We start from the raw sequence: 487587 nt of genomic DNA on the forward strand, positions 1-487587 counted from the left end.
CTGTGAGATCATGATCTGAGCCAAGGTCAGACGCTCAACCGACTGAGCCACCCAGGCACCCCTAATTTAACATTTTAGAAAGATACCTTATTCTGTTAGTACTATTCCCAATAGCAAGTTGTGATTTCCTAGTGCAGCATGTTTTATTATTATAAGGCCACATGGTACAGCAGAAGGAGGACTACAGTGAACACCAGGAAAATGGATTCTCCTAGCTCTACTATGAATCATCTGTGTGTTCTTGGACTAGTCCTTAAACTTCAGAATGGTGTCATCTCCATGAGGGCAGGAACCAAGTCTGTGTGAAATGGAGATTTGCATTTTGTAACAACCTCTGGGGCTTGGGTTGGGCAGAGGAAGAAGCTGAACTATGATATGGTTGCAGCAAAGGCCTCTCTCTAATAGTCATGGGGAGCCCTGGACTTAGGACCACCTTTCATAGTGGTCACAGATTTCACCAAGTGGGCCTACTTTATATCCCCATTATAGACCAGATGTGCATGGTCCTCAGGGAGGGACCTTAAACTTGGGTGAGGCAATTTCTTGAGGCTTACACAGCCCTGGAGAAGGATTCAGCTGAGAGCTGTTGGCAGTTGATAACCCCAGCTGCTGTTAGAATGAGTGCCTTGGTCCTGAAAGAAGATCTGAGCACCACAGTATCTCACCTACAACAATCAATATATTCATAGCACCAATAGGTATAATGCCGGGCACAGGGTAGGTGCTCATTAATTATTTGTTAAATGAATAAATTATGTGAAAAGAAGGGTGTGGATTAGATAATCCCTCCTGGAAATATTGTATACCTCTGTTTGTCTCCTAGAGGATATATGGAAAGGGTGGCTAATTAGAATCTTCACAATTTTTGTTATTGTTCTTTTTAAATAAAAGAGTGGGAATAGAACTAGGAGAAGAATGTTTACTAAAATTAATGTTGACTGACCTGTTTGGCTAGAGAGAATAAAACATTCTTTGTGACTGAGTTAGTAGTAGAAAGCATTAAGGAAGCAATTACTATAGATACTACATAGAGCCATACTGTGCTGTCCAGTACAGTAGCTTCCAGCCACAGGAGGCTATTTCACTTAAACCAATTGAAATTAAATAAAATAGCGGCGTTCACTTTCAAATGTCCCCTCTCTGTAAAGAGAGCTTTCCTACTATTCTTCCTTTCTAATCTTATACTTTAATAAACTTTTGCCTGATTCTCAAATTAAAAAAAAAGAAGTTAAATAAAATATAAAATTCATTTTCCCAATCATCTCACGTATGAAGTGCCCAGTAGCCATATATGGCTATTGGCTATCACATTAAACATGCAGAATGTTTCTGTCATCACAGAACATTCTACTGAACAGCACTGGTCTACACTGAGTAGTTAGTTCGTTACCTCCATTCAATAAAAATCTAATTTACTCTCATGAATTCCACTGTTCATTATAGTGATTGCTGGAACTGGAGGCAAAACTTTGAAAGGCTTGGTTGAAAAGGATTGCCCTGTATCCGTGTTTCTTTTTGGAAATACAAATAGCACAGGACAGTATTAAAATGGAATATTTATTGTCATTTCATCCTGTTCCTGCCATCTGCATCATCTGGATGTAACTGGAACTAAAGCCCTAGGCTGTGCTCTGCTCCTGGCTCCCCACAGCAAGGGAGACATGAGTGCTCCTTCAAGCCTCAAACTGTCCAGATTTAGACATTCAATAACCAGATTTGTGTTCTTTTTAAAATCTCTCCTAGGAACACCTGGGTGGCTTAGTTAGTTAAGCATACCAACTTTTTAGTTAAGTGTCCAACTCTTGATCTTGGCTCAGGTTATGATCTCACAGTTTGTGGGATTGATACCATGTTGAGCTCCCCCCTCCACCCCTCACAGAGTAGAATTCTCTCCCTCTCTTTCTGCTCCTCCCCTGCTCACACTCTAAACAAACAAATAAGTAAATAACTTTAAAATGCCTCCTAGAATCTAGGCATTAGTTCTGAGTCTGATATATTGAAACCCAGGGAAATGTTGTCCCTTTTTTCTCTATTAATTTTTTGACCTGTTATATTATTGAAAATTTTGGAACATGTTCAAAAGAAGTAGGTTCATATAATAAATTCCCAAGTACCCCTTCAACAGTCTTAATAATTATCAACCTGGGGTACCTGTCTGGCACTGTTGGTAGAGCAGAGCACGTGACTCTTGGTCTTGGGGTTCTGAGTTTGAGCCCCAGGTTGGGACTAGAGTTTATTTAAAAAAATAATAAATGGGGTACCTTGGTGGTTCAGTTGGTTGAACATCCGACTCTTGGTTTCGGCTGAGGTCATGTCCCAGTGTTGTGGGATCAAGGCCTACATGCTCAGTAGGGAGCCTGCTTAAGATTCTCTGTCTTCCTCTGCCCTCTCCCCTGCTCCAGCTCTCTCTCTCTCTCTCTCTCAAAAAAAAAAAAAAAAAAGATATATACACACACACACATATATATATATTTCTCTTTCCACCCAGACTTAATTAATTTTTTATTTTTTTTAAGTTTATTTATTTTGAGAGAGAGAGAGAACACGAGCAGGATCTGCACTGTCAGTGTGGAGCCCGATGTGGGGCTCAGATCATCACCTGAGCTGAAACCAAGAGTTGGGTGTTTAACCAACTGAACCACCCAGGCGTCCCTCCACCCAGGATTAATTTAAAGTTAATTTCAGACATCATATTATTTCATCTGTAAATGTTTTCCTATATATCTTTAAGAGATAAAGATGTTTTTTAAAAATAATATTAACAGCAATACTACTATAATGTCTTAAATTCCTTAATGTCTTCAATATATTTGGATGTCTTCCAGTCATCCAAACAAGGTCCATCTAATGCAAAATGGTTGATATGTCTTTTAAGTCTTTATTTACTTTTCTTTTCTTTTTTTTTTCTTTTAAGTCTTTAAATCTTTCAGTTCTCTCCCATCTCTCATTTTATCCTTCCTAGGACTTTTTGCAGAGGAAATCAAGTCTTATGTCCTATAAACAGAGCTGGGACTTTGTTCATTGCATCCCCATAGTATAATTTAATATGTACCTCTATCTTCTTTATTTCCTGTAAATGGGTAGTTGGACCTATCTCAGATTCAGGTGTGACTTTTTTTTCTTCAAAGGCATTTTTATACATTGTGTGTGTCCTTCTGTTTGGTTGAAATACCACATAATGATGTTATCAGTTGTTGCTAATCATTGCCTGGATTTGTTAATTCCATTTAAGCTGCCAAAACTGTGATATTCTAATGGTATCATTTTCTTCATTAGCTGGAATACATACATAAAAAAGACACTTCCTCTTATTAACTGTTCAGTTATCCAGAGGTAAAGTTAATATTAGAAAGCTAGAATAAATGCTTGATTTTTTTTTTCTCTTCATTGCCAGTTTTCAAAGAATAAGTTTATTTTGGGGGAGCCTGGGTGGCTCAGTCAGTTGAGCATCTGACTTCGGCTCAGGTCATGATCTCATGGTCTGTGAGTTCAAGCCCCATGTCGGACTCTGCTCTGACAACTTGGAGCCTGGAGCCTGCTTCAGATTCTGTGTCTTCCTCTCTCTCTACCCCTCCCTCACTCACACTCTGTCTTTCTGTCTCTCAAAAATGAGTAAACATTAAAATAAAGCTATGCCAAAAAAATTATTAAAAAGTCAATTTCTTAAAAAAAAAAAAAAAGAAAGAAAAAGTTGATTTTTTGCCATCCTCCAGAAGATTACTGTAAGTTTTTATTCTCTTAGTATCAGAGGTTGTAACATATGTAACATGTTTGGTATGTTTGAATATATTGTAGTTATTTTTCTTACACAAATTATTCCATCTTTGGCCACTGGGAGCATTTTCAAGTTGTCTCTAAAGTCCTTCTGGCATGACCTCAGCAGTCTTTGATAATTCTTTGCTATGTGTTGTAACAATGTGCACCATTTTCTAATCTGTTTGCTTTGATATCATCCCATATTCCTCTGCAAAGACACCAGTCACTCATGACTGTGCAGTCTCAGAAACCTGAGATATTTCTTGTATAAGAACATAGAGATGCAGTCCTTGTATCTTCAATACATTATGAATAATTCATATTCATTTATTTAACAAATAGTTATTGAGAATTGGCAATGAATCAGGCACTAGTACAATTCTCAGTCCATCAGGAAAGACAATAAAAAATTATGTAAATAATTACATGTAATAGTTATATGCAAGCATGTTACAGTGACAGGCACTATAAAAGAAAAGGAGAGGGCAAAATGAGAATGCATGGTGCTGGGAAAGGCTTTCCTGCAGAAGTCACAGAGAAGCCGAAATGTGAAGGGGAAGTAGGATTATGCAAAGGGGTAGAGACAGAATAGCATGTGCAAAGTCTGGAGGTGGAAAATACGGTATTTGGGGAACAGGAAGGCTGGCACGAGTTGGACTGTGGTGCGGAAGAAGAGGTACATGATGGAGCTGGAAATGCACACAGAAGTCAGATCATTCAGGGCCTTGTAGATCAGGGTAAGGATTTTAGACTTCATCCTAAAAAGGATGGGATGCCACTGGAGTGTTTTAGGAGAAAAACAACGTGATCAGATTTCCGTCTTTATGAGGCCACTGTACCTGTTGTGTGGAGAATGCACTGGTAGGGGCAAGAATGAAAATGAAAATTGAGGGTAATTACTGGTGAAAAATCATAGTGTTTTGAAATAAGGTGATAGCTCTGGAAAACAGTGTGGAGGTTCCTCAAAAAATTAAAAATAGACCTACCCTATGACCCAGCAATAGCACTGCTAGGAATTTACCCAAGGGATACAGGAGTACTGATGCATAGGGGCACTTGTACCCCAATGTTTATAGCAGCACTCGCAACAATAGCCAAATGATGGAAAGAGCCTAAATGTCCATCAACTGATGAATGGATAAAGAAATTGTGGTTTATAGACACAATGGAGTACTACGTGGCAATGAGAAAGAATGAAATATGGCCCTTTGTAGCAACATGGATGGAACTGGAGAGTGTGATGCTAAGTGAAATAAGCCATACAGAGAAAGACAGATACCATATGGTTTCACTCTTATGTGGATCCTGAGAAACTTAACAGAAACCCATGGGGGAGGGGAAGGAAAAAAAAAAAAGAGGTTAGAGTGGGAGAGAGCCAAAGCATAAGAGACTCTTAAAAACTGAGAACAAACTGAGGGTTGATGTGGGGTGGGAGGGAGGGGAGGGTGGGTGACGCGTATTGAAGAGGGCACCTTTTGGGATGAGCACTGGGTGTTGTATGGAAACCAATTTGACAATAAATTTCATATATTAAAAAAAATTAAAAAAAGAAAAAAGAAGAAAAAAAATGAAATAAGGTGATAGCCATGAAAATAGAGAGAAGCGGATCAAGAGATTTATGGATGTCCAAAAGCCAGCTCTGTGCTTAATGGAGAAACAGCAGAAGCATTCTAACTAAACTGAGTGTTTTTAACTGAGTGTCTTTTTTATAGGAGTAGAGACAGAACAGCATGTACAAAGGTCTGGCGGTAGGAAATACTTTGTCACATTCAAGGAGCCGTAAGGCCTGCTTGAAGGCCTGTGATAAGAAAAGAAGAGAGGGTCTGTGTTGAAGCTGGAAAGGTAGTGAGTCCATAAGTAGTGAATAGACAGTGAGGCAGTGGAGGCCGGGAATTCAGGCAGCTCTGCCAGGAAGAGTGGCGCTCGGGAGTAGGGTGCTAGCTGGTATTTGCTTAGTGAGGGAAGAACTCAGCCCCACCCCACCCCCACTACCCCCCCAGAATCCCTCCAAGAGGGCAGCAGGGATTCTTCCCTGCTACCTTCAGGGCAATGCTGTAGACAAACCAGACCTTCACAAATGCCTCCTGAGATCACTGGGCCGAAGGGCCTTGCTCCTTCCTGGCTCTCACTGGAAGGTGGTGATTTAGTAGTGTGTTTCTCAGCCCTTCACAGGATATATGCTGTTCTCTTCACAAGACATCCCCACATTTGACTTAATACCAGCAGGGGATGAACTTGGCATTGTTTATCCAGGAATGGGAGGCGTGCAAGAAACTCCACTCTCTCCAGGCCAGCCCTGCAGTGCTGAAATCTGCTGTACATAGACCCGAAAGGTAGCTTATCCCAGGGTGCAGACTGTGGTTGGGAATAGAGGAAAGCTAACCTGATGGTTGAACAAGACCCTAACCTCATTAACCCAGTATCCTGTCCAAGAGAGTTAACAAGGATGTAGCAGTGTAGACCTAAGAAATGCAATTTAACACACCTAACTAATGCCTGATTTCCTGTCCCAGAGAAACTTGGGCCCTGGGAAGGTGACTTGAAATCCATTTCCTGAAACAAAGGCACACAGCAGTCCTGCTTCTTGAGCTGCCAAGTAAAACTATCAGAATCTATTTAAGAAAACCAGGCCAGTCTGGTTGTGTTTATTGAGAATAGCCATATGAGACAAAGAAGAAAAGAGTTTTCATTCAGTTCATTCATAGATATTTACCAAGTGCCTGCCATGTGCCAAGTCTTGTTCTAGCTGGTAAACTTGGAGAAATGAGCCAAGTAGACAAAACCGTTGTCCTCACAAAGCTTATGTTCTACTAGGGGGAGAGACACAACAAAGATAAGAGACAAAATATATATATATTAGGATGTGGTAAATGCTAAAGCTTCAGTTAGCATAAAAAAGTATATTTAAGGGGTGCCTGGGTGGCTCAGTCAGTTAAGCATCTGACTCTTGGTTTCGGCTCGGGTCATGATCTCACGGTTTCATGAGTTCAAGCCCTGTGTCAGGCTCTGTGCTGACAGCTCAGAGCCTAGAATCTGCTTTGGATTCTGTATCTCCCTTTCCCTCTGCCCCTGCCCCACTCATTGTCTCTCTCTCTCTCTCTGTCTCTCTCTCTCAAAAATAAATAATAAACATTTTTTAAAAAGTATATGTAAAGCATTTTTAGGACACAAATGGATATTGGTAAAAAGTATAGATAAAGTGAATATTAGTTATTATATTAGATATTAGAGTGGCCAGTGAAGAGCTTCCTGAGAAGGCAATATTTAAGCTAAATCTTGAAAGATGAGAAACCAGCCTTGTGAAGAGTGACAGAGAGGGAGAAATGTTACAAAATCCTGCGCTAGGCAAGAACTTGGAATGTTCAAAAGGCAGAAAGAAGGCCAATTTCTGCAGTGCACGAAGCTAGGGGAGAGATCCTAAACAGAGGACTGGGGAGGCAGGCATGCCATGATAAGGCATGTGGGTTTTTCCTAATTCTCTGTGCTTATTGTGGCATAATTATCTATTCCACTGTAACACTGCCTACTCAGAATTCACTGGCAAGCTCTGCTGCCTGGCCTTACCTCAGAGAGAGGACATCTTAAGAAAGTCCCAAGAATGGCCAAAACAGACATAATAAAGACCATACACAACATTCCTGGGGAGCTTCTGGGATTTTCATTCAGGTTCTTTACCTTCCTGTTGAATATCCTTTTAATAAATTTCCTTATCTGATTTCTAAGCCCGCAGCAGATTAGAAGGGTAGGGAAGGGCAGGCACTCTGCTCAGTTGACATTTTAATTCAGTGAGTCATTTTGCTTGGAAACCACCTTTCCCCATGACTGACCTCATCCTGTACTGAAGGACTCCAGGATTCATCCGAACACCCTCATGACGTGTACATTTACTACACCATGATGCAGTGGTAAGAACACTGATACACATTAGTCTTGGACACAAATCCTGACTCCATCATTCATAATTCTATGTCCCCACTAGATTGTGAATGATTTAAAGACATTGTGTCTTAGTCAGCTTTGAATTCACCCATAACCCATCCCCCTACTCCAAGTTTGGGGTACTGCTAGTCATGTAATAGTACTTGATAAATGGATCTTGAATGAATAAATTAAAGTATGATTGGATAAGTTTTCCTCTCAGATCCTCAATTGCCTCATCTATAAAAGGATGAGCTTCCTTGGAATGTTAAATAACAATATACGTAGAAAGCACAATGTAAAGTGTAATGTGCAATATAAATGCAAGGTATTTTGCTACTCTGGGCTGAATCAGAGGTGTCCTTTCAAAGGGTCAAGGGAACCTTTAGGTCCTTGTGTCTATGACATGAAGTAGTTGCCACTAGATGGCAATGTTTTCTTAAGGCACATGAAGCCATTTTTGAGTCTACCTTAGTGGCCTTAAAACTGGGGGTTCTCACACCACTGGGAATACAAAATGCTTTCCAAGATGTGCTCAATTATGGATTGTTTTTCCAGTTCTCAACTTCTGTGTGTCTTCTTTCCTAAAACTAAACTGCTTGGGGAAGTACTAACTTTTCAAAAACAAAGACATACCCATTTATTCATCCCAAATCATATTTTATGGCACTAGCAGGTGAATAATACCCACCAGGGCATCAAACAAAATGGAAGTCTCCTTCACTGATTAACAAGGAACCAGTGTTTCCCTATCTTTTACATACTTCTGTGAAGAGTGAAACTTGGCTTTAGAAATGGGGTATTTTGGAGCATCTGGTTAGTTGTCAGTGGAGCCTGCAACTCTTGATCTCGGGGTTGTGAGTTCAAGCCCCACGTTGGGTGTAGAGATTACTTAAAACTATAAAACCTTTAGAAAAAAAGTGTTACAGGAATGGGGTATTTGGCTCATGTTGTTAAGGTCTAAATAAAATATATGGTACAGTGGGGTGATGGGAATAAGGTTTCTTCCATCCCCTAAGAATTATCAAAGAAAACATTACTGGGACACTTGGGTGGCTCAGTCAATTAAGCGCCCAACTCTTGATTTTGGCTCATGTCATGGTCTCCCGGTCGTGGGATCAAGCCCTGCATCTGGGCTTATGCTGATAGTGTGGAGCCTGCTTGGGATTCTCTCTCCGTCTCCCTTTGCCCCTCCTCCCTCTCTCTCTTTCTCTCTTAAACTAAATAAATTAACTTAAAAAAAAAAAAAGACATTTATTGTTTATTTAAAAAAAAAGAAAGCATTTACCTTTAGGAAGCAAAAAGCACAGAGAACATCTTTTTTAAAAAATTCTAAACAGTAGGTTTTTCACATTCTTAAAATATTGTTTTCATCTATTCTCAATACTTATTCCAAAATTATGTCATAAGCAGGAGAGAAATATGTTGGAATGGCCCAAGTAGTTGATTACTTTAATTTTTTTTTAAATGTTTATTTATCTTAGAGAGAGGGAGACAGTGGGAGTGGAGCAGGGGCAGAGAGAGAGGGAGACACAGAATCCAAAGCAGGCTCCAGGCTCTGAGCTGTCAGCACAAAGCCTGACACAGGGCTTAAACCCACGAACTGTGAGATCATGACCTGAGCCAAAGTCGGACGCTTAACTGACTGAGCCACCCAGGCGCTCCAGTAGTTGATTATTTTAGATGTCACTAAAATATTTTTTAGGAAACCAAAATTTTCATGACCCATTAGCTAAAACCAAGTTTTTCAAAAAACCAACTCTTGGTTTCATTGATCTGCTCTACAGTTTTTTTAGATTCTATATTGTTTATTTCTGCTCTGATCTTTATTATTTCTCTTCTTCTGCTGGGTTTAGGCTGCCTTTGCTGTTCTGCTTCTATTTCTTTTAGGTGTGCTGTTAGATTTTGTATTTGGGATTTTTCTTGTTTCTTGAGATAGGCCTGGACTGCAATGTATTTTCCTCTCAGGACTGCCTTTGCTGCGTCCCAAAGCGTTTGGATTGTTGTATTTTCATTTTCGTTTGTTTCCATATATTTTTAAATTTCTTTTCTAATTGCCTGGTTGACCCACTCATTCTTTAGTAAGGTGTTCTTTAACCTCCATGCTTTTGGAGGTTTTCCAGACTTTTTCCTGTGGTTGATTTCAAGCTTCATAGCATTGTGGTCTGAAAGTATGCATGGTATAATTTCAATTCTTGTGAACTTATGAAGGGCTGTTTTGTGACCCAGTATATGATCTATCTTGGAGAATGTTCCATGTGCACTCGAGAAGAAAGTATATTCTGTTGCTTTGGGATGCAGAGTTCTAAATATATCTGTCAAGTCCATCTGATCCAATGTATCATTCAGGGCCCTTGTTTCTTTATTGACCGTGTGTCTAGATGATCTATCCATTTCTGTAAGTGGAGTGTTAAAGTCCCCTGCAATTACCCCATTCTTATCAATAAGGTTGCTTATGTTTGTGAGTAATTGTTTTATATATTTGGGGGCTCCGGTATTTGGCGCATAGACATTTATAATTGTTAGCTCTTCCTGATGGATAGACCCTGTAATTATTATATAATGCCCTTCTTCATCTCTTGTTACAGACTTTAATTTAAAGTCTAGTTTGTCTGATATAAGTATGGCTACTCCAGCTTTCTTTTGGCTTCCAGTAGCATGATAAATAGTTCTCCATCCCCTCACTCTCAATCTAAAGGTGTCCTCAGATCTAAAATGAGTCTCTTGTAGACAGCAAATAGATGGGTCTTGTTTTTTTATCCATTCTGATACCCTATGTCTTTTGGTTGGCGCATTTAATCCATCTACATTCAGTGTTATTATAGAAAGATACGGGTTTAGAGTCATTGTGATGTCTGTATGTTTTATGCTTGTAGTGATGTCTCTGGTACTTTGTCTCACAGGATCCCCCTTAGGATCTCTTGTAGGGCTGGTTTCGTGGTGACAAATTCCTTCCGTTTTTGTTTGTTTGGGAAGACCTTTATCTCTCCTTCTATTCTAAATGACAGACCTGCTGGATAAAGGATTCTCCGCTGCATATTTTTTCTGTTTAGCACACTAAAGATATCGTGCCAATCCTTTCTGGCCTGCCAAGTTTCAAAAGAGAGATCAGTCACGAGTCTTATAGGTCTCCCTTTATATGTGAGGGCACGTTTATCCCTTGCTGCTTTCAGAATTTTCTTTTTTTAATTTTTTTTTCAACGTTTTTTATTTATTTTTGGGACAGAGAGAGACAGAGCATGAACAGGGGAGGGGCAGAGAGAGAGGGAGACACAGAATCGGAAACAGGCTCCAGGCTCTGAGCCATCAGCCCAGAGCCTGACGCGGGGCTCGAACTCACGGACCGCGAGATCGTGACCTGGCTGAAGTCGGACGCTTAACCGGCTGTGCCACCCAGGCGCCCCCAGAATTTTCTCTTTATCCTTGTATTTTGCCAGTTTCACTATGATATGTCGTGCAGAAGATCGATTCAAGTTACATCTGAAGGGAGTTCTCTGTGCCTCTTGGATTTCAATGCCTTTTTCCTTCCCCAGTTCAGGGAAGTTCTCAGCTATTATTTCTTCAAGTACCCCTTCAGCACCTTTCCCTCTCTCTTCCTCCTCTGGGATACCAATTATGCGTATATTATTTCTTTTTAGTGTATGACTTAGTTCTCTAATTTTCCCCTCATACTCCTGGATTTTTTTATCTCTCTTTCTCTCAGCTTCCTCTTTTTCCATAACTTTATCTTCTAGTTCACCTATTCTCTCCTCTGCCTCTTCAATCCGAGCCGTCGTGCAAAACCAAGTTTTTACATGGTCTTTTTCAAAGAGACTGGTACATTCTTCAATAAGATAGTTACAAACTATTTTTATCAAATCATGTGATAAAATATTTTTTCTAATATTGATGATTTTAATTTTATCTTATTTGATTTAATATTATCTATTTCCCATACAAAAATACAATTATGGAACACCTGGGTGGCTCAGTCAGTTAAATATTCGACTCTTGATTTCAGCTCAGGTCATGATTTCAGTTTGTAGGATCAAGCCCTGCATCAGGCTCTGCGCTGACATTGTAGAACTTGCTTGGGATTCTCTTTCTTTTCTCCTCTCTCTCTGCATCTTCCCTGCTTGTGTTCTCTCTCTCTCTCTCTCTCAAAATAAATAAATAAACTTAAAAAGATACAATTCTATGTTACATGCAACTACAATTAATTTTTACAATCTGTACCTTCCATTTCATCAAATCATGGAAACATTTTATCACAATGTCTTATGAAATAATGGTGCTATTTCTTTTTAAACATTTTTTAATGTTTATTTGTTTTGGAGAGACAGAGCACAAGTGGGGGAGGGGCAGAGAGAGGGAGACAGAATCTGAAGTAGGCTCCAGGCTCCAGGCTGTCAGCACAGAGCCTAATGCAGGACTCGAACCCATGAACCATGAGATCATGACCTAAGCTGAAGTTGGACGCTTAACCAACTGAGCCACCCAGGTGCCCCATAATGGTGCTATTTTGGATTTTTATCTTGAGATTTATTTATTGTCAAACGCAGAACCTCCGAGTTTGAAACAGAGTTACACCTGACCAAAGAAATATAAGGATTTGTATCATACTCCTTACTTTATAAATAGCTTATAATTTGGACATACATAACATTACAATATTACAAGTTAGGCAATGAAGAATAGCATATTGATTTGTTACTTTTTCTAAATTTAAAAGTTGATTAATTAAAAAAAGAGATAACTTCTATTAAATCTATCTTATATTAATCTTGACCATTTTTAATCCTTATAACAACCCTTGAAATAGGTCCTATTCTTTAAAAAAAAATTATTTATTCATTTTGAGAGAGGGAATGCAAGAGGGGCAGAGAGAGTGGAAGAAATCCCAAGTAGGCTTCACACTGTGAGCACAGAGCCCAATGTGGGCCTCGAACTCATGAACCATGAGATCATGACCTGAGCCAGAACTAAGAGTCAGATGCTTAACCAACTGAACCATGCAGGTGCCGCCTTCTTATTTCCCCCAGAGAGGTTAAGTAATTTATCCATTGTCACAAAAGCAAAAAAAAAAAAAAAAAAAAAAAAAAAGGCCTCTGAGGAAGCCAATATAAAAGTTACCATTACTGTGTATTAAAACTTAGGCAAGTTATACTTTATATATTCCAATTTTACATAATAAAATAAACTTGATCATGTGGTTTCCAAGCTCACAGAAGAGTAGAAGAAAACTAGAAGTGGGGAGCAGATCTACTAGGGACAAACATTTTGGGACTAGTGAGAAATGATAGTCAATAACTAATAGCAAAGAAGAAATAAAAGAATAAAAGATAAAGCAATCCTCAAGATGAAAAATGGAACTATTTTAGTGATGGTACTAAAAATCCTACCCTATATTGTTGTCTTGAATTAATATTTAATATCTACATTATTATGACTATAGAAATATTTTTTATTCAAGATTTAAAAAAGCTTATTTTAAGGAGAGAGGGAGCAAAAGCCAGGGAGAGGGGCCAGAGGTGCAGAGGGAAAGAGAGAGAATCTCAAGCAGGCTCCACACTCAGCCTGATGCAGGACTCCATCCCATGACCCTGGGATCATGACCTGAGCTAAAATCAAGAGTCATATACTCAATCGACTGAGCCACCCAGGCACCCCATAATATTTTTTATTGAGTCAAGCACTGTACAGTTAATTAAGCTGGACAATTTATTATTTTCTCTGGAAGTAATAATTGCCTTATCTTTTCCATTATTTAGTTTTCTAGATACCTATTACTGATTAATTCTCAAACTCTGATGCTACTAGAAAATATATCACAATGCAATCAAATACTTGAAGTAATGTTTCATTTTTTTCTTGGAAACATCCTTCTGGAGACTTTCATTCTTCTGCTCCAGTCTGGACGGGTTCTCTGCCTATTACTCATCTTCCCTTCTAGGACTTATCATCACTATTGTCCTATGCATTCTTTTATTTGTCCTGTGTTTAATCCTTTGTTTCTTGGATTCCTTCTATTTCTTGGCTTAATCTCTTGTTTTGGTGGAAGACATTGTCCAATATCTTCCTAAGAAATAAAGTGTAAGAGGTAATTTATTTGAGTCTTTATATGTCTGAAAACAGCTATATTCTGCTCTCAAACTTGTTTAATAGTTTAGCTGGCTATAAAATTCTTCAGAATTTTGATGGCCTTTTTCAGTTGCCTAATACCAGTATTATTTACTTTTAAAATCAGATGCTGTCCTGATTCCCAAGACTTTACGTGTTACTGTTTTTCTCTATGGAAGCTCCAGGATTCTGAAGTTTCAGGATGATGAGTCTTGCTTTATTGAGATATTATATACTCAATAAAAAATACTTTTATAAAATATACTGTTTAAAATATATAACTACAAGAGTTTTTTTAAGTTGATTTGAATTGTCATCTCTTTTTTTTTAAGTTTATTTATTTTGAGAGAGAGAGAGAGAATAAGGGGGGGGGGGTGCAGAGAGAGGGGGAGAGAGAGAGAATCCCAAGCAGGCTCCATGCTGTCAGCACAGAGCCAACTCAGGGCTCAATCTCATGAACCATGAGATCATGACCTGAGCCAAAATCAAAAGTCAGACATTTAACTGACTACAGACTACAGGTACCCCTACAAGAATTTTGATACATGCATACAGTAATATAATCTCTACCACATCATTGATATAAAACATTCCCAGCATCTCCCTTTGCAGTTAATCCCCTACTCCCAATCCTTGGTGCTTAGAAACTACCAATTAGTTTTCTATTACTATAGTTTTGTCTATTCTAGAATTCCATATAAATAGAATCATGAAGTATGTAGTCTTTTATATATAGTTTCTTTCCCTTGGCATTCTTTTGAGATTAATGCATTTTGTTTTGCATATCAGTTGTTTCTTTACATTTGTTGCTGAGTAGTATTCCATTTTATCATTATACCACAATTTATCCATTCACCAGGATATAGACATCAGGGGTATTTCCAAATTTTAGCTATTATAAACATTCATGTATAAATCATTGTGTGAATCTGTTTTCATTTCTTCTAAGTAAATACCTAGGAGTGAAGTTTCTAGGTCATTTGAAAAGAATATTCTGTATATTTTCCCCCAAGTTTTTATTTAAATTCCAGCTAATTAACATACATTGCAACAATAAGTATGTATTTAACTTTATAAGAAACTGCCGAACTGTTTTCCAAAGTGGTTATACCATTTTGCATTCCCAGCATCAATGCATGAAGGTTCCAGATGCTTCGCATCCTTGTCAATATTTGATATTGCAGTCTTTTGAGTGAAATATTTAGGGTGAGGTCCCCAAATTAAGGTGCTTCTGACCTTATGGATTTCCAGTACAATGGCACATGAAAATGTTTTGGTTCCCCAACCTAGAAGCTCTCTGAACCCATCTTACAGGGTTTTTATGGAGACTTCATTACATAGGCATGGTTGAGTAAATCATTGACAGTTGTTGATTGGATCAACCTCTAGCCCTCCCTGCTTCCCAGAGGTCAGGGAAGGTGGAGGGTGGGAAGGAAAATTCCAGCTCTCTAATCACATGGTTTGTTCTCCTGGCAACCAGCCCCCCATCCTTAGGTGGGGTCCCAAACTAACTCATTAACATAACAAAAGATACATTTGTTGTTCTGACCACTTAGGAAATTCCAAGAGTTTTAGGAGCTCTGTTCAAGAAGGGAGGACAAAGACCAAATATATATTTCTCATATATACTAGGAACTACCAGCAGCTAGAACAAGCAAGGAAGGGTTCTTCCCTGGAGCCTTCAAAGAGAATGTAACCTTGAGTTTGGACTTCTGTCCTCCAGAAATGTGAGGAAACATTTCTGTTATTTTAAACCACCTTGTTTGGGGTAGCTTGGTATGTCAGCCTTAGAAAACTAATATAGTTCAGGGGCACCTGGGTGGCTCAGTCAGTTGAGTGTCTGACTGTGGTTCAGGTCATGATCTTGCAGTTTGTAAGTTCAAGCCCTACATCAGACTCTGTGCTGATAGCTGAGAGCCTGAAGCCTGTTTCAGATTCTGTGTCTCCCTGTCTCTCTGTTCCTCCCCTACTCATGCTGTTTCTCTCTCTCAAAAATAAACATTAAAAAAACACCCTTTTTTTATTTGAGGAAAACTAATACAGTACAATTTATTCTTTTTTTTTCTTTCATAGTTCTTGCTTTTTGTGTTCTACTTAAGAAATTTTTGCCTTACAAAAGTCACTAAGATTCTCTTTTTTTTCCTCTAGAAGTTTTATGGTTTTAGCTTTTACATTTAAGTCTATGATTCATTTCACATTAATATTTTTTTTTAATTAAAAATTTTTTTTGGAGGAGGGCACCTGGGTAGCTCAGTCGTTGGGTGTCCAACTTTGGCTCAGGGCATGATCTCACCGTTCATGGGTTCAAGGCCCACGTCAGGCTCTGTGTTGACAGCTCAGAGCCTGGAGCTTGCTTCGGACTCTGTGTCTCCCTCTCTCTCTGCCCCTCTGCTCTGCTTGTGCTCTGTCTTTTTCTCTGTCTTTTTAAAATTTTTTAATGTTTATTTATTTTTGAGAGAGACAGAGATCATGAACAGGGAAAGGGCAGAGAGAGAGGGAGACACAGAATCCCAAGCAGGCTCCACACTGTCAGTGCAGAGCCCTATGTGGGGCTGGAATTCACAAACTATGAGATCATGACCTTAGCTCAAATCAAGAGTTGGACACTAGGGGCACTCAGTCCCTGAGCTGGGTGACTTAGTCGGTTGGGCAGCCAACTTCGGCTCAGGCCATGATCTCACAGCTTATGGGTTCGAGCCCCACGTCAGGCTCTGTGCTGACAGCTTGGAGCCTGGAGCCTGCTTCAGATTCTGTGTCTCCCTTTCTCTCTGCCCCTCTCTTGCTCACTCTCTCTCTCTCTCTCAAAAAATAAATAAACACTAAAAAAAAAAAAAAAGTTGGGCACTTTACTGGCTGAGCCACCTAGGCGCCATAATTTCATGTTAATATTTTATATGCTATGGAGCAAGAATTAGGGTTATTTTTTTATTCCAGCATTCTTAGTTGAAAAAATGTATCCATCCCCCATTGAGTTACCTAGGAAACTTAGTAAAAAGTTAATTAGCCATAATTCTGTGGGCTTATTTCTGAAGTATTTATTCTGTTCCCTTGATCATCTTTCTACCAATATCACAATGTCTTGATTTCTATAGCTTTATAATAGGTTTTGAAGAAAAAAACAGACAGTATAAATCCCCCAACTCTGTTATTTTTCAAAATTGTTTGGAGTTTTTCTAGGTCTTTTGCATTCCCATCTAAATTTTATGAACGGCTTGCCAATTTTTATAAGTGGAATTGCATTGAATCAGTGGTTCTTAACTGAAGGTAATTTTATGCCCAAGGGGATATTAGACAATGTCTGGAGACATACCTGGTTGTCATTTGGGATGTACCTGTCTCATTTGGGAGGTGCTACTGGAATTTAATAGGTAGAGGCCAGTGATGCAACTAAACATCCTACAACATACAAGACAGCCTCTCATAATAAAGAATTATCTGGCCCCAAATGTCAATAGTTCTGTTGCTAAGAAACCTTGCATTGAATATACAGATCATTTTTAGGAGAAATGATATCTTAAAGATATGGAATCTTTTGATCCATAGGCATGTTGTTTCTCTCACTCTACTTAAGTCTTTATTTTTCTTAGCAATGTTTTGTAGTTTTGGGTATACAAGTCATGGGCATTTTATGTTAAATTTATCACTACCAATGATCACCACTATCTAGTTCTAGAACATTTTCATTATCCCAAAAGCTCTACCCGTCTACACATTTGCTCCCCCTCCCCCTCTATCCCCTGCCTCTGTCGACCACTGCTTTCTGTCTCTATGATTCTATACAAATGGAATCATACAATATATGGCCTTTGGTGTCTGGCCTCTTTCATTTAGCATGTTTTCATAATTCATCAACTTTGTAGCATGTATCAGCACTTTATTTCTTTTATGGCTGAATAATATTCCATGATATATATACCAATTTTGCTTATCCATTTATTAGATGATGGACATTTGATTGTTTCCAGCTTTTGGCAATTGTGAATACAGCTTCTATGAACACTAATATTTAAGCTTTTGTTTGAATACCTCTTTTCAATTCTTTTGGGTATATACCCAGGAGAGGAATTCTTGGGTCATATGGTAATTCTGTGTTTAACTTTTTGAAGAACTGCCAAACTCTTTTCCACAGTGGCAGTACCATTTTACATTTCTACAAGCAATGTACAAAGATTCAGTTTTCTCCACATCCTTGTCAACTCTTTCTGATTTCCTTTATTAATTTTTTTAGTTTGTAAAATCAGGGCACCTGGGTGACTTAGTTAAACATCTGACTTTGGCTCAGGTCATGATCTCATATTCTGTGAGCTTGAGCCCCACGTCGGGCTCTCCACTGACAGCACAGATCCTACTTTGGGTCCTCTTTCCTTCTCTTTGCCCCTCCCCTATTCTCTCTCTCTCAAAAATAAATAAACACTAAATTTTTTTTTAATTTTTAAATTTTAATTTTTTTAAGTAAGTTCTATGCTCAGTGTAGGGCTTGAACTCACAACCTGAGATCAAGAGTTGCATTCTCTACTGACTGAGCTAGCCAGACCCCCATCCTTTTATTTTTTTAAATTGTCATCCTAGTGGGTATGACGTATCTCATTGGGGTTTTGATTTGCATTTACCTAATGACTAATGACGGTGAACATCTTTTCATGTGTTTATTGGAGATTTGTATACCTTTTTTTGGAGAAATATCTAGTCAAGTTTTTTGCTCATTTCTTAATTGGGTTATTTGTCTTTTTGTTGTTGAATTGTAAGAGTTTTTTGTATATTCTATTTCTAGACCCTTATCAGACATATGATTTGCAAATATTTTCTTCCATTCTATGAGTTGCCTTTCACTCTCTCAGTAGTGTCCTTTGACCCACAAAAGTCTTTAGTCTTGATAGAGTCCCATTTATCTATGTTTTTTCTTTGTTATTTATACTTTTGGTGTCATATCTAAGAAACCATTGTCAAATCCGGGGTCAAGAAGATTTAGTCCTATGTTTTCTTATAGGAATTTTATAGTTTTAGTTCCTATATTTAGGTCTTTGATCCATTTTAAGCTAATTTTTGTGTTGTGAGGTAAGGGTCCAACTTCATTCTTTTACATGTGGATATCCAATTTTCCTAGAACCATTTGATGAAGATTATTCTTTCCTCATTGAACAGTGTTAACATTCTTGTTGAAAATCATTTGACCATAATTCTATGGGTTTATTTCGAGACTCAGTTCTATTCTATTGATCTATATGTCCATCCTTATGCCAGTACCACAGTATTTTGATTACTTTGAATATAACAGTACCACACTGTAGTTTTGTAGTAAGTTTTGAAATTGAGAAGTGTGAGTCTGTCTGTTTTGTTCTTTTTCAAGACTGCTTTGGCTATTCAGGTTCTCTTGCAATTCTATATGAATTTTGGAATTAGCTTTTCCATTTCTGCCAAAAAGGCCACTTTGATTTTAATGAATTACATTCAGTCTTAGATTGTTTTGGTTATTTTTGCCATCTTAACAATATTAAGTCTTCCAACCTATGAACATAAAAGTCTTTCTCTCTTTTTTTAATGTTTATTTATTTTTAACGGAGAGACAGAGAGCAAGTGGAGGAGGGGCAGAGAGAGAGGGAGACACAGAATCTTTTTTTTTGTTTTTTGGTTTTTTTTTTTTTTTGAGACAAAGAATCTTAAGCAGGCTCCAGGCTCTGAGCTGTCAGCACAGAGCCCAACAGGGGCTCGAATCCATGAACTGTAGATCATGACCTGAGCTGAAGTTGGATGCTTAACTAACAAAGCCACCCAGGTGCCAAGAAATCTACTTATGTATCTTTTCTTTAAAAATTTTTTAATGTTTATTCATTTTTTAATTTATAGTAAAAATTTTTTTTTAATGTTTATTTTTGAGAGAGACAGAGAGAGTGTGAGCTGGGGAGGGGCAGAGAGAGAGGGAAGGGAGACACAGAATCTGAAGCAGGCTCCAGGCTCTTTGCTGTCAGCATAGAGCCCGCGGTGGGGCTTGAACCCAGAAACCTTAGATCATGACCTGAGGTGAAGTTGGATGCTTAACGAACTGAGCCACCCAGGTGCCCCTGTATTTCTTCTTTAATTTGTCTCTGTAATATTTTATAGTTTTCAGTGTACAGGTCTTGAACATTTTATATTAAATTTATCACCAAATGGTTCATTTTTGATGCGATTGTAAATATTTTTTATTTTAATTTTTTTTTGTTGCAAGTATATAGAAATAAAATAGCTTTTTGAATATTGACCTTGTATCCTGTGAACTTGCTAAATTCATTTATTAGTTCCAATAGTTTTTTGTAGATTTTTAAAGATTTTACATAGATAACAATGTCTTATGTGAATATAAAGAGTTTTACTTTTTTACTTTGTGGAAGCCAAATGGAAAAAATTAAATTTCTTTCTCTTTCTTTTATTTTTTCTTTCTTTATTTTTTTTGCCTTATAGAATTGTCTGGGACTGTCTCACAATGTTCAATAGATGGGACTAAAGTGGGCATTCTTGCTTTGTTCTTGATCTCAGGGGGAAACCATTTAATCTTACACCATTTTTTCCTAATCTTACACCATTAAGTATGATGTTATCTTAGGTTTATCATAGATGCGCTTTACCAGGTTGGAGAAGTTTCTTTCTATTCCTAATTTGCTGAGATAATTCAGCCAAATAGAAGTTAAATTTGTCAAATGTATTTATTTTCATCTACTGAGATGATCAAATGTGGTTTTTTCTCCTTTAGTCTATCAATGTGGTGGATTACCTAATTGATTTTGAACATTAAATCTTATGTACCTGGTATAAACCCCACTTAGTCATAATGCATTATCCATTTTATATGCTAATGGATTCAATTTGCTAATATGTGTTAATGATTTTACATTTGTGTTCATGAGGGTTATTGGTCTGTAGCTTTCTTTTCTTGTGATGTTCTTCATAGTTTTGGAATCAGGGTAATACTGACTTCACTTTCCTAGATTGGATACTGTATTAGAAAACATTCTTCTTCTTTCATATTCTGGAAAACTTTGTGTAGAATTGGTATTATTTCTTCTTAAAAATCTAGTAGGTGTAGGGGCGCCTGAGTGGCTCAGTCAGTTGAGCGTCTGACTCTTGATATCAGCTCAGGTCATGATCCCAGGGTTGAAGGATCAAGCCTGGAGTCAGGCTCCATGCTGAGCGTGGAGCCTGCTTAAGATTCTCTCTCTCTCCCTCTTCTCCTCTCTCCTGCTTGTGCTCTCTCTCCCTAAAAGAATAAAATAAAATAAATATTTCCTAGGTTTCTCAGTGAAGCCATCTAGGCCTAGCATTTTCTTTGTGGGAGTTTTTTTTTTTTTTCAATTTTTTTAACATTTATTCATTTTTGAGACAGAGAGAGACAGAGCATGAATGGGGGAAGGTCAGAGAGAGAGGGAGACACAGAATCTGAAACAGGCTCCAGGCTCTGAGCTGTCAGCACAGAGCCCGATGCGGGGCTCGAACTCACGGACCATGAGATCATGACCTGAGCCGAAGTCAGACGCCCAACCGACTGAGCCACCCAGGCGCCCCCCCTTTTTTTTTTTTTTTTAAGTTTATTTAAGTAATCTCCACACCCAACATGGGGCTTGAACTCACTATCCCAAGATCAAGAGTCAGATGTTCTTCCAACTGAGCCAGCCAGGTTCTCCTGTGGGAGGATTTAGAACAAATCGATTTCTTTAGTAGGTATAAGGCTAAATTATAGATTTTGTTTTTCAATGCACATTGGTACTTTGTGTCTTTAAAGGAACATGTACATTGTATCCAAGTTGTCAAATTTATTGGCAAAAAGGTTTTATGATATTATCTTATCATCCTTTTAATGTCTATAGGTTCTATAATGATGTTTTTTCTCTCATTACTGGTAGTGGCAATTTGTGCGCCCCCCCCCCCCCCCGAACCCTTCCACCAACTCCTCAACCCCATGAATTTGGTTAGAGGCTTATCAGTTTCATCCTTGTCTCAAAGAATCAGCTTTTTGTTTCATGATTTTCTCTATTATTTTTATTTGCTATTTTACTGATCTCTGCTCTTATCTTTATTATTTCCTTTCTTCTATATCCTTTGGTTTTAATTTGTTCTTCTATTTCTAGTTTCTGAAGGTGGAAGCTGAAGTCATAGATTTAGGATTTTCTTTTCTTTTTTTTTTTTTTTTCAACATTTTTTATTTATTTTTGGGACAGAGAGAGACAGAGCATGAACGGGGGAGGGGCAGAGAGAGAGGGAGACACAGAATCAGAAACAGGCTCCAGGCTCCGAGCCATCAGCCCCGAGCCTGACGCGGGGCTCGAACTCACGGACCGCGAGATCGTGACCTGGCTGAAGTCGGACGCTTAACCGGCTGTGCCACCCAGGCGCCCCTGGGATTTTCTTTTCTAATATAAGTGTTTAGTGCTGTAAATTTCCCTTTAATACTGCCTTAGTTGCATCCACAAATGTTGATAGGTTGTCATTTTCATTCAGTTCAGAATACTTTCTAATTTCCCTTTTGCTCTCTTTTTTGACCCACAAGTTATATAGAGTATGTTTAGTTTCTAAGAATTTGGAGGATTTACGGAGACCTTTCTGTTATTTAATTCTATTTTGGTCAGAGAAAACACTTTGTGTGAATTAATTCCTTTTAAATTTATTGAGACTTGTTTTATGGCCCAGAAGAAGACAGGAAAGATGATCCACTTAATAGGAGAAAATGCAGTCATTATTATGCTAATACAAGGACTAAGGTCTGAACAACAATTGAGCAACAATTTTCTTTCTTTCTTTCTTTCTTTCTTTCTTTCTTTCTTTCTTTCTTTCTTTCTTTCTTTCTTTGATTTTATTTTTAAGCAATCTCCACACCCACTGTGGGGCTTGAACTCACAATCCCGAGATCAAGAGTTGCACACTCTACCAACTGAGCCAGGCTGGTGCCCCAATATGTTTCTTATCATAGTTCATATTGGAGTTTAGATTTTACACATCAGTCTGATCAGCTTAGTGAATATGAGTTCCTTACTGAGAGAACAAGCTACCTCTTGATGTTCACTACATACAATGGCAAAGATCTTAGGTGAAAACTGAACATTTCAATCTTCCATGTATTTTCAAATATTCATATGTTTTTATTCATATATTTGTTTTATCTTTAAAACATAAATGATGATTTTAGGTCTCTGAATAAATTGTCCTTTCTTGAATTACTTTATTTCTCATCTGAGAATTGAAAATTAACTCAAGTAAATTTAATTTACTATATTTATACACAAATGTATTTTGAGAGGAAATGTGGTCCACGTGGCTCAGTATCACTGATTCAACAGCTTAAGTGGCCGGTAAATATGTAGAATTTGAGCCTCCTTGGAATCAGTCCCAAAGTTCTGTTCATGAATATATTGAAATTAAGTATTTTCAGAGCCATTAGATGGTATGTAAATACATTATTGACACAGGATATTTTTCAGTGAGCTATTAGGGGTCATAACCACAATATCTGAATAAAAATAATTGGCCTATTTAAAGAAGTTGCTGCGGGGTGCCTGGGTGGCTCAGTCGGTTGAGTGTCCGACTTTGGCTCAGGTCATGATCTTGCGGTCCGTGGGTTTGAGCCCCATGTTGGGCTCTGTGCTGACAGCTCAGAGCCTGGAGCCTGCTTGGGATTCTGTGCCTCCCCCTCTCTCTGCCCCTCTCCCGCTAGCACTCTCTCTCTCTCAAAAATAAATAAACATTAAAAAATTTTTTTAAAAAAAAGAAGTTGCTGGGGCACCTGGCTGGAAGAACATGTGACTCTTGATCTTGGGGGTCACAAACAAATAAGTACATTTTTAAAAAGTAAAAAATAGGGGCACTTGGGTGGCTCAGTCAGTTAAGCGTCCAACTTCAGCTCAGGTCATGATCTCACAGTCTGTGAGTTCAAGTCCCATGTCAGGCTCTGTGCTGACAGCTCAGAACCTGGAGCCTGCTTCTGATTCTATGTCTGTCTCTCTGCCCCTCCCCCATTCATACCTCTGTCTCTCTCTTTCTCTCAAAAGTAAATAAACATTTAAAAAAATTTAAAAAGTAAAAATAAAATATTTTATTTTTTTATGTTTTATTTTTTATTTTCTAAAACATATTTATTTGTTTGTTTGCTTATGTAATCTCTATGCCCAATGTGGGGCTCCAACTCATGACCCCCAAGATCAAGGAGGCAAACCATAAGAGACTCTTAAATACAGAAAACAAACTGAGGGTTGATGGGGGTGGGAGGGTTGGGGGGCAGGGAAAATGGGTGATGGGCATTGAGAAGGGCTCTTGTTGGGATGAGCACTGGGTGTTGCATGTAAGGGATGAATCACTGAAATCTATTCCCAAGGCCAAGACTACACTGTATACACTGTATGCTAGCTAACATGACAATAAATTGTTTTTTAAAAAAATTTAAAAGAACCAGTTACATAACAAAACAGAACAAAAGAAGTTGTTGCCAGTGTCAAAAACCAAAGCAAGACAAAAGAAAACCAATGAAAAAAGTGATCCTCTGCTTCCCCCACAAAGCAGAGGGGAGTGGTCAGGGGAAGAAAAGCCTTGTCCTTCCTACACTGTCGCTGTCCTCGCAGCCAAGATTTAGCCTCTTCAGTGTACCTCTAGCCCTCTTTCTTTACGTGACTGGGGTGCAAATTCTTAACTCTGATTAAGAGGGTATAGTGACAGTAGGATCAGTTTAACTCACCAGCCCTTGTGAAATTGTTTTCTCTTACAAGGCTATCTGGCAATTTCAGCTCTAATTTTCAATACTATTCTAATGTATGTATGTAGGGAGCCAAACACCCTACACTATAGGAGGCATTGGGTCTTTCAGTTGCAAACTGTAACACTATACAGAAACCTAAGTGGCACAGCACCAGCTCATAGGAACCAATCATCAGTTTGGGGAGGGGAAAGACTTTTGTTCTAAGATAACTACAAGTCTGGGGGCACCTGGGTAGTTCAGTGGGTTAGGCATCCTACTTCTGCTCAGGTCATGATCTCACCAATTGTATGAATTGTGAATTGGGCTCTGCGCTGACAGCTCAGAGCCTGGAGCCTGCTTCAGATTCTGTGTCTCTGTCTCTCTCTGCCTTTTCCCTGCATTCACTCTCTCTCTTTCTTTCTCTCTCTCAAAAATAAATAAACATTTAAAAAAATTAAAAGTAAAATAAAATGAAATAAACTAAAATAAGCACAAGTCTGGGGGTGCCTGGTTGGCTCAGTCAGCAGAGCACTGAACTGCACAATTAAAAATGGCTAAAATGGTAACATTTATGTTATTATATATTACCACAATAAAAAAAAACATGCCTGCACATGAATCTCCCTCAGGGTCTTTTTCTCTGAGGAACCTAACCAAACAACCTAGGTGAATATGGCAAAGATTGCTAGCTTTCATCAATAGCTATCCTTTCTTTCTTCTCTAGTAATGGAACTCAGCCTGAGACTGCAGGCAGTCTTGCTGCTGGTCATGGGATGTCAGACATGTGACTAACTTTGGCCAATTGGATGTGAGAAGTGATAAGAGCTACTTCCTGGTCGTGCTCTTAAAGTAATAGGCATACCCTCCACTTGTCTCTGCACTTTTCTACTGGCTGTGATGCAAATGCAGTGGCCGGAGATGGAGCCAGAGATGGAAGCCACAGATAGAGGATGACAGAGCTACCCTACCAACCCGAGGCTGATTATCTCTGGCTGTTACAAGGAGATAAAAATCAACTTCTGTATTGTTTAAGCCATGGAATTTGAGGTATCTTTGTTACAACAGCTCAGCCTGTATCCTGACACTTTGATTGACTCCAAAATCCATTTCTCTAATCCTAACTCCTTTTACATGCAGCTCCTATTTCACATCCCCAGTTTTGAAACTCAGCATGTCCACACCATAATTTATCCTAAACTCTGTTCCTTTTTTTGTTCTTAATTTCTAATAATGCCACAATTTCCTGCTTGGAAAGAGCCCTCAACATTCACACAGTGGAATACCATTCAGTCATTAAAAAGGAGGAGGCAGTAATCCAAGATACACTGATATGGAACAGTCCCCAAGATCTGTTAAGAAAGATCTGTGAAGAAAGCAAAGAGCAGTATGATGTCTGAATATACCACTATTTGTGTTAGGAAAAAAAAAAGACTACCTTTGTAAATTTTTGTATGTGCATAGAATATCTTGGGAAGGATAACCAAAGACTTGAGTTGCTGCTCTATTTTATTTTTAAATTTTTTATTTTTTATTTTTTTAAAGTAGTTTCTATACCCAACATGGGGCTCAAACTCATGACCCCGAGGTCAAGAGTCTTATGCTCCACTCACTGAGCCAGTCAGACACCCCTATTTGTGTCATTGCTCTAGGTAGGACAGCTGGGGGACAAAGTGGCAAAAAACCTAATTTCTTACATATACCTATTGGAACCTTTGAATTGTGTGCTGTGTACAAAGTGCTGCTAGATTGTACAACCCCAGGGTGCACTATTCAAATTCTAATTTGTGTAACTGGTACCTCCGGAGTTGTGCTGTGTGTGGCCTGGGCAGCTGTTCATATCAGTCTTGTTATGCATGTTTTACATACTCAAAAACAAAGCTCAAGAAAATACACTTACTCTTTGTTCTATAGTTTAAATAGCACAGCTATTTTCTGAAACCGTCTCATTTAAAATATCCTAGGATTTCATAGATTTCTGTCTGGATTGTTATTTACATCTCTGTTACCAACATCAATTTAAAATGAGCTTTTAGGGGCGCCTGGATGGCTCAGTCAGTTAAGCATCCGGCTCTTGGTTTCAGCTCAGGTCATGGTCTCACTATTCAGGAGAATGAGCCCCGTGAAGGCTCCTCGCTGCTTGGGATTCTCTCTCTCTCTCTCTCTCTCTCTCAAAATAAACATTTAAAAAAATAAAATGAGGGGACGCCTGGGTGGCGCAGTCGGTTAAGCGTCCGACTTCAGCCAGGTCACGATCTTGCGGTCCGTGAGTTCGAGCCCCGCGTCAGGCTCTGGGCTGACGGCTCGGAGCCTGGAGCCTGTTTCCGATTCTGTGTCTCCCTCTCTCTCTCTGCCCCTCCCCCGTTCATGCTCTGTCTCTCTCTGTCCCAAAAATAAATAAAAAACGTTGAAAAAAAAATTAAAAAAAAAATAAAATGAGCTTTTAATTTCATTTTAAGAGTTCCTATTAAAAAAAAAAAAAGAGTTCTCACTCTTTTCAGGAACTTCCTTCAGCACCAAAATAACCAGGCAGCTCTTTCCTCCAAAGAACTCCAAGGTGAGATTGGGACCTCAAGATTTAACTCCCATAATTATCCTTCTCCTGGGAGCTATCAATGTTCAAGTATTTAACATGGACTGAGAACCTGAAAAATGTTCTTAACTTTTGATCCTGCAAATTCTGCTGCTATGAATTTCCCACATATCCTAAGGAAAGCATAGCCATACACAGCAGATGTATGTACCAGAATGCTCACTGTAGCTTATTTCTCTTGTCTGAAAACAAACTAAAGAGCCATAGGTATAGGGTTAGTTAAATCTAGTACAGTTCATGTAGGTAATGGAATTCCAGATGTTAGAAGAATAATAAAACAGGGAAATGAGTATATTATATTGATAAATGATAAAAGCAAATTGCAAAGCAGTAGGTAAGGGTATTATCCTTAGACTATGCCAATGTTTTGTGTGTTTTTTAATTAAAAATTTTTTTTATTTTAAAAAGGCTCCCCACCCAACATGGGGCTTGAACTCACCACCCTGAGATCCAGAGTCACAGGATATACCCACTTGAGTCAGCCAGGTAACTGCCCCCCCCCACTTTTAAAGTAAGCTCTGGGAGCCTGAGTGGCTCAGTCACTAAGCGTCAGACTCTTGATTTTGGCTTAGGTCTTGATCTCACAGTTGGTGAGATCAAGCCCCGTTTTGGGATCTTCACTGACAGCATGGAGCCTGCTTGGGATTCTCTCTCTCCCTCTCTCTCTGTTCTTCTCTCTCTCTCTCTCTCTCTCTCTCTCTCCCTCTCAAAATAAGTAAATAAACATTTTTAAAAAAAGAATCTGTTTCTTAAAAACATGAATAAGTAAATAAATAAATAAACAAACAAGGAAATAAATAAAATAAAATAAAATAAGCTCCACACCCAACTTGGGGCTTGAACTCATGACCCTGAGATCAAGAGGCACATGCTCTTACCCAGTGAGCCAGCCAGGCACCCCTGCAATTTGTTTTTTAAGCAAAGTGTATAACTACATCTGGAAAAGAGATTCACCAATACGTTAATACTTCTTTGGCAATTGGGCTTATTATAGATTACTTTAATTTTTTTCTTTGTGCTTGCCTGAATTTCTGAAGTTACAATTAATCCATTTTCTCTCGTAATTAAAAAGATACTACCCCCACCCAAAGTCAATTTGGGGGGGGTTCTATGAGCACTTCAGTGTGTCTCTCATTAGTCTCCCCTTGTACTCCGAGGCATATATACAAATTTTAAATGGGAAATATCGATTCTGGGTTATGTAGAGAATTTTTCCAATTCGATTATGTACTACAAGGAGGAGGTAAGTAGAGGGGTGGCAGATGGTAAGGGGGTGGGGGTGGGTAAAACAGCTTAAATGGTGTTGTTACCTTTGTTGTAAGTTTTCCTTCCAGAAAGAGTAACTTAATGATTTTTTAGCTAAATGAGCTACTTTACATTTGTAGAGATGACAAATTTCACTATTCACTAGGACCATATGCTTTTTTGGTATTCTTATAGGCTTTGAAGTCTAAAATACATGCTGTTTAGGAATGTTAGTCTAGACCAGAGAATAATAGCTCTCCCCTATATAATATAGAAGTATCTTTTTAAATGAGCCTTGGCGAGAGGAAATTTTAAAAATAGAAAATGTGGGTCAGAATCAAGTTCTATAAATTAGTGCATTCCTTATAAAACATTTATGGACTTGTTTGATTATTTTAAAAAATTTTATTTAACATTTATTTATTGTTGAGAGACAAAGTGTGAGCAGGGGAGGGGCAGAGAGAGTGGGAGACACAGAATCTGAAGCAGGCTCCAGGCTCTGAGCTGTCAGCACAGAGCCCGACGCAGGGCTCGAAACCACGAACTGTGAGATCATGACCTAAGCTGAAGTCGGATGCTCAACTGACTGAGCCACCCAGGCGTCCCTGAAGGATTATTTTAGACACATTTGGTATAGCATAAATACAAACTAAATGTAAAAAAATTTAATAATGAAAAAGTGAGTCCTAAAAAGACCAGCAGGTGGCATAAATAATTTATTTAATCAAAACTACCTACATATATATATATATATATATATATATATATATATATATGGTAAAAGATACCCTCCCTGACCTTTCCCCCATGAAAAAAATCTCATGAATATTTAGACCAAAACAACCAATTAAAGCATCACTAAAAAGATTAACTTAGTTATAAATACAAAAATTAAAATTATAGGAGAGAGAGATTTCTTAGATATCAACCTGAAGCTAGATTGTAAACTTGTGTGCCCAGGTCTATCATTAAACTGAAACAACAACAACAAAAAAACACGAAATAATGAGAGCATCTAATCCGGGTGCTCCACCCAGCACACCTCAGCATCTCTGAAGTAGGAAGAGTGTGCTGACCTCCAAGACTCAAGAAAATAATGTTTTTAAAAGCTGCGTGGGTGTACCTTCCCCAGTTAATTACTCTGCAAGAACAACATTAAGCCTCTCCTCCTTTCAGATACAACTGTAATGTTGGTCTCAACATTCAGTCTTTTTTTTTTTCAGTTTATTTATTTATTTTGAGAGAGAGAGAGAGAGAGTGTGCATGCATATGAGTAGGGGAGGGGCAGAGAGAGAGGGAGAGACAATCCCAAGCTCACTGCGTGGAGCTCGATGCAGAGCTTGAACTGACAAACCACGAGATCATGACCTGAGCCGAAAGCAAGAGTTGGACACTTAACTGACTGAGCCACCCAAGCGCCCCTCAGCGTTCAGTCTTAACTGGGTACTAACAAAGTTCCAAGACACCCACCTATCAGATACCTGTTGACTTGTATCTGAAATAGGATATTTTCCTCATTCACCAACATCTGATAAAGTGACCAACAGGAAATGTTTGTCTCTTCTTGCTTTTGTACTTGCTCCCCTGAACATAGCTCCCATCAGAGAGACATGTGCCAGAGATATAGTTGTCCATGTGGTGGGATTGGCCTTGAATTACACTAGAATAGGAGACTTTGTCAAGGATGGTCCTGCAGGTTCTTGATTCTCAGTAGCATGTAGCTCAGAGGCTCAAGTCTGTGCAGCCAACACATCACCTAAAACGTCTAGAGCAGTGCTTCCTGATCTGGGACCCTCAGCTGGAAGGCTAGGGGGCACAAACTTATCACCATAGGTTAGAATCCAGAATGTGTAAAGTTTAGAGCAAACTGTATCAAACTATTAATAATGCTTTCTCTGGAAGGTGACTTTATAGGATACTATTTTATGCTCACTCTTCTATCTTTACTGCCTTGTCTAGAGTCACATACTTTAAAAATTTTGTAATGTTTATTTTTGAGAGAGAGACAGAGAGACAGAGCGTGAGTGGGGGAGGTGCAGAGAGAGGAGGAGGCACAGAGAGAGAGGGAGACACAGAATCTGAAGCAGGCTCCGTACTCACAGCTGTCAGCACAGAGCCTGACACAGGGCTCAAACTCACAAATGGTGAGATCATGACCTGAGTGGAAGTTGGATGCTTAACCGACTGAGCCACCCAGGTGCCCCCCAAGAGTCTGATACTTAGTAGGAACCAAATAAATACTTGTTGAATGAATGACTACTTTTCTGTAATGTTTTAATTTTTTTTTGAAATCCTTGTTACTTCTGAAATCATAATGAAAATAAAGGTTTTCTGGCATTCTCATACTTAAAAAGTAAAGAATCACTCTTTGAGAGAATTTTCCTCCAGTGAAAACCTCATTATTTTTCTTCCACAGTCTTTATTTGAATGAATTAAATTTTGAGTGCAAATATTACTCAATATTTACAAGCTTGACAAAACCCACCTAACCTAAAGAAGTGTCTAAATCAGATAACTATTCAATTATATAAATCACCAATGACTCATTTCAAAGACCTTCTGGGTTTCTCTACTACCTGTTTCAGTAATCATGCCCCAGTGTTACTACACTGTTTGCTTTTCTGGGGACACCTTACACACAGCTGCATTTTGAAGCATTGCCTCTCGCGGTCCTGGCCCCTTCCCCATATTTGCCAGTATCTTTCAATACTGAAATATGGCCGCTTTTTCTCAAGTGGGACATTCACTGTGCTATTCTGTGTTCCTTGCAACCTTGCATCCTAGGTAGGCCAGATATTAACTAGAAGGTGATTGGGGTAGAGGGATGTAGAACAAAGTTTGCTTTAAAACTGTTATAAATAATGGGGCACCTGGGTGGCTTAGTTGGTTAAGTGGCCGACTTCAGCTCAGGTGATGACCTCACAATTTGTGAGTTCAAGCCTCATGTCGGGCTCTCTGCTGTCAAGGCAGAGCCTGTTTAAGATCCTCTGTCCCTCCCTCTCTCTACCCCTCCCCTGCTCACTCTCTCTCTTTCTCAAAAATAAACATTTAAAACAAGAAAAAAATTAAAAAAAAAACTTATAAATGATTAGAATCCAAGGCCAACCCTCAAAATTTGAATTTACACATTTAATAAAGTTGAAACCGTTCAAATTTTGTGTATAGATAGAGTAGGCACTCAGTATGTATTTGCCGAATAAATGAATATTGGTAGTGCTTCTTAGCAAGAGGAATTTATAGGCTGAGACTCAGTCTCACTCTGCCTGCTCAGGGAGGCACTGCCTTTGTTCTGAACACCTCACAGCTATTGATACTGGAAGGTATCACAAGGGATTGCAAGTTGGGTGTTGATAACTAGGGAGATGCCTGTGTTGATTTCTTAGGCAAAGATCTTCTGGTTGAAAGTAACTTGAGGGGACTTACTTTAAGGGCACTCGCCTGGTGGTGCTCATACCTTCAGGTGTGGGCAGTTCTCAGAGAAGGATGGTTGTGAGCTGAAAAAAAAGAAGTATTTATTATATTTGGAGTTTTAGAGCATCACATCATTTTAGTTTAGACTCATTTGGTGTTAAGGAATTGAGATTCACTAGTGTTAGCTAAAATAAAGGGATTTATTGTAAGGAGTGATCACAAGTCTACCATTAATCCAAAAGGAATCATCACCAGGCTTCCTGTGGCTAGGGTGGAGCATGGTTTAGGTCTCAAAGTTGTTCAGGAGCCCTCAGCTGCAGGGCCCTATGGCCTTTTGTGCTGATGCTCCTCCATTAATATGCTGTGAATACACATCTGCCCTGTTCCACCTGCCTCCCCTTAAAACTGGCAGGACCTATGGCATCAGGCAACAGGGTGAAGGTCATCGGTTAGCATGAAGATTGACAGCCCTCTCTGATGAATCAACTGTAACCCAATAGGACAGGGTGCACGGTCATGGAGAATAGATCATAGCTGTCTAGCAAGGAGGACTATGGGTGACCTTAATTTAATATCTCTCTTGAAACCAATAGAATGTGGCAGAAGTGACACTGCCTGACTTCTGGGTCAAAAAGACCATGCAGTTTCCACTAGTTCTCTTGGAACGCTTTCTCGCAGGATGATCCCTTTCCTTGTAGTTATGAGAAGCCAAGCCACATGGAGAAGCCATCATAGGTGTTCCAGTCTAGTGATCCCAGCTGAGGCCAGCCTTTGCATCATACCAGCCCAGGCACCAGGTATGAGTGATGGAACCTTCAGATTAGCACAGCCCCCAGCTATTCAAGTCACCCCAGGATCTGAGTTCCTAGCAGAGGGCCCAGGTACCATGCAGCAGAGATGTCTTATAAAATGTTTTACAAGACATCTCTGCTGCATCCGACCCACATTCCTGATCCACAGAGTTTGTGAGCATAATAAGATGGTTTTGGTTTTATGCCACTAAATCTGGGGTTGTTTGATATACAACAATAGAAACCAGAATATAAATCATGATACAAAGAGCCAAAGAAAGTGGTATGGCAGACAAACGCAGGCTCTTACTGGATACCTGAAGTAACAACCATCTCTGCTGTTTTCTACTATGAGAAGTCAAAAATCAGATACGGAAGAGAAAGGCAAGATCATCTGAAACAGGTGTGGTTGGGAAAATTACGGAGATGTAGCTTATACCTCTGTATTATCCCTAAACCAAGCAGAACACATTATTCACTTTCAGTCTTTCCCATTTAACGTAGAGATAAATACAGAGGCCTCTGGTTCTAGCCAGGTTTTCTCTACATCAGCCCTATAGAGCAGGGAGGGCCCCACCAGGGCGGCTCTCACCCCACTCTGAGCAACCACCCAATAGGCATCTCAGCTGGCCCTCCACATGTCTCTGTTCTGCAGCTTGCTAAAGCCAGGCAGCTGCTGCAAACTCTGGCTGTGCGGCTGCTCCATCCCACCTCCAGCAGAATCACCACTCCCCCTCCTTAGTGGCCCTAGTTCTCTGAACACTGGAAAAGAAAAGGCAAGAAATTTTGTAGTTTCTTTTGGCCCAGATATGATTCCCCTGTCCCCTGGGCCATTCTACAATGGGCATCAATTTCAAGGACACCCTGCTGCGACTCACTCTACCCTATATTAATTGTATGGCTTTGTGTGAATTGTAAATCAGGAGGCATTAGATCTTTAGGTCATTTGCACATGGTTTTCACTTTGGAATGCACTCAGGGTGCAGGGCTAATGCCTGCTGACCCCATGTTTATTTTTTCAGCTGGCGATTGAAGTTCTGGTCCAGTTATAATAGATGGGAATGCCAATGTCTTGTCCATTTCCAACTTTAGTGCAAATCTTGCATTGCACAGGGATCATATTTCTACTCAGCATGTAAAATAGAAGTAATTTTCATGTATATGTTTCCAAAGTAAATATCATTGTGTTCGCCCTTCCACCTCCACCCCTCTACATAGAACTGTTGTGTTGTTTTTTTTTTTAAGACATGAACACGGAAAAATAATATTCCAAGCTTCTGGGGGAATGTTATTAATATAGGAAGCTTTTCTTTTAATTATAAAGGCTTTTAAAATTATTTATTTATTTATTTATTTATTTATTTATTTATTTTAAGTAATCTTTACACCCAACATGAAGCTTGAGCTCACGACCCTAAAATCAAGAGTTGCACGTTCCTCTGAGCCAGCCAGGTGCCCCATAATTATAAAGGCCTTTTAAAAAATATTGTACCCTAGGGGTGCCTGGGTGGCTCAGTCTGTTAAACATCCAACTCTGGCTCAGGTCATGATCTCAAGGTTCATGGGTTTGAGCCCCGTGTCAGACTCTGTGCTGATAGCTCAGAGCCTGGAGCCTGGTTCAGATTCTGTGTCTCCCTGTCTCTCTGTGCCTCCCCCTCTCTCTGCACCTCCCCTGCTCACGCTCTGTGTGTGTCTCTCTCTCAAAAATAAAACATTAAAAAAAATATTCTACCCTATAATCTGTGACCACTATTCTGCCTATAGTATCCCACACTTTCTTAATTGAATAGCACACTCATTCAACAAATATTGATTGAGTACCTACTGTGAGTCACATATTGGAGATTCAAGAGTGATCAAGATAGACAAAATGATGTACTTGTCTTAATAACAATGGCATATTTGGGTTCAGGGAGACAGGCAGTAAACAAGTAAGTAAATAGATAAGGCAATTTTTTTTTTTTTTTTAAGTAATCTCTACACCCAATGTGGGGCTCAAACTCACAACCCTGAGATCAAGAGTCACATCCTCGGGGGCGCCTGGGTGGCGCAGTCGGTTAAGCGTCCGACTTCAGCCAGGTCACGATCTCGCGGTCCGTGAGTTCGAGCCCCGCGTCAGGCTCTGGGCTGATGGCTCGGAGCCTGGAGCCTGTTTCCGATTCTGTGTCTCCCTCTCTCTCTGCCCCTCCCCCGTTCATGCTCTGTCTCTCTCTGTCCCAAAAATAAATAAAAAACATTGAAAAAAAAAAAAAAAAAAAGAGTCACATCCTCTACCAACTGAGACAGCCAGGTGCCCCAAATAAGGTAATTTCACATTGAGAAGAATGCTTTGAAGAAAATAAGCAGAAGTAATGAACAACTAACATCACTTTAGATAGAATGGTCAGAGAAGGCCTCTCTGAGTCCTAGAACGAACCTATGAAGGAACCAGTCATGCAAAGAGCCTGGGACAGGAGCTGCAGGCAGAGAGAACAGCAAGTACAGAAGCCCAAGAGTTTGGAAAGAGGTTGGAAGAAGTCAGAAGGAGCTGGAGAGGTAGGCAAAGGCCAGATCATGCAGGATCTTATGGGCTTCCCCACTGAGGTGAATAGATCTATATTTTTATTTAGTTTTTCTTTTTTTTTCTTTTAATTTTTGAGAGAGAGCATGAGTGGGGTGGGCAGAGAGAGAGAGGGGGACAGAGGATCTGAAGTGGGCTCTGCACTGACAGCAGCCAGTCCCATGAGGGGCTTGAACTCACAAACCGCAAGACGACAACCTGAGCAAAGTCAGACGCTCAACAGCTCAACTGACCAAGCCACTCAGGTGCTCCCAGATCTATATTTTTAAAGTTTCAGAGCTTTCTTTGGCTGATGTGAGGAATGGATGGGGGTAGGTTGGAGCTAATTCGGGAGGCTGGAGACCAGGCTGGAGACAAGACTACAACCATCCATAAGAAGAGGCTGCTTCTCTTGTGCCATCAGCAACGTGTATGCTTTGAGTGTTTTTAGGCAGTGTTACAGATTTGCATTGATTATTTCACATGTTGGCTACCGCTAGCTGAGTAGTCAGTACTCAATACATGTTATGTCCCTTCTCTTAACATCTTTGGTTCTGTGTTTCACCAGCTGAACAAATCACCATCTTAAACTTCTGAAAATGCAATAAAAATATTATTTCAGTGCTACAAATGTTTTGAGCACCTGGTATGTGTAAGGCACTGTGTTAAGATTTGGATATTCAAAAATAAATGACACCTGATCACAGCTCTGCAGGAAGCTACAGTCTGAGAACAAGGCAGCCTACCGGAGGCAAGAATCAGTAACAAGATGGTGCTTTGCTTTCCTTGTGGGAGTAGAATAAACCCTTCAGAGCCCTAGGAGCAGAATGATTCTACAGACCTCTAGATGGGCTGGGGAGAGAAGAAGGATCAGAAAGACACAGTTTATGTCAGAAATGAAAAGAGAATCTGTATCCTCAACTTCATTTCATCTATGCAGCTCTCCATGGAGTGGAGCCCTTGCACACACCTGGTGTGATTTTCTTTTTACTTCTTAATATCTGGAATGATAGAATTCAGTGAAAAACAGAGGTTCTCTGGCTTCATGGAAGTTTAGAGCTGGCTCATTCATAAAAAGTGACTTCAATCAGGGGCGCCAGGGTGGCTCAGTAGGTTAAGTGTCTGACTTTGGCTCAGGTCATGATCTCATGGTTTGTGAGTTCGAGCCCTGCCTTGGGCTCTGTGCTGATATCTTGGATCCTGGAGCCTGCTTTGGATTCTGTGTCTCCCTCTCTCTCTACCCCTCCTGGCTTGTGCTCTCTTTCTCTCAAAAATGAATAAACATTAAAAAAAAATTTTTTTAAGTAACTTCAATCAAACAAAATATTTCCCACAATGCAATGCCACATGTGCTTCCCTTGTCAAATACAAACTTCCACAAGTCATGACATTTAAAACATACTTTAGGCCGCGCACGCCATGGGAGCCGTGACTGACGACGAAGTCATACGGAAGCGCCTCCTAATTGATGGAGACGGTGCTGGAGATGATCGGAGAATCAATCTGCTAGTGAAAAGTTTCATTAAATGGTGCAACTCTGGGTCCCAGGAAGAGGGATACAGCCAGTACCAACGTATGCTGAGCACGCTGTCCCAATGTGAATTTTCAATGGGGAAAACTTTGCTGGTATATGATATGAATCTCAGAGAAATGAAAAATTATGAAAAAATTTACAAAGAAATAGAATGTAGCATTGCAGGAGCACATGAAAAAATTGCTGAGTGCAAAAAGCAAATTCTTCAAGCAAAACGAATACGAAAAAATCGCCAAGAATATGATGCTTTGGCAAAATTGATCCAGCATCATCCAGACAGACATGAGACACTAAAGGAACTAGAGTCTCTGGGAAAAGAACTGGAGCATCTTTCACATATTAAAGAAAGTGTGGAAGATAAGCTGGAACTGAGACGGAAACAGTTTCACGTTCTACTTAGTACCATCCACGAACTTCAGCAAATGCTGGAAAATGATGAAAAGCTCTCCGAAGTAGAAGAAGCTCAAGAAACCAGCATGGAAACAGACTCCAAGCCATAGACAGGCTAATGGTTCACCATTCCCAAGAATACGGAAGTTACAACATGCTCACTGTGTTTGGAACTTGTTGTACTCTTGAGATTTAAAGTTTTGGCAGTGAACTACTTTCCTTTTAAATGTTAATGCCCAGTTCATTCCGATTTCTTTACACAAAGGAAAAAGACTTTAATATCGATTTGTTTGTATTGAAATGCCTTTTTTATTCTTGAAAGGTAGGAAGCAACATCCCAAAAGGTTTCATAGAATGTTTTCAAGCCAGATATGTTTTGTGCTCAGTAGTGTTGTAGGTAGTTTTTAACTGGTAACACTGATTGGCTTATAAACTAAGTTGAAGGTTGTGAGAAAGCGGCATTTCCAGGATGTGGGTGAGAAAATGAGTCAATCTGGAAATTGTTACCACTTTTGAAAATGGAGTTCATGAATAGGCTTCAAGAGGGCTGCAAATTTGTGAAATTATGTTCAAAATAGGGGTAGCGTATGCTCATTTGGGGAGAAGTTGCATGATACTAACAATCGGTGGTGTAAGAGGTAATTGTAAGATGAAAGTAAATCAACATGCATTGCTTTCTAGATCTCTCTCCTCAACACTTGAGCAATGTGGTTATAAAATGTTTTGTTAATATGTTTTCTCCTACTGTTTCATTATGTAGGGGTCATTTTCAGCAGAAAAAAAAAATTGATAAAGAAAAAGTTGTCTCAGAAAAACAGTCTGTTAAGATGGTCTTGCATAAAGGATTTCATCATCTTAAAAATTAAGCTAAGGCTGAATCATTTGTAATTTTCTTAAGTATGGAATTTAATGCTCAGTACTTGTTAGGTTCCATCCTTACCATTTATTTTAGTTCAGAAACATGACAGTTCGCATGAATCATACTTTAAACAATGTTAAATTTTTGTAATCTTAAGAATTCTTATCTTTAAATATGAAAGTTTAAAATTAGCTCAGTAGTAGTCATATTAAAAGTGTCATAATACCTTTAAAAAAAATTAAAAAAAAAATAAAACATACTTTAAATAAAAAATGTATGGAAAAGCTCGTTTTGAAGAGGGACACCTCCCCAACACTACAGCAAGCTAGAAACGGAAGTCTGCCACACCCCTTTGCTCTTAGCACTTCCATGTATAAGTCTGTAAGGCAGAATTGAACTTGCAACAGTTTTTAACCCTGGCCACATATTGGGATCACCCACGGAGCTTTAGAAAAAATATTAATGCCTGGATCCCAGCCCCAGAGATTCTTTTTTTTTTTTTTTTTTTTTAACGTTTATTTATTATTGAGAGACAAAGCATGAACAGGGGAGGGGCAGAGAGAGAGGGAGATACAGAATCAGAAGCAGGCTCCAGGCTCTGAGCTGTCAGCACAGAGCCCGACGCAGGGCTCAAACTCACAAGCTGCAAGATCATAACCTGAGCCGAAGTCGGACGTTTAACCGACTGAGCTACCCAGGTGCCCCTAGAGATTCTTATTTAATTGGTCTGAGGTATGTCCTCAGCATCAGTATTTTTAAAACCTCTTTTCAGGTGATTCTAATGCACAGCCAGGATTGGAAACTACGGGTCTGCTAGCCCCTCAAAGAGTTGCTCTCAGGGCCAGAAACTAAAACTATAGACTCAAAATATAGCAGTTTGTTTCCACAGACTAGGTCTGGTTCTGCAGTCATCATGCACTTCTGTAATTCCCTGCAGTTTTCCTTCTTGGGATTTAAACAGTTTGTGTGTGTGTGTGTGTGTGTGTGTGTGTGTGTGTGTGTGTGAAAGAGAAAGAGAGAGATTGCTGCACTGTTAGTCTTCTCATTGGAATATAAGCTTCATGAGGGCAAGACATCTGTGTACCAAGGAAGTACAGCATTGTGGTTAAAAATACAAGTTCTGGATGGGTGCCTGGGTGGCTTAGTCTCTTGATTTCAGCCTAGGTCATGATCTCAGGGTCAGGGGATTGAGTCCCGCATCGTTCTCTGTGCTAGGCATGGAACCTGCTTAAGATCTCTCTCTCTCTCTCTCTCTCTCTCTCTCTCTCTCTCTCTCTCTCTCCCCCTCCCTCCCCCTCCCTTTCTGCTCCTTTCCCTTGCTCTTGCTCTTGTTCTCTTTCTTTCTAAACAAACAAAGAAGTTCTAGAGTCAATCTGCTTTGGAATCTCAATTCCATCACTTACTAGCCGTGGGACCTTGGATAAATAATTCCATCACTTACTAGCCGTGGGACCTTGGATAAATTTCTTAATTATCTGTATCTCAGTTTCCTCAGGTACAAAATGGGATTGTTAGAAAATTAGGGTAGTTGTAAGAATTAGATGAGATATGTGGTGGTTTAAAAATATGTCTGCAAATTCTTCAGCACTCTTCCCTTTAAATTATGGAGCTGAAGTACTCTTCCCTTGACTGTGAGTAGGCTACACAAGTAACAAATCGAATATGACAGAAGTGATAGTGCCTTTGAAATTAGGACATAAAAGGCATTGTGCTTTGGATCACTTGCTCTGGGGAAAGTCAGCTGCCTTCTTGTGAGGATTCTCAATCAACCAATGGAGAGGTCCATATTGTGAGGAACAGAGACCTCCTGTCAACAACCTTGTGAGGGAGCCATCTTGGAAGTGGATCCTCCATTCAGTCAAGCCATTAGATGTCTGCAATCCCTATTGACATCCTGACAGAAACCTCCTGAGAGACCCTAAACCAGAATCAACCTGCTAAAGCACTCCAAATTTCCTTGCCCATAGAAAATGTGATAATAAATGTTTGTTGTTTAACCATTGTGTTTTAGGGTTATTTTTTACCCAGCATTAGGAAACTAATACAAGATGATAATGATAAAGCATTTAAACATATACAGTGAATATTCAATAAATGTTAGTCATTGTTGTTGCAGCTTTGTTCTTCCTTTGTATCCTTACCACCTAACACCTGCTACCTGGTAAGAGCTTAAAAATATACAGCATGCGAGTGAATGAGTAAATGAATGGACACACAAAGTTAAATAAAGGGTTGAGGCAATCATCCATGGCAGTTGTTTCTGATGTTATTTGAGCAAGGACATTTCAAACAAAATATCATCCCATGTTATCAAGTCAGGGTTGAATAAAAAAAAAAAACAGAAACTACTTTGGATATTTCAAACAGAAGAAATTTTTTTAGTTTTTTTTTAAAGCTTATTTATTTATTTTGAGAGAGAACGTTGAGTGGTGGAGGGGCACAGAGAGAGGGAGAGAGAGAATCCCAAGCAGATTCTGTGCTGACAGGTCCCACGAACCATGAGATCAAGACGTGAGCTGAAACTAAGATTCGGACACTCAACCGACTGAGCCAACCAGGCGCTCCTCAAACAGAGGGAATGTAATAGTAGGAATTGGTTACATAGGCAATGGGAGAGTTGAGAAGCCAAATGGAGGAATGAGGCAAACTAGAGATTAGCTAGAGCTAAAGAGACAATGAAAGGAGCTGATACTGCTAGTCCAGAAGTTGGAGCTATCCATAGTGATACCCTAGAAGGAGGGTTGTTGGGCCAGAGCCGTGAGAGAAAAGCCACCTGAGTCGGAGATAGAGAGGAAGAAACACCTTGGTTTCTTTCTTTCTCTTGCCCTCCAGTCTTTCACTAGTGCATCCCATTGGCCAAATTTCCTGGAAAGCAAGCTAGCAAAGAAGTCCTGGAAAATGAATGTATTTCCTATGAGGCAGAGCAAGAGAGGGAGAGGAATGGATCTGAGAGCAAAGAGCAAAGTTAGGTGTACGTAGTGATATTTGTAATAATACATGTATACTTGTGTTTATGTATATGTATGTATATAAATATATAGAAAATGATAAAGCAAATGTGGAAAATGACCAACACACACCAAAAAAGAAAACAGATAAAAGCATTATTTTATTTTGTAGGTTAAAATGTAAAGTATTTATGCTTTTTGTACAATTAATGAGAACACATGTGGAGCACCTGTTTGTCTCAGTCGGTTAAGCGTCCGACTTTGGCTCAGGTCATGATATCACAGTTCATGGGTTTGAGTCCCACATTGGGCTCTGTGCTGACAGCTCAGAACCTGGAGCCTCCTTTGGATTCTGTGTCTCCCTCTCTCTCTGCCTCTCACTCTGTATCTCTCATTAAAAAAACAAAACAAAACAAAAAAAACATGTTGAAAAAAGAACACATGTTAGGGTGCCTGGGGGCTCAGTTAGTAGAGCATGTAACTCTTGATCTCAGGGTTGTAAGTTCAAATCCCATGTTAGGGTATAGAGATTACTTTAAAAAATAAAAATAAAAATCTTAAAAAAAAAAAAAAAAGAGCACATGTTAATATACTGTTAGTCTCCAGTGTGTTAAATTTTAATATGTTGTATATTTGAATGTGTTTATAGTTTTTATTTTTAATTTTTTTGAAGACTCTATTTTTATTTATTTATTTTAAAGATTTTACTTAAAAAAAAATTTTTTTTTTTAATTTTTTTTTTTTCTTTCTTTTTCAACGTTTTTTTTAATTTATTTTTGGGACAGAGAGAGACAGAGCATGAACGGGGAAGGGGCAGAGAGAGAGGGAGTCACACAGAATTGGAAACAGGCTCCAGGCTCCGAGCCATCAGCCCAGAGCCTGACGCAGGGCTCGAACTCACAGACCGCGAGATCGTGACCTGGCTGAAGTCGCACGCTTAACCGACTGCGCCACCCAGGCGCCCCTAAAAAAATTTTTTTAAGTTTATGTATTTATTTTGAAAGAGAGAGAGACAGAGAGACAGAGCACGCAAGCAGGGGAGGGACAGAGAGAGAGGAGAGAGAGAGAATCCCAAGCAGGCTCCACACTGTCAGCATGGAGCCCAGTGCAGGGCTCGAACTCACAAACTGCGAGATCATGACCTGGGCTGAAACCAAGAGTCAGACGCTTAACTGACTGAGCCACCCAAGCGCCCCTAAGTTTTATTTAAGTAAACTGTACATTCAATGTGGGGCTTGAACTCATGACCTCAAGACCAAGAATAGCAAGCCCTTCTGACTGAGCCAGCCAGGCACCCTTTATTTTTAAATTTTAAATATAAATCCTAGCTTTTGGAAACCACTGATCTAGATGACCAGTCAAAACATTTTTACCCTAAAAATTCTTTTTTTCTTTGGTGGAAAGTGACAATATTAAGATACTTGATAAAATTCAAATAAACTCTTGATTTGAATAAGAATATTATCAGGATATAATATTACTTCCTGATTTGTATAATAGTGCTATGCTTGTGTAAAGAACAACCTTTTTTTTTGGATGTACACATTATTTAGGGGTAATGGAGCATCATCATATACGTATCGTGTGTCAAACTGTTCAGAAACAAAGAGTATATATAAGCGAAGTATAAATATATTTGAGTTTAAACAGATTTTATTTAGGTATAAATTTATTTTATACAAAATATTATACTAAAAATATTTATGTTTGGTGAATCTGGTTAAAAGGAATTCTTGTACTATTCTTGCAATGTTTATGTAAGTCTGGAATCATTCCAAGATATAAGTTAAAAATAAAAGATTTTTGCTTAACTTGCATGTGATGGAGTTGGGGGGAGAGTTTGGGAGGGACTGATTAATAAACCTGTTAAGAAAAATAAGAGAAGAAAGGTAAACTTTTAGCCAAATCTGAAAGAGGTCCAGTATGGTGTCTTTCAATCTCTGGAAAGCCACATGGTGTCTGCAGCTTTTTTTTTTTTTTTTCCTTAATGTTTATTTATTTTTGAGAGAGAGAGAGAGAGAGACAGCACAGGTCGGGGAGGGACAGAGAGAAGGGAAACCCAGAATCCAAAGCAGGCTTCAGGCTCCAAGCTGTCTGCACAGAGCCTGACACAGGGCTCAAACCCACAAACCATGAGATCATAACCTGAGCCCAAGCTGGACACTTAACCGACAGAGCCACCCAGGGGCCCCACGGTGTCTGCAACTTGCAGCTGATGGCCAGGGAAGTTCCTACAGCTGCTGACATCTTCAGCTCTCCACCAGCAAGCCTCTGAAAGGTGAAGATGGAGAGCAACAGCCTGGCAGGATTCACAGAGCATTCCAATGCTCTTAGCTCCCCTCCCTACTGACAAGTCTCAAAATGAAAGACACCAGACCAGAGGAAGAATTTTGAGAAATTTAGGACATTTGTAAATGTAAGAAGATGAAGGAAATATGATTCACTTGGCAAGTAGAGGGGAAAAAAATAACCATAAATGATCTAGTAAATGTGTAAAAATGTGGGATGAAGCTTAAAACTCCAGGACTAGTCTTCATAAACCCAAAAGGCCACCAGCATATTGTAAATAAAATTTCCTGAAAGATCATCCGGTATTGAACTAGTATCCAGCATATGTGAACTTCATATAGGGGCAAAGAGCTTTGTCTGCTATAGGTTAAGAATGTTAATCTAGAAGTTTTTTTTTTTAATCAAGATGTAATATCTGAAAGCAAGGCTCAAAAATTTATCAACGACTATTTACCAATCTTTCAGAAAATAATGGGCACCCAGAAAAAATGTACGAAGAAAACGAACAGGCAATTTACTAAGAAGAAGTGCAAAATGCCAAAAAAGACATAAACTTGCCTAATAAAAAGAAATATAAATTTATGCAATGATGAAATAATATTTTTATTAATAAATCAACAAATTGCTTTTATTTCTCAGTAAACTCTACACCACACATGGGGCTCACACTCATGACCCCAAGATGAAGGGTCACATGCTCTACTAACTGAGTCAGCCAGTCCTTCCCCACCCAGGCAAATTGCTTTTTTAAAAATGTTGATATCCGGTGTTAGTAAAGGTGGGACAAAGGTTAATATACATACCAAGAAAGAGCATGAATTGGTGCTTTCTGGAGTGTAATTTTCCCAAATAGTGTTTTTTCCCCAAACAGAAAGAGCTGGAGATGCTTCTTAGGAAGCATGGGAGGGGCCACTTGGGAAGCTGAGGTCCCCAGCCCAGAAGACCAAGTCAATAAAGAGATGTAGATGGTGCAGGGTTTGGACAATTTGGGAAATTTTGAGAATTTATGAATTGGGAGAATCAGGAAATACAGTGAGCATAGGAATACTGGGATGCTCCCTCATTTAGGAAAAAGAAACTCAGGCCTTGACTTTTAAAATTGAAATCAAAGATGGGAGTGCTCATTATCATTCTTGGTACAAATCCTGAGTTTAATTGGCCTCTAAACTAGTTTAATGAAAACATATTTTTCCAAAATTATGTTACTAAAGTCTGAAAAGAAGTTAAGTGCTCTAAGTCTAGGAAACTATTCCCATACTTAACCGAGAGATCATATATAAGAAAGAATACGTTTTTTAAAGGTTCACTTGAATAAAATCAAACCTCAAGTAGTACCAATTTATTTAGACTTCCAAAGAACAGAGAGAAACAACACAATTCATTTGGGGTCATAAAACTTCCCTGGACCACTCATTCTCTGCCTGGTCTCTGAAAACCTTTCCAGACCCTTTCCAGAAGTCATCCTTTCCCAGCGTACTCAGAGGTAGGGTGCTGAGGGGCAAGGCCTGTCCTTGACATCCTCAGAACTGTAGCCTAGCACAAACTTCTACTCAGAAAGAAAATCTGAGTATGATAGAAAAAGCTCCATTCATCCTGAACTGGAATCAGAAACCTAAGCCATTTCTCCATCTTGGAAGAGATATTCAGATTTCCCAAAGACATGCTTGAAGAAATCAATTCCTCAAAACTGAAATTGTTACCCTCAATCTGGGAAATTTAATTTCATGCTTCCAAATGGATATTATGCTTTTTTTTTTTTTTGCAGGGCACACATAGCTCTAATTATACGGAAACTGTGCAAGAGGGAACCACATGGCAATCATCATGCAATTGGAGAGTAATTATCAGTTCCCTTCTGTTGTCTAAACCACCGCCACAAATAAAATATTAAACTTGTAAATAGTATAGTAATTAATCTGTCAACTCTTTGGGCAGTGTTTTACCAGGTGTATGTGCCTTGGGAGAGTGAAATATTTAATCATAAAAATTTCCATTTTCCCAAACAAAAGAATTTCAAAACAGAAGGAAAAAAATCCTAAAATCCTACAAAGCATCTAGCTTAAAAAAAAAAAAAAAAGCTGAACTGCCTGTTTTTTGCCTTAAGGAAACTATAAAGTATTAGACATCCAGCTTTGGAGACAATGGAACCAGAATGTTAGTCAACACTGTTAATTTTGCTAATTCATTCCAAATAAAAAGGATCCTACCCTGGAAAATGGGATCAGTCAAAACTGATTTGACAATTGAAGTGATTACTGTGTAAGCCTGCCTCAGGAGCTTTCTCCCTAAACTGTTTTCACACTCCTCTCAGCTCTCCAGATATTTGTTATTCAACAAATATTTGTATTAAGAACCTACTAAAATGTCAGGTAAGGAGATTCCTAGAAAATTGCTTTGATCCCTCCAATTGCCTGGTGCAGTGCTAAGCACAGAATAAGAGTCCCCAAATGGGTCATGGCAGGAAATTCTAAGATATCTGCTGTTAAGTTTCATGCCAGCTGTCTCAGTCACTGATTACATTAAGCAGTCGGTTTTCACTCTGTCTATCCTGGCCAAGCACTGTAGATCGATTGAGCCAATCAACTTGGCATTAGCTTTTTGGAATGTGGAGCTAGAAGTTAGACTTTTCTGTCAAAGCCTGCCTCTGATTCTGTGTCCTAGGCAGACAGCATGCATTAACAGGGCACCAAATCTGGCAGAAAGACCTGCATCATAGACATGCATGAGAGTAGAGAGACTGAAAACCATAGTTCCGATGCTGTAAGAGTTTACAGCCATGTGAGAGATTAAGAATTTGGGTACTGCTGTCAATTATATTACAGAAAAACTTAAAGAAAGATGGGTGCCTGGGTGGCTTAGTTGGTTAAGCACCTGACTCTTGATTTTGCTTCAGGTCACTATCTCATGGTTGTGAGATTGAGCCCCACATGGGGCTCTACACTGACAGCATGGAGACTGGAATTTTCTCTCTCCCTCTCTCTCTGCCCCTCCCCAGCTCACTTGCACGCATGCTCTGTCTCTCTGAAGGGAGGAAGGAAGGAAGGAAGGAAGGAAGGTAGGAAGGATGGAAGGAAGGAAGGAAAGAAGAAAGGAAGGAAGGAAGGAAGGGAGGGAGGGAGGGAGGGAGGGAAGGAGTTCGAGCCCCATGTCGGGCTCTGTGCTGACAGCTCAGAGCCTGGATCCTGCTTCAGATTCTTTGTCTCCCTCTCTCTCTGCCCCTCCCCCACTCACGCTCTGTCTCTGTCTCTCAAAAATAAACAAATATTGAAAAAAAATGTTACCTTATCATATATCAAATCTCTATATGTATTTGAGCCTATTCCTGCACATTCTATTTTTATCCTTTGATTTGTATGTCTATACAGGAAGGCATCAGTGCCATAAATTGAATTACTGAGGCCTAATAATATGGTTCCTGTTCAAAATTTTCAATATTCTTCAATATTCTTCCTGTTCAGAATTTTCCTGGCTATTCATGTTTATTTATTTTTCCATATGAACTTTAGAATTGGCTTGTCAAGTTCCCGGAAAAATAACCCTCTTGGTATTTTTATTGGGATTGTGGTAAATATTTTTAGATTAACTTAGTGAAAATTGATATCTTTATGATGTTGAGTCTTCATTCCAAGAACATGGTAGTCCTATCTGTGAAGCCTTTTGATACTCTTTGAAGTGTTTCTAAGTTTTATTCAAATAGATCCTGTATATTTCTTGTTCAGTTTATTCCTAGGAATTTTCTTTCTTTTTTTTCCTTTGTGCAAGTATAAATAATGTCTTTTCTCCTTAAATATTGAATATTTAGGACATATGTACATCTGTGACAATATTCTCTGATTTCATACATTGTATTATATCTCTGAAGCAAGGTGCTATCAACGCCAAAGCCCTCCAGGGTGTCTCAAATTATGAAACTTTCAAAGTTTCAAGCTAAGTAAGTTTTAATTGATTTTAATTCTTTTAAATCCCCACCTGTTTAGAACCTGGCTTTAAAACTCAAGTGTAGGGGTTCCTGGGTGGCTCAGTCGGTTAAGCGTCCGACTTTGGCTCAGGTCACGATCTCACTGTCTGTGAGTTCGAGCCCCACGTCGGGCTCTGTGCTGACTGCTCAGAGCCTGGAGCCTGTTTCAGATTCTGTGTCTCCCTCTCTCTCTGACCCTCCCCCACTCAGGCTCTGTCTCTGAAAAATGAATAAATCTTAAAAAAAAAAATAAAGACTAAGAGGCCCCTGGGTGGCTCAGTCGGTTAAGCGTCCGACTTCAGCTCAGGTCACGATCTCACTGTCCGTGAGTTCGAGCCCCGTGTCGGGCTCTGTGCTGACTGCTCAGAGCCTGGAGCCTGTTTCAGATTCTGTGTCTCCCTCTTTCTCTGACCCTCCCCCGTTCATGCTCTGTCTCTCTCTGTCTCAAAAATAAATAAATGTTAAAAAAAATTTTTTTTAAATAAAAGTCAAGTGTAACAACAACAAAACCATCTCTAGGTTAAAAAAAAAAAAAGTAAAATCAATGAAAACTTCCTTTTTTAAAAAATGTGGGATGCCTGGGTGGCACAGTCAGTTAAGTATCAGGCTCTTGATCTCAGCTCAGGTCATAATCACACAGTTCATGGGTTAGAGCTCTGCTTCAGGTTCTGCACTGATGGTGCAGAGCTTACTTGGGATTCCTTCTCTCCTTCTCTCCTTCACCCCTTGTGCTCTCTCTCTCTCTCAAAATAAATAAACTTAAAAACATAATAAAAAACCAAAATAAATAAAAATAAGTTTTTATTACCATGCCTCCAAGCATCCCTAGAGACAGGGATCTTCTTAAAATGTAAACTGGATAGGGGCGCATGGATGGCTCAGTCAGTTTAGTGTCTGACTTCAGCTCAGGCCATGATCTCACGGTTTGTGGGTTCCGGCCCCGCATTGGATTTTCCGCTTTCAGCGCAGAGCTCACTTTGAATCCTCTGTCTCCCTCCCTCTCTGCCCCTCCCTCGCTCATGCTCTCTCAAAAATAAATAAACATTGAAAAAAAAAAACTGAACAGTTTGATTCCCATGCTTATCTTCAGTGGCCTCTCATTGCTCTGGAAATAAAATCAGTATCTAAGCAGACCTGCAAAATCCCATTGCAGATCAGCCCCTTCCTACCTCTTGAATTTCATCTAGCTTGTTCTTGCCTCAGATTTTTGCTTCCTACTGCCTGGAACATTCTTCCCCATACTACTCCTTTTCACTCATGGCCCAATTTAAATGTCACTCTGGAGGCTTTCTCTAACCACATCTAAGGAGATTATTCTCTCTTAATGCTCTATGGCAACTCTTTGTTTCCCTCATCACAGGGATCACAATTCTTAATTACTTTATTTTACCTATTGGTCTTTCCATTTATTCCTTGTATCTCTCTGGACTGCGAGCCTTGCATGAGCAGGGCCTTTTGGGTCTTCCTCACCCCTGTACCCTCAGCAACAAACACCTGGCCTCTAGTACGTAATAGGGGTTCGATAAATAATTGTTACAAAAGTAGGGGCGCCTGGGTGGCGCAGTCGGTTAAGCGTCCGACTTCAGCCAGGTCACGATCTCGCGGTCCGTGAGTTCGAGCCCCGCGTCAGGCTCTGGGCTGATGGCTCGGAGCCTGGAGCCTGTTTCCGATTCTGTGTCTCCCTCTCTCTCTGCCCCTCCCCCGTTCATGCTCTGTCTCTCTCTGTCCCAAAAATAAATAAAAAATGTTGAAAAAAATAATAATAATAATTGTTACAAAAGTAAATGCGTAGATTCTCAAACAGGTCATCCATTTCCATTCCTTGTTATTTTTACTCAACTTCTTCCTCCACTTTCCCTTTGCTGTCTAAACCCTGCTCATCCTCCAAGGTCCAGCTCAAAGGCCAGCTTCTCCAGGACTCTGCCCTTGATGACTTGTTTACTAGACATTCCTATCCCCACTTTCATGCCAGCTGAAAAACTTTCCATATGCTTTCTTTTAGTCCCCATGACAGCTCTTTTAAAATTTTTTTTTTAACGTTTATTTATTTTTTTTCAACTTTTTCTTTTTTTTTTTTTTTTTGGGACAGAGAGAGGCAGAGCATGAACGGGGGAGGGGCAGAGAGAGAGGGAGACACAGAATCGGAAACAGGCTCCAGGCTCCGAGCCATCAGCCCAGAGCCTGACGCGGGGCTCGAACTCACGGACCGCGAGATCGTGACCTGGCTGAAGTCGGACGCTTAACCGACTGCGCCACCCAGGCGCCCCATAACGTTTATTTATTTTTGAGACAGAGAGAGACAGAGCATGAACAGGGGAGGGGCAGAGAGAGAGGGAGACACAGAATCGGAAGCAGGCTCCAGGCTCTGAGCCATCAGCCCAGAGCCTGACGCGGGGCTCAAACTCATGGACTGCGAGATCGTGACCTGAGTTGAAGTCGGATGCTTAACCGACTGAGCCACCCAGGCGCCCCCATGACAGCTCTTTTAACCCTTCACTACTTGTACAAGCTCCCAACCCTGTCACCCATGGGAAGGACCTCCTACCTCTCTTAGATAATAGTTTTTAGGGCAAGGTCCTCTGAATATAGTAGTTTCTTTCAATATAATCATTCTCAAGTCTCTTCCATCATAAATACAAGCAAGCAAACATATAAACAAACCCTCTCTTTTTATTTGTTTCCCCCGTGTGTGAGTTATCCACTACTGTGTAACAAACTACCCTAAAATTCCATGACTTCACAACAATCATTTATTTTCTGCACAATGCTACAATTTGCACAGAGATCAGCAGGGAGGGATCATCTCTGCTCCATGTGGCATTAGCTAGGCTGGCTCAACTTGGGGACAGAACGGTCTACTTCAAGTTGGCATGTTAATGCTGGCTGTTAGCTAGGGCTATGAGTGGGGCCCTGGCTCTTCTCTACATGGACCACTCCACAGGCCGCTTGGACTTCTCACGAACATTGTGGCTTCAATTAAAAAGTAAGTGTGTGAGGGGTGCCTGGGTGGCTCAGTCGGTTAAGCGTTCAGCTTCAGCTCAGGCCATGATCTCACAGTCCGTGAGTTCAAGCCCCGCATCAGGCTCTGTGCTGACAGCTGAGAGCCTGGAGCCTGCTTCAGAGTCTGTGTCTCTCTCTCATCCCCTCCCCTGGTCATGCTCTGTCTCTCTCTGTCTAAAAAATAAATAAAAACATTAAAAAAATTTAAAAAAAGAGTGAGTGTGTGAGACAAAAAGTAGAAGATACCAGTTTCTTGATGTCTGAGTCCAGAAACTTACTGCATCACTTCCACCATGTTCTAATACTTAAGATTCAGGAGATGGGGTATAATCCTACCTTTTGATGAGAGAATTGTCAAAAAATCTTTTTTTTTTTTTTTTTAATTTTAGAGAGAGAGCAAGTGCGCACATGAGTTGGGGAGAGTGGCAGAGGGAGAGAGAGAGAGAATCTTAAACAGGCTTCACACTCAGCGTGGACCTGGACTCAGGACTGATGCCACGACCCTGGGATCATGACCTGAGCCAAAATCAAGAGTTGGATGCTCAAACAACTGAGCCACCCAGGTGCCCCTAATTCTTCATTTAAAAAAATTTTTTTTAATGTTTGTTTATTTTTGAGAGACAGAGCACAAGTGAGGGAGGAGCAGAGACAGAGGGAGACACAGAATCCAAAGCAGGCTCCAGGCTTTGAGCTGTTAGCACAGAGCCTGGCATGGGGCTTGAACCCACAAACCGTGAGACCATGACCTAAGCTGAAGTCAGATGCTTAACCAACTGAGACACCAGGCACCCTCCTAATTCTTCAGTTTTAAAGCCATGACATCCTTCTACATAAAGCAGGTTCTCTCCCCACCCCTTTTCCAGCCAATCAGGGTAGAACACTCATGAATGGGATTAGTCTTCATATAAGAGGCCAGAGAGGTAGCCAGATTTCATTCCACCAAGTGAGGATACAACAAGGAGTCAGCAGTCTGCAACCTGGAAGAGGTCCTCACCAGAACCTGACCATGCTGGCATCTTGATCTTGGGCTTCCAACCTCCAGAACTGTGAGAAATAAATTTCTGTTGTTTATAAGTCACCCAGTTCATAGTAGTTTGTTATAGTAACCCAAAATGACTAAGACAGATGTCAAGGATCTAGCCCAGGTTACATAGCTGGTAAATAGCAACACCAAGAATCAACGCAGGCAATCTGGCTTTGGAGTCTGTATGCTTAACCACTACCCTGCACTGCCTTTCCAAATACCTTGACCATTTTAATAGCTAAATAGTATTCTAATGAGTTAAGAGGCAACAATTTTGGTAACCAGTCTCCTATCATTTTACACATGTGAAAATTAGCTTTCAGAGATGTTAATAACTTCTACTTGCAGCATGATTGGTGAAGGACCCGGCTCATAATAATAGCTCATGGTCATTATTTATTAAGTGCCTGCTATATGCCTGGCCCTTATTTTAGGCCCTTTAAATTCTTACTCTTCTATGTGATTAGTGTTAGATATAAGGAAACAAAACCCCAAGGAATTAAGTAATGCTGAAGAGCCCACAGCTGGCAAGCATAACTTCCAGGATTAAATTCCAGAACCTGTGCCCTTTCTCTCTGCTACACCATCTCCCAGTTAATCACAGGCACTCTGCTTTTCAGTAACATTTTCATGAAGGGCCCTCTCTCGTACAATGCTGGTGACAGTATAAATAGCTGCAGTCACCACGGAGGGCAGTTTGGCAATATCTGTCAAAATGACATATGTACATTCACAGCAGTGTAAATATACTTAACACTACTGAGATGTACACTTCAAAATAGTTAAGATGGTAAATTTTAGGTGTATATTTTACCGCAATAAAAAAAAAAAACAGTAAAAAAAAAAAAAAGACATACGTACATACCATTTAACCCAACAATGTAACTAGCAATTTATCCTACTGGTATACACCTATGTGGAAAATGATGTGTCTTCAAGAATATTCATTACAGGGGCGCCTGGTGGCTCAGCCAGTTAAGCATCTGACTTTGGCTCAAGTTATGATCTCACAGCTGTGAGTTCGAGCCCCACATCAGGCTCTGTGCTGCTAGCTCAGAGCCTGGAGCCTACTTCGGATTCTGTGTCTCCCTCTCTCTCTGCCTCTCCCCTGCTCACACTCTATCTCTCTCAAAAATAAATAAACATTAAAAAATTTAGAAAAAAAGAATATTCATTACAATATTGTTTGTATCAACAAAAGATTAGATGTAAGTGTCCATCGGAGGGAGACTAGTAAAATAAATTATGGTCCACGATACAATGGAATAACATGCAGCCTTTAAAAAGGAACAGGAAGATGTTTATACTGATAGGGAACGATTGCCATGATGTACTGTAAAGTGAAATGAGCTAACAGTTGTATAAACAACAGGTAGTGGGAGATTAGGGGATAAGAAGGAAGGGGAAGAAAATGTATGCATATTTACTTGTTAGACCATAAATATAGACAGATAGTTTCTGAAAACACGAGAAAAAAATTTTTTAGTTTTTTTAATGTATATTTATTTATTTTTTTATTTTTTTAATTTTTTTTTTTCAACGTTTTTAATTTATTTTTGGGACAGAGAGAGACAGAGCATGAACAGGGGAGGGGCAGAGAGAGAGGGAGACACAGAATCGGAAACAGGCTCCAGGCTCCGAGCCATCAGCCCAGAGCCCGACGCGGGGCTCGAACTCACGGACCGCGAGATCGTGACCTGGCTGAAGTCGGACGCTTAACCGACTGCGCCACCCAGGCGCCCCGTATATTTATTTTTGAGAGAGAGAGAGAGAGACAGCACGAGTGGGGTAGGGGCAGAGGGAGAGAGGGAGACACCGAATCTAAAGCAGGCTCCAGGCTCTGAGCTCTCCAAATCTGTCTTTAAATGCAGATTTTCAACTGGCTCATGATATTTTAGTAAGGATCAGACCTACCAAATACTGTGGAAGGATTGTTGACCACGTTTTCACATTCCTTCCATTAAATACTTTCCTGTGTTAGCTTTTGAAAGAAAATATTTTTTCTTTCCAGAGGCAGCATGGAGTTGAGAAAAGAGAAACAAGTTTCAAATTAGGAGACCCAACTTTTGAATCTGCATCTTCACCATCTACTGGCTGAGTAGTCTTTCATTCATTTATTCAACACGTATTTCTTGAGCCTACTCTGTGCCAGGTACTGTTCTGGGTACTGAGGATAGAGCAGTTAACAAACAAAAGTCCCTACTCTCATGGAATTTACATTTGGTGGGGAGAGACCACCAATAAACAAAGTGAATAAGTAAAATATATGTCATCACCATAGAAGGTGATAAGTGCTATAGAGAAAAATAAAGAAAGGAAGATAGAGAGTATGGAGGGGCAGAGGGTGCAACTTTAAGTAGAGTCAATAACATTTTTCTTGACAAGACCAAACTGATAAAGTGACAATTGAGTTATGACCCAATGGCTGTGAGAGAATGAGTCATGTGGATTTCTGGGGACTGAGAGAGCATCAAGTGCAAAGGCTCTGGGGTTGTAAGTGGGCTTGATGAAGAAAAGCAAGGAACTAGTATGGCTAATGGGAAGTGAACAGGTGAGCAGGGCAGGGGAGTTCAGAGAGAGAGGAGGCTGTGAGGGGCTGGACAGTGACCTGTGACTGAGTGAATTAATTTCTCACAACTATAACAATTCCTTGTTCTCTGAGGTTTAAATAAAGTAATATACATGAAAAGTGTCTGTGGCAGACCTGAGCAGATGGAAATAAATTTAATTGCCTGCAAGTTTTTGCATCTGTTTTTCAGGTTGGGGGGATCATTTTTTTCTAATAATTTATTCCCTGTGATTAGAGAGATGTCTGTTCTCAAACATCTTCATAGATACAAAAAAACAATGTGGCTGATGTCAATTATGGTGTTGGCCTGTATCCCAGAGTTGATGTTTTACATCTAAAAGATATCTGCAGATTACAAACCCACTCATCTGTGGCAGAGAGAATGCTGCCAGGATACCCTCCTTTAACAGAAGCCAAAGGTGAAGGAATAAAAGAGAAACAGTGGCCCATGGTCACTGGGAAATGACACAGAGCAATGTAGTTGATTCAGTGGAACATCTAGTCAATGAATGTATCTGACAGATTAATTCCTGCAATGTGGGCTGAACACTTTATCTAAGACTAGAGTACCCAAACTACACTATTGCCTGACCAAAATGGGTTTTTCTCTACTACTCTTTCTGTTTATTTACTGAGAGCTCAAGATTTTAAAGAACAGGGAGAGTGGCAACCTGAGCCTTCAGCAACCAATCAAGAGACATTTGTCTGAGAACAAAGATGAAAGGAAACCAATGGAAAAGCCTGTCCCTGATTTCCAGATTCTAGAGGGCACAACTGCTTTCAGTTGCTTCCTCCAAAAGCCCTTGTTTTCTGGCCTGTAGAATAGCCCTGCTGTTCTATCAACAGATAGAAACCTAGGTGGATTGAATTAATTTTGTTATCATCAATCCATCAATCTCAGGTTTGTTAAATATTAATGCCTCAGCCCAAGATGACTTCAAGTTCTCCAAGAGGTATCCAGGTAACACAGTTCAACTGCATCAGCAGCTAGAACCAACCTAAACACACATAGACACATGTGTGTGCGCACACACACACACACACGGAGCTATGTTGACAGAGCATGAGCTAAAATTAGTTATTTTAGGGCAGTAAGATTATTTTATCCTCTTTTTCAAAATATTGCTTTTGAAATTAAAAAAAAAAACAAGGTTTTATTAAATATGGATTACCAAAAACATGGGTAATTAATTTGTCTTAAAACTCTAAACAGGGTGCTTGGGGGGCGCCTGGGTGGCTCAGTCGGTTAGGCATCCGACTTCGGCTCAGGTCACGATCTCATAGTCTGTGGGTTCAAGCCCCGCATCGGACTCTGTGCTGACAGCTCAGAGCCTGGAGCCTGCTTCCAATTCTGTGTCTCCCTCTCTCTCTGCCCCTCCCCTGCTCATGCTGTCTCTCTCTGTCGCAAAAATAAATAAAAACATTAAAAAAAAAAAAAAGTTTAAACAGGGTGCTTGGGTTGCTCGGTGAGTTAAGCATCTGATTCTTGGTCTCAGCTCAGATCATGATCTCACGGGTTCCTGAGTTTGAGCCCCACATCGGGCTGCACGCTGACAGCATGGAGCCTACTTGGGATTTTCTCTCTCCCTCTCTCTCTCTTCCCCGCCCCTGCTCATGCAAGTGCAGGAGCACTTTCTCTTTTTTTCAAAATAAATAAACTTAAAATTTTTAAATAAAAACAAAACAAACAAAAAACCCCTCTGCTTCCTACCTGTCTTCTCACTCTTAGCAGCTGATCTGATTTCAGAGAAAAGGAGAATCCATTTAGTTTCCTGCATCCTTCCCTAACTTGTCTATTCTTTTTCGAAGGGAGCAACCCTATGCTTGCAATATCTGGGACATACATACACTAAACAAATGATTCATTATTTATATCTGAAATTCAAATGTAACTGGGTGTCCTCTGTTTTGGGCAGCCCCACTGAAAACAGATTCTCAGCTATCTTTTATCCTAAGTAAACACACCAAAACAATCTTAATTCCTCATTCACCTCCAAAAAATCGATCACTGAACCAGGAGATGCCTATCATGCCTACCACACCCATGTCTCCTCCCAAGGAAAACTGTGAAGGCAAAACCCCCATCTCCTGTTGCCCTTGACAGTCCTGTTTGAATGTGTCAAAATCAGGCCTCCACAGCTGTTTGGAGACTGGTCTAAGTTACTGATGCCTCCACGTCGTCTGAGCACATTCACTATTCTGGCCAAACTCCAGCTGCACCCCCCCCTCCAGGTTGTGGTGGTTTCAGTACACTAGAAGGCCCCCCCCCCCCATGGGAGACCCAACACCCATCACCCTTGGTTACTATCAAATGCAGTCTCTGCCTGACTCAGCACCTCTCCTTCATAACCCTGATGCTCATAGCCCCAGGAAAAATGAACTTTGTCCTGGGCTTGCTGCCATTGTTAGTGAGGTGGGGGGATGTATAATCACCCTGGAAAGGACTGGGGCATAGTGAATATTCCTGGGAAAATGGGGTTTGTTCCACACCTTAGAGAAAACAGTATTACGCTTGTTTTCCACGTCTGTCTTTCCTGTTCTATACATTCCTTGAGAGCAGGAGTTTTAACTTTTATATTCATATGCTGAAAACAAGCCTGGATAGTTTTATCATGAATAAATGAATGAATCAACAAATAAACCAGCCAACAACAAGGAATAACTAAGCAAACTGTGACACCTTAGCTATGTGAGATACTACATATCTACTTAAAATAAGAAATAAATGTATACTATATTAATACATAGAAATATATGTGAAATCAATTAAATTCAGAAAATAGAATGTTAAATCATTTGTATTCTGGTTATAACTATGCTAAAATCTGCATACAGACCACAATCAAGACTGGCAAAAAATTTGGAGTTGTAAATAGTTTAGAGTATAGTACTTGTAGGGGATTTTCTATAAATTTGCTTAATGTCAAAATAAATATTTCCTTACAGCTGAGAATCAAGAGGGACCTCAGCCCCTGAAGCAATGGTATAAATAAATATGAAGGTCTCAGAATTTGAGCTTCTATTAAAAATGGCTCAAGCTAAGATTTTCCTTTTCAGGGGGTACTGTTTGCTCTCATGCTGTCCATACACCAATGTGATAGAAACAGTATCTTTTCAACACAAAGGATACATCTAGCCATTACTTTGTTAGTTTGACCAGTAAAAACTCAAAGCGTGTATTTGCCTTTTACCAGATATTCCCTGTTGTCTTTTTGCATTTTATATTTGAATTTAGACTGTATTTAAGCAGTTAGCTTAGTTCCAGAACTATAGTCCCGTAGATCCATGTGAATCTCTCTCAAGACTGTTTTCCCCACGATCCTTTCCCAAAGCCCTTGATAGCTCCTGATTGCCCAATCCAAATTCTTTAGCCCAGCAGACTCCTACAGCAGCTGATTCCAATCTGCCCTTACAATCTTATCTTTCACTAATCTCTTCTGCTATAACTAAATTTGCCTCCGGTATTTTACTCATAGAAATGCCTGCTTTCTTTGTAAGCTCCTCTGGTCTTCCCAGTCAGAAGAGACTTTTGGATCTCTCCTCCAAATTTCTCTGGATAGCATTTACTTCTGTATCTTCCTTCAGCCCTTATCATTCTTCTGGTTTGTATTGTTAATATTCTTTGTGTGTGTTCATTTGGTCTTTCCAAATAGACAATATCATCATTGAAGGTAAACAAGCTAGCAAAATGATCTTCACAAGGTGGATTAATGGACCACTGGAAAGGTAGAGAAATTCAATTATGCCCATACCCATAATCCAAGTAGCACATTACAATTTCCAGAGATAATCTATGCTCAAGTTCTAGGAGACTGAATCATGCTAACCAAAAGCTCCCAAGAAACTTTTGATAAGCCAGCTTCTTATTTTGCAGTGGGAATGGCCATTTGGGCAGGCTTCTTTCCTTCTGATGAAAACCAGATTCCAAGCTCTCTCTACACTGGGTTTGGTAAAAAAAGAAAAAGAAAGAAAGAAAGAAAACCAAATTATAGATGAGAAAATAAGTACCTAGTAAGCAGAGATAAGGAAAAGAAAGGGAATTGCTTCTATAACCATGTATTAGTTTTCTATTGCTGCTGCAACGTTTCCACAAACTTAGGGGCAACACAAATTTACAATCTTACGTTTCTGTAGGTTAGAAGTCTGACCAAGTGTCATTGGATTAAAATCAAGATGTTGGAAGAGTTCTATTCCTTTTTGCAGATGATAGGGGAGATTCTGTTCCTTTGCCTGTCCCAGCTTCTAGAGGTGTCTGCATTCCCTTGGCTAATGCCCCTCTTCCTCCATCTTCAAGGCCCTCAATGTCATTGCTGATTTCTTCACACCTCCCCTTGCCACTTTTAAAATTTTGTGATTAAATTGGACTCGCAGTTGTTTTTTTTTTAAGTTTATTATTTATTTTGAGAGAGTGAGCATGAGCGGAAGAGGGGCAGAGAGAGAGGGAAAGAGAGAATCAAAAGCAGGCTCCATACTGTTGGTGTGCAACTTGGGGCTCCATCTCACGACCTGTGAGATTATGACATGAGCCGAAATCAAGAGTCAGCCACTTAACCAACTGAGCCACCCAGGCACTCCTTACAGTTCTTAATCATCTGTAAAGTCTCTTTGCCCTGTAAATGAACAAAACTGCATTTTCTGGGGTTAAGACATAGACATCTTTGGGAGGCCATTTATTCTGCCCACCACAATCAAATTTCCAAAAATATATTCACATGAAACTTATGTATTGTATTTGAATTCTAACATATGTAAAATAAGGAAATATTACTTTTATTCCCAAATTTTGGCTCCCATCAGACTAAGGTGGTGGGAAATTAATTAATAATCATTGTTGATTGCACTTTATGTTGTACCTGAAATGCCAAAAAAAAAAAAAAAAAAAAAAAAATCTCAAGCCATGTGGTCCCCTAAAGTACAGTAGCACTCTATTCCCTGAGGTACAGGCATTTTTGCCCCAGCAGGACATCTTGGGGTTCTGTCATCCTAGATGCCCCAGTCCACTCTGAGGTGTTGACCATTTCCTGGGCCCCCAAAATAGTAATGAAATTCAGGCACCTGGGTGGCTCACTTGGTTAAGCGACCAACTCTTGATCTCAGCTCAGATCTTGATCTCAGGGTCTTAAATTCAACCCCCATGTCATGCTTTGAGTTGGGTGTGAAGCTTACTTAAAGAAAAAAAAAATAGTAATGAAGTTCATGGTATTCCAGTATTCCAGAACCTTCCTTTTCCTATCCCAAGCAGATGCCTCTCTCTTTCTTCCCTCCTCTTCACTGGGCTTACACTTTTATGAAAAGACCTGAAGAGCACTTGGCTTTAAATTGCTTTTGACTTTCCCTCTTGCAGAAATTTCCAGGAAAAGATTTACAAAAGACCTAGATACAGAGGACCTGTGAAGAGTGGGGTAAGGTGGGGTTGTATAGAGGCTGAGAAATAATATAGTGAGCAAAATACATTGCTACATTTAACAAATTAACATCTCAAAAAATGATCCTATTTCATAAACATAGCCTACTATTCCATCTTTTTCTATAAGGACCTATTTCTCTTTAGATAATTTCTTCCATTTCATCTTCTTTATAAATAGTTCTGCAGAGGCACTGGTAAATTCTGACTCTTTAATGGTCTTTTTTTAAATTGAGGTATAATTGACATATAACATTATGTTTGTTTCAGGTGTACAACATAATGATTCAATATTTGTATGTACTGTAAAATGATCATCACAACGAGTCTAGTTACCAACCATCACCATACCAAATTACCAAAAACAATTTTTTTCTTGTGATGAGAACTTTTAGGATTTACTTTTTTGTCAAGTTTCTTTTTCTTTCTTTTTTTTTTTAATTTGATTTTATTTATTTTGAAAGAGAGATAAAGAGCAAGTGCCTGACGTGGGGCTTGAATCTGTGGGGCTTGAACTCACAAACCACGAGATCATGACCTGATCTGAAATCAAGAGTTGGATGCTTAACCTACTGAGCCACTCAGGTGCCCCTCTTGGCAAGTTTCAAATATGCACTATGGCATTATTGACTATAGTCACCATGCCATACATTACATCATTACATCCCATGACTTATTTATTTCATAGTCATGGTCTTTTTTTTTTTTTTTTTAAGATCTGTATAAGCCATGAAACTTCTATTTACATATGTCATTTTCCTGTGAACATTTCTAATGTGAGTTTTTAATGATAGTTTAACCTAGCTTCCCCCTTAAGGAATTTGGGGACACTCTCTAATCTATTAGTGAGATATTTATAAACCAAAATTAGGATAGTTTGTTCTAGCTAAAGGTAATGAGTCCTTATTTGTGTGTGTGTGTGTACATGTGTGTGTCACATGTTTATTTTATTTTTAGATTTTTACAAGTTGTGGTAAAATATACATAACATAAAAGTTACCACTTTAACAATTTTAGAGTATTCAATTCAGTAGCATTAAGTTTTATGTTGTGCAACTATCATCACTCTCTAGTTGCAGAACTTTCCCATCACCCCAAATGGAAACCCTGTATCCATTAGTCACTTCCCCCCAATCCTTTATTTATAGAGTTTTTATGTTAATTTTTTCACTTGATATAATACATTCACAAACAATATAAAATGCATAAGCAATATAAAATGTAAAATAAAAAGCTCTTTCCTGTCCTGTCTTATCGGTTTCTCTGGAGTATATGCTTCCAGGGTTTCTTTATACATAAATAAGCAAATTTTCTCTCATTGTTACACAGAATGTACCATTCTATAAATAGTTCTGTACGTTTCTTTTTTCTTTTTTTTTTTTACCTAAAAAATATATCCTTATAAATTGTTGTAAAAGCTAATATGTAGGGGATCATAAGTCCTAATTTGCTTGAAATAGTCTCTGTTATGCCTGTTTTACAGGTGTTTGGATGACAAAATATATGTTCATCATATTTATATGGAGTCTGTGGCCCACTTTTTACCAAATACAAATAATCATTTTGGGATAAGGTCCATAATTGACTAGGTAATATATATTTGTTGACTGATTCACCAAGAATCCCAGGTGATTCCTAAATCAGACTTTAAAAATGACTATTCTAGGGGCATCTGGGTGGCTCAGTTGTTTGAGCATCTGACTCTTGATTTCCACTCAGGTTATGATCGAGTCCCATGTCAGGCTCTGCAATGAGCAGGGAGCCTGCTTAAGAGCAGGGAGCCTGCTGAAGATTCTCTCTCCATCCCTCTATCCCTCTCCCCAGCTGACACTCATTCTTTCTTGAAAAAAAGAAAAGAAAAGAAAAGAAAAGAAAAGAAAAGAAAAGACAAGACTATTAAAAAAAAAAAAGATGGAAAGAGACTCTTCCAGTGAAATATATAGTGCACAAGTGATCTTTACTCCATCATTAATCTTATTTATTTATTTATTTATTTATTTATTTATTTATTTTGACATAGAGTGAGAGTGCAAGCAGGGGAGGGGCAGAGAGAGAGAGGGATAGAGAGAGAATCCCAAGCAGGCTTGGCATTGTCAGCTTGGAGCCCAATGTGGAGCTTGAACTCACAAACTGTGAGATCATGACCTGAGCTGAAACCAAGAGTCAGATGCTTTACCAACTGAGCCACCCAGGTGCCCCTGGTCTATCTTTAATCTTGAAAATTAATTGGGATGGGGCACTCAGCTGGCTCATTTGGTGGAGCCTGTGACTCTTAATCTCAGGGTTGTAATTTGGAGCCCGACACTGGGTATAGAGATTATTTAAAAATAATGCCTTAAAAAAAAAAAAAGAAAAGAAAATGAAGTGGGATGTGTTATTTATCTACCGCACAGAGGGTCTCCAGAAACAAAGTATAAGTTATTAATTATATTTGAAAGTACTACTTTTTTCTGGAAGGCAAGTTGGCTATATTTATGACAATATTAAATACACATACCCTCTGATATTGGAAATCCTCTGTTAAAAATTTATTCCACATATATATTTACACAGATACTCAAATATTGTTAGAGACACAATCTACATGACCGTCAAGAGGGAACTGCTTAAACAGTTTAAGATACTCAATGAAGTGCTATGGACCCATTAAAAAGAGTAGCATCAAGAGAATGAGAAGACAAGTCCCATACTAGAAGAAAATATTTGCAAAAGACACATCTGATAAATGACTGTTATCCAGGGTGCCTGGGTGGTTCAATCAGCTGAGTGTCTAACTTTGGCTCAGGTCATGATCTCATGGTTCATGGGTTCAAGCCCCACATCGGGCTCACTACTATCAGTGTGGTGCCTGCTTCGGATCCCCTGTCCCCCTCTCTACCCTTCTCCAGCTTGCGTTCTCTCAAACAAACAAACAAACAAACAAACATTTAAAAATGACTTTATCCAAAATACACAAAGAACTCTTAAAAGTCAACAATAAGAAACTAAGCAACCCAATTAAAAAATGGGCCAAAGAGAGCACCTGGCTCAGTCAGTGGAACGTGCAGCTCTTGATCTCAGGATTGTGAGCTCAAGCCCCATGTTGGGTGTAGAGATTACTTAAAAATAAAATATTAATAAAAGAAATAATGGGCCAGGGTGGCTCAGTTGGTTAAGCATCCAGCTCTTGGTTTTGGCTCAGGTCGTGATCTCGTGGTTTGTGAGTTTAAGCCCATGTCAGTCTCTGTGCTAATGGTGTGGCGCCTGCTTGGGATTCTCTCTCTTTCCCTCTCTCTCTGCCCCTCCCATGCTCTTGTGCTTTCTCTCTCTCTCTCTCTCTCTCTCTCTCTCTCTCTCTCTCTCAAAATAAATAATCTTTTTTAAAAAGTCAATAAAGGGGCGCCTGGGTGGCTCAGTCTGTTGAGTGCCTGACTTCAGCTCAGGTCATGATCTCACAGTTTGTGGGTTCGAGCCCCACATTGGGCTCTGTGCTGACAGCTCAGAGCCTGGAGCCTGTTTCAGATTCTGTGTCTCTTCTCTCCCTGCCCCTCCCCCTCTCGCACTCTGTCTCCCTCTGTCTCAAAAATAAATAAGCATTAAAAAAATTTTTTTTAATAAATAAATAAAGTCAATAAAAAAATAATAATGGGCCAAAGGCCTGAACATGTGCCTCACCAAAGAAGATGTACAGATGGCAAGTAAACATATGAAAAGATGTCCAACATAATATGTCATTAGAGAAGTACAAATTAAAACAATAAAATATCATTGCACACCTATCAGAATGGCCAAAATCCAAAACACTGACAACACTAAATGCTGAGAAGGATGTGGAGCAACAAGAACTCTCATTCATTACTGATGGAAAATGCAAAAAGATACAGCCACTTTGGGAGAGTTTGGCAGTTTTTTACAAAACAAACATATTCTTAACATACGATCCAGCAATCACACTGCTTGGTATTTACCCAAGTGAGTTGAAAATTTATGCCCATACAAAAACCTGCACATGGATGTTTATAGCAGTTTAATTCATAATTGCCAAAACTGGGAAGAAACCAAGATGTCTTTCATCAGGGGAATGGAAAATAAATTGTGGTATATCCAGATAATGGAATATTATTCAGTACTTAAAAAAGAGCTATCCTGCAATGAAATGACATGGAGGAGTCTTAAATTCCAACATTGAGTGATTCCAATGATTCTGGAAAAGGCAAAACTATGAAGACAGTAAAAAGATCAGTGGTTGCTAGGGGTTGGAGGAGGAGGATAGGTAGGGATGAATAGAGCACAGTGGATTTTTAGGGCAGTGAAACTGTTCTGTATGATACTATAGTTATGAGTACACATCACTTGACATTTGTCAAAACTTATACAATATACAACACCAAGGGCGGGGCCTAATGTAAACTATGGACTTTGGGTGATAATGATGTATCAGTACAAGTTCATTATTTGTAACGAACATATTACTGTGTGGTGGGATGTTGATAGTCTGGGAGGCTATGTGGATATGGGGACGGGATATATGAGAACTCTCTATATTTTCTGCTCAGTTTTGCTGTGACCCTAAAACTGCTCTAAAAAATACAGCTTATTAATTGAAACTTTTTTTTTTTTTTTGAGTGTGGCACACTGGTAAGAGCCATCCTACTCAAGGTACAGTGTTGCATGAATAAAGAAAGTTCAGAACCAAGCTTTTTGATGTATCTTCCTATTTTCTGTAGGAATAAATAAATAAATAAATAGGGAGAGAGAGAGAGAGATTGAGAGAGAGAAATGAGGTATGCTTAAATACACCCAGAACATAGACTATGGAAGGACCTAAAAGAATTTGCTAACAGGGGTTTCTTCTGGAGAGTGGGTTAGGGAATCAGGAATGGGGAATTTGATTTCCTTTAATATACAGATTAGAATTGTTTTGAAAGAGAGACAGAGAGAGACAGAGAGAGAGAGAGAGAGAACTTTAAGCAGGCTCTACTGTGGAGCCTGACTTGGGGCTCGATCTCACAGCCACCCAGTTGCCTCTACAGTTTTAATATGAGCATGTAGTTCTGGCTTTCCCATGATTATTTACTTTAGTTATTTAAATAATAACAAGTGGATTTTTTTTTTTTTTTTGCAGAATATTCTAGCAATTCAGGTAGTGTAAAAGTGCTCTTGAACTTCCTCCACCTAGTTCTGTCCCCCTCCCAGGAGAGAACCTCTGCTAGCAGTTTATCTGTATCCTTCTTTTATGATTTTTAAAGGCATATGTAAATCACTTTGAGCTGCTTGAATCTCTGTGTTTACTATTAGTTGTAAAAGTCCCTAGTGACCACAGAAATACTCCTTACAGGGAAAGGGAAGTTTTAAAATAGGGGAGAGACAGTTTTTGTCACAAACCAGCCCAGCAGCAGGGAAAACCCCAGGCCTTTTTTAGATCTCGAGAGCAGAAGGATGGCTTGAGGTGACCGGCCAGGAGCTGGGAGCAGACAAAGAAAGGAAGCCCAGAACAATAGGGTCCCTCCACCTCTGCCCTTATGGAGGCGAGGCCACTAAGTAAGTGTGGAGTTGGCCTTATCAATGTAATTCAGGGATTAGAAAGCTGCCAGAGTTAAGATTTTAAGTCATTACTTTGAATTCTAAGGTAGGGTATAGTGTGAAGAGTTGAAAAGTCTGAGGGTCCAAACTCATCACTGGTGAGAAAGGGATATGGAAGATAGTGCCACTTCAGTTCCTTTGCTCCTTTACGATTGTTATAGGGGGTAAAAATACATGTGTTCTAGGATCCTGTCATTAAAGAAGTTGCTTTCTGGGGTGCCTGGCTGGCTCAGGCAGTAGAGCATGGAACTCTTGATATCAAGGTTATGAGTTCAAACCCCACATTGAGTGTGAAGTCTACTTAAAACATAATAATAGGGGTTCTCGTGGTTCTTTAGTTCTAGCCCCGTATTGGGCTCTGTGCTGACAGCTAAGAGCCTGGGGCCTGCTTTGGATTCTGTGTCTACTTCTCACTCTGCTCCTCTCCCACTCACACTCTGTCTTTCTCTCAAAAATAAATAAACATTAAAAAAATAATTTTAAAAAATAATAATTTTAGAAAATAAAGTTGCTTTCTGTGTCATTTTTGGATTATAAGGCCATTTACCCAAAATATTAATTTATTCTCCGATCATAAAAAAAAAAAATCACTGAATTTTACCCTGTTCAGTAGATATGTCTAGAGAGCTGGGAAATTCCTAATCGGGGCCTCTGATTCAATGGGAAAAACTTGTGGCTTGGACCCGACTTCTGTCCCTCACTATTGTGTGATCTTTCACTGAATTGCTCAATGCTTCCTTCATCTCATCTGTAAAATGAGACTGTTGGTACAAACTATTTCTATCATCCTACAGCTTGAAAATCTATTAGTTGAACCCATCTAGTTAATATAAGACTGTCAGACTGAATCATACATTGAAAATGAAGTGGGGAGCTGGATCAATGGTATGGATCATTCTGGAAAAAAATAAAACATAAATTGGACCTTGATTAGATATGTTTCAGGCCAAATTGTGTGTTCTGTTTTATTTTTCTGAGGCATGCGACTAGAATCCTACCTGATGGATCAACACAACTTGCTTGTTCTCAGCTCCATTTCACCTAGGTTGTCCCCCCAGATATTCAAACATGTATACCTAAAAATGCCACACATAGTTTGCTTGCTCTATATATGTGCTAGAAAAACAAATGCATTCTTTCATCCTTAGTACTGACCAGGTCTCACATATAGGGTGTTTACCACCATTTAAAATTTTTTTTTTTTTTTTTTTTTAATGTTTTTTATTTATTTTTGGGACAGAGAGAGACAGAGCATGAACGGGGGAGGGGCAGAGAGAGAGGGAGACACAGAATCGGAAACAGGCTCCAGGCTCCGAGCCATCAGCCCAGAGCCTGACGCGGGGCTCGAACTCACGGACCGCGAGATCGTGACCTGGCTGAAGTCGGACGCTTAACCGACTGCGCCACCCAGGCGCCCCTACCACCATTTAGCTAATCAGCCCTTCTCAAACTTTAAAGTGCCTATGAGTCACCTGGGAACCTTATAAAATGCAGATACTGATTCATTCGTCTGGGGGGAGGCTTGGGAGTCTGTATTTCTAATAAGCTCCCAGCTGCTGCTGCTGCTGCTCCTGCTGCTGGCCTGTGTTCTACACTTGAATCAGCAAGGGGCTAAACCACCAGCCCCTTTCTGTCTTTTATAATCTTCTTTTCCAAATGCAAGCTATTTTTGATGAAAAATAATTAACTCCTTAACTGATAAAACCAATGCTGCTTTCAGATAGTATTTGTGAAATAAAGCCAGAATTAAGGTCATTCCTAAAATAAATGTGTTGGGTCTGGATGCATAACACTTTGTTAATAGGATAGGAAACTTACAAGCATGTTTCTTTTTCTTTCATTCTATAGATAGATACCGTATACAATAGCAGAGACTTATTAACATATATAAATCCCTTGCTCCAGAAAAAGATTCAAGGCAGTAGGCTGTGAGGATTACTGAGATAACCTATGTGAAAAATCTTAGCCTCGTGCCGAGTAATTAAACAATACCTAACCAAAAGCTATATAACCAAGTAAGGAAAAATATATGAAGGAGCATTTCATAGAAGAGAAATCCAGTACGGTCAATAACATATGAAAGATGTACAACCTCATTAGCAATCAGGGAACTGATGATCACTTTATGACCTTCAGATTGGCAAAATGAAAAAAATCCATATACTAGCACATGCTGCTGAATATGTATTATACTGCTTGTGGAATTTAAGTTGGCGCAATTGCTTTGGAAAACAATTGGGCATTACTTGAGAACGTTGAAGAATATAAATATCCAATGATCCAATAATTGTAATCATTGCTACAAATCTGAGAGAAACTCTTACACTATCCATCAGTAGACAAGCACAAGGAAACTCATAGTATCACTGTTCATAACAAAAAAAATGGAAACATCCCAAATGCTCATTCATGGTAGGGTAAGTAGTTTTCTATTCATGTGGTAGATGTTACATAACAGTGAAAAGTGAAGGTACTACAGTCACATACATCATCATGGATGAATCTTACAAACTTAATGTTAGGGGAAAGAAAAGACAGAAGAATACATGAAATATGAAAAACACAAAATGAAAACATGAGTTATTTAAGAAGGCATATATATATATCATAAAACTGAAAGAAAGTAAGAGAATGTAAGTATAAAAATCAGAGTAATGGTTTTACTGGGGTAAGGAAGGCGACATGACTGAGGTTGGGCACCATGAGGCATTTCAAATATATTGACAATGATTGCTTTTTTAAATGTTGGGTGCTGGATACATACATTTTTCTATGCAATTATTTTTTTTAAGGTTTAAATAGACTTTATTGTTACAAGGAGGGCCCTACCAGGCAGGGCCTTATAAACCAATATATGTGGTCCCAGGATATCACCGTGGAGAAATCAAGAGGTCATGATTGCAGAAGAGGTCACTGCAATTGAAGGGCATGATCCAGGAAAGGCCGGCCAGGAATGTAGCAGACATGATCAGGACAGGACGGGGGTGGTCAGGTGACAGGGTGAGGGACAGGCCAGCCCCCTTCACTCCCACTTCTTCTTTTTTTTTTTTTTTTTCACTCCCACTTCTTGTAGTTCTCCAGATGTGACAGGACCCAGCCCCATGGTAAGAGGAAACACAGGAAGCAGGAGGTGAGCCCAATAGCGACATCCATGGTCCTGAGCTCCTCCCAGGATGGCTTGGAATAGATCTGGGCATCGGCAGCACCGGGAGCCACCGGGTTAGGCCTGTTAGGCCCCTCCACGGTGGCATCAGCCCAGACATGAACACACAGAATGACTGCAGACAGTGGCCAGCTACAAGGTCAGGAAGTCAAAATGACCTCTATGGCCATTCTTTAAAAAAAAATTTTTTTTTTAATGTTGATTTATTCTTGAAAGAGACAGAGAGAGAGACAGAGCATGAGCTGGGGAGGAGTAGAGAGAGAGACACACACACACAGAATCTGAAGCAGGCTCCAGGCTCTGAGCTGCCAGCACAGAGCCCAATGTGAGGTTCAAATGACCTGAGCCAAAGTCAGAAGCTTAACCAACTGAGCCACCCAGGCGCCCCCATATGGCAATTCTTTAAATAATACATGTTTTTTTTTTTTTTAATTTTTTTTTTTAACGTTTTTATTTATTTTTGAGACAGGGAGAGACAGATCATGAACAGGGGAGGGTCAGAGAGAGGGAGACACAGAATCTGAAACAGGCTCCAGGCTCCGAGCTGTCAGCACAGAGCCCGACGCGGGGCTCGAACTCACGGACCGCAAGATCATGACCTGAGCCGAAGTCGGCCGCTCAACCAACTGAGCCACCCAGGCGCTCCAATAATACATGTATTTTATTTGTACTCATATATATAATATAATTCATAACAAAACTTTTAATATGTGTATAGCCATATATTAAAAACACAGAAAGAATGAAAGAAGAGTAAAAATTGGACCTCCATAACTTTTGGTATCATTGTGGAATATTTTCATTTATTCTCTTTTCAAAAGTATAAATGTATGTTGAAGCTTTTCCTTCCATCCCGTGTGTGTGTGTGTGTGTGTGTGTGTGTGTGTGTGTGTGTTTTAAGATTTTCTTTTTAAGTAATCTCTACACCCAAAGTGGGGCCCAAACTCACAACCCCAAGATCAAGAGTTGCAGACTCAACTGATTGAGCCAACCAGGACCCCCTTGTGTGTGTGTGTGTGTGTGTGTGTGTGTGTGTGTGTGTGTGTTTTAATAATTATAATGAAGGGGCACCTGGGTGGCTCACTTGGTTAGGCATCCAACTCTTGGTTTCGGTTCAGGTCATGATCTTGCAGTTGGTGAGATCATACCCTGCATCAAGTTCTGCACTGACAGCATGAAGCCTGCTTGGCACTCTCTCTCTCTATCTCAAAATAAATAAACTTAGAAAAAACCACCATTCCTACTTATAAATAAATAAATAAATAAATAAATAAAAATTAAGAGCGCCTGGCTTGCTCAATCAATGGAGCATGCAACTCTTGATCTTGACCAGGTGTACTCTCCTCATTTTACATTCAGGCTTTCTAAAATAGAACTTATCATAGAACTGTCCCCTGTTTCCCACTTCCTACATTACAGGTAATAGAAATGTGAGAAACCCAGGATGGCCAAACCCTGGTCCTAATTCCTGGAAATATGCTGCCAGAGAGAGACTGTCCAAAGTGGAGATAGGATCTCTCTCAAGGGCCTAGATTTTCTTTGGAAAAGCACACCCTTTCTCATAGAAGAAGGCATTTTAACATTATAATCAATACTAATAATGAGCATTTAGTTGGCACTTATTATAGGTCAGGCACTACTCAAAATGCTTTACATTTATTAACTGTCAATTACTTCTAGAAACTCCACTATTTTCAAGGATTTGTAGAGCTTCAGTGATGATGCTAAAGAAAATATATGCTTCTCCCTTAATTAGCATCATTTAGGTTACTACTATTTTGGGCTGTGGTGAGCTTTATTCTCATATACGTGCATAATTTTAATTATAAACTCAATATATATTCATTACAGAAAAATCATAGGCAAGTCCCTCTCAAATGACAAGCAAAAAATTTCACAACATTAAAAAAAAATGAGATCAAATTACTGTAAACAGTTTCTAAACTTTCATCTGTGAATATATATGTACTCATTTTTTCCCCTTTTACTAAAATGGAATCATGCTGCATAGACTGTTTTATAATTGCTTTTCCTACTTGAAAATTTACCACATCAGTTAATACTGACACTTACACCCTATTCTTCATAGGCCAGACCCTGTTCTAAGACTTTATGTACATCAGCTCATATAATCCACACAACCACCCCAGGAGGGTGGCTTATTATCATCTCCATTTCACAGCTGAGGAGATGCCGCTAGGAGAGGATCAATAACTCACCCAGGGCCATGAGGCTAGTTAAAAAGCAAAGACTGGGTTTGAACCCAGGGAGTTTGGCTGGTCCAGTGGCCCAGATTCTAAAGAACCACTGAACCTGACCTCTCCATAGGACTAAATTGTTGATTGTTCCTCCTTCTTGAAATTCTTCTCTTTTAGCTTCTACACCACCTTATTCTAGCCCCCATGCCCCCTTTTACTGCTCCATTTAAGTCTCCTTTCCTTGCCTCTGTTCCTCAGACCATCACTAAAATGTTAGTCTTCCTCAGGGCCATCTCGCCAAGATCTCGTTCACTCCATGATTCAACTGCATACAACAAAATGACCCCCAAATCTCTGACTTTATAGTCCCTTTCTGTTGAAATCTGTTTGGGGGAGGGGGAGGGTTTGTTTGTTCTTTATGTCTTCCTATGTATCTTTACATCAAAGCGGTATTTATTAACTGTGTACAACATTAGAGTGATTATGCTCACTTACCAATCTCTATCCTTTTCTTCTTGTCCCAAGCTAGACAGTTTGTTATCGTTGTTTACTCCAACCTATGCCCACATCATATCTGTTTCCTGCATTATCTATCTCAGTAAGGACACCATTAATTCTGTCACCCACACCAGAAATTTGGGGGTTGGGGTGCCTGGGTGACTCAGTCACTTAAGTGTCCAGCTTGTGCTCAGATCATGATCTCACGGTCTCTGAGTTCAAGCTCCTCATGGGGCTCTCTGCTGTCAGCATGGAGCCCCCTTGGGATCCTCTGTCCTCCTCTCCCTCTGTCTCTCCACTGCTCATTTCTTTCTCTCCCTCTCTCTCAAAATAAATAAACTAAAAAAAAAAAAAATTTGGAGGTCACCTTTGATTCCTCATCTCTACCTCAGCTACCATATCAATTATCAAGTTCTCTTATCTAAGCATTTCTCTTCCTTCATTTCTGACCCCATCAGCACTAACATGTGTTAGGCCCTCAATCAAGGACTATTGGAATTACCTTCTAATTTTTCTCCCCAAGTCTAATTTCTCTCTCCAATCTTTCCCTCTATCCATTTCTGTGGCCAATCTTTCTAAAGTAAAATCCGTTATTATTCCTCCCCTAGAAATCTTTAAGAGCTCCCTGTTGTTTTCAGAATAAGAAGCATACCCTTGGGGCGCCTGGGTGGCTCAGTTGGTTAACCTTCTGACTTCAGCTCAGGTCATGATCTCATGGTCCGTGGGTTCAAGCCCCACATCGGGCTCCATGCTGACAGCTCAGAGCCTGGAGCCTGCTTCAGATTCTGTGTCTCCCTCTCTCTCTGCCCCTCCCCTGCTCACACTCTGTCTCTCTCCATCTCTGAAAAATGAATAAACGTTAAAAAAAATTTCAAAAGAAGCACACCCTTTATCACAAAAGAAGGCAATTTTTTTTGTTTTGTTTTTTTTAAGTTTGCTTATTTATTTATTTATTTATTTATTTATTTATTTTGAGAGAGAGAGAGAGAGAGAGCACATGAGCAGAGGAGGGGCAGACAAAGAGGGAGAGAGAGGGAATCCCAAGCAGGCTCCATACTGTCAGTGCAGAGCTCCATCTCACGAATCATGAGATCATGACCTGAACCGAAATCAAGAGTCACTCAACTGACTGAACCACCCAGGCACCCCAAAGAAGGCGTTTTAACATTATAATAATTAATACTAATAACAAGCATTTAGTTGGCACTTACCATGGATCAGGCACCACTCAAAATGCTTTACATTTATTAACTTATCCTTACAACAACGCTATTAGGCAGGTGTTATTATTATTATGTGCATGGCCCATCATGGATCCTCAATAAATCCTGTTGGATAAGTGAATTCCTTTTTTACAGATGGGGAGGCAAGGCTTGGGATGTTCAGGTGCCCCAGATTTCATTGCTTGTAGTGGTAAATTAGTTACACAGGGCAGTCTGCCTCCAGGGCCTGTAAATGTCACCCACTATACCTCAAGTCTCTTTAAAATTGGACCTTAACCTACTTGTCTGGCCTCCTCTCTGGATACTTCCAGTGTTCTTTTTCTATCCTAATGACCATTCTACAAATTTATGAAGCTAGAAGTTCCTACTGGCCCATCTGTATTCAGGCTCTTGCTCCAGAGTGCCTTTCTCTTCTTGACTCCTGTTCAGAGGAGCTCTTCTCAACCTGTAATATCCAACTTTCTTATGCCTGTCTCTGAGAAGCCCTCCTTTGCCCTGAGGCCCAATTACTCTCTCCCCTCCTTTTGCACCCATAACACTTTATTCATGCCTCTAATTACAGACACTAACACTATATTATGATTTATTTATATGTTTGCATTTCACCAGGTTGTGTTCTCCTTCAGAGCAGAGACTGGGTTTCATTCGTTGTTTGTATCCTCAGCCTGGCATGTAATCAGGATTCAATAAATATTTGTTAAATGAATGAATAAATGGACGTCTTTGATTTGACTTTGCAAAAGAAACAGGAAATATTTCTTTGAAAGGACATTTCTTATAATCACCTTTCTATAAAGGCTAAGGGCATAAGATTAAATCTTAATTTAGCAAAGGCTTTTGGCAGGAAACTATTTCAGTATCAACAAGGTTTCTTGCTTTCTGACATAACTTAATACAAGGGTAACAAGGAATAGTTACAAAGACAAATCTTAAGTGCACTTAAGTGGAGGAAGCTGAATAAATACATATGAATGGTGGGCTGATAGTCGAGTATAGAGAATGAAACTTTAGAGAATTTACAAGCCAAAAAAAGCCTCAAATATTTTATCTTTTAAATTTTAGACAAAGGAGATGAGAATAGAGAAAAAAAAAAAAACTACTAGGCATCTTGTGCTACATTTGATTTTATGACTTCTGGTTCAAATGCCTTCTCTAAAATATTTAGGACGTCAAGTCCCTTACTGTGGATTACGTTCCAAATCTTCTTTGTCTATGAGATGTGGATAGCAGCAAATTCAGTTTCAGAGACCATTTAGTAGGTTATTTGGATCCCTGGGTCTCTGACAATTGTTAATTCCTGCCAACCTGTCTTGCTAACTACCAGCTTCTCAAGAGATGCATCTGACTCACCACAGATCCAGAAGTTGGGCCAACCTCTTCATTGTTATCCTGGTATAACACTTGACAATTATTCCAATATTATTTTCAGTAACTTGGTTAAGTATTTCCACCTTTCTCCTCCCCACCTTTTTGTGTAACCAAAAACATCAGTGGAAAAACTGTCAAAAGAACCTTGTCTGGAGGCACCTGGGTTGCTCAGTCTATTAAGCGGCTGGCTTCGGCTCAGGTCATGATCCCACAGTTCATGGGTTTGAGTCCTATATCAGGCTCTGTGCTGACAACTCAGAACCTGGAACCTGCTTCAGATTCTGTGTCTCCCTCTCTTTCTTCCCCTGTCCTGCCTGTGCTCTCTCTCTCTCAGAAATAAACATTACACACACACAAAAAAAGAACCTTCTCGTAATTCCATTTCACAAACATGACCCAAAGCATCAACTCCATGGTGATTAAAAAGCTCCAAAAGAACTCTTTGCAGAGAGATTTCTTCTAGCTATTTGTCACTGTTTCTTTGGTAAACTTAATCGGCTCTCCAAAAAGAGCCAGAATAATGAGAAGAACGCTTGGGTCTGTGAACACAGGAGCGTCATGGACAGGAGCCTTCATGATGACTCCATGGAACTGTTGAATTATAAGTGACCATGTTAAAGATTCATGAACCAGAGAGAGATGCAAGATTCAGAGAGAGAGTTGATTAACAGGGCAAAGCCCAAGAGAAAGGGGGTGTGGTGTGTGATCCACAGCATAGGTGGGAAAAAAATAGCCTTAATAGGTGGAAAGGAGGGATGTTATTTTGGTGGCAGGAAGTCGGGGGAGTTCCTTTTAGCATTCTGTTTTAGCTCAAGTAGGAGGTGAGGTCATTCTTGGAGAGTGAGGTGGGAGGGTCAGAGATTGTGGAGGTTTGAAAAGACTGTTGTGGATAATGGGAAACACTCACTTCAGCCTGTCAGCCCCAAGGGCCCCTTTGCAGGTGGAACCACAGAAAAGCAAGGGAACAGAGGGGTCAAAGTAAAGGGCCAAGAGCTAAAGGCTGGAGAAAGAAGAAATAAAGGCAGAAGGAACTCTGCCAAAAGGAGGAGAGAGGGGAGTAGAGGTCAAAGAATCCTGGTGAAGAGCAGTTGAAAAAAGGACAGGGTTGGGGTGCCTGGGTGGCTCAGTCGGCTGAGTGACCGACTTCAGCTCAGGTCATGATCTCACAGTTTGTGAGTTAGAGCCCCGTGTCAGGCTCTGTGCTCACAGCTCAGAGCCTGGAGCCTGCTTCGGATTCTGTGTCTCCCTCTCTCTCTGCCCCTCCCCTACTCATGCTCTGTCTCTCTCTGTCTCAGAAATAAGTAAACATTAAAAAAGAAAGAGAGAGAGAGAGAAGAAAGAAAGAAAGAAAGAAAGAAAGAAAGAAAGAAAGAAAGAAAGAAAGAAAGAAAGAAAGAAAGAAAAAGAAAGAAAGAAAGAAAAAAAAGGGCAGGGTGGGGGGAAGTTTGGTCAGAGACTAGGATGTCCAAATTATAATGATCATTGTAAGTGTGAAAAAATAGTATCAGTTTGAAACAAGATGAAATATATTGCAATTTTGTAATCCTGCATTTGAGTATTGGTTTTATTTGTGGATTGTGTTTTTCTTTCTTTTTTAAGTTTTATTTATTTATTTTGAAAGAGAGAGAGCAGGGGAGGGGCAGAGAGAGAGAAGGAGAGAGAGAATCCTAAGCAGGCTCCACACTGTCAGCAGAGAGCCTGATGAGGGTCTCGAACTCACAAACCATGAGATCATGACTTGAGCTGAAGTTGGTTGCTTAACCGACTGAGCCACCCAGGCACCCTACAAAACAACTTTTTCAGTCATCTACCTTGACAACAATATTGACAAGAAGGCCTTAAACATAATTCAAGGCAAATGTGGAGCACTTTATCTTTTTAAAATACTTTCACATACACAGGCTCAGTTGTCCCTCTAAGCGATCCTGTGCAGGGCTGCCTTATTCACGGATAAGGAGTCTGGGGCTCAAAGTGAGGGACATGACCATATACAAGACATACACTGGGGCACTTGGCTGGCTCAGTCTGTAGAGCTTGTGACTCTTAATCTCAGGGTCATGAGATTCATGTTGGGCATGAAGCCTATTAAAAAAAAAAAAAAAAAAAAAAAAAAAGAGGGGCGCCTGGGTGGCTCAGTCAGTTAAGCATCCAACTTCAGCTCAAGTCATGATCTTGCGATTTGTGGGTTTGAGCCCCGCATGGGGCTCTGTGCTAACAGCTCAGAGCCTGGGCCCTGCTTCAGATTCTGTGTCTCCCTCTCTCCCTCTCTGTCTCTCCCCTGCTTGAGCTCTGTCTCTCAAAAATGAATAAATGTTTAAAAAAATTTAAAAAAGACATATACTGACCAATGTTGATTATGTCACCCTTTTTCTGATTCCAGCTCCAATGCTCTTTCTGCTACCTCTAGCATAAAGTGTTACAACATTCAAAGAAGGCATAAGCCTGATGAAGAACTTACTATGCTGGTCTTTTTTTTTCCCCCCTCACTAGAGTTTGCTTTTAAAAACTCCACAGTTAAGAAATAAAGAGTGAAATCAACTCATAAGCTTTCTGATATTGGTAAAAATGAAAGAGATGAATCTGTCACCATGAGGCTTTATTCATAGGGACTAACCAGAATCAGAACTTAACGAATTCAGCAGCTGGAGTTGTCTGTCTCTCTAATATGATGGAGGTTAAGACATTCTTCTTTTTCAATGGATTTTTTATCATACTTTACTGAGTTAGTGAACTGAGTATTTTTTTCATTTCAGATTTTACCTAATGTAACTATGAAACTATGAGTTTGTTTTTTATAAGATTTTTTTTTAAAGTTTATTTATTTTTGAGAGAGGGAGGGACACAGTTTGAACGGGGATGGGGCACAGAGAGAGACACACACAGAATCCGAAGCAGGCTCCAGGCTCTGAGCTGTCAGCACAGAGTCCAATGCTGGCCTCGAACCCATAAGCCGTGAGATCATGACCTGAGTCAAAGTCTGATGCTTAACCAACTGAGAGAGCCACCCAGGTGCCCCCAAACTTTGAGTTGTTAGTAATGGGTTGGAGTTACTGTTTCAGCTTTGTAATGGCTTCCTACATATTCTTCTGGGAAAGGAGGAGTGACAGGGGTGTGTGAGGACTATGTGTAAAAATTTAAAATAAAGGAAAGTTGCTGATAAATACACTTTGTTTACTAGAATAGTTTTTAATATAGAGTTTACATAAGAGTTTGGGTTTACTAGCTCATTCCATTTGTTCTTTTATATATATATATATATATGTGTATACACACACGTACACGTGTATATATATATATATATACACGTGTACGTGTGTGTATACACATATATATATATATACATATATATATGTATATACACACACACATACTGGGGCACCTGGCTGGCTCAGTCTGTAGAGCATGTGACTCTTAATCTCAGGGTCATGAGATTCATGCTGGGCATGAAGCCTATTAAAAAAAAGAGAGAGAGAGAGAGGGGTGCCTGGGTGGCTCAGTCAGTTAAGTGTCCAACTTCAGCTCAGGTCATGATCTCGCAATTTGTGGGTTTGAGCCCCGCGTGGGGCTCTGTGCTAACAGCTCAGAGCCTGGGGCCTGCTTCAGATTTATAACGGATTTGTAATGTTTATAAATAATAAACGTTAAATGAGCAGTGGAGAGGGGCAGAGGGAGAGATGAGAGAGAATCTCAAGCAGGCTCCATGGTGAGTGTGGAGCCTGATGCAGGGTTTGATCCCAGGATCCTGACCTCAGCCAAAATCAAGAGTTGGACACTCAACCAACTGAGCCACCCAGGTGCCCCCATTTGTCCTTTCTTGACAAACTTTATTCAATTCTATTGGCTGAACACTCTGCTGGGTATTTTTTCACCCTGCTGTTTTTAATAACTTCCATACACCTGAGAATCTGCATCTACACTGTCCCAAATTATTCTATTTTGTTCTTTAAATTATAAAAGGATTTATAATTGTAGAAGGCTTCAAATAACACAGAAATGTAGAGAGCAAAGCAAAGGAATTACATGGTAGAGGCTTTATGACATTCTATAGCAGACTTTCAGATATGCGTCATTGGGGCACCTAGCTAGCTCATTCGGTGGAATATGCAACTCTTATCTTGGGGTTGTAAGTTTGAGCCCCATGTTGGGTGTAGGGATTACTTTTAAAATTTTTCAAAAATTATACATCAGTATAGTATTTTTTGCCTGTATTCTTTTTTTTTTTTCCTTTTTACAAACTGTAATCAGTTATCCTAGTTACAAATGATTAAGACCACAAACTCTGGAGCCAAACTGCCTGGGTTTAAGTCCTGCCCTGTCACTTTCTAGCTATATGGATGACCTTGAACAAGTTATTTACCCTCCTCGTGCCTCATTTTCCTCATTAGTTAAGTAGCATCTAATAGGATTAAAATGAAATGACAATTAATTGGATTGATATACTTAAGGAATTTAAAAGAGTTCTAGGCAGAGAGTATATTCCACATAAACAATAGTTTTTATTAGAATTACAAAGTTTTCCCTATTATGTTGTTTACCTCTTGTTATTATATATCGTCTTCCTATTTACAGTTGAGTATATTTCTGGGCTACTGATTTATCTGTTTAATCTTGCACTTAAACCACACTATTTGATTTATTATTGCATTATAATATATGTTAAAATCTGTTAGAGTGAAATCTACCCTTACAACTCTTTTGATTTTAGAATTAAAACACACGTATATGTGTATATCCTTGATTTGTTTTTTGTACATGAACTTAATACTTTCTCAAATTTTAAGTTATATAGTTTTGCTTTAATGGCATTAAACCTATGAAATAATTTGATAGGGGGTGCCTGTGTGGCTCAGTTGTTTAAGCGTTGGGCTCTTGATTTCAGCTCAGGTCATGATCTCACAGTTCATGAGTTTGTGTCCTGCGTCGGGCTCTGTGCTGACAGCATGGAACCTACTTGGGATTTTCCCTCTCCTCTCTCTCTGTCCCTACCTCTCCTCGTGTGTGCACACACACATTCTATCTCTCTCTCTCTCAAAATAATAAATAAATATTAAAAAATAATTTGATAAGTGGTCACTTTCAAATATGTAATTTCCTCATCTAATAACCTGGTCTGCTTCTATTTGTGCAAGTCTTCTTTTAATAATGAAGACTTGAATAAAGTTTTATATTTTTCTTCATATAGGTCATACTCTTTCCTTACAAAATTACTTCTACTAGGTACTTTGTATTTTGTGTACTTATTATAAAGAAAGTCTCTTTTTCATGTTTTCTTGTTCCTACTACATAGAAATGGTCTTATTATATGTATTTTATTTTATATTCTTATTGGACCCAACACTATTTTCCATTTCCTTTATCTGTAAATATTCAATTGATTTTATTAATTTGAATCAATTTTTAAAGTTATCTAGCTACATAATTGTGTTTAAATAGTGATATATCACCTTCTCCTTTTGAATACTTTTATATCGTATCCAATACATATTTGGTTGCCTTGCTTAGACCTTCTAACACAATATTATGGAAAAGTGGCTGCAATTTAGGGAATAGGCAAAAGCTAAACTCCTTTGTATAGAAAAAGCTCCTATTGAATCCAGGGGAAAAAAAACCAACAAGAGAAAAATGGACAAAGGATGTGAATAGACAGTTCAGAGAGAAGGAAATACAAAGTCTTAAACATAAAAAGAAGTTCAACTTTACTTATAATGAAAAGAATGCTGCAGTACCATTTTTCAGTCATTAGATTGGCAAATAACCAGAAGTTTCCTAACACTCTGTGTTGAGAGGCTGTGGGAAAACAGGTGCTCTCATCCACTGCGAGTAGGAATGTAAATTGATTTAATCCCTATAGAGGACAATTTGGCAATATCTATCCAAATTACAAATACATCTATCCTTTGACCCAGCAATAAACACTACTCCTAGGAATTAACTCTGAGGATATACTTGCACACGTGCTAACTGACCTATGTATGAGACTCTTCATTACAGTATTGTTTATAGTAGTAAAAAATTGGAAACAATCCAAATGCCTATCAATAAATAACTGGCCAAATAAATTATAGTGTATCCATGAAATGGAATACTATGCTGCCAATTATGTACTGATAATACAGAAAGATCTTCAATATATATGTATATCACTAACTGAAAAAATAAGGTGCAGAATGGTGTGTATGGTATACTATCTTTTGTGAGGAAAAAAAAGATGCCAAGTAAGAATATATATGTTTTTATTTGTATGTTCATACAAATAAAATACTTAAAAGAGGTATTACTTTTTTGGCAATCCGGGTTATGAGCCAATAGAAGACAGGATTAGGAGACTTTTAACTGTAACTGCTTACTTTTTTAAAATGTTTGAACCATGAGAATGCATCGTCTCTGTTCAAGAAAAACATGCAAAGGAAAAACATGTGAATGCATTACATACTCAACATCTAAATTTTTTAAATCAGTTTTTATATTGGCTATTATGGCTTTTAAATTGTTAGCAGAGCATAGAGAAGTGGCTGGACATACTGACAAGGACTCACTGTATCAGCTGTTGTGTCTCTGTGTAGCTTTCTGCGTGGTGCCAGAAGACTGGATAAGCTAGGCTCAAATATTGGTTGTGGTCTTAGGCAAGTTTCTTACCACCACATGGGGTTGTCATGAGGATTGAATGAGGGAAGTAATGTACCATATAGATTTTAGTTCAGAGCCTGGCATTTGCTAAGTGGAAATGCTTGATTTCATGTTTTCTGATAGTTGCAAGGTACCTGCCACCCACTTCCCTTCAAAGCAATTATACTGTGTGGTAGCAGTTTGTTCCCAAGTCTGATCTCTTGAAGGCAGATCCGCCCCCCCGACCCCCCCACCTCCCCCCCCACCCCCCCCCACCCCCCCGTCTTACTCAACTCTATTCCTGAAGTACGCAACACATCGCCTTGTACATAGTAGACTGGAGTGTGCATATAATAAACGTGTGTTCCTTCACTCAACAAAGATTCATTGAGGGGCGCCTGGGTGGCTCAGTGGGTTGAGCGTCTGACTTCAGCTAAGGTCATGATGTCAAGGTTCTTGGATTCCAGCCCCGCATCAGGCTCTGTGCTGACAGCTCAGAGCGTGGAGCCTGCTTCCGATTCTGTGTCTCCCTCTCTCTGTCTCTGCCCCTCCTCCACTCATGCTCTCTGTCTCTCTCAAAAATAAACAAACATTTTGAAAAATTTAAAAAAAGATCTATTGAGTACATACTGTTTGGCCAGGTACTGCGCTTGCTGTTGAGCATTGAAGAGACATGTGGTCCTGTCAACAGTCCAGCAGAGAGACAGGCATTAGGCACTTGATTGCAGTGGGATGAGTGAGAAGTACAGTGTCTCAAGTACAACGAGACCCTGCAGGGAGAGGCTAATCTGGGAGAGTCTCCCTTAGGAACTGGTTTTTACAGTAAGAACTGAAGATAAGTAGAATTATTTCAACTAAGATTTTGAAGAAAGTGTTACAGCCAGAGGGAACTGCCTCCCCAAAGAGTTTTATGCCCTTAGGGAACCAAAAGGCCAACTAACCCTTAGGGATTGAGGGGAGAAGCATCTGCAGTGGCCCTGGAGGTAGACCTAATAAAACCAGTTAACATTGGTGTGCTTGATACTGAGAACAGTGGGTTTCCAGTGAAGGTTTTTAGACCGGAGAAAAAATTGACTAGATTTGCATGTCTTAAAATCTTTCCGGAGGCTCTCGAAAGTTTAAGAGGCTTTTATAATTGTTGAGGATAGTGATAGTGACGAAGTATTAAATAAATGAATAGATGAACACCAAGCAACAATTCATCACCAACTAATTCATATAGAATATAATACAAATTTATTGGTTTGCATGTTCTTTTATATTTCGTTGAGACCCTATCCTCTTTACTTTAGATCTGGGAATCCACAGATCTTTTCAAGCTACAGATTATTAACCATTTTTAGGGTGATTACCTCCACAGATGTATCTTATTACCTGTTGACATAATTGTGCTGCAGAGTAATCAAATCTTGAAAGTCTTGAAAGACCTTTCCATCTGCTCGTGTGCTCTGGTGGGTCCCACATGTCTTCTTTCCATCCTACCCCACCTGCCACAACCCCTCCTTGCTAGCACTGCATAGTTCCTCTACTCCTGAGAAGACTCAAAGGACTTTACAAGAAAAATAAGTGTGTAGTTCTGGCAGAGGAGCAAAAGCAAATGTGGAAACTGAGGAATATTGGAGTAAAGCCAGTTTCTATGTTAATTAGTGTGATTTTTACAGTAACTCTTTGGCTGCCTTAAGCATCTGAAATCTATCTGAATAACAGTTCAGAAAGTGGTACTCTTGGAATTCTAATGTCATTATAATGTCATTAGGGAGTTTCTTTTCTAACAATAGCTGTTAACTTGGCTAAAGTTAATAGAATTAAAATGATGTTAACAACAGATTCCATTCGTCTTAACAAAATAAAAATAAATTAACGCACAGTTTAAAACTCTGAAATCATTTTTATTCTGTACTTCATTTTATAAAGCATTTGACATTATAACATAGGTTAGCAATAGTTAATAATGTTTGGAATGTCTCTTTAGAAGGTTATGACTTTAGGGGAAAATATCTTTTTTTTTCTTCCAGTGACTTTCTAAAAAAGGGGGAAAAACTTTGTTTTATGATATAGTTAGAGCTGTAGATATCAAATGTGATACTTCAAGCTGTGTAAGTCTGAATAAATAAAAATTCTAGGGGCATCTGGGTGACTCAGTGGGTTGAGCATACGACTCCTGATTTCAGCTCAGGTCACAATCCCAGGGTCGTAACATCTAGCCCTGCATTGGGCTCTGTGCTGAGCACAGAGCCTGCTTGGGATTCTCCCTGTCTCTCCGTCTGCCCCTCTCCCCCACTCACACACACACTCTCTCTCTAAAATAAAATGTAAAAAAATTCCAAAGACAAAGATCAAGATTTTAAATGTCTTATTAAAACACATTTCCTCACCAGAGGGAAGGCTGTAAACACCATCCGAGCACTGGAATCTCCTGTCAGGGTGACTTGATGAGGTTGATAAGCACCCTCTGTGACAAAATCATTCTTTGAATCTGAGAGGTATCTATCTGGTATCATATAGAGGTTGGGTTTTTTTTGTTTTTTTTTTTGCTTTTAAACCAAGGGAAACTGTATTTTGATGAAGTGGCAAACATTATATCTTACTATTATATAAAAGCCAATTTGTCATGGTTATAATTCATCAACAAATAAAAGATGAGTCATGACAGCAGTGTGTCTTTGTAATGCCTGAGAGCGCCTGGTACCAGGGACTGTACACAGACATTCCGAACTGTCTATCCCCACCTACTGACTGGTAAATCATCATCATCATCATTATCATCATCATCATCATCATCATCATCATCATCGTAGTAGTAGTAATAAATGTATTGAGTGCTTAACAAACGATAGGTACTTTTTAAAGTTTATTTATTTATTTTTAGTACTCTCTACACCCAACGTGGGGCTCGAACCCACAACCCCGAGATCAAGAGTCACACGTTCTTCCAACTGAGCCAGCCAGGCACTTTGGTAGGCACTTTGATATAAACATTACAAGTATTACATGTGTTAACCACCAGTTCTCACAATGACCTTATGAAGTAGGTTTTGTTATTATCCTCAGTTTGTAAATGGGGAGGCTAGGTCAACTTGCACAAAACCACAGAGCTAGAAGGTAGTGGAGCTGGGATATAAAGTCAGACATCTGTCCCTAGAGTCTTTAATCACTGTACTGTTTCTTAAATGTGGGCTGACTGAAGCTGAGGTTTTTAAGCAGCAGGCCATAGCCCATCACTTCAGTGGGTCTTTTAAAACTGAAATTGGATAGAATAGAACTGAAAATATCAGAGTCCGTTGCAGTAAATGTGGAAAGCAATGTTTCATAGAACTACCATCCTGTTTCAGTCATTTATATGAGACATGTGGATTGGGTTACAATGTAAAATGTATTTTTTTTTTCCTTACTGTGGGTTGAAGTAAAAAATCTTTGCAAGCCCACTAACCTCAAGTATGGTTGATGTTATTTTTGTAATTATTTTTGTAATTATCATATCAACAATATTGAATTGACTAGTCTCTTAAATTTTCTTTACAAAATAAATTGTAAAAAAATTGAGAAAGGTCATTTAAATTTAATCTACCATTTAAAAACTTGAGGGCGCCTGGGTGGCTCAGTCAACTGAGCCTCCAGTTCTTGGTTTCGACTCAGGTCATGATCTCATGATTTGTCAGTTCGAGCCCCACATCAGGTTCTGTCTGATAATGCAGAGCCTGCTTGGAATTCCCTGTCTCCCTGTCTTTCTGCCCTTTCCCGACTCATGCTTGCTCTTGCTGTCTGTCCCTCTGTCTCTCAAAATAAATAAACTTAAAAAATAATAACAGTAAAATAAGATAAAAACTGGAAGTGCCTGGGTGGCTGAGTCAGTTAAGCAGCTGACCCTTGATCTCGGCTCAGGTCATGATTTCACAGTTCCTGAGATCGAACTCAGTATCAGATGTGCAGCCTGATTGGGATTCACTGTCTCCCTCTCTCTCTGCCTCTCCCCTTGCTTGTGCATGCATGCTCTCTCTCTCTCTCTCTCTCTCTGTCTCTCTCCCCCCTCAAAAATAAATAACTAAACATTGAAAAAATAAAAATTTGACCAACTAAAAGTAAAAAAGCAAAAAATGATCAAACAAAAATGCTAGAACTAGGCAAAAAAATTAAGACCACAAAAATTAATAATTGAGAGTTGATATGGGGAAGCATTTATCTTTCAAATAAAACAAAAGTTTGAACATCATAGTCCAAACTGTTCCCATCTTTGGTCCTTTTTGTGCTTTTTAATATTTTCAAGCAAGTAAAGTTGGAGTAATGCATTTTTAGGTTTAATTTTTCAGGTAAGGTAATGTAGTCGTGATAACTTCCCTTTTTGGAAAACTGATGATGTTAGGTGACAATTAAGTTTTATAATGTACTTTTTTTGTTTGCTGTGTGGTGGATTTTTTCCATATTTTATTTTTATTTTTTTAAATATTTATTTATTTTTGGGAGAGAGAGAGTGAGAGAGGGACAGAGAACGAGTGGGGAAGGGGCAGAAAGAGAGGGGGGACAGAGGATTGGAAGCAGGCTCCGCTCTGACAGCAGAGAGCCAGATGCAGGTCTTGAACTCTCACAAACCAAGCCCATGAATGGAGCCATGAGATCTTGACCTGAGTCGAAGTCAGGGGCTTAAATGACTGAGCCACCCAGGTTCCCCTGCTTGTTTTAAAAATAATCTATGCTTCTTTTTCAATTTATCACCAGGAGTTATACAAATGGAAAAGATGAATTAGCATTTGTGACTTTGTTTCTTCTTTGTGTGTATGATTAATTAAGACCTTGTTTGAAATGTTTTTGACAGGATATTGAACTTCAAAATTTAAACTTTTGTCATCACTTCTTTGTGGAAATAAATAAGTAAAGGTTGAAGAATGAATGAAAGCTTTCATTATGTAGGCTAAATGTGTTTATTATGTTAATTGTTAAGATTGCTGATTTCCAAGAGCAGGTTATTGATTAATTATAATGACCTACCTCCTCTACCATCTCCGAAACATCTCTTTGTGGTTTGGTTTGCCCTGTAACTTCAGGAATTATGGTTCAATATTTTATGAGTTACAAGAAGATTTCCAGAGGGAATCTGAAAAGTATGCAGGATTTTTCTCTGTGGAAAACACAGAACATCATTTCTGACATTTCTGACATATCTAAGTGACAGGATTTCTCCAAACAGATATAGCACACAGCATAGAGTAATAGCATACAATATACTTTCACATTGCTCTGGACAAGGAATCTCTATGTAACAGGATTCTATGTGACCAGTTGCACAGACTTTTCTCTTGGTACAAATTGTGTAAAATGAGATCCTTTTAAGCATTTACTTTAAAATAAGAGTCTCCAGGGGTGCCTGGCTGGCTTAGAAGGAGCAGTGTGCGACTCTTGATCTCGAGAGCACAAGTTCGAGCCCCACGTTGGGGGTAGAGATTACTTTAAAAAATAAATAAAAACTTAATAAAAAAATTAAAAAATAACAGTCTCCTTTCTTTCAAAGGGCAATAGGAAATTTTAGACCTAGATTATATTTGCCTTTTTTGACAAAAATACCCCATAAGCTAACCTTTTCAGTCCTCTTTCAGGCCTAAGATGACTACTTTGATAAACATTTTTTTCAGTCTTTTCTAAATCCGAGTTGAGTTAGTTATATGTTCATTTGTTTGCTTTTTAAGAGTAAGGATTTATCAGTTCTACCTGTGGATAACTATAAAGTTTCATTCATTCATTCACTTATGTATTCAACAAATATCTATTGAACACCTAATCTACAGGTAGGCACCATAGGTAACTTAATGGAATAAAAAGACATATTCTGCAGTATTTCTGATCTTCAGAAGTTTATCACTCAGCTGGGGAGAGAAGATGTATAGCCAACACCACGTTAAGTTGACATAAATCCTTAACATTTCCTGCCATCCCTAGAGGATGCTGCATCAGTTCAGCCCATCACCAGCTCTTCCTTGGTTTTCTGCAGTAGTCACTCTAACATACCTCCTTGTCCCCAGTCTTGCCTGTTTTTAATCTATTCTTTAAATGATCTTCCTTAAATGCTAATCTAATTACCCCCTTTGCCAAAACCCACTGGTGATTTGCTATTGTCCTCAGGATAAAGTCCAAATTGTCAAACTCCCTGGATCTCTTTTTGCTTCTCTCTTTTATCCCATTTCTAAGTATTCACCTTCTTCAAATATATTTTCCAGCCATTCTGAATTCCTTTCAGGAGCCCTAATTCACCATGCTTCTCTTCCCTCATGTTGTTCTCCCTGCTTGGAATGTCATCTGTAGATATGTGTTCATTAATTCATTTATTCACTCAAGACATCTTTTATTAAGGATGTCTACATGTCCAGTCCTGTGCACCACCCTGGAATTTCCTGCTGGAGTCAGGAGATAGATGTGGAAGCAGGACATTATACTGCAGTACGCAAGTCCCAGAATCGATGCAGGCACAGGAACCGTGGGGGTCATGGATGAACTCAAGTCCAGGGAATCAGTGAAGGCTCTGGAGGGAGGAAGGGAATGAAGAACAGTCTGGATCGAGGAAGTAGCACACATGAAGGCCACAGCTAAGAGACTGTTATTCTGGGGAATGCCAATCAGCATGGCCTGAGTAGATGGTGTGCAAACATCAGAGAATGAACAGATGAACGGGATGGGGGGAGGCACGGCCCAGTCACCAAGGGCCTTGCCTGATGTGTTAGCGGGTTGGGGTTTCTTTTCTTGTGAGATATGGGGTCACCACTGAAGAATTTTCTTTCTTTTTTTTTTAACTTTTTTTTTTTTTAATGTTTATTTATTCTTGAGAGAGAGACAGAGTGTGAGTGGGGGAAGGGGAGAGAGAGAGGGAGACACAGAATCGAAGCAGGCTCCAAGCTCCAAGCTGTCAGCACAGAGCCAGACACAGGGTTTGAACTCACCGAATGAGAGATCGTGACCTGAGCCGAAGTCGGTTGCTTAACTGACTGAGCCACCCAGGCGCCCCAAGAATTTTCTGAAAGTGGAAGGGCGCCGTCACATTTGTTTTTTAATGTTTATTTATTTTTGAGAGACAGACAGACAGACAGAGCATGAGCAGGGGAGGGGCAGACAGAGAGGGAGACAGAGTCTGAAGCAGGCTCCTGGCTCGGAGCTGTCTGCACAGAGCCTGATGGGGGGCTCAAACTCACGAGCCATGAGGTAATGACCTGAGCTGAAGTCAGATGTCAACCTACTGAGCCACCCAGGTGCCCCTCCACTCAGAGCCTGCCTAAGATTCTCTTTTTCTCTCCCTCTGCCCCTCTCCCCGACTTGTCCACCCCCCCAAATAAAAAAAAAAAAAGAAATATTTTCAAATACTTAAGCTTTCATAGATCTCAGGATAGGTTAAACATTTTCAAATATTAAAACACATTAAAATGCTTTTTTACAGAATATGTTCAATAGGATGGATCTCTATAGGCAAAGAAAAGTGTCATGAAATAATTATCTGGATAAATCAGGAAGAAATCATTTTAATTTGAATTTATACTGTCATACATTTTCTGTGTTCATGGAGTTATGGCTCAACCCAAATATCCCTGTATATAAGTATTTTTAAAATCTTGCTTTTTTATTTTTTTATTTTTACATTATTTTTTATTTTTATTTTGAAACAGAGAGAGAGAAAGAGTACAAGTGGGAGAGAGGGGGGAGGGGCAGGAGAGGGAGAGAGAGAGAGAGAGAGAGAGAGAGAAAGGGAATCCCAAGCAGGCTCCACATTTAGTGCGGAGCCCAACGTGGGGCTTGAACTCTGGAACCGTGAGATCATGATCTGAGCAGAAATCAAGTCGGTTGCTTAATCAACTGAGCCATCCAGGCGCCCAAATCTTGCTTTTTATTTTATCAAATATTCAAACATTTAGAAATTTGAGTTACCTCTGGCCTTATTTCTGACTTATCACTATTTACAAATATAAAGCATCTGGCAAATAATAGATACTGAAAAATGGTAAATTTACCAGGCAATTTTCTTATAAACAATTATTACTATTTGATTTCCAGCAGATGACTGTATCCAACTAGAAAAAACAGTAAACACTTTGCTACCTCCAAATGTATTGTAGAGATTTGTTGTTGTTGCTGTTGCTGTTGTTGTTAAGTGTTGAGTAAGAGGAGAATTTTCATCAGATTTCTTCAATTCCATGAGTGCCCTCTCGCTTTTTCTCTGGTTTTCTGAAAGTGTGAAGATGGAGAGAAAGAATGAATGTATGTATGTATAAAGATTTTTTCTACTTCTGTTCAGTTGAACAATTGTTATTAAAGGAACTTGTAGAGGAGGATATTACGATCTCATGCTTACGCATATATATCATTTTCTGAATTTCTTAGGTAAGTGGCATACAGCCTCACCCACAGAGGATTGGAATTACTGAAATTATGACTATAATAATCCATATAGTTATGTAACATTTTTCACTTCTCTTTTCATGTGAAAAGTGGTTTAAATATTATTCATTTGAAAATCTTCAGTTTCTAGTTACATTACAAATAAAGTGTTGTACTGGCAAGTCATACCAGATCATTCTTTTTTTTTAAGCTTATTTATTTAGTTAGTTAGTTAGTTATCTCTACACTCAACATGGGACTTGAACTCACGACCCTGAGATCAAGAGTTGCCTGTTCCTTTGACTGAGCCAGCCAGGCATCTCAAAAATATTGTATTAAAAAAAAAATGTTTATTTATTTTTGAGAGACAGCACAAGTGGGGAAGGGGCAGAGAGGAGGGGCAGAGAGAGAGGGGGACAGAGGATCCAAAGCAGCCTCTGTGCTGACAGCAGACAGCCTGACATGGGGCTCAAACTCACAAACCATGAGATCATAACCTGAGCTGACATCAGATGCTTAACCTACTGAGCCACCCAGACACCCCCAAAATAATGTATTTTTAATGAGCCCAGTATGAATTTGCACATACCATGCCCCAAACATCGTTTTGGGGACCCTCTCAGTACCAATTCTTAAGGAATCCCTGTCCCCATCCCACCCCAACAAGACACTACAATGGCATAATCTAGTGCCTTATTACTCAAAGTGTGGTCCATGGACCATCAGCATTAGCATCAGCATTTCCTGGGAGTTTGTTACAAATGCAGAATTTCAGGCCTTTCCCCAAACCTACTGAATCATATTCTGCATTTCAATAGGATCCCCAGGCAATTCATACATACAGTAAAATTGAGAAACATTGATCTAGTGGAGGTTCAGCTTTTTCTTTCCTCCATTGAACCAGGATAACTTCAACTATTTTATACACAGATCAGGGTTCCTCAACCTCTGCGCTACGGATTTTTTTTTTTTTTTTTTTTTACACGTATGGTTGACACACAATGTTACATTAGTTTCAGGTGTTTCACAACACAGTGATTCCACAACTCTACACATTAGGCTCTGCTCACCACAAGTGTAGCTACCATCTGTCCTTACACACATGCACTATTGAGATTTGGGGCTGAATACTTCTTTGTTGTGGAGGCCCATCCTATGCATACAGGATATTTAGCAGCACCTCTAGCAGCAGCCTACTAGATGCTAGTAACACCCTGTCCCCAGCCACTTGTAATTACCAACAATGTCTTTGTATTAGTCATTACTGCACTTGTTTTTATTATTACCTTCACCTTCTGATCTATCTAGGCTTATAATGTGCTGTGCCTGATTCTGACATTGGCTGACAATGTTGTTTTGTGAGGCAACGTTTAATTGCTAAACAAAATTGCCCCCTGTAGAGAATCACTGAAATAGATTCACTAATTTTGCTAGCTTCTTCTTGTCTTCTAAAGTAAAAGCATGTGACAGAACATTTTTTATTGTTGTTATAATCTGCTTTCACATTATTAGATGAGAAAAAGGTTTTGAAACTTAATTTTTAAAGGATATATATTTTTTTAAATTTTTTTAACATTTATTTATTTTTGAGACAGAGAGAGACAGAGCATGAACGGGGGAGGGTCAGAGAGAGGGAGACACAGAATCTGAAACAGGCTCCAGGCTCTGAGCTGTCAGCACAGAGCCCGACACAGGGCTCGAACCCACGGACCGCGAGATCATGACCTGAGCCGAAGTCGGCCGCTTAACCGACTGAGCCATCCAGGCGCCCCTTGAAACTTAATTTTTGACAAGATATTATCAGAATTTGATATTACTATTCTTGTTTGATTTTCAAGTTTTCTGCTAATGGTGATAATACCTGAACTTCTTATGATCAGACAAATGAATCAGACCTATTAAGTGTAGAATTAAAGGAAGTCAAATGGGCCTTCCTTGAAGTGGCAACTAGTGGCCTCTCTCCTTTTATTCAGAGTTCTGGACTTATGCAATTTTATATCTGGTAACATCTTCTCATAAACATTCATTTCCAGGACTTCGTTTTATTTTAAAAGCTAAAAAGATTAATTTGTGAATTCAACAAATATTTATTAAGCACAATTTAGAAGTTGGCACAAAGCCCCTTCCTTTAAGGAATGTATGGGTGATGGAAAATTGAGATCCTAATTCTGCCACACTCCCCCGAACTGTCCCTCTTGCAGCCAATCTCAGAAAACAAGAACTCCACCCTTCCAGTCACTGAGGCCAGAATCCATGGAGTCGTCCTTGGATCCTCTCTTTCTAACAGATCCCAGTCCAATCCTGTAGGAAGTCCTTTGATTCTACTTTCAAAATATATTTGGAATTTGAGTACTTCCATGACTACCACTCTGGGCCAAGCCACATTCAATCTCTGGATTAATGCAGTCTCCTAACTGGTCTCCCTAGTTCTACCCTTGCTTCCAGGCTATTTTTATCACAGCATCTAGAGTGATACTGTTAAGATTTGAAGTCAGGTCAAGTTGTCATGTCTCTGTTCAATCACTTGGGTGGTTTCCAGTCTCACTGAGAAAACAAGCCAATGCATTTACAGTGGCCTACAGGAAGGCCCTACACCATCTGCCTCCCTACCTGGCCCCTTTATTGCTATGACTTCATCTCCCTCTTGCTCAATCAGCTCTGATCACAACTCTGGCCTCCTCGATAAAGATTTAACAAGGGGTGCCTGAGCGGCTCAATCGGTTAAGCATCCGACTTTGGCTCAAGTCATGATCTCATGGTCCATGGGTTTGAACCCCATGTCCTGCTCAGAGCCTGGAGTCTGCTTCAGATTCTGTGTCTCCTGCCCTCTCTGCCCCTTCCCAACTCACACTCTGTCTCTCTGTCTCTCTCTCAAAAATAAATGAACAGAAAGAAATAAAAGATTTTACAGAAAAAGCTCTGAGGAGAAAAAGTCATGAATTTTAGCTGACTTCTATAGCATAAGTACTCCTACCATGGCCAACGTCAGACTACCAATATGATGTCACAACACGTGGAGAGATGCACAGTAGCACATCATTACATAGTATTTCCATCATGCCAACACCACTGATGTAAGTAACTTCAAGAGCATAGCTAATAGTAAAGTGCAGTAACATAATCAGGAAGTGATGACTTTTGAGGATTTGTTATCTTTGTAATATAATTTATTTAACAGTAAATTTATAGAATTTAATTTTTTTTTAATTTTTTAATGCTTTATTTATTTTTGAGACAGAGAGAGATAGAGCATGAGCAGGGGAGGGGCAGAGAGAGGGAGACACAGAATCCGAAACAGGCTCCAGGCTCTGAGCTGTCAGCACAGAGCCCGACGCGGGGCTTGAACTCACAGACCAGGAGATCATGACCTGAGCCGAAGTCGGATGCTCAACCGACTGAGCCACCCAGGTGCCCCTAGAATTTAATTTTTTATACAGCAATGCTTGACAACCAGCTTGCAAAATTCCTGAAAACTTAACAATTGGCTCCCAGGTCTGACTCTAGCTTACCACTATAAATAACCCACCAAACATGCTGCTGCCTCAGGCACTTCATTTTTCTATCTGCCCAGAAAGCTCTTTCCTAAATAGTTGCAAGGATTTCCCCTTTCATCTCCTTCATGTCTTTTTTTGAGTGTTATCTTTTAGGTGACACTTTCCCTAGCCACCTTGTCTAGGGACTTCCAACTCCTCATTTCAATACCTTGATTCATTTTTAACCTTAGCACTTATCTCCATACAACACATGATTTCTCTGACTTATTTGTTATTTACTTCCAGTGTCCTCTGTTAGACTCAAAACTCATTGAAGGTAGGGATTTTTATAGGATTTGTTTCCTCTCAAATCCTCAGCCTTTAGAACAGCGACCACTAAATACTCAATATAATATTTGTTGAATGAATGGATTAGTGTCACCTCATTTCCTTTTTTTAACTTTTCTTTTTTTAGTTACATTAAATTAAATTGTATTTTATTTTATTTTAAGAGAAAGACAGTGCAAGTGAACAAGGAGCAGACAGAGAGAGAGAGAGAGAGAAATGATGCTCACCCAAAGCGGGGCTCATGCTCACCTAATGTGGGACTCAAGCTCACAAACTGTAAGATCATGACCTGAACCAAAGTCAGATGTTTAACCAATTGAGCCACCCAGGAGCCCCTAAATTTTATTTTAGAGAGAGCACAATCAGGAGAGGGGCAGAGGGAGAGGGAGAGAGAATCTCAAGCAGGCTCCATGCTCGGCATGGAACCCAACAATCTGTCTCCATCCCACAACCCTGGGATCATGACCTGAGCTGAAATCAAGAGTCAGACAGATGCTCGATAGACTGAGCCACCGAGGCACCCCTTAACTTACTTTTCTTATGCCCATTGCCTAATAGATAACGATACATTTGCATGTGAAAGAAATGGCATATCTTTCCAAGCTACAGGTACTAATTCCACCTTCCCTAGTGTTTTGTTTTATGTCTGACATATTTTTATTTTTGGCTTAGAAATACAGCTCTGTGGTTTCCTCTATTGTGCTTGAGAATGATCCTAGTTAAATGATATTTCATTTCTCATTTCTCCATGAGTAAGAGAGTCTGAGACCCATTGTTGAATGTCACCTAACAGAACTGTATAAATTTCTGACAGTCAAACTATAACTCTGAGACTTAGCAGCCTTGTCAGATTTTTTTTTTTTTTGCTATGTTCTCAAAAAGGCAACAACTCACTTTCAGACAGTTGCTGATTCTGCTCCTGATTGATTTGAGGTTTCACAGACTGCATATAGATTATTTGCTGAGCTCTTGGACACAGAAGAGAATTTAGCTCTGCAAACAATTTATTCATAATTCTCCATAAACATTGTAGACATTGTAAATTGAGGTAGATAGGAATGGGGTGGTAACCTGGACTATGCCTTCCCAGGTTAATTTTTTCTTGAAAAGGGTATCCCTTCTCTCCCACCTCCATCTCTGAGCATCATACACAATTATGCTGCTGTCCAAGTTACATGAGTAACGTTTTTAAATCTATGGTTGTGATGTGATGTACTATTTTATGAAGCATTTTTAAGAGTAAATAGAAAAACAATTATTGCCGTCTAAGATATTCACAGAGAAATATTTTTTCCAGTGTTTCCTTTCAGGTCTTACAAATCTTAGTCATGCCCTAGAGATTCATTGGAATAAAAAGCCCATGGAATTGTCAATTTGTGCTCAATACATGAATACAACCAGTGAGTCACACTTGTGGTATATTCTGTCCAATGCCCATTTTTTGCTTCCAGTGTCCTCTGGTAGGAAGAAATGCATGTTGGAAGATCACTGCTGTTATCTCTGAGTGCAAAGTGGTATCAGTTTTCTCAAAAAGAGTGAAATGACCAATTCTATTTTAAGATAATATAGTTTTTCCCTATCCTTTAACTTTTTTTTTTGCTGTAGTATATGGACATTTAATCTTATTATTTATGCATTCCTTGAAGAGCTCACAGGGGAGATTGTCTTCAGAATCAAAAGTTTAAATTACAATTCAAAGATTGTTTATTTGACTCTGGTGTGATCATAATAGCAAATATTTATGGCTTTGACAGGGAATAAACAGGTAGTATTCACATACTGTGGTGGGTATGTAAATTGACACAACCTTTTCAGGGGATAACTTGGCAGTATCTATCACAATAACAAATATACATACCTTTCATATAGCTGTTCCACTTTTAGGATGTTAACCTAGAGATGTATTCACATTTGTGCCCAAAGATTAATGTACAGGGGGCACCTGGGTGGTTCAGTCGGTTAAGCATCCGACTTCAGCTCAGGTCATGATCTCACCGTTTGTGAGTTTGAGCCCTGCGCCGGGGTCTGTGCTGACAGCTCAGAGCCTGGAGCCTGTTTCAGATTCTGTGTCTCCCTCTTCCTCTCCCCTACTCATGCTCTGTCTCCCTCTCTCTCTCAAAAATAGATAAACATTAAAAATAAAAAAAAAAGATTAATGTACAGGGATATTCATTGCAGCATTATTTCTAAGAGGAAAAACTAGAAACAGCCATTGGACTCAGTAGGGGAATGGTTAAATCATTTATGGTACTAAGAAGATGGGGAAGGCTATGGCACTGTTAACAAGGATGAGGTGGATTTATATATTCTGATCTTTTAAGTAAAAAGCAAGTCACTGAACAATATGTATGGTATGATGTCATATATATATTGAACAAAACACAAAGCAAATATATTTGTAAATGCATAGAAAATACCTCAAAAAACACACTACACACTTAACGATGATTATTTGTGGGCAGGAAAAAGAACTGGGGGGATACACAAAGGGAACTTTTACTTTTTGCTACAGATACTTCTTTATAGTTTGAGTTGTTAGCCATGCTCACATATTTTTAAATTAAAAATAGTTTTTAAAAATAGAAATAAGTAGTGTTAAAAAGGAATTTATGAGTTTCCGTTTCTCTTACTTCCGATGAATGTTGTTTTGTAAGACAATGTGAACTAGTACAAAGAACACAAACATAGGTTCTAATATTGACTCAACCACTATGGGGTGGTGTGTACCTGTGTGTATGTATATGCATGTGTGTTTGAAGAGAGGGAAATAAGTGTGAAATTGCAAAATAATAACTATCTGACAGGATTGCTATGAGAGTTAAGTGAAATATTGTACAAAAAAGTCTCAGCCTGCTAGACAGCTGGCAGGCACTCAATACAGTTTACTTACATTTCCTTATTCATAGCCCACTCCAAGGTTTGAAATCTGTTTGATTCCAGTAAATGAAGGTAATGAAAGCAGTATCAAATGTGTCAGACCTTTGTTCTGAATCTGATCTTGAAAATACAGTCATCAAATATCTGCTCCTGTCACTTCTTTTTACACTTGTTAATAACAAGTTGATATTAAATACTCCATTTTGGTTAACTCCAGGCAAAAATGATGGGCTAAATATTTACATCTGATTCACAGAGAGGACCTCCTAGGGAGGTATGATTTAAAGATGGGATATAAACAGACAAAGGGAGGGGCGCCTGGGTAGTTCGGTCAGTTAAGCGTGGGACTTCAGCTCAGGTCATGATCTCACAGTCCGTGAGTTCGAGCCCCGCGTCGGGCTCTGTGCTGACAGCTCAGAGCCTGGAGCCTGTTTCAGATTCTGTGTCTCACTCTCTCACTGCCCCTCCCCTGTTCATGCTCTGTCTCTCTCTGTCTCGGAAATAAATAAACGTTAAAAAAAAAAAAAATTAAAAAAAAAAAACAGACAAAGGGACAGCAAACTGAGACTATTTGAACTTTACAATCCACACAGTACTTTATGGGTCACACTGCTTCTTCATACCCATTTGATCCTTACATGGATAAGACAGGCATTGATGATGTAAGCCTCATTAAATGGGTGAGATGGGTGAGAAGGAAACCGAAGCCCAAAGAGGTGAAGTGACCTGCCCAAGGGCACACTCTGAGTGAAGCCAGTTCTCACTCCCAGTTTTTATCCCTATTATTCTGCCACCTAACAACAACAACAAAAGTGGCCTGGTACAAGAGCTGAAAATGTGGAAGGAAAAAGTTTTTAAAAAATAGGACAGGGGCGCCTGGGTGGCTGTCAGTTGGGTGTCCGACTTCCACTCAAGTCATGATCTTGGGATTTACAGGTTTGATCTCTGCATTGGGATCTGTGCCGACAGCTCAGAGCCTGGAGCCTACTTCAGATTCTGTGTCTCCCTCTCTCTGCCCCTCTCCCACTCTCTCTCTCTCTCAAAAATAAATGAAAACATTAAAAATTTTTTTAAAAAAGGACAGCTCCAGTTGTCCAGTTGTAATAGAATAGAAGTATTCCAAATGACTAGTGTATGTTATATATTATGGTTTGATATTATTCAGTTAGGCAGTGAGTAAAAATCTTAGGTGTGAAATATTATGTTGGTAAAATATTATTTTGGTAAATCCAAGAGTTGAGTTACAATTTTTCTTTATGTGAGGATGAGGGAGTTTTTCTTAAGTAGTGCATTAGTGTTAGCTATTGTTGATTGTAATGAATATTTGCTGTTGAAATTGTGGCTTAATAAATCATGATTAAACCTCTCGGTGGCACAATGGGCCTAGAAAATTTTGGTGGGTTACTTTATGCTTCTTAAGAAAAATCAGTAAAGCTGATTTGGAGGGCAGTTGGGGACAAACGAGAGGCAACCACGTGAAAGGCCACGTGCATGTGACTTTCAGGGAAAGTCACTATTTGGGATGATGAAGAATGTGAAGGGCAGCTATGTTGAAAAGAAAAGTCAAGGGCACCTGGTGGGAAGCTGTTGGCATGCACCCTAACCCAGCAAAAATACCGGTTACACCAATTACAGAAATCATAGTGTCTTAGTTTCTAGGAAGGGTTAGTCCTTGGAGCAAACTCCAGCCTGGAGACACCTCGTTAAAATTTGAAGGAGCCTTGTTCAAGAACCACTCAGGTACCTTTTCCAAGACTCTGAGAAGATCACCAGGCACCAAGAGTGCACGCCCCCATATCTCACCCCAAATTCCTTCAAGGTTATTCTCCCCCTCAACTCCCTGGCCCCAAACGTAGGCCTTTAAAATGGATGAGAGGTCCGAGGCCTACAACTGCCCTCCCCTGCGTTCCTTTCGCTCTTTTTTGCCATCTCCACCTCCTCGATTAAAAAAACAACTGAGTGTCCTCTCCATTCTCAAAGCGCTGCGAGGGTGTGGGTCCCGGTAACTGCGGGCTCGGGCCCCGCAGGTTGGCGGGAGCAGGCAGGGGCGGGCCAGCACGGATCCGGAGAAAGCCGAGCGACTGCAGCCGCGCGCCGCGCTCAAACTCGCGCCGCCACCAGCTCACGAGCTGCGCCCCACCCTCTCCGTCACCAAAGGCACCAGCCAATGAGCGGATCGGAAAGGCCGGGCCTGAGGGCTGAGCTTTGGGAGGGGGAGCAGCGGGAGGGGAACGGGAAGTCGAGGGCGGGCTGCGTTTGATTGACAGGTCGCTCGAACCAATCCTCCGCGCGGCTTCTCTTTGCTCTCTTCTCCGCTGGGCACAGCTCTCCGTCCCACCTCCTCCTCTACCCCCCTCCTCACTCCTTTTCGACCCGCCCCACTTCCCTTCCCCCACTCTGCAGGCAAATCGCTGCTGGAAAGAGGCGGGGGCCGAAGCGGCGGGCTCGTGTGGAGACTTGAGGTGGAATTGACGGGGGATCTAGCCAATAAGAGGTAGGCTGATGGCGCGGCAGTGGCTGGAACCGGCCAATGGGCAAGCGGGCTGGGGGCGGAGGCCCAGGTTCCAAACGCTCCGCGGCGCCATGGGCTGAAAACTCAACCGAGATGGAATCTCCCAGTCTGAACCGGTTTCAACCGGTTCCGAGTTTGAGGCACTAGGAGGAGGGGGAGAAGCGGCTGCAGCGGCCGCGGCAGGAGCAGCGGGAGCTACAGCATCAGCAAGAGCAACAGTAGCTACAGCCCCGGCGGCGGTGCCTGTTCCAGTCTTTGCTGCTGCAGTCCGTGCAACCACCCAGAGGGGGAGGGGGGAACCACCAGTCGCTGAGGAGCAGGAGAAGGGGGGAAAGTTTAGGCGAGCCTGGGTGGGGGGGCCCAGCGCCGGAGCCGCGTGAGAGAGGGAGCCGTATTTTGGTAGGGGGGAGTCGGACTGCAACTGGCAGCAGAGCGTCCCCCGACCTTGTGGACTCTATACCCCCTACTCCTGCCGCTCCTGCTGCCGCCTGTGGCTGGAGGGTCCCCCTGGGGCTGAATCTTTGGGACTTGACCCCTTTCCCCTCCCCCTTCCCTCACTCCCCAGCCAGGCGCGAGCATTTATTCCACGGATTAATTCCCCTTCTTTTTTGGGGGGGGGCGGGTGGGTGTGTGTCGTGGGGGGTGTCCCTGAAATAGTAAATATTGTTGAGCTTTTTTTTTTTTTTGCCCTTATCCTCTTCGTTTTTTTAATTTCCTTTTTTAAGGTGGGAAAACTGTGAAACCCACCTTGATTTCCTCCCCTCTCCCCCCTCCCCACCTTCCCTCGCCCTAATCCCCCGACAAGGAAAGAAGAAGCAGTTGGTTCAATCTCTGGGTAAGTCGACTGTGTCTTCAGGGCCGAGGGTCGGGCGGCGGCCGGGCGGGAGGAGGCCGGCGTGGGGCGCGGCGGCGGCCGCGGGAGGCGAGCCCGGGAGGCGGCGGCGGGCCCACAGCAGAGCCTGCGATTGAATGGAGCCGCTTCTGCCGCTGGGGGATGGAGGCGGGGAGGCGGCCGCGGGAGGGTAGCGCTTGCTGGGTTATTCGCGTGTGCGGGTGGCGGTGGAGGAAGGCGAGGAGCGTGTGATAGTGAAGTGGAGCCGGCGTGGGGGTGGAAGGGCTTCCCCAGCCCAGGGGGCTGGGGAGAAGTTGGGGTGATTTCAGGAACATCTCTGTAAATTATTAGGAGTGGAAGTTTCCAGAAATATTTAGTGCAGCAGCATTGAAACGTCCGCCTGCATCACGTGGCCCCTCGGTGGAGAGCTTGGGATCGGGGGAGGGAGGGGCCGTTGAGTCCCTCCTCCTCCTCCTGCAAGGAAACTCAAAATCTTTCTGGTTTTTTGCAGGGTAGGATTAGAAGTAGGAGAGGTTAGTTGATTGTTCAGAGTCCTGCAATTGGGATTCCGTGCTGTGTAGTTTGTTGGGGGGGGGGGGGGTTGAGTGTGTTAAGTGATCGAATCGCTTGCTGCTGGCTTTGTACGGTGGATGATGCCCTGATTCTCCTTCATTTCGAGGTCTTCGAGTTTGGGGTGGGTGGGAAGAAGTGGTGTAGTAGAGGAAGCTTTAAAGATTTGCCCACCCCGGACCTCCTCTGATCACGCAGAGGCCATGCTGCATAGAGAATGGGGCGGTGAACTTCAGGCGCCTGGTCTAAATGCCTCCTCCGAGTATGGGCGGGGTGAGTGCGTGCTCCGGTATGCTATAGTTAGAAGTGCTGCAAATCGGTTCGGGTGGGAAGCGAGGGGAGGGCGGGCCTTAGTGAGGTGTGTTTCTACTGAATGAAGCAGGCAATTGCCCACACATCTAAGTAGCAGTCTCTCCTTGTAGCGACTTGTTTTTTGACCTACTATTTAGTAATCATACAGCAACGGTTATAGTTTGGATGGGAGCTGGCAGTGTGTAGCTGCTTGCTTTTTCAGTTTGAAGTGGCACTGAAGGTATTTTGGTAGTCACTTGTAGAGTCACATTGCTGGATAATCCCTTGTATATGCTATCCAGTGAGTGGATTTTAGGATTGAGTGTCCCAAGGAGAAAAGAAAGCGTTTGTGGTTTCACCTCTCCAGCGATGGCTGTTTGCTATCGGGCTGATTGTGTATCGTAAGCGTGTGGGACACTGCTGTTAGTGGAAAGAATGTTTTGGAAGCTGTTTGATTTGGGGGACTAAATGTGCTTGGCATTGACCAGAAAGCCGCCATTTCTGTACAGTTCAAGAATAGGTAGGTCATTTCGAAGATAGTCGGTAGTTTTAAGGATGGCAAACTACTGTATTTAACACGAGCTTCTATTCTAACCCTGATTTTTCACAAGAATTTATCCACAAGAACTCTGTAAGGACAGTGTACTTGAAAGTGAAACTTTTTACAGTCAAATTGTTCTTTTTGTTTGGGTTATTAAATTATGATAGGACTACTTAGAAAAGTTCGTTCAGTTTTTAACCAAAAATTGAAAACTTTTGTTCTGTACATCTTGGTGCTTTGTGGGGGCATTGTTTTTCAGCCTCAATTTTTAGACTGTTCTGATCTTACTGTACTTGAAGCAAGGAAATTTACGTTTGTTGGTGGAATATATATATTTTTGCTTTGATATTAGTATTTAGAGCAAAGATTTTCATTAATGTGTGTCAAGTATTCTGTTTGTATTGAAAACCTTAAATAAATGCTATAAAAATTTTTGAAATCTTATGAGTTTTTGCTGTCAGTAATGGGCTGAAAGGCGTCAGAAGAATAAAAATCCTTGAACTCTTCATTTTTACGTCATCTGTAACTTAACTGACTCATTTTTTACACTTCTGGGTTTTTTTGTAACTGGCATTATCATTAAGTAAAACATTTGAGTTAAAATTGAAATTGCTGCCATTGTTACGAACATTTTTAAATTGCTATCAAGTAGCCAAGAAATAATGTCTCTTTTCTACCAATCTACTTTGTACAAACATAATCAAGCCACCCACCCATTTCCTTATCCTGGAAGGTTTTTAAGAGGGGGAGAAGTGGAGGTGACCATCTGACCTTTTTAGGTCTAACTACAGTAAACCAGGGGTTCTTAACCTGAGGTTTCATGCATGGCTTTCAAGATGTCCTGCATTTTCTGTAATTGTATACAATATTGTGAGTTTTTAAAATTTGGCAGGCACCATCATGTTCTTCTGATTGTAATGTATCTTGGCCCAAAAAGGTTAAGGAGTACTGATTTAGTCAGTCAGACCTTGAGTAGCACTGGCTTTGAAGAAAAAGCAAAGGAAAGATCTTTATAATGCTGGGCAATAAAAATGTGAATGTGTGCCAGCATCTTGATTAGAATCCTCTTAAAAAGATAACGTTGCATATGAACTGGTAGGTTTTAGCCAGTATATTATGTGAGGTGAAGAAGCTCACTTTTCTGTTATCATAGAATTTGTATTTATTTGGCAAATAGTTGGCAGGCTTTTATAGCTTTTCACCTTGCCAATGAATACCTGGAAGTTAAGAAAAAAATTCTTCTGACATATCATAAAGTATTTTTTAGACATATGTTCAAGGAATTTGTACACTTGTAATTTTAATCTCCAAAATCATTGAGGGTTGAAAGAAACAAAATATATATATAAATTTTAAGTATAAGTATACTGAGTATAAAAGTATAAGTAGACTGAGTATAAAAATTTTAAGTTCTGTTGAGTATAAGGGTACCATATTTGATTGACTTGTGGTTCTTGCTGATTATTGGTATATACAGTAGGAAAACTCGTATACCATGTTTAACTTTTAGCATCTTCCTGTTGTTCTTCCCAGCATATCTTAAAAATTAAGGTAACATGCAATGCAGGGAAAGGAGTTTTACCGAATTAAAAGACCCTACTTAGGAAAGGGGAAATCCACTTAAACTTCATCTGTACCTAAAAATTTGAGATTAAGACTTCGAATTGTATCGATTTTTAGGGCCATAAATTCCTAATAGTTTCATTTAAAAATAGGTTGGGGGTGGTGTCTAGGTGGTTTGGTCAGTTGAGCATCCAACTTCAGCTTGGGTCATGATCTCACTTTGTTAGTTCCAGCCCCACATTGGGCTTGCTGCTGTCAGTGCAGAGCCAGCTTTGGATCCTCTGTCCCCCTCTCTCTGCCCCTCCCCCACTCCCACTGTCTCAATAAAAAAGATTTAAAAAATAAAGTAAAATAGGTTAGGAGTAATTCTTTATTTTCATAGTTAAGGTTTATTTTGAGAGTGCGCACATGCATGAGCAAGGGAAGGGCAGAGAGGGAGAGAGAGAATCAGAGGCAGGCTCTGCACAGATAACGTAGAGCTCCATCGCGCTCAATCTCACAGAGATCAGGACCTAAACGGAGATCAAGAGTCAGATGCTTAACCCACTAAGCCACCCAGACACCCCCAGGGGTAACTTTTTTTTAAATATGAGTAGAACAGTAAGAGTTTTCTGTGGTCTTAAAATAGATCTTAATAAATAAGCAGTTAGAGTATCTTCACCACTTATTTGCTTTTACTATTTATTTAGGTAGCCTTTAAAATACTTGTTAAAATATTTGCAAGAACATGGTTGAAGTAAAATAATATGAATAGAAAGTTCTTGACTGGTAATATCAAAACTTCATAGACACCTTAAATTTTTTTCTTTATTTACAGTAATCTATGCCAGCAATTATGACAATGTTAGCAGACCATGCAGCTCGCCAGCTGCTCGATTTCAGCCAAAAACTGGATATCAACCTTCTAGACAATGTGGTGAATTGCTTATACCATGGAGAAGGAGCCCAGGTAAAGTAGCTGATCAAAACTTTATAACATTCTTGTAGTATAATGAAGTTGTTCATTTAGAATTAGATTTTAAATTATTACCTTTTTAAAAAGTGTTCCATAGTTTGTATTAACTTGTAAGTATAAAAAAGTGTTCCATAGTTTGTATTAACTTGTAAGTATATATCAACCAATGAGGAGTGATCTGGAGAAATTGCAGTATATTTTGACATGGTTAGAGTGAGATATTTTGGAATATTATACTCGTTCTATCTTTCAGAAACCTTTACCGCCATTTAATGAAAGACCCCCCATTTAAAATATTTATTAAATGCTTTGTAGATATAAAGGCTGTACATATTTTATGTGTGTAATATATTTGGAGTAAGGATTCTTGTATTTTTGAAATATGTAAATTACAGAAGTACTTCACAGGTAAAACTTGTTTTAAAATTCCCAACAATACAGAGCATCTTAAGTTATTTGAATTTAAGACTTGTAAAAGTGGTACTGTTAATGTAGGTAGTTATCTTACATATCCATGCTTTGAACAGTTGAAGGTTTGGGGATTTTTTTGTTAAAAACACCCAGTTGAAAGAAAGACGAGAGAGGAATGTTCATAAATGTTTTAATTGTTTTACGTTACAAGAAATTAGGCAATCTTGAATCTTCACTGGAATTAATCACAAAGAGTTTTAAATCAGTAAAGTTTTCTGTTGTTGGATTTAAGTCTTTTAAGGTGATGTAACAAATATTAGTACAATTTTGTTGCCAAAACGTTATGTTTCTAGTAGATAATGTCTAGTAGTTTTGAAGTTACTTATGTTCAAGAGATTAGTTTATATTTGTGTAGTTAAACCCTGACTACTATCATAACTTTAGAAACCTGAAAGGTAGAAATTCTTTCTTTTATGGACAGTATGAAAAACAGGATGTATAAGTACCAGCCTATGCATAAGTATTTCCATTTCTTTTTGAAATCTAACATTTGTGGTTTCACTGTATATAATAAAGAGAAAATTTAAAAAGGGGGCCATGAAAGTTGTATGAGCAGTAAAAACTATTCTGCAGACTTTGTAATAAGCTTGTTGGTCCAGTTTTATAACTCCTAGGGGCTTTTGGTCAGCATTCTTGTCTCCAAAAGTCTTCCTGAAAAAGTTATTCCATCCTTACCGTGTAGTTGTTTCTTTGTGCTGTGCATTCACTGTGGAGCTTTAAGCTTCATTTCATTCTAACATGCACGTATGGAAAGCAGCTGCTTTTGGAAGAAAGTATGGAAGTAAGGTTGGGCTCAACTTTGAATGTATTCGAAGCACAAGTCTTGTCGCCTTTAGGAAGATGGGCATTTAATTTTGTTACGTTGCTCAGCTGCTACTGCTGTTTAAATCTTTGTTGTTTTTTAACATGGCTCACAACATCTAAAACTGTGATGGATAAACAAAGAGACCGGTGTTTTTCTAGGCTTAAAACTAAGAAGTAGCAGTAATTTTTTTTTTTTTTTTTTTTTTTTATCATGAAGAACATATTGGTACTGGGATACCTGGCTGGTTCTGTTGAGTTCAAGCCCCATGCTGGGTGTAGAGATTACTAAAAAAATAAAGATAAATACGTATCAGAGGTGATGCCACTTTTAGTAATGTTTCACAGTATTGAGAGTTAATGATTTGTTTTAAATTTGACTTTTGAGTAAAATGTAGGCTTAGAAAAGTTTTCATATTTTCTTTTTTTTTTTTTTTTGGAGAGAGAGAGAGAGAGAGAGAGAGTAGGACAGGGATAGAGAGAGGGAGACTGAGAATCCCAACCTGGCTATCAGCACAGAGCCCGACTTGGGGCTCAAATAAACCATGAGATCTCAACCTGAGCTGAAATCGAGAGTTGGACACTTCTGAGCCAACTGGACACCAACTGAGCCACCCAGGCACCCTTAAAATTTCTATTTATCAAGGCAAAATAAACTTTCCCCAAAATAAGAATTTTATGTTTAGTTATATCATAAGATGAATAGGTTGCATAAAGATAATTGCAAACTGTTACATTGTAGATAAGGAAATGGAGGCTGAGAGCTTAAAGTCAGCTGAGAACTTTTTTCTAAGTCATGTTTTTTAAATTCTAGTTCAGTGTATTTTACATGTGCCACCTTTTGAGGGTCTTATTTTGAATAAAAAGAAGCATAAAGCTGTTGTGGAAAACATGTTTTTAGTGATAGAATCTTGATTTTAGTCCAGTAAGGTTTCTAGTCACTACTCTAGAGTCTCAGCCACAAGGTTACCAACTTACTGAAGACAAAGATAGTGGGGTTTGTAAAACCACCTGTTACAGTACCTGATACTTACAAGGCATTCTATTTAAAAGGTACTTTGGGAAGTATAATGAAGATTTACCATATGTGATGTAAACTCATTGTGTTTTTGTTTTGTTTTTTTAATTTTTTTTTTTTTAACGTTTTTATTTTTGAGACAACATGAGCAGGGGAGGGGCAGAGAGAGAGAGGGAGACACAGAATCTGAAGTAGGCTCCAGGCTCTGAGCTGTCAGCACAGAGCCCAACGCAGGGCTCGAACTCACAGACTGTGAGATCATGACCTGAGTTGAAGTCGGACACTCAACCGACTGAGCCACCCAGGCACCCCTAAACTCATTGTTTTAAAATACAGTAAGGTTTCTTAATTTTTTCCAGTTTCAAAATAATGTACTAAAAAATGGCAACTAAAGGACTACATAAAAGTATTTTTCTATTTTTAGCCAAGTTAGGCAGCCAGGGGGGAAAAGATATATAGAAGAGTTGGGTGTTTTCTCCAGTATTGTGTGAGGTGACTTGAACTCAGTCTATTGCTTAGCAACTAAAATACTTTCACCATTCAGTAAGTAACAGGGAGATAACAAATTTTCTCTTCCTTTAGTTGCCTTTTTCTTTTTTAGCTCCTTTTGGAGTTTTAACTTAATAAAAAAATATAGAAGGATAGTGTGGTTGGGGCAAAATTAAGACCCTAAGATGCAAATACTAGAAATAACTTCAGAGAGTAAAATGACCACTAAAAGGAAGGGACATGATTTATGCAGAGTTTTAATGAATGGTTAGTAGTGTAGGGAGTATTCACTACGTGCACAATGGTCATCACTTCAAAAGTTCTGACAGTATCTTAACAAAATATTATTAGGCATGGATCTTTGGTATTCTTATTCTCTTGATATTTGTTACTATTTTATGTGCAAGACTATAACTAGTTAGAAATGAATAGATCTAGTTAGATGCTCTCAGGGAGAGAATCAAAACATTTCTAAAGTGTGCTTTGGCCCTAGATAACTCAGTTCACTATTCTTTTAGCTTTTTGTCATCATATAGCATAATTATAACTCCATAAAACTATTAGTCCCTTAATGAAGTCAGATCCAAAATACTTACATAATAAGAATTTATACTCTGGCTCTAACCCAATGTATATTTTTAGGTTGGAACCCAGGCAACTGGTTTTCCTTCCAAGTTACGTGGTAGTTCTGGTGGTGGTGTCAAGGTGCAAAACCACTACTTAACATAGTTGGGTGTATATTTCTCAGTTCTTCTAAACAGTAAGCAGTGTCTATTGCTGATTGGGCGGTAGGGAAAATCACTGTATTTGCTACCTCAGGAAAATAATGCTTAACATTAAAGCCAAAATAAGGAGCATGATTTTTTTTCTTCTGTAAGTTTGAATAAAAGCTAAGTTAAAGAAGATTATGAGGTGTTGGTCAGAGAAGGTTCCAATTGGAAGGCTTCTTTTCCCCTTTTTGATGTCTGCTTATAAACTCTTAACCAAGTTGAATCAATCTGACAAAAAGGTAATTGACATTCTTTTTTTTTTTTTTTTAATATTTATTTATTTTTGAGAGACAGAGTGAGACAAAGTGAGAGTGGGGGAGGGGCAGAGAGAGAGGGAGACACAGCATTGGAAACAGGCTCCAGGCTCTGAGCTGTCAGCACAGAGCCCGATGTGGGGCTTGAACCCACAGACCGTGAGATCATGACCTGAGCCGAAGTCGGACGCCCAACCGACTGAGCCACCCAGGCGCCCCAGTAATTGACATTCTAAAGCCATCAAACTTTTTGATTTCATGTGTTAGAAACAGGTAAGAGGTAATTAGGGAGGATCCAGTTGAGCTACAAAACTGCCTTTAAAGGTCAAAAGATTAAGCTCTTCTTGAAAAAAAAATCAGAATTAACAGCCTTTGGTAAAATGTATTCATCTCCTGAAAAACTATAATGATTAAAATGAAGATACATAGTATCAATATGGCGAGATCTCAAACTCCATTGTCAGTCATACCTTGCAATAAAACTGAAGGAAAGTGTCAAATGAAAAGAACAAATTGTAGGATTTTTATAGTATGTTATTTATGTAAAATTTAGTGACCACACAACTGTATTGTTTATGAAATTTATACGCATGCTGTGAAGACATGGACAGAAAAAGACCCCAAATTCATGAAAGTGATTACCTCTACAGAAGGAACAAAGGAAAGAAATGGCATTGGAGAAAGATATAAAGGTGATTGCCAAAAGTTTTAGATCTTCTACATTTAAAAGAAAAACAGATACAAGTAAAACAAAATGTCAGTATTTATTCTAGATCATGGCTATATACTAGGTTTTTACTATTTCTGGGTTTGTATTTTAAAGACAATAAAACGAAGTTTTTGAAATAAGCTCGGATTTAATATGACATTTAGAGGAATTTGAGAGAGTGTAAAACAGATGTATTTACCATAAACTTAGACTTTTTAAAAAGGGTTTAAGGATCTTCATGTTTTATATATATCTACAGGTATTTGAGGTTTGTGGCCTTACTTAGACCTAGTTTTTTTCAGTCTTCCTATGAGATCTATTTTTATAGTAAAGTTTGTTAGAGGTATCTTGGTAACTTGTAAGGCAGAGTGTACCATTACATAGTTTATTTAAGTATCTGAATTTTTATGTTTGCTTTTGGTTGATTGTAAATGCTGAGAACTCATTTACATTAGTCTTTGTTAGCATTGGTTGAACTTAAGATCCGTTTTGAGGATACCAAATAAAGTAGATTGCAAAAAAAAAAACCTATTGTTTCAAAGGGGTGAATATTCCCATTTTAAACTGAAATTTGAGATGACTAGGTGGTTCAGTTCTGCTCAGGTCATGATCTCATGGTTTGCTTTGTGAGTTCAAGCCCCACATTGGGCTCTGTGCCGACAGCGCTGAGCCGGCTTGGGATTCTCCCTCTCCCTTCCCCCATCCCCTCTCAAAATAAATGAATTAATTTTAAAAAAAGAAATTGGATTTTAAGAGTGATAATGGACATATTTATTTGTATATGGACTCATTAATTTCTTGTGTTTCAGAAAGTTAATAGAGTCACTGTCCCATTGGGATTTGTGCCTTGCTCGGTACCATTTTAATGAATGATTAAAAAGAACAAGTGAGCTTAAAATTATTTTCATGTAATATTTTAGCAAAGAATGGCTCAAGAAGTACTGACACATTTAAAGGAGCATCCTGATGCATGGACAAGAGTCGACACAATTTTGGAATTTTCACAGAATATGAACACGAAAGTAAGCAAGTGGTGGTTTTAAAATCCATTATTTCTTCTTTTCTTCCAGTCATAAACTTTGAGGAAGGTATCTCATTTTTAGTATTAGTGTTTGTTATCTCAAACATTTAATATTGTTAACTTATTTCAAAATTTAGTCTTAAACATAGAATTAATTCTTGCAAATAGTCCTAAGAATTATGAATGAAGTTTTGTAATTGGGACTAGAATGCAAGGTGGCTTTTTTTTGGTTGGTTTTTGTTTTTGTTTTTAGAATATGTATACAGATCTAAGTAGCATAAATTCTGGATGTTATTCAGATATGAAACATAACATCAGAGGAATTTTGGGCAAGTAATCAATATAATACAGGTTAGGCACCTCCAACACGAAGTTGTGTGGGCAGCAATAAAACCCTGCTCCATGGTAGCAATGCTCTTAATGGGACAGCACTCAGTTTTTATTTGCAATTGAAAAATGTTATAATTTGGGTCCTTTTTTCCTAGTTTGAACAGAAGGGTTGATCAAAATGTGTTTTGACTGTTTTAGGCTTGATGATTCACACTTCTCTTTAAACTGCCTTGAAGTAATAAAATACCATGCATGGCATTCTGTTTAATACACACAAGATTTCCACTTGGTATACATTGTGTTAAAACAGAAAATAGCCATTTTCACATCTGTTTCTGAAATCAGACTGTATTAATTAACAGTTTTAAAATATTGATTAGTTTTGACATCTTGTAAATTTTAGAGCAAAAATACAGTCCAGAACTTCCTCAAAGTGCTAACCTTAAGTAACATAATAGTGTTTGCCTGTTTGCTTGCCTGGTAAATTTTGCTTTTTATACTGACAGACATTACTAATGTTTAAGTTGATTTATCAACAGTATTTTTAAAAACTCAAATTTGTCTTGTGAAAAATGAGATGATTAGAGGAACAGAAAGAAAGCAACAGGTAAAGAATTCTTCAATTTACATAAATTACAAATGATTTGGTGCTAAATTTATGCACTATGACATTTGGCTTTTATGCAATCATTTTTTTTTCTTTAAAGATGTTAACACTACCTGATATTAATCATAATGTTCCATTATGTTGATTGCTTGTAATAGGAAGAAAAGGGGTGTCTTCCTGTGCAACTGACACAGCTAGGCTTTGACGGCAGGCCTCCACAAGGTCTACCCTTTTGATTCCCTTTAACTGAATTCTGTTCATCAATTGTTTTTGTTTCATGGGCGGTGGGAGGGGAAAGGGGAATTCAATGCATAAAATAAGTATTTCTAAGGGCTCAGTAGAAATTTCTACCATAGGGATCATTTCATGCATTTATTTTTTCATTTAGTCTTTGCTGTTATCTGTCCCTCATCTTCATAACTCAGCAGTGGATTTCTCAGGTCCTGAGATGTGATGCAGATACGTAAATAATTCTTTTGAATGATGTTTGGATTATTTATCAGTATGTCCAAAGTAGTCTTTTACTATTGGCCCCCAGATTCGGCTAACACTTAAGATTTTTAATCAAAATACTCTTATTTCAAAAAAAATGTGGGTTCTCTTCATATGTAGAGTCTTAAGGTCTAGGAGAGATTCGGTTTTGGGATATTATGATGATCTTTGTATCCCTTTGACTTGTGAAAGCTTTTATTGGGCTTAACTGCTTCAGCCAGGAGGGCAGAATGAGGAAAATATGAATTGTATCCTCTGCAAGCTTATGCTTTCTTTTTACAGTTGGGGAAAGGACTTAGAGGTTAGTAAATAGGTAACTTAGGGAACAAAGTAGCAAACATAAAGGAAGCAGGGTAATAGCCTTCAATTAAAAAGTGTAAGCTGGAAAATATGGGCTGAATAGGACAAAGTTAAGAGATTTTGCTTCTTCCTGGTATATTTATGGTGGATTTTTAGTTTTTTAAAGATCTTTTTAATTGCTTGAGAATTAACAATATTCCATGTAGTAAGAAGTGCATTGTTTTGACTTAGCAAAACGTTGACAGTCTGATTTCGTATCTAGAAAATTAAAGTTTTTAGGGTAGTATGTTCTTAAAAGTTAATTTAAAATTTCAGTCAGAACGTCACCTTTTTTTGCCTATTTTTCTGAGGTCTAGACCTATAAAGGAATTATAAATGAACAGGATAGAAAGTTTCCCTATTTACTGCTGATTATGAAACCCTTTAATGGTATCAAATTTGTAATTTCAGAATTTTGCTTTGGCTTTTTTATTTTAGAAGTCTTTTTAAGGAATGTTCTGCAAATGTAGGATTTTAGTTGAAATGGCAAAATTTTCTTGAAAAGTATGAAATGTTAAAAAGAAAGAAAACAGCAAAAACGTTTACTATTTGAGCACAATGTAGTTTGGGACAGTCTATATTGTGCTTTGGATAAAATTAGCATTCACATGATCCCTTTGGTTGAAATACTAATGCTCCTATTTTATTGTGTGATGACTAACCATTTTAAAGATGAACTCTTATTCTCAGCCAAAACTTGCAATCTGAGGTTATATGTCTATATATGAATGAGTTTATCTTTCAGGTATTATAACTAATTCTTCCCTAATTCAACCAGTTGAGACGTACCACAACAGTTTGGTCCCTTTTCTTCCTCCTGTCTATCCACACTAATTGGTCATGGTAATAATTTTGTGTAGTAACTTGTATAGCATTATAAATTGTTGTGAACATTGTTGACTATTTAGAGTGAGTAATGAGCAGGAGGGACAAAATGGCTTGAAAGTGGTATCTGTATTTATTAACTTACTTATATTTTTAGTAATGACTTTTATATTTAGGAAGGAATACCTGAAAGATAAATACAGATTGCAACATGCGTTTGTGTATTATTTTTGACTGTGCACAAAAGTTTATCTTTAAATTAGTAGAAATAGCAACTGTAAGGGTGGGATTAAAATTGAAAATTAAACCCTTGGGCTGTCTTGCTGCTCCTTAAGTAACACACCAGTGATGTTTGTAAACACTTTCTATAAAAAGTATCTGTGACAATACTTTAATACTTGGCCAAGAGCTTACAACTCCTAGAGGATGGTAGGGAGCTTGAGAGCATCCAAGCTGCTAAATTCTTAGGAGCCTGGTCGTGTTAAAGTACGTGAGCCTATGAGCAGTCATTTATGCTGTGAATTCATATCTGGCTGCTACTTTTCCTTCTACAGATAAGCCCATTTGGCTGCTAAAGGGCTTTTTATTTGGTTCTTCCTCCTGGTGTGAGCATGTATAAACAGCAGGACATTAAATAGAGTAGTAAACAATAAAATGAGGAAAATGCATGAAAACTCAGTATATGGGTGAATAGATCCTTGTTTAATATATGTAATTAAACTTGGTAGCATAATGTTTTTGAAACTTTAGATGTAAATGTGTGAATGTCTGTCCATTTGTGAATCCTGAAAATTGCCAGTCTTATAGCAATATGTTCACATGGTTCTATTCTCCAATTTTCAGTATTATGGACTACAAATTTTGGAAAATGTGATAAAAACAAGATGGAAGATTCTTCCGAGGAACCAGTGTGAAGGTAGGAAAATGCTTTGAAGAATTGTAAATCCAGAATTTTATTATTTTTGGCATTTGTATTATAGTTGAATATCAGATGGGGGATTGTTAAATCTTTAGTAGTTATTATGCTTTAATGGAGATTATGGCTTTCGTCATGTAGCAAAGCAGGGGGAGGAATTAGTTTACCTTTTGGGGGAAAGAGGAGGCCAAAGCGGTTGAACTGTTTACAATAAGTACCGTGATAAAAAGTATATATCAACTTCTAGTTAATTGGGACCATGTTTGAAGTGAGTGAAATTTGAATGTGTGTTCTTATACATGGGTTTAAGTTTGCCAAATGGTAACTGACCAGTGATAAGTACTGTAAAAACAAAGGAAAAACGAAATTTTAAAAGTCACAAGGCTTTACCTTGGAAATTCTGGGCGAGCGCTAGAAGATATGGACTTCTAACTTAAGGAAAGAAAAGAAAATTAGGATGTGATGATGCTTGCTATTCATATTTAACTTTTGCCTTTGTACTGTCTCAGTAACAGTCCTGTTTAAGAAACTTGGGGCAAGCTTAATCTCTTGGAGTATATTGATGTAGTTACTTCCAGTTTTCATATACTGCCTCTGTTACCTACTTTAGATCCCTTGTTAACCTCTGAAAAATATATAAGTACAAGCCTGAACTTTATAATGGGGAGTATGCTACTACTGGTGGCAGTTTTTTCTATTAAAACCAGTCTCCTGTCTTGGACTGTTGATCTTTAATATGTCTTTTTTCACTTGCTTTTTCATGTCTTTTTTATGGTGGAATAATGACCTGGATTTACTCAGCTGGTCTTTCTCTAGAAACCTGACATCTTTCTGGCATGTTTATAGGTGAATAAGACAGTTTTTAATGGCAGTGTCCTTAATGTACCATAAGCCATAGAGTAAGAATGAGAGTACAGGGGGAAATACTGTCTTCAAAAAAAGGTTCCTATTTTTTTAAATATTTTATTTGGGGTTGAAACTATTTTAGATCATGTTGTGTGACCTTCTCAGAAGTTAGTAAGTCCAGTTTGTTTGGACCAAATAGATCCTTCATATCTCGTCACTGCCCTTTAGGGATCTTCGGAGCACTTCTCGTTCCTTTGCTGCTGTTAAGTCCCTCTTTTGTTTCTAAACACATAGTCCTCTGCCTCTTACCACATAAGGATTGCACTAGATGATTCTTCGACATTTTTCTGACTTTAAAATGAAACAATTTATAATGATACTAGCTGATCATGGTTCTCCATGAAAAAATTTCTCCATGAAAAAATTGGAGGCTAAAGGGTTCCCTGAGGATTTGACTGCTTCTGCATGAATGAGAGCAGTAGTAAGTTTTGGTTTTTATCATAAAGTCCCAGTGCTTCTCATGTTTATGTGTGTCAGATGTGCACATACTCCAGGGTGTGTAAAACTGTTTACTTTTGAAAACCTGTCATGTTTGAAGAAACTGGAGAGAGACATGGTGATTATTCTGCCTGTAACATTTCTAGACAAAAGAATATTATTAAGAAAATTGAAGTGAATATATATTTACAGTATTATACTGTATATAATTTTTTAAATGCACATATGAATGGACCCATCCACTTCAAGCCTGTGTTGTTCAAAGGTCAGCTATTATCTATAAAACGATTTATCAGGGGCACATGGTTGGCTTAGTCAGTTGAGCATTTGACAGTTTTGGCTCAAGACATGATCCCAGAATCATGGGATGGACCCTGGAGTTGGGCTCTGCATTGAGCATGGAGCCTGCTTAAGATTCTCTCTCCCAAGGTTCCTGGGTGGCTCAGTCAGTTAAGTGTCTGACTCTTGATTTTGGCTCAGATTGTGATCTGACAGTTCATGAGTTGGAGCCCCATGTTGGGGTCTGCACTGACAGTGCCGAGCCTGCTTGGGATTCTCTCCCCCTCTCTCTACCCCTCCCCACTCATGCTCACTCTCTAATTGAATAAATAAAATAAAAAACCTCTCCCTCTGCCCCCCCTTGCATGTGTGCTCTCTAAAATAATAAAGATTTATCAGAATCCCCTTTCCCCTGGTATTTCTCTTAAAGACTAATGATAACGATTAAGTGGGATCTAAACTTTATAAAAACCACTCACATGATGGTTACCATTGTCAGTGAGGTCATTACATGGAGGAAAAAGTGGTATAACTTCTAGGATCTTTCACAGGCTTGTTGGAAGAGCATGTAATGTGCCTCCCAGAGAATGTGAATTCCAAATTTAAATAGGCAACAACAACTTTGCATGATGCATTTAGTGTGATCGTGTTTTTAAAGTGAAACATTGGGGGGGAAATTCAGTACTCTCTGAATTTTATAATTAATTTAAACGTTGTCAATCCTGGTAGGGTCTCCAATCTTAAGCTTTCTTATCCCCCAAAGTACACTAAGTTTTCTGAATGTTACTTTTATTTCATCTTTAAGTAACTTAAGTATTGGGAATAAGTTTGTGTAACCCCCAAAATAATGTATATTCTTTTTATCTACAACTGTCATGTTTTTTAAAGCTGTTGTCTCCACTTGGTAGCTATTCCTTGTCCATCTTCCTTAACATATATATTTATTTACCTAGCACATATATTGTGTTTCTGCTTAGTACAAAGCATTAGTTGGTATTAAGTCTATGTAAATGTATCCCTATACCAACATGCAGTAGTTGTGAAGATATAGAAAAGTTAAATAAGGTATATATAATGAGTGCTACTCTCACTATAAAAGAAGGGGATGATGATCAGGTTGAGTCCTTTAAACCTCTCCTTCATGTAAATGGCAGTATTTTAAAGGAAGAAAACATTTGCACAGACAGCAAGCCAAAATAACTTCTACATTTTTCCAAACTAGTTTTTTTTGTTTATGTTTGTTTGTTTTGAGAGAGAGAGTGCCTGAGCTATGGAGGGGTAGAGAGAGAGAATTCCCCAAGCAGGCTCCGTGCTGTCAGTGCAGAACCCACAGAGACTGACACGGGGCTCAGTCTCAACAACCATGAGATCATGACCTGAACCAAAATCAACAGCTGGATGCCTAACTGACTGAGCCACCCAGGCGCCCCAGAGAATTTTTGTTTCAATTAAAATTTTTTTATTGAAGTAAAATTGACACACAGTTTCAGGTGTACAATGTAATGCCATGCTCACCATAATTGTAGCTTCCATTTGTCACCATACAATGCTGTTATAATATCATTGACTGTATTTTCTATGCTGTACCTTTCATCCCCATGATTTATTCCTTCCATACTGGAAACCTGTACATCCCCTTCAGCGCCCCCCCCCCTTTTTTTTAGTGTTTTATTCTTCATTTTTGAGAGAGAGCATGAGCAGAGGAGGGGCAGAGAGAGAGGGAGACACAGAATCTGAAGCAACTCCAGGCTCTCAGCTGTCAACATAGAGCCTGACGCGGGGCTTAAACTCACGAACCGCAAGATCATGACCTGAGCTGAAGTCAGACGTTTAACCAACTGAGCCACCCAGATGCCCCACCCCTTCACCCCTTTACCCCTTTTGCTTCCGTGTAACCATCTGTCCTCTAGGTAGCACTAGTTTTCTCTTTATATATGGGTATGTTTCTGCTTTGTTTTGTTGTTTTATTTTGTTCCTTAGGTTCTGCATATAAATTAAATCATATGGTATTTTGTCCTTTTCTGACTTAGTTCACTTAGCATTATACCTTCAAGAACTCATTCTTTTTTGTGGCTGAGTAATAATCCTTTGTGTGTGTGTGTATTTAACCCCACATCTTTGTCCATTCATCTGTCGATGAGCACTTAGGTTGCTTCCGCATCTTGCCTATTGGAATTAATTGCTGCAATAAACATAGGGGTGCATAGACCTTGTGAATTTGTGTTTCCATTTGAGTAAATCCGTGGTAGAATTACTGGATCATACAGTATTTCTGTATGTAAGTTTTTGAGGAACCTGAACATACTTTTTTCCACAGTGGCTGCACCAGTTTACATTCCTACCAACCATGCAAGAGGGTTCTTTTTTTTCCATATCCTTGCTGTGGATTATTATTTCTTGTGTTTTTGATTCTACCATTCTGACAGATGTAAGATGATCTCTCATTGTGGTTTTGGTTTGCATTTTCCTAATGATTAGTGATGTTGAGTATCTTTTCATGTGTTTGTTTGCCATCTGTATGTCTTCTTTGGAAAAATAACTATTCAAGTCCTCTGCCCATTTTTAATCAGATTATATGGGGGATTTTTTGATATTGAGTTGCAGGCTTTTATGTATTTTTGATGTTAACCCCTTATTGGATAGATCATTGGCAAATATCTTCTCCCATTCAGTAGGTTGCCTTGTTTTGTTGATGGTTTCCTTTGTTATGCAAAGTTCTTTTATTTTGGTGTAGTCCCAATAGTTTAATTGTGGTTTTGTTTCTTTTGCCTGAGGAGACACCTGTGCTAGGTCTAAGAGATTACTGCCTATGTTTTCTTCTAGGAGTTTTAGATTCATGTCTCATATTTAGGTGTAACTCTCTTTTAAGGTGTGTGTGTGTGCGCGCGCGTGTGCGCGCGCGCGGTGTAATAAGAAAGGGGTATAATTTCATTCTTTTGCATGTAGCTGTCCAGTTCTCCCAACACCCATTTGTTGAAGAGATTGGTTGCTAGACACTGAAGTAATTAAAGGTACACTAGGACTGTTAGTGATGTTGATTATCTGGGCTGCACATCAACATGAATTTTTCCAGCTAACCCTCCTCCTTTTTTAAAAATAATGTTTGCATTTGGATTAGAAAATTCTAATTAGAATTAGAAATTCTAATTTGATCCTCCCTGGGAAAAAAAATTTATCTGTATAAAGATAGCCTTATGTTTTGTTTTCTTTTGTTTTGTTATGAACCAGAGGATCATGATTTAATCTGTTAAGGCATATGGCTTACATGTCCTTTCATTTCATGAGATAAGAACTTACTATAGTTGAAAAGTCATGGTCAATTTATGAGTAGTCCCAAGTGATAAAGTCATAATTGGACATTTTGAAAGTTTGGGTGCTTAATTAAAGGTAGTTGGGCAATTAAGTTCCTGAGTTGTGTACTTCTGTGTTTTAATTTGAGTAAGTTGACAAATCCAGTTACCCAAAAGATTTTTACTCAGTGCCCTTCCTATGGAATGAGGCATATGGTACATTTATTTGTTTGTTTTAAGTTTATTTATTTTGAGAGAGAGCAGAGGAGGGGAGGAGAGAAAGGATCCCAAGCAGGCTCCGTGCTCCCCATGCAGAGCCTGAACCAGGGCTTGGACTCACAAACTGTGAGATTGTGGCCTGAGCCAAAACCCAGAACCGGACACTTAACCGACTGAACCACCCAGGTGCCCCCATGGTACAATTATTAGTATGATCTTTATGCAAAATATTTTACTCCTCTGAATCTTGACTGCTTTGCAACCATTTTGGGATATGATAGAAAAGGTAATGTGTATAAAGCCCCTGGGCCCTTCTAGGTGCTAGGTATGAATAAACATCCAGCATGTGTTTCGCCAGTCTCTTTCCACAAAAATGTATTCGTTTCACCAAATAACCTTGAAATTTCTGCAGTAGCTTCCTAACTAGGCTCCTTAATACCTACTTTTGTGTGTCCCCTATATTTACCACAAAGGATTTTACCATGTTTCGTTTATCATTTTCCCAAACAAGGGATTTTAGTGCAGAGAATTGAGGGGGTTGGTAAGGCCAGGAGAGGGCCATTGAGGTAACTCAGATGTTAGTAAACACAGGAAGCAGCTACTAACCTTAGGGAAGGGGGAACAAAAGGAAAGAGATGGTTATCAAAACCTAGAAGCTGTTCACTTATACAATTTGATAAGAAGTTTGACTTAAGCATATACCCATGAAACCACCACTGTAATCAAGGTCTTCATCTTTGTGATTGCCTTCTTTTTTACCCTTCCTCCTCCCCAGTCTTTCTGTCACTTACTTGATTAGCTGGAGTAGAATGGCTGGATAATATGGTAGGTGCATGTTTAACTGCCAAACTATATTCCAAAATAGTTGTATCATTTTACATTCTCACTAGCAGTACAGTTGACCCGTGAACAGTGTGTGTGAGGGGTTAGGGAAGCTGACCCCCTGGCAATCACATATCTGTGCAAAACTTTTGATCCCCCAGAATTTAACTACTAATAGCCTACTGTGTGTTGCCTCATTGATAACAGTTGATGAATACATATTTTGTATATTATGTGTTTTATACTGTATTAAAGTAAGCTAGAGAAAAGTGTTAAAATCATAAGGAGAGTACATTTACAGTGCTGTACTGTATTTACCTAAAAAACCCACGTATAAGGGGATCTGTATGGCCAAACCTACGTTGTTCAAGGGTCAACTGTAATCAATGAATCTTAAATAAACGGTTGTTTTGTGATAAAATATACATAAAGTATACATAACCATTTTAAGTGTGTAGTTCAGTGTTTGTAAATACATTCATAATATTGTACAACCATTATCACTATCAATCTCTAAAGTTTTTTCATCCCAAATTGAAACCCTACCCATTAAACATGAGCTCTCCCATTATGCTGTCTCCCCAATCTCTGTTAACTACTTAACTACTGTTATGCTGTCTGTCTCTGTGAATTGCTTATTCTAAGTAACTCCTGTAGGTACAATCATTTTTATGTGTGTCTGGTTAACATCACTTAGCACATGTTTCCAAGGTTTGTTCATGTTACAGCCTTCGATATCTGAATTTCATTTTTTTAATGACTAATATTCTTTTGTAGTCTATACCACATTTTTATTGGTTCATCTGTGGGTGGATGTTTGGGTTGTTTCCATCTTTTGCCCATTATAAATAATGATGCTATAAATGTAATAAAATTTAAATTCCTTATATATCCTTTATAGTTCTTGTTCAATATCTGAGGCCATAAAACCCTTTTAAGAGTGATCGATGTTCGGGGCGCCTGGGTGGCGCAGTCGGTTAAGCGTCCGACTTCAGCCAGGTCACGATCTCGCGGTCCGTGAGTTCGAGCCCCGCGTCAGGCTCTGGGCTGATGGCTCGGAGCCTGGAGCCTGTTTCTGATTCTGTGTCTCCCTCTCTCTCTGCCCCTCCCCCGTTCATGCTCTGTCTCTCTCTGTCCCAAAAATAAATAAAAAATGTTGAAAAAAAAAAAATTAAAAAAAAAAAGAGTGATCGATGTTCTGGGGTACCTGGGTGGCTCGATCAGTTAAGCTTTGGACTTTGGCTCAGGTCATGATCTCATGGTTCAGTTCATGAGCTCAAGCCCCATGTCAGGCTCCACACTGGCAGTGCAGAGAGTCTGCTTGGGATTCTCTCTCCTCTATCTCTGCCCTTCCCCACTTGTGCTTTCTCTCTCATTGTCAGAATAAACAAAAGAGTGATCATTGTTCCTACAGCTTGTTCCTCCTGAAATTACTAAACATGCAGGTAATAATCGTTCTAGCTTATCTGTGTGAGCCCTGGGTTAAGAATTCCCGCTTTTGAGGGGTGCCTGGGTGGCTCAGTTGGTTAGGCGTCCGACTTCAGCTCAGGTCGTGCTCTTGCGGGGTTCCTGCGTTTGAGCCCCGCGTCGGGCTCTGTGCGGGCAGCTGAGAGCCTGGAGCCTGCTTTGGATTCTGTATCTTCCCCTCTCTCTGTCCCTCCCCCACTCGCACTCAGTGTCTCTCTCTCATTCTCTCTCTCAAAGATAAACATTAAAATTTTTTAAAAATTCCCACTTTTGAATTGATTTAGCTGTCTCTCATTTTGCTGTTTGTTATCTGAAGTATTGAATTGAGTGAAGAGTAGGAACCGTACTCTGGATTCATCTGTACAAGAAGGTGTAAAGAGGATAAGATAACTATATTTTAGTGTCTGTCTTTCTGATGGTCACTGTTGGTGGTTAGATGGACAGGTATTTGTGATAAATTTATGGCACAGGGAAAGAACCTTACTTTCAATTAAAATGGCTCTGATGGAGAAATGTACCAAACTTGCATTGTTAGAGCTTAAGAATGTAAAGAAATATTTAAAGTGGAATTGGAGGGGCACCTGACTGGCTCAGTCAGGAGAGCATATGACTTGATTTGAGGGTTGTGAGTTTGAGGCCCACATTGGGGTAGAGTTTACTTAAAATAATAATGCATCAATAAATTTATAAAGGGGAATTGGATACTTTTAAGTATTGCACAGTGGTTGGAACTGGGGTGAACTCAGTTTTGTCTGTAGTTTTGCTTTTATAATAATAGTGTGTTGAGATTTTGTTTTCTGTAATATGTAAAAATTAGCCACTGTGAAAGAGGAATCAGAATGTGCAACTTTTTTTTTTAAATACTTATTTTTGAGATAGAACGAGTGGGGGAGGTGCAGAGAGAGAGGGAGACAGGTATGAAGCAGACTCTGCACTGACAGCAGAGAGCCCGTTGTGGGGCTCGAACTCAGGAACTGCAAGATCATGACCTGGGCCAAAGTTGGATGCTTCACCAGCTGAGCAATCCATGCACCCCCAGAATGTGCAGCTTTTTTATTCAACATATTTTATAATTTGTCTAGGAATGCAATTTTTCTTAGTAGGTAGAATCATGTATTTGGTGGAAAAGTTGCTGACAATCTATCACTGACCAGATGGGATGCTAAGGTAGAACCTTAAGTAAATTTTGAAAAGTAAGGCTTTTGCTCCCAGGGGAATATGACACCCACAGGAAGTTGTAGTCAGTAATAAGTTCTCATATTTTAAAGGTTTTTAGTGAATCCTCTATGAAATTCAGGTTTGGTAATGGATTTCTTTTACCCTGTCATTATCCACTTTTTGGAAGATATTCCTAGATGCAAGTAGCTTGCAAGATGATGTGTAACTTCTAAGGCAGGATGATGTTTATTTTATATTTTCTAATGTTTATTTTTGAGAGAGAGAGAGTGTGAGCAGGGGAGGGGCAAAGAGAGAGGGAGACACAGAATCTGAAGCAGCCTCCAGGCTCTAAGCAATCGGCACAGAGCCTGGACACAGGGCTTGAACTAAGAAACTGTGAGATCATGACCTCAGCTAAAGTTGGATGTTTAACCCACTGAGCCACTCATGTGCCCCAGGATGAGGTTTATTTTAATCTTACCTTTTCACTAGCTAAAGTTGACATGCTCTCTGTTTTCAATAAGTTTATGTTGACTGTTTAGCATTGCTTGTTTTTTTTATTTTAATGTTTATTTTTGAGAGAGACAGACACAGCGTGAGCAGGGGAGGGGCAGAGAGGGAGGGAGACACAGAATCTAAAGCAGGCTCCAGGCTCTGAGCTGTCAGCACAGAGCCCAATGTGGGGCTTAAACTCATGAACTGTGAGATCATAACCTGAACTGAAGTCCGACACTCAAGTTACTGAGCCACCCACGCACCCCAATTGTTTATTGTAAATAAGACTGTCAGAAGGCATTTTTCTTTACCTTGAGAAAATAGATTATAAGAGATAAATGCATAAACATGGATTTGAAATTTTGCATCATAATATGCTTTTCTAGGACTAGTTTGCCATTTTTATGCTAGTGTAGATTTTAAAGAAAATATACATGGCCAGTCTTTTTTAAAAAGCAACACTTAAAAAAAAATAGCACTCTTCAGTACTTTGTAGGTTAATTTAAACTTTGGAGGTGAATTTTTGTTCAAATTGAGAAGAATAGAATGAGGAGCTATAGATAAAAATTTGTTAAAAGTGATTTTATGAATCCCTTGAAAAGCTTGATGACATAGTAACAAGAACATAATTGTGCTGAAATGTTCTTGATTTTTCAAAAACTTTTTAATTTTATCTATATTTGTGTGTCTTATCGTTTCTTCATTCCCAAAGAGGAGCTTAGAAAGCTGCTGGAAGAAATATCCCAGGTTCTTCACATATACTTTCTGAATGATAGGAAACAGACAATTTTATATTAATAGGTTTTGACAGATAATAAAGTTTTATATGAATGTGTATAGGGAGTGCCTTGTTTTAAGAAATTTATATTATGTGAATATCTCTTGCACGTGACAAACATGAATTCGTTTGGTACAAAGAATAAGACACTGAGAATAATTTTCTGTCAAATCTCAGATAATTTTCTGTTAAGTTTCAGAAGCTGAGCTTCTCTAATAGTTGTCAACATTTGGCTTTTCTGCCTTGATAAGCACGATGTCATTGCACTATTTCTTTAGTTTTTATTTAAAAGTTGTTTTTTTTTTTTTTTAAGCTTACTTGAGAGAGACAGAGACCATGCGAGTGGCAGAGGGCCAGAGAGAGAATCCCAAGCAAGTTCCACAATGCCAGTGTAGAGCCTGACTTGGGGCCCTAACTCACAGAACCGTGAGATCATGGCCTGAGCCAAAACCAAGAGTCGGACACTTAACTCAGCCACCTAGGCGCTCCATTGTGCTATTTATTTACAGTTGTAAAACTCCTCCTCTTTGAGCTGCTTTTTTAAATTTTGGGTAAGCCATGGAATGTACTTGGGGAAGAAGTTAGAGTACTTGATGAAATAAGCTTTGTACCTAGCAATAGGAGATTCCAGACACTTTGTGTGTAGCACTACTTGATCAGAAAAGGCATTGTTCCGGTGTTCTGAAGGGATTGAAGTACTGTCATTTCAGAGTGACATTAAATTAAATTAATATTATATTGTCTGTGAGAAATTTCCATTTTTGTTTTCCTACTATTTTCATCATTTACGCTTTGCTTCATCTACAGGTGAACCTCAGACCTCTGAAAACAGGGAGAAGATACTTAATTGATTTAATTGCTAACAGAAGAGTTGAAGGATCTATTTGATCCTATTTTACTGTTCCCTGAGGCTGAGAAAAGCCTCCAAACAGATATGTGTTCCAAATAGAGGCAGCAATAGTGGTTTTAGACATTGTTTCATTTCTTATGGCGGATTAAGAAGAAAACTACTAAATCTCATTATATGGTATTGTCTCTCCTTTAACAGAGAGAAGGCAATATATTTCTGTTTTTAGGCTGTTTCCTGTGTTAAGAGGATTCAGAGGGATGTTTATTGTTATTCATATTTTTTTAGAATTGTCATTTAATTTTTTAAAGATGCCTTAGTAGTAGTATTTATGTAAAGAACAGAAGGACCAGTGATACCATATTTACGTTTTGGTTAAATCTTCTGGACACTAAGGATATGTGGGATTGTTTTGTGGGTTAGCCTAAATAATTGGTAAAATTTAGCTTTTTTTTTTTTTTTTTTTTTTTTTTTTTTTTTTTTTTTAAGTTTATTTATTTTGAGAGAGAACACTGGGGAGGAGGGAGGGAGGGAGAGAGAGAGGATTTCAAGCAGGCTCCATGCTGTCAGCACAGAGCTCTACACTGGGCTTGAACTCACAAGACTCTGAAATCATGACCTGAGCTGAAATCGAGTTGGATATTTAATCAACTGAGCCACACAGGTGCGCACCTAGCTTGTTTTTTAAAACTGATGTATGGTTGTTACAATAAATGATTCATGTACCGAAGCACTTGTTTTAAAATAAGTTTGATACTCAGAGCACCTGGGTAGCTCGGTTGGTGACAGTGCAGAGCCTTCTTGGGACTCTCTCTGCCTCTCCCCTGCTCATGTGTGCTGTTGCAGTCTGAAAATAAATGTTAATAAAACAATTCTTATTTCCTTTTTTTACTGTCTTATTAAAACTCGACCTGATTTTGTGTCCACATAGCCTTCTTCTTGTTTTAAAATAATTTTAGACTGTAGAAATGTTGCCCAAAAAATATAGAATGCACTTAATACCCTTTGGTTTATTCTAATACTAACAAGCTTCTGCAACCATAATAAAATTATCAGAACCATAGCAGGGGGGTGCCTGGGTGGGTGGCTCAGTCGGTTAAGCATCCGACTTCAGCTCAGGTCATGATCTTGCAGTTTGTGAGTTCGAGCCCCGTGTCAGGTTCTTTGCTGACAGCTCAGGCTGGAAGTTGCTTCAGATTCTGTGTCGTCCCCCGCCCCCCACCACCGTGTACTCTTCCCCCGCTCAATATTGTCTCTATCTCAGAAATAAACATTAAAAAATTTTATCAAAACCATGAAAAAAACATTGGTTCGGTACTATTAACTGAACTATGCCCATTTAAATTTCACGTGTTTTTTCTAAAGGCCTTTTTCTGTTCTACAGCTTAGTGTGTTTTTTTTAGTGTTCTTATGTGTGATGGTTCTTAATCCTTGCTTGATACATCTTTGACACTTTTTGATGAGTTTTGATCATTTATTTATTTTGTAGAGTGTATTTCAGTTTAGGTTTGTCTTAATTCCTCGGGATTAAATGGAGGTTCCATGATTTTTTGGTAAGAATGTCATAATGGTGTTGTATGTCCCAGGTGCCTGGGTGGCTCAGTCGGTTGGGCATCAGATGTTGGCTTAGGGTCATGATCTCACAGTTCATGGGTTCGAGCCCTGCGTCTGGCTCTGTGCTGACAGCTCAAAGCCTGGAGTCTGCTTTGGATTCTGTGGCTCCCTCTCTCTCTCTCTGTCCCTTCCACACTCATGCTGTCTCTCTCTCAAAAATAAATAAAACAATAAAATTTTTTTAAGAATAATGGTGTTGTGTCCTCAGTCCACCAAGACAGGGTATGTAATGCTAGTACATTTATTTATTATTAACATTTATTATCTGGTTATGGTGGTTCCTGCTGTTTTTTTAACAAAATGACTGGGTTTTTTCCTTGAAAACGATCTTGGGATAATTGAGATCACACTGGTATCTTATTTTTTCTGAAAGGTTTTCCCATTCTTTTTTTAGCATTAATTGATAGATTTTGTCTGCAGCATTTAGTATTGTGGTCTTTGCCTAGGGTAGAACTAGCTTTTAAAAATGTAAATGAAGAGTGCCTGGGTGGCTCAGTTGGTTGAGAATCCCGACTTCAGCTCAGGTCATGATCTCATGGTTTGTGGGTTCAAGCCCCATGTCAGCTGTGCTGACAGCTCAGAGCCTGGAGCCTGGTTCAGAGTGTGTGTGTGTGTGTGTGTCTCAAAAATGAACAAACATTAAAAAACTTTATTAAAAACATAAATGAGGGGCGCCTGGGTGGCGCAGTCGGTTAAGCGTCCGACTTCAGCCAGGTCACGATCTCGCGGTCTGTGAGTTCGAGCCCCGCGTCAGGCTCTGGGCTGATGGCTCGGAGCCTGGAGCCTGTTTCCGATTCTGTGTCTCCCTCTCTCTCTGCCCCTCCCCCATTCATGCTCTGTCTCTCTCTGTCCCAAAAATAAATAAAAAACGTTGAAAAAAAATTTTTTAAAAAAAAATAAAAACATAAATGAGATAGTTTATATTAGATTGTATATAACAAATTTTTGGCACTTACCAAACAGTTTTTTAAATGTCTCTTAATCTGTGAATATTGATACCATTTAACATTACATTTTCAGTTGATAAATGGCTCTCGTGTGACTTTATTGTACTAGTAGTTTTTTTACAATAAGGAAATTATTTACATAATTAGTGTATTTTAATGTTTAGTTGCTTGGAATATGAAAGAAAATGGAGGAACAAATGGAATAAATTTAATACTTCAGCACATGAAGTATTGAGATGATTTTACAATCAAATCAGCATTTTACTGCCTTCATGTCAGCTGTATTTCCTGCTTAATATTATGGGTAAATTTCTTAGCAAATCCCCTCTCCCTGAGTTCCAAATTTGTTGCATAAAGCTTGGGGCAACTTAGTTCCAGAAGCTCTTGAACTGTATTTTCAAAGGTCAGATAGCTGTCAAAGATGATGATCGTTTGGTACCAAAGCCTAAATTAAATGTGAGAATAGTTTTTATATGGTAGGAAATCATAATTTGTTTATTTAAGGGTCCTACCTCTCAAACCCATTGGATGTATTGATGTAGGAGCACTGTGTAATTTTAAAACTGAAGGGAACTTATAATAGATGTTCTGTAAATTTTGAATGATGTGAATTAAAATCACAGGCAAGAAGTCTTTGTTGTTTAAAGAATAGGTTGTACTATTAAGATATCCTTAAGTAAATAACATTATAAACAAAGCTTTCTCCTTAATTCTTGTGTATTGTAGTGGAGGGGACAAGTTAAAATCATTTCCACCTCAGGAGCCTGGGTGGCTCAGTCGGTTAAGTATCCAACTTTTGATTTCAGCTCAGGTCACGATCTCCCAGTTGGTGAAATCAAGCCCTATGTCAGGCTCTGGACAGACAGTGCGGAACCTGCTTTGGGATTCTCTGCCCCTCCCCTGCTCAGGTGTATTTCTCTCAAAATAAAAAGTTTCTAGGAATACCTTAATGTTACAATTAAATTTGAAAAGGGAAACAACATCTAATCTTGATTTAGAAATATTTTCAATAGGGGCGCCTGGGTGGCTCAGTCAGTTAAGCATCGGACTTCAGCTCAGGTCATGATCTCGTGGTCCTTGAGTTTGAGTCTGTGAGTTCGAGCCCCGCGTCGGGCTCTGTGCTGACAGCTCAGAGCCTGGAGCCTGTTTCAGATTCTGTGTCTCCCTTTCTCTCTGACCCTCCCCTGTTCATGCTCTGTCTCTCTCGGTCTCAAAAATAAATGTTAAAAAATTTTTTTCAAAAAAATATATTTTCAATAAACTTACTTAGAATGCTTTTCAGGGGTTTTGTAGTTTTAACCTTATAAAAAGAAGTTTGTTTATTTAAATGAACAACAAATTAATCCCTGGTGGGGTTTTTTTTGTAATTACATGTTGACTGATACAGCATTAAAGAATATTTTAGAATATAATCTGTAGTTGTTAAACCTATACATGTGGTAAAGTTAACAAAAGTTAAAATTTAAAGGGTAGTACACAAAAATGATGGACATCATTCAAAAATGTAAATATTTCTGATGGGATTGGGGTTTATTATCTGACCTTTTATCTTCCCCTTCCTCGGTTTTTTGTTACTGATGATTTATTGGCGTGCTATGAAAGTGTTGAATATTTTTTTTTAATAGGAATTAAAAAATACGTTGTTGGCCTCATTATCAAGACGTCATCTGACCCAACTTGTGTAGAGGTAAGACCATTTTTGGAAATTAGTGTGAGAATTTAAAATCATTTAAATAATGAATCTTCAGCTTAAATCTCCTCCTGTCACAGACATACAAACATATATGTACAATCATTTACAGTAGATCTGCATTCATTTTTTTCAGAGGAATTCCTTTGCTTGTGTTCTTACTATTATTTTAGACATTCATTTAATTAAACTTTTTTCTTTTCTTAGAAGGAAAAGGTGTATATTGGAAAATTAAATATGATTCTTGTTCAGGTAAGCTTTTACTTGATTTACTGTTTTCCATAGAATAATTAATGCTTCAGTTAGGCTGATTACTGGAACAAAATATTCAAACCTACTTTGTCAAATAGCTAGACTAACATCTTAAAGTAATAGTTTTTACAATAACTATAATCTGTTTTTGCATTTGAAATTGTAATTTTGCTATGGTTGGAAACTTTATATACTGTAAGTTCATCACTTCTATGGCTCCAGTATGGATCAGACCCATTACAGTTTTTTCATTTGCCTGTTCCTTTGCATACCTTTTTTCCATGTCATCTGTCTCCATTTTAATTCATAAATCATTGCTTTTGAATTCAACATTCCTTAAACCGATCTCTACACCTAGTCTGTTTTTCAAACTTCTCTAATAATCTCACTTTTGAATTTTGTATTTACATATTTTTTATAATACTGCAAAAATTTTCCTGAGAACATTAATTGGTGTGTGAGGAAAAAATACAGATTTTCCCATTTAGTAAGTGATGAAAACATTTGGGTTTTCATTAAGTTACCCTTTTATCCTGGGGACTTTTTGTTGTCAGCCTATCTTTGGGATGGAGAGAAGTACAAAGAAGTTAGTTACCTCTTATAGTAACAGGTACTATATGGAATATCTGGTTGGGAAAATCCTAGTGTGCATAATATATAGTATAGACTTCAAAATGTAATGCAGTTCATTAGACTTTGGTCAAAGATGAGTCCATCCCCAATTATAATGCTGCCTTCCAAATTTATATGAGAAAATGAGCCTCTCTGCCCATCATGTTTTTACTGCTTAGAGTTAGATCTTTATATCTACTAGGATAATATGTACGTGTGTATCCAGGTTGTATTGATATGCATGCGTATTAGAACCGACTAGACCAGGGTACCTGGCTGGGTCAGTTGGTGGAACACGCAAGCATGCATCTCTTGATCTTGGGGTTATGAGTTCATGCCCTACGTTAGGTGTACAGATTGCTTAAAATCTTTCATTAAAAAAGAAAAAGGAACCAGACTAGACCAATTGGGAAAACTGAGAGGAGTCCTCGGCATTTGAAGCCAAAAACTTTATCTGTGCTATACTTTATGTTATACTTTATCTAGTTGATTCTATAGAGGCTGGCACATTTCAAGGGGGAAAAAATGAAAAGTGGTTGTTATTCACTCTTGCTTTATCTGCCATTGAGAAGTAAAATGAAATTAACATTTCCTATCTTATTTCAGATACTGAAACAAGAATGGCCAAAACACTGGCCAACTTTTATCAGTGACATTGTTGGAGCAAGTAGGACTAGTGAAAGTCTCTGTCAGAATAATATGGTGATTCTTAAACTCTTGAGTGAAGAAGTGTTTGATTTCTCTAGTGGACAAATAACTCAAGTGAAAGCTAAGCATTTAAAAGACAGGCAAGTAATTATTTTGCTTTAGAATTTAAGCTTTTCTGAAAGGATGTCCAGGAATTTGGAGGTAGATTATAAATTTTTGAGATTGTAAATATGTTAAATTACTTTTGTTTTTGTGTACAAATGTAAATAGTCCTAGAATGGACCTAATAATTCTAAATCTGGAGCCTTGAAAAATTATGTGTGATGATAAAGATAAGATGTCATACTTCATTGTCCCAGCAAAATAACTTCATACATCTCATGCAAAAGGAGTATAGGTGTGGAGTTTCTAGAAACCTTTGGGATCTGTTTTTACATGGTGACTAAATATAATTCAAGGAAATGACTTGGGTCCAAATGTCAACTGAATTGTTACCAGTCCTGTGTCCTGGGAAGCAGGCCACTTTATTTTTTCACTTAGTGATAAAAATTTGTTCTCGTCGGTAGGGCACAGCAGTATTTCACATTTATATATTCAAACTAGCTTCAGACTTCACAAGTTTGTCTCTGTTTTGGTGTATAAGCATATTTTAGGATTTAGGATACATGTATATAATGCCACCCCTCTTATTTTGCAGAGTTTTGTTTCAACTATCTTGATTTAAAAGATTGATTTTGGGTGCTTGGCTGGGTCAGTCAGTAGAGCATGCGACTCTTCTTGATCTTAGGGTTGTAAGTTCACATCTCACGTTGGGTATACAGATTACTTAAATAAAATCTTAGGGGCGCCTGGGTGGCTCAGTTGGTTAAGCACCCAATTCTTTGTTTTCAGCTCAGATCATGGTTTCATGGTTCATGGGACTGAGCCCTGTGTCAGCCTCTTGTTGCTGACAGTACAGAACCTGCTTGGGATTCTCTCTCCCTCTCTGTCTCTCTCACTGCCCCCCTCGCATTCCCTCCCCCACTCCTCAAAATAAACAATTTTTTAAAAATAAAAAAAAATCACTAAAAAGACCAGATGGATTGAAATTACTCACATTAGAGGAAGACAAAAATCTCCACAAAATCAAATTATGTGCTCTTTATAGTATTCTTTATGGGTAAGCTTTGAAAGAGTGATACTACATGTAGTTTTAGTAACTTTTGTAGCTTTTGATGAAGTTATTGATATTTGTGTTTAAATAGAAGTGACTCAAATTTTTAGCGACCAGATTGGTGACATTTTTAGTAATTTTCTTACTATGTAAATAATTATAGTATTTGTGTCTTCTAAACAGTTTACTTTTTTCTTTTAGCATGTGCAATGAATTCTCGCAAATTTTCCAGCTGTGTCAGTTTGTGATGGTAAGTGCTTTTGATTTCATTTTTTAAGTAACAGTTAATTATAGGAAGAGGATTATTTACCAGGTATGTTTTCATTAATAGGAAAATTCCCAAAATGCTCCACTTGTACATGCAACTTTGGAAACATTGCTCAGATTTCTTAATTGGATTCCACTGGGATATATTTTTGAGACCAAGTTAATCAGCACATTAATTTATAAGGTATAGTGAATACATTTCTTTATCACTGTCTAGTTGGCATATGTTCATAATTTGTAATGCTCTGTGCTATAGAAAAACCATTTTGCATTTATAGGTATAACTAGTGTTATTTCTAAGATGAGAAAACTGCTCAGGAGAATTTTTCATTAGTTGCAGCTGGTAATTCTTTGAAATGGTGTCAGAAATCTTAGAAATCCATGTGAACCACTGTTTAACAGATTTGATTTGATTTTAGTTGATTGTATAGGTCACGATAAGGTAAGTCAAGGGACATTTCTATAAAACAAAGTCTGGGTTTTTTCCTTTTTTTTTTTTTTTTTTTTTTTTTTTAAACCAATAGTGTGTAATGCCTAGCCTATATGAGATCTTAATAATTGTTCATCCAGAGATGACTGGGTACCACCAATTGGTGTATTATTTTTCCAGATGTTTTCTTGGCAGATACGATGAATAAATTTTTATGCCTAATTGAGGCCTTATTATAACTTAACATTTGAGGCTTTATAGTTCAGTTCATTGAGGTAATACTCTGTTCTAATATGTGAATTTATAATACTTGAGACATTGTATTGGTAGATAATTATATATAAAACTTATTGTCAGTTGTACTGCAGAGGAAACATTGTGAAATAATAATGACACTTATCTACTTTTCTAAATATTTATTTTGCATAAATTTTATACATGTATCAGGGCAATAGGCATGTCTGTTATTTCTTTTTTAAGGTTTTTGGTGCTTACCAAATTGCCATCCACAAATGGTATGCCAATTTTGTCACACGTTTGTTAATCCTAGGTGTGCTGCCCATCTCTTAAAATCCTAAGTAAATCCTGGGACTTTCTTAGACTATGCATAAAACATAATGTCCCTGGGGCGCCTGGGTGGCTCAGTCGGTTAAGTGTCCGACTTTGGCTCAGGTCATGATCTCACGGTTCGTGGGTTCGAGCCCCGCGTCGGGCTCTGTGCTGACAGCTCAGAGCCTGGAGCCTGTTTCAGATTCTTTGTCTCCTTCTCTCTGTGACCCTCCCCCGTTCATGCTCTGTCTCTCTCTGTCTCAAAAATAAATAAACATTAAAAAAAAAAAACATAATGTCCTTAATTAAGGCATATAATAGATTTTGGGAAGTCACTAAGCAACTTTGTGTTTTAGATGTCTGAAGACCTATCAAAATAAAGCACAGTTTGCTCCTGAAGCTTTTACTGTCTATTGGATGTATAATGAAATTTCCTCAAAATATATGTGCAAACAAAATGTATCTATCCATTTATCTGTTTTTTTCCCTCTTATGTTCTCAATTGTTAAAACCTTTATTTTTTTTAATTGTTAATAAAGTATTAATGGCCATTTAATTTTATGCTTCGTTTATTAAAATAGTTCCTGAATGTTCCAATGTTTCGAAATGTCTCTCTGAAGTGCCTCACTGAGATTGCTGGTGTAAGTGTAAGCCAATATGAGGAACAATTTGTAACATTATTTACACTGACAATGATGCAGCTAAAACAGGTAATACAACACTTAACAACAGACTAAATAATTTTAGTGCTTTGGAAAAAGTTAGGTTGAACTGCTTTGTCACAACTAATCAATCATAACAGATCTGCTATAATGTGATTGTGTATTTATTATATAAAATAAGATTAGGTAGAGGTTTTAGTGAACATTTTGAAAATTCCTTGAAATAAAGATTCTGGGAGTATCATAGTAATATATTTAAACAGAATTTAAAAACTTGGAAACCTGAGGTTTAAGTATTAGCTTTTCTTCTGAAAACTTATGTCTCTAAACTAAAGAGATGGTCCAGAGCAATCTTGATTAGGTATGTAGGAAATTATTCGGAATGTTACTCATAATACTACATAACAGTTTGTGTTTACAATACGAATGAATTACTTGAATATTTTTGTTTCTAATAACATTAAGGAAGGAAAAGTCTGATAACGGAAAAATTGAAAAGAAATCTTATCACTTGTAGCATTTTTAAAAATCAGAAGCCAGAACACAAAAACAACTATAAAGAACCAAAGGTTTCTAGTGAAGAATAATCTGTTTAAGTCTATGGTTTAATATTAGTAACAAGGAGATCAAATTTTAGGGCTTAGAAATAATGTCTTTTGTGGGTTTTAAAATACAGGCTCAGACCATATTTAAACTTGTCCATATTTAAACTTGTAGATGCTACCTTTAAATACCAATATTCGACTTGCGTACTCAAATGGAAAAGATGATGAACAGAACTTTATTCAGAATCTCAGTTTGTTTCTCTGCACCTTTCTTAAGGAACATGGTCAACTTATAGAAAAAAGGTTAAATCTCAGGGAAACACTCATGGAGGTAGGCTTTATGAAGCCTCTGGCTTCTGAAATTCTTCTCTATATAATGAAAGCTTTTTCAGAAATGCCTTTGTTCTAAAATGTCTACCCTTTTATGAATGTCTGTACCTTTGATGTATCTTCTTACCTCTTACTCGTCAGTGCATAAAAATATGTTCTGAGTTACAGGCTGAATTTGCTTTTTTATATTCTCAATAATGCCAGATCAGTAATTTTATTATCAAAATTAAATTCCTAAAGGGTACTCAGACATTTCTGAGATGGAGTCTAAAGATAGTCTTTAAAATTGAAGTGTGATGCATGTAACGTAAAACTGTATTTTATAGTGTACAGTTTAGTGACATTCACAGTGTTATCAACTGTCACCTTTTCTAAAACCTTTTCATCACCCACAAAGGGTGACATACCTATTAAAATAATCCCTCATTCTGCTCTCCCCCCAGCTCCTTAGCAACCACTTATTTGCTCTCTGTGGGTTTACCTATTCTGAACCGTTCATATAAATGGGCTCATGGTTTTTGTAGTTAGCTTCTTTCACTTAGCATGTTTTTAGGGTTCATTCATCTTGCAGCCTATATATTTCATTTCTTTGTGTTTCATTTCATTATTCTTTGAATAATGTTCCATTGTATGATTATATCATATTTTGCATGTCCACTCCTGAGTAGATGGATATTTGGATTGTTTACAGTTTACTATTGGTACTAAATGTCCATACCTTTTTAGGGGACTTAATTAACATATGTATTGGCTAATAACTACATAAGGTTTTTGAAGTATTCCAGGACCTGTCAGAAGACACAGTTTGGGGTCCTTGGTTGGCTCAGTCAGTTAAATGTCCTAACTCCTGATTATGGTTCATGAGATTGAGCACAGAGCCTGCTTGGGATTTTCTCTCTCTCCCTCAAAAACAAATAAATTAATGAAACATTAATAAAAGGAAGAAGAAGGGCGCCTGCTTTGCTCAATGGGTTAAGCATCCAACTTCGTGCTTAGTTCAGGTCATGATCCGGCTTGTTGGTTGAGCCCCGTGTTGGGCTCTGTGCTGACTGCTCAAAGCCTGGGGCCTGCTTAGAATTTTGTGTCTCCCTCTCTCTTTCGGCCCCTCTCCCACTTGTTCTCTGTTTCTCTCAAAAATAAACATGTAAAAAAAGGGATGAAGAAAGCACAATTTGTTCCTACAGAATATCTGTAGTGTGTTAGATGAATGATGAAACAGTTGTGTAAAATGAAGCATGAATTTTTATTTCCTGTTAATGTAATGAGTGGAAGGCAATTTGTGGTAGGATAATAATGTCTAAGGATTATTTTGATAGTTTTGGTCTTCTTTGTAGGCCCTTCATTATATGTTGTTGGTATCAGAAGTGGAGGAAACTGAAATCTTTAAGATTTGTCTTGAGTACTGGAATCATTTAGCAGCTGAACTCTATAGAGAGAGCCCATTCTCTACATCTGCTTCTCCGTTGCTATCTGGAAGCCAACATTTTGATGTTCCTCCCAGGAGACAGCTGTATTTGCCCGTGTTATCCAAGGTAACTCAATTGGGTGGTTGATTGCTCACTCTTCCTGTTCCTTGCTGTGATTTTGAAGACTAAATGCAAATGGTGGGTTTTATTTTATTTTGGCTTTTATAATCTATCCAAATAAAAGAGTTGCAAAAATTGAATCCCAACTTTTTCATGCCCGTTCAAAACTAGACCATTGAAAGGGATTGGTTTAAGAGCTTTGGTTTTTAGTAGTGTGGCCTTACGAGTATACTGCATCAGCACCACCAGTGAGTTTGTTAGAAATGCAGATTAAGAGGTGCCTGGGTGGCTCAGTGGGTTAAGCGGCCTACTTTGGCTTTGGCTCAGGCTCAGGTCGTGATCTCACCTTTTGTGAGTTCAAGCCCCGCATCAGATCCTGTGCTAACGGCTCGGAGCCTGTAGCCTGCTTCGGATGCTGTCTCCCCCTGTCTCTCGGCCCCTCCCCTGCTCGCACTCTGTCTGTCTCTCTCTCAAAAATAAATAAACATTAAAAGTTTAAAAAAAAGAAATGCAAGTTAAGATATCACTTACCAATCTACTGAATCAGTCTCTAGATGAGACACAGGAAACTTAACAGTAGATGTTTATTCATGATAAATAACATTAGAAAACTTACTGTAGAATTCTATTTTCTAAATGTCTATATTTTATATTGTGAGAACAATTTTGGGAGGTATGTTGGTCTAAGTATAAAGTGCTTATTCTTAATTTTTTTTTCCTATGCTGGATGTGGCTGATTTCATAGAGGTAACAGGTTTTTCTTGTATTTGTTGAATAGGTCCGTTTATTAATGGTTAGTCGTATGGCTAAACCAGAGGAAGTATTGGTTGTAGAAAATGATCAGGGAGAAGTTGTAAGAGAATTCATGAAGGATACAGATTCCATTAATTTGTATAAGAATATGAGAGAAACATTAGGTAAGTTAATAAATGCTGTCAATTTAATCTTCATCTTTGGAATTCTCTTGGGGTCAAAATACTAGGAAATGTATAGTTTTCTGAATTTGTCAACAACCATCTTTATTAATGTGCTGTTATTTCTTAGTTAATATTTCTATTCATAGAGTTTTGCTATTTGACGTTTTGGAACCTTTTCCCTTCCTTTATAGTTTATCTCACTCACCTGGATTATGTAGATACAGAAAGAATAATGACTGAGAAGCTTCACAATCAAGTGAATGGTACAGAGTGGTCATGGAAAAATTTGAATACATTGTGTTGGGCAATAGGCTCCATTAGTGGAGCAATGCATGAAGAGGATGAAAAACGATTTCTTGTTACTGTTATAAAGGTATGCGAGTGGTAGCAACTGGAACCTTTAGGTCACTGTATTTTATTCTAAATGACTGAAATTTCTCTTGTTTTACAGGATCTATTAGGATTATGTGAACAGAAAAGAGGCAAAGATAATAAAGCTATTATCGCTTCAAATATCATGTACATAGTAGGTCAATATCCAAGATTTTTAAGAGCTCACTGGAAATTTTTAAAGACTGTAGTTAACAAGTTGTTTGAATTCATGCATGGTAAATCCTCTTTAATATATATTACTTAGTTATTCTATGCTTCTTGAACAAAAACATTTTTTCTTGAAAATCTTATGATAAATGTTTTTGTTTTGTTTAGAGACCCATGATGGAGTCCAAGATATGGCTTGTGATACTTTCATTAAAATAGCTCAAAAATGCCGCAGGCATTTTGTTCAGGTTCAGGTTGGAGAAGTAATGCCATTTATTGATGAAATTTTGAACAATATCAACACCATAATTTGTGATCTTCAGCCTCAACAGGTATGTAGAGCTCCGAGTATATCTCTCTTAGAAAATGACTACTGTTTTAATCGGAATGCATTAATGGGAATAGAGAGTTCCATACATCACTCAGGACCCATCATAAGTACGCGTGTTAATCCTCCTCCCTATTTCACCTACCCCTCCACCCACCTCTCTGTTGGAGTGGTTAAATGTTCATAATGAGACAAAAATTTAACCAGAAGTTTGTTAGGCTGTTTGTCTACCTGATGCAAGTTATTTCTCACACTCATAAAATAAGTTCCACTACAAACATGAATTGCTTTCCTTATGATGCATTAAAGTAAAATATCTGGGGGCGCATGAGTGGCTCATCTGGTTAAGCATCTGACTCTAGATTTCTGCTCAGGTCATGATCTTTGTGGTTCATGGCTTCGAGCCCCGTGTCAGTGTCTGTGCTGACTGACAGAGTGTAACCTGCTTGAGGTTTTCTCTCTCTCTGCCCCTCCCCTTCTCCCGTGCATGTGCTCTCTGTCTCAGTCTCCTCCCTGCCTCCCCCCGCCCCCCAAATAAATGAACTTTTTTTTTTTCTTAAGTAAAATGTCTGCCTTTGTACATAGGTCCATACATTTTATGAAGCTGTGGGGTACATGATTGGTGCACAAACAGACCAAACAGTGCAAGAACATTTAATAGAAAAATATATGCTACTTCCTAATCAGGTTTGGGATAGCATAATCCAGCAGGCAACCAAAGTAAGTTTTACTACTTTTTTTTCAAAGTTCTAACGGAATGCAAGACATGTTATTTACAAAAAGTAATGAATTCAGTACCTTTGATGTGTATTCGTTATCCATGAATGGTTTCTGCATTTTTGCACATTAAAAAGAATTACACTATAATCTTACTCTGTTTTGATGGTTTAGTGGGACACTTTCTATTCTTGTAGACATAGGCAATAAAGATTTTTGTATTTGTTTTACTCTCAGATTATAAATGTGCGGGTGGTTTGGAGTAAGGTGTAGGTAGTGTTTTTTCCTTTAGTAATTACAAAGGTAAATTTCATGTGATTAATGAAATTTGTTACTTGTCCTTCACAGAATGTGGATATACTTAAAGATCCTGAAACAGTCAAGCAGCTCGGTAGCATATTGAAAACAAATGTTAGAGCCTGCAAAGCTGTTGGACACCCCTTTGTAATTCAGCTTGGGAGAATTTATTTAGATATGCTTAATGTATACAAGTGCCTCAGTGAAAATATTTCAGCAGCTATCCAAGCTAATGGTAAGTGATTCTGAACTTTTGTGGAGTGGTGTATGACAAGTCAGTTCTTTAAACATTCATTTCTCATGGATTTAAGTTAACTCTCCCAATGTCCCACATGACCCCAGACAATTATTTTTAACCAGTTGAATTCCCTTTCCCTTGTAAAATTAGTCTAAATTTGTTTTCCCGGTACATTTATTTCTGTGCCTCTGTCTTTAAGTTTTTGTGTGGTAAATGGGAGCTAATAGTGTCTGAAACAAACTACTGATGTAGAATTTTAGTTGTCAAGTTGGATTCCACTGGATTGTATTTTTTAGGTGAGATGGTTACAAAGCAACCGTTGATTAGAAGTATGCGAACTGTAAAAAGGGAAACTTTAAAGTTAATATCTGGTTGGGTGAGCCGGTCCAATGATCCACAGATGGTAAGTGAAACGTTACACTTTTTGTTTAAGTGGATGTTGTATTTTCCTATATATGCATATTGCCCAATTAAAGGTAATTTCGATGCACATATTGGGGGGATTATTTTAGTGTCCTATTTTTTTAGTCCTCAAATACTTTAAAATATTAGTTAATATATACCATGTTCCTAAGAAATTGCTCTTAGTGGGGGACAGTGGTGATATGTAACAAGGTAGCTCAAGCCATTTCATTTTTCTACGGATAGGGTAAAATTTTTTGTGTTCTTTTGGGATTTTTCAGAGCAATTTACAAAGCTGTCATTAGTTTGCCTCTGCAGTGAGAGTAAGTGCTTTCCCAGTTAGAGGGATTAAAAATCTCTTCTTTTAGGTTTTTTGTTTTGTTTATTTATTTATTTTGAGAGAGTGTGTGTGCGTGCAGGGAAGGGACAGAGAGAGAATCCCAAGCAAGCTCCACACTGTGAACGCAGAGCTGGACTTGGGCTCAAGAATAAGACCATGACCTGAGCCGAGATCAAGAGTTGCATGCTTAACCAACTCTGCTACCCAGGTTCCCCACTTCTTTTGGTTTTAATTGGTTCTCAGAAATTAAACCAGGGTCTATATGCCTCAACTTGGGAAAAAGTTTATTATTTTTTTTTAATGTGTATTCTTTCTTTTTTTTTTTTTTTTTTAAATAACGTTTATTTATTTTTGAGACAGAGAGAGACAGAGCATGAACGGGGGAGGGTCAGAGAGAGGGAGACACAGAATCTGAAACAGGCTCCAGGCTCTGAGCTGTCAGCACAGAGCCCGACGCGGGGCTTGAACTCACGGACCGCGAGATCATGACCTGAGCCGAAGTCGGCCGCCCAACCAACTGAGCCACCCAGGCGCCCCGTGTATTCTTTCTTTATTCTACCATTTCATTCTCTTTCCTTGGAACATTGCAGAAAATCCTTTTCTGTTCATCATTGCTACGTGGAAACACTGGTTGACACATGTGCTGTTTACTTTCATAATGTTGAAATTTCAGTGTTGTTCCTTAACATATTTTCAGGAAATTTGTTCAGAAAACTGTGCAGTTCTCACGATAAAATACTGAAAAACACACTGAAGATTCAGTTTCTGGGAAAAGAATTATTACAGTGTTGAGAGTAAAATGAGAAACCAGTTCTGGTCTAAGAACAAGTAGCTTATTGGAAAAATAATGTGCTTATTCTTAAATTTTTACTAGATCTGTTTTGTATGGTAGGGCACTACTAACACTGGTAATCTTCAGTTGCAAGAAACATTGCTTGTATTTAATGTGCATGTCTTAGTAAAGAAACTATTAAAAGCATGTAAGTTACACCTTAAGATCCTGTTTATTGAGACTCATGGAAACCCATGGTCTTTGTGGTACAGTTCCAATTCCTTTTACAAGTGTAAGGTATGGTTATTATTTTTGTTCATTAAGATACTTACCAGTTAGTATTCATTAAGTTAAAAAAAAATCATTGAATGGGTGTCTATTTTTTATTATATATGAACCTGCATGGTTTTTACAGATACTATGCATTGACGAAACTGATAGTATTGGTTAGGAGGAATTTTCTTTCCAATTAGCTAAGTTATCTCACATAAAATCCTGGTCCTATCATAGTAACATGGAGCCACTTGCTTGATATGGGTTGGTTTCCAAGCCACTTGCTTGGTTTCTTTTGCTAAAAAAAGTTTTAGTCTCCAAAACCAAATTAAATTGTGCAGTTTTCCAGTCTTAAGCAGATACTTAACTTAAATGTCAGTACAACACCCATCTAACTATATTAGTTAGCAAATACACATAGAATACAACTTTTTTTTTTTTTAACAGGTAGCCGAAAATTTTGTTCCTCCTCTATTGGATGCAGTTCTCATTGATTATCAGAGAAATGTCCCAGCTGCTAGAGAACCAGAAGTGCTTAGTACTATGGCTATTATTGTCAATAAGTTAGGAGGACATATAACAGCTGAAATACCTCAAATATTTGATGCTGTTTTTGAATGCACATTGAATATGATAAATAAGGTATGTGGTTTACCTTACAGTTGTAATGAGAAATTTTGCAGTATGTATCCTTGCAATTCTTGAAAGCATAAATGATACTTATGAGAATAGTATAAGTTTTAAAATCTGGAGTTAAATATTTGAACTTGCAGACAAGAGAAATACTTTTTAAAAATTTTTTCTGTTAAAAGAGATCTTAACAGCCAAATAGGGGTAAATTTGATAGGCTGTATGTAACATTCAAATAGCAGCTAGCATTTATGCTTATAAGAAATGGGAAAATATATTAAGCAAGAAGGAAAAATGTAGATGTAAGTCTGAATTTACACAGTAGGTAAAATTTCAAATCTCTATTAGCAGTTTCAAAGTCCCTATCATAAAGTGGTAGTAATACTCGGAGTTACTAGAAAATGTGATGTTCTTTATGTGGGTTTTTTTGTTTTGTTTACTTTGAGAGAGAGAGCATGCACATGCTAGCTAGCATGGGAGGGGCAGACAGGTAGAGGGACAAAGAGAATCCCAAGCCGGCCCTGCACTGTCAGGGTGGAGCCTGACCCCTGAGATCTTGAACTGAACCTAAATCCGGAGTTGGACGTTTAACTGACTAAACCACCAGGGGGCCCCTAACAACTCCAAACTTTTGTAATAAATTAGTGTTTACTTCTTCTGTCTTATTTAACATAATTAAGGCATTGAAACTTTGTTCTCACCATTTATTTCTAGGACTTTGAGGAGTATCCTGAACACAGAACAAACTTCTTCTTACTACTTCAGGCTGTCAATTCTCATTGTTTCCCAGCATTCCTGGCTATACCACCTGCACAATTTAAACTTGTTTTGGACTCCATTATTTGGGCTTTCAAACACACTATGAGGAATGTTGCAGATACAGGTAAATACATAGAAATTAGGTCCTTTTATTCATTTGCCCTACCAATATATAACCTATAGATTCTTACAGGTAGGGCTGTATTTGTAGCTAGGTAGCTAGCGCTTGTTATCAGGGATTTGTTTGAGTGCATCAGTTGTATATATAGGTTTAAGAAAGTCCTAAAAGCAGTTTAATTATCTCTTCCATAGTGAGTCCATAGGCAGGATTGAATTATGGGGAAATGGGCATAAAATTCAAAGTAAAGGAACCTCTCTTATCCACTGTTTGTTTCCTTTTCCCTCATGTGCTTTGCCTCTGTGCCAGTAAGGGTCAAAATAAGGATAAACCACGACATCTTTAGCAGGAAATTTGCATCTCCTGCTAGAGATGTCGTGGTTTATCCTACTTATTTTTATTTTAGAGAGAGGGTGCAAATTGAGGAGAGGGAAAGAAAGCTGTCATCCTGAGCAGGCTCCGTGCTCAGTGTGGAGCCCAACACTGTGCTCCATCCCACAATTCTTGGATTATGACTTGAGCTGAAAATCAAGAGTCGAATGTTCAACTGACTAAGCCACCTGGGTACCCCTATTTTGTTTTTAAACAGTAATTGGTTTCTGTAATAGATGTGTACTTGGTAATGCTGTTTTTAGAGTTGATAGGGAGAGAATTGACTTTTTTGGTGTTCTATACATTTCAGGCTTACAGATACTTTTTACACTCTTACAAAATGTTGCACAAGAAGAAGCTGCAGCTCAGAGTTTCTATCAGACGTATTTTTGTGATATTCTTCAGCATATCTTTTCTGTTGTGACAGACACCTCACATACTGCTGGTAAGCACATAAAGCCATGAAAATGTTAAGGGTTTCCATTGCTATTACATGATGGAGTTCATAATGTTCTTTTTATCAACAGGTTTGACAATGCATGCATCAATACTTGCATATATGTTTAATTTGGTTGAAGAAGGAAAAATAAGTACACCGTTAAATCCTGGAAATCCGGTTAACAACCAAATGTTCATTCAGGAATATGTGGCAAATCTCCTTAAATCTGCATTCCCTCATCTACAAGAGTAAATATGCTTTTTTTTTTTTTTTTTTAATTTTTTAAAATGTTTTTATTTATTTTTGAGACAGCATGAGGAGAGGAGGGGCAGAGAGAGGGAGACACAGAATCCAAAGCAGGCTCCAGGCTGTCGGCACAGAACCTGACACGGGGCTCGAACTCACGGACCGCGAGATCATGACCCGAGCCGAAGTCGGCCACTTAACCGACTGAGCCACCCAGGCGCCCCTAAATATGCTTTAAAAAAAAAATTTTTTTTTTTAACGTTTATTTATTTTTGAGACAGAGAGAGACAGAGGTTGAACGGGGGAGGGGCAGAGAGAGAGGGAGACACAGAATCGGAAGCAGGCTCCAGGGTCCGAGCCATCAGCCCAGAGCCCGACGCGGGGCTCAAATTCACGGACCGCGAGATTGTGACCTGAGCTGAAGTTGGACGCTTAACCGACTGAGCCACCCAGGCGCCCCTAAATATGCCTTTTAATACGCATACATTTTTCATTTTAAAAATAGTGATTATTTAATTGTTGTGTTTTGATTTGCAGTGCTCAAGTAAAGCTCTTTGTGACAGGGCTTTTCAGCTTAAATCAGGATATTCCTGCTTTCAAGGAACATCTTAGGGATTTCCTAGTACAAATAAAGGTATGTATTTTCTTTGCACTTGACAGAAGTATTAAGATTGAATATGATTAGTTGCTTTGTGGAATTAACCACTTTTTTGTGAAGCAAAATGAATGGACTTTTTGAATAATATGCAGGTTTACCTAGTTTGAGACTGATTCACAGTGAATAACTATAAAACATAGTTGACAAGAGGATGGGTTTAAAATGTTTTTGGAAATGTGTTACTAACATAATTCATTTTATTTTTAAAATTTTTTTTTTTCAACGCTTTTTTATTTATTTTTGGGACAGAGAGAGACAGAGTATGAATGGGGGAGGGGCAGAGAGAGAGGGAGACACAGAATCGGAAACAGGCTCCAGGCTCCGAGCCATCAGCCCAGAGCCTGACGCGGGGCTCGAACTCACGGACCGCGAGATCGTGACCTGGCTGAAGTCGGACGCTTAACCGACTGCGCCACCCAGGCGCCCCTAACATAATTCATTTTAGATGATATAAAGGTCTGTTGCAATATTGTGAATATATCCTACAGATGATTTTTAAATTGTGGAAAATGGGGGAAGAAATATATTGGCAGTCCCTTTGGGGATTTATACCCATTTGGTTAGTTAGGAGTCCATTTTAGGGAATTCTGACAAATTAGGTAATTTTTTTTTAATTATTCATTTATTTTGAGAGAAAGAGGGAGGGGGGGAGGGAGAATACCAGGCAAGCTTTACACTGTCTGCGCAGAACCTGACACGGGGCTTAAACTCGCCGCAAACTGTGAGATCATGACTTGAGCCAAAATAAGAGTCAGATGCTTAACCAAGACTGAGCCACCCAGGTGCCCCATGAAATAGGTTTTTAAATCTTTGTTTATGAAGCGTATTCTATATATGATATCAGACATGCCACTTCTTATATAACCTTTTTTTAATCCCCAGAACTGCCACCCTTGGTTTTAATTTAGCTACACGGAATTGTATAAATATACCATAAATTAAACCCAGCCAGTGGGGGCACGTGGGTGGTTCAGTCGGTTAAGCCTCTAATTCATTGATTTCAGCTCAGATCATGATCTCACAGTTCGTGGGATCAAGCCCCGTGTCAGGCTCTGTGTTGACAGTGCAGAGCCTGCTTGGGATTCTCTCCCTCTCTCTGTACCCTTCTCCTGCTCTTACGTGTACCATGCACACGCATTCTCTCCCCCCACCCCCAAAATAAATGAAAAAAAAAAAAAAAAAAAGGAAATCCAACCAATGGAAGGATAAATTCTATTCTTGTGTAAGCAAAAGAAGGTCCTTGTCTATGCTTTTTTTTTTTTTTCCAAAGCAGGTCTTTTTTCCAAAATTGAAGTTTTGGGTTTTTTTGACAGCTCAACTATCTTGTTTTCACAGGAGTTTGCAGGTGAAGATACATCTGATCTGTTTTTGGAAGAAAGAGAAACAGCCCTTCGACAGGCTCAGGAAGAGAAACATAAACTTCAAATGTCTGTCCCTGGCATCCTTAATCCACATGAAATTCCAGAAGAAATGTGTGATTAAAATCCAAAGTGATGCTGGGTTTTTTGGGGTTTTTTTGTTTTTGTTTTTGTTTTTTGGGGTTTTTGTTTTGTTTTGTTTTTGTTTTTTGGTTTTTGTTTTTTTCCCCTCTCTGCAACACTTGTTAGCAGAAGAAAACAGCATCTGGATATTTGTCGACCAAAATGATGCCAATTTGTAAATTAAAATGTCACCTAGTGGCCCTTTTTCTTATGTGTTTTTTGTATAAGAAATTTTCTGTGAAATATCCTTCCATTGTTTAAGCTTTTGTTTTGGTCATCTTTATTTAGTTTGCATGAAGTTAAAAATTAAGGCATTTTTAAAAATTTTACTTCATGCCCATGTTGTGGCTGGGATGGGGGGAGGAGGTAAATTCAATTTGAACATATACTTGTAAATTCTAATGCAAAATTACACAGTTTTCCTGTAAACAGTACCAATTTTTAATTAGGGAGCATTTTCTTTCTAGCCTGTATTTCAGCCTAGAAGAAAAGATAATGAGTAAAACAAATTGCGTTGTTAAAAGGATTATAGTGCTGCATTGTCTGAAGTTAGCACCTCTTGGACTGAATCGTTTGTCTAGACTACATGTATTACAAGTCTGTATGGCAAGTTTGCAGCAAGATCATGTGCATATCATCCCATTGTAAAGCGACTTCAAAAAATATGGGAACACAGTTAGTTATTTTTACACAGTTCTTTTTGTTTTTGTGTGTGTGTGCTGTCGCTTGTCGACAACAGCTTTTTGTTTTCCTCAATGAGGAGTGTTGCTCATTTGTGAGCCTTCATTAACTCGAAGTGAAATGGTTAAAAATATTTATCCTGTTAGAATAGGCTGCATCTTTTTAACAACTCATTAAAAAACAAACAAAACAAAACTCTGGCTTTTGAGATGACTTATACTAATTTACATTGTTTACCAAGCTGTAGTGCTTTAAGAACACTACTTAAAAAGCAAAATAAACTTGGTTTACATTTATTCTCTCCCTTTATTGGCTCAAGATTATTCCTGTATTAATGAAAGTGGTTTTGTTACGTGTTTTACATTTTAGGTAACATTATTAAGTGAAGTTTGACACTTGTTGGTTTACATATATTATCTCTAGGGTTTCTGGAGTTAAGGGGTAACAAAGAGAATGAGAACCCAAGTGTAAGAAGCTTGCGGATAGCCTTAATTGTATTCTTGTAAAATCTAACACTTCGAAAGTTGCCATATCCCTTTAAGAAAGGAAAGAAAGAGGACAATGTGTAGATGTCCTGTAAAACATGAAAGGGCAACAACTAGGGGAATAGAAACAGAAAAGTGGCTTGGGTGACCCTGTTTCCAGAGGATTGAATCTAACCATCTATAAACTTAAACCAAAAGGTAAACGTTTGAAGTGCCTCATGTTCATGCAGAGTCAGCAATATTGTGTAATTGCTGTAGTCCTCTTAATTTTTATAGGCTTTGGCAAAACTATCATTTCAATGGAATACAATCCTGCATAAAACTTTTTTCCAGGGCAGTAAATGGTAAGAGTTTAAATATATTAAAAGAACATTGGAAAACTTTTAGACTTTAGCTTTGTTAAAATCTTTGCTTAGTTCTCATTGGTGTTTGCTTAAAAACACCTTTTAAGAGGTTTTCTTTGATCACACAAGAGTTTAAGTTCAGATTGTTTATGCTGTATTTGAACGTGCTGTAAAATATATCGTTTCTGAATAGCTGTTACCATTTCTGCTTATGATCATACAGAATTTTCTTACCTTCCAGCACATCCACTGTGTACCCCTCCCCCTCCCCCCCTCCCTTGCACTCTTGGTAGGTTTTAGATGTTGCAAGGAAACAGGCCTTGGCAGTAGTCCACTTTGAATTAGAAATAATTGGCAACTTGACTCTTTAATGTTTTTTTGGGTTTTTTTGGAGAGAGAGATAACTTCCCTCCCATTTTTTTGGATTGAGAATAACTTACCTCCCATTTCCTCTTCTGACTTCTGTTACTGTCCTGTATTTTAATAAACCCTGCATATTATTTTGAACTCCATGAGATATTAAATGTATACCTTAATAAGGGTAATTAGTTACAGAACCATAGCCTAGAAGAAGTATTTCTTCAGTGTTTATATAAAGTAAATACATTCAATGAGAATCCATAAATTGAACTAGAAGCCTCAAACTTGTTTTCTTTACACAAAGATTTCATCAGAGGTATGCTCTTTCCCATAGTTGAGTCCCTTGCATGAAGCTTGTGTTAGCTATTGAACAAAAAATTGACCAAAACTAGAGAAAACTAGTGATAACAAATTTAGACTGGACATTTCTTCTCCTTGCTTGATTTTATTTTGATCATATTTGGATTACCCTCAAGGTATTCTACAGCAAAGCACACTGATACTGGCCATTTTGAGTATTTGGCATGGCGCTATTTAACTTGTTTTCATTTATTTTGAGAGAGAGCATGGGGGCAGGCAGAGACACTGGGGGAGAGAATCCTAAGCAGGCTCTGTGCTGCCAGCAAAGAGCCCAATCCTGGGCTCAAACTCATGAGATCATGATCTGAGCCAAAATCAAGAGTTGGACGTTTAACGTACGGACACCCCTGGCACCCCCCCAGTCTCAATTGTTGTGAGGGAGAAATGGAATTATCTTCCATAGTCCGTGGCACTGAATCGTGGTCTAGGCACTCATTAGATGGACAATCTTGGGTAACTCGTGTGAACTACTTTCAAAAATGAGAACCCAGAGCCAAGTCCCTGGATGGTTCGGAGGATTTATATAGAAACTTGCCAATATGCCTGATGCCATAGCTAACTGTAGGGTGCATTTTTTCACATTTTAGTTGCTCTGAAATTGGAGTATATCTGGGTTTTTTGTGTGTGTGTGTTTTTTTTTAAGTGTTTATTTTGAAAGCACAAGCAAGGGAGGGACTAGGGAGATAGAATTCCAAGCAAGCTCTCCTGTCGGCACAGAGCCTGATGTGAGGCTCAATCTCAAACCATTGAGATCATGACCCAAGCTGTATTCAAGAGTCGGGACTCTAAACTGAGCCACTCAGGTGCCCCAAATTAGAGTATATCTTAACAGTCCATGCCCTCTTAATTTCTGGTATCCCAGCAATACCACTTTCTCCACATGTGAACTTAGTCATCGGCTTTTGTGTGTATTAGTTTAATTGCTAAGTGTCTTCAGAAGGAGGTCCAACATCAAAATGTTAACTTGTATGTACAAAAAGGCACACAGAAGCAGCAGGGCATAAACGTTATTAAGGAAGGATATCTTATTGTTCAAAGGGTAACCACAATTCTGTATTTTTGTGCAAAGTGGCAACCAAATTTTTCTCGAGGCCTGAGCAAGGGAGCTGTCCATATCTGTAATGCAAGGAATTGTCTACCAAATACCAAGCAATGCATTTTTATTCATGAAAAGTGTGAACAGATGGATGAAATTTCAAAAAGAGGCTGCTGTAGCCAATTTATGCATTTTGCAGGACTATCAGATACACTGAACTGGCAGTGTTTTCTCATTCTTGGTACGTGTTGCAGCTGATGTCCTCTTTGAGTTGTAATAAAGAAGTGAGTAAATCACGTGTGAGTTCAGTCTTCACAGGCATTTCCTTATCTCACTTGGAGTCTAATTATTTTGGTAGGCTTACATAGGATGCAGACATTTCATGTTTGATGCCAGCACAGATAGGCAAGCATGGGTTTGAAAAACAGATTATTAAAATACCAAGAGGAACTAAATGGTCGATTTGGTAGTGTGTGTTCAGTTTTCCTCCAAAAAAGTTAACAGCAGAATTCATTCTGTAAAGATGTGAAGGTAAATCTTTATGGAAAAGAGGTTCATAAAAGAATCCGTCACAGGCTGCTATGAAACATACAACTCTGGGTCTCAGGTTGTGAGTTCAAGCCCCACATTGGGCTTACTTAAATAAAGGGGCATCCGGGTGGCTTAGTCGGTTCAATGTCTGACTTGATTTTGACTCAGGTTGTGATCTCATGGTCGTGAGTTAAGCTCCATGCTGAGTGTGGAGTCTACTTCAAATTCTCTGCCCCTCCATCACTCGCGAACACACGTGCTCTCTTTATCTCAAACTAATAAACTGTAAAATAAAAGTACATAAAGCATGTTTACCTACTACTTGTTAGTACTTTTTTGCTTAAGATTTTATTTTTAACTAATCTCTGCACCCAACGTGGAGTTTTAATTTAACAACCCTGACATCAAGAGTTGCATGTTCCACCAACTGAGCCAGCCAGGTGCCCCTATAAATAGTACTTTTGATAAGTGCTATTCTGATAAAGTTTCCCTTACCATCTTTTGTTTTTTTTTGTTTGGCAGTTCACATTTTTAAATATTTACTTACTTTTGAGAGAGAATGTGAGCCGGGGAGGGGCAGAGAGAGGGAGACAGAATCCAAAAGTAGGCTCCAAGCTCTGAGCTCTTAGCATAGAGCCCAAAACAGGGCTTGAACTCAAAAACTGTGAGATCCTGACCTGAGCTGAAGTTGGACACCGAGCCACCCAGGTGGCCCTTCCTTATCTTTTGTGCTTTCCATCTCTATGAGACATGCTGGGTAAATTCAAAAAATTAACAGTAATTCCATAATCTCTAGTCCATGTTCAGGTTTCCCCAAGAGTTCCAAAGAATGTCTTTCATGGCCTGTGTTCTTCCAAATGGGAGTTCAACTTAGGTTTATGTTTTTTGCATTTATAGTTAATGACTTTTAACTTTAGTGGTATTTTTTTACTTAAAATTTGTATTTGGTTATTTTTTCATTATTTTTTAAAAGTGTCTTATTTGTCACATGTGTTATAGCATAGCTTGCATTTTATATCCTCCACAACTCAGACTGATAAAAACCTGCCCTACCTCTCCACTGGTAACCTTTAAAATTTCATTGTGGGGGCCCTAGGGAAAAAACAGTGGCTAGCAAAGTGTTAGTATAGTAGTCCCCCTTTATCTGGGTTTCACTTTCTGTGGTTTCAGTTACCAGAGATCAACTGCGGTCCGGAAGCACGTGATCCTCCTGACCAGTGCTCAGAAGGTCAGTAGTAGCCTAACGCTAAGTCATAATGCCTGCATCATTCACTTCCCTTTATTTTCACATCTCACATTATCACAAGAAGGGTGAGTACAGAACAATAAGATAATCTGAGAGAGACCACATTTATTAACTTTTTTAAGGAATGTTTATAATTGTTCAATTTTATTCTCAATCTCTTACTGTGCCTAAGTTTTAAATTGAACTTTATCATAGGTATGTATGTATAGGGAAAAATCTAGGATTTGATACTATCTGTGGTTTCAGGCATCTCCTGGGCATCTTGGGACATATTCCCCTCAGATAAGGTGGCACTGTTGTATATTTAAGAGAGATATATTATAACATTGTTATATATATTTTTTAATTTAATATTTTTTTTGAGAGAGAGAGTGTGCAAGTTGGGGGAGAGGGGGAGAGAGAGAGAATCTTAAGAAGGCTCCCTGCTCAGCTTGGAGGCCCACATGGGGCTTGAACCCATAACCCTAGGATCATGACCTGAGCCAAAACAAGAGTGTTGGGTGCTCAACCTTAAGGGACTGAGCCATCCAGGGGTTCCTAAGAGAACGTTCTTATAAATAAACATTTTAATGTGGTTCCCCCCTCCATGTAACAAAAGTAATGACAATGTTTGTTTTCCACTTGTGTCAGTGAAGTCCAGAGTTATTATAATATAGACCTTGTGAAGCTAAGCTTTATGATATCACTAGAATTCTGGCAATTTAGGAATTTTTTCTATACCCAACATCAAATATGGCTGCAAGAATTTCAGCTACTGCATTTGCATTCTAGACAGGGAAAAAGAAACTTCCCCTTTTAAGACTTCAAGTCTCAGAAACAGAACACTTCCAGGTACATCTCCATACCCCACCCAACAAGAGAAGCTCAGAAATACAATCTTAAACTTGGATGCTTTGCTGTTCTGAATAAAATCGGCACTCTATTTAAGAGGAGGGGATTGGGTGTCTGGGTGGCTCAGTCAGTTAAGTGTCTGACTTTTGGGTTTTTGGCTCAGGTCATGACCTCACGGTTTGTGATTTCCAGCCCCATGTTGGGCTCTGCACTGCCAATGTGGAGCCTGCTTGGGATTCTCTGTGTCTCCCTCTCTCTGCCCCTCTCTCAAAATAAAAACACTTTTAAAAATAAATAAATACAATTAAGAGGAGGGGGGAGAGTGAATTGAAGAAACTAACATCCTCTACCACAAGTTCAAAAAGTATTAAGTGAAAATAAAGGACAAAAGGCAGTTGACTCCATGGGAAAGGCAAAATCTTCCCTAAGCATTCAAGTACTGATAATGCCAAAGAAATTGCTCCTGTGGCAGTGACAGCTGCCTTTGTCATTCACTGACCATGATTTGAAAAAAGCTCCATCTCTACAGGGTGGCAGACAAAACCATTTATTTACTTCTGGTCTTTGTTACTAATTGCTGTGTCCGTTTTCAAGATAAGTAAAAAGAGTATTAAAACTAATATCCTGACTTTACAAATGAAAACTTCAAAAGCTTCCTAAAGGAAAGGAGAACTTACAGAGTTTGGAGGGGAAAGGGTACTAAGAGTTGGGGAAGTTTATTTGGGCAGTCTTTTATTTCCATTGCAAAAAAAGGCCTTTTGGAAAAATGGATTTTGAAAATTCCAAAATCCTTTCCGTGGTGCACTCGTAACTGACCTAATGCCCAAACAGTACCACTGCTCTCTCTACTGTGTTTGGATACCCAAGAAAATTGTGTCTTTTACCCAGAGTTTGCCAACTAAACTAGGCTTTTCTCTTCTGACATGGAAGCCACTTGATCCACTTACAAAACTTTCTTTAGGGCACCTTGCTGGCTTGATTGACAGAGCATGCAACTCTTGATCTCAGGGTTGTGAGTTTGAGCCCCACGTTGAGTGTAGAGATTACTTAAAAAAAAAGAAAAGGAAAGAAAAAGGAAATCTTCCTTTGTCCTCTCACCCTAGGAGGATTTCTTTGGAGCCTATTATGGGTCAACATGCACTTAAATTATTAAGTCTCTCTTCTTAGCATATTGAACAAGACTAGAGTTTTATGCAAGCTAGGATATACTATATTTTGTACTACAGGAGAAGTACATAAGAGATCCAGCTTGAACATTAATTCTCTGAACTTGGTACCTTAACAAGTCTCTGACCCAGAATGTCCTTTTCCCTGGGTCTTGAGTCTCATACACTGCTGAGATCAGATCTTCAGAATGAGATCAGCCTTATTCAATATGTCCAATCAGTTAAGAGCAAACTATTCTTTTTTTTTCTTTAAGTTTATTTATTTTGAGAGAAAGAAAGAGTATGAGCAGGGGAAGAGCAGAGAGAGGGAGAGAGAATCCTAAGCAGGCTCCATGCTCAGCGCAGAGCCCGATGTAGGGCTCAGTCTCACGAACCTCAAGATCATGACCTGAGCCAAGGTCAAGATTCAGACGTTTAACCAACTGAGACATCAATGGGGACATCTTTAAAAAATAATAACATTGGGGCGCCTGGGTGGCGCAGTCGGTTAAGCGTCCGACTTCAGCCAGGTCACGATCTCGCGGTCCGTGAGTTCGAGCCCCGTGTCGGGCTCTGGGCTGATGGCTCAGAGCCTGGAGCCTGTTTCCGATTCTGTGTCTCCCTCTCTCTCTGCCCCTCCCCCGTTCATGCTCTGTCTCTCTCTGTCCCAAAAATAAATAAAAAACGTTGGGAAAAAAAATTTTTTTTTAAATAATAATAACATCATGGGGTGCCTGGGGGGCTCAGTCAGTTAAGCGTCGGTCTCTTGGTTTCAGCTCAGCTAATGATCTTGCATTTTTGTGAGTTCAAGCCCTGAGTGGGGCTCTATGCTGGCAGCATGGAGTCTCCTTGGGATTTTTCTCTCTCCCCATCTCTCACTCTGCCCCTCCCCGACTTGTGCTATCTCTGTCTCTTTAAAAATAAATAAACACATTTAAAAAAATAATATCATGATACTATTCAACAATTTAAAAGAAAGAAACCTGCTAATACATGCAACAAAAGGGATACATCTCAAAAACAATATGTAGGTGAAGTAAGCCAGACATTAAGGAGTATATATGTACAGGAGCACCTGGGTGGCTCAGGTTCAGCCTCTGACTCTTGGTTTCGGCTCAGATCATGATCTCACGGTTCATGAGTTCTAGTTCTACATCAGTAGAACTGACTGTGCAGAGCCTTGGAATTCTCTCTCTCCCTCTGTCTCTGCCCCTCGCCTGCTTGCTCTCTCTCTCTCAAAATAAATAAACTTAAAAAAGGAATTACATATGTACAATTGCATTACTATGGTATTCATGAACAGACAAAACTAATGTAAGATAATAGAAAGTGATTATATGGGTGTTGTACAACTTTGAAATTAATCAAAATGATACCTGATCTGTGCATTTTATTTACATTAATTGTACCTTAATTGAAAACTGCAATAAAAGTTAAAATATAAAGCATGTTTCTATGCATGCAGTCTACTTGTACAATAAACCATTAGGAATAATGACTTCCAAGAGTTTAATCAATATAGTGATAAAAACAACAAAAAAGGTGTGTATTTACCTATGTTTGTATATATTTAAATATTTATTTTTGAAAGCGAGAATGCATGCAAGTGAGTGCACCCATGCACGCATGTGAGCAGGGGAGGGGGCGGAGAGGAAGAGGGAGACAGAGGATCCAAAGAGGACACTACGCTGCCAGCAGGAACCCAATGTGGGGCTCAAACTCATGAATAGTGAGATCATGACCTGAGCTGAAGTAGTTTAACTGACTGAGCCACCTATAGGCACCCCTGTTAATATATGTCTAAATGTATATATTTAGAGTACATACAAATTGACTTTTTAATTGGATAGTTAAGATAAGTGAAATTGGACACTCAGATGTAAAATATTTTTTTAACAAAGACTTCCAAAAAATAGAATGTACATATAGTGTATCATTACAGTCTAGATTATAAGAAAACTTACAGAAAAACATATATCAAGATGATAAAATTCCATCATTATGGATGAGACTTCAGGGGCGCCTGGGTGGCTCAGTCGGTTAAGCATCCAACTTTGGCTCAAGTCATGATCTTGCAGTTGTGAGCTCACGCCTGGTGTCAGGCTCTGTGCTCACAGCTCAGAGCCTGGAACCTGCTTCGGATTCTGTGTCTCCCTCTCTCTCTGCCCCTCTCACGCTCTGTCTCTCTCAAAAATAATGAAACATTAAAAGAAAAATTTTTAATGAAATAAAAAAAGTTAAAGCATTGTAATTATTTACCTTAAAAATGGAGAAAAAATATTTAAAATTATTTATTGAAGTTCAAAGCAAAGCTTTAAGATAATTTAAGGTTATTATTGATCTTATGAAGATACTAGAAACATCTAAAATAATATTGAATTTTGCTGTTGCTATAGTAAAAATGAGTTCATTGAGAAACTTTACATAAGATTCTGATTGAATTTTACACAGAACAAGCCAGTGTTAGAGAGACAATCTGGATTTTCAGCCAAAAGTTTAGAAGACTTTAGATATTTTAATTCGGCACTAATTCACTGTATTCACCTATCTCTGGATGATGTAATAAAAGATGTAAATCAAATCACTTTATTATTTTTTTTAACTTTATTGATTCATTTTGAGAGAGTGCACACGTGAGTGGGGTAGGGGCAGAGAGAGGAAGAGAGATCATGACCTGAGCCAAGATCAAGATTGGACACTTAACCGACTGAGCCAGCCAGGAGCCCCTAAAATAAATCACTTTAAATAGTGTTGAATGTTTGATTTTCTACCATATATAAAATAATCAAGGAGAATTAAATTATATGGTTGAAAAGCGGGAATTGGGGTGCCTGGCTGGCTCAGTCAGTGGAGCTTGAGACCCTTGATCTCGGAGTTGTGAGTTCAAGCCCCTCATTGGATGTAGAGATTGCTTAAAGATAAAATTAAGGGGCATCTGGGTGGCTTAGTTGGTTAAGCATCTGACTCTTGGTGCTCAGCTCAGGTTATGATCTCGTGGTTTGTGAGCTCAAGCCCTGCATCAGGCTCTGTGCAGGCTTGGAGCCTGCTTGGGATCCTTTCCCTCTCTCACTCTGCCCTCTCTCTCTCTGTGTCTCTCTGTCTCTCTCTCAAAATAAATACACCTAATTTTTTTTTAATACGTAAAAATAAAATCTTAGAAAAGAAAAGCAGGGAGTTGAAATAAGACATATCAGAAGAATATTTGGACCTGGATGACATCCTATGCTGCAAAACCTTAAAAGGCTGTTCAGACATCAAGTCAAGCCTTGTATATTTGGTTTAATAGAAATTATGAAATTGAAGTAAACCTTTGGAAAATGAAATTTTCTTTAAAGATTTGGCTGTAATAATAAAAAAAAAAAAAGATTTGACTCTAATAAACAGTATTCTAACAGATGTGATTTTTTTTTCCCCTAGCTTCACTGGAAGATAGTTTTGGTTATTAAGGCTGACAGGTTAATCCAATAATTGGTAAAAATGATTAAATACATAAAATTAAAGAAAGGAAACTATAAAAGACAAGTAAAAGATGTTACAGAAATGAAGAAATATGAAATATGAAACAAATACTCGATTCTATGAAAATTAAATTATCCAAGAAATTATATGAACATGCGTTGTTGTTTGATCATTAAAGTGAAATGAAAAATACAATGAAATTTCAAATTCTTTCAATCTTGGCCAAATTATAATTATGATATGTTGGGGATTGAAGGTGAACAAGAATCAATAATATTAAGCTAAGTAATTAGTTATGGGATTCTAATAAATGACTTTTTTACTTAGTTGATAGTAAAACTATTATACATAGATTTCAGTATTATAAAGATTAAAACATTTCTTTTTTATTTTTGAAAGAGTACAAACAGGGGAGGGGCATAGAGAGAGTGGGGAACAGGGAATCTGAAGTGGGCTCTGTGCTGACAGCCGTGAGCCCAACGTGGGGCTTGAACCCACGAACCATTAGATCATGACTGAGCTGAAGTTGGACGCTTAACTGACTGAGCCACCCAGGTGCCCCTATGGTTTTTTATTTTTAAGTAATCTCTATACTCAGCATAGGATCAAGAGTCATATGCTCTACCAACTGAGCCAGCCAGGTACCCCAGTTTGAACATTTTCAAAGCATTTTTTTCCTTTTTTTTTTTTTTAACATTTATTTATTTATTTTTGAGAGACAGAGGAGTGAGAGAGGAGCAGAGAAAGAGGGAAACAAAGAATCTGAAGCAGGTTCCAGGCTCTGAGCTGTCAGCACAGAGCCTGACGCATGAGATCACGGTCTGAGCTGAAGTCAGACGCTTAACCGACTGAGCCACCCAGGTGCCCCTCAAAGTATTTTTTAATATAATTCTGTAGAAGCTGAGCTATAAATTCTCTACGTCTTGAAACTATATCATTGACTCTTGATTGAAGGAGGAAGTTTTTGGAAGAGTCTGACTATTCCCTGTGTTAAACCATTGCAGGGCTACATTTATCTAAGTAACAATTGTATCAAACAAAAAATAACATGATAATTTCTCAAAATCAACCAAAGACTTGGTAATTAGGAAAATAATTTCTTAAATTATTTTTTTTTATTTTTTTTTTTAACGTTTATTTTATTTTTGAGACAGAGACAGAGCATGAACGGGGGAGGGTCAGAGAGAGAGGGAGACACAGAATCAGAAGCAGGCTCCAGGCTCTGAGCCATCAGCCCAGAGCCTGACGCGGGGCTCGAACTCAAGGACCGTGAGATCGTGACCTGAGCCGAAGTCGGATGCTCAACCGACTGAGCCACCCAGGCGCCCCATGGAAAATAATTTCATAGGACACTTGGGTGGCTCAGTTGGTTAAGTGTCTGACTTCGGCTCAGGTCACGAGCTCATGGTCCGTGAGTTCGAGCCCCATGTCGGGCTCTGTGCTCAGATCCTGGATCCTGTTTTGGATTCTGTGTCTCCCTCTCTCTCTGCCCCTCCCCCGCTCATGCTCTGTCTCTCTCTGTTTTTCAAAAATAAATAAAACATTAAAAAAATTTTTAAAAAAAAGATGATTTTATTTCTTTTAGGTGCCTGGGTGGCTCAGTCCCTTAAGTGTCTGATTTGTGCTTGGGTCATGATCTCATGGTTCATGGGTTCAAGTGCCACATTAGGCTTGCTGCTGTCAGCACAGAACCTGCTTCAGATCCTCTGTCTCCTGCTCTCCCCCACTTGAGAGAGTGCTCTCTCTCTGTCTTTTATTTTCATTTATTTATTTTACTTGAGAGAGAGAGAGAGAGAGAGAGTCCCCATGGGGAGGGGTGGGTAGAGGGAGAGAGAAAGAGAATCTCAAGCACTTAGCACAGAGCCTGATTCTGGGATCAATCCTGTGACCCTGGGATCATGACTTGAACCGAAACTGAGAGTTGGATGCTCAACCAACTGACCCACCCAGGCACCCCAAGATTTTGGTTTTAAAAGGTCTCTACACCCAATGTCGGCCTGAACGCACAACCCCGAGATCAAGGGTCACACACTCCACAACTGAGGCAGCCAGGGGCCCATCTCTTTTTTTTTTTAAGGTGGCTTTTTGAGGGACGCCTGGGTAGCTCAGTGGGTTAAGCGACCAACTTCGGCTCAGGTCATATCTCAGTTTGTGAGCTTGAGCCCCACATCAGGCTCACTACTGTCACTGCAGAGCCTGCTTCAGATCCTCTGTCCTCCCCTCTCTCTTCCACTACCTCCCCCTCAAAAATAAACATGTAAAAATAAATAAAGTGGCTTGTTGACTGGGATGTTTTGAGAATTTTCAAAGACAGAAGTGAGTCTGATAAAAACTACAAATTACCTTGCTTTCATTTAGTGCTTTATCCATTTGACTCTGCTGTATTTTCAAATTGCACATTTTCATCTTCATATGCTTCTTTGCTGTTATTGCAATTTGTGTGGGATCTTTCAAATCAGTTGAATAGCTAATAGCGTCCACACATCACAAGTGAATTCACAGTCTCATGTTATCTTCTAAACTTATCTAACGAACTGCAAGTTTGCTGTCATTCCCTGCAACCCAAAAGTGGGTTGGTGGCCTTATGGTCGTGGCCAGACCGCTATGGCAGCAATATGAGCCCCCGAGATTCCCGAGGAGGTCAAGTTCAGGAAAATGCTTGGTGAGTAAATGTTCTTCAATTCTACAAATGTGTACAGACTAATTATATGCTGGGTCCTGCAGTTGCAACAATGAGTAAAGTAGCTAGGGCCCTACTACCTGAGACACAGATAGATATTAAAGTGCTAAGTGCTAAGATAGGGGCAGGCACAAGCTGCTGTGGGGTATGAAGGAGGGGCGCCTGACTCAGAAGTGACTGGCTATGTTGGGGAAGGCGGGGAACATTATTTTGAATAGCCTTAAAAAGTACCACCAAGAAGTCAGCTTTTCATGAAGAAGACAGAAAGGGCAAACAGGAGGAGAAAACAGCAAGAGTAAATGACCCAAAGCAGAGTGTCATGATGTGCCTGGGAACACAGAAGTGAAAAGGAGGCAGAGCGTGACTCCTCACCTTCCAGTCGGCAATCCCACTAGGCAGATCAGGTTTTCACTTGCCTGTGGTGACAGAATTAAGGAGTGACAGAGCAGCTAGGATGCAAATCCAGACCTTCTGGCCCCATGTACACTTTACACCATTGTTACCTAGGCACAATACAGTCGGAGGGAGGAGGACTATTCTGAGTTAACATCTAACAGGAATACGAATACAGTGTTACAATAGTGCTTTGATGTCAGATCTGTCTGAAAGTGATGGCATAAAGTCTTTTAACAGTGATCTGTGGCTCGGGTGCCTAGCTGGCTCAGTTGGTGGACTGTGTGATTCTTGATCTTTGGGTTGTGAGTTTGAACCCCACGATGGGTGTAGAGATTACTAAAAAAAATAAATAAGCTTTAAAAAATAAATAAACAATGAGATAGCGTTTCACAAAGAGATTAAAAAAGTCTGGTAAGACCAAGTTTGGTGAGGATGAGAAGAAACAGAAAGTGTTGTGTTTGCTGTGGAGAGTATGAAGTAGTGAATCCACTTTGGAGGGCAATTTAGCAATACCTAGAAAAGCCGAATGGGTATATATCCTCAATCCAGCGATTCCAATTATAGGTATATATTCCCTAGATTATTTTGCACACATATCCAAGGAGACATGAACAAGAATGTTCATTTCACCATTGTTTCCAATAGCAAGAACTGGAAATAAACTAAATGTCCAACAGGGGAATGGACAAATTGTGATATATTCATATACAGGGACACCATACATGAGTTAAAATGAATGGGTCAGGGACACCTGGCTGGGCTCATTTGGTAGAGTGTGCGACTCCTGATCTCAGGGTGGTGAGTTCCAGCCTCATGTTGGGGTAGAGTTTACTCAAAATAATTTTGTTTAAGAGCACGTGGGTGGCTCAGTCGGCCAAGCATCTGACTTTGGCTCAGGTCATGATGGCATGGTTCGTGAGTTCGAGCCCTTCATCAGGCTCTGCACTGACAGCACAGAGCCTGCTTCGGTTCCTGTCCCACTCTCTCTCTGCCCGTCCCCAGCTCGTGCTTTCTCTCTGTCTCGAAAATAAATAAAAACATCAAAAAAAATCAAAATAATTTTTTTAAAAATACGTGTTAAAAAGGGGTGCCTGGCTGGCTCAGTCAGAAGAGCATAGGACTCTTGGGGCACCTGAGTGGCTCAGTCGGTTAAGCGTCTGACTTCAGCTCAGGTCATGATCTTGTGGTTTGTGAGTTTGAGCCCCATGTTGGGCTCTGTGCTGACAGCTCAGAGCCTGGAGCCTGCTTCAGAGTCTGTGTCTCCTTCTCTCTCTGCCCCTCCCCCACTTGTGCTCTGTCTCTCTCTCCCTATCAAAAATAAATAAATGTAAAAAAAAAAAAAAAATTAAAAAAAGAGCATAGGACTCTTGATCTTGAGGTTGTGGGTTCAAACCTCAGTCTGGGTTTAGAGATTACTAAAAAAAATAATAAACTTAAAAATATAATAATATTTGTTTAAAAAATTAAATAGAATGAACTAAATGACATCAGTCAATAAGCATAAATTTAAAAAATATGTTGAGTGAGGATGGGGCACCTGGGTTGCTCAGTGGGTACAGCATGGGACTCTTGATCTCAGGCTCCTGAGTTCAAGCCCCACATACAACTTACTTAAATTAAATTAAAAAGATAGGGGCACCTGGGTGTCTCAGTCAGTTAGGTGTCTTGATTTTGGCTCAGGTCATGATTTTATGGTTCGTGAGATTGAGCCCCATGTCAGGCTCTGCACCTGCTTGGGATTCTCTCCCTCTCTCTCTGGCCCCTCCCCACCTCTCAAAATAAATAAATAAACTTCATAAATAAATGAATGAATGAATGAATAAATAAATAAATAATATATTGAGTGAAAAAATCAATTTGCAAAACATGTAAGGTATGCCATCTACATAAAACTTGAAAAATAAGGGGCGCCTGGGTGGCTCGGTTAAGCATCTGACTTCAGCTGAGGTCACGATCTCTCGGTCCGTGAGTTCGAGCCCTGCATCCGGCTCTGGGCTGATGGCTCGGAGCCTGGAGCCTGCTTCCAATTCTGTGTCTCCCCCTCTCTCTGCCCCTCCCCCGTTCATGCTCTGTCTCTCTCTGTCTCAAAAATAAATAAACATTAAAAAAAATTAAAAAAAGAAAGAAAAAGAAAACACATTGTGCTATATATTTTTAATTAATACAATCCTTTGGATTAATAATATTAAGACTTGTGTGGGTATGGAAAAATGCCGAATTTAGATAAGAGATTATGATTACTTGGGGGAGGTGGGAGGGAGAAGGGCTAATGGAATAGGGAGATAGATGTTTTATTTCATTAAGAAAAATAAAGCAAATATGGATAAAGAACTTAATAGAAGAGTGGTTGATAAAATGGTGTTTGTGTTATTGTCTGTATTGAAATACTTTACAAAATTTTGAAAAACAAGTAAACTAACAGTTTATCTGTAACATGAGGGTGTTGCTTTATCGATGTTTTCTAAAACACTAGTTTGCAGCCCATTAGAATGTTGTGAAATCAATTTAATATTTTTTAATTACTAATTTTTTTATTTTTTATTATTTGACATATAACATTGTATAATTTTAAAGCTTTTTAAAATGTTTTATTTATATTTGAGGTTGGGGAGGAGCAGAGACAAAGAGGGACAGAGGATCCGAAGCAGACTCTGAGCTGATAGCACTGAGCCTGATGCTGGGCTGGAACTCACAAACCTTGAGATCATGAGCCAAGCTGAGGTCGGATGCTCAACCAACCGACCCACCCAGGTACCCCTAACATTGTGTAAATTTTAAGTGTACAACATGGGGGTGTTGTCTGTATTCATTCTAATGTACATTAGATCTACAGTACTTATTTACCAATGGATGCAATTTTGTACTCTGAAACATCTTTCCTATTCCCATACCTCTCAGCCCATGGCAATTAGTTTTACTCTGTTTTTATGAGTTTGGCTCTTTTAGATTCCACATATAAGTTATATCATACTGTATGTCTTTCTCTGTCTGACTTATCTCACTTAGCATAATGTCTATAAGGTTCATCCACGTGCTGCAATGGCAGGATCTCCTTTCTCAAGGCTGAATAATATTCCATTGTATGTATATACCACGTCTTTATCTATTCATCCACTGACAGACGCTTAGGTTGTTTCTGTATCTTAGCTGTTGTGAATAATGCTGCAATATACCTGGGAAACTTTTCATTTCCTTTGGGTATATACCTAGAAGCTGATTTGCTGTATCATATGGTAATTCCATTTTTTAAATTCTTTGAGGAGACTCCATATTGTTTTCCATAGTGGCTGAACCCAGTTACATTCCTATCAACAGTATACAAGGGTTCCCTTTTCTCCACATCTTTGCTAACATTTGTTATCTCTTGTCTTCTTATGCTATCCATTCTAATAGGTATGAGGTGATATCTCACTATGGTTTTGATTTACATTTCCCTGATGACTGGAGATGCTGAGCATCTTTACATGTACCTGTTGGCCATCTGGAGGTCTTCTTTGAAAAAAAGATATTTAATTTCTTTGCCTATTTTTTTTCTAGATTTTATTTATAAACAAGCTCTACACCCAACATGGGGCTCGAACTTACAACTGAGAGATCAAGAGTCGCATGCTCTATTGACTGAGCCAGCCAGGTGCCTCTCTCTGCCTATTTTTAAATCAGATTTTGTAGTGTTGTTATTAAGTTGCATGAGTTCTTTATTTTGAATATTAACCTTTTATGCCGTGTATGCTTTACAAACATTTTCTCCCATTCAGTAGGTTGTCTTTTCATTTTGTTGATTGTTTCTTTTGTTGTGTAGAAGATTTTAAGTTTGATATAGTTCCACTTGTGGACTTTTGCTCTTGTTGTTTGTGCTTTTGGTGTTATTTAAGTGACTAATTATTAAAATAAAATAGAAGATAGGAGCTGCATTGCACATAGTAAGGATAAGTAGCTCTTAAAAATTTTCTTTCAATTATGTATAGATTGTGTGTGTGTGTGTGTGTGTGTGTGTGTGTGTGTGTGTGTAAGATGTGTGGGAGGATAACTACATGTCCTAGTTGGCCTGTGAAAGTCCTAATTTATGCCTATTAATACAGGGTGATTTTATTTTTTATTTTATTATATTTTTAAAATGTTTATTTTTGAGAGAGAATGTGAGCAGGGGAGGGGCAGAGAGAGAGGGAGAGAGAGAATCCCAAGCAGGCTCTTCACTTGTCAGTACAGAACCTGATGAGGGACTTGATCCCACAAACTGTGAGATCATGACCTGAAGCGAGATCAAGAGTCAGACATTTAACCTACTGAGCCACTCAGGTGCCCCCAGGGTAATTTTTAATAGTGTTCTCTTTCAGTCTAAAAGTTTCTGGTTCATATCCTCTATCTCTCTCTCCCTCTCTCTGCCCTTCCCTTACTTATGTTCTCTCTCTCTCTCTCAAAAAAAAAAAAAAAAAAAAAGATTTAAAAGAGTACTGGTTTAGGGCAATAAATTATATGCTCACTCTGGTTCTAGATCTTGATGTAAATTTACTATGGAGTTCAGTTTAAAGAAAAGGACATGAAAAAAACCTAGCTTAGATGACATCTGAAGCACCATTCTTTCTACACATGAGTGGGATTGCACCAGAATTCCATTGTCCAAAATGCAGAGGAAGTCCATGTATCAAAATGCTAGGTGGTGAAATCTCCTACAATCATGGGTCATATTTACATATTTATTCATTATGTGCATATTTTCTAACATGAATAAAAGTTCTCATTTACTGAGTGCTTACAATATACTAATTATCACGCTAAGTTTTTTTACATGTATTATCTCAATTCTCACAAGTCTTCTCACACATGGATTCTATTCTTTTCCCCATTTTACAGATTAGGAAATGGACACAATTAAATGACTTACCCCAAATCACACAGATGGTATGTGGTTGAGCATCTGACTTTGCTGTGAAATATCATTTTGGAGTAGAGGGGAATTTCTAATGAGTCCTTAGAAATTATCTTCCTTTGGAATATTATAAGGGTTGATTGTCTAAAAAGTACCCATCACCCTTACATGAATGGTTCTGGGTTGAAATCGTCCAAAAAAGATTTGGTGAGAAATGGGTGGTGGAGGAACTGGTGGTTGGCTCAGTGGGTGGAGCTTAAGACTCTTGATTTTGGGGTTGTGAGTTCAAGCCCCAGGTTACCTGTGGAGACCACTTAAAAATAGAAAGAAAGAGGGGCGCCTGGGTGGTTCAGTCTGTTGAGTGGCCAACTTTGGCTCAGGTCGTGATCTCACAGGGAGTGAGTTCGAGCCCTGCGTCGGGCTCTGTGCTGACAGCTCAGAGCCTGGAGCCTGCTTCAGATTCTGTGTCTCCGTCTCCCTGCCCCTCCCCCACTCTCTCTCTCAAACATATGTAAACAGAAAGAAAGAAAGAAAGAAAGATAAGAGGGGAGGGCGTGGGAGGGGAGGGAAGGAAAGAAATATGTGGTGGAAGTGAGGCTTGCTCTCTGAAGGCTATCTTGACTAGATAGAGATGGTGAGAGATAAGGATTCCAGATCGTCCTTTCCTTTTCGCTTGGACTCATGCTCTAGTTCTTGCCTGAGGGCCCTGCTGACCAATAGTGACCCCATTTTGACCACCAGATGCAGAGTCAGTAGTCTTTGCTGCTTCTCCCACAATTATGGGTGCTCTTGTTCTTATAATGAATCCATTAGTTCATAATATTCATAGTGGTTCTGTTCCCTAATTGAATCCTAATTGAGCTATGGGCTTTATTCGTGTAGCTTAAGTATGAACAAGAACTTTTATTGTTTTAAAATTATAATAGTAAGACTTCATTGTAGAAAGTATGCCAAATGTAGAGAAGCAAAAAGAAAAAATATTAACTGTAATCCCTCCAACAAAAGTTAACTGTTAACTTACTGTTAACCCATTGTTTCTTAACCTTTTTTAATAGAGTGGAACCATATAGTTCATACAGTTTCATTTATTTATATTTCTTTTATTTTTATTTATTAATATTTTTAAATTTTTTTTAATGTTTATTTTTGAGAGAGAGAGAGAGAGGGAGAGAGGGAAAACATGAGCAGGAGAGGGGCATAGAGGGGAGGGGAGACAGAGGATTCATAGTGGGCTTTGCGCTGACAGCAATGAGCCTGAGCCCGATATGGGGCTTGAACTCACAAACCGCAAGATAATAACCTGAGGCAAAGTCAGACGCTTAACCAACTGAGCCACCCAGGTGCCCTAATTTATTTTTATTTTTTTATTTTAATTTTTTTAATGTTTATTTTTGAGAGAGAGCGAGAGAGAGCAAGTGAACAGGTGGAAGCAGGGGAGGGGCAGAGAGAGAGGGAGCCAGAGAATCCAAAGCAGGCTTCAGGGTCTGAGCTGTCAGCACAGAGCCCGATGCGGGACTTGAACTCATGGACCATGAGATCATGACTTGAGCTGAAGTCAGATGCTTACCTAACTGAGCCACCCAGGCGCCCCCCAATTTATTTTTATCTTTTAAAATGTTTTATTTATTTATTTTGAGAGAAAGAGAGATAGAGAGTGTGAGCAGGGGAGGAGCAGAGAGAAAGAGTATCCCAAGCAAGCTCTGAGCTGTCAACACAGAGCCCGATATGGGACTCGATCCTACTAATGGTAATATCATGATCTGAGCTGAAATCAGAAGTCAGAGGCTTAACTGACTGAGCCATCCAGGAGGCCCTGTTTTATATATTAAAAAAAAGTTGTATGCACTACTTATAACATATTTTCAGGTTATTAAATACTATGCAACATCTATTTTAGTGACTGCATGATATTTCTTTGCATGAACATGTTTTAATTTACCCTACTACTAAGACATTTAGATGGCTGCTGGTTTTTTACTATTAAAGCAAAGCTTTCATGAGTATTCTTATAACTAAGTCTTAGCTCTCTGTCCTTAGATAAATTACTAGACAGAATTTCTGGGTCAGAGCATATATAAAATTAAAGACTTTATTTATTTATTTATTAAATGTTTATTTATTTATTTTGAGAGAGAGAGAGTGAGCATATGCGAGCAGGGGAAGGGCAGAGAGCAGGGGAGAGAGAATCCCAAGCAGGCTCTGTGATGTCAGTGCAAAACCTGATGAGAACCTTGAACTCATGAACCATGAGATCATGACCTGAGCTGAAATCAAGAGTCAGCTGCTTAACCAACTGAGCTACCCAATCGCCCCCCAAATTAAAGACTTTAATACATATTGCCAAGTTTCTCTCCGGGTAAGTTGAACCAATTTTATATTCTCACCAATAACATATTACAGTTTGTGATTTCTATCTACCTCAGCCCAAGCTAGGAATTATCATTAAAAATATTCTTTGAGGGGCTCCTGGGTGGCTCAATCGGTTAAGCATTCAACTTTGGCTCAGGTCACGACCTCATGGTTCATGGGTTTGAGTCCTGTGTCGGGCTCTGTGGTGACAGCTCAGAGCCTGGAGCCTGCTTTGGATTCTGTCTCCCTCTTTCTCTGCCCTTGCCCTGCTCTCTCTCTCACAAAAATAAATAAACATTAAAAACAAAAAGTTAAACAAAATTTTTTTTCTTTCATGGTATCTAATGAGGTTGAATTTTTTTTAAACTTTTGTTTTTAATGTTTATTTATTTTTGAGAGAGAGAGAGAGTGCAAGTCAGGGAGGGGCAGAGGGAGAAGGAGACACAGAATCCAAAGCAGGCCTCAGGCTCTGAGCTGTCAGCACAGAACCGGACACAGGACTCAAACCCATGAACCATGAGATCATGACTTGAACTCACTAACCGTGAGATCATGACTCATGACCTGAGCCGAAGTTGGATGCATAACAGGCTGAGCCACCCAGGTGCCCCGAGGTTGAATGTTTTTTACTTAAGAAAATATAGTTCCAATTTATGCCAGCCTATTTTTTGTCCTATTTAGGTTTTTGTACTTTGCGTTTACTTGTACAAATGGAATAGTATTTGTAATGTTAGAATAGTTTCCTCAGTTTCTGGGTTTTTTCTCAATTCTATTTATGGTGATTACATATACAGAATTTAAAAACTTTAATTTTTTTATTTTTTAAGTAATCTCTACACCCAACATGAGGCTCAAGCCCACAACCCCTAGATCAAGAGTCACGTGCTTCACCTAATAAGCCAGCCAGGCCCCCATATAAACAGCTTTTTTCAATGTAGTCAAATCTAGAGGCATCTGGGTGGCTTAGTTGGTTGAGTGTCTGACCCTTGATTTTGGCTCAGGTCATGATCCTGGGTTGTGGGATTAAGCCCCACATCCAGTTCTGGGCTTACAGTGTGGAGCCCGCTTGGGATTCTCTTGTCCTGCAAATAAATAAATGAATAAATAAATAAAATGACAGAACATATTTTTAAAATGTAGTCAAATCTATCAGTGTATGGATTTTATTTTTCATGTCATGCCTAGAGTAAAGGCCTTCTACAATCTAAGATTATTTTCTCCTGTATTTTCTTTTAGTACCTTTACAGTTTAATTCTGTACTTTTGGTAAATGGTATGGGAAACATTTTTCACCCCAAAAGACTAAGCACTAGCCCCCTAAGCCACTTTTTTAATAACGTCTTATATACATATTCTGTTTGAAGATTGTCTACTTCTTCGCTTTTTTTTTCTATTTCTGTATGCATATTACTGTTTTATACTTTTTAAATGTTGATGTTTATTCATTTTTTGAGAAACAGAGAGAGAGAGAGACACAGCATGAGCAGGGGAGGGGCAGAGGAAGAGGGAGACACAGAATCCGAAGCAGGCCCAGGCTTTGAGCTGTCAGATGAGCCTGATCTGGGGCTCAAACTCATGAAGTATGAGATCATGACCTGAGCTGAAGTCGGATGCTTAACCAACTGAGCCACCTGGGTGCCCCTACTGTTTTATACTTTATTCTTCGTCTTAGTATTTATTATGTTCTAGTCAATACAGGAAATTTTGTAGTGGGAAAATTTGCCTTTAACAATTTAATATCAGATGACTCAAGAGGCACCCTTGGGGCACCTGGCTGGCTCAATCTATATAGCATGCAACTCTTGATCTTAGGATTGTGGGTTCGAGCCCCACCTTGGGTGTAGAGATTACTTAAAAATGAAAAAAAATTCTTAAAAGAACAAACAAATAAATAAAAAGAAGCTCCCTTGACATAAATTCTACCTTTAAATGGATCTTTGGATGAGTTTTTTGTTACAATTGTCCTGGTACCCTGCTTCCTATTTAACTTGCTTTGGCTCCTTATACTAAAGAAAAGAAAAAGAAACCTCCAGAAGTGTGGTCTTGTTGAGTTCATTGACAAATTCTCTGCCTCTTTGCTTCAGTTCATCCACCCAACCCCACACAACAAACACAAACCCATGGTAGCATTTCAGAACTATTTTTAGACATTAATTCTAATGAAAGCAGTAGCTTGCAGGAATCTCTATTAAGCTTCTAGCAGAATTAGAGGAAATGAAAAAGAAGAAACAGTCTCATATCTGTGGAAGCTCAAAAAACTTCAGTTATGCTGACATGAAGAAATATTTCTTTATTTAGTTTTCAGTTAAGGAAAAGACTAGGCAGAGCAAGAGTGAAAAAAGGCTTAGAGTGAAAGCGTAAAGAGTAAAAGTAAAATTATGACAAATGTCCAGAAATGAAGGGAGATGGAACATGTAGCAACTTCTACGTTGAGTGTTAATTTGTGGTAAAAGTTTATTTTGTTTTTAAATGTTTATTTATTTTGAGAGAGAGTGAGAGAGTGCACACACACAAGCGGGGGAGGGGCAGAGAGAGAGGGAGAGAGAGAATCCCAAGCCGACTCCATGCTCAGTGCAGAGCCCGACACAGGGTTGATCTCACAAACCATGAGATCATGATCTGAGCTGATATCAAGAGTTGGATGCTTCCGATTCTGTGTCTCCCTCTCTCTCTGACCCTCCCCCTTTCATGCTCTGTCTCTCTCTGTCCCAAAAATAAATAAAATAAAAAAACGTTGAAAAAAAAAAATTTAAAGGGGCGCCTGGGTGGCGCAGTCGGTTGAGCGTCCGACTTCAGCCAGGTCACGATCTCGCGGTATGTGAGTTCGAGCCCCGCGTCAGGCTCTGGGCTGATGGCTCGGAGCCTGGAGCCTGTTTCCGATTCTGTGTCTCCCTCTCTCTCTGCCCCTCCCCCGTTCATGCTCTGTCTCTCTCTGTCCCAAAAATAAATAAAATAAAAAAACGTTGAAAAAAAAAAAAAAAGAGTTGGATGCTTAACTGACTGTGCTGTCTGGGTGCCCCCGTGGTAAGGTTTAATTCATGGAATGCGCTCTGCTGTTCAATTGGGCTGTGGTAATTAATTTAACGACTGTTAAAAAATGGTCCTCAAACTTTAAAAAAAAATTCTTTTTTTTTACATTTATTTATTTTTGAGAGACAGAGGACAAGTGGGGGAGGGGCAGGGAGAATGAGACACAATCCGAAGCAGACTCCAGGCTTCGAACTGTCAGCATGGAGCCTAATGCAGGGCTCGAACTCACAAACCGTGAGATCATGACCTGAGCCAAAGTCTGACACTTAACCGACTGAACCATCCAAGCGCCCCAACCTCAACATTTTGATCAGTAATGAGATATACTTATTACATTTTCAGTTGTTTTACACATACTGAAAGATCCATTTTTTTATCTGACAGTGGCTGGTGCCTAATATCTCCTAATAAGTCCAGGTGAAATAAAACTGAAGTATTGTTCCCTGAATCACGGATGAAATTTAACATAAATTGGTCTGTTTTGGACACCAACCAAACAGAGTACTTTCTAGAAATATCTCACATAATAACCAACTATTTTTTTTTTAAGTTTGTTTGTTTAAGTAATCTCCACACCTAACATGGGGCTTAAATTCATGACCCTGAGATCAAGAGTCACATGCTCTTCTGACTGAGCCAGCCAGGCACCCTAATCTACTTTTTTAAGCATGGATTGAGGAGTAGAATTACAGCTAGGCATCACATCTTGATTTAAAGGGTAGTATAATTTAAATTTTATTTTCTGCCTTATTCCAAATTTCAGTTACCAAAGATAGCTCTGCTATGTGATACATGAAGGCAGTGAATTTGTAGAAAATAGTTAAAATATATCAATTAGTTCAGAACATTTTTACTAGAGAGTTCTTCATAATTTAGAATCACAGACTTTAAGGAAAGCTCCTAGGAGGGCATTTACCCCAATTTCTGTCTGACACATTTCAGCTCATTGGTCAGCTAGCCTATGCTACTGCTGCATGCCTCACTAATGCATTAACCTGTTGCCACTGTGTAGTCCAGGGGCAAGTTGTGATCTTGGATCAGTACTTCAACATGATGAAATTCCTGGGACAAACATTTCTAAGATCCTTCTTTTTTTTTTTTTTTAATATTTTTTTTTCAACGTTTTTTATTTATTTTTGGGAGAGAGAGAGACAGAGCATGAACGGGGGAGGGGCAGAGAGAGAGGGAGACACAGAATTGGAAACAGGCTCCAGGCTCCGAGCCATCAGCCCAGAGAGCCTGATGCGGGGCTCGAACTCACGGACCGCGAGATCGTGACCTGGCTGAAGTCGGACGCTTAACCGACTGCGCCACCCAGGCGCCCCTCTAAGATCCTTCTTGAATGAAATGAAGTGAGAGCAGTTTTTTTTTTTTTTTTTTTTTTAGTGAGAGCAGTTTTCCAAACACTACAAGTTTGACAGTTCTAAAGTGTTTATTGGGCCATTTTATTGGGTCCCTTCTCTTGGCCTCAGTCTCCTTTGACCCAACTATAACCATAGTTTGGAGTTTCTGTTACTTATTTTTTCAGCATTTAGAATTCCTTTTTTAAAAATTATTTATTTATTTATTTCAATGTTTCTTCATACTTGAGAGAGAGAGACAGAGCGCGAGCCAGGGAGGGGCAGAGAGAGAGACACACACACACAGAATCTGAAGCGGCCTCCAGGCTCTGAGTTGTCAGCACAGAGCCTGCCTGACACAGAACTCAAACTCACCAACTGTGAGATCATGACCTGAGCCGAAGTTGGATGCTTGACTGACTGAGCCACCCAGGTGCCCCAGGATTTAGAATTTCTAAAGGAAGGAAACAGGAAGCAGAACATAAGAAGATGGAGGAGAGCAGTATGAAGGAGATGAAAGAATTTAAGTGTAAAATGTATGAGGACAAAGTAATCAATTGAAAGCTAAAGGAACTCCGTTTTTTTGTGCTCCTACTGTGTACAGTAATTAATTACTATGTAGTGCCAGGAGAAACTTGATTGTTGTAACTTGTGTACATTGGACAGCTAAACAAGTGAGAAAATGGCAACTTCATCAGGCCCTGGTAAATAGTATATTATAATTAATATGCTTAATTAGATTCACCTCAGTAAGAACTATATTCCATTGAATATAGGTTCAATTACCTTTCAGTTTTGCTAGAGTAGGTGTTTGATGAGCCTTCCAGAGGTTTTTATTTGATTACTAACAACCCCAAGTTTCATTGGCTTATGATACATTTCTTTTTCTTTTTTCTTTTTTTTACGTTTATTTATTTTGAGACAGAGTGAGCATGTGCAAGTGGGGGAGGGTCAGAAAGAGGGACAGAGAGAGGATCCCAAGCAGGCCCCGCACTGAAAGCACAGAGCCCGAAGTGGGGTTGGAACCCACAAACTGTGAGATCATGATGTGAGCTGAAGTGGGACGCTTAACTGACCGAGACAAATGAGGCACCTCTCTTATGACACATTTCTCACTCAAGTTGCAAGTTAGGTGTGGCCCTGCTCCATGTGTCTCTGTCATTCTGCAGTTCAGGCTGAGGGAGGACTCCTTCAGTCTCATGGCAGGGGAAAAGAGCAATGATAGAACTATGTGATCAATGACTCCTCAGTATAGCTGCTACTCAGAACTGAAATCACTGCGTTCTATTGGCCGTAGCAAGTCACAGTCCAATGCTGCCATAAACAGGCAGAGGAATTCTCTTCTTCCCATAGGCATCCAGTGTAAGTCACCTGGAAAGGTCAGGGAAGAATATTTCTTTAACTGGGGAGGGTGGAGTGGTGAACATTGGGAACAATAAGGCAATTTATCAATAGCAGTGTGTTGACACCAGTTTGCTAAATAAGCTTTTTTTCCAATAAACTATTAGATAACATAGTGAGTTTTTTCAAAATGCTTTTATGTACCTACTGTGTGCCAGACACATTCTTTCTGTCTGCAGTTGACAAACTCTCCTTTTGATGACAAAGGCGGATAGTGAAAAAGATAATCTGCAATAAAGAATATGAACAAAATACTATGGGAGCTACGTGCATTCTACTGCACAGGGCTGCCCTGTGCATTGTGAATTGTTTATAGCAGGATACCTGGCCTCCACACACTAGATGTCATTAGCACACCTCCTTTCTTGTGACGACAAAAATGTCTCCAGACACTGACAATGTCTCCTGGGGAGAAAATATCTTGGGCTGAAAATCACCGTGTTAGAGGAACAAGGTGTTTAGTCAGGCTAGGGTGGAATGAGTGAGGAGGAAGTGGTAGAGAACTTCGAGAGGGGAGAGAGATCAGATCATGAAGGGACTTACAGGTCATGGCAAGGAGTAAAAACAAAAGCCATTGGAAGTTTTGATCAGAGAAGTGGCATTATTCAATTTGTAATCTAGGCAAGAAGTGATTGTGTGGTTTGCACTAGGGTGGGAGTACTAAGAAGTGGCCAGATTGTGGATGTATTTTCAAAATTGGATATATCTTGAAATCCTGTTTGATGCCAACAGGATTTGCATCACAGATGGAACATGAGAGAAAGAGGAGTTACTCAAGATTTCTGGCCTAAGCAACTGGATAGATGAAGTTACCATTTATTGAAATGGGGTAGGTTTGGCAAAGATCACCAAAAGTTCAGGGGCACCTAGCTGGCTCACTTGGAAGTGTGTGTGACTCTTGATCTCGGGGTCATGAGTTTGAGCCCCATGTTGGGTGTAGAAATTACTTAAATAAATAAAACAAAAAAAATGCAAATTTGGACTTAAGTTAAAAATACTCCTTAGGTAAGTGGAGATTTCAAGAGAGCTTCAGGGGAGAGGAATTTATTAGTTGTTAGGTGGTATTTATTTATTTATTTATTTAAATTTTTAAAATGTTTTATTTCTTTTTGACAGAGACACACACACACACACACACACACACACACAGCATGAGCGGGGGAGGGGCAGAGAGTGAGGGAGACACAGAATCCAAAGAAGGCTCCAGACTCTGAGCTGTCAGCACAGAGCCCAACGTGTGGCTCGAACTCACAGACTGAGAGATCATGACCTGAGCCGAAGTTGGACGCTCAACCGACTGAGCCACCAGGTGCCCCAAGTTGTTAGGTGGTATTTAAATCCATGGGACTGGATGTGATCGCCTAGTAAGTAAATGAGAAGAGGTTTAGCGCTGGGCCCCAGGCACACCAGTGTTCAGAGATGAAAAGAAGCCAACAGAGGAGACAGAGAACAAACATCCAGGACACAAAGGGTCCATTTGAAGATGGTTGTATTCAATAACTTTATTGCTAATATTTATTCTAAGAGAATAAATGAAATAGTACACAGAGATGAACATATTCGTTTATTGCGGTATTGCTTATGTTCATCAATTAAGTCCAGTTTAATGAAATTGTTTTGACTATATAATGCAATGTTATCCTATGGGCAATAAAAGTGATATGTATCTGTACATGGGAACATGAAAAAAAAACTTAATGTTTATCTCATCTAAACAGTTTAGTCCCATTATAATAAAAATGTGTCTTTACATGCCTATTAAAGAATGAAAGGACATGTGTCAAGATGTTGATAGTACCTATGATTGGGTATGGGATAATAATATTTAGTTTCTTCATATTTTTCTATAGTTTTTACAATGAGTAATATTACTTTTATAAACAGAAAAGGGGCTACAACAGTAAGAAATCATTGAAAAATATTGCAAGTAGGTTAAAAAAAAGCAATTGCACAAATAAAAGGAAAAATTTGGTTTACGGGCAGGACATGTGGAATATTTTATATTATATTTATTTTATATTAAATATTTTATTCAGTTTTTCAATACTTATTTATTTTAGAGAGAGAAAGAGAGCACATATGAGCAGGGGAGAGGGGCAAGAGGAAGAGAGAGAGGGACAGGAAGAATCCTAGGCAGGCTCCATGCTCAGTGCAGAGCCTGACGTAGGGCTTGATCCCACAACCCTGGGATGATGACCTGAGCCAAAATCAAGAGTTGGATGCTTGACCATGGAGTCACCCATGTGCCCCAAAACTTAAATATTTCAATTAACTAGAGAGTGGCCAAATATTATGTGGCTACATTAATTGAAGTATGTTGTCCAGAACAAGAGAGATTATAATTTTATGCTATTGTATGCTGTTAGACTATATTTCTAGGTACCATGTTTTGTAAAAACATTGCTAGACAAGGCTTAATTTCTCCATCGGGTTCCTGTATAGAACTAAAACCATATTATATGAGGAGAAGGTAAAAAAAGTTCTGGATATTATGAGCCAAAGAAAAGTCAGTTACAAGAGAAACCAGACCTCCTACTTTCAAATATAGGGAAGCGTATGTTGAAGAAACGGGATGAAACCTATCTCAAGTGTTTCTCATAGTATCAGGCAAGGACCACCTATACCAGAATTACCTGGAGTGCATGTTAAAATAGTTGACTTCTGACCCCAGCTCAGGCCTACAGAGATCAGACCCTGCATCGGGCTCTGTGCTGACAGTGTGGAGTCTGCTTGGGATTCTCTCTCTGTCCCTTCCCTGCTCACTCTCTACCCCCACCCCAAATAAATAAATAAAATATAAACATTTAAAAAACACAAACAATAGAAACAGTATTTTATTGTATAGCTTTAAAAATTTTAATTATTTTACTTTATTACTTTAGTTATCTAACCTGTAAGATGTTCCAAAATGTATTTTTTGGTGTCTTTAATATTCCTCAAAATATCCAAATCTATAAAATATACATTATAAAATATATATTTAGTAATTTGAAGAATGAAGTTAGACATTTTATTGGTTTGATTTGGCTTAGTTGGCAGTGAGGAATGACTTTGTCAATTATGTTAACATACAAAATATATATATTTTATACATTTATATATATATACACACACATACATTCATAGAGCTCAAGTGTATATATGTATGTGTGTATATATATGTATGTATATCAAGTAATATATGTATGTGTGTGTGTGTGTGTGTGTGTATATACACATATAGAGCTCAAGCTTTCCTTGAGCTCTAAGGGTGGCCATGTGACAGAGTTCTAGGTAATGAGAAAGTAAAGTTAGCCAGAGGGGCTTCTGGAAAGTTTTTGCTTTCCTGATAAGAGGGGACAGCTGAGGGAACTGGTTCTTTGGTTGTTCTTCATGCCTAGAACTTATAATGCTAGAGGTATAGCAGTTATCTTTCCCCATAAAGAGCTACCATACTAAGGATTGATTTTATATTTGCAGTCCTGAGTTTTATTTTGAGCTTTAGATTCAAACAACTGCCTGGTCAACAACTCCTAGTTACCTCACAGGCACCTCAAACTGAGTGCTTCCAAAATAGTACTTGTCATTATTGATCCCATCTCCCTGTGGTCCTCCTTTAAGTGATCCCCAATGTGGTGAATGGCAGCATCATTTACCCAGTTTGGCAAATCTCTTATTTGGAGATAGCCCTGATACTTTCCCTCCCCATACCCATCAATCAAGTCTTGTTCTTTTCACCTCTAAAATGTTCTTAGAATGGACTCCCTTTTCTCCATTTCTTTGTTATCCTAGTCCAAGCTTATCATCATCTTTCTGAATTAATATTAATAACCCCCAGTTGTCCCTATCTTTAATCTACTCTCTACATATTAGTCTGAATATTTTAAACAATTTTTTTTTTTAATAGGCTTCATGCCCAGTGCAGAGTCCAGCACAAGGCTTGAACTCATGACCCTGAGGTCAAGACCTGAGCTGAGATCAAGAGTCAGATGCTTAACTGACCGGGGCACTCAGGTGCCCCATTAGTCTGAATATTTTATTTTATATCTTTATTTTTTAAATGTTTATTTGTTTTTGACAGAGAGAGAACCACAGCATGGGGGGGGGGGGGGCGGGGCAGAGATGGAGGGAGACAGAGGATCCGAAGTGGGCTCTGCGCTGACAGTGGGGCTCAAACTCACCAACTTCGAGATCATGACCTGAGCTGAAGTCAGATGCTTAACCAATTGACCCACCCACGCACCTCTAGTCTGAATATTTTAATAAAAACCTGATTGTGTTGCTTACACACTTAAATGCTTTGTATTGCTTTTAGGATCTAGGCCAAAATCTTAACAATGTTTGCAGTGCTCTGTTAAGTCTGGCATGGGCCTTCTCTCCCAACTATGTTCTAGTCATACTGGCTTTATTTCTGTTCCTAGAAAGAAGCAAGGAATTTTGTATCAGGAGTTTTGCATATGCTATTCTCTAGATCTGCACATCACTTCTATTAGTTTTCTATTGCTGCTGAAACAAATTACCACAAATTTATGGCTTAAAACTAAATTTAACAAACATCATTTTACAGTTTTGTAAGTCAGTAGTCCAACATGGGTTTCATTGGGCTAAATTAAGATGTCAGCAGGGCTGGCTGGGTTCTTTTCTGGAGGCTGAAAGGGAGATTCTGTTTCCTTGTCTTTTCCATCTTCTGGAGACCACCCACATTTCTTGACTCAAGGCCCACTTCCCTTCATCTTCAAAGTCAGGAATGTTGCATCTCTCCAACATTTCATTTCGTTTCATTTCATCATCTATCTTGAAAGAGAGAGAGAGAGAGAGAGAGATCACGAACTGGGGAGGGGCAGAGAGAGGTGGGGAGAGAGAAACCCAAACAGGCTCTGCACTGTCAGTGCAGAGCCCGACATGAGGCTCAATCCCACGAACCCGTGAGATCATGACTTGAGCCCTAATCAAGAGTCAGATGCTTAACCCACTGAGCCACCCAGGAGGCCCTCTCCAACCATTCTTATGTAGTCACAGTCACAGCTCCCTGTGCCCAAAGCTGGGAAAGGTTCTCTAATTTTCAAGTCTCATGTAAAAAATTGAGTCCACAGGAATAGAAAATAATCTCCCTGTCTCAAGGTCCTTATCTGGAAAGTCCCTTTTGCCACTTACGGTACCATATTCACAAATTCTGGGGATTAGGACATAGGCATGTTTGGGGGTTGGGGACATTATTCTAACTACCACACTATTTTTCATGACTGCATTTAGGCTATAAATACTTTATGGTGGCTTTAGAGTTTTGTATTTGTTAGATAACCAAATATCTTATGCAGCAACAAGTAGGCAGTTGCTAGCACCGATTCAGCAGCTCAGCAAAGCCACAAGGGACTCAGGCCTTTTCTTTTTCCACTCTGCCATTTTTGGTGCCTTGGCGTTTGCTTTTTGCTCACAGGTTTATTGTTTCAAGATGGCTGCTGTTCTCCAGATTTTCGTAACTATATTCAAGAAAGACAGAAGAGGGAAGGGGGGTGTACCAGATCCTGTCACAGTGCTCTGCCCATATCCTCTAGTTCTTATCACTTCAGCATACAGTTGGTGGCCAGACTTCCAACTGCTGGCACCTGCATTTCTATGCCTTCCTGGTTGAGCAAGGAAGCCTGCTTTGCTGCCTGCCTACAACCCCTCCCCTAACAACAATTAAAGAGAGTACATGTAAATACCCAGCTTCCTTGTCCCTTGGGTAGGTTTTGTTTTTTGGGTGGGGGAGGGGGGTAGGGTAAGACGATTTTAAGGCACATGTGATTACGGGGCTTGATAATGAAATCTTTTATTGGACACTTACTCTCCCATTTCCTATCTCATTTCTCCACTATCCTACCAATATTTCTTGGATGCTAACAAAATAAAACTATTTTCACTTGTTATTTCAGGGCTTGCTTTGTGGGGAATCCAAACCAAGACAGACCATCATCATCTTTCCTCCTTCTTTCTTTAAAGCAGACAGTTGGTGCTATAGTGGCCAGTTTACAACTAGGAGGTGACAAACCAATGTGTGGAAGGTGAAATGGAAATAAACAACTTGGGTTCATAACCTTGAGCCACTGTACCAGTCCTGACTGGACTGTCTACTGCCATTCTTACTTTAAAAATTGTTTATTTGCAGTCTATGTCCCCATTACAAATAAACAGAAATAAAGTAATAATAAAGGTTAGTAAGAGCTGTGAAGGAAATGAACAGAGTATTACAGAATATTCTAGGGGAGGGGAGTTATTTTTTGAGATGATGTCTAAGTTGAAACTGTGAGGACACAGCCATTTCAAAATTAAGACAGCATGTCCTAGGAATAAACAACATTCACCAAGACCCAGAGCAGAAAAGATTTTATGTTTGAAAGCAGACCAGTGTGGCTGGAATGTAATAAGAGTGAGGTTGGAAACCACAGAGGTTAGGGAAGGCTCAAATAGAATTTATTCTAAATGCAACAGGAATATTGAAGGGTTTTAGGTAGGGAAGTGTAATAATCCAATTTATTTATAAAAACAATCACTCTAGCAAGTTAAGAACCAAACAGTAGTTTGCTGATCTTATGCACAAAGCATTGGGCTGGGTGTTGTGGAAAGAATAAAATAGCATACTTGCCTCTAATAATGTTCCTAAGTTCCACAAAACAGGGATAAGTGTGGGTGTGAGGGACAAGAGTAAATTCTGCAGTTAACTCTGGCCTCTAACAGTAACAATCAGGCTTTAACGCCAAACTCCAGACAAAATCCTGTATTCAGTAATAACCAGAATGCTACGAAGGGCAAATAATTTCTATGGCAAGATTAGTTTTCCAAAGCTGTTTATGTGAGGCTGGTTTTCAGGGAAGGAGCTAGGAATATACTATGTATATATTACAAAACTCAAGAATTAAAAATTTCATAGATTGTATAACTTTACTGAAAGCATGATTCTACCACTAGATGGTGACATGTATACAAAGTATTGAAAACAATCTTAGCTATTGAAGGTGTATAGTCATTGCTGATTACTGGTCGGAAAATCCAGATTTATAAGGATTTAGGGGTATTTTAGCAGAGATTCTGCTTCATCATACTTTTAGAATGTACAACTTTCAAATACATTAAAATGTCTCGTTGATACGGATACTAACTCAGCACAGAAGAGTGAAGATTCTAGTTAGGAGGCAGACAACCTTGTTTTTCATGGTCTTTTATGCTTTCTCTGTTAACAAGCAGTTGAAGTAGATAAAGGGTTGTTGGTAAACTATAGCCCATAGGCCAAATCTGGCCAGTTCCATTTCTGTATGGTTTGCAGGTTAAGAATGGTTTTCTATTTTTAAATAGTTGAAAATATCAAGAGAAAAATAGTATTTTGTGACACATGAAAATATGAATTTCAAATTTCAGTGTAAGTTAAATTTTATTGGAACACAGCCATACTTTTTCCACCACGTACTGTCTATGGCTGCTTTTGTTCTAACAGTTAAGTAGTTGTGATAAGGAAGTTGGCTTGTCTATAAAGCCGAAACTATTTACTATCTGGCTCTTTACAGAAAAAGTGTGTTGAGCATTTAAGTGATGACTGAAGAGCAATGATCATTTATGACAACAATACTCTAGATTCTCAAAGCATTTTATTATTTTCTTTATTTTAGAGAGAATCTTAAGCAGGCTCCACGTTCAGCACAGAGCCCAACGCGGGGCTCAATCTCACGACCACAAGATCATGACCTGAGCTGAAATCAGGAGTTTCAGAGTAGGAGGCTTAACCGACTGAGCCACCCAGGCGCCCCTGTCCCCTTCTTTTATTAGGAATGGGCAATTCTTTCCAAAAGATCCACTCTGCAGATTTCTGCTAACGTTTCACTGGCAAGGACCCAAACATAGGTTCAGCCCTACCATGACTGTTTTAAACCTGTAACAAGTACTCCTTGGGGCTTTCCTTCCAGAGACCAGAGTCTCTAGCTGCCACCTGAAAAACAGGACAAAATTTGGGTTTGGCAAGTTTCCTTGTGGGCAGGTAAGAGGGGTGGGTGGGAATGGATGCTGGCTGGTCCATGTCTGCTACGGATGCCAAAAGTCAACTGTGCAGAAACCCGAGTTTTACAGTAAAGATGGGAAGAAGGGGAGAGGATGGCAGAATCTCTCTACAGCTCGGAAATCTCACCTGCTCATATGGAGCAGTGTAAAACAGGTGGGCAGAAACTTTATAAGAACACTGGCAAGGTGGTCCTGGCATGGAACGACGGTGGGACCCAACCTCGACACAACCTTTAAACCAATGACTAGTGTTAATAGCTGCTTGGGTGACACAACTATAAGATTACGTACACGCCCTTTTGGTCTCTTCAGTCACATCTCTATAAAACGTACTGGGTATGGAAATCAGTGAGGACGTATTAAGTGCAGGTGTGAGGAAAATTTTCCTAATGCTAACTAGTTAACACTAGTTAACTAGTGGAGTGTCCCCTTTCCTTCCGGTTCTTCATTTTCCGTTTCCCATCTTAATACCCTGGCGATCTGCTCTTCGCAGAGAAGAATGTGCTATTTCAGGTAAAGAGTTGTAGAGTTGCAGGCAATTGCTGCGGGGCCCTCTCGCGTACAAGGGAGGCGATGCCATGTGAACGCTCCTCACTCCGCCATTTCTAGTCACGTCAAGGTGTCTTACTGCTCGAGGACGGATGAGCCTTACAGAATCGAGGGTAGCGATCGACACGCATGCAGGTTACGCCGCCCCTGGGCTGTTCCATTCTCACAAAGCCCCGCGGGGAGAGGGCCGTGTGCCCCAACTTGGGCTGCGGCGTCGCTTCGGCCCGGCTTCTCCGTGAACCCCTTGCCTCCCCCACCCCCCAAAAACCTGAGCGCTGGGAGGGAGGAATTGGCATCAAACCCCCCCTTCGTGGGCCCGGAGGAAAAATGGCGAAGCGCAAGGGCGGGGAACAGGGCGGCGCGAGTGACCCGGCGCTCGCCGGGACCTCGCAGCCCGCGGAGTGGGCCGCTGTGGGCGACGCCGCGCAACCGCGAGCCGCTCGGTGCCTCCGCCATCTTCCCCTACTCACTCGGACTCCCCCCGCGGCCGCGCTGGCTTCGTGTTTCCCTTCCGGCCGCTGACAGAGATCCGGGCTGGGCGGGGTGGGCGAACGCGCCGAGGGGGTGGACCGAGGGCGGGGAGGCCAGACGGAAGAGGAAAGGGAGGGCGGCGAGCCGGCCGCGGCGGGGTGTGGAGCGTGCGGCGTGTGTGCGGAGGGAGAGGTGGGGGGGCGGGAGGCGAAGCGAGGGAAGGAGGCGGAGGAATGAGAGCGCGAGGCGTTTCTCGTCGGCTCCTTCGCTCGGGCGGAAAGAGCCGAGCGCAGCCCGAACGCTCTATTAAAATGGCGGCGGCGTCAGCGGTGGCCGCGGCGTCTGGTCGGTGAAGTGACTCTGCTGCTTCTCTCCCCACCCGCCCCCTCCCTCCCTCTCCCCTCCCCCCGTCCTTCCCCCCCTTCCCCGCCGCCGGCGCCTCCGCGCCCCTCCGGCCTGCGCACCTCCCCTCGCCCCCCTCCTCTCCCCCGCCCGCTCCGGGGACCGCCGGCCCCCTCCCCCATACTCCTGCTCTCCGCCCCGTCCCCGCCGCCGCCCGCCCTCGTCGCCTCCCCGCCCCGCCGGCCGGCCGGCCCCCTCCTCCGCCTCTCTCCCCTCCCCCCCGCCGGTCGGGATCAGTCACTGCGATCCGAAGCGGGGGAGGGGGGGGGCGGCGGCCGAACGATGTGCGAGAACTGCGCAGACCTGGTGGAGGTGTTAAATGAAAGTAAGTAGCCGCGGCGGCGGCCTGTGGGGGTGCACGGTTTGGGGGCCCCGCGCAGCTCCCCGGGCTGCCGCGGCCTGCGGGAGGCGACGGCCGAGCCAGGCGGCGTGCCGGCCTAGCGCCCCGGGAAGGTGCGCGGTGGCGCGGCCGCCGCGGCGCCTCGGGCCCAACCCGGCCCGGTTACCTGGGCGCTCGAGAGGGGGCCGCCCCGGAGCTTTGGCCAGGCAGGGCCTGAGCGGTCTCACCTCTCGGAAAGTTTCCTCATTACAGGTGTCAATTAACGAAGGCACTAATGAGCCTTCGCCTCTCTCGCCCTGCCGGGAAGGTGAGGGGAGGTGGGGTCCGAGGACGAAGCTTTCCTCCGCAGTCCGAACCTTTCGGCCCTCCGGCCGCCCTCTTTAAATTTCAGCGTGCTGCCGAGGCCTCTCTTACCTGCTAATTTTCATTAAACTCCCTGGGAGGAGGTTGGTGGTTTTCCTCTCCCTTGGGGGTGTGTGGGTGTATGAAACCCTTCTACCGGCCCTGAAATAGCTGAAAATGAACTGTAATAGTCATGATTGGAACCTTCATACCTATTTTGTAAAAAATTAATGATGGTTCTTCTTCGTGTACCGTTCGTCATTTTAATGGTAAATTTTATTATATTAAGGAGAGCACTGTACTACAGATAGCATCCCGGGATAGTCATGGCCTGTCTCCTGGAATGAAAGGCCTATTCCTTATACTTTTGATTGTTAAAGAGCGTACCCTGATCTTTTCTAGCCAGATTCTTATATTTATTTTATTTCCGACCCTTGTAAGATAGTATTTGAGGCTAAAGAAACAAGCTGTATTGCAGATTAACTACTTCTGGGCCCAAAGGCCTAGTTGGATGAGGTGCATTAGATAAGATTAATTTACAAAAACTTGATTGTTGAGAAAATGCTCATGTAAAGAACTGCTTATGTGGGTTTTGGATTTCTGTTCTGATATTTCCGAAGATTTCCAAACTACCTCTTTTCTAATACGATTCTTTAAAACAATGGTTTTAAAAAATGTTTGTGTTTGAATTTGACTTTATTTATGTGCTTGAATTTCACTTTATTAACCAAATGCAATAAGAAAAGTGTTAGAGTTCTAGTTTACTTTCAACTGGGCATTTATTTTCTGACAGGTGGAAGCAGGTTTTGCACATACTCAAACTGTACTTTCCAATATTTGTGTTACTGTAAATTTTCCTAGAATTTTAAGGTTGTTTTGAGATACTTTTGGTGCAGGTGATTTATGATATGATGATTACATAAGTCTTTAGTACTTATTTCAGTAAACTGTATTTTATATCCCAAACATAAGTTGTGTGGTTATTGTTATAGTAAATTGGGAAGAGCATTATCTTTGCTGTCTAATAAAAGAAATAAGTGCTTTTAATAATGTTTTGGTGTTTTAAAAGTTAACTAGGAAAAACAACTTTAAACATAGTATCTAAAGAAACTAAAGTCTGTTAATCTTTATTACGTTGTGAAAAGAGGCATCATGATAGTTGTTATTGAAAATTATTTGGGAAACCCCTAGAACTTTGCTTAGAAGCACTCAAAAATGCGATGGATTTATGGAAACTTAGAAATGTAGAGAATCTTGAAGTAGAATTTAACTTTTATTACCTTTATGTATATACAGTTAGTAGAACCAGGTTTGTATAAGCCAGTGGTCTCTAAAAATACTTAAGACGACTTCTTAATATTTCCTCTATTTATTTTTTTATTGTAGAGAGAAAGAAAGTGCCCACACATGTGGGTGTGGGGGCAAGGGACAGGGAGAGAGCGAGAGAATCCTAAGCCACTCAACGCGAGCTCAATCTCCTGACCTTTGGGTTATAACTGGAGCTGAAATCAGGTTGGCCACTCAGCCAACTGAGCCACCCAGGAGCCCCTCTTAATATTTCCTTAAAAGCTCAGTTTAAAAATTTGCCTCCTGAACACTAATCTCACAATGAAGCTTCCTTTTTTATTTTTTTTAAAATTATTTCAGCAATTTTATTTGTAGGTTATACCAAACTATTACAGGTTGCTTTTTTTCCCTTGTAGTTTTAAAATTGTTTTCATTTTTCTTTTGTGTTGTATCCCAAACATAAGATGTTTAAGTTTCTTAAGAACAGAGGGTATTACTTTATCTCATTATAGTAATAACATTTATCCATGACTGGATAGGAACACGATGGTTGGACCTTGATAAAACTTGTTGAATTGAAGTAGGTTATGTCTTTCTTGTAATCTTGCTCACAATAATTATTAAGTCTGTCCTTTTATTCCCCTAGAGGTTGTGCAAAGATGAGCATCAATTCATCTTTGATTAGATATTCAGAACTAAAGTTCCCAAATAATGTGCTCAGAATTCATCTCTCAGTATATCTCCCCATAAGAGTTTAACCATGACAAGAAAGAAAATGATGTATGTGATGTGTTTCAAGTTGATTTTGAAAAAGAATTATTTAAAAGATACTAAAAACCTATTTCTTGTCGGATTTAACAATACTGATGAAACTGAAAAGAAGTCTGCCTGGACATATCAGTGTAATATAAAAATTTAGTGTTTTAAATGAAAGGGTAGATAAAATGTGGATAGTATTGTTTTCTATCTTGATGTGCAGAGAGATTTTAATAATGGTAGAGACTTCATATGAAATGTTTACTTAAAAATCTGGCAGAATGTAATTTAGCTAAAATAAAAATTGGTAACGAAAGGCTGTAAATGGTTTCCTTTTGTCATCAGTTTTTGATGAGAGAATTAACATTACCATTTATATGTCTCGTGCTGGGAATCTGAAGTTGTAAACTCTCCCCATGGAAACATACAGGTACACAGACTGTTTTTTTTTTTCATGCACTGTGAGGACTAATTGAAACCTGTCCAGGGAACCAGGCTAAGAACCCCATAATAAGGATCCTCACATCCCCTTTTAAAATACGATCTTGATAGATATCCTAAAACTTAAAATGACATTTCAAAATAATGTTTGGCTTTAATGTTAGAATAAACAATCCCAGCACTACTAACATGCTTGAATTTCTCTTTCCCTTCAGTGCTTTGTTTTTAAAAAGACATTTTCAAGGCTTGGGATGTATTAATTTGGCTACTGTCAGTTTGTGGGTTCACATTCAGTTTAGGAAATAATTTTCAGTTTTTAATCCTGTGCTTGTTTGGCTGAATTTGTATATTTGCTGCTTTTCTAGATTTTTTGTGAACCACTTTAACTCCAGAGCATTTCTGGATGTTGATGAGAAGTTGGAGGCCTGAATTTACGTTTTGGACCATCATCATAGCTAGCTCACTAGTAAATTGAGGTCATTATTTGCCTTGGTAAGGTAAATTTCTTTGAGAGAAGAGTGACAATGGCTTAAAATTTTTTTCTTAATGTTTATTTATTTTTGAGAGAGAGAGAGCAAGCAAGCAGGGATGGGGCAGAGAGAGAGGGAGATACATAATCTGAAGCAGGCTCCAGGCTCTGAGCTGTCAGCACAGAGCCTGATGCGGGGCTTGAACTCATGAACCGTGAGATCATGACCTGAACAGAAATTGGACTCTGAGCCACCCAGGCGCCCCGAAAATGGCTTTAAATACAGATGTTATTCTGTGTGTGTGTTTAGTAAATTATAGTTTACCAAATGTAGCAGTTAAGTAGACAATTTATTTGCCCCCCTCCTTAGCCTTGGAGATAGGCAGGAGCAAGCATTGGTACCTAAGTTTTAGAAGCAAAGAAATTGAATCTCTGAAAGGCTAAATGGTTTGCCAGATAAAGGTCACCTGTTACTTGCTTAGTTAGTAGCCCTGTCTAAGCTTGAACTCAAGATACTGTGATAACAGTATTTGCAGAATAATTCTGTTTGTATTATTTTTAAAGCAGAATACTTGATTGAGCAGTTTGTGTTGAGTACTTTATCAATTCTTTGAGGTAGGTACTCTATCACCCCTTTCAGATAAGAGAACCTAGATTTAGAGTTTACATAATTTGCTCAGAGTCACATGACTGTATTTGGTGGAGCCAGGATTTGAACAGGACTTAATCTCAGGTCAGGCTAAAAAAGCCCATGTTCTTAACAGTTATGCTATGCTGTGGAAACTTTGTGATGATCTATTTGAATGGAAGACATTATTGTGTTTAACTGACAATAAAAAATTAGTGTATATTTATGTATTTTAACAACTTCAGGCATGATGTTACTGTAGTTGTGGTAAGATTTTAAAAGTGGTGGTCCTGGGGTGCCTGGGTGGCTCAGTCAGTTGAGCCTCCGACTTCAGCTCAGGTCATGATCTCAAGCTTGTGAGTTTGAGTCTTGCGTTGGGCTCTGTGCTCACAGCTCGTAGCCTGGAGCCTGCTTCGGATTCTGTGTCTCCCTCTCTCTCTGCCCTTTCCCCACTTGCATTCTGTCTCCGTCTCTCTCAAAAATAAACAAACATTAAAAAAAAAAAAAGTGGTGGTCCTTATGTAGCTGAATGGAATCTAAATGTTGTCTGTCAGCAGGGAGCCCTTTAGTACACCATACATTTCTAGAGTTTTTTTTTTATATTATAAGTATATGAGTGCTAAATAGTTAAATCATTAGTAACATAATATTTTTTGGTTGACCTAGTAATTCTAAAATTTGAACTGATTCTTAAAATTGGAAATCGGATTTTACTATAATATGAAGTCCCAGGTTATGAATTTTTATTTGATGATCTAGCTAAGTCTATATCCTCTTAAACCAATTAATGTTTGAAGTAGTGTTTGTGATTTCAATTCACATATTTTTCTAATATAACTTAGAAACCATAAAGCACTACAAACGTGCAGGATATTACGTAGGCTATCTGCATTGTCAATGATAACTGTTAATAATTAGTTTTAGCACTCTTCGTGAAACATGTTAATGTTACTTGTATGTTTAATGATAGTACCTGTATATCTGATTTCAAAGTATTTGTAATGTGTTGTGTATTATTAAGAATTTTTATATTTTCAGAAAGAGAAAGAAACTTTCCAATCATAGCTTGACCAAGATGGGACATAATCTAGCTAAATGGGCTGGCCTACCTTCTTCTTTCTTTAATTTTTTTGTAATTATGAAGGTTGCATATTCTCATTGTAGACATACTGAAAACTATAAATCTCATCATCCAGTGATGATTCCTGTTGATCACCTTGAAATACTTTTGGTACACATTTATTTTTGGTACACATTTTAAAAATGTTTATTTATTTGTATTGAGAGCGAGCAAGGGAGGTGCAGAGACAGGGAGAGAGAGAGCATATCCCAAGCAGGATCTGTGCCGTCTGCACAGAGCCCAGTGCAGGGCTCAAACCCCTGAACTGTGAGATCGTGATGAGCTGAAACCAAGAGTCAGACGCTTAACTGACTGAGCCACCCAGGTGCCTCTACGCATTTACATTTAAAAAAAAATTTTTTTTTTTTAAAGTTTATTTTTGAGACAATGTGAGAGACAGAGTGCAAGCAGTGGAGGGGCAGATAGAGGGAGACACAGAATCTGAAGTGGGCTCCAGGCTCCGAGCTGTCAACCCAGAGCCTGACGTGGGGCTTGAACTCACGAACTGTGAGATCATGACCTGAGCCGAAGTCGGATGCTTAACCAACTGAGCCACTCAGGTGCCCCTATGCATTTACATTTTTAAGAATGAGATAAAGGTAGTTCAATATGTAGCTTGTTTCACCTAATGTTTTATTTGATTGTTTCCTTTATTAACTCTTTTGAAAATACATTTTTTGTCTGTATGGTATTTCATTTTGTATTAGATTTAACTTCTCATTCTTATATGTTTTCAGTTCTTTTATATTATAAAGCTGCAAGTGAACATCCTGTACATAAATTTTTAATAACATTTTTTTAGATAGATTGCAGAAGTGATCACTCTGTCAAAAATATAAGCATACTTTTGTTTATATTGTCTATTTGCCTTTTCAGAAAGGATGTATTGATTTCCACTCTTTCCATACTCAAGTATGGGCACTTGTACTGAATATTATCCTTGAAAAAGTGTTATTTTGGCAAAAATTGTAATAGCCAAATACTAGTAAATTTAAACACTAATGGATGCTTGGGTGGCTTAGTCAGTTGAGCGTCTGACTTTAGCTCAGGTCATGACCTCATGGTTCGTGGGTTCGAGCCCTGCGTGGGCGTGGGGCTCTGTGCTGACAACTCAGAGCCTGGAGCCTGCTTCAGATTCTGTGTCTCCCTCTCTCTCTCTCTCTGCCCCTCCCCCTCTCATTCTCTCTCCCTCTTCCCCCACTCTCCCCCCCTCCCCCGCCTCCCTCCCTCTCCCTCCGTCTCCCTCCGTCTCACACACACACACAAATGAACATTAAAAAAATTTTTTTTCAAAAATAAAATTATAGAAAAACATTTTTATTAGCTATTTGCATTTTTTAATACATTGCCTGTGTTTTCTCATTTTTCAGGTTTTAATATTTTGTGTTATTACCTGATAACGAGTTTTGTCACTTATTAACAATAGGAACCCTTGGTCATGTTCACCACATATATTTTTTTCCAGCCCCCCCTTTATTTATTTATTTACTTAACTTATTTTTGATATAGTGAGAGTGGGGGTGGGGCAAGGAGAGAGAATCCCAGGCAGGCTCTGTGTTGTCATTGCAGAGCCCAACGTGGGGCTTGATCTCACAAACCATGACATCATGACTTGAGCCAGAATACAAGAGTCAGATGCTTAACTGAACCACCTAGGCACCCCCCCACCCCCGCCCTTTTTAAAAGTAATCTCTACACCCAGTGTGGGGCTTGAACTCATGACCCTGAGATCAAGAGTTGGATGCTCTACTGACTGAGCCAGCCAGGTACCCCTTTGCTGCTTTTTTGTGTGCTTTTTATTTTTGTGTTTTTAATTATAGATCTTTAAAAAATGTTTTATGTTACAGCTTCTTCTGCAGAGTTGCCTAAAACAGTATATGATTATCACATTACCTGCTTAAACTGTTCTAGATCTTCATTGCTTGAAGAAACTTCTTAGCGTGACATATATCATGCATGGCACAATTTGGCTGAAACTCCTCTTCCTAGCTTCACTTCTCACTTTTTTGGTGAGACCTACTTTTTTTTTTTTTGTTTATTTATTTTGAGAGAGAGGGAGAGACAGAATCCCAAGCAGGCTCTGACTGTCAGTGCAGAGTTCATTGCAGGGCTCGATCCTAGAAGTGGTGAGATCATGACCGGAGATCAAGAGTTGGACACTTACCTGACTGAGCCACCCACGTGGCTCTTGGTGAGGCATTGAACCTTTCCCAGCCTCTCTTAAAATGACTTATATCCTTTAGTTTAGATTAAGAACTTAGGTAATGGTCCCTCTTCCTTTTTTTTTTTTCTTTTTTTATTAAGTTTACTTATCTTGAGAGAGAGCACGCATGCGCATGTGCACAAGTAGGGGAAGGAACAGAGAGTGAAGGGGGTAGAGAGAGAAAGCCCCAAGCAGCCTCCGTATGGTCAGCACAGAGCCCAACATGGGGTTCGAACTCATGAAATGAATTCTGAGATCATGACCTGAGCGGAAATCAAGAGTGGGATGCTTCACTGACTAAGCTACCCAGGCGCCCCTTTTTCTTTCTTTTTTTTTTTTTTTTTAATGAGAATTTCATTTTAAATTTTTTTTAATTTGCATCCAAATTAGCATATAGTGCAACAATGATTTCAGGAGTCGATTCCTTAGTGCTCCTTACCCATTTAGCCCATCCCCCCTCCCACAACCTCTCTAGTAACCCTCAGTTCTCCATATTTATGAGTCTCTTCTGTTTTGTCCCCCTCCCTGTTTTTATATTTTTGTTTCCCTTCCCTTATGTTCATCTGTTTTGTCTCTTAAAGTTCTCATATGAGTGAAGTCATATGATTTTTGTCTTTTTCTGACTAATTTCACTTAGCATAATCCCCTCCACTTCCATCCACGTAGTTGCAAATGGCAAGATTTCATTTGTTTTGATTGCCGAGTAATACTTCATTGCATGCATATATATATATATATATATATATATATATATATACACACACACACACCACATCTTCTTTATCCATTCATCCATTGATGGACATTTGGGCTGTTTACATACTTTGGCTATTGTTGATAGTGCTGCTATAAACATGGGGGTGCATGTGTCCCTTTGAAACAGCACACCTGTATCCCTTGGATAAATGCCTAGTAGTGCAATTGCTGGGTCGTAGGGTAGTTCTCTTTTTAGTTTTTTGAGGAACCTCCATACTGTTTTCCAGAGTGGCTGCACCAGCTTGCATTTCCAGCCCCCCTTTTTTTTTTTAAAATTAACAACAGCTTTCCTTCCTGAATGATGAACTCCTTACAGTCAGGGCCCATGTTTTCTTCTTTTCCGAGTCCCTCCTATAGTGCCTTGTACAGACTAGGTGCTTAGTAAACATTTTAGTTCATGCAGGGTTTTTGTAGAAGAAGAATGTGATTGCCTAGTTAAATCAGTATTCTTAGGCCTATAGTCAGTAGTGATTTATTTATTTTTTAAACTAAGCTCTACACTTTTCGTGGGGCTTAAAATTACAGCCCCAAGATCAAGAGTTGCATGCTTCACTGACTTGAGCCAGCCAGGTGTCCCTAGTCAGTAGTGATTTAGATATGAGAATTTTTGGCTGAAGTATGCTGTAGGTGAGGATTATTATCATATATACTGCTTTAAATTATCTTTTTTGTGAATTACTAGGTATATGCTTATAAAAAATATCTACCCTAAGCAACTGTTTTCTAAATTAATATGCATTGCAGAAAGGCAGAAATTAGTTGTTTTTATGTAGGTGGTGAGATTTGTGACTGGCATGAAATTTAACTAAATTACTTTTATTTAGGAGTTTATATATGAGGAAAACATTGGGCTTTTTATCTGTCATGTGATTAACACCTGTTAATGATATTTTCCTCTCAAATTCCATAGAAATTAAAAACTATCTCCAAAGGTGTTAGTTGAGAATTAACGTAGTATAAACCGGGCATCTTCTTGCACTTCCCTTACTGTGGTTGAAGACTGGGTATTTTTCCTATCTTGGCTATAGCCTCTTCCAGAAAAGTTAAGTTGCTTATATTCTCTGGAAGAACTTAAGCCAGCCCTCCCCTCCCCCGGTTCCTAGCTATTGCTGATTGGATTCCAGATAGACTCCTGACCTGATGTTGATCAATCAGATTTTTCTTGTCAGAATGTTTGAACTAAAGAGTGAGGTAGCTGTGAGCAGCTGAACTAGAGTGGGTGCTTTTGCAAGCTGATGGGTAGGAGCAGAAAAGTTGAGGAAGTAGAGACTGCTGTTTGCAGAAGAGAATTGGGGCAATCTGTGGAAATTGTTGACACCGAAGCTCCATAAAGAGATGGAAAATAATACCGAGGCTAGAGCTCCTTTTGAACTGTCTCCCTTATACATATCATTTGAGTTAATGTTCAAGCAAAAGAGTTTTGATACTAGTATTGTACCTTGATGATCTCTCCTTATTGGAGCATATACCTAGTGATTCATGAGTAAGGTAATAAAAAGCAGTATATATGGTATAATCCTCAGGGACAGCATACTTCAGCCAGAAACTGAGTGCTTCATTATAATCTGGTGTAAATTCTTGGAATGTGTTGGGCAAGTGTCATCAGTAATATTTGGTGGCAGGAGAAAACTTAACTCCTTTTGTTAATTACTTACGTCTCTACCAGGATATTTAGTCTTTTTTTTTTTTTTTAACGTTTATTTATTTTTGAGACAGAGCATGAACGGGGGAGGGTCAGAGAGAGAGGGAGACACAGAATCCGAAGCAGGCTCCAGGCTCTGAGCTAATGCGGGGCTCGAACTCAAGGGCCGCGAGATCATGACCTGAGCTGAAGTCGGACGCTTAAGTGACTGAGCCACCCAGGCGCCCCTGTTTAGTCTTTTTAAAAATAATGCAAGTAGCTTTGTTTTTTCTAAAAAAGATAACTGCTTTTTTCAGGAAAAAAAATTTAGTAAAATTTGGAGAATCTGAAGCTCTGCATACCAAAGAAATTGTTCATGTTTTAGTAAGCATCTCTTTTTTTTAATTAAAAAATTTTTTTTTAACGTTTATTTATTTTGGGGAGAGAGAGGGAGAAAGCATGCCTGTAAGTGGAGGAGAGGCAAGAAAGGGAGACAGAGAATCTGAAGTAGGCCCCGTGCTGTGAGTGCAGAGCCCAATACAGGGCTTGAACTCATACGAACCGTGAAATCATGACCTAAGCCGACTTACTAAGAGTCAGCTGCTTAACTGAGTCACCCAGACATCCCTAGTAAACATTTCTTAAGTCATTCTTGATTTCCTTATACATAGCTTTTCTTACATATTTTATGTAAATAAGCTAATTACATGTTATTATTTATTTCTATATCATTTTATTAAGATGTAAGCATCTTTTTATGTTAATATGCACTTACATTATAATTTTTAATGGCTTCACTGTAATACTCCGTTATTTGGTCCAACTGTAACTTAACCAGTCCTCTGTTGATGGGCATTTGGGTTTTTGTAGGTTTTTGTATAATTGTCTGAATATTACCTTGAATATAGTGTGTGAAGTCAGATTGCTGAGTTGCTCATATAGCATATCTGGAAGGAAATCTGATAATATGCTAAAAGTTAACAGTAGGGCATCAGTATATATACTTTATAGTCTTCAAGTGTTTGATTCCAAGGTCTGTGGGGCTCTTTTAGCAATGAACATTAGCAATTCATTAATGTGCTGGTTTTAGGCCACCATAACACAAAATAGGAAGGTACTCATTCTGATTACCGAGAAAGGCTCAGTAACCAATCATGAATGTGGAAGTATATGAGCACAAGCTCAATAAATTTAGACTTAAGAAAATGCTAAGATAATAGGGAGTTTGAAGATGTGTTTGAAGTAAGAGTATAAATAAGGGGACAGTGGGCCTACTGCTTGGTAGAGTGGTATAAAAACAGCAATGGTGGTCAGTAGAATGTTTTTTTATTCTAATCTTATTTTGTTTCCATTTTCCCTTCTAAGAGGAGTCCCCAGACCTATAGGATAAATCATATGTTAAGAGGGAATTTAACCTCTAGATTGGTAAGGAATGGTGAGAGCTTTGTTAGTGGTGCTGAGTTAAAAAATCTCCAGGTCTGGGCAGATTCCATCCAGTGAAGATGATAGAGCTTTGGTTGTGTGTGAGTGTGAAGCTGTAGCTAAGTTTCCTGGAGAGCAGAAATTGGCAAATATTGTGAGGTTATTTTTTCCCCCTTATTTTGGGACTTACAAGAGTACTTCCCAGTACTGAATAATCACTTAGTAGAGAGTGAAATGATAATAAAAAATTGGCATGGCCATAACCTAAACCAGTGTTATTTTTTTTTCTTTGCTTAAGAAACCAATATGATAAAACATGGAAATGCTACTATAGTTAATTTGATTACATCAGTGTGATTGATGGAATCTGCTGCCATCCTGGTGGAAGAGATGAGATGTATTTTGTACATCCTAGATGTATTTTGTCATCCGTAGAGGGACTTGACTGATGGCAGGCCACAGGATCTTCTCTTTAGGATTTTCAGTAATGATCCTTGGTTTAGGAACTGTTCCTTGGAGGGCTGGTGCCGGCTGGCTTAGTCAGTAGAGCATACGACTCTTGATCTCAGGGTTGTAAGATTGGGTGTAAAGTGGTGACAGGCACATAGGTAACCTGTGTATCGAGTTTGTTTGGTGAATCTTCATCTTCCATGATTTTTGGACGTCTGCACACAGATACAGTGTGGGACATTCATTGTTACTTTGGCCCAGAAAGCTTTGTTGAGCCAGGTGTCAATGTGCATGTCTGGAGTTCTAATCTCTGGGAAACTTGTGGGTCTCTTTGAGTGCCCAAGGATCACACGTGTTGAAGTCTGCACCATAGATGCACTTGTTGATGGTGTGTTCTATAGTCACTATCTTGTTGATGGCAAAACAGCCCACCTTCTCCCCATCCTTCTTTGTGGGAGCCTTTCTGCTGGGCCCAAGTTGAAAAGTTGAAAACCATTTCTTTTTTTGCTTTTTTGAAAACTATTTCATAATGTTTGATTTACTGAGTACATTATTTTGTGTGTCTTACTTTCACTTTACCTTCACTCTTTATGTTTAAATGTTTTATTCAATATATAAAAAATATATTGAATGTTTACCATACGTAAAGCATTGTGCTGGACACTGTGGTAGATATAGAAATACATTTAGATGGATCTCTTATCTTGAGGAGGGTTGGAGTCCAATACAGATGAGGCAATAGGATGGTAATTGAGAGATTGATGTCTGGAATCTGATAGACTTGAATTCAAATGCTACTCATGTCATTTATGGCAACTCTGGCTTTGGTTAAGTTAACCTTTTTGTGCCTTCTTCCTTACTTGGAAATGAGGATGATAATACCTTAATTACATTTGATAGGGATTTTGTGAGGATTAAGTTAGATAATGCATATAAACAATTAACACAGTGAGATATACTGGGATAAACCGTGTGTGTGTGTGTGTGTGTGTGTGTGTGTGTGTGAGAGAGAGAGAGAGAGAGAGAGAGAGAGAGATAGGGAGAGAGGGAAGGAAAAAGGCAAATTCCATAAAGACATGTATAGCTGAAGTGCAGTGGGAGGAGTTTAGTTTTTGGTAAGATTGGAGAAGGCTGCATGGAATTGTTAGAATTTTAGTTGATCTTTGAGCAACTTTTTTTTTTTAATGATTAGAATTGGAGAAATGGTTACTTAGTCAAGTTTTGAAGGAATAATAAACATACTGTGACTTCTGTGAAACTTAACTGTTTCTGGTTTGTTTTCTATCATTCCTCTAAGATCGTGCACTTAAGCTGTCTCTTTTTTCCTCCAGTGCCTTAAATTCTCTTGAAGCTTCTGCAACCTTGCTTCTGCTTTTGCCTAAAAACTTTTTTGTCACAGGTCACCAGGGGCCTCCAGTTGGCCAAAGCAAATGGGGAGGTTTTTTTTTTTTTTTTTTTTTTTTAAGTTTATTTATTTTGAGAGAGCGAGAGAGAGGGAGAGAATGAGCAGGGTAGGGGCAGAGAAAGAGCAAGAGAGAATCCCAAGCACTGATAGTCCAGAGCCTGATGCAGAGCTTGAACTCATGAACCACGAGATCATGACCTGAGCGAAAACCAAGAGTTGTATGCTCAACTGAGTGAGCCACCCAGGTGCCCCATGGGGAAGTTTTTCATATAATTTTTCACATAACCAATGCTTTTCCTTTCTGTTTCACTTAATTAAAAAAAAAAATGTTTATTTTTGAGAGAGAGTGAGCAAGCAAGGGAGAGGCAGAGAGAGAGACAACATCCCAAGCAGGTTCCACACTACCAGTGCAGAACCAGAAGTGGGGCTCAAACCTACGAACCGTGAGATAATGACTTGAGTGGAAATGCTTAGCCAACTGAGCCACCCAGGCAACCCTCACTTAATTTTTTTGGTGTTTATGATTGTATATATGATAATTATATACATCATATATATGGGAAGTTTCCCCATATATATATGGGAAGTTTGAAAAATACTGACATACATCAAGAAAACATTTGTAATTACTCTGTTAAAATTGTGGTATATGAGGGTGCCTGGGTGGCTCTGTTCTCTAAGCATTTTATTTTGGCTCGGGTCATGATTTCATGGCTCGTGAGTTTAAGTTCCATGTCGGGCTCTGTGCTGGCAGCTCAGAGCCTGGAGCCTACTTTGGCTTCTGTGTCTCCCTCTCTCTTTGCCCCTCCCCACTTGTGCTCTGTCTCTCAAAAATAAATAAATGTTAAGATTTTTTTTTTTTTGGTATATGTTTATCATTCTATTTTTCTATGAATATATAAAATTGAGTTCATATGTACTGTTTGCTTTTTTTTTAACGGGCATTTTCTCATATCCTTATGTCTAAGAACAGAATTTAATGGCAGCCTAATTCTAGTCTTTGAATGTAACACGTATTTCACTAGTGTTTTCCTATTAAAAAAAAAACTCTAAACCAAGAAATAACAAAAATGTCCTTAAGCATAGAAATCCGGATTATATTCTGGGTCAAAGGGTAAAAAATTTTAAGGCTTCTGATTGCTAAAAACCTAGAAATATTATACTAATATTGCTAAAAACCTAGAAATATTATACTATATAAACATCAGTAGTATTTGAGGGTGCTTTTTTATTTGTTAGATATTCTATTTGAAAAAATCCATATAGTAGGGGAAAAATGGATACAGTTACTATCTTAAATTATTTGGTTGCTGCAAGAGTTTGGATATTGAGGATTATTGCATTACTTATATTGACATATTTGGTTCCTGAGTTACAGTATTGAGTTGTCTGTTATTTAGAAAGGCTTTTCTTGGGGCATCTGGGTGGTTAAGCATCTAGACTCTTGCTTATGGCTCAAGTCATGATGATCTCGCAGTTTGTGAGTTCGAGCCCTGAGTGAGGCTTTGTGCTAATAGTGTGGAGTCCGCTTGGGATTCTCTGTCTCCCTGTCTGTCTGCCCTTTCTGGCTTGCTCTGGAATTTATTTTGTTCTAAGTTATGAAGTGGGATCTAGCATTTGCTTTTCCAAAATATTACTCAGTGGTCTTAGCATCTGTTTCTTTCCCAGCAATTTGAAATGCCATCTTTGTTTTACACAGAATTCTTGAGTGCATTCTGGGTCTCTTTTTAAAACTTTTTGTTTGATTATTTTTTTGTTTATTTTGAGAGAGTCCGCACTCAAGGAGGGGACCAGAGAGAGGGAGAGGGAATCCCAGGCAAGCTTTGTGCTGTTGGCGCAGAGCTGGTTGTGGGGCTCGTTCTCAAACTGTGAGATCATGACCTGAGCTGAAATCAAGAGTAGAACGCTTAACTGACTGAGCCACCTAGGCGTCCTATCATGTGGTTTTAATTTAATCTCTGTGTATATATTTTAGTACCTGGTAGTATTAAAACAGATAGTAAGGAGTTATGTACTTCTTTATAAAGTTTTAAAAAAATAATTATTTTTGAGAGTGCATGCGGGAGAGGGGTAGAGAGAGGGGGACAGAGGATCCAAAGTGGGCTCTGTGCTGACAGGCTGACAGCAGCAAGCCTGATGGGGGGCCCGAACTCAGGAACCATGATACCATGATCTGAGCAGAAGCCGGACTCTCAACCAGCTGAGCCACCCAGGTGCCCCAGGAGTTGTGTATTTTTTGAGATAAAACTTTAAAATCCTTTTGTTTGGAGCAGTGTGGGGAGGAGGGGGCGCAGGGGTTGTACAACATTCTCTTGGAATTTTTACTGAAATGCATGTTTATAAAGAGGGACATGAGTTGATATCTTACAGAAATAATCCTGCCCCTTCAGGATGCATGATGTATTTTCCCATTTATATAATTTTTTATATTTGTGAAATTCTGTGGGTTTTTTCCTTTACGTAGGTTCTGCACATTTCTTTTACATTTATTCCTAGGTATTTTTGTTTCTTGCTTTTATTATAATTCATATATTTTTATTCTTATTTTACTTTATTTTTAGTAACAACTTTATTGATAAATATACTTTAGGTTCACCTATTAAAACTCTACAACTGACTGGTGTTTACTATATTCACAGAATTCTGCAACCATCATCATAATCAATTTTAGAATACTTTCATCACCTCAGAAAGAAACTCCATACCCTTTAACTGTCACCCTCAATCCTCCATCCTTCCACTGTTAAGCAACAATCTATTTTCTCCTTTTTTTTTTTTTTTTTTTTTTTAAATTTTTTTTTAACATTTATTCATTTTTGAGAGACAGAGTATGAGTAGGGGAGGGGCAGAGAGAGAGGGAGACACAGATCTGAAGCAGGCTCCAGGCTCCGAGCTGTCAGCACAGAGCCCGACGTGGGGCTCGAACTCATGAACCATGAGATCATGACCTGAGCCGAAGTCGGACACTTAACCGACCGAGCCACCCAGGCGCCCCAACAATCTATTTTCTCTATATATTTTCATATAAATGGAATCATAATATATTGTCTTTTGTGACTGACTTCTTTCTCTTAGCACATTTTCTTTTTTTTTTTTTTTTTTTTTTTTTTTTTAATGTTTATTTTATTATTTTTGAGACAGAGAGAGACAGAGCATGAACGGGGGAGGGGCAGAGAGAGAGGGAGACACAGAATCGGAAGCAGGCTCCAGGCTCTGGGCCATCAGCCCAGAGCCCGACGCGGGGCTCGAACTCACGGACCGTGAGATCGTGACCTGAGCCGAAGTCGGACGCTTAACCGACCGAGCCACCCGGGCGCCCCTCTTAGCACATTTTCAAGATTTATCTGTGTGGGAGCACATACCAGTATTTCATTCCTTTTTATGACTGAGTAATATTCCACTCTGTGGAGTTGACACATTTTGTTTATTCATCAGTTGATAGACATTTGGGTTCTTTTTGATATCATAAATAATGCTTCTATGAACATTTATGTAAAAAGCTTTTCTGTGAACCTGTGTTTTCATTTCTTTCCTGTCTGTATCTAGGAGTGGAATCACTAGGTCAACTAGTAATTGAATTTAACTTTTTTCAGAAACCGCAAGATTGTTTTCCAAAGTGCTACACCATTTTATATTTCCTTCATGAGTGCATAAGGGTTCTAGTTTCTCCATATCCTCACCAGCATTTTTTTTTTTCAAATCAATATTTGTTTATTTGCTGGGATTTTTTTGTGGGTGAGTATACTGAGGCAGACACTTGCTATTTTGAGTATTCTAGCCATCCCAGTGGCTATAAAGTGGTATCTCATTGTGTTTTTGTGTATTTTTGGAGAAATGTCCATTCAGATTCTTTGCTCACTTTTTAATTGTTACTTGTCTTTACTTGTATGAGTTCTTTATATGTTCAAGACATAAGTCATTCAAAAAACACGATTGAGAAACTGAAAAAATAACTGAGAGGAAATATTTTCTTAAAAAAATTTTTTTTAATGTTTATTTTTGAGAGAGAGCGAGAGAGAGAGCACACACATGTGTGAGAGGGGGAGGGGCAGATAGGGAGACACAGAATCTGAAGCAGGCTCCACGCTGTGTGCTGTCAGCACAGAGCCTGATGCAGGGCTCAAACCCATGAACCATTAGATCATGACCTGAGATGAAGTTGCATGCTTAGCTGACTAAGCTCCCCAGGCGCTGCTGGACTTTATATACTTTACTAAAACCATATATAGCAACAGAGAAGGCAGAAGCACTTAATGAGAATCCACCTGTTTTCTATTAAGCCCAACCATTAAGAGATTTTTAAAAATTTAAAAACTTGTCACTCATGTCACTGATTTTAATAATGGAAAATAGGCAATGAATTTATTGTTTATAAACTAATGAATAAGTAAATATTTCTAAGTTTTAATTTATAACAATAAATATTGCTATAAACCATGTAAACATAAGCCCTTTGAAGTCTTCTTCTAAGTATGTTGTAAAGGAGCCATAAAGACCAGAAGTTTGAGAACTACTGGCCTTCATAGTCTTAAAATTTTATTTTTCCTTACTTTGGGTTGTGTTATTCTAATCCTTTAAGTGTGGAGATTATCCAAGGTTTAGTCTTTTGCAATGTATTTTATGAAGAAGTTGAAGGAAGGATTCAGTCACTACCATAACTTTATCATCTTTTAGACAACTTTAAATATATATCTAACCTGGCCAATTTTCCCAGCATCAGTCCAATATCCATAATTTAGTGCTAGACAATTCTATTTAAGTATCTTCTTTTGTTCTCAAATTTCAACAAAAGTGAAACTGAGTCCTTCATCTTGTACTCATGTAGATCTTGTTTGCTTTTTTACCTGCATCTGTCTTAGTTACGTGAATTTCTCCCACTGCAATCCATTTTATTTGCAATTTATTTTACTACTTTCCAGACTTTAGTGCCTCTGGAAATTTAATGTACATATGAATCACCTGGAGATTTTCTTTAAAATGCAGATTCAAACTCAAGCAGTCTGGAATTTTGCCTGAAATTCTTTATTCTAATTGGCTTCCAGATGATGCTGATGCTATTGGTCCTTGGAACACACTTTGAGTAGCAAGTCCATAAATACTTTAATTCCATTTATTCCATTCTAGTCTTTCATACTGCTGTTACAGTGTCTGTTCTGTTTTTTAAGTTTACTTATTTTGAGAGAGAGCGTGCACGTTGAGGGGAAGGGAGAGAGGGAATCCCAAGCAGGTTCTGTGCTGTCTTCACAGAGTCCAACTCAGGGCTCGATCTCACAGACCATGAGATCATGACCTTAGCGAAACCAGGAGTCGGATGCTTAACTGACTGAGCCACCCAGGTGCCCGTATGGTGTGTTTTAATTACTTAGATTTTTAAAATTAAGACCTTATTAAAGTTAATATTTATTTAGATTTACTTTTTCGATTGCTCTTCTTTATTTCGTCTTTGGGTTTTCATCTGGGATCATTTTTCTTTGAGCGTTTCTTTTGGTGTGGTTCTGGTGTTGATAATTTTTGCCAGTATTTGCTTGTCTTCTGAAATGAAGATAAATGCTTGCATTTTCATACATATGCACACTCACATGGTGTATTGAATTACAGATTGGCAGTTTCTATTGCTTCTTTCATGAAGTCATTTTTTTTCTCTTTTAAATTGTTTCTACTACGAAGTCAGCCTTCAGTTTTGCTTTTTTATTTATTTTTAATTGGTTTTCTTTTTTTTTTTTTTAATCTTTATTTATTTTGAGAGAGAGACAGAATGTGAGCAGAGGAGGAGCTGAGGGGAGGGAGACAACAGACTCAGAAGCAGGCTCTAGGCCCTGAGCTGTCAGCACAGAGCCCAACGTGGGGCTCAAACTCACGAACCTTTGAGATCATGACCTGAGCTGAAGTCGGATGCTTAATTGACTGAGCCACCCAGGTGCCCCATCTTTCTTTCTTTTTTTAATGTTTATTTTTGAGAAAGAGGGAGCATGCGAGGGGCAGAGAGAGAAGGAGACAGAGGATCAGAAGCAGGCTCTGTGCTGAGAGTGCTGAGCCTGATGTAGGGCTAGAACTCACAAACTGTGAGATCATGACCTGAGCCCAAAGTTGGATGCTTAACCAAGTGAGACACCCAGGCAGCCCCAGTTTTGCTTATTTAAAGGTAAAATTTTTTTTTTCATTTGCTGATTTTAAGATTTGTCTTTTTGTCTTATGACTTTAGCAATTTTACTCTGATGTTTCTGTATCAGTTTTTGTATTTGCTTGGGATTCATTCTTGATTCTGGTTTGAGTTTTTTTTTTTTTTAATTTTTTTTAACCTTTATTTATTTTTTTGAGACAGAGAGAGACAGAGCATGAATGGGGGAGGGTCAGAGAGAGAGGGAGACACAGAATCCGAAACAGGCTCTAGGCTCTGAGCTGTCGGCACAGAGCCCGACGCGGGGCTTGAACTCACAGACCCTGAGATCATGACCTGAGCCGAAGTTGGACGCTCAACCGACTGAGCCACCCAGGCGCCCCAGGGTTTGAGTTTTTAAAAATAAGTGTGTAGCCATTATTTTTTCATATATAGCTCCTGCCTCATGCTTTCATCACCTTTTGGGACTCTATTTACATAAATGCTATGCTCTTTCATCATCTTGTCATCTTGGTCTCTTTGTTTTCTATCCTTTTGTCATTTGTGTTTCTGTACTATATTTTTGACTGAATCCTTTTTTTTTTAATTTAATTTTTTATTTTAGAGACAGAATACAAGTGGGGGAGAGAGCGAGAGAATCTTAAGCAGGCTCCATGCTTAGTCCAGAGCCTGTCGTGGGGCTCAGTCTCATGACCTGAGCTGAAATTGTGAGTTGGATGCTGTTTGACACTCAACAGACTGAGGCACCCCCACTTTTTTTTTTTTTTTTTTTTAGAGATTTTATTTTTAAATAATCTCTATATGCAAGGTAACCCTGAGATCAAGAGTCATATGTTCTACTGACTGAGCCCCCTCCCTGATACTCTTCTAAGCTGTTTGAGAGAGGACACACACTTGAGTCGGGGAGGGGCAGGAAAGGAGGGGGAGAGAGAATCTCAAGCAGGTTTTGCACTGTCAGTGCAGAGCCTGACGCAGGGTTCCAACCCGAGATCATGACCCTAGCTGAAACCAAGAGTTGGATGCTTAACCAATTGAACCACCCCCCAGGTGGCCTGAGTTACAATATATTTTAATTCTAAAGTGTGTGATTTCCTTTTTTTTTTTGTTTTTTTTTTTTTTTATTTATTTTGATGGAGACTGAGACTGCCTGGGGTAGATAGAGAGGGGGAGAGAGAGAATCCCAAGCAGGCTCTGTGGAGCCTGATGTGGGGCTTGACTTGGGGCTCGATCCAATGAACCATGACATCATGACTTGAGTGGAAACTAAGAGTTAGTTGCTTAACTGACTGAGCCACCCAGGTGCCCCTTGATTTCCTTTTTAATAGTTTTCAGAACCTTGCTGAAATTCTGTATCACCTGATACCTTGAATATATTTCTATTATAAAGTTCAGGTCTCATGAGTCTAATATCTGATTTTCTAATTCTTTCTGTTTGACTATGTGGTTTTGGTCTTGTTTTTTTGGTATGCTTGGCAATTTGTTTTTTTACTTCACTATAGAAACCTAAAGAGTCAGGTGCAGGAGAAAAAGGGTGACAGTGATTTTATGTACCCTTAACCCAGTCAACACTTAGCAACTCATGGACAATTTTATTTCATTTGTATGCTACCCATTCCTTTTCCCCACCCATTGGATGATTTTGAAGCACATCCAGGTATTACATGTTCCTTATATGTATTTCAGTATAATTCTCTAAAAGACAAATATTTGAAAAATAACCGCAATATCATGACAGTTAAAAAATTAAGAGTACTTTTTTTCAGGGGTGCCTGGGTGACTCAGTTGGTTGAGTGTCCGACTTTGGCTCAGGTCATGGTCTCACAGCTCGTGAATTTGAGCCCTGCGTCAGGCTCTGTGCTGACGGCCCAGAGCCTGGAGCCTGCTTCGGTTTCTGTGTCTCCTTCTCTCTCTGCCCCTAACCCACTTGCATTCTGTCTGTCTCTCTCAAAAATAAACATTAAAAAACAATTTAAAAAAAAAAGAGTACTTTTTTCTTTATTATTTATTTTTAAAGTAAACTCTGTCATTAACATGGGGCTCAAACTCCCGACTCTGATATCACAAGTTGCATGCTCCACCAACTGAGCCAGCCAGACTTCCCAAGAATACATTTAGTAGTCAAATTTTCCTCATAGTGTAAAGTTTAAAAATTTTTATTGAATATTTCCTTTAAGATTTGAATTAGGATTCAGATGATGTAGTTGCTGATGTTATTTTAAAAATAAATACATTTTATGGATACATAATTTACATACAGCAAATTATTTTATTTTTATTAAAATTTTTTTTTGATGTTTATTTTTGAAAGAGAGCGTGAGTGGGGGAGGGGTAGAGAGAGAGGGAGACACAGAATCTAAAGCAGGCTCTAGGTTCTGAGCTGTCAGCATAGGGCCTGATGTGGAGCTTGAACTCACAGACCATGAGATCATGACCTGAGCTGAAGTTGGACACTTAACTTACTGAGCTGGCCAGGTGCTCCCAAACTATTTAAATGTATGGTTTCATTCATTTCGGTAAATGTATATATCCATGTCAGCAGCACCACAATTGGCTATTTCTACTAACCCACCATCCTTGTGACTATTGATGTGCTTCTCCCCTCGGCTTTATTGAGATATAGTTGACATACAATATTAACATGAGTTTAAAGTATGACGTGATGATTTGATGATATGCATGTATTGCAAAATGATTACTACAGTAAGGTTAGTTAAAACATCCATCACCTCACATAATTATCTTTTTTTCTTCCTTTGGCTGTGAGAACATTTAAGATTTACTCTTAGCAACTTATATATGTACACATAAAGTATATAATACAGTATTGTTTGTTTATTTATTTTTTTTGGACTTTCTGCACCCAACATGGGACTAAAACTCCTGACTCTGAGATCAAGAGTAGCATGCTCTTCCCACTGAGCCTGACTGGCTCCTTGTGTAATACAGCATTGTTAATCATGGTCCTCCTGCTGCCACCGTGGTGTACATTAGATTCCAAGAACTTATGCATTTTTAATTAGAAGTTTGTACCCTTTGATCAACATCTTGCCATTTCTCCTGCTCTCCAGCCCTTGGCAACCACCAGTCTACTCTCTTTTTCTAGGAGTTCAGTTTGTTTAGATTGCACATAGTGAAATCATCCAGTATTTGTCTTTCTGTCTCTGACTTATTTCACTTAACATAATGCCCTCAGGGTCCATCCATGGTGTTCCAAGTGACAGGATTTTTCTTCTGTTGTGTGACTAAATAACATTCGATTATATGTGTACCACATTTTCCTTGTCCATTCACCAGTGGATGCTTAGATTGCTTCCATTTCTTGGCTATTGTGAATAATGCTGCATTGAACATAGGGGTGCAGGTATCTCTTTAAGAAAGTGATTAAATTTCCTTCAGACATATACCCAGAAGTGAGATTGCTGGATCATATGTGGTAGATCTATTTTTGCATACTGTTTTCATACTGTTTTACACTTTGGCCGTACCAGTTTACATTTCCACCTACAGAATAAGGATTCCCCCTTTCCACATCCTCACCAACACTTGTTATCACTTCTTCTTTTGATTATGGCCATTCTAACAGATGTGAGGTGATAGCTCATTTCAGGTTTTATTTATTATTAAAAAATTGTTTTTAATGTTTATTTTACCTATGAGAGAGAGACAGTGTGTGAGCAGGGGAGGGGCAGAGAGAGAGGGAGACACAGAATCTGTAGCAGGCTCCAAGCTCTGAGCTGTCAGCACAGAGCCCGATGTGGGGTTTGAACCCACGAACTACCAAGATCGTGACTTGAGCCGGAGTCAGGTGCTCAACTGATGGAGTTACCCAGGCGCCTCATAGTTGTTTGTTTTTTAATGTTTATTTTGAGAGAGAGAGAATGCATGCAGGGAGTAGCAGAGAGAGCAGGAAAGAGACAGTCCCAAGCAGCCTCCACATTGTCAAAGTGGAGCCTGATGTGGGGCTTGATTTCATGAACCATGAGATTGTGACATGAGCTGAAACCAAGGGTTAGACGCTTAACCGACTGAACCACTCAGGCACCCTGTTCGTTTTAGTTTTGATTTGCATTTCTCTGATTAGTGATGTTGACCATCTTTCACTTACATGTTGGTGATTTGTAGGTCTTTGGAAGAATATCTCTGTAGGTCCTTTGCACGTTTTTAAATTCTTACTATTTTTTTTTTTAGAGAGGGAGAGCATGAGCGTGGGAAGGGCAGGGAGAGAGGGAGACACAGAATCTGAAAGTAGGCTCCAGGCTATGAGCTGTCAGCACAGAGCCTGATGCAGGGCTTGAGCCCACAAACTGTGAAATCATGACCTGAGCCAAAGTCGGACACTTAACTGACTGAGCCACCCTGGCGCCCCCATTTTTAAAAGCAGGTTATTTGATATTATGCTGTTGAGTTGTATGAGTTCTTTACGTAATTTGGATATTAATCCTTATTAAAGATAAATGGTTTGCAAATGTTTTCTTCCATTCTATAGGTTATTGTGGCTGTGCAGATATGCTTAGTTTGATGTAATTCTACCTGTTTGTTTTTACTTCTGTTGCTTTTGCTTTTGTTGGTGTCCTATCCAAAAAATCATTGCCAAGACCAATGTCAGGGAGCTTTTTTCTGTGTTCTTGGTTTCAGGTCTTAAATTGAAGGCTTTAATCCATTTGGAGTTAATTTTTGTGTGTGGTGTAAGATAAAGGTCCTGTTGTGTTCTTTTGCCTGTGGATATCCGGTTTTCCCAGCATCATGTATTGAGTATCCTTGGCTCCCTTGTCAAATATTAGTTGACTATATATGCATGGGTTTACTTCTGGCCTTTCTGTTTTGTTCCTTTGATCTGTGTGGTGCCTAAATGAGGTGTCTCTTCAGATCAGTTGAGGGCCCACAAACGTGGGGCAACTTATCAGGTGAAAGCTGGTGATGTAGGCGGTGACAGGAATTCACCTGAGGAAGAACAAAGGATATAGTTTATTGACTACACCACACGAGATTGGAGGGCAAGATAGCAGAGGAGAGATGCCAGGACACAGTGGGTGGGAGCTGTTTTTAAAGGGGGAAGATGAGGAGGTATGGCAAGGACGTATGGAATTGTCCCTTTTTGGTAACTGTGCCTAGTTTGTAAGTAGGCCATTGGTCAGTTAGGGCCTATGGATTATTTAAAAAAATTTTTTTTTTAACATTTATTTATTTTTGAGACACAGAGAGACAGAGCATGAACAGGGGAGGGGCAGAGAGAGAGGGAGACACAGAATCTGAAACAGGCTCCAGGCTCCGAGCTGTCAGCACAGAGCCTGACGCGGGGCTCGAACTCACGGACTGTGAGATCATGACCTGAGCCGAAGTCGGATGCTTAACCGACCGAGCCACCCAGGCGCCCCGTGCCTATGGATTATTTTAAAGTGGATCACTTGATGTGCATGTCTGTATTCTGTTAGGTGGTGGTTGTGGGCCCTTTTTATATTCCATAGCTCAACCCTGTTTGCCTGAAAGTGGCCTCTACAGTTTGTGTCTCTTTTGATGCTAGCATCATACTGTTTTGATATTGGAGCTTTATAGTATAGTTTGGAAGTGTGATGCCTCTAGCTTTGTTTTGAGAATGGCTTAGGCTGTTAGGGATCTGTTGTGGTTTTACTTGGACTTTACAGTTTTCTATTTCTTTAAACAAAATCCATGGAGATTTGAGGGATTGCATTAAATCTATAGATAGCTTTGGGTAGTATGAACATTTTTACAGTTTTCTTCTGATCCATGAATACAGGATATTTTCAGTTTCCTTCATCACTGTCTTACAGTTTCCAGTGTACAAATCTTCCACTTTCTTGGTTAAATTTATTCCTAAGAATTTTAATGTTTTTGATGCTATTGTAAATGGGATTGTTTTCTTTCTCAGTTTGTTGTTAGTCTGTAGAAATATAATTGATTTCTGTATGTTGATATTATATCCTGAAACTTTACTGAATGTATTGAGTTTTTTTGGTCAAATGTTTAATATTTCTGTATAAAAGATCATATCACTTGCAAACAGAGTCAGTTTTATTTCTTCCTTTCCAATCTGGGTGCTTTTCATTTATTTTTCATATCTGATTGCTCTGGGTAGGACTTCCAGTACAATATTGAACAAGACTGGTAAGAGTCGGCTCCCTTGTTTTGTTCCTTATCTTAGAGGGAAGGCTTTTAACTATTCAACACTGAGTGTGATGTTAAGTGTAGCCTTGTCATCTATGGCTGTTTGGGGTTTATGGATCCAACTCCACTGTGTGTTTGTGTGAAGGCTTTAAAACACTAACAGGCAATTCTCAGATACCAGTAGGGTGTCCAAGAATTCGCCTCAATTCTGACACTATATCATGAGATAGTCTCAGATTCTATAGGTAAAGGGCTCAGTCCCAGAAGACTGCCCTCCACTTCAGATGCCACTTGCAAGCCCAGGTTGTTATCTTCTTACCTGTTGGTTGTAATCCCAAAGCTCCCATGACCCCCTCCTTGGTTTCGATTAATTAGCTAGAACAGCTCACGGAACTCAGAAAACCTATTAACTCACCAGATTACCGATATTAAAGGATATGAATCAACAGTCAGATGAAGAGAGACATAGGGTGAGGTCTTAAACAAAGGATTTTCTGCCTTGTGGAGCTTGGGCCACAGCATGGTGGAATGTATGAGCGTTCTGGTTCCCCAGTGAGGAAGCTCTCTCTTGGGTTTTTATGGAGACTTCGTTGCATGGGCACGATTCATTAACCACTGGCCATTGGTGATTAATTCCATCTCTAGCCTCTTTCCCTTCCCTGGAAATCAGGAGGGTGGGACTGAAAGTTCCAATAATTTTTTCATGGTTCCTTCCCCTGGAAAATAACCCCCAAAAGTTACCTTCATTATTATAAACCCAGTTGTGATGGAAAAGGATTTCTTACGAAAAAAAGACACCCATTTCATCGGTATGGCTTGGAAGTATTTTCAGAAACTAAGGACAAGAGACCAAAAACTACAGGGGCGCCTGGGTGACTCAGTCAGTTAAGCATCTGACTCTTGATCTTGGCTAAGGCCATGGTCTCATGGTTCTTTTTTTTTTTTTAATTTTTTTTTTTTTTTCAACGTTTTTTATTTTTTATTTTTGGGACAGAGAGAGACAGAGCATGAACGGGGGAGGGGCAGAGAGAGAGGGAGACACAGAATCGGAAACAGGCTCCAGGCTCCGAGCCATCAGCCCAGAGCCTGACGCGGGGCTCGAACTCACGGACCGCGAGATCGTGACCTGGCTGAAGTCGGACGCTTAACCGACTGCGCCACCCAGGCGCCCCTGGTCTCATGGTTCTTGAGATCAAACCCCACATCCTGCTCTGCACTCTGCTTGGGATTCTCTCTCCACTCTTCTCTGCCCCTCATCTGTGCGCGTGCATGCGTGCTCTCAAAAGAGAAAAAAAAAAACCCAGATACTATAATAAAAGATGCTCCCATTACTTTGGAAAAAATCTCAGGAAATTTCAAGGGTTTTGGGAGCTGTGAGCCAGGAACTGTGGATGAAGACGAAATATATTTGGGAAATACATTTTGGTCATCTGAGTGGCCAAAATACATATTTCTTATAAATTACAGTATTGCAGTGACCTTTCTTATGTTGAGGTACATTTCTTCTGTCCCTAATTTGTTGAGTTTCTGTCATGATGTTGAATTTTTGTCAAATTTTTTTTTTTTGCATCTATTGAGATCCTAAGGTTTATATCTTTTGTTCTGTCTATATCATGTATTGTATTTATTGATTTGTGTATATGTTGAGCCATGTTAGCATCCCAGGGATGAATCCTACTTAATCATGGTGTATGATCCTTTTAATGTGATATTGAACTTGGTTTGCTAGTATTTTGTTGAAAAATTTTGCATCTGTGTTCATTAGGTTATTGGACTGTATTTTCCTTCTCTTGTATATATAGTTTTTAAGTTTATTTCTTTTGAGAGAGAGCGTGAGTGGGAGTTGGGGGGAGGGGCAGAGGAGTGGGAGAAGCAAGAATCCCAGGCAAGCTCCGTGCTGTCAGCGTGGAGCTTAGTGCAGGGCTTGAAACTACGAACCGTGAGATCATGACCTGAGCTGAAAACGAGTCAGATGCTTAACTGGCTGAGCCACCCAGATGCCCCCCTCTTGTAGTGCCTTTGTCTGGCTTTGGTATAATGGTAAATTTGGGAGTGTTTTTTGTTAAATTCTTGAAATTTAAGAGTTTGAAAAGGTTTGGTGTTAATTCTTTAAATGTTTGGTAGAATTGACCAGTGAAAGCATCTGGTGCTGGACTTTTCTTTGTAGGGAAGTTTTTGGATCACTGATTCAATCCATTTACTCATTATTTAAAAAACAAAAAAATTTTTTTTAATGTTTATTTTTGGGAGAAGAGAGTGTGTGAGCGGGGAAGGGGCAGAGAGGAGAGGGAGACACAGAAACAAAAAGCAGGCTCCAGGCTCTTAGCTGTCAGCCCAACGCGGGGCTCAAACTAAGAACTATGAGATCATCACCTGAGCCTAAGTTGGACATTCAACTGACTGAGCCACCCAGGCACCCCTGCTTGCTCATTATTAATCTTTTCAGTTTTTTTGTTATTTCTTCATGATTCATTCTTGGTCGGTTGTATGTTCCTAGAATTTATCCATTTTTCTAGATTGAACAATGTTGATTTATAATTGTTCATAGTAGTCTTTTATTCTTTGTGTTTGATATCAGTTACAGTATCTTAGTTGTCTGCCTCTTCCATTTTTGATTTTGATTTTTTTTTTTTAGTCTAAGGTCTATTTTTTAAAACTAAAAAAACAGTTGTTAGTGTCATTTATTGTTCCTGTTATTTTTCTAGTCTTTATTTCATTTATTTCTGATCTCACCTTTGTTATTTCCTTCCTTCTGCTACCTTTGGGCTTAGTTTGTTCCTTTTTTAGTTTCTTTAGGTGTACAGTTAGGTTGTTTGAAAAAAATTTTTTTATGTTTATTTTGAGAGCACACCCAAGAGTGGGGAAGGGGCAGTGACAGAGAGAGAATCCCAAGCAGGCTCCGTGCTGTCAGCGTGGAGCCTGATGCAGGGCTCAATCCCACGAACCATGAGATCATGACCTGAGCTGAAACCGAGAGTCAGTTGCTTAACTGACTCATCCACTTGGCACCCTTTTCTTTCTTTCTTTCTTTCTTTCTTTCTTTCTTTCTTTCTTTCTTTCTTTCTTTCTTTCTTTCTTTCTTTCGTATGTAGGTATTTATTTTTAGTATGATTTGTTGACAAATTGGTTTCCATACAACACCCAGTGCTCATCCCAATAAGTGCCCTCCTCAATGCCCATCACCCACTTTCCCCTCTCCCCCACCCCCTATCAACCCTCAGTTTGTTCTCAGTATCCAAGAGTCTCTTATGGTTTGCCTTCTTTTTCTTTTTTTTTTTTTTTCAACTTTTTTTTTTTTTTTAATTTTTTTTATTTTTGGGACAGAGAGAGACAGAGCATGAACGGGGGAGGGGCAGAGAGAGAGGGAGACACAGAATCGGAAACAGGCTCCAGGCTCCGAGCCATCAGCCCAGAGCCTGACGCGGGGCTCGAACTCACAGACCGCGAGATCGTGACCTGGCTGAAGTCGGACGCTTAACCGACTGCGCCACCCAGGCGCCCCATCCTTCTTTTTCTTAATGTAGCATTTCTCACTGTAAGTTTTCCTCTTAGGACTTGTTCTGCTGCATGTAAGTTTCGGTATGTTGTATTTCCATTTTTGTTTGAAGATACTTTTTAAAAATATTTATTTTTTTTTTGAGAGAGAGAGAGAGCACACATTGGGGGAAGAGCAGATAGGGAGACAGAGGATCTGAAGTAGGCTCTGCACTGACAGCACTGAACCTAATGTAGGGCTTGAACCCACGAACTGTGAGATCATGACCTGAACCAAAATCAGATGCTTAACCAACTGAGCTACCCATGTATTCCTTCACTGCTGTTTCTTTAAATAAAGTATTGCCCCATTTTCCCTCTCTTCTCCTCCTGGGACTTTGCCAAAAATGCATAGATTGTTTCTTTTAATGTATACTTCCCATAGGCTTTTTTCATTTCTTCTGAATGTATCATTTCAAAATGACCTGCCCCTATTCTTCACAGATTCTTTCTTCTACTTGATCAAGTCTACCGTTGCTTTTATTGCATTTTTGTTTCATTCGTTGTATTCAGTTCCACAATTTGTTTCTTTTTTTTTATAATTTCTATGTCTTTTTTAAGACATCTCACTTTTGGGGGCACCTGGGTGGGTGGTTCTGTTGGTTAAGCATCTGGCTCTTGATTTCAGCTCAGGTCATGATTTCATGGTTCGTGTGATTGAGCCCCACGTTGGGCTCTGTGCTGACAGTGCCTCTTTCTGTGTTTCCTTAAAACAACTGTTTTGAATTCTTTATCAGATAGATTGGAGATCTCTATTTCTTTGGGATTGGTTACTGGAAAATTAATTGTTTATTTGGTGGTTTAATGTTTCCTTGTTTCATGTTCCTTGAAGTTTTGAGTTGCCCTTTTTGCATTTGACAAGACGTCACCTCCGGTTTTTAATGACTAGCTTCAGGAGAGACATACCTTCTGTTAGCCTTGTTAGGAATTCTGAAGTTTTTTCAGACCTTTGCTGTGGATATGCCTGTTCCTCATTTCTTATTTTCTCTTGGAGGGGATTTTTAAGTTTGTATGCCTTCTCTTGATCATGCAAAGCTGAATCAAGTGTGACTGCCTCTTACTTGCTTTCTGTAGGGCAGTGCTGAATTCTCAGGTTTGTATGCTTTCTCATAGTTCAGAAGAGACGGGATAGCTTTTTGCACTTTCTTACTAGCCATCCTATAGATGCTTGCAATATGTCCTTAGGGGTGAACACAGGGAGCCAGCCACAGGGTGAGAGTGTATGTTTGTGGGTGAGGTGTGTGGAGAGTTGGGGCTGCCCATTTACCAGGTGGCGGCATCTCCAGACAAGGCAACTTGTGAGTGGGCTTCCTGATGAAGTCTGCATTGCAGTTAGTAGGATCCATATCCCATTTTATGTTCTTTGAGAGTCCTGCTGTTCTTCCAGCCACTCCCCTTCTCCCTAGTTATGTTATGAATGTCAATATTCTGGGTGGGGTAAGAATGAAAATGCACAACTGGGGAAGCTGGGTGCTCACTTACATGCTCTCATTTTCCCCCACGGGAGAAATCACGGATTAAGAACATCGCTCTTGGCACTATACTGTGGAGACTAGAGGGAAAGAATGTTCCAGGTACAGTGAAACTGTTTCTTTTACCCTTTTCAATGTGCTCAGTTTTGGATTTATTTTTGTTCCAGTGCTGTGCTGGAACTTCCCTGGACTCCCAGACTTAACACAAAGCCACTGTTGTTCATAGGTGATAGTCAAAATCAGTGTTCTTTGAGGAAGATGGTAGAAAACTCCTGTTTTGCTGTTTTGATGCCATCACTCTTCACTGACATGCTTTATGCCAACCATACTTAGGTTTGTCTTTTGTATAGTTACATTAAAGTGGAAATAAATTTCATGTACTGTTTGTATTTGGGATTTTTTTCATTTAGCGTATGGTTATAAACTATTGTTTTTTAGTGTACTGGTAGTCTTTTGACTTTTATTGCTGAATAGAATTCCTTATGGAGATTTCTCTCTACGTATATAAATTGATCAACTCTTTGAACACTCAGTTCATTTCTAGTTTGAGGCTCTCTGAATAATTTGTTTTTGTTCATTTTACTTTTTGTGTTTTGTTGGATGACCTACCTGTTCTAATTCTATAGATTCTAGCTACTCTGCAGTTTGCAGGCACTGATGTCTCGCTCTCTTTTTTAAAGTATGTAATTCTTTCATTCCTGTTTCCATTTTTAAAAAAAAATTTACTTATTTTGTGGGAGAGAGAGCACAGGAGGGGTGGGGAGAGAGAGAGAGAGAGATAGAGAGAGAGAGAGAGAGAGAAGGGAGAGAGGGAGAGAGGGAGAGGGGCAGAGAGAGAATCCCAAGTAGGCTATGCATTATCGGTGCAGAGACTGATGCAGGGCTTGATCTCAAGAACCGTGAAATCATGACCTGAGTTGAAATCCAGAGTCAGATGCCTGAGTAAGCCAGCCAGGCGCCCCAATCAGTGGCTTCTTTTAAATTGCAGTCTGAGTTTCCCTATCTTTTTTTTTTTTTTTAACAATGTTTTTAATTGTAAAAAACAAAAGTTACTATCACAACCATTTTTTAAATTAAATTTTATTTTAAATGTTATTTTTGAGAGAGAGAGCATGAGCAGGGGATAGGCAGATAGAGAGGGAGACAGAGGATCCAAAGTAGGCTCCATGCTGACAGCAGAGAGCCTGATGTGGGACTTGAACTCATGAGATCATGATCTGAGCTGAAGTCTGATGCTTAACCCACTGAGGCACCTAGGTCCCCCCTTCTCCTCCCCCATTACAACCATTTTTAAGTGTATAGTTTGGTAGTGTTAAGAATATTGTCATTGTTGTGCAACAGATCTCTAGAACTTTTTCATGTTGAAAGCTGACTCATTTCCCTGACAGCCACCATTCTACTTTGTTTCTGTGAATTTGCCTACACAAGATATCTCATTTAAGCAGAATAATAATCATAAAGTATTTGTCTTCTTGCAACTGCCTTAGCATAATATCCTCAAAGTTCATTCATGTCGTAGTGTGTGATTTCCTTCCTTTTTAAGGCTGAGTAATATTCCTGTGTATATATACACTTATTTTGTTTATTCATCTGTTGGACATTTGGGTTGCTTCTACCTTTTGCCTGTTGTGAATTGCTATGAAGATAGGTATACAAGTATCTCTTTGAGATTCAGTTTTCAATTCTTTTTTAAAAATATTTATTTTGAGAGAGCGTGAGAGATTTTAGTGCATGCTTGACCATGAACAGGGGAGGATCAGAGAGAGAGGAAGAGAAAGAATCCTAAGCACTCCCTGCACTGTCAGCACAGAGTCGGATGTGGGGCTTAATGTCATGAACTATGAGGTCCTGAACTGAGCTGAAACCAAGATAAGGATGTTTAACTGAGCCACCCAGGTGCCCCTCAAGTTTTTAAAATATGTACACTTAGAAATGGGATTTCTGGATCATAAGTAATTGTGTGTTTAATTTTTTTTTTTTTTTTAAGTAATCTTGACACCCAATGTGGGGCTCAAACTCGGCCCCACAGAGTTGTGGAAAAGCAAAAAGTTGTATGGTGAAGCAAAGAGTTGTATGCTTCACCCACCAATGGAGGTAGCCAGGCACCCCCTATGTTTTTTGTTTTGTTTTCTTTTTGTTTTTTGAGTAACTACTATTTTTCATAGCAGTTATACCATTTTACATTCCTGGTAACTGCACAGTGGTTTCGGTACATCCTTGCCCATACTTGTTATTATTTTTTCTAAATAGTAGCCAACCTAATTGGTATGAAGTGATATTTCATTGTGGTTTTGATTTGTGTACTTAGGTTTGAGATCAGAGTGTTGATTCTTCAAACTTTTTTGTTTTTCAAGATTGTTTTGGTTGTTTGGGGTCCCTTGAAATTCCATATGAACTTTAGGGTGGAACTTTTTATTTTTGCAAGAAAACTGTGCTCCTCACCCCATTATTGGGACTGTGATAGGGATTGTATTGTATTGACTTTGGGCAATGTTGACATTTAACAGTGTTAAATCTTCCAATTCATGAATGTGAGATTTCTATTTATTTGTCACTAATTTCTTTCAGTGATGTGATTTTCAATTTACAAGTCTTGTAGCTCTTTGGTTAGGTTTGTTCCTAAGACCTTTATTTTTTTTTATTTTTGAAGTTTATTTATTTTGAGAGAAAGCACGTGAGCGGGGGAAGGACAGAGAGAGGGGGAGAGAGAGAATGCCAAGCAGGCTTAGTGTTACCAGCATAGAGCCCAACATGGGCTTGATTCCAGGAACCAATGAGATCATGACCTGAGCTGAAATCAAGTCAGATGCTTAACTGACTGAGCCACCCAGGTGCCCCATAAGTCTTTTATTCTTTTGATACTATTATAAATGCAATTGTGTTCTTAATTTTCTCTTCTGATTGTTCATTTTTGCTGTATAGCAATGCAACAGATTTTTGTATGTTGACTTTGTTACTTTACTGAATTCATTTATTCTAACAGTTTTTTTGGTGGACTTTTCAGAGTTTCCTCCATGTAAGATTATGTAATCTGTGAACAAGTGGTAATTTTACTTCTATCTTTCCAGTTTCTTCTTGCCTAATTGCTTTGGCTAAAACTTTCAATACTGTGTTGAAAGGAATTTGTGAAAGTTTGGCTACTTTGTCTTGCTCCCCATCTTAGAGGAGGTTTCAGTCTTTGACCATTGAGTATGATGTTAGCTCTCTGGCTGGAGAGCTCTAGTTTGTCTGGCCCTAATACCATGTCCTTCCCTTCCCTTACTGGTTATGGGGTAGATATAATGGAATGAATTGGAAAGCTTGTGTTGGTGAACTGTTAGGCTGCTAGGTGGGCCTTAGCGGGGAGGACAGGTGTCTGACACATAGGCTTTTTCCACAAGGTATGTCATCTGTGTTTTGTGTTACGGAGAGATAGGATTGTTGCAGCCATTCTGATCCCTGTGTTTGCAGGCTGCGGAAGGAAAACTGGCATTGTGTACTATGGTTTCTTTTTACCTGGTCAGGTGGTTGACCCTTTAGTGTTGTAATATAGTTCCTTACAGGTTTCTTCTTTTATTTTTTAATGGCTTAGGTACATTTTCTTGGTTTTTTTTTTTGTTTTTTTTTGTTTTTTTTTTGTTCTCAGAATCTTTCTACAGAAGAGCAAAGTTAAACACTAAGTTTCTGGCAAGAGGATTAGAATCCTTCTTTCTTTTAAAAAAATTAAAAAAAAATTTTTTTTAAATTTTAGAATGCATACAAGTGGGGGAGGAGCAGAGGGAGAGAGAGTGAATCTTAAGCCGACTCCATGCTGAGCACAGAGCCTGATTCAGGTCTCGATCCCAAGACCATGAGATCATGACCTGAGCCGAAATCAAGAGTTGGATACTTAACTGACTGAGCCACCCAGGCGCCCGAGAATCCTACTTCCTGAGAGCCCTCCACCCCTTCTCCTCTTTTCCATCTGTATCATTGCTTCAGTTCGTGGGGTTGGAGGGCTTGCTATTGAAATCTACAAACCAAGAGGTTGTTTTTAGTAGTTGCCTTATCTCTTTCCCCAATATATTTTATTCTGTAATGGATTTGTTGTTAGAAACTTCTCCCTGATGGATGGTGTATGTTTGGCTTGCAGGATATCAAGTGTTGTTACCTCGTTAGGCTTTTTTTTGGCATATACTTCTGCCTTATGCCTTTTCCTTATCTTCCTGGTCAAAAGGATTGTTTTTACCTGTCTTGGTCCAGCTAGTATTACTGGAGAAGAATATTTCAACCTCCTGCTTGGACTACCAGAATTTCTGGAGCTGAGTAGGGGAAAAGTGCCATAAGGCTCAACATTGAGTATATAGTTTGATCTAGAACAAGGTATTCTCTTTTTAGACAAAAATTAAGCTCATACACAATTAGAGGAATAATATTAATAAAAATATAACATTCTTACTGGTTTTTAGGGGATTTCCCCCCTTCGTATTAATGTTTTACAGTGATTGATGCAAGCTCTCGTATGATTAAAGAGAAGACCCTGGGGTGTTGGTTGTGTGGGGGAAATAAATAGAAGATCCTATTAGCACATGAAGAAACTATAATAAAGCTGACAGTCTTAAGAAATGCCTTAGGGGCTCCTGTGTGACTCGGTTGAGCATCTGACTTCAGCTCAGGTCATGATCTCACTGTTCGTGGTGTTCAAGCCCCACATTGGTCTCTGAGCTGACAGCTTGGAGCCTGCTTTAGATTCTCTGTCTCCTCTGTCTCTGTCTCTCTCTCTCTTTGTCTCTTTCTCTGTCCCTCCCCTGCTCGTGTGCTCTCTCAAAAATAAACAAACATTAGGGGCGCCTGGGTGGCGCAGTCGGTTAAGCGTCCGACTTCAGCCAGGTCACGATCTCGCGGTCCGTGAGTTCGAGCCCCGCGTCAGGCTCTGGGCTGATGGCTCGGAGCCTGGAGCCTGTTTCCGATTCTGTGTCTCCCCTCTCTCTGCCCCTCCCCCGTTCACGCTCTGTCTCTCTCTGTCCCAAAAATAAATAAAAAAACGTTGAAAAAAAAAATTTAAAAAAAAATAAAAAAAAAAAATAAACAAACATTAAAAAAAAAAAAAAAAAAGAAATGCCTTCTTGTGCATATAGTGATTGGTTTGTTGCCTTCATGGACCCCTCTGTTTTCTAGTTTGTAAAGCTGTGTGGACAAGGTGAAGTAGGTGTGAAGTCATTAAGGTGATGGATTCACAAGAATGGTTATGTTCAGTTTTTAATTTTGGGGGGAAATCATTATTAGAATTGAATACCCTCAGGCCTCTTTATATCAAAAGATGAAGCATTAAATCTGCAGAATATTGACTGACACTGGTTTGGTGCAAATGCCAATGGGGATTTAACTGCTAGTATTTTTAGAATTTTAAATCAGACAGTTACTTTTTTTTATCAGTGGTCTGGCCATAAAGTTTCATAGGTTTTGAATAGTTTGCTCCTAACCTTGTTTTATTGTTGTTAGCTTTCTTCTTCTTTTTTAAGATTTTATTTTTAACTAATCTCAGCACCCAATGTGGGGTTCGAATTCATGACTCCCAAGATCAAGAGTCACATGTTCCACAAACTGACCCAGCCAGGCGCCCCAGCCTTATTATTCCTTAGGGCAAGATTTTGTATCACATGAGTCTTCTCAGGAATGCTTATGTGACATACTAGGAAATGCTTGTACAGAGACATATACATGTTTTCAATATGACACTCATGGCTTTCAGCTTCATGGTTTCCCGAACCAGATCTTTCTGGTTCAGCATCTCCAGAGAGACAACATAATTGTTTGGAGAGTGTGTGGTGTGTGTGTATGTCTGTGTGTGTGTGTATGAAGGGGGAATTGAGGGGATGTCTTAACTGCTTCTTAATAAGATTTTATTTATTTATTTGAATTTTTAAAAATTTTTTTTTTTATTTTTGAGACAAAGAGCATGAGCAGGGGAAGGGCAGAGAGAGAGAGGGAGATACAGAATCCGAAGCATGCTCCAGGTTCTGAGCTGTCAGCACAGAGCCCGACGTGGGGCTCGAACTCACGGACTGTGAGATCATGACCTGAGCTGAAGTCAGACGCTTAACCTACTGAGCCACCCGGGCGCCCCTTCTTAATAAGATTTTAATATCTTTTAGCTCAACCTGTATTCCTGCTATCAGAGGTATTCCATGTTTCCAGTTCCTGAGCTTTTCTGAGGTTTCACGGGAAAAAAATTAGCCTATTTCTATTCCTCAGTCTCTGGTTGGTTTTACTAATAAGGGTGGTTTTACTAATAAGTCAGGTGTCCTCTTCTTACACGTTTAGTTGTTTTTGCCCTTGCATGTTAGTTTTCTTTTGTTGTTTTAGTAGAGTTTTGGGGAGGAAGTGGAAGGAAAAGGGCATGTTGAATCTGGCATATTTAACTGGAAAAAATTAATTATGAAAATAGGTTAGACCCATTAAAAAAAACCCCTAATAGATATACATGTGCTTGCCAAATTTAATGTCTGTTAATATTTTATATTGGCTTTCATAAAAAAAATAAAAATTGATACAGCTAAAAGTACTTCTTGCCTATCCTTGTATCTTTTTACCCAGATGGGACCTTTCTCTTGATGAGGATGTGTATCATTACAGTGTATGTAATTATTCTGTAATTGTACATGAGTCCATACAAGACAGTTGGTTAAAAGTTAACAAATGGTATTATACTGTATCCTTTTACAAGTTTATCATTAATCATTTTGAATTTGTATGCTAGACATTTTGATGCATAGAGATTTGGTTTATTAACCTAAATACCCCTTTACTTAAAAAAAATTTTAATGTTTAATTTTGAGAGAGAGAGAGAGAGAGACAGACACAGGGTATGAGTGGGAGAGGGGCAGATGAAAGAGGGAGACACTGAATCTGAAGCAGGCTCCAGGCTCTGAGTTGTCAGCACAGAGCCCCATGCAGGGATCGAACCCACGAGCCATGTGATCATGGCCCGAGCTGAAGTTGGATGCCCAGCTGACTGAGCTGCCCAGGCGCCCATACCCCTTTACTTTCTAATAGATAGTACTTTTCATTTTACTCATTTGTTTGGGTTCTTCTATTACTCAACTAAAACTAGTCTTAATTTTAATTTTAATTAATTTATTTATGTATTTATTTATTGTTTTTGAGAGAGAGAGAGAGAGAGAGAGAGAGCGCGCGAGCGTGAGTGGGGGAACGGCAGAGAGAGAGGGAAACACAGAATCTGAAGCAGGCTCCAGGCTCTGAGCTGTCAGCACAGAGCCCGATGTGGCGCTCAGACCCACAGACTGTGAGAGTATGACCTGAGCCAAAGTCAGCCACCCAGGCATGACTTATTTTTTTTAAAAAGACTCCCTTCCTGGGGCGCCTGGGTGGCGCAGTCGGTTAAGCGTCCGACTTCAGCCAGGTCACGATCTCGCAGTCCGTGAGTTCGAGCCCCGCGTCAGGCTCTGGGCTGATGGCTCGGAGCCTGGAGCCTGTTTCCGATTCTGTGTCTCCCTCTCTCTCTGCCCCTCCCCCGTTCATGCTCTGTCTCTCTCTGTCCCAAAAATAAATAAAAAACGTTGAAAAAAAAGAAAAAAAATAATAAATATTTAAAAAAAAAAAAAAAAGACTCCCTTCCTCCAGTTAAAGTTTTGCCTTACAGTATATTTTTGCAAACTGCCCAAGAATAAGGAATACATATGGTTGATATTTAAACTTTAATGTCAGTCCTGAAATAGGTATAGTATGAATGCTGTTTATAAGAAATATCTTCTGGGGCGCTTGACTGGCTCACTTGGTAGAGTATGCAACGCTTGATCTTGGTGTTGTGAGCTTGAGCACCACATTAGGCATAGAGATTACTTAAAAAATAAAATAAAAATATAGGGGTGCCTGGGTGGCTCAGTCGGTTGGTTTAATGTCCTTTGGTTTTGGCTCAGGTCATGATCTCACGGTTTGTGTGTTCGAGCCCTGGGTTGAGCTCTGCACTGATGATGTGAAGCCTGCTTGGGCTCCTCTATCACCCTTTCTTCCCCTCTCTCTGCCCCTCCGCCACTTGTTTCTTCTCTTTCTCTTTCACAAAATAAATAAATTTTAAAAACCTTAATAATAAAATTTTAAGAAAAAAATTAAGTTCTGGATAATGGGCCCTTGTTCCTTTTTTGTTTTTATTTATTTTTTAAAAGATTTTTATTTTATTTTTTAAAGTTTATTTATTTATATGGGGGGAAAGGCAGAGAGAGAGAGGGAGAGAGAGAATCCCAAGCAGGCGCCTCACTGTCAGCACAGAGCCTGTTGTGGGGCTTGATCCCACCAACAGAAAGATCATGACCTGAGCTGAAATGAAGAGTTGGACACTCGAGCAACTGAGCCACCCAATCGCCCTGAAGTTTTTTAATTTTTTAATTTATTTTTATTTTTTTATTTTTATGTTTATTTTTGATAGAGAGAGAGAGAACAAATGGGGGAGGAGCAGAGAGAGAGAGAGAGGGAGACAAAGAATCTGAAGCGGGCTCCAGACTCCGAGCTGTCAGCATAGCCTGATGCGGGGCTTGAACCCACAAGGTCATGTGAGGTCATGACCTGAGCCTAAGTCAGACGCTTAACCACTGAGCCACCCAGGTGCCCCATGATTTTTTTATTGTTAGGAAATCTTGGTATCCAACCACTCTGTGAGTGGTACTCACACTCATCACCCCAAGATCAAGAGTCATGTGGTCCACTGAGTGAGCCAGCCAGGCACCCCTGTTTTAATTTTAATTAAATAATATGTGCCTTATTTGAAATGTCATATAGTTTTGCCAGGCTTGTAACAAAACTCAGCAGTCTCTACCAGCAGTCCTACTTTTTCTCTCCTAGAGGTAATTACTTTCTGTTTTATCTGATTTTTCCCCCTAGATTTTACTTTCCTGTGTAATAAGATTATATTGTTACATGTTAATAGGTATTTTCAACTGTTGACTTGCTCCTATGAAAGATTTGTTGGTCTGTTTATGTCCATTTATGGAAGAATTAGCATTTTTTAAAAATATTTTTTTTGTTTATTTTTGAGAGAGTGCAAGTCGGGGAGAGCAGAGAGAGGGTGATAGAGGATCCAAAGTGGGCTCTGTGCTGACAGCAGAGAGCCTGAGGCGGGGCTTGAACTCATGAATGGTGAGATCATGACCTGAGCTGAAGTCACATGCTTAACCAACTGAGCCACCCTGACACCCCAAAGAATTAGCCTTTTTACCCTTGCCACCTGTTTCCAATTGTTTTAGAATTAGTATTGTGTATTTTTATTATTAGGATCATGTAAATACTCTTGAGCACAGTATTATACTGTAGTTACATTTCTTGTACAGTGTCTTTCATTCCTGTAATTAGTAGTTGCCAATTTGTATGCATGAGTTTGTCTGCCTCTGCAAGCTTGAGATGTTTTAAAAATCTTTAAGAGGCTAAATTACATGTAAAGTATATGTTTAATCCCCTCCCCTCTGAACCATCTTACCTAAAGTCCTTTTATTATCTCTTTAAAAAAAATTTTTAATGTTTTATTTTGAGAGAGCGCGCGAACACGAGCAGGAGAGGGGCAGAGAAAGGGAGAGAAAGAATCCCAAGCAGGCTTTGTGCTGCCAGTGCAGAGCCCAGTGCGAGGCTTGAACCCAGGAACCATGAATCGAGTCGTATGCTTAACCGACTAAGCCACCCAGGCATCCCGGTCCTTTTATTCTCTTGATCCTATTTGAACTAGTATCCTTGGGATGTGTGCACAGTAGTCTGTCTTGGATCTCCCTTCACGTCATCCTGGGGATTCTCTTTGAACATGAACTTGGAGTGGCTGGAAGGCTCTGTCATTTGAGCTATTGACTGTTGATTTCAGCTTAGGTCACAATCTCAAGGTTCTTGAGTTTTAGCCTCATGTTGGGCTCCTCCTCCTCCATGACAGTGCAAGACGTGAGTATAGTGGAGTCTGCTTGGGATTCTCTCTCACTGTCTCCCCTTCTCCCCCTTTCTCTGTCCCTCCTGTGCACAGATACTCTCTCAAAATAAATAAACAAATATGAGCTTCTTTACACATAGTGCTTTCGTTTCTTTTTCTTTCTCTTTTTAATTTCTGAACTCTTAACACCAGGTTTTTGCTTACAAATCACTTACTTAGAGACTCTATTCCTGACTTCATTCTGCGGTGGGTTATGCTTATATTTGATACACAGTACTCTACTTGGTTTCTTCTTGGCATTTATCACAATATGTGTGAGTAGTTTTACTTATTCATTCACCTCTTTTTGTCCTTACTCTTCATCACTTGACTAAGTTCCATAAAGTGGGGATTGTTACCATTTCATTTACCGTCGGATATTTACTACTGAGGGTATACAGTACTCAAAAAATATATGAATGTATGACTTTTAGATACAGTGAAGACTTAAATGCTGAGGGTGATATTATCTTGTTGGACTTTGTCTAGAATGGAGTTGGCAAACCATGGCCCAGTGTACCACATCTTGTCAGCTGCTTGTTTTTGTAACATGGCTGATGCTTCTTTGTTTACACATGGTCTGTGGCTCCTTTCAAAATACTGTGGCAGAGCTGCTTAGTTGTGAAAGAGACTGTATGGCCTGCAAAGTCTAAAATATTTGCTTTCTCACCCATTAAAGAAAAGTTTGCTGACTTCAGTCTTACACAGTTAAACATTTTACATTAGAACATTGATTTGGACCATTAGGCAAATTGTAGTTTTTGAAAACACTTTTCCCTTCTGGATTTAACTTTGGATTCCTTTTATAGTTGTATATACTGTATATGAAATGCCAGTATGTTAGTCAAGGTCCATTCAGGGGCTTGAAGAAGCAATTTATTAAAGAGAAGTACTTATACAAATGTTAGAGATTTAAAGAATGAATGGGACCAGGAGGACAACCAGAGATGATGAGGAAGACGACGATGAAGATGAATGACAACAACTACGATAACTGAGGAAGCAGCTCTTCCCTGAAGCCTGGGGAAACAAAGGAGGAGGGTTGTCAGAATCTAAGAGTCATTCAGAGTCACTTAGAAGTGGGCCCTGTGAAGGAAGCTCAGATTTAAAGTTAAGAGATGCTACTTGGCTATTTCTTGTACCTCTGAGAGGAGTACCATGAGATTGGTTCTTGGAAGCTGCCCTTTGGAATCAGTGCTGCTTCTGAGTGACTAACATTTCGTGGTCTCCTCCTGCCTTCTAGTCTTTTAGTGCCATGCAGGCAGTGGAGGAAGATCTTAACAGGAAGCCAGCTGGAGATGAAAAATATAGCTTGCAGAGTTCCAGCCCCATCATCACAAAGCATAGAACAGAAGGTGGATTTGAAGTAGAGAGACAACATTAGAATAACTGGCAAAGTGTCTTCTCCCTCACTCCTTCAATACATCTGTTAAAAATATCTGAAATATTTGCACTTGTAAATCTAGGTTGTTTTTTTTTTTTTTTTTTTTTTTTTTTTTGTTTTTGGTAAGTATTGTCTTTAATACTGGTTTAACATTATTTATTCCTAATAATTAAAAAGTATTTTTTCTACTTTATTTCAGTATCAGATATAGAAGGTGGTGATGGACTGCAGCTCAGAAAGGAACATACTCTCAAAATATTTGCTTATATCAATTCCTGGACACAGAGGTATGCATCTTTAAGTACTTTAAAGACTAACTTTGTGAGTTGTACTTTAAATTGGCATTGTTTGTCATGAAATTTACTTTTTAGGATGTTCGATTGTATACCTTTGGTCAGTAAGTGACAGTTGATCGATATTTATTAAATCTTCTTCCCTTCTTAAACATGAGGCCACTGATGGTTTTATTTTTAAAACATGAGAATAAAAATCAGGTTCTTTAACTCCTCTTTCATTATTTAGAAATAGAGTGAATGAAATTCTAACAATTATTTTGAGAGATAAAAGAATTTTTATGGCATAGATTGAGACCTATAACAAAATTAATCTGTTAAAAAAATCAGTTCTATGGTAGTGGACACTTTGACCCTTGTGGTGGCCACTTCTTATTTGTTCCATTTGCATAATAAATAGGTGTATTAGTCCAATTTTTAAGAAATACATATATTGAGAATATATATAGAATCAAAATTTGTAACAGGAATTTGAAAATTCCTGTTCTCTCAACATGATGTTAGTCTGTCATGGCTAAAAATTCTTTTTTACTTGTTTGCCTGTCCCATTAGTCCTAAAATTTTTATGGGTAGAAAAAATTTTTTTTTCTTATGGGTAAAGAATGTTTGAAGCTTTGTGTGCAATGATTAGTGAACATGTTAAATGCAGCTAACGTAAATAAATGTCCTGAGGTTCACAGCCGAGCTGATCATAGAGTTTATCTTCAAATAGCATTTGCTCTAGGTAATAATCCCTTTTTCTTATGTTTTTTCCTTCTTTGTCAGTAAAATTGGTACACATATTTGTTCTACAAAAGATTGAGATTGTAGTTATTTAAAACTTAAATGCCAAGCTTTGCACAGTGGCAGTATTGTAGCCAGTGAGGTTTATCTGAGGCGTGATTATGGCTGATTGAAAACTTACATGCCATCATTATTGGTGTCTCTTTTCTGAGTCTCAGCCAGCTGATTTACTTTTGGCTAAGTTTAGGAATGGTTGCCAACACCTCTGTTCCTTTCCTTATGGGTAGAGTAAATGATTGGATATTTCCTAATACTAATGTTAATGATTTAAAATTAACGTTAGTAGTCCAAAGGATTTGCTGAGTAATGTTGCATTTGAGTTATAATTTTGGATGTATTTGCTGTAACTACAGCGAGGTGGCAATGTGCTATGCCACTAAGTAAAGTGAAATTCAGAGAAATGATTTTCATGTTTCACCTCTAGCTATTGGTGGTGCTGGGTGGAAGTTACATTTTCCATTCTTAGTTCACTTTTATCATTGATGTATACTCTTAATCCTTAGATCAGGAATTTTTAACCTAGAGTATGTGGATGGGAATGAAATTACAAAGGAAGTATTGATGTATATAATTTTAGGCATAATTTGTAGGTTTTTTCATAATATCAAAGGATGTTTGTCCCCAGACTACAGAGATCCTCTTAACTTTTATCTCTTCTTGTTCTAGACTATAGTGGTTAAGAGTGTGGCTGTGGAACCAGGTTGATGTGGCTTTGAGTCTTTTTTTTTTTTATAAAAAAATTTTTTTTTAATCTTTATTTATTTTTGAGGGGGAGAGAGAGAGAGAGTGTGTGAGCAGGGGAGGAGCAGAGAGGGAGACACAGAATCCGAAGCAGGCTCCAGGCCCCAAGCTGTCAGCACAGAGCCTGACGCAGGGCTTGAACTCAGGAACCGTGAGATCATGACCTAAGCCGAAGTTGGATGCTCAACCTACTGAGCCACTCAGGTGCCCCTTGAGTCTTTCTTTATCACCTGTTTACTAGATAATTATGACCGATTAGTTAGCTTGTAAGTAAGTTCTTAATTCCTTACTGTGGAATGAGAATAATAATAATAAAGGTACTACTATCTTAGGTTGTAAAGAGAGTGCTAAGCCTAGTATCTGACAAAAGATCTGTTTTGTTTTGTTTTATTTATTTTGAGAGAGTGGAAGTGGGGGAGGTGTGGAGGGGGCAGAGAGAGAGGGAGAGTGTAAGAATCCCAAGCAGGCCCTGCACTGTCAGCACAGAGCTGGTTGCGGGGCTTGAACTCATGAACTTTGAGATCATGACCTGAGTCAAAATTAAGAGTTGGTTGCTTAACCAACTAAGCTATCCAGGTGCCCCTCTGATAAAAGATCTTAATAAACACCTATTTTAATTAAAATTGTTAAAATTTAGTTTAGCAAATGATATACATTGAATGTTATATAAGCTAAAGTTTGAAAAGCTGAACTAGAAAATAATTTCTAACATCTAAAATTCTATTCACATATTGGTAAGTATGAACAGTTTTTTTTTTTAAGTTTTTTTTTTTAACTTTTTTTTTAACGTTTTATTTATTTTTGAGACAGAGAGAGACAGAGCATGAACGGGGGAGGGGCAGAGAGAGAGGGAGACACAGAATCGGAAGCAGGCTGCAGGCTCTGAGCCATCAGCCCAGAGCCCGATGCGGGGCTCGAACTCAGGGACCGCGAGATCGTGACCTGAGCTGAAGTCGGACACTTAACCGACTGAGCCACCCAGGCGCCCCAAGTATGAACAGTTTTTAGCTGGTAGTAAAAAATACCCAAAAGTAGAATGTTAAAGTCTTCATTGTTCGTGCTAAGGAAGAGAGGATTGATAATATAATACCCAGGTGGATCACAGTATTTTGTGATAAAAAGTTTTGCCTATTCTCTTCTTGTCCCTCCCACCCACCGCAGTCTTTTTCTTTTCTTTCTCATTTTTTTCTTTTTTTTAATGTTTGTTTATTTTTGAGAGAGAGAGAGAGCGCGCGCGCGCGCGCGCGCTTGAGGGGGGGAGGGGCAGGGAGAGAGGGTGACACAGAATCCTAAGCAGGCTCCAGTCTCCAGGCTCCGAGCTGTCAGCACAGAGCCTGACGTGGGGCTCGAACTCATGACCTGCGAGATCATGACCTGAATGGAAGTCAGACACTTAACCGACTGAGCTACCCAGGCGCCTCACCACAGTCTTTTTCTTAGGCATGAGAAAATATTGTTGCCTAGATTAAGATGATGGTTCTTGTGGGTGATAAACAGCAATTAATAAGGCACAGTTAATCTTCAAAAGAGATTGTTAACTTGGAGACCCATGATTATGGTAGTCCGTAAATGTACCTTAGCACACTATTGAACCCATGACATATCATACAAAATGTTCCTAATAGGTTTTCTGGGAGAAAAGTACTATTAATAGCCTTCATAAGATTATCAGTGACCAAGAATCATTATTTTAATATATTGACTAGAATATAGGTAAAGGAGTATGTTTACATTAAAAATAGTGTATTGATAAGAATTTAATATTTATGAGAATTACAGCTGTATTAATATTTTGTGTTTTTCCTCCTATCTTCCTATTTAAGTAAACATTGTAAACTTTGAGAAAATAGAGAATCAACGTGTAAAACAAAAAGGCATGCTACTACCCAGAGTAACAACTGGTAATATTTTTGGTATAGCTCTGGCATGAACTTGTGAACTATACAGTTTAAAATTTTACAAAATATGATTTTATTACATTTATGTTTTAGAGTCTGATTATAGTTGACTGTGTATGAAAAATCAGTCTCTCCATGTCATCAGGTATTATCTGTCATCATTTTTAAAAAATTGTTTTAATATATTTAAAAAAATGTTTATTTTTGAGAAGAGAGAGACAGAGCATGAGCAGGGGAGGGGCAGAGAGAAAGGAAGACATAGAATCCGAAACAGGCTCCAGGCTCCAAGCTGTCCGCACAGAGTCTGATACGGGGCTCAAACCCACGAACCATGAGATCGTGATCTGAGCCGTAGTCAGTGCTTAACCACCTGAGCCACCCAGACACCCCCATTATCATTTTAATTGTGTGTAGCAGTTGTATAACTGACATCTTTCATTTTGTCTGTAAGATCAGGGAAATTGTATATGTTAGTTTAAAAAGTTATTATTTATTTTATTATTGCAACTGGGAATGGAATGGGGGGAAGACTAATTCAAAGTAGGCAGAGAAGATTAAGACAATAAATTGAAGAATACAAGTTAAGAAAAGAGCATATAAAGGTCTGAAAGTAATACCATGGATGATAAAAGCATTGGCTGATAACAACGGTGCCTATTTTTTTTTTTTTTGGACTTGTTTAGAACTTACCACAAAACAGGCTTAGGTTTCTGTCTTGTAAATTCCACATTCCTTACCAGACATTCAAGGCTCTTACTGTTTCCTACAAAGTCTACTTTTAAATTTTATTTCATGTTTTCTCTCCTGAAAGAATTCTGGGTACCAGCAAGGGTGAGGTTCTATCGGTTTTTTTATTTTCAGGCTAAAAATTGTGTCTTTCATACCTGCCATTTGTGGTTGATAAATGTTTGAGGATGTTGCTTTTATTTTTTCATTGTTTTAGTAAACTTTTATGTTTTTAAGTAAATTCTACACCCAGCATGGGGCTTCAACTTGTGATCACGAGATCAAGAGTCGCATACTCTTTTGACTGAGTCAGCCAACTGCCTCAGTAAACTTTAAAAACAGTTTTAGAAGCTGTTGCTTTTGAATAAATGAGTGTATGTTCTACACTCTTTAAGGCTCTATGTTTTCTTTTGGCATTAAGAAATTTGGCGATATTGATAAATTGAGTGGGATATGGATATTGACCATTACTTATAAAGTAGTGCTTTTTATAAATTAGTTCATAAATTAAAAAAAACCTTTTGCTGAGGTTGGATACCGTGGATTAACGGTGTTTTCGTGTGTTCCATAGCACCAGGCCAGGAAAAACATTAGATCCATTGGAATATATGTTGTTAGATGGAATTATAGGATGCAAGTTAAAAAATAATTTAGTTTTGACATGTAGATTCCTCATGAATGTTGAGTTAAAATTTTTTTCTTAATTGGAGCTGTGTATTTTATGCTGGAGATTTACAGATTTTATCATGTTACGTTCTTTTTTAAAAATTCTTTTCATTTTTTAAAAAATTTAATTCTGGTATGGTTAATATACAGTGTCACATTTGTTTCAGGTATACAGTATAGTGATCCAACAATTCTGTATATTACTCAACAATTCTACATATTACTCAGTGCTCATCAAGATAAGTGTACTCTTTTTTAATTCCCTACACCTATTTCATCCATCCCTCTACCCACCTCCCCTATGAAAGTCATCAATTGGTTCTCTAGTTAAGAATCTGTTTTTTGGTTTGTCATTCCCCCCCCCCACCCCGCTTTGTTCGTTTGTTTTGTTTCTTAGATTACACTTATGAGTGAAATCCTATGGTATTTGTCTTTCTCTTACTGACTTAATTTCGCTTAGCATTACACTCTCTGGATCCATCCATGTCCTTGCAAATGGCAAGTTTTCATTCTTTCTTATGGCTGAGTAATAATCCATGTGTATGTATATGCCACCCTTTTATCTGTTTACCTATTTGGACACTTGTGCTGCTTCCCTAATTTGGCTGTTGTAAATAATGCTACAATAAATACACAGATGCATATATCCTTTTGAATTAGTGTTTTCATATTCTTAGGGTAAATACCCAGTAGTGCAATTACTGAATTGTGGGGTAGTTCTATTTTTAATATTTTAAGGAATCTCCATACTGTTATTTTTTTAATTTTTAATTTTTTTAGTTTGTTTTGAGAGAGAGAGACAGAGAGGGAGAGAGACAATTCCAAGCAGGTTCTGCACTGTCAGCATGGAGCCTGATGTGGGGCTTGAACTTACTAACCATGAAATCATGACCTGATCTGAAACCAAGAGTCGGACACTTAACTGGTGCCCACGTACTATTTTCCACAGTCGCTGTACCAGTTTGCATTCCCACCTGTAGTGCATGAGGGTTCCTTTTTCTCCACATCTTTGCCAGCAGTTTTTTCTTATGGTTTTGATTTTGGCCATTCTGACAGATTTGAGGTGATAGCTCATGGTGGTATTGATTTGCATTTCCCTGATAAGTAATGACATGTCTTTTCGTGTGTCTGTTGGTCATCTGTATGTCTTCTGCCCATTTTTAATTGTGTTATTGTGTGTATGTGTTGTGTAAGATCTTTATATATTTTGGATATTAACCCTTTATCAGATACATCATTTGCAAATATCTTTTCCCATTCAGCAGGTTGCCTTTTTTAGTTTTGTTGATTGTTTTATTATCTCTGCAGGGACTTTTTATTTTGATGAAGTCCTAATAGCTTATTTTTGTTTTGGTTTCCTTCGACTCAGAAGACATACGTAGAAAAATGTTGGTATGCCTGATGTCAGAGAAATTACTGCTTGTGGTCTCCTAGGAGTTTTGTTTTTAAATGTTTATTTTGAGGCGGGGGGGTGGGGGGTGGGGTGTGGTGCATGTGTATACACATTGGGGAGGGGAAGAGGAAGAGAGAGAGAATCCCAAGCAGGCTCTTGGCTGTCAGCTCAGATCCTGACAAGGGGCTTGATCCCACAACGTGTGAGACCATGCCCTTACCGAAAATGAAGAGTCAGATGCTCAATCGACCGAACCACCCAGGTCCCCCTTTCTGGGATATTTATGGTTTCAGGTCTCACATTTAAGTGCTTCCTCCATTTAGAGTTTATTTGTGTGTATAGTGTAAGAAAATGGTCTAGTTTCATTCTTTTGCACATAGCTGTCCAGTTTTCCCAACACCATTTGTTGGAAGAGACTGTCTTTTTTTTCCCATTATTTTTATCCCACTCCTCCTTTGTTGAAGATTGACCCTCAAATCATGGGTTCATTTCTGGGCTTTCTATTCTATTCCACTGATCTATTTGTCTGTTTTTGTGCCAGTACCATACTGTTTAGATTAGTACAGCTTTATAATATAACTTGAAGTCTAGAATTGTGATACGTCCAGATTTGTTATTCTTTTTCAAGATTGCTTGGCTTTTTGAGGTCTTTGTGGTTCCATACAAATTTGGGGATTGTCCTAGTTCTGTGAAAAATGCCATTGGTATTTTGATAGGGATTGCATTAAATGTGTAGATTGCTTTGGGTAGTATGAATATTTTAACAATATTTGTTCTTTGAACCCACGAGCATGGAATGTCTTTCCATTTCTTTGTGTTGTCTTGACTTTCTTTTCTTTTTTAATGTTTGTTTATTTTTGAGAGAGTGAGAGAGAGAAAATGCAAGTGGAGGAAGAGCACAGGTAGAAAGGGAGACAGTGAATCCCAAGCAGGGTCTGCACTGTCAGAGCAGCAGTCTTGCAATTTTACTGAATTCATTTTTCAGTTCTAGTTTTTGGTGGAGTCTTTAGGGTTCTGTATGTGTAGTATCATGTCATCTGCAAATAGTGAGAATTTTACTTCGTCCTTACATTTTGGATACCTTTTATTGCTTTTTCTCGTCTGATTGCTATGGCTAGGACCTTTTACTACTATGTTGAATAAAAGTAAGAGTGGACATGCTCATCTTAGGCAGAAAACTCTAAGTTTTTCACCATTGAATATGTTGTTAGCTGGTAGTTTTTCATATATGGCCTTTATTATGTATGTTTTTCTAAACCTACTAGCTTGTTCTTTTTTTTTTTTTTTTTTTTTTTTAAATTTTTTTTTTTTCAACATTTTTTATTTTTTTTTTTATTTTTGGGACAGAGAGAGACAGAGCATGAACGGGGGAGGGGCAGAGAGAGAGGGAGACACAGAATCGGAAACAGGCTCCAGGCTCTGAGCCATCAGCCCAGAGCCTGATGCGGGGCTCGAACTCACGGACCGCAAGATCGTGACCTGGCTGAAGTCGGACGCTTAACCGACTGCGCCACCCAGGCGCCCCAAGCTTGTTCTTAAATGTAACCATATTCTACTCAAGCAGCATGTAACTCTACTTGGGTAAGAAAGTCTTATCAGGGTGGTAATAATAGGAGTAGGACTAGGAAAAACATAGGATAAGCTTAGATAGGGGAAGGGTATGTAAGAGATTGGTACATAAATAGAAGTACTATGTACAGAGTTTAAAAAGTAAATGTAAAAAGGCCTGTAATAAAGTTCATTGTCCCCTATCTCTTCAGTTCCCCTTCTGTTTTCAACTCTTTCAGATGTTGGTTTTGATATTAACTTCTATATTCTGAAATCGTTTTATTATATTGCTGTTGCTTCATGTATCAATGAAAAAAAATTTTTTTAATGTTTATTTATTTTGAGAGAGAGAGAGCACAAGCAAGGGAGTGGCAGAGAGAGAGGGAGAGACAGAATCTGAAACAGGCTCCAGGCTCTGAGCTGTCAGCACAGAGCCCGACGCAGGGCTTAAAGTCATGAGCTGTGAGATCATGACCTGAGCCAAAATGTGAGCCACCCAGACACTCCTCAATTTTAAGTCCACCCTGTGAACTTCCTTTTCGGATACATAAAGATTACATTCTTTTACCCTTTCCCTTTCTCTCAGGGTAATTGATGAGCCAAAAAAAGTTCTGTGGCTTATTTTATATTTTACAAGAAATAAGTTCTTGTTTATCTTCTGTTTCCAAGAGTTTCCTGGTGTGTTTTAAAATTTTCCAGGTGTGAGTCACTGATTCATTCCAAATTCTTCAACTCTTCTTAATACTAAGTTTTATATTTTTATATATCATTATATGATTAGTTTTTTCCCTCCCTTTCCCCTCTCCCAAATCTCCTTTGTCCTTTATCTTCCTACTCCAATTATTGATTTTTCATTAGGGATACTAAATAGCTATCTTCTCTTCAGATCATCCTTGAAATTCCTTTTGCTTTTATATTGTTTTGGATCTCCAGTTTCCAGAATTATACGTGGACATTGTTATTGGTTTACTTGTTTATTTTGTTAAGATGACATCTTTTCTGAGAAAGGGTGCGTGGGAGACAGGTGTTTTTTATACCCTTCAGACCTAAAAGTTTCTGTTCTACCCTTAATCTTGAAGACTTCAATACAGAATTCTGGGTAGAAAATTATATTCTTTAAAAAATTTAAAAGTATTGCTCCATTGTATTCTAGCTTCTGATATTGCTGTGAGGTTTTTTATTTTTTTATTTTTATGTTTTTTGAGAGAGCAAGTGTGAACAGGAGGAGAGGGGATGGGGAGGGGGAGAGAGAATCTCAAGCAGGTTCCATGCTCAGTGGGGAGCCCAGTATGGGGCTCCATCCCACGACCCTGGGATTCTGACCTGAGCTGAAATCAAGAGTCGGATGCACAACCTACTACTGAACCACCCAGGTGCCCCTTCTTTGAAAATTTTTTTTTTTTTTTTTTTTAAAGTAAGCTCTACTTCCATCATGGGGCTTGAACTCCAGACTCTGAGAGCAGGAGTCACATCCTCTGCAGATTGAGTCAGCCAGACCTCCTCCACCCCCATATAGCTTTGGAGAAGTCTTAGCTATTTTTATTCCTGAGCTCCTTCTTGTCACTCTTTCCACTCTCCCTGAAAGCTTTTAGGATCTTCATCCCTGCTCAGTTTTAGAAATTTCATGATGAGGGGCACCTGGGTGGCTCAGTTGGTTAAGCATCCAACTCTGGGTTTCTGCTCAGGTTACAGTCTCACAGTTCGTGGAATCAAGCCCTGCATTGGGATATATTCATTCTCATTCATTCTCTCTCTCTCTCTCTCTCTCTCTCTCTCTCTCTCTCTCTCTCTCTCTCTCTCTCTCTTTCTCTCTGTGTGTGTGTGTGTGTGTGTACCTCCCTCCCTCTCAAACTGAAAAAAAGATTCATGATGGTAGGTGTTTTGGTGGGTTTTTCAGTTCTGAAATATTTTGTAATTTCATCATTTCCAAACCTTCAGATTTTGTATTATGTCTTCTTGGAAGTATTATTAGTCAGATATTATGTCTTCTTGGTTGATGGTATACTTTCCTTTTTCTCCCCATTATTTTTCTTTGTCTCTACCACTTTTTGGAGATTTTTTTACTTTTACCTTGTGGAACTTTTGTTGAATTTTACAAATTGGCAAATTTTAATTTTATTTCTTATTTATTTTTAATGTTTATTTTTGAGAGAGAGAGAGAGAAAACGAGCATGAGTGGGAGAGGGACAGAGAGAGAAGGAGACATAGAATCTGAAGCAGGCTCCAGGTTCTGAGCTGTCAATGCAGAGCCCGATGTGGGGCTCGAACTCACAAGCCGTGAGATCATGACCTGAGCTGAAGTTGAATGCCCAACTGACTGAGCCACTGAGGCACCCCATCTTATTTATTTATTTTTAAAGTTTTATTTATTTATTTAAGTAATCTGTGCATTACATGTGGGACTCCAATTCACCACCCCAAGATCAAGAGTTGCATGCTCTTCTGTCAAATTGCTATAATTCTAATGGGGTTTTAAAGTGTGATTGATGTGTATGCAAAAGCTATATAATGTATATTTGTACACATTGAAGGTCTCTTTTGTAGTTTGAATGCATTTTTTAATAGTATTCTGTTCTTGTTTCAGTAATCCACTCTTTGTTTCTGAGGACATACATTATTAAAACCTTTTTTCTTTCTGCATTTTATCTACATTCTTTGAATTTCTTTTTACCATTTGTTTTGACCTACCTTTAATGATGCAGCTTTCCTTGCTTGTCTTATTGGTTATCTTTACATGGTTAAGAGATGAGCATTCAAAGATGGATTAGAAGTTCTTTGTTGGGGCCATCTCAGATGTTGGCCCACTCTGTAGATTGGAAAATGGTGAGCAAGCTTCATTACCAGGGATAAGTAGGCTTTTCTCTTAGGTCATTCATATTCTCTAAGAGAAATGTCTTCAAGTCTTTGGCCTTGAGATATTTTAGTCTGGTTGTTGGGTGGGGCATGTTAGTTGGAGAGATTTACCAGTCGTAGTATCACATAGTTCTCTTCCTTTCAGTGTCTTTTATCATCCCTGTCTTCAGCATCAGTTTTTCCTGAACTTAATCTTGTTCATTTTATGTACAGGAGGAAACTTCTTGTTTCCCTGGATCAAGTAGGAACAGTATCCTGGCTACCTAGGAATCTGCAGGTTTTAACCGTACCTTTCATTTAGTCCTATTTTCTGCCCAATGCTTCATCTCTGCCTTTAGAAGTATCTGATGGTCTTTGTTCTTGAGCCTTTTCAGTGTTCTGTGGTGTGGATATTTTTGTTGATAAATCCTTCTATAGCCTCTTCCAAGTTTATTTCTCCTGCTCTCAGTTACTATTACTCCCTTTGCTGTCATCCAAAATTTGTTGCCATTTGTTAACTGTTCTTCCATTATCTCTTACCGTATGGAGTTAAGTCTTTTCTCTTTCAGTATATTTGTAGTGAGGTTTAGAACAGAGAAGAAATAAACTTAAGTGTAAAATCAAGCTGGGGCTTAACTGAAAGTGATGTTTTATTTAAAAAACACACATTCTCTTCCCCTGCCCCCCGCATTGTGGGTAGGGATATATAGAGAAATGCTCTGTTGAGAATTAAAATGCCTAGACTTTTCAGAATTGAGTGTCATACAATAAAATGTATAAGTTATGTAATAATTAAAGATAAATGTGTGTATGTGTTTATTGTCACTTCGATTCTTAGTTCTTGAATTTGTATATTTTGGGTCTGTAAGAACCTAGATGCAGTTTGCTCTTTGTTCATACATAAGTTTTGTCTTTTTTTTTTTTTTATTTTTTTATTTTTTAATATATGAAATTTACTGTCAAATTGGTTTCCATACAACACCCAGTGCTCATCCCAAAAGGTGCCCTCCTCAATACCCATCACCCACCCTGCCCTCCCTCCCACCCCCCATCAACCCTCAGTTTGTTCTCAGTTTTTAACAGTCTCTTATGCTTTGGCTCTCTCCCACTCTAACCTCTTTTTTTTTTTTTTTTCCCTTCCCCTCCCCCATGGGTTTCTGTTACGTTTCTCAGGATCCACATAAGAGTGAAACCATATGGTATCTGTCTTTCTCTGTATGGCTTATTTCACTTAGCATCACACTCTCCAGTTCCATCCACGTTGCTACAAAAGGCCATATTTCATTCTTTCTCATTGCCACGTAGTATTCCATTGTGTCTATAAACCACAATTTCTTTATCCATTCATCAGTTGATGGACATTTAGGCTCTTTCTATAATTTGGCGATTGTTGAGAGTGCTGCTATAAACATTGGGGTACAAGTGCCCCTATGCATCAGTACTCCTGTATCCCTTGGATAAATTCCTAGCAGTGCTATTGCTGGGTCATAGGGTAGGTCTATTTTTAATTTTTTGAGGAACCTCCACACTGCTTTCCAGAGCGGCTGCACCAATTTGCATTCCCACCAACAGTGCAAGAGGGTTCCCGTCTCTCCACATCCTCTCCAGCATCTATAGTCTCCTGATTTCTTCATTTTGGCCACTCTGACTGGCGTGAGGTGGTATCTGAGTGTGGTTTTGATTTGTATTTCCCTGATAAGGAGCGACGTTGAACATCTTTTCATGTGCCTGTTGGCCATCCGGATGTCTTCTTTAGAGAAGTGTCTATTCATGTTTTCTGCCCATTTCTTCACTGGGTTATTTGTTTTTCGGGTGTGGAGTTTGGTGAGCTCTTTATAGATTTTGGATACTAGCCCTTTGTCCGATGTGTCATTTGCAAATATCTTTTCCCATTCCGTTGGTTGCCTTTTAGTTTTGTTGGTTGTTTCCTTTGCTGTGCAGAAGCTTTTTATCTTCATAAGGTCCCAGTAATTCACTTTTGCTTTTAATTCCCTTGCCTTTGGGGATGTGCCGAGTAAGAGATTGCTACGGCTGAGGTCAGAGAGGTCTTTTCCTGCTTTCTCCTCTAAGGTTTTGATGGTTTCCTGTCTCACATTCAGGTCCTTTATCCATTTTGAGTTTATTTTTGTGAATGGTGTGAGAAAGTGAGTTTTGTCTTTTTAAGATTAGTTTCCTGGTCAGTTAGATGCCCATTTCCTGCCAATGAATTTTATTTTTTATTTTTTTAATTTTGTTTATTTGAGAGAGCGAGTGAGCGTATGCACGTGTATGAGCAGGGGAGAGAGGTGGAGGGGAGGAAGGGAGAAAGAGAGAATCTTAAACAGGCTCGGGGGGGGGGGGGGGGGGGGAGCCTGATGTGGGGCTTGATCCCCCGACCCTGGAATCAAGAACTGAGCCAAAATTAAGAGTTGGACGCTCAACTGACTGAGCTACCCAGATGTTCATGAATTAAAGTTTTTATTTAATTAATTTCTACACCCAACATGAGGCTTGAACTCACGACACTGAGAACAAGAATTGCATGCTCTTTCGACTGAGCCAAACAGGCACCCCCTTGGCATTGAATTTTTAAAGTAAATTTGACTGTTTCTGTGGCTTTCCTAATCTAAATCTGACCTCAAGGTCTTTTTTGGGAAGGAACTAAGATTCTTTTCTTGCTAAAGAAAGATATTCCAGTGTATAATCCTTCACTTTGAACTTGATTTTTCCTGAACCTAAAGAAAAGCTATTTGTCAGAAAAATACCAACAGTAATATGTTAATTTTTTTTCCGGAGGAAATTGTAATAATATAGAATTTTAAAGGTGGAGGAGTTCTTAGAGATAAAATCTCTTTCATTTTGCTAACTGAGAAGACAGGCCTGATGTATTATTTATCTATTTCTGTGTAACAAATTACTCAAAAAGTAGTATCTTAAAACAACAATAAACATTTATTATCTTTAGAGTTTTTATGGGAGTCAAATTTGGGAGTGGTTTTGCTGGTTCTTTGTGGCTTGGATTTCTTATGAGGTACTGTTGAGTTTTTGGCCAGGTTATGGTCATCTCAGGCCTCATGTGGGGCTGGAGGGTCTGCTTCCAAGTTGGCTCACTTACTTGGTTGGCAAGCTGGTGCTTATTAGTAGTGTGAGCTCTGTTTTTTTTTTTTTTTTTTTTTTCTCTGGACCACTCCAAGGGCTCCTGGACTATTTAAAAAAATTTTTTTTAACATTTATTTATTTTTTGAGAGACAGAGAGCAGGAGCAGGGGAGGGGCAGAAAGAGAGGGAGATACAGAATCCGAAATAGGCTCTAGACTCTGAGCCATCAGCACAGAGCCCGATGTGGGGCATGAACTCACGAACCATGAGATCATGACCTGAGCCGAAGTCGATGCTTAACCGACTGAGTCACCCAGATGCCCCCTGGACTATTTTACATCATATAATTGGCTTCTCTCAGAGCAAGTGATTGAAAAGAGAGCAAGGCTGAGTGGCACTGTCACTTATGACCTAGTTTCAGATGTCACACAGTCATTTTTGCCACATCCACATAGATTTTAGTTATTAAGTATGTTCCACATTCAAGGGGAGGAAAAGTGGACTTCACTGTTTAAAGGGAAGAATATTAAAGAGTTTATGGCTATATTTCAAATTTGCCACACTTGGAGAAATGAGATGATGTCTACATGGTCATAAAGGGAGTTGGTGCTCTATTTGGACTACAGTATAGATGATTTAAATTGATAATATAACTAGGTAAGTAATGGTTTTTCAGTTGTCATCCATCATTGGAAAGAATTATTCTTATAATCTGGTACTTGATGATCATTTATTTATTGATTTACCAGACTCTTTGATTATCCACAGTGTGCCAGGCATTAATGCTAACTGAACATGTCTTAACTAGATTTGTGTGTAATAAGTTACTCTTACTGTATTTATTTATGTATATACACCCACACACCCACACACGCTGAAGAGTGTGAGTGTATATTATTCCTAAATGCTTTTCATTAGCCAAAGAGGGTAGGAATGCCCTTCCTAAGTTAGCCTTCAAGCAAATTAGTAATGTTAAAATACATTTTTTTTTACTACTTGGCTGCAAATCCCTTTATGTAAAATAAAACAGCTTTACTAATAAGGTTTTTATTTTAGCCAGTTTCCTAATTTTTACTAAACATATATGAAGTACTCAGTGCTTAGAGAAGCAAAGATAGATGCCACAATTCTTGTTTTTAAATGGTTCTTTATATGGAAAAGCAGATAAATATCTAGATAACACTGAAGACTATAGCTGTCAACCTAATTTGGTGACTTTTTACTAACCGAAGTACCAGTTTTTGGTGTGATGCTATCTTTATAAATGACTGTAGTGCTACCCTGTCAGGAAAAAGGAGACCAAAACTTAAAAAAAAAAAAAAAAAAAAAAAAAGAGGTACTTTAGGATTTGCCAATTTGTAATTTTTATATTACTTGAAATATACAATTGTCTCTCTAGAAAGCATTAATTTATTGAAAAATTTTCTTTCTCTTATAGGCAATGTCTGTGCTGCTTCAAGGAATATAAGCATTTGGAGATTTTTAACCAAGTAGTGTGTGCACTTATTAACTTAGTGATTGCCCAAGTTCAAGTACTCCGGGACCAGCTTTGTAAACATTGTACTACTATTAACATAGATTCCACGTGGCAAGATGAGAGTAATCAAGTGGAAGAACCACTGAGTATAGAAAGAGAGTGTAATGAAGGAAGTACAGAAAGACAAAAATCAATAGAAAAAAAATCAAACTCTACAAGAATTTGTAATCTGACTGAGGAGGAATCTTCAAAGAGTTGTGATCCTTTTAGTTTATGGAGTACAGATGAGAAGGAAAAACTCTTGCTATGTGTGGCAAAAATTTTTCAAATTCAGTTTCCTTTATATACCGCGTACAAGCATAATACTCATCCTACTATAGAGGTATGTGAAAATATTTTGTGAATTTTAAGTAATACTAAGTTATAGTTATGTTGTCAATTTTTCATGAATAAAGACAGAGTTATTGACGGAAAAATTTATAAAAATAACTACTGTTAGGAAAAAGTATTCCAGTTTATCTAAACCATTTTAGTAGCAACTTGGGTTGAACATTTGCTCAACATAGTCCTATTAAGGAAAGATTCACAGATTGAACTCATAAGAATTAAACTGTCAGTGATATAAAACATTTTGCTGATGTACACTTATGCTGTAGTGTGATACTTTCAGAAAGTAATAATTGAGGAAAAAGAAGCAGGTGGAATTTTGAATTTTATTCTTAGAAACATTGGTAACAGTATTTGGAATTTCTCACATTAAGAAAACAAAGTATCCTTAACTACAAAGTTTTTTTTTTTTTAATGTTTATTTATTTTTGAGAGAGAGAGAGAGAGAGACAAGAGTGAGTGGGGGAGGGACAGAGAGAGGGAGAGAATCTGAAGCAGGCTCCAGGCTGTGAGCTGTCAGCACAGAGCCCGACGCGGGGCTCGAACCCACGAACTTTGAGATCATGACCTGAGCTGAAGTTGGACACTTAACTGACTGAGTCGCTGAGGTGCCCCTTTAACTACCTGTTCTAAATGATAGTACTTTCTTTTATAATAAGTCAAGATGCTTGACATACTGCATTAGTGATACTTTTATAAGCCTTTCAAAGAGTTTAGAAACCCACCTTAGGTTTATTTAGATGATAGCATTACTTTATACACATGGTGGGAATTGAGACAGTTAATATGATAATGTGTTATGTAAGTGGCATAAAAAAACAGATCCGTTATTTCTCATGCTTGTCTGAGTTGGCTGGGCAATTCTATTGGTTTTATGTGGCCTCACTTAGGCAGTTGTATATTTACTTTGAGAGATGGAAGAGTTTAAAGGTCCAACATGGTTTCACTCACATGTCTGACAGTTGGTGCTGGATGTTGTCTAGGGCTCCTTGGGTTTTCTCCACATGGCCTCTCATTCTCCACTAGAGTTGATTGGCTTCTTTACGTGGTGATCTTAGAATTTCTCCAGGAAGACAAATGTGTAAGCTTGTATATAAGGCCTCTTAAGGTCCAGCCTCTGAAACAGTATAAATTCTACCACATTCTGTTGAAGCACTTAATGAGGGCAGTTCACATTCAGGGGGGTATGAAGTAGACTCCATCTCTGGATAAAATACCTCATTTTAAACTTTAACAGATCTACCACATGCTTTTTAAAAAAGTTTGCCTATTTTCTCTGGCTTATTCTGTAATCTTCATATTGACTTCTCTAAACTTCTTTCTTCATCTGGAAAAAAGTAGTTCCTTACTGAAAATGTTTTCACATTGAATTGAGACTATTTAAAAACAGCCTAGGAGGTGCGTATTTCCCCTATTGGAATTTTCCATAAAAATGTTTTAAAACATTGTGCTCTACTTTCTAGAATTCTTTGTTATCTTTCCATATAGAAACCTTTTAATGTATCATTTAGTAAACATCCTAAAACATGTCAGCTCAGCATCCTTTTTATTTAAAAAAATTTAATAAATTTTTATTTTAAATTAATTTATGCTTATTACAATAATTTAAATTTAATCTTTAAATTAAATAAATTTTAATAAATTTAACTTAGTTAAATTTAATTTTTGATTAAATAATTTAATAAAATTAAATTTCTCCAGTTAAAAATTTTTAACAGAACTAAGGTAATACTAAATCTGCTATTTTCTTCCTCAAATCAGTTTGCTCACCAGTTTATCATTTTTTAATGTTATTGGAAAAAAAAAATCTCCAAATATAAGCATAGTCCCACTCCCCTACTTTCCCGTTTGAAATAAAGTGCCTCATTATTACTGTTCTTGAGGATCAGTCATTCCATGTGACTCTTTGGTTGAAAGCAATAATTTCATGAGGTCTTTGAGGTAAAATTCTAATTAAAAAAAAAAACAACACCTTAGATATAATACAATGTAATACAGTGCTACACAGAATTGTCATCTCCTTATACAGAATTTGTGTGCTTCTGTAATATTCTGTTCATAATATAGCTGTTTCCCAGGTTTCTGATATGTTAGTAATGTTTTATTACAAATTCTTGAAAAACGTATGGTTTCTGTCCTAGTGGCCATGTGGTTCTATGTGGTAGCAGTCATATTTAACTTTGATTTTAATTTGATCTTGATTTTGACTTTTCTAAAGAAGCACAAATTGGCCAGGACTTTTCAGAAGATGATTCAGTACTCATGTGTTAATATTTAGATAGCTATGACTTTAGAAAACTGTCAACAACCTGATTTTATATAAAGGGAATTGGCTTACATGGGTTAAAAGTTTTGGTCAGGTTTGCAACGTATATTGCTGAGAATTGTGGGATTCAGGTCTTATTCTGGGGTGCCTGGGTGGCTCAGTCAAGTTAAGCATCCGAGTCTTGATTTCGGCTAAGGTCGTCCTCATCACACGGTTGTGAGATTGAGCCTTGTGTTTGGCTGTGTGTTGAGCATGGAGACTACTTAAAATTCTCTCTCTTTGTTCTTCTCACCCACTCATGCTGTCTCTCTCTAAAATAAAATTAAAAAAACAAAAAACAAAGAATTCAGGTCTTACCCTGCTACACTGCTTCTCACATTACTTCAGACTAATCTCTGCAGCTATTGCTATCTTGCCAGTAGTGAATAAAATAGGAACTTGGAGCCCCTCCTTCTCCCCATCCCTTCCTGTCTATATCCTGCTTTTCTTCCTATCAAAGTCGATAATATTTTAAAAGATGTAGTAATTAGAAATAGGTATATTTAATTGAGGTTAAACTTTTTGGGGATGGGGACAAGGAGCTGTTGCATTCTTTTCTTAATTCTGAATCATTATGTGTAATTCTGTGAGGTGTTGCCCTAGTATTCTAAGTTTTTTTCCTAAGTAAAGTGAAATGAGTATAAAAAGTAGAGAAAAGAAGAGAAACACTGCCCTTGTTAAATATGTGAGATATGATTGGATAGACTTAAATATATACACTATGTTCCAGATTTCTGAATCTGGTTGGGTTTTCTCTTTCCACTTTCCACTGACTTTTTAATTTATGCTTTATTAAATTAAATTAAGTATTTTAAATTCACCCTTTTAATGTATACAATTTAATAAGTTGTAGTGTATTCCTACAGTTGTGCAACCATCACTAACTAAATCCCATACTGATTTATGACTTTTTTGTTTTATATTTATAGAATTCAGATGCTTGGATTTGTCTCTAATTTTGATAAACAGATGTACCTTATTCAAACTATTAAAAAAATAAACATTGACCATCTATTCTAGGAACTGCACTATTTATTGTGTATACAAAGATGAATAATCTACAGTACTCACATTCAAGGAACAATCCTAAACAACTCAAATAGCTTGTTTGTCTTCTACTCATTATCTTCCTTGTCACCAATCTGTGTGGATGGCTTACTTCTGTAGAAGCGAATAGAAGCTCTGCTTGTTCATTTGCAAGCAATTATAAGCCAATGGAGACTTTCTTGGATTGCATTTTATCACTATCCTCTCCTGAGCTTCTTTACTTTAAAGCTCTACTGCCCAATATGGTAGTGAACAGACAAATCTGGCTATTTAAGTTAACTAAAATTAAAATAAATTGAATTTGTTCTTCAGTCACACTAACCATATTTCTTTTTACCCTTTCTTTCCTTCCTTCCTTCCTTCCTTCCTTCCTTCCTTCCTTCCTTCCTTCCTTCACATATTTTAAAAGCTCAGCAGTCACATGGGGCTCGTGGCTAGTGTATTGAACAGCGTAGACAATATTTCCATCATAGCCGAGTGTTCTGTTTTGCAGAACTGTTTGAGAGTATGGCTTTGTTTGATTAGGTCTAGTCATTGGTGGTAAACTGTATGCTCTCCAGAATTGGTAGTCTTAATTTTCCATAACAGCAGATTATTTGATAACACTGATGACTTCTTTGTAAGCAAAAATTCTATTCCTAATTCACTGGCCTTCAGTTTTTCGTGGTTTGGTCATGGAGCAGCATTTGTTTGTTTGTTTTTAATTTAATTTTTATTTTTCTTAATGTTTATTTTGAGAAAGTGCATTTGTGGTAGGGAGGGATAGAGTGAGAGAGACTCCCAAGCAGGCTTCCTACTGTTGGCTCAGAGCCTGACCTGTGGCTCAGTCCCATGAACTGTGAGATCATGATCTGAGCCGAAGTCAAGTGTCAGATGGTTACCTGACCGAGCCACCTAGGCTCCCCCTTGTTTAATTAGATGTGGAATTACTTTTTTTTTTTTTTTAATTTTTTTAACGTTTATTTATTTTTGAGACAGAGAGAGACAGAGCTTGAACGGGGGAGGGTCAGAGAGAGGGAGACACAGAATGTGAAACAGGCTCCAGGCTCTGAGCTGTCAGCACAGAGCCCGACGCGGGGCTCGAACTCACGGACCGTGAGATCATGACCTGAGCCAAAGTCGGCCGCTCAACCGACTGAGCCACCCAAGCGCCCCAAGGAATTACTTTCTGATTACTCATTTATTTCTCTTTATTTTCTCTTTTAAAGTAATAGGTCCCTCTCTGTAGTTCTAGAAATAGAGTGCCTTTATCTTATGTAATACATGAGAGATTTTCTAAAAAGACAAAAACTAATAGGTTTCTTAAGGCCTTTTTAGGGATCACTTTAAAATTGGAACTTTTTTTTTTTAAGTTTATTTATTTTGAGAGAGAAAGTGTGAGTTGGGGAGGGGCAGAGAGAGAGGTAGAGAGAGGAATACTAAGCAGGCTGTGCACTGTCATTGCAGATCTCGATGCAGGGCTTGAACCCATGGACCATGAGATCGTGACCTCAGCTGAAGTCGGACACTTAACCGACTAAGCCACCCAGGGGCTCCTAAAATTAGAACTTTGAAACAAAATTGATGTTGATTTGGATTTCAGGGAGGCTTCTTAGTATTGTTCATAATGTTGTTACCTGTAGGTCTATGTTAACTCTATATACTACTAAAGATGAGATTTTAAAGACACCTTAGAATAATGTCTTCATGTATTAAGAGTAGAAACAAGAAAGGATAAAATAGTTCTTTTGAGGAGTGAAAATAGAAGTAACCAAGTCCAAGAGCTGACGTTTTGCACATCAGAATAGAATTCTGTTAGGACATTTTCTAGCTGTGTTCATGTTAGGCACCAGAAATCTTGACTCCAGTCTAATATTCCAGCATGGTTGATCTGGCCCATGAATCTTTAATACCACAGGTGTTCTTACATTCTGAACTTGTTGAAGACAGAAGGTTTGTTGAGAATAATTTAAAGCTTTACCTGTGGCCCTGCTAGTAGAAGCTCAAGAATAAATTTAAGTTTAGTATACTCGCTTTGACAGGTGTTTTGACCTGTCTTAGGACAGTTTTTGATTAGTTGGAAATGTTCTGGGAGTTTTATGTGATGCTCTCAATGAGTTGTTTTCGAACTTCATTTCAGCAATGGAATTTACATAAAGCAAGCAGGTAACAGCAATGAATGACAGGTTTCTTTGGTAGTGTTTTTCAGATGAAAGTATTAAACTTTCTGATAGAAAGATTTTCAGTGTGACTAAAAAATACAGAATATACAAAATATAGACTTAAAAGAGCCTTGAACCTCTCCTTTCTCTATCATCTCAGAAAAACCATTGTTAGGAAATTAATTCAGATTATTTCCAGACACACAAAAAGTAAAGAAAATCAGATCAAGTTCATAAATCCTAAGTTTTAAAAATGTAATACAAGGCAGTATCTTTCGATGCCTGTACATGTGGACCCACCTTAGCTTTTTTTTTTTTTTAATTTTTTTAATGTTTATTTATTTTTGAGACAGAGACAGAGTATGAAGGTGGAGGGTCAGAGAGAGAGGGAGACACAGAATCCGAAGCAGGCTCCAGGTTCTGAGCTGTCAGCACAGAGCCTTACGCAGGGCTCGAACTTACAGACCGAGATCATGACCTGAGCCAAAGTTGGAAGCCCAACCAACTGAGCCACCCAGGCGCCCCCCACCTTAGCTTTTTAAAGGAATAACTTACCATAAAAATCAATTGCTTAAAATATATAATTTAAACATGTTTTAGTAAGTTTACAGAATTGTGTTACCATTACCTCATTGCATTTTTACAACAGTTCCATCGTCCCAAAAAGAGCCCTCAAGGCATTTCACCTTATTTTTGAAAGCTGTATAAGACCCTAGATGGTTATATCACATTTTAGCCATCCAGTTGATGCATATTTAAGTTGTTTCTAAGTTTGAGATATTATAAATAATTTCAGGTAAGCATCATTAAACATTTTCTAACACTGCTTTTATTAGCTGTTAGGATAAATAACCAGAAGATGAATTGCTGGGTCAAAGAGAATGTGCATTTTAAATGTTGGTAGATATTGCCAAATTGCCCTCCAACAAGGTCATACCTGTTCATATTCTCGCCAACAGTGAATGAATATGCTATCAAGTAGTTTAAATCATATGTATACAAAGCACATTGTGGAATTTTTAGGTAAAAATTAAGTGGTTTTAAAATGTTATAATCTATTTTTGTGACAATTATCCCAATTCTTTATGGAGACATTTTTTATTGAAAAGGCAATATATAGTATATAGTGTAGAAAGATTTCTTTGTACAAGAGTTAAAATACATATTAGAACTGAACCATATAAGCTTCAGTTAGGAATATCATTATTCATGATGAGAAACAATTGCAAAAACCTGTTTCATGTTGTGTAAACTCAATCTATAGAATATTGTCTTTTTTTGAGTATATTTGATGCAGAAATTGTATTTTTTTCTTCAGAGATTATTATCTTGTAGGGTGACCTAATTGTGTTTACTTTGTTTTTGTTTTTTTAAATCAGGATATATCAACCCAAGAAAGCAACATATTAGGGGCATTCTGTGATATGAATGTAAGTGTTTATGTTTTTCTTATTCTCAGGTTTATGGAAAATTCAGTTTTTATTCATATAGGTCTTTGAGTTTATTTTTATATTTGGTCAGTATCTTTTCCATATTGGTAATAAAATGAAAATTATTCCTGATGAGTTTAAATTTTTTTTTCCCCCTCAGGATGTAGAAGTACCATTGCATTTGCTTCGTTATGTATGTTTGTTTTGTGGGAAAAATGGCCTTTCTCTCATGAAGGATTGCTTTGAATATGGAACTCCTGAAACTTTGCCATTTCTTATAGCACATGCATTTATTACAGTTGTATCTAATGTAAGTATTGTTTGGAATTGGTTTTAATCTTGGGAATTAATGGCTTTAATAACATGAGTTTTATGTCCAGAAAAACAGGTTTTGAGTGGCTTGCATGCACAGGAATTTTTTTCCTGGGTTATATTTTGAAAAAAATTGGGTACAGAAGCCTTTATAAAAGGTCTTATAATAAAAATGGAATTTGTATAAAGTAACTAATTTAAGTTAAATAAGTAAATTTAGACCTTTACTACTTCTGTGAACAGAAGTCTTATGTTAATTTTACTTTCCTTGCCTGTGATTTTGTACTGGGAAATTTTTGGCATTTTAGACTTTTAGTTCCAAGATTGTTTGCTTAGGGTGCTACTACAGTGTACCTGACTTTCTTCTGTATTATAAGACTTAATAACATTTTTCTGCATTTGTAAAGAAGATAATTATTCTGTGTTGTAAATGTCAGTTACTGTGAAGCACAGTAAGTGTGGAAGCAGAGATACTTTGTTTTATTGAACTTTCTTTTTTTTTGATACTGAGATTTTTACAAAGGGATGGTTTGTGGCAACCTGTGTTGAGCAAATCTATTGATGCCTTTTTTCCAATAAGTGGTTTACTTTATGTCATTCTTGTAATTCTTACAACATTTTAAACTTTTTCATTACTTTTATATTTGTAATGGTGATCAACGATTACAAATCACTAACCATCATAGGATGGTTAGTATTTTTTAACAACAAAGAATTTTAATTAAGGTTTATACATTTTTTTAGGTATATTTTTTCACATTTAATAGACTACAGTATAGTATATACAAAGTTTTATATGTACTGGAAAACTAAAAAATTAGTTTGACTTGCTTTATTGTGACATTAGCTTTATTGTGGTGGTCTAGAACTGAACCTGCAGTATCTCCAATGTGTGCCTGTAATGAAATTCAATACTGTTTCATAGGCATATTCACCATTTGGTTATTTTATGAGAAGTACTTTTTCACGTCGTTTACTTGTTTTAAAAAATCACATTGTCTGCTTTTCCTTACAGATGTGTGAAGATTCCTTATGTTTCGTATGCAAATCCTTTGTCTGACATACATATATATTGCTAATATCTTCTTCCACTCTATGGTTTGCTTTTCATTCCCCTGTGTCTGTTAAGAGCTATTATTCCTCAATCTTAATGGTTTGTAATTTATCAAAGCTTTTTTGTTAGGGTTGTGTTTTCATTTGTGGATGAAAAAGTCTTTTCTCACCCTAAGGTCATGAAGTTATTTTCTGATATTCTGGAAGTTGTATTGTTTTTCTTTCACATTTTGATTACAGCTCGATTGGAGTTGATTTTTGTGTATGGTGTGGGTGGTCAAGATTAATTTTCTTATAGACAAACACTAGTTCTAGCAATTCAACAAAGACCGTCCTTTCTTCTTTGTTTCCCAGTATAATTTTTGTTATAAATTAGGTGTGTTATGGGTCTGGGATCTCTAGCATATTACATTAGTCTCTTTGCATAATCACATCATCTTAATTTCTGGAGCTTTATAATAAGTCTCGCTATCTAGTAAAGCAAATTCTACTTTCCTGTCATTCTTCTTCTATGTTTTTTTGTTTTTTTTAGGTGTAATTGACATATAGCATTATATTAGTTTGAGGTGTAGAATGTAATAATATTTGTATATATTGCAAAATGTTTGCTACAATAAGTAGTTAACATCCAACACCATTCATGGTTAACAAATTTTCTTTTTCTTGTCCTGAGAACTTTTAAGAACTATTCTTACTTTCAAGTATGCAATACAGTATTGTTAATACAGTCACCATGCTGTACATTACATTACCTTACCCTGTCATTCTTAAAGAGTGTTTTGTCTCCTCATGGACCTTTCCATTTGGAATCAACACCTAAGCTCTGCACATAAACATTTTGGGTTGCCATGAATCTATACATCAATTCGGAGAGAACTGTCATCTCTTCAGTATTGAGTCTCCTTATCTGTAAATATGGTAAATGTGTTTTTATTTGCATGTTTTAAATTTCTCTCATAATTTTTTGTGTGGAGGAATTAATGTGCCTTTTTAAAACAATTTTTTTTTATTTTTTTTTATTTTTTAAGTTTATTTTGAGAGAGAACATGCACGTGTGTGGTGGGGGGAGGGACAGAGAGAGAGGGAGACAGAGAATCCCAAGCATGCTCCATGCTGTTAGCACTGAGCCCAATGTGAGCTCGAACTCATGAACTGGGGCTTGAACTCACAAACCAGGAGATGATGACCTGAGCTGAAACCCAGAATCAGACGCTTAACCAACTAAACCACTCAGGCGTCCCTCTTCTGCCCATTTTTAATTGTGTGTGTGTATGTGTGTGTGTGTGTGTGTGTGTGTGTTTTAATATGAAATTTATTGTCAGAGTGGTTTCCATACAACACCCAGTGCTCATCCCAATAGGTGCCCTCCTCAATTCCCAGCACCACACTCCCCTCCCTCCCACCCCCCATCAACCCTCAGTTTATTCTCAGTTTTTAAGAGTCTCTTATGCTTTGGCTGTCTCCCTCTCTAACTTTTTTTTTTAATTTCCCCTCCCCCGTGGTCTTCTATTTAGTTTCTCAGGATCCACATAAGAGTGAAAACATGGTATCTGTCTTTCTCTGTATGACTTATTTCACTTAGCATAACATGTTCCATTTCCATCCACGTTGCTACAAAAGGCCATATTTCATTCTTTCTCATTGCCAAGTAATATTCCATTGTGTATAAAAACCACAATTTCTTTATCCATTCATCAGTTGATGGACATTTAGGCTCTTTCCATAATTTGGCTGTTGTTGAAAGTGCTGCTATAAACATCAGGGTACAAGTGCCCCTACGCATCAGCACTTCTGTATCCCTTGGGTAAATTCCTAGCAGCGCTATTGCTGGGTCCTAGGGTAGATCTGTTTTTAATTTTTTGAGGAACCTCCACACTGTTTTCCAGAGCAGCTGCACCAATTTGCATTCCCACCAACAGTGCAAGAGGGTTCCCGTTTCTCCACATCTTGGCCAGCATCTGTAGTCTCCTGATTTGTTCATTTTAGCCACTCTGACTGGCATGAGGTGGTATCTCTGTGGTTTTGATTTGAATCTCCCTGATGAGTGACGTTGAGCATCTTTTCATGTGCCTGTTGGCCATCCGGATGTCTTCCGTAGAGAAGTGTCTATTCATGTTTTCTGCCTATTTTTTCACTGGATTGTTTTTTGGGTGTGGAGTTTGGTGAGTTCTTTATAGATTTTGGATACTAGACCTTTGTCTGATAGGTCATTTGCAAATATCTTTTCCCATTCCGTTGGTTGCCTTTTAGTTTTGTTGATTGTTTCCTTTGCATTGCAGAAGCTTTTTATCTTCATGAGGTCCCAGTAGTGTGTATGTGTTGAGTTGTATAAGTTCTTTTTTTTTTTTTTTTAAGTTTTTTTATTTTTGAGAGAGACAGAGCGCAAGTGGGGGAGGAGCAGAGAGAGAGAGGGAGACACAGAACACGAAGCAGGCTGCAGCTCTGAGGTGTCAGCATAGAGCCCAATGCAGAGCTTGAACTTGGGAACTGAAAGATCATGACCTGAGCCAAAGATGGATGCTTAACTGACTAAGCCACCCAGGCGCCCCTATAAGTTCTTTACATATTTTGGATATTAACTCTTTTTAATTTAATTTTTTTTAATGTTTATTTTTGAGAGAGACAGAGACAGACCAGAGGAGGGGCAGAGAGAGAGGGAGACACAGAATCTAAAGCAGGCTTCAGGCTCTGACCTGTCAGCACAGAGCCTGATGTGGGGCTCGAACCCACGAACCTTGAGATCATGACCTGAGCTGAAATGCTTAACCCACTGAGCCACCCAGGTGCCCCTGAATATTAACTCTTTATCAGATATGTCATTTGCAGATATCTTTTCCCATTCAGTAAGTTTGCCTTTTTTAGTTCTGTTGATTGTTTCTTTGCTGTACAGCAAAGAAGTTTGATGAAGTTGTAATAGTTTATTTTTGCTTTGGTTTCCTTTGACTCAGGAGACATATCTAGGAAAATTTTGCTATGGCTGATGTCTGAGAAATTACTGCCTGTGGTCTTTTATAGGATTTTTATGGTTTCAGATATCACATGTAGGTCCTTAATCCTTATCTGGTTTATTTTTGTTTATGATGTAAGAAAGTGGTCCGGTTTCATTCCTTTGCATGTAGCTACCCAGTTTTTTCAACACCATTTGTTGAAGAGCTGTTTTTTTCCCAATGTATCTTCATTCCTCGTTTGTCAAAGATTAATTGACCCTATCTATAATCGTGGGTTCATTTCTAGGCTTTCTATCCAATTCCATTGATTTGTGGGTCTCTTTTTGTGCCAGTACTGTATTGTTTTGATTACTACTGCTTTGTAATACAACTTGAAGTCTGGAATTGTGATAACTCCAGATTTGTCTTTCTTTTTCAAGATCGCTTTGGCTATTCGAGGTCTTTTGTGGGTGCATACAAATTTTGGAATTGTTCTAGTTCTGTGAAAAATGCCACTGGTGTTTTGATAGTAATTGTATTAAATGTGTAGATTTCTTTGGGCAGTATGAATCCATGAGCATGGAATGCCTTTCCATTATTTTGTGTTAACTTGAATTTATCTGTGCTTTATAGATTCTGGAGTATAGGTCTTTCACTTCAGGTTAAGTTTATTCCTAGGTGTATTTTATTAATTTTGGTGCAGCTGTAGATGGGATTGTTTCTCTTAATTTTTCTTTCTGCTTCATTATTAGTGTACATAAATGTAGTCAGTTTCTGTACATTGATTTTGTATCTTGCAATTTTATTGAACTCTTGTTCAGTTCTGTTACCTTTTTGTGGAGCCTTTAGGGTTCTGTATATGTAGTATCATGTCATCTGCAAATAGAATTTTACTTCTTCCTTAACCAATTTGGGTACCTTTCTTTTTCTTCTCTGATTACTAGGATTTCTTTCTTTTTCTTTCTGCCTTTCTTTCTGCCTTTCTTTCTTTCTTTCTTTCTTTCTTTCTTTCTTTCTTTCTTTCTTTCTTTCTTTCTTTCTTTCTTTCTTTCTTTCTCTTCCTCCCTCCCTTCCTTTTTTAATGTTTGTTTAGTTTGAGAGAGAGAGAGTATGTGTGTGAGCAGGGAAACGGGGGAGAGAGAGGGGAGAGAGAGAATCTCAGGCCAGCTCTGTGCTGTTAGCACAGAGCCTGATGCTGGACTCAAGAACCTTGAAATCGTGACCTGAGCCGAAATCAAGAGTTGGACGCTTAACCGACTGAGCCACTCAAGCACTCTTGGTTGCTAGGATTTCTACTACTATGTTGAATGAACGTAGTGAAAATGGACATCCTGTCTTGTTTCTGACCTTAGGGGAAAAATTCTCAGTTTTTCACCACTGAGTCTGATGCTGGCTCTGGGCTTGTTTGTTTAATTTCTTTTAAATGTTTTATTTATTTTTGAGAGTAAGAGTACAAGCAGGAACGGGGAAAGGACAGAGAAGGAGAGAGGGGGGAACAGAAGATCTGAAGTGGGCTCTGCACTAACAGCAGCAAGCCCGATGCGGGGCTCCAACTCACAAACTGTGAGATCATGGCCTGGGCTGATGTCGGATGCTCAGCCAACTGAGCCACCCAGGTGCCCTGGCTCTGAGTTTTTCATATAAGACCTTTATTATGTTGATAATATATTCCCTCTAGACCTGCTTTGTTGTAGTTTTTTATTGTGAATGGATGTTGTAATTTTCAATAGAAGCAGAGAAACCATTTAACAATGATACGTTTTTTATCCTTTCTCATTGATTGATTTCATGTGTCAGATTGATTTGTGAGTATTGAACCATCTTGCATCCTGGAAATAAATCACACTTGATTGCAGTGTATGATTTTTTTATTGTATTATTTATTTGGTTTGACAATACTTTTGAGGACTTTTGCATCTATATTCATGAGGGAGATTGGCCTATAATTCTCTTTTTTTGGTGGTGTCTTTGTCTGGTTTTGGTATCAGGGTGATATTGGCGTCATAGAATGTGTTTGGAGATTTTCCTCCCGCTTGTATTTTTTGGAATAGTTCCAGAAGAATAGGTATTAACTCTTATTTAAATGTTTCATAGAATTCATTTGTGAAGCCATCTGGTCATGGACTTTTGATTTTGGGAAGTTTTTTGATTACTCATTCACTTCATTGTTGGTATATGGTCTTTTAAAATTTTCTGTTTATTCCTTCTTTAGTTTTATACAAACTGTACAAATACAGTTGTTTGTATTTCTGTAACATTGTTATTTCTCTTCTTTTATTAGTGATTTTTTTTCTTTGAGTTTTCTCTCTCTTTTTTTTACAAGTCTCCCTAGGGGTTTATTAATTTTGTTGATCTTCTCTAGGAACCAGCTCCTGGTTTCATTTCATTGATCTGTTCTATTGCTTTTTTATTTTTTTTTTTTATTTTTTTTTTTTCAACGTTTTTTATTTATTTTTGGGACAGAGAGAGACAGAGCATGAACGGGGGAGGGGCAGAGAGAGAGGGAGACACAGAGTCGGAAACAGGCTCCAGGCTCCGAGCCATCAGCCCAGAGCCTGACGCGGGGCTCGAACTCACGGACCGCGAGATCGTGACCTGGCTGAAGTCGGACGCTTAACCGACTGCGCCACCCAGGCGCCCCTATTGCTTTTTTAAATTTGTGTATCCTTTATTTCTGCTCTGATCTTTATTATTTCCTTTTTTTTTTTGGCTGGGTTTAAGTTTTGTCTGTTTTTCTAGTTTCTTTAGGTGTAAAGTTAGGTTGTTTGAGATTAGTCATTCTTCTTGAGGTAGGCCTGTATTGTTATATACTTTCCTCTTACTTTATTTTATTTTAAAATATTTTGTTTTTAAGTAATCTCTATACCCAACGTGGGGTTTGAATTCACAACCCAGAACTCAGCAGTCGCATGCTCCACCAACTGAGCCAGCCAGCTGCCCTTCTATACTTCCCTCATAGAACCATTTTTGCTGCATCTTCAAGATTTTGTTGTGTTTTCATTTTCATTTGTTTCTGTGTAATTTATGATCTCTTTTGTTATTTTTTGGTTTACCTGTTATTTAGTAGCGTGTTATTTAAACTCCTTCTATTTGTGATCTTTGCAGATTTTTTCTTGTGGTTGATTTCTGTTTTCATAGCATTGTTGTTAGAAAAGATGCGTGGTATGACTTTGATTATTTTGAATTTGTTGAGATTTTTTTTGGCCTAATGTGTGATCTGTTTTGGAGAATGTTCCATGTGCCCTTATAAATAGTGTTCATTCTGTATTAGGGTGGAATGTTCTGAATTTGTCTATTAAGTCCATGTCCAGTTTGTCATTCATTGCCACTGTTTGCTTGTTTATTTTGGATGATCTATTTATTGATGTAAGTAAGGGGTTGTCAAAGTCCCCTACTATTATTACTGTCAGTTGTTTCCTTTGTTATTAACTGTTTTATGTATTTGGGTGCTTTCAGGTTGGGTGCATAAATATTTACAATTGTTATATCCTCTTGTTGAATTGTCCCCCTTATTATTATATAGTGTCTTGGTCTCTCATTATAGTCTTTGTTTTAAAGTCTTATTTTGCTGAGTATTCTACCTCAGCTTTCTTTTGACATCCATTTGCATGATAAATGTTTCTCCATCCTCTCACTTTTAATCTCCAGGTGTCTTTCAGTGTGAAATGAATCTCTTATAGTCTGTATATAGATGGGTCTTTTATTTTTTTGGTCTATTTCATCAGTTTGGTCTTTTGATTGGAGTGTTTAATCCATTTACATTCAAAGTAATTAATGATTAGCTGAACTGAAGCTTTCAGGTTTGGCCAATTTATCTATATATATGTACCAACATATTCTCAAACAAGACATCTAAATTATTAGATAAATATTCTTTTTATAGTAATTCCACACCTCTGTCCATTTTGCATACAGGTCACCTGCACTAATTTATGACATTCTTCATACTCTTGAGACTCTCCATAGGGGTTCACTAATGACAGTCCAGGTGTGAGGAATAAAACTTGGTTTCCCTGCTAAAAACAAAAAACAAAAAACAAAAAAAACCAAAGTAATTATTGATAGGTATGTATTTATTGCCATTTTGTTACTTGTTTTGTGGTTTCTGTAGATTATTTCTTTCTAAAAATTTTTTTTCTTTTGAGAGAGAGACAGAGTACATGGCGGTGGGGAGGTGCAGAGGAGAAGGAGACAGAATCTGAAACAGGCTTCAGGCTCTGAGCTGTCAGCACAGAGCCTGACGCAGGGCTTGAACCTGTGAACGATGAAATTATGACCCGAGCTGAAGTTGGACACTTAACCATCTGAGCCACCCAGACACCCCTCTCTAGATTTTTTCTGATCCTTTCTTCCCTTGTGCTCTTTTCTGGTTTGTTGGCTTTAGTGATATACCTGGATTCCTTTTACTTTATTGTTTACATATTTACTACTGGTTTTTGATTTGTGGTTCCCATTAAGTTTGTATGTAACATCTGTGTATAGCAATCTATAAGTTAATGGTCACTTAAATTTATTTTTTTAGAGAGACAGTGTGCACATGTGCAAGTAGGGGTGGGGCAGAGGGAGAGGGAGAGAGAGAATCTTAAGCAAGCTCCACACCCACTGTGGAGCCTGACACAGGGCTTGATCTCACAACTGTGAGATCATGACCTGAGCTGAAATCAAGAGTCAGACACTTCACTGAGCCACCAGGTGCCCCAAGTTTATTTTTTTAATGGTTTTATTATTATTACTTTTTTAAATTTTAGGTTCCCAGTCTAGTTAACATACGTTATTCTATTAGTTTCTGCTTAAGTTTAAATCCATTTTTACTCTTCTCTCAACGTTTTAGGTGTATGATGTAATATTTTCCATCCTTTTATTTTATGAATCCCTTGACCAGTTTTTATGGAAATACTTATTTTTATTGCTTTTGTGTTTGTTTGTTTTTGTTTTTACTTTTCATCTTCTCACAGTCTTTCCTTGTTACTCCAAGAGCCCCCTTTCTTGTAGATCTGGTTTAATGGTCATAAAACCCTTTACTTTTTCTTAGAGAAACTATCTCTCCTATTCTGAATAGCAGAGCACTTTGAATATATCATGTCACTCCTTTCCTGTCTACAAAGTTTCTCCTGAAAAATCTGGTGATAACCTTATGGGTTTCCCTTGTATGTAACTGTCTTTTGCTAGTTTAAACATTTTTTCTTTATTGCTACTTTCTGCCATTTTAATTAATATGTGTCTTGGTGTGGACATCTTTAGGTTGAATTTTGGGGGGAATTTGTGCCTCTTGGATTTGGATATCTGTTTCCTTCCCCAGATTAGGGAATTTTGCAGTTATTATTTTTTAAATGAGTTTTCTGCCCCTCCCATTGCTCTTTATTCTTCTGAGATCCCTATAATTCAAATGCTATTAACACTTAATGGAGTCACTGTGTTCCCTAAGTCTATTTAGTTTTCATAATTTTCTTTCCTCTTTTTTGCTCAGCTTAGTTACTTCCCATTACTGTCTTCCAGGTCATTAATTCATTCCTCTGCTTCCTCTAGCCTGGTGTTTATTCCATCAAATGTATTTTTAATTTAATGTAATTTAATCTTGATCTCTTGATTGGTTCTTTTTTATCTCTGTGTTAAGGATGTCACTGATATCCTCCACTCTTTTCTCAAGTCCAGTGAGTATCTTTATGATCATTACTTTAAGTTCTGTATCAGGCATATTTCTTAAGTCTGTTTCACTTTGGTCTTTCTGTGGTTTGGTCCTGTTATTACATTTGGGAGATATTTCTGTCTCTTCATTTTGTCTCATCTCTTGTATCTGTTTTTCTGTGTTATCAATGTCAGTTCTTTCTCTTGCTCTTCATGATAACAGCCTTATGAAGAAGAGGTCTTGTAGTGCTTTGCAGTGCTGTGCAGTTCAGAGTCCCCTATTCTCCAGGGCCTGGTCCTTTTACGTGTGTGTCCTATATGTGTTGCATGTGCTCTCCTATTGTGTCTTGGTCTCTTTTTCCTTCAGTACAGTTATCTGCAGATGCTGTCTTTGTGTATTGTGGTGATGTTTGGTCCTCAATAGGGGCTGGGCACATTTTAATAAAGTGTGGGAAATGACATTTGCCCCTGCAGCCACCTCTTGAACTGAGGTTCTGCAAAACGGGCAGCTGATTGGGAGATGTGTTGGCCAGATACATGCACTGGTATGTTGGGGTAGAGGCCTACAGCACTGGGACTAAGGGAATGTGATGGGGAAGGGTGGGTCTAGCAACATGTGGGGTGTGGGGTGGTGGTAGGCAGCTTGGTGCAAGTAAGTTAGGTAATGATTGTTGGCCCCGTTTCAGGTTTCTGCAGCTGCCTGTATGCTGGGTGGTGGGGGGAGGGAAATGGTGCTTGCCAGCTCCTCTGTTCCTGGAGGGGTCTCCTTGTGGTGACTGTCTCTCTGACCATGCTCCAAGATGAGCAGATCACTCCCACTCCTGTCTGTTTCCAGTGTCTTTCAAATTTCTAGTTTTGTGCTGTATCTGCAGGGCTATTTGTTGTGCTGTGTCTTTAAGGGTGGGGACTTTACTTCCTAATGCCATTTGGGCTCTCCTTTAGCTGAGCCCATTGAGTTTTAAAATTCCAGGCATTAAGTTACCCTGGTTTTAAGAACCCCCAAAATTCAGCCTCTCTTCCTTTCAGAGGCAAATGTGTGAAAGTTTTTTGTCCTTCTCTGTGCTGACTCCTTCCCCAGTATGGTTAGCTCGAAGACTATGTCTTTGCCCTTCCTGGTCTCTTCCCTACCTTGAGTTGTGGAGTTTGTTCTCCCAGTGTTTGGTTGTTTTCTGGGTTATATATGCTGTGTTATCTAGTTGTATCTGTGAGGCTGTATGATCTTAGAGTCCTCCTACTCCATCATCTTCCCAGACTTCTCCAAGGTGTTACATGTCTTTATTAGATTTTTTTGTAGACATAAATTTTTTTGATACTTAAGGAGAATATTTTAAAAAAAAATTTTTTTTTTCCAACGTTTTTTATTTACTTTTGGGACAGAGAGAGACAGAGCATGAACGGGGGAGGGGCAGAGAGAGAGGGAGACACAGAGTCGGAAACAGGCTCCAGGCTCCGAGCCATCAGCCCAGAGCCTGACGCGGGGCTCGAACTCACGGACCGCGAGATCGTGACCTGGCTGAAGTCGGACGCTTAACCGACTGCGCCACCCAGGCGCCCCTTAAGGAGAATATTTTTGAAAAAAACTTTATTTAGTATTTGTTCCTGGTAATTCAGAAAACATATGCTTATATATAATGTGGGTTGTGTATGTACATGTATGTATGTGTGTATATTAATTACTTGTATTAACTTTCTATGCAGCATTCTTGACAAACCATTTAATTCTAAAAACACTTACTGAAAGTTGTTTTGGATTGTTCTGTTCACATAATCATATAATCTCAGAGTAATAATATTATTTTTAATTGAACTATAATTGACATACAACGTAACATTAGTTTTTAGGTGTACAGTATAGTGATTTGACAAGTCCATATATTACGCTATGCTCACCACAAGTATAGCTACCATCTGTCGCCGTACAATGCCGTATAATATCATTGACTATATTCCCTATGCTGTTCCTTTTATCCTTGTGACTAACTCATTCTGTAAGTGGAAGCCTGTATATACCACTCCTCTTAACCTATTTTACCCACCCTCCCACACTCTCCCCTCTGGTAACCATCATTTCTCTGTATTTATGGGTCTGTTCCTGATTTTTATTAGTTGGTTTACTTTGATATTTAGATTTCACATGTAAGTGAAATCATAAGATATTTTTGTTTTTCTGTCTTCTATCATTTAGCATAAAATGTTCTAGGTCCATTCATGTTATTTATGGGAAGATCTCATTATTTTTTGTTGCTGAGTAATATTTCATGGTATGTGCATGTATATGTGTGTATAATTCTTTGAGGAACCTCTATACTGTTTTCCATGGTGGCTGCACCAATTTACATTCCCACCAACAATGCATGACGTTTCATCTTTTTCCGCATTGTCACAAATGTTATTTCTTATCTTTTTGATTCTAGCTGTTCTGACAAGTATAAGGTGATAACTCATCGTGGTTTTGATTTGCATTTCCCTGATGAGTAGTGATGTTGAGCATCTTTTCGTGTGGCTATTGGCCATCTGTAGGTCTTCTTTGGAGAAATGCCTGTTCGGATCCTTAGCCCATTTAAAAAAATTTTTTTTTTTAATTTAGATTTTATTTTTGAGAGAGAAAGAGTGAGTGGGGTAGGGGCAGAGAGAGAAGGAGTCACAGAATCCAAAGCAGGCTCCAGGCTCTGAATTGTCAGCATAGAGTCCGACATGGGGCTCGAACTCATGAACCATGAGATCATGACCTGAGCCAAAGTTGGACACTCAACTGACTGAGCCACCCAGGTGCCCCCTTTGCCCATTTTTAATCAGATTATTTTTTGTGTTGTATGAGCTATTTAGATATTTTGGACTTTAACCCTTTATCAGGTATATCATATACAAATGTCTTCTTCCATTCAGTAGGTTGCACTTTAGTTTTGTGAATTGTTTCCTTCACTTTGTAGAAGCTTCTTATTTTCATATAATGACAGCAGTTTATTTTTCCTATCGTGTTTTTTTTTTTTTTTTGCCTGAGGAAACATATCCAGAAAAATGTTGCTGAGAACAGTGTTCAGGAGATTACTGCCTATGTTTTCTTTTTCGGAGCTTTATGGTTTCAGGTCTCACATTTAGGTCTTTAACCTATTTTGAATTTATTTTTGTGTATGGTGTAAGGAAGTGGCCCAATTTCATTCTTTTGCATATAGCCGTCAGTTTCCCCATTACCATTTATTGAAGGGACTTTTCCTCATTGTATGTTTTTGCTTCTTTTGCTGTGGATTAATTGACCATATAAGTGTGGGTATTTTTCTGGGTTCTCAATTCTGTTCCATTGATTTATGTGTGTATTTTTGTTCCAGTGTCATACTGTTTTGATTGCTACACTTTGTAATGTATTTTAATATCTGGGATTGTGACACCTCTAGCTTTGTTATTCTTTTTTAAGGTTTCTTTGCCTATTTGGGGTCTTTTGTGGTTCTATACAAATTTTGGAATTATTTATTATTGTTCTGTGAAAAATGTAGCTGTTCTTTTAGTATAACAGCATCTGTGGATTGCCTATGAACATTTCAACAATATTCATTCTTCCTACCTGTGAGCATGGAATATCTTTTTATTTGTGTCATTTCAATTTTTTTGTCATTGGTTTTTTTTGTTTTTAATTTCTAAAAAATGTTTCGTGAGAGAGAGAGAGAGCGTGAACAGCATACAGAGAGAGAGAAGGAGACACTGAATCTGAAGCAGTCTCCAGGCACTGAGCTGTCAGCACAGAACCCACTGTGGGGCTTGAACCCATGAACTGTGAGATTGTGACCTGAGCAAAGTTAGATGCTAAACTGACTGAGCCACTCAGATGCCCCGTCATCAGTGTTTTGTAGTTTTCAGAGTAAAGGTCTTTTAGCCCCTTGGTTAAGTTTATTCCTAGGTATTTTATTGTTTTTGGTGCAATTGTAAATCAAATTTTTTGTTTATTTTTCTTCTATTTTGTTAAGTTAGTCTTAGTTTTAATTCTTCCGTTTTAGTCTTAGGACTTTTATTTACTTTCTTAACTTTTGTACTATCCAGGACCTTCAGGTTAATTTGAATTAAAGACATTCATGATTGCTCCTAGTTTTAGAAGGAATTTTTATTTTTATTTATTATTATTTTTTTTGAGAACGAGAGCACAAGCAGGGGACAGGCAGAGGAAGAGGGAGAGAGAGAGAGAGAATCTTTTTTTTTTTTTTTAATTTTAATTCTCAAGTTAGTTAACATACAGTTTAGTCTTGGCTTCAGGAGTAGAACCCAGTGATTCATCTCTTATATCTGACACTCAGTGCTTCATCTTACCCCTGTGTTCATCCGTTAGGTTTCTCAAATTCCACATGGGTGAGATCATGATATCTGTCTTTCTTTGACTTATTTTGCTCAGCATAATACCCTCCATTTCCATCCACATTGTTGCAAATGGCAAGATTTCATTCTTTTTGCATTGCTGAGTAGTATTCCATTGTATATATACCACATCTTCTTAATTGGGCATTTGGGCTCTTTCCATAATTGCCTATTGTCGATAGCACTTGTGTAAACATTGAGGTGCATGTGCCCCTTCGAATCAGCATTTTTGTATCCTTTGGTTAAATTCCTAGTAGTGCAATTGCTGGGTTGTAGGGTAGTTCTATCATTAATTTTTTGAGGAACCTCCACACTGTTTTCCAGAGTGATTGCACCAGTTTGCATTCCCACCAACAGTGCAGTAAGGTTACCCCTTCTCCACTTCCTCGCCAACATCTGTTGTGTCCTGAGTTATTAATTTTAGCCATTGTGACCTGTGTAAGGTGGCAACTCATTTGTGGTTTTGATTTGTATTTCCATGGTGATGAGCGATGTTGAGCATCTTTTCATGTATCTGTTTGCCATCTTGATGTCTTCTTTGGAAAATTGTCTATTCATGTCTTCTGCCCATTTTTTCACTGGATTATTTGTTTTTTGGGTGTTGAGTTTGGTTAGTTCTTTATAAATTTTGGATACTGACCTTTTATCCGATATGTTATTTGTAAACATCTTCTCCCATTCCATCAGTTGCCTTTTAGTTGTGTTGATTGGTTCTTTTGCTGTGCAGAAGCTTTTTATCTTGATGAGGTCCCAGTAGTTCATTTTTGCTTTTATTTCTCTTCGGGAGAGAGAGAATCTTAAGCAGGCTCCGTGCTGAACTTGGAGACTGATACAGGCTTGATCTCACAACTATGAATTCATGACCTGAGCTGAAATCAAGAGTCAGACGCTTAACTGACTGAGCCCCCCAGGTGCCCCTAGATGGAAAAATTTTAACCTTTTACCATCAGTATAGCATTTAGTATGGAACTGACATAATGGTCTTTGATTAGAGTGGAGTCATATATTCTGTATTTTCAAATTTGTTTTTGATTTGTGTCCCTTGACTTTGCTAAGGCTTAGTATTATAGCTTGTTGTTAGATAATTTGCTTAGGATTTTTGTTTTTATGCTACTTGAACCATTATTAGAATAAAGTTCTAAGGTAAGCATATTTAGAAATGGTTTGGAATATCATGGAGACAAAAGAAAATAAATTATAATTTATTATATCTTAGATTGGGGTATCTACAGTAAGAGCTTAAATGTTATAATCATTATGTGCGACTATAAAATGTATTTCCCATAGATGGATATTGACAAGAAGGAAGGATGGATTTTCTGTTAAAAGCTAAGATAGTTTATTAGAAAGCTAATTTATTTATTAAAATAATTTTTTAACGTTTATTTATTTTTGAGAGACAGAGAGGGACAGAGTGCAAGCAGGGGATGGACAGAGGGAGAGGGAGACACAGAATCTGAAGCAGGCTTCAGGCTCTGAGCTGTTAGCACAGGGCCCGATGTAGGGCTCAAACTAAAAAACTGTGACATCATGACCTGAGCCACCCAGGCACCCCTAGAAAGCTAACTTTGTGCTATTGTATTTAGGTTGCTGTCATACAAAGAGGCATATAGTACCATGTAGTAAGATGAAATTACTTGGGTAGGTAGGTGATTCTCCCTAGAAAAAGGTTATGGTCTTTAGGATGATTTTATGTATATCTGTAACAAATATATATAGGTTACTTACCTAATATGTGTGTAATCCTGTTTCTTAGTTTATTGTTTTCAAAATATATAAAATATATGTAGTTTTAGCATCAGCAAAATACTAAATGCTCTTGTTTGTAATTAATTACAGTGACATGTATTTCACATATTCTTTATAGATTAATGTCATATTTATGTTTCTTTATAGATTAGAATATGGCTACATATCCCTGCTGTCATGCAGCACATTATCCCTTTTAGGACCTATGTTATTAGGTAAGTTTATAAAATCTTTTTCCCTTCATTACCAATATGATATGTTTAAATGGTTTATAACATAGTGTAGATTTATATTGTTTTAAAGTCCCTTGTATTCACATCCTTTAGAGAAAATTGACAGTTTAGTGTATAATATTTTTAATGCTCATGTAGGCTTCTATTTAATGTTTACACTTAAGCAATTTATGTTGGACCTTTTTTTTCTTTTTTCAAAGATTTAAAAAATTTTAAGTATTATCTACACTCAGCATGGGACTTGAACTCAAAACCCTGAGCGAACCAGTCTCCCCTGGACCTTTTATTTTCTTATACATGAAATATAAGGAGTTTAACAGTGGTTACATGGTATTCCACAGTATGCAGTCAACAAAGATACACGAAGTATTATGTTCTAGGCTTTGGGAATATAGCAGAGAAGAAAGGACTTCTCTTTTTGTGGTGTCTGTACCAAGTAAATAAGTAGATGGTAATATTTCATCAGAAAGTCATGATAATTACAGAGTAAAGGAGGAGCAAAGGTGGATTGAGAGTTCTAGAGCGTGGGTCACAATTTTAAACAGGGGCTTAAAGAAGGTCTCCTTGAGAAGAGATGACATTTGAATTTAAGTCCCAGCCTCAGAAGGAACACTAAGAGGATGGAGAACAAAATGTATTGATTAGAGTTGGAGTGTGAACTTTTGGGAGTTCTAAGATTGTGCTTCTTGGTAATATTTATTATACTTTCTACTTTTTCTCATTTTATTTGCAAAAATTTGAGTACCTATTTTCCTTATATTCGAGTTTTTGGAGAAAGTATCAAAAAAAGAATCTGATAGTGATGAATCCTTTGTCAGGTAATGTGATAGAGAGGAAATGTGAGGTCTTTCTGAAAGATGGCATTTGAAGATCATGAATCCGCTAATCAGGTGATATTTGGAAGAATGTATTCCCGGTAGAAGGAACATAGGGAAGTTAGCTTTGAAGTTGGAAAGAATATGACATTCAAGAAAGTAGAAGCAGACTGGTGTGGAACATAGTGTGTAAGGGAGGAGTAGTTATGATAAGAAGTTGGATAAGCAAGGGCAGGTTGTACAGGACCTTAAAGCTATTATGAAGAGTTTGGATTTAATTTTAACAATGGGAATCTATTGCTAAATCTAGGGTTTTAAGCAGGTGAGTTGTGATTATTTTTAGAAGATCACTTTGGCTTTTAAGTGGATCATAAATTATAAGTTGTTGGGGTAGAAGCTAGGAGACAAATTGAAAGGTTAATGCAGTAGTCTTGGAATTAAATGATGTTTATAAGGATTGTTTATGGTGATTTTGAAAATTGAATGGATGTAAGTGAAAATAAAATGGACAGGATTGGTGATTCTGGAATTTAAAGGGGTAAGCATCCTGGATGACACATAAACCTCCCCCCCTCAATTTCTCTTTTGTGCTGTGGGCATCATTCACTGAGATGTGAAGAACTGAGAGAACTTGAAGACTTAATTTCAAGATGCCTGCGGGACTTTTAAGTGGCACTGGTGAACTGAGAGCATACATGTATAATTAAGAACAGTATTGTTGGAGAACAAACAGAGGGTTACAGGAGGGGTTGTGGGAGGAGGGATGGGCTAAATGGGTAAGGGGCATTAAGGAATCTACTCCTGAAATCATTGTTACACTATATGCTAACTAACTTGGATATAAATTAAAAAAAAAACAACAAAAGTATTGTTAATTGAGTTATCAGCATAAAGACCTCAGTTATTCAATACCTCCTGGGAGTGAATGAGGTCATCTGGGGGAGAGAATCTAGAAAAGAATAGAAGTGTGTTGAGGTACCTGGTTGTTCCATTTGGTTAAGCATCTAAGTCTTGGTGTCAGCTCAGGTCATGATCTCACAATTTGTGGGATCAAACCCCAAGTTGGGCTCCTTGCTGACAGTGCAGAGCCTGCTTGGGATTCTCTCTCTCTTTGTCTCTCTATCCGTTCCCCAACCCCCCCCCCCCCCCATTCTCTCTCTTTCTCCCTTCTTCTCAAAATAAATAAATAAACTTTAAAAAAAAGTGTGTGAGGATGGGGCCTTTGTATCAGTTTGCTTTTGCTGTGTAAGAAAACAACACCCAAATCTTAATGGCTTAAAATAACAACCATTTATTATTTCTCACAGTTCTCAGGCTGAGTAATTCTTTTGATCTGGGTTGACTTGGCTGGAACTGCATGTTTTAAGAATATCACCTCACTTATGTATTCTCTGGTTGCCCGCTGATTGTTGCTGGAAGTGGAGGGGAGTTCATATTCATCTTGCAGTTGGGGCATTGGCTGTGTGTCTTTCATCCAGCAGGCTAACCTAGGTTCCGTTTTTTTGGTGATGGAAAAGTTAGAGGTCAAGCACAGACTTTCCAAGCTTCTGTTTATGCCACATCTCTTAATGTTCCATTTATCAAAGCAACTTGCATTGCAAAGCTCGGATTCAAGGGAGAATGTAGATGAAATAGGGAGAATCTAGAGAAAGAAGGTGATACCTCTTTTATTTTTTTTAATGTTTATTTAGAGAGAGTGTGAGGGAGGGAGTAGCAGAGAGAGGGAGAGAAAGGGAGAATCCCAAGGAGACTCTGTGTTGTCAGCACAGAGCCTGACATGGGGCTCGATCCCACAAACAGATCATGACCTGAGCTGAAACCAAGAGTCGGACGCTTAACTGACTGAGCCCCCCAGGCCCCCCCAAATAGATGATACCTCTTGATAGGAAGGGTGGCAACATTGCATTGCAAAGGCCTCTGTGTAAAGTGATGGGAATAGTTGGGGCCATTTTGCAATCCATTACAAACCCCGAGGAGCACTAATGTTGAAGGTTGGATAGGGAAGGAAGAACCAGCAAATAGAATAGGTAGGACCTGAGGAAAACCAGTGGTTTGTGATATCTGGAAGCCAAATAAGAATAATGTTTAAAATGTACTTACTTTGAAGAATTTTGGCTGTGTGGGGAGTAGATATACGATTTTATATGAAAGTAGGTGAAATTTACTAAAATAGGACCTGTATACATGATAGATATGAGAGATTAATAAAGCTTTATCAGAGGTGCAGAATCCGATGTTAAATATCTTGGCTCTTGGTAGTTTCTGATTCAAGTTGGACTCTGCAAAGAACATGCTACTTCAGGTCACAGTCTTTGAAGCAGCACTTAGAAATAATTTAAATTGGGAATGTTAATCTCAGGATGCCAGGTTCTACTTTATTAAACATTTTAGAGGTATGGAACAAAGGAATATTACTGAATTTTTGAAGGGTCTTTAGGAATATTTTACAGGTTTTTATGTATGTTTTATTTTGAATCACTTAAGGTATTTATGCAAGCTCTCTGATCAGGAGTTAAGACAGAGTGCGGCTCGCAACATGGCTGACTTAATGTGGAGCACAGTGAAAGAACCATTGGATACAACATTATGCTTTGATAAAGAAAGTTTAGATCTTGCATTTAAGTACTTTATGTCACCAACTCTGACTATGAGGTTGGCTGGACTAAGTCAGATAACGGTAAGCTATATTTGTTCATTTTGGGTCATTTTTTATTTGCCTTCTGCACTTCACCATCATCATCATTATCCCTACTATTTGTGGAGCACTTATATGAGGCATTGTGCTTGTTATTTTATATAGATTACTTTGTATGGTCTATATAAATAATTTTAGTATTTTCCCTATTTTAAATATGATGAAACTGAAGCTTAGAATTACAAGGATTTATACTTTAGGTCATCTTTCTTTTCTTTCTTTCCTTTCTTTTTTTTCTTTCATTTTCCACGCAAAAGCCAGAGATAATTAGGCCATAGACCATATTTGATTAACAGATTTTGTTTGAATTGGACGGTAGCAAATAATGTTGTAAATAGAGAGAAATATATATTATTGACTTGGGGATGAGATGGGGAGGAAGACCTGATACCATGAGTCTGTATTCTTGCATACTAACAATTTGCTAGAGCTCAGTAGTTAGCTGAATCCTTTAGAGTGACTATGCTTTTTCAGATTTACCAAGGTTTCCATGAGCTTTACTCCTTTGTATTTCCTGCCTGTTTTATTCTGAAGTAACCACATTTACCTATGTATTAGGCTTCGTAAATGTAGAAAATACTTATTGACATTTTTTCTAAATTAAATCTTAAATGTATTTATTGAGGGAGCCTTCCTGACATTTTATGTCTGTAGTGACATATTACTTGCTGCCTAGCATTAGATTTTTTAAGTTTTTCCCCTATTTAGTTTTGTTCTCTCATTTTCTCTCATGTACTTAGTGGAATAAAGCACGAGTATTGTAGAATGAAATTTTTTACTATTTTAATATGATAAAGGAAATAACCAGATTAATTAGTGTGTGTGAGAATCTTATGTTTTATAATTGTGATTTGGTTATTGACTGATTTATATATGACCATGTTTCTTGGCAGTTGGTAACATACTAGAAAAATTTTTTAAAAAATCTTTAAATTTCTTTTCTCTAATTATAGAATCAACTTCATACCTTCAATGATGTATGCAATAATGAATCCTTGGTATCAGACACAGAAACGTAAGTAGGAACGTCAGTTTATATATAAGTATATTAACTTACTGTGCAGCTGCTTATATGGTATATATAATTGTGACTTTATTAGTTTGGAAGTGTTTGGTAGGAATTCTTTGCCTTGTGACTTGATTAATAAGTTTTCGGAACAATATATTGAAACAATTCTCTTTTTTAAAAGGATATACCAACACATAGTTTTAGTGTCACAAAATGCAAAGGTGTACTATTTATAAAGGAAAATTTAGTAATAAAGAATATGGGGGGGGCACCTGGGTGGCTCAGTCGGTTAAGCATCTGACTCTTAATTTTGGCTCAGGTCATGTTCTTACAGTTGTGACATTGAGCCCCACATTGGGCTCTGTGCTGACAGTGTGGAGCCTGCTTGGGATTCTTTCTCTCCTTCTCTCTCTCCCTCTCCCCTGCTCATGGTTGGCCTCTCTCTCAAAATAAATAAATAAACATTAAAAAAAATAGAATATGGTACTGATAGTTTTCAGAAAGCACACTTGATGCAGATAAAGAAAAGACCTCATTCAACACATTTTATGAGGAAAAACCAAGTTAATGATGCTCATGTGTGAAAAGAAGTAGTTGTTACAGCTTAGTGCTTTTCAGTATCTTAGAAATATTTATTTATTCCAATATCCCATTTAGGTGTTTGTCCAGTATACAAATCCATTTTAAAATCTCAATTGAGTGGTAATATCTTTTGCTTGAAAATACCTGTATAGTTTTTTGTTTGTTTGTTTTTGTTTTTTTAATGTTTGTTTATTTTTGAGAGAGGGAGAGAGAGAGAGAAGGGCAGAGAGGGAAACACAGAATCTGAATCAGGGTTCAGGCTCTGAGCTGCCAACACAGAGCCCAGTGCAGGGCTTGAACTTAGAAACTATGAGATCGTGACCTGAGCTGAAGTCGGACCAACTGAGCCTGCCAGGTGTCCCGACCTGTATAGTTCTAAGGTGTTAGAAAAGTCATAATTATATGAATGACTTATATTTTTGCTTTACTAAGTAAGTAACTTTTATGCATTGATTTTAGTTCTGCCCTATGGAATTAACCTCAGTTGAACCGAACCCTTCGTGGATTTGAAAACCAGAGATGATGTCTGTTGACTCTTTTTCTTCTCCAGGCTAAAGAGTTCTTATTCTTCCAACATGATAGGGTGTTTAGATTTATTACCAGACCACTCTCCCATCTCTGGCAACATTCTTTGTCAGTGATTTCCTTAAAATAATGTTGCCCAGAATAGGTCATAGCTGTATAAATTCTGGGTCATACTAGGAGTACTATTTCCCACTGTCAGGATATTACATAGATTATATCCAGTAGTAAAACTACACCTTTGGATTTTAACCCCTTAGTTTGCCCTTCTCCCACCTCTCTACTCCATAAGACAGACTAGGAGAATGTTAAATTTGCCGAGGCAGTAATCACCCCCACTCTTTAAAAAAAAAAAAAAAAAATCCTAAAATCATCAGTGCAGTAACTTCACATGTCCATACAAGCTAGATCTTTATGTTGCTAAAACAGTGCATAGAGAATAAGTAAGGAGTTCTATTAAAAAAAAAGTATAAGGAATATGTGTCCTAAAGGCATGATTAAGAAAAGAGGGAGGAGAGTCAAAATTTTGAGTAATAGTAGGTAGAAATAGTTAAAATTGGGAAGAGAAGGGTTCTTACAATGTGGGAAAATTGGAACAAATAGAGAAAAGGTGATAAATACTGTTGCAGTCTATGAATTGTGTCTCTTTTTTAGCAGATTTATTAAGGTATAGATACTGTACCTATCATAAAATTCACTGTGTTTACAGTGAATTTTAGGAGATTGGCAGGGCTGTATGAAAATCATCACAGTCCAATTTTAGAACATTTCTATCACTTTAGAAAAACCCCTTTTACCAATTTGTAATCAATTCCTAGTCTTATTCTTAGCCTCACTAATATACTTTTGTCTTTTTTTAATTTTTATTTTTTATTTTAAGTTTATTTATTTATTTTGAGAGAGATACTCAGAAAGCACGAGTGGGGTGAAGGGAGAGAGAGAATTCCAAGCATACTCTGCACTGTCAGTGCCAAGCCAGATGCGGGCTCGAACTCATGAACTGTGAGAACATGATCTGAGTGTAAATCAAGAGGACCAAATTAAAAAAAAAAAAGCAACACCGAGAGATCATTGTAGTACCAAATGAGATCTATGTCTGTTTTTCCATAGGGAGTAGGGTTGAGGAAAGGATACTACTGGTCTATGGTGGCATTTTTACATGAGGGAAAAAAACTCCCTTGCGTGGCCCATATTGAAGTGTGGGAGCTTCCAAACAAATTTTAGTTCTGTGAAGTATCTGAGTTCTTCATATGGATTGTAGAACATCTTGTATACCTAGATCATATAAGATTTGTATTTAATCAAGCCTACTGTCTTCCATCAAAGTCAGATGGCAAGTCACATTATTGTACTGAGTCATGCTTCTAAAAAGAATCCACTTTAGGATACACTTGATACTAATGATACGTTCTTACCAATTAAAGTGGTGGGTGACAGTAATTTAAAAAAGGATTCAAGGGTTCAGTATTAGCTAGTTTAGTCTGGCTTTATAGATTGTAACTGCCATAGAGAGTAACAAGAATTGGCTGTATTGTTTGTTTTCTTCTCCCTTTATTTCTGTTGCGTTTTATTTCATGTATTTTGGGAGTTGTGGGTTTTTTTGTGTGTTTGTTTTTAGTCCCATATATGTTTATAATTGTTATGCTCCTGATAATTTCATTCTTTTATCATTGTAAAAAGACCCATACATAAAGCTATTTTTTGGCTTAGAGGTCCTGGGTGGCTTAGCTGGTTAAGTGTCCAACTTTGGCTCAGGTCATGGTGTCATGATTCATGGGTTCAAGTCCTACTTCAAAGCCTCTGTCTGTCTCCCTCTGCCCCTTCTCGCTTACTCTCTCAAAAATAAATAAACATTAAAAAGCAATCCCCACATTTTTTGGCTTAATGTTTATTTTGTCTGAGTTACTATAGCCACTGCAACTTTGTTTTCATGGTATATCTTTTTCCATGCTTTTAACTTTCAGTTTGTTTTTTTGTTTTGTTTTGTTTTGTTTTAAGAGTGAGAGGGAGCGAGAGCACAAGTGAGGGAGAGGGGCAGAGGGAGAGAAAGAGAATCTTAAGTAGGCTCCATGCTTAGCACAGAGCTCAACATGGGCCTCCATCACATGACCCTGGGATCATGACTGGGGCCAAAATCTGGAGTTGGACTCTCAACTGATGAGCCACCCAGGTGCTCCTGTTTGTGTTTTTGGATCTAAAGTATTTATCTCAGCATATAGTTGGATTTAACTCCCCCCTCCCCAAATATAATCCCATAATCCTTGTTCCCTGCCCCCTTAAAGTAGTCTCTGTGCCCATTGTGGGGCTTGAACTCTTTACCCTGAGATCATGTTTTATGGTCAGTTGCATGTTCTACCCACTGAGCCAGCCAGGTGCTCTAATCTCTGCCTTTTGATTGTAGTATTTAATCCATTTACTCTTAATATCATTGTGTAGTTGGATTTACTCCTCTTTTGCTGTTGGTTTTCTGTATGCCTTCTGTTTTGATTTTCTGTTTCTCCTTTATTGCCTTTATTCTTGTATAACATTTTAATCCATTGATTTTTTTTTAATACTTCAAAAATTACTTTTTTAGTGGCTGCATTATGGGTTATAGTATGCATATTAGTTACTGTCTCCTTCCAATTAGTAATAATGGAATTTTAGTAAAATATGGAAACATTGTTCCAGTATATGTCTGTTCCTTTGTTTCTGGTAAATTAGCTGTTAATCTTACTGTGGTTCTTTTGTACACATATGTTTCATTTTCTTTTGCTGATTTCAAGATTTTGCTCTTTATCTTTGGCTTTTAACAATTTGGTTATGATGAGTCTAGCTGTGGATCTCTTGTGTGTATCTTAGTTGGAGTTTGTTGTGATTCCTGGATGTGTAGATAAACATTTTTCATTAAAGTAGGATATTTTGGCCATTATTTCTTCAGCTTTTTTTTTTTTTTCCCTCCTCCTTCTGTGAGTCTGGTTATATGTAGGTTTTCAGAGCCCTGAAAAGTTGTTACATATAATGTTGTTCAGTTTCATACTTGGCTCAGTTATAGCTACAATTCTGAATAATTAGAAAAGTCCCTGGGTATCCTTAGACTTAAATGGCTTTTTAAATTTAATTCTGTGGATAAATAAGAAAAAATTATTTCACCTTTTCAGTTTTTCTATGTATAATTCATGTGGATGGAACATGTTGGGAGCTCATATGGCAAGTCCTATTTTGAAACCTATTTTCTTCTACTCAGAATATATCTGTAACTACTTTTTTATTCTTTTATATAATTTTAAAATATTTATTTGAGAGAGCACGATCAGGGAACGGGCAGAGAGAGAGAGAGAATCCCAAGATTCTGCGCTGACAGCGCAGAGCCCAACGTGGGGCTCGATCTCACAAACTGTGAGATGGTGACCTGAACCAAAACTAAGAGTCAGACACTTAACTGACTGAGTCACCCAGGTACACCTACTTTTTTCTTATTTTTTTCTATTTTTTATTTAAAAATTTTTTAAAAATGTTTATTTTTTGAGAGACAGAGATAGACAGAGCATGAGCCAGGGGAGGAGCAGAGAGAGAGGGAGACACAGAATCCGAAGCAGGCTCCAGGCTCCGAGCTGTCAGCACAGAGCCTGATGTGGGGCTTGAACTCATGAACTGTGAGATCATGACATGAGCCAAAGTTGGATGCTTAACCAACTGAACCACCCAGGCACCCTTTCTTTTTCTTTTTAAATGTTGTTTTAAATTTTATTTTGAGAGAGAGTGTGAATGTGGGGGAGGCAGAGAGAGAGAGGGAGACAGAAGATCTGAAGTGGGCTCTGCACTGACAACAGCGAGCCTGATGTGCGTCTTGAACTCATGAATCGCGAAACTGTGACCTGAGCCGAAGTCAGACACTCAACTAACTGAACCACCCAGGCACCCCACTACTTTTTTCATTAAATGTTCTGTAATAGCCATTTAAAAAGGTTTTTGAAGAAATAGGCAATCTGAAGAAGCCTGTATCAAAGAAATTAAATGAAAAATTACTGACTTTCCAAAACAAAGCACCAGGCCCAGATGTCGTCACTGGTGAATTCTTCCAAATATTAAAAGAAGAAATTTAAGGGGTGCCTGGGTTGCTCAGTTTGTTAAGTGTCAGACTTCAGCTCAGGTCATGATTTTGTGGTCTGTGAGTTCAAGCCCCATGTTGGGCTCTGTGTTGACAGTTCAGAGCCTAGAGCCTGCTTCAGATTCTGTGTCTCCCTCTCCTTCAGCCTCTACCCCACTCGTGTTCTGTCTCTCTCTGTTTCTCTCAAAAATAAACATTAAAAAATTTAAAAAAAAAGATAAGAAATTTAAGGAAGAAATTACCCTAGGGGCGACTTGGTAGCTCAGTTGGTTAAGCATCTGAATCTTGTTTTCCGCTCAGGTCATGATCTCATGGTTGTGAGTTTGAGCTCCTCATTGGGCTCTGTGCTAGGTGTGGAGCCTGCTTGAGATTGTCTCTCTCCCTCTCCTTTTGCCCCTCCTCAGCTTATATGCCTGTGTGCATGCACTCTCTCAAAAAAAAAAAAACAAAAACAAAAAAAACACCCTTCCCCAATACCAAAACCAAAGACATGTAAAAACTACAGACCAGTATTTCTCATGAACATAAATGTAGAAATCTTCATAAAATATTAGCAAAGCAAGTCCATCAATGTACAAAAAGAATTACATGCTGCAACCAAGTGAGTTATATTATACTCCAGGTATGCAAATCTGGTTCATTTCATGTAATCTGTCACATCAACAGGCTAAAAGAAAAATCACATGATCATATGTATATATAAAGAAAAAGTATTTGACAAAATTGAATACTTAAGATAAAACTCTCAGTAAACTAGGAGTAGAGAACTTCCTCAGCTTGGTAAAGAACATTTACAAAAAAGCTACAGGTAACTTTGTGTTAATAGTGAGAAACACAAAGCTTTCCACTAAAATCAGGAAAAAGGAAAGTCTGTTCTCTTACCACTGTCTTTCAACACTCTACTCAAAAGGCCTACCTAGTGTAGTAAGGCAAGGAAAGAGAATAAAATGTATATAGATTGGGAAGGAAGAAATCGGTCTTTGATTGGTGATGACATGATCTTCTATATAGAAAATCTGGAAGAATTGACACTTGTGGAACCTAGTGAGTGAGCAAAGGTACAGCAAGGTTGCAGGATACAAAGTTAATAAAGAAAACTCAGTTGCTTTTCTATATATCAGTACTGAACACATGAAATTTGAAATTTAAAATATAATTTCATTTACATTAGCACAACATATGAAATACTTAGATATAGATCCTGTTCATATTTTATTAGACTTATGTGAGGAAAATTACAAAACTCCAACAAAAGATACCAAAGAACTAAATAAATGGAGAGATACTCCATGTTTATGAATAGAACATGTAAAATTGTAAAGATAACAGTTCTTCCCAACTGGATCTATAGATTCAGTATAACCTCAGTCAAATCCCAGCAGGTTATTTTGTGGATATCAACAAAATGACTATAAAGTTTATATAGAGAGACAAAATACCCATAATTGCTAAGACAATATTGAAAAGAACAAAGTTGGCGGACTGATGATACCCACCCTCAAGACTTTAAAATTGCAGTCACGACAGTGTGGTACTGGTGACAAATAGATGAATGGAACAGAATAGAGAGCTCAGAAATAGACCATATAAATATAGTCCATTGACAGAGGAGCAAAGGCAGTACCATGGAGCAAAAATAGTCTTTCCAACAAATGGCACTGAAACAATTGGACAACTATGTACAAAAGAAAGAATCCAGACACAGACCACATACACTACTCAAAAATTAACTTAAAATGTGTCACACACATAAACATAAAATACAAAATTATAAAATTTTGTATTTTATAAAATCTTCTAGAATATAGGAGAAAACCTAGATGACTTTGAGTATGGCAGTGACCTTTTGGATATAACACCGTGATCCACCAAAGAAAGAATTGGCAAGGTGGAGTTTATTAAAAAGAAAAACTTGTGCTCTGTGGAAGGTAACGTAAAGAGAATAAGAAGACAGCCACAAGCTGGAAAAAAAATTTGCAAAAGACATGTCTGATAAAGGACTGCTATCCAAAATATTCAGAGAATCTTGAAATTTAACAGTAAGTACCTTGGGCACTCTGACTAAAAAATATACCAAAGATTTTATCACCCTTCAAGCCTAAATCAGAAGATACAGAAATGACAAATATGCACACGAAAAGATGCCCTATATCCTCTTTCATGAGGGAAATGCAAATTAAACTATCAGTGAGATTCTACTGCACATCTCTTGGAACAGTCAAAATTTAGAATCCTGATAACACCAAATGCTGACAAGGTTTTGGAGCAACAAGAACTCTCATCTGTTGCTGATAGGAGTACACTCCACTTTGGCAGGCAGTTTGGTAGTTTCTTACAAAATTCAACATACTCTTAACCATTTATCTAGCAGTTGTGTTTTCTGATATTGACCCAGAGGAGTTGAAAACTTAGGTCTATGCAAAAACCCGCATAGGTGTTTATATTAGCTTTATTCATAATTGTTGAACTAGAATAAACCAATGGGATATTGCAAAATGAAAAAAATGGTGAGTGAAAGAGGCCAGATTAAAAAAAAATTACTTAATGTATCTTTTTTTACACATAAAATTCCAGAAATGAAAACTATAATAAAGCAGAGTATGGGGAGTGTGGTTGTGGGGGCTGGAGAAGGGGCAGATGACAGAGGGGAATAAAGAATGTTTTTGGGTTAGTGTATGTGTTTATCATCTTGATGGTGGTGATGAATTCATAGAATATACTTAAGCTTAAATTCGTGAAACTGTATACTTTAAATGTCTTCAGGGGCACCTGGGTGGCTCAGTCGGTTAGGCGGCTGACTTCGGCTCAGGTCACGATCTCGCGGTCCATGAGTTCGAGCCCCGCGTTGGGCTCTGTGCTGACAGCTCAGAGCCTGGAGCCTGTTTCGGATTCTGTGTCTCACTCTCTCTCTGACCCTCCCCCGTTTTATGCTCTGTCTCTCTCTGTCTCAAAAATAAATAAACGTTTAAAAAAAAAAAAGTAAATGTCTTCAGTGTATTGTATGTCATGTATATCTCAAAGGTGTAAAAGACAGTTAACTGATAAACTCTCATACTACCTTATTGGTAGAACTAATGTAATAGGTTAACTTCTATTCTAAAGGAGACTTGATGGCTCTACTTAAAAAATGAGGGGTGCCTGGGTGGCTCAGTCAGTTAAGCCTCTGACTGTTGATTTCAGCTCCAGTCGTGATCTCCCAGTTCTGAGATTGAGCCCCATGTTGGGGCTCTGTGCTGAGCATGGAGCCTGCTTGGGATTCTCTCTCCCTGTTTCTCTCTACTTCCCTTCTGCCCCTCTCCCCTGCTCATATACGTGCACACGTGCTCTCTCTCTCTCTAAATAAACAAACAAACATTAAAAAAAATCAAGAGTAATCTGGAACTGTTATAAAATGTTCATGGTTTGCAATGAGATTTTGGTAAATATAGTTTATTCTGAATGATCAATTGATATATTTAAGGAACAATAATCTTTATTAATATCAGGCAGGAGACTTTTAGTTTGGCTTTTAGATAATTTTTTTTTCCCTTTTACCCTTTTGGTAACTTGTTTTCCTGATGTTACCTTACTGTAGGGGGCATACTGGGAAACCTTCTTTGAATGCTTGGGTGCCTACTATGGAAATTAAAAAGTAGAAGTCAAGTCTTTGAGTAAGAAAATAAATTGCTTATTGTTATGCTTGGTATTTCCACTTGTATAACTGGTGTGAGCTGTTATCTTTTCAGGTTTGTTTTGCTTGTTTATAAATTCAGGCAGTATTACCATTTCTTTAGTTATTCTTTGTGGTACTCTAACCAGTTAATTGTATATAATCATTTCTTTATAATTTGTATGTGCACAAAGTTAGGTTTGTGGGTGCCTTGCTGGCTCAAGACAGTGGAGCATGTGACTCTTGATCTCAGGGTCATGAGTTCAAGCCCCACACTGGCGTGGAGCCAAAAACAACAACAACAACAACAACAACAAAACTCACTTTTAAAAAAAATTAGGCGTTCAACTGAATCTGCATTTTAGACTTGGGAAAGAATGATATTAATAATTTTTTAATGCACTAACTGTTTTGATTATTTGACTTTAGGTCCATTGCAAAAGAACTTGCAGACTGGCTAATAAGCAACAATGTGGTAGAGCATATATTTGGACCAAATTTACATATTGAGGTTTGTGGACAATTACATGACTTCTCTGCTCTAGTAAAAGAAGAATACTTTAGAAAATTGACTATAATAAGTTTTTTTTTCCTCCCCCCAGATCATCAAACAGTGCCAAGTGATTTTGAACTTCTTGGCAGCAGAAGGGAGACTGAGTACTCAGCATATTGATTGCATATGGGCTGCAGCACAGGTAATATTAACAACTCACACTCATTAAGTGCTTCTTAATTATTTGTTCTAAGTGTTTTATTCCCCTAAGAGGTAAGTTCTGTTATTCCCATTTTATAGCTAAAGAAACAGAGACATAGTGAAAGTTGGTCGTGGAATCTATGGAGTCTGGCTTCAGAATCTATGTCTGACTATATTATAGGGAGAATTGAAGGAAATGAGAGTCATTTGGAGGGTCTTCATGAAACCATCTTGGTTTATTAGGAGATATTTGCCTATTTGTTGATACAGTAAACCCTTCTGTATGTTGTATTCATAGTTTTCTATTATACTGTTTTCTTTTTTAATTCAGTTATTTGAATAGGCATATATCAGCATGGTTCAAAATCCAAAAAATAAATAGTAAAGTGTATGTTATATCTCAGCCCTTCCCCCCACTCCTGTCCCTACATTCTAGGCATGCAGTTCTTATCTTCTCAGGTGCATCAGAGATTTTCTGTGTAAATAGCTAATTGTGAGCTGTTTTTTTTTTTTTTTTGCCCCCTTTATTACACATGTTGCATACTAAATGGACTTGGCTTTTTCACTTAATTTATCCTGAAGATTATTGCATATCAATATATAAAACCATTTTTAAAAGAGGGCATAGTGTTTAAATATATGCATGTATGGTAATTTATTTAACCAGTTCCTGTTCATAGGCATTATTTTTTCCCATTCTTTTCTATTATAAACAATGCTAAAATCAGTAAGTTCTAACATACTCATTTCATTCATGTGTAAAGTTATTTTGTAGGATAAATCTTTTAAGTAGAATTTTTAGGTTAAAGCATCTCTGTGGTTTACTTGCGGTATATAATGGTGTGATAAAGCCTCTTTTCCCTCATCTTCCTCAATACATTGTGTCCTTACACTTGATGTTTGCTAAACAGATGGGTGAAAAGTGGTAACATTGCTATTTTAAATTTGCATTTAGTTTATATGAAGTACATTTCAAATCTTGTGTTTAAGAGCCACTTTTGTTTCCTTTACTGGGAATGTCCGTTGATATTCTTTGCCATGTAGTAGTGGTTTTCTTGTTCTTTTTTGTAGGAGACTTTTATATATTAGTGACATTGGACTTGTGTCTATGTTAAGAGTTATAACTGTATTCTACTTTGATGTTTTTTGCTTTGGTTAAGGTGGTTTTTGCTGTTCAGATTCACATTTGTGGTTTTCAAACTTGTGGTTTAATTTTTTTATTGCTTGTGGATTTTTTTTCTTATGGTTTGAAATGCCTTTTCCACTCCGAGGTTATAAGAAAATTTCTCCTTTAGTTCCTTTCTGTACATTTTCTGTTTCAATTTTATATTTTAGTCTTTGAGTTGGAATTTTTCTTGGTTCAAGGTGTCCTGCATCTTAACTTATTACTCCATTTTTTTGTTACGTAGTTGTCTCCTTTCCACTTGTTCAGCAATTCTTTTATTCCTTACTGAACTGAGATACCACTTTTATTTTGACTGTTTTTATTTCTGGAGTCTGTAGACTGACCAGTAGTATATGTAGTCATGATCAGTATACCATGGATTAGTAAATTGAAGGCTTTCAGGCCAGCCACTTCATTTTGTAAATAAAGCTTTTTTGCACCATAAGCTTGTTGATTCTTGTGCATATTGCCTGTTGCTACTTCCATATTGTAGTGGTAGAGTACAGTACTTGTAACAGAGACCTTATTACTTGCAATCTTGAACTGTTGACTCTCTGGTCCTTCAAGAAAACATTTGCTGATCCTGGGTTTATACTAATGTCTTACCCTTTTTTTCCCCCTGGTAATATTCATGTCTGGCAGGGCTGGTTCTTTTTATATATTTTTTCATGTAAATTTTAGCATTCTTTTTTTTTTTTTTTTTTTTTTTTTAACGTTTATTTATTTTTGAGACAGAGAGAGACAGAGCATGAACGGGGGAGGGTCTGAGAGAGAGGGAGACACAGAATCGGAAACAGGCTCCAGGCTCCGAGCCATCAGCCCAGAGCCTGACGCGGGGCTCGAACTCACGGACCGCGAGATCGTGACCTGGCTGAAGTCGGACGCTTAACCGACTGCGCCACCCAGGCGCCCCTAGCATTCTTATTTAAAAACATTGTCATATTGTAATAATGATTAATTTGAAAAGAATCGAAATGGTCTTCCTACTCAGAGCTTGCACTGTTCATTCTCTTTTGTATCATTCAAAAATTTAAAGTTATTTGTATATAAATTTTATTTTGTGTTAAGCTTATTTTTAGGAATTTAAGTTGTATTTGTTATTGCTATTATAATAGCCATTTCTCCCATTATACTTACTTTTGTTCATTATGTTTCTCTTCCTTCTATTAGATTTGATGATTACTGCATATATTCATAAACTTTTTGTATAAAGATTTTCAAATTTTTGATAATTGTGTGCCTTGAGACCTTAATTCTTAGATTGGTTGTGGTAATTTTTTAATACTTTTTTTTTTTTTACTTCCCATATTTAATAATGTATATTTATATATTACTGTCATTTTAGTAAATGAATGAAGCATTTTCCATTTCAGAATAAAAGGAACTTTTCTTTCATAATTTTCTGAAAATGTTATTCATTTTAATAGACATAAAATTTTTATTTTGTTCACATCAAGAGTAGGAAAATATGAGAACAATGATATATTAAGTAATACAGATTAAGTAGCTAGGAATAGTGGAGTATTATTCTTTATTGAAACTGAAACTTATCAAATTGATAATTGAAAATGTCATCTGTTCATGTTTTAGCATTCTTCCCTAGCAAGAATTTGAAGTAACCTGGGAAGGGAATAATTAAAAATTGTGGCATAATTTGTGATACAGTATGAAAACTTAAGATATTTATAAAAGATTAACATAAAATAAGTGTATCCTAAGGGTTATTTTAATTGGGTGTTTCTGTGTTTGTTACTGCTTTATTTTTGAATCTACCACAAATTTAGAATGATCAGAAATTTTTACGTTTTAAAATTTTAACATTTGAGCACTAAATATAATGAATTTTAAAGTGTCTAGGGTTGGTTAGTTTCATACAGTCTTACCTGAGTTTTTTTCATTCCATCTAGAGTAAGTTTTTGACGTTACTTTGTCCACCTCAGAGACAGACAGACACACAAACACACACAAACACACACACACACACACACACACACACACACACACACACACACTTCACCCATACTAATTGGATTGGCTGCTGCTCTTTTCATTGTTTGTATTATAATTCTTGTACTGGAATCCAAGAAGAAAATAGACACAGGTGACAAATGGATTGAAATAGGTAGAAAAGTATTTGCAAATATTTGAAAAATGCTTATCTTTGTAATTAAATACAAGTTCAAATAATGTAATAGAATTTTCATGTATTGGGTAATTCCCATTATGTTTAATAATGCACTGTATTGACCAGAGTATGGTATAACTTATGGCAAGCAATACAGAGTTCTATTTCTGGTAATTTATTCTGTAAATACAAGTACATTAAGATGTTTGTTGCAGCATTGACTGTGCTAGCACATAAGGAATGTCTGTCACTGTAGGACTACTTAGATAAGTTGTGGGAAATTCATATAATAGAATGCTGTGTAGCTGTGAGAAGGACTGAAGTAGTTGAGTTTTGCTCAAGTGGAATAGTATGTAAGAAATAGTTTTACTAAATACTGTGTAGGTAATCGATCTTTTATTGAGAGAAGATTTCAAGTACACCTTGTATTCTCCCAGTGTGTATTTAAACAATTATAAAAAGAGGATCCATATATACGTATATGTACATATACTTCTTACTTGTAAATGCCTGGAACTTTTTGTAAAAAATACACAAGAAATTTTAATAGGTTTGCTTTTAGGGAAGTTGCCTGGGATAGATGGGAAACTTCCTTCTTACTGTCTATCCTTATGTAAACTTTGAAACTTTTCCATGTGTATATCAGGTTTTCAGTAATACAAAGACTAGTATATAAAGTTAAAGCAAATATTTTGGCATTTAAATCACTCTCTCTACCATTTAAAGTTACTATTCTGATTTGGCTTAGTTAACCTCTCTATATTTCCCTCTACACACTCTTCCACTATGAAATGTTTTAGTCAAGGGACATCAAAAAAACCCTTGAGAATCTTAGCACTCCATTGGAATTTATTGTTAAATGCTTTCCATATTTGAAGAATATTTGCATACATGTATGCAACTTATTGATATAATAATTTTATCTTAAAATGGAGCTGATTTTTGTGAATAGATTTTCATGTCAATGACAAAAGTCAGATTCTCTATGATTTAGGACTTAAATATCATCTGATTGAGATATGCATTATGCACATAATTGTCATTAGATTTTCAAAAGGATTAGTGATGACCAATTTTATTTTTTATTTTAATTTTTTTTAAAGTTTATTTTGAGAGAGAGAGAGTGCGCGCGCACACACACGTGAGTAGGGGAGAGGCAGAAAGAGAGGGGGAGAGAGGATTCCAAGCAGGCTCTGCACTGTCAACATGGAACTTGATGCAGGGCTCAAACTCATGAACTCCGAGATCCTGACCTGAGATCAAGAGTTGGTTACTTAATCGACCGAGCCACCCAGGAGCCCTGTTGTGATGACTAATTTTAGAAATGCTGATCTTTACTCAAATGGTTATTAGTTTCTGCATGTGTACTTGTATGCACATTTGGATTACTGCTTTATGAGACATTGCATGCAACTACTAGCATGTGAGGTTATGACTATACTTGAGTAATGTGGGCACTGAAATTTCCTTCTGTGTTACATATTATAATTTCAATTCTGTTCCTTCCTGCCTTTTTAGAAACTCTTAACATGAGCTCTGTTCTTTGTTTATGTTGTTGGATGTCTTCACATATGACTTTGTTATCCATTCATATTTAAGAAAGTTATCTAGGTAAATGGTCTAGATAGTCTTGGATGTTGTGAAATATTTTTTCATTAGAGCTGTCTCAAATGGGTCTCCTGCTTTGTGACATTTTTTAGGGTGGCAATGGTAAAACAACTTGAACTTTCCTCATTTGAGTCACTAGTTTTTCTGCTTGTGGGATTTCTAAAAAATTTTTTTTTCAACGATTATTCATTTTTGAGAGACAGAAACAGGGAGTGAGTGGGGGAGGAGCAGAGAGAGAGGGAGACACTGAATCTGAAGCAGGCTCCAGGCTCTGAGCTGTCAGCACAAAGCCTGATGTGGGACTCAAACCCACGAACCATGAGATCCTGAGCTGAAGTTGGATGTTTAACCAACTGAACCACCCTGGCACTCCTCTGCTTGTGGAATTTCTAAGAGAGAGTGAAAGGGGATACCAGTATCTGCTTAAAAGCTATGGCTTTATATAATTTTTACTCAGGGAAGAGCCTTGGTGGATGGCTGTTTGTATTTTTCTGACCCATTGATGGCTGACAAATAAAATTATTCTTCAAGAATATTCATTAAAATCCTGTGTTTTTATCTTCATACCTCTTGCTGTCCATCTGAGTCCAGTATCTTTCCCATTTACATTGGGAAGGTTAACTTAGCTCCTTTACAGCTCACTCACAAATTACTCTGAGCTACACCTTTCTCAGTCTGTACATTTAAAAATGTATTCCCTTCATTTTATTCAGAAGTTTGTTGAAATTTAGTATGTGTTATTAGCTCTCATTTTCTTTGTGAAATGAGAGCTTCTCATTCTAAAATACAGTGATGATAGATTCTCTTCTGTAGAAGATGAGGGAATCTCATCATTTTTCTTTTCTCATTTTCTGCTTTCCAGTTTTTGCTATGTGTTATGTATAGTTTATCAAATTATTTGTTTTAAATTTTATAACCATAATTTGTACAGTTGTTTATTGCTAAGTTTGTATTTAGGTTATAACTCAAAAAAATTTTTCCCCTCATTTCTCTTTTTCTCATTCCAAAATTAATGAGTATTTATTCTTACGGTCTTCACAGAGTAGCTTTTTGTTTTCCCTAAAGAGGAATCCTGATGTTCTGTTCTGGGTTACTACACGCTTGAGATGTCTGTTTTCTTTGTACTCATGTTTCACTGAATGTAAGATACTAAGATTTCCCTCAGAACTTTGTAATAGAGGTGAATAGTAGTTCATTGTTTCCTCAATGAACAGCTTTTATGTTTTATTTTATTTTATTTTATTTTATTTTATTTTATTTTATTTTATTTTTTGCTTTTTTTGGTAATATTTTATGAAGATAGGTGTATCCCATCATTCTTCCTTCCTTCCTTCCTTCCTTCCTTCCTTCCTTCCTTCCTTCCTTCCTTCCTTCCTTCCTAATTTCTACACACCAATGTCCAACTGAGCCAACCAGGCACCTCTATCCCACCATTTCTTGTTGGCAGAATTTTTCTCTTAATGTAGGTTTTCAGGTGTTAAGTAATCCATGCTAGTTCGTTTATTTTGATAGCAAGAGTGTGCCTGAGCAGGGAAGGGGCAGAAAGAGAGGGAGAAAGAGAATCCCAAGCAGGCTCCACACTGTCTGTGCAGAGCCCGACTCAGGCTCTATCTCACAACTGTGAGATCATGAGGAGTCTGCTGCTTAACTGCCTGAGCCACCCAGGTGCTCCGGGTTTTTTTTTGTTTTTGTTTTTTTTAAACTTGATTTGAGTTTTGGTATGATGCCTGTTAACACATATATTTATTTTTTCTCTTTTTTTAATTAACTTCTTTATTGTGGCACAAATATATATAAACATAAAACTTAACCATTTGCAACTGTACAGTTCAATGGCATTAAATATTTAATATTGTGTAACCATCACCACCACTGTCTATATTCAAAACTTTGTCACTATCCCCAACGAAAACACTGTACCCATTAAACAATAACTGTCCCTCCCCCAAGCCCTTGGTATTCTACATTTTGTCTATATATGTCTATTTTAGGTACCTCATTTAAGTAGAATCACAGTATTTGTCTATGTCTGGCTTATATTACTAAACACAGTGTTTTTGAGGGTTATCCATGGTATAGCATATGTAAAAAAATGTCTTTTTACAACTAAATAATATCCCATTGTTTGTGTATTTAATGTTTTCATTTCTACATTCATAAACATTGGAGTTGCTTCTACTTTTGTGCTATATATTGTGAATCATGTTTCCATGAACATGGGTGTACAAGCATATGTTTGAGTCCCTGCATTCAGTTTTTCTGTATATATACATAGGGGCAGATCTACTAGGTTATACGGTAATTCTCTAATTTTTTGAGTTATTGCCAAACTTTACTACAGCAACTGCAGTGTTTTACATTCAACCCATAGTACAGGGAGAGTCCCATTTCTCCCTATCTTTGCCAACACTTGTTATTTGTCCTAAAATTTTTTTTAGTCCTCCTAGGAGGTGTGAAGTAATATCTCACTGTGGTTTTAATTTGTACTTTTTTGCATTTCCTAATGACTAATGACTTTGAGCATCCTTTTGTATGCTTATTGACCTTTTGTATATCTTTTTTGAAAAAATGTCTATTCAAGACCTTTGCCCATTTTGAATTGGGTTGCTTGGGAGATTTTAAAGTTTAGTAGTACTTATGGGGCATCTGGTGGCTCAGTTGGTTAAGCATCTGATTTCAGCTCAGTTCATGATCTGACCTGATAGTTTGTGAGTTCAGGCTTTGCATTGGGTTCTCTTCTGTCAGCACAGAGCCTACTTTAGATACTCTTCCCCTCTCTGTCTGCCCCATTAAAAAAATAATAATAACAGCAGTACTTTTTACATTCTGGATATTAATCCCTTATCAGATATATAATTTACATATATTGTCTCCAACTCTACGAATTTTCTTTTGCTTTCTTTAAAGTATCCTTAGATTTGGGGGCACCTGCGCACTCAATCAGTAGAGCATAATCTCAGGAGTCATGAGATCAGGCCCTATGTTGGGCGTAGAGCTTACTTTAAAAAAATAAATAGGGGTACCTGTGTGGTTTGGTTGGTTAAGCATCTGACTTTGGCTCAGGTCATGATCAGGTTCATGAGTTTGAGCCCCACATTGTGCTCTGTGCTGACAGCTTGGAGCCTGGAGGCTGCTTTGGATTATGTGTCTTCCTCTTTCTCTGACCTTCCCCTGTGTGTGTGCATGCTTTCTCAAAAATAAATAATAAAAACACTAAAAAATTTTTAAAAAATAAAGTATCCTTAGATGCACGAAAACTGTTAATTTTGATGGATTTCAGTTTATTTACTTTTTTGGTTATCTGTTTTTTTGGTGTCCTAGTGATGAAACCATTGGCGAATCTAGTGTTGTGAAGATTCTCCCCAGTGTTTTCTTAGTGTAGTTTTGTGTATTTATCTCCTGAGTTTAGGTCTTTGATCAATTTTGGGTTGATTTTTGTGTATGGTGTAAGGTAAATATATATCTTCATTTTTCAATTCGTGAATATCCAGTTTTCCCAGCACCTTTTGTTGAAAAGACTATCCTTTCTACATTGAATTGTCTTGTGAGTCTTGAAAATTAGTTGACGATTTATGTGAAAGTTTATATCTAGGTGTTCTGTTCTATTCCATTGGTCTATATGCTAATACCATACTGTTCTAATTACTTTTATTTTCTTGTAGGTTTCACAGTTTTCTTTTTGAAAATTGTTTTGGCTTTTCACAACTCCTTGCAATTCCCTATGAATTTGAGGATTGACTTTTCCATTTCTGACCAAAAAGGCTCTTGGAATTTTGAAGGGATTGTATTGAATCTATATATCACTTTGGGTAGTATTTAACATCTTAACATGTTAAGTCTTCCTATCCATGAACATGGGATGTCTTTCCATTTATTTAAACTATAATTTCTTTCAGCAGTGTTTTGTAGTTTTCAGTATACAAGTCTTTTTCCTCTTTTATTAGATTCATTCTTAAGTACAGTTGATCCTTGAGCAACATAGATTTGAACTGCCTATGTCCACATACACATAGGTATTTTATTAAAAAAATTTTTTTTTAACATTTATTTATTTTTGAGAGACAGAGTGTGCAGAGAGAGGGAGACACAGAATCTGAAGCAGGCTTCAGGCTCTGAGCTGTCAACACAGAGCCTGATGTGGGGCTTGAACCCATGAATTGGGAGATCATGACCTGAGCTGAAGTCGGACTCTTAAACTGACTGAGCTACCCAGGTGCCCCCACATAGGTCGTTTTGATCAGTACAGTATGGTGAATGTATTTTCTCATGATTTTCTTAACATTTATTTTAAGAATGTGGTATATATTATATATAGCATACCAAATATGTGTTAATTGACTTTATGTTATTGATATTCTGGTTTATGTTGTTGGTTAGGCTTATGGTCAGCAGTAGGCTATTGATAGTTATGTTTCTGGGAGTCGGGTTACACTCAGCTTTCTGACGACATGGGATCAGCACCCCCTATCTTCTTCGTTGTTCAAGGATCAATTGTATTTTATTCTTTGTATGCTATTGTAAACGGAATTGCTAAATTCTTTGTCAGATAATTCATTGCTAGTATATGGAAACAGCTTAATTTTGCTTGTTGATCTGTACTCCGTTACTTTGTCTATTTGATTTTTAGCTCTACTACCTTATTATATGTAGGGGTTTTTTTGCATATAGGATTGTGTCATTTTTGAATAGTTTTACATCTTCCTTTCCAATTTGGGTGTATTCAGTTTTATGGGGTGGAGTCCAGTAACTGGCTAGAAGTTTGGTATAGTGTTCAAACACAGCGGTAAATAACGTGCATCCTTATCTTGTTCCTGATCCTATGTGAAAATGAGTCATTTATCATTGAGTATGCAGTTAGCTGTGGGGTTTTCATAAATACCCTTTATCATGTTGAGTTTATCCTCTGAGTGTTCTGAGAGTTTTTATCATTTAAGGATGTTGGATTTTGTCATTCTTTCTTTGTCAGTTAAGATGACTATGTTGCTTTTTTTCCGTTGGCTAACATGATATGTACAGTAATCGATACTCTTTTTGAACCACACTTGAATTCCTGAGATAAATCTCACTTGGGCATAGTGAATAATCCTTTTGGTATGCTCTTTGATTTGATTTCCTAATAGTTTCTGGAAGACTTTCTGTCATTTATGAGGTACTGCTTAGTAATTTTTTGTTCTTATGAAGACCTATAAAGCTTCATAGAATGATATAAGAAGTGTTTCCTTCTCAGAGCCACCTGGTTGACTCAGTCAGTTAAGCGTTCAACTTCGGCTCAGGTCACAGTCTTGAGGTCCGTGAGTTCGAGCCCCACGTTGTGCTCTGTGTTGACAGCTCAGAGCCTGGAGCCTTCTTGGGATTCTGTGTCTCCCCCTCTCTCTGTCTCTCCCCCACTTGTGCGCGTTCTCTCTCTCTCTCTCTCTCTCAAAAGTAAATAAACATTAAAAAAATAAGTATTTTCTTCTCCAATTTTATTGGGAGCGTTTGAGAAATATTGATGTTAATTTTTTATAAAATGTTTGTTAGAATTCTCTGTTTAAGCCATGCATTTTAGTACTTCTTTTCATTGGGAGGTTTTTGATTACTGATTCAATGTCTTTTTTTTTTTTTTTGATTCAATTTCTTTTTATTTCTTCTTGAGTTAATGTAGGTAGTTTGCAAGGAATTCCTCCCTATCTTCTAGGTTATCTAATTTTTTAGTGTACTGTTGTTCATAGTATTAAGTTTGATAGTAATATCCCATTTGAATTTGTCGATTTAGCTATTTATATCTTTTTTTTTCAGTCTAGCTAAACATTTGAGAATCTTTTAGAAGAACCAACTGTTGGTTTTGTTAATTTTCTGTTGTTTTTCTAATCTGTATTTTGTATGTCTATTTTATTTCTGTGTTTTTAGCTTTGGGTTATAAGGTATGGTTATAAGGTGATGTTATTATAAAAATATAATGTTTATACTATATTGCTGTAACCTGGACCTTTTATTAATAAATTACATCGCTCTTTATTAATCTTTTTTTAAAAAGACCTAATTGTGGGAAAAAGAAAACTTCATAAATTTATCCTCTGCACCATTTTTAAGTTCTAATACATTCATATTGTTATGTAACAGATCTCTAAAACGTTTTCATCTTCCGAAACTGAAAGTCTGATTTCATTGAACAACATAAGGGTGTCATGCTGGCAGATCATGTGACTCTTGATCTTGGGGTCTTGAGTTTGAGACCCTTGTTGGGCATACAGTTTATTTAAAAACAAAACAAAACATTAAATCATTGAGCAACAAATCCTTTATTCTCCTTACAGCTCCTGGTAGCCACCATTCTACTGTTTCTATCGTTTTGACTACTCTGTATATTTCACATTAGTGGAATCTAATAGTATTTGTCCTTTTGTGACTGGCTTACTTCACTCAGCATAATGTTCTCATGGTGACCCATATCATAGCATGTGACAGGATTTCCTTTCTTGTAAGTTTGAATTATATTCCATTTTATGTATATGCCACAATTGTTTATTGATAGACATTTACTTTGCTTTTATCTTTTGACTGTTGTGAATGAATAATGTACAGTGTAAAATTAATATAGGTGTACAAATCCCTTCAAAATCCTGCTTTTAATTATTTTGGATGTATACCCAGAAGTGAGATTGTTGGGTCATATGGTAATTCCATTTTTTCTAGTAACCTTTAAAAAATTTAGAGGCTATCTTATTTGATTTCAGCATAGTCAGCCCAGTTCTCTTTTGCTTAATATTTGCACAGAATATCTTTTTACATCCTTTATCTTTTATCCTGTTTGTGTCTTTGGATATAAAGTGTGTCTCTCGTAGACTACATACAGTTGTGCCATGTTTTTAAAATCCATTCTAGTACTCTCTGTCTTTGATTGCAGAGTTTATACCATTTACATTAAAGTAATTATTCAAAGAGTGAATATACTTATGCCTTTTTTCTGTTTTTGTCTATATGTCTTAACAGTGTTTTTGTCTATCATTTCTGTTACACCCTTTTGTTGGTGTTGTTCCTAGTTGATTTTTTGTAGTGTTTGATTCTCATTTCCTTTTTCTTTAAAAAGATTCTGTAGATATTGTGTTTGGTGTGGAAATTACAATTAACATCTTGAGATTCTTATAATCTAATTTGAATTTGTCAAATATTACACAAAATTTTGCTTGTATATAGCTCCTTTTCCCTCATTTTTATTATTGATATGACAACTTTCAACTTAATACATTGTGTGTACAGTTATTTACATTAGCAATAATTGTTTTTGCATTTCTTTTTTAAATCATATAGCAAATAAAAGGTGGAGTTAGAAATGAAAACAATAGTAGCTTTTAATTTTCCTGTGTATTTTTCAGAGGTCTTAATTTCTTCACTGTTTAGCTTGTTTTCATTTCATTGTAAAGGACTTCCTTTAGGTTTTCTGGCAAGGCAGGTCTAGTTGTAGTGAACTCCTTTATTTTTGTTTATCCGGGAATGTACTAATTTCTTTCTCATAAGGATAGTTTTGCCAGTTATAGAATTCTCCATTGAAAGTTTTTTCTTTTAGCTTTTGAGTATATCATCCCACTTTCTCTGGTTTCCAATCTTCTAATCAGAAGATTAGGTACTTGCTGATACTCTTATTAACTGTCCCTTATATGTGGTACATTGTTTATCTCTGTTTTTAGGATTATTTTACTGTCTTTGACTGTTGACAGTTTGATTATGATAAGTCTTGCTCTAGGTTTCTTTGAGTTTACCCTACTTGGATGTGTTGAACTCCTTGGATTTGTAGATTCATGTTTTTCTATTAAATTTGGAGGTTTTCAGCCATTGTTTCTTCAAATATACTTTAGTCCTTTCTCTTCTGGGATTCCCATAATGAGTATGATGGTAGGTTGTGGTTCTCACAGGTCCCTTAGAATCTATTTACATTTCTTTTTTTTTTTTTCCCCTTATTTCCTTTATTTTATTCCTTAAACTCAGCAATTTCAGTTTCATGACCTGAGCAGAAATCAAGAGTGGGATGCTTAACTGACTGAGCCACCCAAGTGTCCCTAGTTCTTTATATATTATGGATACTAACTTTTATGAGATAGGTCATTTGCAAATATCTTCTCCCTTCTGAAGGTTGCCTTTTAGTTTTGCTAATTGTTTCCTTGACTGAGCAGAAGCTTTTTATTTTGATCAAGTCCCAATAGTTTGTTTTTGCTTTTGTTTCCCTTGCTTCAGGAGACATAATTTAGAAAGAAGTTGCTATGGCTGACAGCAGATGAGATTACTGCCTCTGTTCTCTAGGATTTTAATGATTTCATGTCTCACATTTAGGTCTTTCATCCATTTTGAATTTATTTTTGTGTAAGGCATAATAAAGTCATGGACAAAACCCAGCAAGCTAAAGAAGAATTACATATTACTGTCCCCACAGCTATTTGACATAGGGGCATGGAGTGGGGAATGGGTAGCTGCTATCACACTGCAGGTTGAAATATGCCATTATTAACCACAATTTACTGGCTAGCCTTTCCCCTTGGAAGTGTGTCAGTGTGAAGGTTCAGACTGACTCCAGAGTTTCAGAGTGGTTGCATCAGACAGTTCTGTCTATATAACTGCTGTCAAGATGCAGACAGGGATCCCTGGCACTTTCCGCTTTACCATCTTTCCTGACTCCTTTTCCTCTTTTTACTTTGTGATAACTAATGAAGAAGAGTATGAACTGACTTCACACTGCAATCTTTTTAAGCTGTGTAATTTTAATATTTTTTTGTCTTTACTTTCTGAATTTGTTTTCATGATGTACACCTCTAAAAGAGCCTTCTATTTAAAAAAAATTTTTTTTTAATGTTTATTTTTGAGAGAGAGACCAAGCATAAGCAGGGGAGGGGCAAAGAGAGAAGGCTACAGAATCCCTAGCAGGCTCCACACTGTCAGTACAGTGCCACCCCTCAAAGGGCCTTATATATTTATAGGATTACAGGATTACGTAATTATCTTTCAAGGGTTTTGTCACTAAAAGATAACCAGTAAGGTATTTGATTATGAAATTTGAGTCTATTATGGAAGTAACATTTTCTGAATGATCAAAGTGGCAGCAAGTCAGAAAGTTATTTTTTACTATGTTTCGTTACATTTTAATTAGGAAAAGTATAATTATACTTATAAGACCTATAAAAGCAATAAACTTAAAATTTTTTTTTTTTTACTGTTTACATTTATTCAGAGAGAGAGAGACAGAGACAGACACAGAGAGACAGAGGATGAGTGGGGGGAAGGCAGAGAGAGAGGGAGACACAGAATCCAAAGCAGGCTCCAGGCTCCAAGCTGTCAGCTCAGAGCACATCCAGGACTCAAACCCATGAACCCGAGATCATGACCTGAGCTGAAGTCGGACATTCAACCGACTGAGCCACCCAGGCACCCCTAAAAGCAGTAAACTTTTAATTGATTATTTACTTATCCTTCATATCAAATGATATAAATAGTGTAGCTTATAGAAAGTCACCCCAATGTGGAGGAATTACTCCAAAGTTATTTTACTACTTTTATTTTGTCTTCTGGTTCAGATTCTGTTGTGCATATATATCCTGATAGGGGAGATAGCATAAAAAAGTTCATATGTTTTATGCCTGAACAATATAAAAGTCAGTATTTTAGAATAGAAAAACATATACTTTCTGATGGAATTTTTATGTATAGAAAGTAAGTTGGATCCCTGAGATTTTTACTTTTGGAACCTTCAAATTGGGAATTACTGGCTTGCTCTTATTTGTTGCATATCTTGAATTTGCACTTTGCAGCTTGATGGCTTATTTTAAGGTGAAGATACTTATTTTACACGATATTGTAGTATTTAATGTTACACTTTCATTTATTATTCTGTTTAGTATAAGGAGATTTTGTGTTTCTTGGTTTATTTCTATGTAGACGTTTATTTTAAGTGAGTTTCTATTATGTACTCTAGTAAAATGAACATCGTATACTTTTTTTTTTTTTAAGAGAGAGAGACATATCATGAACGGGGGAGGGGCAGAGAGAGGGTGACACAGAATCCAAAGTAGGCTCCAGGCTCTGAGCTGTCAGCACAGCGCCTGATGCGGGGCTTGAACTCAGGAGCTGTGAGATCATGACCTGAGCCGAAGTCGGACGTTTAACTGACTGAGCCACCCAGGCGCCCTGAATACTTTGTTTTTAAATGTTTGTTTATGTTTGAGAGAGAGACATTGTGTGAGTGGAGGAGGGGCAGAGGGTGGAGGAGACGCAGAATCCAAAGTAGGCTCCAGGCTCTGAGCTGTAAGCACAGACCCTGACTTGGGGCTCGAACCCATGAGCCATGAGATCATGACCTGAGCCAAAGTCAGATGCTTAAAGATGCTTAATCAACTGAACCACCCAGGCGCACCTGTATGAATACTTTATAACCATTTAATATGAAAAATATGTTACACTTAGAATAGTTAATTTGGATTTCTCTTCTGTTTGCAATTTATTTTATTTGCAACTACTTACATTTTAATACACTAATTTGTTTATATTTTAATGATCTATATTATAAATTTAATTGGAATCCTCTTTATACTTGGATTCCAGAAATTTTTTTTATTGTGTGCTTCCCTCTTGTGGCTGGAAAATTAAGCTTTGGTTTTTTTAGATAAGATAAAGCTCTGCTTCAGTGGAATTTTATTTTCACAATGTTATGTACTGCCATTTATGATACATGGTAATGAATATTTTCCCAACATATTAGAAAATATTGTTCCAACTGCTTTCTTGACTTTTAAACTGTAGAAGTTTTCTGTAGAACTTTTTGGTATCAGGTTGTTTATTAATGTAGTATAATTTGATTATTGTCTCTACCTTTATTTTATAGTTGAAACATTGTAGTCGGTATATACATGACTTATTTCCTTCACTCATCAAGAATTTGGATCCAGTGCCACTTAGACATCTCCTTAATCTGGTCTCAGCTCTTGAGCCAAGTGTTCATACTGAACAGGTAATATATTTAAAGCATTATGTAATGGTGGGTGTTTTTTTTTTTTAATATAAAATGTGTTTGTGATGCAGATAATTGGTAGGTTTTTAATGTTCACATTTCATTTAGGCAAAAGAATATTAAATTTGTTATGAAACGCTAATTTCAACCTCTCTCTTTTTTTGAAAGACCTTATACTTGGCGTCGATGTTAATTAAAGCATTATGGAACAATGCACTAGCAGCTAAGGCTCAGCTGTCTAAACAGAGTTCTTTTGCATCATTATTAAATACTAATCTTCCCATTGGAAATAAGAAAGGTTAGTAAAGTGTGATGTATTTTTTAAAGTAATATTTCTCCATAATTCAAACTTGAAGCAGTTTCTTCTCAGTATTAACTTCAAAATAAGTTTGAGATGGGAGGTAGGGTATTTGTTAAAGGGTTAATAAATAGTGGTTAGCTAATATTTTTGGTTTACTCTTCAAGTAAAGAACAGTAATGAAGTTGTAGTAGTTATTGGATATTCTCTCATTAGTTCTTCCCATGGGGTGGGGGGAAACCATTTCCAAATAGCTTTGGAGTTTTTGGTTAGAAAACAAACAACATACTTTGTTTTAGAAACAATTTAAAAAAAAATTTTTTTTTTAACGTTTTATTTATTTTTGAGACAGGGAGAGACAGAGCATGAACAGGGGAGGGGCAGAGAGAGGGAGACACAGAATCTGAAACAGGCTCCAGGCTCTGAGCTGTCAGCACAGAGTCCGACGCGGGGCTCGAACTCACGGACCGCGAGATCATGACCTGAGCCGAAGTCGGCCGCTTAACCGACTGAGCCACCCAGGCGCCCCTTAGAAACAATTTTTATAGCAGATCATAGTGGTACAATTCTCTGTGTTTTCTAATTCAAGAGTTGTCTCACTTCGGGTATTTTATGGGTTTTACGGAAAGCTTTCCAGAGCTTTCTAAAACTTTATCAACTTTACCCCATTTTTTGGTCTCCTGACATCATATAACTATGTTTTTATTAAGGATTTTCCATTCAGGCACACACAACTACTATTGTAGGTGTTAGGGACTTTATTATTTCAGGTTTCTCTGCCTGTATTTTGTTGATTTTGTAATAATAATCAGAGCAGTTGATAATCTTCCAGAGAAGATCAGTCACTTAGAATATTTCCCTCCTGTTTTTTCCTTTTCCTTCAGAGGAAGAAGAGCTCAGAAGAGCAGCCCCATCACCTTGTAAGTTGAGTCTTAGAAATGCATGGCAAGATGACTTGTAGTTTTGTTTTCATGATCACATAGAATTCATTTTATATAATATATTTGTATCAGGGCTATAAAGTTTTTTTGAGTAGATATGAACACTTAACTGGCTATCCATCTTACTTTCAATTGAAATCATCTATGTCCTCTTGAGAGATAATGAATGTTAACATATTTCCAGATTATATTTTTTGGCTATTTAGCACAAAGGTTTTATAAATGGAAGAATCAAAGGATTGTGTCATTCTCATAAATTCCCATGTTAATACAAATTAAGAGTAACAATGTAAAATCTGTTTAATATAGGGTCACCTGCTGCTAGTCCTCAAAGCAGTGATAACAGTGATACACATCAAAGTGGAGGCAGTGACATTGAAATGGATGAGCAACTTATTAATAGAACGAAACATGTCCAACAACGACTTTCAGACACAGAGGTACGAAAACAGTTTTCCCCCCACTTTAACAAGATTTTTGGATTTTGGGGATTTTATCATGTTTATCCTTTGAACTGGAAATATAAACATAGTCCATGTTCAGGCCTCTTCTGTAAGTAGTTATTGTTAAGGTTCTTTAAATTTTGTGTGTTTTAATTCTATTGTATATTTTTTAGAGGAGTCTGTCATGATTACAGCAGACTCTTTTTTTTTTTTTTTTTTTTTTAAAGGAAAGTTTGTTTTACATTAACAGAGATGGGTGTGGGAGGAAAGTTAAAGTGTCACTTTGCAGACAGGGCTAATGTTTCTGCGGTGATGGGTTTGCACTTTATTTTTTTATTTTAGAGAACATGTGCACTTGTGCAAGTGATTGGGGGAAGGACAGAGAGAGTCCATAGTGAGCCTGGAGCCCGACACCAGGTGTGATCCCACAACCCTGGGATCATTGTCTGAGCTGAAATCAAGAGTTAGATGCTCAACTGACTGAGACACCCAGGTGCCCCTTGCGTCAACCTTTTAAAAAGTCAGGGTGTTCATGTCAGTTACTTTTTTCTTACTAGTTTAAATATTTATTTAAGTCTGTTTCTTTCTAAATCTAGGAATCTATGCAGGGAAGTTCTGATGAAACTGCCAACAGTGGTGAAGATGGAAGCAGTGGTCCTGGTAGCAGTAGTGGGCATAGCGATGGATCTAGCAATGAGGTGAATTCTAGCCATGCCAGCCAGTCCGCTGGGAGCCCTGGCAGTGAGGTACAGTCAGAAGACATTGCAGATATTGAAGCCCTTAAAGAAGAAGATGAAGATGATGACCATGGTCATAATCCTCCTAAAAGCAGTTGTGGTACAGATCTTCGGAACAGAAAGTTAGAAAGCCAAGCAGGCATTTGCTTAGGGGATTCCCAAGGCCCATCAGAAAGAAGTGGGACAAGCAATGGAACAGGAAAGGACCTGGTTTTTAACACTGATTCAATGCCTTCAGTAGATAATCGAATACGAATGCTAGATGCCTGTTCACACTCTGAAGATCGAGAACATGATATTTCAGGGGAAATGAATGCTGCTCATATAGCACAAGCATCTCAGGAATCTTGTATTACACGCACTGGGGACTTTCTTGGGGAGACTATTGGGAATGAATTATTTAATTGTCGGCAGTTTATTGGTCCACAGCATCACCACCACCACCACCACCATCATCATCACCACCATGATGGGTAAGTCTCCTTAAAAATAGATTGTATTGTGGTGCTTGGCTGGCTCAGTTCATAGAGCATGCGCCTCTTGATCTTGGGGTTGTGAATTTGAGCCCCATATTGGGCGTAGAGATTACTTAAAAAATAAATGTTTACCAAAAAAAGTCTATTTCCTTTAGGGAACCAATTACAGCTTGTGTTTATTGAATTGCAGTATATTCTAGATTAGTGCAAGTAAGAATATAATGTAAATTCAAAAGCATGCTGCAAGTATATAATTGTTAATTTGCTTCTGGGCACATTTTAAAAAGCAAAATGGAATAGGTGACATAATTTTAATTATGAGTTTTATTTAAAGCAGTAATATCTAAAATGTCTATATGTAATCAGTAAAAAAACAAAGATATTTTTCTTTCTTTTGTAATAAGGCTTCAATATTCTGTGTATGTTTTATATTTACAGCACATTTCTGTTTAGATCAGCAACTTTTCAATGTGTGCAATGACCATAGTGGCTAGTTGCTATCATATTGGACAACACAGATCTAGATCTTTATCTCCTTGTAATAATTACCTTAAAGCAGTTATAAGATTGCTTGTGGAAACTCCATTAAATTGTGATCATTAAAAGGAAATTTTACATGCATCTTAATTTTAGGGTATGAATAAGGATAAAGCTTTTTGAGTATTTGTGAAATATATTTGTGGTAATTAAAAGTAAGTGATTCTGTCACTAGGTGTTATTGGGGAAAGTACTTAATTTTTGTGTCAGTCATTTTCTCATCTATAAAATAAGAACATTAGTACTTACCTCTTGGGTTTTAATGTGAACATTTTATGGGCCGATGTACTTGGTACATAATAGAGCTCAATATGTGTTAGCTCCTGTTTATTACCGTCATATAAGTAGTAAATTTTAATTGACAATAAAATACAAATATGTGGTTTATCAGTATTAGTTTTCTTAACACTTGGCAGTGTGTCAGGACTTTCAGAATTCAGTGTGGTTGTTTGGGAGAACTATATATCCATATATTTACTACTTTATTTTCTTTGCCTTTATTTCTTATTACTAATCCATATGAATTTAAGGTGATGTCTCTCAATCTTGGCAGTATTGACATTTTGGATCATTTGGATCAAATAATTCTGTGTTTTGAATTTGCAGCAGTGTGAATGTATTATCGGATGTTTAGCATCATCCTTAATCTCTATCTCTAGATGCCAGCAGCATCTCCCACCTTGTGATAACCAAAAATATCTCTAAACATTGCCCAGTGTCCCCCTGTGATTGAGAACCAGTGGTTTATAGTCTGACGTTTTACATATACACATTCAAAGTTCTTCCCAGGATAGCTTATAAGGAAGACAAAGCAATTAGTTTGTAAAACTGAGGTGAAATATATTCATTTTGGCACATTGCAGATCTTTTAGTTTTCATACCCACAACAATTCCCTACTTCACAAGACCTACAATTTTCATATTAGCACTTCCCATGTTCTCTGTGCAGGGTACTTCTTGTGAATCTCTAAATTAATCCTGACCATTTTTTCTTTGTGTTATTTTTTATCTTTTTTGTTTTTCATCCTTAAAGCACCCAGTATGGTATGTTTCAGAAGTAAATTGCTTACTAGGTATTGTTTTAATAGGAGTTTACATTGAATAAAAGTCTCCTGGTTAATAACCACATCTAGATTGCAGCCTTAAAATGAAGTATTTTCCTGGTTGTAATCTCATTCGATTTTGGAGTTGTACAGAGTTTCACATTGTGGTTTGAGTTCAGAAAATATGTAACAGTGAGTTTACAGATTTTCCCTAAAATTATCTTTGAGTTGGTTTTAGTGAAGTGTGTTGATGGGTCAGACAATATGTGGGTATATTGTGTAATTAATTTAAAATTCTGACATAGTGGGGTTTTCAGTTTTTGAGACAATTTTTGTGTGTTTCACAACATGTGTTTTAACTTGGTGCTTTTCTCTGTGTTAATAGGCATATGGTTGATGATATGCTAAGTGCAGATGATGTCAGTTGCAGTAGCTCCCAGGTCAGTGCAAAATCAGAAAAAAATATGGCTGATTTTGATGGTGAAGAATCTGGGTGTGAAGAGGAACTAGTTCAGATTAATTCACACGCAGAGCTAACATCTCATCTCCAACAACATCTTCCCAATTTAGCATCTATTTACCATGAACATCTTAGTCAAGGTAAGGTTTTGTAGTAAGTAAAATATTTACTTTCTTTAAAACAATTTATATTGATAAAAGGATTCAATATTTAATGTTATACTTGAATATTTTTGCCAAATCATACGTGTGTGGTTTGTTTTCTTTCCTAGGGAATGAAATTATTATGAATACTCCATCATGAATATAAAGGCTACATTTCTATCAAGAGATATTTAGCTAGGGAAGGAAATACATAATATATAAAATTATAGTCTTGTATGTTAGAAAATAAATGGCTGTATTAAATTTTATATCTAGAAATCTAAGGAGCTAAAAGGAAATTACACAGGGTCATATGTTCTATGAGTCCATTTATGTAAAGTGTCTAGCATAGTCTTTAGTGAGTAGAAAGTAGATTAATGGTTGCCTTGGGCTAGGGAGGGTTGGGAGGATATAAGAGTAGAGGTAACTGCTACAGGGCAAGGTGTTTCATCCGGAGTGATGGAAATGTTCACAAAATGATGGTTCTAATCATTTCAAATCATTCTTTAAAAAGTAATAGGAAATGACCATACTTGGAAGAATGGAGGTTAGAGGAGGTTAAAGAATAACAGAAGAAAAAGGAGGAAAGGGAGACAAATTAAGAGGGAAAAATAGTATTAGAATTAGCAGTTTAAAGGTTCAACTTCCTGAAGCTAATGGAACATTGTCAAGTACACTTCAAAAAAAATAAAGTGCTATATACACTTAAAAAATTAAAATAGGGGCACCTGATCAGTCAGTTAAGTATCTAACTTCGGCTGAGGTCATGATCACAAGAGTTTGAGCCCCACATCAGGCTCTGCGTTGACAACTCAGAGCCTGGAGCCTGCTTCATCTTTCTCTCTCTCTCAAAAAAAAATAAACATGAAAAGTTTTTTAAAAGTTAAAATAAAGGTCCAACCTCATGCTTTTTAAGGTACTATCAGCCCCTGCTAGCCTAGGAAATGGATTTTGGTGTACCAGTACAGACTGAGTAAACCTGATAGATAGGTTTATGTTAAAAAGCCATAATCAAATTTAGAGATATAACTTATGGACTTTGGCAACAGTTTAATTGATTTCAAATGTTACGTGTGCATGATGTAGATAAGGGTATCTTGACTTTTTTTTTATTGTTGTGTTATTGTGGTTTTTTGAGAAATGAATAGATTAAGTAAGATTGAGGTCAGTTGAATTTGATACCATATTTACTAAATTTTCATTATTATTTTTCTATTTTCCTTTTACTCAGTATTGTACCTATTTTTTACTATATGAAGTTAGAAATTGAGCAGAATTATTATGTATATTAATGCTTTCTGAGTCTACCTTGTATAACTATTTAGTACTATGAAGAACTTTTCAACACAGTAACACAATTCAGTTTAAAAATAGGCAAAAAAAAAAAAAAAAAGGTGGGGGGGGTCAGTGGCTCAGTCAGTTAAGTGTCTGATTCATGATCTCAGCTTGGTCTTGCTCTCACAGTCATGAATTCAAGCCCCATGTTGGGCTCTGTACTAGGCGTGAAGCAAAAGATTTGAATAGTTAAAAGAAGATACAGAAATGTGGTCAATAAATACATGAAACTGATGCTTAATATCTCCAGTTACCTGGGAAATGCAAAAAATTACTACCACAATGCAGTACTACTATATACCTACTGTAATGGGTAAAATTAAAGACTAACGATATTAAATGACACTAACTTCTAGAGCAACTAGAACTCTCCGTTGCTGTTGAGGAGTATGAATTAATTCAGCTGATTTGGGACCTGTTACAACAGTTTCTTATCAAGTTGAACATGTATCTCTCCATATGACCCAGCAATTCCTGTTCTGGTTTATTTACCCGAGAAATGAAAACATACGTACACAAAAAGATTGTACATTGAATGTTCATACCTGTTCCAGAATGATTTCAACTGGAATTAACTGGTATATTAACAAAATATGGTATATTTACACAAAGTAATACTACTCATTAATAAGAAGGAAAGAACTAATACATGCAACATAATGGGTAAATATCAACATTCTAAGCAAATGAAATTAAAAGGGTGTACTACATACTGAGTATCACTAAAAGCAATTCTGGAATGTTCAAAAGTACAGTAAAACCTTGGTTTGCAAGCATAATTCATTCCAGGAACATGCTTGTAATCCAATTCGTGTATCAAAGCAGATTTCAGGAACCATTAGCTCAGTTGTGATCATGTGACATTTGGTGCCACATACTACTTGTGTTGCAAGTTAAAATTTATTAGAAATGTTTGCTCATCTTGTGGAACACATGCAGAACAAATTACTCACAATCCAAGGTTTTATAAATTAGTTTATAATGATTGAAATCTTCTTAATGATTACCTAAGGTTTGGTGGTAGAGAATGATTGTAAAAGGTCACAAGGGAACATTTTGGGGTGATAGGAATGTTCTATATCTTGATTATGTGTTTACATTACACTTTAATAAAATTAAGCTAAAAAAGAAATACTAAAACAAAACCACCAAAAGGCAGGCCAAGGACTGGGAGAAATATTTGCAAATTATGTATTTCATAAAGGGCTTATGTCCAGAATATGCAGGAACTTTTACAACTCAGTGGTAATTTAGCAAAGAGAGAAGATACACAAATGAATGATAGCACATGAAAAGATGCTAAAACATCATTAGTCATTAGGGAAATGAAAATTTTAAAAAATACTTGTTTATTTGAGGGACTCCTGGGTGGCTCAGTTGGTTAAGCATCCAACTCCTGATGTCAGCTCAAGTCATTGTCTCACAGTTTGTGAGTTTGAGCTTACACAGAGCACAAGTGAGTTTGAGCACAGAGTAGAGCCCCTTGTGTGACCGGATCCCCCAAATGGGAGATCATGATCAGAGCCAGAATCAAGAGGGACACTTAACTGACTGAACCACTTAGGCATCTTACCAAATGAAAATTTTTAAATCACAATGAGATTCTAGTGCACACCTATTAGAATGGCTGAAATTAAAAAGAGTGACCCTGCTGATGTATTGTGGGGATGTAGAGGAACAGGAACTGGTACTCTAATAAACTATTGTTGGGAATGTAAAATGGCACAAACATTTTGGAAAACAGTTTGGCAATTCTTCAGATGTTAAATACACATTTATCTTGTGACTCACCAATTCCAGTTTACCGAAGAGAAAGGAAAGCATGTGTCCATATAGACTTGTTACACAGATGTTTATGACAGCATCATTCATATTAGCCAGAGCCTGGAATCTTTCAAATGTCTATTAACTGTTGAATATAACCAAAATGAAGTATTTCCATATATACTGTAATTAAAATGAATACTATATGTGCTTTGATATTGATGAACCTCAAAACATATTTTGGTAAGTGAACAAATTCAGATGTAAGGCTACACAAATTGTATGATTCCATTTACAAAAATTTCTAGAAAAGGCTAATTTATGTGGATGCAAAAATGGATTAGAGCTGAGGAATGTGATAGGAATTGTAATTAGGTATGAAGGAATGTTTTAAGGTGGTGGAAGTGCTTTAAACATTAATGTTGATGGTTGTACAATTCTTGTTTCAATGAAATCAATGTATATGTACAATTAAATAGGGAAATTTCATGGTAAAGCTGTTCAAAAAAACAAGCATTTTTACTTATTAGAACCAGTGAAAATCTATTTAGCTTGGCACACAAAGCCTAAATTATTACACTAGAATCTTTGCATTTAGTTGAATGTTGTAGGTAAATCATCTTTGGTACAACTTTTTAAATGTAGGGATATAAAACATTATACAGAAGGTAATTTAGAATAATGTTTCTTGGCTATAAAATTATTCCAAGAAAATTATCTTTATGCTTAATTTGAGTTTCAAGCATTTATATATAGTTCACTTGACATGTGAAAAACAATCATAGTTACTAGAAATAATGAAGAGACTATGAGAAGAAAACTCTTCTTAAACTTTAGTCTTATCAATCTCTAAGCAACACTGTAGCTCACAAAGCAACTGTTGTGTTAATCTTGTATTGTTTTTATTTTGTGGTGTAAAAATAAATTGTTACACTTTACTTTGGATTTGTTAACATTACGTATGCTATAATTCACAATTTCAGTCAGTTGCATTCCTCTATAGTGTGTTATATTTCATCCCTTCAGGACCTGCAGTTCATAAACATCAATTCAACAGTAATGCTGTGACAGACATTAATTTGGATAACGTTTGCAAGAAAGGAAACACTTTGTTGTGGGATATAGTTCAAGATGATGATGCGGTAAGTTACTTAATAGAATGAAAAGACTACAAAATTACACCAAAATGCAAACAGGATAAACTAACTTTATGTATATACATTTTTTGTAGGTTAATCTTTCTGAAGGATTAATAAATGAAGCAGAGAAGCTTCTCTGTTCCTTAGTATGTTGGTTTACGGATAGACAGATTCGAATGAGATTCATTGAAGGTTGCCTTGAAAATTTAGGAAACAACAGGTAAATGAGAATTTAAAAAAATTTTATATAGTAGTCAAAGTTCCTTTTGTGTATTCTTTACTGACTATGGTATGTTGGATTCATAGCATTTAATGAAACATTACCAACCAAAATTTTTTTTTTTTTAAGTGTGGTTTTCTTACTAGGTTCGAAGATTTTTTACCTCATAGGGTTCTTTTTTTTTTTTTTTTTTTTCTTTTTAAATTAGACCTTCTTTTTCGGCATTTGTGACACCCTTGATTAGATATCCTGCAACAGAAACAAAGTAATAATAACAATACTTTCTTCTTGATTCTGGAAACATAGTGGTAACTGCTGTGTTTTCAAATTTCAGTTAAATGTTCTTGAACTGTTTCATATATAAAACAACCTAAATAAGATAAATGAAGTTAAACTTAAGTGAAATGCAAACATTTTGATAATGGCATTGTTCTTCCATCTGGGTCGATCTTTTATGTCTTGACTTGTGTCATGCATAAAGAATTAGGCTGGTGGTTTTTTCTAGTTTGAATTCTGCCATGTACTTCTTACTTGGGCTAAGATGATTACCGCAATTTTTGATTTTCAGTTCTTTTTCATTGGTATAGTTTCAGGTTTCTTTTCTCTTATACTGCTTTGGTAATGCCATCTCTATTATAGGGCATTCACTTACTAATTGAATGTATTGTATTCTGTTCTATTCATACAATGTTTTCAGCACCCTCTGCCTAAGCCTGATACAAATATTTAATTTTACTGAATGCTTTAATAAGCTTTAAAGTTTAAATGCTATAAACTTTTTTTAAAAACTCAGTTGAATTAGAAAAAGTATGTGTGACAGTTTCTGCTTTTTCCTTTAAACGGTTATATAGTTTGAACAGTTTCTTCATGCAGGTATAAGAAACCACTTAATAAATAGACCTCTGTTAGCACATCAGTTACATCACTTGACATACATTCTTTAAAAGGAATGCTTTTAATGGCTAGATTAATTTTTTTTAATTTATGTAGGTAGTATAGCAGTTAATTTTAAAATGTTAATTGTCTTTTAGACGTCTTTGTGAAACCAGTAAACAGTTTTTTTAAGTGGTTGTGACAGTCTATATTTCCTATATGTGCATCTGCATACCCTAAGACCCAGCAGTTCCACTGCTAATTCTAGCAGTTCCACTGCTAAGTATGTGCCTTACAGAAAGACATCCAGATGATTGCCAAAATGCACATTCAAGAATGTCCGGGGGCACCTGGGTGGCTCAGTTGGTTGAACGTCCAACTTCAGATCAGGTCATAATCTCACGGTTCGTGAGTTTGAGCCCCGCGTCGGGCTTTGTGCTGACAGCTCAGAGTCTGGAGCCTGCTTCGGATTCTGTGTGTGTCTCTCTCTCTGCTCCTCCCCTGCTCACACTCTGTCTCTCAAAAATAAATAAAGATTTAAAAAGTAAAGTAAAAAGAAAAGAATGTTCATAGGTGGGGTGCTTGGAGTGGCTCAGTCTGTTAAGCATCCAACTTTGGCTCAGTTCGTGATCTCACAGTATGTGAGTTCAAGCCCCACATCGGGCTCTTTACTGTCAGTGCAGAGACCACTTCTGATCTTCTGTATCCCTCTGTCTCTCTGCCTCTCTCACCCCCCCCCACCCCACCCCAAAAATAAATAAATAAATAAATAAACTTAAAAAGAAAGTTCATAGTAGCATTATTCAAAATAACTGAATAGTCTTTATATAGCTATCCAAGTGTCAAAAAAGAGTAGAAAGGAAAACTAAATGGTGGACTCTTTGTTGAATGACATTATAGCAGTTACATTGAATGAACTACAGCTGCATGGAATAGTATGGATGAACTTCACAGATACAATGTTGAGTGTAATAAGCCAGATATAAGAGAGTGTATCACTGTTACTCTATTTATGTAAAGTTTAAAAACAGGAAAATGATTGTATTTAGTAGTCAGGATAATGGTTACTATTGGGTTATGTAGTGACTAGAACAGAGGCACAATGAAAGCCAGATAGATGTATGTTGGTAATGATTTATTTCTTGATGGGGGTGCTCATCATACAGATATGTTCACCTCCTATTCTGAGTTATTAGGTATACACTTTTCCCATGTATACTTCAGTAAGACTGTGTGAAATATGAAATATCATGCAGCCTTTAAAGATTTTTTTTTAAAGATCATATCAATATAGAGGCATATAATTACAGGCTTGTCTGTTAAAAATTGCAAGCAATATGTGAGACTATAAAATGGTTAATTTTGAGAGAATTGAGTACTTTTTTTCTTCCTTATGCTTTTTGATTTTCTTATTTTTCCACAGTCATCACATCATTTAAAAGTAGGAAAACTTAAAAGGGACAGAAGGAAAAATAAGTGTGTAAAACGGAAAATAGTCAATCTGGATTTTTTATTAAGATTTAATTTGTCCACTCCCAGATTAGTTGAAATTAAAGCATTTTTCCTTTGTTCAGTTCCTGTATCCTGATACAGTTACTTAATTAATGCTTTATTGAGTATGTTGTAAACATGATTACGGTGTTGCATTTAATTTTGCCCTCAAACTTGACTCTTCAGATGGTTGCTGTATCATGCTAGTTTTGTAGTGAACGATAGTCATATGTGATAATATTTAGAGCATAATGGCATTTTTTAGCATAGGAAATACACACCACATCCAGTGTATACCAGTTAAACTTACCAACATTATTATGCAAGTTGAAAAATTTTTGTACATCATTGGTCTGGGTTTCTTGATAAACCAGTTGTTTTCAGTGGGAGTGATTCCCCCCCCCCCCCCCCTCGGGCAATATCAACCAAGATATTTTTTGGTCGTTAACACTAATGAATGGTATTGGATGTATTACTACAGGCCAGGGACACTGCTAACTATCCATCAATGCAGAGAACAGCCTCTCCACAACAAAAGGATTACCTGGTCCAAAATAGTCAGTAGTGGCATCTGAATTATAGAAACCCTAAAGAATATAAGAATTCTTTTTCAAATCTAGCCCCTGGGTTTACCATCAGAAAGGAGTGTTGTATAAGGATGCTAATATTAATAGTAAAGCTCTTCCTTATGTTGAAACAAATGGGCCGCTGCAACCTTATTTATCATTTTCCTGACATTTGACAAAAGAACACAGAAGTCTACTTCTTGGTGATGTCAGTTTTTTATGTACTTAAGGAAGCTTTATCTTTTTATTTTCTCTGTACTAACTTTTATATTTTCTTTGCAGTTCCTTACATGGTTTATAGACCTGTCAGCATTGTTTGTTTTTCCTTTTCTGTGGTCACATTCCAATTTATTTGATAAAATGAATCTAGCTTTTGGGGCACCTGGGTGGCTTTGTTGGTTCAGTGTCTGACTCTTGATTTTGGCTCAGGTCGTGATCTTGTCGTTTGTGGGATTGAGCCTTGCATTGGGCCCTGCACTGACATCATGGAGCCTACTTGGGATTCTTGCTTGTCCGCATGTGTGCACTCGCTCGCTCTCTCAACTATAAAACATTAAATAAACATTAAAAAAATAAACTTAGCTTTTTTTTTTGAACAGTAATATGGGCCTATTCTCAGGAAGCATAGAGATCTGAAAAAGAAAATTAAAGCCTTCTATAAATCGCCCATAATTCTACCATTTATATGGAACCATTGTAAACACTTTTTTTAGATACCTTGCCTAGTCTCTGATATGCAGCATGTGTGTGCTTTGTGCACATTTAGCCTCAGGCAGATTGCTTTATAAGACACAGAAGAACATTTCAAGAGTGCAGGAAGTTAAAAGTTACAGAAACACACAGTAGACTGCTTTGCAGAATGTTTTCATAAAGTGAGAGCGTGAGGCAGATGGTAGCTCCCACAATGAAAAGTCCATTTCTTTTCAGGCTTGTCTCCAAGGCTGGGTGAGATTAGACTGCTGTCCATTGAGTAGGATGGATTTAGGGGTTGGGTTGTAATCAGCCCCTTTGGTTTTTTATGTTTATTAGAAGGCATTTCCTGTACCTAGGCACCCCCTGAAGATTTGTGTCCTCCCAAGAATTGAATTGAGACTGGAATTCTGTCTCCTATGCTATTCTTGATCCTGTGTATGTACTTTACCACATATGCTCAAAATTTTTGCCTTTGTGTACAAAAGATGTCTTTAGTAAAGTGATCATGTATCAGGGGCCCTGTTTATATAAATAAAGGTTTGTATAATTAACAAATGGATGGTACTATATACTACTTTTGTTTTCTCCTCTATAAAGACTATATTACATATAGCATTTCATGTCAACTTTTGGTATATACTATAATTTATAATGACTGAAAAATAATTTTGTAGAATGCATCAGTCTTAAAACATGTAGTCCAGGATTAGGAAAAAATCATTCAAGCATAACTTTGTGAATAACATCAGCAAACGTGTTCATTCTGCTAAGGCGACATAATATTTTATTGGTGGTAATTACAGGAATATCATACTGTTGCCTAGTAATAAGCTTCTGGTAACAGCAGTAACTCTTGGATTGAAGCAAAGAGCTAGGGCATTTTAGGGTAAAACATCTTTTATTAAGTCTAAAATTAGTATCTTGTTACTCTGGATCGTTGAACCACTTTATCCTTAAACACATTGTTGCTTATGATTGTGTTTTGGTATTTGAAATTTTCACTCTTAGAAGAAATTGTGAAATGTAGGTTTAAATATAACAGTCCTTTTTTTTATGTTGAGTTTTGTAAGCATATCACCAATCAAAACTGGGCAAAAAAGTTGATAAGTCAGTTTAGCATGTAGTTGTTACAGGAAAAAAATCTACAGTATAATTTTAATTGGAACAGGTTGGTGTATATCTTGTGACAAAATTTTAACATTGAAATATAAATTATTATCATCACCAAATTGTCTTCCCTGATTTTGTAACTATGTTAATAATTTTCAGTCTGTAATCACTTTATATCATTTTTTCCTTTTAAATTTAGCAGTTTAAATAAAAAGTATTATTTTGGGATTATTTAGATCATTTGATCCAGATTTGGTCATTTCTTAGAAACTATTAATAGTGCTTTAAATGTATGTATTTTATGTTCTTAGGAAATTAAAAAAATTTTTTTTAATGTTTATCTTTGAGAGAGACAGAGCGTGAGCGAGGGAGGGGTAGAGAAAGAGGGAGACCAAGAATTCACAGCAGGCTCCAGCCTCCGAACTGTCAGCACAGAGCCCAGTGCAAGCCACAAGATCATGACCTGAGTGAAAGTCACACACTCCACTGACTGAGTCACCCAGGGACCCTGATCAACTTTTAAAGAAATGTTTTAGTCCTATAAAATGTAATCTCTCCCTGATAACTCACAGTTTATAAATTGTCCTATTTTTCTGCACTCCTATTTTTGGTTATTCAGTTATATGAACCATACCATTATCCATCCACTCATCTAAACCAGTATCCACTCAACCCCTGGCTCCCTATGCATTATTGTCAAGCAACATTACATTTCATGAAATGAAAACATGTTTATTGTAAAAAATTTGGAAAGTAAATTTAAACAGTCTAAACCTTTAACACCATTGACTGCAAGAAATAATAAGATTTTCAGAAAATACATACCTATTGCACACTATAAGACTTGTCAATGTCTTCTTAAAGTAAGATATATCTCTTTCTAGATTTTGTTTCTTTGTATTTTAAAACCATTGTTAAAATCACTGGGCAAACAATTTTGAAATTTGCTTTTGTGATTTTAGATGAAAATTTTGTAGCTATGTTAATTTTCAGTCTGTAATCAGACTGAAATTTTTTTTTCTTTGTGATATCTCTTACTGATTTTATGCTTATAAAACCTCAGGTCAAGTTAATATGTATCTTTTAATTCCATCTTTTTATATCTTAATGTTTCTAAAATTTTGTCAAGAGCTTTTAGATAAAAAATCTAAAATTGATTGCTCCTGATTCTCCATGGTCCATTTTTCCAATTATCATTATTGTGCAACTTGTTGAAAAATATTAAAAAGTTTAATGTTAAAAAACACACTTAAATATTTAAATGTTTTTAAATATTTAAAGAACATTTACTTGACACTGTGGATATTAGTCACTTACTGTCTCCATGACTCAATTATGTACTCCTTAATCTGTACCAGTGTGGTTTTGATCCTTTAACATTCTATTAATATGCTGTTTCTTTCGTCATCTGTTGGTATTTTTTTTCTGTCCTCATCCTTCATGACTGTATTAGTATTTTACACTTGCTCTTCCTCCTTCCTTGAAAATCTTGCCTTTAAGTTCTTTGCTAGATCATTATTTTAGATAATCTATATTCATTGTGCACCATACGCAGTGTTTTTAAATGAATAAGACAGTCATTGCTCTCATCAAGCACATAGTAGTGGTAGACACATTAAATAAGGGATTATTCATTAGGTGATGATGAATGAAAGAAAATTGGGAAGGAATAAAAAGGTTTCCTTGGGCAGTGGAAGAGTGTTGAGGGTTCATCCTCTGTTGACAGTTGAGGAAACTTGAATAAAGCCAGGGAAGGAGTTGTGCACTAGGGATAATAAAGAGGAAAATTGGAAGGAAATTCCGTTAGACTGATAAGAGAAATGGGTCAGATCACACACAGCTTTGTACTCCCAATGTAATGCAAAAAGATAATGCATTTCTCCAATTTTGGGTTTTTATTCAGAAACAAGAAGTGTTTGGGGTATCTGGCTGGCTCTGTTGGTAGAGCCAGAGTCGTGATCCAGGTTGTGAGTCGTAGAGCCAGGTTGTGAGTTCAAGCCCCATGTTGGTCATGGAGCCTACTTAAAACAAAAACTAACTAAAAAAAAAAAAAAGAAAGAAACAGGAAGTTTTCTTTTCTAATTTCTCCTACTTGGTATTTACCATGTTTCTCTTCCATCCTGAAGTGCAGCCCTACACTCTGATTTTCTTGGTACTCTTCTCAAAAAGAGTAGGCATTTTGGGGAACTTAACTTATATGGCATACTTTGCTCTTTTTAAAATTTTTTTCATGACGTAAGATAAGCCTTAAAAAAAATTCACTATATCATTGGAGTTTGTCCTGCTTCTTTTAAGGCTCATGCAGCCGACCTCCTTGCCTATTGAGACTTCTGGGATGTGTGCATCTCTATCTTCCCTGTACCCCTTTCTTTCAGAAGATAAACACTCTCAGATCTACTTAAAGTTGTAGAGTGATTTCATAATCCGTTTTTTGCTCCTTCATACTTGAGGTATATGGTTTGTTTCCATTGTTAACATGGCTTATAATGCAGTGATTTTCAACTTGGGTGCAGATCATACTAAGAATTAAGGAGAAAAGGATAATTTGCATAGTTTAAAAAATGCTTTCTATATTCTTGCTGCTCAGAATGTGGTTCACAAACCAGTTTGAGTATCACTTGGGAGGTTAGAAATGCAGAATTTCCGGGGCGCCTAGGTGACTCAGTCAGTTGAGCATCCGACTTTGGCTCAGGTCATGATCTCACGGTTATTGGGTTTGATCCCCACATCAGGCTGTGCTGACAGCTCAAGCCTGGAGCCTGCTTTGGATTATCTGTCTCCTCCTTTCTCTGCCCCTCCCTGACTTGTGCTCTGTCTCTCAAAAATAAATAAATGTAACAAAAAAGTAAAAATAAATTTTAAAAAAAGGAAATGCAGAATTTCTTACCTCAGACCTGCCAATCAGAATTTGCATTTTAACAAAATTCCAGGCGAATCAGCACACATTAAATTTTGAGAAGCCCTGTTCTAGGTAACTTACGCTGCTCGTCCCTATTTTCCTTAATTAAGTTCTCAGAAGTACCCATGACTTCCTAATTTTTTTTTTGTTGTTGTTCATGAAAGTATTCTTTATTTTATTATTTTTTTCTTTTTTTTAATTTTTTTTTTCAACGTTTTTTATTTATTTTTGGGACAGAGAGAGACAGAGCATGAACGGGGGAGGGGCAGAGAGAGAGGGAGACACAGAATCAGAAACAGGCTCCAGGCTCCGAGCCATCAGCCCAGAGCCTGATGCGGGGCTCGAACTCACGGACCGCGAGATCGTGACCTGGCTGAAGTCGGACGCTTAACCGACTGCGCCACCCAGGCACCCCAGTATTCTTTATTTTTAAATGCTCTTCATTTGTTTTTCTGCTCAGGTATTTATAGTGTATTTTACTTTATTTTAGATTGGGATTTTAAAATGGGTTTCTTGCCCTACTGTATAAAATAAATTTAAACTTTAAGGAAAATTTTTTCAATGTTATATAAGAAATATAGTTATAATGTAAAGTTCATTAAAGTCCTTTTGTATTTAAGATTTTTAATAGCTGAATGTCTGTAAAAAGCTAGAATTAGCAATAGTATCTAAAATTGTTTTATCCTATAAATACCTGTTTTTGCTGTTTCAGATCAGTAGTAATTTCACTTCGTCTTCTTCCAAAATTGTTTGGTACTTTTCAGCAGTTTGGAAGCAGTTATGATACACATTGGATTACAATGTAAGTAAATAAAAGAAACAAAAGTATTCATTTAAAATTTGTTTGATTATCACAGTCATCAAAGTCCCATGGAGATTTTATTACTATCAGGAAGAAAATCTGACTTTTGTTTTCTTTGTAGTTTAAGAAAAATGCTGTAGCAAGTAATGCTCTAATTTTAGGGTGAAGTTTTGTAGTATATCTGCCAAAGTAAAGGACTCCTGAAACAAGAGACACACTAAAATAAACAACGTAGGGTGCCTTTTATTTTTCTCATTACTAGGAATTGATTATAGACACTACATCATGTTAGGGATAATTTCGACACCACCCTGTTACTCTTTCACATTTACAGAGAATTTAGGATTAATGAATGTTAAAGAATGTTTTCAAGGGTAAGTAGTTTGATGTGAAATTAGTCCAAGCTTTGGTAATATTCTTGAGAAAGTTGGCTAACAGGAATTTCATTAATCTGTAAGAATGTGTTTATTTGCTTTATTCAAAATAGACTTTTGGAGAGATTTCAGGGACATTTAGATTTTAGGAAAAATCTATTGAGGGATTCATTTTTGAGGTCAAATAAGATAACTTTTTACCTAATTTCTTCTCACATCTAAGATTAGCTGTTAACAGCACTTGTTTGCTTTCAAAGTGAATATCATTTAGAAAAATTCTTAAGACTTCATGGTAGTTCTAAATAGGATGAAGCCCTCAAAGCCCTTGCTGTTTTTTGCTCTTTTAAATGAGATCTATTTAACCTGAACCTCTATTTAAAAAAAAAAAAAATCCTCTACTTTTAGTTAGACTTTTAGTATGACTCTAGTGACAATTTAATTTGTAAGTATAGGGAAGGTCTTTCAAATACTTAACAGAGGCATCGGGAAAAGCATTTAGCATACTTTAAGTATAAGAAGAATGTGAATCTAGTTTCATTGACTCTTCGAATAGTTTTTATTTTTTTTAATTTTTTTTATTTTTTAACATTTTTTATTTATTTTTGGGACAGAGAGAGACAGAGCATGAACGGGGGAGGGGCAGAGAGAGAGGGAGACACAGAATCGGAATCAGGCTCCAGGCTCCGAGCCATCAGCCCAGAGCCTGACGCGGGGCTCGAACTCACGGACCGCGAGATCGTGACCTGGCTGAAGTCGGACGCTTAACCGACTGCGCCACCCAGGCGCCCCTTCGAATAGTTTTTAAATGGTTGAATGATAGAATTCTGATGTATTAAAAGGGATTTTACTTGTAGCTAACCTGGGTAAGTTGGTGACATATTTGAGATGTCATTTGAGGAGATTTATATTAAGGAATAACAAAGAATTACATCTTACAGAAGTGGGAAACTTTGTATGGTCAGTTACTTAACAGGTACCTGAACCTAAGTGTATAGAGTTAACCCTTTTAGCTTAGTCCTTAAATTAAATGTAAATAAGCTCAGTTGATGGCATTTCACAGGGTTTCCCTCCTGAAGACTGGATCCTACATCTTCAGTGGATCACTTAAAAGAACTCTGAGCTCCTGGGGTTAGTTGACAGCAATAATAACAAAAAAAATCCTGTGAATTTATGTGCAGCAGCACTCAACATTTGGTATATATTATCTCTTAAATTCTTATGACCCATATTTTACAATTGGAAATTGTTATTCCTTATCCACTTAGTAAATCTTCGGGTAACCAGCAAACAGACTTCAAAAGCTTAGGTTACTTGCCCAAAGCCATGCTGCAAGTGTATTGGAACTGGTTTCAAACCTGAGGCTTACTGGATGTTTTCTGTGTTAACTTCACCTTCATCAAGGGATTGTAAAGGCGAGAGTAACTTATTTTGAAAAGAGGGCTATGGCAAAAATATGTAAATTTTATCAGAAGTTTTGGAATTTTAATACTTCCGTACATTTTAGCAGATACATTGGTAGTATTATGTGAAATGCATTCTGTTAGTTATGGATGCTGTGGACCCTGGGATCTGTGATTGTATTTATCACTTTTCTTTTTTTATTCTAGTGTTTGTAGGTTATTTTGGAGTTTAATACCTGATTTTTTTTTTTTTTTTTAACAAATACTCCACAATAACAAAGAAAAAAATCAAGTGACTTAGTAAGGTTATGTTGTATGTGTACTCTATGCCAGGCATTCTGCTAAATTCTAAATAATGACCAAGGCACATAGTCCATTCTTGTATGGACTGAATCCTACTTTTTTTTAATATTAACTCACATTAGTCATTTATAATTAACACTTGTCAGACATTTTATCCTCTTCATAGAGATTGAATATTTTGAGATTAAAAAACAATAATGGGGGCACCTGGGTGGCTTGGTCGGTTGAGTGTCCGATTTCGGCTCAGGTCATGATCTCACAGTCCGTGAGTTCGAGCCCTGCGTCGGGCTCTGTGCTGACAGCTCAGAGCCTGGAGCCTGTTTCAGATTCTGTGTCTCCCTCTCTCTGTGACCCTCCCCCCTTCATGCTCTGTCTCTCTCTGTCTCAAAAATAAATTAAAACGTATAAAAAAAAAAAAAAAAAACAATTAAAAAAACAATAATGACATTTTAATTCATAAAAATTAAGACCTATTGCTTTGTATCTTTCACAGTTTAAATATAAATAGAACCTGTAAATTTTTGGTAATTAGAAGAATTTTTAGATCTATATTTTTTTCTTTCCTAGAATAGATTTATTCTCTTCCCCTATGCCTTTAAAATTACTTTTGCTTTCGTTTGGGACAGGTGGGCAGAAAAAGAACTGAACATGATGAAGCTTTTCTTTGATAATTTGGTATACTATATTCAAGCTGTAAGAGAAGGAAGACAAAAACATGCACTGTAAGTATTTAACTAGGTTAGTTATGTTTAAATACTGATTGTCTTTTCTCTGAAAGATAATGTCCCAGTACTTTTATTCCTTTTCTTTCATATAGTAAATAAATGTGATGAAAATTTTAGTTGTAAAAATTTTAAGAGAAAGAAAGGCTCTTTTTGTTTTAGTTGGAGAATTTTATAACGTTATTTTTATAATTTTTACCCTTAGGGACATGTAGGTTGTATAACTTTTGGGGGTTGATTAACCTTCACTGTTTAGTTCTGTTCAAAGTCATTGTTTTCAGGAATTAAAAATTAACTCCCCGCCCCCCTCCCCCGCCATCAGCAATATCCTTGTGTTACTATATTAGGGCATTGATGCTGAAATTTTAAAATATTTCATCATTATGTGACTTTGGATAAGAATTGGTAGAAATGGTTCAGTGGTATAATGGTATTTAAAGCTTCTTACAGGGACATGTCTGCCGAAAAGGAAACGTAAAATTCAGAAGGTTTCTGCTTATTAGTCAATTGGTGGAGATTGATGGCTAAGTTGAGAAAACCAGTTTAATGTCGATATCAGCTAGCCTTAGTATTTATTGAGAAAATATTGATGTAGAAGACTTCCACATAGATGAAAACTGAGCAGACTGTTCAGAAAAGTCATTCACCTTTAAGGCATACTTACCTCCAAAATTGAACTATTTTTCCCCATAAATCCATTCTGTTTCCAGATTTTACTATGTCCTTCAGAGTCCCACCATCCTCTCAGTCACCTGACACTTGGAGACTTTGGGGCCTTTTTTGTTGTTGTTCGTGTTGCTCTGTCATTTCCAAACATGAGAGATGATGATGATAAAAATAGCAGTGTTCATTGATGTTTACTATGTGCCAGATGCCATTTAAGTATTAACTTCACGATATGCAACAACTCATTTGAGGTAGACAGACTCATTTTAAAAATGAGAACATTTAAGCTATGAGATAAGTAACTTGCCCAAGGTCACACATTTTATAAATAGTGGCACCAAGGTTATAATTCATTTTATAAATACATTTTATAAATACTGGAATAGTCTGCTTTCTCTAATATTCTTGAGTTCTGCATTATAACTGTCGTCATTGTCTAGTTATCTTAGTGCTAAAATATATCCCATGTCTTTTCACAAGTTGACATTCCCACAGACACTGTTCCAGGCCTATTTTCCAACCTCTGGATTCACAAGTTGACATTCCCACAGACACTGTTCCAGGCCTATTTTCCAACCTCTGGATCAGGCTTCGTGCCTCATTCTCCCCTATGCTCATTAATTCCTTACCCTTATTTTATTAGGAATGTAATACAGTACTGGAAGAAAGTACCTGGCTTTTAAATCATACAGACCTGAGTTTAGATTATGAGTGTATTGTTTTGACATTATTTTGATTAGTTCCCTCCCTAATAGACTAAAATTATTTACCTCATGAGTTTTTTTAAGAATTAAATGAAATAATTTAGTAAGTTGCACCTGGCACATAGGTTATCTATAAAGTATAGTTACCTGACTAAAACAAACTATGGTATAAAACAGACAACAAACTTGCCCTTTACCCTCATCTAGATTCTTCACCGTATAAAAAATAAATTTCCAGTTTCTTCAGCCTAGTATTTTTGGCACTCTAAAATCTAAACTCAACCAATGTTTCCTGTTTTATTACTCAGTGATTTTTTTTTTTAGACATCCTATTCTATAAGCCTGTCAAATTATTTCTGAAATACCTCCTTAAATTTATTCTGTAACTTTGTTTACAAAGTTATCTCTACACAAGATGCATGTCTTTAAGTGCTATTAAAATTCTAAGTGTTCTTCATAGTCTGTATCTTCCTTTTAATTCTTCTTGAAGCAGAGGTTGAAGATAATCATGGTTTCCTGAATCTGACCATCTCCATAGATCTGTAAAAACCACAAGAACAACAAGAAGCAGAAATAAAACCACACATGACCCACATCTTGAGCATCTTTAGGAGACAGAGTTCAAGTTACTTGTCAGTAGAAAAATGCTAAGTTACAAAAGAACTTTCACCACAGCTGTAAGCCTGTGGGCTTGAAGAGCAGGGATGGGAGGCTTAAGAAAGGCGTGTGGAAGACAAGACATAGGTGAATCATCCTCAGAAAGAGAAGGTCCAACATTAAGTGCCAAAAAATAAACACAGGTCTAAGTCTTGTTAGTTCATAGCATTGTGTACAGGGAAGTTGCTCACTTTGCTAGTGGAATGATAGGTAGATCATCATATAAACATTGCTTTTGTGGTGAAAAAGGTAAATAGTGGAGTGGTGCTCTCTGGAGATGAGTTTTATACTTAGGGTACACAGTATCCTTCCAATCCTCCAGTCTGCCTTGTTGCGTGGCATCTTAAGGAGAATAAAACCATAGAGAGATGTTATCTGGCCTGTTTTGATAGAACTCCCTTGTTCCATCAGGCTGTAGAACACAGTTGTACATTTGCTATCCTTTGTTAAAGCATACTGACCTCTTGAGTTTGTGGCCCATTATTTTCTAATTGTTCAGTAGGAATTTTAGTAGGCAATTGAGGTAGGCAATTAGGATTAGTAGCATTCCTACTACTAAGATGGTCACCTAGGATGAAAAGATTCTTATGGTATGAAAGCTTTCCCAAATAGACATGTTACATATTTCTCAAATCCAGTGGCCTCTCGAGAAAATCTATCTGCATCAATATTGAGGCTACAATTTTTTTTTTAAAGGTATTAGTTTGCTGCTAAAGTTTCATGCCATTAGGGAGATTATTTTTGTCCTATATTTCCTGTAATGTCAGAAGCCATGGACATGCCCATGAGAAGATTTCTGTATTAATACTATCTTTGTTTTGCATTTCAAGAAATTTCCTGCTGGCGATATCAGTAGCCAGTGAGACCCTGACAGAGCAGACAGAGTCCTTTGAAGTGTGGAGCCAGTGGCTCTACTATGGAACCTGAAGAAGAGAGGACAAAGGGACTGGGTCCATGCCTTCTAGGGTTCTGGGTCCGTTACTCTGAGTTGTATGTATAGAAGAAGGAAGTATTCAGGAAATGAAAACACTTTGTACAGGACAAGACTTCATTTCCCCTTTATGTCTGTGACCAATGCCCCCCCAGACTCAGGCTCAGAGAAGTATGGTAACTTACTTAAAATCACAGAACTGATGGATGATACAACTCGAATTTGAACCTGTACTCCAAGCCTTCTGCTATCAAATCTGTCCTTTTTAGTAGAAGGTTGAGAGCTGTTATGAGCTGTTCTTGAATTTTATCTGGATGGCATTCTGGTCTGTGAGTTGCTTACTGTATTCCCTCCTCCCCACCCAGCCATCTTGCCACATGTACTTTCATCTTCACAAAGGGCACTGCGACAATAATGACACAAAAGTTGATCTTTTCTTTGCCAACATTAACATGGGACAATAAGGAACAGCAAAGGTATATACACCAAACTTAATCTTTAAACCTTAGAAAACCTTAACTTTAAACTTGAACAGTGAATGTAGGATATTTTGAAACCAGCTAATTTGGGAAGCTTTTAAAATTTTGCACTTATTTGAAGGTGATAGGAAATTGATTTAAGCTCTTTGACTCTCTATAACTTGGGATATAGATCAGGGCTCAGACTGGTTGCTGCTGTTTGTTGGCAAAGCAGTTTGGACAGTTCATCCACAACCAGCCTTTGATTTGTAACAGAGAGAGAAGAACTCATGATTGATTTGGGGGGATGGGCTAAATGGGTAAGGCACATTAAGGAAGACAGTTGTTGGGATGAGCACTGGGTATTATATATAGGGGATGAATCATCGGAATCTACTCCCGAAATCATTACTGTACTATATGCTAACTTGGATATAAATTTATAAATAAATAAATTTATTGATAAATAAGTAAATAAATCCCCTCATGATTGATTTAGTTTCATTGATTGGGTGCTCAGATGCCTGTGGGAATTAGAACATTGTATTACCACAGTTCTCAGGGTTGGTAAAGGAATCCTAAAATGCAAACCTGATGTCAGTCCTCTCTCCCCTCCAACACCCTTCTGCGATCTCCTTTTCCATCCAGAATAATACCACATTCTTCTGTTTGATATTTCAGGCTGGCCACAGTCTGGCCCCTGACTACTGCTTCAGAAGCATCTTCTACCCACCCTTCCTCCCTCACAGACCAACATTTGCTTCTTAAAATACTGTTTCTTAGCATATGCTTACAAACTGAATTCCCAGAGAACCATGTGAAGTCACCAACTTAACAAGCCTCCAATTCTTACATTAAGCATTGATTTTGTGCACATGAATTATAATCATTTACATTTGAGGTAACATTCAAAAATGCCAATTTTGTATTAGCTGCATTCTTTATGAACTGGATTTATGGAACTGATACTCGTTAAGCATTTCTTGTTTAAGGAATATAGTGTTATCACTGGCGGGACAGTGATAATGAAACATGCAATTTTTAGATGGAGATGCAGTTTTTTATTTAACTATTCTAATCTATGTGCATATTGCATAATTTCAAAATGGCGTATTTCTTTTGTTCCACTGTTACATTCTTACAAACTTACTCATCTAATTTAAAAGTATGTTTTCTAATGTTTGCAGATTTTTATAATTTATTAAATAACATAAATCTCAAACATACCATTTGGCTTTATGACTTTTTTTTGTATAACCAAAGTTATATACAGTTGACCTTTGAACAACACGGGTTTTAACTGCATGTGTCCACTTACATGCAGATTTTTTTTGATAAATATAGTACTGTATGTGTATTTTCTCTTACAGTTTTCATAGTAACATTTTTTCTAGCTAATTTTATTGTAAGAATATAGTATATAATAATACATATATAACATACAAACTATGTGTTGATCAACTGTGTATGTTACCAGCAAGGCTTCTGATTACCAGTAAGGTATTAGCATTTAAGTTTTTGGGAAGTCAAAAGTTACATACAGATTTTTACCTGCATGGGGTTTGGCACCCCTAAACCCCATGTTGTTCAAGGGTCAAGTGTAACTAAAATATTTAATAATTATGATACAAAAGTGGAATTTTACTTCTTCGGTATAATTTAAGATTAGGGCCATTAAATCTTTAAAAATAATTAAGAAGTAGGATCTTTCAGTTAATTATTTTAATGACTTTTTAAATATAGGTACAGCCATAGTGCCGAAGTTCAAGTTCGACTTCAGTTCTTGACTTGTGTGTTTTCAACTCTGGGATCACCTGATCATTTCAGTAAGCTTTTTAATCAGTCTTTTAATCAGTCTTTTAATCAGTTTTTAGGTCTGTATTGACTCTTGGAAGAGTCGAGTTAAATGTGCTCATGCCTTTAGATTTCTGTAGTGATTAATTAATATTAATTCATATTCTTAATACCAAATGTCCTCAGTATGTATGGCAATATGAGCGTGACCCTGACACATTTTTGCTTCCGTCTCTGAAAATGCCAGTTTCTCAGTGGATAAACAGCTCATCTCAAGAACAAGATATTTAGGGTAGGAGAAGATACTGTGTTTAGGAGTATCTGTATTTTTATTTCTTTTAATTGTAGAATCCTTCTTTCACTCTAGTTAGAAACAGCCACTGTCTATGTATTATTATTAGAGGTAATCTTACCCAAATTTGCTTGGCTTCACGGGTGATAGAGACATTTAGAAGACCTTCCTTTTACTTAGATTAATCTCAAATTCAATTTCATTAAAAATTAATCTTAAAAATTAGCCTGGTAAATTCAGGGTGTGGATCATATCTAAATCCACATGCTAAATGTTCTCAGAAGAGAAGAGGAAGCTTGATTTATTTTGGCCAGAGCTCGTTTTCTCTTGCTAGACAGATTGTGTTATTTTTCACCGTCCACACTCTTTCTGTGTGTCCATGTCAACCCAAACCAACCCAAACTTGGGTTAGGACATTCCCTTTCTTTAGCTATGGTTAATATAGTCAAACTGTTACAAAGTGTTTTGCTAGCTGAGAGGTGTCATTATGGCTCTCTTAACGTCCACATCTATGCTTGAGATACACTGCTTATTTTACTGTTTAATTTCTTCAAGTTAAGCTCTTTGTAACAAATGCCACTAAAATGATACCACAAGATTATAAAATGAAGACACCTGTTTTTGATAGGAAGCTTTTGTTTCATATTATTAGGTTTTTTATCATACCCATTATGACTGACGATATACAAGAAATAAATAATGTAAAATATAAAAAACTAATCTTATACATGGATAAGTCAGACCAAGACAGATACTGTCCGCAAAAATAATTTCATATGACCTTTAAGTTTCATGTTTATTTAGTATAGATTCTCACTGGAAGCCATTCACTACTCTTATCAGTATTTGAATAATGAATTATTTATTTTGCTCTTCCCATCTCAGGGAGCGTGGTGTAGATTCTTTGTGTATAGTCTTAAAACAGCTACTGTTGAGGTAGAATCAAAGCGAAGACTTCAGTTCTCCCATATGATTAATTGTTCTTCTCTTACTGGCACAGTTCCTTTCAGGGATGATATAGTTATTCCAAATTATATTCAGTGAGTGAATACTGATTTAATATACCAATATCTACTTTCTTAAAAAAATTTAGTAAAATCTTATGCATTGCCTATTGAATGTGAATTGGTGATTTCAGTCATTTATGAATACACTTCTGTTTTATCATATAGTTTACTGTAATTAACCTGGATACTGTTTTTTTGTTTTTTGTTTTTTACAACTCTTTTCTTCTTAATTGAATGTATTTTAAATTAGATACTAAAGTTGGTTCTGGATTTTTTGTTGTTATTTTTTAATATTGTCTCCCAGGGGTATAAATTCTTCAACCTGTATGGTTATGTGAGAAACTGATAGATACCTATTTTCTGATCAGATTCTATAGACTGATATTGCTACTAGGTAAATATTTTCTGAAGCCTTTTTTTCTATTCTGGATCTCATCTACTTTTCCCAAGAAAGAGGTTTCTTATGATTGTACCGTATTTTCCCATCCTTTCTGATTCGGGAGCAACCCAGGCTTTGGAACCCTTTATGATATACTTTAAAAATCCCTGTGATGCTTTTATTCTACCCTTTCAGATTTTCTCCTTTATCCACATTCATATTTGTGATTGCTTATAATACCTTCTTTTTGGTTCTGAGCCTTTCTTTTGCCTTCTTCCTGCCAGACTTTGGAATCATTTAATACTTGGGTCAAAGTACCACACAGATTTCGTTTCATTACATTGGCTTCCCAGCTAATTGAATACCCTGACATGTTGCTGTTTTCTTTTTTAGGCAGTCAATTACATTTTGCTTTATTCATCATACAGATCCTTTTTTTCCCCATAGTTTCCAAAAATAATGCTCATTGATATTTATTGTTTCTCTTCTATGTGCACAGAATGATCTTTAAACGTGATGTGTGTGCACTGTTAACCCTTAAACCTTAGAACTGACTCCTCAGCTTTGAGGATTACCTCACCTTAATCATGTTTATTGTAATACAATGGTATGTCCGTATTACTTATATTTTGCCTTTGAAAGCATAAATTGTGTGAAATCTCTTGTAAGATAATTTTTATAAAATGCTATAAAATATCTCCTTGATATTTTTGCATATAGTGGTGCTTCTAGTACATTGAATTAGGACTAAAACATTGTATGTACCATGATTCAAAATTTGTAATTTTTATCTAGGGTTAAGTTTAGAGCAAGTCGACATTTTATGGCATTGTTTAGTAGAAGATTCTGAGTGTTATGATGATGCACTTCATTGGTTTTTAAATCAAGTTCGAAGTAAAGATCAACATGCTATGGGAATGGAAACCTACAAACATCTTTTCCTGGAGAAGGTAATTTTATTTCTTGACAGTTTTATTGTTTATGTTCTTTTTCCACATTTCCTTTTTATCTCTTGAAATACAAATTCTGTAATGTTCATTTTTTCCTCTTGTGACACAGATTTTTAAAATAGACCTGTACTATTTTTCAGCAGTCCTTACATAATTTTGCCACTTAGGTTTTACTTTAATTTTATCCTCTATAGTCTTTATATTGATATGAATATGAGTAAGAGCTGTATTGTCTGAATCTTCCTTAGTTAAATGGCTGTGATTTTAGCCAGTCCTATGGGAGATACAAGCCAATCTCCAGATTTTTTGTAGATTCCTAGAAAGTCATTTTTAGGAAGCACTGTCATGTCACGTTATTAAAGATATTTTTCTATCCAGTTTTTGTTCTTTTTTATCAGATGCCACAGTTGTTTCAGGTAATAAATTTCCATTTTAATTTTGAAACATTGATGATAATAAAGCACTAGACTTTATTTTATATTTATTTTTGAGATTACATAGACTGCAGAATCTCACATTACTTCTGTGGTAGAATTGAATATATATGAATGAGTTTTGGTACATATAAACTAAATCACTTAATAGATCTACTGCAAAGCTACACATGACCTTTGGGTATCTTCATTTCACTCCCTGACCTACACACAAACTGTACATGTAGCTACACATCTAATGAATGTATATAGGATAAGTATACAATAAGTGATAAAATGTTTTATTCATGCCCTCTGATTTGGAGCTAGTTATAGATATATCTTAAAAATTGAAACAGATATTAGGTTTCAATTATGACCTGAATAAAATTTTCATTAAATTAGTATCTATTTTAATTTTTTAAATCAGCACTAAAAATTTGAGCGGATACATTTGCTTCTTCAGTGGTTTCAATAAAATTAACTTTGTTAAATTAAATTTGTTAATCTAAATTCAATAAAATGCATTAATCATCACAGTAAACTAGCTTAAATTTTTTTTTTTTTTTTTTTTTTTTAGATGCCCCAGCTAAAACCTGAAACAATTAGCATGACTGGGTTAAACCTGTTTCAGCATCTCTGTAACTTGGCTCGACTGGCGACCAGTGCCTATGATGGTGGTTCAAACTCTGAGGTATGGATTTAGACCTGTTATTTTATTAGGTCAGCTTAAGGAATTTTTCTTTTATTTCTCAAAGTAGATTACTGAATTATCTTACGTAGTCTACCAAGCAGAGAATTTACTAACTATGAAGACTGTTATTCTTAGGTTTTAAAAAGCTTTATCTTTTGGTTTTAAAAGCTTTATAAAGCAGATACGGTGATTTTTTTTTTAACAATTTCTTTTCATGTTTATTTATTTTGAGAGAGTGAGAGTGAGACAGAGCACAAGCAGGGGAGGGGCAGAGAGTGAGGGAGAGAGAGAACCCAAGCAGGCTCTAGCTGTCGGCGCAGAGCCTGATGTGGGGCTCCAAGTCACCAACCATGAGATGATGACCGGAGCTGAAACCAAGAGTCGGACGCTTAACTGACTGACTGAGCCACCCAGGTGCCCCAGATTTGGTGACTTTTTTGTTATCAAAGGTAACCCTGGTTGTGCTTAATGATAACTTATTACACATTCCTTAAAGCAGAAGAGGCAATCTGAGTGTTCTTTTAGTCCCCTAAAAGCTCCTAGATAATATAATCAAGTAGTTTTGTCAGTTTGAAGGTTGATTTGTCTAAAATCTGATTTTTATGCCATTTGCTGTTGCCAGGCTTTTACTTGCTCTTGGACAGCACTATGGAATAGAATCTACCTTAAATCATCTCTGACCATGAGGCATGACCATCCTTTCATGAATGCTCATGAATTGCTAGACTTATTTCTGGCTTACTGTTCTGTTTGCCTCATTGGGTGGCTTCTGGGTTTTCTTGAATGCATTAATTCTTAGATTCTCCTAATACAGACTAATTATTTGAAGTCTTCATTGGACGTTCCAGTTTATTAATGCTAGCTTTGATTGAGAGTATCTACTCTCATTTTTCATGAATTTTCATTAGAAATTGAGGCTGTGTTTATAAAGACAGGGAAAACTGATGTTAACCTGTGTGGTAAAGAATAATTTTAATTGGATCTGCAATGCTTTCATAGGATCTTCTTACCTTTTTTCTTTGTTTGAATAGTATTTTTTTTTTTTTAATATTTTGGTCTTAATTCTTACTTTTATACATTTCAACTTGGTAATTTCAGGCAACCAGACAGATCTGTTTTATCTAAGTATTCATATTCTAATTTTGAGGTAATACTGCTTTTTAAGTGATGATATGAATGCTGAGGCTGTTCAGTTACCTATCAGAAGGGTACCTTGCTTCAGCCTGCCCAACTTTTGAGGATTTTGATTCCACCTTTTCTGTTTTCAGTGAAAACACTCTCTTTGTCATCTCATACTTAACATCATAAATTTAAGTGACATTTTGGGTTAGCATATTTTAAAATTTTTCTGTGAATATCTTCAAGCAGTGGCTTTGTCACAGTAAGTTGGATGAAAGCATTGAAACTTTTTTCTGCTAATTATGTGTGTTTTGTTTTTATTCACCTATAGCATGTTGTGGGGATTTGAGTTTTTCCCTCTACATAGTCACAACTTTTGAGTGAAACATTATGCCCCCTCCACACACACAGAGTTAACTGCTTTATAAATAAGTAGTTTTAGAACCAACAGAGGTATATTTCAGTAGTTGAGGAAACTTCCAAGGCTCTTATCATAATTTTTATTATTTAGTAACTCTGTAATAGGAATTGCCTCTGAGAACTGTATAGGTTATTAAAGGTCTTTGATAATGTGTGACTTTAAGACTTGTTATTTCAGTCTTCTAATCATTTACGTTGTTTGGCAAGTGATAAAATTTATAAATGTCATTATATTTTCTTTCTTAGCTTTGTGGTATGGACCAATTTTGGGGCATTGCTCTAAGAGCACAGTCTGGTGATGTCAGTCGAGCAGCTATTCAGTATATTAACTCCTATTATATTAATGGTGAGTGATTTGAAATACTGTCTGTGAGGATTTTTATGTGAGAATCTTTTGTTTGGCTATTTTTTGTTTAGTTTTTTTAACATAGCTAAACATTTGATTTTCAGGTAAAACGGGTTTGGAGAAGGAGCAAGAATTTATTAGTAAGTGTATGGAGAGTCTTATGATAGCTTCTAGCAGTCTTGAACAGGAATCACACTCAAGTCTCACTGTTATAGAAAGAGGACTTCTTATGCTGAAGACACATCTGGAAGCATTTAGGAGAAGGTAATTTTTTTAATACCACATTATTAACAGTGAATTTCAGGCTTTTTTCTTTTATTGCTGACATGTACAAAAGTATTCTTAAAATTAAATTAAAGGTTTTGTTGGGGCAGGTAGAAAGCTTAACTTACCACAAGTGAAGGGTTAGTAATAGAGGTATTTTTATTCATGATATGTACCACTTTGCCATGAAATAGGCAATATAGGTTCCCAGTAAATATTGTGGAGCTTTAAAAATTCTTAAACACTGAGAAGATATGCATGAATAAGAATCTCTAGAAAGAATTCCACCTCTAAGAAAGTATTACTATGATTGAAAGGCAGAACACTACCACCAAAAAACGTTTCTAAAACCCTCACCAAGAACATCAAATAATCTCTCATAGTTGAATCAAGTTGAGTCATTTGTTTCATTTGCTGTTTTTTTTTCTTCCTGGACTAGGAGACAGTATTTTAATTTTGAATTTCCATTTACCATGGAAACATGATCAAAAAATTCTGTGTTAATGAATATCTGTATAATTAATTTAGACATACCCTGTGTAATACAGAAATAAAGCAAATTAACATTTATGAATATATCGACTGAAATGAAAGGTGAGTAGATAGTTTTAATTAAGAAATTCTGTTTGTTAAAAATCATGAGTAAATGTAAAAATACAAAGAACTGTGTTGGAAAAAATTGTTAAAATTAATCTCTCAACTTCAGAGGTTAGTTTGATAATGAATTTTACAATTGATATTTATTGAGATTCTACTTAAAATATCAGGAAATATTGAATAAAAGATATTCTACACATTCCTTATAAATAACATGGCTTCATGATTTCGTATATTTGGGCATTGCAAAATTCTTTATTTTGATTATGATTGCAATTTGTGGGAATTATACTTAAGTAATTCCTTGTGTTTTTAAAGAATGTGTAAGGGAACTCTAGAGTTTTTTTGAACAGAAACATCACAGTGCCTTGTAACTTTTACCACTGTAAAAATAAAAATAAATAAGCAAATGTGGTGATGTGTCTTATTCAAATTCATTAAAAAATTAATACATACTATTTATAATAAATTCAGATATTTTACTAAGTGAATACTACAGAAAATTAAAGTCATTGTAATCTATCTCTTCCTATTGGAGATAGTTACTGTTAATGAGATGATATATATTCTTCCAAAATATCCTTTTTTGCTGCAGAGTCTACAAACCACAAACCAAAAAGGGCCTATTGGTTCAAACCCTTAGTGTTCACACAGTGTTACCTGTGTTTTTCAAATAAGTATTTATTTTAAAAGTCTTTAAAAGTAAATTAAATTTCAATGGTGCTTTTTATAAGTTAAATGAATTTCAGTTCCAAAATCCCTTCTCAGATATACAATTTTTTTCTAACTCATGAAAAATGATTGTAGTATCCTTCGATAGAAATCTTTGTATTTGTTCATGTTTCACTCTAGAAGTTAATGTTGGTATTAAATAACTTAAATAAATACTTATTTTTTGGGTGCCAAGTAGAGAAACTAGGAAACGAATATTCAAAAAACTAAGATCTAGTGTAAAAATGTCAGGTATTTTTATGCACTTCTTTGTGTAGTATCACTGTACAATTTCAAGTGCTTAATGTGCTTAGTTCTGATTTAAAATTGCCTAACATTTATAGAACTACAGTATAAAGTAATTATTGTGTTTATGTGTTCCTTATATTAAGAGAGTAAATAAAACTGTCTTTTAAAAAAGATTTTCTTTAAAAAGAAAAAAGGTTATCATTTAAACCGTGGTTCTCAGCCATAGTGATTTTGTTTCCCAGGGTACGTTAGATAATGTCTGGAGACATTTTTGATTACCACAGCTGAAGGGAGAAGGGGCTACTGTTGGCATTATAGTGAGTGGATAGAGACCAAGGATGCTGCTAAACATCCTACAGTGCAGAAAGCTGTTTCCCCTACGTCCCCCTGCCCACAACAAATAATTATCTGGCCTCAAAAAATTAAGATCACTCTTTTGCTCAGCCATAAAAGCTGGACATTGAATACCTTCTAGGAAATCAAGTCCATTTATTCCTTTACTTTATGTCCTATTCTAGAATTGCTGGGTAGTTTTTGACATTGGTAATTCTTTTCTTAACTAAATTCAGGTATCTTGGATCCTGTCTTCAATGACTGAAAATCAGTTAGAAAACTGACAGTATTTAGTGAGTCACCTGCTAGATGCCTTTCTTCCTAAAGATTAGTCTTTGTGATTTTATTTTATAATTTTAGCCGTCATGGAATCAGTACTCAAATTCTGTTAGACTGGTTAACATGTATTTACTAGGATACATTTCTGTCTCTGAAAAATGTTTCCTAATCCTTTTTTTTCCTCTTCTGAATGTAGGAATGAAAACTTGCCATTTCACTTTCTGGATTAGTTTGTTGCTTTAAATTCCTCCTGCCTCTACTACTTCCCTCCACTCCCCCCTTTAAAAAAAATAAGTAATCTTCTCAATGGGTTTTTTTTTTTTCCCCTCAGTAATTTTTCTTGGAAACTATTTTTTAAAGGAACTCTTAGCTGTATTTATGCATTAAAGTTTAATTCAGTGTGATGAATCTAAACTTAGTGCTGTAGAGTACATTGGAATATGCTACAACCTTTTGTGGGCTTTTTCATTTTGTGAAATATTAACAACTTCTGTAACATTAATATGGGTTAAAATGATATTCTTCCTATGTGTGGTTTTTGTGTGTTTTAGGTTTGCCTATCATCTCAGACAGTGGCAAATTGAAGGCACTGGTATTAGTAGTCATTTGAAAGCACTGAGTGACAAACAGTCCCTGCCGCTAAGGGTTGTATGCCAGCCAGCCGGACTTCCTGACAAGGTAGTTACACAATTTTAGTTTCAAAATTGATAACATTTCCCAGCTCAAGTAACTGTTTTTGTTGTATTTTTAAATTGGTTGCATCTCATATTTCAGATGACTATTGAAATGTATCCTAGTGACCAGGTAGCAGATCTTAGGGCTGAAGTAACTCATTGGTATGAAAATTTACAGAAAGAACAAATAAATCAACAAGCTCAGCTTCAGGAGTTTGGTCAAAGCAGTCGAAAGGGAGAGTTTCCTGGTAAGTCCAACGTTTAAATTTTCATATTTTCTAGGTTCTGTTATATATGAACTTAGAACCTTTGGTATCTGAGGTTCTAGATACCTTTTGGTATCATGCCATTGATTCATAGGGAAGTATTAAGGGTTGCTTCAGATGTTATTTGCAAACGTTTTTCCTCATTTTTCTTAAAATTTTATTTTTGAAGTTGTTTGATAAACAATAAGAGAGTTAGAAGTTTAGGTTTCCCTGCACTACTTAAGTACCCAGTTGTACCCAATAAATTTTCTTTGCTATTTTGATATATTTTGTTTCCCTTTTTTCCCCAGAGCATATGAAAATAATACACCCTTAAATCCCACCTGTACATCTCCCCTTCCCTCCAAAAGAGTATCATATTAAGAAATTTTTCATATAGGCCTGAAAGGTATATTCCATTCCTCATTTATTGTTACCACTAGTGCATTTTTAGTGTTTTTCCATAGTACATAAAATATGAGTTAATCAGAGGAACAACCATGAAAGGAAGCTGTTATAATATCAGATCTTTAAATTTTAAGTAAAATGTAATAGGCTAAGTATATATTTAGAAAAAAAACTCTTTAAAGTTTAAAAGCTTAAGGATTTTCAACCTGCCTATGTGCAGTAATTCTTTGGCATCTTTTAGTAAGGTGGATCATGCTTAAGATGGAACCACAAGTGTCTTCTCAAGTATCAGATCTTTAATTTTGTTCTTGATTAATTAATAAATATTCTTGGTACCATAGAAGAGTTGTTGAGAAGTGTCCCTCCTACCCCTATCTCTAAACCATCCATTTCCCTGCTTCTGAGGCAAATGCTGTTGTTGTTTTCTTACATACCCTTTAAGATATACCAAGATTTAATGTAAGAATATTCATGTACTTAAAACACAAATGGTAGCATTCTATTTATACTGCATGTGGAAAGTCACCTCATTCTTATTAAATCTACATATCCTATTATATGGTGGTGCCGTGATATGTTTTACTAATCCTCTGTTAATGGACATTTAGGTTGTTTGCATTTTTTTTTTTTTTTTTTTCCATTTACAAGCATGGCCACAGAGAATATTCCCACACCTATCTCATCTAATGTACATTGGGTAAATACCTAGTTATGGGATTTTCCGGTCAAAGGTATTTTCTTTAGTTACGTTGAAATATATTTTACATAAAGAGAATATGAAATTAGTAATAATGAAATGTGTCCATGTACATACCATCCAGATTAAGACCTGGAATATTATTAGAAGCTACTTGTGTATCTCTCTTTAATATCCTCTTTTCTACTTGTCTTTAATGATGTCTTGACTTTTTAGTTTATTGTTTTTTTGTGTGTTCTTTGTAGTTTTACCTCTAATGTATATATTCCTAAAAAATGTGTTTAGTTTTGTGAAAATTATAAGCACAAATTTGATAAAGGAAAAGGGGAATACAGTTGTTATTAGAGGATCACAGAAGGAAACAAGCTAAAGAGAGTATTTATTTTAACTTCCTCTTAAGGGTTTATAAAGCTTCATCTGAGGATGTCAGTGGGAAAGTTCTCAAGTATAGGTCTTGTGCTGTATACACCATTGTGCTGTATAATGTTGGCAAGACACTGGAATACATAACAGAAATATATTGGGTATTTATTACTTTTTCTAATCTCTTCATGACCTACTTCATCTCTCAAGAATAGACTAAGAATTTCTTCCATGAGATATGAATGTTTTCTCCTGATTCAGATTAAAGGACATGGAGATGAGAGTAGACACCTCACCACCATATGGTGAAGGTAGTTCAGGTACAGATAAGAATCCAGGTCAAGTCCACTTGCCATTCCTTCCACAGGGAAGATATCATGCAGGTAACAGGGATTTTGGTCATGATGGCCCCTCAGTAATGCATTTCTGTATTATCACTGATCCTACTTTTATTCTCCAAATCTGATACATAGCAGTATGATACATTTTATCATCCTCTTGGTTTTTCTCTTTGCCTCTGTCTTATGTTGGATATCCTTTTTTTGATATCCTATACCCTTTTTTTTTTTTTTTTTTTTCAACGTTTTATTTATTTATTTTTTTTGGGACAGAGAGAGACAGAGCATGAACGGGGGAGGGGCAGAGAGAGAGAGGGAGACACAGAATCGGAAACAGGCTCCAGGCTCCGAGCCATCAGCCCAGAGCCTGACGCGGGGCTCGAACTCACAGACCGCGAGATCGTGACCTGGCTGAAGTCGGATGCTTAACCGACTGCGCCACCCAGGCGCCCCTATCCTATACCTTTTTTATTGGTTCACTTTTTTTTTTTCTTTCTGGAATACAATGCAATTGTTCAGTAGCTTCTCGAGAGATTGGATGGTGTAAAGTTTTGATTCTTTGAATAATCAAAAATTTTCATGTTTTTATACTTAAATGGTAATTTGGCTGGGTACACAAGTCTAGATTGGAAATAGTTTTGTTTCAGAATTTTAGAGGTATTGCTGCATTGCATTTCTTCTGTTGCTGCTGTTCCAGAAGCCATTTGCTTTCCAACATTTTTAATATATTCTGTTTTCTTCTTTTGTAGGGTTTAATTAGTCTTCTCCTTGTTCTCAAATTTTGTAATACCCGGTCTGAGTATTTGGTCTGTTTTCAACTAATGTGATGGGTACTTTAGTTTTTAGTTTGGCAACTTGTGTCTTTTAATTTGGGGAAATTTTCTTGAATTAGTTTATTTTCCTGTCCACTATTTAATAATTTCTCTTTCTAGGAATTCTTTATTATCTACATGTTGCATCTCTTGGACTATTCCAAATTTACTTTTTTCATGTTTCATTTCTTTGACTTTAACTGAACTTCCTGTGAGATGTTTTAAGCTTTATTTTGCTCAGCCTTCTTTTGAGTTTTTCATTTTTTGCTGTCATGTTTTTAGTATCTAACATCTCGTTTTTGTTCCTTGAGTACTCCCATTTTCATGGTTAACATATCTTTTTGAGGCTATTTGTTTTTAATCGTTGAATCTTTAAAAATCCAGACTCATGTTTCTGCATTTTAAATAGAATGTTTAGCAAATTATCTGGTTATTTTCTATTAGTTTCATGTCATCTTTTCTCTTTTTTATCATATATTTACCATTTTGGCACTCCTCATTCCCATATATAGATCAAAATTTCCATTTGATTTCTTTCTCTTTATTTTCTTTCTTCTAATAAACTTCCTTTAAAAATGTTTGTACTTCCAAGTCTTTTGGTGGTATATTTTCTCAAACTTTTGTTAAGTTCATTTTGCCTTCTCTTTCTTTTTTTTTTTTTAAATTTATTTTTGGGACAGAGAGAGACAGAGCATGAACGGGGGAGGGGCAGAGAGAGAGGGAGACACAGAATCGGAAACAGGCTCCAGGCTCCGAGCCATCAGCCCAGAGCCTGACGCGGGGCTCGAACTCACGGACCGCGAGATTGTGACCTGGCTGAAGTCGGACGCTTAACCGACTGCGCCACCCAGGCGCCCCTTGCCTTCTCTTTTGAAGGATATTTTCACTGGACATAGAATTTTAGGTCAGGAAGTGTTTTCTTTCCAGGACTTCTTAAGGGGCTACCCAGTGTCATTTGGCTTGCAGAGTTTCTGATTGAAAGTCTTTGTTTTTTTTCTGTCATCCTTTGTGTACGGTATGTCTTTGTAACTGTGGTTGATTTTAAAGAATATTTTTGCTGTTGTTTGGTTTTAAAAAATTTTTTAAAGTAAGCTGTACTCCCAAGGTGAAACTTGAACTCAAGACCCTAAGATCAAGAGTTGCTTGATCTCCTGACTGAGCCAGTCAGACAGCCCAAGAATTTTTTTTGACATTGGTTTTCAGGGGATTGATTTTAACGTGCCTTCTTGTTTCTTTGTGTTTATGTAGTTTGGGTAAGTTTAACTTCTTAGGTCTTTGGGTCTATAATATTTACCGAATTTGAAAAAGGTTAGCAATTATATGTATTTTTCAAATATTTTTTTTCTTTTTCCTTTCCCCTCAGCCTAACTTCTGGGCCTCTAATTAAATATATCCTAGACTATTAATGTCTCATAGATCACAGACTTGATTTTCTTTTCCTTTTCTTCTTCCCCTCTCTTTTTCTTTTTCTCTTTCTCTCCCTCCTTCTCCCTCTCTGTTTTCCCCTCCCCCTTTTCCTAGTCTTTGTCAGGTGTTGATCTTATTTCTGTGTTAAACCAGTATAAATCAAATGACAGGTTATAAGCCTATCTCTGGTTTGACATTTATCTTTTTGGGGTCTTGCTAGTTACCACTTCATTTGTTTTTCAACTTAACAAACTTGGTTGATATTATCTCTTCCCTTTTTCCTCCCTGTCCAATAATTAGTAAAAATTTTAAAATTCAATTTATTGGAGTTTCAAAGGATAAAAAGTATATATATTTAATATACCATCATAAGAGGGTTTTTTCAGATTTTTTGTTGCTTTTTATTGGTTAGAAACATTTATTGAATTAAGGCTTAAAATTTTTAAAAGTTGGTAACTCTTTCCAGAACTCTTAAGGACTAAGCAGTTCTTATGTTAAAAAAGACGCTTTTGGGGCGCCTGGGTGGCGCAGTCGGTTAAGCATCCGACTTCAGCCAGGTCACGATCTCGCGGTCCGTGAGTTCGAGCCCCGCGTCAGGCTCTGGGCTGATGGCTCGGAGCCTGGAGCCTGTTTCCGATTCTGTGTCTCCCTCTCTCTCTGCCCCTCCCCCGTTCATGCTCTGTCTCTCTCTGTCCCAAAAATAAATAAAAAACGTTGAAAAAAAAAATTAAAAAAAGAAAAAGACGCTTTCAGAAGTGGTAAAAGAGGAGCACCTGGTGGCTCAGTCAGTTAAGCATCCCACTTTTCCTTTTGGCTCAGGTTATGATCTCATGGTTTGTGAGTTCGAGTCCCACATCGGGGTCTGCACTGACAGTATGGAGCCTGTTGCTGAGTCTCTGTTTCCCCTTCCTCTCTCTCTCTGCCCCTCCTGCATCCCCCTCAAAAATAAATGTAAAAAAATAAATATTTTTTTAAGAAACTGGTAAAAGATGGAAACCTCTGTTAATTATAAAAGCCAATTCAAACCATTATAATCAAAAGTTAACGTATAGTAAGTGTAGGCCTGTCTCATACCAAATAGAATTCAAGAGCCTAAATCAAGTACTAGCCATCTTAATTCTTTTTGGAACAAAGTTATGTGTGCTTAGAGTATCTGACCCACTGGGAACCAAACCAGCTATATATTATCTTAGCATTCCATCACAACTAAGGATTTTTTTATCTCAATATTGTAAAAAATATAAATAATCATAGGTTGTATTATCTCAGTAAGGTAGAAAAGACATTTAATAAAAACCTGCCAAAGTATCAGAAGTTGAATGTAGAGTTTTTATTGAGATATATAAATGAACACTTGACTAAGTGGGTATGCCTAGCATGTTTCTGTACACATATTGTAATAGAGATACCAAGTTAATTTATGTCTTAATGTATTCTATCTGAAATCTTAATAGAATTTTTATTTTAAATTTGATGAAATTATTCTGAATAATAAACTGTGAATACACTAAGCAATATCAGAAGTTCTGAGAGGAAAACCAAAAAGGGTAATAGATGAGTTTTGGTACTAGCCTTTAAACATTTAAGGAATTATAGTAACACAGTTTTGGTGAAGAATTGCATCATTATGGAAAGCAGTAGGCCTACCTCACTCATTCTTGAGCTGTGTAGTGTCCATCCAATGGAATTTTTCTACATGAAGTTTATAAAGTTGAACAATACTTAAGTTTAAATCATTCCTCTGATATTTCATCATTTTGCTTAATTTCCTACTCTGTCAAGCATTTCCTTTTTTAAAAAAAGTTCATGGATTAAACAATAAAATTTGAATGCCTGTTATGTTCTAGTACTGGGAATACATCTCTGAATGTAATAAAATGTCTGCCTTTATGGAACTGGGATTTTTTTTTGGAGGAGAGAAAGATATATAATGTCAGATGCTCGTTAAGTATTTAAAGAAAGATAAAGCAGAGTAAGGGATTAATTTAGTGAAATGAGGCTCTTTAGGAGGAAGGCTCACATACTGTAACCATGTATTCATGTCAGCAAATAAGTTTTTATAAAAATGTTCATTTAATGTTTTCTGCTGTTTTGAAGGAGGCCTTATGGGACCTGTCAGGATGATTTCATCTGGACATGAGTTAACGACAGATTATGATGAAAAAGCACTTCATGAGCTTGGTTTTAAGGATATGCAGGTACACACAAATGTGGTTTGACTTTTAATGTTTATTTATTTGGGGGGGCGGTGTGCATGTGTGAGTAGGGGAGAGGCAGAGAGTAAGGGGGCAGAGAATCTGAGGCAGGCTCTGCACTGACAGCAGAGAGTCCGATGTGGGGCTCAAACTCACAAAGTGTGAGATCATGAGCTGAGCCAAAGTCAGACTCTTAACTGACTGAACCACCCAGGTGCCCCAAGTTTTAATGATGTGTATTGACTATTAAAGTCAACAGTTGAATAGGGGCGCCTGGGTGGCGCAGTCGGTTAAGCGTCCGACTTCAGCCAGGTCACGATCTCGCGGTCCGTGAGTTCGAGCCCCGCGTCAGGCCCTGGGCTGATGGCTCGGAGCCTGGAGCCTGTTTCCGATTCTGTGTCTCCCTCTCTCTCTGCCCCTCCCCCGTTCATGCTCTGTCTCTCTCTGTCCCAAAAATAAATTAAAAAAAAAAAAAACGTTGAAAAAAAAATTTTTTAAAAAAAAGTCAACAGTTGAATAGTTGAAGGTATCCTTCAAAAACAATTATTGCTTTTGTTTTAATTGTGTGTGAAGTTTTGGGAGGGGGTTTGTGAAGTTATTTTATACATAATACTTTAATTTTATACTTAATATTATACTTTTCCCCTTTGCTCTTATTTTTATAGATGGTATTTGTATCTTTGGGTGCACCAAGAAGAGAACGGAAAGGGGAAGGTGTTCAGCTGCCTGCATCTTGCCTACCACCCCCTCAGAAGGACAACATTCCTATGCTTTTGCTTTTACAAGAACCTCATTTAACTACTCTTTTTGATTTATTAGAGATGCTTGCATCATTTAAACCACCCTCAGGAAAAGTGGCAGTGGAAGATACTGAGGTGACTATATCATTTTATTTTTACAGTATATTGTTTGTCTTTCTGTTGAGTGGAAAATATTGTACTTGTAAGTGCAGTAAAACCTATGAGTCCATTTATTTATTCATTAGGTATTTAACGGCCTAATATGATCCAAAACTAGTGTGTTTTAAGCATTGTTTTACAAGGATCAAAATAGGCAGCTTCAGTCTTCATTCGGTCTAGTGGCGAAGATAAATAATTGATATGCCTGGCAGATAGTTTTGGGTAAACTAACAGCTAAAATTTAGACACAGATGGCTGCTAAAACTAACGTTATTAGGGAGTAGGGATAGGCAGAAACTCATATATATTATTTGGTCAGGGAAGGTTTCTCTGAAGGAAACCATATGTAACCTGAGCTAGAAGGATGAAAAGGAGCCACCTAAATGAAGACAATTGAGGGATCGCCTGCATACAGTAATTGATTCCTGAAGCCCTTCATATAAGGAATCAGGCAGGTGTAGGAATTGTTGGAGTGCTAATAATGAGAAGAATGTGGAGGCTAGTGGGAGAGAGGAATGAGAGGAATAAGATAGGAAAGGTGAATAGAACCAGTCTGGCCATGCAACGTGTTTTTATTTTACTCCTTTTCACCTTGTAAGGTGATCAGCAGTAAGATGTTTTAAGCAGAGGGAAGGAGCACACATTCTGATTTTGGTTTTTAAGGTAATAGGTTTGTTTGGTAAAAGTAGAAAAAGTAGTAAGGAACCTAATGCATTAGTTCAAGAAAGCCCTGACGGTGCCCTGGAATAGAATGAAGGGAGTGGACAAATTAAGTGGACTGCAGGTCAGAACAACATAATTTGGTTGTGGATTGGATTAGGAGTGGAGATAGGCTCATGTTCAGGAAGAAGGAAAACAGGACATGGCATCCAGGTTTCTGTCTTGAGCAACTGGATAGATTCCATTTGAGATGAAGAATGGATGCTCCTGGGACATTAAGTGGTAATGTCAAGGAATCATATATAATTGTGTTTGGAGCTCAGAGAAGGGGTTTGGTCTGAAGAAGTAAGGTGTGGGTGATCACTATGAAGATGGTATGTAAAAAGAGTGAGATCACCAAAAGGATTCAGTGTTAGTCTGCTGATACATATTAATGCCTTTAAATGGACTTATCCTAAGATGATATTCACTCATGTGTCTCATGCAGTGAATTATTATTTTGAGATTGAGTGCCATATAAAATAGTGCTTATTGTTTCTTTCCCAAGAATGTTAAGTGACTTTTTTTCCCTGTTTCCAAAATATGTTTGATTGTGGATGCATTGGTAACTGCTGTGGAGCCCTATGTTCCTCATAGCTTGGGGTTTCTTGTGGTGGCAAGTTTTTAAATTCCTAAGAAATTCTTCTTTTGTTCAAGCAGAATAATTAGTAACAGATCCCTATAAGCCTCCATTTTTTTTTTTTTTTTACCTTTTATATTTTATACCACAAATACTTAATGACCTTTTACTTCATGTCAGCACTGTATGGGCAGTTTAAAAGAGAGAAGGATAATTAGAAGAATTCCGTTTTCTTGGGGGTTGCTATACAGATGTGGGAACATAGGGAACAAAAATTTGGGGAAGGTTTTGCAAAAGGAGAGTCTTTCAAATTGGGTCCTGCTGCTAAGAGCAAAGAGAAGCCTTATAGATTCACAGAAAAAGTGAATGGCATGTTTGAAATACTGGGAGTGTGAGTATAGTGTAATTAAAAAAATGAAAAGGAGATTGGAACCTGTACCACAAAGGGCCATATGAGATTTTTCTTCTGTGTAAAATGCTTTGCCATTATCGCGGAACATTTTAAAGCAACAAAATGAAATCTTTTATGGGGTATTAGAAACAAAGTGTAGGTGTTAGTGTGATGGATGTATTAGAGAAAACAAAGACTTGGAGGTAGGAGACCCAGTGAATACGCCATTGTAATAATCCTGATGAGGCCTGAACTGGAGAGGAAGAATTCAGTTTTGAGCAGGTCTTTTTTTGAACTTTGTGGCAAGTATACCATTGTTGATGTGGGGTTCCTTTGTTTTCCCAAAACTGGTTTGGTCTTGTGGAAGGTTACAAAAATAAAAATAGAGGATCTTTGCTGTGAATGACCCATGTTGTGGGGCTTTTTAATCATAACCTAGCACATACATTTGCACCTGGGATTTTTTTTTTCCTTCAAATTGTTTCTTTGCACAGAGTACAGCCTTACTTTTCTGTCTTTTAAACTTGGTGTTTACAAAGTAATGAATTTATGTTACTGAAGAATTTTCAGTGCCATTTCCCCAACTGAACTAAAAATGTTACTTTGGGTTGCTTCTCTTCATTAGGGTTGTGAAAAGCAAAGGATACTTTGAGACTCTAAGATTTCCTTGTTTTCAGATATGCTAGCTTTATATTATTATACAGAAAGAACTAAACTTTTTATAGATATACAGAAGATTCCTTTGGCATCCATTGTATCCTAGCAAAAAGTCATTATGACAGCAGTAGTAATAGAATAATACACAAATTCATACCCTGGAAAATTCCAAAATTGTAAATTTTAGCTTTAGCTGTTTATTTACTTCTTGGGGTTGTGCTGTAATTTTTTAAAAAAAGGAAACTTGCCTATTTCTTATATATTTTCTGAAACCTTTTTCAGGTTACTATTTATTATCTCAGCATCTTACAGAGTTCAAATTTAACACATGATAATGGAAAAAAGTAGCTTTTAAAAAATTGTTTGCTTTCCTCTTAATCTCTGCTTATGTGAGACTGGAAAATAAGATATGGATTAGCAAAATAAAAAAGATGTACTCTTTTACCAAATGCGTAAGGTCAAGGATTTAATTCACCAAGACTTTGTCGTAGTTAGAATAGTGACCTGATAATGTTCTTGAAATTTACTTGAATGGCTTTGTAAGACAGATGTTTTCACTTCTATTTGAAAAGTTTCCTGAATTAAAGTATCAAGATTTACAGGTCACTTTTTTCTTTCCAAAAAGCATCCAGTAACAAGTTTAAAAACTACTACTTTGACATAATCAATTTATTGAATAAATATATTTATTGTTTATAAGTAATAATTAAAAAACAAATTGTTGGGATGCCTGGGTTGCTCAGTCAGGTAAAGTGTGCAACTCCAGCTCAGGTCATGATCTTACAGTTCGTGGGTTCAAGCCCTGCGTCGGACTCTGTGCTGACAGCTCAGAGCCTAGAGCCTGCCTCGCATTCTGTGTCTCCTCCTCTCTCTGCCTTTCCCCCACTCACCCTCTTTCTCCCTTCGTCTCAAAAATAAACATTTAAAAAATTAAAATTGTTTACTATGGAACAAATGACTTATTTCTTACTTTTAGAGTAAGACTAGGGTCGCCTGGGTGGCTCAGTAGGTTAAAGTGTCCAACTTTGGCTCAGGTCATGATCTCACAGTACGTGAGTTCAAGCCCCGAGTCAGACTCTGTGCTGACAGCCTAGAGCCTGCTTGTAATTCTGTGTCTCCTTCCCTCTGCCCATCCACTGCTCACACTCTTGTCTTTCTCTCTCTCTGTCTTAAAAATAAATAAGCATTCAAAAAATCAAAAAGTAAAGTAAGACTAAAAAATGTTACCAAATTTGATAATCAAGGATTTTATGCAAAAAAGTTAAACTTAAATTTAGGTTTATTTTTTTAGTGATCTGTCTTGATAAGCAGTTATTCTTATTTGTGTAGAGCTTAAGATGTGAAGAACTTCATCTTCATGCAGAAAATCTCTCTAGGCGTGTATGGGAGCTACTGATGCTTCTTCCTACATGTCCTAATATGTTGATGGCATTCCAGAATATCTCAGACGAACAGGTAAACCCATAACATCTTTTTGCTTTCCTAGAGGATGGTACCATTTTATATTCCTCCTGGCAGTGTATAAGATTGCTTGTTGACCTGTATCCTTAGTAAAATTTTGCCCATTTAATGGATAAAAAGTGACAGTTCATTTTAATGTTCATTTACTTGTTAGACTTAATAATATGGGCCTAATGCAAGGCAAGGACATTTTCTGAAATTATATTTAAAAAACATAATTTGCCTTTATATTAGTGTTTCATACTGCTATATGTTTTAAATATTCCTATTGGGGCATGACCTCACAAGTGTAAGTGTTAGATATCTTTGTAAAGAATTAGATTATTCTTTCAAAGCTATATAATAAAGGGTTAGGTAGAGATAGCAATAGAACACGTACACAATGAATGAAAAAACAGTGTCCTAATGTTGTTCACTAATGGTTTTCTATGACTTGGGACTTGGCCATGTGATTTCAGAAGGTCGTGTATCTCAAATGATTTAGATGTGAACAAGGTAAGCCTGAGAAATGTTGGTTGATGACTCAGAGTAGGTCTAATATTATCAGAGATGCACATTGTGTGAATATCATTTCATAAATTGTGAGTAGAAAATAACAGTATTTTAAGGTTTATGTATTTGCATATGACTTCTAAATGTGCAGGTGTAACTTTTTATAAGTATTAAATAATAGACTTTACTGCTTCTGTATCTTTAAAAGTTGTTGCATTCGGCTAGGCTGCATAGGTTTTTTCATTGGGAAGATGTTGCATTGCCTCATCTGTTTTAAAAGTTAATAAAATAGAGTTGTTTTTTTTCCTGTGCTGCTGTTTGCATATTAATTTTAATAAAATTTAATGAAAAATTGGTGTTTTAAGCATACCATGAATACTAGTTAATACAGTTGGTCTTCATAGGTTTGAACATACTTCAAGGTAGATGTAATATTTGAGTTCTTATATAGTGTTCATTTCTTTAAATTTTTTTTTGATGGGGAGAGATCCCTTAGTAAGTTGGCTTGAGAAAACCTATGTTTTTCCTTTCTTAATTTAAGAGTAATGATGGACTTAATTGGAAAGAACTTCTCAAAATTAAGAGTGCTCACAAGCTATTATATGCCCTGGAAATTATTGAAGCACTGGGAAAACCTAACAGGAGGATAAGGAGAGAGTCAACGGTAATTGCATTTCCATTCTTACGGTCAAATACTTGTATTTTCTCTGGAGCCAAATTCCAGAATGTGTTATATTCTTTTATTTTTTATTTATTTATTTTTGTTTGTTTATTTGAGAGCAAGCGATCATGTGAGTGGGGGAGAGGGAGAGCGAGAGAGCAAGAGAGAAAGAATCTTAAGCAAGCTTCAGGCTCAGTGCGGAGCCTGATACTTGGCTCTATCCCACAACCTGGGATCATGACCTGAGTGATAATCAAGTCAGATGCTCAACTGACTGAGCCACCATGGTGTTCCAAGAATGTGGTGGGTTTTTTGTCTCTGTTTTTATTTTTTTGAGAGAGAGGGAGGGAGGGGAGAGAGAGAATTCTAAGCAGCCTCCACCTTCAGCATGGAGCCTGAAGCAGGGCTTGATCTCACGGCCATGTGATCATGACCTAAGCCGAAATCAAGAGTCAGTAGCTTAACTGAGCTGCCCAGACGCCCCTATTATCTTTTAATTCTAGAATAATTTTTTTCTCCTGCCACCTTCTCTCATTTTTTTTTAAACATTTTTTTTGAAGTTTATTTATTTACTTAGAGTGCAGGAGGGTCAGAGAGAGAGAAGGAGAGAGACAGAATGCCAAGCAGGCTCCGCACTGTCAGTGCAGAGCCTGATGTGAGGCTCAGACTTGCGAACCGTGATATCATGACCTGAGTTGAAATCAAGAGCCAGATGATTTACTGACTGAGCCACCCAGGCACCCCTCTTACCATTATTTTATTTTATTTTATTTTTTTATTTTTATTTTTTGCTGTTCCCACAGGGAAGTTACAGTGATCTTTATCCAGATTCAGATGATTCAAGTGAGGATCAAGTGGAAAATAGTAAAAATTCCTGGAGTTGCAAGGTTTGATCATATGTGTTAAATAGTGTATTGATAAAAATTATCCCTAATTTTCCAAAAGTAGGTATCATAATCAATAATTTTAAATTTAGCAAAATAAAGGATGGTTTAAAAATCATGTATTACTGTAAATCACAGTAATAAGGTGAGATTATTTAATGCCTTGGTACACTTATTTTCTTCCTTTATTGGAATACTTTGTTAGGACACTTCAGTGTCTATAGTTAAATTGTCAGTGGAATTTAAAGATACGTTTATGGATTTTTGCAAGAATCTTGTTTTAAAATTTTCTTGAAAATAAGGTATGTTATCACTTTACATAGAAGTTATTTTGGTTATTTAAATCAGAGTAATTTCCTAGATTAAAGATGCATATTTTACACACACGTATACATAAATACACACACATCCAGTTACTGAATCAAAAGCAGGTCTTCAAGACATTTTGTAGCTGCATCTCTCTTACTGGTACTCTCACAATTACTTACAGTTTGTTGCTGCTGGAGGGCTTCAACAGTTATTAGAAATTTTTAATTCTGGAATTCTGGAGCCTAAAGAGCAGGAATCCTGGACTGTGGTAAGTGAAACCAGTTTTTAACCAGTTAATAGTGTCCTGTCTTAAGCACTTCCATTTTTTGTTAGCAAGTATATCTTTTGCCGCATGCTTTGTTGTAGTAAGGAAGATTATAGAGTGTAGTAGAACTAAGTTTTGAAAAATACGGTATCTGATAAAAATTATTCATAAGAATTCTCCATGACACCTGTTAAAATTTAAGTGCCAAAATTCATGACTCTGAATTATGGGTAATTTGTAAATCTTTTTCCTTTAGGTAAATAAATTACATATTAGTATTTATACAGTCTTAATGTTTGGATGCTTTTAAAAGAACTGGTATATGTCTTCAAATTTTGGAAAACATCCTTTTTCGGTGTTTTATTTTGTTTTGAGTATTTCTTCCTTTATAGTAGTGCTACTCAAATAAGTGTCTTTAGACCATTTGTGACTGGTCTGAAATGAATTAGGTGCAGGAATTGAGAGTAAGCCCTGAGAAGATTTTACAGATATTGAATATGGCTACAGATTTTTTTTTTTTTTTTTGATGTTTATTTATTATCAAGAGACAGAGAGACACAGAGTGTGAGCATGGGAGGGGCAGAGAGAGGGGGAGACACAGAATCTGAAGCAGGCTCCAGGCTCTGCGCTTGTCAGCACAGAGCCCGACGCGGGGCCCGAACTCAGAAACTGCGAGGTCATGGCGTGAGCCGAAGTCGGATGCTCAACCGACTGAGCCACCCAGGTGCCCCTACAGATTTCTTAAAAAGTATTTCACAAAATCATTTGCACTTAACAAAAAGGAAGTTTGTCTTTTTTTTTTTTTTTTAAATAAACTATTAATGTGAAGAAGCACTATTCTATATAGTATTAAGAAAATAAAATTGTGGAATATTAAAAAATTGATACTGCTACAAAGGATGCTCCCTTTCCTGACTTCCAACAAAGTAGAGTAGCATTATCAAACATTCCATTCAAATACTAACTTTTTAGTACTGTGGTTTAGAATTACCTTAGAACCTAGGAGTCAAGTGTTCTTCATTTAATACCAAGTTACTAAAAGAAAATAGATTTAGAAAACCTATCATTATGTACCAAGTTGTTGTTATTCTTACCACTGGTTTCAGTACTTATTTTTCTATTTTTAAATATATTTTACTGTGATATTTTCCTTTTAGAATAGATACCTCTATTCAGTTATTAATTATTATAGTTCTGTGACTTATAACATCTGTTGCGTTTTATTAGTCATGTCTACTACCCCATTAATTCTCTTAGAATTCTAATGTGCTTTTTAGTTCTTTGGCAAAGTGGGAGATTTTAAATGTGTTAACAAGTAGTTATGTGTCATTTATAGGAATTTTGTTTGCAGACTTGCTCTTAGTTTGGAATAAGGCTTACAGGAAATCAGTCATAAGCTAAAGGTTTTTTTCTCTGTTTCTTTTGAAATTGTAGATATTTTTATGAAGTATTACTAATAAGATAATGTTAACTACCAAATATGACACATTGTAGCCTGGCAATGCCTGAGATGCTACTAAGCATGCCTGAGACACAGTTTGCAAGCCAGCTTACACCCCTATTTATAATGCATCTCTCTTCACATATTATAGAATACTTACAAATTCAGTCATTCTTGTTTCTTAGTTTTTTTTCCTTTTAATTGAGGTATAGTTGAGGTATACTTTTAAATTAAAAACTTTTGAGATAGAATTCACATATAATGAAATTCAGCCTTTTAAAAAGCAGTGATATTTTAGTATATTTACAGACTTGTGCAAACATTACCACTAATGCCAGAACAGTTTGATCCCCTCAGAAGGAAACACCCTATGCCATATTCATTAGCAATCATTCCTCATTTTCCCCCAAACAGTTCAGCCCTGGGAAAACACTAATCTAATTCTACTTTCTATGGATTTGCCTATTATGGACATTTCATATAAATGGAGCCATACAATATGTACATGGTCCTTTGTGACTGGCTTCTTTCACTTAAGCATAATGTTTTAAGGTTCATTCTTTTTTTTTTTTTTTTTTTTTTTTTTTTTTTTTTTTTTTTAAGTTTATTTATTTTGAGAGGGAGAGAAAGCACCAGTGGAGGCAGGGGCTGAGAGAGAAAGAATCCCAAGCAGGCTCTGCACTTAGTCCAGAGCCTCACACAGGGCTGGAACTCACCCCAAGAGATCATGACCTGAGCCAGAGTCAAGAGTTAGACACTTAAACGACTGAGCCACCCAGGCACCCCCCAGGTTCATTCTTGGAAGTAGTATATTATCCAAAGTCACAGATATTGATGACTCTGTTTTCTTTTAAGAATTTTATAGTTTTGGGGTGCCTGGGTGGCTCAGTCAGTTAATTGTCTGACTTCAGGTCATGATTTCATGGTTTGTGAATTCCTGCCCCACATTGGGCTATGTGCTGTCACTGCAGAGCCTGCTTTGGATCTTCTGTCTCCCTCCTCTCTGCTCCTCCCCCACTCAATAGCTCTCAAAAATAAATAAACATTTAAAAAAATACATTAAAAAAAAGCATTTCAGTTTTGGGGGTGCATGGGTGGCTCAGTCCATTAAGCATCCAACTCTTGGTTTTGGATCAGGGTTTGTGAGATGGAGCCCTGCGTTTGTGAGATGGAGCCCTGCGTTTAGGGTTTGTGATCTTAGGGTTTGTGAGATGGAGCCCTGCGTTAGGTGGGAGCCTGCCTGGGATTCTCTTTCTCTCTCCTCTCACATGCTTGTGCATGCTCTCTTTCTTTTTCTCTGTCAAGATAAAGAATTTTATAGCTAGTTTTTAAACATTTAGGTCTTTGATCCATTTTAAGTTAATTTTTGTAGGTGATATGGAGTTGAGGTATACTCAGTACATAATGAACTTATTTATTTTTTAAATGTTTATTTTAGAGAGAGCGAGAGAGACAGACAGACAGCATGAGTGGGGGAGGGGCAGAGAGAAAGGGCGACACAGAATTGAAAGCAGGCTCCAGACTCTGAGCTGTCAGCACAGAGCCTGATGCGGGGCTAGAACCCATGAACCGTGAGATTATGACCTGAGCCGAAGACGGACGCTTTAACCGACTGAGCCATCCAGGTGCTCTGATAATGAATTTACTTTAAAAAAAAAAAAAACAAAAAACAGAACCTTTAAGTTTTGGAAAATGTATATAATTGTGTAATCCACCAACGCAAACAAAATATAGAATATTTCTATTACACTAGAAGTTCCGTCCTGCTTTTTTAACCATCAGTTCCTCCCTTCTTCCAACCATCCAGCCCTAAGCAACTACTGATCTGCTTTTTGTTGTTAAAAGATTACATTTGCATTTAATAGAATTCCATGTAAATGGAATACTACGATATGTATTCTTTGTAACTGGTGTCTTTTAGTCAACATGTATTTTGAGCCTGATAAATGTTGCATGTATTGGTTGGTTATTAGTTTTTATTGATGAGTAGTATATCCTTTTATAGGTATACTATTCCTTATCCATTCACCTCTTGATGGACATTTGAGTTTCTGGTTTGGGGCTATTATGAATAAAGTTGACAGATGTTCATATACAAATCTTTTTGTGTACATATGTTTTTGTTTCTTGTGGGTAAATACCAAGAAAAGAAATTGCTGAATAATATGGTAATGTAAGATTAACTTTGTAAGAAACTGCCAAGGTGTTTTCCAAAGCAGTTGTACCATGCGACTTACGGGAGTTCCAGTTGCTTCATATCTTCAACAGTTGGTGTGGTCAGTCTTTTTAATTTTAGCTATTCTACTGGGTATGTAGTGTTACCTCATGGTGCTTTGCCCTTTTTAATTTTGGTAAAATACACTTAAGGTTTACTATCTTAATTAACCATTTTTAAGTGTGTAGTTCACTGGTGTTACATACCTTCACCTTGTTGTGGAATCATCACCATCATCTAACCCCATTACTATTTTCATCTTGTAAAATTAAAACTATACCTATTAAACAGTGACTCCCCATTGTCCCCTCTCCCCAACCCATGACAAACCACCATTGTACTTTGCCTCCATGATTTTGACTACTCTGAGTACCTCCTGTAAGTGGAATCATGTGGTATTTGTCTTTCTGTGACTAGCTTATTTCATTTAGCAAAATGTCCTCCAGCATCATCCTTGTTGTAGTCTATTGGAGAATTTCCTTCCTTTTTAAGGCTGCATACATAATATTCCATCGTATGCATATGCTACATTTTGTATATCCATGCATTCATGGGTTGCTTCCATATTATACCTATTGTGAATAATGCTGCTATGAATATAGGTGTATAAATATCTTTGAGACCCTGCTTTCATTTCTTCAAGAGTAGAATTGCTGGGTCATATGGTAATTATGTTTTTAGATTTTTTTGAGGAACCACCGTGTCGTTTCCCACAGCAGTTAAACCATTTTACATCTCTGCCAGTAGTGCACAAGTTTCTGTACATATTTGCCAACACTTTTATTTCCTGGTTTTTTGATATCAACCATCCTAATGGGTGTTGAGTGCTATCTCGTTGTTTTAATTTGCATTTCTTAATAAACAGTGAAGTTGAGCATCTTTTCTTATGTTCTTTGGCCATTGAGAGAACTGTCTTTTCAATTCTTGTGCTCATTTTTGAATCAGGTTGTTGGGTTTTTGTTGAGTTTTAGAAGTTCTTTATATGTTGTGAATATTAAACCTTTATATAGTTTGCAGATGTTTTCTCCCATTTGTGGGTTACCATTTTACTCTGTGGATAGCCTTGTGCATGAAATCTTTTAATTTTAATGAAGTCTAGTGTGTCTGTTTTTTCTGTTACCTGTCCTATCCAAGAAATCATGTGTCCAAATCCTTTGTCATCAAGCTTCTATCCTACTTTTTCTTGTAAGAGTTTTATTGTTTTAGCTCTTATATTTAGGGCCTTTATTTATTTATTTATTTTTAACTAATTTATTTATTTTAATTTTATTTTTTTAATTGACATCCAAGTTAGCATATAGTGCAACAATGATTTCAGGAGTAGATTCCTTAATGCCCTTTACCCATTTAGCCCATCCCCCCTCCCACAGCCCCTCCAGTAACCCTCTGTTCTCCATATTTGAGTCTCTTATATTTTGTCCCCCTCCCTGTTTTTATATTATTTCTGTTTACCTTCCCTTGTGTTCATCTGTTCTGTGTCTTCAAGTCCTCATATGAGTGAAGTCATATGATACTTGTCTTTCTCTGACTGATTTCACTTAGCATAATACCCTCCAGTTCCATCCACGTAGTTGCAAATGGCAAGATTTCATTCTTTATGATTGCATTCTTTAAGATTTCATATCTTTATGATATATATGTGTATATATATATACACGCACACACACATACACCACCTCTTCTTTATCCATTCATCCATTGATGGACATTTCTTTCCATACTTTGGCTATTGTTGCTAGTGCTGCTATAAACATTCAGGTGCATGTGTCCCTTTGAAACAGCATCCCTGTATCCCTTGGATAAATGCCTAGTAGTGCAATTGCTGGGTCATAGGGTAGTTCTATTTTTAATTTTTTGAGGAACCTCCATACTGTTTTCCAGAGTGGCTGCACCAGTTTGCATTCCCACCAGCAGTGCAAAAAAGATCCTCTTTCTCCGCATCTTCACCAACATCTATTGTTGCCTGAGTTGTTAATGTTAGCCTTTCTGACAGGTGGGAGGTGGTATCTCATTGTGGTTTTGATTTGTATTTCTCTGATGGTGAGTGATGTTGAGCATTTTTTCATGTGTCAGTTGGCCATGTGGATGTCTTCTTTGGAGAAGTGTCTATTCATGTCTTTTGCCCATTTCTTCACCGGATTATTTGTGTTTTTGGTGTTGAATTTGGTAAGTTCTTTATATATTTTGGATACCAACCCTTTATCTGATATGTCGTTTGCAAGTATCTTTTCCCATTCTGTCAGTTGCCTTTTTCTTTTGCTGATTGTTTCCTTCGCTGTGGGGAAGCTTTTTATTTAATGAGGTCCTGAAAGTTCATTTATGCTTTTGTTTCCCTTGCCTCTGGAGACGTATTGAGTAGGAAGTTGCTGCAGCCAAGATCAAAGAGGTTTTTGCCTGCTTTCTCCTCGAGGATTTTGATGGCTTCCTGTCTTACATTTAGGTCTTTCATCCACTGTGAGTTTATTTTTGTGTATGGTGTAAGAAAGTGGTCCAGGTTCATTTTTCTGCATGTCCTTGTCCAGTTTTGCCAGCACCACTTGCTGAAGAGACTGTCTTTACTGTCTTTATTCCATTGGATATTCTTTCCTGGTTTGTCAAAGATTAGTTGGCCATATGTTTGTGGGTCCATTTCTGGGTTCTCTATTATGTTCCATTGATCTGAGTGTCTGTTTTTGTGCCAGTACCATACTGTCTTGATGATTCAAGCTTTGTAATACAGCTTGAAGTCCGTAGGGCCTTGATTTATTTTGAGTTAATTTTTGTATATGGTGTTTTAGCGTGTAAGGGTCCAACTTTATTCTTTTGCATGTGGATATCCAAGGTTTCTCAGCACTGGTTTTTGAAAATACTGTCATTTCTCCCATTGGATGGTCTTGGCACCCTTGTTAAAAATCATTTGACCATAAATGTGAGGGTTTATTTCTGAGTGCTTTATTCCTTTCCATTAATCTTTTTTTTCAAGTTTATTTTTATTTCTTTTGAGAGAGAGATAGAGAACAAGAGGGGGAGGTGCAGAAAGAGGAGACAGAATCCCAAGTGGGGCTTGAACTCCTGAACTGGGAGATCATGACCTGAGCTGTAATCAAGAGTTGGACACTTAACCAACTGAGCCACCCAGGTGCCCCTTTTCCATTAACTTGCATATGTATCTGATGCCAATACCGCATCATGTTGATTACGGTAGGTCTGTAATAAGTTTTGAAATCAGGAAGTGTCAGTCCTCTAGTTTTGTTCTTTTCTTTTAAGATTGTATTGGCATTGGAGTCCCGTGAGATTCCCTTTGAATTTTAGCGTGGGTTGTTTTTTTTTTTTTTCCTCTGCAAAAAATGTCATATTTTGTTACGGATTGTTTTGAGTAATAATAAGTCTTCCAATCCATGGACATGTGATGTGTTTTCATGTATTGTTTTTAATTTTCTTCAGCATTGTTTTATAATTTTCATTGTAGAAGACTTTCATATTCTTGGTTAATTCTTAAGTATTTTATTCTTTTTTTTTTTTTAATGTTTATTTATTTTTGAGACAGAGAGAGACAGAGCATGAACGGGGGAGGGTCAGAGAGAGGGAGACACAGAATCTGAAACAGGCTCCAGGCTCTGAGCCGTCAGCACAGAGCCCGACGCGGGGCTCGAACCCATGGACAGTGAGATCGTGACCTGAGCCGAAGTCGGAGGCTTAGCCGACTGAGCCACCCAGGCGCCCCAGTATTTTATTCTTTTGATGCTATTGTGAATTGAATTATTTTTGTAATTTCCTTTTCATATTGCTCATTGTTCACCTATGGAAGTGAATTTTGTGTGTTGGCTTTGTATCCTGTCCTTTGCTGAATTCATTTATCTTAAGAGCTATTCCTTGGCATCTTTAAGATTTTCTATATATCCTCTACAAATGGATAATTTTCCTTTCTAACTTAGATGCCTTTTGTTTCTTTTCTTGCCTAAGTGTTCAGGCCAAAACTTCCCCTACTATGCTGAACAGAAGTGAGGAAAGCCAGTATTCCTCATCTTAGTGGAGAAGCTTTTAGTCTTTCGCAATTTAATATGATTTTCACTGTGGGTTTTTCATCTGTGGCTTTTATTTATGCTCAGGTAGTTTGTTTTCCTTCCTTCCTTCCTTCCTTCCTTCCTTCCTTCCTTCCTTCCTTCCTCCCTCCCTCCCTCCCTCCCTCCCTCCCTCCCTCCCTCCCTCTCTTTTTCTTTCTTTCTTTCTTTCTTTCTTTCTTTCTTTCTTTCTTTCTTTCTTTCTTTCTTTCTTTCTTTCTTTCTTTCTTTCTTTCTTTCTTTCTTTCTTTCTCTTTTCAATTTTAGAGTTTTTGCCTGCTCACTGTGTGAGCAGTGGTGGAGGGTGGGGCTGAGAAAGAGAGAGTCTTAAGCAGACTCCATTCTCAGCATGGAGCCCGAGATAGCCATCAGTCCCATGGCCCTGGAATCATGACCTGAGCTGAGTTCAGGAGTCCAGTGCTTAACCTCTTTCTATTTTGTTGAGTCTTTTTATCATGGAAGAGTGTTGAATTACTTCATGTGCTTTTTCTGCATGTAATCAATTGAAATGATCAGGTGGTCTTTTTTCTTTTTTTTGTTGTGGAGTATTGATTGATTCTTGTATGTTGAGCCATCCTTGCATTCCAAGAACAGATCCTACTTGGTCATGTACAATCCTTTTATTGTGTTGCTAAATTCTGTTTGCTAACGTTTTTTCAAGAATATTTGCATCATTAATCCTCAGGGATCTTGGTCTGTAATTTTTTTTGTAGTGACTTTTTCTTTCATTGATACCAGGCTTGTGCTGGCTTCATAGAGTGGGTTGGGAATGCTCTGTTCTTAGAGAATTTGAGAAGGATTGGTATTCATCTTTAAATGTTTAGTAGAATTTACTAATGAAGTTATCAGGTCTAAGGCTTTCTTTATTGGGAGATTTTTATATACTGATTCAATCTCATTACTAGTGATATATCTATTCAGATTTTCTGTTTCTTCAAGATTGAGTCTTGGTAGGTTTTGCGTTTCTAGGAATTTGTCCATTTCATGTAGGTTATCTGGCTTTTTGGCTTACAATTATCTATAATACTCTTAGAATCCTTTTTATTTCTGTAGAATTGGTAGAAAAATTCCCACTTTTATGTCTGATTTTACAAATTTCACTTTTTTTAGTTCTAGCTAAAGGTTTTGTTTTTTTCAAAGAATAAACTTTTATTTACATTGATATTTTTTGTTATTGTCTTTCTATTATGTTTTATTTACCTCTGCTGTGTATTATTTCCTTATTTCTTCTAGCTTTGGGTTTAGTTTTTCTAGTTCTTAAGTTGGAAAGTTAGATTCTTGATTTAAGATCTTTTTCTTTTAATGTAAGTGTTTATAAATTTCCTTCATTAGTACTTATTTCACTGAATCTCTTAAGTTTCATACTTTTTAACACCATGATTTTTTTTTTCTTTCATGAAGTGTCTGTTCATATCGTGGACTTTTTTGTTGCTCTTCCTTTCCTTTTCCTTTTCCTTTCCACCTTAGCAAAGAGTTGTAAGACTTTTTTTTTTCCTTCATTAATTTGGACAAGTTTTTCCACTACATGTATGTATGGGAATATTTGTATTCAATCTGTGGCTTGCTTTTTTCATTATTTTGACAGTGTCTTTTAAGCAGAGAGGTTTTTAATTTTAACAAAATTGATATCTTATTTAGAAATCTCTGCTCCAAGACTGCAAGTATGTTCCCCTTTTTTTTTTCTACTATAAGTACTATTTGCATTTATTTCTGTGATGCATTTTGAGTTAATTTTTTTATATGTAGGGTGAAGTTGAGGGTTTGTTTCATTTACTTTTTTCAGTATGACTATTCAGTTTTCTAGGATCATTTGTTAAAAAGACTATTCTAACTGAAATTTCTTGATAACTTTCTTGAAAATCTAATGTAGTATTGCTGCATTACCTGGAATATTGGTATAGCTATACAATTTGTAAGTTGGATTAGGAAGAGTGGAAAATAACTGTTGATGTGAGCACTCTGAAACTTTCATCTTCCACATAAATGATACTTACTAATTTACTCACAGGAGGTGTTTTTAAAATTCTAAAGTAGAGCTTTAAATCAGAAATTAATTTTCATATGAAATATTTTACCAAAAATATTTTTATTTTAAATCTCCTTATGTAAAGTGCAAAATCTTCTGTTATTTTTTACAACTTTGGGGAATTGCTTTGGCTCCAGAATATTGGAGTATATGTCATTTGCATGGAAAAACGACAGTACTTCATCTCTTAATTTTATTTTCTAGCTTTCAATTTCAGGTTATATAGTGGCCATATTAAATTAATCAAAATAGGGAAATGACATTTTCTTCTTCTCCACAGTGGCAGCTAGACTGTCTTGCTTGCTTGCTGAAGTTAATATGCCAGTTTGCAATAGATCCATCCGATTTGGATTTAGCTTATCACGATGTCTTTGCCTGGTCTGGTATAGCAGAAAGCCATAGGAAAAGAACTTGGCCTGGTAAATCAAGAAAGGCTGCTGGTGATCATGCCAAGGGTCTTCATATACCAAGATTAACAGAGGTAAAGTACAGAAGTTCCCATTAGATTATAGTAATGGATTCTATTTGTGTTTTACCGAGTTAAGAATACGCTAATGCATAAGGAATATGATCCCAGACTACTACAATATGATGTAACTGCTGAAGTGATACCTTCATTTTAAATTTAGTAGTAATTATGAAATAGTAATGTTTTTCAGTGTATTATCCAAATTTCAGGAATGAATGTCATTCTGCTGTACTCCAACTGTAGTTAGTTAGTTAGTCAGTCATTTACACAGTAATTTATATACTAAATTTGTCAGGGTCCATTTAGGGAAATAAGCCCCACTAGGTGTTTGAACAGAGGTGATTTAAAGTAAATAATTGTTTTTACGTGTATGTATTGGAGGACTAAATAGGTAAAAGGAAAATGTTGAGGTAACCCAAAGGAGTAACCATTCACCACCTCTAGGGTTTGAGAAGCATATGGAAAAGGTTTGGGGTTATCAGAAATGAGGAGGTTATAAGGATCTTGTTGGCCTGCAGTTTAGGCCTCTGAGGAAGGGGTTCTGCTACTGCTTCTGAAATCAATGGCTTCTGAAATCAAATGGGTTAAATACTTATGTTTCAATGCTGACAGAACAAGCAAGGAAGTAATCTCTCTAGTGTCCCAGGTTAATGGAACCTCATAGAAACCAGCTGGCAAAAGAGAAATTTAGTTTATGATGTACCAGCCCTAACATCACAAAGCAAGTTGATAGAATGGTATATTTAGAGCTGAATGAAAATGGCACCATAACCAGGATGACATCCACAAGTATAATTAGAATTCTTTCTGGCTGTGGATTCTTTTGTTCATGTGATCAAATATTTGCCGTTTGAATTGTTCCATCCCTGAATTGGGAAATGGGGACAGATGAAGACAGGTTTTTAGTGAGATCTCTTCCTCATTTGTAACCTTTTGAGAACAGCATCTTACCTCATAGCTGCCCCTAGAAACTCTAGAATTGTGAGTTGTTTCTGATTAGAGAAATAGTTTCTGTAGTGAACATAGGTTGGAAACTACTGGTGAAAATTGAAACCTGAAGCATATTTCCCTTTTGGAATTTTGGAGATTAAAGGGGCCAGATGATTTTGTTAGTATTCCAAATCATTTACAGATAATACAATTAAAATAGACTATGGAGACTACAGTGTAATCTAAATGTGTTTTCCAGTATTGCTTATTGCCAATTACTTACTTACTTTAACCTTGCATTGCTATAATGTTTCAGTTAATTTTTTTCCAGAATAATCTTTCCAAGTTATAATTTGAAAGCTCCCCTTTCCATTAACTCATTAAATAACTTCACAGCTTTGACCTTGATTAGTGGTTTCCTCTTGAGATTTTTTTTTTTAATGTGTTTTTTTTTTTTCTTAACATTTATTTACTTTTGAGACAGAGAGAGACGGAGCATGAATGGGGGGAGGGTCAGGGAGAGAGGGAGACACAGAATCGGAAGCAGGCTCCAGGCTCCGAGCTGTCAGCACAGAGCCCGACGCGGGGCTCGAACTCGTGAACCACGAGATCATGACCTGAGCCGAAGTCGGACACTTAAACGACTCAGCCACCCAGGCGCCCCATCCTCTTGAGATTTTAATAATAAATGTATATAGTATAGATATAAACTACATACATAAGGAATTTAAAAATATTGTTTTTTAAAAAGTATATGCAAGTACATGCTTATTGACAATAATTCGGAATATATAGGTGAACCTATCTTCCTAGTCATAGGTGACTACCGTTAATAGTTATGATTTTTTTCTGTGCACATACTTCTATAGTTTAGAAAAGGTGCTTACTAAATATTTTTTTCCATTGGTTTATCATAATCAGAACTTAGTGTATTAAGCTATTTGGGAACAAAAATCTTTGTTATATTAATTCTAGAGACAAAGTTAGCCAGTTTTGATATTCTATAGATAGGAAGAACACTAATTTTTTCATAATTTACTGTCATGCATTATTTCATTTGTTATCCTTAAAAAGCTTTTCAGAACGTTCAAATTTCAAGTTGAACTTTCAAATTCCAGCCTAGACCTCTTTCCTTAAAGCTGTTCTGATTTCACCAGGGACAGGTTTAGTTGCTGCTCTCTTTTTTTTGCTCATGTGGCACATTGTATTCCTTGTGTTACAGTGCTTTCTATGTTATCTGCTGCAGTGGATTCAAACCTCCAGGATGGGAACAGTGCTTATAACATAAGTGCCCAGAAGGGTTTCGATCTGCAGAAGGGAGTCAGTAATTCTTTATTTATATAAATTAGCAAATTATTTTCTACCATTATATAGAACTCTATAGAACATTATATAGAATTCCCATTGTATAGAAGAACTAATACCTAAAAATTAAGTAGTTTATTAGAATCATGCAGCTTGAAAGTTTGCAAACTAAATATTGATCCTCAGGATTTTTAATCTAGAATCTATGCCCTGTATTCATCTTTTTCTCTGTTTCAGGATGGTTGAGATCTCTGTTGCTGCTTGGCCTTACTTGCTTATTTCAGAATTAAAAAATGTATAATTCTCCTTCACCACCCCAATAAACCACCGACATGTGTAATATGTTTTTTTCACCCATGTGGGTGACATGTAAAGAATTTGTGGGTCAAATACAAAGAATAGTTTTGTAAAATAATAATAATAATACTAAAATAATTTGGCCTCTGTATTTCTAAATTTTCTTTTTTTTTAAGTTGCTATTCTTAAGTTTGTTCGCAAAATTCTGATTTTCTAATATTGATATTTTTACTGTATGATTTTCTTTGTCATAGATAAAAATCAAATTTGGAGTTTTGGGTTAAAAATGCATTTTTGTGTTTTAGCATATTTAAAGATTTTTTTGTAATGTTTTTGTTTTGAAGGTATTTCTTGTTCTTGTCCAAGGAACCAGTTTGATTCAGCGACTTATGTCTGTTACTTATACATATGATAATCTGGCTCCTAGGTATGAAGTTTTTACATAATTTATGTATGTATTTGTAGTAAGAATGGAGTGTTTTAAAATTTCATGTTGAAAACATTTAAGTGAGCAGAAAAACTGTTAGGGCATCTTAACTTTTCTACTGTTCATCTTCATTTGTGTATTGTCAACATTTTGTCAGTTTTTATTGCATAATCATGAACGTTCATTTTCTGTGTGTGTGTGTGTGTGTGTCTTTGTGCACATATTTATTTATATATTGTCCTGAATTTTGTGAGAGTAAGGTTCAGATATCATGACCATTTACCCATAATCCTTCGATACCAGGACATTTTCTTAATAATTGGAGTAAACACTCAAATATAGCAAGTTTAACATGGTTATGATAGTGTTATTTAATATATAGTTCACACTCAAATTGTCCCATTATTATTCTTTATAGTGTCCCCCCCCCCCCACCCCCCCCGGTCTAGGATCATCTACTGCATTTGGTTGTATTTCTTCCATTTCCTTTTACCCAGGGATACTTCTTTAGCCTCTCATGATACTGACATTTCTGAGTAGTGCAGGCCAGTTGCTTTATAAAGCACCTTTCAATTTAGGTTTTCCTGATTGTTCTTCATGATAAAATTCAGATTATATACATTTTTAGCAGGAGTACTCTGTGAGTAAAGTGTCTTTCTCAATACATAACTGGTGATGTCAGTTTGTCCCATTATTAATGATATTAATTTTTACTAGTTTATTTTATTTCCTGCAGGTTTCTTTACAGTAAGGTTTCTGATTTTTTCTAATGAAAAGTAACCCGTGGGAAGCTGCTCCTCATAAAACTTTCATTCATTTTCAGCAGAGATGATTCTTGCCTAATTCAGTTATTAGTAAATGTTTGTAAACTAGTGATTTTCTGACTTACAACCATTCCTTTTATGCTTATTCGTTGACATTCTGTTTTGAAGAAGAGTTTTCTCTTCTTCTTTTTACTTCATATCAGTTTGAATTAATGGATTATTTTTCACTCGGTTTGTTGCAGTTCATTACTATTACTATTCACTTTACTCAAATTATGCCTGAGTTGGCCGCCTCAAGCTTGTTCATGGGTCATTTTACATATCCCTATTATTTGGGGTGGAGGGAAGGAGTCCTTTTTTATTTTTCCTGTCACTGTAAGATCCTCAAGGCATGTAATTTCTCTACCTTAGTCCTGGAATCAGCCATTTCTTTAAGAAGCTGTAGTTCCTGTTGGGGAGGAACAAAATATGGGTTCTTGGTATACTCATTGCTACTGAGGACTCCTTGTTTCTAGGCCCTTGGTGGACAGAACTGGAAATATGTGTATATGAATATAGTTTAGCCAGGTGATACCCCATTTAATTTGGGCTACAGTGGAGATTTCTTTTTTTGAAAATAATGTACAAAATTTTAATGCAAAAATTCAAGTGTGGTAATTGCTGACTGATACATGGGTACCTGACTGTATGCCTTTAATAATCACATAAGTTAAAGTTGTGAAATTAATTTCTAAGTATTGTGTAGGTATTTATGTTGGGCTGAAGTTTGCTATCATACTCAAATGATTTATAAAGCTAATGTAAACACGTTTGAAATTGCTTGACCTTATTCATGGCTAATAGCTGATAGCTGTTTTAGATGCTTTTAAAAGTCACCTTCATAGGCAGTGGTTGCATATAAATAGCATGATTATTTTAAGATTATTTCTTTTATAATTTACCCTGTTTTTTGGGTCTCTCTCTCAGTTGAATTCACATTCATTGCTTAATCAATATCTACCTCCACTAGACACTGAGTTCTATATGAACTATATCTGATCTTGCTCAAGAATGTATTTTTAGTACCAGATACCTTGTCTCATTGTTTATAAAACTTAGGAATGGACAGCGTGTAGAAATGAAGAGATTACTATAACATGCCTTTGATTGTATGATCAGATAAATTTTATACCCTTACCACCAATACTCTTCACTTAAATAATTCTTAACTCTTCCTCTGTGTCCTCACTAACCCACACTCTACCTCACTCTTCCAACATACCACAATACATTGAGGTAACAAGGCAATTCAGTAACTGCTTTAATCTGGTTTTATTTCTTGAGAATTAAGAAATGTTCACATGACTTTGTTAGTCTCACACGAGAAAAAATAAACATGCAGGTTTGCTACCAACTTCTGCTATTCAAGCTGGTTCACTCTGTGGCAATTCTTGTTTTCATTCTACCACTCCTCATCCTTGTTTTTTCTCAGTGCCTATTCGTGCACCGTTATCTTTTCATAGGCCCCCATTTTGAGTTCATATGGTGGTAGGTTTGTATTAATTAAGGCAGTTAGAGCAAATATTTTGCCTGTGTTATCAAAAATCTTCTTATGCTATATATTTAAAAGATAGATGGGTAGGTTGCTTTTGGTAAAGTTGATTATGCCAATATGATAATAACTAAACATGAAATACAGACAAATATATGATACATAAGTTGTATCTTAGTACTTTTTACTTTCTTTTTGAGAGTTTGAAAGGTACTTTGTTAATTATTACAAAGTGAGGATGCTAGAGATCAGTGCTTTTTCTTTTCCAAACTATTTATTTATAAGACAAATAATCCCCATTTATTGGTTTTGTTACAATGAAAGTTTTTAATACTTTAAATTGTAGTAGCACATTTTCTACTGAAGTAACTAAATGTATGGAGAAAAATGGTTCTAAAATAATACAGAATTAAGTTAGTTTTCTCTACTTTTTAATAATTTGCTTTTAACCATTTCTGATAGAAATTGGCATTAACAGTACTAAAGGAAGGGCATTATATGTCAGTGTATGATTTTATTTTTAAAATTGGAAGTCTGAAGTTTGCAATCGAAACCATTATAACTTTTCTCTTTGTAATATACATTTTTTTAGTAACTAAATCCTGAGTATTTCCTGAGGGTTCACTTATTTCAATCAATACTGTATTCACTCAGATATTGTTCATTAAATCTGAACAATCATATGGAGTGGTCTATAATAATTTTTTACCAGTGTTTCTTTAAAAGATAAAGACTATAGGAAAAACAGATATTTTTCTTAAAATTTGTTCTTTTGGGGGAGTACATTGTATAACTTGAAAGGATATGTGGTAATAAATTGAGTCATTTTTATTTTGTTGCTGAATTTAATTGGTGGTGGTGGATTTTTTTTTTTACTTTACAGAGTTTTGAAAGCTCAGTCCGATCACAGGTCTAGGCATGAAGGTAAGGATTCTACAAAAGTAGTTTTTAATAGATAAAGATTTGCATAACTAGATAATGTTTAATAATGAACATTGTGTTTTCTTTACAGTACAAATCCTTATAGTCATATTTTTTTCTAATTTCTCTTTAGTTTCACATTATTCAATGTGGCTCTTGGTGAGTTGGGCACATTGCTGTTCATTAGTGAAATCTAGCCTTGCTGATAGTGACCATTTACAAGATTGGTTAAAGAAATTGACTCTCCTTATTCCTGAGGTAAGATAAGGATTGAAGATTAGAACTATTACTCTTCATATTATTTGATATTATTAGCATTGATAATAAAAAAAAGAGCTAATGGAAACAAATGGACTTGATTTCGTAAATATATTCCATTAACTGGAATATACTTATTAAATACTTTAAGATTCATTATGTTTTAACTATATACATGTATATGTGAATGTTAGATAGTCTGTAACATTCATATTTGTCTTTTTTCTGAAATAAAACTGATTATTTTGCTTTAGAATTTTGAAAATCTTTTTCTGGGAAGGACTCGAGTGTTTATTTTGGTAATTTATATTTTAGAGAGTTTTTTTTCCTTTTCTGTTTAATTAGAGTGTATCCTTAGATACAAGAGATAATAAAAATTAGTCAAATATATTTTGATTTTGATGTCAACACTCAGGTCAATATAATTTTCACTAACCATATCTCGATGTTGCTTATACCATATTCCTAAGTGAAATGGTAGAAACATATTCTTGATAAAACACTTAACCACAGTAGTCACATTATTTTAGGTCACTTCGTCTTAATACCTTTAGCTCTGAGTTGAATGCATATTCTTGTTCTGGCTGTGTCCCAGGTAATGATTGTGACATTTGGGCAAGTCCCTTAGAAACTGTAAAATGTTCTGGTTAAGTACTTTCTAAATTGCTTCTTGTTCTGAAATATTTTCTCTCTTTATTTAGTTTTGTAAATAAATTATTATGAATATCCTTTCCTTAGTCCCTTTTGTATTTGTTGTTATTATGTTTGTTTGTTTTTATCATGACCATATTTGGGAATTTCTAACATGTTTCTACATATTACTGTATACTTTGGGGTACTTTATTTGATATTTATGTGTGTGAGTATATGATCAGAATATTGCATTTAAAAATATATTACTAAAGAAGCCATCTAACATGTTATTTCTGCTGACATATTTAAAGATTAACTTTTAAATACTTAATTCATACTGTCTTTGGAACTTTCTTTTTCATTTAGACTGCTGTCCGTCATGAGTCTTGCAATGGTCTTTATAAGTTATCTCTGTCAGGGCTGGATGGAGGAGACTCAATCAATCGGTCCTTTCTGCTATTGGCTGCTTCAACATTGTTGAAATTTCTTCCCGATGCTCAAGCACTCAAACCTATCAGGGTAAGTTTTACTGTGTTTAGTAGCTGTTTCTATTTCTGCAGTTTTCTTTGTGTCAACTTTTAATCACTGTATTATATACTTGGAGTAATTTTGAGTACTTGTTCACTGTATGTAGTTTTTACCAAGAGGATAGTCATAAAGTTCTTAAAGTGGCAGCATTGTGGACATATTGAGTGACACATTACACCTAGGAATGGAATTTGTATGCTTTAATTTCAGCTCTCTGGAATCTCTCATGGGTATTCTGTTTTGGAAATAGCATTTGTTCTTACTGTGTTTTGGACCTTGTGTTAATAAATTGAATGATAAAGGGGCGCCTGAGTGGCTCAGTCGGTTGGCCGACTTTGGCTCAGGTCATGATCTCGCGGTCCGTGGGTTTGAGCCCTGCATTGGGCTCTGTGCTGGCAACTCAGAGCCTGGAGCCTGCTTCTGATTCTTTGTCTCCCTCTCTCTCTGCCCCTCCCCTGCTTACTCTCTGTCTCTTTCTCAAATAATAAACATACATACATACATACATACATAAATAAATAAAATGATAAAAACATGATAAATCAAGCTTTCTTATTTACTAACACAGATTTTTGCAGTATTCTATCATTATGATATTCTAAATTTTCAGTTTTCTTTACTGTTCCAGTATATATCCTAGCTTCGTAAAAAATTCTCCTACCATGTAATAAATTCAGAGCTCATTAAGTAAATTTTACTAATCTCAGAAGTATGATTCATTGTAGGATTTACATTTTTCTCTTCCATATTTACTTGTCATTAAGTATGTGAGATATGTAAAATGTTTTTTATGTTTTAGATTTCAAAACTATAAAAGACCACTGCATTTGCGTAGGTTTGTATATACTCATGTTCTGTAGGTTTCTTTTGTTGATACATTTTCATTGAATTCTTAATGCATCACAGGTTATAAGAAATTTGAGGGTAATATTTTTCTGAAAGTTCTCGTTTATTTATGGACGTAGTTATTCTAATTTTACAGGAACTAGAAGTGTTCTCTCCATACTTTATTAAATTTTGAATACTGCTTTTACAGGGATTTAATTTTTTTTGTAAGGTTTGTAGTTTCTTAGATGTATTGTAATTTTTAATTATTCCCCCTTTTAAAGTGTTTTCACAGAGTTTTAATTTTTTTTAACAGATAGATGATTATGAAGAAGAACCAATGTTAAAACCTGGATGTAAAGAGTATTTTTGGTTGTTGTGCAAATTAGTTGACAATATACATATAAAGGATGCTAGTCAGGTATGTTCAGAAAATTATGCATTAACTTGCTAATAGAGATGGATTATACACATGTATGTTTATGACTTTATATAGGTCCTTATTCTTAAGGGCATTTTTATCATTTTATAAGAGTTGAAAATGCCGTAATTATTTTACTGTAGTTGTACTGTTTTGTTCTGTAATTCCTTTGTTCTTTTTACTTTGACCTTTGTAGAAGTGTCTTCATCTGGTACCTAGAAGTAATTTCCTTTCTTCTGAGTAGGATTTGTAGATGTAAAATCTTACTTGGAATGTGAAGTTCAGACTTTAAATGTAAATATACAGGTTTCTGTAATAGCATGTGGATTTGGAGTTTTGAATATGTAAAATAAAATTGCAATTCAGATAGAATTTAAGGTAAACTATCAGTTTACTCATCTAATTTTCTTAGACTAAAATATTTTGAGATGGTTAAAACAAATTAACTTCAAAGACAAACTTGTCGCCTAAGACTTTTGTTTTTTCTCCTTCATAAATTTAGTAAGCAAAAATGCCTCTAACAAAATGAGAAAGAAGATACATTTAGGTATTTAGGCAACATTTTCCCTCTTTTTAAAAAATGTGTTTTAATTTGCGCACCTGGCTGGCTCAGTTAGCAGAGCATTCAACTCTTGATCTTGGGGCTGTTAGATTTGAGCCCCACCTTGGGTGTAGAGATTACTTAAAAATTAAAAAATTTTTAAAAATGTGTTTTAATCCCAGTGCCTTTCATATACTTTACATTTTAAAAAATCCTGTAGTGTTTGCACTTCTTTTAAGGAGCAGTGTACACTGAATTCTTAAAGTATTCTACTTTTTATTTGAGAAATAATTTTAAAAAATTGAATGTGTTTTAATTTACTTGAGTATTCATAAAATATTGATGTCAGATAAACAGCGGAGGAGGGGCAGGGACAGAGGGGGAGAGAAAGAATCCTAAGCAGGCTCCATAGTGTCAGTGTGGAGCTCGTTGTGGGCTTAAACTCACAAACTGTGAGATATGACCTGAGCCAAAACCAAGAGTCGGACACTTAACTGACTGAGCCACCCAGGCACCCCTACAACTATAATTTTATTAATTGACATCATGTATAGGTAAAGAATAACTGTATTATTTATAATTTAAATGGTATATTCGTGTATTTGGGAGACTGAATTCTTCTTACAAGGAAAGGATGTGTTTTGTTTTAGTAATCTCTGGCTACTAAACAAAAAAATATATATATGTATTTGAATTTTGTATTTTCTCTTTGTATTAAGACCACACTTCTCGACTTAGATGCTTTGGCACGACATTTGGCTGACTGTATCCGAAGGTAAATTTAAATGTGAAATTGACAGTTATATTGTTGAAAAAAGATATAAAGGACATAATTATGTGAACTATCTTGCGTGTGTTCTTTTTTGTGTAGCAGGGAAATCCTTGATCATCAAGATGGTAATATAGAAGATGATGGGCTTACAGGACTCTTAAGGCTTGCAACAAGTGTCATTAAACACAAACCACCCTTTAAATTTTCAAGAGAAGGACAGGTACGTATTAAGACATCAAATGTCTATATGAAATATGATTGAAACCTTTTTTGTTATTGGGTTGTATGTGGATATGTTAAAATTATCTTAAACATGCAAACATAAACGTTGCTAGAACTTTACTGCTGGTAGGAAAAGTGAACATTGAATAAAATGAACCCTAGAAATATAAATCTTAGGCTTAAATTTAGAATGCAGAAACAAATTTTAATTCCTGTGACTTGTACATAGAAAGGCAACCCCTGGCGCCTGGGTGGCTCAGTCAGTTGAGCGTCCGACCTCGGCTCAGGTCACAATCTCGCGGTCCGTGAGTTTGAGCCCCGCGTCGGGCTCTGGGCTAATAGCTCAGAGCCTGGAGCCTGCTTCCGATTCCGTGTCTCCCTCTCTCTCTGCCCCTCCCCCGTTCACGCTCTGTCTCTCTCTGTCTCAAAAATAAATAAACGTTAAAAAAAAAAATTAAAGAAAGGCAGGCAACCCCTACTTCAGTGGTACAGTTCCTGTAGGATTGAATATTTTGAATTAATAATTTGCACAGTGGAATTAATAAGTGGTCATTATAGGGTATCTGTTTTATTAGTTTCATGTTTTAAAAGCGCATTTGACATAAAATCTATTGAATACTAGATCATGCATAATGATTCTGTATCTATAAATGTCTAATTACTCTTCAGATTAAGTTATTTACTTTGCCATTAGCACTTTTGTCATTGTCTGCATTAAGGGAGTTAGTTTTGGTTTGGATGGCTGTTTTCTTGAGGTTACTAACTGTGGTAAGAAACATAGGAATAACCACGATGGAAGATAGTCCTCATGGGGATGGTGTAAGGGATTCTGGTGATAAATCTGTGGTACTTTCCCTATTCATCAAAGCCCCTTCTTGTACTCTTTCTTTTAGGTCCTAATTTTTAAATTTTGCCTTAAAACTCACTGGGAATAATTTGATTTAGTTTTGCTGGTTGAAGTATTCTGTTACATAAACCAGTATGTCATTTTTATTCCAAAGTGTAAATATATTGATTTTTCTGATAACATATTATAACATGAAAATCATTGTAAAGAAAGAAAACCTGTTTAGATAGTTCAAAAGAAGATCCCCATGTAGTTTGATTTGCCATGATGCTCAGCTGATGGATGGCTTCTAGGAGTTTCCATGGATATATTAAATACTCAAATAATTTATATTACAAAAATACCATTCTGTGATCTTCTTTCTTCACTTAAAAAAGTGAATGTGTTAAAAAATACGTTTAAAAGATTGAATACATAAAGAGGAAAATAATATATTACTGACATTTATGTTACTGGTTGTAAAAAAAAAAACCTGCAACTGCCGGGAACAACATCTTTGCATACCTGTCCCATTATATACTCATTTAAGAAAATTTTTTTAAATGTTTATTTATGTTTGAGAGAGAGAGAGACAACAAGCAGGGGAGGGGCAGAGAGCGAGAGACACAGAATTTGAAGGAAACTCCAGGCTCTGAGCTGTCAGCACAGAACCCAGTGCAGGGCTCGAACTCATGAACTGTGAGATCGTGACCTGAGCCAAAGTTGGCCGTTTAACTGACTAAACCACCCAGGCACCCCTATACTCACTTTTTTTAATGTTTATTTTTGAGAGAGAGTGAGAGACCGCATAAGTTGAGAGGGGGCAGAAAGAGAGGGACAGAGAATCCCAAGCAAGCTCCATGCTGTCAGTGCAGAGCCTAATAAAGGGCTCAAACTCATGAACCGTGAGATCATGACCTGAGTCAAAATCAAGAGTTGGATGCTTAACTGAGCCACCCAGGTACCGTTCCTATACTTAGGTTCCCTCCCTCCCTCCCTCCCTCCCTCCCTTCCTTCCTTCCTTCCTTCCTTCCTTCCTTGAACATGAATAGGGGAGGGAGGGGGATACAGAAGGTGAAGGAGTCTCCAGGCTCTGAACTGACGCTGGGCTCAAACTCACAAACTGCAAGGTCATGACCTGAGCCAAAGTTGGACAGTTAACCGACTGAGCCACCCAGGCACCTCTATACTCATATTCTTAAAAGTAAATTTGATTCATTTTAATTGTAATACCTTAGTTTACAAAAGGTTCCTTCCGTATATTCTTCCAGCTGCACTGTATTAGAATGTTCCTAATAGCTCTGTTTCTCAGATATCCCCACATTCCTTACATGTGGCAGTCTCGTTAATTTAGTTTTATGTTTTTGATTACTATTGAAGATGAGTGTCTTTGTATGTATGCTATGTATTGTGTATTTGTGTTAACTTGTGAATTTTTCTGTTCATAATCATTGTGTATCTTTTGTCATTTTTCTTCTCATTTGTAAAACTCTGTACTTTGCAAATATTAAAAAGAATTAAAAATTCTTTTTCTGTCTTTTCCAGAATTCTTGTTTTTCTTACCCATATTTTTAAAAGTCTGCTTATTTTTTCTTTCTTTCTTTTGTTGATTTAAATAATAATCTTGGGCAAAGTTTTGAGCCCTTTGTTAGTAGACCCCATGTGGACAAATTACGAAATTAAGGCATAGCCAGTTTAAGCAACTTGTCTCACTGAGGTCACTCATACTCTTCACTTGGCCGAGCTTCTGACTATTATGCACTACTGTCTGTAGATTTTAAAATCCTAAACACGTGGCTCTATAGTTTGCTTTTTTCACCTACCTTAGAGATTCTCTGTATCAGTATATACTGTATACAGTTAATTCATTCTTTTTAACAACTGCATAATATTCTTTTTTCTGTGTGTGTGTGTGTGTGTGTGTGTGTGTGTGTGTGTGTGTACACACCCACACACTATCTTCCTAGTGATGAAAATGGTCTTATGCTCTTATAAGTGATATTGCAGTGAAGGTGTATAAACATCTTCCACTTAGGAAATCTTTAAGAAAAAATTTTGGAAGTAGAATTGCTGGTTCATAGGGTATGTCCCTTTATGATTTTGGCCAATATAACCATGTTGCTTTCAGTGGATGCTGAGCCAATTTATGATCCCACCTACACTGTTTGTGGATGAATGCCCATTTCCTCACATTCCTGCCAACCCAGTATAATATCAAATACTTCATTTCTGCCAGACTGATAGGTGAAAAATATTCTCTTGGGTTTTTTAGTTGTGATTATGAGTAAGGTTGAGCTTCTTTGCATGTTTTGAAAGCCATTATTTTGTATTATCTTTTCTGGGATCTAGACTCCATGTAGAAAACTAGGAGGGTGGCAAATATGTTGGGGATCTAGTTAGGAAGTTTGGAGTGGTTCTGAAGAGGGTTGATGGTGAAAAGTGGTTGGATTTGGGATGTTTATTGAAGGCAGAGCTCACAGACTTAAATTTAGATAGGATTGTGAGATGGGAGAGAGAGAAATTAAGAATGACTTAACAATTTTAAGCCTCAGAAACTAAGTGAATGGTAATTCCATTTAATAAGAAAGGAAAATCTCAGGATAGATGGTTTTAGGGGAGAAGTGTGGGTTCAAAATCAGGAGGTCCATTTTGGACATGTTAAATTTGAGATGTCAATTAGATATGGAAGTGGAGAGGTGTTTAAGGTGGTTGGTTTGGTATAATACATTTTTTTTAATTTTATTTTTTATTTTTTTAAATTTACATCCAAGTTAGCATATAGTGCAACAATGATTTCAGGAGTAGATTCCTTAGTGCCCCTTACCCATTTAGCCCATCCCCCCTCCCACAGTCCCTCCAGTAACCCTCAGTTTGTTCACCATATTTATGAGTCTCTTCTGTTTTGTCCCCCTCCCTGTTTTTATATTATTTTTGTTTCCCTCCTTATGTTCTTCTGTTTGGTGTCTTAAAGTCCTCACATGAGTGAAGCATATGGTTTTTGTCTTTCTCTAATTTCACTTAGCATAATATTCTCCAGTTCTGTCCACGTAGTTGAAAATGGCAAGATTTCATTCTTTTTGATTGCCGAGTAATGCTCCATTTTATACATATATACATATATATATATATACACACACACATATATATGTATATATATGTATATATATACATACATACACACATGTATGTATATATATACACGGGGGTATACAAATATACGTGTATATACCACCTCTTCTTTATCCATTCATCCATTGATGGACATTTGGGCTCTTTCCGAACTTTGGCTATTGTTGCTAGTGCTGCTATAAACATTGGGGTGCATGTGTCCCTTCGAAACAGCACACCTGTATCCCTTGGATAAATGCCTAGTAGTGCAATTGCTGGGTCGTAGGGTAGTTCTATTTTTAGTTTTTTGAGGAACCTGCATGCTGTTTCCCAGAGTGGCTGCACCAGCTTGCATTCCCATGGTTTGGTGTAATATTAAGAAAAGTTTTCATTTTCTGCTAGATATTTAAAATACCTTTTCTACTTTAACAATTTTGCTTTATTGATTAAGAATTCTTTAAAAATTTCATTGACAATTTACTTTTGTTCAGGAATCAGTTAACATTTTGTGTAAAGAGCCTTTTAGTAAGTATTTTAGGCTATGCAGGCTAAATACGGTCTTGGTCACCACTATCACCACTACTGCTACTTCTTTTCCTTACTCTTTATGCCCTCTTCCTCGATTTTTCTAATTCCCCTGTAAAAATATAAACCCTATTCTTATCTCTACTACATTGCATAGTATCTAGCAACAAAAATATATATTGAACAGATTGATGGTTAAGACTCAGTCCTTGTGGTGGTGCCTGGGTGGCTCAGTCAGTTGAACATCTGACTTCGGCTCAGGTCATATCTTATAGCTCATGAGTTCGAGCCCCGCATTGGGTTCTCTGCTGACAGCTCAGAGCCTGGGGCCTGCTTTGGAATATGTGTCTTCCTCTCTGTCTGCCACTCCCCTGCTCATACTCTTGTCTCTCTCTCTCTCAAAAATAAAATATAAAAACATTGAAGAAAAAAAAAACAAAACTGAGTCCCGATTGTTAATAACTGACAGTGGTTCATTTTTTCAGGAGATAAGTATTGAGAAACCTGCCTTATTCAAAATTTGTATGTACCTTCTCAAATAATGGTTGCTCAGGATATTTGCAATTGCTCAGGTAAAAAATAAGAGCTTAATATTAAAGAGACCATCAGGGTTATGAAAGATCACATAGCACTTACATGATTAGGAAAATTGAAGAAGGTACACCTTTTGTAATACAGGATAAAGTATTTTTAAGTAGAAAAATGCAGGAAACATTTAAGTCCCAGAAAAGACTATGAGTAAAACTAAGTCATAGGAAACCACTAGATATGTGCAGGAAATTTATAAGTTCAGTTTGGCTTGAGTTTGAAGAAGTATAAGAGGTAAATTTGGAAAACTAGATGGTCCATCTTTTGTGTTCACAGGCGATTATTTATTATTATTACTATTATTTTACATTTATTTATTTATTTTTGAGAGAGAGAGAACACAAGTGGGGTAGGGGCAGAGAGAGAATGAGACACAGATAGTCTATCAGCACAGAGCCTGACATGGGGTTCGAACTCACAAACTGTGAGATCATGACCTGAGTTGAAGTTGGATGCTTAACCGACTGAGCCACCAAGGTGCCCCCACAGGAGATCATTTTTATAATATTTGTCTTCAAACTTGTATTGCTCACATAGCTTTGAAGAATTTTGAGAAACCATAGGTGTTTCCGTGCATATTTTTAAATTTAAAAAAAATTTATAGATTTTTCAACTCATGTTTTTTTGTTTGTTTTACTTAGTTTTTATTTTAATTCCAGTTAGTTAATATGCAATGTTATATTAGTTTCAGGTGTACAATACAGTGATTCAACAATTCCTTATTTTAGCCGGTGCTCATCACAAGTGCACACCTTAATCCCCATCAACTCTAATTTCCAGTGGTTTGTTGAAATAGAAAAAAATATTTATTTCTTATGACCTCATGGTGTTGTCTTAAATTTTTTCTGTGTTTAATTATTAATAACATTACATTAATTTGGACATGGGCAATCAGAGCAACATAAATATATATTTTTTTCATATACACATAAGACTATTTGTAAAAAAATTGTTTTTAGTAACATTTTATAGAAGGAAATTTGTATCTTGATCAGCTGTCAAAAGTTCTTCATCTTCTACATTAAAAATAGTTGGTGGTCTATAGCAATAATTTTGTCATACTTTAAAAATTTTTTTCAGTCTCAAAAACAGAAGCAACTTTATCTTGAAATATTTTTATAAAGGCTATTTTGTAATTTGATTAGTAACAACAGAATGGGTTTAGGATATCTCATTTTTTCTCTGAAACTTTCTCTTTTTATTCGTAGTGTGTATTCTTTGTTATATTTGGGTTAAAGCTGTTTTAGGATAGTTGTTCTTTTACATGATTTTAGAGATTTCCTTCTCATGAACTTGTGGGGTGGCAAAGCTGATGTTCTCTCTGTGTAAGTCATCCTAGCAGGATATGTAGAATTCTCAAAGGGGAGCAGTGAGCCCATTTGGCTCTGTTGGTACTGGCATGTTTTGTTCACTAGCCTCGGAGTTGTTAGGGGGTCTTTGCATTCCACTTCTGATCACCACGTAATATTAACCTTAAAAAACAAAATTGCCAGGGGTGCTTGTCGGTTAAGTGTCCATCCAGCTTTGGCTCAGGTCATGATCTCATGGCTCATGGGTTCCAGCCCCACGTCAGGCTCTGCTAACAACTCAGAGCCTGGAGCCTGCTTTGGATTCTATGTCTACCTCTCTTTCTGCTCCTCCCCACTTCCACTCTTTCTGTGTGTCTGTCTGTCTGTCTCTCTCTCAAAAATAAATAAAGGTTAGGGGCACCTGGGTGGCTTGGTCGGTTAAGCGTCCGACTTCGGCTCAGGTCATGATCTCACGGTCCGTGAGTTCAAGCCCCGCGTCGGGCTCTGTGCTGACAGCTCAGAGCCTGGAGCCTGTTTCGGATTCTGTGTCTCCCTCTCTCTCTGCCCCTCCCCTGTTTTAAATTTGCTCTGTCTCTGTCTCAAAAATAAATAAACGTTTAAAAAAAAAATTAAAAAAAAAAAAAGGTTAAAAAAAATTTTTTTAAACCTGCCAGTTATTTTAAAATCAGCAAAAATGGGTTTATTTGGGAGTAGCTGAGAATCGCAACCCGAGGCATGCACTCTTTTGCAGAACCATAGGCAAGTCCAAATATACCTCAGATTTTGCCAAGAAGTATGAAACACTAAAATGAAATTTGAGGGGCACCTGGGTGGCTCAGTCAGTTGAGCATCTGACTTAGGCTCAAGTCATGATCTCCCTCTTCCCAAGTTCGAGCCCTGTGTTGGGCTCTGTGCTGACAGCTCAGAACTTGGAGCCTTTTTCAGATTCTGTGTCTCCCTCTCTTACTGCCCCTACCCTGCTCATGCTCTGTGTCTCTCTCTCAAAATTCAATAAACATTAAAAAAATATTTTTAATGAAATTTGATTGACAATGACTGTGTTAACAAGAATGAGCCTTTTAAAATTAATTTATATATTTATAGGTGGATATTATTTGATAAGGGAGAATGTGTGTTCATTAATTCTCCTCCTACTTTATATTTTTATAAACATAAATTCTGGGAAAGTTTATTTACATAATGGAAATTTAAGCCTTGTTTATATGTTTACAGTGAGAATGGAAGTTTTGGTTTTTATTCATTTTTTTTAAATGTTAATTTTTTATTTTGATAGATTGAGTGGGGGAGGGACAGGGAGAGAATCCCAAGCATGCTCCATGCTCTCAGCACAGAGACCCATGTGGAGCTTGATTTCACAAACCATAAGATCATGACCTGAGCTGAATTAAGAGTTGTATGCTTAATCAACTAAGACGCCTAGGCACCCCGGAAATTTTATTTTAACAATGTTATTTAATCTTTGAATTTCTTCTGAAGTACAGGTTGAAATCACACTGTGATCTATTATCAGAAACTATTTTTAGTATTCTCTCAACAATTTGAGGTTCTTCTTTCTGTGAAATATATCAAAATGGTCTTACCATTATTTATCAAATGGACATATATATAGGTTACTTTTTCACATAGAGACACCTGCTTTTCCAGTAAACTCAGAGTAAGGAAAATAAAAATAGTGTTCATTTCATTATGCTTTTACCAGCCTAATATTTCTGATAAAATATCTTTTATCTTATCAAAAGATTTAAATATATTTTATTAAAGTTTTGGAGCTGTAGGTATTTAATACTCGTTCAATTTCTGGATTTAAACTGATTAGCAAAGATAGTTCATTTACACTAGTTATTAGTCAATTCCACTTCTTTTTGAGTGAATTTGCCTGTTTTTCCAGTTGAAGTAAGTGTGTTATCTTGTGTCTCGAAGACAGTGCTCTAACCTCTGAATTCTAATATAGGCAAGATACAGTCTTATCAGTCTGTCAGCTGTATGAAGTAGACCCTAGTCACTTTCCTTCTTTCTTTCTTTCTTTCTTTCTTTCTTTCTTTCTTTCTTTCTTTCTTTCTTTCTTTCTTTCTTTCTTTCTTTCTTTCTTTCTTTCTTTCTTATTTATTTATTTATTTATGAGCGAGGACATGAGTGAATGAAGGGCAGAAAGAGGGAGAGAGGGAGAGAATCCCATGCTGACAGCGTGAAGCCTGATGCGGGGCTCAAACTCACAAACTGTGAGATCATGACCTGAACTGAAGGTGGATTCTTAACCAACTGAGCCACCCAGGTGCCCCCACATTCCATATTTCTTAGCCTGACATACTTTTCCTTGCAAAGACAGGACTTTGTACTTTCTTTGACAATAGTGCGATGGAAGAGGTGAGATCATTAATGGGAAAATATTTCAGATTGTCCTTTATTTGGTGCCTGTCTCAGAGGCTCCCAGGATACCACCAGATTTAGTGATTTACTGGGGGAATCACTCCAAGGAATCAGCATGTGGTTGTACTCATGGCTAATATTTATTACAACAAAATAATACAAAATGAAATCAGTGACAGGAAAAGACAGGATTGGGCAACTCTGGTGGAAAACAGCTACATATTTCCAAGAGTCCTGTCTTCTTGGAGTTGCACAGGATGTGCTTAATTTCCTCAGCGATGAGTGTGACAACATGTGAGAGGTTTTGTCTACTGGGGAAGCTGTCTTGAACCTACAAGTCAGGGTTTTAGGCGGGGTGAAGTGGTGGGGATTGTCATTTATAGTACCTGTGTAACCGACCACAGTATCTGAAATTCTGGACTCCCAGGTGAAAAGCAGGTATTCAGTATAAACCAAATACAAAAGGCACAGTGAGCCACTTTTATCACTTAGGAAAAGTTGTCTATCAGAGGAGGGAACTATTCACCATTCAAATTTTCACATTACAGCCAGGGGCCACCTTACAATCCAGCCTTTCTAAGGCTAGGAGAATGTCAGTGTTAACTACAGTACCTCTTTTCTACGCAGTACACCAGGACATTTTATAGCCCAGAACAGTGTACCATAGTAGTATTTGAGGTGTGTGAGAAATAACTTTCTTTGGTAAAGTTGCAAAGAACCAATTAGAAAAACAGGTTGGAAAGGTGACCTGACCCTTTCTTAAGCAGATCAGATTTAGAGAAAAATACGTCTAGGATGATAAAACTTTGCACTTCAGTTCACTAGGATAGAAAGTGAGAGCTTGGTGTCTGAAATCCTGACTCTGGCGTCTTTAAACTCTGTGACTCCAAGCAAGGTTTTTGATCTTCTCTGTTTTTGGTATGGGGGCCTTTGAGTAGTATCTGGCACAATAACTGCTCATTAGGAGAAGTTGCTACTTTTGGTGCTGTTACTATTATTAGAGTGAAATACAGAGAAACTGAAGGAAATGAAGAGGCAGTCAAGATAGGACATAATGAGTCCTCAACAAAAACTTTTGGTCACTTAATGGAGTGGAAAATAATAGCATTATAGATGGGAATCTAAGAAAGAGCCTATTAGGTATTGAGAGGAAGGAAGAGTAAAGGTGATCCTTACTCATTCTGTTTTCTTTAAGAGAAATGAACATTGGGGAAACTTTTTATATGATGCTGCTCTAAGTTTTTAAACAGCCTTTTAGAAAATTGTAGATTGTCATGTAGTCTAGTTCACTGTAAGTTATTCGTTATATTTGGAATATAATTGAAATGTAATTTTAGATAATATACTTGGTCTTTCTCTTTTTTCAGGAATTTTTAAGAGATATCTTCAATCTCCTGTTCTTGTTGCCTAGTCTAAAAGACAGACAACAGCCAAAGTGCAAATCACATTCTTCCAGAGCTGCTGCTTATGATTTGTTAGTAGAGATGGTGAAGGGATCTGTTGAAAACTACAGGCTCATACACAACTGGGTTATGGCACAACACATGCAGTGTAAGCATTCTTTTCCTTTTAATCTTTCTAATGTTTGGACGCGGAAAAGAGATTTTGAAGGGCATGTCTTAAAGAATCCACTGTTAACACACTTTAACTTTATAAACTGTTGTTTCTAAGATGTTAAAAAAATAACATCGATTTTTTAAAAACAGGTGTAAAGGACTTTCTGTAGGTATCTGAAATACGTAGGGATTTCTTGGTTAAATAATATAGTGCCAAGTAAAATCAGATTTTAACATTCTTTTGGATTTTTAGGGAATGAATGTTTTTATAATTGTTTTTACTAATTTTGTATCTTATTCTTTTATTTGAGTATAGTTGAAACAGTGTTACATTAGTTTCAGGTTATATATAATGTTTTATGTATATTAACTAAAGTGATAGAGAGTAGTGGCCATCATTAAAAGCAAAATACATTATGTTTAATAGTTTGTTTCGGTGGGGGGCGGGGGGATCCTTTCCTCCCTTTTTGTTCAGCAGCCCATGCACCTTATAAATGGGACTACTGGCCTCACGAAGATGTTCGTGCTGAGTGTAGATTTGTTGGCCTGACTAACCTTGGAGCTACTTGTTACTTGGCTTCTACTATTCAGCAACTTTATATGATACCTGAGGCCAGACAGGCTGTCTTCACTGCAAAGGTACATTTTTCCTCACTTTCAGAATTAAAAGTATTAAAGAAAAATTGTAAATTTTGTTAAATCTTGATTATTTCAGTTTAATAAAATATTGAGAAAATAATTTATGAATTAAATGACAATATTTGATTATATAGCTAGGTAGCTTGTGTATGTCTTAATTATTATTACAGTTTAATAGAGTACTCCTAACATAGTAGTATAATTTCTTTATTTCTCAAGGGGAAACATAGTTGTAGACTATATATACTCCATGTAGACAATGAACATATTTTCAGTAAAAATAAATACAAATTTTCGTCACATACAAAATAAGCAAAGCCTAAAACAAAGTAGGGGAATATACCAGAATCACTTATTTCTTTTATTTTTATTCCAAAGTAAATTTGCCAGTGGGCCTAGTTTATTTGGGTAAGCGCTGCTTCGTGTTATTTTTCTTAACTTGTTATTTCTGGTTTTCATTCTTTTTATTCTTTTTCATGGAGTGTTTTTTAGTTTGCCTTCTGCACTACTTACATAATTTCTTGGCAAATTTACTTTATGCCTGTCCTTGCTTTTTTGTTTTCCTTCATCATGTCATCTTGATGTCCTGATTTATCCTCCCTAAAAAAGTATTGCAATTCTTTATGTACCTTCATTGAATCCTTAATGTTTTTTTTTTTTTAATATATATGTAGTGTTTTGATGGGAAGGACTTTTTTTTTTTTTCTTAATCTTTATTTTTGAGAGAGAAAGAGTCTGAATGGGGAAGGGCAAGGAGAGGGAGACACAAAATCTGAAGTAGGCTCCAGACTGGGAGCTGTCAGCACAGAGACTGATGCGGGGCTTGAACTCACAAACTGTGAGATCATGACTTGAGCTGAAGTCAGAAGCCCAACCCACTGATCACTCAGGTGCCCCGAATCCTTAATATGTTTAAGTTCAGCTTCAAAGTCTCCAAGTTACAGTATAGTCAGATGGGGTTTTTTTGCAGGGGATAGGGAGCTTTAGTTATATTAATGCTTTTAAGATTATCATCTGAGACTGATCATGCTTAGAAGTAGTTGAATAACTGACTCATTTAGCATATGGAAATTTTTGTCACAAAATTTGTGGCCCCATCTGCTTAATTTTATAGAGCTAGTTATGATCAAAGAGTTTCATGGTCCCATGGTTTCAGTGTTTTGTTTTGTTTTTTTTTTTCTAGCTGTTAACATGACCATACTTTGCGATTTCTCTTCTTCATATTAATGATCACCGTTTAGCTGTTGTTAGCAGTTTCAGGAATTAATACGTAGCGCCAGATAACACTCAGAAGTTCAGATGTGCTAATTGGGAGTAGCTCTCATAAATGGTGTTTTTGGTTAACAAGTAAACTTAGGGGCGCCTGCGTGGCTCAGTCAGTTCGGTGTCTGACTTCATTCAGCTCAGGTCATGATTTCGCCATTCACAGTTCAAGCTCTGCTTTGGGCTCTGTGATGACAACTCAGAGCGTAGAGCCTGTTTCAGATTCTCTGTCTCCCTCTCTCCCTCTGCCCCTCCCCCGCTCATGCTGTGTCTGTCTGTCTCTCTCTCTCTCTCTCTCAAAAATAAATAAACGTTAAACAAATTTTTTTAAATAAAATAAACTTAGGCTTCTCTCTACATAAACAATTTGGTGGGGGGAGGGGCAAGAAAATGCACACACACGCAGGGGAGGGGCAAAGGAAGAGAGAATCTTAGGCAGGCTCCGTGGATGTGGGTCTCAGTCTCAGACTGGGAGATCATGACCTGAGCTGAAATCAGGAGTTGGACACTTAAACTGACTGAGCCACCCAAGCACCCTCTATATGAAATATTCTTAATAGAATTTGACATGACTTTGGAAACTAGTCAAATGTTCACTTGATTATTTACATGTAAACATTGTTTTCATTTCCTTATCTGATGTTCACAGAAAGGTTAAAGAAAGCTTTACATGTATTTTAATTGTGGTAAAATATACATCACTAAAATTTACCATGTTAACCATATATAAGAATGCAGTTCTGTGGTAGTTAGTACATTCACTTTGTATTCACCACCATCAGTTTCAGCTATTTTTTCACTTCCCCCAACTAAAACTGTTTCCCATTCTCCCTTCTCCCAAACCCCTTGCAACTTCTATTGTACTACTTGTCTCTATGTATATGACTGTCCTAGGTACCTCATTTAAGTAGCATCATATAATCTTATTAGCATAGTGTCTTCAGGTTTTCATGTGGTAGCATATATCAGAATTTCCCAATTTTTTAAGGCTGAACAATATTCCATAGTGTGTAAATGCCACGTTTTGTTTATCCATTCATCTGTCAGATGCTTTTGGGTTGCTTATATGTTTTGGCTTTTATAAGGTTTCCATGAACATGAGTATCCAGATACCTTTTGAGTTCCTGCTTTCACTTCTTTTTTATACATACCCAGAAGTGGAATTGCTGGATCATATGGGAATTCTGTGTTTAATTCTTTGAGGAATCACCCTGCCGCTTTCCCATAGTCGCTGTGCCATTTTATATTCCTACCAGCAATGCACAAAGGTGCCAGTTTCTTCACACGCCTTGCTGAAACTTGTTTTCTGTTTTTTTGACAGTAGCCATCCTAATGGGTACAAACATGTATTCCCTTAAGTAGTAATACATATGTAGGGTATATATTTAGAACTTACACATAATAAAATATTCTTGGTTTTTCTTAGTTTAGAAGAATTCTGTCACTTCTGTTCTTCAGCCAACTAATACTTCACCTCCAGCAATGAAAATATAAATCCAGGTCTTTATAAATATAAATCCTGGCCATTTTTGTATTCTGAATTTTGAATAATTTGCATGTGTCAGTTCTGTTCCATATTGGAAGATGTTGTTTTGTGTGACTGCTACTCTAATTTCATGGAGTATTAAGCCTCCCATATGCCGGGAATATTACTATTGTTGTTTTGCCAATAATGTTGGTTCCTTTTATTCAATTCCCATTGTACTTCATATCATATAATTTTGTGGTAACTATATGTTGAATAGACTCCTATTTCAGTATCCTTATGTCCTCAGTTTGATTATAAGTTCCAAAATAGCAGAACCACATTACTTAACACTCCCCACAAAATTGACGCAAATAACTAGTGTATACTTCTGGCATGTGGGAGGCTTATTATTCCATGAGACTATCAGAGCTTCTTCAAAATTATGACAGGCAGTTTGTAGTGAGGATAGTACTTCATAGGTTTAGGTTGATTTTAATATTTGGATGAAGTATATAGGTTTAGGTTTATTTTAATATTTGGATGAGATAGAGTATATCTAATAAGTGGCTGTAAGACTGGTGTTGAAGACTAAGTCTCTAGTGAATGAGTCTAGTCAAGATACCTGAATCGCAGTTAATGATACGTGAATATATAGAAGATTTTCAAGCATCTTGACCAGTAATTTTTCTACAGTATTAAAGATACACTCTTCTAGAAAAAAAGAAAGATACAACTTGATGATGGTGAGATGTCATGTATTATAATGAATTTTTTAAATGTATGGATTTATTTGTAGAAAACAGGTTTTTTGCACACCTAAGATGTTTTCTGTTTTTGCACAGTCACCAACTTGTGAAATCAGCATTGCACCAAATGAGTGTTGATCTAGAAAGCAATTATTTTTTAAGATCTCTTTATTCCATTTTCTTACAGAATAGTGATGGCTATATTTATATAATGAGCAAAATCTTCCAATTTTTAAAATGCTAACTTGCTAATAAGTAAAGAATAGACTGTATTTTTTCCTACACAAAGCTAAAATAATGAAAACAGATATGGTATTAAACACATTGTAATACTTTATTTACTAGAATGTCTAATTTGCTATCAGTATGTTTTAATAGAGAATTTTCTCTTGATTTCCAGTATTCAGAAGATATGAAGCATAAAACCACTCTTCTGGAGCTTCAAAAAATGTTTACATATTTAATGGTATGTTTGAGAACTATGTATGGAAAACTAATTAGATATAACCTGTATAAGTTGAAAACATTAAATGAAGTTCATTTGTATTGGATTTGCCCCAACTGTATACTCTTATTTTTCAAGTTGAATTTGTCAGTAATTTGTTAAAAGTAACTTTTAACAGTTACATCTCCATTATCTGCATTCTGTTAATTTGTCCTTTGAAAAATTCTTTGTGTCTGGTCCCTTTCGCATCACAGTGTCACATTCACCCCCATAGTTTTCTGATTGATTTCTCTTTGTTCCTCTTAATTCCCACCCTCAAAAGTATAAAACTAATCGATCTTTAAAAATTAGCAAATCTTACAGTGTTTATTCTCCTGCTTAAAAGTTTTCAGTGATTTTTCTTTTTTTTATTATAAGCAGAATCGTATTCAGAGTCATCAGCAGTGGCACATGTCTTCTGATTTTGCCCCTTCCTTTTAACTTCCTCTCTCCTTTCTTTCTTTCTTTCTTTTTTAAAATTTTTGTTTTGTTTTGTTTTTTAGATTTTAGTTTTATTTTTTAAGTATGCTGTACGCCCAGTGTGGGGCTTGAACCCAAGCCCTAAGATCGAGAGTCACGTGCTCTTCCAACTGAGCCAGCCAGGTGCCCCTACAACTATTAAACTGAAAATGCCACGAAAATCAAACAACAGTGAAATAGAAGAGCAATTCCTTGTAGATTTACTCCGTTTTGTTGTTGTTTCGTTATTTATGCAAGAACCTTGTGATAATGTTCTTTTTATTTGAGACACAGATTTGTTTGTTTCATGATCTACCCCTCCCCCTTCTCCTTTGCAGGAGAGTGAATGCAAAGCATATAATCCTAGACCCTTTTGTAAAACATACACCATGGACAAGCAGCCTCTGAATACTGGGGAGCAGAAAGATATGACAGAATTTTTTACTGATCTGATTACTAAAATTGAGGAAATGTCTCCAGAACTGGTTAGTACCAGGATACTGAAGTTTCTTTGAAATTTGTACAGATTTGCCCAATTTTAATTACTCACCTTTGTTTGTTTTTAAAGAAAAATACCGTCAAAAGTTTGTTTGGAGGTGTAATTACAAACAATGTTGTGTCCTTGGTAAGTAGTGTACCTGTTCTTCACTTTTTGGAAATCTTATTGTATATTTTAGCTTATTGTAATAAATTACTAATATTTGTTGGTTGACCAGGATTGTGAACACGTTAGTCAGACTGCTGAAGAATTTTATACTGTGAGGTGCCAAGTGGCTGATATGAAGAACATTTATGTGAGTAATGTATATATTGTTTAGACTTTTTCTGCTTTTAATTTCTTATATACAGCAAGTTTATTTTTGTTATCTTGATAGAAGATTAACTTTCATGTTTTCATCTATTTTCTTCTCATTATGCAAATCAAATAAGAATTAGAGATAGGCCAAAAAGCTGATATTTTTTCCCCATTCAAAACCAAAATACTTGCACTTTTGAAAAATTTAGTAAGATTCATGGAGCATCTTGTCATTTTGAGGGAAGACATTTTTTACTAAAATTTAGTGTTTTTTAAAATAGAAAAGTTTGTTTTTCTGTGTGCATTCTGCCCAAATTATAATTATTGCTTTTTGTAATTTTATATACTGTGAACAGTAATATGAAACTTTAAAATCTGCTTTAATACGCAGGAATCTCTTGATGAAGTTACTATTAAAGACACTTTAGAAGGTGACAACATGTATACTTGTTCTCATTGTGGGAAGAAAGTACGAGCTGAAAAAAGGTATGATTTTTGAAATGTAACATTTATCATTTTGATACATCATCAAATGGTAGTAAAACACAAACTTAGAGTAAATTCATGTTAAACTCTTATGAAAATTATGTGGTTACGGTTAAGGTTAGCTGCTTGGTGCACATTCTTACCAGCTTTTCATTCAGTTATTCAAGTATACTTTCAAGCATCCTTAAATTTTTCCAAATTATCTTTGTCCTTTTAATTAATCAAATATTTACCAAGGTCCAGGCCCCTGGCTGGCTCAGTCAGTAGAGGACGTGACTCTTCATCTCCAGATCGTAAGTTTGAGCCCCATATTGGGCATGAAACCTATAAATATTTACCAAGGTCTGATTCCTTTAACCTTTTGCTGTGCACTCACTAAATCATGATAGTGAGTCTCCTCATGAACTGAAGATGTCTTCTGCTGAATCTTTGAAGTGAGAGACTTTTTTCTTAAGAACTAGCCATAAGATGGCCAGTTTAGGACAGACTTGTTGGCTAAAGATGTTTTGATTCTACAGGTGAACTTTGAATGGCAAATAGAAATTGGATTGAGAGAGCATCATATACAGTTAGTTATTAGGAACAAGGGCAGAGAAATAGAAATGACCTTGTAAGTACAAGAAGTCCAGGATTAGGCCAGCCTGCCTTGAAGTGGAGGACTTGCATTGACCAGTAATAGAAAATATGATTAGAAACATACAATGACATAAAATCGTTAACATCTAGATTTGGGGATTGTTTGCATAATTGGTTGATGCCATTTGAACATGTGCCTGAGAAAGACCGTAACTTTTGCAAAGGACTGACTGTGAGATCTAAGCCAACCTAAAAGTGCAGAGGAAGAAGTGACGGAATTGAAGCCAGGAAAGAAAGAAAATCGGGATAGGACGGTAACCTAGAAATTGGGGCAGAGAATCTCATGAGGAAGGTATTCAATTGACATAGTCCACAAAAAAGGAAAAATGACAGCTGAGTAAAAGCATTGGGTTTTACAAAAGACAGTTTAGTGGTATGTTTTTTTCAGGTTGTAGCAATTAGAAGCAGGGTTGTCAAGTTACATGGTATCTATCAAGTACAGATCATTCATTTTAGAAGTTTGGCAATAAAAAACAAGGAAAATGGAATCTAGAAAGGGCTTTGAGATCAAACAACAGTTTTCTAGATGACATAAATCTGAGCATGTTGGAAGGTAGAGAAAGATTGTAAAGGTAGACATACTTAAATGAAACCACAGGGAGAAGCCAAGCTCATCTGATGAGAATTGGGTTAGGATATGAGTTATAAGACTTAGACAGAATGGGGTCCATTAAAAATTTGTTACTATGGAGGGATATGAGGAATAAATAAAAGATAATTGAGAGGCATTTTCTTTGGAGAATGTCATTTTAGTTGGAATTTTATAAATAAACTTACTGAAAATATATGTCATTCTCAATAACTTACTTCGTGAAACATTCCCTACTTTTGACTACTATTTGCCTGTTTTTCTAAAATAGTGTCTTGTCTCTCAGGCAAAGTTTTACTCAGTCCTTTATATTATTACCATACTTTTGAATGTCTATAATAACCTAGTAAGTGTTCACCAGAAATGAGCTAAGGATCATCTTTTGCTCTATATTTAAACCTTTGTTTTTCTCAGTTTATTCATTCTTTCCTGAATAATTCTACCACCATAACTTCAGTCTCTACTGATATGCTTATGATTCTTAAATCATCTTACCTAATTCAGAATGCTGTGGTGTGTCCTCCCAGCTGTGACTTGTGTGTCTCATAGATTTAGTAGGTCTACAACATATTTCTCCTCTCTTTTTAGTTCCATTTATGTCTTGTATCCTCTGAATCGTGCATGGTTCCACGGTCAACCACAGGTCCTTTAGTGACTCTTAGCTCTCAGGCTAAAGGTCATAGTCTGACATGGCACACAAGGGCCTTCATCATTTGACTCCTTTATACTTCTGTAACATCATCGTTTGCCAGTTCAAAAAATCCATAATGATGATTTTTAGAGTTCTTGCTTCCTCTGCTTATGAAATCCTTTGGTTACCTGGTTTCCCTAAATTCCTTTTTTTCCTTAACTAAGTTTCTGATTCAAACAGAAACTCTTTTGATTCAGAATCTTAGAGTCCTAAGTACGATGAAGAATTATTCTCCAAAATTCATTATTTTTCATGAATCCAAGCTTATATATATATGTGTGTGTGTATATATATATAGTTTGTTTAAACTGAAATATTGGTGTTTTATTACTTTTTTAAAAATTTGAACTGGCAATATTTATTATAAGATTTAGGTAACCAGTTAATTTGGTGCTGCTGCATTGTTGTAACATCCAGCAGTGTTTACTGAATGCTGTCAGGCAGCATTCTAAAAGTAGTAGGAAATAGGCAGTTTAATCTCCATTTTAGGAATTTCCAAATTAGGAATTAAGCTCAGAGAGGTTAAATAACTTGTTCAGAGTCATATGTCTGGTAAATAAAACAGCCAGACTTTGCAGTTCTAATTTATAAAAATAAATAGGTCACTTCCTGTTACTTAAGATGGAAGAGAAAACTCTGAACCAGAGACCCTCCCCCCATATCTTTGGAGTATGTATGGTATGATGCCTTTTTATGCTTCAGTAACACCTTTAATTTCATGGAATTTACCACAGTGTACTGTAATTTTTAATTTTTCTTACCTAAACACAGGGAAACCCTTTCAAAATGGAAGAAGTCATGTAAGAGGGGGATATATGGTTACAGATACATTTAATAAGAACATGATTTAGAATACTTTTTATTATTTACTCTGAGTTGAATGTTGAAATAAATGTACAGTAAATGATACCAGTTGAAGTACCTTTTGAAAGAGATTTTTAACAGTTGTTTTTTTCATGTCTTTCAGGGCATGTTTTAAGAAATTGCCTCGCATTCTGAGTTTTAATACTATGAGATATACATTTAATATGGTAACAATGATGAAAGAGAAAGTGAACACACACTTTTCCTTCCCATTACGTTTGGATATGACGCCCTATACAGAAGATTTTCTAATGGGGAAGAGTGATAGGAAAGAAGGTAATTTTTTATCTTTCTCTTGCCTATATTTATCGTAAGTCTCCATAACAAGACAGTCGTCACTACAAAGTTGTAACCAACTACACATTTAACAAAATGAAATTAAATTTTAGAAAGGGGAATGTATTGAAGTACAGTGTGGCACATCAGTCATTAGCCAGTAAATATTTAGTATTTACTAGGATTGCGTTCTAGGCACTCCTCTGGGTGTTAGGGACATGGCAGTGAACAAGTAAACATGGTTTCTTACCTCATAGAACTTAAGTCTAGTAGGCATGTCTTACTGAAAAAGAAATTACTGGGATGCCTGGGTGGCTCAGCCTGTTAAGCATCCGACTCTTGGTTTCTGCTCAGGTCATGATCTCCCGGTTCATGGGTTCAAGCCCCTTATTGGGCTCTACGCTGCCATTGTGGAGCCTGCTTGGGATTCTCTCTCTCCTCACCCCTCTCTCGCTGCCCCTCCCCTGCTTGCATGTGTGTGTTTGTTCTCTCTCAAAAAATAAAGTTAAAAGAAATTACAAACAGAATGTGTCATCAGATAGGATGGTGAATGTATCTCATATCTAGCGGAATCAGAGATGGCTTTCACCAAGGTAACGTTGAAGTAGGGACTGAGTAAGGACTAGATTGAGAGGAATGGCTAATCTCTTTAGGTGGGTAGGAGGTGGGGGTGGAGTTGATAAGATGGACAAAAGGCAGTGACCAGATCATTTTGTTTGTAGGCCAGGTCTTTTTTTTTTTTTTTTTTTTTTTTAAGTAGAAAAAGCAGAGGCAAGCTGGGGAGAGGGGCAGAGGGAGAGCGAGAGAATCTTCAGCAGGCTCCACGCTCAGCATAGACCCTGATGTGGGGCAATATCCCACAACCCTGGGATTACTACCTCAGCTGAAATCAAGAGTCAACTGGCTGAGCCACTAGACACCCTAATAATTTTAATCTCTCTCTGTCTCTCTATTTCTCTCCCTCTCCCCTTCCCTCCCTCCCTCCCTCCCTCTTTCCCTCTCTCTCACTCTCTGTCTCTCTCTCTCTCTCTCTCTCTCTCTCTCTCTCTTTTTTTAATGTGAAACCTTTGGAACATTTTAAGTAGGGAACTGAGATGACCAGGTGGGTCTGGAAAAGGTTATTCTGACTACAGCAATAGAAATAAATGAATTAGAGGATGATGAAAGGGATGTAGGGAGGCCATTCTGATAAACCACAGGGAAGGTGGTAGCTTGATGAGCAAGTGTACATGGAGAGTTAATAGAATTTGATGATTGAATGAATAAATGAATCTAACAAAGTTACTGAATATCTATCTACTGTGTAACTTATTCTCATAGTGATGGCAGTAGAATGACAATAAAGAGCAAGGTCGGGATACCTGGTTCAGTGTCCAGCTCTTGATTTTGATCTTGGCTCAGGTTATGATCCCCGGGTGGTGGGATTGAGCCCTGTGTCGGGTTCTACACTGAGCGTGGAGCTAGGTTAAGATTCTCTCTCCCTCTCTGTCTCTGTCTCCATCTCCCCCACTCACACTTTGTCTCTCTCAAAAAATAAACATGTAAGTAAGTAAGTTTTTTGGCCCTTTGCAGCTTACATTTTAGTCTGCTACTAGAGGGAGGGAGAAAAGTCAAGAATGACTCAGGTTTGTGGCTTGATCAGCTAGGTGAATAGTGGGGTCAGTATTTCAAGATCTCAAGAAAAAGGGAATGTGGTCAGAAGTATTGAATGCTAAAGAAAAGGAATAGTTCAGTAAGAACATAACTGAAAACATGTAAAGTCGTTGGTTATCTTTATCATAGCATTTTCATTTGGGTATTACAATAGAGAGGCAGATTGCAATGAGTTAAAGATGACACTTGGTTCATATCTAGTTACCTCCAAATTATTACTGCTTTTATAAGACCAGTGATTTTCAAACTTAGGTTTATGTGCCTCAAGGAGCACAAACCAGTGAGAGAAAAAAGCAGAGGACTCTTTGTCTTTGCATTCTTTAGATGGAGAAGTTCTGTTTTACATAATAGCGATCTGGCAGTGTTTTCTTTGTATAAAAAGTTCTACCGATTAAAAATTTTAAGGTGTGAAGAAGCCACTGTATTTTACGATTTGAGAAAGAGAACTGTGTTTTTAATCTTTATACTCCATTGCCTGGCACTTGAACATTCAGTAAATGTTTTACCAAATGGTATATGAGAAGCGTAGACAATGAGGGTAGGCTGTTCTTTAAGAGAAGAATGTGCTCTTTCTTTGAAGAGAGAAGAGAGATTGGTGACTGTAGCTGTAGAGGAGTATGGAGTTCAGAATTTGAGTATGTTTAGGGGTGCTTGGGTGGCTCAATCAGTTAAGCTTCCAACTTCAGCTCAGGTCGAGATCTCGCAGTTTGTGGGTTCTAGCTCCACATTGGACTCTGCGCTAACAAGCTCAGAGCCTAGAGCCTGCTTTGGTTTTTGTGTGTGTGTGTCTGTCTCTCTACCCGTTCCCCGACTTGTGCTCTTTCTTTCTCTCTCTCTCTCAAAAAATGAATAAACATTTTAAAAATTAAAAAAGAATTTGAATATGTTTAGAAGTTGCAGAAAATGAGCCAGAAGAAGATGATTAACTTTGACAATATTTATAGATGAAGTTAAGAAGTAGGTGTTGTATATATATATTCTACTGTTTAGAACTCTTTTCAAACCATTTCAAAAATTATAGTGAGACTGCCAAGTTATTATACTTACTGGTATTTTTCATGATGTTTCCATGTGTAGAAGTAGCAGAAATTTATGCCAAGATGAAGGATTTTTTTAGGCCACAAGTGATGGGTTCAGAGTAGGATCCTACCTAGCACATCCAAACTTCTCGGCTGCTACTTTGACACTGTTAGCTATTTCCTTCCCTCCACAGTTATTACTTTCTTTCCAGTTTAGACTATGCGCTCAAGTTAACTTCAATCTGCTTTCACTCACTTATTTCTGATGATACTTTTCCCTTTCTAAAGGATGCTGAGAATACAGATCATAAATCTTTGAATTTACTAGATTATTCTGTAATTTTTCCATAGTATCTTTTATCCCTTTCAGATTTAAATCTTTAGCGACAGAAAGCATGTCTTTTGTTTCTGTCTCCTAATACAAAATGAGAAACTGTAACTTGACATTAGGAGACATAAGTATCTTAATGCCTTTTCAGATCTTGTATTTGCTTGCTCCTAATAAGATGAATGAAAAATTTTGTATTCTGCTATTTCAAAAGGAACAAGATTAGACAAAAAGCATATTTTACATTTCTACATTATGTTGAGGTTGCCCTTTCCAAGTGATTTGTGTAAATGTTCCTTGAAATTGTAGACTATGAATGGGGAATGATTAGCAAATATTTGTACCTGTTATAATACATAATGTATCTGTGCCTTTTTCTGTATATATTACGTAAAGTGATTCTAAGGTGTCACTGTGCAGTATTCAGAATTATTACCATTATCTTATGTAAATCATTTCAGGTTTTAAGGAAGTCAGTGATCATTCAAAAGATACAGAGAGCTATGAGTATGACTTAATAGGAGTAACTGTTCATACAGGAACAGCAGATGGTGGGCACTATTATAGCTTCATCAGAGATATAGTCAATCCACATGCTTATAAAAACAATAAATGGTGAGTTTTAAATATTTTATTCTTGGGATTAAATTCTTTTTCCTGTTTTTAAAGTTTAAACTTGTGATTGGTTTTGCTTCATATATGTTTCCTGATTTTATTTTTCTTAAAACTTTCTATAAAATTAGGAAATGTTAAATGAAAGTAACTGTCATAAGATGATGAAAATCAATTGTTCTTAAACTTCTTTTGAGAAGTTGATGGTGTCCTGAGACAAAAGAATATCCAAGGTTTTATATACAGCTTTAGATTCATAGACAATATTGCACCTTCCGAATCTTCTCTTTATTCACTCATTCAAGAGTTGTTTGCTGAGTGTCTTCTATAAGGTGGCTTCAGAGTCCTTGTATACGCCAATTCGAAGTTGCCTGAATGCTCCACTCTGTCCACCTTACTTTTCCCCTTCCAACCCGTACAATTTTTTTTTTAAGCAACTTTTATCAAGGTAATGGTTGGAAGTCATTAAATCAGTGCTTAATAGCTGTTTTTTGCTATTTAGATATTGTTAGGTAGAGTCTCAAGTATAGTGGCTATATCAATAGTAGGCGCTGTTCTACTGTTGGGAATATTGCTTTGAACAAAATGTACATTGGTAAATTGATCTGCAGTTAGCAGAATAGTTTGGTTGAACTCTTTAAGCTGTCATGTCCATGCTATCTTACCTTGTTTGCCCATTTGAATATAATTCCATATTTGGGATCCATTTTGATCATAAATTTTAAAATGACGTCTTTATTTTTGGAAGCTCTCCCATCTCTTAATCTTTTCTGTCTGGTAGCTTTACATATTCTATTAATGCAAACTTGTTATTTGTTTTTATGAACTCTTTTGTTACCCCTAGTTTTTAATAAATGTGTTTATTGGATTTTAGGACAGTTAAGATTTGTACAATTATATTCTAGTTTTTAGTAGATTAGCATTGTCAAAACAAGAACATAGAATTTACTTACTTCATGTTAAAAATAGTTGGATCGCAAAAGAAAGTTTGATTACTTCTTGTAATTTGTCACTATGTTATGTAAATATTTTTTAAATAGGTATAATACAGAGATACTCAGTACATATATACTTGGTCAACACTATATGCTCTGTTTTAGGTATCTTTTTAATGATGCTGAGGTAAAACCTTTTGATTCTGCTCAACTGGCCTCTGAATGTTTTGGCGGAGAGATGACGGTGAGTTTTATTCAGAAATTATAAATGTTTTGTGACTTCTCATGTGTTAGGCAGTATTATAAAATCCAGTAGCAGAACCACTAAAATTTCTTTTAATTGCTATGATTAAAACTAAAATTTATTCTGTTGTTGCTTATTGAAGTCGAGACTGTTTGGAATAGATACGAGGCACTGGGAAATACCTTTTAAAAGACTATTTCTGCCTTCAACTAATTAAGAAGGTTAAGACTTAAAATTGAAAATTTAAATAGTAGTATAGGAATTGAATTACATTGCTGTGAAACATTATGATGGAAGAAGTTGTTCACTTGAATGCTTTGGGATTCAAGCAAAAAGAAATTACTCTTTATTGACATAATATGAAAAATCTTTGTCAAGGACATTGGCTTAAGCTGAGCTTCGAAGAAGTACTCTTTCAGTACTTTTTTGTAATGGCAGCAGCAACCTGATTATTACTTTTGACAGGATACACAAAAAATATCTTATCTGTTATGTTATTATCTCTAAGACATGAGAAAAGACAATTAGGTTGGAATACTAGTGTTTAATTATAATATAACAATTACAATAAGATAGGCATTTTATCCAAGTATCAATTTTCTGAAAACTGTTAAAATACTGTTGATTCTCAAAAGACCAGCGTTAGTCATTCCCATTTCACAGATAAGCCCACGTAAAGTTATTTTTCACTTTAATAGCCATGTGTATTGTGAAATCACTGTTCACATTCTGGATTTTAATGCTCTTTGTTGCACTTACATACTACTATTAATAGAAAAGAGGAAGTAGGCAAATTGCTAACACTTCAGAAATGGATAGAAGGAGGAAGTAAATAATGAGTTCCTGATGCCATCGTTAAACTGACTGCATCTCTAAATGTTATTTGTAAAATATTTCCTCAAAAAAAGAAAAAGAAAAACAAGTACACTTAGCAAAGTTCTCTTAAAATGTAGTTTTTAAATTGCAAGTACATTTTCTTAACTTTATATACATTATGGTAAAGTATCTTTAAAAATGTTTTGAATATTTTCAGGTGTAGTTGACCCTTGAATAATGTGGGGGTTAAAGGTGCCAGCCCCCCACACAGTCAAAAATCCAAGTATAACTTGTCTGTTGCTCAGAAGCCTTATTGGGCACGCCTGGGTGGCTCAGTCGGTTAAACATCCAACTTCAACTCAGGTCATGTTCTCACGGTTCATGAGTTCAAGCCCTGTGTTGGGCTCTGTGCTGACAGCTTGGAGCCTGGAGCCTGCTTTGGATTCTGTGACTCCCTCTCTCTCTCTGCCATGCGCGTGTGCGCTCGTGCGCGCTCTCGCTCTCTCTCTCTCTCTCTCTCTCTCTCTAGAACAAACATTTTAAAAAATTAGGAAAAAAAAGGCCTTATTGATAACATGAATACTCAGTTAATACATATTTTGTATGTTACACATTATGTACTGTATTCTTTTTTTTAATTAATTAATTTTAAAATTTATATCCAAGTTACTTAGCATATAGTGCAACAATGTTTTCAGGGGTAGATTCGTTAATGCCCCTTACCAATTTAGCCCATCCGCCCTCCCACAATCTCTCCAGTAACCCTCTTTTTGTTCTCCATATTTAAGAGTCTCTTATGTTTTGTCCCCTTCCCTGTTCTTATCTTATTTCTGCTTCCCTTCCCTTGTGTTCATCTGTTCTGTGTCTTAAAGTCCTCATATGAATGAAGTCATATGATGTTTGTCTTTCTGACTGACTAATTTCGCTTAGCATAATACCCTCCATTTCCATCCACGTAGTTGCAAATGGCAAGATTTCATTCTTTTGATTGCCGAGTAATACTCCATTATACATATATGCATACACACTACCTCTTCTTTATCCATTCATCTATTGATGGACATTTGGACTCTTTCATACTTTGGCTATTGATAGTACTGCTATAAATATTGGGGTGCATGTGCCCCTTTTGAAACAGCGTACCTGTATCCCTTGGATAAATACCTAGTAGTGCAATTGCTAGGATGTAGGGTAATTCTGTTTTTAATTTTTTGAGGGACTTCCATGCTGTTTTCCAGAGTGGCTGCACCAGTTTGCATTCCCATCAGCAGTGCAGAAGAGATCCTCTCTCTCAGCATCCTCACCAACATCTGTTGTTGCCTGAGTTGTTAATGTTAGCCTTTCTGACAGGTGGGAGGTGGTATCTCATTGTGGTTTTGATTTGTATTTCTCTGATGATGAGTGATGTTGAGCATTTTTTCATGTGTCAGTTGGCCATGTGGATGTCTTCTTTGGAGAAATGTCTTCATGTCTTTTGCCCATTTCTTCACTGGATTATTTGTTTTTTGGGTGTTGAGTTTGGTAAATTCTTTATAGATTTTGGATACTAACCAACCCTTTATTTGATACATCGTTTGCAAATATCTTCTCCCATTCTGTCAGTTGCCTTTTTCTTTTGCTGATTGTTTCCTTCGCTGTGGGGAAGCTTTTTATTTAATGAGGTCCTGAAAGTTCATTTATGCTTTTGTTTCCCTTGCCTCTGGAGACGTATTGAGTAGGAAGTTGCTGCAGTCAAGATCAAAGAGGTTTTTGCCTGCCTTCTCCTCGAGGATTTTGATGGCTTCCTGTCTTACATTTAGGTCTTTCATCCACTGTGAGTTTATTTTTGTGTATGGTGTAAGAAAGTAGTCCAGGTTCATTTTTCTGCGTGTCACTGTCCAGTTTTGCCAGCACCACTTGCTGAAGAGACTGTCTTTACTGTCGTTATTCCATTGGATATTCTTTCCTGGTTTGTCAAAGATTAGTTGGCCATATGTTTGTGGGTCCATTTCTGGGTTCTCTATTCTGTTCCATTGATCTGAGTGTCTGTTCTTATGCCAGTACCATACATTCTTGATGATTACAGCTTTGTTTTTTATGTTTTATTTTTATTTCTTATGTTTACTTATTTTTGAGAGAGAGAGAGTGTGAGCAGAGGAGGGGCAGAGAGAGAGGGAGACACAGAATCGAAGCAGGCTCCAGGCTCTGATCCTTTAGCACAGAGCCCGACACAGGGCTTGAACCCACGAACTGTGAGATCATGACCTGAGCTGAAGTCAGACACTTAACCGACTGAGCCACCCAGGGCCCCCATGATTACAGCTTTGTAATACAGCTTGAAGTCCGGGATTGTGATGCCTCCTGCTTTGGTTTTCTTTTTCAAGGTTGCTTTGGCTATTTGGTATCTTTCTGGTTCCATACAGATTTTAGGATTATTTGTTCTAGCTCTGAAGAATGCTGGTGTTATTTTGATAGGAATACTGTATTCTTACAATAAAGCTAGAGAAAAGAAAATGATATGAAGAAAATCATAAGAAAAATAAGTTTACAGTATTGTACTGTATTTATTGGGAAAAAAAAAAATCTGCCTTTAAGTGGACCTGTGCAGTTCAAGCCTGTGTTATTCAAAGGTCGACTATACTTTTAGCCAAAAACTTTTGTCAAGGATTTTTATGATGTAGTACTATTTGAACACTATTTACAAAGTTACTATAAAGAATAAAATAGGTATTTATGAAATATTTTATATATAAATACAACTGAGATAAATATAAGCTGAAATATTGTCTTTTAAAGTAGCAAAACTTTTATTTTTTTAAACAGACCAAGACCTATGATTCTGTTACAGATAAATTTATGGATTTCTCCTTTGAAAAGGTAATCATTTCTTTGCATATATCATTTTACATAGTTTTCTTTCTTCCATGTTATCTAATTTTATAGTTAAACTTGGTCAAATTGAAAATATACTTATTTTTTCATCTTTTTTTTTTTTTTTTTTTTTTGGCCCCTTAAAGACACATAGTGCTTATATGCTGTTTTACAAACGCATGGAACCAGAGGAAGAAAATGGCAAAGAATTCAAATTTGATGTTTCGTCAGAGTTACTAGAGGTATAGTTAATTTAACTTAAACAGCAGTTTACAAGCATGTCAAGAATTTATGCAAGTAATAGAACTCCAAGAGCAGGCTATGGCAATGTTAGGATTTGTAATCTGGGATGGACCTTAACAGTGTTTATAGATAGTCTTGGTAATACTGATATATGACAGATGCATGTGAAGTGAATGAGATTAAAGTGAGTGGAAATAATTAGTAATATTAAAGAAAAGTAAGAATAAGACAGGTAAAATAGTTGATGGAATTGGGGCAACCTCATAAGTAACTTATATGTGTGGTAATGGATTGGGTGATTGGTGTTCGTTCCTTCTTTGCTTCATGTTACATATAAATGTGCCATATATTTGAAATGCACTTAAAATACTATCAAATGCTTTAAAATGTGTCTTGATTGTAGTATTGAGGTTTTCTTTGTTTTATAATGTAATAAGTGGTAGTGTTACTTTAACGCCTTAAGAGTTATAAAATACATTCACAACTCTGTGTGTGTTGTATCAATGTAATAAACTCAGCTGAAAGTACAAAATATAAATCTTCAAAAAGGTATACCTGGTAAAAATGTAATCTTCCATCTAAACAGTTCAGCTTTTACTATCTAATTGGTTAATATTTGCCCTGTTGCGGTCATGTCTTAAAACCAAGTGGAATTTTTTCCCCCAAACAAATAATCTTAACAGGTGTCTTACCTACCCATAATATTACTGATAAAAACACAAGAACATCCACATCTTTTAAACCTTTGAATTGGATTTACCAGCAAAATTAGGTGCTTCATCAGATTTCTTATTCTAGATAAGGACCCAACAGTATTTAATGACAACCCAGCCCACTTGTGAAGTAAAATGAAATTTTAACTGAAACCTTAAAGATGTATTTTGTTGGGGCATCTGGGTGGCTCAGTCAGTTAAGCATCCAACTTCGTCTCAGGTCATGATTTCACAGTTCGTGAGTTTGAGCCCCACATCAGGCTCTGTGCTGACAGCTCAGAGCCTGGAGCTTGCTTTGGATTCTGTGTCTCCCTCTCTCTGTTCCTCCCTCACTTGCTTCTCTCTCTCTTTCTGTCTCTCAAAAATAAAAATGAAACATTTAACATTTTTGTTTAACATTTGTTTGTTTTTGAAGGAAAGAGAGAGCATGAGCGGGGCAGGGGCAAGGAGAGAGGGAGACACAGAATTCAAAACGGACTCCAGGCTCTGAGCTTTCAGTGCAGAACCCAACGCAGGGTTCAAACTCCACAAACTGTGAGATCATGACCTGAGCCTGAAAATGAAACATTAAAAAAAAAAAAAGATGTATTTTGTTTACATCAGCGGTTCTGAAACTTCCTATTCTCAGAACTTTTATATTCTTAAAAAATATTGAGAACCTGGGGCACCTAGGTGGTTCAGTTGGGTCCTTCTTCATCTCAGATCATGATCTCACGGTTCCAGAGTTCGGCCCTGCTTCGGGCTCTGTGCTGATAGCTCAGAGCCTGGAGCCTGCGTCAATTCTGTGTCTCCCTCTCTTTCTGCCCCTCCCCCACACATGCTCTGTCTCTCTGCCTCTCAGAAATAAAACTAATTTAAAAAAATTTTTTCTTGGGGCGCCTGGGTGGCGCAGTCGGTTAAGCGTCCGACTTCAGCCAGGTCACGATCTCGCGGTCCGTGAGTTCGAGCCCCGCATCAGGCTCTGGGCTGATGGCTCGGAGCCTGGAGCCTGTTTCCGATTCTGTGTCTCCCTCTCTCTCTGCCCCTCCCCCGTTCATGCTCTGTCTCTCTCTGTCCCAAAAATAAATTAAAAAAAAAAAAAAAAAAAAAAAAGTTAAAAAAATTTTTTCTTTTAAATATTGAGAACCTTAAAGTTTTTTTAAATATTAGTTTTAATGTGGTGGTTATATCTGTCAATACTTACTATATTAGATATTAAAACAATTTTTAAAATTTACATTAATTTATTTAAAAATATCAAAAATAAACTTGTGACATACTAATATAAGTAACATTTTGTTAAAAAAATATTTTTCAGAACAAAACCCTGTTTTACATGTTGGCAAATCTTTTTAATATCTGATTTAATAGTTGACAGCTAGAGTCTCATAATAGCTTTTTGCATTTGCTCTGTTGTGATCTCATTCATCATTTAGCCTCTGGGAAACTTCATTCTATGCTCAAAAAAGAATGAGAGCTTAAAAAAGGCAGATAGCATCATCATATTACTAAAAAAATGGTGTAGATCTTACATATACCCTAAAATGGTCACAGGTACTCCACAGCTCTCTCAACCATTCTTTGAGAACCACTGATTTATGTGGTGACAAAAGGAAATCCATCCTTTTGCTCTACCAAAACAAGAAAAATAAACTACATCAAAATATTCTTGATTGCACATCTAAGCCAACCCTTTTTTCCTGGCATTGCTTTAGCTTATTAATTTAAAATGAGTTTGTTTGCATATACATTTTACTGAAAATATTAAAATATAATACTGTTACTTAATATTAACATAGATTTTAGGTAAAAACTAGAATCTGATCTTTTAAATTTGTACAGTTAAAATATAGCTAGTAGCAGACTTTCCCAAAGAGTAAATTGAAAATTTAGAGCTATAAAATTTATTAAGTTAACAAACATTATATAATGACTATTATGGATAAAACAAAATGCCCAGAAAGAGTAGTTGATTTGAATTGCTGGGGGAAATGATTAGGAAATGCTTCAGATTAGCCTTAAGCTGAGACTTGAAAGGTAGCAAAGAGTTAATCATGTGAAGATTACTCCAAGCAAAGAGTAGATTATGTACAAATTCCCTTAGGAAAGAAAGAGTTTATTGGCATGTTTTAGGAGCTGAAAGATGATCTCTGAGACTGTGATGATTAGTAAGTTCAAGGAAATGTGAGCCAAGATGAAATTGAATGGGATATAGAAAATACCTGGGAAAAATGTGATCATTGTAGTGAAGTAATTTCACACTTAGACACACCCAGATTGCTTCACATATGTTGTATTGTTAAAACATAAAAAGGATTGTCAAAAAATAGGGTGAATATTTCTGTAGGACAGAAATGGAACAGATATAAAAGCACTGAGTCTGGTGGAAAAACAGGACTACCAGGCTCTAGGGTCCCCTTTAGCTCTTTTGGGGTAAAGGGGACAAAAATTATGACAGAGGATCTAGAGCCGAGCTCATGGCTAGAAGTTGAAAGCTGGGAATGGAGCTCCATTGGTGTGAAAAAGCATTGATGGTCGAATGCTGCCAAAGTTTTCTTGAAGCTACAGCTTTCTAGAAAGCTGCGTGCATAGAAATGCTAGAGTACCAAGAACTCTGAAGCAAACCATTCAGTGACTAGGTCTGCATCAATGTGGAGCAGGAGCCCTAATACATAATTCTAAGAGCTGGTTCTAGACTAGAGTAGTGGGCTGGGAAGCAAGTAGAGGTAGTTGAAAATCTTTAGGAAGGATCAACACAGGCAGTAATGTCAGTAATCAACATAAATATGTTCCAGATAAAAATAACTTTATGGAACTAACAACAACTCAGAGCATGTTTAGGGTATTCACAGAGTTAAAGGAACACAAAAACTAAAGTGAGCAGAGAAGTTACTCTAAAGGCTCATGTCAGAAATAATTATTTTTCATAATTTTTACAGAATAAGCCAGGAAATCACCTCTTAAGTCAACCAACCTGAATTGTTTTTATTTTGCCAGTTTTCGAACATAAACCTTTCTCATAACCTGTTTTTATCAAAACAGGACATAATTTTATTCATTTATATATTCGCTCTTGAGACAAATGGTATTTCAGAGTTCTTCCTTTCACAGTCTGTATAATTGCATTTTTAAAAAACTAATTGCTTGAGGTAGCCAGATACAGAATGACAACATTGGAGCAGGCTTAGTAGCCATTTTCATATTCTTGTATACCCAGAAAAAAATCAACATGAATTTTAAGTGCCTGTATTTTTTGCTTTTTTTGTTTCTTTTAGAGCAAATCTTTTTTTGTCTAATAAAAATACTAGTAAAATGTAATGAAGCAAATGCTTTCTGATATGTAATGTTAACATTTTCTTTTACTTCAGTGGATTTGGCATGATAACATGCAGTTTCTTCAAGACAAAAACATATTCGAACATACGTATTTTGGGTAAGTTTTGTAAATTTAGTAATAGATTTTTGTTACACATTTAAAACAAATCTTCTTCTGTAAGAAATGTAACTTAACTTTTTTTTAATTCTAGGTTTATGTGGCAGTTATGTAGTTGTATTCCCAGTACATTACCAGATCCTAAAGCTGTTTCCCTAATGACAGCAAAGGTAATCTATAAGCCTTAGATAGTTTTTCAAAATTGACTACTTTAAGATAATTAAATATTTTTTGCTTAATCTTTTCTTACAGTTAAGCACTTCCTTTGTCCTAGAGACGTTTATACATTCAAAAGAAAAGGTATGTGTTGTGTTTCGTAGATTTTTGTGTCATTTATCAGATAACTTCTGGTTTTCATGATCTTTAGCTCAGAAGTAGATGCCTTAAGTGACTTCTTTCTTTTTCTTTTTTAGCCCACAATGCTTCAGTGGATTGAACTCCTGACCAAACAATTTAATAATAGTCAAGCAGCTTGTGAGGTGAGAATAATTCAACAAACAATGCATAATTTAATGTGCACTTTTTTATTTACTTTTCTTCTTAGATGCTACAGCAAAATTATTGTATTTTATAATAGGGATCCCAATGTAAATTGTTCCTAAAATTACTCAACAACTGAGAAAGTTGTCATTTATGTGTCCTATCCATTACACTGATTAAACAATTGTTAAGGTATTTAAAAATCCTTGGGTGCCTCTCCCCCCATGTATTAGAATTAAAAATACAGAAAATTCAGAAGACTGATACCAGATATTTCTTAACTAATTTTGAATATTATAAAACAATAGTTGATAACAAAATCTTCCTTCCCCCTCCAAGATAAAAATGCATATATCCTAGTATATCAGTTTATGTCCAATTTTATCTTCTATATTGTGGTCTAATGTATCCCTGTAACAATATATCCTTAAGGATAATCTGCTCACAAGTAATGATCACTTAACCATATTGGCATCTTACTGTTATTTTATTATTTCTTGATTAGTTCCCAAAGTGATATAAGCCTTTCTAGGAATTCAAGTCTTAAAATTTTCCTGAGGTGGGAGATAGCAGTATAGTGTACAATAGATGAAATTAGTTGAAGACTTTTTTTCTTTTTTTCTTTTCTTTTTTTAATTGTTTATTTTTGAGAGAGAGAGAGGGAGGGACAGCATTAGCAGGAGAGGGTCAGAGAGAGAGGGAGACACAGGATCAGAAGAAGGCTCCAGGCTCTGAGCTGTCAGCACAGAGCCCGATGCGGGGCTCGAACCCACAGACTGCAAGATCATGACCTGAACTGAAGTCAGACAACCAACTAGCTACCCAGGTGCCCTGAAGATATTTTTCTTATGTATAAGTTCATCTGATTATGCCTTGAAGCAGTGGAATTAGAGAATCTGATTGTTGTAGAATACAAATACAAAGCCATAATTTTTTAAAACTTTGTAATGAGTATTTCAAAACGAGCACAAAAGTAGAAAGATAATGAACTCTTGGGTACCTATCACCCAGTTTCAACAAATAGTAACATTATTTTGTTTTCATCTCTTCCTCGTGTCTGTTTTGAGGTATCTTAAAGCAAACCCAGATAGCATATCATACACATCCATGAGTACTGAGTATGTATCTCTGATGAGAACTTTAAAAAATATATATAACCATGATTCCATACTCCTAGTAAAATTAGAAGTGGTTCCTCAGCATCATCCAATACTCATTTTGTGTTCACTTTTCTCTAGTTGTCTAAAACATGATTTCGCAGTGCCTAGGTGGCTCAGTCGGTTGAGTGCGGACTTAGGCTCAGGTCATGATGTCGCTGTCTGTGAATTTGAGCCCCACATCGGACTCTTTTGCTAATAGCTTAGAACCTGGAGCCTACTTTGGATCCTGTCTCCCTCTTTCTCTGCCCCTCCCCCACTTGTGCTCGGTCTCTCTCTCTCCCTCTCCCTGTCAAAAATAAACATTAAAAAAAATTTTTTTTAACATTTTTTGGGGCCACCTGGCTCGGCCCAGTGGTCTAAGCATCCAACTTTGGCTCAGGTCATGATCTCAGTTCATGAGTTCGAGGCCCATATCTGGCTGTCTGCTGTCAGTGCAGAGCCTGCTTCAGATCCTCTGTCTCCCTATCTGCCCCCACCCCCAAATAAACAAACATTAAAAAAATTTTTTTAATGTTTTTCTTCTCTCAGTTTGCTTGTTTGAAGTAGTATTTAAACAAAGGCTACATTTTGCTTTTGTCTCTTAAATCAACTTTCATCTGTAGCAGTTAATAACTTTTTTTTTCCTCTTTGCTACTTTGTCATTTGATCTGCAGAATTCTCTACATGCTTGTTTTGACTGATTGTATCCTCCTGGTGTTAGTTAACAAGTTCCTCTATTCTCCACCCCTTTCATGTTTTCATATATAGTGTTGCCACTACACACACACACACACACACACACACACGTATATATATACGTGTGTGTGTGTGTGTGTAATTAAAATTCTCTACACTTATCAGTAATTGTGTATATATATATGCACACAGTAAAATTCAGTATTACAGGAGTTAAGTGATTAAGAGATATCTGGAAATCATTGATAATTGTCTTAGCATAAAGAAGTGTTTTTTGTTATCAAGGGAACATAATTTCTTTTTAAACAGAAAAAAACAAATCAGTGCATCATGTTATTAATAGGAACAAAAGATAACTGCAGTCTGACATCTGTGAGAAACAAGAGGAAAATAGTATTCCATTTTATTATGTTAAGGGCTGTAGGTTGCCATGATGCAGGTTGTACACTGTGATGTAGATGGCATTCATGAAATTCTGTAGTTAGAGGACCCTGATTGTGACTTTTGGCATTTTAGAGTTTTGGACTTTGTATCAGTTAAAGAATCTGTTTTGGTAAGAACTTAAACTAATCGAAACATTGACTAGAAGTAAAATCCTTATGTGATTTTTTTTTTTTTAAATCCTGTATTTAACAAGTATTGGTTGAATGTTTATATCACACTATTTTTCTACAGTGGTTTTTGGACCGTATGGCTGATGATGACTGGTGGCCAATGCAGATACTAATTAAGTGCCCTAATCAAATTGTGAGACAGGTAAGAAAAAGAGTGTTTGAAAAAGAGGTAGCCTTCAAACTAATAATTCTAAATTTGCCTGTGAATGTATTTTAACCCAGCATTGAAAAGTAGTTTGAAAAGACTGACCTCTTATCAAAAAAATAATTTTGCTGTTGTTTCATCAGCTTCTTTTAGCAAATCAACTATCTTTCCAACCAAGTGATTAAAATCATTCACATTTCCTGGTTGTAGGAAGATAGCTTTAACTCCCTGTTCTCTCAGATCCTACTATGGCTGCTTTCTGAGTTGTACTGATTCTTTTTCAGAACCTTAGATATTCTAACCATGGTAGAGTGTTGTAATGGCCTTAAAAATTAAATGAATAGTATATTACATTTCTGTGAAAGATTTTGAACTGTCACATGAAACAATTTGTGTCTCCTTAAATCTTTGGGAAAATTAGACCAAAAAAAAAGTAAATATTTTATATTCACTTATGACACAGAACCGAAAATTTAATCTGAAAATGCCACTTTTCCCTTATTACTGACAAACAATTTTTACACCATAAAATTAATCAAAACCTTTCAAAGTGTAAAATACAGTAGTTCTGTCCCCAGACTTATGCACCCATCATCTAATTTTTATAATCCTGCTAAGAGAAACTCCATACCTATTAAGTCACTCCCCATTTTATCCTGTTGCTTCTTTTCAGCCACTAATGACAGCCCCTTATCTATGAATTTGCCTACTTAATGATATGGATTTGCTTATTTAATGATAATTGGAGTCACACATTTTGTGGTCTTTTAATATTGTCACTGATTTAGCAGTGTTTTCAAGGTTTATCCATGTTGTAGCATGTATCTGTACTTTTTTGCCAAATTGTATTCCATTGAATGGATATACTAAATATTGTTTATCCATTCAGCAGTTGATGAACATTTGGGATGTTTTCACTTGGCTATTTTGAATAATGCTGCTCTGAACATTTGTGTACAAATATTTGTGTGGACATATGTTTTCAGTTATTTTGGGTATCTACCTAGGAGTGGAATTCCTGGGTCATATGGTCACTCTAGGTTTAATATTTTAGGAACGACCAAAAATTTCTGTGGTGTCTGCACCAGTTTATGTTCCCACCAGCAATCTATGAGATTTCTTTTTTTCACTGTCTTCTTCAGCATTTGTTACTGTCTTTTTGATTTTAGCTCTCCTAATGTGTGTGAAGTAGTTAGTATGTCATTGTGGTTTTGGTTTGCATTTCCCTAATATTTAATGATAGTGAACATCTTTTCATGTGCTTAGTGGCTATTTGTATATTTTATTTAGAGAATCCCAACCCTTTTTAATCCATGTTTCTTTTAGGTAAACTTAAATCACATTTCCTTCCCTTAGTCATTGACCTCTGATAAGCAGCTATCCTTCCCTATTCCACTCTTTTAAAGAGATGGATGCTAAGTTTTCTGTTCTGTATATCTCCATTAATCAAGAGGTTTTTATGAAGCTTTGTGGGTTTTTTGTGTGTGTTTTCTATTACTGAAATGTATAGTTTATTGTTGTTTTTTCATTTATTACAAAAGTGATTATTTTTAAGCTACCTTTACCTTATATTTTTAGTCCAGGTGAGATGTCAGAAGAGCTTTAGAATGTCAAAAGATAATCTGTGGGGAAAAGAAATGGTTGGCAGAGAGTTTTGAATCATGTTAATTTTTTAGTATCTCTATTACCTGATAAAGTTGGCTCTTAGATTGTTACAACTTTTCGTTTATAGATGTTTCAGCGTTTGTGTATCCATGTGATTCAGAGACTTAGGCCTGTGCATGCTCATCTTTATCTACAACCAGGAATGGAAGATGGGTAAGAAGTGCCTTTTGAACATTTTATTTTTAAGCTTTTTAATTATACACCTACAGAGTATTTTTAAATATCCACAGTGAAACATTTGGATTCTTCTATTTAAAAATAATCTGTAATGATACCGATCAAGGAGAGAAAACTTTTATTTTTGATCTTTAAAATTGTCTACAAGTAACTTCATGATTGAGTTAGCCAGACACAATAATTAGAATCCACCTACTTAAATTATTGCAGTCTATTGCAAAGATGAAAGATAAATTTGGGTTTTTAAAAACATCTCTCCTTCCAGAATATCTATCCCCAGACTTCATACTGTCTCTGAGATATTAAATTATATTTTCAGGTCAGATGATATGGATGCCTCAGTGGAAGATATTGGTGGTCGTTCGTGTGTCACTAGATTTGTGAGAACTCTGTTATTAATTATGGAACATGGTGTAAAACCTCACAGTAAACACCTTACAGAATACTTTGCCTTCCTTTATGAATTTGCCAAAATGGGTGAAGAAGAGGTAAAGCTATATCTTATTTCTGGGATTATGTACCTGTTTTCAGTATTTAAAACTTCATTGTTTTTATGTTATATTTTTAAATCGATGTTTTTTATTTTTAGAGCCAGTTTTTGCTTTCACTGCAAGCCATATCTACAATGGTACATTTTTACATGGGAACCAAAGGGCCTGAAAATGTAAGTGCAGTTCTCTCTCATATTGGGGAATTTAGGGGTCCATGTTTTCAAGTTTGTATCATGGAAAGTCCTTAGACATTAGAACCCTTTAAAGTCTCTTCTGGCCCTGATATTAGATAATGTTAAGGGTCTGAGTTTGGTTGATATTTTTAATGAATGTAGCAAGAGAAGAAATAATCAAATAATGATTTCATTGGCAAGGCCCTAGAACAAAGCAAATATATTTAGGCAAAGTAGCCACCACCTGTTTTGGAGTCCTATCAAATGTATGTCATCTCAGTGAACATTTTTGCTGGCCGTATTTTTAAGCCCTTTGCTATTGAGTTTGTAAAATCTTGCAAAAATTTAAGTAGCTGGTCTATTCATAATTATGAAAGTATTATATGAACTTTGTCTTGTCTGTGACGACCACATTGGCTTGTGCCCTATTTTTACTGTTGTTACCTCCGTTTTACAGATCAGGAACTTGAGGCTTAAAGAAGTTAACTTGTTTTAGACCACAGTGAATTGGGCTTTGATCTTTGGTCAGACTCCTGAGCTAAACTGTTAAACCATTATACAGTAATGCTTCTCAGAATATGGGCTTTTACTACCTAATTCCTGACTATATTGTGACCTGTTCAGACTGCTTTTCTTTTGCTTTTTAAATCATAAAATGTCTTCAGCCTCTTGCATTTCAAAGCCCAAGTGCATATCTCTTTGGAAGACTTACTATTTGGATTATCTGAACACTATTAATTTGTGTAACTGGCATTTTTATTAAATAGGAAATGCTGTTTTATCATACTCATATAAAAGTTGATCTTGATTTATCTTCCAAGGGACTTGCCTGTAAGAAAAAAGAAATTGTTAAAAGATTTATCCCCGTAGGTGAGGTGTAAATAGTCACGGTGTTGAGAATCATTGTTCTTTACAGTTCTGCCTGCTGTGTCTAAAGTTGTCCTGAATGTTGTTTAGACTCTTAAAAGTTAAGGTTAGGCCTTTGTGTGGTTGTTCTTTAATACATGCTCCTGCCACCATTTACATAGGGTAGTTTTGTAAAAGGTTCAAGTTATTTTCTCTCTGGATAATTCAGTATTGACATATTAGTTCTAACATTTTGTTCTGTTCTAGCCTCAAGTTGAAGTATTATCAGAGGAAGAAGGGGAAGAAGAGGAGGAGGAAGAAGATATTCTCTCTCTGGCAGAAGAAAAGTACAGGCCGGCTGCCCTGGAAAAAATGATAGCTTTAGTTGCTCTGTTGGTTGAACAATCTCGCTCAGAAAGGTGAAATGTTTCAACATTCAAAATGCTTAAAGCATGTTTGATTTTATTCCTTCTACATACTTGTTTTACCACTACTAGCTTTTGTTACATAATTCCTTTTAAATAACACCACTATTTATCAACTCTTGTGGCATAAGTATTTCAATCTTTTGTATGAAACTCTTACTTTCACTGAGTCATGTTAGAAATATACGTTGAAGAAATATACAGTAAAATATTTAGCAAAACTATATGTGCGTTCATCCTTTGACCTAGCAATACTACTTCCAGAAATGTGTGCCCCAAATACAGAAAGATGTATGTACAGTGATATTTATTGAAGTAGTTAGTTTATAACAGCAGAAGACTGGAAATATCCACCAAAAGGGGATTAGTTGACAAAAGCCGGCATCCACTCAGTAGAATACTCTATTGCTGAAGAAAAAAAGCATGGGAAATTATCTGTACTACCATGGAGAGGTGTTTAGGATAAATATTACTAAGTGAAAAAAGCACGGTGGAGAAAACTGTGTATAGTATGGTACTTTTTAAGAAAGGGGAGGCTATAAGGGGAGAGTGGGGGAGAGAGAGATTGAGAGCATGTACACCCAATTTCCATTATTCCTCATTATGGATCTCCTGTTTCCAAATCTGCCTACTTGCTAGGATTTATTGCAATCCCAAAATAAGTACTCATGGCACTTTTACAGTCATTTATTGTGGGCTGCAGATGTACATGTGCAGAGTGGCAAAAAATTAGAGTTACCTGACACATATTTTTCTAGCCAAGGTCAAACATGATGACACTGTGCCTTCCTGTTTCACTTCTCATGTTGTAAACAAATATCTTTTTCATGGTTTATGCCATGTTCGTCACATTTGTGCTTTTTTAGTGGCTTGGTATTTAAAATTGCCCCCATATATAATGCTAAGTGCTATCTAGTGTTCCTAAGCCCATTAAGTCCGTAATGTGCCTTAAAGAGAAAATGCACATTAGACAAGCTTCATTCAGATATCAGTTATAGTATTATTTGCTGTGACTTCACTGCTAATGAATGAACAACATATATTAAATAAAGTATCTTTAAATAGAAACACACATAAAACAAGGTAACGTATTGATTGGTTGAAGAAAATGTTGTGACCAGAGGCTCACAAGAGCCAACCTTGTATTTCCCTTATGAGCAATGATTAAATAATCACTAATTCAATGTTTGCAGCACATTATAGAACATAAGTACTACAATAACAAGAATTTACTGTATTTTTAAAAATTGAAGTCTAAATTAAGAAAAAAAAAGTAGTTTCCTATGGTTGGGGGAGGGGAAAACAGACTAGAAAGGACAGAAATGAAAACTTGACTTCTATGAATATATGTTGTTGTTTTTTTTTTTTAGATTTAACTTGTAATCATGTAAATGTTTTATATAATTATAAGTGAATTAATAAAATGCAATCCCTAAAAACCAAAAGCAGACTGAAATAAATGAACTATATATTGACCTGGTGGCATAGTCATTGGAGAGGAATTCATTAAAATGACTTTAGAGCACATTAACTGTAAATTCCTAGTTGTACATGAAGGACAAAAAGAATTGTAAAATTATCCTAAACTGTTTTACTAAGTATATTGTTAATAATGTAATTGTGATTATTATTCTGAAACAAACGTATATTATAGAATAAAGCAAATAGTAATTGTCAGTGTCATTCGAAACGAAGATTTTCAGCAAAAGAAGGAAGAAATAGAGATAGAATATTGTAGGTTTTTTATATAAGTTCTTTAAAACTAAATTTGAATTTGGGAAGATCAGTAGAGTTTATGGTGTATTTTGTCTTAAGCAAACAAAAAATGTTTTATATACTCCCGATTTTCTGAAAGGGCTTAGAAATCTTGCCCAACCCAGAATCCATGTGTGCCACTGGCATCTGGATTATAGTCTCCAGATACCATTTCCTGTGGTAAAAAAATCAGGATTCCTTGAAAAAAAAAAAAGGCCAATTCCAGGTCTTGGGCAAGAAAGAAATGGGCCGTTTTGCAAAGCAGAGACCATCAGAGACTACTGAGATTATATATGTTAAAAGGACTCAACCAATTTAAGGATATTTCTACTGGTTATAGATTGGACAACCCGAGTATCAGTAATATAAGAATAATTACAAGTGGACAAAAATGTAAAATGCATCACAGATGTTTAAATCCATGAGTTTGTAATGGTGCCTAAAAATTAACAAACAAAATACTTGTAACCTTTGGAGTATAGTAGGAAACCAAATCATAATTTTGGAAACTTATTAATAAAGGAATGATATCAAGCATTTATCTTATCAGCAAGAATTATCCCTCATGGCAACCAATGGGTAAATGAGAGGAAGTTTGCTGTCTTGGAGGTATTCGAGCTAATAAATGAGCAAGTAATGCTGGAATTAGTATGTCTGTATTTTGCAACCTGAATGAAGTAATGGATCTAGGAAATGATCATCATTGACTGAAAATGCTACAAAAAGACAGCCTTTCATTGTGTGCCTCCTGATGAAAGTCAATACCATCTCCTATAAAGCATGCTTGATTAAAAAGATCAAACCCAGATATGATCAAGTCTCTAGATCTAAACTACCGGTTTACAGGAAATACGGCGTCAGAGGAACATGTTAAAGCAACACCCCAAGGATACAGTGAACAAAATGGAAATGTGGGATATTCTTCAAGACGAACCACCTACTTTCTTCAATTCATAAATTGCAAGATAAAAATAAAATTGGAGGGGAAACCAGTAGTCTCTAAGATACTTAAAAGACATTTGAACCACTTGGAACAGAGGACTTTATGTGGATCTTGATTCAAACAGATTAAATATTAAAATTTTTTTTAGAAACTTGAGGTAATCATACACTGGATATTGTATGATAGTAAAGAATTGTGGATTTATTTTAAGTGTGAGTAATGGTAGTATGGATGTTTTTTACATTTTTCTGTTAGAAATATATACTGAAGTTTTTGGATTAAATGGTAAAATACCTGGAATTGCTTTAGAATAGTCCGTATTGAGTGAGTGAGAGGTACAAATGAAACAAGCCTGGTCATGAATTAGTAATTTGAAGCTGAGTAATGGGATACTTCCACTATCTTACTGTTTTCCTATGTGTCTGAAATGTTCTATAAGTTATTACAGAAATTATAAACTGGTAACTGAAAACTCTTTAGTATTTCTTATAAGTTCATTTTGTTTTAAAGGATCTCATGTAAAAAAAAAAAAAAAAAACTAAGACCCATTCTAGTGTTTATAATACACAAAAATATAGCGTTAATTAAATGTGAAATAAAGTAGATTTGGGCTTCCACAATTCTGGTATCTTGAAAAATTGTCTAAGAGACGTCTAGCAAGTAAGTTTAGCTAGCAGAAGTTTCAAAAGTCATTTTGTGTTAGTGGTTTGGTACAGTTGTAATTGAATTGGCAGTTTTGATGCATGTCATGATGCAAACAGCTGTAACGTAGCACAGAGGGAAGAAAAACTTATTTCCACTAATGTTTCCTTTCAGGCATTTGACATTATCACAGACTGACATGGCAGCATTAACAGGAGGAAAGGTAATACTTTCTATATTAGAGGATTTGATAATCGCACAAATAATAATGGTTCTTAAATGAACAACTTTTACTTTTAACAGGGATTCCCCTTCTTGTTTCAACATATTCGTGATGGCATCAATATAAGACAAACTTGTAATCTGATTTTCAGCCTCTGTCGATACAATAATCGACTTGCAGAACATGTAAGTGCTGAGATACAGTCTTAAAGTTTTTTGGTAATTTTTAGAAGAATGTTCTGAAATCCTCCTTTTTCTGTTTTAGATTGTGTCTATGCTTTTCACATCAATAGCAAAGTTGACTCCTGAGGTATGTACACATTAGCTAATTCATGTTTTTAAGACTACTAGTGCTTTCAAATAAACCTTTCTAATTGTTCTTGAAAAAATATCAAGGTTTCTCCCATAACATAACTTAGTTTTATTTATTTGTTCTAAATGTTTATGTATTTTAAGAGAAAGAGCACGAGCAGGGGACTGGGAGGGGGAGAGAGAGAGAGAGAGAGAGAGATTGATTGATTGATTGATTTTGCAGGGCTGAAACTCACAAACCATGAGATCATGACCTAAGCCAAAATCAAGAGACACTTAAATGACTGAGCCACCCACGTGCCCCACCACAACTTAGTTTTAAGTGTGTAACTAAATACACTGAATTACCCCTTTGTATTTTGTTATCATAAATGTAATTTTCCCAATTAAATATAAATTTACATATAAGTTTAACATACTAGAATGCCACCTAGATAGTAACCTTTGAAGTTTGATTTGAAGCATATATCATAATTGTGTTTAAGGAAAAAATAGACCAACCAGGACTCGGCATAGATGAAAAAAGATGTGGAAAATATAGTAATATAGTAGTATATAAAAGTATTTTTGTAAAATGGTAATGTTACAGCCACTTTATTGATACATACTTGTCAAATATTAATGTAAATTACACCTTAGTGATGAAGGGATGCTACACGAAACTTTTAACCTAAATTGTTCCAAGTACCAAGCTTGTCTCAATAATGAGTTTTGATTTGCTTTTTTTCCAAATTGACATCCAGAAGAATATGTGTTTTCTGTTACATGTGGTACCCTTGCAATTGACTTTGTATCCCAGTTTGAGCCTGCTGCTTTATGATAGTTCAGTTTATATGCAGGAGTTCTGAGGTCTTGTCACACAGATTTTTTTTTTTTTTAACGTTTATTTATTTTTGAGACAGAGAGGCAGAGCATGAACAGGGGAGGGGCAGAGAGAGAGGGAGACACAGAATCTGAAGCAGGCTCCAGGCTCTGAGCTGTCAGCACAGAGCCCGACGCGGGGCTTGAACTCACGGACCGTGAGATCACGACCTGAGCCGAAGTCGGACGCTTAACCGACAGAGCCACCCAGGCGCCCCTTGTCACACAGATTTAAATGTGATGTGTAGAAGAGTTTTACGTGTTTCTTTTCTGCAGAAACAGAAGGGTTCAAATACATTTAAATTCACAGGTATATATGTGTCTTACAGGCAGCCAATCCTTTCTTCAAATTGTTGACTATGCTAATGGAGTTTGCTGGTGGACCTCCAGGAATGCCTCCCTTTGCATCTTACATTCTGCAGAGGATATGGGAGGTAAGTAAGTCTTGCAGTAGATATTTTAGTATTTCTTTTTCTGAGAATTTTATTTTCCTAATGAAGTCATTAGCAGTTAAGTACCAGATTCTTCTTAGGTAATCCAAAATGGTTTAAGTAAGTCACAAGCCAGGGAAGAAGGCTTTAATTAGGAGGTTTGGGGTTAAAAAGAGTTCTTGTCTAGTCTCCCACTCACTTTAAAGAAAGTCTTTAAAGACTTTCTTGTAGAGTCATAGAAAAAAGCCTTTAGCCAATCTAGGGTGCTCATTCCCCTCCCCTCAAAAAGGATTCTGTGAAGTGATAGGATCTTAGAAATACAAGCCAGGTGTTTTCAGCAGTTGACAGAAATGGTAGAGGAAGTACCAACAGCTTCCTCTCTTTCAGAGTTGCTGTTGTGGTCACCGAATTTCTTTTTAGTGAGCGTGAGGAAACCTACTCTCTAGACCAGGGGTCAGCAAACTTTTTCTCTAACTGGTCAGTTAGTAAACATTTTAGGCTTTGTGGGCCCTGTGATCTCTCTTGCAACCACTCCACTGCTACTTTAGCATAAAACCATCTAGACAGTACATAATGAGCGGGTAAGGCCCAAAAGCCATAGTTTTCCAACTCTAGATTCCTAGGTTTCCTTTTCCCGTGAAAAAAATCTCTCCAGCAGTGCAGTTACTATTTTTCATTCTCATGAGCAGTAATAGATGAGGCAAGCAATAAGAAAAATAAAGATGAGAAACTTTATAGAATTAAAAGCATTGTTAATTAAGTTTATAAATTTAACAAGACGTAAAAATCATTGAATTCTCTTCCTGGCTCTGTGTTAGAGCCCTTGGTTATTTTAATTTTATTTTGCAAACTAATGTCAGATTTTTCTGAATGATAGACATAGCTTTAAAAGTGGAGGAAAACATGGGTGAAACTTCTTTTAGGCTCTAGTTTTCAAAAGTCTGTCTTGGCTGTAAGTGTTTAATGATATATACCAAAAGTAAGTAAAACAGTAACTGTTCAATCAGTTGGTTTTATATTCCGTTCTTGTCATTTTATTTGTAGGTAATTGAATACAATCCTTCTCAGTGTCTGGATTGGTTGGCAGTACAGACACCCCGAAATAAACTGGCACACAGCTGGGTCCTGCAGAATATGGAAAACTGGGTCGAGCGGTTTCTTTTGGCTCACAATTATCCTAGAGTCAGGACTTGTAAGTCACATATTCAGAACTTATCGAACCATTTGTTCCAAGTTTTGCTTTTGTTTGTTTTTTAAGGTGACTATAGTATGCCCATTGTTGTATGGAGCAAAGGCTCTTGGAGATACTGTTCTTAAAGGCCAAAGTTACATTAGTATTTGGAAACCTATGACCATGTTTTGCAAATATCTGCAATGTTTTTGGTGTCTTAAGGATAAGAAACTGTCCTGTTTTGGGTGACCTAACCACCGCTACCATCTTTGTTTCCTTAATAGACAACAAAAGATATCAGCATTAAGTGAACAGAATAAAGGATCATAAAATCCTATTTTAAAAGTGACCTCAAGGCTAAGAGTAAAGTAATAATAAAGACATAGAGCAAGCTGAGAGAAAATATTCACTGAAGTTATGGGAGTTAAATGATAAATCCTTTACACAGGCTGGAAGGGAACAAACAAAGATCTTGGAAGACAGGTGGACAAATACGAAGAATAGATATTTCACAGATTAGGAAATTGCTCATAAATAAATAGAATATTTCCTCTTTTGATAATATTCAAAGAAACAAAAATCAGAATAGTATTTTTAAATTTCTTTTTTTTTTTTTTTTTTTTTTTTTTTTTTCCCAACATTTTTTTTAAATTTATTTTTGGGACAGAGAGAGACAGAGCATGAACGGGGGAGGGGCAGAGAGAGAGGGAGACACAGAATCGGAAACAGGCTCCAGGCTCCGAGCCATCAGCCCAGAGCCTGACGCGGGGCTCGAACTCGCGGACCGCGAGATCGTGACCTGGCTGAAGTCGGACGCTTAACCGACTGCGCCACCCAGGCGCCCCTAAATTTCTTTAATCACTAAATTTAAAATCATATTTCCTAGCTGTCTGCTGAAAAGGCCTAGAATCAGTGACATTGCAGTAGCAACAAGCACATCAAATACCCAGATCTCTGTTTCTAAACACTATTCTCTGATAAAACAAATAATAGCCCTTTGAAGAAATGGCTGATTCCAGGACTGGGGCAGGTAATCTGCAAGATGAGCCTGGAGCATCTTGTAAGACCAGAAAGTAAAGAAGTATTCAAAAAAACAAAATAATGGGGGTATATCAAAGGGACACAAGACCAACCTGAAAGAATTCCCAGTGGCTAAAGCTGGAACAATTTGGGTAAAAAAATAAATAACATATCACTGGATTGTACCAGCAGTGTAAAATAAATAGCCCTGAATCCGTACTGATAAATAGTTAAGTAAATAAATGGAGACAAATCTCCCATACAGAAGAATCCTAAATAATTTATGTACATCCTTCAAGAAGGTGGAGCTTAATCTCCCAACCCCTTGAGTATGAGTTTGGTGACTTGCTTTCAAAGAGTAGATGGTAGGTTGTTAGTTTAACTTTAAGTGAAGAAATTTGACAAACATAAACTCAGCCAGGTGATTAAGGTTAACATCAATGATATGTGTTGATAGCATGTACCCTTGATATCCTTGATGTAATACAATGTGTAAAGGGCACCTTACCTGTGTGTTCTTCCCTACAAAAACCCATAAGTTGAGTCTAATAGTGATAAACAAGAGACAGACTCCATTTGAGGGACATTATTCAAAAATACCTGACCCCAGTAATCCTCAAAACTGTCAAGGTTTTCGAAAAGCGAGGAGAGCCTGAGAAACTGTCACAGTTAAGAGGAGCTTAAGGATTCGTGATAACTAAATGTAATGTATCCTAGATCCAAAATAAAAGAACATTAAGGCAAAACTAATAAAATCTAAAGTATGGAGGTTAGTTGAAAGTAGTGGTTCCTTAGTTACAACAAATGTACCATAGTAATAATAGATGTTAATAATAGGAGAAAGGGGGAAAAGAGTGTATGGGAACTGTGTTTTCTGCCTACTCTAAAATTTTGTTTAATGTTTATTTTTGAGAAAGCATGAGCAGGGGAGGAGCAGAGAGAGAGGAGACACAGAATCCAAAGCAGGCTGGATCCAGGTTCCAAGCTGTTGGCAAAGAGCCCAACGTGGGGCCCAAAGTCATGAACCATGAGATCATGACCTGAGCCAAAGTTGGAAGCTTACCCGACTTAGCCACCCTGGCACTCCTGTTCTACTTATTGTAAAATTAAAAGATTACTTGGAGAAAACATCTTAAACTTGTGGGTACACGTGGATTGGCATTGGTACTCATAGGCTCATTTTTCCTGCCACTTTATGTAACTCAATAGTAATGGGTTATTTGTAAATGCTGACATGTATGTTGGTGGCATTCATGTCCTGACTTCTCATCATAAAGCAATAAAAAAAACATACACTAAACCAAAAAAATTTTGTTTAAACAAATGGTTACTCCTAATATTCATGACAGTACTGAGGATATGGTATTCTCATACACGGCAGTGAAGTAAGTTAACATTACGGTATGAAAGGCCATTTAGCAATATGTATCAAGATACTTCAAAATGCTTTGCCCTTTTTAAATTCAGTAGTATCATTTGAAGGATTCCAATAGAAGTAAGTCATCTAATGTATGGATGCCTAAATAGCATTAGTTATAATTGTGAAAAATTAAAAACTGGATGTTCAGCTGGGAAATAAATTGTTAATAATGAATCATTTAAAAATTATAATAGTTTTAGGGGTGCCTGGGTGGCTCAGTCTGTTAAGTGTCCAACTTTGGCACAGGTCATGATCTCACAGTTGAGTTTGAGCCCCACTTGGACTAGGATTTTCTCTCTCTCACTCGGTCTCTGTCTCTCTCAAAATAAATAAACTTAAAAAAAATAAAAATTGTAATAGTTTTAGACTATAGTAAACACATAGTAACATAGTTTTAGACTATAGTAAACACATAGTGTTGTGTGGTGAAAAAGTGCTTTTGATAATGTAACTTGAAAAAACAGCCAAAATATTTTCATAGAACAATAAACCTTAGAATAAGAATTAGAGTAACATGTATAGAAGAAAAACTACAGAGAAATACTATTAAATCTTAAAAAATAATTTTAAGGAATGCTTTAGAATGTTTAGAGAAAAGAAGAAAAATGGAGGCATGATAAGTGTCTTAAAATAGTTGAAGAGTTGCCATATAGAAATGGAAGTAGATTTGTCCTAAGTTCTCTCTAGCATAGAACTTAAATAAAGGAACTCTTCAGTCATAGCAAGGCAGTTTTTTACAAAATGGTCTGTTCTTTCATATTGACCTTCTTAACTGTTGTCAGTGATAAACATAATTTAAAAGCTGTGTATTTCTCCCAAGGAGAACTTATTTTTTATTTAAAAGCAGATAGCTCTTCAAGAAATAAATAGATGGTTTGGTATATGATAAAGCAAAGCTAAATGTTAATTGTGGAATTTAAGTGGGTCTTTATTTTATTTTATTTTTTTAACGTTTATTTATTTTTGAGACAGAGAGAGACAGAGCGTGAACGGGGGAGGGGCAGAGAGAGAGGGAGACACAGAATCTGAAATAGGCTCCAGGCTCTGAGCTGTCAGCACAGACCCCGGTGCGGGGCTCGAACTCACAGACCGTGAGATCATGACCTGAGCCGAAGTCGGATGCTTAACCAACCGAGCCACCCAGGCGCCCCTTAAGTGGGTCTTTAGTAAAGTTTTTTAAACCTTTCATTGTGTTTGAAAATTTTGCATAATAAAATATTGGGATAAAAATATATAACTTAATCTAAGTAAGTTTTTGCTAATCACAAATTGTCTCAGTAGCAGCTTAAACAAAAATTGAACAGAATGACCCTTAAATGCCAAGTTTTAACTTTTTTTTTTTTTTTTTTTTTAATTTTTTTTTCAACGTTTTTTATTTATTTTTGGGACAGAGAGAGACAGAGCATGAACGGGGGAGGGGCAGAGAGAGAGGGAGACACAGAATCGGAAACAGGCTCCAGGCTCCGAGCCATCAGCCCAGAGCCTGACGCGGGGCTCGAACTCACGGACCGCGAGATCGTGACCTGGCTGAAGTCGGACGCTTAACCGACTGCGCCACCCAGGCGCCCCAACCAAGTTTTAACTTTTGAAACACATACCAAATTGAGCCTAACTGAAAACAGACTGACCAGAGCAACGTATAGAGGGAAAAATATGTAGAGATGGAGTATTGTGCACAAAGTTGTGCATAAAGTTTAATTTGAAATAAATCTTTAAAACAGGTTACAGTTAATCTTAGAAACTAACTTTATTTGCTTTGACAGAACATTGGAAATTATCAAATTATAGGTAGAATAGTAGGAAACAATTAGTAGGCATAGTGAAAAGAGTTAAACTAAGGCATTAGAGTCCTTGAGGTGAGGAGGTTCTGTGATGACTTTTTAGGAGCATTAGCTCGTGAATCGGGTATATTTGGGTTTGAATTCCAGCTCTGCCACTAGATGTGTACTATGGGTGTAGCCTTACTGTTTTAAGTCCGAATGAAAGTGAGGATAATAAAAGTAGTGCTTGCTACATAAAATAACGGTGTTAAATAGTATAAATGTTCAAGAAATGTTAGCAGTTCTTGTTGTTGTGATTATTGTTGTTTGACCATTATCATTACTGTCATTGTCATCCTTATCATCTCCCAAGGCTAAATCTGAGCTCTACCTCTTTATCTGTGTGACGTTGGTCTTTGCTTCTCCAAGATTCAGATTTTCCAATGTAACATCACCTATCTCCAGGATGATTGTAAGGATTAAATAAAATAATATGTTTAAAGTACCTTGCTCAGTGCTTTGCACATAGTAACTTTTTACAGAGGGACTCAACTAATGAGTTATTTACCTCTCAGAATTATATGCTTAATAACCTTTTTCAGGTATGCTGAAGGAGGGATGCTTTCTTTGCATTCAGAGTCAGCCTAGAAACGTCCAGTTAGGGAATCAATAAGTCATGGGGATAAAAGAGACAGCATAGGGAACATAGTCAGTGATACTGTAGTAGTGTTGTGTGGTGACAGATGGTAGCTACACTTGTGGGCAGCATAGCCTAACATAAAGAGAAGTTGAGTTACTATGTTGTACACCTGAGACTAATATAACATTGTATGACAACTATACACAAATTAAAAAAAATTTAATACAAATTTAGCCCAGAAGACTTTTAAAGATTTTCCAAAGTTAATGTTCTATAATTGGCATATATAATCTTCTACATTATAATGAACTTTAAAATAGAAGGTCTCATTCTATTTCTGTAACTTTACATTTTACTGTTAACTGTCAATCATTACAAAATAATGTATCATCATTTTGTAAAGAAGAAGAAAAGTAAGATGCTAAAACATCGAATGATCTGACCATGTCAGACAGCCTTAGCTAGGTCTTCTGGCTCCAAATGCTGTATTATTCCTGGTAAACCATATTATTTCCTAAGAAGAAATGAAACGATAAAATAAGTGGAAAATTCTGTATCTTGGGAAAGCTAACCAAGAAGGTTAAAAACTGTTTCTATTAATGCAGTTATTGTCACTACTTTAAAAGTAACAATGACAGAATGGAAGGCGTCTGTTTTCATCATCCCTTGGGATCTTTCTTTGGGGCCAGTGGTAGAGCAGAACGATATTAAGAAATGTTCATGTCCCTTAATTTTTAATCATTTTGATTTTTAAAGAGAAGAGTGGCTTTGTGTTTAATGACTGCTCTTCAGTCTGTTTTATATCTTATAAGGATCTGACAGTTTTGTTTTACATTTTATAGCTGCAGCTTATCTTCTGGTGTCCCTTATACCAAGCAATTCATTCCGCCAGATGTTCCGGTCAACAAGGTCTTTGCACATCCCAACCCGTGACCTTCCACTCAGTCCAGACACAACAGTAGTCCTACATCAGGTCTACAACGTGCTCCTTGGTTTGCTCTCAAGAGCCAAACTTTATGTTGATGCTGCTGTTCATGGCACTACAAAGCTAGTGCCCTATTTTAGCTTTATGACTTACTGTTTAATTTCCAAAACTGAGAAGCTGATGTTTTCCACATATTTCATGGATTTGTGGAACCTTTTCCAGCCTAAACTTTCTGAGCCAGCAATAGCTACAAATCACAATAAACAGGCTTTGCTTTCATTTTGGTACAATGTGTGTGCTGACTGTCCAGAGAATATCCGCCTTATTGTTCAGAACCCAGTGGTAACCAAGAACATTGCCTTCAATTACATCCTTGCTGACCATGATGATCAGGATGTGGTGCTTTTTAACCGTGGGATGCTGCCAGCCTACTACGGCATTCTGAGGCTCTGCTGTGAACAGTCTCCTGCATTCACACGACAACTGGCTTCTCACCAGAACATCCAATGGGCCTTTAAGAATCTTACACCACATGCCAGCCAATACCCTGGAGTGAGTAAAATTGATAATTATATCTGTATCTTCAAATTGATTGGAAATAACCAATTTGTCCCCCTGGTGGGAAGTGGTGACAAAATATGGAAATATGTATAGTCTAACTGTTCTTTCTTAAGAACTTACTGTGTATTTGTTTTCTTGAATATATGTATAAAATGCTGTAGTACTATAACATTGGTAAGTAATACGGATAATTCTTAGGTTGATGTTGAAATTTTATCTCTAATTGAACTTAGCTATTTTAATTTATTTAGATATTTATTATCAAGATCTACATGCTGTGCTAAGCCGTGAACTATGCAATATTTTTATCTTAGCTGTAGTATTCCCTAGTGTTTTTTTCTTAACTACATTCAGGGGAATGAAATGGTTAAGGAGTCCATCAGAATACAAATATATGCGGTCTAAATCTGGTACCTTTATTTCTGCAGACTGTTTATAAGTTTCGTATTAAAAACTCCCCCCTTCATGTATAGCTGTCATTCCTGGATATTCCGTTATACTATTGCTTCTTAACATTGTTGTAAACTCAAGATGACATCAAGAGGGTTTAAGTCTGGGAAAGGGGTTGGAGGAAGAGTGAAGAACGCTTTTTTCAAGCTGTCAACCTAGAGGCCACAAACTGCTAATATGAGAAGTTTTTTGCTAAATGGGAGATGGTGGGAGTGGAGAGTAGTGGCGTTTTCTTTTTTTTTTTTAATTTTTTTTTTAACGTTTATTTATTTTTGAGATAGAGAGAGACAGAGCATGAACGGGGGAGGGTCAGAGAGAGGGAGACACAGAATCTGAAACAGGCTCCAGGCTCTGAGCTGTCAGCACAGAGCCCGATGCGGGGCTCGAACTCATGGACCACGAGATCATGACCTGAGCCGAAGTCGGACGCTTAACCGACTGAGCCACTCAGGCGCCCCAGTAGTGGCGTTTTCAAGACATTCAACATTTACTTAAGAGTTCAGTCAAATGAATGCAATGAAGAGTATTTTAATTACTGGTATCCTTGAATTATATACTACTTTTTCCTGTTGAAAAAAAGCACCTTAATTAAGATCCTTTAGACATGATGTAGTAAATTGTTCCACACGGCCCCCCCCCCACCCCCCTGCCAAGAAAGAATAACCTAATTTCCAGCCAAGAAATTTAGAATGCCTACAATAGAGGAAATGTTCTAAAATGTTGTAGGGTTAAAAGGTCACCAAAATGCTTCTTTGCCCTTTTTAGGCAGTAGAAGAACTGTTTAACCTGATGCAGCTGTTTATAGCTCAGAGGCCAGATATGAGAGAAGAAGAATTAGAAGATATTAAACAGTTTAAGAAAACAACCATAAGTTGTTACTTACGTTGCTTAGATGGCCGCTCCTGCTGGACTACTTTAATAAGGTAAAAAAGATGTTTTCTGGTGATTTTTTAATATGTTTTGTTTTTCCAAGTGAGGAAATGGGCACTATCCTTTTGGACCTTTTGAAGAGTTATAATTAAACTATAACTGAGAGTTTACCAATTCTTGAAAGGTATTAGGGAAGCATTTTCCATGTAGTTACCTTGGAAGGATTTAGCTCTTAAAAATTAACACTACTTTTGAACAGCTTTTATTTTGTTTTGGTTTTGGATTGTTTGTATGTGTTTTATCAGAATCTTAATGTATAATCTTAAATCTGAAGCTTGAATCCTCCTCTGTGTTGCTATTCATCCTGACTTATGCTTAGACAGTTCAGTTCTAGAGGCCTCCAAAAACAGCTGTCTCCATCTTTGGATGAGTCTTACTGTTAATGTTTTAAATTGTTTAGCCCAGATCTACCTGTCTTTTTTAACTATAAGAATTAGCCAAATAACAAAACATCATTATAATTGTTCAGAGCTACAGAAGTTATTGAATGGTTGTAAAGGAACTCTGCAATAAATGACACATAATTCCCTTAACTGTAGAAAGTCTAAGTTAATTTCTTAAAACGCTTCTGTGTATTACATTTAAGACTTGGAGGTAATGTCCTTTATGGGGCGCATTTTGGCAGTATTTCTTTGAACACTATAATATTTTAAGCTTGATCAACCAAGATAAAGTTATTTCAGGTTTTCTTGAGAAAATTTTCAAATTTGAATCTTTATTAGTACACAAAATGAATTAACTTATGCTTTTGCTCTAAAGGAATTCTTTTAAAATGTTGGCATTAATTTTAAATACATTGTTTTCCCAAGGTTTACTATTTATCTTTTTCTTAAAAAAAAAAAAAAAGATTGAGCTTTCTTAATTCTTTTTTGAAAAAGTAAAGAAAACATCTAACTAAAGTAGAAGGAATTCTGGTTGTACTTCTATATAGCAGCAGTTTCCAATACGTAATAATGAAATTAGGTCTGTTAACAGGAGCAATACAACTACTTTTGAGGATTATCACATAAATTATTTTCAAGGCCATGGTGCGTTTAATGTTTCCCCTTCATGTTTCTCTTTCTTCCAAGAACCAGCTGATGAGTGCTTGGATAGTATAAGTGTATTTTGTTATTATCCAGAAGATAAACCCATTTAAAAAATAAACATTATTTATACTGAAACTTTAAGAATATTCACATGATACCTCTCTTCCACTGTTTTGAGCAATTGTTGACTAGATACTAGCATATGCAACTTTTCTCCATGTTATTTAGAGCGTTTCTTAATATTATCTCCTTTTATTACATTACTAAAAAACAGATATAAGCAGTCTCTCCTGTAGGTAGAAAAGTAGAGAGTCCAAATGACCATTTAGTTCTATTTTTTTGTCACCTGAGTTTTCCATTCTGATGCAGAGTTCTCAACCTGGACTTTATGTATTCTTCTAGTGCCTTCAGAATACTATTAGAATCTGATGAAGACAGACTACTTGTTGTATTTAATCGAGGGTTGATCCTGATGACTGAGGTAAATATTTTATTCCATTTTATAGTAGACGTATCTCATTTTAATGTTTTCACCAAGACTTCTTTTTTTATGGATATTTAGTATTCATGCTAGACTGTTTTACAGGTCTTTAGATTTGGGTTATACAGATCAATAAATGCAATGTATATTCCAAGAATAATAAGGTCACAGGTTTTAGGTTGTTGTTTTCTTTGTGCATTGTAATTCCATACTTCTTATTTTGTATTTAGAACAACACTGTTTTTATTGATTCCATTTGTAAGGGTAGAAACAGATGAAATTCATGTGATTTAATCACTAGCACAGTTTTTCAATATCTCACTTATTTGACAGTTAAGAAACTGAGATTACTTACCATCATCAGAGGAAGCCATTGAGACTGTTATAGGTGGTTAAAATCACCTGCTCATTCTTCCCACAATTCTTGAATATCCACAACTATGAGATGATTTTAAAGCCATAGAGGTACATTTTACCCTTTAGTCTAATAATGGAGAGAAGACAAAAGAATATATGCCAAGAATACCATGAGAAATAAGAGTTAAGATAGCTTTTTCAGTTAATGGTGTTACAGAATAGGAAAACCACATTTTTGAAACTGCACTTAAGAAGAATTTGAACTTGTAAAGATAAGTGGGAGAGTATTTAGATAAATGATGTGGTCACCACAGGGGCAACAAAGTATTGTCGTATTTGAAAAAATGCCACATATTTTTGTTTGGCTAGAACAAAAGGTATGTGAAGAGTAGTGAGAATTTCATTCTTTCATTCAACAGATGTTTGAATGTCTACTCTGTGCCACGCATTGTGCTAGGCACTGGGTATACAGCAGTGAACAAGATAGACATGGTTCCTGTCCTCATAGCTTATAGGTTAAGTGCCATACAAGTACATTGTTTAGTTAAGGTACCACTACAGATTCTAGACGATGGATTTTGAACTTTGAATTATGGATAGTATATAGGTTATAGGGAACTGATTTGAGAGGATTAGAAAAAAAAAGCTTTGTGTAAAATGAAATAGGAAAAAAAAGCTAAGGATTTGGAATGAAAAGATTTAATAAGCTAATATGATTAAAGGAATTCTACCTTTTGGAGCCCTTTTTCCTCATTCAGGTGTACTGTTTTGGCTATAGCTGACAACCATTTCACTATTGTCTTCCTTCCGAAGCCCTAGAATGTTAGAGACAGCAGTTACGCATTCTTCACAATCTTGTTGCCTGCTGCTTTGCAATCTCTAAGGCTTGTGGCCTTAGAGCAAACAGTAACCAAAAACAAACAAAATGATTAAACGAATTATTCCTTCAGATCAAAATGTATGCATAAAATATCAGCTCTGCAGGTGAGCACTGTTTTTGTATTTTAAGGAAGAGCTGAATTGGGAGAATTTGACTTTTAGGTAGAAAGCAAATACATTTGCTTTGGGCATATGTGCACACACATAAAGTCTGGAAATATCTGTCATAAAGGGTGAGCACTACCATTTTGTGGCTCAGTAAAGTAAAAATGAAATGAAAATTTCCATCTTTTTAAATCACTTGTAGTCATTCAACACTCTGCACATGATGTATCATGAAGCCACAGCTTGCCATGTGACTGGAGATTTAGTAGAACTTCTGTCAATATTCCTTTCAGTTTTGAAGTCTACACGCCCGTATCTTCAGAGAAAAGGTTTGGTCATTCTTCTTATTTTTGTCACCTTTAACTATTACAGAACAAAATAAGGGTTTCAAACCACATGTTTCAGAGATTTTTGTCTTTATCTCTAGTTGATGGTACAGAAGATGAGAATGCTCCCTGTCATCAAATATTCATCATGACCTCCCGATATAAAGCTGGAATGCTCTTGTTTATTCTCTAATGCCTTCCTGGAAAATAGGCAGCATCTTATAAGTGTTAAAATTTAGGAGACTAGAAAATGCTTCCAAGCAGAGTAACAACATGGGTATTTTGTGAAGGTTCTCCAGCTGGAAACCTCCATGGCTTAGGTTAGATTATTTTTAGTTTCAAGAGAAATAACTATAAAAGATATCTCTCCCCCACAGTGTGAACTCTGAACTTCATATAAATTTCTAGAAAACGGACATATTCATGACTAAAATAATGTGTTTTAAGAAACCTAACAGGTTTGGGGCGCCTAGGTGGCTCAGTGGGTTAAGCATCTGGCTCTTGGTTTCAGTTCATGTCTTGGTCTCGTGAGATTGAGCCCTGCATCAGGCTCTGTGCAGAGCCTGCTTGGGATTCTGTCTCCCTCTCTCTGCCCCTACCCCACTCGTGCTCTGTGTCTCTCAAAGCAATCTAGTAGGTTTAACAGTAGTAGCTATCTCATGAAAATAATCACTTAGCTTTCACCAAAGATGTTTATGTCATTAACTTGATTTTCTTAGTGTTAGCATTCTGTAGGTAATAATAGAAAATAATTGTGAGGAAGTTTGAACTCAAGTGGCATATTTATGTATGCTTTTTTATTTGCAGATGTGAAACAAGCATTAATCCAGTGGCAGGAGCGAATTGAATTTGCCCATAAACTGTTAACTCTTCTTAATTCCTATAGTCCTCCAGAACTTAGAAATGCCTGTATAGGTAAGTTACTTGGAAAATATACCTGTGTGAAAACCTAGTGGAAGATTCTTACGGAATATTTTTTGCAAGATGTGGTATTAGTTCTGTGCTATTAGCTTCAGAAATAAGCTAATACCATAGATGTGGTATTAGCTTCAGAAAACATTTTTACTTTTTATGTGTAACTCATACTGGCCAGCAAATCCTAGAAAATCTAGTTATATTTTTCAACATGCCAGTAATTATGTGATCATGGGCAGGTCACATAACATATCTAGGCTCTTTGAGCTTAGGTTATTTCTAGATCTTTTGCAGCTCTGAAATCTTCTGGTCCTATATAAACAAGGTAGAATCACACAAATGTTTACAAAGGAGAGCTGATATTATAAAGAGTTGGAGTAATTATTTCACTGTCCGTTCTTTTGCCTAAAGATACTTCTTAGTAGCTGTTCTCAGACTCGAGTATTTTACCTTTTTAAAGTCCTCTTTAGAGACTGTAACTATTTATGGTTTGTTTGTTTGTTTTTTTTTTCATTTACAAAATGATGTGAGTAATCAGTTTTGGTCTGATGTTCTGTGGAATCACTGGCCTGTAACTTCAGTAACCTCTGACTGCCAGTAGCCTGTCATCATCACAAGGTTTACGTCTGTGTGATGTTGATTTTATGAAGACACGACATCAGTGTGCATTAAATATTTCCTTTAGTGTACTTATCCATGGTGCTTCTCTTGGATAAATAAAATACACGTAAATAGTTTTAAACTTTGGTTTCTAAATGATATTGTGGTTAGTAACTCTGCTGATTCAGATTTGATTGAGCATCAGACAGAATTTCTCCCAGTGTCAGGAGCTAAAACCGTTCTAGACTCATTAAAACTTTCCACCTGCCATACTGCAACCAATCACCCTAACAGGATTTGTGAGTTTCAAAGTAGCAGGTTAGATATATACTCCAGTTTTACTTTAAACTCACACTGTGTTTTTATTTTCAGATGTCCTCAAGGAACTTGTGCTTTTGAGTCCCCATGACTTTCTTCATACTCTGGTTCCATTTCTACAACACAACCATTGTACTTATCATCATAGTAATATACCAAGTACGTATTCCTCAAGCACAGTACTTGAATGTGGTTGGCATTTAATCTTTCTGCACACTGAAACATGGAGATTTATTTTTTCCATTTATTCTTATTGTACACTTTTAATGTCTTAGTGTCTCTTGGACCTTATTTCCCTTGTCGAGAAAATATCAAGCTAATAGGAGGGAAAAGCAATATTCGGCCTCCGCGCCCTGAACTCAATATGTGCCTCTTGCCCACAATGGTGGAAACCAGTAAGGTATGTTGGGATGCCAGGAAAACCATGTTTCTGTAGTACACAGTAATTTGAAATTTCCCCTCTAGCAGTTATATTAGATTTAAATGACCATTTTGTGGATCCTAAGAAGATTAGACTCATTCGGACTTTTTCCTTTTAGTGCTCTGAAATGTTGGTTGAGTATTTGCAAAATCAACAACAAGCACAAGTAATAAGTTTTTTCCCTCCCTCAAAAAAATACCCTAATAGAAAGTCTTAGGAGTATTTGTCACTAGGCTAAATTATAACTGGGTCATATTTCTAAACCTGAAGAGTCAAGTTAGGTATTTATTATTGTTTAAATTTGACCATATAATCAATGACTTCATTTACTGCCCTTTCCTTATAATCCCTTGACCTAAGCCTAATATCACTGATAGATTTATCATCATTTGTAGTCTGATTCTTCTCTTCTAATTCATATTCTAAAATAATGCTAATTCTAAATTATAGAGAATATTGAACAGAGGATAATTTATCTTAGTTTCAACATTTTTTTAACAATTTTTCCCTTTATCTATCTTCACCCCACTTCATTCACACTGCCCCTGGCCCACCATCTTTGGATCTTAACTATACTTAAGTTCTTATAAAATATTAAAAATAATTAACACTGTAGTAACCATTACAGAAATCACTTGAAATCTATTTCAAAAATCAAATTTAATTCAACTCTTCTTGATGATGTCTGTAGAACTAAAGTGTCACATTTTAAAATCCTACAGTAATTTTACTTTATTAAAGTATATAGAAATAATGGGTAATTTAATTGATAGCATTTGCACACTGAAAATAAATTTGTGACAATTAAGATCTTAACATTACTAGAAACTTGGAATTTAAAACTAGGTTCTTATAGAATTTAAATATTTAATCAGCTTTTTAGTTTAAACTTATTACATTTGCACAAAATATGCTCTTTAATTTATTATACAATTTAAGTGCAACCATTTTATCATCTTTAACCTTCAGGGCAAAGATGACGTTTATGATCGTATGCTGCTAGACTACTTCTTTTCTTATCATCAATTCATCCATCTATTATGCCGAGTTGCAATCAACTGTGAAAAATTTACTGAAACATTAGTTAAGCTGAGTAAGTATAAAAGATGAGCAGTAAATTCCACTGAATTATTTTAAGCCCCTAGCCACTCAGGAAGGGGAGACCAAAATGAGACCATCCTTTTTTTCTTTTTTAAAGTGACTGTTTAAAAATATTAATTATTCTTGGGAACATTTTTATTTTTATTAAGAAAACACCAACTTACTGGTTTCCATTGAATAGTTCTGCCCAGAGTTTCAGCTGGCCTATAAAGGAGTGTGGAGTAGGGCTGATCACTTTGTACATAGAAGCCCAAGTCCTCCTCCATCTGCCCAGCAGAATTTAAAAACAAATACCAAAAACTACTCTGCTTTAGGGAGGCAGGCTTAGAGAGGTGGACTTTCCCAGCCCTGATCTTGAGGATAAGATGAGATCTATAGTGCCAGCTGTGCTTTGGAGCTGGCAATGCCAAGAGCAAACTGAGTGGGCTTGCCAGGATGAAGCAGAGGTGCATATCTGAGTAAATTAGGAGGTAAGTCTCATGAAATAGAGAGATGAGTGAGAAGAAAGGAAATTTGATAAGATATGAGAAATAGTAAACAAAACCATCAGTGAGTTATAAAAGGGCAAAAAACTCAAATTATTCAAGAATGTGCCTGAGACCTATAAGAGAATTGCTCCCTTTGGGTGACTTTTTCTAGCTAAAAATCTTTAGAAGATATGTCCCCTCTCTTAGGACCTCCAGAGTTACCAGGGTCTGTGTGGCCTGTGAGTCTTACTTCTTTATGGATGGCCCAGGATCCTCTCCCAGTGTTCTGTAGTTTTGTTTCAGAGCATAGGAAGTGAAATGCTCATGGAACCACCACCCAGGTCAAGAAACAGAATATTGTCACACTCTAGAACTCCCCATCGTGCTCCTCCTTAATCACAACCCCTTCCTTCTGTGGAAGAGGTTTTGATCCACTATAAGTAGGGCAAAAGATGTGAACATACCTTAGGTTCCATTATCCAAGAAGAAGGAAGTGGTAACAGCTGTCAGGGATAATTCCTCTTCAGAAAAAACCATCTTATTGGTAAGTGATTAGAGTGTCTTCAGATTTGGAAGATTGTTCCTTCCACCTGTTATCATTAGCTGGTTTTATACATATGTGGCTGAAGTGCCAAGTGGGGGCTGTGGGTGGGGAAGCACATGATGAGATTGGCCATTTCATGATTACACAGTTCAGTCATGGCACTTGGTAAAAAACTAAAACCTAGCAGTGGCAGTGATCGAGTGTGAGAAAATGTCCAGGAATTCTGGTAACACAGCCTTGTTCCCAGATAAGAAGGGGGACTTCTTAAAATGCTGACCTTAAGAAAAGTTCTTGGTAATTGTGTTCACGTGATTTATACCAAAAGTTATGTGAGGAACTATTTTGGCTTCTTGAACAGCTGTGATCAAATAATGAATGTTGTACCCTCTTTGGGACTGTCTTTCCTCATCAATACAAATACATGTTTCAGGGAAAATAAACATGGAGGCGAGGAGGAAGGGAAAGAGGACATACACTTAGCCATCAGCATTAGCTAAATCAACTTTCATATTTTATATTCCCATCCCTTTTATAACCATGAAGCACTGTTGATGCTGCCTCCTAAGTGGTTAGTGTATGAGGATGGAAATACTCTCCCAACTGCATCATCGTCCACATTATGATAGCCACAAGCCATATGTGAGTGTTGAGAACTTGAAATGTGATTTAAGAAATGGAATTTTCATTTCATTTTAACCAAACTTAGCCAGATGTGGCTGGTGGCTGTATTGATACAAAACAAAGCCTTCACAAGTTGAGCAGGTTGTACCTTTTTTTTTTTTAATTAGTTAATTCATTTATGTATTTTTATTAGGATCCTCCTACTCTGCCATCTTCCCCAGAAGTCATGGTTATCTCTTAATGCAGAAAATCAGACATTATTTTGAATATGAAATAAAACAAAGACCTAAAAGCAGTGCTTTCCTTATGTGTCATCTGAATAGCGAGAGTACATCCCAGTGTTTCAGGTTAACGCCTGCTTTCAGTTGCAATGATTATTTCCAGGGAGAGGCACCTAGGAGAGAGCTTGAGAAAGCAAAGCCCACATTGACTGTAATAGGGAGCAGGCAAATTGATAAGGAGTTTCAACTTGTATAATTTCTTCAAAAACTTATATTTGGCAACAAGGAAAGAGCAAATTTAAACTGGTTGTGTCCTTAATCATTTGAGCCTTGAGGTTAGATGGTCCAAGGGCCAGAATATTGTGACCACAGGTGGGGTTGTCTCAAGACCTATATGATTGTAGGTCACTTCCAGTTTTGAGGAAAAGTCTCTGTGGTAATTCTTATGGATAACTAAGCAGATTTTAAGATTTGTTGGGAGACAAAAAGGAATTATGTAATAATTGTATATTAGAGTTACAGGTGCAAAACAGTAAAGTGTGGGTTGGAGTGCTTTTGAAGTAGAGGTAGGCATGGGGCTACGGAGACACAGAAGTGGGGGGAGAATTTGGGGAGAGTGAACAAAGCTACTGACTTCCATGTGAAATAACTGTGTCTGAAATTACAGTATTTTGATATTTAAAAATGGTGGAATTTAGCCAAAAAAATTCTAAAAAAGAATAAGAGGGACTGGCAACTATTTTTTTTTTTAATTTTTTTTTTTTAACGTTTATTTTTGAGACAGAGAGAGACAGAGCATGAACGGGGGAGGGTCAGAGAGAGGGAGACACAAGATCTGAAACAGACTCCAGGCTCTGAGCTGTCAGCACAGAGCCCGACTCGGGGCCTGAACTCACGGACCGCGAGATCATGACCTGAGCCGAAGTCGGCCGCTTTACCGACTGAGCCACCCAGGCGCCCCGGGACTGGCACTGTTGATTAAAAAAAAAAAAAAAAAAAAAAACAACTTACCAAAGATCAGTAATTTTTAATTTTATTTTTAAGATTTAATACATACACATATTCAAAACAGCAAGAAGTACACATCACAATATCCCCCACTTTTATTAAATTTTTTAATCTTTTTTTGCATATAAGCAGCAAATATAGGTTTATTTTCTCTTCTTTCTTACATGAAAGTGAATTACAATGTTTAAAACTGTGTGAAGCAGATATGAAAATACATGGGCAGAAAAACATACACAAGCAATGGAAAACGGCCCCAAATAAACATAAGGATACATGGGGTTTTGGAGTCAATTAAGATGACCTGTCAGATTTGTGGACATTGTATGGTATTGAGAGAATCAGTCAGCTACTTAGGGAGAGAAGGGGCAGGACTTTAATATCTTACACTTAAATAGATTACAGGAGGATTAAAGATTTAGCTGTGAAGAATAAAGTCATAACAATATTAAAGAAAAACACAGAATCACATAGTTAGCACCTTGAGATTTGAAAGACCATTAAGCAGGACACAAAACCCATAAACAATAAAATAAAATCTTTGGCAATGTAAAAATTGAAATTACTACATGTTGAAAAATGCCATCGATGAAAATATAGCTAGTGGGGAAAATATTTGCATTCTTAACAGATAAGTGGTTAGTATTGGCAATATATAAAGAATTTTTAGGATTCAGTGAGATGGGAAAGGACAATAAGTAAAATAAGTAAAAGGCCATCAACAGGCAACTTCTTCACATAGAAAACAAGTAAATTTGTTGTAACCATATGAGGATTTTCCCTGCCTTACTAATCATGATTTCTCTTTTCTCTCTTTTTTCCCCCCCAACTATGAGATAAAGTTTAGATGGTATGCATACTTAAACAGTTTTGGGAAAGAAGAGATGTTTTCATGGAGTCAATTTGAGGAGACATATTATTAACATTGTCACTTTAGATTGTTCATGACCCTTGATCCCGCAATACCAGATCTAAGAATCTACCCTACTCTACTCATAAAAGTGTCCAACAACATGCATAGGGTGTTTATTTTCACTCAGTTTGTATTGGATAAAAACTGGAAACAACCCAGATGTCCAACAATAAGAGTTGAGCTGAGTAAACCTGTAATTTATTGTATAGTCTTTAAATAATTCATCTGTATTTTATGGTCTTTAAAAAGATAGGACCTTAGATTACATGAAAAAAAAAGCAAATTGGAAAACAGTATGCAGAATGTGACCACAGACTTAGAACAATAGGAAAAATCACTTAGTACATGTTTAAAAAAAACCCAGACCTAAAGGCTTATACTCCGGTGGTATAAGGATAAAATTATGGGTTGCTTTCATTGTCTGAGTTAAATGTCTTAAGTTTGAAATCATTTGCAATGATCATTTGTCTTGGGGGTGGCGGGGGAACAAAATTTTTAAGTAGTAGTATAGGAAGATCGCCTGGCTGGCTTATTAGTTAAGCATCCGCTTTTTTTTTTTGTAATTTTTTTTCTTAACGTTTATTTTATTTTTGAGAGACAGACACAGAGTGCAAGAGGAGGAGGGACAAAGGGAGAAGGCGACACAATCTGAGGCAGGCTCCAGGCTCTGAGCTGTCAGCACAGAGCCCAGTGTGGGGCTTGAACTCATGAACCTTGAGATAACATGACCTGAGCTGAAGTTAGATGCTCAACTGACTGAGCCACCCAGGTGCCCCAAGCATCTGATTCTTGATCTCCACTCGTCTTGATCTCTCAGGGTCATGAGTTCAAGCCCTGCATGGCTCCACACTGGGCATGAAGCCTACTTAAAAAAAAGTGGGGGTGGGGGTGGAGGGGGAGTAGTATAGGGAAAAAAAAAAAAGTATAGGAAACTGCTATTGCAGACTCCCAATATTTTTTTTTAAGTTACCAGAGTTGACATGCAAAATTAACAGTGAGATGCTCAAGTAAAATTAAATGACAGATTCCTAGATTTATAAACAATTTTCATTTTCAGAGATAAAACAAGAATCTATCACCTTTATTATTTAACATTGCTTTTGACAATTTTGTTAATGCCTTAGTAAATGAAAGTAAAAAATAGTAAAAGGAAATTTTTGCAAGTAACATTGTATATACCTAAAAATCTAAAATCTTCAAAATCTCTGGAATTAAAAAATTAGTATAGTTGGTAAAAGTAAACAAATTAGAAATTCAGCTTATCAAAAACACAGCTGTGGTTCATGCTTTACCTTTTTTGATGTCCTGATGCTACAGTTAGCTGTTCCCAAAAGACATCTTAGGGTTAATGAATATACCAGTTATTCAGTACAGATCAGAAGGCAGCTTCTTACTAGTCTACCAAGGGCAAATCCATCTATCCCAGGCTAATACTTAGTAATTGCATTTAATAGATATAATTAGCAGTTCATTACAAGTTAATTCACAAAGAGGAAGAACTGGCACAGTGATCTGAATACTCTGTGGTAGGGCCAGCAGATTTTTTTCCAGTAACCAACATGGGAAGCCAAATAAATAGCAATAGGCTGCTTAATGGGTATGAGTGAGAACAGGGGGAATCAGAAGAATCAGATGTGTGATATTCTGTGGCTAAGATGTCTTGATGATTCAGTCCTGTAGTGAACCATTAGTTGTGGGCTTTCATCCATTGACTTCCACTTCCCATGGATAATGCTTGGATGGGCTAAACACTGCTACAGAAAACTAGACAAATAATCTTAACACAATTCAGATAGGAGAGACCCTAAGCAGTAAATATACATATACAATACTTCATCCTCAAAGCAATTATCTGAATTACCATTCTACCTACAAAAGCAGTTTTTAAAAGATTTTTAATAACTCTAGTAGCTTCTACAGTATAAAGTGTTATTAATGAGGAAAAGTTATTTGGAATAGTTTTTGATTATTGTATAGTACTTCATGGATGGGGTGGGGTAAGGACCCGTTGAGGATGCCTGAAGTCACAGGATAAAGAAAGATAAGTGGACAGAACCCAATATGTCTTAGGCCTACTCATCCTGATTCTTGAAACAAGGCTTGGACGTGTGCCTTGATTGCGTCGGGATGCCTATGCTTTGTACCCAGTAAAGCACCCCAGAACGTATTGGAGGAATGTGTAGAGTAGGATGGCATTGGCCTCTACCTTGAGTTACAGAGCCAAGATACCCCTGATCCCTCAGTGCTTTGTGAAAATGCTAGACTAGAAAGAGATACTTTGTTGCTCTGAAGGGATGGCCCTCCTTCCAAAGGAGGTGCACCTCAGAGAGGAAATAGGGCTGCGAAAGAGGTTTCATTAGCTCACCATGGTGGCACAGTGTTTTCCAGAGTGTAGTGTATATAATAAGATGGTCCAGGGAAAATAATTGTATATTCATAAATAGGTATGGATCTTACAGTGTCACAAAAATACAAAACTAGTATACTAAATTTATGACTTCTTAGTTCTGTTGCCTAAGGCTGATGTAGTATTAGCCTCCCTAAGTGAATCTAAAGAATAGTGTTAAGTAAACAGTGTACGTGATAGGCACATATGAAAACACTTAGGAAAATGGCATGAATGATTGAAGTTTGGGGAAACACTGGTTATTGAAAAGATTACACGCTTCACAATCCGATCTACCTGGGGTAGATGTTTTGCTCCCTGGCTTTTGGGATGAACCTGAGCAGATTACATAGTCTCTCTAAACCTGATTTCTTCATTGAAAAAAAGGGAAATGAGGATAAAACCATGCTTTTGAAACATTGGAAGTGATGTTAGATTAGGGAAGACCTCCACAGTTTTTTGTTTGTTGTGGTAGTGCTGGCTTTTTGGTAGTTGTGGAAAACAGGAATAAAGATTGTTTTGTTTTGAGGAATAATTGAGAAAAAAGAATAAAGACAAAGACTTAGAGAAACTTACATTGTAATGTGCAGTCTACTTTCACCTGGGAGGGTTTAGGTCAGGGCAGGATTTAGGGGTTGGCAGACTTCCTGCAAAAAGTGTACTTTGCTGGCCATATGTATGATCTGCATCACATACTCTTCTTTGTTTCACTATTCCTTTTGCAATCCTTTAAAAATACAAAAGCCCTCCTTAGCTCACATGGCCATACAAAGATAAGTTGTGGACCAGAATTGGCGTGTAGGCCAAAGTTTGCCACCCTTTGCTGTACTTTTATGAGTGATTATGATGCACGGACATGGGAGCATAGAAAGTCTTACCTGTACCTGACAGTTTTGATGACATACCCTTGTTTGCTTATATATATTGTGATCTTATAGTGGGTAAATGCCTCCAGCCCCAACCAGATTAAGTTAGGATAAAAGAGAAAGATGACAGTTTGCTTGGGGATCTCTCTACAAAGGGTTAATCTTGACAGGAAAATAAACTTAACCCACAAAAGGGAATCTTGGCATCCTTGGATGACTAAATTGGATGACTGATCTGACTTTCTTGTCTGTCTTAAGATTTTCTTGAATCCTTGGCTCATCCCAGAGGTTGGCAAATAATAATAGCCTGCATTCTCACGTTTTTGTATAACCAGTGAGCATACCTGCACGCTGAGAGTTTTTACATTTTCTAATAAATACTGTTTTCTAAATATTTTTGTGACATGAAAATTACATGTGAGTCAAATTTCAAAGTTCTTAGGTAAAATATTATTGCAAGACAGCCACACCCATTCATCTGGTGTTGTCTTTGGCTGCTTTCACACTACTGCGAAGTTGAGTATTTGCAACGGGGATCATTTGGCTGCAAAGACTGAAGTATTTACTATTTGGCCCTTTACTTTAAAAGTTTGTTGACTTCAGGTCTAACTCAATTTTTTCTTAACTGGAGGAGGATAACTTCTATTACTTTTATTATTTCTCCTTCTCCATGATCATATTTTCGCTGGAAGTGGGAGTGTGGAAGATGGGAAATTTACTTACAGTTGTGCTTTGAGAAGTAGGGCAGAGGGCAGGGGAACACATTTCTTAAAGATAATACTTGACATTTGGAATAGTCAGAAAGAGGAAAGGTTAAAACTATTCAATAGAGGTTCCAAATAGAACACTGACATACAGCTAAGTATGGTCCACCCAGAAGAGCTTGGGGACAAGACTAGAAGCTGTTAGACTCAAGAGCAGTGTCTATGTAAATCCACCGTAATTCTCCGTGTTTTCGGGGAAACAAGGTAAAAGAGGAAGGACCAGTATATTTTCTAATTCTCCTCATCCTCTCTTTGACCTTGCACCTCTCCCTTCCAGCTTAGCTAGTCCATGAAAATTATCTAATATGCAGGGTGGTACCTTAATCCAAGAAAGCTTTGGAACCACTTGCAATAACCTTTATTAAATTGTCCCAGATAAGGTTCTAATACTTACAAAGCAAATTGGTTTAAGTTACCTCAGATCCTTTTGGGAATGAGGTGTGGAATATGACTAAATTCAAAGTATACTGCATTCTAAATTATTTCACTGGTTAAAGCATTGGAATGAATTCTTCCCCTTTAGGTATTCTATAGATTTCTAAAACATGTACAAAATATTCATAGTTGTGACTAGAAATACCTGTAGAATTGTACCTACAAAGTTGAATACCTCAGTAGTATAATTTATAATTATAACCTATTCTGATTTCTTTTCAAATATTAGGTGTCCTAGTTGCCTATGAAGGTTTGCCACTTCATCTTGCACTGTTCCCCAAACTTTGGACTGAGCTATGCCAGACTCAGGTAAAGAAAATGAGTTTTAGATGATTTGGTCTTTCATCTCCTCACCATTTGGTCAGTAATTTTAGGAACAGTGGGTTAAACACTAGGTGGAAAAATTGGGGAGGTTTTAGAATCTTAGTAGGTAAAATATGATTAGTGGAAATAATAGCTATTAAGTATTGGGCATCAAGTTGCCCTTTGAGGTTTTTTTACTTCAGTAGATTTGTATCACAGGATTTTCAAATAAGCTAATATATTTGAATTTGTAATTTATAGGTCAATATAAATAGTTGTGGTAAAAGTCCAAAACAGGGAGGTATTTGGGGGGAAGTCCTTTACCTGTCCTTTACCTTTACCTCTTACCTGTTACCTTGGAGTAGGTTTTCAAGGGTCTGATGTACTTTTTTTTACCAGCATGGTCATTGAGAACTGGAAACACTATATCCTACCTACTTTAAGTATCTTAAGAGCCAACTCTTTAAAGCAGGCACCTAAATAATGCTTGTTCATTCTGGGGGAGAATGGCAGAGAGGTGGGGAGAAACCAGATTGGTCGTAAGATTTGATTCATTCCTTGGACCAGGCGCATTTAGATCCTGAGAAAACTTCGTTTCCTGACGGGTTGCAGCTGCCCATCCTCAGAGGAAGAGATGAATTTGTTTACTTTAGCCTAACCTTTACCCACATTACAGTATCTGAAACACTTTATGCCTCTGGTACAGCCTCCTGCCTGGGCTGTAATGCTCTGTTTATTCTCCCGGTGGATGTGTGTCACACGGTGCTGTAATAGTTGTTTATCTCCTCACAAACTGAGCTCCTCAAGTGTAGAAATGGAATCCTCTCTATCCCTTCAAGAAATGTCATTTTATTCTCTGTAGTAGGAATCTTTAAAAGACTAATTTACATTGATCACACGGCGTAGTACATAGGAGACTTTGAGAAAATGACTTCCTGGGTTTTTTTCTTTGTTTTGTTTTTTTGTTTTTGTTTTTAGCTGAGTGGTTAATTCAGTAAATGGGAGAGCTCTGCTTTTTCCCTCTGCCACTGCTGCTATTCTTTTCATTCTGATTTGGGTAGTCGCTTTTTTTGGTTTCTGTACTCTGCCACTGGCTATTGCTTCCCTGTTGTTTTATCTACTCCAGCACTTTACTGCTCCCTTAATTGGCTTGTTTTCCAAAGAATCCACCATCTCCAAAAACGTCCTTTAAAACAAAGCCAAACTGTCCAAGGCTTCCAGTCTGCCAGCATGGTAGAAGCAGCCGTCAAGAAACACAGGCAGCAGGCAGAGGCTCTGGCTGGTAGAATTAGGCAGATTTTCCTGACACCAAGCATCTGAAGAGCTGGGTCCTGGTCCTATTCGACTTCTGATTTTTTTGGGTGAACTTGAGTGACTTACCAAGTTGCTTACTCGAATAAAGCGTATACCTGTACATATTACCTAAACTTTGCCCTGTTTTATTAAATACTCCATTTTATCTCCCATATAAATGATCTTTTATTAAAATACCTATAATCTAGAGAATAGATTTACTTAAAGATATACTACTTGTGTTGAAGAGCCATGACCATTTAAAAACAGGGGAATGAAATTTTAGTAAAATTTCTTCTGTATATTGGGAACCACTAATTCTTGTGAGGTAATTAAAGGAGGTTTGCTGTTTACTTTGCCGTATTCATGGGGGGTGGGGAGGATATTTCCAAACAAATTACTATTGCTTAACATTTTAATTCCTTTTATGGAATAAGTTTAATTCTTAAAATTTGTCTTTTTTCTATATATAGTTTGGTTACCTATTATCCATTAATTGGTCCTCTGCAAACATTCTCATCCTATTTGCTGGTCTTAATTTGTCCAGTCCTTATTCCCCCATTTAATGCTAGATAATAAAGTTGCATTTCTTTGGAAACCTATTTGTTCCTTTTGCCCTTCAGACTTGTTATAAGTCTCTCTTCCTCTTATACTTACATGTAGAGTCCAAGTGACTAAGACTTGTTTTATCGGGAGGACGGTTACTATAACTGGAGTTAGAAGTGGTCTCTGAAAGGACTTAAATGACTTTGGATGTTCATCATAAGCAGTGTGTAAGCCTTGCAGTTATTTCAGTGCTCAACCATCAGTACTTCTTCTCCCCTACTGTAGTCTGCTATGTCAAAAAATTGCATCAAGCTTTTGTGTGAAGATCCCGTTTTTGCAGAATATATAAAGTGTATCCTGATGGATGAAAGAACTTTTCTAAACAACAACATTGTGTACACATTCATGACACATTTTCTTCTAAAGGTATGTCCTACCTTTGAAAACTCATTGTGTTACTTCTACCTAGTTAGTGGTTGTGTTTTCATGGTGTTGGTCTTTTGGAGATTTGTTTTTAATCTCTTTTTCTCAGGTTCAAGGTCAAGTGTTTTCTGAAGCAAACTGTGCCAATCTGATCAGCACCCTAATTACAAACTTGATAAATCAGTATCAGAGTATGCAGTCTGATTTCACCAACCGTGTTGAAATTTCCAAAGCAAGTGCTTCTTTAAATGGGGTAAGAACTGGGGGAGGGAACAGTCATGTTGTACTTAAGAACTTTCCTTAAATCACCTTTGGCTTTAGTACTATTTTACTATCCTATCTTCTTCAAACTCTGGAAAAACTACCAAATTTCTAAAAACATGTGTTCACTATGGGCAGTGAAACCATTAAGAGGAGACATTCCTTTTATCTCTACTTGTTTACTTTTGAAAACATTACTTGTGATGTTTCTGTTATTGCCTGTGGCTCATAAATAACTGAAACAATCAGATTAATGATCCATTGATTATAAAGGCAATTAAACCTAGGGAATTAGGTGCCTTATATAGATTTCCATGATACCCAGGTCATACAATAATGGAATGCTAACACATGTCCAGCAGCAGTTTTCCAAGTAACAAAATGTTGCTTAGATGCCAGAACAGGTTGCAGAGCTAGGTGTGTTAAGACCTTACTATTTGTGACATTCACCAGAAATCAGCCTATTTGAGAAACTGATTTCTAGATCGAGGCCTTAATTTCTCACGGATAATATCCTAATGCTGGCTTTCTAGTTTTAGCATTCTCTAAAAATGGAAAAGAAACCAGAATGGATTCCTGGAAAAGTAAATGTGTGTTAAACTGTAAACAGCTGTGTCAAAATGTTAGCTTTAGAATTTGACATGTTCCTTTCTGGGTTTACAGGATCTGCGTGCACTTGCTTTGCTCCTGTCAGTCCACACTCCCAAGCAATTAAACCCAGCTCTAATTCCAACTCTGCAAGAGCTTTTAAGCAAATGCAGGACTTGTCTGCAGCAGAGAAACTCACTCCAAGAGCAAGAAGCCAAAGAAAGAAAAACTAAAGGTTAGCTTTGTGGACTAATATTAATTATACCTTCAGGGTGGGAGAGGGGGAAGAATACACTCAGTGTAACTGACTTTGTAATAGCTGTCTGTTCAGTTGGGTCTCCTGGGTATAAATGCTAAGAACAAAATTTCCCACAAACATCCCCCCCCCCCCCCCCGCCCCGATGTGATCTCTATGACTCCTTTCAGAGAATGATGTTCATTTTTACAGATGATGAAGGGGCAACTCCTGTTAAAAGAAGGCGTGTTAGCAGTGATGAGGAGCACACTGTAGACAGCTGTATCAGCGACATGAAAACAGAAACTAGGGAGGTCCTAACCCCAACTAGCACTTCAGACAATGAGACAAGAGACTCTTCAATTATTGATCCAGGAACCGAGCAAGATCTTCCTTCCCCTGAAAATAGTTCTGTTAAAGAATATCGAATGGAAGTTCCATCTTCGTTTTCAGAAGACATGTCAAGTATCAGGTCACAGCATGCAGAAGAACAGTCCAACGAAGGTAGATTTGAAGACTGTAAAGAGTTCAAGGACCTCCACTGTTCCAAGGATTCTAACCTAGCTGAGGAAGAGTCTGAGTTCCCTTCTACTTCTATCTCTGCAGTTCTCTCTGACTTAGCTGACTTGAGAAGCTGTGATGGTCAAGCTTTGCCCTCCCAGGACCCTGAGGCTGCTCTATCACTCAGTTGTGGCCATTCCAGAGGACTCTTTAGTCACATGCAGCAACACGACATTTTAGATACTCTGTGTAGGACCATTGAATCTACAATCCATGTGATCACAAGGATATCTGGCAAAGGAAACCAAGCTGCTTCTTGACATTAGATGTAGCATGTCTACTACTTTTAAGGTCCCTTCTCTCCATCCCCCACCCCCAAAGCTGTTTGTATAAGTTTTGCTTATTTCTGTTTTTGTGCTTCAGTTTGTCCAGTGCTCTCTGCTTGAATGGCAAGATAGATTTATAGGCTTAATTCTTGGTCAGGCAGAACTCCAGATGAAAAAATTTGCATCTTCAGTATACTTTCTAAAGGGCAATCAGATAACGGATATGTTTTATGTAATTAAGAGTTCACTGTAGTGGCTTTCATTTAATATGGCTGTCTGGGAGGAACAGGGTTCCCTGGCCCTGTACAATGTAATTTAAACTTACAGCATTTTTACTGTGTATAATATGGTGTCCTCTGTGCCAGTTTTGTACCTTATAATAGAGGCAGGTCGCCTCCGATCGCTGTGGTTCTTATTATCAAAATTAAGTTTACTTGTATACGGAACAACCACAAGAAATTTGATTCTGTAAAGAATCCTCTAGCTGTGGCCTGGCAGTATATAAATGGTGCTTTATTTAACAGAATACCTGTGGAGGAAATAAAGCACACTTGATGTAAAAATAATTGTTTTATTTTTATTGACATGACTGATTGATTGCTATTCTGTGCACTTAATTAAACTGATTGTGATGACTTTTCATTTGTTTACATTTAACATTGCTTTAGTCTTCTCAGATGAAAGTAATGAGGACACTGAGCGGGAGGGAAGCATTTCTCCATTATACTCTATTTCCTTAGTGCTGGCGGCGATCCAGAATGTAAGCTGCCCCGCAGCCTGTCGGTCCTCCGCCTGGAGTGCATAACCACTGCGGGGAGTAGCCTGATGACAAGGCCCAAGGCACCTCACTCCAACATGCTTCTGAACACATGGCTGCTATGCTACCTAAAGAGCTACAGACCTTAAAACCCTGAAGTGAAATAAAGGAAAAGTATTGACATGCCACTTATTTTTTTGTCTTCCTGAACTAAAACTACAGAGTGGCTTGCCAGGACAAGCTTTAGTGGGAAACTTCAACTATCTGTACTCAGAGGCTCAATCTGTTCCCAGAGGAGCATCTATGGGAGGTAAGGTTAATACCTAATTTCCACATTGCTTGCTACTTTTAACCCAATGAGAGTCCAAGCGTAGTAAAGATTCAAACAATGTTTTGAATTCTGTAAGAGGTCATGGATTTCATCCAATATAAATTAAGGGTGTTTTCTTTTTTAAAAGGATTGAGAAGAGGTAGACTTACAAAATCTTCTAACTAATTCAACCATTTAGGGTAGTCAGCTTCACTAAACATTTTATTTCTTCAAAATGCTGCTTCTGCCAACAGGATTTCATGCCCTCTTCTTTACAAACAGTAACTCCTTTACAGTCCAACTGCAATTCCGTTTGCCCTGGAGTAGGCACAAAATTCAGTGCAACTGTCGCATGGTGTTCTAGAAGAAAAAGAAGGAGCTTATTACTGCATTATGAAAACTATCCATACAGTACTACAACTGGCTTATTACAGTGGGGGTGGGGGGAGGAATCTTGAGTGTTTCCCAATTCTTATAACAAAGGATACTACTAACATACCTTCTGGCCAGTTCCTATATCTCCATTTCATGACGATCTTTTTATTTGTCAACTAAAAACACGGGAAATTCCCTTAAGACATCTTTTAAAACTTCCAGTGCAACACAGAAAATCCTTTCATTAAAACTCCTGAGTTACTAAAGGTAATCAACAAACAACATACAGTCCCATCTTCCAGGTTATATGCCAGCATCACTGAGAATCCATTGTTCTAGGTGCCACAATGTCCTTAACAGCAGTAACATCAAGGACAGAAGTATAGTGACAGTGGTAACCAAAACTGGGCTGATGTCAAGGGTGACACTGGGCAACACAGACCCTAGTGATTTAGGTGGCAGAAATGTGAAACTTCTAGACCAAGAGTTGAGGGGAATTAACTATACTTCTTTCTTCTAAAACCAGTACAATTACTATGCAACTAAGGCTTCATCTTTATCACTACTTAGTATTTGTAACATTTACTTGTTCTACACCAAGTATACGTAACTTTTTACCATAACCAATTTTATAAACTTCTCAAGTTTCTGTGAACTCAGATAAAAAAGCAAATTAAAAACACAGATTTTTAAAAAGCAATGTAACAGAAGGGTCAGTCCCAGCTTACTTTTCTTTAACCCTAAAGCTTACTTACCAATTCTACATATTCGCCGGTGATTTTCCCATCAAACATTTGGAATGTCCCTTCTTTTTCAGCTACTAATATAGCAAGAGATTTAGAAAATTTCTGCACCAGCTAACCAAGTAAAACATACAAGAGACATGTCATCCCATCATGCCCTATCACCTTTTGAACCTAAAGGCAAAGTATTAACAAAATCATCACTGTGGTTTGGGGTTTTTGTTTTTTTGTTTTTTTCCTAATCCTGAATAGCATTTACTTACAGCTTTCTCTCCTGTTCTGAAAGAGAAAACCCAGTATTGTATCCCCTAAGTGCAGACATATTTCCCTAAAAATGCCCATCTTTTAGCCCCTTAAATTTTTTTAGAAGTTATCCTAAAGCCCTCTATCACCACCACGCTAGGTCTCTTCAATCATAAAAACATGGCTATCTGGGAAACCAAAAACCAGCTCCAGTTCTCAGTGGCACATTTTCTCCCCACATCAGCACTGGGGGCCCTAGCTTGGGAAGTTACTTACATCTTTCACAGTGAAGATGCTGTACAGCTGCTCTACAGTTGGGTCAAACACTTCGGTCATGTGCAGTGTCACCGTGGGGATCCTCACACCCAAACCCGTTGGAGATGAAGCCTGAATCTCAAGAAGAGTAGATGTTCCAAAGGATAACTAAATAGCATGCCAGGAGATAAAGCTACTTAGATTTAAAAATTCAGTCTTTCAGTCTTACCAAAAGGTCCTCAAATTCCACACTATACCTTCCAGACGCATGGAAAGAGCATGAAAAGCCTTTTTAGCACCACCAATCCCAGTTACTGTGAAACAGCTCATTGTGGCTATGAGCTAGCTCCTCGGCTCTGTTCTACTCCCAGGCCATGGCTTAACACCCCAAATCCTACTTGGACAAGTACATATGGCCCAGAGGGCACAAAGATAAGCAGATGAGGGACAACAGCACTTAAGGCCAGAGGCTGTCAATTCCCACCACCAGATTCCAAGAATGGGATCCCAAACCTCCTAAACCAAAAGTCTGAAGCGGTGTTTTCCACTGTGGTAGGTGAACCACAACATCACCAGGTTTTGTAATCTGCCTACCAAAAAACCCTGCCTTTGGAGCATTGTCTTGAACTAAATTCAGTATTTATCCCACAAGAAAGCCTATTTATACATTCCCTTCCCTCAAGGATGAAAGTGTCATTTCATCATTTCCCAAAACAATGCCACAGGATACAAAGATGGATGAACTGGCCTTCCTCACTAGCCTTTGCAGCTCTCCATCATTTAGAGCTTTAAATATTCTCATTAAGTACTTCCTCTTCCCTCCCTACGTATTGGCCACCACAGCTCATACCTGCAAGGTATTCTCCATTTCCTTTTAAATGTCAATTTTAGGGAAGAAGACAATAACCTCACTTCCACGCAGTGCAGGAATTATCTAGGAGTTCCTCAGGAATTATCTCAACTATACCTGTAATACCTTTCATTCATTTGATATTCAACAAAGATGTATTAATAAGCACCTACTATGTGTCAGGCATTGTGCTAGAAGCTGGAGATACAGCAGTCAATAAGACACCTTCCATGCCACCTTAGAGCTTACAGTGTAGCAGGGAAGATAAACAATTATACAAACAACTGAATAAATTATTCCAGAAAAGTCTTAGCAATTCTGTAGGCAAAACAGTTCGCAATGTATACAATGCCGATAGTCACTAATCATGCACTTACTTGTAACTAGCTCTCAACCTCCAGACTACAATTTTTATCCTGCAGCATAAAGAGTTGTTTCGGAAGCCTCAGACATAACCCTAACCTGGAAATCCAAGTACAGAGCAGAACTTGGGTAACTAGAAAAGGGACACACTGGTTCACAAGGGTGGCCTTCTACCCGTCTTAAGTGCCTTCATGTAATCTCCAAGGGCCTCTCTGACCTTGGCGGTGCCTGCAGTTTTCATAAGATCCTTCAGTATATCCCCATCTCCTTTTTACTCCCATTCATCTACAAATCAGAAACATACAAACATAAAAATCTGGTTTGATATACTCTTACAACATCAGGACACATAGCTGGAAGAAGCACTATGACGGTGAGGGAAGGGGAAGAAGTGGATGTGAGAGAGATGTGCCAGGTTTCTTCACAGACTGAAAAGCTATAAGGATTTTTTAATCCAAGGTCCACTGACTGGGTTGATGGCCAGATCTTGAGGGGACTTCTTAGAAATGTGAACTCCTTAATTTGCATACAAAATGTTGTGTGTATATGTGTATGTATTCTATTGATGATGTAGTCACACCCCATGGCTTTTATCAGGGTCTAGAAATGCGCTGTCCAGTATGGTAGCCACTAGCCACATTTGGCTATTGAGCACTTGAAATGTGGCTGGTCTGATTTGAGATGTGCTACGAGTGTGAAATAATACACACAACAGACTTTGAAGATTTAGTACAAAAAAAGACTGTAAAGTAATCCCAATAATTTTGATACTAATTACATGTTTAAATGGTATTTTTATACATTCGGTTAAATAAAAATATAAATATTAAAATTAATTTCATTTGTTTCCTTTAACTTTTTTAATATGGCTACTCGAAAATTTTAAATTCCATATGTGGCTTGCATTGTATTTCTATTGAACAGCGCTGGTCTAGTACCCCAAAGCCAGTGTAATTAGGAAAATTGAGTTCCCATGTAACACGGCCTTGGGCTACATTTTTTTGGTAGGGAGGAAGAAAGGAAGAGGGAGGGAGAAAAAGGGACAGTAAGAGTGGGGAGGAGGCAGACAGAGGGAAGCATCAGAAGGCCATTCTGGCTCTGGCAATGCCTCTGTGGTATTCTCAGAATAAAAAGAGATGTTGGTTTAAAATATTTCACATCCCTATGATTCACTTGAGATGGGTATGGTCCCAGATCCTGGGTCCCACTTTATTCTGTAATGCCACCAAGGGTTGAACCGAAAAGACCAGTTTAATATGCTGATGAAAAACTCTTCATCATGCTGAATATAGTGACGTGAAATCACAGTCCTTAAAGGCATCAACCACATGTCTGAAGATGTGTATGAGACAGCGCCCCCCCCTTTTTTTTTTTTTTTTTTTGAGAGCGAGCAGGAGAGGGGCAGAGAGAGAAAGGGAGACACAGAATCTAAAGCGGGCTCCAGGCTCTGAGCTGTCAACACAGAGCCCAACACAGGGCTCGAACTCATGAACTGTGAGATCATGACCTGAGCTGAAGTCAGATGCTTAACCGACTGAGCCACCCAGGTGCCTGAGACAGCCCCACCTGTATAGCATTTTATAACCTTTAATAAAGGGAGGTTGTATGTTTCTCAGTATGATTTAATTTTTATGTCTTTGTAAGCCTTCATATTTAAATACATTCACAAATCAAAACCCCTTTGTCAAATTATCTTGGTTTGGAAAATACAGCTGCTGTACAAATGGTCCCTCTCCAGAACCAAGCTTTCGGCTCAAGAGGGCAATCACTGAGAATCAAGCCTGGGTGTTCCACAAGGCTCTAGCTCCCAGGAGAACTAGGAGAGCTAATCAAAAGCAACATGGACTAACTAGTTTCTGAAAAACCATGCGATACAATCACAGCTAAAAGCTGAATATTTTCACATTCAAAGGAAACAGCAGAGATGCAGAAACAAAACCCCGTTCACCAAGCTGCACATCCGCCTAAGCACTTAACAGGACATACACTGTCACATTTATCTGATGCCACCCCTGAAAGACGAATTAGTCCCACTTCACAGATGAAAAGGCTGTGGAGGGCGTGGTCACCTGACCAAGGACTACACCTGGTGCATGGGGCAGTCTGGGGCTTCCTCTTCTTTCCTACACGGCTCCACTCCACACCTCACACTGTCCCCCACCCACCCAGCATAGTAAACCTTCTTAGCAAACAAACGCTTTACAATACACCACAACCACCGCACAGGAATCACAAAGTGTATTCAATAGTTTTTCAAATGCCCAACGTATACAGCAGAAGCTTGGACTTAAAAAACAAAACAAAAAAACAGATACCTCACCTCGGTGTCATCTACTTCATTTTCTTCAGAAAGGCTGAGTATTTCAATCAATCCCTTGTGCTTTGCACCAGATTCTTTAATTACACTTGAAATGAACAAAATACATTCTTCAATTGTAAAGTAACAACTGGTTTATGCCAAACTGCCTTAACTAAACAGCCCACCCTCCACAAAGGGTGCACCACAGATGGTGACAAGGCAAGCTCAAGGCTTTCCCAGCACACAGGTGTTCTGGCCCACAACAGAGATAGGCAAACAGGAAATGTGGAGGTAAAACCCAGCCAATGAAAGTGCACACAAAATGAGGGGCCAGGTGGAGGCATGAGACGAGTAAGTGGGCCTTTAACCCATGTTTCTGTTTTCCTCCCCCAATAATCTTTACCAGGATCAAGGCAGGATAAAGGGCTGTCTTGAAGAGCAGTCACATAAGGGATGGGAGGCCAGAAAGGGGCACGGAGTTGCAATCATGGAAAGTGTGAAGGGAGACAGGCTGTGACTTAGGGAAGTTGTGCTTGGGCCCCACGCAGCTAGATTTCTTTCAATACCAAAGTGCTGATTTCAGTGACAACATCAAGATGGCAATGTAGTTATTCCCAACTTCAGTCCCCCTCACAAGACCAACTAGCAGCTATCCACAGGCAAGACACCACTGAGAATCCCAGAATGCAGAGGCAAGGGAGATGCACCCTTGGTGGACCAAAGACAAAGAAGGACCAAAGAGAAGGGTAAGAGAAGTGGTAACACTGACCAAACTGCCCCTCCTGAGGCCAGCACAGAGCTGTGGTTTCTTCAATGGGAAAAAAAGTGGACATCCAGATCCCCGAGCATTGTGGGATGCTTCCCAGGAAGCCCATCTGGGGTCTCAGCTAACAGGGACCACTGGGAATCAGAAGCGGGGGCAGGGCTTTCAATAACCAGAGCGCAGATCTTGTTGGACGGTGTTCTTGCTTGCAGCAGTGCATGAGCAAAGATCCCAGCCAGTGACTCTGCCCATCTGCAGAGCTCAGCTGGTACCCTATGTGACCAGGGCACTTGGTTGGCGATTATGCCTGATTTGGACTCCTAGTCAACTGGCTGAAACCAGCTGTAGAGCCCATTCTACTGCCCCACCCAAGCAAAGAAGTAAATTTGCAGACCCACTCAACTGCTGACAGAAGCCCGACCACAGAATCTGGGCAGCCACAGAGCCCATCCTCTAGCCCCACTTGGGCAGGAAGCCAAACCAGCAGCCCTGCCCAACTGTTCAGCACAGCTTCTGGTCCTATAAGCAGGGAGCCTGAAGAGTGTCCCTAAGCAGCCTTGAAGCCCAGCCTACAATTCTGCCCAAATGCTGGACACATCTTGTGGCCTTGCCCAGATAGGGAGCACAGGCAGTGACCCTACCCAGCCACAGAGCACAGTCCCTAGCCCCAACCAACTACAGGATACAGCTGGAGGTCCATCCCCACCAGAGAACCCAGCCAGCAATGTTGCTCAACAGCAGAGCACAACCAGAGGCTACCTGATCTCGAAACCAGGCCTGCAGACTTCTGGGGCACAGTCTGATCACAGAGCACAGCCTGAGATCAGGTCCAATCATGAAACTCTGCCTGTGGCCTGACCTCAACAGAGTCTAGCCAGCAGAACCATCTGGTCAGGATGGTCTAAGACCCCACCCAACCAGGAGCAATGGTGGAGACCCACCCATAGTGCTGCCCAATCAGAGCCCAACCAGTGGCACTGCCTTTCCAGAGGACACATCCAGTAACCCCACCGGATCAGAGGTAACTACAGAGCCCAGCTAGTGACCCCAAGTGACCATGTAACACAGCCAACAGCCACACCCAGTCCGAAAGCCTGCCCAGCAGCCCTGCTTGAACACAGAGCCCAACAAGCAGACCCACCCTACCAAGAAGCCCAGCTAGTAGAGCCCTGACCCCCAACCACAGAGCATGAGCAGTGGTCTCACCCAACTAGAAACCCTGACAGCATGCCCTGCCTACCATGAATGCTACTAGCTGACCCACCCAGTAACCCATTCAAGCTAAGCTGAATGGTGAAGATTTTTCCTACTGAAGCAAACTGGTAAAGTCTGGAAAAGGAAACCACTTATATGTGCAGATACCAATGCAAGGAATTAAGGCTCATGAAGAATCAGGTAAACATGACACCACCAAAGGAAACTAACAAAGCTCCAATAACAGATCCTAAAGAAATGGAGATCCATGAACTATATAATCAGTAATTAAGAATAAACCTCTGGGGCACCTGGGTGGCTCAGTCAGTTGAGCATCCAACTTCAGCTCAGGTCATGATCGTACCACTTGTGGGTTCGAGCCCCAAATCAGGCTCTGTGCTGACAGCTCAGAGCCCAGAGCCTCCTTCAAATTCTGTGTTTCTGTCTCTCTCTGCCCCTCCCCAACGCTTTCTTTCTCTCTCAAAAATAAACAAACGTTTTTTTAAAAAAAGAATCAATTTCTTGGGGAGCCTGGGTGGCTAAGTTGGTTGAGCGTCCAACTCTTCATTTTGGCTCAGGTCATTGTCCCAGGGTCATGAGATTGAGCCCCGCATCAGGCTCCACACTGAAGCCTGCTTGGGATTCTCTCCCTCTGCCCCTCTCCCCCACTTGCACTCTTCTCTCTCTAAAATAAATTTAAAATTTTTTTTAATTAAAAAAAAAGTTACGTTTTAACTAGGACAGACAATTAAATAAAATTAAGAAAATAATACATGAGCAAAATGAGAAGTACCACAACGAAAAAAAGCAGAAATCCCAGAGCTGAAGAATACAATGACTGAAGAACTGCACAGAAAGCTTGAACAGCTAAATTGACCAAGCAGATATAAGAACTAGTGAATGAGAAGATAGGTTATTTGAAATTGGCATCATAAAAACATAAGAATGTGACGGGCTCCTGGGTGGCTCAGTTGGCTAAGCACTGGCCTTCGGCTCAGGTGATGATCTCAAAGTTCATGAGTTTGAGCCCCACATCAGGCTCTGTGCTGACAGCTCAGAGCCTGGAGCCTGCTTCAGATTCTGTGTCTCCCTCTCTCTCTGCCCTTCCCCCACTCATGCTCGGTCTCTCTCAAAAGTAAATAAATATTAAAAAAAAATTTTTAAACATAAGAATGTGTAAAATCCACCAATAACAGTAATATACATAGTATATATATATTAAGAGTAAATATATAGTCAAAGTTAGATCTAATATTGTAATGGTGTTGCATAATTCAATTACAACTCTAATTTAAAAGCTAAACATACTAAAAATGATCCTAACTACAATAATTTATTACTAGATACAGAATATAAAAATATGCAAATTATAACATCAAGAACCTAAAATATGAGGAAGGCAGAAGTATAAATTTCTGTATGCTATCAAAGGTCTTAGTAGTTTAAATAGCATGTTATAAATATAAGACATTTCATGTACGTCTCAGGGTAACGACCTGAGGAAAACCTGTAGTAGGTACACAAAAGATTATGATAAAGGAGTTAAAGCACACCACCACAAAAAGGCATGAGATCACCAAGGAAGACAGCAAGAGAAGAAGCAAGAACATTGGATCTACAAAACAGGCAACAACAAAATGGCAAGTGTAAGTTGTTACCTATCAAGAATTACTTTAAACATAAACCATTAAATTCTCCAATCAAAAGACACAGAATGGCTGAGTGGATTAAAAAGAAATAAGAGACAACATCCAATAATCTGCTGCCTGTAACACAGAGGCTCACTTTAGCATGATAGTGAGAGTGAGGGGGTGAAAAAGATATTTCAAGCAAATGGCAACCAAAAAACAAAAAAGCAGGAGTAGCTTACTTGTGTTAAACAAAATATTAAGAAAAAAAGATGGTCAAAAAAACCTAAGTAAGGTTGTTATATAATGGTAAAGGGATCAATCCATCAAGAAGATATAACAACTGTAAATATTTATGTACCTAACATTGAAGCACCTAAATATATAAAGCAAATACTGATAGATTAACTAAAAGGAGAAATAACTGGCAATATAATAATAATTGGAGATTTTAATACCCCATACTCAACAGTGGAGAGATCACCCAGACAAAAAATCAATAAGGAAACAGCAGATTTGAACATTATAGACCAAATGGAACTAACAGACATATACAGAACAATCCTTTAAATATCAACAGAATGTACATTCTTCTCAAGGATCCACACAACATCTTCTGGGATAAATCACACTGGACACTAAACAAGTCTCAACAAATTAAAAAATATAAAAATTATAATAAGTATCTTTTCAAACCACAATGGTATGAAACTAGAAAGTAGTAACAGGAAGAAAGCTGGAAAATTCACAGATACATGGAAATTAAATAAAACATTTCTGAACCAATGGCTCAAAGAAATCAAAAGGGAAATTTTAAAAATAACTTGAGACAGGAGTGCCTGGGTGGCTCAGACAGTTAAGAGGCCAACTTCGGCTCAGGTCATGATCTCACTGGTTCATGAGTTCGAGCCCCACGTCAGGCTCTGCACTGACAGCTCGGAGCCTGGAGCCTGCTTCGGATTCTGTGTCTCCCTCTCTCTCTGCCACCCCACCCCACCCCACGCCCCCGCCACACACTGTCTCTCTCAAAAATAAACAAACATTAAAAAATAAAAACTTTTAAAAAATTAAAAAAAAATAACTTGAGACAAATAATAGAAACACACACACCAAGACCTATGGGATGTAGAAAAAACAGTTCTAAGCAGGAAGTTTGTAGTGATGAGCACATAAATCAAGAAGAAGAAGATTTCAAATAAAGAACCTAACCTTATACCTCAACGAGCCAGAAAAAAACAAAGCCCAAAGTTATCAGAAGAAAGCAAATAAGAAGCATCTATAGATTCAATGCAATCCCTATCAAAATGCCAATGGAATTCTAAAATTTACATGAAACCACAAAACACCCTGAACAGGCAAAGCAATCCTGAGAAGGAAAAACAAAGCTGGAGGCATCATAATTCCTGATTTCAAACTTCACTACAAAACTACAGAGATCAAAACAAAATAGTAGTGACATGAAAACAGACAAAGACCAATGGAACAGAATCAAGAGCCCAGAAATAAATCCATACATATATGGTCAACTTATATTTGACAACGTAAGCAAGAATACTCAGTGGGTAAAAGACAGTCTCTTCATTAAATGGTACTGGGAAGGTGTACCTGCATGGCTCAGTCGGTTAAGTGTCCAACTTCAGCTCAAGTCACAATCTCATGGCTCATGGGTTTGAGCCCCATGTCGGGCTCTGTGCGGACAGCTCAGAGCCTGGAGCCTGCTTCGGATTCTGTGTCTTCCTCTCTCTCTGCCCCTCCCCTGCTCATGCTCTCTCAAAACTAAATAAACATTAAAAATTTGTTTTAATAAATAAATGCTACTGGGAAAACTTAATATTCACATGCAAAAGACTGACACACTGGACCCCTATCTTATACCACTCAAAAAAACTAATTCAAAATGAACTAAAGACTGAAATGTTAAGATTTGAAACCATTAAACTCCTAGAAGGAGGATAAAAGCTCCCTGACAGCAGTCTTGGCAATGATTTTTGGATGTAACACCAAAACCACAAGGAACAAAAGCGAAACAAGTAGGACCATCTCAAACTAAAAAGCTTCCGCAAAGAAAAAAATCAGTCAACAAAATGAAAGGGCAACATGCAGAATGGGAGAAAATATTTGTAAACCTTATATGATAAGAAGTTAATATCCAAAGTATATAAGGAACTCCTAAAACCTGACAACCACCAAAAAAAAAAAAAAAAGAAAGAAATAATAATCCCAGTAAAAATGGGCAAAGTACATAAATAGACACTTACGCAAAGGAGATGTTTAAATGGATGACAGGTACATGAAAAGGTACTCAACATACTAATCATCAGGGAAATGCAGATCAAAATCACAATGAGGGGGCATGTGGGTAAAGCAGCTGACTCTTGATTTTGGCTTAGGTCATGATCTCATGGTGGTAAGATCAAGCCGGGAGTGGGAGCTTGGGAGTCTCAGTGTGGAACCTGCTTAGGATTCATTCTCTTTCCCTTTCTCTTTCTCTCTTTGTCTTTCTCTTTCTCTCTCTCTCTTTCTCTCTCCCCCTCCTCTCCCTCTCCCCCACTTGCACATGCACGCTCTCTCAAAAATTAAAAAAACAAAACAAAACAAAAAGATCTATGGGAACAGGGGCACCTAGGTGGCTCAGTTGGTTGAACGTCTGACTCTTGATTTTGGCTCAGGTCATGATCTCAGGGTCATGGGATCAAGCCCCCATTCGAGCTCCGAGCTGGGTGTGGAGACTGCTTGGAATTCATTCTCATATTCCCTCTCTCTCTCTCTCTCTCTCTCTCTTCCTCTCCCGCTGCCCCTCTCTCCTGCTCTCTCTCTCTCTCAAAAATAAAATAAAATAATTTTAAGTTTAAAAAACAAAAAACCAAATCACAATGAGGGATCACCCTACATGTGCTGGAATGGCCAGGATCAGAAAGAGGTAACAAGTGTTGGTGAGGATGTGGACAACAGGGAACCCTTGTGTGCTGTTGGTGGGAATGCAAATTGATGCAGCCACTGTGGAAAACTGGATGGAGGTTCCTCAAAAAAATTGAAACAGAAGTACCGTATGATCCAGCAATCCCACTTCTGGGTATACCAGTAAAACCTTGGTTTGTAACCAGAATTCGTTCCAGAAACATGCTTGTAATCCAAAGCATTTGTCTACCCAAGTGTTTTCAAGTTGTGCTTGTTGTGGGCTCAGTTGTGATCGGTTGTGATCATGTGCTATTTGGCGTCACCTACTATTCGCACTGCAAGATATTGCTCATTTACTGAGTTAAAATTTACTGGAAATGTTTGCTTGTCTTGCAGAACGCTCACAGAACAAGTTACTCACAATCCAAGGATTTACTTATATCCAAAGGAAATAACATCACTATCTAAGAGACATCTGCACCTCCATGTTGACTACAGCATTATTTACAGTTGCTAACACATGGAAACAACTGAAGTATCCACTGATGGATAAATGGATAAAGAAAATGTGGTGTACACACACACACACACACACACTATTATTCAGTCATAAAAAAAAAAAGGAAATCCTGCTATTTGGAACAACATGGATGGACCCTGCGGGCATTATGCTAAGTGAAAAAAAGTCAGACAACGACAAAAATGGTATCTCATTTACATGTGAAATCTAAAAAATCAAACTCCTAGAAACGGAGAGTAGTTTGGTGGTTGCAGGGAGCCAGTGGTGTTGAAGGTGGTCAAAGGAAACAAAGGGTCCAAACTTCCAGTTACAGGAAGAGTAAGTTCTGAGGATGTAATATACAGCCTGATGACTACAGTTAACATTATTATATTATATATTTGAAAGTTAGTAAGAAAGTAAACCTGAAAAGTTCTCAACATACACACACAAAAATGGTAACTATATGGGATGAGAGATGTGTTAACTAACCTTATTGTGATCATCATTTCTAATACACACACACACACACACACACACCCCATCAGGCCATATACCTTAACCTTATACAGTGTTATAAATCAACTGTGTCTCAATAAAGGTGGGAAAAATTAAAGTTTAATTTAAAAAAGAAAAAAAAAAAACGACCAGTGTTGACTCTTCCCCAGAGGGTCCCACTTGCCACCTCTGGGTCTCACTGCTAGAGGAGAAAAGCACAAGGGGTGAGGGTAGGGCATCCTCAGCCTGCCCTCTAGCTGCTGTCTTGGAGTAGCTGAGTCTTATCTCATAAAGGAGGTGGTTGCCACTTTGAGGTGAGGGAGACAGAAGAGACACAAGGCCACGAGATTCCATGGGACACTCGGAGCCCTGTGCTGGGGGTGGGCTAGGGTGAGGGTGTAAGGTGCCAGACCCTGCCATGTCCAGCCAACAGCAGACAATGAAGGAGCAACAGAGAGAAAACCTCTAGCCAGAAGGTCCCAGGCAGGAGTGGACTTTTGACACTTGCGGAGCACCTTCCTGGGCTCAAGCCCAGCTCTAGCAAAGCGGCCAGTAGGGCAAAAGCCCAAGGCCAGCTTGCTGTGGAACTCTCTAACCCAACTCTCAAGAAAGGAGCTGACTCCTGGGCAAAGGCCCAAACTTTAACTCAGTACAATCTTCTACAACTAGATCTCTCCCTCTCCCCTCCTCTTCCTTTTCCCCTTTGTCTTCATATCCATGATTATTTCAACAAGTATTCATTGAGCCCAGACTGTCTGTCAGCCAGGAACTAGGCACCACGGCAGAAACTTACTCTTTTAACAAACACACAACGTTCCAGACAGTGATCTGGGCCTGGAAACAAAACCAATCCATCCCTAACCAAATGACTTAAAGAATGAAAACAACACAAATGTTCATCAGCTGATGAACAGATAAACAAAACATGCTATATCTGTACAACAGAATATCATTCAACCATAAAAAGGAATGAAACATGCTACAACATGGATGAGTCTTGAAAACATTATGCTAAGTGAAAGGAGCCAATCACCTCCATGTGTTACCCAAAACTATAAAAGTCCTAGAAGAACACAGGCAGTAATTTCTCTGACACTAACCACAGCATCTCTTTTCTAGATATGTCTCCTGAGGTAAGGAAAATAAAAGCAAAAATAAACTATTGCGATTACATCAAAATAAAAAGCTTCTGCACAGCAAAGGAAATGATCAACAAAACTAAAAACCTACTGAATGGGAGAATATATTTGCAAAAGATATATCCAATAAAGGATTAGTATCCAAAAGGTACAAAGAAATTATACAGGGGTGCCTGGCTGGCTCAGTCAGTACAGCCTGTGACTTTTGATCTCGGGGTTGTGAGTTTGAGCCCCACAATGGACGCAGAGCTTACTTTAAAAAATAAAAATATTTTTTTGAAAATAAAAAACTTCTATAACTCAACACCAAAAAAATAAATAATCCAATCTAAAAATGGGCAAAAGACATGAACAGACATTTCTCCAAAGAAGACATACAGATGGCGAACAGACACATGAAAAGATGTTCAACATCACTAATCATAAGAGAAATGCGACTCAAAACCACAATGAGAGATCACCTCACATCTATCAAAATGGCTAAAATCAAAAATACAAGAAACAGGGCACTGGGCTGCCTCAGTCAGAAGGGCAGGCTTGATCTTGGGGTCATGAGTTTGAGACCCACATTGGGTGTAGAGATTACTTAAATAAATATTTTAAAAAACAACAACAGGAGAAATAACAAGTGTTGGTAAGGATGTGGAGAAACGGGAACCCTCTTGTACTGTTGGTGGGAATGCAAACTGGTGCAGCTACTGTGGAAAACAGTGTGAAGTTTCCTCAACAAATTAAAAATAGAACTACCCTATGATCCAGAAATCACACTACTGGGTATTTACCCAAAGGAAATGAAAACACTAATTCAAAAATATGTGCACCCCTATATCTATTGCAGCATTATTTACAATAGCCAAATTATGGAATATTTTATTCCAATATATATATATATGTGTGTGTGTGTGTGTGTGTGTGTATATATATATATATATATATAAACATATACACACACACACACACACACGAAGTATTATTCAGCCACAAAAAAAAAAAGAAATCTTGCCATATGCAACAACATAGATGGATCTCAAGATCCATCCAACATTTAATAAGTCAGAAAACGACACATACCATATGATTTCACTCATATGTGGAATTTAAGATGAGACTGAGTAATATATACAATTGTTCAATCCCTATATTGTACATCTGAAACTAATTTAACACTTATGTTAACTATACTGGTGTTAAAATTAAAAAAAAAGGGGGGGAGGGTCATTCACAAAAGACCACATACTCTAGGATTCCATTCATAGAAGTGTCCAGAAGAGGCAAATCCACTGAGACAGAAAACAGATCAGTGGTTGCCAAAGACTGGGAAATGACTGCTAACGAGTTCAGGGGTTTTTGTGAGTGATGAAAATGTTCTAAAATCAACTGTAGTGACGGCTGCACAACTCTGTGAGTGTGCTGGAAACCACTGAACTGCATACTTTACATGAATGAACTATATGGTATGTGAATCAGATCTCAATAAAGCTGGTATTTTTAAAAATCCCTGCCCTGATGAATGGGGGCTGGAGGGCAACCAGATAAATAAAATATTTAAGTAACCATATAAAGATACCAAATAACAGTGCTGTGGGGGAAAATAAAGTGGGAAGGGAGACAGTACAAAGAAGGGACCTGCGATCTTTGTATAACAGAGATAGGTGGCTTCACTCAGGACAAGGACCTGAAGGACCCAAAAGAGTCCGCATGCAGAGAAGAGTGTTCCAGCAGCTCCAGAAAACTCTAGGGCTCACAAGTGCCTGGCAGACAAGAGTCCAGCTGCAATCAAAGAGCTCTAAGCAGGGGCGCCTGGGTGGCTCAGTCAGTTAAGCGTCCGACTTCGGCTCAGGTCATGATCTCACAGTCTGTGAGTTTGAGCCCCACGTCGGGCTCTGTGCTGACCGCTCAGAGCCTGGAGCCTGTTTCAGATTCTGTGTCTCCCTCTCTCTCTGACCCTCCCCCGTTCATACTCTGTCAATCCCTGTCTCAGAAATAATTAAACATTAAAAAAAAAAATTAAAAAAAAAAAAAAAAGAGCTCTAAGCAGCTGTGTGATGGGAGAAAGGGAAGCCCCCAGCTTGTTGGACATGACAGAAGGGTATCTGTAACTATGAAGACCATTTCAGGGGCCAATAAGTGCTAGGCTCATATCAGTTCTAAAAATATCTGCTGAGGGGCGCCTGGGTGGCGCAGTCGGTTAAGCGTCCGACTTCAGCCAGGTCACGATCTCGCGGTCCGTGAGTTCGAGCCCCGCGTCGGGCTCTGGGCTGACGGCTCGGAGCCTGGAGCCTGTTTCCGATTCTGTGTCTCCCTCTCTCTCTGCCCCTCCCCCGTTCATGCTCTGTCTCTCTCTGTCCCAAAAATAAATAAAAAATGTTGAAAAAAAAATTAAAAAAAAAAAAAATATCTGCTGAACAAGTGAATGATAAATGAACCAACTCTGCCCCAAGGCTGCCTCCAGCCCTAGCTGTCCCCTGAGCCCCATTACCTTTCCAGCTCAGTCTGATGTTCCACTCATAGAAGAAAATCAGCTTTCCTTTGCGGCTGCTGCAAGAAGCCTCACCTTCTACCTGCTTCAGCTCACTGATCACACGGTGTCCAGTCTCATTCTCCACGACGATGCCCACCAGGAGGTCGCGGAGCTTCCCCTTGGACAAGCTGGTAGCATCCTGCTCTGTCCTGCCAGGGACCAGAAAGGCAGAGCCATGAATGGAAGCCCCAGCTGGTATCCACATGCCCAGGCTGGGGCATCAGGTCAGTGAGATCCGCTCATCTCCTCTCAGGCAGTCTTGACAGACCTACCAATCTCAAAGTTCCAAATGTGCTTCTTAAATCAGATTTCCACCAAATATCTTTTCATATTCCCGCTCAGTTCCTTAGGATACTATTATCCACTATGTAAAGTAGTATTTTGTCTTCAAAACACTAGCTTATTTGGGGGCAAGGGGTCTAGCAATCTCACCCATTGGAAATGGATGGGCAAAGTGGCCATACAAAAAGGCAGTAATAACCGAATTAATTTTAATCACAAGACAAATGATCAAGTGTTTTCACACATATATTATCTCATGCAATCTTCCCAAATAAATGCTTCCATTTTAGGAAGTGGAAACGAGGTGAGAGAAGTCCCTGATGTGTCATGGTGACGGTGCTGGGAAAGGAGAGGCCAGGGCTCCCTCAATAAGCCGCTCACAAGCTGACGGCTTTACTCTGCCCTGACCTGCCTCAACATCAGCTTGATGGCCTTGAGGTAACACAGCCCTCAGTGATGCTGCATCACCTCCTGAAACTCTGGGGCAGAGAGGGCGGCAAGTATTAAGCCCATGTTCCAGATGACATCCAAAAAGGATGTGCAACCGCTCAAACTCCTAGAAGGCGGGGCTCACTAAAAGCCAATCGAGTTAGATCTACAGCTGAGAGCCAATTTCCTGTTCTTTCCACTACACGCAGACCAACGGACAAGCGCGCACACACGCGCACACTCTAGCTCCTTTTAACTTCTAGAAACAACAAGAGGGGTGGGGGGTGGGGGAGTCTTAAGGTCACAGACTGTCAAAGTTGAACAGGTAAGTCAGATACCATTCGTGGGGCCCAAACCAAGTTTCATAAGAAGGAAACAAGTTCCACAGCCAAGTGCAGATAAGCCCCCAGGTCTCCGGACTCACCTGAGGCTTATTTACAGCAGCGCTCTGAGCAGCTGCGGGGGCGGGGAGAATCCTCTGCACCTGTGCAGGCCCCGCCCTACGGAGGGAGCGCCGCGGCCCGAGAGGCCTGGCTACCCCACCCCGCAGGGCACCCGGAGCCCGGTGCTCGCAGAGGGGCCCCACCATCCGGCCCGCCGCTGCGGAGGAGGAGGCCCGAAAGCCCCGGCCCCCGCCCGGCCGCACCAGTGCCAGTTGTTCACATTGGTCCCGTCCTCCCGCTCCTCCACGATCCAGCGCGGGTCCCCCTGGCCCCATTTGGCCATGTCTACGCTGACGGAGCGGCCTCCGCGGAGAACAAGAAAGGGCCTCCGTGCGGGATGCCCTGCGGCTCCGTAGCGACGTTTCCGGCCTCCGAGCCCGAGATCCGAGCGTTCGCGGCGCCCAGAAGGTGCCAGAAAATCCCGCCCCCTGCGCCGCCCCGCCCCGCTGCGGGGCGCGGAGAGAGCAGGAGCCCTGCCGGGGATCCGGGAGGCGGGGTCGCGCGGAGCAGTGCAGTGTTGGGGCCGGGAGGCCGCGAAGGCCAAACGGGGCCGCACGGTCTGGGAGGCAGGGGTGATGGGGGCAAGGCGTCCGAGAGGTACGGCTGGAGAGGGGCGCGAGCCAGGAGCCCCGGGCCCGCCAGGGGACTCGCAAGTGCAGAGCCCAGGAAGGGGACCTTCGGCCGCCTGCAAAAAACCGAGACGCCGTTTAAGGATTCTTTATTACTATCGCAGTGATCATTTTCAGTGCAAGCAAGTGGTGGGTAAGGGACGCCTGAGGGAGGTATTGGGGATGCAGCTGGCAGGCTGTCAGCGGCCCCGCTAACGGTATTCGGTGAACCTGGTCCTGGAGGATGCGCCCCGAGCACTCGATCACCCTGTTCGCGGTGCGACAGACTCCAGCTCGGAGCGCGCGCACGGTGCGCTGTGGTCTGTGCTGTGCGCACGCTCTTCACGCCGCAGTCCTACTCTGTTCCTGCAGAGTTGGTTCACCCTGGTTCTCACGCCTTTCCAACACCTGTGCAAGCAGCACGAACTGCCAAGTTCTGTTACTTCAGAAATGTTTACATTCTATGCACGTAATAATCCTTCATAGATGACCAAAGAATGTGATTGCAAGCAAAAAAAAAAAAAAAAAAAGTGATAGCAAGCGCCTATTATTGGAGCTTACAGCAATTTTTCAATAATTAAGTGGATGTTGATGACTTCTTTCACAAGTTTTCACCGTCCTACAAAAACTTTGCACCAACTATATGGACACTGTTACTAAGATGTCAATGGATATTTATTTAGCAGGGAAAACGAATAATGACAATGAAAGGGTGGAAGTACCTGGCTGTTTTCTTCCTTTGCCTGTGTTCTGTGCTCGTCAAATTTACTGGGGGAGAACATTTTCTCCATTTGCTTACTGGAGCTGCTACATTCCAACATCATCTTCAGAAAAGCTATCCCAGTTGAGTCAACAAAATAACATTGATCCCCAAACAAAATAACATTGTAATTTCACCTTTCATAGCTTTACTTCACCAAAGGCATGAACACTGACACGAGGTGTCAAATAAGGAAGAATTGCAGTGGCAATAGTAGGTGGGCATCGTTTTCTTGTGGATTCGCTGTTTCATCTTTTATCTAATTCATAAAGACGGGCACCTGTCTGCCTCAGTCCATAGAGCATGCCTCTCTTGGTCTCGGGGTCCTGAGTTTGTTCCCCACATTGCGGGTAGAGATTACACAAATAATATTACTAATAGAACATTACATGGTAAGATATATATATATATATATATATATATATATATATATATATATATATATATGTAACCTGGGGGAAAACAAGACTTACCAGAAAACATACAAAGGCAGAAGCTATAATTACTAAAATTTTATGTGAAAAAAATATTTTCTAACATTTATACAAAAAATTATCCCAATGGAAGTGACTTTATTAAAATGGAAATGGAAAAGGTATTATTCTTTGTAGGTAATTGATCAAGAATTAAATTGACCTTGGGCACCTGGGTGGCTCAGTCAGTTGAGCACCTGACTCTTGGGTTTGGCTCAGGTCATGGTATTGAGCCCCGCATCTGGCTCTGCATTAAGCTTGGAGCCTGCTTGGGATTCTCTCTCTCTCCCTCTGCCCCTCTCCCCACAGCTTGTGCTCTCTCTCAAAAAAAAAATAAATAAGTAAATAAAAATAAAAAATTGGCCTAAAAGAAATTGCTCCAAAAAATAATTTTCACAAAGAAAATCTTCAGAATTAATGTAATTATTATTAAAATATTTGTCTTTGGGACACCTGGGTGGGTACGTTGGTTAAGTGTCCAACACTTGATCTCTCTGTTTAGGTCATGACTTCACGGTTCATGAGACTGAGCCCAGCATCCAGCTCTGAGCTGACAGCTCAGAGCCTGCTTGGGATTCTCTTTCTCCCTCCCTCTCTGCCCCTCCCCTGCTCTCGCGTGTGCATGTCCTCTCTCTCTCTCTCTCTCTCTCTCTCTCTCTCTCTCAAAATAAATAAAAATGAAAAATAAAATATTTGTCTTTAAAAACCAGTGAAGGGGCGCCTGGGTGGCGCAGTCGGTTAAGCGTCCGACTTCAGCCAGGTCACGATCTCGCGTTCCGTGAGTTCGAGCCCCGCGTCAGGCTCTGGGCTGATGGCTCAGAGCCTGGAGCCTGTTTCTGATTCTGTGTCTCCCTCTCTCTCTGCCCCTCCCCCGTTCATGCTCTGTCTCTCTCTGTCCCAAAAATAAATAAAAAACGTTGAAAAAAAAGTTTAAAAAAAAAAATAAAATTATAAAAAATAAAAAATAAAAAAAAAATAAAATAAATAAAAACCAGTGAAGGGTCTCAAAGAGATATCTGTACACCCATGATCACAGCAGCATTATTCACAACAGCTAAAATGTGGAAGTAACCCAGTGTACATTCACAGATGAATGGATAAGCAAACTGGTATATGCATACAATAGACCATTACCCTTACAAAGGAAGGAAAGTCTGACATATGCTACAACATGGATCAATCTTGAGGTTCACTTTATGCTACTAATGTGAACTTAGCATATTAACATTATGTTAAGTGAAATAAGCCAGTCACAAAAAGACAAATACTGCATGATTCCACTTATCTGAAGTGTTTAAAGTAGTCAGATTCACAGAGACAGAGAGAATAGTGGTGGCAAGGGGCTGGAGGGAGGGCGGCATGGGAGTTATTGTTTAATGGGTGTAGAGTTTCAGTTTTACAAGATAAAAAGAGTCCTGGAGATGGACAGTGGTGATGGTTGCACCACATTTTGAACGTATTCGATACCACTGACCTGTACACTGAATGGTTAGGATGGTAAATTTTGTTATGTGTGTTTTGCCACACACACAAATCAATGAATCGATGAGTAAAAGACTGTTGGAGAAGAGCATATTCACACAGTATGAAGGTGCCTCACACACACACACACACACACACACACACACACACACACACACACACAAACTCATACAGTTTGCCGCTTAATTACAAAAGGGAGAAGTGATCTTTACAAAGGAGAAATCTGGATGCAAGAGATGAATCAGAGGAATCTACCCCCAAAACCAAGAGCACACTGTATACTCTGTATGTTAGCTAACTTGACAATAAATTATATATAAAAAATAAAGGAAGGTTTTTTCCATTTCTAAAAAAAAAAAAAAACAGTCACTGCTCTACATCCTACTTCTTACAGCACGGAAAAAGAGAGAGAGAGAAAACGAGACTAACCACCTTAACCAAATGATCAAACTCAGCATCACCAACAGTGGAGCAAATGGACATGGATACACCGTCACCCATGCAGTATTCCTGTGCAAAGTGCTTAATCTGAATCAAAGCATGCAGAAACAACCAGAAAAGCCCAAACTGAGGGAAATGCTGCACGATGGGGCTGGCTTGGACTCTTTGCAAATAAATATTTCGTGAATGTCAAAGGAAGACTAGAGAGGGGTGCCAGGCTGTGGCTCAGTCAGAGCATCCGACTCTTGATCTTGGGGTGGTGAGTCTGAGCCCCACCTTGGGTGTGGAGACTACTTTTTAAAAAGGGGGGCACCTCTGTGGCTCAGTCAGTTAAGTGTCTGGCTTTGGCTCAGGTCATGATCTCATGGCTTGTGGATTCAAGCCCCACATCAGGCTCTGTGCTGACAGCTCAGAGCCTGGAGCCTGATTTGGATTCGGTGTGTGCCTCTCTCTCTGCCTCTCCCCCACTTGCGCTCGGTCTCTCTTTCTCAAAAATAAACATTAAAAAAAAGAAGAAGACGATGACTGAAGAAATGTGACAACTAAGTGCAATGCACAATCCTAGAGCTCCTGAATCCAAAACAGTTTAAAATGACAAAATTGGGGAAATTTAATTTGCATTTAAATTGCATTTCAGACTGCTTATTGAATAACATTGGGTCAATGTTAAATTTTCTGAGCATTGAATTTTGGTTAGAAAGGAGAACATTCTTGTTCTTTGGAGAGAAGGGCAGATTATTTAGGGGGTAAAGTGTCATGAGGTCTGCAATGAACTCAACTGATTCGGAGAAAAGAAACAGATAAAGCAGGTGTGGCAAAATGTTGACAATTTGTGACTCTAGGTGAAGAATATCTGAGGGCTCCTTGTACTATTCTTGCAACTCCTCTGTAAGCTTGAAATTTTTTTTTCAGAATAAAAATTGAGGGAAGAAGTTCAGTCAAAACATCTTCAGGCTCAAAGCAGTGGGCTCCACTCTTTGTAACCATCTGTTCCTGAGATGGGTAAATATCACACCACAACATTTACTGAACCGCTACTGTGTGTCCAAGTCTGCTCAATGATGTAGTGACTGCAAAAGTGAACAGGGCTCCGGCTCTGGTAGAGGAGACCAGTGTGACTTCATCTTCATGGCAAATACAGAGCACCCTGGGAGCATGGAGGAGAAAGTGCCTAATTTGACTGCAGGGAGTGTGGTGCTTGGGTAGGTCTTTTCTCAAAGGAGGTTTGAAGAGTGAGTAAGAGAAGGAACAACAGAGGGAGCAGCTGTTCCCAGAAGCACCCAGGCACAGAAGCCTCAAGAAGCACACGGTGCCAAGGTGGTGATGAATGCGAGTGATATAAGGGGGTAACAGGACATAAGCGTGCAAGGGGCCAAAATGTCCAACATGAAAAACCTCGTTTGCCTGGCTCAGGAGCTTGGACTTTGTAGGATAGACAACTACATGGACGGAAAACTGTTCAGGTGATCTAAATGGAGAAATATCATAATCGGACTTGTGTTTTAGAAAAATCATTCTTGGGGCGTCTTGGTGGCTCAATCGGTTAAGTGTCCAACTCAATTTTGGCTGAGGTCATGATCTCATGGTTTGTGGGATTGAGCCCCATGTCGGGCTCTGCGCTGACATGTGGAACCTGCTTGGGATTCTCTCTCCCCCTCTCTCCTCCTCCCCCATCCTTGCTCACACATGCAACCTCTCTCTCAAAATAAACTTCAAAAAAATTTTTTAAAAAGAAAAATCATTCTTAATAAACTTTGCACAATGGGCAGGCATGGGCCAAAAACTGGGAGGAAGGCGATTTCTTAAGGTGGAGATGAGGCCACAGATTAGGGAGAGATTTGAAAGTTGAGTCTGTGAGCCAGTCAGATATTGGAGTGTAGCAGAGGAAATGTTTTTCAGTGGCTGAGACTTTCCACTTGGTTAGTCAATATCACCCTGAGAGACAGGAATGAAAAGAGCCTGGGAGAGGGCTTAGGTTAGAACTCCAGAGAGCAACATTCAAGGGATGAGCGGAGAAGGTGGAGTCTGAAAAGGAGCAACTGAAAGAGGAAGAAAACAAAGAAGGCATTTCATCATGGAAGCCAAGGCCCATAACAGAGGGAGTGGTCAGCAGTGTTAGATATCGGAAAGTGCAGGTAGGATAAGAAATTGTTCTCTGGATTTAACAAGAGTGTTGATGGGCCCTTTGCACAGAGCAGTGTCAGTGAATGATGGGAGCAGAAGCTAGGTCACAGTATACAGAGGAGTTATGGGAGGTGAAAAGGTGGAGGGCGTGCTTTCAAAATGTCTGATAAGGATAAGAGAAATCGACAGTAGCTAGGTGGGCATATGGGATGGAGGGAGGTTTTGCCTTTTCCCTTTACAAGTTTTCATATGCTGATGTGGAGTAGCTGGTGAGAAAAAGGGATCCCTGTCCAGATGGTGGGGCAAAGGCCCAGAAGCAAGGGGAGGAGAGGAGTCCAAATGCAGGTGAGGTCAACATGAGATAGGAAGACCCAGAGAAAGGATAAGAATGGATGTTTTGGGGGCACTTGGATCGCTCAGTTGGTTAAGCATCTGACTTCAGCTCAGGTCATGATCTTATAGTTTGTGAGGTCGAGTCCCACATTGGGTGAACTCAAGCCCCACTTCAGGTGAGCTCGAGTCCTGCTTTGGGTGAGCACAAGCCCTGGGTGAGCCCCACTTCTCTCTCTCTCTCTCCCCCTCTCTCCTCTTCTTTCTTCCTCTCTCCCCCCACCCCGTCTCTGCCCCTCATAGGATTCTCTCTCTCTCTCTCTCTCTCTCTCTCTCTGCCCCTTGCTCACTTGAGCCCTCTATGTCTCAAAAAAAAAAAAAAAAAAAGAATTGATGTTCTTGGGTTTGTTTTGAGAGGGAGACAGAGCTCACACACACATGTGAACTGTGGGAATGCGGGGCAGTAAAGGGGGTAGAGAGAGAGAATCTTAAGCAGACTCCATGCCCAGTGCAGAGCCCTACTTGGGGCTCAGTCTCACAACTGTAAGATCACAACCTCAGTGGAAATCAAGAGTCAGAAGCTTAACCGACTGAGCCACCCAGATGGCCCTGGATGGATGTTTCTATACCAAGCTTGGTTTTTCTCAGTTTGATTTGGGGATGGGGAGAGAACAACTTTAGGTTCAGGCATCTTGCCTAAAGTGAGCATGATGTCCTGACAGGCTTTGGGGGGAAGAAATGCAGAATGTTCTAAGTATGTGTTTCTTCCCATCTGCCCTGGGGTAAGCCCAAATCATTGTCACCTTTTCTACACATAACTAACTCCACCACATTTTCTCTATGTCTACAGAAAGGAGTTGAAAAGTCTATGTCCAGGATTGACTCTTACAATGCATTAGAGAATCAGAACTTTGATTCAAGTTTCACATCACAGTAGATCTATGAGCTGCTAAGATTCTGCTGTTGAGAAAGTCACTACTCTCAAAGCCTGTGCTGCAGTATGGCTTCATTACACTAACAGTTATTGAGTTACCAATATACACATCTGCCCTAAGCACACGATAGCCTGTAGGGCACTTTGTATGGCATTGGCTCTCAAGCCATGTTCCCTTCACCCACCAGCTAGCCATGAGGAAGGAGCCCTTCCTCCTCTTCACCCCAAGGCCAGAGCTATGCCAGCACACACTGCAGTGTGGGAAAACATCTGATGACTGAATGAGGAAAGGGAAACATACTTCTCAAACCTGAATGTTCCAGCCTATTTACCTAGGCTATAAAATCAATTCAGTAGGCATCTGCCATCATTTTTATCTTAATGAAATAGAATAGAGTTTAAATTATTGGAGTGATTCCGTATGATAAAGGCAAATGTTGTTCCTTAAATCATTCTGTGTGTGTGTGTGTGTGTGTGTGTGTGTGTGTGTGTGGTTACACTAAGGTGTTGCTTTTTTTTCTAATTGGAAAGCCACAGCTGTAGCAAACACAAAGACAAATACAACAGCTTACAACTACCTGTTGATTTGCTTTGCTCATTGGAGAATCCCCAGTGCCTAGCACACAACAGTTCTCAGTAACTATTGGGTAAATGAATAAACTCATAAGAGTAAAGGAAGACATTGAAGGGATTATGAGAGGAGGGAACTGGGCCTTTGAAGGATGGATGGAATTTTGACAGCTAGAAGATGGGAGAGGTAGGTCCAAACCAAAGAAAAAAAGCTTTAACAAAGATGGGAAAGTAATTAGGGGAAGGAGAACATGGTGGGCAATCAGGCTATAATGAGCCCCCCACCCCCACCCCCCGCTTCTTTCCCTCCAAGTACATGGAGCAGGGGCGGCAGCGGTGGGTTGCGCAGCCAAGGCCAAGATTAAGGCGAGACCCTGGTGACAAGGAATTGCCGCATAAGCAACTAAAAGAGCTGAAGGAGGCACTGTCCCAGCTGCGCCGTCGCTTAAGTGACAGGCAATGTGGCTTCCAAGCGCTCCAAGATTCGATTCAATTGTTTGCAAATCCATGGCCTGTGTTCCCACCATCATTAAACAGGCTCAGCAAAAGAAGTTCAGCCAATTCTACGAGGGTGAGAAGTATGAGCCCCTGCACCTGAAGCCCAGGAATATACGCGCCATGAGCCTGCCGCCCCGCCCCGGAGAACCCAACAAGGCCAAGCAGCCGGCAGCGGGAGGAGGCGGTACCCATGGCATGAGGCCTCGGCCTGAGCATTGTCGTCAGTAAAACGCAACTGGGGGGAAAAAAAAGCCTATAAGGAGGACAATTTGAAGACAGTGTGAAAGCCAATGTGAAAAAGGCTTTTTAGGGGCGCCTGGGTGGCTCAGTCAAGTTAAGTGTCTGACTTCGGCTCAGGTCGAGATCTCACGTCCTCGGCTCAGGTCGAGATCTCACGTCCGTGGTTTCACGCCCCATATCCGGCTCTGTGCTGACAGCTCAGAGCCTGGAGCCTGCTTTGGATTCTGTGTCTGTCTCTCTCCGCCTCAGCCCTGCTCCCACTTGCTCTCTGTCTCTTTGTCTCTCTCTCTCTCTCAAAAAAATGAATAAATATTTAAAAAAAAATTTTTTTAAGTCTTTTTACACCAAAAGTTAAGTGAATGTGTGCTGGGTTCTTCTCCTGCAGCAGTGTGAGACCATGCTGGCAGGCTGGAAGCCCGATGTCTGGACCCAGGTTTTGGATCCGCCACTTAAATTCCTAACCTCTCTGTACTTTACCATTGTAAAATGGGGATGGTGTTACCCCTTATTTAAATAATTAGATACGACTACTAGTAACAAAATAGCAGTAACAAAATAATACCGAACAAGCTATTTTCCTCTCATGTAAAAACAGGCAGTCCATGGCAAATATGGATGCTATGCAATCATTGGAGCCCTGAGCTTACATCAACGATCCTCCACATGGGGCTTCCACATCAGGATTCAAGATGGCCCCCCAACACATCCATATTCCAACCAGCACGAAGAAGAGAGAGCCAATATATATCCTCAACCTTTAAAAAAAATTTTTATGTTTGTTTATTTTTGAGAGACAGAGAGAGAGGCTGGAGGAGGCATAGAGTGAGGGAGACAGAGGATCTGAAGCAAGCTCTGCATTGACAGCAGAAAGCCTGATGTGGGGCTTGAACCCATGAACGGTGAGATCATGACCTGAGCTGAACTCAGACACTCAACCAACTGAGCCACCCAGGTGCCCTACCCTCAACCTTTAAGACACAGCTGGGCACTTCTGTTTAGACCCTGTTGGCTATAACATGTCACATGGTAATTCCTAGGGAGGAAAACTGGGAAATACAGTCCTTATTCTAGTCTGCCACAAGCTCAGACCACATTTGGGAATTCTGTTACCAAAAAAGAAGGAAAAAATAGATACTGGGGGACAACTAGCAGTGTCTGCCACCCAACCTCATAGGCAGTGTGAAGTTAAAGAAGTTAATACAACTAAAGCTATTAGAACAGTTCCAGGCATGTAGGACGCACTTGATAAATGTTTTCATTGTTTTCTCCTCAGCCTCCCTGTGATTTTCTCTACTCCTATACACCGCTACCACCAAACTCCAAATCTCCTAAGTTGACATTCTAGCCTAGGTTTCCCAGCCAAGCCAAAGGCGACTCCTGTAGCCAACGATCTGCTTTGTCAAAGACTCTGCTTTGTCAAAGACGGCTTTACAACCACTCCCATATCCTTACCTGCAGGAATAAGGAGAGATAAAAGGGGGGTGTGCCTCTCTTCTTTTAAGGGCATGACTCAGAAGTGGCAGACATCACTTCTACGCTTACCTCAATGGCCAGAACTTACATGCCACTAGAGAAAATATGGAGGAGGGGGTTGTTACTATAAAAAAGACAGGTAGAATGGATATTTAGAGAATAACCTATAAGCTCTGGCTCACCGCCACTTCCCTGAACCTGCTCCTCCTATTTCCCTCCTGGTTTCTCTCTGTAGGCCGTGGGCATCGCCATCTGTAGTAATTCAAGGGCTGGATGTGCCACTCAGCTGTGACTCTGCCCCGGCCTTGTCTCCAGAGCATCACACTGCACAGCTCAGGCACCATCCATGTGCCAATCTATACCTCACACTGAGTTGTAATATAGTGAGTGAATGAATGAATGAATAGGAGAGAAGGGAAAGCCTACCTTTTAGTAGAATGCCAACTAAAATTCTTTCTCAATAAGTAAAAACTACTTATTATTTTTACAGTGGAGAAATCCAACAGACACCATATATATATATTTTTTTAAACAACAGATACCATCTTAACCAAGTGACAAAAATTAAATTACATTATATCTATGGGACAAATTGGGAGCACATGCCTCCTGATATGATGCACTGAGATCACAGAATCACTTCTAGAACATTTCTGCCAAAGATCCATGACCTGAACCTAATCATAAAGGAACATCAGGCAGGCCTCTGACTCTTGGTCTTGGCTCAGGCCATGATCTCAGAGTTTGTGAGTTTGAGCTCTGAGTGGGGCTCCACACTGACCTTGTGGAATCTGCTTGGAATTCTCTCTCTCTTCCTCCTTCTGTGTCCCTCCTCCACTTGCGTCCTCTCTCTCAAAATAAATAAATAAATAAACTTAAAACAAAAGAAAGAAACATCAGGCAGACCCAAACAGTGAGGGACGTTCTATAAAGTAACTGGCCTGCAATATTCAAAAGGTCAAGGTCAGAAAAGTCAAGGCAAGTCTGAGGAACTGGTCCACATTGAAGGACATCAAAGAGATGTTACAACAAAATGAAAAACGTTATTCTGAATTGGATCCTGGACTTTAGAAAAATATAATGGGACAACTGGCAAATCTCAAATGTAGGTTAAATGACAATAGTGTATCAATGTTAACTGATGGTCGACCTGTGGTTATATGGAAGAATGTCCCAATTTTTAGGAAGTATGGGCTAAAGTACTAAGGGTAAATGATACAGCATGTTTGCGTCTTACTCTCAAATGCTTACAAGACACAAATACGTATACATGGAGACTATGAATAATAAAACAAATGTGTACACTGCTAACCTGGGAATCTGAGTTAAGGCACACGATTTTGTACTACTCTTGCGACTTTTCTGTAAATTTGAAATTACTTCAGTATAAAAATTTTTTTTCTAAAAATCGTCCCAGTTTGCTGTCAGCGTTTGATGTTATTTTTTGCTGAACAGAAGGCTTTTGGTTTTTTTTTTTTAATAGTCCAATATCAAACGTTTCCCTTTTGGCTTTTGGATGATGTGTCCAGCTTGGAGTAGTCATTTGAAGACAGTCCCTGGGTCAACAGCTAATTAAAGAGGAAAGGTAGCAAGTTTGCAAGAGAAGCACCATTAGGCATTGAGAAAGAATTGCTCAACTTTTCACTGAATCCATGACTTAGGAGATGGAAACAGACTCTGAAAGCTTTACTGATCACTGAGCATCTTCAGTTGAATTTCTGGCAAATACCTCAAATTCAACAGATCTAAAAACCAGCTAATCTCTTTTCTCCAATTAGTCCCCTCTTTGGACTTTCCTATTTCTGACAGTCCCTCAAGTATCCCAACTCAGAAGTCATCTTGGTGCCCTCCTCATTTTCCTCACACATCTCACCAGAAACTGACATTCGTTACTCTCTTCATAATCTCCTTGTGTGCTGCCACTTCCCTATCCTGGATCCTCATCCTTCAAACCTGAATTGTCCCTAGAGCCATCTCCATTTATCTTCTGGTTGCAACTCTTGATAACCTAATCCTGGAGGAAAAATCTCATGCCTCTGCCCCCTCCCATTACTATGTAGAAACATGAAACCAGGTATCAACTTCTAATCCTTAGAGCTCTCATGCAACCAGAAGACAAAACAAATTTACAAATCAAATACAAACAAAAGCATAAAACCAATAAAATACAAATTAACATTTGTTCTTTGACTGTTCTACTGTTCACCCCATAGTTGTGGCACCAATGACCTACTGGAAATTCCGTGTGCCTGTACTACCATGGGCACTGATGGCCAATGATCCCACCATTTTCTTCTACTGGAACATTTACAAAACCATAATTATTATAGTCAATCACCAGGAAATTGGTCTTCATTTGACATAGATGCATGATTTACATATTAATTCCTCCTCTAATCTTTTCTCTTCAGCTTGTGACAAAGTAATTTGGTACCCTAAATACAGATGCAGATATGGTCAATGAAACCATGACATCATATAGGAATACACACCAATAAATCATCATCCACATAACTCTGAATTGTCTTATATTAAAATTTTAGATAGGGGTGTCTGGGTGGCTGAATTGGTTAAGTATCCAAGTCTTGGTTTCAGGTCAGGTCATGATCTCATGGTTTGTAGGATTGAGCCTTGTATTGGACTCTGCGCTGACAGCACAGAGTCTGGTTGGGATTCTCTCTCCCCACTCCTCTCTCTGCCCCTCCCTCAGTCATGCTCATGCACATGTGCTGTCTCTCAAAATAAATAAATTTATAAATAAATAAAGATGTAAATATTCATAGCAACATTATTCACAAGAAAAAAGAAGCAACACAAGTGGAATGGATAAACAAAATGTGGTATGTACATACAAATGGAATATTATTCAGGCTTACAAAGTAAGGGAATTCTTTATATTATAGGGAAAGGACAGTCTCTTCAATAAATGGTGCTGGGAAAACTGACAGCTACATGAAAAAGAATGAAACTGGGCCACTTTCTTACACCAGACACAAAAAATAAACTCAGAATGAATTAAAGACCTAAATGTGAGACTTGAAACCATAAAACCCATAGAAGAAAACATAGGCAATAATTTCTCTGACATCCATCCATTATTCTAGATATTTCTCCTTGGGTAAAGGAAGCAAAAGCAAAAATAAACTATTGGGACTACACCAGAAAAAAAGCTTTTGCACAGCTGAAGGAAACCATCAACAAAACAAATGAGAGAATACAGAATGAGAGAAGATATTTGCAAATGATATATTCGATAAGGGCCTAATACCTAAACATATAAAGAACTTATATAATTCAACATCAAAAAAATAAATAATCCTTTTAAAAAATGGGCAGAGAACCTAGACATTTTTCCAAAGATAACAAACAGATGGTCAATAGACACGTGAAAAGATGCTCAATATCAATAATCATTAGGGAACTGCAAACCAAAACCAAAATGAGAGATACATTTATATCTATCAGAATGGTTAGAATCCCAAAGATAAGAAATAACAAGTTGGTGAGGATGTAGAGAAAAAGGAACCCTTGTTCCTGTTGGTGAGGATGTAAATTGGTACAGTCGTTGTGGAATAGAGTATGGAGGTTCCTCAAAAAATTAAAAATAGAAATACTATATTATCCAGTAATTCCCTTGGTATTTACCCAGGGAAAGTGAAAACACTAATTTGAGAAGATATCTGCATGCCTATGTTCATTGCAGCATTATTTATAATAGCCAAGATATGGAAACAACCCAAGTGTGCACAGATATAGATGAATGGATAAAGAAGATGTGAGATGTGTATGTATATATTACACACAAACACATACGCATATACACAGTGGAATATTACTCAGCCATCAAAAGGATGAGATCTGGCCATTTGTGACAACACGGATGGACCTAGAGGGTATGATGCTAAGTGAAATAAGTCAGTCAGAGAAAGGCAAATTCCACATGATTTCACTTCTATGTGGAATCTAAAAAACAAAATGAATAAATGACAACCAGAAACAGACCCAGGAACACAGAGAACTAACTAATGGTTGTCAGAGGGGAGAGAGGGGGGATGGGTAAATGGGTGAAGGAGAGGGGCAGGTCCAGGCTTCTAGTTACAGAATGAATAAGTCAGAGATAAAAGGTACAATATAGGGTATTGTGATAGTCTTGTGTGATGACAGACGGTAGCTACACTTGTGGTGAGCACCGCATAATGTGTTGACTTGTTGAATCACTATGATGTACACCTGAAACTAATGTGACATTGTATTAACTATACTTTAATTTTTCTTAAAAAGGAGGGAAGTTCTTGACCCATGGATGAATCTTGAAAATATCACCCTAGGTGAAATAATCACATATACTGTGATTCCACTTATATGAGGTACTTAGAGTAATCAAATTCATAGAGACAAAAAGTAGAATGGTGCTTACCAGGGGTTGGGGCAGGCTGAAAGAAGGATTAGGCTTACTAGGCACAGAGTTACAAGTTTTGCGAGATGCAAAGAGCTCTGTGGTGGTGGTTGTCCAAGGTAAATGTACTTTACACCATTTACTTTTATTTTTATTATTACTATTATTATTTTTAAATATTTGTTTCTGAGAGAGAGAAAGAGCACATGAGCAGGGGAGGGGGAGAGAGAGAGGGAAGCAGAGGATCTGAAGCAGTCTTCGGGCTCTGTGCTGACAGCAGAGAGTCCAACTTGGGGCTTGAACTCGCGAACCATGAGTTCATGACCTGAGCCGAAGTTGGACACTTAACCCACTGAACCACCTAGGTGCCCCTGTACTTTACACTATTAAACTATGCACTTAAAAATAGTTAAGATGGTAAATTTTATGTTATGTGTATTTTGCCACAATTTAAAAAAAATTTTAATATTATCATCAGGTGAAAGACCCAGATTTTTAAGTGCTGGTAGAGAGCTCATGGGCTCTGAATACTTTTGTAGACCATCCCCCCCTCTTCCCTGAAGTCCATACTGCTTTTATCCCTTCTCCACCCTATACCTCCAGCCTAGAATCCCAAGAGTGACCTTACTCTGACTCCTCACTACACTTCACTGTTCTCTCTCAACTCTCAATGACAACCTACAGCCCCAGGTAACTGGGGTCCACCAAACTTGACCCACATTCTCACTTTGTTTTGGCTTATGCCTTTCCCCAGCTGAAAAACACTCTTCCTTCTGCTTGTATTATCCAATCCTTCCATTCATTAAGTTCCTTCTCACAGTGGAACAACCCCAGACTACAAGGACTTCTCTCAATATCAAAGTGTGTCAATACTCTTCATTTAGGGGCGCCTGGGTGGCGCAGTCGGTTAAGCGTCCGACTGCAGCCAGGTCACGATCTCGCGGTCTGTGAGTTCGAGCCCCGCGTCAGGCTCTGGGCTGATGGCTCGGAGCCTGGAGCCTGTTTCCGATTCTGTGTCTCCCTCTCTCTCTGCCCCTCCCCCGTTCATGCTCTGTCTCTCTCTGTCCCAAAAATAAATAAAAAACGTTGAAAAAAAATTTAAAAAAAAATACTCTTCATTTAGAATTAGTCACATTCTAAATGTATCACTTACTCTTTCAATCACTCAACATTGAGCATGTGTCATACACATGACAATGTCCTAGACCCTGAATCAAATGCTATGTCTTCTGTCTTCTGCTTTTTAAAAAAATGTTTATTTTTGAGAGAGAGAGAGAGCAAGTAGGGGAGGGGCAGAGAGAGAGAGAGAGAGAGAGAGAGAGAGAGAGAGAGAGAGAGAGAGAATCTGAAGCAGCCTCCAGGCTCTGAGCTGTAAGCTCAGAGCCCAAGGCAGGGCTCGAACTCAGGAATTGCGAGATCATGACTTGAATTGAAGTCAGCTGCTTAACTGACTGAGCACCCCCCCTCCACCCCCCAGGCACCCCTTCTGCTCTTTCTTTTTTTAAGTTTGAGAGAGAGAGAGCGCACATGAGCAGTGATTGGGGGAGGGGCAGAGAGAGAGAGACAGAGAAAAGGAGAATCCCAAGCAGGCTCCATACTGTCAGTGCTGAACCCGATGCGGTGCTTGAACCCACAAACCTCGAAATCATGACCTGAGCCAAAATTAAGAGTCAGAAGCTTAACTAACTAGGCCACCCAGGCACCCCTTCTGCTTTTTATCTCTCTCATGGCCTCTTACACATTTAACAATGTTTACTGCAGCAGTTTGGATGATTTAATGGCCTATACTATCTTATTCCACATATGGACAGCAGATTTTAAACTACTGAAATCAAGAATAGTGTAAACTCAGGACTTGCCTGAAGCAACAGGATGTTTTGTTGGTGACGGTAGGGTTTTTTTCTAGCAATCTTACAAAGCAGCTGTCAGTTCGGGAGCCTGGGTGGTTCAGTGGGTGAACTGTCCAACTTCAGCTCAGGTCATGATCTCACGGTCCATGAGTTCAAGCCCCGCGTCAGGCTCTGTGCTGACAGCTCAGAGCCTGGAGCCTGCCTCAGATCCCGTGTCTCCCTCTCTCTCTGCTCCTCCCCCACTCATGCTCTAACTCTCTCTCTTAAAAATAAATAAACGTTAAAAAAAAAACAAACCCAAAGCAGTTGTCAGTACAATAAGGGTTTGAGGACTGAGTTCAACAAGGATTATGTGGTAGGAGATCCTAGTCCTTGTTATTGGAAGTTTCCATGATGATAACAGTAATGTCATTTGGTCATGAATGCCTGTGATGACAGCATCAAAAACATGCTATCCCCAAAGTTCCCCTTAAATATGACTTGCCTAACAGACATCTGCACAAACACAAATAACTTTATTCACATGTTAGAACAGTGTTTGAGTAGTGTTTTAAGGACACTTAATACAATACATTTCTTGAACTCAGATTCGAGTTAAAAAAAAAACTATATTCAAGCTCTGGGTATTTTACTTAAAAATTTTGCATGTAGCCCACTTGTTTCTGCACAAAGGTAAAATACTATCTGTATTTGCTTAATTCCCCATACTTTGCCATTTCATCATGATCTTGTACCCCCAGTCATTTCATTGTTCATCTAAGTTTACATTTCGTTTACCCACACTTTTCTGAGCTAATTTTCTCTCTTTATGTTCTAAAGGGTAGCTTTGAGGTTTCGGGTATTCCTTCCCAAGGTCCACAACAATTACCTCCCTAGAAAATGTCACTCCTTTTAAAGGTCTTCTGTGGTTTTCAACAGCTGATTGACTGCTGGTGATAGGTATGGGTGGTTTTTGCAAATCATCATCCTGCAAGAGAATGGGGCAACAGTCAAATGCTTAATTTATGAAAGCAACAAGCCCTTCTTTAAAACACCTAAGTTTATATTTTTAATTTAATTTATATTTTAAATTAAATATAGAAGCATTGTTCGTGAGAAACAGAAGAAGTGTTTCTAAGTGATACAGGAAAGCAGCGGTAATCCATCATGATCTCATTTTCATATTTCTATGGTTACAAAGGAGCCCCCTGCACTGTCATTCTGCCTCTGGGCTTAGGCCTTGTGTAAGGGAAGATGTGAACTGTCCCTATCAGGGAGCCCTGACAGGGAGCTCGAGAAAGTGTAGGGGTGATTGTATGCTGTTGTATAAGGAGCCTGGAACCAAAACGGGGGCGTGAGGCCTGGTCCTGAGCTTGGCTATGGGGGAAGAATGACCTTGAGCAATTCATCTCATTTTCTCATTTGTAACATGAAAGGGCTGGATCCCTAGATGATCTCCAAGGACTCCTCCAGCTCTGAGATCTTAGGATTCTGGGGAAAGCACAATGAAGGGGAACTATTAGGAACAACACAAATGTAAGAGTAAAGAATGGGAAAGTGTCTAGATTTGGCGCGTATGACTGGTTTAATAACACAGACTGATGAGCTAAGAAGATGGTTTGGATGACTGCAGACACGATGCTCCTTTCAGGTAAAAACTTAAGTTGCAGGCAAAGCCATGTCATTGGACCCAGCCAAGTCATTTACCACCTTTTCAATTAAACAAATTCTAAACAGCCCCTTGAGAGTAGAAAAGTCCGTCACCTCTTGACCATTTCCTTCAGCATTCTTAGGTTCTTGCTTCTCTCTTACTACGTCCTCCCCCTCTTCTTCCATGTTTTCTTTCTCTTCTAAGGGTGTGATCAACACTTCTTTACTCCGTCTCTGGACAAGAATGCCAGGCCTCATGGGTGCGTTCAAGTCTATGATTTGTGTCAGGAGAGTCCTAGATAATCGATCAGCAGGATTTTTAGAAATTCAGGCATGTTAGCCACCATTGCTATACCCCAAAATGACTTTCTACAACATTCTACGATACAGACTTACTTTTCTTGGTCTCTTGAAATGTTCGCCTCCACATTAGCAGCTAAACAACCTTCACCTCCATTACCATCTGCACAAGGGCGTTTTTCTGTCTGTACATCTTTCTTGCTTTGGAAACTGAAAATGAATAAGCAAAAAAATTCAGAAAAAGGAGAATGGCTCGAATTGAATGCTTGGCATAGAACATCACTTTTAAACAGGAAATTAGATTTCCTAAAATTCCTAAATGGACAAAGTAAGTAGCTATGGCGTTACTGGCTCTATCATAAATTGACTTAGATTATTTCTAGATACATTTGCTAGCATGACTTGAAATCTGATCCCAATTAATCAGCATGGATTTATACCATTTATATAAAAAAACCACCAATAAAAGGAGGATGCAAATGAAGCAAATTAGAAGGAGGATGAAGAAAGTGATTGCGGTGATTTCAAAGGCCAGAGGATTAGCCAGAAGACTCATCTACTCTCACAGTCACAGATCATGCAAATATTCTTTTCCAGCTTAGTTTGAATGTAGTTCTCTTGTTCTTTACGTTTTCTAGAAACAGAAGAACACAAGGCTATTTTCATTGTTGTCCTTTTGATCCACTTCATAAAAGATGCTCTGCTTGTTTCAATGAAGTTGACTCACACTGGCTAATTTCTCTCCATAAATATGGTGGGGGCTCAGGTGGTTGGAGGGGAGACTGAGCTGGGACACGTGGGATTGGCTCAGCTCACCTCCCCTCACCCCAAAAACTATCAAGAATCCAGAGGAGAGGAATTGGAGCAGCTGGAGCCAAGCCCAGCTCCCCATTCTTTTCTCTTCAATGACATCATAGAATCATGGAACCGTTCAGTTAGCAGGACCAGAGTGCCAGCCCAACCCTGCCCATCACCGGAGTCAGGAGAACTACGAAACTCTCCTCTGGGCTGCTATCTGTCCTCTCCTCTCAGAGGGCTGGGGTGGAGGCCATGTGGCACCACCCTGACTACTCTTTGCACAAGGATTTTCTTTCTGCTCTCTGAACACCAGCTTTCCTTTCTCAACCCGAGCCTGTTTCTCTTATGCTTCTTTCACAGACAATGAATAATCAGTCCACTTCCTTCTTATAAAATCCCTCTCTAGAGTAATCTACTTACCTCCTAATGGGTGCTTTCCAGGCTAAATAGCCTATATCTTTCTAATCTCACATCCCTGGACCTACTTTCTGGACAAATAAGCAAACTGGCACCTCTAGTAGCTATGGCTGAGGAAGCAGGAGCAGAGCAAGATGATCAGAGTCATGATGATCCTGCCCCCAACCTCACTTCAGGAGAGTGAGTGATGCCCACAATGGAGCAGAGCTAGGGTTTTCTGAAAAGCAAAGGAAGGTACAAAGGAATATGGCAGGTACTGCCAACCACATCTAAAAGAGTCAGAAAATGAGCTCTTGGGGGTCTCTGGGCGGTAGTAACACTGGCTCTCCTTCAGAAGGGCGAGGACTACGGCTTTTTTATCACTGGATACTCCACCAAATCAGAATCTGCAAAGCCTACAAATGTTGAATGGATGGGTCTGTGCGGCAGGTGTGGTATGTATGTATGTGGTGTGCGTGTAAGTACAAGTAGAGCTTGTTGGAGGGTTCAGGCCAACCCTGATTTCTAGAACATGGGGACATCTAGGCCACTCCTGGCAGAGTCAGAATTCACAGATGCTTCCTGCAGCAAGGCTCCCAGATAAAGACTCAGAGCCCATATCACTCTCCTTCCTCTACACTGCTGCCAGACTGAAACTTTAAGAGCCCAAATCTTCCCATGTCTCATGTACACACAAAGGATTTTCCTGGGAGATGGGACTATTTTTGATCTACTGTTAGTTACACACATTTAGACTTATGTAAAAACCCATCAAACTGTATCCTTAAGACTAGTGTGCCTTGTGTCATCTACTGTGTGGATACCACATGGCATAGAAAGTAAAAAGGGGACCCATTCCTACACTGGGCTTGAGTGTGTGTGGTGCCATGAGCAGTGCTGGACCAGAGGGGACTGATGCTAGTTGGTCCTGCCTCCAAGACTTTGTACCAGATATAGTCTGAGACCAGAGACCTTTAGCAACAAGTAAGGGCTAGTAAGACTATCATAAGCATTTTCCTTCATTGAATGTAACTTGGAAATCGATGTTAAATTTATATATATAGTTAACATAATTCTGAAAAGTGTAAGGTTATCCAACTTTGTCCATAAATCACATTTTTAAGTACACTGGACTAGAAGTTTCTGATGTCATGATACTAGAAGATGGATTCCAGAACCTAACCCAGGGCACCTTGCACATGGGTGTGTGCTCAAAAATTACACATGGTGGGAAATTACTACCAATTCTACAGAAATTTAAAAATATTCTAAGAGAGTATTATGAAAATTGTATGCTGACAAATTGAATAATCCAGATGAAATGGAAAAATTCCTAGAAAAACAATCAGACAGAATTGTGAAGATATAGAAAATCTGAATAGAAATATAATAATGAGACTGAATCAATAATCAAAACCTTTGAACAAAGAAAAGCCCTGAACCAGATGGCTTCACTGGAGAATTCTATTAAACATTTAAAGAAGAACTAACCAATCTCTTTCAAACTCTTCCAAACAATTGAAGAAAAGGGAATACTTCCTAACTCATTGCATGAGGCCAGCATTATCCTGATACCAAAGCCAAAGACAATACAAAAAAAGAAACCTAAAGACTGATCTCCCTTATGAACACTGAAGCAGAAATCCTCAACAAAGTACTAGCAAACTGAATTTAGCAGCATATTGAAAGGATTATGCCACAACATAGTGGAATTTATTCCTGGAATGCAAGGATGACTTAACAGAAAAATCAATGTAATATACCACATTAACAGAATGAAGGGGAGAAAAATACATGATCATCTCAATTGATTCAGGAAAGGCATCTGACATAATTTAACATCCTTTTCATGATGAAAAACACTAAACAATTTAGGAATAGAGCCTACTCCAACATAATAGAGCCCATATATAGGAACCCCTATATATAGGAACCCATATATAGGAACAGCTAACATCATACTCAGTGGTGAGAAAGTATTTACAAATCACATATCTGATAATGGATTAATATCCACAATAAATAAAGAACTCCTACAACTCAACAATAACAAAAAAACCCAATTCAAAAATGGGCAAAGGACTTGAATAGACATTTCTCCAAAGAAGATATGCAAATGGACAATAAGCACATGAAAAGATGCTCAACATCACTAATCATTAAGGAACAAATCAAAATTGCAATGAAATAACCACTACACCCATTAGTAAAGCTATTACTTAAAAAAAAGAAAAGAAAAAAAATAACAAGTGTTAGTAAGAATGTGGAGAAGTTGGAACCCTTGTGAATTGTTGGTGGGAATGTGAAAGGTACAGTCACCATGGGAAAAAATATGGCACTTCCTCAGAAAATTAAATATAGAGTTCCATATGATCCAGCAACTTCACTTCTGGGTATATTCACGAGAGAAGGAAAGCAGGGACTGGAACAGATATATTTGTACACCCATGTTCACAGCAGCATTATTCATAATAGCCAAGCAAGGGCGGGGGGGGGGGCAGAGAGAGATAGAGAGAGAGAAAGAATCCCAAGCAGGCTCCACATCATCAGCACAGAGCCCAACTTGGGGCTTGAACTCACAAACCATGAAATCATGACCTGAGCCAAAACCCACTGAGCCACCCAGGTGCCCCCCACCCCGGGAGACTTTTTGACCTTGTGATTCCAACCCAGGGAAGAAGAGGACATTCCATCTCACCTCAGAAGAGCAAGTTTCCCCCAGGGTGTGTACAGACCAAGCCTTTTGCACATTACATTGGTCCCACCCCTGTGACAACCCAGCACCCTTAACAAGAAGTAGGAACCATTATCAAGAGGCAAATAGGGGACTTCCTTTGGTGTTTTATTTTGGAAGCTTGAGCTGGAAAGGATGAGAGCACTATCTCTTTCTGGGGATGCTGCTGTGGGAGGTGAAGCCAAGCCCACCTCTGCTGTCTGTCTAACTGGAACACGATTGGTTTTTCAATTGATTTTGTTCAGCCAGTAAGCTTTTTGCTTTTATCTCTTTTAAAAGACACAATTTGCTCTAATCATTTGTACTGTTATTGTTATTTACATATTTTATTTTAATCTATTTTAGTTTTTACTTGCTTTCCTCAACCTCTGTACTCATAGCCTTTGATCTAAACATTTTCTGATAAAACATTAGGAATTTTCTAGGGCAGAGCTTCACTATCTGTAGCAAAGAAGCAGGTTTCAATTTTTTTTCTCCCAATCCACTGAGGACCAATACTTGTGCAAAACAGAATTATTAGAGTGATCATATGTTTGGATGTTACAGCAATGTAAAATAGTTATTAAAAGTTTCTAGGTATTTACTTTCAATTTCTGTATTGTGTTGCAGACCAGTGGCAATTTAAGGACAAATACCTACCCAGAGATTACACCTGGATTAACACCGATTGAACAACGATTTGTTTAAAAAATTTTTTTTCAATGTTTATTTATTTTTGACAGACAAAGACAGAGTGCGGCAGGGGAGGTGTAGAGAGAGACGGAGACACAGAGTCCGAGGCAGGCTCCAGGCTCTGAGCTGTCAGCACAGAGCCCAACGCGGGGCTTGAACCCACGGACAGCAAGCTCATGACCTGAGCCAAAATCAGACACTTAACTGACTGAGAGACCCAGGCATCCCAGTAACTGTTTTAAATAACATTTGTGTTGGGGCACCTGGGTGGTTCAGTCGGTGAAGAGGCCAACTTCAGCTCAGGTCATGATCTTGTAGTTCATGAGTTTGAGCCCTACGTCAGGCTCTGTGCTGACAGCTCAGAGTCTGGAGCCTGCTTCATATTCTGTGTCTCCCTCTCCCTCTGCTTCTTGCCTGCTCACACTGTCTCCGTCTCTCAAAAATAAATAAACATTAATAAATAAATAAATTTGTTTTTTGCAGAAAATTTGGAAAATGCCAAAAAAAAAAGGAAAATAAAATCTGATGTAATTCCAACATCTAGAAGTAAAAACTATTGAAATATACTGACATTTTGTATTACATATACTGACGGTTGTACAGCCCCGTTCAGTATAATTTTAGAATATTTTTATCATCCCCAAACGAAGCCCCTTACCCATTAGCAGTCAGACCCCAGTCTCTGGCAACCACTAACTATTGCCTTTTTTTTCTTTTTAAGATTTTATTTTTAAGTAATCTCTACACCCAACATGGGGCTCAAATTCACAACCCCGAGATCAAGACTCTCATGCTCCACCGACTGAGCCAGCACATGGCCCCCTGATCTATTTCATTTCTATTGATTTGCCTATTCTCAATATTCAAAATAAATGGAATCATACAATATGTGGCCTTTTGTGTCTGGCCTCTTTCAGCTTAGCATAATGTTTTCAAGATTCATCCATGTTGCAGCATTAACAGTACGCCATTCCTTTTCATTGCCAAATAACATATTTTATAAATATATCAAATTTTGTTTTATCCATTATCAGTTGATAAACATTTGGGTTGTTTCTACTGTAGCTATTGTGAATAATGCTGCTCTGAACATTCATGTGTATGTTTTTACAGAGACATAAGTTTTCATTTCTTTTGGATATATATGAAAGTATATATATATGACTCAGGATTACTGAGTCATATGGTTAAGTCTATGTTTAACATTTTGAGGAAACACATATGTATTTTAATAACTTAAAAAAATTAGAATCACTATATATGTACTTTGTTAAACTTACCATTTTTATTATAAACATTTCCCCAATGTCTTCTGATAATCTTCAAAATGATGATTTTTTTTTAGGGGCACCAGGGTGGCTCAGTCGGTTAGTGTCTGACTTTTGATTTCTGCTCAGGTCAGAATCTCACAGGTTCATGAGTTCCAGCCCTGCAAAGGGCTCTGGGCTAACAGTGCAGAGCCTGCTTGGGATTCTCTCTCTCTCCTTCTCTCTCTGCTCCTCCCCCACTTGTGCTCGCTCCCTCTCTCTCAAAATAAATAAATAAACTAACAAAATTTTTTAAAAAGATGATTTTTTTAAATACATACACATTTCCCCAATTTGTAAAAGCGTTACAATTATTTTCTTATTACTGGACATCTTATTGCCTTTATAAATAGCATAAATGGTCACATTTATACATAAATATGTAGATTAAACTCTGATATTAAAATATTAACTTTTTATTTGCAAAAGTTTATTGGCTTCTGGCTCTTTATATCTCATCCATTTGTTTCACTGTTTTTGGGCTCCAAATATCTTATGTTTTGATTTATTACTTTTAACTTCTATTTATTCCCTTTTTTTTTTAATACCTTATTTCTAATTTCTTGGGTTTAGTCTTCTATTAATCTTAGTTGAGGCAAAAGCAATTTCTGCTTTAGGTTTATAAAACTGTTAAAAAAACACTTTGATTTTGGGGGGTGGGTGTGCTCAGCCAGTTAAGCGCCCAGCTCTTGATTTTGGCTCAGGTCATGATCTCACAGTGAACCCCGCACTGGGCTCTGTGCTGTCAGCACAGAGACAGCACAGAGCCTGCTTGGGATTTTCCCTCTTCCTCTCTCTCTGCTCCTCCCCTTGCTTGCACTCTCTCTCAAAATAAATGGATGAACATTAAAAAAAAAAAACGCTTTGATTTTTTAAAACAATTTGTCTTATTAACTTGTAAAAGGGGAATCATAATCAGCTGAAGAGCCCAACAGTCTTGTTTCTTTGTTTGTTTCCTTTGGGGAGGCGAAAATGTCAGAACAAAACATGCCTTGGTGATGTGACTTAAATTTTAAGAAACATGTTTTGGGGCGCCTGGGTGGTGCAGTCAGTTAAGTGTCAGACTCTTGATTTTGGCTCAGGTCATGACCTTTTGGTCATGAGATGGAGCCCTGCTGAGCGTGGAGCCTGCTTGAAAATCTCTCTCTCTGTCCCTTTCCCTCACTCATGTGGGCTCTCTTTCTGAAAAGAAAAAAAGAAAGAAACACCTTTCAGAAAAAAAGAACTATTTCTTATAAAAGCATTTTTCCCCTGATTCTAAGCAATTGTCTTAGGCCTAGAAGTTAAAGTTTCTCTTGCAGATATCAAGTCTTTCTGATCACAAGAGCCTTTACTACTCTGTTTGAATGAAAAGAAACCCCAGAATCACAACTCTGCCATTTGAGCGATTTAATTTTAGTAGGAACTTACTTAAATTTGATTAATAACTTTTAATTTTTCTGTTACCTTTTCAAGCTCAAAGCAAAAATGTTCACGGCGCATCACTGATAAGCCAATGCTCAGAGAGATGTTCTCCTCTCTGTATAAAATTCTGGTCGGTATTGGGCAAAAACATACTAGTTTCAGTAGCCTTTTTAAGGAACATTTTTAGAGGGGCACCTGGGTGGCTCAGTTGCTTAAGTGTCCAACTTCAGCTCAGGTCATGATCTCATGGTCCATGAGTTTGAGCCCTGTGTCGGGTTCTGTGCTGACAGCTCAGAGCCTGGAGCCTGCTTCAGATTCTGTGTCTCCCTCTCTCTCTCTGCCCCTCTCCCACTTGCGCTCTCTTTCTCTCTCTCTCAAAAATAAATAAAACATTAAAAAAAGTTAAAGAACATTTTTAGATTTGCAGAAAATTTGAGAAGATAGTACAGAGAGTTCTCCTATACCTCACACCCAGTTGATAATTAACACATTACCTTAGTATGGTACATTGGTTATTATTAATGAAGCAGTATCAATACATTATTATGAACTAAAGTCCATAGTTAATTCAGATTTCCTTAGTTTTTCATACTTTTTATCTAATGTCTTTTTCTAGTCCAGGATTCTATGCAGGATATTTCATTACAATCAGTTGTCTTGTTTCCTTTGACTCTTCTTGGTTGTGAGTTTCTCAGACTTTTGATGACCTTAACAGTTTTTAGGAGCACTAATCAGGTATGCTGTATATCTTTTAGGATGACCCGCTACTGGAATTTGAGAGACACATTTTTTTTATTCCACATTTTCTTTAAAGTAAAGGAACACACATATTTAAAATTTTTAATTCCACATCTTCTACCTTTCCACTATTGATTTACTCAAACGCTTTAAACCATCTTCCTCCTCTTTTTCTTCACCTATGTTTTTCCTTTATTTACAGTGATGTTTGGTAATGTTTGATAAGCAGCATAGCCAGTCTACAGTGGTAGCTATAAGAAGAAAGCCCACTCTACAAACAAGGGGTTGATAGCATCCCTATCTTACACATTCCAACCCATCTCTACACACTGCCATTCTACCCCTAGTCTTTAAAGCACAGCTTTCTGAAACCTCACTCTGGGGGAATTGGAAGCCTCCACTTTGTACAGACCCCAAAACAGATTCACCCTCAAATCCTAGATCTCTAATCTAAAAATGGGAGAAGTTTCATGGTTTAAAATTCATGGTCTTCAAAAGACTGAATCATTGGATCTGGGGCAAACTAGGACAGTACGACCTTTGCTAAAATGCCCTTAGGCTTACTTTGTGGAGATCAAGTTGGTGTTGGACTTTGTGATGGTTTTACTTCTTTGATACCCCTTCTATCTCCTTGAGTGTGAATGAGACTTAGTGAATCACTTCTAGCAAATGAAATGTAGCAGAAGCGAGGACCTGTGAGCTCTGAGAGTAGGTGATAAAATGCATTATGACTTCCTCTTTGCCTCTTCTCTTGGATCACCTCCTTTGGGGAAAGCCAGCTGCCATGTTGTGGGGACAGTGAAGCAGCCTATGGATGGGGCCATGTAATGAGGAACTGAATCTTCCTTCCAATCATTAGCAAGGGAAAAAGCTTCTTGCCAATATTCCTATGAGTAGCCTTAGAAACTGATCTTCCTTCAACTGAGCCTTCAGATTACTGTAGACTAACATCTTGACTGCAACCTCCAGAGAGACAGAATCACCAAGTTAAACCATTCCTGAAATCCTGACTCACAGAAACTATGAGATAATGTTTATATGAAGCTGCTACATTTGGGATCATTTGTTATGCAGCAATAGCCTGTGTTGTTTATATTTTTTATTTCCTGTATACTATGATGTTTTGATACCTTGAAAACCTTCCTGGCTGGGGAGACTACCTATCCTGAGGCTAGCCAATTCTTAGAGACAGCAAAGGGCTCAGCTGGGAGCATGTCTTTCATTTGCAAGCTAACCAATCCAGAGCCATACCTCGCCTTGATCATCCCAGGGCCGGGCACTAAGCAACAAGAAACCATCCCTATAGCTTAGAGCCCATAGAAACTGTTCAGATTAGGGGCGCCTGAGTGGCTCAGTTGGTTAAGTGTCTGACTCTTGATTTCAGCTTAGGTGATGATCTCATGGTTTCATGGGTTGGAGCCCTGCATCAGGCTCTGTGCTGACCATGCGAGGAGCCTGCTTGGGGTTCTCAGTCTCTCTCTCTCTCTGCCCCCCTGCCCTGCCTGTGCTCTCCATCTAAATAAATATAAATATAAATATAAATATAAATATAAATATAAATATAAATATATATATATATATATATATATATATATATATATATATATATATATAAGAAATTGTTCAGATTAGCCAATGCTAAGCTGTTTACTCTGCCCTGCCTTGTTTTTCCTACAGAAACTTTGGTAAAGTCTGTGGCCTCAGCTCTCCCCTCACTCTTGTCCCTTTTGCCTCTTAACGGACACTGGCGCTTTCCCGTGTGGCCCTGCATGGTGTGCTCTGTCTCCTGAGTCTCCAGGACTTGTGAGTATAATAAACATTGTTTTCCTGAGCCTTTCCTGTCTTTTCTTCTGTAGCCACACCTGACTGACTTCACATAATAGAACCCAGAACATAGCTTTGGTGATGGGATATGTGGAGGGAGGACCAACAAGACTCTGTAGCAAGTAGTGATCTGTCTCCAAGTGGATCTGTCCAGGTGGGTCCATTTTCTCTCTCAACATCACAAGATGATCCTTTCAATATGTGACTCACCATGGGTTTCATTTATTGTAAAGATCACTAAGGTACCTTTAAGAATTAGGGTTCTTATGAATGGGGGTTTATGTATTAAAGTTGGCTGTGCTTTTCTTGGAGGTGCTCTTAATATGTTCAGAAAACCAAGACCTCTCTAGAACCTAAAAGAAAAAAAAAGCCTGATGTACCTCCATCCCAAGAGTCTTACATCTCCTGAGGCCCAGAACTTAGGTCAAAGGAATGTGGCTAAGTTTTAGTTTTTTCACTCTTGGCAGAACTAAGAGCTATCCCAAAAGGACAACCTAATCTACCCTTAACACCTGCCCCTAAGGAATGCCCATGCCTTGCTATAGCATTCTTCCTGGGATCCATAGCAGGACCCAGTACTGTGCAACCTGACCATATCTCCTACTTAGTGTCAGGAAAGCACATCACCTCCAACTCTGGCCCAAGAGGGACTGGACTCTAAGCCACTCATCCAGTGACCTAAATCTGCCTTCATGAAAATTACCCTTGAGACCCTTCTTTTGGGCTGTCCCATTGGAAAGCCCAACCACTTGGCCCATAAAGTCCACAGGCCCCTATTTCCAGGAATCAGTTGCACATGCTCTACTTTGGACCAGTGCAGCCTCACACGGGCTAAGATAAATGGAAGGACTAAAGGTTTCATTTCTTTTTTTCTTTCTTTTTTTTTTTTTTTAGTTCTGGAGACATCTTTCATAGGCAACTCAAGCAGCTGTGGACTTGGGCTTTGGCACATACAGCGGTCTGTGGGAAGCATTACTATAGTACCCAGGACTGTGGAAACCATGACAGGAGGCATGCATTATGGCCCTGAGACATCCACCCTCCTACCTGTTGGTTACATTACTTGCTACCCCAGAGAAAACCGCACTCCCTCCCACAAAGAACCTTGTTCTTCATTAATACAGATCCAGGTGCCATACTGAGAGTTGGAGAAGAGACATGTTTGTTCTACACAGTGGTGTCCAATAAATCAGGGTGTTGTGGATACACTTTGTATCTGAAGCAATGCTTTCAAGTGATACCTTGTTCTTGAAGCTCGTCTGTGCTCCTGTTAGTCCCAGGAGGTTAGGGGACTGAAAAGAGTAAGAAAGACTGTGGGGGGCTTCTAAAAAATCACTGAGGAAATATATAGTAATTATAAGAAAATACATATTTTAAAAAGGTAAATAATTTGCCCTTTATTCCAGCATCCAGAAATAGCCACTGCTAACAAAAGTATCCTTCCTAATTTCTTACACATATGCAACTAGAAGACAACAGTGCTTACCTGCCCAGAGGCTCACCCTCACCAGAGGATGAGTTTGTCAACTGCTGGCTTTCTTACAGAGAAGTTGGTAGGAGAGGAAGCCCTGCAAAAGAGAGGCTGCATGGTTCAGGCTCATGAGTATGGTTCTGGGAATTATCAGGCTGTGATTCCCTGCTTTTCTACTGATTACCTGTGTGACCTTGGAGAAGTTACTTAACCTCTCTGTGTTTCACTGTCCTCACATCAAGGATGGAGATAATATCTGTACCCAAAGGATTGTTGTGAGATTTAAATGCACTAATATAGATGTGGTTGGAAAGGCATCTGGTACACGGAAAGTGGTCGACAATTTTGTTATTGCTATTGCTATTAAGAATGTAACCTAGTTTAATAGGGTAAAAGAAGATGGTAATTTCACAACACCTGCTGGTTCTCTGAGCAGCTGAGAGTGACAGGCTCATTGTCTGTGAAGGCTTTATTTCTTACCCACACATGGGCATCTTGGTGTGTGTGTGTGTGTGTGTGTGTGTGTGTGTGTGTGTGTGGAAAATGTGCACTGGGAAGGATCAAAGATGGAGTGCTTTCTTTGAGAGGAGGAAGTAAAAGGTAGATTTTAAGACAAGAAAGCAAGATTAGCATCCCTGTAGAAGGGTTCTTTTCTTTCCTTTTCCTTGGCCTTTGGGAACCATCATATTTAGTATCCAATTTGAGGATCCTCCACCATATTGTAATTCCCTCTAGTTACCCCCAAGCCTTCAGTAAACCCTTTACACAGAGCTGGTAGGGCACTTGGTCTGGACAGGAAAGGGTTTGGGTTCCTATCCTCCCTCCATTCCCTATTGCTTCTGCCATGCTGGAGGGAGAGGCAGGGAAGCCAATACACCAAGAATAACTTTTGCCAGTGTTTGAATTCTATTCCCTTAGTAAGTATTCAGATGATAAATACTCTCTTCCTTCTTTGTGTGTTTCAAGAGAAATACATTGCTAAACCCTTCTTTCAGAAATTATATCCCTCCCTCTCTTTTCTCTCCTCCACTTTAACGTGGCCAGTCAGCAACTCTCATCCTCTCAAGTATAAAACTCCCCAAAAATGATTTCTTGAGAAAACATTTATTTTTATTTATTATTTTTTAGAGAGAGGGTGTGAGTTGGGGAGAGGGGCAGAGGTAGAGAGAGAGGGAATCTTAAGCAGACTCTAAACTCAGCACGGAGCCCGACCAGGGCTTGATCCTATGATCCTGGGATCATGACTTGAGCTGAAATCAAGAGTCAGACACTTGGGGCACCTGGGTGGCTCAGTCAGTTAACTGTGGGACTTCAGTTCAGGTCATGATCTCATGGTTCCGAGTTTGAGCCCTGCATCGGGCTCTGTGCTGACTGCGTAGAGCCCCCTTAGGGTCCTCTGTTTCTTTCTCTCTTTCTCTCTCTCTCTCTCTCTCTCTCTCTCTCTCTCTCTCTCTCTCTGTCCCTCTCCCACATGTGCTCTTTCTCTCAAAAAGAAATAAACATTAAAAAAAAAAAAAGAGTTGAACACTCAACCAAGCCACCCAGGCACCACCTCTACCCCTGATAATGATAATGATTTCTAATCTCTTTACCCTTATTATTTCCAAGGTTAGTTGTTTCTTAAATGGCATTTTGTTTGTCTTAAAATGCAAATAACCTCAGCTAAATTTTGAAAGCAAAGATTTGCATCCCCTACTTTTCTTACTGTGGTAGATTATGTATATGCACGCCACTCCTCCCGCCAAGAGGGAAGTCATTTCTCTTGTCCTTGAATCTGAGTCAGCAAGTGACTTGCTTTGGCCAATAGAATATAACAGAAGAAATGCTGTGTCAATTCTGGCCTGGCCCTTTAGAGGCCTGTCAGCCTCTTCGTCCTCTCTCTTGGAACCCTGAAGCACCAGGGAAGAAGCCTTACCTTGCAGCTAGAGAGGCCCAGCTCCCACGAGGCACTGAACATGTGAATAAGGCCATCTTGGAAATTCCAGCCCAAGTAAGTGATCCTAGTTGTCTTAGTCTGTTTGGGATGCTTTAACAGAAATATCGTAGCTTATAAACAACAAACACTTATTTCTCATAGTTCTGGAAGTCCAAGATCATGGTGCTGGCAGATTTAATGGCTGGTGAAGGCCCTCTTCCTGGTTTAGAGACAGCTATCTTTTTGCTATGTCCTCATATGATAGAAGCAGGGAGAAAGAGCCCTCCTGGGCTTCTTTTATAAGGACACTAATCCTATTCATGAGGGCTCTGACCTTTTCATCTAATCACCCACAGGTCCCACCTCCTAATAGCATACCACAGGTGTTAGTATTTCAACATGAATTTTGGACGGCCACAAACATACAGACTACAGTACCAGCCTATGCCAAGTGGGACAGAACAACCACTTACCTGATTTAAGACAACCCATAGGGTCATAAAAGGTAATTACCAAACCCAGCTTCTTAACATATCAGAATTACAGGCTTTCTTCTATATCTGAATATATGCAAATCCCCTTTAAGATTTGCCTTTGGGGGCGCCTGGGTGGCTCAGTCGGTTGAGCGTCCGACTTCGGCTCAGGTCACGATCTCGCGGTCCTCGAGTTTGGGCCTGCGACGGGCTCTGGGCTGATGGCTCAGAGCCTGGAGCTTGCTTCCGATTCTGTGTCTCCCTCTCTCTCTGCCCCTCCCCCGTTCATGCTGTGTCTCTCTCTGTCTCGAAAGTAAATAAACGTTAAAAAAAAAAAAAAAAAAAAAAAAGATTTGCCTTTGGAGGGGCACCTGGGTGGCTCAGCTGGTTAAGTGACCGACTCTTGATTTTGGCTCAGGTCATAACCTCAAATCTAGTCCCTCATCAGGCTCCTCACTGAGTGTGAAACCTGCCTGGGATTCTCTCTCTCTCCCTTTCTCTCTGCCCCTCCCCTGCTCATGCTCTCTCTCTCTCAAAATAAATTCAAAAAAAAAAAAAAAAAAAAAGAAAGAAAAGAAGGGAACTCATGGTATTTGTTCAGATAAACAAAGGAAAGTATGACAGTGAAGATTTGTAAATGGATCATGTTTGTTCACGAGGGTAATACACTAAGAATAATTTTAAAATTTTTAACTAAATATGTGAGAAGAGATTTTTGTTTTGGTTTGGTTTTGGTTTTGGCTTACAGATGGGCTGATTTCCTTATCTTTATAATTTATCGCATTCACAGTGGCTGTTTCTAGTGGGTGGGGCCAACCCACCCACTAGAAATTCTGCTATACTTATTCATTTCACTCTCACTTCTTCCTCAGTACCCCTTTTGCTATGGGCCCTTCAAGTTCACTGGATCATTGTCAGTAAGAGGGAGAGGACTCTTTAGAAGACTGATACCGATTTGCTCTCGGGCATACATCCTCCAAAGATGTCTACAACTAAATATTGGCATTTTGACCAAGACAAGTCCTATCTGAGAAGGAATCATTTCTCACAGAGAATAAAAGACGTTGTAAGTAACATTGCTCTATTGCAGCTGATTTTGTTTATTATGAACAAATAGGGTAAATTCAGTCACAACTTGCAGGGTATCCATAGTCAGACCAGGTAAGACACAGAATATTTCCTATAATTAACATATGCATAATAGTTTGACATTTGAATACACTGTCTTTTGTAGAATATTTGAGCTTTCAATGTTTAGGACTTTTAATAAACATTATTTAAAGTAATTATGTCAGTTTTTCAATAATTGTTCCATATGTCATATTTCAGGATTGTCAGAAAAAAGAGGAAAAAGGTTGGGAAACAAACACTAGACACCTGTGTGACAAAAAGCAGGCTAGATCAATTTGGAGATAGGATTCTACTAGGTAAACAATTTAAAAAATAATATATTCACACAGCTCAAAAACTTTTAAAGATGAAAAAGTTTTATGGCAAAAACGTCTCCTGACCTGCCCTGCCCTACCTCTCCTCAGACCACTGATATTAGTTTTTTTGTGTTTTCTTACAGAAAGTCTTTATTCATATAAGCAACACAGATATATATCCTTACTTTGGTATTCCTTTTTAAAAAACTTTTTATTGGGGTGCCTGGGTGGTTCAGTTGGTTGGGCATCCAACTTTGGCTCAAGTCATGATCTCACAGTTTATGGGTTTGAGCCCCACATCAGGCTTTGTGCTGACAGCGAAAAGCCTGCTTCAGATTCTCTGTCTCCCTCTCTCTTCCCCTCCCCGCCCCCAATTAAACATTAAAACCTTTTTGTTGAAGCATAACTTATATATAGTAAGTTCTGGCTACAGGAATATTAGCAATACTCCCCTAAACCCTCCTACTCCCTCTACTCCCTCCTAATTAGTATCTGTCAAAGATGACATTATTCTGACCTCTATCACTATAAATTAGCTTTGCCTATCTGTTAGTCCCATATAAGTGGAATAATACAGTATGTACTTTTTTTGTGGATGGCTTCTTTTGCTCAGTGTTACATCTGAAGTTCATCCATGTTGTTGTAATATGGCAATATCTTGTTCTTTTTTTTCTTTGATATGTTTATTCCATTATATGATTATACTGAAAGTCATTTGAGTTGTTTCCAGTTTGTGGCTATTATAAATAGTGCTGCTATGGACATTTTTATACGTATCTGTTGATGGATATAGCACTCACTTACATCGGCTATACAGAATGGTTCAGACAAGTCGCAGGTAGATCTCCAAAGTGGTTGTATCAGTTTATACTCCCACAAGCAATGTATGAAACCCTCTTGCTCCCTACCTACAGCAACCCTTAAAAGGTCCACCCTTTTAAACAACGTGAAACAAAACTTCCTTATTCATCTTGGGAGGGTGCTAGGGAGCCAACTCATTATCTTTAAAACTAGTAAATAAAGGTGGGGCGCCTGGGTGGCTCAGTGGGTGAAGTATCCGATTTTGGCTGAGGTTATGATCTCATGGTTCGTGAGTTCAAGCCCTACACTGGGCTCTGCACAGTGCAGAGTCTGCAGAACTGCTTCAGATCCTCTGTCTCCCTCTCTCTTTCTGCCCCTCCTCTGCTTTCTCTCTCTCGAAAATAAACAACAAAAGCTAATAAATAAAGGGGAGAAATCAGACCCTTTTCTTTTTTTCTCTTATAATCGCTACCTCGGATTAATGGAACTGAGAGATTTCTTCTCACAAAGGAGTTTCCTATAAGAAATAGAGAATTTGACTAATATCATTTTTCAGGTTCTGATGCATCAACGGATATTGCTGTCAACATCCCACAAAAAAGAGCCAGATACCAAATGTCTCATGGTGGAATTACACATCAACACTTAGAAAGCAGTCTTAGTCCAGCCCCTGGAAAAATCTCAATTGAACAAGTCTCTAGATCTAACCACCAGTTTACAGGAAACACAAGGGTCAGAGAAACATGTGAAACTACATGGTAGAGGCAATCATCTAAATGCAGGCTGTGGAGAAAGTGTAAGAAAATAACCTGGTTTTATCAACAGGAAGAAATAAAGGAAAAACATTTTTTGAGAGAGAGAGAGAGAGAGGCAGAGGGAGAGAGAGAATCTCAAGCAGACTCCACACCAAGCAAGGGGCTCAACCCCACAAACCTTGATCACTACCTGAGCCAAAATCAAGAGTCAGGTGCTCAACCAACTGAGTCATCCAGGTGCCCCTAGAAATAAAGGAACAATTTTTTAATGTTTATTTATTTTTGAGAGAGAAAGAGAAAGTACATGAGCATGGGAGGGGCAGAGAGAGGGGGACAGAGGATCTGAAGAGGGCTCCATGCTGACAGCAAAGAGCCTGATGCAGGGCTCAAACTCATGAACTGTGAGATTAGAACCTGAGCCAAAGTTGGATGCTCAACCGACTGAGCCACCCAGGCTCCCCAATAAAGGAAAATTTTAAATGATGTAAAGGGAGACCATGGATCAAAAGAGATTTAAGATAATTATCAAACAAGTACAACACGTGAACTTCATTTATGTCATGATTCAAACTAAAAAAAAAAAAGAAATTGTAAGGCATTTAGACAAGTGTGAACACTAATTAGACATTTATTTAATATCAAGGAAATGTTAAAACGTTCTTTAGGTGTGATAAAGTATTGTAGTTATGTTTGAAAACAATTCTTATATTTTAGGGAAATACACAGGAATATTTACAGATTAAATTAAAACTGGGCTGGTTAAAAAAATTTTTTTAACATTAATTTATTTTTGTGAGAGAGAGCAAGTGAGCAAGGGAGGAGCAGAGAGAGAACGAGGCACAGAATCTGAAGCAGGCTCCAGGTTCTGGGCTGTTAGCGCAAAGCCCGATGTGGGGCTGAAACCCACAAACTGTGAGATCATGACCAGAGCCAAAGTCAGACATGTTTAACCGAGTCTCCTAGGCGCCAAAACCTGGGATGGTTTTAAAAATAATCTGTGTGGAGGAAATGGAAGGTTTGGATGAAATATGATTATCCATATGCTGATAATTGTTGAATCTGGGTGATTCAGACATTAGTATCATTTTTTTCTCTCTGCTTTTGTGTATACTTGAAATTGTACATAATAAAGCTTTTAAAATACCTAAAAAATTGTCCTTACGGTATTCTCTGCAATAGCAAATATTTGGAAACAAACTAAATGTCCACAATATGAGAACAGCCAAAATAAACAGTGTATATTGAAATAATATAACGGGGTATCGTGAAATAAAACAGAGTGTAGTTCTCAAATTTTTGATCTTAGGAACTACACTATTAAAAGTTATTGAAGACCCCAACAGCTTTGTTTATGTTGGTTATAGTTATTAATATTTGCTGTATTGTATATTAAAGCTGACAAATTAAAAAAATTAACGTTTATTTATTTTTGAGAGAGAGACAGAGAGACAGAGAGTGAACAGGGGAGTGGCAGAGAGAGAGGGAGACACAGAATCCAAAGCAGTCTCCAGGCTCTGAGCCGTCAGCACAGAGCCTGATGTGGGGCTTGAACCCATGGACCACAAGATCATGACCTGAGCCGAAGTCGGACGCTCAACACAATGAGCCACCCAGGTGCCCCAAAGCTGACAAATTTTTAAATGTGTACTAATCATTTATTTTTTTATGTTTGTTTGTTTGTTTGTTTGTTTTGAGAGAGAGAGAGGGAGGGAGGGAGCAAAGGAGGGACAGAGAGAGGGAGAGAGAGAGAATCCCAAGCAAGCTCTGCACTGTCAGCACAGAGCCCAATGTGGTGCTCGAACTCACAAACCATGAGATCATGACCTAAGCCTAAACTAAAAGTCAAACGCTTAACCAACTGAGCCATCCAGGCACCCCAACATGTGACTAATCATTTAAAAGTACAAATAATACAGGGTGCTTGGGTGGCTTAGTTTGTTAAGCGTCCGACTTCGGCTCAGGTCATGACCTTGTGATTTAGGAGTTTGAGCCCCGAGTCGCACTCTGTGCTGACATCTCAGAGCCTGGAGCCTGCTTCAGATTGTGTCTCCTTCTCTCTCTGCCCTTCTCCTATTCACGTTCTGTCTCTCTCTGTCTCTCTCTCTCAAAAATAAACATTTAGAAAATAATAAAAAATTTAAAAAATACAAATAATAAACCCATAAAAAGTTACTAAGTAGAATGAGACATATGTTTTGCATGTATAGGATGCTTTCAAAGGCAATATAAAATGGGAATTAAAAATAGCTTAAAAAAAACAAGAGATTTCTCACCTCACATGACAACATGGCTCCTAGGTTGCTTAATTCCAGAGTCTGGTGACATCATCAAGGGTCAAGGTTCTATCTTTCCACTCTGCCAGCTCTGTGCATCAGCAAGCCTCCTTGTGGTTATGAAAAGACTACCACTGCTCTAGACATCACACAAATGTCACAGGCAGAAAAATGGGACCATCTGGGGTTAGACATAAACATCAAAGAGTGTGGCTTTTGTTTCATGTAAAACACCACAGGCCAAGTTATAGGTTTGACAGTAAGAATGATGTCACTCTCTTCCTAACATTTCCCTTGACTACTAGAAAGGATACCAGCAATTCCACTCAATGCCTCAGGCTAGTAAATATTATCCAAGTGGAATATTAGGATAATAAACAAGAAGAATCCTCAGAATTAGGGAATAGACCGATTATTTTCTTTATTTATTGCATACTTTTGCATTTATACCAACATTTCCATCTATAGCTTCCATTTTACCAAAGGTTATAAGTTACACTACCAACTTGGAAAGGCTACCACTTGTTGCCAGGTGTTTTATATATATTTGGCTCCTTTGATCCTCACAACAATCCTATGAGTTAGGGATTATTATAATCCCCACTTTTCAGATGAAGAAACTGAGGTACGAAGAGATTTTGTGACTTACCCAGCTCCTATGCACCATATGTGTGAAGCTAGGATTCAAATCACAGTAGTCTGGCTCTAGAGTCTTTGCTTTCAACTATATGCTTACCTTTACATGGTTTTAGAAAATATGCTCAAGTACATGAGTTGAAAAATTAAGCTAATTGATAGAAGAATAGAGTTTATCATTTTTAAAACAATAGAAGAAAATAATCAAACAACTCAGTATACAAAAGGGGGGAAGTGAATCTTTTCTCTCTGGCTGATAATTAACCACTGTCATAAGTGATAGAGCAATTATCTGGAACAGGAAGTTCACAACCTTTGACCTTCAAAGGGTCATAGATGTCCTCCACCCTGGAAGGGCAACAGGACCTAAGACATTAATTCTGCAAAAACTAACAAATATGTGTAAAACCACAGATGTCATCTGTGTCTTTAGATTCAGATCCATTTTGGCCTGGCTTTGGCATAACCTATTATTTGGCCTATGTTAAAAGAAAAAGACCTCAAGCAAATAGCAAAAGTATTATAAGACTAGATGAAGGAAGTCAGGGAATATAAAAACCAACCCTGGAGCTATCAACAAAGAAGGATTAAGGATACT

The 487587-nt window shown here is 37.8% G+C and overlaps 5 protein-coding genes, 1 long non-coding RNA gene and 1 pseudogene across 14 annotated transcripts; 5 read left to right on the plus strand and 2 right to left on the minus strand.

Annotated features, from left to right (window-relative positions):
* The first annotated feature begins 36455 nt into the window (after positions 1-36455).
* On the plus strand, positions 36456-37832 carry LOC131485046 (THO complex subunit 7 homolog). The gene has a single exon (XM_058683988.1). The coding sequence runs from the start codon at positions 36462-36464 to the stop codon at positions 37074-37076; it is 615 nt and encodes a 204-aa protein (XP_058539971.1). The 5' UTR covers positions 36456-36461; the 3' UTR covers positions 37077-37832.
* A 59416-nt stretch (positions 37833-97248) lies between these two features.
* XPO1 (exportin 1) lies at positions 97249-143416 on the plus strand. 3 transcript variants are annotated; one of them, XM_058683989.1, is made up of 25 exons: positions 97249-98029; positions 101809-101940; positions 107379-107480; positions 110916-110988; positions 125874-125935; positions 126146-126190; positions 127409-127590; positions 128805-128853; positions 128935-129054; positions 130431-130559; positions 131229-131387; positions 132721-132918; positions 133691-133829; positions 134021-134202; positions 134281-134437; positions 134538-134701; positions 135283-135417; positions 135763-135946; positions 136246-136352; positions 138184-138378; positions 139081-139249; positions 139926-140060; positions 140143-140302; positions 140838-140934; positions 142294-143416. In XM_058683989.1, the coding sequence occupies exons 2-25, from the start codon at positions 101815-101817 to the stop codon at positions 142438-142440; spliced, it is 3216 nt and encodes a 1071-aa protein (XP_058539972.1). In that variant the 5' UTR covers positions 97249-98029; positions 101809-101814; the 3' UTR covers positions 142441-143416. The 3 variants fall into 3 exon arrangements, with proteins under 3 accessions (XP_058539972.1, XP_058539973.1, XP_058539974.1); XM_058683990.1 differs by lacking the exon at positions 97249-98029 and adding an exon at positions 98845-98869; XM_058683991.1 differs by lacking the exon at positions 97249-98029 and adding an exon at positions 108349-108416 and having other exon boundaries at positions 101810-101940.
* Positions 143417-178319: 34903 nt separating this feature from the next.
* USP34 (ubiquitin specific peptidase 34) lies at positions 178320-431410 on the plus strand. 6 transcript variants are annotated; one of them, XM_058683992.1, is made up of 80 exons: positions 178320-178733; positions 220398-220485; positions 235594-236014; positions 242892-242942; positions 243103-243252; positions 259097-259164; positions 262482-262674; positions 263646-263707; positions 272974-273055; positions 273147-273239; positions 288983-289108; positions 289277-289406; positions 290291-290326; positions 290657-290787; positions 291387-292000; positions 293969-294183; positions 298312-298427; positions 298517-298644; positions 306989-307078; positions 309782-309877; positions 315037-315119; positions 317561-317715; positions 318709-318822; positions 320608-320707; positions 320812-320971; positions 323692-323818; positions 323915-324062; positions 330182-330282; positions 330945-331154; positions 334835-334960; positions 336000-336122; positions 336923-337006; positions 337494-337580; positions 347580-347780; positions 350645-350727; positions 353906-353946; positions 354077-354201; positions 355201-355353; positions 356504-356608; positions 357869-357924; positions 358021-358141; positions 368235-368418; positions 368899-369062; positions 372940-373005; positions 373821-373967; positions 374051-374107; positions 374199-374276; positions 374670-374764; positions 377648-377820; positions 381282-381435; positions 382533-382611; positions 386230-386283; positions 386424-386519; positions 390581-390645; positions 390740-390815; positions 390898-390945; positions 391059-391124; positions 393636-393716; positions 395452-395537; positions 395881-396049; positions 396151-396225; positions 397339-397490; positions 401011-401059; positions 401140-401244; positions 401324-401368; positions 402561-402665; positions 403707-403854; positions 409516-410150; positions 411375-411532; positions 412970-413048; positions 414592-414718; positions 415523-415630; positions 416603-416707; positions 416824-416948; positions 417939-418062; positions 426522-426601; positions 428720-428860; positions 428967-429110; positions 429782-429941; positions 430155-431410. In XM_058683992.1, exons 1-80 carry the CDS (start codon positions 178691-178693, stop codon positions 430760-430762), a joined length of 10647 nt encoding a protein of 3548 aa, XP_058539975.1. In that variant the 5' UTR covers positions 178320-178690; the 3' UTR covers positions 430763-431410. The 6 variants fall into 6 exon arrangements, with proteins under 6 accessions (XP_058539975.1, XP_058539976.1, XP_058539978.1 ...); XM_058683993.1 differs by having other exon boundaries at positions 368902-369062; XM_058683995.1 differs by having other exon boundaries at positions 323993-324062.
* Positions 221323-221426, plus strand: LOC131486493 (U4 spliceosomal RNA; annotated as a pseudogene).
* Positions 431326-449653, minus strand: LOC131486320 (activator of 90 kDa heat shock protein ATPase homolog 2-like). Its single transcript, XM_058686394.1, has 7 exons — positions 449461-449653; positions 448062-448252; positions 436985-437091; positions 433473-433619; positions 432966-433067; positions 432335-432386; positions 431326-432195 (listed from the first exon to the last, which is right to left on the minus strand). The coding sequence occupies exons 1-7, from the start codon at positions 449538-449540 to the stop codon at positions 432023-432025; spliced, it is 852 nt and encodes a 283-aa protein (XP_058542377.1). The 5' UTR covers positions 449541-449653; the 3' UTR covers positions 431326-432022.
* Positions 449654-465930: 16277 nt separating this feature from the next.
* C9H2orf74 (chromosome 9 C2orf74 homolog) lies at positions 465931-468238 on the minus strand. Its single transcript, XM_058683998.1, has 5 exons — positions 468093-468238; positions 467806-467999; positions 467462-467575; positions 467180-467360; positions 465931-466403 (listed from the first exon to the last, which is right to left on the minus strand). The coding sequence occupies exons 2-5, from the start codon at positions 467919-467921 to the stop codon at positions 466182-466184; spliced, it is 633 nt and encodes a 210-aa protein (XP_058539981.1). The 5' UTR covers positions 467922-467999; positions 468093-468238; the 3' UTR covers positions 465931-466181.
* A 72-nt stretch (positions 468239-468310) lies between these two features.
* LOC131485051 (uncharacterized) lies at positions 468311-482171 on the plus strand. 2 transcript variants are annotated; one of them, XR_009248599.1, is made up of 3 exons: positions 468311-468764; positions 477271-477392; positions 481970-482171. It is a non-coding gene; the product is annotated as an uncharacterized LOC131485051 (long non-coding RNA). The 2 variants fall into 2 exon arrangements; XR_009248600.1 differs by lacking the exon at positions 468311-468764 and adding an exon at positions 477092-477186.
* The last annotated feature ends 5416 nt before the right edge of the window (positions 482172-487587 follow it).

This window comes from Neofelis nebulosa, chromosome 9 (assembly GCF_028018385.1).
Source record: "Neofelis nebulosa isolate mNeoNeb1 chromosome 9, mNeoNeb1.pri, whole genome shotgun sequence".
Classification (NCBI taxonomy): domain Eukaryota; kingdom Metazoa; phylum Chordata; class Mammalia; order Carnivora; family Felidae; genus Neofelis; species Neofelis nebulosa.

Bases quoted from the DNA above. Each gene is read 5' to 3' on its own strand.
- LOC131485046 (XM_058683988.1), top strand. From the start codon at position 36,462: ATGGGAGCCGTGACTGACGACGAAGTCATACGGAAGCGCCTCCTAATT.
- XPO1 (XM_058683989.1), top strand. From the start codon at position 101,815: ATGCCAGCAATTATGACAATGTTAGCAGACCATGCAGCTCGCCAGCTG. The intron at 136,353-138,183 runs GTAAGTGAAACG...TTTTTTTAACAG, and splicing joins GGTCCAATGATCCACAGATG to GTAGCCGAAAATTTTGTTCC. The intron at 140,303-140,837 runs GTAAATATGCTT...TTTGATTTGCAG, and splicing joins GCATTCCCTCATCTACAAGA to TGCTCAAGTAAAGCTCTTTG.
- USP34 (XM_058683992.1), top strand. From the start codon at position 178,691: ATGTGCGAGAACTGCGCAGACCTGGTGGAGGTGTTAAATGAAA. The intron at 290,788-291,386 runs GTACGAAAACAG...TTCTAAATCTAG, and splicing joins AACGACTTTCAGACACAGAG to GAATCTATGCAGGGAAGTTC. The intron at 411,533-412,969 runs GTAAAAAAGATG...GTATTCTTCTAG, and splicing joins TGCTGGACTACTTTAATAAG to TGCCTTCAGAATACTATTAG.
- LOC131486320 (XM_058686394.1), bottom strand. From the start codon at position 449,540: ATGGCCAAATGGGGCCAGGGGGACCCGCGCTGGATCGTGGAGGAGCGG. The intron at 432,387-432,965 runs GTAAGTAAGCTT...CCGTGTTTTTAG, and splicing joins CCGGCGAATATGTAGAATTG to TTGACAAATAAAAAGATCGT. The intron at 432,196-432,334 runs GTATGTTAGTAG...TTTTTCTTCTAG, and splicing joins ATATAGGAACTGGCCAGAAG to AACACCATGCGACAGTTGCA.
- C9H2orf74 (XM_058683998.1), bottom strand. From the start codon at position 467,921: ATGAGTCTTCTGGCTAATCCTCTGGCCTTTGAAATCACCGCAATCACT. The intron at 467,576-467,805 runs GTATAAATCCAT...ATTCATTTTCAG, and splicing joins GTGGTTTTTTTATATAAATG to TTTCCAAAGCAAGAAAGATG. The intron at 467,361-467,461 runs GTAAGTCTGTAT...TCGATTATCTAG, and splicing joins ATTTCAAGAGACCAAGAAAA to GACTCTCCTGACACAAATCA.